At 44.2% G+C, this 576716-nt stretch overlaps 1 protein-coding gene across 1 annotated transcript; it reads left to right on the top strand.

The window, feature by feature from the left end:
• The first annotated feature begins 12933 nt into the window (after positions 1 to 12933).
• Positions 12934 to 329587, top strand: SLC6A15 (solute carrier family 6 member 15). The gene is made up of 12 exons (XM_078674224.1): positions 12934 to 13095; positions 84767 to 85208; positions 124756 to 124913; positions 161784 to 161910; positions 167938 to 168119; positions 195019 to 195129; positions 231877 to 232118; positions 232223 to 232415; positions 298386 to 298578; positions 310756 to 310915; positions 311544 to 311706; positions 327071 to 329587. The coding sequence occupies exons 2-12, from the start codon at positions 84920 to 84922 to the stop codon at positions 327455 to 327457; spliced, it is 2205 nt and encodes a 734-aa protein (XP_078530350.1). The 5' UTR covers positions 12934 to 13095; positions 84767 to 84919; the 3' UTR covers positions 327458 to 329587.
• The last annotated feature ends 247129 nt before the right edge of the window (positions 329588 to 576716 follow it).

Below are 576716 nucleotides of genomic sequence, written 5' to 3' on the forward strand. Positions count from 1 at the left end.
ATACTAGCAACATCCTTCTAAGTTATTTCTTATTCAATTATCAAACTCCGACTTAATGTGAAATTTGCTATATGATGACTTTAGTGGAAAATTAACTCTATTAAAATGTACTTTAGCCTGGCCGAACTGCCATTTGTAAAACCTCCAAAGCTGGAATACAGATCTTTGTCTGGGAGAAATTGCAGTGCTGCCTCAGGGGAGAATGTGGTACAAAAGGGGGTGGTGATGGACGGAGCATCTGAACCAATCAAACACTCACACCCAGTCAACAGATCTGTGTTTAATACATCACCGTTCTTTAGCCCACTCTGCCACCCCAGTTCAGACATGGCCATATGCAAATCAGTCTGACCCTGTGCTTCATTGGAACAGTCCAACACGAACTGCCAAGCCATGCCTTCCCTGGACCAGAAACAAGCTTCCAGGGACCGGTTTCTGGCATTTCAGCCGTCTTCAGCCCGGCTTGGTTGATTCCAGTGGCAAAGTGAGCAAGGGACTCACGTCTGAGCATACCATGCCAACTTATGGCGAACAAAGTGGTACAAAAGGGGGTGGTGATGGACGGAGCATCTGAACCAATCAAACAATCACACTCAGTCAACACCTAAGAGGGATTAGCTATCTGGGAATGGAAGAACAGTTGACAAAACAAAGGACAGCCTTTATTGTTTTGGAGATGCCATGGAGGGCATTTCCTATTTATTCCTATTACCCTCCAAGACAGTCAGTCTTCATTCACGGTGTGAGAGAGAACTAGTTTGGACTCCGTGAGGTGGGAGGAGAGCTCATGTAAATTGGGTAGTGTCCAAGGAGATTAAGACAGGCATGCTTGATGGCCGAATGGTTCTGACATGTTGAACATAAAAACTTGGACCATGGTGAGACAGCAAATGTATCCAATCAATCAAGCACCCTCGATGGAATGAATTCTGGCTTTATCCCACTCAGAGGTTTTCATCTTTAAACCAACAGTTTCAGAAGGAGCTCAACAGCAATGTATTTGATGTCAATGGATCCTTGTTGACCATAGCCTTTGACTTTGCCAGAAGGAATATTTTTTACTTCCATTTCAGAGACTAAGATGACAGGTAAAATCAGTGTCAGTGAATAGCAAAAAAATAATAAACATACACAAATGTGTAAGTTTCACTTTGTGAATCAGGCCCTTTTCCGGGGTTACCCACTTGGTGTATATGACCTCCGCTCCAATGCGGTCAGACTGATACTGCACCAAGGTCCAGGAGTGATACGAACTGTTGTTTTTCAATGGAGCATTCGTTTTTCAAGTATAGGATAGGATGAGATTTTATATGGCGCACTAATACCCGTAGGTGCCAAGGCGCTGGGCAGTAGAGAAGAGAGAGGAGATTGTAGAGCTGCTGACTAAAATAAAAAAAAGCCAAGTCTTCAGCAACTTTTTGAACACCTGGAGCCATTCTGCATGGAAGATCGAAGAAGGCAGGGTATTCCAGAGTTTTGCGGCCACCACAGAGAAGGAGTGACCGCCCATCTGTCTTTTGTAGACTCTAGGGGTGATCAGGTTTTTCTGGGAAGAAGATTGCAAAGCCCTCCCAGGCATATACCATTGAAACATGGTTTTCAGCTGCTGCGAGCCTTTGTTATACAAGGCCTTGTGAACCGTACACAGGACTTTGAAAGAGCTTTGCTTCCTAATAAGGAGCCAATGCAGAGTACGAAGCCCCTCCTTTGCTGACTGCCGTTTAGGGATATTAAGGATCAGCCTGGCAGATGCGTTTTGTACAACCTGAATCCTGTCCAGGGAGGCCGCGCTGATATTAAGATACCTTTGGGTCTGCCTAGTTGCCTGTGTTTTGCCAATTAATTAATTTTCTCGCAATTCCCTTTGTGGCAACAATACACCCAACCATGCTGTTTACAGTTTACTATGAATGTAATATATTGTTGATTGGAACTGTATACGGTGTATTTTATAACCACTCTTAAATGTAGATATTTGAGTTGGCAGATCCTTTACTTTTCGGTTGGTTTATTTGCTTTTCCACCTGAACTGTCTTTGATATTTGTAGTATGTATGTGTTTGGTATGATTGTGAAACGTTTGAGTATGGATGAATGAAGCTTTGAAGAATATTTTGTTTATGCCTTGTGTCCATTTTTCACTGTTAATATATACATGTATGGTGACTTTTCTCCGAATTTCAAATGAATTTCTGAAGAACAAGCTACTAAATAAACAGCTATTAAATAGCATCTGGTTGCATTGTAAAGTGGCCTTTGTATTCCAGACAGTGTGGTTCAAAATAATATATCAGTATTGGCACTCCGTTTGTTGTTTAACTTGATTGGGCTCAGCCTTACTGATTAGAGCCTCCTCTCTTTTGTTACTAGTAGATATTAAGATACGAGGCATTGCAGTAGTCAAGCCGGAAGGTGATTAGTGCAATGATGGTGGATCGTTGTGGTGCTGCTGGAATGTACAGGAGCACCTTTCTGAGAGTTTTCAGAATATAGTAGCAAGTACTAACAGTACAGCTGACCTGAGACTTAAAGGTCAGACCAATCAAAAATTACCCCAGGTTTTCGACTGTCTTAGCCGGAGCAGGAAGGGAACCGCAATGTACCGGCCACCAGGCATTTGACTAGATTGAGGTCTGTGGACAAAAACTAGGACCTCAGTTTTATCTGCATTGATCTTAAGGGTGTTATTCTGCATTCATCTGATAATGCTGGCCATGCACTGGTTACATTTTCCTGCTACCAACTGCAGATCATGGGAGATAAAAACAATGATCTGCGTGTCGTCTGCATAGGAAATCACCTGGAACCCAAAGGATCTAACCAGCTTGGTCAGCGGGGTCACATACACGTTAAAGAGGGTAGGGCTCAGTGTTGAGCACTGGGGAACGCCACAGGGTAGGCTGAATGCCTTAGATCTAGAACCCCCACAGCTAACAATATTAGTTCTCTCTGTCAGGAAGTAGTGGAGGATCTGCAAGGCCTTACCCGAAATTCCCACTTCTTGCAGACGTTGGACCATCCGAGTAGAGCAGACAGTGTCAAAAGCAGCACGTTTTGCTTTAATGAATATCTACTGTTCCCCTTAACCTAATTTAATGAGGTTAATTTGTTTTTGGTCATTAAATGATTTTTATTTTGTTGCGTTCTGTACTTTAAAATTACTTTTAAATTGTTGTCACTGCTTAAACTTAACCCACACCTCTCTGGGGGTTGCGATTGTGCCATTCCTGCTAGGGGCTGAGCAGAGATTCTCTTGTAACTGTGTTCTATTTTAATCAGACTGTGGTTATTAAGTTGGTAGGGTCACCCCTCTCAAATTATTAATCCAATTTATTACAAAATTCAAGTTATATTTGGGGTTGTTTACTGTATAACAAAATTCTCCATAACACACAGTATTGTTTTGTAAATGCCAAAACAGAAAGGGGTCCCTGCCTTTTAACAGCAGGTTGGTTGTGCTTGCTGGTGTCCATAAAAAGTTGATAATACTGGTGTTTTATTTATGGTAATTTGTTGTATATATTTCTTCATATATTTAAGAAACATGAAAAGCACTGCGTTACATTCAATGCCATGTAACCTGTGTACTGCTGTGCACAAGTGCTCGTGAAATAGTGAACGACGCAAGTGACATGTGAGGAAGTATGTTCAGCGACAAGGGGGACAAAAACAAAACAAATAATATACAGATGTGTGCATAGAAATACCCATGCAATGAATGCAAGTAAATAGAGAGAAATTTAAATGGGTATTCTCCAAAGATGGGCGCCATAAATTTCACTGTAAAAGTCGACGCCGTTTCGGCTTGTAGGAATGTTAGGCCATCATCAGGACCAGGTTACAATTAATTCCACGACGGGGCTGTGGGTGAGATTAAAACCCTCAATGGTGGACCAAGAGAAATGAAAGATCATAATGAAAATGTAGTGAGCCAAAGGTAGAGATCAATGACAGTTAGAACGCGGCAGATAAGAGGCGTTTAGTAGGAAAATACATTGTGCCTAGGCTCACAGAATAGAGGTGGTGGCAGGTGGCAGGGCGCAAGAGAAAAGGCCCATGATGGCAGCTATGGCGTGCAGGAATGTGACTTACTAGAAATGAGACGGGGAGGTGAGAGTGTTTCTTTCCCCAATAACACACAGGCCTTCATCTCCTCCCGATATTTTATAACAGTCTCTGGTATTTGCTTCACAGTTGGTTCTCCTGAGCCCCCATCCTGAGACCACCTAGCTCACACCTCCCCTTCTCATTTCTAGTAAATCGCTGTACATACTTCCTCACGTGTCACTTACATTGTTCACTGTTTCCCGAGCACTTGTGCACAGTATTACATTGAATGTAACACAGTGCTTTTCATGTTTCTTAAATATATGACGAAATATATACAACAAATTACAGTTGTCTTTCTAAATTATTATCTCCCTGGTTCCCCTCTATTGCTCCTAGCAATTAATTGTGCTCCTGATAAATTGTCTTCTATCCTATACCCTTAGAGACACTGTTCTATGTTACACATGTCTGCCATGGTCTCTATAGGGTTTACGGGCTACCTCCTGTAGTCTGTTACTGGTGTTTTATTTATGGCATCTTAATGCTGTTTAACTCACCATCCCAAAACTAATCTTGAAAAATCAATACAACATCAGTGCACCAACAAAAGCTGGTGTGGCTCTCGCTATTCATTAATTTTTTCTTGTCCTACTTATCAATCCTCAATATAGATTTTATCTTCCTTAATTACAACTTTGCACATTGCTCTTTTTGGTAATGTTTCCCTTTCAGGGTACATGGATTTCGAGCCTCCTGAGCTGCCCCTGTGACAACTTGCCTGGTCAAAACACTATTCACTTTATGATCTTTTGTACTTTATACAGCCATTTACGCAGACATTTTTTTATTTCCATTTTGCAGGCAGCTAACATCAGAGAATATAAAACTGGTATGATATGTTTAAGGCAATTCAGGTCTCCACAAATCGACCATGCTGTAATAAACTACATCACAAGTGCATTACCAATTTAAAAAGGTTATGGTACATCCATTTCATAGTAATTATATGTATTTTAGAATCTGTATTTTAGCAGTGTTTGTGCAATCATCTAATCTCAGAAGTTAAGTGATTTTGGTACTTAATTTTATATTATGATGTATTATGTTTAACAATTAATTCTATTTTTTTATTTGTGTTTTAAAAGATTTGTATGAATTGGATTTTAAGTTGCTCTAGATACACAGTTTAGACCTGTATATTTTTGGGCTTGGTGTATCTACGTAGTGCTACTTCTGGGGAGTATGCTATTTGGTTTTATATTTATTTGTATGTTTTGTGTATAGACTTCTACGTCTAAAACTATTTAGGGCCATATGTACGAAAGCACTTTGCTTTTCCTAATGATGTGTATTGCAATTTTGGGCCATTGGGAAATACAAAATGCCATTTTGGTATGTACGAAAGGCATTTGCAGTGGCGCAAAATGTGATTTCTACCTAGTAGAAATCGCGTTTTAGAACTCACATAATAGGAAATCGCAGATAGGGATTTCAAATTGTGAATCAATTTGGATCAGTTGGTAAAACTATAAGCCAAACTGAAAAAGTTGTACATTTATTTGTTACTAGTGTAAGGCCTGTCTCTCTAGTTATAAAACATTGGATTACCTTATTACACTTACTAAGTGCTAATTTTTGACAAAGAACATGTAGGAATGTCATGTTTAGAATCATATGAATTGCTATGTTAAATCCTCTTTAATAGTAAAGTAAGATTTTAAGTCATAATTCTGAAAATAACACTTTTAGAAAGTATTCTCAAACATTAGGGCAACCCAAACTTCTCTTGTGGGCATGAATACTGAAGAGTATCAGGTAAATTATGAAGATCAGTCGAACATCCTTGACTGTTGGAAGAAGACGCCATGCAGGGTTCCCGATGATGACGGCATTCGGACCAGCTTTAAAATGTATTCACTATCTCGTACTGTGTGAAGGACCACTCACTAAAATATGCAGCATTTAGAAAGGTAGCTACAGATTTACTCATCTATTCTCCTCTATTTTTTACAAGACCTACGATTCTTTTCATACGATCAGTACTTGCAAAAGGGTTGTTAATCTTCAAAAGATTGTTTTTTCCTGTAGGTGGTCTTCTAGATTCACCACAAGAAAGACCAAAACCTTGACTCATCAACCGTTTTTCTGTTCAATTGCTGTCCAAGAATAGTTATTGAATGAAATCTAGGCACTAAGTATAGGCCAGTTTTCTGATTTGCTAGAGAAATTGGTTTTGTACATTGCTGACCAGAAATATGTGTCATATACAAAGGTGAGATATTTGTCACCAATCTGCTTGAAGAAACATTTATACACTAAAATCTGATGCAAAAGGCTATACATGTATAAATAAGAAATACACTTGTCTGTGCTGAGATTGATTTATTTGAAGAAATTTAAAATACTTTTAGAAAGTAGCCATTATATTGCCCTAACCCTTTGGTGACTGCTGCCACTGCCGGGGTCACATGGCTGTGAAGGGATCTGCTGCTGGGCTTTGTGTATTTCTGCCAGACAGTGAGACAAAAGGGGAATAAATGTTGGCAGGATGGTTGGGGCAGAGCTATTCCCTGCCCCAATTACATTTCAAAGGACTTGTCCCAGCATATTCAAAAGAACCTGACACTAGCCTTTTTTTATACCAGATTTCTTGGAGCCTTGGCAGGGTAAGGGCAGAACTTCACAGAACCAGATGTAGAGGTAGCCCAGGATGTCCCCCACTTCAAAGGCTGGCACCAGGTATAAATACTAGACCCTCATAACAACTCTTTAGCACACTCCTGACCTGTGGAAGATTTCAGAAGGACTGCCCTGTACCCCCAGAGGACTGCCCTGTTGCTTGATGCCTCCCTTATTTCCCAGAGGGCTGGCCTGCTGCTTCCAGAAGATTGCCCTGCTGCTTGAGGTCGGCACTGCTCCACAGAGGGCTTCCCTGCTGCTTTGGTTCCTCCATTGGTGCTTGAAGGAGAACTGGGCCGTTTCCTTGAACGCAGGACCACCAGATGTGGCTCCAAGGGCTAGTTGGCTGTCCTTCTGTGTTACCTACAGGGACATAACAAGCTCCAGACAACTTGAACCCTGCACGTGGCCTCTGCTAGAGGAATTTCTTACACCTGAAGTAGTGCCCCCCACGCCCTGGACCCTTTGAAGGGGTGTGAGAGGTGCTGCTTCTGTTTAGCTCTAAAAGTTGGAATTTAGAAAATGTTTAATCAAAGAGTACCAGAAAAAGCATGAGAGAACTGGGAACTACCTCCCAGCCGATCCAACTTAGGTCATCACAGAATGTTTGAATTTACAGCAGCTCCCACTACATTCTTCTCCACAGCAGCACATCCTGTTCAGCAGGATCTCCCAGCAACAGAATCCAGCCTTAGGGAGCCCTCTACATATCTGTCCCGTTGGAGGTTTTTGACTTCCAAAAAGTTGCCTAAGTCGGAAGGGGAATATCTTCACCGGGCTCGACGGCGACAGTTTTCCCATTAACAATGACCTCCACGATTTTGCTCACTCTATCTTTTCCCTCCATTGTTGATGGCTTCACCGAGACCTCGTCCAGTGGCTCCCTGATGACAATAACGGCACCTCTTCGGACACAGTCTGCTAGCTTGCCCCGCTCTCTACCATCCCATGGACTTTTCTTCAAGAAATTTTCAAAGTCCGAGGGTAAGCCAAGACCGGGCACAATCTACCTTGTGTATCCAGTCTGCACTCCATCCCAGTCAGAATAATTTTTGACTTTGCCTAGTCTCGCGCAACCTGATACCCACAGTTGGCACATTGATCGTTTAGGCGCTAGATTTCATTTAAAAAAAATTAAAATCCATAACTCCAATTCAACTAACTGAATTCAATTTGTTTTGTTGTCATTTTATTTATTAAAATGTTCTCTTCTCTTGTAAATTGGTTTGGGATTTTTCTTATGTCGTGTTTTCACTTTATTACTGTTTGTGTGCTGCATAAATACTCTACTCATTGTCTCTAAGTTAGATTATATCACTGCATTGAGAAGTACTCATTAAAAGTAAACGATTTTAAACATAAACTTAGAAACATTAATGCCCTCCCCAGCTGCAATGCAATAAGTGAAATAATATTGTATTGTAAAATAGGGGTTTACCCAATTATCCCTACTTAACCTGGGCAACTATATCAAAAACCAAGAAGCGGTATATTGAAGAGATTAAATCAACCTAGGGTTCTCATGCCACAATGAAAAAATTAATTTCCACTGTAAATTTTACTCAATCAAACATAAGTTTCTTATATCAATTTATTCCATAAAACCTGTCTGTACAGTTGTCTGCATTCCAAAACATAACCTCCTTCTAGATCTCTGGGAGGGATATTAAGTGAAATATAGGCAAGTTAATTGTCAAGTGCACACTACGTGTGACCCAGATAGTTTCTTATTATACATGGAGCAACATAATAGCCCATTAAATTCAATATAAGGGTTTTGTACAAGTCACAACCTGAAAGCACATAGTATAAGTTGCTGCCATATGTGACAACGAAGGACAATGATGAACAATGTGGCTTGGTGAAGTTAAATACATCCTTGGGAATCACACAATTTGGTCAAAAGGAGAAGCCAGGATTGATCCCAGATTTTCTGATTGCACATTGTGCAATTCAGCCACTACACAGTAATTGCTTTCCCTATCCTGCTTTTAATTAAAGAGTAACTCTTTGTATTTCATTCTTGACACATGAGGATAAAGTGTAAGCGGTGGGTCACACTAAAACTCGGCACGTTTTGGGCTCAAAGAGGACCTCAAGCTGAATCATAGCTAGGCATCTGGCTCAAGCCTTACAAGTCACGCCCACATCTATGAGAGCAAGCAAACTATAAGGGAGACGTGCCCACCAGATTGAGCTTTCTAGTGTGGGAATCATGTGACATTCTATAAGGCATACAGGAACTCCAACCCACAACCTGCAGCCTATAAAGCTAGAGCTCACTTTACTAGACATCTACAGTGAACCCTGTTGGTCCTCTTCCTCTCTGAGAAGTGAGCGCCTGTTCAAGCTGGGCCAACAACAATAGGAGGCCGGGAACTCGTTAACTCGTCATAGGCACTGGAAGGTGGGTTGCTGTGAGTGCAGCAGCACTCCCAAATTACTCTGCTTGATTTAAGGAGGTGAATGTAGAATAAAGAGGCCTTTGGGTTTCGTTTTTTTCTTGTCACATCTGTGCGTTGTCAGGCTATGTCTTCTTACAAATCGCTCCTCAGACTTTTAACAGTGAGATTAGTATATTCTTTTCTTTCTCTAACTGCAAAGTAAGAGTATTTTGTTAAGTGAAATATGTGACAATCTTGCTGGGGTACAGGGAGTGTGAAAGGGAAGGCTGTAGGATGTAATTTTTATTCTAACACAAGAGAGCGCCATGTCATTTTGAAAATTGCAGGGGTGCACCATATCTCCCGGGGTCAGCACCCACCTATTTAGAGGCTATACTAACGTGTGTTTTAGAAAAGTAACAGTAGGTTGGGAGTTAGCATAATGTGTAATCGATGTATTTATGACGATGCAAATTAATGTAGAGCCTTAACAGGAGTGTAACGCTTTATATGAGGTAGAAATACTAGTAACATGTGTATTGTAGGATTAATAAACATGCCAAATTAAGAGTTGCACGTATAGGAGATAGAATGTGATGTTTTAATGTAGAGAAGGACTTACATTTAGAAATGAAATGTAATGTTGTCTTTGTAATGGATTAGAGTGCATTGCTTGTAATGTGGAAGCATTTAGAAATGCATTTAAATGTGTAAAGGCCTGGGACATGAAGAAAAGCCAGTAGAGGCCTAACTGTAATTTCTTTAGTTACCATTGGTTATTCTTGTGAAATAGCTGCTAGTTGGGAAGAGTGCTGTTCTCAGCGAATATTGAATTGTAACTTTGGATGCGCACAAAGTTGCTTCTCGTGTATTCCCGTTGCATGTGCATATTCACAGAGCTTGTTAGGTAGAAAGATCCATTGTTTGGAAGTTAGGCCCCTAGGAGTGAGGACGAGTAGGTGCCAGAGGAATGTTCATCTGCAACATTTGGCGAGAAGGTGCCTGGGATCCAAGGAAACCTCAACGGACGATAGATGGAAGGATGCCATGCTACAAAAATCCACAGACCGACACCTGCCCAGAGGGGCGTGCTTTGGGAGTATATACGATTTTGGGAGTTTTGTATTAGGGACAGACCCCGAGGGTGGAGAGCAGATATTGTCAGGAGGTTGCTAGAGCAGGATGTAGCAACTAGACAGCGTTGAGGGAACTTAGGGCAGAGTGGGGTGTAGGAAGGAGCATCTTAGAACGAGCTCAGTAGTTAGTCTACTCATTTGAGAATGTGAATGCACTTCTTAGGGAGTCTTCACGGTTGACACCTTTACTCTTGCCTAAAGGGAATTGTTAAGTAGGGATGTCATTTTAGAGTTAGTGTAGGGACAGATTAACCTTTTCTTTCTTTTGTAAAAGCAGTCCAGACTTCAAATAGGAACGGTGATTGGATGTCTGATGTTCCAAGAATTGACTATGCTTTTCATTCTGAGTCGTCTGAGACTCCTTCGTAGGATTATGTTTGTATTAGTGCCAGTCTATTTCTTGAACCTCTTGCTGAGGTGCTTGTATGTCCAATTGTTTTTGGCATTGCAATAAATGTTTTACTTCAGTACGTAGTCAGTGGTTTTTTAAATTGGATTTGATTGTCGATTTGAAAAGCTGTTAGATTATGAGTTTGGAAACCTCCCCTCTACAATTCTTAGCAGACAAAAAGATCCAGTCGACCTGTACTGGGATTCTGGAGAATTGATAAGGTAAAAATCTAGATAAGAATCCCAGCCCCGTCACACACAACATTTAAATACGAGTAAATGGACTGTACAAATAATTCAAAATATATAAGACATTAGGAAAGCACACTAGGCACTTTTTTTTGCAATTGTGATGCAAATAGAAATTGTAATATGCTCAAATCAAATCAAGACTCTTCCTGGTAATGTGCAATTGATAAATATTTGCTCAAACCTAATTTCGGTTAGTTCTTAGTGGAACCAATTGACTGAAATAAGTGGGCTAGAAATAGCCTGCCACGGCCGGCAGTGGGAGTACCTGCAGGGCGGTGACGTGGGGAGGGGCAGGGTGGGGGGGTAGTAATGTATGGATTACGGAGTTTTACAGGTAAGTAAACATTTAAATAAATAAAACGAAGTTTGTGCGCGCACTGCATCGCATTTGGGATACAGTGCACTCAACAAAATTTGTTTTATTTATTTAAATGTTTACTTACCTGTAAAACTAGGTTATCCATACATTACTACCCCCCACCCTGCCCCTCCCCCTCCCCACGTCACCGCCCTGCAGGTACTCCCACTGCCGGCCGTGGCTGGAAATAGCTATTATTAAATGCAATCCAGAAAGAAAACTATGTGAAAAAATGTCGGCTCTAATAATTGAGTGGATGGTTCATTACATTTTATATATGAATGTAACAGTGTCAAGATGGCTTGTAATATTTTAGGTTTAATACTGTGTATCAACTGTATGATTTTTTTTTAATTAATAAAAAAACTTTTAAAAAGAAACCAGATTTCCACGAATTATCATTTGTGCACTATAGAGTTTTATCAGTAAAACTACGTCTGCAACTTTAGCGGTTATTTCAGTAGAAACGCGCAGTCTATAAATGACCGTATTATAGCACCCCATGCTTTGGTAATATATTCGCGACCATGTATTCTAAAATGCAATACTAGATACATACTACATCAGTACCACTCTCCTGCTGAATGGCCTTGGCTCGTTTGTTATTCTTGTTCTTTGCGTGACGCTTGGATGTGTCTAACAGCCAGATTCATCATTGTCCTGTTTTGCGAGTCCTTAATAGCGATTATTAAGGAATCGCTATTAAAGACTTGCAAAACGGGATTCATGTAGAAATCGCAATATTAATTGCGATTTCTACAGCATCCTTATTTGCGATTAGCAAATTGCTAATCGCAAATAAGGAATGGCCCACCATTCTTTCCTATAGGCCTGAATGAATCCCAAATGCAAAAATTGCGCTCGCAAAGGGCCAGATTCTCAGAATCTGGCCCTTTGCGAGACGATTTTCCCTTGATGAATCTGGCTGTTAGTCCTTATAACTTCAGTAATATAACAGTTATGGCAGCACCTCCGTTCTGAAAATTGTTCCAGCACCATTGGCGTTCTCAATCACTTTCACGAGCGCAGCATGACAGGCAGGGGTGCGGCCATTTGAGGCGCCAGGGAGATGCGCAGCCCTACATCAACAGCCGGCACGAGTGCCAGCCAGAACACTTGTCTCCGGACGTTCTCTTAGAAAATGACTGGGGGGAAGCGGAATGCGTAGTTTATACAAAATGTGTATTATCATCCTCAAGTGGCGTGCGCCGCTGGCCGACGTGCTGTAGGTGGCGGGCTCACGCGGCATGATCTGAATGTGTCCGGATGCCTCTGAATACATGATGCAACATATTCCTTCTATGTGGTCAAAGAGGGGCTTTTGGAAAGTACACGTTGTCGTGCAGTGAGACCAGAGCAGGAGCTCTGAATGGGTATGAAATGTCCGTGCTTTAGCAAACATATTTGTGCAGTAAAACGTCCCGGCTGTTCATCGCTTCAATTCACTTGCATTTTAGGAATATTTCTCAAAGATCATATGTACTAATGCGTTTCACACATGCATTCATTTGATGACGGGGAGCTTATTTGTAATTTACCACCAAAAGAAAACAAAACTTTCTGTTTCACGGAAATTCAGGGCATGCAAGTGCCATGTGTGACTTCCTGCAGAAATGACGTGAAGAACATTTTGGTTTTGGCGCTGAATCATTGGTACTTCCCTCATACGGATCATACCACGAGGTGGCCATTGAATTCTCTCAACTAGACGGACCCACACAGCCCCCGGAAATTCAGCGCCTATGCTACCCGACGCTCTGTGCATGGTGTGGTCTTCTGTTTCCGTGTACAAAGGGCAATGCTCTTAATCATTTAAGCCACCACCGGCGGGATCAGAGGGGATGACGGTGAGACGCCAGTGTTCTAGGTACCAGAGCCGGATTAGTCTGCTGACTAGTAGACTTTAGCATATGGTCCAGCGCGAGGGGTGGGACTGAAGAATCTACAGCCATTACGCGTTTAGATCCTCGTTTTTAGTGCCTCTTATATGGCTCATGGTTTTGGTCCGAAATATCAGTGTCAGTGTTACTTTAAGCAAGTTTATATTGTGCCGCAGCAATCCTGGTCCTTGACGTTTTTTCACAAAATCCCCCTCAAGTTAGCATTGGTTTGGCCCATTCTCAGACCTGCCTTAGGATGCTGAGAAATGTGATGCGAGCCACCTCTGCCGCTCTGGCTTAACTGAAGCCACACGACGTCGATTGCCCTGAGCGGCAGCAATTTGTTCAAACTTCCCAGCATAAGGATGCTACAGCGGTAGAATGCGCTCATCAAGCACTGTAAGTACACAGCGCATTTCGGGGGAGGGGGAGGGAGGTGTAGGTTAACCTGAGGGCAATAAGGCATCTTTTACTACTAATTTGTGTGTATGTACGCTTGGTAGGGCAACGTTTATTTGAAGAGCGGATCGATCATTATAGAGACTAATTATCCATGTTTTGCCTTTCTCGGATGTATGTTATTTGCAAACAACCGTTAAATGTATACAATGCATTTAAATGGTTTTGCACAGTATGTGTTTATCATATATTGAATGTATTTTATGTTCGTTTTACAATAAAATGTTTTTTAACCCAGACAGAAAAAAACCCAACCTTATCTATTGTTACTTTTACTCCTGTCTGCATGAGCACTTATTTGTCCGCTCGAGGGCCAGAACCGTATCCCGGCCTGGCTCCGGAGGGGCGGTGGGGGTATTTTGCTCCCACTTCATCTTGTAAAGTTGCAATCCTTCTTATCTGCACCGCAACACAGGTTCCATTCTGCTTGTAGTCAAGTGTACAATGCCTGACCTCGTGCGCTGCTGTTTCAGTAGAATAATGAGTGAAAACACTGCTATTTGTTTTGTTTTTTTCCAAATGCGGAGTGTTGTTTTATGGAGCTAGACTTTTAGAATCCACTCATCGGAGCGGCTTCAATTATTTGCCTTTTGATGTTAATAACTTACTGTGTGAGGGGAAGTGTTTGGAGTATTTTAGGACCGCGAAGAACATAGAATATTACCAGCGATGGAAATTGAATAAATACCACAGGGTCCCATAAACTCAGGTTAAAAAGATAAACGCACAAAAGGGCAGCATCATACGAGGTAGTTAGAGTCTTGTGGATAAGAGTCTGACTGTCAATTACACAGTTAAAAAAAATCTCTTACGCCAAATAAATTGGCAACAATGACATTTTAGATACTACATCTCTTCTGGCTTACTTAGTTGATCACAAACATTGCATTTAAAAGTATCTTATGGGGTAAATGCACGTGTTGCAGAGATCATTGTGTACGCAAGAAACTTCAGGGTATAGCCGCAGTAAGATATCTGTAGTGGTTAATGCACCTGCCGAGGAGACCCCTCTGCAGCTTGTAATCAGACGCTTTATTCATGTATTTATCAGAAAATAGCATAGAAGGTTAAAGTGCCTGCTGCAGTTCACTGTGAATAACATGTAGGTTACGGGTTGATATTTAATGTATATAGCTTAGAGGGTTACTGCTTTTGTTGCAGAGATCCTTGGCTGCCTGCAGGTAACACGTTGCATTCCTTTGTTATATAGCTGATTGAGCTTAGTGAACTGTGAACTGGCATCAAAGAGCTTTACGTTTACTGGCATACGTTTAGAACCTTCCATTTTGCTCAATTTTTTGTTATTCTAAGGTGGGTTAAACAGCATCCCTTTGAGTAGTAATAAGTCGTGCTATTTAAATGGTTGTTAGTGTAATTATTGAAATAGACTGATATATCTGCCATTCTTATAGTGTATCCAGGGCCCAGATGTACAAAGCTTTTTTGAGGTCGCAAATAGCCAGATTTGCAGACTTTGTCACTGCAAAAAAAGCTTTTTTTCAGTGTACAAAAGCCAAATTACAATTCAGTAACAAGTTACCGAATTACAATTTGTGTTTCCGACCCAATTCTGATTCGGTATTTGGAAGGGGCATGTATAGGGCATCCCTTCCAAATACTGAATCACAGTTGTTAGACCTGTCAGCTTTAGGATGGTCTTCCTCCAAACATTTTGCCTTCCTCCTCCTGATTTTGCTGAATTCGTTTTTTTGGCCTGAGGACTCTGCACACTTTACCACTGCTAACTAGTGTTAAAGTGGTTGTGCTCCCTCCTATGAACATGGTTTTGGCTTATCCCCAATTGGCATAGTTAATTTACTTGTCAGTCTCTAGTAAGGTGATACTACATTTACCCAGGTTATGTTAATTAAATGCTACTAATGTGCCTACTTGTAAGGAAAACAGGAGTACAACCCATAGACCAAACCAGGACTGGGTAGTTAAGATACAATTAGCACACAATGTCCTGAAAGGTAAAAGTTAGTAGGCAGTTTATAAATAGCATGCATGTAGCATTACCAGGTTGGATAAGAAGGAGATAACTCAATTTTTGAATAGAAAAGTAGTTATTCATCTTTATATATTAGCAGTCATTTCATGGTTGGAGGTATACAGTTGAAAACAGCACTGCATAAATTGTAGGGACAACCACATGAAACTTGGTGCAGCAAAAGTGAATAAATAGTGCAAGTGGCGACGCAAGTGAAAGAGAGCAAAAAACAGCGTGGTCGGCGCACTATAGAGACGTGCAATTTATATACAGTGAGTGGCTAAAGGCAACATGTGTGACTTAGTGATATCACAAGGAGCACAGTTAATTTGTTTAGATTTGGAGCCACTGGGAAGAAGTGCGCCTATTAATTAGGCTGTTGTGTCGACGGCGTTTCGATCCGGACGATTTCGGATCATCATCAGGACTGGTTGTCAGATTTGAATAGTGCTGTGAAAAGAGGGAGGGATAATTTTAACTAGGGAAGGTGGCAATGAAGAATGGAAGGTATTGGGTTCGGGGTGTTGGTTACCTTATAGAATCCATGAAATTTGGAGTCCTTTAAGCCAACTGAGGTATAATTAGTCAAGGACCAACGACGAATCGGGTCACAGGGAGAGCTGGAAAAAGAGAAGGGGAGGAACGGATAAGTGTCCAGCTAGTGAATGATGCGCCTTAAAAATAGAACGTCAGGACAGGCAGGCAAGACAAACATACCTGGCTGATGTTGTGTATCAGTCTCAGTGCCAGTCTGGTTGGAAACGGCAGCAATTGGATGCCTTCACGATGTAATCAGCCACATGAGTCAGCCGAGTTAACAGGGCGCTACCTCACACCCCCCCGCTGACGTGCCCTGACTGCCCCGCCCACCCCGCCGCCTCTATGCGGAAGTGCCTTTCTCGACCTACGCTGCCTGCAGAAACCCTGTCGCATTCTACGAGACGGACGCGCTGACTGACCCAGGTAATTGCTGCCTGCCTCCTTCCATCTCTACCCCCTTCCCCACTCCTAAACACGGCTTGTACGTAGACACACATATCATTAACTAAGGCCCCGCTTTAATCCGCAGCGCCCTGTTAACTCGGCTGACTCATGTGGCTGATTACATCGTGAAGGCATCCAATTGCTGCCGTTTCCAACCAGACTGGCACTGAGACTGATACACAACATCAGCCAGGTATGTTTGTCTTGCCTGCCTGTCCTGACGTTCTATTTTTAAGGCGCATCATTCACTAGCTGGACACTTATCCGTTCCTCCCCTTCTCTTTTTCCAGCTCTCCCTGTGACCCGATTCCTCGTTGGTCCTTGACTAATTATACCTCAGTTGGCTTAAAGGACTCCAAATTTCATGGATTCTATAAGGTAACCAACACCCCGAACCCAATACCTTCCATTCTTCATTGCCACCTTCCCTAGTTAAAATTATCCCTCCCTCTTTTCACAGCACTATTCAAATCTGACAACCAGTCCTGATGATGATCCGAAATCGTCCGGATCGAAACGCCGTCGACACAACAGCCTAATTAATAGGCGCACTTCTTTCCAGTGGCTCCAAATCTAAACAAATTAACTGTGCTCCTTGTGATATCACTAAGTCACACATGTTGCCTTTAGCCACTCACTGTATATAAATTGCACGTCTCTATAGTGCGCCGACCACGCTGTTTTTTGCTCTCTTTCACTTGCGTCGCCACTTGCACTATTTATTCACTTTTGCTGCACCAAGTTTCATGTGGTTGTCCCTACAATTTATGCAGTGCTGTTTTCAACTGTATACCTCCAACCATGAAATGACTGCTAATATATAAAGATGAATAACTACTTTTCTATTAAAAAATTGAGTTATCTCCTTCTTATCCAACCTGGTAATGCTACATGCATGCTATTTATAAACTGCCTACTAACTTTTACCTTTCAGGACTAATGTGCCTATATCACTCATTATGACACTCACTTAAGTAGCCTTTCAAACCTATCTCAGACCTGCCATTGCAGCCTGTGTGTGTAGTTCAAAACTGCCACTTCGACATGGCAAACAATACCTTTTGCAGGTCTACACCTTCTTTTCAATACATATAAGCCATCCATAGGGTCGACCCTAACAGCTCAGAATGCAGGGTACAGTCTATTACTAAAATTGGATATGTGGTTTTAAGGTTTATATGCCCTGGTAGTGAAAAACTCTTAACTTCGTTTCTCACTAAAGCAAGGCCTACAGCTCCCATAATTTAACATTGGGTTACCTTATTGTAGTTAATAAGTGCTAACGTTCAGTTGGGAGTAGGTATGAATGTCAAGGTTAGTCTCTAAAGAACCGTAATTTAAAACCTTTTGTGGTAAAGTTGGATTGTAAGTCACAATTATGAAAAGGCCACTTTTAGAAGGGACGAGGGAGGACCGGTGGAGCTGAAGGAGATTCATGCAAAGATTTTGAAAGCCAAAAGGACAGATCCTACAGAAGTTAGAGTGCCTCAAGGAATTCTGGCATCGACATACAAAGAAGGATCAAGTGATAACTGGAGAGAAAAAGTGTCACAAAAAAACATCCCACCAGTAGCTGAAACGAATTTACCAAGACCACCAAGTCCAAGTCCTGAGGAGAACCCCCAAGCAGGACAGGGTTCGAAACACGTTGGCTTGTGCTCATGGGATAAACAGCTGGGTGTGCAACAAGGGAATACCTACATCTCTTTGTCCCCATAAAGACATTACCCTTTGAAACAATTATTCCTTGAGCGTTACACACAGGCAGGACAAGAGGCAGGAGCCTTTGTGATTATCTTTGAGTGTCCACCAGGTGTATTTGTAAATCAAGGACTGGTTACTTGTACTTGTATTGTTTATGTACTGGTCTATGTATTGTATTGTGAACTGTGTTTTGCATTTTTTTGTGTGACATTACTAGTTACTGTAGGACTTGGCCTTTTTGGTTAAAGTTCCCTAAATTTTATGCTTTCCCCCAGCCTGTTTTCCTGACCTAGAATAGCCAATTTAGATGCTGTTGGTACTCTGCCACTGCTGATCAGTGTCAAAGTACCAGAGTTCCCTGTTTAAAATGTAATGGTGATTGGTTGGCCATGATTGGTATGTTTGCCTTACTAGTAAAAGTCCCTAGTGTTGTGCACTGTGTGGCCAAGGGCTAGTAATGCAAGGACGCGCAGAAAAGGGAACTCAGGCCTTCAGTGTAGGGCCTGCGCGCAGAATGCTAAGTTAGAATGTTGTCCTGACAAGTGCAACCACTTGTCAGGCCTGAATTTCCCTTTTAAGTAGAAACACATTAGGCACCCCTGTGGTAGGTCCCAGGCAACCCCTGGGCAGGGTGCAGTGTAGGTAAAAGGTAGAACATATACTGAGGTGTGTTCTATGTTCTGACAGTGAAAAACATTCCATTTCGTTTTTCACTGCTGAAAGGCCATCCTGCCCATAGGACAGAATGGGGGAGGCTGGGTGTTGTGTTTGTTAGCCTAGTTTCCTGTCAGTTTATAATGGAGAGGTGAAGTTTAGTATGTATGAACTCACAGTGTCATAACACACCTTTCTGTGAAGGTGGTTTTGTCACTGTGTGTTCTTAAAGCACTCTTTTAGAAAGTGGCTGAGTTTTGTGCTATGAGCATTTCTGTGTGTCTCTGCAATGTGGATTGTCTGCCTGGAACTGAAAGGTGAGAGGAGCTGGGAGATGTCTTGACCCAGCGAGGGTTTGAGATGGCACCAGGCTGTCCTGCATCTGGAGAGTAGGGGGAGGAGAAGCCCGGGAGGTGAAAAGGCCTGGGCTGGTGCTATAAACCAATTGATCCAACTCCTGCTGAGTGATTAAGGATTGAGACCCCCTGTATCAAAGGGAGAGAAGTGACACTGGGAGAGAGACATCCAGAACTGATTTAGGGAGTGGTCAGGGACCCCTGAGCACATACGAGCTTCAAAGCCATTAAGGGATATAACTAGGAGAGCTGAAACCCCTGAAAGTGGGAATGAAACAGATATGGATTGAGACTGCAAAGGCTTGGACCCATTCTGTGGTCAAGAAGAACCTCTGCTAAAGAAGGAGCAACTGAAGAGACTGCTGTGGACAGACCAATCCTTGCTTTGTGATCTGGGGCTGGTCTGCAGTTTGCTGTTTGAACTAAGGGAGAGGCTGTTGGGACTGTGCTTAGAGGTGCTGGTTCCCCCTGCTTGAAGAAGACTGTGCTTTGTGATGTGTCTTGTAACCCCCAAGGGCCAGTGGTAAGCTGTCTCCCTGTTTGGAAATACAGGATCATAAAAGTTCCCGGAGAAGTCCCAAGCAACGCGGTGTGCGCATGCTTTTGTAGCTTGAGACCCTCAGAAGTTGTGCCGTGTGATCGTGGGCACACAGGAGTAAGCTAAGTCTCGGACACGCAGTGTGCGTGTTGAAGTGCAGGCCAAGACGTTGGTGAGGAGCCCCTGGTAGTGGTGTGCATGGAGAGACAAGGCGAGGCTCGGACATGCAGGGTGCGTGTTGTGGTGCAGCCCGTGTGTTGGTGACGAGTGCCTGGGCCTTGTGTGCACCAAAGGAAGAAGCGTGACTCGGATGCGCTTGGTGCATGTCGTGGTGCAGCGAGGGCATTGGTGAGGAGCGACTGGACATCGTGTGCACCAATGGACGAAGTGAGTCTCGGAGGCGCTGGGTTTGTGTCGTGGTGCAGCCCGGGTGTTGGTGAGGAGCCCCCGGGCCTTGTAGGCACCAAAAGAAGAAATTAGTTTTGGACACGCTGGGTGCGTGTTGTGGTGCAGCCAGGGCATTGGTGAGGAGCGCCTGGAAATTGTGTGCACCAGGAGAAGAGGTGAGACTCGGACGCGCAGAATGTGTGTTTTGGTGCAGCCAGGGCATTGGTGAAGAACGCCTGGACATCGTGTGGACCGGGAGAAGAGGAGAGACACAAACGCACGGTGTGCATGTCGAAGTGCAACCTGAAGTGCTGGTGAGGAGTGCCAAAGTAGGGGGTGCACCAAATTGGAAGTAAAGTCTCCACAGTGCTGAGGATAGATCTTGGTATGGACTGAGACCGCCGGAAGGAGGGCCAAGTCATTGGGCCCTCGGAGTCAACTGCAGCGGCCTGGAACGGCAGCCATGGAAGAGCTTACTCACCGGTCTGAGTCCGCTGCACCCCGTGACGGAGTTCTGGATCAAGGCCCAAGTCCCTGACATCGAGGAGGAGAGGGGGGTCGCTCCTCCCCCAGGTAACGTGGATCAACACCTGGGGTGAGGTGCGGGCCCGAAGGGACACTCTTTCGGCTTCCTGTTTCAGTCAGCTGCACGAGCCATTGCTTCGGCTTGGATCCTGGCCCGCGCCGACCCAAGGAGGGGCAGTGCTGGGGCCAGAGTGGGAAGCAGTACTTTTGTGTCATCATTTGATCCATAACGGGGGCACTGGTAATGGAGCATGTAAATCTGTCGTATTACACTTTGCATTATTGCTGCTAACGAACTATCGAACTGTCGTTTGACGCCTGACCTCATTTGTTCCTGACAAACTACATGCTTGGTGCGCTATGCACTGCGTTATTTTCCCCTTGCATATTACCTGATTGGAAAGTGGCGCATTGCATTATTTTCTCAGTGCACAGTATCTGAGTATAACGGTATAACGTGACGCAGTGCATTATTTCTTCATTGCACCATATGTAGCATTGTAGCATGACTCATTGCTTTGTTTTCTCCTGGTACAGGGCATGCTGATGGTGATACACATTGCATTATTCCTTTAATTACAGAGTATATGACTGTGGCGCTACATATGGCATTGTTTCTCTGTCGCACAGTATAAGAGAATATCATTATGCATTACAGTATTTGTTTCCTTTTGCATCGTGTGTGATTCCGACAATACGACTGGCCTAACCTTTTGGAAACAGTTAGAAATGAGCCTAACTGTTGGTTAGAAGTGGTTGTTGGGATTAGAACCTACCAACCCACCGGAAAGAATACTACCCATTCTTATAAGTTGATTTTGTATTGTGTGGTCGTATAGTATAATTACTTATATAAAGATTATACTCATTTTATCAAAACTCGTGTGGACTCTATTTGTGGTGACATCATGGGGTTACTGTGAGTGCGGTTGTATATACTGAACACTCGTGCCTTGGAGAAAAGCCTGGCTGCTCGTGCCAAGCTACTAAGGGGGTGAGCAGGGCAATCTCAGATGGTGTCCTTACTTAGCCTAACGTTGAAGCTAGGGGTCGGGGACGCCCTCCTCCAGCATTTGGTGGCGGCTGTAAGCGATACGGACCCCCACTTCCAACAGTTACTGTTTTGAATGTTTAATATTTCTTTGAAAAATATGTGTTGCCTGACAAGATGACATGAGAATAATGGCCCAATCTTGTTTGAAAAAAGTACAAAAAGAAGTAAAATAAAAATACACAGGCTTTAGAACAAAGCACTGAAATCACGTATGATTAATTAAAACGTGATCCATCTGGACACTGTGTTTGTTAGTACAATTTAAGAGTGGTCTAGTCCAGATACTGCACAGATCCAAGCCTTGCTTGTTCATAAACTTTTAGAAGGTTTGCATTTTCTTGTACCAACCATGTGGAACCTGTATCCTGGGTCACATGACAAGGTATAGCTGGCAGTTGGTCTTTTTGAATTAAAAAAAATCCCCCCAAAATGTATTCCTTTGTTTGATTAATTACAATCTTACAAAAAAATTGCTAAAAATGTCATCAAATATACAACTTTTTAAAAGACTAAATATATGATTATCATATCTTATACTTGCTAAAATCCAATACACAGTCATTTTTAGAATACAATGGATAAATAATTCAAATATTATTCCTCTAATTTGTTTTCAACCCCACACAAAAATTTTACAAATGCAGAATTCATGAATATGTCTTTAGAGTTGAGGCATACTATCAATGCCTGCCTACATGTCCTTACTCCACGATCATTAAATAATCTCTTAAGAATAATTTTCCTTTTAGTTTCTAATTCAGGGCAAATACATCATAAATGTATAATATTCTCATGTCCGGATTTACATAACCTACATTGAGTATTCTCTTCTGTGTTCTTCCATGTAGGTAAATGATATAAACCCGGCAATACGCCAAAATGTTCTTTGATAAAGATATGCTTGCTTTTCTGCGACCATGATGTTTCAAGATATTCTTGGACCTTTTTTTCATAAATCCATTTATAATTGGCCATGGATGTTTTCTTTTTACAAATATATCTTTATCTTTTATCAGCAATAGATGATTAGTAAGTTTGTTAATTGTTTTTTTAAAACTTTCCTGGGAAATTGTATTCTCCCTAATTGGTATTACACCAAATTCTTCTAGCACTTTATTTAAATGAGGCCTGGCCTACAGTTTCCTATTATCTTTGACTTCTTGCCATAATAGCTGAGATATTTGGTTTCCTTGATCATTTTTTATTCAATTCCACACTTTAAGAGCTTATCCCTCTCTTGCATATAGCTGGTTATTTAACCCGAATTCGAGACTCACCTGCGCTTGTGAGGCGTTGTTTGGCAGGCAAAATAAAATTTTATACGCTTTTGCAACCACATTATTAATAATCTCCGCATCTTTCCCATTTAATACCTCACAACCATATGTCAGGGTAGGTAATAATTTTGCCGAAATAACCTTTAGTAATGGACGATAAGACAAGTCACTTATTGCTTTTTGTATAATCCTAAATGCTGCAACCAAAGTATTTGTTTTTCTGGTAATATCCTTTTTTGCGGAAGAAAATTTCCACTGTCATTAAATATAACTCCAAGATACCGGTAGGAGTCAACCTGTTCTAATTGCGTTACTTCCAACATCCATTTATCTTTATTTTAAAATCTTGTATTTTTTATAACCACCATTACTTTGGTCTTTGCTTAATTTATTACCATATCATTTTCTTTTGCGTATGTTGATATATGATCAATTAACCATTGCAAACCAAGAGATCTGCTAAAAATAAATTAAAAAGGAGTGGGGCAAGGACTCACCCTTGTTTTAATCCTACAGTCGTAGGTATTTCTTTGGTTAGTGTCTGACCATCACCAAACCTCAGCCTGATCCAAGTATCAGTGTACAAAAGTTGAATCATTTTTGGGTCTCGCTGGCAATGCATCCGCAAGGATGCATTTGTCCAGCTGGAGACCAATAGCGATCAGTCTGGGGGGAAGGAGGACAAGAGGGTGCACAAGCTTTTCTTGCTGGATTCGTGTGCGCGAACGCGCACGTTCCGTCCTGCGCCGCCCTCCCATACTCCCAGCGCATGCATGCACACAGACACACACACGCGCGCACACACGCACTCACACTTACACAGACACGCAGGCACCCAGACAGGCAACCCCCTCCTCCTCCCCCACAGTCACACACGCATTCACACAGACTCCAAGACACATACACACACGCACGCTCACACACATACACAGCCCGCTGCCGCGCGCGCGCACACACATGCCCCCGCCCTCGCAGGCCAGCCACAAAGCGAAGCCCCACTCACCTGGCAGCAGGACTCTTCCTCCCTTCTTCGGCACCGGGGCGCAGGGTAGGCTCCTGCCTGCTCCGGTGCTGCAAACAATCGCGGCTTTTCCGGCTCTTCCGTGGGTGGCGGGGTAGGCTCCCGCCCTCCTACTTCCTGTTTCCGGTTGTCCCGCCCGGCCTGCCTGACTTCCTGGTCGCAGGCCGGTGGCGTTGCGCGGTTGCGCTTCTGGGATGCCATGTAAGTTATGGTGAACCTGCACGTTAATCAGTGTTGTTCAGGCTCACATTTCCACCGGCTCTCTTAGAAATGAGGACAGCGTTCAATTCATGAAAACTCTCCTGCTGTGCTGCTACAGTATTTTGTGGTACTCGAGCGCTATGAAACAACTTTCATGCCAGCGCTACATAAACGAAAAATAAAACATCTGAAGGAGGTACCCATAAAGTCTCATGGTATGTGCTAGAATGTAAGTACAGTTGACTGTTAGATCTGCTGCTGTCAAAGGTCCCTTGCGGCGAGTTCCGTCTGGGGTGCCTGGCTCCAGGCTGCACAGGTGATTCCTGCATCCTGTGCTAATCCACGATGAAGCCGCACAGGGCACCTGTCTAGCCCCCTTGGAATGTGTCTAGGCAGCCATCCAGCAGAAATGTGTAAAGTCATACGCTGCAGCGAGTATTTTAAATGGGCGTCGAAGGCCCGTGTAGAGACAGACCCCTGCTGTTTGCTTTACTCTCTGTAGGCGGCACCTGGACAACGAGCCCTGTGAAGCTTCAGTCAGTGAGCGATTATTAACCCTGAAGGTATTCATGAGAACGCGGACTCAAAAGGTAACGCACAGTCGATGCTTGAACTAGAAATCTAAAACTTTGCACAGTCATGAAAGTGGCCGTGGAATGCTTAATCGAGAGAATGCAAATAAGATCAGCTCATATAAGGCAGATGGGTAGCATAGCTGCCAAGTTTCTCGGGTCCATGCCTGACTAAATTGAGCAGTCTTGTTTTTTTTCTTAGAATTCTGGGACTTGTAGTCTTATTAGTGTGACCAGATTTGGAGAAGCATAACTGAGACATGGCAGACATTAAAGTAGCCTTCAGTTTTACTTGTATATCTGGCCTGCCCCTTTTTTGCGCAGCCATGTAAATGTATGTGTATATTTATATGCGTGCGTGCGCGCACGTGTGTGTGTATGTATGTATGTGTGTGTACATATATATCATCTTGGTAAATATTGTATACACGCATACACATTTATTAGTCTATGTTTACAAATAGCAACAGCTGGACCGCCACCTTGCGCCCCCTCCTTCCCACTAAGCCTCTCTTCGGTAAACACACAGTAAACTCCTCCTGTGATGCCTAGCAGAAATGTAGATTATTTCAGACCTTGGTATTGAATTTTTTTTTTTGCTTTTTGGTGTTCCTTATTCCTTTTTTTTTTCTCTCTTTTTCTTGATCTTCTACTTTACTCTCCTTTGTTTTTCTTATTCCTATTGTAAATTTTGTTCATGATAATGTCTTTCTATTTTTGGATTGATATATGACAGTTGTTTGTTCTGGATTTTTTGGAAAACCTACTTAAAGAATTGTGAAACGAAAAAAAGACTTCTAGGCGTCGGAAAGAGATCCTAGTTTTAAATTCTGCTTTGCAGGGTGACCTGACCCCTTTACTAAAAACTGGGACATGTATTAAAAATTAACAAAAGTGTCGGGACACCAGGATAGACCTTTGAAAACCGGTAATGTCCGAGGAGATCTGGGACGCCTGGTCACCCTTAGTCTTGTGTCCAGGATAAAACCTGGACTACAAGTCCAAGCATTCTAAGAAAAGAGGACTACAAGTCCCAGCATTTTAAAACGAAATACTGGGACTAGCCTATCCTACCATGCATGGACTTGGGACACCTGGCAGCTAGGTGGTAGGCCACTAGGTAGGTGACTGGCAAGACCGAGTCCTGCAGGCCAAGACTGCATGGACCAGAGCAAGGAAGGCAGCTCTGACACTCAGAGCAGCATAGCTAACACAGTGCTGTGCTGCAGAATACCAGCGTAAAGTACTCGAACAACAATGACGTCTGTCTTATAAATGTCACAAAAAATGTTAATATTTCACTTCTGTTCTTGGATTTTCGTGAAAATACAACACATATTGCATTACAAATGCTATAGGTGTCACATTTGTGAAAGTTAAAACTATTGGCATTGTAAATGACAAAGCTATTACTTTAGCTATTTTCACAACCAACACATAAATAAAAAAAATGTAATTTACAATACCAATGGCTCAAACTTTCCTAATGTGAGACCTATTGCATTGCAAATGCTTGTTAATAGAGAGTCTGGACATTTCTTGATCTTTGAGTTTCTTCCACAGACAGCATCTATTCCCACAATCGAAAGCCAATTTAAAATCAACAAAACAAAAATACAAAGGCTGTTTTGCAAAAATTGCTTTATCTATTAATACCGATAGTAATAATATGTTTGTGAAAGTTCCTAGACCTTTGATGAACCCTGATTGATTCGGGGGAAATCTCCGTTTGTCCTTTACCCAGTCTTTTAAACTTGATAATAAAAGCCCTGCAAACAGTTTTGCATCAGTATCTTGGAGGGTAATCAAATGATAGTTCTCTGGTAACTGCCAATTTCCTTTTTTAAAGATAGGCGATATTAATGACCCTCTCCAAGAATTTGGAATCAAATCAGTTTGTAGGACTTCGTTGAAAACCTTTGTTAGATATATAGACCAAAAGTCTGGTTCTTCTTTGTAGAGAGCAAACGGGATTCCATTGGGTCCTGGTGCCCCGTCTTTTTGTTTCTTTATTAATTTAGCAACTTGTGCTTTTGTAATACAGAATTCAATATCACATTCTAGGTCTGCTTTAACCATCATTGTCTGCTTGCATTCCTGAATGTTTTCTTTGGTAACAAGGTTTAAGAGCTTTATAAGAAATGCACACCATTCATCTTCAGTTAATACGTATGCACCGCAGATTTATTAGGTCAGGCAAGACCATTAATCATTTTCCAGAACTCCCTTGCGTTTGCTTGATTACTAGCGTAGAAGATTTTTGTCCACAATTCCTGCTGGGCTTTTTCATTCCAAATTAATTTCCTCAAATTATGATTGATATTTTTTAATTTTAATTGTATTTCTTCATTGTTTGGGAAGGTAATTAGCTGTTTCCTAAGTCTGTTACGGGTCCGTCTGATTTTTCTAACCGTATATGAGAGGTTGATGTTTGTATCCCTTTTTTCCGTTTGAGTCATTTGTTTTTTCTGTACACGAGTAACGGTATCATAAGGTTTAACTATTTTCTGTGTAAAGTTTTCCCATTGCTTAATTACAGACCTCGTGGTGTTATCTTCAAAACATTCTTTGATTAGTTCTTGCGTCTTTTTCTTCATATCATCCATATTATTTGTACAGGTCTGACCTTGTGTTGTCAAATATTTTTGATGTTTCAAACATGCTAATTTTATATTGATTATTTGTTGACTATGGTTGCTATCCAGCACCTTCCTTACATGGTAGGAAATAATATTGTTAAAAATATTTAGATACCATTGTATAGTCTATTCGTGACTTAAACTTGTGTGACTGAAATGTCCAAGCTGGTGGTATATCTGATGCAAATCTACCGTTTAATATTCTTAGTACCAATGCTTCCACGTCCATCAAATAGTTTCTCCCCAGTAGAGTTTGCTTAGCATTACTTATGGGATCCAGCATTTGTTCCGGGATTGCCCATTGCTGATTTTGAGACTGTATAAAATCGTCACGTATGAAGTGTATTAGTAAATTTATATTAAAATCACCTGTTACAATAAAATCTGCAAACAGTTCTTAAATTATTTGCTCTAATAAGAAGGTAGTAAGAGCAGCACACATATCCTTCCTTGAAGTGTGATTAGGTAGAATAAATATATTGATTAACATTAGAGTTTTTGATTTTTTCCTTGCTTGTTACATATTTCAACTTTACCACTTAAAAGTTAGAATTATTAATGACAAATTGCTCATGTTCAACTTTAAGGTCAATCAGTATAAATATTGCTAGGCCCCCACAGGTACGACCACATTTATGCTGTTTAATTGCAGGCTCAAAGTATCCTTTGTATCATTGTAGTATAAAAGGGTCCATTGCCCATGTTTCCTCCAATAATATAATTTGAAAGAAATTTGATAGTGTATCTATTTGGGCATTTTTTTTTATCTTTTTGCATAAACCATTTATGTTCCAAGAGCATATTCCTTTTGTTAAAATGTCCATATTCAATTCTTCTGTTTTATCTTGTAATGTATTCTGTCATTGTTCTTTGTTACCATGTAATGCTGTCAGAATCCATTTTTCATTTATTCCTTTTACCTTTTCGACTTTTATTTCATTCTTGGACTTTTCCTCATCGTAGCATATTTTTCCCAGGGGATTTTTTAATATACAAAAGACTAAGTTGTCTTTTATCCCTTTTACACTTTTCATTGGACTTTCTTCTTTTATAAGTGAAGTTGGATAAACCTTTGGGGCTGGTTGACTGATTGTTATCCCCCAGCTATGAAAAGTTTCTTGTTCCTGCATGATTTGGTCCGCTTTAGAATCAGTATCTACAGTTAAGAGTGTTATTGGTTGACTACCTTCAGGGTTTTGCAAAAAACCTACACATTCAATATCTTCCGTTGTCAATTTTTCTAGTGATGGTACTGATTTCAACAGCAGAAGGATATTTCCTCTATTCAAAATATCATGGTTGCCACGTGAGTCGTATAATGGATTAAGAATCATTTGGGCAGACCTTTTAGAAAACAATGCTTCTTTCTTCTTATCCTCAGAATTTTGGGGTTCCTTATATATAATTTGTTTATCTTAACCACTTCTTACAATAACTAGGTCATCCCATTTTGGTTTATGCCTCGTTTCCTCAATCATTTCTTTCGCTATCATAGAGTAATTTCTAGTTTCCTCTATTGAATGTTTTTGAGCAACTAGGTTATCTCTTTGTTGTGTCATGTTCCAGCCTACTCTTTGTGCATTATTTTAGCCTTGGTGAATTATTCTCTGAAGTACTGGACCAATATACCTTTATTCTTCATTTTTGCTAGTTAGTGAGGTTTTAGGTTCAAGGGGAGTTACGGATCTCATATTTTTAATCGGGTCGATTTGAATATCACAAGTAGATTCCTTTGTTATTACACAGCCATTCCTTTTTAGGCTATATTTTTTTTCTTTATCTTGGACTTTCTTCCCCTCCAGTTCTAATATGCCAGCTATTCAATCAGTATTATCCATTAATATAATTGAATTTATCGGGAGAGGGTTTTAGTCTGCAGGATGTTTCCCAGGCTTTATAAATATATCATAATATTTTCCGTTTCCCCCCAAATATTTTTGAAGGTTGACTCCCAGATAGATCGCTATCTTGATTTTCAATTGAAATTTTCCTTTTTTTCCCTCTACTTTTGTCACATCAGTTGGTGTTTCCAGTTTGGAGTATGATTTGACTGCGTTTTCATTTTTTGCCTTATTTCTCGCTTTTTTATCTAATTTTTTCCTTTGTCTCTTTGTTGTTTTAAAGGCTATTAGATCTTCATTATCCTCTCCTTCTTTATTCAACTGTTCTGGGAAATCAAGCAGTATTTCTTTACTTTTTAACTCTATTATGTCACCAGTTTGCTCCATTTTTCCCTCTTCTGCAGAAACAGATGGATTTTCGTCAGAGTAACACATCTCTTCTTTTTAATCCTCATGTTTTTTGTGCACAATGTCTTTAACATCTTGTAGTATGGAGATGAATTTCTTGGTTTCCTAATTGGATTTTTGATTTAACCATATGATCGTATTTACCGCTGTATTCAGTTTTAGATATCACTTGATCATTACTTTCCATATTTTTTTCCTTAATAAGTGTTGTTTTTAACTGGTTAGCAGTATCACTGTCTTGATTTTTATAACACAATTCCATATTTATTTCTCCACTCGTTCTTATTGACATCATTGTCCCCATTGCAGATTTAATCATACAAGTAATTTTGTTTTGCGTTCCTTGTACAAATGCGACTGCATTATTTACGGTGTGCTCATGATCTAGTGATTTGTTATGTGATGTGTAATCATTAGCTGATTCACTTTTTTTCCTTATTTGAACCCTAACTTCTATTGGTAACGGAACCCATGCAGTCATTGAGCTCATAGTTTTATCGACATGTGACAGGTCATTTGATGGTATTTATATCCCAATCCTAACCATATCTCTTTCCTCTGTTTGGGTTAGCAATCCTGGGTTTAGTAATTCCGATTCCGTTCTTTGCTCAATTATTTGTCCCTCTAGATCCTTAATATGTGTATTGCTCACACAGTTGCACTCCCTCTCTAAGCCAACTGCTAGTACCTTTCCTTCCAAGTTGTTAATTGGCTTTTTTGTATTGCTCCCAGACAATGAGACAAAGGGGGAATAAGTGTTGGCAGGATGGGATATTTGTCAGGATGAGGGGGGAGAGTTCACTTTGCAGATCACAAAGGCTCTTCCTAAGCACAATCACAAACGGTTACCCATTAGTCTTTTGTGCCCCTAGACAAGATGGGGCCAGGGCAGGGAGGCAAAAAATTCTAGTCACTTCTGTAGAGGTAGGACTTTCGAATTTTTTACCACTTCAAAGCAGGCACCAAGAATAAATAAAGGACACTAAGATATAACTCTTCAGTACACGTCTGGAGCTGTGGAAGACTCAGAAGAAAGACTGCTCTGCTGCAAGGACTACTGCTCTGCTACTTTGCTGCCCTGTTTGAAAAAAAGTACAGCTGCACAGCGGATATGCAGCCTTTAAGTAAATAATCACATCTGACAGGTGGTGTAGGGACAACGTTAATTAATTTTGCCACAGACATATGTAATGGATTTTTGCACCCATTTAGTAATAGTAGGCAAACAGAACATGGAAAAGTGGATTGGAGTTAATATTCGTCTGAAATATGACAGTTCTGTCTCATGGACAACACTTCAAGCTATATATGTTGATTTATGTACCAAGTAATGTCATATAGAGATGTAGCTGTATCAGTTATTGCATACTGGCATTTTAGAGGTGGTGCCCTGTTTAGCCTGATACCAGATCAGCTCTGCTGCATTGAAATCCCCTTTTCTGAAGCATTATTGTCTCTCCTGGTATGCCAGTAGCTAAGTCAGAACTCATTACAAATGCCAATTGAGAGATAGTAGTGTTGTCTAAAGTTTGACACTGTAATTCCTGTGGAACCTGAGTGATAAGGTCAGGTCTGTAATAATCATGTCAAGTAAAAGATAGCCCTGCTTCATAACTGATCCAGAGTCTACAAAGTACATGTGGCACGAGCGATAGTTCTTTTGTCAAGTTTTAAATGTGTGCAATTTATTATCCAAGTTTTATTACTAATATTAGCACATCTTTAGGGAATGCTGAAATAGGACCAGTCAAATAGAATGGGTAAAATGCTGGCACTGGCTACTACTGATTGGATGAATCCGAAACAATCATGCAATCAAATAGCATTTGTAAATTGCTGCTTATCACCCTGTGGAGTATGCAGGTGTTGTGCTGCCGGTGTCAGTCAAAGAGCCAGGTCTTGAGTCCTTTCCCAAAGAGATTGAGTGAGGGTAAAGTGCGCAGGTGGAGGGTGTTCCAGGCTTTGGCGGCAAGGTGAGAAAAGGAGCGTCCTCCGTCGTGGCTTTAGTGGATGCATGTTCCCTGTGCGAGGTGTGCGGATCGCAGATTTCTGGGGGGGGTGTTGGTAGAAGGTCAGGTGTTGATTTATGTAGTGTGGTCCAATATTGTGGAGGGCTTTGTAGGTGTGGGTCAGGAGCTGGAGCTTGAGCTGGCACCTCTTTTGAATGGGAAGCCAGTGGAGGCCTTTGAGGTGTTGGGTGATGTGTTTTCTCTTGGGCAGGTTGAGGATCAGTCTGGCTGCTGTGTTCTGTATGGTCTGCAATCTTTGCATGAGTTTGGAGGTTGTGCCGGCATAGAGTGTATTGCCATTGTCGAATCGATCGGTGATGAGGGCCTGCATCACGGTTTTCCTGGTGCTAGTGGGGAGCCATCTGAAGATGTTTCAGAGCATCGAGATGGTGTTGAAGCAAGCTAATGCAAGAGTGTTGACATGGCATCGCATGGAGAGTTTGCTGTTTAGTACGATGCTGAGGTTGGGTGCGTGGCCTTTCGGCGTAGCGGTGGGTCCGAGCTCTGTAAACCACAAGGAGTCATTCCAAAGGGTGGTGTGTCTGCTGAAGATGGGACTTCCGTTTTGTCCGTGTTTAGCTTGGGGCAGTTGTCTTTCATCCATGTCAATACATTCTTCATGCAATTGTGGAAGTTGGTCTTTGTCTGGGTGGGGTTTGCTGATAGTGAGTGGACAAGTTGGGTGTCATCGGGGTAATAGATGATGTTGATATTGTGTGCTCTGACAATGTTTGTAAGCGGTGTCATGTAGATGGTGAAGAGACTGGGGCTGAGAGATGACCCTTGGGGTACTCCGCAGATGGTGGTGATTGGGGTGCGAGGTGAAGGGGGCAGGCAGACTTTCTGGGTGCATCCTGTGAGGAAGGACACCATCCATCTGAGCATGTTGTCTCTGACTCTGATTTGATGAAGTTCCTGGATGAGTGTGTGGTGGGAGATGGTGTCGAAAGCTGGGGAGAGGTCCAGGAGGATTAGGGCGACCGTTTCTCCTCTGTCGAGTAGGGCTCAGATGTTGTCTGTTGCTGCAATGAGGGTTGTCTTGGTGCTGTGGTTGGCTCTGAAGCCCGTTTGGGTTGAGCCAGTAGATTGCTTCTTTCCAGATGTTTGGTGAGTTGGGTGTTGATGGCTTTCTCCAGGACTTTGGTGGGGAATGGGAGGAGGGCGAGCTGACAGTAGTTCTGTGGATCTTTGGGGTCCACAGATAGTTTCTTTTCTTGAGGAGGGGTCTGACCTTCCCGTGCTTCCATGTGTTGGGGAGTGTTGATGTGGTTATGGAGGTGTTGAGGATGGAGGTGAGGTGGTGCTGATCTGTTTTCTTCCGAGGTTGAAGAGCCATAGGGGCAGGCGTTGGTAGCACCCCCTGAGTGGATTGATTTCATCAGGGCAGTGGTTGTCGGTGTGCAGAGTTGTTCCCTCGAGGTTAGCGCGTTGTTGGTGGTTGACAGGTTGCCTAGGATGTCGGACGGCTGGGGTTTGAAGTTTGTGCAGATGATTGCTATCTTCTTGTGGATGTGGTCGGCCTGGGAGTTGCAGTGTTCTTTAGAGGGAGGGATCGCGTTTTCTGTGGCCGAGGGGCAGGAGAATTCTCTGACAATGTGAAGAGTTCCTTGGTTCAGTTGGTGCTGGTTTCAATGCGGCTTGCAAAGGCCACCTTTTTTGTGGCTTTGAGCTGACGGTGGTAGTTGTTGAGGGTGGTTTTGTAGGCAGCTCGTTTGATGGTGTTGTTGCTGGTCTACCATCTTCTTTCTTGTTGTTTGCATTTGTGTTTGCTGTGTAGAGTTCTGGTGGGTACCAGCTGGCTCGTTTGGTCAGTCTGTGCGTCTTGGATGGCTTTGAGGGGATGACTTGGTTGGCAGCATTGGTGATCCAGGTGTTGAAATTCTCTACCGTTTGTTTCGGATTGGCCTTGATGTTGAGCTGGGTGGTGCTGAGGGCGTCTTTCCATTGTTGATGAGTTACTGAGGTCCAGCTGAAGTAGGGAACACTCTCTCGGATGGAGGTGGTGTGCAGTAAGCCATCAGGGGTAAAGTCTATCATGGCGTGGTCCCACTGGCGTAACGAAAAGTGAGGGGGCCTCCCTGCACGGTACGTAGGGGGCCCCCTCCGGGCTCAATCAGGAGCTCTCCCGGCCAGAGTTCAGTGCCGAGGGGGCCCCTTGGAGCTAGGGGCCCCCCGCACTGCGTGGGCTGCAGGGGCCTGTGTTACGCCCCTGCATGGTCCATCCAGGTGAGATCTGATGTGGGGCTGTATCAGATTCTGTTGCTGGATGTGAAGATAGGGCCCAGCGTGTGTCCTGCTATGTGTGTGGGGTTCGGTGATGATTTGCTTGATTGATTGATACTCTGCTGCCCTGCTACTCTGCTGCTCTGCTAATCTGCTGCCCTGCTGCCTGAGTGAGAAGATATTGACCTGCATCTTGATCCCAGGATCACCAGAGAGACTCCAAGGGCTTGTTGGATGGCCTCCTGATTTGAGCTTCAGGGACAGAAAAGGCTCCAACCACCTCTAACCCTGCACTTGGACTCTATCTGTTGTGAGTCCTGCTCCCCCCAAGACATGCCATCCAAGTCTAGGATTCTTGGAAAGTTGGCCTGAAGGTGGTCTGCCAGCCCAGCTGATTTCCTATCAGAACTGACACAACATGACACATCCCCTCACATCTCATTGGAACTGATGCTGTGCAACTCATTTCTATGCATGACCTTGCATTGCAGCCTCACTGCTCCTCAGAACCACTGCTGCATGACGCATCCCCAATGCAGAACCACGCATTGCATCCCCGCTGCTCCTTGGAAGTGCTCCTTTGCAAAGCATTTTTGAATCAAGACTTTGCATCACAGCCCCTCAGCTCCTCGGAACCACCACTGCGTGACACATCCACAACATGGGAACTCACAACGCTCCACAATCAGGAATTAAGGTCCAGATTGTGGGTTTTGCCCATTCTGTGTCTATGGGAAAATGTGTTGATACATATGGCCCTAAGGTACTTTGCTCAGTGGGCCAAGCTTGGTCTCTGTAACCAGCCTGTGCTCCATTATGATTGGCCTGAACTTGTGACTATATCCCGGTCTGGCATGACCAGTTAACTACCAGTTGGTGCTTTTACTTTTTAAGTACTCTTTTTATCCGAACCTTTACAATTGCATATCTTTGCTTATACCAATTGGGATTTTGTTGTTTTTGTGTCAAATAATTTATTAAATTAAACTCTCTTTTTCAAAATCGGTGTGCTGTAGTGGTATGTATTAATGTTTTCCAACCGAATTCTGGTTGCAAAACAGTAATATGTTACCAACACCTTGAAAGAGGTGTTAACCCATTCACAAATGGGAAGGGATCTTCAAAGCATCACTTACTCTTTGAACATTTTAAAATAAATATTTTGTAAGGGCAGGCAGTGGTCCTACTTCTACTCTCAAAAAATAAAATGTAAATGTCTCATTAAAAAAAAGCATCCCTTTTACCTGCGTTTAAAAAGAACCTTTTGCTTTATTAAAAAGTAGTCACAGACATAGTGGTCTGTAGACCCCAGCAAGCCACCATACCTGTGATTGCTGTGATTTCTAGTGGGTCACAAATTGTGATCTACCTAATTAGAATATATGGGGTAGGTCAATTTGCACCACCATTGGAATCGCTATTTTAAAAAAAATTCTTTAGTACATTAGGAATTGCGATTGCCAAATTGCAATTTGGTAAGAATCACAATTTGGAAATTGCAATTCCTCATGTTAGTACAAATGGACCCATATCTCCTAGAGATTTGAAAAGTCACACAATTGCCTCTATAATAATTTATCTCTTAAGCTCCATCTTGCTCCCTGCTAGGATGGAGTCAAACTAACGGGGCATTAAGTGAAAACTCCCTCACCACCTGCAGGTTGCTGCTAAGGACCAAAGCATACAGTGTGCAAACACCACTGAAGATGTGCCCACAGGCACACACAACATGTTTCACTGGCGCCAGGCCGGAATTTGAATCCAGTTCAACATCACCTACTAGATCTGGGATCAGACGGAATGTCTCACCATTCCAGGGCTGGCTAATACAATAACTAGTTAATTGTAATCAGGTAAAAATTTATACTAGATTGCATAGATAAAAATGTGTTAGTTCATTATAGTCAGTATCTGGGTAAGGAGCCGATACTACCTTTCGGTATGTTCCTCAGCATAATATGAGGTTTATTTATATTTATTAATCAAAAACGGAGACATTGTTTTATCATCCTTGAAAGAATGAGGCACTGAATCTGCTAGGGGCAATCTTACCTGCAACTTAATGCAGAGCGTACATTAATTTAATGAACTATTGTAGCGGGTTTAGCAACTTCACTTTTTTCTGCAGAGGGTGGACTGCTGTTGCTTAACATAAGCTGCCATTTCCCTACCCCAAAATCCACCTTGAGCAATGCAATGCAGTAAATAATATCTTTGGTTAAGAACAATCTGGTGGTACCCATTTTATGAAACTCGCAAGACTGAAAGACTGAAGGGCACTGCTCAGATTAATACATGTGATGAATAGGCTTCACACAGATCTTTTCAGCTGCCACTCTACCCAGTATTCTTTTTAAGCCATTTTTTCTGCTGGAAAGCATTTTACCATTAGTAAATTACTGACTGTTCAGGCCTGACCTAACAACGCTGCTGTGCCAGACCTTATGTGATCTACAGAAAAAGAACTTTCAGAAGTACTACTAAGAGAGGGGGTTGTGCTCTGCCCACAGGTTGGTTACACTGAGTACAGCATTTGATTGGGCAAAAGTTGTGTGCTTCCATTGATAAAGAGTGCTTATAGTGCCCTTTATATCTTGTGGAAACGTTTGATGCTCAATACAGTAGATATTCATTAGTTATAGAGCAAGCCAGTGTTCAAGGTTATAAGCTTGACCTGTTTATTATGGAAAGTAACAATAAAGGCAACTAACAGAGTGGTACTGTCTGTAGTGTTTCAGGGCCTGATTCACAAAGGGCCTCACACTCGTGGTGGAGGCTCAGCAATCGCGGGGCAGTCTACGCACTCCAGGGCAGAATCTCCACAATGATAATCAGACCCACATTGTTTTAGCATTCCGAGATGGGCAATATGTTGTTTCTAAATGTGATGGCCACACTGGAATTTTATACCAACAATACCCTTGTACTATACCTTTGCAACATGATCACCCACTGTTATTTTTAATTGTATGTGTTTTTGCAAGCATATGCTCACCGTATATGTATATTGGTGGGTTTGTTTGTGTGTGTTTTATTGTTGTGTGAATGGGTGGATGTAAGCATGAGTCGAGTTGTTGGGTGAGTGAGTGCATGAGTGCTAGGATGAGTGACAAAGTGTGTGTAAAATATTTAGTACCTAAACCATCAATGAACGAAAAGGCGTTTTCATGTATAAGCGATACCTGTTGTCATTTTTAGAGCTTGTTTCTCTCTGCCACCTGTAGTAACCGAACAGAAAAAGTTGTCTAAATAATTTTCGAAACAGACGCCATAAAATGTAAGGCTGTATCCTGGTTAGGGAGACTGATTAGCTCATAGAAAATGAGGCACGAGATGCCCTACCTCTATCGAGTCAGCATCTCTGCCATACTTTTTATTTGGGCGTAAAAGTAAAATATTACCCATCATATTTGATTTCCGTGTCCTTCGCACCAGTGGTTGCTCAGGAAGTTCACCTTTCTGTTTCAAAATTAAATATCTTGGTCCTTGTTGTAATGTGAAAATACATTTACAGAGGCAGAGAAAACATTGGTTCAGTCCCGGAGATGCCCCCCTCCAATTTAAGTAATGCTCTTCTCTCAAAAACCCACTCAATGCAACGCTGAAAGTGCCTCCTATTGATGAAGATGATTTTTAAAGATCTTTGCACATTACCAGGTACTCAAACACAGATATACAAAGGTGAATCGGATCATTCATTTTCTTCCACGGTTGGATTTTAAAATTTCAAAGCCAGTGACTGAGATTAATTCTGCAGATTCAACACTGGCAAGGCAATGTTCCTTATTAATAATGTCCAATCTTCTGCTATCGTGTTTATGTCCACAAATGTTGCAAAGAAAAATTGTCCTGCACAGTGGGTCTGTTTTCGTTCACATTATATACACGTTTTGCTTTTGGGTGTGTGAAACAGTGCAGTAAACACAGCAATAGGATACTGCTGTAATGCAAAGTAATCCGCGGCATACAGAGAAGGCTGATGCATGCTGCTCCCCAATGTTGGCTACAATTGAGTGAAATCAGTTAAAAAAGGCAGGAGTACTTATATACTGATAGCTGCTTCCGTAAGAGTCCAAGCACACACTCTAAGCCTAGAAACCTAACAAGATCTCTCGTAAAACACCGTTCACATTTAAAAAAAACTGCTCCTGAAAAATCATGCACATCTGCTAATGCTTAACATGTGCTAATGAAATCATGTTTATTTTCTAGATATGACTCTGCTGGTGGTGTAGCTAGGTTGTCATGAGCCCTAATGCTAGCAAAGACCATTGTCATTCATTCTTTATCCTTTATTTGGCCATATATGGCCATAAAAGACAGAAACAATACAGAGCAATTAAATGGTTATGAAAAAACTCAATAAAACTCAACATAATTTTTGAGATAAATGATCCAATAACCATATAGCATAATAGCTAATGCTCAACAAAATAAAATTACAGCACATAAGTCCTTTAAAACAATGCTCATATCCGCATATAAAGAGCATGATGCATCTATAAAATATGAACTAATCAAGTACAGTAAATATCTAAAATCGGAATAATTTTTTTGAAACAGGCAGTACTATTCGTCCATAGATTTACTATCTAAAACAGCTGCTGTAAGGAAAGAACACACTAATTGGAGTATCTAATGATTGCAATTTGTGCAAGGCCTGCACACAGCTTTGGTACCCAGAGGATTTTAAAAGCGATTTCAAAAAGAGTCTCTGGGCACAACAAAAAAGGATGTAATACATTAGTGATTGTGAAAGAAAATTGTCCCTTTTACCCCCAAGTTGTTTTTAAGTTAGTCACAATTTGGGTCCAGTGGGCCCCTCGCACCAATGCCACTACAGCTGCTTCACCAATGTTAGATTTGTCCTTGCCTAAAGATCTCCGAGTAGCACATTGTGTGCTTTTTTGTCTTACTTTCCTTTCTCCACCCCTCTCTTTTTCTTCCCTGTTCTCACATTGTCTTTATCCTGTCCACTTCCAATTCTGTCTCTTCCCCTTTTTTCTCACTATCTCAAACCTCACGTTCTACTTATTCTTCTCCTGTTCTTGATGTCCTTCACCCTCTTCTTTATTAACATATTTTCTCTCTCCTCCACTTCTCACTAATCATCTTTTCTATAGATATGCTACTGTTCTTTCCTTAATCTTTGTGTACTCTTTACTCTTTACCTCTCTCCCTTATCTTTTCTTTCACCTCATTTTCCATGTTCTCTAACATGCTGATTTTGCTGGTGCCTGCCTTGGGCTTGTCTCTCTCTGCATGTTGGTGACTCTTCCCCCCAACTACTTAAGGAAGAATAAAACCAGAACAAGGCACGAGGGAGGCACTTACAAAAAACTATTTTCAGAAGACAACCTTTTAACTAAACTAAAGCTGGTGCCGAGAATGTTGAGATTCTCTTGTCTCTGGGCCCTGTGCCACTGAACTGGTTGCACTATTGGTAGATACTCCCCTACTCACAACTTCCCTTCATAATTTCTTGCTATTTGTTGCTTTGCTGAAAGCCATCTTTTGGCCACCTGCATAGACCTCTCATCCTACTAACTGCCCATAGTGCTCACTTTAGTTTTTTGCTCATCATTACTTGTTTCTTCATCTCCTGAGTGTCAGACATTTTCTTATTTCTTGCTTTGGGACATTTTAAACTGTAGGTTTTGATATTGTATTAATTTCATCATTTAATTGTTCTAGACCATGGCATTTTGGAAATTTGTTATTGTTTCTCAAAAATATATGAAACACCATAACGTCCTGTAGGATGTCTTTCCTTCGCGAAAACATACATAGTAAAAAACAAAATAAATATGTCCTGTTGGACCTTAGTGCTGCCTTCGATACGGTGTCACACGAGGTCCTCTTGACGAGACTGGAGGAAATTGGAATCACAGGGTCAGCGCTGGGCTGGTTCAGAGACTTCCTTTCCAACAGGTCTTTTAGAGTCTCTACCCCCCCTTACATCTCTGAGGAACATAACATTGGACAGGGAGTGCCGCAAGGCTCTTCCCTGAGCCCTACCCTGTTCAATGTATATGTCCGCCCCCTGGCGGAGGTGGCTAGAAGAAATGGACTTGCACTGGTATCCTATGCAGATGATACCCAGTTGGTGGTGGCACTCAATGACAACAGTGGTCTGGAGGCACATCACTTTAAACAGACACTCACTGACATCACCAACTGGATGACGACAAATTTCCTTCAATTAAACGCCGGGAAAACGGAGGTACTCCTCTTGGGCAAAAACACTTCGGCCTGGGGTGACAACTGGTGGCCGGATGCCCTAGGCCCACCCCCTATGCCTAAGGAATGTGTCAAAAATCTGGGAGTTTGGGTGGACTCTGCCCTAAAGTTCACGCACCACACAAAAAAAGTTGCCGCCACATGCTTTGGCGTCCTGCGTAACATCAGGCCCATCCTGAAGTTCTTTGACTGCCGCACTCGCCAAGTTATCGTCCAGGCGACCATCCTTTCCAGACTGGACTATGCCAGCTCCCTCCTATTGGGGGCTAATCTAGCTGAAATCACTAGACTGCAGAGAGTTCAGAATGCGGCAGCCAGGGCTCTGGTGGGTCTCCCGCGCCATTCCTCGGTTGCCGGAACCTTGAAGAAACTGCATTGGCTCCCGGTGGGCAAAAGGGTCCAGTTCAAAGCATTGTGCTTCGCTTTCAAAATTCTCAAAACCTCTTCCCCCCCAATGCTTCGCCCGCTTCTGTCAGAGTACATCCCTAGGAGATCGCTCCGGTCAGAGGGGCAGCATCTTGCGATCATCCCCCGCACTAGACTGGCCAGAGTGGGCGGTTGCTCCTTTAGCTTCCTGGCAGCCAAGTTATGGAATAGTCTACCTGAAGCTATCCGCGGGATACAGGATCTCCTAGCCTTCAGAAAGGCTGTCAAAACTCACCTCTTTCAACAATAGTTTCTTTTGCGCCTCCACCTCACTGTAAACTGTCTGTGCGCAGCGCCGGGACGCCCCTTTGCTGGGGCAGCCGTGCGCTATACAAATCACCATCACCATATGAGCAATATTGCATGCACCACTGTGAGTAACACAGCTAGCCCAGCAGTGATATCTCAATCCAATGAAATGCAATTTGTATTTATAAAAAAAAATACCAATTTTTCCCCTTCTGTGTGGTCACCCCCTTCTTGTTGGATTATATTGCTGTTTTTTTTACTCTGCATACTGGAACACCGTTGTCCAGTGCCCAGTGTATGCGCTCTGACCCCATAAACATGGCAACATTAGCTATGCACCTACTTGGCATATTTAAATTACCTATAAGTCCATGGTGTGTGGTACACAGGGCCTGTAAGTTAAATGTCACTAGTGGACTGCAGCCCACATTGTGCCACCACAAGAGTAACAATACCAAATATGACTGCAGACCTACCACTGTAACCTGTCTGCTCCGTTTTAAAACTGCAAATTTGACTGGTCTAAATAACCTCTTTTGAAAGGCCTAAACCCTAATTTAAAATATTAAAAGGTCACCCCTAATTATGTCTTAATGCCACATAAGGCAGGGAACTTGGTATTTAAAAATAAGACATGTAAACGTTTAATATAAAACATGGCCTTCTAGTGACAATGCCCCAAAGGCTGTTTTTGCTGTTGCAGGGTTAGCTGTTCCATAAAAACTCATTAGGAAAGTTCTTGACTACACATCTAGGGTGGGCACATGAGCTTTGCACAGGGTAAGACATTTTCTACTATATTGGATTTTGGTAGCGAAGGGGACTGGGATTGTGTGCATTGGGAATACAGGAAGCGCTGCAAAAGTGGGTAGCTGTCCCCCAGGGAACATTTCTCTTTTGGTTAGGTAGGTGACAAGAGTCACCCCACCCCCAGACTAGTGGCAGGCACAAATGTGGCACCATTAGGCACCCTCTTCAGAACACTACTGGACCTCTGGAAGACAGAAGAAGGATTGCATCTGATCTTTAGACCAGTGAGAACACCTGAGAGACTGGACGTGCTCCCACTTGTACCCAGGACAAAGAAGTAGAGTCCAAAGGTAATTTGGCTGACAGACTGTTTAGCTTCAGGGACACAAAGCTGCAAGGAGCCCACTTTTCTGAAGAGCCCAGCTGACCAGTTCCAACTAGACTTGATCTGGGCCCTGATGGTGGCTTCTGCTGGAATTATTTTTAACCCCCAGTGCTGTTCCTGAGATTCTGGGACACTTGGCTGTATCAAAGCGTACTTCTTCTAACATCCTGAGAACCTGTAACCTTTTGGCACCAAAGAACTCTGGAGGACCGGGACAAGTCTGCCAAGATAATTCGATCAAGGTGCCTTGTAGCTGGGCCAAAGGTTCAGGCTGCTAACCCTTTACGCAGCAGAATTTTGTTTTCAGTCTGACTTTGTGGAGAAGCCATCTGGCCTTGATTGGCTACAGCTTGTAGGCATGGCCTGCTGGAGACATCTGAGCTCCAAAAAAGTGACTAAGTCCCAATATAGAATTTTTCACAAGGAGAAGGCACTAAAAGTATCCCGATTGTGCAAGACCTATCTTGGCACGAATTTTGAATTTCTCTTACACTGAGCTTTCACACCAAAAGTCAACAGCTTCCACAGGACAACTATATGGACTCTTGTCGCCCTCCTCAGCCGCAGCCTGCTGCCTTTTCCCGCTCAAAATGTTTTACTTAAATCTCAGAGACTAAGAGGGTCATTAGGATGTCGGGCGTATCGCCACCGCCCGCATGGTGGAGGCAATCCACCCGAGATCCACCCCCGTCCGCCACCCATTTCCCCCGCCATATTACTATGGCGGGGGGGACCACGGAGGACGGAAAGACCATCCGCCGCGTCTCCGCCAGGTCGACTTGAAAAGAGTAATATGGTGGTGGTGTCTGCTAGACACCGCCATCCATATTATGATGGGGCAGACACATGCCGCCGCCACGGAAAGGCACGCAGGAATCTCTAGCGGGGGCCCGTTGCGTACCCCCCTATTGCAATGTAGAACGTGGCTGTCACGTTGTGCATTGAAATGCATGATGTGCACCGCCGCCACCGCCACCGCAAGCCGCAATGTTAAATATGCGGGATGCACCCGCCACTATGGCGGGCACATCCTAATGGCCTCCACGGGACCTCCGCCCTTATGGCGGGCGGTTCCTTTTTACGTCGGGATGTCCGCCCACCATTCTAATCCTAAATCTGAAGGTAAACCTTCTGACTAGGAATAACTTGGTTTCTGTATCCGATCCGCACTCCATCTCTGTCACCCTTAAATCGTACCTAAGTCCCTGCCAAGCGCAAACAGATGGCTGTGGTTGGTGCTTAATACTTTTTGGTGCTATTTTCATTTGAAACTTTGAAAATGTATCACTCCGGTTTTCATTATTGGATTTTTTGGTAATAACTTTGGCGCTGTTTGACAAATCTTCTCAAAACTTTCCGGAATGCTCTTATTTGGTTTGTTTGTGCATGGAAAGTTTTGGGATGATCCCTCAAGTGGGGGCTGGGAAAAAGTGGAGATACCAAAAGGTAAAATCAAAATTAAGTTCCATAGGCTTTTTAAAGAAGCACTGCTGCAAACATTTCTGAACAAATTTGCACCAAATGTGGCAGCAAGCTAGATCGCGGTCCAGAAAGTGTTCGTTTTGTGATTTGGTAAGTCTCAAAACTATTCATATGTTTGGACGGTTGGACTCGAGGGACTTTTTCTAGAGTCCCTTGAACCCAATTAAAAAAATTCTGATTGTCCTAGGCAGCTTTTTTTCCTTTGGGCCAATTCACTTCTGTGGCAGCGAGCGCTCTGATTGGTTGCCTGCAACAAAAGCCAAATGTTGCAGCCAACCATTACAGGACTTTGTGCCTGATTATGATCTTGGCGAATGGAATACTCTGTTACAAATGTGACAGATATCCCATCAGCCGTATTACAAGTTCCAAAGGATATAATGGAATTGTAATTTGATGGATGGGATGTCCTATCCGCTGTATTACAAGTTGCTGCTTTGCTGTTTGTATCTGCCGGGATCTACGCTGTGCTCTCTGCTTTGGTGTGCTTGCTGGGCGGAGGCGGTTCTTCGTGGACGACTCGCCGGACCCGCTTCGCGGGTCCCGCAGCGCGTCTGTGACAGAGGAGGCTGTTGGGCACAGGCTGCAGAGGACTGCCGGGAGGAGCGCGAGAGAGGCGTTGGGGCCAGCGAGGCTGCGAGTGCTAAGCAGGGACTCCAGTCACCAGGAGCCCCTGCGCCCCAACCACCAACACCTGGGCTGCTCTCCCCGCTGGCCACGCCCCCCCGCCGAGGAAGAGAAAAGCGGCATTCTCCCACTCCTACCTGGGACCCTTGCTGCTTTGCTGTTTGTATCTGCCGGGATCTACGCTGTGCTCTCTGCTTTGGTGTGCTTGCTGGGCGGAGGCGGCTCTTCGTGGACGACTCGCCGGACCCGCTTCGCGGGTCCCGCAGCGCGTCTGTGACAGAGGAGGCTGTTGGGCACAGGCTGCAGAGGACTGCCGGGAGGAGCGCGAGAGAGGCGTTGGGGCCAGCGAGGCTGCGAGTGCTAAGCAGGGACTCCAGTCACCAGGAGCCCCTGCGCGCCCAACCACCAACACCTGGGCTGCTCTCCCCGCTGGCCACGCCCCCCCGCCGAGGAAGAGAAAAGCGGCATTCTCCCACTCCTACCTGGGACCCTTGCTGCTTTGCTGTTTGTATCTGCCGGGATCTACGCTGTGCCCTCTGCTTTGGTGTGCTTGCTGGGCGGAGGCGGCTCTTCGTGGACGACTCGCCGGACCCGCTTCGCGGGTCCCGCAGCGCGTCTGTGACAGAGGAGGCTGTTGGGCACAGGCTGCAGAGGACTGCCGGGAGGAGCGCGAGAGAGGCGTTGGGGCCAGCGAGGCTGCGAGTGCTAAGCAGGGACTCCAGTCACCAGGAGCCCCTGCGCGCCCAACCACCAACACCTGGGCTGCTCTCCCCGCTGGCCACGCCCCCCCGCCAAGGAAGAGAAAAGCGGCATTCTCCCACTCCTACCTGGGACCCTTGCTGCTTTGCTGTTTGTATCTGCCGGGATCTACGATGTGCTCTCTGCTTTGGTGTGCTTGCTGGGCGGAGACGGCTCTTCGTGGACGACTCGCCGGACCCGCTTCGCGGGTCCCGCAGCGCGTCTGTGACAGAGGAGGCTGTTGGGCACAGGCTGCAGAGGACTGCCGGGAGGAGCGCGAGAGAGGCGTTGGGGCCAGCGAGGCTGCGAGTGCTAAGCAGGGACTCCAGTCACCAGGAGCCCCTGCGCGCCCAACCACCAACACCTGGGCTGCTCTCCCCGCTGGCCACGCCCCCGCCTATTAGCCAATTAGCGAACAGGCCCCGTGTACTTAGCCTTGTGCAGTAGCCGCTGCGCGGGAGCGTGCGGGAGCGCGCCGGGAGAAGCCCGGGAAAAGAGCGGGACCGTCTGTGGCCGTCCGGGGCCGCTGGAGGCCGGGCTGGGCCACGTCCCTTTCCTCCCGATTTGCGGTACACCCAACGGCCTGGGCGAGGCCCTGTAGTGATCATTAAATCATGTCTACCCGCTCAGGCAGACCCATCAGGAGTGAAGGTGAGAGAGGACTCATTGTTGGTAGCCCTGCGTTTGGTACTATGGACCGTTTCATTACTAGGGTAGCAGCGGTGATTGATAAGGAGATTGCGATGTCTGAACGGCTCCTATCTGAGGTCTACCTACCCTCAAGACGTTCATCATTGGGGGTTGCTGCCCTGTCGCTCACCCCTGCTAGCGAAAAGGTTCACTCTGCTCCTTTGCTTGGTGCTACAGGTGACACCATAGACCCGATCCAGTTGGTGGAAATAGGGCAAAACATAGCTAGGTTGGAAAATCTGGCTTCATCCATCCCCTCTGCTTCAGTGGAAGATGGTGAGCCTAGTCCCCTATTTCCAACTGTATTAACCAAATCCTTGAGTGATGTTATTAGTGTCCCTCCTTCACCAAATTCTCTTATCCCTACATTAGCTACCTCAGAGGGGCCCATAGATGGTGTGTCTTTAAACATCCAACCACCCGAAAGTCCCCAGGACAATAGGCTGAAAAGTAAAAAGGCAAGAAAACGCAAAAAGGGTAGGCTCGTTAGGCAGGCTGCTCTTTACCATAGAGCACGCAGGCATTCTGGACAAGGTATGAGAGATACAAGGGCAAGGTTGCTAGAGAGTGAAGGTGATATAGAAGGGAGCGTTGCGGTCCCCCCTAAAGGGACTCGCATAGATGACAACACTACTAACGTTCCTACACTTACTGACCCTGTAATGCTGGAACACATCTTAGAGAAGGTAAATAGTCTCCTGAGGCCTCTACTAGCTCAGGTCAAGGGCCTGGGGGCGAGGATAGATAAGCTAGAGCAATCAACTCTTGACGGATTCCACTCACTCAAAACTACATTTAAGCAAATAGTTAGAGTGGGTGAAAACCGGGATACGGGTGCAAAGGAGAATGAACCACCCCCGCAGAGAGACCCTAAGCCCCCAAACTGTTTAAAGAAGGCTGACTCTAATAATAAAATAAATCCAATCTCGAAAACTTTTCCTCCTCCCAAAGTAGGGCCAAACTGCAAGGAGTCTCTAGTATGTCCAGTGCCAATTGCAAATAAACCCAAGCCCACCCCACAAAAGCAGCCACTGACAGCCAGAGGTAAAGTGGAAGATCCACAAGCGGCTGTTACAGGTAATAAATCTCAAGGCTCAGTGATAGGGAAAACCTCCAGACCTATGTCCCATCCCGTAGGCTCAGCTTCTACCATTTTGGCCCCAAGAATTCCTGTGCGACGGATTCCGCCTGTAAATCTCCCGCCAGACTGCCAACCCTTTGTTGCAGTTATGGTAAATGTCCCCCCTCTAAAGGAAGGCCAGATGGAAAACCATCAATCACTCAAGAATAAGTGTATCCACTGGCTAAAGGCAAATAAGCCTATTCCTTTGGATGTAGATGGGATTATTTTAAGCGTCCGTAGAGTTGGGTGGGTAGGGCTGGGGAAAAAAACTCAGGAAGGGGACTGTATAATTATAAATTTCCAAGACTCTAGAGTAGTGCCCTCCATCTGTACTCCTATTAAAAATATGGGGGCTCCAGGGGTTAAAGTGGTAGACTTATCCTACTTTTACCCCAGGCATGTTGTTAACCTAACTGGAGAAAGTCTAAATTCCCCCGGTTTGGGCCATAGTAGGGAACTATCATGGGCAGGGAAAACGGGAAGCACAAGGGCTAACCACGTGTGGGTGCCAAGCTCGAACTGACTGGAACCTGGGAGTAGTGTGGACACACTAAGAGAATTGCCCACCCCAACCCTCCTGACTAGCGAGACGCAAGTCATAAAAGCTAGTATCTGTGGCCCTTGTTCCCCTAAAACATCTTTGACGAGGCCCTTAGATGGGAATACTCTTGCCCCCAGAGACATTCCAGCTGTGAGGGACCTAGCATTTAAGGTTTTCAGCTGGAATGTCGCAGGGTTTGCAAGAAAGTTGGCACTACCGGACTTTGCTGCTTGGGTGGATGAGCACTCAGTGTGTATTTTCCAGGAGACATGGAGTAAGGCCCCGGTCCATAGGGTGGGATACTCTTCGTATTCTGTTTCCGCTCAAACTTCGGAAACGGGGAGAGGACGTCCCTTGGGCGGCCTCCTTATTTGGGTGGCCGCCTCTCTAGATTGCAGAGTAGAGGAGTTTCCTACTGGCTGCCTGGATATTCAAAACATTACCCTAACAGACCTAAGGGGGAGATTGGTTCTAAATATCTATAACGTTTATGCTCGTGGGACCAAGGGCGGACGTAAGTCTCCTGTAATATCTCTTCTTGAGACCATCGTAAAAAATACCCCTCACAAGAAGCGTACATTGGTTGCAGGAGATATGAACTGTACTTTCGAGCCCCTTGGCTCGGACGTAGCCCTCGACCAAGATGAGGAGGATGCTAGGATGGGGATTCCTGTACTGGAAATTCCTCCGATCAGGAGGTGGTCAGAAGTGGCCCTCCAGCTATATTCCCTGTGTCTTGAATTAAACTTACGGGCAGCTAATGGGAGGACAAACTCAGACCGGATGGGGTCCCATACTTACAATAGACCGGGACATACCTCAAGGATTGATTATTTGTTAATAGATGTATACCTGTGGACCCATGTAAGGGACATGCTGGTGGTCCCTGCTGCTGAAAGCGACCATAATTCGCTTTCTTTGAGCATGGACCAGTGGTGGCGCCCTAGAGGAAAGGGATACATCACCCCGGTACCTGCTCCCCCAGACGAGTCAGAAGTCTCCCTCTGCGGTAGAAGAATAAAATGGGCGAAATTGGTCCTCTCTGAGGCAAAGGTAGGAGAAATTTCATCTCTCCTAAACCTTGCAGAGGCAATCCTTGGGTCCCCATTTGAAGGAGTGGGTAGAGTGAGTGGGCTTTTTGTCTCCCTGGTAGCGGCCTTGACAAATCTGTTCACCCAACATCCTAATAAGCCGGGTAATAAAAGATCTATAAAGCCCACTGATGGATGGTATACCCATTCATGTAGGGCACATAAGGCAAAATTAGTTGAGGCAGTAAAGTATAAATCCCCCTGTGAGATACAAGACGCAAGGAAGGCCTATAACAAAGCCCTTACAACTGCCAGGAGGGAGTGGGAAGACAAGTTCTGGGAAGACCTCCTGCTAGCAAGTAAAAGTAGGGACACAGGAGCTTTCTGGAATCTTATAGGTTCACGGAATAAACCTGCTGCAACTATGAGACCTTGCAATATCCCGCCCCAAAACTGGGTAAATCATTTTGGGGCGCTATACCTCCCTCCAGATGGGGACTTGAATATGGGGGCGAACCTCTCATTAGTAATTGAACCCCAGGCCTATGATCTCTTCACTCCTGTAGAAATTGAGGGGGTCATAGGGTGGGTAGCCCCCCGCAAGGCAGCGTGCCCAGATGGCCTCCCGGGGGACCTTATGAGGGCATATCCAGTAGAATGGGGAAGGGTGATTGCTGCTCTCCTCAATGACATCATGATGGGAGGAGCAGTACCAGACTCTTGGAAAGGGGCAGTGGTGGTCCCGATTTACAAAAAAGGGTGTAGGGAAACCCCGGGGAACTACCGCCCAATAAGTTTGATAGACTCCTCCCAAAAGATAGCCGGTAAAGCTATATTGGGAAGGATTCTTCATTGGGTGGAGGAGAACAAAATCTTATCAGATTACCAGGCAGGCTTTCGGGCAGGAGTGGGGACAATTGAGCAGGTGTTTAGGCTGGCACTTTTGGGGTGGAAGGTGGTGGATCTAGGCAAGGGTAGTCTTTATATGGCCTTTATAGACCTGAAGACTGCCTTTGACCTGGTCCCCCGGGAAGAACTATGGAGGGTACTTCATAAAATGGGAATACCCCCTTACATCTTGTCCCTCCTTATTAACCTCCATGCCAATACCTATGCACAGGTCCGTTGGGGTAAAAACGGAGAGGTCACTGAAAAAATCCCGGTGTCCAGGGGTGTAAGGCAGGGCTGCGTCTTGGCGCCTACCCTATTTTCACTTTATGTAAATGGGGTGGTGGAACATCTCCAACAAGAACCAGCTGACGCTCCCTGTCTCGGAGGAGTTCGGATCCCCACCCTGCTTTTTGCGGACGACACGCTTTTGATCTCGAAGACTCCTCAAGGCCTCCAGAAACTGCTAACGCGCTTCCAGGAGTTTTGTGTTGCAAAAGGGCTAATAATAAACGTGGACAAAACCAAATATCTAGTCTTAAACCCTCCACGGAAATTGGGCCGTCCACCTATGCTTAACTCTGTTGCCCTAGAGAAAGTATCCGAATTCGATTATCTCGGAATCCGGATTACGGATAGAATGTCCTGGGCAAACCATATAGACATAATGGTCCTCAACCACAAGAGAGTAGGAGGAGCTCTTATGAGGGAGTACCGGGCCTCACCAAGGAGATCGCTTACCCCGGTAATTGAAATTTACAAGACAAAGGTAGTTACATCAGCCTTATACGGGGCAGAACTGTGGGGCCACTCCCGTTTGGACGCTCTGGTGACAGCTGAGAGTAAGCTTCTGAAATCAATAATTGCCATCCCCCTGAGCACTCCATCTGTACCAGTGCTGTTGGACACAGGCTGCAGAAGCATTAAAGATCAAGCCTTGCTTCGCCCTCTCCTCCTATGGACCCGAATCTGGAGGGGTGAAGAGTTAAAGTCCTACGCTGATGGCCTGAGGGATATAATGAGTCTGGGGGGCTGGGCAAAGATAAGATGGCTAAGAGACACCAAAAATCTTATGGAGAAAATTGGTTTGGGGGACTATTGGTCATCATGTTCAGCTCCACCGAAAGATGTGGTAAAGGCCCTTTTTTGGAAATGGGCCGCGGAGCACCTCATTACAAACTCGACCCATTGCAAGTCTACAGCCGCCTTTTTACTGGTTAAAGACACTGTGGCATTTGAACCCTATCTGGACTTAATTACTCTTCCCTTTGATCGTGCCCTTTATTTTAAATTTAGAGTTGGTTCCCTTCCTCTTGGTGCTTTTGTTTCTAACTGGAGCTCCAGGGTTCGTAAGTCCCCAAATTGTGCATGTTGTCCGAGCAAGGTAGAGTCCGTTGCGCATGTTTTGTTTGAATGCCCAGATTATGCAAGGCCCAGGGGTACTTGGTTGAAGCCCCTCTGCCAAAATATGGGCACACGCAGCCACCTAACAGCTTTACGCATCCTAACCACGGACACATCCCCCCGATCGTATGTGGAATTGCTAAGTTTTTAAAACAGTTTTGGCTTATTCGTTGTAAGAGATTGTCAGTAGCGATTTAATTCTGTTTTAGCTAATTTATCAGTGGACATCTTTTGTCCTTTTATCTCTCTTAAAAGTGTTTTTTATACTGACTTCTTTAAGTGATGCTTTTTGTTATATTGAAAATGATTGTACTGTAAGTGTGCTTATAAGATATCTCGCATATCGAATAAAGGCCTTTTGACTGACTGACAAGTTCCATAGGATATAATGGAATTGTAATTTGGTGGACGGGATATCCGTCACATTTGTGATGGAGTAAACCTGTGCACCAAGATCGTTATCAGGCCTTTAAACCTCTGTTCTGAATTTGACTGAAAAAAATATGTAAGAGCCACGAAGGGAAACCCTGTCCCCTTATGCCTTGTTCCAAGACAGCCACCCAGGGCTAAAATATATGTATGTTTTAAAATAGCCACAATCTTCCAGGAGTCCCACAGGAGTCCTACTGGACTCTTGTGGGATCACAGATGTAATAGTTGAACCATCAGAGTGAGCCAGGACCCGGGGGTCTTATTAAGAAATATTTAGGGAGGGGAGTGTGAGTGGGGCTCCTCTCACCTAGGCAGTCATTGCCCAAGCGACCCCATCCCCGGGGGTAGCTAATCTCAATAATAAAGGGGAGGGGGCAAGCAGCCTCCCTTACCACACCACCATTGGGCCCTGGAGACCCAATAACCCAGGGCTAAAATACCAAGAAAAGGGGAAGGGGTAGTCATGATATGGGCAACTAGGACTCCATCAACCAGGGTGCAATAATCTCTAGTGCCCCTGGTAGTCCACCCTTGGACCCCTGAGACACTGTCGCTCTCTGCCTGGGAGAGTGCGGGCATACCCTGCCCACACTCTTTCGGGCAGAGAACTCCACTTTGCTCCTGCCCGGTGGGAGCAGTTGTAAACAGCTGCTCCCATCAGGTGGGAGCAAAGACAGAATAAGGGCCTGATCATGATGCTAGCTGGACCAGCTTCCGCAGTCCTGTTGGAGGCGGTCGATCACTGCGATCTCGGCAGAAGCGGTTGGTCCAACCGATGGATAACAATGCATGCCTCCTGTGGTCTGACCAACCTCTGAAAGACCGCCAACTCTGACAGCCTTTCTCTGAGTGCTGAGATGGCATTCAGAGAAAAACAGCACCCATAGGGCAGAACAGGGATCTTCGACCGCCATTTGGATTACGATGCACCAGGACACTCCTTGGAGTAATAGTTAGCACTCTAGAAATACCTTCCCAATGACATTGACATTGATCAGTGTTTCTGATGAGCCGACTGTGGTGGTCCGAACTCCTGCCTCAAGCTATCGGAAACAATGGATTTGGGGTGCATACTCACCCAATCAGCTTCTCTCTGATTGTCTCCAGCCAAGATCCCTTTCTCCAGGTACCCCCTACACTGAGTCAGCAGAACCCCGACTATGACCCTGTGGGTGCCGGAATGCGGGTAAGTCAGTTGGTGGCATGTATCCCCTTGACTGCTCTGTGCACATATCACCACACTCCAGCAATGGGGTACATGGTGCACAAGGCATTTCCTTACATATGTCATGCATGTGTGTACGTATCATGTTTCCTATGATTGTTCAAGCGCTTGTAGCAACATATTTTGGGGTATGTGTACCGATATAGATGAGACCTCAAGTGGTAAAAGTGATTGCATCAGAATATAGCAGGGGAACTTTCCTGGCCTCGACGGTCGGAATTGGATCGCAGCAGCGCTGGTCAGATGGTCGGTCCAACCTGCATGTAATCAGGCCAAAAAAAGTGACAGCTCCTGCCAGTACCCAATGTGGTGCTGGCTGCAAAGCTGGCTGGGGTAATGGGTGACAGGGGCCCTGGGGCTTTCCCTGTGGCCCCCAATGTAATGCCTTGCGAGTGCCCCGGGTGGGCTCCCACCATTGGCACCATTGGCCCTGGGTCCCATGCAGGCTCAGGGAGGAGGGGCCACTGACCACCACCACTTAACTTGAAAAGATAGGCCCCAGGGGATGGAGTCCCCTGGGCCCTTGCAGACTCTGGAGGGGGGGCGCAGGCGCCCCTACCCTTGTTGAAAAAAGGTCCCAGGGACGGGGTCCATGGAGCCGCTAGTGGCTCAGGCAGGGCAGCTGGGTGATTCCCTCCCCTCAATAAAAAAGATTGCCCCAGGGGGTGGGGTGATTGGGGACTGGAAAGGCTCAAGGAGTGGGGGCCGCACATCCCCCCTTTATAAATAATGTATTGCTGTCCCATGTACTGCTAATTGCCCCACATATCATATCACTCATGACATCTTCGATAACATCATTGATAATATCACTGCATCAATTGCAATGAAAACTGTGCATGGCGGCCATATAGTTAACTTAGGGCACGAGTTATAGTTACTTGATATAATTATAACTTGTGAATTTCAATGGTTATTTGGGTTTAAAATGTTGCCACTGAAATTTTCAACTAGGATGTTACTTTAACCTTTGTTTTTTTCAGTGAATATATAGATCCTTAACTATACCTACCTTGTATGGCAAAAGCATATGCATGGTAGAGGTATGCATGGTAAGGGCATCTGATTGGTAAACAATTCGTGGTAAATGCACACATGGTAATGGCATGCATTGCATAGTCCTACAACTGTGTAGAGCATTGTATGTACAAGTAAATGAACTTTAGAGATGGGCAGATGTTCCAGCTCAGGGTCACTCAAATCTATATCGATAATCAACAGTATTTCACCAATAAAATAATGGCATGGAATGGGCAGGAAACAAACAAACCTCAACCAAATACTAATGTACATTAGGTACAGTTCTACTGCAGCATTTTCCATTATGTAATACCGGTAGTGCAAGAAAAGCTTGTATCACCTAACTTGTGTACTGGGATGAAGTCTGCTGATGGTGGTAGCAAGTAAAACTGCTTCTCTGACAGTAATATGGCATCTCCCACCATCATCACTTTTGGTACTAGTGTCCTTTATGACTCATTACCATCGCTGATGAAATATCTTCCGAATGTTGGATGTATGTTGGTACCTCTTCATGTCTACAGTGAGATGCTGGGATGGAAAGGAAGATGAAAGGAATTTAGAAGCTAAACGAGATCTCTGTTTTCAAGGTACAATACATTTATTGGCTCACCACAAAATAGAGTGCTATGGTTTTCAGTCCTGAAATCTTGTTACATATGGCATCTTTCCAATGGAAGTACTAGCTGCACATTATGGCAGTGTCCTACTTACTCTTGGTGTGATCCTCAGACCCACAATTGAATCGAAAGCCTTTGCAGGAAATCGAATATTGATCAAGTCGTCTGTTTCGAGATTAATTCATAAAATTAGTTTGAATGCCGGCTATATTTGGTTTACTTATGTGCACAGTGTCAAACCGTAGGATTGCTGAGTCTGACAATTATTCATTATCCACCTAATTTTTACACCAGGTGATATAAGTGAACTCACTTTGCTTATATTAATTTAGAAATTGTATATATTTCTAATATTATTAAAGTGTATTCAAAATAATGTAACAATTTGAATACTGAGGCGCCGATGTCCATTGGTAAGACTTCGACCGCTCATCAGAGGCTTACCAACCAGCATCCTTGGTTTGAAGTACAACTGCCGTATTTCAATGACGGCGATCGGAGTCCAAACCGGCCCGTCAAACCGAATGGCTTCAGACGGGCCAGTCGAAATACGCCACATAATACCTCATGGCAGCTTTTCCTCAGTCAGGATTGGGATGTTGGTTTCCAACAGGCTTTCATTGTCAGGCTTTCTGCCATGGAAAGCCTATTGAAAAGCGACTTTGTGGGCCTCTAGCAGAGCCCTTTTCTCTCCACAGCCTACGGTTGTGGGTCAGGGGGGCTTCTATGGCGACCCCCTGTAGTGGATTTCAGTAACTCTCATTTCTCCCATAGGGATATGGGAATTTGTGATCGCATCATGTACGTTCGCATCCTAATTGTAGATTCGGACCGCCGACCCGATTTCGGTCGGTTCCATAACCTCAGAGATGTCGGTCGGAGGCAACTCCGACCTATATCATAATCAGGGCCTATGTTTCATTTTATTACACTAGTATAAAACATATATTTATTTTATACAGTTCTACCCTGTCATATACGGAAAAGTGGCTAAACTGTTTGTATCACACATATGTAAATTAATATTTGTTCACCATTTCCAAGATAACTGACACACATATTACATTCTGTATGTGTGGACTTCAAATCCCTGGACTCGATAGAAAAAACACAGCTATTTTTAACTACAGAAACCTTTGACTTTTAATCAATGAGAGATTACATTTGGTCAGAATATCAAGTTTTAAATATCGAGTTACAGAAATATTGTGATACAAAAATATTGTGATGCAAAAATATCATTGTCAAGAATATCAGTTTTTTCAGGTAAATGATATTCTTGCCAAGAATATTGTTATTGTTAACATAATTTTCAATTATATAGCTGTAAAAATATTATGTTTTTATGATCTTTGTGTTTTAATTGATTTATTAAATGTATGTATTGTTATTGTTTGTATAATTCTTAATAATATTTTTTAACATAGTGTGAAAATTGAAGTGATTGCTAATAGTAATTTACAATGTTGTAGCAGTTTGTTGGGTTTGAAGGGGAATGTTGTAGGAAGTCAATTAAGTAATTGTTGATTAACAATTATTTATATTAATTATTTTATGTATTATTATTAATGTACATTGTGTAATTATTATATTTTCAGTTTTATGTTAAGTGCGGGCTGATGGTTCTGTAAGGGTACAGGGTGGGAAGATAAATAAGTAATATTTAATTAACATTAATTGTTATTTTTTATGAATTATTTAATTAATTATTGATTCTGTGAATTGTGTAATCATTATACTTTCTAGATATGTATTAGGTGTGGGCTGCTGGGTTTTCAGGGTTATAGGGTGGGAAACTAATTAAGTGATAATTAATTAACATGTAATTATTCATGCATTAATATTTTTTTATTGATTAATTATTAGGTTAATTGTGTTATTCTTCTTCATTTTAGTTATATTTTATATTTGTTGAACATTAATAGGGTTATTCAAATATGTTAGGTGTTTTGAAATAAAGTACTTTCCCTACAGTTACTAGGGAATAGTAAATGTAACCCCTCCAAAGTCCAATGTTTTCCCTATTGCTGCACAGACTGGAATGGGAATAGCAATAATACCCCTCCGTGGTCCAGCACTTTCCCTACTGCTGCAAAGACTGGAGTGGGAATAGTAAATCTTACCCTTCTGAAGTCCAATGTCTCCCCCACTGTTGCACAGAGTGGAGTGGGATTAAGGTAGGTAAGAACATTTTCATCGTCGATTAATTGAAATCAGACAAAATAAAATCATAAAACGAAAACATATTATGGGATAAGATTTTAAAACCACTTTGGCACGTAAAAATGCTTTCAAATTACAATTTTTATATTGATTTAAGATTCTTAAAATACTATCCACCAGGTTTCTTTGATTGAACAAAATTACTCACTGGTTCTCCTTGCTATCCCCACTGAGTAGACCCTTGAGTACAAGTCTTAAAGTGCAAAATTGCCATCTCGTTTGTAAATAATTTTGTCACCTCATTTAAATATTTCGGCAAATACGTGCAGTGAAATTAAACTGAAATAGGATCATAAGATTCCAGTTTTTTAGTTGCAAGTATCAGAAATGCGTTAAAAGTGCAATTCAGACCTGTACCTGATGTTCTAAAACATGCTGTTACAGCTTGTCTGCATGTACGTATTCCCCGTTTATTAAAGAGTGTCTTTAATAGCCCCCCTCTTTCTTCCAATAAAGCAGGACAGAGACAGACTTAATGAATAATGTTTTCTTCTCCATTTTTGCACAATCTGCAGCTTGTGGTTTTTGTTACACACAACCAAGTCATTGCATGAACCAGGTTTGGGAGAGGACCAAATCGTGCTCTAAAAAATGTTTTGCTTCATAGTCCCACCAGTCTCTAGATAGGGCTCTGATTTAAAAGATTTATATTCGTTCAGTATCATCCAGGCAAGCGCCCTTTTATTCCGTTGATGACTTTTTAAAAAGAGTCTGGGGAAGAAAAATATTGCATACAGATCGAGCTGAAAATGTGTCTATTGCTGTTTGTTGATACTTCCAAGATGGTGAGTTTCAAGTTGTTGGGACTTCTTTCCAGGAGAATTTGGCACATAGGTTTAGTAAATCTTACCCTTCTAAAGTCCAATGCTTTTCCTACTGTTGCACAGACTGGAGTGAGAATAGTAAATCTTACCTTTCCAAAGTTTAATGGTTTCCCTACTGTTGCACTGACTGGAGTGGGACTAGTAAATCTTACCCTATCGAAGTCCAATGCTTCCCCTACTGTTGCACAGACTGGAGTGAGAATAGTGACCGCTCAGCCCTCCACAGGGCTTGGTCGCCCCACTCACTGCTGCCGCTCCTGCCTGCCTTGCCGCCTCCTGCCTGCAGATTCCTTCGCTCGCTGCCCGCTGCTCCTGGGAATTTCCCGCTGCTCCTGGAAATTTCCCGCTGCTCCTGGGAATTTCCCGCTGCCCGCTGCTTCTTGGAATTTCCCGCCGCTGCCTCCCTGCGGCCCCGCCCCCCTGTGATTCCATTCGCCGCCCCGCTCCCGCAACCCAGCTGCTCCTCCCTTCCGGCTCCTTACTTAAGGGGACCGTAGGGGACCACAGAGTGTGACCGCTCAGCCCTCCACAGGGCTTGGTCGCCCCACTCACTGCTGCCGCTCCTGCCTGCCTTGCCGCCTCCTGCCTGCAGATTCCTTCGCTCGCTGCCCGCTGCTCCTGGGAATTTCCCGCTGCCCGCTGCTTCTTGGAATTTCCCGCCGCTGCCTCCCTGCGGCCCCACCCCCCTGTGATTCCATTCGCCGCCCCGCTCCCGCCACCCAGCTGCTCCTCCCTCCTGGCTCCTTACTTATGACGCCCCCAGAGCGACCGCGCAGCGGACGCGCGCAGCGGGAGCGCCGATTGAGCGCCGAAGGTGCGCCAAAGGTAAGCCCGTCTGCACCCGTCCGCGCCTGGCCCGCGCCCAGCGCCAGGACCCCTGGCCCTCCCCGCCAAGGCAAGACGACCCAACTGACCTACGACGCCGCCATTCTCAACGCACTCAATGTCGGCCGGACCCACGCCTGCTGCCGAGCCACCCCGAGACGCACCCACGGACCCTTCACCTGCTGCACCTGCAAGTTCACCTGCCTCCGAACCTGCCCCGCACCCGCCAAGACAAACACCAGCAGCAACCACCTCAAGTGCATCCTGATCAACAACCGCTCCGTCCACAGACACGCCGTGGAACTCTGGAACCTCCTCGACGCTACATCACCGGACGTCGCCTTCCTCACGGAAACCTGGATGAACGCCTCCTCTGCACCCCACATCGCCATCGCCATCCCGGACCGGTACAAGATCATCAGGAGGGACCGCATCAACCAGACCCGAGGTGGCATCGCCATCGTCCACAGGAACACCATCCGCATCATGACCGACGCCAACGACTCCTTCGCCGCAGCCGAACATCTCCACTTCCAGATTCACACCGACCCTAAGACGACCCTCAGAGGCACCCTCGTCTACAGACCCCCGGGACCACGCACACAATTCAGCGAAGACATCACAGACTTCATCAGCCCGCACGCCCTCCCCTCCACCGACTACATCCTCCTCGGGGACCTCAACTTCCACCTGGAGAACAACAAGGACTGCAACACCACCGCCCTGCTGGAAAACCTCGCCAACCTCGGACTCAAGCAACTGTCAACACCCCCACCCACTACGCCGGCCACACGCTTGATCCCGTCTTCTCTTCCAGCAAGTACATCACCTTCAGCCACGCCACCGGACTCGACTGGACCGACCACAGCTACGTCCACTTCAGCTTCAAAAGATCCACGACCCACCACCACCCGCAACAGGTACCTCACAGGAATTGGAGCAAGATCACCGCAGACCAGCTCACCACCTCCCTCAGCCAGAGCCCACCCGCCAACACAACGGACCCCAACGAAGCAGCCCGCAACTTCACACAGTGGCTGACCGCCTGCGCCGATGACCTCGCGCCACTAAAGAACCCTCCCAGCAGACCCAGAAGCAAGAAGGCATCCTGGTTCACCGACGACCTCAAGGACTCCAAGAAGACCTGCCGCACCCTCGAGAAAGCCTGGCTCCTCTACCGGACCACCGACAACATGACCGCCCTCAAACACGCTACCCGCAAGCACCACCAGCTCATCCACACCACCAAGAAGAAATCCCTGAAGGAACGACTGGACAACAACGCCCACGACAGCAAAGAGCTCTTCACTATCGTCAAGGAGTTCTCCAACCCCAGCACCGGCACCAACGACATCACTCCGTCACAAGACCTCTGCGACTCCCTCGCCTCGTTCTTCCACCGCAAGATCGCTGACATCCACAACAGCTTCGGCGCCCCACTCACGCACCCAACCGTCGAACCAACGCCCCCCACCGCCACACTTCGCACCTGGACCACGGTGACCACCGAAGACACAGCCCGCACGATGAACACCATGCACTCCGGATCACCGACCGACCCCTGCCCACACCACGTCTTCAACGAGGCCGACTCCACCATCGCACCCCAACTCCGGAACATCATCAATGCCTCCTTCAACACCGCCACCTTCCCGGAGAGCTGGAAGCACGCCGAGATCAGCGCCCTCCTGAAGAAACCTACAGCGGACCCCACCGATCTCAAAAATTTCCGCCCCATCGCGCTCCTCCCTTTTCCTGCTAAAGTCACCGAGAAGATCGTCAACAGACAGCTGACCGCCTTCCTCGAGACGAACGGATCCCTCGACCCCTCGCAGTCCGGCTTCAGAGCCAACCACAGCACCGAGACCGCCCTCATCGCAGCCACCGACGACATCCGGACCCTGCTCGACAAGGGGGAAACAGTGGCCCTCATCCTCCTGGACCTCTCCGCTGCGTTCGACACGGTCTGCCACCGCACCCTAGTCCAGCGCCTCAGCAACATCGGTATCCAAGAGAAGGCACTGGAGTGGATCATCTCGTTCCTCGCCGGAAGAACACAAAGAGTCCGCCTCCCCCGTTTCGCTCCGAGGCCACCGAAGTCATCTGCGGCGTCCCGCAAGGATCTTCACTCAGCCCCACCCTCTTCAACATCTACATGAAACCTCTCGCAGCCATCGTACGACAGCACAACCTCAACATCATCTCTTACGCCGACGACACCCAGCTGATCCTCTCCCTCACCAGAGACCCCGACACCGCCAGAACCTGCCTACACGAAGGGATGAAAGACGTCGCCGAGTGGATGAAGGACAGCTGCCTGAAACTGAACTCGGACAAGACGGAGGTCCTCATCCTGGGATCTTCGCCCTCCGCCTGGGACGACTCCTGGTGGCCCCCAGCCCTGGGCACCGCACCCAAGCCAAACGACCACGCACGCAACCTGGGCTTCATCCTGGACCCCTCCCTCTCGATGACCAGACAAGTCAACGCCGTCTCCTCATCGTGCTTCAACACCCTGCGTATGCTTCGCAAGATCTTCCGCTGGATCCCGACCGAGACCAGGAAGACTGTCACCCAGGCACTCGTCACCAGCCGACTGGACTACGGAAATGCCCTCTACGCCGGAACCACAGCCAAGCTACAGAAAAGACTCCAGCGCATCCAGAACGCCTCCGCCCGACTCATCCTGGATGTCCCCCGACGCAGCCACATCTCCAGCCACCTGAGGAACCTGCACTGGCTCCCCGTCGACAAGAGGATCACGTTCCGGCTCCTCACCCACGCACACAAGTCTCTCCACGACCTGGGCCCCAAGTACCTCAACGACCGCCTGACCTTCTACACGCCCACCCGCCAGCTACGGTCCACCAGCCTCGCCCTCGCAGACGTACCACGCATCCGAAGAGCCACCGCCGGAGGAAGATCCTTCTCTTACCTGGCTGCCAAGACTTGGAACTCCCTCCCCATCCACCTTCGGCTGACCCAGGACCATCTCGCCTTCAGGAAACAACTCAAGACCTGGCTGTTCGAGCAGTAGCATACCCCTCCCCCCAAGCGCCTTGAGACCCTCCCGGGTGAGTAGAGCGCTATACAAATGGCATGATTGATTGATAGTAAATATTACTCATCTGATGTCCCATGCTTTATCTACTGTTGCACAGACTGGAGGTGTAATAGTAAATTTTTCTCTTCTGAAGTCCACCTCTTTCCCTACGCTTTCCCTACTGTTGCATAGACTGGAGCGGGAATAGTATATCTTACCCTTCCAAAGTCCAACGCTTTCCCTCCTGATGCACAGATTGGAGTGGAAATATTACATCTAACCCTTCCAAACTCCAGCGCTTTCCCCACTGTTACAAAGACTGTAGTTAGAATAGTAAATCTTACCATTCCAAAGTCCAACACTTTCCCTACTGTTGCATAGACGGAGTTGTAATAGTAAATCTTACCTTTCCAAAGTCCAACGCTTTCCCTATTATTGCACAGCCTGAAATGGGAATAGTAAATCTTACCCTTCCGAAGTGCAACACTTTCCCAACTGTTGCAGAGACTGGAGTGGGAATAGTAAATCTTACCACTCTGAAGTCCAATGTGCTCCCTACTGTTGAACAAACTGGAGTGGAAATAGTAGATTTAACTCCTTTGAAAGCATTCACTCTCACTACTGTTGCATAAACGGGAGTGGGAATAGTATATATATTATTCCCAGTAGTTTTTTTATTTGTTTAAATATATATATTATTATTATTTATTTAATTGTATATTATTTGTGTTTATATATTATAAATAGTTAATGTTTTGAGTAAATGTATTTTGGGGATTTGATTGTTTGGTTGTGTTTAATAAAATTGTTAATTTATTTAATGTTTTGTAGCTGATTTGTTAATATTAGCTAGAGTAAGCTGAGTAAACTATAACTGGTAATTATTCGTTTTGTTTTGTTTTTTATACTTTAGTTATATGTTAAAGCATCACCTAACTATACCCTGTGAGCTTCTAGTTTGTTTTAACACAAGCTTGGATCTTATTACCACACCTATCTATAATGTTACTTTAACCGTTATTTTCTCAGCAATTTGTTTTATTTTAACGTAAGGTGAGATCTTATTTCCATGCCTAACTATAAAGTCACTTCAACTTTTATTTTTTCAGTGAATTTCTGGGTTATTTTGATCATATTTAGCCAATTCCTCTACTAAGCATGGCCTTCAGCTGTGCACAGCGGGTTACTGGCCTGAGCCCAGCCCGGGTCCGACATCCATAGGCACCCAACCTCAACTGTGCATGGCCTTCAGCTCTGAGCAGCAAGGGGCGGCTGTGGGTTGGGCCTTAGGGCCCTGCACCCAAACCCACCATGGGTTGCTAACAACCTGTGGCTCACAGCCTTCAGCCTCTTGCCATGCACTTGAGAAAAGGTTTGCTTATTAGTTTGCTGAAGGGCCTGGACTCTAGCCAGGCCCAGTGCCCAGATCCTCGCAGGTTGCCTACTCCTGCTGTGCAGAGCATTCGGCCATATGTTGCAGGGATTGGCTGGCAGCTTTCCACAAGGAAACTGGTGTGGTACCACAGTATTATCAGGTTGACCCTTGAGCGGCGGGTCCCGCAGAGTTCTCCAGTACCTCACAGGAGTACCACGCTGGGTCCTGTGACAGTGCTGCGGTACCCACAGCACCATTTTTCTTTATTTTGGCCCCGTGGAGGGGGGTCCCTGTGGCCCACAGACGCCAAGTTCCCAAGTGCCTTGATGGCAGGCACAACATTTTCTTCTAAATTGCGGCTAGCCAATGAAATCACTCAGTACTGTGAGCTCTGGACCAGTTCTGATGTACCAAAATGGCTGACGGGAGAAAAATATCTCAAAGACAATCAGAAGGCTCTATTTTCTAGCATTCAGTACCCTTGGCTCCTGAGGGTCCAACTTTCCAGATACATGTAAGTTTTTAAACCCCTTCAAGCCAAACAAAACACCTTTTTGTATTACATTTTTCCAGAAATGACTTAACTGAATTACACCAAATTACATATGGCACACGCCTTCTAAGAAAAGTTCTAACTTTTTTCCAAATTTGGAATAATTCCATTCAACCATTTTTTTCTGTATTGGAAGGCAAAGTTTCCTATGGGAATTAACATGAGAAATCAATGTTTTGGGATGCCTCTATTTTTGGCCCTTAATAGATCAGCGCCCACCTTTCCATGAAGGAGCTGAGATGGATAAACTGTCTTTGGTAAGTTTCATGCAATTTCCTCAAACAACACCAAAGGTATTAGCAAAACAAAAACGCTCTTCCCATGTACACTATGACATATCTATAAGTACACAATGGTGACAACCACTACATATATATTACAGTTTTACTCTTGCCACACTGACCACGTTATACAGCAAGAATTGGTTAATGCGTTGATTTCACCAATGTAATGAAGAAAGAACTGTTTTCATCAATCATCGTCCTGCAGAAAGAAAGAGCTCAATGACAGGTAACACAAGAGTGGAGAGGATGTGGCAGAGCGGCCAGAGCTGCTGCTTCAAGAGCTGGGGATCCTGGTTCAAGTGTTTGCAGCGCCGTGCAACACCCTGTGATTCCATGCAAATCACTTAATCTCTCTGGGTGATAAATTGTTATATAAATATGCTACAAGAATAAAGGGCAAAACTTTAGGAAAATATAGTCCTACCAAAGCGGATGGTAACAGTATTTTGGTGTGGAAAACTGAAATAGACGAGGAACAAGAATTGGTAAATGAAGGAAATAGGCTAAAGCCAATAGAAATGGAGGAAAGGTAAGTGGAGCGCACATGAATCAATGAGAATCCAGGAAAGAGAGGAAGCGGGATGTAAAGTCCCTTTTAAGTTAACATGAAAAACAATAGATTTCTCAAGTGCAGCGCAAGCGAACCCTAAAAACAACCTTAGATCTGATCTATGAGCGCTTTCCTTAACATATTCCACTTCTTGTCACATGGGAATCAGGCTTTGAGATAAACAAATAACGTTTTGAACATCTGGCCATATTTTCTATCGCACATTGTCAAACTGATACTACAAACATTCCTGTCTGGAGTTTATGTGTAGGAAACTTACTTTGAAATAAATGAAATGCAGCAATAAAAAACCTCATGGTTTTCAAAAATTACGTGTGTTTTAAAAGCATTTTAACATATACTCCCAAATTTTGAGAACTATTTTTATTGTATTTTTCATTTATACATTTGACATAAGCATATTTGACTTCTGAACAATCTTTTCACAGAATTAATTTTAAAACTATATGCAAAATATTCATGTGAATTATTAGTAATATTTCTATGTGTATCTCTAGTTATATTTTCATTCATCAAACCTTCCCAGTTCATTATTCTATTTTGGATATGTTGTACAGAACTATTAATTATTTAGGACTACACACAGCCGGACTGGCTGTAGCGTGCGCGGGGCATTTCCTCAGTGGGTCGCCAGGGCGGGGGCCGGTTTTGGGCCCCTGGGGAACCGTTTTCTTACCAGGGGCCGGCAATATCAGCCCCCTGTAACAAAAGCGGCTGAAACTGGTCCTAGTAAACAGCTTGGCCGCACCGCCCTCTCCCCCACTGGGTCAGCCGAGCAGTATGCCAGGGCCGGTTTCGGTTCCCAGTCCGGCCAGTGCTTAATTTAAGCCTGTGCTTTCCGGTTCTCCGTACCGGCACTTAATTGGTTTACGGTGCTCGTCACATGCACCTATTTGCCAACACCATACTTGGAACAGTCCACCACATGGTGGCGCTGCTTATCTAATTGAGAAATGGGCAGAACAACAGTAGTTTTCGACTACAATATACATTAAAATTGCTAATACCTGCCTTCCCAGCCATTCCTTTAGCTTTGGGAACCTGGAATCATCTGAACTGTCACATTTATATGCAAGAGAGATGGTTCGTAGTTGTTTTGGCAGCGATGACAAGGGCGATGGGCGAAGCTGCAGTGACGTCCTGGTCAGAGCACTGGCACCTAATATTTTACAAATTAAGCACTGAACTGTCCGGCCCACATTACAAGGTAGTGTGATCCCCTTATTTAATGTTGTCTGGATTCCCGCTCATGCATATCTTTTAAATGATACGAAAAAAGTAAGCTCTTGAATGGAAATTGTATTATTTTTAATGATTGTGTGAATGCTCCCAATCTGGATTCAAGCGACGATTCCCTGCCTATCATTAAATCTTCTTTAATTAATCTTTTTCGTGGATGAATCATTAAATAAAATGCACCAGGCGTTCCATTATGTAGAAGGCTAGAGCCAGATTCCTCCCTTAATAGTTAACCATTTGCAGTGCACAATCTGCAGCATGTTTACCCGTTTTACAATCCAGGGGCTTTCCCCGGCTGTCATGGTTCAGTGGAATTCAACGGTTTTATTTGGGTCCAGCCGGAACCCCTGGAGAAGCTAAAGTTAAAGGCTGCAAAGATTGAAAGGTATTCCTTACGGGTTACATGGCAGTGTTTGCAGTCAGTTCATAATCCACCGAATTATTTTACTATATATGGAGTTTGGAACAGCAGATAACAAGGATCTCTGCAAAATAGCCATAATTTAAAAATCTTACTTATGTAGACAGGTGACTCGCACTATGCATTTCTCTGTAGCCTAGTATCAACCAACTAAATTACTTTATGATAATTTAAAACCAAAAACCTTGCACTAAATAACTTAATCATCTAAATTCTCTTGCAAGTATTGCACACTGAACCTTGCTCAATATGCATAGATCTCTGTGAAACGTGGTTTCACTAACAAAGCAATCCAAAATAAGTTTTGCTTTTGCTTTGTTTCATAGCTATGGCCCAGACCACAAAAAAATTATGTTCATTGTTATTTTGCTGTAAATAGCACAGCACTTGATGCAAACACGTTTTAATTTTGTAAGCTAAGAGTCTTTGTTCATGTTAAGGTAGATGCACTACATTTGTAGGACAGTAACAACACAAAACCAAAACACTACAACTCATGACTGTGGGTCAACAGCACATCTCAATAGCAATAGTCATACACACATCACACTAGAAAAACATTGAACAACACATGCAGTAACTTATGTATACAGTACAATAAAACAACACCAACACGTTGTTGCACTCCATGTATACTCCTCCACAAGTGTTTCCTGATGCACTTCATGTACAGTAGTGGTGGGGTCTTTGGTGAGGGAGAGGATGAGCTGGGTGTCGTCGGCATAGGATACAATGCTGAGGCCGTGTTATCAGACGATGGCTGCATGGGGGGCCATGTAGATGTTGAAGACGGTGGGGCTCAGGGATGAACCCAGTGGGACTCAGCAGGTGATTTTCATGGGGTCGGAGAGGAAGGAGGGGAGTCTGATCCTTTGGCTTCTTCCAGTGAGGATTGATCGGATCCAGTCCAGGGCTGTTCATTGTATGCCTGCATTGTGTTGTCTGGCAACTAGTGTGCGGTGGGGGACGTTGTCGAAGTCCGCTGATAGGTCGAGTAGGATGAGGGCTGTGGAGTGGCCTTGTCCAGGAGGGTGCGGATGTCGTCTGTGGCAGCTAGTAGGGCGGTCTCTGTGCTGTGGTTGCTTCATAATCTGGATTGGGACAGGTCGAGGATGGCGTTCTCTTCAATGAATCGTGTCAGTTTCCTTTTGACTGTTTTCTCTGCAACTTTGGCTGCGAAGGGGAGGAGCGAGATGGGCCGATAGTTCTTGAGGTCGGTGGCATCAGCTGTGGGCTTCTTGAGCAGGGGTCTGACTTCTGCGTGCTTCCATTCATCTGGGAAGATACCTGTTTTTAAGGTGGTATTGATGGTGCATTGTAGTTCGGATTCAATGGCGGCCGCGGCTCTGTGGTATATGTGGTGGAGGGGTCAGTGGGGGCCTCTGAGTGGAGGCTTTTCATGGTCGAGGTGGTGTCTTCAGCCGTGATCGGTGTCCAGTAGGAGATGGTGGGTTGGCTGGTGTTTCTGGGGGGGGGGCGTCTATGGCACCTGGTGGATGGTCGATGAAGTTGTCATACAGGTTTATGATCTTGAGGTGGAAATAGGTTCCAAGCTTGTCGCAGAGGTCGTGGGATTGGGTAATGTCTGTGGCTTCGCTGCGTGGGTCGGTGAATTCTTGAATGACACTGAAAAGTTCCTTGGAGTTGGTGAAGCTGGCCCGGGTTTTGTTGTGGATGAAGTTCCTCTTGGTGGCTCTGATATGGTTGTGGTAGTTCGTCATGGTGTCCTTGTAGGTGGTGTGGTTTTCGGTTGTTTTGGTGTTTCTCCAGTTCTTCTCCAGGTGTCTGCAGGTGCGTCTGGCTGCTTGGAGAGCAGTGGTGAACCAGGCGGGTTACCTGGGGCGTTGCCTATCGGGGTTGCATAGCGGGCGAGCTCGTCTGCGCAGTTGGAGATCCAGGTGTGGAGTTCTCTGGCTGCATTGTTTGCGTCGGGTGCCCAGGTGTGGTTGTCTCAGGTGAGGGTGGAGTTAAGTTGCTTGTCTGTAACCATGCTCCAGTTTCTTCATGATGGGAGTGGGGCTGGTTTGGGTGCGTTGGGTGTGTTGATGGCGAAGTGTACGGAGTGGTGGTCCATCCATGGCGACTGCGTTGTGTGGCTGAATTGGACGCTGTTTCCTGCCACAAAGATGGGGTTGAGGGTGTGTCCTGCTCTGTGGGTTGGTGTGTTGACGAGTTGTTTAAGTTCGATGCTGGCTAGGTTGTCATGAAGGATAGTGGAGTTGGCGTTGCTGGGGTTATCAAGGTGGAAGTTCAGGTCTCTAATGAGTATGTAGCTTGTTGAGGCATTGGCGTGGGGTGCGATGAAGTCGGTGATGGTGGTGGCGAAGGATATTTGGGGGCCAGGGGTCTGTAGATGAGGCTTCCTTGGAGTGTGGCTTTGTGGGTGGTCTGGATGTGCAGGTGTTCGACGGAGGGGATGGTCTAGCTGGAGGTGTTGAGGCAGAGGATGCTCTTGTGGGCGATAGCGAGGGCTCCTCCTGGGTGGTTAGGGCGGTCTTTCCTCTGGATCTTGTATCCGCCTTGGATGGCGGTGCTGATGTCGGGGGCAGAGGAATGCGTTGGTCCAGGTCCCTGTGAAGAAGGCAATGTTGGGTAAGAGAGAGTCGAGTAGGTTCCAGATTTCCATGGCCTGTTTGTCTACGGAGTGTACATTGAGGAGGATGCATTTTAGGGTATCGCCGGTACTGGTGTTGGTGGTGTTGGAGGTCGGGGTGGCGGTTAGGGTCTGGCGGCAGTGGAGGCAGGAGAACTAGCAGTGGGTCATGTTCGGCGAAGTCTGTTGGCATTCTCTAAGTCATCCAGGGTTGAGTGCGAGGAGGGTGGTTGTGTCGTAGCGATGGGTAGTGGGAGGTCCAGGGTCGCGGATGGGGGCAGACGGGCTTGCCTTTGGAGCTCCGCCAGCACAACAGCACAGCGACCACCATTAAGTAGGGGAGGTGGGAGGGAGGTGAGACTGGGAGGTGGGAGAAGGGGAATTCCGGGGGGGGAATATAGGGGGAGAGGGACTGCAGGGGCAGCAGCTGCGAATGGTGAAAGGAACAGGCAGGCACGAGAAAATAAAAACAGTGGTGAAATTAGAGCAAGACCCAGATGGGCACAATAACAGTGGCACAACAGGGAAAAATTAGGAAAAAAACGGCTGAGAAAGGTTATGGTGGTTGCAGGCAGTCTGGTCCCAGTTGGAGCAGGCAGCAGGCGCAGGACCGGGCAGCAGCCTCGAACCTCCCAAGGAGGAGGTCGGGGTCTGGAGGCAAGAGACGGCATAGCGGAGCTGCGGGGAGAGAGTGGATCTAGACCGAGGGTCGGAGGTCTTATGAAGATGTGACTAGAACGTGCATGGTAAATGGTAAGACAGTACAACCAAGACCCAGCTGTGTTTTTATTATTTTGTAATCACACAGGTTTCCTTTGGATATATATATATTTATTATTTTGTCCCATTCTTATTTCCACTTGGTATACCTTAGCACCAACGCCACTAACAGAGACTGAGGTATGAATCTTCATCACTCCCATTAGATTTGGATACTGAGGTTAGCACACTTGTGAGATTGCCTAGCTCATGTTTACCTTCCAGCCTGAGCAATGTATCTGTCAAACACTTTACTGATTGCTCTAAATGTTACCACAACAGATCTCAGAACAAGACTCTCTATTTTGAACTACTAGCAGTATGACGGAAGGTAGAAACCAGTGTTCAAGGCACAGAAAGGGAAAAGTCAAGAAAAACAGTATTGTTTCTAGATCTACCTGGTACAGACCCATAGGCGCTTCTTCCTCCCATTTGAAATCATAGGATTCCCAGTTTTTCCCAACCTACGATTGCTCCAAGAACACAACAATACATTTCATCATGTCCAAGTGAATGAACCTTCTAGTCAAACCCTAACTCCACCTCACTCTCTGGCCACGCCCACTCTTGTAGCTACATAGGAGCTGACTACAAGCTCGCAGTCGATTGGATCTCTCCCTGCCTACCGCGGGAGCACTTAGCTTGCCTTTGTTTGTTTTTAACCCCACCACCCTCACTTGCTCGCGCTTTTTGCGCTTTTTAAACTTTTTTCCCTTACCTTGTCTCAGGGGGCCCTGTCCTCGACCCCCTGTCCCGCGCAGCCGATTTGGACGCTGCTGCGGCCCCGCACTCAATTTCCTGCCGCCTCCAGCGGACGCTCCCCCGGCCACGTCCACTCTCTGGCCACGCCCACTCTTGTAGCTACATAGGAGCTGACTACAAGCTCGCAGTCGATTGGATCTCTCCCTGCCTACCGCGGGAGCACTTAGCTTGCCTTTGTTTGTTTTTAACCCCACCACCCTCACTTGCTCGCGCTTTTTGCGCTTTTTAAACTTTTTTCCCTTACCTTGTCTCAGGGGGCCCTGTCCTCGACCCCCTGTCCCGCGCAGCCGATTTGGACGCTGCTGCGGCCCCGCACTCAATTTCCTGCCGCCTCCAGCGGACGCTCCCCCGGCCACGCCCACTCTCTGGCCACGCCCACTCTTGTAGCTACATAGGAGCTGACTACAAGCTCGCAGTCGATTGGATCTCTCCCTGCCTACCGCGGGAGCACTTAGCTTGCCTTTGTTTGTTTTTAACCACACCACCCTCACTTGCTCGCGCTTTTTGCGCTTTTTAAACTTTTTTCCCTTACCTTGTCTCAGGGGGCCCTGTCCTCGACCCCCTGTCCCGCGCAGCCGATTTGGACGCTGCTGCGGCCCCGCACTCAATTTCCTGCCGCCTCCAGCGGACGCTCCCCCGGCCACGCCCACTCTCTGGCCACGCCACGCCTTTTGGCTGCACTATAAATCATGTGCTTCTACCGTTCGCGCAGCGGACGGGCGCAGCGGGCGCGCCGTCTGCGCGCCGAAGGCGCGCCTAAGGCAAGCCCGTCTGCGCCCGTCCGCGACGGGCCGGGACCAGGGGCCACAGACCCTGCCCGTTCTCTGGTATATTCTTCGGCACAACTCTCCTCTATCCCTGCCTCTATCTCCCTTACCCCCTCTGTAGCCTTACACTTATCTTCCCACGGCATCTATGTCTCCCCTCCCTCTGGTTCGACCCCGTCCTCATCCCCTTCTTTAATCTCTTCTGTGCCTCCTCCTATGCCCTTCCCTGCTCGAGTCTCCCCTGGTTCCCCCGTTGCCTCTGCTATTCTCCTCAACACGCGTTCTGCTGTCAAAAACCAAGTCGCTCTCTTTAATTTGTTGGACACCGACCCTCCGGATTTTCTTTTTCTCACTGAAACTTGGTTTTCCTCTCATTCACTCCCAGACCTTCTTGCTATTCTCCCCGCCTCTCACTATGCCCTCCGCGCTGACCGCCTTGATGGCAGAGCTGGGGGCGGCGTGGCGATGATAGCTCGCCGCACCCTGCAGTTCCAACTTCTTTCACACCCCTGTATCTCTGGCGTTGAGTTTCTGGTGGCCCGCTCCCTAAATCTTCCGGTACCCCTTACGGTGATCCTTCTTTATCGCCCTCCTCACAACATGCCCTCCTTTGTATCTTCTCTCCAGGATCTCCTGGCCACCCTGGCCGTAAATAACTCCTCACTAATTCTGCTTGGGGACTTTAATTTTTGGCCGGGTGACCCGCGGGAGGATTCTTCCTCCAAGGATTTCTCTGCCACTCTCCGTTGCCTTAATTTTTTATCGCACATCTCGACTTCTACCCACACCCATGGACACATTCTCGACCAGATTTGGTCCTTACGGTGTAACCCCACAGTCTCTTCGATCTGCCCTTGTGTTTGGTCTGACCATTCTTTGATCTCTTTCTCCATCCCCTTGGCTCAACCTGAGAAAGCTCCTCTGCCCAAAAACATCTGGGCTCGGAGCTGGAATAAGGTTGATCTTAGTGATCTCCCTTCTTCCCTGTCTCTATCGGCCCCTACCCTAACCGACCTTTCTGTTGAAAATCAGGCGGATGCTATCCGCACTTGGCTTTCTTCGGCTTGCGACCAGGCCGCCCCTCTTAAAAAGATCAGAGCGGCCCGCCTTCACGACGCCCATAAGTGGTTCTCCAGCGACCTCAGATCCCTGAAATTAGAGCTCAGGCGGTCTGAACGTCGCTGGCGTCGTGACTACTGTCCCACTCTTCGTTTGAACTATAAGGCTCTTCTTCTAAAATACAAGTCAGCCATCCTAGCCGCCAAGTCGAAATATTTTTCGGACCGCGTCGCCCTTTCGGCAAATAAATCTCGCGAGATTTTCACACTGGTCCGCAGCCTTGCCACATCTGACCGTGCAGGTCTCTCTCCTGCCCCCTCTCAATCTCTTTGTCATTCTTTGAATGACTTTTTTATCAATAAAATTATCAACATTAAGGCCAACATTCCGACCGTGCCCTATCCTGACGTGCCGGATCACTCCCCTCCCTCCCCTTCTGTTTTGGACTACTTTAAGCCTATTACACCAGAGCTCTTTCTTGACCTTCTGGTTAAGGTCAAGTCTGGCTCGCCGGCGGACTGTGCTCCTGCCCGTATTCTTAGAACCCTCTACACTAGCTGTCCCACCCCCCCTCTTACCTTTCTTAACTCCTGCTTGGCTTTGGGCTCTGTCCCCTCTTCTTTTAAGTCCGCCATTGTGCTTCCTATCCTGAAGAAAGCCGGCCTGGACCCTTCCCTTTCATCGAACTTCAGGCCGATCTCTCTTCTTCCCTACCTAGGGAAAATTCTTGAGAGCCATGTGACATCTTGTCTCTCTTCCTACATAGAGGAGAATAACATCCTGGCCTCTCACCAGGCTGGCTTTCGACCAGGCCACTCAACCGAGTGCGTGGTCCTTGCGGTCCTGGATGAATTGAAGGGCAAGGCCGACAGTAATCTTCCCCAGGCTTTAGTCCTGTTGGATCTGTCCGCTGCGTTTGACACGGTCGATCATGCCATCCTTCTTGACCGTGTCAGCGCAGCGGGCATACAGGGCTTTGCCCTCTCCTGGATCACCTCCTTCCTTCAGGGACGGTCGCAGGCTGTCCATCTCTCTCACTTTTCGGCGTCCCCCCTTCCCGTCACTTGTGGTGTACCTCAAGGCTCTTCTTTGTCTCCTCTTCTTTTTAATCTCTACATCCGCCCTCTTATTTCCTCGCTTCTTGAGCTGGGGGTCTCGGTGTACAATTACGCGGACGACCTCCAGCTCGTCTTTGACCTCTCTTCCCCCCCTCACTCCCTTTCTAAGCTTAGCTCTACCCTTGTCTTTATTTCTCAGTGGATGAGCTTCAATCATTTGAAGCTCAACCCTGACAAGACTGAGCTTGTTCTCACTGGTGGCCCTTCTAATCCCTGGTCTTCAGTCCATTGGCCCCTTTCTTTTGGTCCCCCTCCTTCTCCTGTTTCTGCCGTCTGGACTTTGGGCATCAAGATCAGCAATGATCTTTCCATGCACGCGCACATCAGCTCTGTTGTATCCTCTTGTTTTCTTTCCCTCCGTCTCATCCGCAAAATCTCCCGGTTTTTTTCTGTTGATGCCCTCAAACTCATCATCACTGCCCTTATCACTTCCCGCCTGGATTATGGCAATGGCCTGTATGTCGGCATTCCAGCCTACGAGACTTGCCGTCTCCAGGCCATCCAGAACCAGGCGGCCCGGCTGGTTCTTCGTCTTCCTAAGTTTTCCCACATCACCCCTGCCCTTAAAACCCTCCACTGGCTCCCCGTTCATTTCAGGTCCCAGTTTAAACTCGCCTGCTTGGCCTTTCGGGCGCATGCCCGTTCTGCTCCTCACTTCATTAACTCTCTGATTTCCTCTCACGTTCCCACCCGCACTCTTCGGTCCTCATCCCTTTCTCTTCTTCACGTCCCCCGCTTCCGCAAATCCCGCACAGGTGGCACACGCTTTTCTGTGCGGGCTCCTCAGATTTGGAACACTCTCCCTCTCTCTATCCGCTCTATTCCTATCTTCTCTCATTTTCGTAAAGCCCTTAAAACTTTCTTCTTTCTCCAGGCTTTCCCAGAATAAACCCCTCTTTTCCGTGCCCTCTGGTTAGACATTGAGTTGATCCCCAGCGCCAGGAAGCCGCTTGGCCACAGTGCGCTTTAGAAGTACCTTTTTCATTTCATTTCATTTCATTTCATTTAAGAGCTGTTATAAAGATAGCCATAGATTGCATAAAACAATGCAGAGCATTCAGGTACAGGGGTTTCATCATTTTAATGATTGTATGGCTATCATCCCCAATGCCGCCCCTCAGAACCTCTCCACAACACTCAGTTATCGTTGGTAAAGTAGCACCCTGTACACATTTGTGAAATCATGTAGTTCCTTGAAATCCTTGCTAAAGCAAAATCTGCAAATAAAGCGCATGCAAATACTGTAGGCGACCAGGATAGCAACTAGGTTCCATTAAGTTAAAATTATGTTTCGTTGGACCTTTTTATGTGGAGTAGAAAATCAACCCAGTGGCTCTGAAAATGAAATGACCTAAATCTATGCTTAGAAACCATGTGCTCCATATTAAACCCCTATTCAGTAGGCACACGCCTCCCTCCAAAACCTGCAGCAGTTCAAGGAGATGGAGAATTGGAATATGAAGTTCAGAGAATACTGGATTATAAATTGTTTGACAGCACTGTTTGCTATCTAATTGACTAGAAGGGTTTCGGTCCTGAAGAAAATTCTCGAGAACCAGTGACCTACCTCCACACTGTCAGGCTGTTTTACAGTTCCATACTCTAACGACAGGCACTGCAATTTGTAAATGGTAACGCCTGGTCCGGAACAAACATGGCAGAGGGCATATCTAAGGCTCTGCTGTGTTATTCATTATTTGGCACCATTCCCCTTTCCTCTTGGTGCACCTTAACAAAAGGGTCAGATCCTGAGACCGAGGGGCAAGGTTTAATCTTCATTGCTCCGGTCAAAGCTGGATACTGAGTTTTCTGCTTAAGTTAAAATAAGTGGAACTACAAAAGAGTAAAGAATGGAATTCTTAAATCAATCTCAGCTATTGGCAATTGCTTTGGGCCCCATCCCAGTCCATCATTTTTCACTCACCATGCCACTAAAGACAGAGGTTCACTTATGCAAATCAGTACCAACCCTTCTCTTCTTCATGGCAAAAGTCCACCCTGAACTGCCAGGTGAGGCCTCTTCCAGAAGAGACCAGAAGCAATCCCAGTCCAGCCTTGACCTACTGGGTCTTATCAGTGAAGTATAACTTGAGTCTAATGGCACAGTGAGCATGGGACTCACATCTTGGCATACCCGTCACACATAGGGCATAAACTTCAATAATTACAAGGTGATGGATGGAATGCTTGTATTAATCCCAGCCACTGGCAATCGCTCTGGTCCGCATTGCAGTCCATTGTTTTCTACACTTCATGCTACTTTAAACAAAGGCAACCAACAAAAAAGCATAACACAAAACGTAACACATTAACAGCACACACTAACGCAGTAGAGCAATGCAACTGGAACACAGCAAAAACACCTATATAATCCAGAGAAAGAAAGCAGCACAACACAGTTAAAAAACAAAACCTGACAATGTATCATAACATGACACCAAACATGAACACAGTGATAAACTAGCACAGTGGCAAAATACAGCAAACGAACACTACAGAATAACAAGACAGCACACCAGCATCACTAGAAACTTCAACACAACAGACCAAATAGACAATAGAGAAAAACACCCCAAGATAACAATATATCACCAAACGCACCAACAAAGGACATCAGTGTAATTCACAAAATAACAACCCCGTATACCACAACACACATACCTAGCAAAATACCAGTACTGTTAGGCCATGTTAGGTTACGTTGGTGTGCCTTCTTTTGTGATGTGATAATTTGGTGGTTTTTGTGATTGTGCTGTATTGTGTTATTTTATAATACTTTGTTTTACTTTGCACTCAGTTGTTTTGTATATATTGAGTATTCACAGTTCACACACTAGGGCTGCATGAAGTCAGCAGTGGTGCAACTGCTGTTCAAAATGTTGAGAGCAGGCATTGCTTCATTTTCTGAAGCAAGTACATTCAGATTTTATTTAGCTGTAGTTTTAATAAGGTGCATTGTTTTACCGGTTAATATAGGAAGCAGAGAGCTCTATCTCTTTGGCACAATGGAAAACACTAACCTTTGAACAATTAATTATGAACGCTGCCCTGCCAAGGTCATAGAAGCATCGTAGCAGACTTTTCAAATGGTTGACCCACCTAATTAACGAGCTACAGAATATCAATAACTAGAGCTTCCAACTGCAGTATTGTCTTCTGCATGGAGACTGTGAATTGTTTTCCTTTCACAGATCTGATCTCTGACCACACTTTCCGTGCATACATTTACTTTGAAGCCATGTCTCAAATGCACTTTGTTTCTACACGAACCTATTGCTGTATGAATGTTGCATAAGCGTATCCACTGTGAGTTAGTGTGTTGTTGAATTTTGTACTGTTGTCAAACTGTGTATGTAAGGGAGTGTTTAGCACCTGTTGGTAATCTTACTAGACAATCATTTTCGACGACATGGCCATGTGGCGAGCGGTGTGGATGACCTCTCTACGGCCATGGAAAAGTATTTTTATTCTGTAAAATAAACTGAGACGCAGATAGCAAAACATGCACGACTACATCCTCCCTTGCAGCACCCCAGTAGTTTTAGCAGAGACTCCGAGGGACTATCAGCCTGATTCATGTAGCTAAAAGCGCTCGCAAAAGGGCCAGATTCTGAGAATCTGGCCCTTTGCGAGTGCGATTTTTGCATTTGGTATTCATCATCCCAAATGCAAAAATCGCTATTAAAGAATTAGCAATTATGCGAGGAATAGCATTTAAGCAATCTCTATTAGAGATTCCTCAAATGCTATTCATGACACATTAAAAAATTGCGATTTTGCACTTTTGGGCCGCTATTTACCGAGAGGTCAGACCTCTCGGTAAATAGCAAAAACTCAGAAAAATGCTTTTAATAGCATTTTTCTAAGTTGCATGTTGCACACACACATGTCCTTTGGACATGTGTGTGCGCAACACCTGTTCAAATGTGCATTTTAGGGGTGCTACAGGGTGTCCTTTGGACACCCCTGGCACCCTTAAAATCGCTATCTGATTTGCGAGTAGCAAATTGCTACTCGCAAATAAGGGATACTCCCCATTCATTCCTATGGGCCTTTTGGCCCATAGGAATGAATGGGGTGTTATTCCATTTTTTGCGAGTAGCAATTTTCTACTCTCAAATAGAGAACATGTAGGAATCGCTATTTATTTAGCAATTCCTACATGAATGCCGTTTTGCGTGTCCTCAATAGCGAGTCGCTATGATTCGCTATTAGGGCCACGCAAAACGGCCCGTACATGAATCAGGCTGTAAGTTCCTATTATCGTAGTAGTTGTCAACCAAATGTATCATTGTGCTCGGTTATATCTGCCTCTCAACCAGTTATTCTGATGGTATTTCCTTGCCTTGACATTTGTGTGCCCCCCCCCCCCGCACTTCATTTGGCATTTGAGCAGCTACATTCCTACTCAATAGCTTCATTTATGGCTTGTCAGGCGGATGACTGTATGGAGTCAAACTATGATGGACTCTCTTTTATGGACTGAAATAAATGTTTGAACCCCAGTGAAGTGACAATTGAATCATGAAGCTAATACAATGGACTGCTGGGACTGTGTTGGTCATGGGAGGACAGGTTTACTTGGTGTTGACCTAACTTATAGAATTTGGAATGGACTGCTGAGGCTTAGGGCTATTTCTAATAAGCCAATGCCTGTCTTGACAATATATCACCTATTCAAGCATATGCCTGAGTACACCGAAGCCCTTATTTCATATTTTTTTCATTGCACAGGTTAAGGGGTTTGTGCTGAACATAGTGTTGTGAGGAGGTGGTAATGAAATATCTGCTAATGCACATGGACTAGTGCCCTCTGTTGAAGAACAGTTTATGTACAACATATGGGATTTTTGAATGTTCTGTTGCTCAATTGAATATAGTTTCAAGCAAGCAGTATGATTTTTTTTTATGCTCGGACCAATCTGAAATGTCGTTTTTCCTCAGCCTTTCGTACTTCTTAACATGACTTTTGGGCTGTCCATGGACCTCAGTTTTGCAATAATTCAATCTTATCAGGGTCAGTGGCTTTGCTATCTGGCTGGGAAAATCTACTTCTTTGTCTATACTTTGCCGTTCCTACACCTGACCACTCCATTGATCTGTGGCATGAAGGACAGCTTGCGTAGTTACCTTACGAGGCCAGCCAAAGGGTGTGATGTGGGAAGGGACTCTTTAATCTCCTACTTTTCCCAAACTTTCCATTGCAAGGGTGGTCCAGTGTGATTGCCAGACATAGTCTCCTTATCCTCTTACGGTCGCCCACTGGGACCTGGGCCAACTGACTTCTCTTGCTAATGCTCTGGCAGATTTGGTTGAGGGCAGATTGCATATCGCCTGGGGGGGGAGATTTTGTTCAGAACTCTCTGCGTGTTACAACAAAGACAATCCATGCGTTATTCTGCCTCTTTATTCGACATGACAAAAAGTGGTGAATACCAGCATTTTTCATAATTTTTAAAGCACATTGCAGACATAGTATCGTATACAGCAGTACACGCACAGTATGCACATCAGTGTACAGGAAAATCAAATCACCTAAGGCTTACCATTGATGCTGAGAGTCTACACATATACTTAACATTCTTATTGCGCTCATTGGTTTTCATTGAATGAAAAATGCAGGGACAGCAATTTTATCCGCCTGAAGAAATTCAAAACCAAGTGTAATATGTGAGGACAAAGTAGTTTAAATACCCATAAATAGCTTAGCCACATGAGAGACCCTAAAAGAACTACAAAGCTGCCAATGAAATTGCCTGAAGAGGTTTGCAAGCTGCCAGGCCTTGGTGGAATTTAAATCATGTGACAGCCTTCTACAGGGATTACGCAGAAAGCTGAAAGTAAAGTGAAATGCTGATGAATAAGCCTACTAGCGGCTGGCTGATAGTCTTACCCATGAGTAGTTACGGATTACAGGCCACCACCCACTTTTTGAAAATTTCTAAGCGCGTTGTATATGAAACTGGAGCAAAAAACACGTTATGAAACTGCACAATGGTAGCTATTTGTCTACTTCGTAGAGAGAAATTAATATGTGATTCAATTTGAACCAGCGGAAAGAATGGAGCAAGCTCGTTTCGCAGCATATGTGGCGTGTACATAATGAGAAGTGGGTCCAATTAAATTCCTCCTTATTCAAATATTAAGTGTGGATCTCTGTTTGAGGCAATGACTGTTTTTCCCACTGCCAGTTGCATAAGCATCAACAATAATTATCAAAAGTTTCTTTCTGACAAAATACAAAAGCACATAATAACCAGAAACTAGGAGAAATGCAGTCATCTGAGTGTTCTTCGACAAAGAACAAAATGCACAAAAAAAAGCTCTGAAACTCTCAGATACACTGGCAAATGTCTGGTGCATAGTTTAACCCCCTCAGGAGGCCTTTGACTCGCTACGCAGTGCTGGAACCATGCTGCTATAACCGCTTAACTTTAGGAAACAGAGAAGCACCCTAGCCTTTATTTGAAGCTTTTCTAAATTTGGAATCTATGGAGCATATTATCAAGAATGGCGTTAAAATTATTTCCGCTTTAGCGGCAGGAAACTGCCACTAAAGTGGCGATAATGCGCTTGATAATAGGCCCTTGTGAATTCCCATAGAAGCCCAGGTTCACACCAGAACCTGGGCTTCTATGGGAATTCACAAGGACACATTATCAAGCTCATTATCTTCACTTGAGCGGCAGTTTCCTGCCGCCATAGCGGTGATAATTTTAACGCCGTTCTTGATAATCCCCCCCCATATACCCCCTGAAATACGAACAATTACCTCTTTTGAACTATTCAGAAAGGACTACAACACCTGCTATACCTATCGCTAGCCCTCGGTCCCTCTACTTTCTCCCCAGTATCTCCTAAACTACACTCGGAGCAGCCAATATACTACCAACATTAATTTTGTCTTAAAAGTGTGATTTCTGTGTTTATTTGCAGGGAATCTGTTAATCCTCCACCCAATGTCATACACGCTTGAAAAAATTGTTCTATATTTGAAATCTTCAAAGCTGTATCGCTGTTTTAATTTGCGCTGACTTCTGTAAAACATTTTGGGTTTAGTAGTACTGGAGTAGTACTATTAAAGTACTACAACATGCTATTCACTAACCTTCGTGTGGAGATCTTCTCCTCCACCGTCCGTCTTGCATATTTTCTATGTGTGGAGGTCTCCGCCCTGGCTGCGAAGGTCTCTGCACATGTAGGTTTTCTTTCAGTAGTAAATGTGCGAGGTCCTGTGGGAGCGGAAAAATGGTGGATAATTACAAATATAGGACTTCCTTGTCAACATAGCGATCCACTATACACCTTCTAGAAATGTACAATCCACCAAACAGAACTATGTGGTCACACCCAAAACACTGTATGCAGCCTGAAACTCCAATCTCTCTACATTTCTGCCCCATCATTGAAGTTCACTTTGACAAATGCTATGAATTAATAACGACACTGAAGTGCTAGCTCATGAGACTGGAACAACAGAGCAATTCATGGTGCACTTTGTACCAAAATTGTAAATAGGTTCCTATGTTAAGCACAATTGTTTTATTTTTCTCTCTCTGTAGATCTTCTACTGGGTCTTCATCTCAAAACATGCCTGTTACATACTTTGTTTATGTATTTATGAATTTATTTAGCAGCTTGTACATATTTACCACCATAGATCTATATGAGGCTTAATGCTTATGGATTCTAGATAATGGCATGCATTTGCTATGATTATAAGTGCAAGTACAAGAAGTGTGAGACTGCTTCTCACACAAAGTGTAGCAGTCTCACATTAGTCGCAGTTTGACCTTTCCATCCGCATCCCCTAGTGTGTCCGAATAAGCAAAGGTAAATGGATAAAACATAGCATATTTCGACCACGGATCTCCTTACTGGCCATGTGTAAGCCAATTTACCTTCATTAATTATTTGTCCAGCACACAGTTATGTCACATCTTGGCCTGTATGTACTCTACTTCCATTGTTTTCTTGAATGGGGTAAACAAGCTGAAAGTCATTTACATGAATCTGAAAGTTCAAGTATGGCTGTCTTGATAACGTCAGGCAGAGATTGCATGGAGTTAGAAACGTGATAGTGTCCATGTGAATAAATACAAAGTATAGCGAGGTGGAAGAAAGATGCATACGGTGGAATCATGCTTGGGCCCTCTTGGCATTGGACACATCTAAGATTCAGAAGTGCCAGAGAATAATTTTGTCACGTGCACATAACAAATTACGCCATGGGCCTTTGGCTTCTCTTGCTCAGGCATAACTTATTTTTCTGAGTAGACTTGTTTTGAAAGTACCATTTCTCTGTATCAGATATAGTATGGTATGATTTTACTTTACAGATAGGGGTCCCATTACATAATTTTAGGATCCAAGTTATCCACCAAGCACTCAAAGTATTGAATAAAGTCCACAATAATAAAGTCAGGTTCCTTCCAAAAGTTTTTTTCTTTTTCTTTTTGCGTTACTTTATTCCATCATCCAACGTATTGTTGTTTGAAAAATACGTTGGATGATGGAATAAAGTAACGCAAAAAGAAAAAGAAAAAAACTTTTGGAAGGAACCTGACTTTATTATTGTGGACTTTATTCAATACTTTGAGTGCTTGGTGGATAACTTGGATTGTTTTAAAGTCACTTGTTGGCTTTCATTAGGGTAGTGGTAACCTACTCTTTCCACTTTGAGCACCAACTGGACTTTTGTTTCTGAATACTTGTATACTTATACACGCTGTGCGCTCCTGTGTAACTGTTACCAATATTGTTGTTACATAATTTTAGGAAATACCGCTTTTTGTACCATCACCCCCGAGTTTTGAACGGATGCTGCTGGTTTTTTGACTCAGATAGTGTTCTGAGGCCTGCTAACCGACCTTGGTGGCTGTGCCCTGATCTAAAAGTGTGTATCTTTGATTTGGCTTATACCCTATTGGCAAAAGCTAACTTGATTGTAAGTCCCTAGTATTTAGTACTCTGGGCCTGTAAGTTAGGGGGTTTCTCCAGGGACTTCCATATTTGTTGGGCTTCTCCGGCCGTGACAAAGGTAAAACATGACTCGTAGTCTACCACTGTAGACTAAAAGGACAGTTTTGAACTTCTCACTCGACTGTGCCATGTAAAGTAATGGCATAGACAAGTCCCCCCTTTTTAATATATGCAAGTCACCCCTACGGTAGGTCTAGCGAACCCTAAGGAAACGTGCTATATATTAGGATGTGGAATATGTGTTTTACCATGTTCCAACTGTAAAAATCTGCAACTTTTGTTTTTACTGTGGAAACAACTAGTAGCCCCATTGGCAAGTGCAGAGTTGCAGGCTGGCACAACAGCACATGCTAACTTCTGACTGGGACTACTAAAGTTGGTACTGTCATCTATCAAACAACTCATGCCAGTAAGCCCGATTTTGATTCCTAAGTCAAAATTATTGTAACTTGTTGCAGTGTGCAACTCTTACAAAGTTGCCACTTGTTGCTCTAAATCCCCTGTGCCCATCCATGGTTGCACATAAGGTCTATTCCAGAGACAGCTCTCTGCCCTCCTTATGAGACATACAAACAACTCCCAGGAAAGGAGACAATAGAAGCATGGCAGGAAGCTGCACAGGTGTTAGTCTAAGAGGCGAGCTTGAAAGGAGAAGCCACCTTTGGAAAACAAATGTTGAACATTTAGGTGAGGGGCAGCTCTATTGTTTCGGTAGACATGATGGCACTCAGGAAGGAGAGGGGAACCAGTTGCCAAACCAGTTTTCAAAGGGCATGGAGCCCTCTTGTTAGCCACACCTCTGGACTGTCTAGAGAGCTCTGTATGCCAAGAGAAGGTCTCTGCCATGTTGAAATCAGGGCGAATGCTGCATCCTTAGATAGCCAGATGCCACACGTTTCGGAAAATAGTCATCAAGAGTGAGGGCACATGTTAGCCCATCGGCTAAAGCTGCTTTCTACCTTGAGGGCATTATCTGAGCATAAATAGGACACTCAGAACGTATTTCTTATTGGAATGGAAAAGAGGACCAAAGAAGATCTACCCTTCTGCACCAAGAACCCTAGGGATAGAGGCTGCACTAATGTGGACTGCACCTGTTGAACATGGGGGATAGCAAAGGAGAAGGACTGTGCCCACTGTTTCCTGCTCATGGAGAAGTCGTTTCCTGCTGGGGCAAATTTGTAGTCCAGATCTTTGCATTGTCTCCACTTGACGCTGTGCAGCTCCAAAGAGCAGGACCTGATGCTCAAAGTTGCACCCGGTCTGTGAGACCTGGGAGAGTTTTCAGAGTGCAGCTTGATCACCCAGAAGACACATTATCGCCCAGGGAAGGATTCTGCAGTAACTGTGATACTGGGCAACTGATAGCTCACTGGTGATTGGACTTATACCAGGACTGAGAGGACCTTAAGGGACCATGACCCCTGTGGCCAGGACCACCTCACCAACGTCGTGGACTGAGCAGGAGCTGCAGAAAGAGCCCCGTTGACTGCAGCGCCTTCATTTCATCCTTGGGCATCTTCATCATCCTGCATCCCTGTATCAGAACCACTTCCATAGAAACCTATAGCAAGAGAAAAAAAGTGCCTGGTACTGACTGAAGACTGCTTCTCCTGCCGAAGTAACTGTTTCTACGGACCTTGCGGGTCTCCCGTAACTAGTTCCCAGGCAGAGTTGGTCCCCTATGTAAGGTAACTGGAAATAACTGCATTGATACTTCCCCAAGTTTTCATGAAAACATTTCTGCCAAATTTGTTGAAGTTGCCAATGTTTATTCAATGTTAAGTGAAAAAGTGCATATTTACAATAGCTTGTAAATGCTGTAACTCTGGATCTTTTTCATTGTGGTGTCTAAAAATATATGAAAATGCAGTCTATTTTTATAAGTTGCTGTCAAAGTTTTGAGTGTCTCGTTTATTTTTTTCCAATTGTTTTGGCGCCATTTAAATGCTTAACTTGTTCCTTCATGTAAGCCTGAGTGCTCGGAACTACAGCTACCTAGGGTTGAGCTAAGGGTTTCACAAACTAAACCTACTGGGCCTAAATGGTTTGGCATGTGTATTAAACTGTGCGATCGCACAACCACACCATATACTATACCCAATTTCCTTGCACTCTGTAAGTCAAATCGAATGAGAGTAAGCTAGCCAGGGAGCAATGGAGTTCAGTGGTAGATGGCATGGATCGGGGGGTGGTGGGGCAGGGGGCAGGGCGCTGGTAAGGGTTAGGGGGTGTAGAAAAAGAAAAAGAAACTTACCTCCTTGTCTCGTCTCACCTCCGTCATTTCTCCGCGTCCAGCCGGAACTGGAGGCGAATCACAATGCTGCTGTCAGCAGTGTTGTGGTTGGTCTGAGCACTGTGGTTTGGTGCTCAGACACGGACTGGGAGCATGGGCATGTTCTCCACCCAGGCTGCAATACAGCCTGGATTATAAACATGCAAAGTAAGCATGATTTTTTGGCCGGCCCAAGACAGCTGGCAAAACCGTCATGTGCACTTTACAGAGTGCCAACCACTCCTCTACCTGCGCTGTGAGCAGAGCAGCCCTACCGCGCCCTGCCACACCCTGCAAGTACCTCAGCATGAAAAAAAGGACAATAATGTTGAGTTATTATCATTTTATTTTTTATTTTTTTACACTGCTGAAAATGTTTGGGTCGACGCTCCTCCACTTTAGCAGCGGAGCCGCCACTGTGAGTGCTGTGCTGGAGGGGAGGGGTCCAAGTAAGAGTTAAGTAAGTTAGATAATAAAGGGGACTAGGAACAAAATGCATCTGGTATAATGTCCCCGCCTTTGTAGCAAAATGACAACAGCCCAGCAACTTAAAAATATTCAATTCATGAGGGAGAATAACTAACCCCACTCTCCCAGAAGTGCCTGGTATGTCATTCATTTAACTCTATTCTGCAAGTAAGAGTCGGACCACAAGGTATCAAATTTGTTTCAGAGCCTGAATGAGTGATCCCAAGAAGGGCAAAGTCTCACTTGTATATCTCGCTCATTATCGCTTATGCTAGCTGACGTTTGTGGATTTTGTGTTGTGGTATAATTGGTATAGAAGTTAAAAATTATTTATAACACCGCTGCATTTATTGAGATAAAAAAATAAATGAATTTTTCTCACTTCGGAAAAAAACATGTCCTTATAGTTCCTAAAGACTTGTGGAGAAATGTAGTTGTGAATCGTATATTTTCTCACATATTTCTTGACTCTTGATGTGAGAAAGTACAGTTTTATCCCACTCCTAACCTCACTTCCCCTTCACTTGCAGAGGATTTGTATACTTATCCATTTTTATATCGTATATTTCTAACAATTTATAGTTCTTTTTGTTTTTTTCTCATGTCCCCTCCGCCCCCACCTTGCCGGCCTCTGTGGTATTTTATATCGCTTTCGTTTGTAGTCTTATGAATACTTTATAAACATATGCGTACAAATATTCCTGCTAATTGAATTAGTATGTGTGAGGGAATTATGTTGTGGACACAATTTGCTAGTTTATACTAATTGAATTATTTTTTGCAGGTACTGTGATCCAAATAAAATTTGAACCCGACGTCTTTCAGCTCTACCTCACTAATATTTTAGCAAGGATTTGATTTGGTACCTTGTCATCTTTAAATTCATCACATTGTATACGGACATCATCCCTACACATAGACTTGGCCTCTACACCAAATGCCTAAGAACAGTAAGGTGGTAAAAAGAAATCTAGACGATGACGTCATCGAATCAGTTAAAGATCTTCTTTCCAATGAGGACTCTGGTGATGAAAGCTTCAGGAAGAGTGAGTTGATGGTTGATGATCAATTGGACAAAGACGGAGACATCGAAGAGGGCTCGGATGTAGAGGATGAAAGACCAGCATGGAACAGTAAACTCCAATATATTCTGGCACAAGTTGGATTTTCTGTTGGTTTGGGGAATGTGTGGCGGTTTCCTTATTTGTGTCAAAAGAATGGCGGAGGTAGGAATAACTTTTCATACACTTGTATCAAGTAATGCATATATGGTTTGCTGTTTAGGCCCTTCGACAATTCTTCTGTTCAGTGTTTCTCTACAGTAAACATGTCTTTCTCAGCAGCTTTAAATCGGAGAAACAAATAGGCAACGATGCAACTCATTCCTAAGAAAGATATTATTAATGTTTTTTATACTCCAACGATTTTATTGCTTTATCAAATTTAACGTGTCCTTCTTGCTGTTCGGGTCAAACAGACTTTTAAGCAAAATCTATGGAATGTTTAATTTTGTCTTAGATTTAAAAAGTGGGAAGCGAGCGGAGGCTCCATGGAATAGGGACACACTATGACATTTTTCACACTGTGCCTCATTAAATAGCTTTCATTGTTTCTAAGCACTGCAGATAACAGGTGTTATTATTACCAACGTTAACATACTCAATTTACTGATCTTGGAAAGCTTGAAGGCTGAGTCGGGCTTGTTAGGATCAGAACTTGTGGCTTGTTGGTCACTGAAGGTGTCACCAGTGAGTAGTTAACTCACTGACCCGTCTTACCAGGGAGATTTTGTAAGGATACATGTGGTCAAATAGAACAGTTTTAGGTATGGACAGGAGAGAAGAGAAGAGAAGAATGAGGCTAAGATTTTTTTTTCAAACTGGCACATAGATATAGAAACAAACAAAGAGAAGAAATGAACACATTTTCTTTTACTACCAAGACAAGATGGCCTGAGTATACCATGCCAAGAAGTCTGTTTGAGCCTGGAGGGATACAAGAGCAGAAGATGCAGTGGTTGAATTTAAGGAGAGCAAAATACTCTTAATGCTCCTTTAGGACTGAATAATAAGTAAATCCTCAAATGTCAAGAGGAAATGCTAAATTCGTAAACAATGCACATGACAAACTACCTCCACCGTAGTATTCCTATTGTGGAGGTTGTCATGATTATTGCTATTATCATTACGTGATTACTACTAGTATTATTATTATTATTGATATTATTGTTATTCAATGAATGCAAGTCTTGATTCATAAACCCAACCATCTGGAAGCGTATCACCAATGCCCCTCACTAACAATTGGAGTTAAAGCCATACAACTTCAGAGGCAACTGACTAAGCAGACTTATAATTAAATCTCTCCCAGGACCCATCCGATTCCATTCCTGACCTGCAGAGGCTGGCTTCCTCCTTATTGTATCCCTGATCCTGAGTAACATACTCCTTCAAAGTTCTTCATATCATATACCTATCACACTGGACGATCCTAAGCAAGCACAATCTCTTTTGGAAAGAATACTTTACTAGTGTAAGGCCCATTCAAACAGAAGTCCAAAACAAGACAAGCATTTGCAATGCAGTTAGTCTTGCATTTGTGAAAAGTTATAGCTACTGGCATTGTAAATGATAATGGGGCAGATGTACAACCCTTACAATTTGCGAGTCGCAAATTATGTAGTTTTGCAACTCGCAGTTTGCTACTTGCAAAATGTAATTTACAACATTGTCTCAGACACTGGTAGCGATTCCTAATGGGGTCTCAAATTGCATAACGACGTAATATTCATTAGGCAGCTGCAGTTTGAGACCCCATTGGGAATGGGTAACACTCCCAGGGACGGTGGCCTGCTATGGGCAGTAGACCACCATGTCTGTGACTGCTGTTTAACTAAAGCAGTTAAAAAAAAAACATCCAGTTTTCCTTAAAGGAAAATGGGATGCATTTAAGAAAGTAAAATTAAACATTTCTGTTTCATTTTTTAAGAGTAGGCAGTGCCTGATCTTAAAAAACATTTTTGCATCCATTCACAGAGGGGTCCCCTGGGGACCCCTTCCCAGTTGCGAGTGGCTTACCACCTACTTGAAGTAGGTGTTAAACTGAGAGTTTTTTGCGACCACAATTGCGGTCGCAAAACAATTGTACATTGAAGTGCGAGTCACTATTAGGAAGGGATGTCCTTGACACGCCCTTTCCTAATAGTGAGTCGCAAACCCTATTTTGCGAGTAGGTAATAGGTTACCAACTCGCAATATCGGGTTTGTACATGGGGCAGACCAATTTTGCGGTCGCAAATGGGCTGATTTCCCATTTGCAACCGCAAAAATTGGTCGTACATCTGGCCAAGTGTTTTGTACTTTTGTTTTTTTGTTTGCAGTGGAGTTATCTTTTTCTGCATAGCGCTATTGCAATTTGTATGAACTGGCAGAGCTGGAAATCCAGAAAATGGGAAATAGGTTACGAGGGAGGCAGTTGGAAAATAAATGACATAAATGGAAATGGAAATTAAAAAATAGGGAAGCAGTTGCTGTAAAGGGTCAGGGATAATGCATGGCAGGAGAGACCATGATACCAGATAAGGATATGTGCATGAGAGACAGAGAGAGAGAGAGAGAAAGAGGGTCTAGAGAAAAGTCTGCATGAGGGACAGGGAGAAAGGGATAGTTAGAGACGAAAGGGGCAAGAGAGAAGGAATATGAGAGGGAGTGGGAAGCAGAGGGCGGTTGTGAGTTTGTGAGGAAGAGATTTGAGCAGAATAGATGAAAGAGAGACCTGGGGAGTGTTATTGGAAAGAACCCCTTGTGGGACAGAGAGCACACTTTTTTTCTGTTAAAAGATTAGAATAAGGCCAAAAACTCTTGCAACTAGCTTGAATCAATTTCATAGCCCAAATAGGCTCTAGGCTTGCCCCACCAGTACATTCTATTCACTATCCTGCCACGACGCACCAAATAATTGACATCTATTAAAATGCACTTCAATAAACCAGGCATGTTCAATAAAAGAATAGAAGAATCTGTCTCACAAAACAATGGCAAGTTGAGGGAGGCTGTGCGAAAAAAACCTTGCCATTCTCAGCGCCTTCCGATCAGGGAGATGTCAAGAAACACCATGAGAGTCCTCATGCAACTTGACAAACACATATTAGGACAACCAAATGGAAAAATACACTCTTCCTACATTCCTTATAATTGCTGACACAATTAGGGATGCATATCAATCGATACCTGAAACATTTTTATATATTTATTTATTTATTTATAAAGTTTTCTATAGCGCGAACATGATCCCGAAGGATATCAGAGCGCTTTACAATTTGAGGAAAAGGAAGGTAAAAGCAGCAGTACAATCGTCAGATGGGGTACCAACCTAAACAAATCACATATGCATATTAAACAAAAGGTTACAATCGAAAGGGACAATAAAGGGTAAGATAAAAACTGGAACATAGTGAACTGGGAGGGGAGCAAGTGACTAGTAAAGCAGAATAACACCAAACGCAGGACTTAGGGTGTAGGTCCAAAGCATTAGAGCAGAGGATCTGAGACCCTTTTAAGGTAGGAACTTCTTCATGACAAATCTTTTTACTTCCAATTTGAAGCCATTCTTGGAGGAGATTCTGCGTATTTCCGGTGGGAGAGCGTTCCAGATCTTGGCGCAGAGCCGGAGAAAGCTCAGTGACACGTATTGTTTTTGCAAAAGATCTGAGGTTTCAGGAAGGGTGACCTAGCACTCCGAGAAGGCCTACCCCTTCTGGATAATTCTAGCTTTTGCGCTAGATAACTGGGGGGTTTGAAATGGAGGGCTTTGAGAGATAGACAGGCAATCTTTAGTTGAATTCTTGCTTCATAGGGCAACCCATTTAGGTATTTTAAGACTGGGGAATTGTTCTCGTTCCTTTTGGTCCCCATGAAAAGTCTGGCCGCCGCATTAAGTGAAGCCCTTAGTGGGGCCAAGGTATATTTGAACTGCCATAGTCTAGCCTTGCTTGAAGTCAGCTTGTGGGAGGAAAGGTTTGAGATTCCTGAGTATCCTCATAAGGTGATTCACTCCCTTACACACATTGCTGATATGAGTTTCCATGTTCAGATGCTTGTCTAGAGTGAGTCTGAGAGATTTGGCTGAGTCAACAATGAGGGGGGAGCAGTTGAAGGCAGTGAGGTGGTTCATCCAAAGGTCTATCTTGGGGATGTGATTCGGGGGAGAAATTAGAAGGAATTCTGTTTTTGAGGTGTTGAGCAAGAGGTGGTTCTCAGTTAACCAGTTATGAGTATTTATTAGGGTAGAGTTGAGTGCTTTGAGGTTATTCGGGGAGGAGATTTTCAGATAGAGTTGCGTAACATCCGCATACATATGAAAGAGAATGTCAGCGGAATTTAGAGCATTAGCTACAGGTTCCAAGAATAAACTACAATTAACTTTTTTCAAATCAGCATACCAACTATAATGGTGCATAATTTATGAGCTAATTGCAATGCTTATAACTAACTCTGGGCTTCATGAACTAGCGTGCTACTCCTCTGCGAAGTGCTTCAACACCTTGTCAGGGGTAGTAAATACTATATAAATCTATATTTTGACAGCCTGTGTTTAAGCGGCACAGTCCTGGCCATTTAAAAACACCCCCTCAGCGAATATAAAAAGATCAGCATGAAGTCTACTCATAAAAGATAGCCAGTCGCTCACCAGTGAACATCTCCAGTAATTTTTTGTAGGACACTAAACAGAGATCATGAGGTTAAAATTGTGATTGTATTAATATTGCGCTTACTAACCCTGACAAGGCGTTCAAATGCTTTTCGGCAAGTAGTAAGCTAGTTTGGAATCCAAACGGATTAGTGATGGATTAGTATAGGGAATTATGATTATAGTATTAGTATAGGGAGGTACGAGTTAATTTGAATGTGTCCTACATATGATAGAGCGCGCGAGGCCACCCGACCAATAGTTTTCGCCATTTCCGGCTTCCGGGCCCATATACTTTCAAATCACCATATACATCGATCAGGTGACTTCACGAGCTCTACCAATTTGTGTGTGTGTTCCCTATTATTATTTTTCAGTGCACCCGACTTACCATCCACCGATGCGGGTACCTAATGACCACAATGAATCAGGGAGCTAGCTGTAAAGGAAAGGCAGCAAAATACAAACCCAACCAATAGCATTCAAAATACTGTTGAAATGACCACGGACAACTGGAAGTTTTAAAATGTTTATCTAAAGTTCATTATTTTCTTGCATGAGGTACAGTAAAATAAGGCAATCAATAACCAAGATAACGTAAATTATATAGCTATAAAGAAATAATGACAGAGTAATCATTGAAGTACTGATAAAATGTAACGAGAAGATACTATGCTATTCAATAATATTTAAGCATGGACAGTTTTTATGCATGGATAACTATAGGAGGGCCTATAAAGAGTAACACGCTTCACTTAAGGTGAATGGGCCTTTGAACAATCTAGGCAATGAAGTTCTAGACCATATCAGAAAATGACAAACTGCAATGCAAAATATAATTTCTAACAAGTGAGAAGACATAGGAACAAACTTATGGAAAAATGCAATTTGACTTTCAATAGTTGCGGAAAGACATGGAAAAAATATATCATATGCAATGATGAACTTTATTAAAGCAAAAGTTAGAAATTCAGAAGGTGCAAGATTTTAAGAGGTTCGGAGCAATATTTACCTAGAAAGGTGTGATAACCAAACCCTGGCCACGGGTCAGTTAAGGACAGGAAACCCTCAAGGAAGGATACCCCTCAAAGGACAGCAGATGCAGAATGGACACCCCGGATAGGACAGGATACCCTCAGATTAGGAATCAGGACAGGACCTCAGGACAGGACAGCAAACCCTCAGGACAGGACCGTTCAGGACAGGACCGGAACCCACAGTTCGGAAGCAACGCCTGCGCTCCACCCGCTCTGCAGCTATCGATCAAGACCCCGATTGGGTCAGCGACCTCCCAGCAAAGTGCTTTGCCAGCACTTTAAGGTTCAGTAGAACCTTAGTCTATGGTCAAATTCGGACAGAGTGCTCCGCAGCGCTCTGTATCTTCAGTCACCTATTGAGTACGATGGGTCAGTGACAGGTCAGCTAAACCAGACAAGTCGGACGGTTCACTAGGTGAACCCAGGGTAGATATACAGTTTGGGGACAGTGTACCACCCCCCAATGTTGCAAAGTGTCAGAATCCCTCAATTTCGATTGGTCCTAAGGTAGAATTTGGGTAACACACCAATCACAACATAGTATTTCAAGCCTACATTTGCATAGTAGGGTACCGCCTAACTAGATTGGGGTTCCCATGAGAAGTTGTGCAGTAATAGAATGGCAATTTTAACAATGTTGCACTGCGAGAACATGTGATTGGTTCAGCCGAGTTTTCAGGTCGTTTCTCAGGAGCATCTTGCTCATCACTGCCAACTGGCTGTGTTCCATCAGTCAAGGTCTGCTGTGCCTCGGCAAGTCGCGCAGGCGCAGAAGGGACCTCCAAGATGGTTCTCGGTACAGACAGAACCCCATTTCCCGCGGTACATGAAAAGTAAGCGAAAACAAATTAATACTTAATAATGTCATCATGAAAACACATCACAGGGTTTGTACTTTTCACTCATCATCACGAAATAAACTTATGCGTTTTAAATGTTAGCTACATTGATACAGACACATGAGCAGTGGCACGAGCAGTACCACATGATAAGCACAGCTATGAATTACGCATGCGCATTACTTTCCCTCCACTTCTGCAGACGCGTCAGGACACGTGAGTGTGGCTGACGCATGCGCAGTAACTAAAATACAAGCGGCGGCCATGTTAAAGTACACGGGGTAAGTGTATTAGAAATACACGTAGGCAAGCTTCATAAACTTTGCCTAAACAAAAATAAACGTTAGTAAAACATATTTATGTTACCTTATTACACATAAACGAGGTTCTTGACTTCGGCAAGCCGCAAAATATGCGAAGCTTTGCTTCATCAATCCCCTCTTTGATGATATTTACTATCATCACAAAAAAATGGAACCAGATGCCAACTTTCTTTCACACCTTATAAAGTTCTATCTCTTCCAGCAATCGTTCTAACTTTTCTCTCTCAGTTTTAGTAGGGTGAGAAGTCTTCACCTTTTTGTATATCTGATCATTCACTTCCTCCAATTCAATCTCATCCACACTCCGTTTCAACCCTCTTGCATTTACCTCGTGTTTCTTGGTGCGCTTACGGCATTTACAACAGATAAAAATGAGAAATATAATAAGACCTATAATACCAATTGGCATCAGTATTTTGAATAGTAAACTTTTACCTACACTAGCAAGCCAATGACCTACATTTGAGAGACCATCTACCAGTCTCTTCCAGGCACTATCAACCTCGAGTGGTTTGAGTTCCTTTGTCAAATTAGTAATGTTTTTCACATATCTTTTGATCTGTACACTTTTATCCGGAATATAAGTGCAACAATGTTGCGCCTTCAACATCCGGCAGACTCCGCCCTCTTTCGCTAATAAGGTGTCAAGAGCAAGTCGATTCTGTAAAACCATTGATCTGATCGCAACCATTTCGGTATTGACCAGGAGAAATCCATGAGCTGTTTCAGTAGACAGCACATCTACTATAGTAGACAATTTGCAAATTCTGTGAGTGTTCAGAACCACTCCCACTCCAGGTATCAGTGCACTGAAAATACTACCCATAATTTCACCTATACTTTCTCTTTTACTACGCACTATGCCATTAGTATTTTCATTGCTTCCAGCTTTTCCATTCACATGGTATATTCTCGGGAAGACAATGCCAAAATAGCAGCTTCCATACCAGTGATCCGGCAATTTGAAATAAGCCTTGTCCCCACAAATATAATAAATTCCAGGAAACACAGGCTCTGACCCATTTTTGAAACCCCAACCTCCAATTACCTTGTAATTATGTTCGCATTCACTGGAACCAATGAAAACATTATTATAATAGCTAGTCTTCTCGCGATGAAGACATAGCTTGCCTTTCTTTTCAAAATCCAGCAACAGAGCAGGTCCCGCCCCACCATTTGAGGTGCCTTCCATGTTCTCTGCCCACTTTGGCCTTTTCTGACTTTCGTCATTAGCCTTCTTTTGTATTTTAATTCTTCTTTTCTCTGCCATGTTCAGGAACATCTTTTCCTGTTCACGCAAAGAACAAGTCAAGTTATCTTTGTGTGCTTCAGCTATGTCAATGTTACCTATAGTCAAGAAGTAGTCTCCCATATATCTTATGGTGTCGCTTTTGGTATGTACAGGATTCAAGTTCCCACGTATAGGAAGTTCAGAAAAGATCACGTCATTATTAGAGTAATAGTACTGTAACGGTCCTCTTTTGTAAAATAAACTAGCTAAAATGCTACAGGAGATTCCATATGTTAATGGCAAGTGATGGTATGTCACGCCTTCAGCCACAGAAGTAGGTAGCTTCATGCAGACATAGCAATCTTCAATTTCCATAGTCTCTACATAGTGTATTAACAAGTTTGCAAAAACATTTAAGTGTGTCCTGTTCTTAATTCCATGATAATGTAGTCCTCCCTCATCTGATGCTTCTAAATCTCGTTTTGTTTGTCTCAGTGCTCTCTCATGTCTTGCTACACTCTGGGTTGTCAACTCCTCACTGTCTGTATTTACAATTTCAGTAGGGACAATGTTAATATCTTTACTTACAGTGAAGGGTATAAAGATTGTTAGTCCTATCCAAATTACTATCAGTACTACTATACTACATATACACACCTTGCAGCACGTCTTGAAACGACTGCAACTAGGTCTACCATTCACAGTTGAATCAGACATTTCGGCTCAGAAGAAGTTTCTTGACCCCTCTTTGTGGGTTTACACAGCTAGCTTACTTTGTGCAAATTCACGGTGGTTCGTCTTCTTCTTCAGCAGAGTACTCAGGGACAGGCTCTCCGTCGCTTACGTCAGTTATATCAAGATCTTCAAGTTCTTCCAAAACGAGTGTCCATTCAGGAGACTTGTACTTCTTGTTTTGTCTTTTTATTCGTTCACTCCTTCTTTTGGAAGAGTTTTCTTCTTGCTCTGCTATCCGTGCACTTTTCCTTGCCTCTGCACGTTTTTCTTCCACCGTCTTTATCCTTAGCCTTAGTCTCTTTACGAACCTAGGCTCAAGGTTGTTTCTTTTCTTTAGTCTCTTAGTGGGTACTTGGACTTCACCTTCTTCTCTTAACCTCTTGTTCTCTTTAGCTTGTGGCAATTCTGCTTCACTTTCTTCTTCTTCTTCTCTTATCTCGCTAGTTCCAGGGCTAGCATCAAATTCTTCTGCCTGGTTGCTAATCTGGCCCTGTTCAGGAATATTTTGTTTTTGGCTTTCGATTGTCTCTGTTTCTGTTTCTGTTTCCTGAACCCGTTCTTCTAACCCTATCTGATCCTGTTCAAGCACTTCGATCTCTTGATTTTCTTCTGCTCGAACTATTATTCTATTTCTAAGCTGTTCCTTATCCACATCAGGAGTTAGTGGAGGTGTATCGAACACCTGTTCTGTCCCTGTCTGACCTTCTCCTTCCTCAGTTTTGATGTGAATCTCAGGTGGCTGAGGTTCTTCGCCTGTGCCTTGCTTTTCCTGACTAGTCCACTCTCTACCTTCACTAAGTCGTTCTCTTGTTCTGATAGGATCTTCGGTCAGATCAATCATCGGTATCCATTCTTCTGGCCATATGCTTGGCAGCTCGTCATCAGCTACTCCTGGCTCAGCTTCCTGGACCTCTTCAGCAGGCTGGATTCTTGGCAGTTCGTAGTCAACTACTCCTGGGCCAACGTTTGCTGTTCCTGCAGCCTGACTGGTGCTGGGCTGCTCGTTGTCAGCTGCTTCTGGTCTGGCTCCTGCAGAGTCCTCTGCTGGATGCCCTTCTTCTTCAAATCCCTTGTCTGGCAATACCTTCTGGGTGTGGCCAGCGTGGATCCACTGGGGAACACCTGCGACCTTCACTGCAGTGGTTGTTACCAGGATTACTTGGCGTTTCTTTCCCCACCTTGGTGCCAGACAGCTTGATCGAGTGTGCTTCTTTATTTTGACCCAGTCTCCTGGAACCAAGCCGTGGAGAGGAGTCGTTGGATTGAGGATGCCGTCGTCTCCAATCTGGCGAGAGATAGAACGCACTTGGTCACCCAATCTTCTGCAGTATTCAAGCACCAAATCATCAGTAATACTCAACAGTTTGCTTCCTGGCACCCATGCTTGTCTCATCACTCTTCCCATAATGATTTCATGGGGACTTAGGCCTGTCTTGCGGTCAGGAACACTTCTCAGTCCCATCAGGACCAGGGGCAGAGCCTTCACCCAGGTCATGCCAGTTGCATCAGTCAGCTTTGCTAGTCTGTTTTTGATAGTTCCATTTACTTGTTCCACTATTCCAGAAGCCTCTGGATGATATGCACAGTGTAGTTTCTGCCTTATTCCAAAGGCCTTACAGAGTTCAGCCAGTATTTCATTCTGGAAATGTCCACCCTTATCTGATTCAATAATGAATGGCACCCCGAATCTAGGTATCAGCTCTTTTAGTAAACACTTCGCTACTGTCAGTGCGTCACTTTGGGGAGTAGGGTAAGCTTCTACCCATTTTGAAAATACGCAAACAATGACAAGGACATATCGTTTCCCTTCACAACGGGGCATGGTGATGAAATCAATCTGTATCCTTACAAAGGGACCCCCTGATCTCCCAATTTTGCTCAGCTCAACCATTGTCCTTTTGCCTGGGTTCATCTGTTGACATGACAGGCACCTCTGGCAGAGGGACTCTGCTACTTTCCTGAACTTCTTACTATACCAAGTCTGTTGAAATACCAGAATCATGGCATCCCTACCAATGTGTGACCCTTCGTGTATTAATCTTGCCATTGTGCCAAGCAAGTGTCGGGGTAATACAGGCATACCAGTTGGGCCCAAGATGACACCATCCACACGTCTCGGTCTACACCCATCCTCCTTCCATTTCTCTCTTTCTTGCCAAGGAGCCGACTCCTGCCATTCTCTCACTTCATCCCAAGTAGGCACTTCCTCAAACACCTGAAGTTGGCAGCTGGTTCCTGGCCCCCCTCGTTTTGGATTTACGATATACCGATCTCTGGCACACCATTGGGCCACTCGATCAGCATAATCGTTTCCCAGTGATACTTTGTCCATGCTCTTCTTATGAGCACCGCATTTTACCACTGCCAGTTCCTTGGGTAACTGGATGGCCTCTAAAAGGTCATGCACAACCTTTGCATTCCGAATGGGAGTACCTGAGGAAGTCAGGAATTCCCTCTGTAGCCACAATTGGCCAAAGTCATGCACAACTCCATAACAGTACTGACTGTCAGTATACACTGTTATGCGTATATTCTTCCCAATTTTGCAAGCTTTTATCATAGCAATCAATTCGGCTACTTGTGCAGACTTGATGTTATATAGGTAACCTGCTTCTTCAATTTTTGTTAAAGAGACTACTGCATAAGCAGCACTCAGGCCTCCTAGTTCATGTCTTAGACAGGAACCATCTACAAACAGCTCTTTATCATGCTCAGGCAATGGCGTTTCTTTTATGTCTGGGCGGGGTTTTGTGCTGAACTCTGTCAGATCAATGCAATCATGTTCATCATCATCTCCACCTTCCATTTCCAAGGGGTCGGGGAGTAAAGTGGCAGGGTTCAGAATACCGCACCTAACAATGCTTACATTTGCTGCACCCACAAGAATCCTCTCGTATTTAGTCAGCCGACTAGGGGTGAGATACTGCGTTTTAGTTCTGGTCAGTAGAATTACCACTCCATGTGAAACATACACAGTCACAGGATGTCCCATGACTATGGACTCACTCTGTTCCAAACTTGCACAGGTAGCAGCTACTGCTTTTAGACAGCCTGGTAACCCAGCAGCTACTGGGTCCAAAGTGGCAGAGAAATAGGCCACAGGCCTTCTGGTCGTGCCATGTTCTTGAGTCAGGACTGACAATGCGCAATTATCGCGAGTGTCACAGAATAAGGCAAATTCTTTGGAATAATCAGGCATTCCCAGCGCAGGGGCTGTACACAGACAGTTTTTCAGTCTTGTGAAAGCCATTAGGCTTTCATCGTCCCACTCTACAATATCCGGCATTCCTCTCGTGGTCATTTTTATCAAAGGCCTGGCTAAGGCTGCAAATCCCAGAATCCATTGCCTGCAGTAGCCTAGTACACCCAGGAACATTCTGACATCTTTTTGAGTACGGGGCAACTGCATCTTTTGAATTATTCTCACTCTTTCTGATGTGACTTTTCTGACACCCTTTTCTATTTGGTGTCCTAAATATTTTACTGATTTTGCACAGAACTGTAGTTTGTCAGGGGCCACTTTATGCCCTTTCTCACATAGATGATTTAGGAGGGCAATGGTGTCAACTACACAGTCCCTATGACTTTTAGACGCCAGTAGAAGGTCGTCTATGTATTGTACTAAGACCGAGTTCCCAGGTAAGATCAAAGTCTCTAGACATTTCTTCAAGATCTGATTAAAGATAGAGGGGCTCTCTGTGTACCCCTGAGGGACCCTGTTCCAGCAATACACGTGACCTTCGAAGGCAAATGAGAAAAGAAATTTGCTGTCGGGGTGCAGGGGTATTGAAAAGAATGCATGACACAAATCAATCACAGTGAACCACTCAGCATCCCAAGGAATCTGGTACAATATCACTGCTGGGTTCGGGACAATAGGGCAGCAAGGAACTACAATTTTGTTTACCTTTCTTAGGTCTTGCACTACCCTATACTTGCCACTAGGCTTTTTGATGCCCATAATCGGTGAGTTGCATGGGCTGCTCATCACTTCCTGTATGATGTCTCCTTCTAATAATTTTTGTATTTCCAGAGTGACACCTGCTTTCACTTCAGCATTCATTCGGTAGGGCTTAGTGTTAGGATATACTGCATTGTCCTTGATAGCTATCTGTATGGGGTCCACATCTTTCATTAGTCCCACATCTTTTCCAGTGAAATCCCACGCCTCTGGCTTTACCGCTTCCTGGAGTTCTTGGGGCAAATCCTGCAGGGTCAATCTTTTAATTTCTGAGTCAGGTCTAAGTAACAATAGTTTATAAATGCCATCTTCATCCGGGGTCTGTATTTCAACACCCTTTGGTGTGCAAAAGATGGTACAGTTCATTTTGCACAGCAAATCACGACCCAGTAGATTCACTGGACTGGTGTCACAGACGACAAACCTATGCATTTGTTTAAAATTTCCAATTGAAATCTCCATTGGTTCGGTAACAGGAGTACTAATCAATTGATTAGATACACCCACTACTTGGATATTTTCTCCCGAGAGGGGTAGGTTTGGAACGTCCACTGTTCTTACAGTAGAACGGGTAGCGCCAGTGTCCAACAGAAAAGTGACATCATTTCCGTCAACCTTTCCTTCAATGTATGGTCCAGACTGGTCTACCGGCAAGGAAGCGCCAAGTACGCACTCCTCGTCCTCCCCTCTCAGGCCCCGTCAGTCCTGATCATTACAAAGGAAGGTATCATTTAGCAGATACTGCGAAGTTGCTGTATTTCTGTTCTCACCGCTTTCCCAAACTTCTATCTCCTCACCCTCTGCCTGTTTTCCCCTGTATACCTGCTTGGGTGCTCGAGGCACCTGAACTATTTTTACCTGAGGTTGAGTCTTTCTTGGTCTTTCTTTCTGCGTCTGTGGAGTTAAATCAGGTGTTTTTGCATTATCATCTAGTAATTGGGGACACTCGTTTCGCCAGTGTCCAATTTCGCCGCACTGATGGCAGGGAAATTTTTTCATAGCCTCTTCCCTGCTAAATTTTGGCCGGGGCTTTCCTCCACCCCCTCCCCCAGGATTTTTGTTCTCAGCATTTTTAACCATGTTACTCAATTGTTTTTCCTGCTGTTCTGCGAGCTTCACCTGAGCCCACATCACTTTTTCCTTAAGGGCCTTTTTCTTTTCTGCCATCTCGTCCTCGCAGTACTTAGCGTACCGCAGGACCTCATCCATTTTCTTAGTATGCCAACAGATTTTATTATCTTTTATCCACTGACAAATTTCAGGTCTTAAACCATTTACAAACCTGTAAATAAAGTGCGTCATGTCCTTCAAATCGATGTTATCAATACCACTGTAAGTTTTAAATACCTGTAATAACCTCTCATAGAAGGAGTGCACTGTCTCGTCCCTTTCCTGTGTTGTTCTATCTATTTTTGTCCAATCAGTTTCTTTTGCGGGCACCTTTTCTTTCAAATGCTGAATTACCTGCTCATATTTTCGCATGACATCCTTTGATGGCTCCCCTGTTTCCTTATTTCTTGGGTACTCCTCACTGGGCCAGTCTATGGCTATTTTACACTGGGTCCATAAATCTACCGGAACCACAATGTCGAAAAACCCATCCAGGTCTTTCCACAGACATTTCTGTACCTTCACGAACCTCTCCACCTGCCTGTACCAGTCTACTGGTTTCTCCCGTAATTTTGGAAAATCGTTCGTAAAGGACACAATATCCTGTCTAGACCAGGGGACATGCACATATTTCCCTCCTGGAACTTCGCGCATGGGGCATAACTGCTCAGGTTTTTCTACCTCCCTTAAAGCAAATTCAGGAGTCACTTGTCGGGAGCGAGCCTCTTCCCTCTTTTTCGCCCACCTGCTTCTCCATCTTTCCACATCTCCCCATTTCTGCAGTACCCCCAATAATTCTTTAATCTGCAACTTTTTTCCTGCCACATTCAGGTGCTCTATATCTTTGTCTGAGAAGTCTGCTCTGTACGGTTTCTGTAAGGGCTTGGATTTTGAGATATCTACCCCCATACTAACTGCTGTTTCGGTCAGTTTTTCGTGGAGCACTCTGGTGTTCCTTGTAAAGCTTTTACATATAAACGACAATTCTTCTTCAGAGTAGGTATTCAATCGATCCAACCCCACATTTCCTGCCATTAATTCTTCTATTTCTACCCTCAGCTTGTAGAGGTCTAAAGGTTTCGTTTGCGGAGTCTGTTTCTCTAATTCACGACTCCAACTCTCAATTTCATCCGGAGTTACCAGAGAGACACTCCTAGTACCTGTTGCTGACTCTAATTTAATTTCTTTCACATTAAAAGGGTTATGCCTCTGCTGCATTCCCTTTCCGGTCGGTTTGTTTGGCAAGTCCAAGAACGCAACTTCAGACTCGCACTCACTGGACTGATCATCTATGATTATCGGTTCCTGTCTCGGGGGTGCCATGACTGGGGTCATAACTGGAGTAATCGGATTTCCCTGACCATTTCCGTATAACGGGACCACTGGTCCAATAGTTACTGGAATAGTCAATGCCTCAGGACTGGTATTTAACTGGGAGATTTTCTGAATTATTTCTGTCCTTTGTCTAGCTAGAGCCTCTTGCTCCTTTTCCACTAGTATCCTTCTTAAAGTCGTGTCATGTAATATCTGTGGGGTCAAGGGAGGAGTAAAACTCGGGGCAGTAGGATGCGTTTCACTTGGTCCCCCACCATAATTTGGTTTCGGGAATAAAGTTCCAGTGTTAAAGGACCTGCGCTCTTCCCCATATGGAGGTTGAACAAAAGGCAGTCCTGAATTCGATGGTTTCTCTTCGCTTTCATACAAGGGTCTGGGAAAGAAAACTTTCGTACGTGAATATTTTTCTTCCTGGCTTGCGGGCACTTTGGGATATATATCCCTTGTTTCCGCCGGTTCGGGTTTCTCAGAATAGGGCAATACTTGACCACCCCCTCCCAGTCCTAGGAATCTGTCTTCTTCCTTTAGGAAGTGACGTCGGGGAGCATCTCCTACACTGGAAGGTCGGGTTCCCTCGTTATAAGGTGGCGGACTTCTGGTACAGATGTCATCTATCAGTTCATCATCTGATTCCCCCGGGGCCCCCCAATGTTTACACTTTTCAGTACTTTTCTCACCCGCTGCAGGGTTATGACATGCCGGCATCATGGGAAACAGACCCTCAACAATCATGCTCTGCCTCCACTGTTTCATCCTTTTATCCCTGGACTCCTGTTTCAGTCTGGGGTACCACTTGGTCAAACCCTTGTCCATTCGGGGTCTTTCTCTTTCAAAAGCCTCAATCTCCCATTCCTCTAATGCCTCATACTGCGTTAGTCTCGGTCTGGGATGCAGTTCATTCATCCGAGTTCTTAAATTAAATAGGATCCTACCATTGAAAGTACCATCTAACGGAAAAGCCAATACTCCGTCATCTTTTGTGTACTTCACCCAATTCTCCAACCACACACAGGTATTGTACCCTCGGTCAAACATCATGAATGAGGCAGGAGTATTAGGTGGTGGGACAAGAACACCTTCTCTAGATTTAACCGGTTTGTCCGTTTTGAAATAATTTTTCACCTTACTTACAAGGGACAATTTTCTCTTGGTTCCGTACATAATATCGTATCTATTAGTCTTCCACTGATCCCTTTCAAACCCTAGGTGCCTTGGATCAGGTCGAGTTCCTGTAGTCTGCGAGTGCCACATACGACCTCTACGCTAAACTTTGTTTACAAACTACCTCCAATCAGAACGCGCTTCGAAAATCCGTGCGACCAATGGGTGCGCGACTCTGAATATTCTCCGCCAATGGGTGCGCGGCCCCTTCGTGAGACAGTTCCCACGCTCTGTCGCTCACCCCTCCTTTACAATCTCAGCTCCGCTACCCGCCCGCTGCTTCTACCAATCCCAGCGCGGCACAGAGTGACGTCAGAGGCGCTTCGCGACTGACTCCCTCCCTTCACAAGGTAACGGAAACTTTCTTTCTTTTAAAGTGCTCAGTGCTTGGTTATTTTACAACAAATACACATTCGCCACAGTGCTCAAGTGTCTAGACAGAGAAAGAATTGTTTTACTGCAAGTAAACTACTTCCATTTACTTTTCACTCGCTGCGGGCAGATCTCTTCCGCCTACCCTTCACTCTAGCATCGGTGAACCTGTTATTCCCCTAAACTCATCCACTTCTTTCCGGGATATATTCCGAGTTTAAGGTTTCTCAGCGGACCCCTCTGCTTTCACGCTAGCTCCGAGGAACCTGCTACTCTTCCGATGTGACCCTTACTAGGTTACGCCACTATGGGAATTTTGCCAATGAACCCCGTTACTGTCATTTATTCACACATGTATTCAGAAAACCCTAGTTAGTGCTTCCCGGTTATCCTAACCTGCACCTAACTTTCCTCGAGCCTGTGACCTCAGGACAATGGATTCTATTCACCACTTGCCCTTTCAATTCCCCGGGGAGTTCGGACAACAAGAAACAATACGGTTTACAAATGCATGGATTAGTACATATAACAATATAAGAACAAGAATAATAACAATACAAAAATTCATGAGTTTCAGCAGCGTATTCACAAGAGAATGATCAGGTCTCTTAGAACAGCCACTCTTCTAGCAGCATCAATATACTAGCAGCTTCCGACTCAACTAGTCCAACTAATCCCTGCCTTACTCTTAACTAGTCCCTAACCATCCTCTGGCTACCAGTAAAACTGATAGAGCGCGCGAGGCCACCCGACCAATAGTTTTCGCCGTTTCCGGCTTCCGGGCCCATATACTTTCAAATCACCATATACATCGATCAGGTGACTTCACGAGCTCTACCAATTTGTGTGTGTGTTCCCTATTATTATTTTTCAGTGCACCCGACTTACCATCCACCGATGCGGGTACCTAATGACCACAATGAATCAGGGAGCTAGCTGTAAAGGAAAGGCAGCAAAATACAAACCCAACCAATAGCATTCAAAATACTGTTGAAATGACCACGGACAACTGGAAGTTTTAAAATGTTTATCTAAAGTTCATTATTTTCTTGCATGAGGTACAGTAAAATAAGGCAATCAATAACCAAGATAACGTAAATTATATAGCTATAAAGAAATAATGACAGAGTAATCATTGAAGTACTGATAAAATGTAACGAGAAGATACTATGCTATTCAATAATATTTAAGCATGGACAGTTTTTATGCATGGATAACTATAGGAGGGCCTATAAAGAGTAACACGCTTCACTTAAGGTGAATGGGCCTTTGAACAATCTAGGCAATGAAGTTCTAGACCATATCAGAAAATGACAAACTGCAATGCAAAATATAATTTCTAACAAGTGAGAAGACATAGGAACAAACTTATGGAAAAATGCAATTTGACTTTCAATAGTTGCGGAAAGACATGGAAAAAATATATCATATGCAATGATGAACTTTATTAAAGCAAAAGTTAGAAATTCAGAAGGTGCAAGATTTTAAGAGGTTCGGAGCAATATTTACCTAGAAAGGTGTGATAACCAAACCCTGGCCACGGGTCAGTTAAGGACAGGAAACCCTCAAGGAAGGATACCCCTCAAAGGACAGCAGATGCAGAATGGACACCCCGGATAGGACAGGATACCCTCAGATTAGGAATCAGGACAGGACCTCAGGACAGGACAGCAAACCCTCAGGACAGGACCGTTCAGGACAGGACCGGAACCCACAGTTTGGAAGCAACGCCTGCGCTCCACCCGCTCTGCAGCTATCGATCAAGACCCCGATTGGGTCAGCGACCTCCCAGCAAAGTGCTTTGCCAGCACTTTAAGGTTCAGTAGAACCTTAGTCTATGGTCAAATTCGGACAGAGTGCTCCGCAGCGCTCTGTATCTTCAGTCACCTATTGAGTACGATGGGTCAGTGACAGGTCAGCTAAACCAGACAAGTCGGACGGTTCACTAGGTGAACCCAGGGTAGATATACAGTTTGGGGACAGTGTACCACCCCCCAATGTTGCAAAGTGTCAGAATCCCTCAATTTCGATTGGTCCTAAGGTAGAATTTGGGTAACACACCAATCACAACATAGTATTTCAAGCCTACATTTGCATAGTAGGGTACCGCCTAACTAGATTGGGGTTCCCATGAGAAGTTGTGCAGTAATACAATGGCAATTTTAACAATGTTGCACTGCGAGAACATGTGATTGGTTCAGCCGAGTTTTCAGGTCGTTTCTCAGGAGCATCTTGCTCATCACTGCCAACTGGCTGTGTTCCATCAGTCAAGGTCTGCTGTGCCTCGGCAAGTCGCGCAGGCGCAGAAGGGACCTCCAAGATGGTTCTCGGTACAGACAGAACCCCATTTCCCGCGGTACATGAAAAGTAAGCGAAAACAAATTAATACTTAATAATGTCATCATGAAAACACATCACAGGGTTTGTACTTTTCACTCATCATCACGAAATAAACTTATGCGTTTTAAATGTTAGCTACATTGATACAGACACATGAGCAGTGGCACGAGCAGTACCACATGATAAGCACAGCTATGAATTACGCATGCGCATTACTTTCCCTCCACTTCTGCAGACGCGTCAGGACACGTGAGTGTGGCTGACGCATGCGCAGTAACTAAAATACAAGCGGCGGCCATGTTAAAGTACACGGGGTAAGTGTATTAGAAATACACGTAGGCAAGCTTCATAAACTTTGCCTAAACAAAAATAAACGTTAGTAAAACATATTTATGTTACCTTATTACACATAAACGAGGTTCTTGACTTCGGCAAGCCGCAAAATATGCGAAGCTTTGCTTCATCACATAGACTTTAAGATAGATACGCAGCAGAACTGACTCAGCCTTTCATAATTGTGAAATTGATAAAACAATCTTGATTGAGTTGGATAAAAATGTACGCCTATTATTTAAGCCCCCAGAGACATTCAGTTTGTGGCATGCTGTATAAAGATAACTAATACTATCTACCCAAAATTGTGCAATAAAGTTGCTTAAATTATACGGCAAAAAAAGACAGATTATGTGACAAGTTGTGGAAGTATACATTCATCATTTTGTTTTTGTACACATGCTAACTTTGTCACTGCAACATTTCCACCCAATTAGCATGAGTTTAACACCTAAATACATCAACATGCAAATGAGAAGCAACCTGCCCCTGCCCAGAAAAGATCCTGCCACAGGACAATAACACATATGGTAGCATTTTCAGTACCTTTTGATCAGTTTGAGCTGCAAAAATGTATTTGTCCTCCCCTTCACTCTGTTGAAGGGGAACCTGAACCATCCTCCTTGAGATCACCCCCAGGTACTTTTTTGGACATTCTGGTGCTGACCCAGAGGTTCGCCCTCTAAGCAAGCTAGCTTCAGTCAGCAAGCTTGCTATCCATGAAACAGCCCTGTAAAACGAATACTGAGCATGTGCTCCCTCAAAATTAGGTTGTATAGTCCAGTAATATATCAACTTTGCTGTCCTTCACCAAGCCCTTTTGTACCTTGCTGGCATGATCTAAGAAATACACTCAGGACTGATTTGGAAGCTTGTGGCTGTCCCAAATCAGCAACATAGGGGCATACATAGTCTGATCCTCTGCCACTAGTGTCAGGAGTGTGTCCCTCCCCACCGTGGGTATGTGTTTCCACAGGCTACCTCCACAATACTCCTCTGGGACCTTATGTACCCTGATTGCAACTTCATAAGCAGCAAAACACTTGTCTATATTCTCTTCCACCCCATAGTTAAGCACCAGGTCCTTGGGTATGCAGACTCTCACTGCTTCTGCAGACACTGATGGTACACTGCCACTATCACTGTTGGGTCTTGCCGGTTGCTTGCCTATAGCTCCACCTCCCTCATGCTTTTTTCATGCTCCAACAGTAACTCTTTCTCAGCCAAGGCCCTCTCAGCCACAACCCTCTTCTCCTCAGCCATGGCTTAATCTCTGGCTAAGTTCCTTTCAGCCCCAGCCCTTTTCTCCTCCTTCTCCTCCTTTAATGTGGCTAGATCTAGCATGAGCTATCTTTCCTCTCTCCTGTCCTCCATCTTGTCTGGGATCAGGCCCCTGGAAGACACACTGCTTTCTGCACAGGGAGAGATTTCCAATCCTGGGAGTAGGTTACCCCTCTCCTCAACAGGATGCATTCCAAGACTTTCTGTAGCTCCTACTCCAATCCTTTCTAATCATTCTCTCCCTCCACATCATCTGTCGGTCTCTGGTGGGCCTCTGACCCATTCGCTCAAGGCCTTCGGGACCTCCGCCTTCCGCATGTACCATTATAGTAATTCCTTATGGATTGCCGCGAGTGGCAGTGAGTAGATTAGGGTGGACGCTCCCCTCTCCAGGTTGACAAGCTGAAACTCCATCATTGCAGATGGGGCCACAGACATAAACATTCAGGTACAGTAAGAATGAATAAAAAAAACAAAAAGGCCAATCAGAGAAATATGGGATGAAAGTGTACAACAAATCTCTGCATGGCACTGCATAAACATAGGTCCATTCCTCACCGCTGATCCCCAATGCTAGAAATCGGGCTACTGTTTGACTGGGGTGGGAGCTCTGTCAAGAAGCAACCGCAGTCCTAGCAAGGGTAAGGCACAAGCAAACCCCAAATTAACCTGTGCTCACCCCCCTGGTAGCAGTCAGGTTTAACCTAGAGGCTATGTGAAAAGAAATTGTGCAACCCTTCAAACAGTAAAACAGTGGAAATACCACACAAGCATATCCCACACTAGGTTAGATAAATAGAGCTTAATTTAATAAAAAAGACAAGACCAAAATGACAAAAATCTAATTATTAGAACTGGAGTTCTGAATTTTTTTGAGGAATAAACTGTAAACTAGCACCTACAAATACAAAGAGCCAACTGCAGTTATCTGGTCACGTTGGACAGGGTCAAAGTCAGAATTTCAGGCTGACCACAATTGAGTGCGGGTCGAACACAGTACCAGGTTAGTGCCACTGAAGTTTTACCTTCTCAAGTTCTGTGACAAGAGTCCCGCTCGCTTTCGACAGGGTCGCAGGTAGCAACGTGAGCTTCGCAGGCGGTGGTTCGCCGTGGTGCGAAAAGCAGGCCTGGCATCGCGGTTAGGGGGGGTAGCGTTCCTCCAAGGGCGATTGATTCTTGCTCTGTGAAGAGATGAGCTGGCGCCAGCTCGTGCTGCACCTCGGTGCGAATGGGGTGGTTCTGGTGCAACCTGACCTATTCGCAGTCTTGTAGAGCCCACATGCTTGATGATTTCAAAAGCTGTGTGCCCCACCAGGGTCCAGGACCTGAGAGGCACCACCTGGAGAGTCAGGAACCCACTAAAGCTGGTTCCAGGAGCTTTTGGGGCGCCTTTGATGCCCCTCAGGCTCAGATCAGGAGGCCAACAGACGAGCCCTTAGAGTCACTCTTGAGCCCTGAAGTCAAGATGAAATTGCAGGTCCAGTTCTTCTTCCCCAAGCAAGATGGCAGTAGGTTAGCACAGAAGAGCAGCAGTTCCTAAAGCGCAGCAACCAACTGAGTGGCAGTCCTTGAAGAAGCATTGCAGTCCTTCTTCCTGGCAGAGTATCCACAGGTCCAGAAGTGTACAGAAGAGTTGGTGTATGAGGTCTTTCTATTATACACAGTTGTGCCTTTGAAGAGGAGAGTAGCTTCAAGAGGCATGCCTTTGTAGTAAACAGATGCCCTGCATTCCTGGCCCTGGCTCCAGGCTAATTGCAGAGGGTATGCAGCCCTTTGTGTGGAGGCAGAGCACCGCCTATTCAAGTATAAGTGGGGCTGTGCCCAGCTTCTCCCTTTAATCCTGGCATTGATGGCCTATCCTGTCACACCTGAGCTCTCTTTGTTTGTGGCTGCCTAGGAGGAATACACAAGGCCCAACTGTTACCCACACCCAGTATCGTGACTCAGAGATAGCCTGCAGGCACCAAATGGCTAAGGCAAGAATATGACAACTTTCTAAGAGTGGCATTTTCAGAATTGTAATTAAAAATCCAACTTCACCATGAGTTAGGATACCAGAGAAAGCAAACATGAACTGGTAATCTTTTCCCATAATTACATTTTTATGATTTAATAAGGGACCCACAATGTTATCATCTGGCTAGAAAGGCCTTGCAGTAGTGAAAAATGAATGTAGGAGTGTTTCACTACCAGTACATGAAAAACTTAAAAGTAAATGTCCTACGTTTTAAATGCATTGCACCTAAACTTCGGGGCTGTCCAGGGCATATCATAGGGGTGACTTACATGTATTAAAAAGGAAGGTTTGGACATGGCAAAAGATTTATTTTGCCAGGTCAAATTCATAGTTTAGACCACACATAGGCTCGGCAATATCAGAACTGAGACATGCTTAAAGTGCTACTTACATGGGTGGCACATCCAGTGCTGCAGGCCCACTAGTGGCATTTAATTTAAATGTCCTGGACACATGTAGTGCCACTTTACTAGGCACCTATTAGTAAATTAAATATGCCAATAGGGTATACACCAGTGTTACCATGTTTTAGTGAAACAGCACAAGCACTTTAGCACTGGTTAGCAATTGTAAAGTGTGCAGAGTCGTAAGTTCACAAAAACTAATTCAGTAAAATGTGGAGGGGAAAAAGGCAAAATGCTTAGGGGTGACCCTGCTGAGAGGGCCAGGTCTAACACTCATGTATGTAGCACTCAACCCAGAAACCCTTCTACTAATGCCTCATCATACAATTTTTGATAAACAACAAAAAAGGCTGTGGCTGTTTCCACATGTTTTGGGACCAGTCTCCCAGCTTCAATCCGTATTCCCTCAACCTCAGGCTTCTCCATTGAGTAGCTGGTGAGCTACCGGTAGCTTTCAGCTACCTGATAGTATCTCTCCTGTGTGCAGTCCAGTTTACTAAATTTGAAGTATTTGCCTGCTGAATTAACATATGTATACCAGCATTGAAATGTGTGCGTCTGAGACAAAGATCTGCGTATTTTCAGATCTCATAAGCTTAGGTTTGGAGACAAATGGGTGGATTTCCAAAATATATTTTAAGCTTATATTTAAGTGTTAATTCATCTGGCTTTGGGGTAGACATGTTACTTATAATATTACCATGGTGCCATGTGCATTGTAGATATTGCGGCTATGTATTATTCATGTAAAGGCATTCCACATAGACAAAAACCTTTTACATTGCTTCTGGCAACCCTACCTGATGCTCTGAAGTGGTCACTTCTGAAAACCCTGCACTGAGGTGACCGCTGCTAGTAATCTTGCACAGGGTGGCCACAAATGTAATTTTGTCTGATGTGGTCATTATTACAACACTAAAAATATTACTAGCTCTGGAAGATTTCCATTTAACGTAATTAGATCTTATAGTAAAGGTTGGAACCCCAAGCTATACCCTTTCTTCAACTCTTTTTGCTGCAAACTTGGAGGCTGAGAATCTACTTTCTTTAACTCAAGGTATAATACTCCTATTTGTTCCTCAGAATAGCAAATTGTGCTTTATCGTTATCTATCACATGCATCAGAGAGAGTAATGCAAGTTCTTTGCGCCACAGCTTGGCTGCTTGAGTTCTCATGCGTGCGCCTAGGTTTTTTGTCTGCTCTAGCCTTGTTGAGGTCGAAGAAAACTGAAATGAAGATTCCCCATAGAACCCCTTTAAGTGTGTGATATTGAATTAAGCTACACATGGTTTCCCTTTCTTTTTGCCATTCCAGATTGCTTACTCTGTGGGTTTTTTAAGCGATATCTCATGCCAGCCCCTTCAGTCAGTCTGTCAAAGATCTTTATTTGGCCAATTTAGCCATAAAAGAGCAATAAGAAACATTTGAATATACATAACAAAATCCATCTCTGACAAAATCAAAACACAGGAATAATTTTTTTACAATGTTGCGAAGCCGAACTGCAGAGGAAATGAACCTGAAAATCATTAAACAAGTAAATTCATTGTTTAAGATAAGTAGATGGCGTAGCACAGGTTGGCACTTTCTAATATTTCAAAATCTTAATAATGGTTTTAAAAAGGTACGTCTCTGGCCAGAATAGAGTTTACAAAAAAACATGAAATGTAAAGTGCTCTGTGCAGAAAATGAATCACATGGACACATTTCTAATTTAGTGTCACAGTATATATCACATGGTTACGACCCCCGGAGATGAGCAATGCCTTCCTAAATCTAATAAAGTAAAACATTTTAACCTGATTAAAATAGAAGGAAAGGTACAGTTAAATTTTTGGGGAGCTAATAATGAGTGTTCTACAACCATTTGTTTGCCATATCTTTTCTATCTCTTACTTGCTTCCAATAAAAGAGAAAATCCTTTTTCAGATTATTTTGTGGGATTGCAGAAATATCACCCGGTGTGCTGAAACAGTCCTCCAAACCCAGCTTCCCTAATTGCTCGTCAATATAAAATAACCAAGGATTTTTTTACAGAGTCTAGTTTCAAGCAATCTAAAATGATATCCCCCTTAGTCCATATGTTATGCCAAAGCTTCAGGGGAGCTAATTGCGTATAAAAAGTCAACGGTGTTACAACTAGTTCTTTGTGGCACATAGTTGTAGATGTGCTTTTAGGTAATGTCAATATGCGTTGTAACATATTTTCTGCTCTCTGAAGCCCCAGAGTATTAGTAAAGCCCCAGACTCCAGCACCATACAAAGCGACGGCACATGTCCGTGCTTTGTAGATGTCTATTATGGCTTTAATTGGGCAAGAGCCTAATTTTGTTTGCAAATCTGAAGATGGCCCCTGCGTTTTTATTAAAGCTTCCAATCCTTGCATCTACTAGACGTGTTCATGAATTTTTTTCATTAAAAAGTATGCCTAAACAAGAAAAAATTGGTACCCGAGACAGTATTTCATTATTTATATAAAAAGTTTTTGTTTTTGTTGGAGTTTTACCTATTACCATTACATGTGTTTTTGCAACATTGCTTTTTAGGCCAAGGTCACTCATAAAATCATTAAACCAGTTAAAAGCCTTTTTAATCCCACCCCAGTTCTCGACCTTAAAACACAATCATCAGCGCATAGTAGGGCCATTGGAGACCTGTTACCTACTATTGGTGCATCTATATTGCCAGTTCTGATGTTACTTTCTAGGTCATTTATATATAAGCAGAATACAAAATGGAGTAAATACACATCCCTGGCGTACCCCACAATCCATCTTTATTGGTGGGGTAAGCTCGCCAGCTGTTCCATAAAGTACTCTCCCTGTGACTCCGTGATGCATTGCTGCTAAATAATGGATGATAGATGGATCAACGCCCATGTGCAGCATTTTCTCCCACAGTCTCCCACTCTGCACCCAGTCAAAGGCAGAAGTCAGGTCCATAAACCCAAGTTATAAGGTCCCTGGCTTTGCCATGGTATATTTGTTGATGACTAAGTGCAGATTGAGGCACTGTTCCACAGTGCCCAGACCCTCTCTAAATCCATACTGAATGTTGGAAAATTTCCTATTTTCTGCTATTTGGGGTCTGATCTGTCTCCCTTTTTATATATCGGCACTATTATTACCCATCTCCAGGAATCTGGTGGACCCAAGGCTACATAGCAGCCTAGTATATTTGTTAACACTGGTAGCCACAAGGTTGTATCTGCTAAACAATAAATTCACAGGTACCCCATCAGGCCCAGGAGCCTTATTCTTTACAGTCTGGCAAAGCGCTCTCTCTACCTCATCTAGGGTCGGGGGTTGCAAGGGAGATACCTCATATTGAGTATCAATACCACTAGATGAATCAGTACTGTTGCCATAGAGGTCAGTAAAATGTTTCACCCAAGTTTCCGGCATAATAGTTACGTCAGTGTTACTATTTTGTGTGTCACGGAAATATTCCTCATTCACTGTCTGCCAGAAAAGTCTGGAGTCTTTGCTCTGTGACACCTGATGTGATTTACCCCTGGCATCTTTCCTGATGTCCATTTTACAATGCTCCACAGCACACCTAGAATCTATACGAGCCTGCCTAACTGCCTCCTTGTCGTGGGGTATGATTTTTAAAATTGTAATTAATTTGTTATGCTGATGGGAACATTCTCTATTGAACCACCTTTTGTTTTTTTGTTTCCCATCACGCTGACTCTTGGTTAAAAGTTCATTGATTGTCTTATTTATTGCCTTATATGATTTCATCATAACTGGGATATTTCATTTAACTTCCAGACACTCCAGAACATGCTCAAGGTTACGCTTTATTATCTCCTCTGGAACGAGGTCTGGGCTAATAGTGGACCATTTCCTTATTAGCCCCTTGGCACATAGGTTGGGACCATCAGGTTCAATATTAATGGGTAGTGATCACTAAAATATACTTTAGGTATCTTAAAAGTAAATATTTGAGAGTTAAAAAGATCAGGCAAAATAATAAAATTAATCATAGTGCCTTGGCCTTTACCCACGTATGTTACCACATTTTGCCAATTCTATAGAATCTAATGTTAAAAATAGTGAAAATGTCACCAACAGAGAATTGAACATGTTCCCACATGGACTGTGTTAAAAATTATAGCCCCCCTCATTTCCCTGGGCAAACGGTGACTGGCCCCAAATTGGGACAGAGAGCATAATTTACAATTAAATCACCCCCCCAGTACTACAAAATCAATTTTCATCTCATCTATATGCTTTGTTAATGCAGTTAAACGTTTCTATGCAATAGTAATATTTGTATTTTTAAAATTATTATGATAAAAATTAACAACCACAAACATCAAGTGTTTCTTAAACAAAATGTTAACAAACTGAAAATGTGGAGACTCCAAATTCATTTCCCTTATTCTACCATTTAATGTTGTTGAAATTAAAGTTAATAGTCCTCCTTTATTGTGTCCACCTATAGAAGCTCTAGCTGGTGTATGTATGGAGTAAAAACATTTATATGAGCTGCATCATAACACCAGGTTTCCTATAAGCAGACTATATTATATTTCATAACAAAATCTAACCATTCTTTAATTTCCAGTTTGCTTTGCAGTCCTGCTATATTCCAATACGAACTGCCATTTGCAATAGCACTGGTCTGGACGTGGTGGTCATTCTTTAAACAACAAATAGCTGGATTAACTGAGACATCACTCACTACCGTCAACTTTTCTAATGATGTACTGAGATCCTGCCCTTCGGCCAATAATATGTCATAGCGCGCTGACAATAACCCCATGGCATTCACATGAGTGGTATTAACAAGATTAGGTACTATCAGATACACCGTACCATCCAAGATCTGATAATAAATTTCCCCCATGAATTTTGTTTCAATATTACTGCTAATATTGAATAAAACTCTTGGAGTTACTATTGGCGCATGATAGCCAGCTCCATCTATTGGTGCTGATACACGCATCAAAGGAAAAATATCAGCTCCAGTCTTCATACAGGGCTGGCGGTTTAGCCATTCCACCTGGCCTAAGGGTGAAAAATAATGAAATGTTGGAATAGAGAACAGGGGAGGCCTTAAAAACTGTGAGGGCACACAGCTTTTGACAGTATTAAACAGTGGCTTATAAAAGTATCCTAATGGTACGGCTTCAATAGAGCTCACCGCGCTTTCACTGCAAACAAGCCTATCCATGAGCCAATGTACAAATTCCGATCCCTAAAGTTCACCACAATAGATTCTCCTACTTCAGTTTTTGTATGTGAACCTAACCAGGACATACGTTCAACACTATTGATGTTATCATGTAATATATCACAACCGGACTAATCCAAGGTCTTTACCAACCAGTGGACTGTTTTGTTTTTAAGTTGTTTCCAATCTTCTTCTTTACCGTGAGGCAAGGATGGAACATTTCTAAGAACAATAACATAAGGAGTTGCTTCTGGAGGTAAATGGAATGTTCTCAAATGGCTTTTCCTTGTATCAGCTAAGAGTGAATTAATATTCCTACCATTATGACTAAACTCTCCATTTTCCAAGATGGCTTTAGAAGGACCATGACATACTTTATCTGATTGAATTAACTGTGCGTTTGAGAGTTCCATTGGTGTCTCAATATTATTAGTGTCACCACCCACAGGGATTGATATCAAGGGGGGGTAGAAAGGATGAGGAAGCCCGGTTTGTGTCCAAATTTATATTTAGGGAGGGTTTAATCGAATTAGTTAAACCCCCTAGGGCAGAGGTTGCCTTTGAAATACTAGATCCAATTAATATTTTTAAAGAAACATCAATACTATTTAAGACCACTACCAAAGGGTCAATTACCTATTTAATTATAGTTCCACTGAATTTACTGTGTGTGTAGTTAATACAGTCTCTCCAGAGGCTCAGTATTCATAGTATCCGTGGCAACAGCCAGTACGTGGGCTTTTGTGACTACCTTTCGTGGGGGGGGGCTTGGTTTTCTTCCGTGTCGCCATAGGTTAATGTCTCTTTTTTGGTTTTTCCACAGGCCTTGGGTTTTTTACATGGTGGCGGGCAAAGAGTATTAATGATTCCCCCTTCCTGAATAATAACAGAACAATGTTCTCTGTGTTGTCTTTGTGCATGTGGACAATCATGGACAAATTACTATTTCGAAGGGCTCTTTGTGTTTCCCCCAGTCTCTCCTCCACCGACTCTATCTCACTTGTTATTGCCCCAATTGCTGTTGTTAGAAAGTTATTAATTGATAAAGTTAATGACCTTGCTTTAGCAATAGGCATGTGTGTATTTCGTTTTCCCATCCTCTTGCCCTGGTATGTTGCCTTCCTTCTCGCTCTAAGAGTGGCAAAGATCTTGTTCCAAGCACTCTTCTATCCATTACTAGTACCCAGCCCGGCGTCTTCCGGTCTATGATGGGCGGGACCGGCGTTGGCCTTTTCAGGCGTCCTCAGCCCCTCCTCTCCTCCAATCAGGGGTCATAGTAAAGTGCTGGTGCTTCCAGGGCCAGGGACCGGCAAAAGTGGCGATTGCTGTCTTCCACGCTGCGGGACCGGCGTTGGCCTTTTCAGGCGTCCTCAGCCCCTCCTCTCCTCAAGTCAGAGGTCGTAGTAAAGTGCTGGTGCTTCCAGGGCCAGGGACCGGCAAAAGTGGCAAGTGCTGTCCCCCACGCTGCGTGACCGGCGTTGGCCTTTTGAAGCTTCCTCAGCCCCTCCTCTCCTCCAGTCAGGGGTCGTAGTAACGTGGTGGTGCTTCTAGGGCCAGGGACCGGCAAATGTGGCGAGTGCTGTCTCCCGCGCTGCGGGACCGGCGTTGGCTTTTTCAGGCGTTCTCAGCCCCTCCTCTCCTCCAGTCAGGGGTCGTAGTATAGTGCTGGTGCTTCCAGGGCCAGGGACCAGCAAAAGTGGTGAGTGCTGTCTCCCAGCCCCTTCATATATCTTACTAGTTCCATCAAGATAAGCCACTCTCTGAACTGTGTCGAGGTGCATCTTTGTGTCAAGTGGTCACTTGCCCCATGCAGGATGAGGTTTATATTGCCTCCTATAATCATTTCCCCTCCACTCTCCTAAATATATTTCCGATGCCGCATTTCCTAAAGGATATCTGGTTTACATTTGGGCAGTAAAGTGATAAAACTGTCATGGTTTGGGAGCCTAGCATGAATATCACTGTTAAACTTCTTTCTTCCTGCCTCAGCAGGTTTGACCTGTGAAAGTGTTTAGCGCTGAGAATCGCCACGGCCACCTTTTTATGGTTGTCTGATTAAGGAACTACCTGTATTTAACCTGCCCAAGTTCCACTTGAGGAGATGTGTCTGCTGAAGGAGGCAGAAGCAGAAACTATCTTCCATGATTTCAAGAGGTTGATAGTGTCAGGTGTTTAACTGGTGCTTTATTCAGTCTAACTACAGTCTAACTACATGCTGAATAAATGGGAGCATCTGATTTTGGAATATGGCATGGACCTGTCCAACGTGAGCTTGCAATCGTTGTGTAATATCAAGCAACCTGACTGAATGAGCTACGCAGTGTCTGGTATGTATGTGTTCTCTGGAATTGATACTATCTCTCCCCAAATGCGTTGCAATGGTTGCAAACATACAAAAACTGAAAACAAAAACAAAAGTACCAATTTCCTCCAGTTGCTGTGTGGGTCCCCCATCAAACACTATGTAAATCAGCGTTAGCCCCAAAAAATCCCCCAAAGATTTTCCTTCCCACCCTGTCGCGCTCCCTCAGCCTTGAGAGTTCCCCAGAGCACCAGGTTTGGTGCAGTTCTCCACTCCAATTTACTGAGACTGGTGCAGGGGTAGCTCTTGACTGATTAACCTCTTCAGTGTCACCCCATTGGATACTTAGCTACTGCACCTCTTACAGTGCGCCAACTGTGGCTCTTCCCATTTCGGCAGTGGAGGGTGCGGTCATCTGCTCAGCGTGCCTTACAGTTCTCTAAATCTCAGCTGGGCTGTCTTCCCCATACCTGATCTCAGTCATACTTTGCAACACCTAGGATTGCACTAGCTTTGTGTATTGACCTCAAAAAGAGCTATGCGGTCTTCCACACAAAAATAAGTCAGAATGGACTTTTTCAGTCATTTGTCGAATTTCCTATCTTCTTTTCAACATAGCAAGGGAGAGCTTGTGGAATAGCTGTAGAGTGTGGTTTTCAGAGGTGACGGAGAGCACCAAAACCATGATTTATTACTCCTCAGAGAAATGGACGTGTGTCAGAAGGTCCTGGAGGTGCTTTATATTGTGTACCATCTGTATTCTCTGTGTAATGTTGAAATGCGGTTCAACACACTGATTCACATAGGAAGGGCTTTAGCTAAAGAAAAATGCAGCCTTTTCACCATGACCCCTAAATGCCTGGTGTACGGAATTAACAAATGACTGCTAAAAAACTGGACCATCATAAAAGGAACACATTTTAGGATATAAGAAAAATTAGAGCCTGTCCTATTGAAATGAACATAACTGATTATAGTTATATTGTAGATGATCACAATCCTTATAAAGGTCAAAGTTGAGTCACCTTTAACGCAAAACATAGGGGTAAGTGGATGAATCTCTAACAAAATATTTGCAAACTCACAGAGTTTGCAAACACAAATTGTACTTCGGAAGTTGGCAAGAAAGGAGTAGTAATTGTATGAAGTGTCTATGGTGGCAGAGTGTCGCCCCAATGCATTGCATAAATGAAGGAAAGGAAAAATAAAATGATTATAACTTGATATTTTTATAATTTAATATGTTCCTTCCTGCTGTGGTAGCCTGGGGTTGGGGCAGGGCTGCTCTGCTCACAGAGCATGGTTGAAGAGGAGTGGTGGGCACACTGAAGTGCGCCTGTTGCATTGGCCGGCCGTCTCGGGCCGACTAAACAGTCATGCTCACTTAGCATGTTCTCCACCCAGGCTGCATTACAGCCTGAGTGGAGAACATGCCCAGGCATCCAGTCTCTGTCTGAGCACCGAATTATGGCGCTCAGACAAATCACAACAATGCATTGCAGCGTTACTATTGGCTTAGGGGAGCCAATCACAACACTGCATTGCAGCGTTGTGATTTGCTCTGGGGAGCCTGGCTGCTGCCTGGTCAGCCGACAGAGAAGAGACGACATGGGAGATGAGCGGCGAGGAGGTATGTGAATTTCTTTTTTTACACCTCCTTACCCCCTCGCCCCGCCACCCCAGATCAGTGCCAGTTGCCACTGGGTATGTATTAATAATTGGCAACGGCAATTGGGAAAGCAAACCACTGATTAGCTATTTACACCTTAAAGGATATGGTTACAGATTAGAAATCTTGTCAGGCGATCTAGGGGGGAGCAGGCAGTAAATCAGGCGACCACTGCCTCCTCTTCCCTATTTATTCCTAAACAGGAAACCATTTTTTAAGCAGTTCCTGTTCCTTTAAAGAACAAGGGCTGCTTTACAAAGGTTCCTTTTGGTGATGCAATCCCAATGATGGTGGTGTGCTCTTCCCAGCAGGTCACCAACTCTATGTTTGTAGCTAGTCTTAGGGGATCACAAATAGGGACCTGCATAATTAATATTCATTATGGATTTTATGCTGCAACTCTTTGCATCAGAAGATTTAGCAAAATCAGAGACAAGTTGCAAAAAATCTGCACGCAATTTACTACCCATCTCTTAGAGCATTGGCAACATAGTTTGCAGTTTATTTAATTACTGTGCAGAGTATTTGGAATCCCTGGCTCAGTTTGGTGACTGACTGAAAATAAATTGGGGTTCTCCTTTGGAGTAATAAAGTTCCTAAGTCAGGGATAAATAAAGCAATTGTACTAAAAATTTTATTAGGCAACTATACATGTTATTGTTACTGGCATAAATCGCTACTCTATTGGGAGCGTTCTTATATGTGACCAAAGAGACCCAATATATATTCAAATGTTGTACTTTTATTATATTAGAAAACAGTTAACCCCTTTGGTGCGTCAAACGGCCGGGGGCCGTCCGAAGCATCAGTGCTCATGTGCGTCGCGCTCACGTCATTGCAGAGAAACCGAAACTGAAATGAGCCAATGGGCTCATTGCAGTTTCCCTTTCTAAGTGCTTAGGGGGCTGTATCATTTTACTCGGGAGTCTGAGGGGAAAGCTGTATGGTAGGACATTTGTGCCGGCACTGTGATCCCACACAAAACATTTGTGGAACATGTGATTTGTTTCAGCTACATTTAAGGTTTGCAAGGGATTCTGGGTAGGAAAACATTGGGGGATCCACTCAAGCCATACCTCCCTGGGCTCCCCTGGGTGTCTAGCTTTCAGAAATGTGTGGGTTTAGTAGGTTTCCCAAGATTGCCGCTGAGCTCGGGACCAAAAACCCAGGTGCCCCCTTGCAAAACCAGGTATTGTACTGATAGGTAATTTTGATGTCTCCTCAATACGTTTTGGGCACTTGCCTGGTGCAGGTACTTGGCCCACCCATGCGAGTGAGGGACCATTTTTATCGGAAGATTTTGGGGAATTGGGAGGGTGAATTTTGTGGATCCACGCAGATTTCATAACTTTCCATCACAGAATTGTCAGGAAAATTAGTTTTTTTTACAAAGTTTGAGGTTTGCAGGGGATTCTGGGTAACAGAACCTGGTAAAAGTCACACAAGTCACCCCCTCCTGGATGGCCCTGGGTGTGTAGTTATCAGAAATATATAGGTTTGCTAGATCTCCCTAGGTGCCGGCAGAGCTAGGGTTCAAAATCTACAGCTAGGCACTTTGCAAAAAAAGGGTCAGTTATCGTTGTAAAAATCTGGTGGGTCCATGTTGGATTTTGGGCCGCTTCCTGTCACGGGCACCTGGCCTACCTACACAAGTGATGTACCATTTTATCTGAAGACTTTGGGGACTGCGAGGTGGGTGGAATGTTGTCGATCCACGCAGATTCCAGAACTTTCCATCACAAAAATGTGAGGAAAATGTGTTTTTTTTTTACAAAGTTTAAGGTTTGTAGAGGATACTAGGAAGCAGGAACTGGTGAGAGAAACACAGGTCACCCCTCCTGAATTCCCCTTGATATATTATTTAAAAAAATGTATAGGTTTACTAGGTTTTCCTAGGTGCCAGCAGAGCAAGGGTTAAAAATCTACAGCTAGGCACTTTGCCAAAAAAGTGTCAGCTTTCACTCTAAAAATGTGGTGTGTCCACATTGCGTTTTGGGCCATTTCCTGTCAGGGGCACTAGGCCTACCTACACATGTGAGGTGCCATTTTTATTGGAAGACTTTGGGGAACATGGGGTAGGTGGGATTTTGTGGATCCACGCAGATTCTAGAACTTTCCATCACAGGAATGTGAGGAAAATTTGTTTGGTTTTACAAAGTTTGAGGTTTGCAGGGGATTCTGGGTAACAGCACCTGGTGAGAGAAACACAAGTCACCCCCTCCTGGATTCCCCTGGGTGTCTAGGTTTAAAAAATGTATAGGTTCGCTAGGTTTCTCTTAAGTGCCGGCAGAGCTAGGGTTTAAAACCTACAGCTAGGCACTTTGCAAAAAAAGGGTCAGTTTTCACTGTAAAAATGCGGTGTGTCTATGTTGTGTTTGGGGCCATTTCCTGTCGCGGGCACCAGGCCTACCCACATAAGTGAGGTACAATTTTTATCGGAAGACTTTGGGGTGCGCTGGGTTTGTGGAAATTTTGTGATCCCCGCAGAGTCTAGAACTTTCCATCACAGGAATGTGAGGAAAATTTGTTTTTTTTTTACAAAGTTTGTAGTTTGCAAGGGATTCTCGGTAACAGAACCTGTGGGGAGTCGCACAATTCACCCCTTCCTTTATTCCTCTGGGTGTCTAGTCTTAAAAAATGTATAGGTTTGCTAGTTTTCCCTTGGTGCCGCCAGAGCTAAGGTTCAAAATCCACACCTAGGCACTTTGCGGAAAAAGTGTCAGTTTTCACAGTAAAAATGTGGTGGGTTTACGTTGGGCGTTTCCTGTCATGGGCACTAGGGCTACCCACACAAGTGAGGTACCATTTTTATCAGAACACTTTGGGGAATGAGAGATGGGTGGAAGTTTGTGGACCCGCGCAGATTCCAGAACTTTCCATCACAGAAATGTGAGGAAAATGTTTTTTTTTACAAAGAATGAGGTTTGCAAGGGATTCTGGGTTACAGAACCTGGTGAGCACCACACAAGTCACCCCCCCTGGATTCCTCTGGGTGTCTAGTTTTAAAAAATGTTAAGGTTTGCTAGGTTTCCCCAGGTGCTGGCATAGCTGGGGTTCAAAATCCACAGCTAGGCACTTAGCAAAAAAAGGGTCAGTTTTCACTGTAAAAATGTGGTGAGTCGACGTTGGGCGTTTCCTGTCGTGGGCACTATGCCCAGGGCCGGACTGGCTACTGGGCGTTTTGGTGTGCTGCCAAGTTGGGGGCTGATTTCATTGATGGGGACCTGCGTGTGCTTGAAACCATTCGTTTTGCTTTGTTTATTTTGCAGCACACGCAGCTCCCCATCAACGAAATCAGCCCTCACCGCAGTGAAATCAGCCCCCAGCTTGGCAGCACACCAAAACGCCCGGTAGCCAGTCAGGCCCTGACTAGGCCTACCCACACAAGTGAGGTACCATTTTTATCGGAAGACATAGGGGAACTCAGAATTGTAGAGCAACTATTACCTATTGACTTTCTATGCATTTCTGCCTTCCTAATGTAAGACAATGTGTAAAAAAGAAATGACTTTGAAAAATGTCCTACAATTCACATGCCACAATTTTGGAGATGTGCAAATAGCTACTGTTTCTATACTCTTAATTTTGTTCCCATTTCAGAAATACATAGGTGTCATTGATACCTACTTTTCACTCTTTATATTTTACTAAATTAATTGCTATATACCCGTGCACAAAGAAAAACTACTGCAAGACGCTTCTCAGTTATTGGCTCTAGGTTACTCAGGTGCTTGGTGAACCTACCTGTCCTATATACCCCCACAACCAGAAGGGTCCATCAGATGTAACGGTTTATTGTTTTCAAACATCTATCATACTTAAAAGTTACGGGTAAAAATGTTGGCACAAATGGCTGTTTTTTCAACTCATTTTCAATTTCTTTTAGTTTCAACTGTTAGTTTCTATTAAAAAAAAACCTTGGAGGATCTACAGAAATGACCCTTTTTATAATTCGGAATTTCGTCTACTTTTCAGAAATGTATAGCTTTCCACGATTCATTATTGCTTTCACATCCATTTCTACAACTAACTGGAAGGAGGTTGAAAGCACAAAAAGTAGCATAAATAGGCTGTATCCAAGTAAAATGCCAAATCTGTGTAAAAATCATTGTTTTCTGACAAAAGTCTGCTTGTCCCTGAAAGCTGGGAAGATGATGATTTCTGCACTACAAACCCTTTGTTGATAATGTTTGCAGGGGAAAAACCAGACGCTTTATTCTGCAGCACTTTTTCCCCATTTTACTCCCCCAAGAAAGCATTTAGCTGTATTTTGGCTAATTTCTGGGTCCCCTGAAATCCACAAACCCTGGGTACCTTTCAAATACCCATGATGTGTAAAGAAAAGGGCACAAATTTGGTGTGGTACCTTATGTGGACTAAAAGTTACAGGTGCCTAAGCGCAAACCTCCCCAAAAAGCCAAAAAAAAAGGTTTAGCACGGGGGGAGTGGAGGGAGGACTGAGGGTGAGGGCTGGGGGTAAGGCCTAGCAGCAAAAGGGTTAATAAATATATACATATCAATCCATATACAATATTATATACTTCTTCTGAAAAATACCATCCATATCAATACTCATATAGGTCTCAATCATACAATCATACATCCTCATTCATTCTTCTATATTGCACAATGGAACATCACAATGAATTATCAATTTCTAAATTTACACATATCATGAGTACATGCTTTTCTATTTTCAATAATCAAACCTTCGAAAGCTAATATCAAATAGCAGGAAACTTCTTATATATGATGTTAGCGTCTGTCTGTAAAGGACAGTAATGAGATAATAGAGAGTATATGATGCAACTGTTTTTATTTATCATGGCTGTGTGGTCCACTACGGGCGTTTCCTCTATAGAGCCTTCATCAGGAAGCCATGTATTTAAGAAGAAAATCCTGGTACTTCAAAATAGAAGTATCATGTCATAATATGATATTTTGGTACTCCAGGTGGCTGTTCTCGTCTGTAGTTATACAGGGTATAATGATGGTTCTGTTAGTAGCGTTGATACAGCTAAACAAGGTCAGGTCTCATAGCGCACGTTAGGGCGGTATCGGCCTGGAATCTGCTCCCATTCGCTCTTTGTAGCATCCAGGACCCCAATCTCTTAAAAAAAAGACTGAAAACACTGCTCTTTATTTAATCATTCTCTCTTCACTCCTCAAGGTTCGCTCCGGGACACTCCTTGGAGTATACTCACGCGCTTTAAGCATATAACATAACATATTTACTCTCTCTTTGATATCTCATCTGTGATAGCCTTGAATATCCAATTCTGCTGCCCATATCTATAACCATGAAATGTTTGTGGCCAGCCATCCGAAAAAACGATGGGCGCGTCTCCGTAAAGACAAAGGTTGTCAGTTTGATGACCAACAGATGTCTCCATACAGAAATTATTTGATACGTCAAGATTTGAGGAAAACACAAACTACATCTTTAAAGACAGAATTATGTTTATGTGCATCTTGTTGGCAAAACCAATCATACATGCATTCATATAAAGTACACACCTAACTTGTAATAATATCTTGTGAAAAAAGGAAAAATAATACCTATGTATACATTGTATGTGATGCAAGAGCACTTACATGGTATTGTTTTCTAAGTTTTTTCCTATGTGGGACATGGTGTTGATTTGAGACTTAGAGAGTACAATTTCAAAATTCTCCCTTATTTGTGATATTGCTTGTTTTTTTTTTTTAAAAAAAGGGTTTTTATACTTTGTAATAAGATCTCTTGAGAGACAAGTTTTTAACAAAAAGATTAAAGATTTTAACACACAGTGAATAATAAAGTTTCATGATTTTTCTACATTATGCTCTTGGGTTCTAATTGGTGCTGTCAGAGTGAGTCATGATTGGAAGAGTGTGATGAGTGCACAAAAAAGAGCCTAAAGGGATTATTGTTTTTAGTGTTTGGTAAGTACACAACTTACCCATACCTTAAACTTTGCTAACAAAATCAATTATTTACAGTCTTCCTTAAAGTAGGAGATCGATTTTGACCAAAATCTATCAGTTTTCTGAAGGTACTGTGACACATATGACTGACTGACTGACTGGGCACTTGCCAAGCTGTTCTTTCAGAGGCATCAACCTGGCAAGTGATCAGCTGTGATACTACTCAAGCAGCTATTCGAAAAGCAAAGGATGAGCATTTAACTAAAGCTCTCCCAGCCATACTGGCTTTTCAGAGGAGAAAATGACATGGCTAGCGTTGCCCAAATCCTATACATTCCTCATTGATAAGACTCAGAAGTGATCTCTGAGTTAACAGACTCTGGCCTAGCTGTACGGTACGCCTTAAGGTACCATTCGAAGAAGATGTATTACACTTCAGCTGAAAACAATCAAGCAGGCCCTGACTTCTATCTTACTGTGGTCATCCTCTCTGCCATCTCATGCCTCAGCCCATGCCTTAATTAGCTATCAGTAGAAAGACCTTGGTACACAGATGTAGTACTAGTAAACTGTGCATATGAACGAAAGTGATTCTGTGATAACTATAAATTAATTGTCGGTGCATTGATTTGTTCTTTCTTCCCTCCACTCCAATGGTCCAAAAAATAAACATCAGATTTGCAATGTGGCTATAAACCTTGCCTCCCAAAGAGAAATTCTGCCCTCTCCAAATCACAGAATGGCATTCTGTGTGTGAAGATATTGCAACCTTTCTGATTAAGTCAGTTTTCAAAAAATGCTTTCATAAGAGCTTCATAAATTGATTGGCCGCTCATGAAAGTTTGAAAAGAATTGACGACTTGAATTAATTTGTTATTTTAATTAAGTTGTTGATCTGTTGCTTTATTTAGTTCAATAGTAGATACCATCCTACCACAAACACACAAACATATGAAGAGTTCCTACAGAATGGGGAATAATCATGTAGCCCCATTATCCCCGGAAAAAAGTGCACAGAGTATGCCTTTCTCACTCTCATTTTCCACCTTCTCCGAGCATGTAGTGAATGAGACCGGGGGCTATGCAGTGCCGGGTGGAATGATGATAGAAAAGTGAAGCGCAGTATGTGACCCGGCAGGTGGAGCATTAAATGCTTCCCTAATGTCTGAGAATGGGGTCAAATGAAAGTCAAGGGCAGTATTCACCACAGGCCAATCCCAAGGCGATTTGACAAACTGGAAGGTGAAATGTGGGTCAGAGAACAGAAGGCTGGTTATAATAATTTGTAATCTGTTTTATTTTTAATTGAGTGCAAATTAAATTCCAAATGATGGGCTTGTGTGATGTTTGGTGGCACTGTCATATGTAAATCTTAAAGGTGAAACTCAAAAGTGCACAATTTTTCTTGTTTGAATACTAAGGCAGATAGGATAACTACAGTAAGTTTCCATGCATTTTGCAGAAAATGTTTATCCTTCTACTGTAGATTAAATATACTTTTCCTTCTACTGTAGATTAAGTATACTTTTTCTTGCTCTGATAGGTGCATACCTTGTGCCATATCTAATTTTGCTGCTGGTGATAGGAATCCCACTTTTTTTCCTGGAGCTCTCAGTGGGACAGAGAATCCGACATGGAAGCATTGGTGTGTGGAATTACATCAGTCCAAAATTGGGCGGAATAGGATTTGCAAGTTGTGTGGTGAGTAGAACTTGAGAGGAGTTGAGAAGAAAGATTTAAACATTGGACAATGTTCCTTCAGTCACAAGTTATAAATGTAATGTGTTCTCCAGACTATAAAGTCTATCACAATCTATTTCTTTCAAATTAGTATTGTAATATATTGTATGATCTCTTGCAGTGTTGGTATTGCTGTGGGCCTCATTTGATTTTTATAACTGTGGTGTTAATTCTGAATATATATTTAAAGCACGTCAGTTTGCCTTGTTTAGCACCAAAGCACACACTTATTTTCTTTAATACCGACATGCACACTGTGGGGTGTTGATTGTCTTAGGGGTTGACACCAAGCAAATGAGGGAATCTCTGTTGCCCTGGTGTGCGTTCTCACAGTTCTGCATTCATCAGGGCGAATCACCTCCAGTAACCAGTACAAAATGTCTCTTATGTAAGGTGTGGTGCATATTTTAGGTCTTCCTGGGTGTCCCTTAAAAGAGAGCAAGTCGAACTCGTTTGACCACCAAGGACTCTGACTTGGGCTACAGAGGCTTTGGAAAGTAAGGAATCCACTGATTTCGGGTTTTAAGGGGAGCTCTGGTTAGGAATTTCCCCATCGTAGTGGCGAAAGATGCATTGATGCATTGATAAGTTGTTGGACCCTGAGGCACACCCTAGCAGTGTAGTCTGGAAATTGATATTTTAGTTTGATCATATCTTTTGCACCATGTGATGAATCTACAAATCATTTTCAGAAAAAAAATTCTCATACACCTCAACTTCTTCCTGGAAAGATTTGGAGTGATCCATCAAGCTGGCCAAGGAAAAAAGGAGGGACCCAAAATGCATTTTCCCCAGGCAGTGTCCATGGGAAAACTCAATAGCAATGCTTTCAAAATGGCTGAATGGAATTACACAAAATTTGACAGTGCGAGATCTTGATACAGAAAGCGTGCTTTTCTGTAAATCTATTCAGTAGTATTTTGGGAATCTAGGTTCAAAATGTATGTATATTTCACACCTCGGAGGATCCTCAGACCCAACAGATCATAAGATAAGATCTGATTGGCTGCCACAATTTAAAAAAAAGATGTTGCAGCAGCCATTTTAGTACTATGGAACTCAGTCCTCTGTCCTGCAAAAAGGTTAAAAAAACATAAAGTGATACCCTGAATGCCTTGGCCTAGAGGAGGGGGGGGTCAATTTTTTTTTTATATCTCAGTGGATTTGGTGCAAAATTGAAAAAAAGGTGGGCCTGCCCTTTTTAATTGGTATCCTCCCATGGGCGTCGGGAGGCACATTATTATTTTATGGGAGGCAAGTGTGCTGACTCTACCTTGGGGGCCTAATTTAATGAAAGGTTGCCGTAGGTTCCCTCATCCCATATGGGGCATCAACAGCAATTAAAGGGTCTTGGGACTGTAAGGAGAGGCCTAGGGCTCCAGTGGCCCTGCCAGCTCTGCTGCTTCACCTATGCTGGTTGTGCTGGAATCAAGTTGCATTGCTTTACTACCATCTGTCTGGAGCAGCTTTTTTTTGCTCCTGCTGGGCAGGAGCAAAATTATATTCCCTGCCAGAAGAGTATGGGACTGAGTTGGAGTTGGATTTTTTGTTTTCTGCTCGAGCTCTCCTGAACACGGAACAACTCAATGTCAAGGTTGATGGGCTCGCCAGGACACTGCTGCCACTGGGCCCGAGGGATGGGCTGCCTATGGCCATTATATGGCTGGAGAAGGATTGCCCCACCCCCTCCCTAAATAGAAATTACAGCAGCTGCAGGTGATGAGTTCCACAGGGCCTTCAAAAGGCTTGGCAGTGGGGCCACATGCCTCCTTCCCATTAAAAGAAGATAATTGCCCATAGAATGGGGACCCCAGGGCATTACAAAAGGTTGTGATAGGGGCTGTGTGTCCCCTCCCCAATAAAAAATATATAAGCCCTGTGATGATGGGGTTGCTGGAGCCTTCAACTTGCTCAGGAGGGGTATCAAATACCCTCTCCCCATTACAAAGATTTTGGCCCTAGTAGTTGATGTCCTATGGGCCTCAAATAGCTTGGGTAGGGGAACCCCATGCTCCTAAAAAATGGATTGAACAATGGCCATGGGGATGTGCCAGCTGGGGCCTTACATGGGCCACACCCTCCTGCTGCAAATAAAAATAACATAAAGCAGGACTGTTAAATAAGCAAAGTAGTTGCTCATTTCACATTCACTGCTTCAGCTGGAAAACGCCTCATAATTTTTTTAATGGATGCTTGTGGTGTCCCTAGTAGGGGCCGGGGGAGGGCACCGGGCAATATTTTCTTTAATATTGTGGGGTCTGCACAGAGCGCAGCAGACCTCCCTAGGAGCATTAAAAAAAATAATTGCAGTAAGTTTCCCTGGTCAATTAATTTATGACCCCAGGAGGGCTTATTATATTTTTAAAGCACTCTGAGCTGGAGCTGTATGCTGTTCAGCTGAAACATGGGAACCCCTTGTTGCTATTCATATGGCTTCACTCTGTAGCTTGAAGAATGTTAAAGACACACTCAACATGTTTATGACTGTTTTGAAGAAAAAGGATTTATTATGGGACAGTAATTATTATTAAGCATTGCCCTGCATATACATGGAAATACATTAGATTATAATTATTGATACATTATAGTTTTGATGTATTGACAAAGCAAATAGGTCAGCTTTATATACATTGATGTGGTGATCCCTTGATAAAGCCAATAGGCCTGATTTTTTATATTTCGATGTTCTGATACTTTAATAAAACCGATAGGTTTGCCTTACTTAAAAAGGGCACCTTAAATATTGTTACTTTGCATCATAAAAACACTCAGATACTCACTGAGAAAAACAACGGTTTAAGTGTTGTTATAGTTAGATGAACATGTCAGTGACATGGTAACATTTTAAACTTACTGATAATCACGAGTTATAGTTATCTCAAATAGCATAGGCCCTCATTTAGATCTTGGCGAACGGGGTACTCTCTCACAATGGTAAGGATATCCCACCCTCTGAAACATAAGTCCCATAGGAGATAATTGGATTTATATTAGGGCGGACGGGATAACTGTCACCGTTATGACGGAGTAACCTGTCTGCAAATATTTAATTCAGGCCCTTAAACTCCTGAAATTACGTAACATAATTTGTGCTGTTGCCGTTCACTGCTTATTCCCTCACATAATACATCACTCATGATATATTTAATATCTGCATTGATAACGTTCCTAATGAGATCTGAAATGACACCACTGCGCATGGGGGGGCGTGACCACGGCGCACTGCAGCAGCAGAAACGCATCACGGTGAATGAATGTTCATTTTGTAAATGAAGGATTGCTACAAATACTCTAGAGCGTCTGCACCTGTTTTGAAGGAGTAAACAGGTAAAGAATGTGGATCTATATATATTTAGAAATCTATATAAATATATATATGTATATATGCATTTATATAATTATACATGTATTTATATATTCAAACACAATCCTTCTTTACGAAAGAAAAATGTGGGGCACACCATTAGTTTTCCACAGCATGCATGATTTAATCTTGGATCATTTCAATTATACATGATGAAAAGCGAGTGACCTATGCGTTTCGGTGTCCGTGACACCTTGGTCACGATCAACTCTTCACTTTTTTTCTCATTATTTAAAAGCCTTGCAAGATGGTCATTGCATCATTTCCTGCAAAACAATATACCTAATGTGAGAATACAGATTTTATACTGTTTTTTAAAGAGCTTTTCACTTGAGAATGTCACCTTTTGTAGCAAATCCTAATAATTAGGGATTGCATTCGTTATTTAGTTCCCTCCAGTCGGGCTTCGTAACTGCATGTCTCTCATTTCATCATTTACCTCTAGTGGGACATAAAGATGCATATTCTTCATCTCTTTCTCATTTTATGATTTCCTTGTTTATTTTCCTCCCTTTCTTTTTTTCTCATTTCCTTCTTGATCTTTTTTTTTGTGTTACTCATTTTTTCTTTTTTGTTTTCTTTTTCTTTTTTCCAAACATATTCGTGTCCCTTTTTATAAGTGAATATTTAACTCCTCTGACTGATTTAGGCTGTGTAGATTCAGAGTTTGAAGATTTAGAATGTGGCGAGATTCTTTCTGGTGGAAGAGTTTCTCTCTGTCTCCTCCTCGCACATTCCTCGGAATTATTTCAATCTTGCTTCCATTCTCCTTCATGAACCTGTTCCATATGTTTCGCAATCGCATTTGATCTATCTGTTTGGATTGTTGCTCTTACATATTCCATTATTCCTTTTTTCAGTTCACATATAGTGCTTCCCACCTACAGTAGTGGACACGGACATTCCACGACATATACCGTGTATTGTGTTTTGCACGTGATCAATTGGCATATCTCCCACATTTTGTTATTCGCCATTTTCACTTCTTTTGTTTGTTGTGCGATTTGGAACATTTCACATGTATGACATTTCAGAAATCCTCTTGTTTTCAACCATGTTTCATCCCCTTTCTTTGTTTTGAAATGACTGTGGATGAGATGATCCTTCAAATTTCTTGCCCTCCGGTAAGTTAGCGTTGGATGTTTTCCAACTATTTTGCTCACAGTTGCGTCCAAATGCGAGATTTCCAATTTTTTTTTCTCAAAATTTGGGCAATTTCTTTGCTGTTCTGTGAGTAATCAGTTATTAGTCGTATTGGTTCGGGCTCTTCATTTCTTTCTTCACTTGGACCATTAGGCATTCTTCTCGAGAGTTCTCATTTGCTCTTGTCCAACACTTTTCCACATTGCCTGTGCTGTATTTACGATTCTTGAATCTTTTCTTTGTGGCAGCACTATGTTTGTGCCATTCTGTTTCTTCACTGCAAATTCTTCGGATGCAAAGAAACTCCCCATATGGGATGCTGGAGATGAGTGACTGTTGATGAAAGCTGGTAGCTTCTAATGTGGCATTGGTTGCAGTACTTTTTCTATGCAATGTGGTTTGGATCTGGTTTTCCTTGATATAACTTTGTGTGTCCAGGAAGATCACTCGTTGATTACTTATTTCATAGGTAAAATTCAGGGCTGGCATTCTGTTATTGATGACGTTAAAGTAGTCTAGGAATTCCAGAACTGACCCTTCCCAAATGATGAGTAAATCGTCAATAAAGCATATCCAACTTACAATTTTGTCTGTCATTGGTAATTTCTGCATTCCATGCCATCTCCTTTTCCCAGTATCCCATTGCTAAACAGGCATAGTTGGGACTAAAGGAAAATCCCATGGCTGTCCCATTATTTTGGCGATATACCTCCTCACCAAATAGGAAAATGTTCTTAGTTAGACACATCGAGATCATGTCAAGTAACATTTGGTTGTGATTTCTGTATTGGATGTTCCGATCTTGAAGAAAATAATTACACGCATGTATGCCCATGTCCTTCCCTATGTTGGTATTTAAGGATATGACATCCATCGTGATTAATTGATAGTTTTCGTGCCAAGGCGTAATTTGGAGTCTTCGCAATAGGTCACTAGTATCCTTTATATATTAATTGAGCCACATATGGTCTGAGGAAGTGATCTATGTAGTTTGAGACAGGCTCCAATACTGATCCTTCCGCTGATAGAATTGGTCTTCCCAAGGTTTTTGTTGCTCCTTATGCAGTTTTGGCAGAAAACTAGATTGTTGCCGTTACTGGATGGGATACTGTTAGGTATTTATACTCTTCATCATCGATCAGATCCTTCATTTTCCATTCCTGCAGTTTGTCATCCAAATCTCTTTTTATTCGGGGAGTTGGGTTTATTTTTAGTCTTTCATAGTATTTGATGTCCCTTAGTTGTCGATGTGCTTCAGCACTATAGGTGGTCTTCTCCCAAATAACTATGTTTCCTTCCTTATTGGCTATTTTGATTCCAACCTGATCATCAGATGTGAGTTTTTCTAGTGCTTCTCTCTCATGTTGTGTTAGATTGTCCTCATAATTTGATCCTTTGATTTTATATAAGTCTTGAATTACCACTTCTTGAAAAAGTTCCACCTTATTGCCAGGTGGTAACTGGGGGGAAAATTTTGATTTGGGTTTTTTCCCACTTAGACCAGCTCCTATTTGCATAGTTGCTTGACTTAGTGGTATTTCGTCCTCCTCAGTTGTGCCCAAATTCAATACTGTGAGATAACTCTCTGACTCTTTTGCTGATAAGCCGGGTGTTATATCTTCCAATAGGCATGTTTTTTGTTGTTTACCTTGATTTTCAGCAAAGAATTTTGCCAGTTTTGTTTTCTTTATATAGAGGTACAAGTCCATCTTTTTTGGGCAGAAGTTTGTGCCTCTCTTTAAAAATGAGATTTGTATTTTTGACAGGTTTACTATTTGAAGTTCATCTGTCACTTGTTCCTCCTCTGGCGCATGCTCTGTGTCTCCGTTCCAATTTTTTCCGTGTGTTCGTTTGTGCCTCTTTCCCCTTGCCTTGGGTTTCTTGGGGCCCATTGGCGCCCTTTCCCTCTTTCTCTTTGTTGGTGTTGCATGGTGTGATTTTGCTACCACTGTCTCTGTTGCAGCACGAGGTGCATATCCCCTAAAAATGTTAATTTTGTGGGGTCTAATGACATGCCTGGTTCTCTTTCACTTACGTCCGTTGACACTGAGGATGACGCTAAGGATGACGCACTGCTGGAAATGTTTCCCATATTGCTCATTGGGGTCTGTTGTTTTAGATGGTCATATTTTCTTGAGAATGTGAATATGCGTCCCTCTGCGTAGTCCACTGTGTCCAGTATGAATTTATTATGTTTACGTTCTCTCACTATATCCTCCTGTATCTCAATCTGGGATTCTAGTTCTTCTTTGAACTTGGTCAGATCACTCTTGGCACTCTTTGTACCTCCAGGTATTTTTTCAAAGTTAGTAATTCCAATGATTTTTTGATTTCTTTGCGGCTCAATTCCTCCCACATTCTCAATTTACTTTTAGTATCTGATTTCGGTATTCCAGATGTTGCATTTTTTTCTTTCTCCACACTTCCTTTTTCAAACATTGTAGTTAGTAATTCACTGCGTTTGGCTTCTCTCCTTTCCATTTTCGCTTTTAATTACTTCCTTTGTTGTATTTTAATTTAATTTGTTTTATTTCCTTTGCTGTGGATGACTAAAGGCGTACTTCACAACCCGCCCTTCAAATTAGCATTTCAAAACGCTTGCTCCCTCATTGAAGCTTAATGCGGTGATTTTCACTATGGCAGGTTCCTTTTGAGGCATGTAACTGACAATACACGCTATCTAATGCGTGTTCAACAACAAAGTCAATTTATGTACATACACACTCTTACCTCGCTCCCGAGCAGTGTGTATGTTGATCTTTAATCCCGTAGGGGCTCGCATCAGTGTTCACTGCTCCTGCGAGATTTATGCAGGCACGTCGGTTCGAGTTAACCGGGAATTTCAGCGCTCACCATGGGTGCCTCTCCCTGCGGCGGAACCATTCTAAATTTTCGAACTCTGAATCCACACGGCCTAAATCAGTCAGAGGAGTTATATATACACTTGTAAAAAGGGACACAAATATATTTGGAAAAAAGAAAAAGAAAACAAAAAAGAAAAAATGAGTAACACAAAAAAAAGATCAAGAAGGAAATGAAGAGAAAAAAGAAAGGGAAGAAAATAAACAAGGAAATCATGAAATGAGAAAGAGATAAAATATATGCACCTTTATGTCCCTCTAGAGGTAAACGATGAAATGAGAGACATGCAGTTACGAAGCCCAACCTGAGGGAACTAAATAACAAATGCAATCCCTAATTAATAGGCTTTGTTTCCAAAGGTGACATTCTCAAGTGAAAAGCTCTGTATTCTCACATTAAGTATGTTGTTTAGCTTTTTCCAGTTTTTTTATATATACCATAAAAAAACTACAGCACCCATAATGCATCGGGACTTTAAATATCATTGGGCAGGAAATGATGCAATGGCCATCTTGCAAGGCTTTTAAATAATGAGAAAAACAGTTGATCATGACCAAGGTGTCAGGGACACTGAAACGCATGGATCACTCGCTTTTCATCCTGTATAATTGAAATGATCCAAGATTAAATCACGCATGCTGTGGAAAACTAATGGTGTGCGACCCATTTTTCTTTCGTAAAGAAGGATTGTGTTTAAATATTGAAAGCGACGTGGTTCCGCTGCAGGGAGAGGCACCCATGGTGAGCACTGCAATTCCCGGTCAACTCGAACCGACGTGCCTGCATGTATTTATATATGTATATGTATCTTTAAGTACATGTTATATATGTGTGTGTGTATAAAGTATATAAAAATATATTTATCTCAGACACATTCAATCCGGCGTAATCCCTCCTTCGATCACAGAAAGGAACAACACAGGAGCCATGGCCTCTATTCTTAGTGCAGATTTATTCAAACACAACGTCCTACGCGTTTCGGAGTGAGTCTACTCCTTAATCACGGGCAAAAATTGTGCGTTTCAACATGGATAATAAAGTGAAATAATATGTCACGTGATAACAAACATAAACAAAATACTTTGTCCTCATACATCTTGTGCTTTTCGTTTTAGACATAATCATTGCTCATAATAGTAGGAACGTGCCAAATTCACTTTTGTTTTGTATGTCTATGACCCATAGCATGATCGACAATAAATTTAAGCTCACATTTTTCATGTCAATACATCGACAAGTTATATCGTTTTGCTTCATAATATATCAAAGCAGTTAATCATTATATAATTGCAGAGTACAATACGATATTTCCAGTGAAACAGATTATTTCAACAAAAAGTGGCAGCTTCGAGACTCGAACCTACAGTCTCAATAGAGAACATTTCTCTAAAGCCCAGTACTGCCTTGAGCTAAACAGATTAACGTTTTAATTTGTGAATTACGTAATGTCTTCATACTCAAAATATATTTTGTAGCAGTAATATTGAAAACCATTCTCGTAATATATCCTGATGATATACTGCTTATAAAGTTTCAACAGAAAAGGAAAAAAATACTGCCCAAGTGGGCCATGTCTACTCATGAGAGCGAATAAAGTTCATCAGAATGAAATTAAAGTTGGGTCAAACATGGTCTTGCCCCAGTGGGCTAATGCTTTCTTGGTCATCGGCGTAATCCATGATCAATCATTCTTGTATATACATCTGTAACAAATAGGACGATAGAGGCAAAGTCCTGTTAAAATCTTCATAGCCAAAAAGTGGTTTCTGAAGTAAACACACACATTTCTAAAAACAGCAATCAGAAATCTTCACGAGCAAAAACTTATTTTCAGTTGGTTAATCATATAATTTGATTTAATGCAAGTGCACCGACAATTCCTCGTCCATATTTAACCCATGGGGCACCATGGTGTTAAATCTGATAATAAATTTGGACTCCAATTTTCTAAGTTCCAACAGTCTATTACCACCTCTTATATTGGGGGAGATACAGTCAATAACTGCAAATTTGACAAGATTGGCATTGCTTTTGTGATACTCATGAAAATGGCGGGCTACCAGATAAGTTTTATCATTTTTGCTGATTGCCCTCAGATGTTCTAACACACGTTTTTTGCCTTTATGAATGGTGCTCCCAATGTAATACTTCGAACATGGACATTTGAGAGTATAAATGGCGTATTCGGTATTGCAATTCAAATATTTTTGTATGACCCATGGAGCTTCATTGTTGTTAAATTTTAAAGATTTAACGCTACTGCTGAATTTGCAGGCTTTACATTGATTACAGGTAAAAAACCTTTGACCGCATTACCCTTTCTGGGATTTAAGATAATGTTACTGCACAAATGATCACGTAGTGATCTAGGTTTCCGAAAAGTCAAGGATGGGTGATCTCCTATGTAATCTTTAAGATCATTATCGGTCTTTAAGACCTCTCAAAATTTGTTGAGGCTTTTTTCACTTCCCATGCTTGTGTATTATAGGTTGTGATGAATCTTATTGTTTCTTTAGGCTTACTTTGGGATTCATCTATCTTGGGGAATATAAGATCTTGGCGATTGAGAGCATCCACTCTAGTAATAGCCTCTTTTATGCTTTTCGGGCTGTAGCCTCGTGTCAAGAATCTTACACTCATGGTTTCTTTCTCTTTCTCAAATTTGTCAATTGTGCTACAGTTCCTACGGGCTTGTAATAATTCCCCGAATGGTATGCTGTGTATTAAATTGCGTGGATGGCAACTGCCTGCATGAAGTAAGCTGTTGCCAGCCGTGGCTTTTCTGTATAGAGAACTCTCAATAGTATTGTTTTTTATCTCTAGTTTGAGATCTAGAATTTCCATGGTGTCCCTGCTTATCTGATGTGTAAATTGGAGGTTCAATTGATTGTCATTTAATGCATTCACAAATTCAATGGCTTGTGTATCAGTGCCACTCCATACACAAAAGATATCGTCTATATAGCGCAACCACGGCGTGGTCCTTAAACAGTCCGATCTTATGGACAACCTGCTCCTCCCACCAGCCGAGGTAAAGACCTGCAAAGCTGGGGGCGAAGCAGGTTCCCATCGCCGTCCCCTGGATTTGCTGGTAGATGTTGTTGTCGAAAAGGAAGAAATTATTACACAAACACAGCTCAATCATTTTGAGTAACATTTCGGTATGTTGAAGAAAACATAGAGGTCTATTCTGGAAAAACTGTCTGCAGGCTTCTAGACCCAAAGTTTGCGGAATACTAGTATACAGACTACAAACATCTAGGCCTAGCATGAGATAGTTGGGAGACCACTTAATGTCACTGATTTGTCGTAAAAAATCGCTAGTGTCTTGGACAAACGATGGAAGAGACTGTACTAGAGGCTGGAGGAAATAGTCTACATAGTCTACATATTTTGAAGTCTTTTCTAGGGCACTCCCACAGGAAGAAACAATCGGCCTCCCTGGTGGTCTCTGAGCATTTTTATGCAATTTGGGAAGCAAATATAAAACTGGCAGTTTTGGATATTTGCAAGCCAAATAAGAAAATTCATCATTACTCAGTATACAGTCATCTTTCCACTTAGTAATTTGATTAGATACCATCAGCATTGCTTGATCATACATTGTTCTGGTTGTCAGGCAGTATCTACTAGTGTCAGATAGTTGTAGATTCCCTTCTTCTCTATACATGTCAAGGGGCCAGATTACTATGTTGCCCCCTTTGTCACTTTGTTTAATGACAAACTCCCGATTGGATTCTAGATCATTCAAAGCTTTTAGGTGGTTTTTGTTCAAATTATTTCTTGTGTACAGTTTACGTGATTTCAATCTCTTTAGTTCATTGACCATTCCCTTTTCAAAGCAATTAATTGCTTCACAGTTGATTTGTGGTAGAAACACCGATTTCGGTTTGAATGGGGTTGCTGCCATCAAATCCAGGGTTAAGTCACTGTTGGTTGCATTCAAGATGGGGTCATCGACCCTCCCCTCAACTTCCGCCAACTCATGTACTACGTGTAAAGTCTCAATATCTCCTATTTGGAGGTCTAGATGATCGCTGGAGCGTTCAGTGAATTGTTTGCCGGATTTGTTTGTAAACCACTTTTTTAGTTTCAGCTTACGTATATAGGGGAATAAGTCAATTCTTGTTTCAGTATAGTTAAAATTAGAAGTTGGGCAAAAAGATAAGCCTAACATTAAAACCTCCAATTCATCCTCATTCAATGTATAATTTGAAAGATTTACCACTGTCTTGATCTTCATGTTTTCTTGGCGAATTTGCCCCTCGTTCTTGTTCCCACCGGGCTGTCTGACTGCATAGCGTAGTTTGGTTTTTTGCCTCCTCTTCCTCCTCTTCCACGCCCTCTTACCGGGCTGTCGCTCTTGGCCATTGTATTTGACCTTTCTTTTGCCAACAGCTCGTACTCCCTTAAAAAACGTGCTTTTAGTAATTCCGCATCGTTGCCGTGCACATCCCGTGTTGGTTCAGTATCACACTGCATAATTTGTTCGGTTAGTTGAGATACCCCACTGGTGGAAGCTGAGGGTTCATCTCCTCCCATTGCTCCTTGTAGTGTTCCTTCATTAGATTTTGTTTGGGTAATGTGTTCATTTCGTAATTTGTCAAACTTTTTTCCAAAGGTTAGAATTTGACCATTTTTATAGTCGATTTCGTCCCTTTCAAATTTTGATAGTTTTTTTAATTTTAATTTCCTCTTCAAGTTTTTCAAACCGTTTGTTCATTTTCTCCATCTCAGTGTTGAATTCATCATCACCATATAGTTCCTTTAGTTTCGCAATTATTTCTGCACTCTCTTGTGTCAGTTTTCCACTTTCCTTTTCGGCAAACTTAATTAGTAACTTCAACATGTTCATTGAACAGATGTGATTGTTCTCCATCCACTCCGAAATTAACTCTGGGTCTGTTTGTTGAAGTGTCGGGGTTATAAAAATGCGCAAACCCCGAGGCACCCTGGTACAATCTACGTAGTGTTGCAGGGCCGTGGCTTCCCACCATTTAGATTGCTCTTTCTTGAGCACTCTCCATAGAGTATCCCACAGCTTCCTCTTGTCTCTCACACTGTTGGGGGCGGTTGTTGCTTTGTCGCCGCCATTGTCGATGCGAGCAGTTTTATTAAACAATTTAATTGCTGCTGCCTTCCGCTTGGTGTTTCTTGTGTCTGCCATATTCAGTTTACGGTTTAGTACAAACACGTAAATACCGATATTTCAGGGCTGCACGTATAATAACGCTGGCGGGTAGTTAATCACCCCAGCGTTACTCTGATTACCACGATATTGTTCCCCACTTAATGCAGCGCCCGTGGTGTGTTTCCCGGCTCACCTGCAAGGTCCGAGTTGGGAGATCACAGCTCCCTGCTTCCCCTTCTCTTCGCTCGCCTCGTGCTCCGGTTGCACACACCTTCCGCTGCCTTGTTTGAAGTGGCATCTTTGTGTGGGCAAGGGTTTTCGAAAACATAAACACAAAGTTGTAGCTGTTCCCAAGCCTCTATTTTCGGCGGGCACACGGCAGGGGTAGCCACCCCCTTTAACTCAGACACATTCAATCCTGCGTAATCCCTCCTTCGATCACGGAAAGGAACAACACGGGAGCCGTGGCCTCTATTCTTAGTGCAGATTTATTCAAACACAACGTCCTACGCGTTTCGGAGTGAGCAATGGGAGGAGATGAACCCTCAGCTTCCACCAGTGGGGTATCTCAACTAACCCTACAAATTATGCAGTGTGATACTGAACCAACACGGGATGTGCACGGCAACGATGCGGAATTACTAAAAGCACGTTTTTTAAGGGAGTACGAACTGTTGGCCAAAGAAAGGTCAAATACAATGGCCAACAGCGACAGCCCAGTAAGAGGGCGTGGAAGAGGAGGAAGAGGAGGCAAAAAACCAAACTACGCTATGCAGTCAGACAGCCCGGTGGGAACAAGAACAAGGGGCAAATTCACCAAGAAAACATGAAGATCAAGACAGTGGTAAATCTTTCAAATTATACATTGAATGAGGATGAATTGGAGGTTTTAAAGTTAGGCTTATCTTTTTGCCCAACTTCTAATTTTAACTATACTGAAACAAGAATTGACTTATTCCACTATATACGTAAACTGAAACTAAAAAAGTGGTTTACAAACAAATCCGGCAAACAATTCACTGAACGCTCCAGCGATCATCTAGACCTCCAAATAGGAGATATTGAGACTTTACACGTGGTACATGAGTTGGCGAAGTTGACGGGAGGGTCGATGACCCCATCTTGAATGCAGCCAACAGTGACTTAACCCTGGATTTGATGGCAGCATCCCCATTCAAACCGAAATCGGTGTTTCGCCCACAAATCAACTATGAAGCAATTAATTGCTTTGAAAAGGGAATGGTCAATGAACTAAAGAGATTGAAATCACGTAAACTGTACACAAGAAATATTTGAACAAAAACCACCTAAAAGCTTTGAATGATCTAGAATCCAATCGGGAGTTTGTCATTAAACAAAGTGACAAAGGGGGCAACGTAATAATCTGGCCCCTTGACATGTATAGAGAAGAAGGGAATCTACAACTATCTGACACTAGTAGATACTGCCTGACAACCAGAACAATGTATGATCAAGCAATGCTGATGGTATCTAATCAAATTACTAAGTGGAAAGATGACTGCATACTGAGTAATGATGAATTTTCTTATTTGGCTTGCAAATATCCAAAACTGCCAGTTTTATATTTGCTTCCCAAATTGCATAAAAATGCTCAGAGACCACCAGGGAGGCCGATTGTTTCTTCCTGTGGGAGTGCCCTAGAAAAGGCTTCAAAATATGTAGACTATTTCCTCCAGCCTCTAGTACAGTCTCTTCCATCGTTTGTCCAAGACACTAGCGATTTTTTACGACAAATCAGTGACTTTGAGTGATCTCCAAACTATCTCATGCTAGGCCTAGATGTTTGTAGTCTGTATACTAGTATTCCGCAAACTTTGGGTCTAGAAGCCTGCAGACAGTTTTTCCAGAACAGACCTCTATGTTTTCTTCAACATACCGAAATGTTATTTAAAATGATTGAGCTGTGTTTGTGTAATAATTTCTTCCTTTTCGACAACAACATCTACCAGCAAATCCAGGGGACGGCGATGGGAACCTGCTTCACCCCCAACTTTGCAGGTCTTTACCTCGGCTGGTGGGAGGAGCAGGTTGTCCATAAGATCGGACTGTTTAAGGACCACGCCGTCCTCTGGTTGCGCTATATAAACAATATCTTTTGTGTATGGAGTGGCACTGATACACAAGCCATTGAATTTGTAAATGCATTAAATGATAATCAATTGAACCTCCAATTTACACATCAGATAAGCAGGGACACCATGGAATTTCTAGATCTCAAACTAAAGATAAAAAACAATACTATTGAGAGTTCTCTATACAGAAAAGCCGCGGCTGGCAACAGCTTACTTCACGCAGGCAGTTGCCATCCACGCAATTTAATACACAGCATACCATTCGGGGAATTATTACGAGCCCGTAGGAACTGTAGCACAATTGACAAATTTGAGAAAGAGAAAGAAACCATGAGTGAAAGATTCTTGACACGAGGCTACAGCCCGAAAAGCATAAAAGAGGCTATTACTAGAGTGGATGCTCTCAATCGCCAAGATCTTATATTCCCCAAGATAGATTAATCCCAAAGTAAGCCTAAAGAAACAATAAGATTCATCACAATCTATAATACACAAGCATGGGAAGTGAAAAAAAGCCTCAACAAGTTTTGGGAGGTCTTAAAGACCGATAATGATCTTAAAGATTACATAGGAGATCACCCATCCTTGACTTTTCGTAAACCTAGATCACTACGTGATCATTTGTGCAGTAACATGATCCTAAATCCCAGAAAGGGTAATGCGGTCAAAGGCTTTCTTACCTGTAATCAATGTAAAGCCTGCAAATTCAGCAGTAGCATTAAATCTTTAAAATTTAACAACAATGAAGCTCCATGGGTCATACAAAAACATTTGAATTGCAATACCGAATATGCCATTTATACTCTCAAATCAATCAATCAATCAAGGCATTTATAGAGCGCACTACTCACCCGGAGGGTCTCAAGGCGCTTGGGGGGGGGGGTGGGGTGCCGCTACTGCTCGAACAGCCAGGTCTTGAGCTTCTTCCTGAAGGAGAGGTGGTCTTGGGTCAGGCGAAGGTCGGTCGGGAGGGTGTTCCAGGTCTTGGCGGCCAGGTAGGAGAAGGACCTTCCTCCTATTGTCGCTCTTCGGATGCGGGGGACGGCGGCGAGGGCGTGGTTGGTCGATCGGAGGTGGTGTTTGGGAGCGTAGAAGTTGAGGCGGTTGTTGAGGTAGCTCGGGCCATGGTCGTGTAGGGCTTTGTGTGCGTGGGTGAGGAGACGGAAGGTGATTCTCTTGTTGACGGGGAGCCAGTGCAGGTCTCTCAGATGTCCGGAGATGTGGCTGCGTCGGGGGATGTCGAGGATGAGTCTGGCTGAGGCGTTCTGGATCCGCTGGAGTCTCTTCTGGAGCTTGGCGGTGGTTCCGGCGTAGAGGGCGTTGCCGTAGTCCAGTCGGCTGGTGACGAGGGCCTGGGTGACCGTCTTCCTGGTCTCGGGGGGGATCCACCGGAAGATCTTCCGTAGCATGCGCAGGATGTTGAAACAGGACGCGGAGACGGCGTTGACTTGTCTGGTCATGGAGAGGGAGGAGTCCAGGATGAAGCCCAGGTTGCGTGCGTGGTCTGTCGGTTTGGGTGCGGTGCCCAGGGCGGGGGGCCACCAGGAGTCGTCCCAGGCGGAGGGCGAGGAGCCTAGGATGAGGACTTCCGTCTTGTCTGAGTTCAGTTTCAGGCGGCTGGTCGTCATCCACTCAGCTACGTCTTTCATCCCTTCGTGGAGGTTGGTTCTGGCGGCGGCGGGGTCGTTGGTCAGGGAGAGGATCAGCTGGGTGTCGTCGGCGTAGGAGATGATGTTGAGGTTGTGTTGGCGTGCGATGGCCGCAAGGGGGCTCATGTAGACGTTGAAGAGGGTGGGGCTGAGCGAGGAGCCCTGAGGAACGCCGCAGATGACTTCCGTGGCTGCAGATCTGAACGGTGGCAGGCGTACTCTCTGTGTCCTTCCAGCGAGGAAGGAGATGATCCACTCCAGAGCCTTTTCCTGGATTCCGATGTTGCTGAGGCGCTGCACTAGGGTGCGGTGGCAAACAGTGTCGAACGCCGCGGAGAGGTCTAGGAGGATGAGGGCTGCTGTTTCGCCGTTGTCCAGCAGGGCTCGGATGTCATCGGTGGCAGCGATGAGGGCGGTCTCGGTGCTGTGATTGGCTCGGAAGCCAGACTGTGAGGGGTCGAGGGATCCATTCGTCTTGAGGAAGGCGGCCAGCTGCTTGTTGACGGTCTTCTCGATGACTTTGGCTGGAAACGGGAGGAGCGAGATGGGGCGGTAATTCTTGAGTTCGGTGGGGTCCGCTGTTGGTTTCTTTAGTAGAGCGCTGATTTCGGCGTGCTTCCAGCTCTCAGGGAAGGTGGCGGTGTCGAAGGAGGTGTTGATGATGTCCCGCAGGTGGGGTGCAATGACAGCGTCGGCCTTGTTGAAGACGTGGTGAGGGCAGGGGTCTGTCGGAGATCCGGAGTGAATAGAGTTCATCGTGCAGATGGTGTCTTCTGTGTTGATCTGGGTCCAGGCGCTGAGGGTGGTGGTGGGGGGCGTTGGTGCGGTCGTGGGGAGCGTTGTTTGTGGGCTGAAGCTGTTGTGTATGTCAGCGATCTTATTGTGGAAGTAGGAGGCGAGGGAGTTGCAGAGGTCTTGCGACGGGGTGATGTCGTTGATTCCGGCGTTGGGGTTGGAGAGCTCTTTCACGATGTTGAAGAGTTCCTTGCAGTTGTGTGCGTTGTTGTCCAGCCGGTCCTTGAATGCTGATTTCTTGGTGGCGTGGATCAGTTGATGGTGCTTCCGGGTGGCGAGCTTGAGGGTGGTCATGTTGTCCGGTGTTGGCTCCCTTCTCCAGGCTTTCTCGAGGGCTCGGCAGTTCTTCTTGGAGCTCTTGAGTTCGTCGGTGAACCATGGGGCCTTCTTGCTGCCGGGTCTGCTAGGCGGGGTCCTCAGTGGGGCGAGGTCGTCTGCGCAGTTGCTGATCCACTTCGTGAGGTTGTCGGCGGCCTGGCTGGGGTTTGCTGAGCTGGCGGGAGGGTGTTGGCTCAAGGAAGTGGCGAGCTGGTTTGCTGTGATCTTGTTCCAGTTTCTTCGAGCAACCTGTTGCTGGTGGTGGTGGATCGTGGATCTTCTGAAGGTGAAGTGGACGCAGCTGTGGTCCGTCCAGTGGAGTCCGGTGGCGTGGCTGAAGACGATGTCCTTGCTGGAAGAGAAGACAGCGTCGAGTGTGTGTCCGGCGAGGTGGGTGGGGGTGGTCACCAGCTGCTTGAGTCCGAGGATGGCGAGGTTGTCAAGCAAGGTGGTGGTGTTGCGGTTGTTGTTGTTCTCCAGGTGGAAGTTGATGTCCCCCAGGAGGATGAAGTCAGCGGAGGGGAGGGCGTGCGGGCTGATGAAGTCGGCGATGTCTTCGCTGAATTGTGTGCGTGGTCCCGGGGGTCGGTAGATGAGGGTGCCTCTGAGGGTGGTTTTGGGGTCCGTGTGGATCTGGAAGTGCAGGTGTTCGGCGGTTGTCAGGGTGTCGTCGGTGTTGGTCGCGATGCGGATGGTGTCTCTGTAGATGATGGCGATGCCTCCTCCAGTCTGGTTGCCGCGGTCTCTTCGGGTGATCTTGTAGCCCTCTGGGATGGCGATGGCGATGTCGGGCGCTGAGGAGTCGTTCATCCAGGTTTCCGTGAGGAAGGCGACGTCAGGAGCTGTGGTGTCGAGGAGGTTCCAGAGTTCGATGGCGTGTCTGTGGAGGGAGCGGGTGTTGAGTAGGATGCACTTGAGGTGGTTGCTGCTGGTGTTCGGCTTGGTGGGCGCTGGTGCGGGGCAGGTCCGGATGCAGGTGAACTTGCAGGCGTGGCAGCTGAAATCTCTCAAATGTCCATGTTCGAAGTATTACATTGGAAGCACCATTCATAAAGGCAAAAAACGTGTGTTAGAACATCTGAGGGCAATCAGCAAAAATGATAAAACTTATCCGGTAGCCCGCCATTTTCATGAGTATCACAAAAGCAAAGCCAATCTTGTCAAATTTGCAGTTATTGACTGTATCTCCCCTAATATAAGAGGTTGTAATAGACTGTTGGAACTTAGAAAATTGGAGTCCAAATTTATTATCAGATTTAACACCATGGTGCCCCATGGGTTAAATATGGACGAGGAATTGTCTGTGCACTTGCATTAAATCAAATTATATGATTAACCAACTGAAAATAATTTTTTGCTGCTGAAGATTTCTGATTGCTGTTTTTAGAAATGTGTGTGTTTACTTCAGAAACCACTTTTTGGCTATGAAGATTTTAACAGGACTTTGCCTCTATCGTCTTATTTGTTACAGATGTATATATAAGAATGATTGATCATGGATTACGCGGATGACCAAGAAAGCATTAGCCCACTGGGGCAAGACCATGTTTGACCCAACTTTAATTTCATTCTGATGAACTTTAGACATGGCCCACTTGGGCAGTATTTTCTTCCTTTTCTGTTGAAACTTTATAAGCAGTATATCATCAGGATATATTACGAGAATGGTTTTCAATATTACTGCTACAAAATATATTTTGAGTATGAAGACATTACGTAATTCACAAATTAAAACGTTAATCTGTTTAGCTCAAGGCAGTACTGGGCTTTAGAGAAATGTTCTCTTTTGAGACTGTAGGTTTGAGTCTCGAAGCTGCCACTTTTTGTTGAAATAATCTGTTTAACTGGAAATATCGTATTGTTCTCTACAATTATATAATGATTAACTGCTTTGATATATTATGAAGCAAAACGATATAACTTGTCGATGTATTGACATGAAAAATGTGAGCTTAAATTTATTGTCGATCATGCTATGGGTCATAGACATACAAAACAAAAGTGAATTCGGCACGTTCCTACTATTATGAGCAATGATTATGTCTAAAACGAAAAGCACAAGATGTATGAAGACAAAGTATTTTGTTTATGTTTGTTATCACGTGACATATTATTTCACTTTATTATCCATGTTGAAACGCACAATTTTTGCCCGTGATGAAGGAGTAGACTCACTCCGAAACGCATAGGACGTTGTGTTTGAATAAATCTGCACTAAGAATAGAGGCCACGGCTCCCGTGTTGTTCCTTTCTGTGATCGAAGGAGGGATTACGCCGGATTGAATGTTTCTGAGTTAAAGGGGGTGGCTACCCCTGCCGTGTGCCCGCCGAAATATAGGCTTGGGAACAGCTACAACTTTGTGTTTAAATAGATATTTATATATACATATGTGTGTATAGATGTATGTGTGTATATACCTTATAACGTATAGGCATGTATTTTCACATATCTGTATATATATATATATATATATATATATATATATATATATATATATATATATATATATATATATGTATATATATATATATATATATATGAATCCACAGGTTTCTTAAAAAGCACAAAGACGCACTCAGGAAAATGCAGCAAAAACGGATTTATTATCCAGACAACACGCTACGCGTTTCGACAAACACTTTTGTCTTGATCACACGTGAAAACCCCCTACTGGTCACCATGTAATGTACACTTTGAACATGTTATTTCATAAACATAGAGGAAGGAAACACAAATAGTCCTACTAACATTAGGAAGTAAAACTATCCGCCATCTTGGAGTGGTGAAAAGTTCACCATTTTACCCCAAAGTAGGACAGTACCTACTCAACTGTTCATTCATAATGCAGCAAAATAAATGCAAAATTAAAGGAAATCATATTGGTCTAGTGCCCTCACGACTAATCAATTATTGAGTCATAAGAGAAGTCAATGGAAAACAGCATAACGTTTTAACTTAATGTAGATTTGTAGGGGGCAGTGGAATGACCTCCATAATAAAGGTTAATTAGGTTGGTCACTATTTGCGATCCCATTCAATTGGCTGTAAAAATGGGGATGGTGGCCTGAATGGGACAACAGTTCATAATTCCATGATTCTCTTTCTCACAGAAAAAAAAATATTGTGAAGCACTCCTTGTTCCTTAAAGGAGCTGGTGTTGGTGGATCACCAATGAATAGCCCCACCCCTCCCATGGGCATTTAACACAATTCCCCAAAGGGGAGGATATCAAACCATTGGTACATCTGATTATGAATTGCAAATCAGAGGTGGGTGCCCATTTGACTCCCCCTCCTATTTGTGATGTGGAACAAGCCTCTTTGCGAGTCTGAAAGAGTTTTCAAAATGACCAAAAGAGGTCAGGGAACTGTGTAAAACTATTTGTTGTTAAACACCCAGTAATGGTGGATATTACAGTTTTCAACTGTAAAATGGTTTTGTACATCTGTCCTCTAGTCTCCAAATATTTCAGCTTCTCATTCAGGCATGTTACAGTGTATGATAGCTACTGCAGCCTTCCAATAGTTTACATCCATGCTTTATAAATGTATTTAACAAAGTTTAAACTTGTTTACTTTGGTTCCTTGCAATATTTGGGTGCATTAATGTGCAGATGTATTAGTGTGACAACTTGTTTAAGCACTGATGTCTATTTACCATGTCATCATATATGTTTTGTGGAGACTGTGATAATCTTATGAGCACTTGTAGATATATAAATGCAGTTTTGTATGCTATTGTTTAATGTAATTTGCAGGGGCCCCTCTGTAGTTCGAAACAAGGATAATCTTGTTGAATGCTTGCTTCAAGAACAGTTACTAAAGGGATTTCCTTTCTGCTTTATGACTGTAGTTTAATATTAATTCAGTTTAATAAATCAGCACAAGACAACAGTAAAACAATTGAGTCATTTCATTTCTTGTTATGACCAAGTGGATCATAAAATGTGGACATACTACTCCCTGGTTCTGTTGTGGGAGATTACATTTGTATAGGCAAGGACCAACAAGACTGATTACTTTGGCCGGGGAATTTCTTGTGGGAAATATTACCCGGAGAAATCTACAATCTTCTCAGAATTTGCGACACATGCTTACAAGTTTGGCTCCATTATATGACACCAGAAAGTAGAGCCCTTCGGGATATATAGTATTATGCAAACAATGTTGAATAACTGATTTCTATAACTACTACTTGGCTTCAATATACTATTAGTTCAGTGTAAAATCTGAATATAATTTACAGGACTAATGATTTAGATCAATTGCTCACGTCTCAGGAATCAAGCTACTTGGGTCCATCTGTTAGGGACACTAGCGTTCTGGCCATGGCAAGTTAAAAGATCTTGCAAGAAGGCAAAGAGCTGATTAATCACACAGAGTTCACTCCTATAAATATGGATCACTGAGTGGATCTCGATGCCAAAGGCACAAGCTTTGGTGTCTCACTGGCACCTTTGAAAGCAATGATAATCTGAATAATAATATAAACCGACAAGAAGACAAAGGAGAACAGTGGCAGGTACACAGAAATATGAACTGGGCCCATGGAACATCTGGACTGGAATAAGGGTCAGGAACACTAATGGACTACACAAAACTGAACAAATTGGAAACCTGCACACTAACTAGGACAGGAACATGAGTCAGAACAGGAACAAGGAACTGCAAGACAAGGACTCTTCATATACAAACAGATCTGGATGTGTGCAGTCAGAACTAGAAACAAGGTGAACACAAGAACAAAGAGGCAGGATACACAAGAGAAAGGTAACAGACAGAATACCTAATCAGAATAGAAACATGGAGTCACAATGAAAACAGAAATCAAAAGACTGGAGTAAGGATCAGAGCCAAGTGTGTGAATAGTCCAGAATGCATATGTAAAGAGATCAGAAAGGCAGTGGGTCCAAAAATCAAGATAGATAATAGAATACCATCAACAGGAGTGACCAGGGCAGGGGTTGGAGAAAGAAAGGACTACAGGAACCATGATGCACCAGGAAGGTTGTGCAGGAGCTTGGACTGGAATATGAAGCATATCTGGTAATGCAATGTGTAGAAGTGTATATATTTCCATTCTGAGATAAAGGCCCTAGAGGGTCTTTGTGAGAACCACCTAGTTTCCGGATGGCAAAATCCTAACAACATGTACCTTGATTATAAGCCTGGTGAATGCCAGTATTCATGTGCACCTATTATTTTAATCTGAGCATACTCATCAAACCCTGGCCTATCCAATCTTTTGGCACTTTGTTGTTCTCCAAAAACTGCTAACTAAAGACTGTTAGTGGCTTTTCTTATACTTCTGATGCTCCACTGTGAGCGCTAAGATGCTATGTTTCTGGTACAGCTGGTCTTTTGTTTGCAATGGGGTTTGCCCAAGAGAATAGACAGCTTTGCCAACTCTAATACATCATTTTTGCAAATCACAAATTATCGATTTGCTAAGTCCACTATGTCATTTCAGAGAAATCGTTAATGTGTGACTTATTTCATGACATGAGGTTATTTGGACAAAATATTGAGTCACACAAATATCAAGTTTTTAATATCGTGATAGATAAATATTGTGATGCAGGAATATAATTTTCATAAATATCGATTTTTTTAAGGTATGAAATATCACTATCAAAAATATCTGTTATTATTTTTGTTTACAAAAATACAGTTTTCGTTTTTAATTATCTTTATGTAGTTTAGTTTATATTTTAATTGTTTATGTGTATATTTGTTCTTAATGTTTTAAAAATAGGTTGTAGTTTTTAGTTATGTTTTAATGTAATTGAATTATTACTTGTAATTTATAGTGTCATAGCGTGTTGTGAGGTTTGTAGGGGTACAGAGTGGGAAGTTAATTAATTATACATAATTAATAATTATTATTGAATTAATAATAATATAATTGATAATTATGTAAATTGTGTAATTAATATATTATAAGTGACAGTTTAGGTGCCGATTGTTGGGTTTGTAGGGTTAAAGGGTGGGAAGTTAATTAAGTATAATTCATTAATTATTCAAAATTGATTTATTATTAATTGTTTAATTGATAATTAGTTATATAAATTGCGTAATAAATATATTTTCCTAGATATATTTTAGGTGTGGGTGTTGGGTTTGTAGCGGTAAAGGGTCAGAAGTTAATTAGATATAATGTATTTGTAATTAAGTATTAATATAATACTAATTATTTATTGGATAATGAATGATGTATTTGATCATATTTTGTAAGTTAAATATTAGGTGTGGATTGTTTAGTTTGTAGAGGATTAAGGTGGAATGTTAAGTAATGATTAATCGCTGAATACTAATAAAGTTTTATTGACGTCCTTAGTTTAGTGATAATTTGGTAAATTGTTTAATAATTTGGGTTTTTTACGTTATATATTAGGTGTATTTTGTTGTGTTTGTAGGCTAATAGGGTAGAACGTTATTTAAATAATAATAAATAAAAAATTATTTATTCATATAATAATTGTTTTATTTATTAGTTTATATTTTAATTGTGTTATACGTTTTTATTTCAATTAGATTTTATTTGCTGGTTGTTATGTCTGTGGGAATATAGTGTGGCATTTCAATTTAATTAATAGCATTTGTTTTAATTGACAATACTTAAAAATTGTAATATGTATGTATTTATTTCCTTTTTTGTTTTAAATTTCGGTATATAAAGTTTATATTAAGAGTGGTATATTTTTGGTTAATTAATAGAGCTGTTAAAATATGTTTTTTTGTTTGAAGTGAACTACTCTTTATCTACTGCGGAACAGAGTGGAGTGGGAATAGGAAATTCTACCCCTCCAGAGTCCAATGCTTTCCCTACTGATGCATAGACTAGAGTGGGACAAGTAAATTGTTCCCCTTCGGTGTCCAACGTCTGTTTTACTATTTCATAGACTGGAGTGGGGATAGTACATTGTACCCCTCCTTTATTCAATGCTTTCTCTACTGTTGCACAGACTGTAGCAGTTAATTTTACTCCTCCGGTGTCCAACACTTTCCCTAGTGTTGCACAGACTGGAGTGGGAATAGTACATTTTACTCCTCTGGTGTTCCAACGCTTTCCTTTCTGCTGCATTGATTGGAGTGGGAATAGCACATTTTACCCATTTGGAGTCCAATGTTTTACCTACTTTGCACAGATTGGCGTAGGAATAGTAAATTTTACCCCTTCAGTGTCCAGCATTTTCCTTACTGTTGCACAAACTGGAGTGGCAATAAAAATATTACTCCTCCGGTGTCCAAAACTTTCCGTACTGTTGCACAGACTGGGGAGGGAATAGTACATTTTTCCCCTCCAGTGTCCAAGGATGTCCCTGCTATTGCACAGACTGGCATGGGAATAGTAAATTTTTCCCCTCCAGAGTCCAAAGATTGTCCTACTTTTGTACAGATTGCCATAGAAATAGTATATCTATTTTTCAAAGATGTTTTAACTTGATGTTTAAATGTATGTAATATTATTAATTATTTTAATTGTTTACATTTATACAGTTTTTTTATATTATTTGTATATACATATATATAATTTTTAATCTCAAAAAAAAGTTTTGGGGTAAAAAAAGAATTTCATTCAATTTGTGAATTATGTTATGTTTTATGTATGTATATATATGTGTATGCATTTTATATTAATAAAATAAGAAAAAATATTTAATGTGAAATAATTTGCTTTACAAATATGTTTATGTTATATATAAGTATATATAAATATACAAACATATTTTGCATGTATGTTTCTGCTAGTAAATATTTATATAGTATAAAATGTTACTAAAAATTATGTATTTTTCATTACAGTTATGTTATATATTAAAATATTTAACATTTACTAACCTTTACATTTCTATTAGAAATCAATATTTGTCTTTTTTTAATGATATTAATGTAATCCGATTTTTATTTTCGATATTTTTTCATATTTATCCTTATATGCATAGGAAAGCGATCAGTTTGTGATCGATGTTTGTGACACTATATTTATGTATTACAATATTTGTGTTTTCGATATTATGTCACTGAACCGGCATGAGCCACAAATGCAATGACTTTTCTATTCCTTAAAATTCAAACTTTTATGAACTTGTATAGTTTTTGCCCCTAATGATTCTTTGTTTGATGTGATATAGCAGCTGTTGTTTGTTGTTTGACACTTGATAATATGTATGTACTTGATGGAAGCTATAAAATGCCCTCCATTTCCACTTGAATCCCTGGTGCAAGAAAGCACATTTGTTTCACAGTCCAACAGTAATTAAGATGCTGAAATGTGAGTGTTAGATAACTATCAAGCCTACCTGTTACCTTTTGTCCAACTTATTGTATGTAGCTAAGTTTTGTTTTTGTTATATCATTTCATCCCATATTGTTCTCTGGCCATATGGATTTAGGCAAGCTCTTTATGCATAACTCAATGAAGTGCAGTTTTTATGTCCCTTGCGTAATATGCACTCATGCTACTCTATATGGATTGTTACAGCTTTTGGGTACTGCTCTTTTAGTAAGGATAAGGTACTCTTCATCATGTGATCCTCATCTGTATTTCCAACTAAGCTTCAGCTTTGGCTTTGCCTAATATAAAAGTACTTCTTTACATACTAGTTAAGCCCACATATGACAGCACTTACTTTAATTCTGTTTACCTGTGTGATCCCTTTAACTAGCAAGTAGCAAAAAATAGAATGACTTTTCACACTTCTTTAGTAATAATAGCCTAACAGTATTTTTCTGAAAGCATTTGTATTGAGGTATTTCACTGTTTTTGCTCTTCACGTCCTTTACTGATTTACCCCAGTTTGTTATATGGACCCACAGTGTTTGTAACTTTTACCTTCTTGTAATTTGATTTGTTAAGATGTGTTTTGTACCGCTGGAACATGTTGACTTGTTGAAGAAGCGTGGTGTTAATGATGTGTTTCCTGTGACTATACATTGTGTGTGTGAATACAGTTCTTGCGCAGGTATCGACTCTGTTTCCTTTATCAAATATTCAAATACACAAAATAAGCATATGTTTCTAAAGTCAGTATTATGGAATATTGTTGATTTTTGGTCGAAATATTTTAACTTTTGATCCTAAGTAATAAATGAGAATGCATCTTTTAATACCTTCCATCATTGTGAATACAGTTCCTGGCATATGGGCAGTTCCATTTGCAACCACTACATAGACCATCATTGATATTGTGTTCCATTGCCTAGATTGCAGAGAAATAGGCATCCCAGTCTCCACATTTAATATTTAATCACAACCGTTTTTTCTTCTTGTATTTTGTCTTAGTTGGGCATATCTTTGTAACTCCTTTGTAGCTGTCAGAATATTCTAACCTTGTACTCTAGATTCAAGGGCATTAGAACACTCTTCTGACTCTCACTGCTGCCACCAATGACCACATAGACAGAAACATGATGGCCAGGGTTAGAAAATGGGGAAGGAGGATTGGGATGAGGGAGAAAACAGTGAAACTGGATCAACTATGCTGACAAAGAGCTAGATTTAGTAACTAACTATGAAAATCCTGTATTAATTAGTAAGAGTCAATTGCTATACCTCTGTAATGTCTCTGTGTTACCAGCTCTCTGTACTTTGCTGTGAAACATAGTTCCTGAAATTAACCATGCAAGAAAATAGTATCTTAAACATATGTTTACCAGCATTTCTCTGAACAAGTTGAATAACTACCTCAAGCTTCATCATATGTATTATAAATCTGCTTGACGCTTGTATCACTGCATGGTAATTAGGAAAAATGAATGTTCTCCAATTCTAGACAAATCAACTTTTATCAACTAATACAAAACTCACTAACATAAATGTATTGCTTAAGTAAAATAGTTTCTGCTTAACAGTCATTCCTGTTCCATCACAGGAAAAATCTCAAGTGTTAAGCAACAAACCCTACAGTTTTTAGAAAGTTCATATTAAATGTTTAAATAGTTCAACGTTTGTTTACATCACACACTCAGAAACATTTCTCTGTATTCCCAGTGTCCTTCAAACAACTTGAACAGAAGCAACTGTTCTTCTCAAAGGATATCATAGGGCAACATAGCAAGACCCTGGCTACAGCAACACTGTATGACAATTGCCTAGCAAAGATGTCTTACGCCATACTACCCAGAAATCCAAGATGGCCTGCAAAGTCTATAAACTACATGAGGATGCTTGTCAATGATGGAGTGATATTGCATTATGCATCACTCACACACACACACACACCTACACATGCCCTCTCTATAGACTGTGACAACATTCTGTGAAGACCGACATTCTTTCCTTCCTCCAGCAAGCCAAACACAAGGTCCCGTATGCTCACTAGGTCTTAAGCAGAGAACCATGCTTCCTGACAGCTGTGCCTTCTCAGTTAAGGATTTAAAAAATATAACCTGGAAGTTGGTTATACTTTGGGACTGTAAGAAGTTGGGTTACTGTTGGGGGGACCCTACTCAAGCAGGAAAGACAATGCTTGTCAGGATGAACTCACAAGCAAAACCTGAATTAACCTGTGCTCAACCCTCAGGTAGTTTGTCACAGAACAATCTGGCTTAAATCAGAGGAAATGTATACAGTATTTGTGCAACATTTCAAACAATAACACAGCAAAAAATACACCACAATTAGAATTCCACACCAGATTTAAAGAATAGAGCACCTATTCATAAATTACAAGACCAAAATGGCAAATCCTCAATCATTAGATCTGGAGATATGCTGGTTTAAAGATTTCAGCAAGAATTACGCCGAAAATCACAAAGAGCCAGCCCGGGAAGTTACAAGTTCAGGTCAACCACAATGGAATGTGGGACGGCTACAAGGACCAAGTTAGGCCTGCTGCACGGAGATTTTTACATCCTAGTTGCAGAGGTTGTGAGATCCCACGCCGAGGATGCAGCGCAAAGCTAAGGAGACATGTTGATTCTAAAGAGCTGGGATGCGATCTCCTTTGTCATCCCTGAGGATCCCAGTAACATTGCCTTGCAATGCAAAGTCCAGTGTTGGAGGTACGTCTTGCAGTTGAAGTGATACGCAGGTTCAGAAGAACTTTGAGGGCTGCAATGCGAGAACATGTGTCATCGTCGACACTTCCATCGATGAGAGATTTGTGATGTGAGGGCCTGCTTTGAAGAAGCTTCTCACATTCGATAATTACAATGCGGGCTGTGACTTCAATGTAGAGACCTTTGTGTCGGGAAAACCCTCGCAGCATTGCGTCGGTTCTACTCAGGTTTGCACTACTCAGTAGAGGGGATGCATCAGTTCTGCTGAGTCCACAGATTGGCTGGTAGAGCACCTTCAGACCCAATTCCAAGGGTCCAGGATATGATAATTGTACAACCACTTTACTGACACTCCACACCTCCCAATTATTTATACACAGAACATGTAGGTGTCTGTGACGCTCATGTGTGGCAGATGAATTTGGCAGCTGCTCAATTTGAAATAATACAACAGTTGCTTAGTCCTTGAGCATGCCCTCACACCTTGAAAGTTGTGAAATATTGATTGTGGAAATCAATTTAAAAGATCAATTTTGTTTGAAGCACTCCCAAATTGACTATGGCCTGCTTTGATATCTCTGCATTCTGAGTTCCTTTGACTAATCTATGTGTATGGTTTTTATAGAGTTTTGAAATTTTAATAAGTCAATATAGTTCTTCTACCCCTTTGCACTTTTCCAATATGCACTAGGACCTTTTTTTCCCCGATCTTTGCACTTTTGTGCCCCTGGAAAAGTGGAGTCTCCATTCGGTGGTGTCTCCTTCCAATGGCAAATCCCTCTGCGTCCGTCTACACCTAGACCTGGCCCGGGGCCAAAGATGCTGGCTATTCAGCACCCAAACGTTTGTGGGAAAATTTGCTTGCCCTGTGTAGGGCCACTTTCTGTTGCTTCCTCCACCTCCGCCCAGCTGCAGGAAGTTTGGCATAACATGCCTTTCCTTCGACCCAATGGGTTTAGTAAGGTAAAATTGTGCTTTAATAAATTTATCTCTGGTGCTGGTGCATATATACCTGTTCTTCTCAATTTGCGCTCTTCAATGTAAGATCTCTGCTGAAACACTATTCTGAAGTGGTGTTTCAGTGGAGTGAGGAAGCCATAAAAAGGCTGGTGGTTAGGGTACTAAGGGCCCCATGGTGCCTCAGGCAGGTGATGCATGCATGGGGGCACATGACGTGCCCCCGTGTGCATGCACCTCCTTTCCTTTTCTGACTGCAAAGGCACCACCGTGGGACTGCTAAAAGACCGCCCACCGGACAACGAGAAAACTCGCAATCTGGCGGGGGCTGGAGGTGGGATTTGGTGGTGTAGGAGTGGGGTGGCGGTGCGGTGGTCCCATTCCCTCACATTCAAAGTCATTATCAGGCCCTAGGGTCTACCTTCCAGAACACTCATCCCTGAGTATCTCACTAGGCTTTTCAGAGATATTTAAGATCAAGTACATCAATAGGTTAAATAAACAGAATGGTGGGGTGGTCTTCGTCTATAAAACTTCTTACTCCATCAACTCTACCCCAGTTCCAGGAGCAGAAGATCTTACTCTCAGATTGTTCTAGCACTGCTCCTGGAAGGCATATCTCTTATAGATACTTCCTGGGCTATCTACTAACTTTAGCCTTTTTCAAACTTGCGTGAGCTTGACTATTAGGTAATAACAGATGCTTGTTTCTTTGAGACTTCATTATGCACCTTGGGGATGGGACTTTCAAAGAAAGTGCAGCATTTTCACCTGCTAGAGCCAGTGGTTCACTTTCTTCTAATAACTCAATTAATTCTTTCTTGGGATGATCCTTCTTTACTTAACAATGCAAAAAGAGTTGAAAATTTGATTTTTTTCTTAACTAATGTATTTGTTTAAGACACCAAATTGTGAATTATTCCTTAATCCTCTCCTTCTCAAGTCCACGTAGAGAACTTTGTTGCATCTAGATTGCATCAAGCCATTGTTGAGTAACATCACTGGAAATGTTTATTAGTTGGTCACTGAATGGACTGGAACTTTAGTTCTTGCACCTTACCATTTTTATTTTGACAGTGCTGCTTACACCTCTGTGTGTGTGTGCTAAACTGACATGTATCTGTAAAGATTTTTATTACTGACATGGTGAGGAAAGATGGATTGTTCTGTGCTTCTCAGAATAATGTGCTCGTTGTATGCAAGCCTTATTGTTTCTCGTCTGAGTTACTGCAAAAAATGCTTGTTATATTCTATTATGCCATATTCACTGCTTTTAGCATTGTTGCCAATTCTAGATTCCTTAAAGGTTTGGTAGCACTAGGCATATGGTAGTGCCTTGGAGAGTGACACCTCTTGAAAATGGATTCTGACACAAAGGAGGTATGATGTCTGTGAGTGCACATTTCAACAACCACATGTAACTTTATTATTAATACATTTTGGATAAAACCCCCCACAAATAAAAACTGGTATGTGAGGAAAGATGGGAAGGCTGAATTTGTATTATTGAATTGTCTTTGAACTTTATTGCTAAATCGCAGAGTAAAAGATTAATAAGAGGACTAGTGCCTTATTACGACTACCCATAGCCGTGGTGTCAGTCCGACCACCGCCACACTGTAAGACCATCTGTAGTGTTATAAGTTTGGCAGTCGGACTGCCGTAGATCAAGGATCCTGTGGTGATCTGGCAGCGGTTTGAGGCCAAAATATGCTGGTGGTGTTTCAGTTGCTCCGCCGAACATATTTTAAGTTGTCTGACTGCCACCCTTTTCATGGCGCTCTCACCACCATGAAAATGGTGGCGTGAGGCAACAAAAGGGACCCAACAGGGCCCCCTTGTGCCTCTGTACATTAAGCGGGGCACATGTTGCGCCCCCCTGTAGTTTTGCACCCCCAGTTCCTGCACAGGAAGAAATGCAAGACATGGTGTATTCTTTCCCATGCAGGTACATGCACTGGCAGTCCCGCAGCAGTGCTGTTTAAGGGTCACAATGAACCTTTAAACAGCACCAACGTGGGACCACCATACTGCCCTAAAGCCAGACCACAAAATTACTTGTAATATGATACATTGCGGTGAGTTTCAGTGGTCCTGGAATGGAGCGGTGGCATGCCGCCGCTCCAGCACAGCTGAAATTCTATAATAAGGACCCTTAATTCAGAAAACAAAAATGCACTTTCATTTCACATCTTACAGCCACTATCATCAACAGCTAGGGTCATTTTACTGAAACTTTTCAGACAAGGACAATGAAGAAAAAGTGATTTATTTCTTTTTTTCCGTATCTCTTTTTTGTTAAAAAATCTTAAAAGTAGCAGAGATACTGGAAAATCAGTTTATTAAAATTTGTCGTTCATGGACTAATTTTTTTTAATTAAATACATTTCTTACTTATTAAGACATTTCCCAGAAATACATAAACTATATATGACTTCACAGTATATTTCATGGGAAGAAGAAAAGGCCTATTGACTAAATAGCCATTTTCCCTTGATTATGAGTTTGGTGGTCCTGGAGCTAGCTGCCATGCCAGCGTCCCGCTCCAGGACCGCCAAACTTGCCTGGCCCCGCCAGCTGCCTGTCAGATTATGAGTAATCTCGTCAGCTTTCCTTTGGCGTTCCCACAGCGTTCCTATTATAAAGGCACCTCAATTGGAATGCCAATGCTCGTTCCTATATGGCATGGAGCGGTACAGTCCATACCGTGCTAGAAAGGGGGTGACTGCACAGAGGGGTTCACAACATGTAACCCCCCCCCCTTGCAGGCACACTATGGCCCTGAGGAAACAGGGGGCCTAGTAGGGCCCCCTTTGTTTCCTCACTGCCACAGTTTTCATAGCCGGCTCACAGCTGTGAAAACCGTGGCAGAGAGGAAACTTGTAATATGCTTGGCGGTCCCAAAGTGGCACTGCCAAGCATAATGTGGCCACAATACTGGCACAACACCGCCAGGGGACTTTGATCCTTGGTGGTTGCAGTGGTCCCATGGTGGTCCCACTGCTGAACTTGTTAGAGGGCAGTTGACCGCCGGTGCAGTGGGGCCTGCTCCGCCACCATGGCTACGGTGGTTCATTGAATCGCTGTAGTCATAATTAGGCCCCAAGATTATTTTTAGATACAAATTGACTCTAATGTTTGACTTAGATTTAAATCCCCGTAAATGGCTATGAAAGCACCTAATCAGACCCAGAAGTAAAAAATACTGGACCGCCATTATAAATTGGTTACATGAATACCATACAAATTGAAACTAATATGAAAAATAAGCAGGAACCAGAGGTGATTGAATTGTACTATTTAAAATCATATCAAAAAACGATCAAAACAATTCTGTGAAATGAACATCAAGCATTTGCAATCATGCAGTAGCCTTCACAGTGGGAGGTCTAAATTATTCTCTCCTTCACTTCTTTCTGCAGACATCATATTTAGAGAAAGAATTGTTTTTTTTTCATTAGCTGTATATGTATTTTGTTTCCTTAACAGAGGACATTCTGCTGATTGGCATGTGATATTCAGGGTTTTTCTTACAATACACATATACGCCTCTAAGCTCACTTTCCTCATGTTTTCCCTCAGGAACTATAAATACATTTTCAGGTCATCTCAGGTATCTTTTGCAAACTTTCTTCAGGTATTTAATAATTTCTAGCAACAAATCATTGGTCTTTTCTGAGGTGCTGTGTCCTTCCTCCTCCTCATATAAGCAACTTAAAGCAATACCCCACAATTACTCCTAAAATTCTGTGTTGCTGTGATTCTTATACATTTCAAATTGCAGTTTATGATCTTTTGAACTGTAATAGTTCATATTTAAAAAAAAATCACACTGAACTATTTTCCCCCGTTTTTCACCGATTTTCAGCAATTCCTAGCCAGGCTATGCCTACTCTTCTTCTAGACGTATGCTAATTCCCCAACCTACTTTTATTTGCCTCATTCCAAAAATGTGTTCCCTCACATATACCACCCCTATAATTTTCACTAATGCAGCACATATTGCAATAAGATACATTCCCAATGAGTGCTGTGACCAACAGTGAGCGTCCACTCTATATTATATGCATTGTACTTCTATCTGACATTTACTTTATTTGTCACTTTTTGTTATTTTTCCTGTTTCTTATTTTTTCTGCCTTTCATCTTGAGTTACAGCTTTGAAAAAACCAAAGGGCTGAGCACCTTTTTATCGGGCACATAATGGCTGAACAACTAAGGGCCTAATTTATTTATATATTGGGCAGAGAGGGAAACCTGAAGGGAGCGATGTCGAAGGGGCATGCAATGCTCTTGACCAATGCATTTGTGAGGCACTTGACAGTGTGGCACCTTGGGCCACTAACACACCTAGAAGACAATCTAGATCCGCGCCCTGGTTCAATGAGGAGCTGAGGGCAATGAAATCCGTCTGTAAACGTCTGGAGCGTAGGTGGAGGGAAGACTTCGCGGAAGACAGGAAGGCCACATATAAAACGAATGTAAAAATGTATCACTCTCTCATAAGGAAGACCCGTGCGGCACATTATAATATGAAGATTGAACTTGCCAACAATTCCTCTAGAGAATTATTTGTGATTTTTAAAGAACTTTTGTCCCTGGATAGAACCTCCGCACCTAGTAAGGCCTCTATTGAATCCTGCAATCTGATTGTAGACTACTTCTCGGATAAAGTGGAGAAAATCTACTCCACTTTTCCGGAGGAGGCCCGTAGTAGGAAAGTTGACTGGAAAGGAGTATGCAATCTGGAAGAAGCCTCCTGCCTCTCCAGCTTCAGCCTCCCCTCCTTAGATGACCTAAAATCTATAGCTCTGCTCATCAAGTCAGGCTCCCCGAAAGACCTCATTAAACCAGATAACATAAGGGAGAGTATGGACATTCTAGCACCGTACATCAGACACCTTATCAAACTCTCCTTTGAGGAAGGAGCAGTCCCCCAAAGATGGAAGGAGCCAGTGGTTGTCCCCATTAGAAAGAAACCAGGAATTAGTGCCAGCCAACTGGGGAATCTTCGACCTATATCTCTCCTACCTTTCTTCTCAAGATTGCGGAGATGGTGGTTAATGCTCAGATAACGGATCACATGAATCAAGCCAGCCTACTCCATCCCACGCAATCGGGCTTTCGAGCCTCTTATTCCACAGAGTCGGCACTGCTTCTGTCCACTGAAACCATCCGTCGGCTGGTCGATGCTGTTGGACCTTAGCGCGGCCTTTGATACCGTGGCTCATCCCATGCTGATTCAGCGCCTTAAGGAGAGCGGAATAACCAACCGGGCGTTAAAGTGGCTAAGCTCCTTCCTACAGGACAGGAGCTTTCAAGTATCCCAACAGCAGTACTACTCAAAGAACATCATACTAGGTCAGGGGGTCCCCCAGGGATCAATATTAAGCCCTACGCTTTTTAATTTGTACATCGCCCCTCTGTCAAACATCATTGATATATACGGCATCAGCATCGTGTCATACGCGGATGACACGCAGCTTGTCGTATCCTTGTCCCAATCTCAGGAAGAAGCTGCCGCTAACTTCTCGGCCTGCCTCCAAGAGCTCTCAGTCTGGATGGCTAACAACTGTCTAAAGCTTAATGGTGGGAAGACTGAGGTCCTCATTGTAGGAAACACTCCCCGAGATATGATCGACGAGCTGGTGGCCGCAAGCTCTGGGCACCACCCCGTCCCCAAGAAGGAGGTCAATAACCTGGGGTTATGGCTAGACCCCACCCTCTCCTATGATCACCACACCAGGACGGTGGCAGGAAAGTGCTTTGGCATACTGAAGGCCCTTCGGAAAATCTTAGATGTGCTCCTAGTAGCTTCCAGGAAAAATCTAGTCCACGCATTTGTCACCTCTCGCTTGGACTACGGGAATGCACTCTATATAGGGGCCAATAAAAAGAGCCTGCAAAGACTACAGTACATTCAGAATGCCGCCGCCCGCCTGGTCCTGATGCTTCCCAGGAGAGCCTTGTCAAAAAAGGCCTGCACTACTCTCCACTGGCTCCCTATAAGAGAAAGAATCATATTCAAAACTATGTGCATTAGTCAGCGAATTATGCTGAGGAAAGGCCCAGAGTAGTTGCACAGTCTACTGACCCCTTACATGCCTACCAGAGCCCTGTGTTCCCAAGGCACAGGACTGGTTAAAGTCCCAGCTATAAAAAAAAAACGAGAATGGTAGGCCGCTCTTTGTGCTACCTGGCCGCTAAGCAATGGAACGCTCTTCCTCTAGACCTCCGCATGTAACAGTCGGAGAACATCTTTAGGAAAAAATGGAAAACTTGGCTTTTCCAGGATTAAAATCTCTGCTCTCTCATGAGCTATACTGCTCCATCCTTTTTGACTTCTCCCTGTGCTCTTTCTGACCGCAGCGCAGGGACACACTAGTCAGTGTAACCAGGCGCTTTACAAACTCTTTATTATTATTATTATTATTATTATTATTATTATTATTATTATTATTATTAAGTCCATCGCAACTGCGACTGAGTTCCCCTTGCTAACATTGTGGTCCCCCTAGCCGATTTAAATGTGGGCTGACCGAAAATGTGGTTATGTTGGTAACTGCTCCATCTCTGTCATAGCCAAATCAGTTATGTTTTTGGCAAACCCTGGCGGTGAGGGACAGTAGAAATGAAGGGGGACATTATCATTTTTATTTTCAGGAAAAAAATCAAGCCTTGGGAATTTTGGAGGGAAATATTAAAAAAAAGCTGTTTGGTGGAAGGCTCCATCATGTTGACGCAGCCTTGCACAAAACTGCTAAAAGCATTGAAGGAACTTCTGTGACGCCGGTTCCTGGCAATGCTTTAGAAATGACTGGCAGCTCGACGGTCATTTCTAAACCTGGGGATGGTACCTCCTCCAGGGCGACAGAGTAGTTTCCTCCCTCATCCGGGTGGAGCAACGGCCTTCCGCTCGTAGCTAAATCAGGCCCCAAACCCGTCAACAAGATGAATGACCATCGCTATTAATTATGCTAAATGCCATTCAACTGTAATTGTGCATATTCCTTTGTGTTTTCATTTCAATTTACACCAAATTAGGTCACATGCCATATGACAATTGTAATTTTTTTAATAACCTTAGTATGTCGTCTTCTTATTATGAACACAGTACACTATTTCTGTAGTATGGTCTGGAACAAAATTTCATTTTCCCATTCTTAATGAACTGGCAGAAAAAACGGTGCTAACAGATGTGCCTATATATTTACCTAAAGTCCGTGTTTCTGTAATATGGTCACTAATATCCATTGCATAATCCGTTTTGAATCTCCATTTGTTACACTGCTCCTATGGGTCAAATCCTGTTTAAGTAGTTGCACTGTGGGTATTCTGTGAGTGTTGTTCTTGTATATTATAGCTGTGTAATATTTTATATGACATATCAGACAGTGAACTTGTACTGTTGGCTAAACAATTTGATTAATGCAAATTGTTGAACATAATTGTCATGCATGCATGGTGAAACTATACAATATTAGTAATAATATTTGCCTTTTGCTTTCCTTGTAGGTTTGTTTCTTTGTAGCTCTTTACTACAATGTCATCATTGGATGGAGTTTATTTTACTTCTCCCAGTCATTTCAGCATCCTTTACCGTGGGATCAGTGTCCTTTGGTGAAAAATTCAACAGCTACATGTAAGGTTTACATTCAAACTTCTTTATGGCGGTCTTTCAGTTTCATCTATGTCTGTTAAATGTATCCTCAAATATCTTGATTTGGGGCTGTATTATACGTAGGGCCCTATTATGTAAAGGGCGTACTTTCCCTGTTTGCACCAGGCGCACCTTAAAATAGGTGTGCCAGGCGTAAACAGGGAATGGGTGCCCCAATTACATGCAATGCACTTCCCAAGGGCAGCCGCCAACTCGCACTGCCCTGGGGGCGCCACATTTCTGTTAAAAACAGAGCGGGCGTTTTAAAGCTGCTCCGTGTTTTCACTCTGCAGGCAGCAGATTAGAGATCCCCTTGTCACTGACTGCACCTGCCTGCAGGGGATGTCTGGGGGGGGTCCATAGGACCCCCTTTCCCCTCCCCAGAGGGCTGCTCTCAGGGGGCGCACTGACAGTGCACCTTCTTTTTGTTGGTGATCTGTTAGTGCACCTCCTGAGAGCTTCTTTGCCTTTGCGTCCACATCTGTAATATGGCGCGGGCACGGATGGGGAAAGCCCCCATGCAAATGAGAGAACGCCCCCTGCAGATAGTGCTGGAACTTTATGTGCGCCAGCACTATTGGTATTACAGAAGCATCTTCGGTCCCTTCTGTAATACCAAAGTGCCCTGGGGGGGCACGCAAAGCAGGCACAAACCCCCGTTGCACCCCTTGTGCACTTTCTGTATTATGGCTCATGGTGTCCCGGGGGCACAACAGACTTGTGTGCTTGTTTTGTGCGCTCCTGGGGCACTATGGTATTACATAAGGGACAGGAGACACTTGTGCGGACCCAGTTGTAATACTGAAAGTGGTAGCGCATATGTAGATCCATCGCTATCTTGCGAAGGCTTTCCTTCTGTTGCTCCATGCAAATGAGTAAATCACGTAACCTCTGAGCCATTGCCCTGTTACAGACATGAGTGCAGAGGCAAACCAGTAAGCCCTCTGAAGCTGGGAAAGAGGGGTTGTGAAGCACTGCTACTCATCTGTGAGGGTCTTACGGTGCTTTTCAAAGTATCTGGTGGGTCTACTGGATGTTTAACAGGAATGAATACTGCCATTGTTAAATCGAAACCCATTGTAAGATAAACATCAAGTGTGTCAAAAACATTTGCTCTGCATCACTAGAGGGAATAAGTACCCATCACGTGGCAGTAAAAAACACAGAGACAGTAAACTTAATGAAGAATGTTAACTTTGGAAGAAAATGTTTAGGAAGTTAGACTGATGTATTAGATTAGAACATACATCTTTGTTGTGGTTTATATTATTCTCTTAAGTGCAAATCTGCTACTTTTTCATACAATGCAGCAACTTTGGCCTGCGTTGCATGAAACGGAGAGAGCTGAACAACACCATATTGTCCAACATATTGTCCCTTTTCATTGTACCTCTATGCTGGTGCACTTTAGGCTTCCTGTGCCAAGCACACCCACTTGAACTGCTGTGAAAGTGTGTGTGTGTGATGGCAATTGTTTGGATGGAAAAGTCCTCTGCATGGTAATTGACGTGCACCTCTGCCCTGATTTTTGTTCTCTCAGGCAAACATGGACCATGCGTGTGAACCATGATGTAGACCTATCTCACAGATTGTGGTCTTGTTGGACCAAAGAGGCATCTAAATCTCTACGCTCATAGTGGTGGAAGGTTACTGTCTTCACCAGGAGTTAAGCAACATGAGCGCGGTGGTGGCAGTGTACAGTGTGGTGCGGAGTAGGAGTGAACGGGTCCTTTTTAACTTGTGCCATTATCGTGAGGCCTACAGGGTCACTTACCTTTGTAAAGTTCTGCTGCTTTGTGCTTAACTCACTCTTGGCCTACATCAGTTACATTTGAAGTTCTGTGCAGTGCAGCAGTGGTGACTCCACACTGGTTGTATGTGTGCCTGGGAAGTGTAGAGAGCAGGGTTAGAGCAGTACTGTGCAGGTCATGCATGGTGAGCGCATGTACTGGGTGTATGTGCACGTGCGAGAAGTACAATACATGAAGGGTGTATTGTTGAGCAACATGTGCATGGTAAATCTGTGAGCTGGCTGTATGTCTCCCTACATGTGACACTATGCAGGAAGGCTACAGTACTGAGCAGTGCACACAGAGTGAACAATGTGTGCTATGGCACAGAGCTTACTAGGAAGTGCAGTATTAACATAACAATAGAATCATGTGCTTTCACGTTTTCAAAATCTCTCTTAGTGAAGAATGCCCAAATATATTGTAAAAGTTACTTTTGAAGTCCTGATAGGCTGAGACCCAGTATGTTTTTGAATGCAGTATTTGCTTTTTAACTGAAATCAGAACGAACCTGACATTTCTCATCCTACTCAAAGGTAACATTTGCCATTTATTCTTCTGAAACTACTTGAATAAGAACCCATAACCAACTGTAAGACATATTAAGCCAACATGAATGTTACTTGTCTAGTGTGCTTTAAAATGCACCACCGGACACGTATTGTCCAGAAAAATGGATCATATTGGTATGCGGAGTTTCTAAACAGTGAAGGGGAACCACAAAAGTTATTTTGAGCCAGGCTGTGAAGATGCCTCTGTCCCCACTGTTCAAAGTGTTAGCCCCCTGCCAAAGATTTGGTCTAGTTGTGCCTATGCACCAAGTAGAACTAAATAGCTCCTCAACACCACTAGACCAAGGAGATTTAAAGACCTCCTGGTTACCATGCCTTGCTGGGCTGCCTACAACCTAGCGCACAATTGTTTGTATCTCTGGAATCACCCTCCATGCTGTGGAAGAAACTATTATGACTGTGTACTGGCATGCAGTGCCTAATCTGCAAACTAATATGTAGCGGGACAAAAAGGATTGCTTAGAAGCTCAAGGCTGACGCTGTCAAATGTCGGGGTAATGAATACCAAGGCAGTATAGTCCAGATTCCACACCATGCCTCTTTCATCCACCACCTGACACCCCATGCCCCTTTATTTCACTCATGAAGGTTCCTGCTTTTTTTTTTGCACGTTTTTACATCTTTCCCTTTCTATTTTTTTCTCCTTATATGTTTTCACACTCTTGCGCCATATGAAAGTCTAATAGTGCCGGTCCTCAGAAATAAGTGCCGGTAAGTCCCACCTGCAACCACCGGCTCATATTCAGTACTGCTGGCAGGCATGCATGATTTGAAGATTTGATTGTGTGGTGATTGAGAATATATACTCCTCTGGGCTGATTCAAGGTGTGATTGATATAGTCTCTAGCCAATGGCTGAATGGTGCTCCCCAAAAAAGACAGTGAATGAAGAGGGCTACCCCACCATCCGCTGTGTATATCGTATGCCGCAGGGGTTGGAGACAACTGTCCTATCAAGAAATACCGAAAACATAGACTACAAAACCATAAGTTCAGGTCACATTTGCCTTTAAATCCAGACTGGACCAATTGATGGACAGAATTCAGCACAATATCAAACATTCATCCCAGTACAGAGATCTGGGCCTATACCCATTGGTTTTGTGCTCTCCATGCCTTTCCAGTACAGACCCAGCCATATGCAAATCAGTCTTGTCCCTGTTCCCTAAAGGAAGAGTCCAGCCCGAACTGCCAGGCAAGGTCCAACCTGGACTGGAAACAAGCATCCTGGGACTGGTTTCGGGGCATCACCCCTCATCAGCAAGGCTAGGTTGACTACAGTCGCATGGCGAGCACGGGACACAACTGCAAAATAATGGACAGAATGCTGCAAAATATCAAACATTCATCCCAGTATAGAGATCTGGGCCTAAAGTCATCATTTTTGTGCTCCCCATGCCTTTCCAGTTCAGACCCAGTTATATGGAAATCAGTCTTGACCCTGTACCCCAGGGGAACAGTCCAGCATGAACTGCCAGGCGAGATCCAACCTGGACTGGAAACAAGCATCCTGGGACTGGTTTTGGGGCATCACCCCTCATCAGCAAGGCTAGCTTGACTACAGTCGCATGGCGAGCACGGGACACACTTCTGGGCATACCGGTCCGACTCGCGGTAATAAATGCAAAAAAAACAATTGATGGATAGAATGCTGCACAATGTCAAACACTCACCCCAGACTAATGGTGAATGTTTGCATTGTTCAACATTCCGTTCATCATTTGTTCCTTTTGCACTCAAAAGATATATAACACACGCAATTCATCCTTTTCATCATGTGAAAGTGACTACAACTGCCAGTCCTCAGTACAGATGATTCAACCATCATAGTAGATAAAATCACACGTGCCAGAAAGAAAAACTGGCACAAAACCATGAAAGACTACGATGTTGGTAGATTTGTACTAGTAATTTACTGCTACTTCAAATGATGTAACAATCATAGTAGATGAAATCACGTAATATCTGAGAGAAGAAAAACTGATGCTAGACTATACAAGACCATGAAAGACCATGTTGTTGGTACAGTGGTAGTTTTTTTCTGCCCGTAAAGATGATGCAACCATCGCAGTAGACCAAACCACATTCTGTTAGAGAAGAAAAAGTTACACCTGTTCTTTCTGCAGACCTAATCTTTCTTTCTTGTTCATAGCTACGTTATAAACTGCTGATGAACTGCTAGCAGTGACCGCATCCTTTCCCCACTGCACAGTACAAGCTCAATTGCCATATACCATTTTGTGTCGGTGTATTTTGGAATACCCATTCTATTGTATGGTGTTTGTAAAAGAAAGTTGATACTTCTCCAAATAGTCCTTTTTATTTTATGAACAACTTGTTTCAACATTCAGTACCGCTGATCAATGACAATGCCTCCATCAAAGAGAGGATATGCTACAAATATCGAAGATCCCATATTAGCCACTCTCTGATTGAGGAAGCATTAGACCTTTGGAAAATGTGGCTGTTCTGCTGCATGTCCGAGGGAATCATATTTCTTTTGAAAAAGTTGTCCCACCTTGGCTTCTACCTTGCACCTCTTTTTCGGTAACTTAATAATGCTATAACAGTGCAATATGTACATGGTGAGAAAATTCACTTTAGCACTGACAAGTGTAAAATTCTCATTATCAAACCTGCATTTTTATTAAAACGGTTTGGTGCTAGTATTTCCTTATTAACTGATTTGTTCCAAGAAGTAGTTTCGCAATAGCATGGAACACAATATAAATTTAAACAAAAACCATAACACATAAATACATTATTAAATGGAAGGACAATCTCCTGTTGCCTGGGTAATGTACATGGGTGGGTAAAACAAGCAGTATTTTTCTTCTTTGGATTAAATCCACGTGTCCATTAAAGTTAGTTTTCCGTAGCATTAATATCACCTAACATACTTTCACTCCTCTGTAGGCTCTATGTGGCTTTCCTAACGTGTTTCGACCTTCAAAATAAATGGGATAAGAAGTCTTTTTGCTGAGGTCTTCTTCAGGGTGGTATTATTTGTAAGTATGTGTGACACTTTCAGGTTGCTTTTTCATTACAGTTCTGAGAGTTTCACTACTTTTGTTCTGAGCTGGAGGAGGCCGTATGAGCTGTGCTTCTTTCTCCCTGTTTTGTGAATGATTGGATTGATTTGCAGTTTACGTCTGCTATACTGTTTTCTGGTCTAAACGTCTGCTATACTGTTTTCTGGTCTATCAGCCTGATGCCCTCCTCATTAGTCCTCTGTCAGAAACTCTCAGAGATTTAATGAGCAAGCAACTTGAAAGTATCCCGGTCTCATGAGGTCACCAAGGATTTCTCCTCTGATCACATTCTTGGGATAGACATCACCTGATGAATAACAAGAAGAACCACTTTATTAGAATAGACCTTACCCGGACAGAGGCAAACCCTCCAAACAAGCTGCATAGCATCTCTTATGGTACTGACACCACTCCTAGCTTGCTTCAGAGAAGAAACCATCTTCCAAGCAGCCAGATCATACCTTCCCATGATTCAAACTTGTGATCTGTAGCTTAAATCATATACCAGCAGCAAACATTTAGCACTGAGACACCTGGGTAACTTATATGTCATATAGCTCCATTCTTTGCAGGAAGGGATTTCTGTGTGTGAATTGCCTATGCTTTTTTATTTCAGTTGTGGAGCCAGAATGTGAAAAAAGTTCAGCAACCACCTTTTTCTGGTACAGAGGAGCCCTAAATATTACCAATTCAGTATCTGAGAGTGGAGGTCTGAACTGGAAAATGACAGTCTGCTTACTGGCCGCCTGGGTTATGGTTTGCTTAGCCATGATCAAGGGCATTCAGTCTTCAGGCAAAGTGAGTACATAATTCAAAAATGTATATTTAATAATTATTCATGAAATACTTTGTTGTTCGTTTTAATTTGCCAGATAGAGTATCAGTTTTAGGATTCTACAATGGAATTTCTTCGTTTTTCTTGCATCTTGCAAGCAGAATTTAATGTTGGAGTAGTCCAATACAAGAAACATATGATAAGTGCATATACCTGAACACAAAATTAAATGAGGTCCCCGAATATTACCATTAAGAATTTCTGGTTTTTGCTCGTCCACACCATGTATTAGCTGGTTGATCGTCAACCAAAACAATATCCTTCACTTACATAATTAGCTTTTCACTTCGTATGACACAAAGTGGCCAACTGTTGCCACAGTCTAAGTAAAATGCATGGTTTGATCGTCAAAAATAAAATAAAAATGACCTTGTGTATACAAATGTGTTACTTTTCCTTTGCTTCAGTGCTGGTTGCCGTCAGTATCTTGTCGCTTCAATCCTTCCTTAAAGGCCCTTCTGTTGAAAACAGCATTTGGTATTGAAATGCAGTTAACTCTTCTGCAGACTCAGCAAAACATGATGCCGGATTTTTCCAGATACATCTAGCTGAGGGGTCGGGATCGACGGGACTTTCTTTTGTTGCCCTTTTAAAAGTTAACCTGGAGATTGTTAGTCAAATACTTGTCTGTCCATGTCTGTTTTAAAATAAGTTTTCTAATTTAGTAATATCATCTTACTTTCCAATACTGCGAATTGATTTTTGAAAACATATATACCACCTGGCATTAGAGTTACCATTTTTAAATGAGATCTTGTAAAATAGACATTACATAAAGTCGACTTACCTAACCTTCCAGTGGTAGGAGAAGTGGCATTATGCATCCTTTGACCACTGATGAAATCTCAGGGTTGAACTGTACCCCCCCACCTAGCATAAGACCACCACACAATTTCTGATGAGTGGCGAAAGAAGGGTAATGATGGAAACTACAGAAACTAAACCTGCATTTATCTTATATACTGAATCTGCATATAAAAGCCCTGTTGACATTCTGTTCATAGTTGTCTTCATGAGCTCTGAGAGCAGAAGTGGCAAAGCTGAGCATAATTTACACCTGCTACCACAAGTAATGTCCATGAGTAACAGTGCTTGGGAAAGTAATAATAGCATACGTGTTTTTTGTGTATGTGCTATGTGTTCTTTGCTGTAACTAGCGTATGTTGTTGTATGATATATTTGGACATCAGGGGTGTACCTTGGTCGGTAATATTGGGGTTGGGTGAGCTTCAGATTTGCCAACAATCACGCTGGGAAATAATGTTAAACTACATTAGACGGTAAGCAGGGCACGGAAAGGGTGAGGAATGCTGATTGATAGTGATACCAAGTTAGAGAAAGCACATTAGTTTGTGAAATAACCAATATTTTTCAAGTCTTTCCAAACAGGAAGTGTGCATAAAAATTCCTGGTGAAATCCGACAGACACCTCACCATATGTGACTGAAAGCAACTGTTCCCAAATTTATCACAAAATACATTAGAGGCGTGTAACACCCCTCATCGCCTGAAGCTTTGCCTCTGTGTGTCTTACCAGCCAATATCTCTTCTAAATATCGATATCAACCTATTCACTGGAATTCTGGCAGCTCACCTAGGCCCCCTTCTACCAAACCTCATTGCCCTAGACCAGGCAGGCTTTGTGCCCCATCGCCAATGTAGCAATAATGTAGCGATAATATGAAACGGCTCCTACATTTATTTGATAAGGCCCAACACTCGAACCAAGATAGAATGCTCTTGGCGGTAGATGCCGTGAAAGCATTTGATCGGGTCCATTGGCCATAACTAGCAGCTACACTTTCATTTGAGACTTGACAAACGCTTCTGTTTGTGGATTCTCTGTAAATGCAGCCATCTGGTCGCAACTGTTAGGGTGAATGGACAGACATCAGCTCTGTTCCTTATTTGCAGAGGCATGGACCCGGGGTGCATCCTTTCGCTCCTTCCCTTTTTGCTCTAAATGGAGCCTCTGGCCCAGCGAGTAAGTGATAATAATGACATTAAAGGGATTCCTTTTGGCGAGAAAGAGCACACCATCAGTTTGTATGCCGACGATGTCCTAATGGCCCAGGAAGAACTGTCCACTTCACTTCCGGGATTTTTGAATGAACTGGAGGCTTTCGGATAAGCGGCGGCATTCCGAGTGAATGTGCACAAATCCCAATCACACCGGCCACACAGATGGCCCTTTTCCACAGTTATCCGATACAATGGGCAACAACTTCCATCCCCTACCTGGGTATACCATCAAGATTTCCTTTATTCTGTATTTCCTGGGTATACAATTGGCCCCTACAGCCCAGACAACTGGATCCCGCCATTATAAAATTCTACACCAACAGATCAAAATGGACTTAACTAGATGGAGGCCTCTCTTGGTATAGTCGAGTAGCCGCTATGAAAATGTTGATCCTGGCTAAGATCTTATTCCATTTTCAGGCTTGGATGAGTGAGCCCCCTACTGGTACCATCCAAACCCTGCAATGTGACCTGAAATGCTTTGTGTGGGCCGATGGCTGCTCCAGCGTGCAGAAGGAGATGAGTTACCTCCCCTCAAATGGGGGTGGCCTGGGCATCCCGTATCGTTTATGCTATTATCAGGTGGCACAACTTTGATTCTTACTTGCTTAGTCTCGCGAGGCACCTGAACGCCCACCTTCCTTGATTTCCTGCCCATACCATTTTGGGGTTGCCCAATCCACTCTTCTTCCTGCTCAAACCCCATAGGGAATGCCTGATTGGATTAGCTTTGGGGCCAGCCCTACAGAATATCCTGACACAATAGGGTACAAGACAGATTCCTACAATCAGGGTTGGCTCCACCGCCTCTTGTACATACTGGGGATGGAAATGTTGACCCTCACTCTCTTGGCACAAGGCACTTCATATTATGAGCTCTGGCATCCCTTTATTGCTTTATTATCCTCCAAATTCTGTGAACTCACCTGCCCCAGATGCCTTAGTCTTCTCTGTTTCATGAGGGCTTCTGCTAAATCCAGCCAAGAGAGTACAGATTATGATGCCACATCAAGACATGTGAGACCACATTATTTACTATATTCTTTAGCATAGTGGGGCCCAGGTGAGAGGGGGAGTTTGGGGACTGTAATGTTTATTCATATTTGTAGCATGGATGCTCAACAATATTCGATTACAGTAACACTATCATTTTTCTGTTCTGAAATTCAATAAAGAGATTTGAACCTTAAAATCCTAATTTATGGTGAAGTCAGATTTTAAATTACAATTCTGAAAATGCCACTTTTAGGTAGTTAAACAACAGTTGATGGACAGAATGCAGAACATTGTCATACATTCACCCCAGTACAGAGATCTGGGCCTAAATCCATCGTTTTTTTGCACTCCACACCACCCCAGTTCAGACATGGCCATATGCAAATCAGCCTTGACCCTGTGCCTCATGGGAACAGTCCAGCCCGAACTGCCAAGCCATGTCTTTCCTGGACCGGAATCAAGCATCCTAGGACCGGTTTCTGGCTATCAGCCGTCTTCAGCCAGGATAGCTTGACTCCAGTGGTGTGGAGAGCATGGGACTCACGTCTGAGCATACCCATGCCACTCGGGGTGACAAATGCAAAACAACAGTTGATGGACAGAATTCAGAACAATGTCATACATTCACCCCAGTACAGAGATCTGGGCCTAAATCCATAGTTTTTTTGCACTCCACACCACCCCAGTTCAGACATGGCCATATGCAAATCAGCCTTGACCCTGTGCCTCATGGGAACAGTACACCCCGAACTGCCAAGCCATGTCTTTCCTGGACCGGAATCAAGCATCCTAGGACCGGTTTCTGGCTATCAGCCGTCTTCAGCCAGGATAGCTTAACTCCAGTGGTGTGGAGAGCATGGGGCTCACATCTGAGCATACCCATCCCACTCGGGGTGACAAATGCAAAACAACAGTTGATGGACAGAATGCAGAACAATGTCATACATTCACCCCAGTACAGAGATCTGGGCCTAAATCCATCGTTTTTTTACACTCCACACCACCCCAGTTCAAACTTGGCCATATGCAAATCAGCCTTGACCCTGTGCCTCATGGGAACAGTCCAACCCGAACTGCCAAGCCATGTCTTTCCTGGACCGGAATCAAGCATCCTAGGACCGGTTTCTGGCTATTAGCCGTCTTCAGCCAGGATAGCTTGACTCCAGTGGTGTGGAGAGCATGGGACTCACGTCTGAGCATACCCATGCCACTCGGGGTGACAAATGTAAAACAACAGTTGATGGACAGAATGCAGAACAATGTCATACATTCACCCCAGTACAGAGATCTGGGTCTAAATCCTTCGTTTTTTTGCACTCCACACCACCCCAGTTCAGACATGGCCATATGCAAATCAGCCTTGACCCTGTGCCTCATGGGAACAGTCCAGCCCGAACTGCCAAGCCATATCTTTCCTGGACCGGAATCAAGCATCCTAGGACCGGTTTCTGGCTATCAGCCGTCTTCAGCCAGGATAGCTTGACTCCAGTGGTGTGGAGAGCATGGGACTCACGTCTGAGCATACCCATCCCACTCGGGGTGACAAATGCAAAACAACAGTTGATGGACAGAATGCAGAACAATGTCATACATTCACCCCAGTACAGAGATCTGGGCCTAAATCCATCGTTTTTTTTGCACTACACACCACCCCAGTTCAGACATGGCCATATGCAAATCAGCCTTGACCCTGTGCCTCATGGGAACAGTCCAGCCCACACTGCCAAGCCATGTCTTTCCTGGACTGGAATCAAGCATCCTAGGACCGGTTTCTGGCTATCAGCCGTCTTCAGCCAGGATAGCTTGACTCCAGTGGTGTGGAGTGCATGGGACTCACGTCTGAGCATACCCATCCCACTCGATGGATTTAGGCCCAGATCTCTGTACTGGGGTGAATGTATGACATTGTTCTGCATTCTGTCCATCACCTGTTGTTTTTGCACTTTTAGGAAGTTGGCATTTTCTTGCCTTAGCCATTTGATGCATGCATCCTGACTCTTGTCACATGACTGGGTGTAGTTGGCAGTTGGACTTTGTGTATTCCTCCTAGACAGCAACAGAAAATGAGAGCTTAGGTGTGACTGGATGGGTCATCACTGACAGGATTACAACACTCTATTCCCAATCTCTCGGACTGTTTCAAACAAACTACAGTGGTGGCTGACAGTTCTTATAAGCAAGGGGACTCTAATTTCTCCTCCAATCCTTCAGACAATTACAACGGATGCCAGCAGTATCGACTGGGGAGCCATATTGGGGCACGCTTCAGTCCAGGGTCTATGGACCTAGACAGAATTCATCCAACTGGAGGGAACTGTTGGCACTTTACAGAGCACTGTTGTTGTTCTCTCCTCAGATCCAGAACTGTCCAGTACAAACAAGAATGGATAATCAGGTGGCAAGAGTCTATGTGATCCATCAGGGTGCACCATATCGCCCCTGCAGGTGCAGATGTATCTGGCAGAGGAGATAGGTACATGGGCCAAAATTAACTTAATGTCTCGAACAGTGATTTATTTTCTGGGTAGGGAGAAAGGGCTTGCCGATCTCTTGAAATGGGTCTTTCCCTCCTCGGGCTCCCTGTCTCTCTCTTCTCTAATAATTCAGGAAATTGCTTATCAGTTGAGAAAGTTGTAGCTGGATCTATTATCCTCTTCCCAATGATGCGCTACTGCACTCCTCCATTGTCAAGAAGCCTGGGAGTGGATGCAATGAGCTTTTCCTGGCCTCAGACAATTTTATATGCCTTTCCCCTGTTCTTGTCAAGAATCAGAGGAAAAAAGTTGAAATCCAGCTAGTAGTTCCATCCTGAGAAGGCCACCATGGTATCCAATCCTTCTTCATCTGGCAATCCAGCCTCCTAGGATCCTTCTGTTGATCCTGTCATCTCTCTGATTTCCAATTTTGCCATTAACTTTGCTTCATTGACTGTCTTTGGGGGCTTATAAATTGAGAGGAAGAGGTTATAGTCATTAAGTTTGTTGTCTTATTTATTTATTTTTTGAGATTTTTATTGCGTGACATTTACCCAAAGGTGTCTCGGCGCATGTGACTATTCAGAAGGACCAATACCAAGAAGCCTTACTGGTTGAATAACCATGTTTTAAGAAGCTTACGAAAGCTGACATGGTTCGGAGCTGTTTTAATAGTCAGAGGGAGGGATTTCCATAGCTTAGGTGTTGCTACCATGAAACGCCTATCCCCAGGTCACAGTTCTGGTTCGGGGAACTGGGAGCAAACAAATGTTTGCGGATCTGAGCTGTCTTTTAGGGCTGTAAATCTGAAAGGCCTCTATCAGAAACCTGGGGCCCATGTCGTGGATAGCTTGTAAGCAATACAGAGGGCCTTGAACTTGATACGATTTTCCACTTTAAGCCAGTGGAGGTGACGAATGGCTGTGGTGGTCGGATGACGTCGGGGAATGCCTAGCAGAATTCTCGCTGCCGCGTTCTGTATGGACTGAAGTTTATTTAGGACTTGTTTCTGAGTGTTATGAAAAAGGGCGTTCCCATAGTCCATCTTAGAGAATACCAACGTGGTAATAAGGGTTTTTCCTGCAGAAGTCGGAAGATAGGGCATGAGTTTCTTGATTTTCTTTAAGATAAAAAAAGCAGATGAAACAACTTTGTTTACGTGGTGATTGAAAGACAGCTTATTGTCGAAGATAACTCCCAGGTTTCTGACCTTGGCAACCGGGACAGGCGGGGGACCCATCTGACTGGGCCACCAGATGGATGACCAATCCGGGACAAGGTTGCCAAAGGTCATAACCTCGGTCTTATCCGAGTTGAGCTTCAGACAATTCGTAGACATCCAGGAGCAGACCGCAAGCATTGCTTCCTGGAATTTTGCTGCCACCACTGGACCATCCTTGTGCACCGCCAGGACTGATTGGGTGTCGTCTGCATACGATGTCAGACGCAACCCATGGGCTTTTATCACCCTCGCTAAGTCCGTTACATAGATGTTGAATAGCGTCGGACTTAGCGAGGAGCCCTGGGGAACCCCACAGGGGAGCGCAAAGACGGGGGAGTAGAAATTGCCCAATTTCACTGTCTGCGTTCGACTAGCCAGGAAAGATGAAATGAGATCTCTGGCCAGGCCGACAACCCCCAAGGCTGCGACACGGTCGATCAGAATAGCGTGATCGACCGTGTCGAAAGCCGCGGACAAGTCCAGAAGGATAAGGACTGCCGCTCCTCCTTGGTCCATGATGGATCTAATCTCATCAGAGGCTTTTATTAGTGCAGTCTCGGTCCCATAGCCCTTCCTGAACCCAAACTGAGTATCATCAAGGAGATGGTGCGAGTCGATGAACTCTGAAAGCTGTTGGTTCATCAGTGTTTCACATATTTTGGCCGGGAAGGGGAGGCCAGCAATCGGTCTATAATTGGCCGAAACTGTGGGATCCAGCGATGACTTTTTCAACAGAGGCTTGATGACCGCATTCTTCCAGACCTCTGGGTAGATACCTGTTTGAAAGATGGTGTTGCAGATATCTGTGAGAGGAGAGGAGATTGCCTCGTTTATAGCACTCATCATTACAGGGGGACAGGGGTCAAGAGGGGAGCCCGACTTAGTAGCAGCAATGAGCCTGCTGATCTGGTCCTTAGTGACGGGATGGAAGGAAGGGAAGGCAGTGTGACAGATGGATAATTCAGAGCCTGGCTCCGTAGCCTCCCATCTAAGGTTCCCAGAGAAGGATGAGTAGATGTTGGCGACCTTAGTGGAAAAAAAGAGGCCAGTGAATTGCACAGTATTTGTGAAGGTTCGATCCCTGAACCTGAAGGGGGGGTGGAAAGAGTATTCACCACTAAGAACAATTCCCTAGCCGAGTTCTCGGCAGTCTCAATTTGGGTGGAAAAGAAGGCACTTTTTTGAGCAACGATGGCCTTTTTAAAGATTGAGAGAGCATCTTTGTAGGATTGCTTGGCCGCCGGACAGTACTGCTTTCGCCAACGCCTCTCCAGGTTCCGGCAATGCTGCCGATGGAGCCTAAGCTCCTCAGTGTACCATTGTGCTGAGGGAGAGGTTCTGTTGGGGAGAACAAATTTCTCCGGGGCCTCCTGGTTAGCTGCATTCCGGATCCAGTCCTGGAATCTAGAGGATAATACATCAGGATTATCGGATTCTGTGTAGGGAGAGGAGGCTAAAATATCCGCAAAAATTGAGGGATGTCTGCATTTTTCCATGCCCGTATTCCTATCCTAACTCGATGTTTGGGTTGGGGGGGATTAATGGCACAGGTTTGTATGGTGAAAATGATGGCCCTATGATCAGACCATACTAGTGGTAGTACATCCACCACGGTGATATCGGGGTTGTTGGTGAACATGCCGTCCAACGTATGCCCGGCTTGATGGGTAGAACCCTTCACTAACTGTTGCAGTCCCATGATCTGCAAATCGGCAGTGAGCTGTGCAGTGTCATTGTTATCCTGATCTTCAAGGGGAAAATTAAAATCGCCCAAGATCATATACTCGGGTGATCCTACGATATGCTCATTAAGTTCAGGGAGTGTGGCTAAGAAAGAGCTGCGGGGGCCAGGGGGTCGATACAGAAGGATCCCTTTTAGAGCCTGTTTATGGTTGAAGTTAATGGCAAAGGTAGCAGCTTCACAGTTTGAACACTGGATAGGGTCAAGTTTAGAGCGATATGTGTCCCTGTAAATAATGGCTAACCCACCGCCTCTTCCTATGGTTCTGTCATGCCTGGCCACACTGTAGCCTTCCGGGCTAGCTAGACAGAAGTCTGGTCCTGAGGCAGCATCCCCCCAGGTTTCTTATAGTGCCACCTCTATTCATAATTAATGCACTACAAAAAAAGGGAGGCAATAACGTTATCATTAAATAGTGAAACCACGTGTTACTCCTATAAAGACCACGTGTAACTGCATACTAATTATTAAATGCACAAATTAATGAGCGGGGCTTATTAGTATTCAGTGTTTGCTTTCTAATGCAAAAGCTGATTTATTAGGCTAATATTATGAAAGTAGCAGTGTCCCATTTTGTAAATGCAGTGCTCAGGAATGTTGTTCTGTTTTCTTAAATACTGTCATTAATTTGCATGGAAGGTTTCTCAGCAAATGCAGGTGTATTGTGTGCTTGTGCTGCTGCTGGCTACGCTTTTACCAGTTCAAGGTGTGACTGGAAGTTTCTGAACTATCCCCTGTGATAGGGACGGAGCAGGCAAATTAAATACTCCCCCCCCCACTTTGAACCATATTCTAAATGACACTGAGTGACTGATCAAAGCAAGGTAGCGTAGGAATCTATAGTGGAATTTGTGGAAATGGCTGCTTCCTGAGACAATCTTTAAACCAAAGGGCCAATGCTGCAAAACAAAATATAATATATTAGGGGCCACCTACCAAAGCTGGAAGACCCCCTTTCTTGGAGACACTCTTTCTTAAGCAAAGTTTGAAAAAATGGAGCCTCATAATTTATTTTACTGCATATTTTAGAACATAGTTAATACATTCATTGACTGGAAAAGCCATAGGCATTTTAGTCACTCCATTCGACTCCACTCCACTTTTCTTTTTCATATTTTTACTTTCTCCGTGTTGTTGCTTTCGCTCTTTTCATATCCCATGGTCCCGCTCTTCAGCTTTTAATGCTATTCTTTTATAATGTCAATTGTGATCTTCAGTTTCGAGCAATACCGGATTGGAAACCAAATGGATCCTGGCACATACATCCAAACCAGGCTCACAATGCAGTTAACCAGACTAGAATGGGGGCATGATTGGATCAAGGCAGCGCACCCAATGCTACCAGCAGCCTCCAAGGCTGCAGTCATCCACAAAAGAGTACCTGATTCCTGGAAGTAGGTATTAAAATTTCTCCGATTTAGGGATATGGGCTTGGCTCATGGATTATTCCTAAAACGTATGAAGGTCTTCACCCAACAAGGTGGCACGCTTCATCAGTAGGCTTCTCCTAACCGCAAGACCCATGTTAGTAGAATGTTTTGGGCTCCACGCGGAGTTGCTTCATGAAGTTGTGTCATTTTTTTAATCTCGACAATTGCCTTTCTAGTGGGTGGAACACTAATTATAAGTGTACAGTGAGGCTGGTTTGTTGTATTAATGTTTCCCAGTTGCATCAATAAAACCAGTGTACACAAGGATCTTGTATAATGCAAATCCTTGCTATGTTATGTAGTTAACATGTTTCTGTCCATGTGATTAGTCCCTATGGGTAAAGACATTCATCAGGATGGTGTCCCTCTACTGGGTCATCTATTGTTTCCATATTATTCCCTAATGCTCCTTAATCAGGTCCAATATCATAGTCAGGGAAAGGATAAAATACAGAGGTTATGACTGTCTTTGCAATAGGTTTTCACAAGTGGTAGCAGACTTAAAGATTTCTTTTACAGAATTAGCCAACATCAAAAACCATTGCCTTGGGAAACATCCTGTCCATTTTTATAGAACACAATCAAGCAAGGAACATAACACAGCAAACAGTGGTAGGTTCACATCAATATTAAAAACAGAATCAGTTCATGTCAAGTCACCAAACTCTAAGTTGTGACACAGCCATATGGCTTGATTGGGTCTTAGGTTGGTTACCCTAGCTAATTAAAGAGTAGGTTGTATTTTAAAAGGGAATCCCTTCTGTGTAAGTCTGTGGCCTATGGAAGCTATTGCACACTTGCGTCTCTCAGTGGTCATGGCTTGCCTCTCTGGCAGGCACCACAGGCTTTTTATGAGCTTATCTGCTGAACGGTGCCCTCTCATAGTGGCATACAGCTATTTCTGGTATTGCACTAATGTGAGACACCTGCAGTAGGTCATGCCATTCCATTGACATAAAAAGTGTGTCTTCACTTTGAGGACTGTGCAGCAAATTTTAAGGAATGCTGCAACAGCTAGAGTAATGCTAAACTCAGAACAAGCAGAGGCCACCTTGGAAAAGGTGCCTTACGCTAAGCCAAATGTGCTCGCTCCGGGGAGAGGTTACTCAGTAGTGTTTGAAAGGCCAGTCCTGCCCTGTTTTGGAAACAAGCATCTTCAGTGAAATGTTTGATGTGACACAGAAATACACCAGTTAACCCACTGGAACCAATATTGTGCATTATCTGTTCTGTGTGTCTGAAGGAAAATTACACTGCATTGCTGGCACTATTGTGGTACTCCTCAATTCACATGTATAACATGGTGTCTAGAGGTGCCTATCCGGATGAGTTGATGTTGGTAATATAGATAGGAAAACCAGATTAGTGCCATGTAATTCCATTCTTAGTGTGATAGAAAGCTATTTTATTGATCTGGAATTGAGCGTCTTTGTAATCTAGTGTATGTGACATCATGCTGGACCAGGGGCCAAAGACATAGGTCCAACTGTGTGAGGAAAATTATGCCTTTCATGACTTGTGCTTACTGCTGCAGTGCTGCAGTTCGGTTGAAATCAGATCACAATTTTTGTAGAACAGAATAGATGTTAACGGTGCCTTTTGGTTGTATAGACTCTGCTTACTCAATTATGGTTTTCAGGAATGTATGTTTGTATTGAAAAAGTAGATGCCATGTTCCTTAGGGTTCAGGTTTGCTTTCAATCAGCAGCAAAGCGAAGTATCCACATTTTTATTAATTATTTTTATTGCCATTTATTGTAACTTACTAACAATGCAAGTATGCAAACCTCCACACTTCCAATAGTTGGTATGCAGAAGTGGCAAAGGGAATACGTATAAACATGTGGAATTTTCACTTAGTTGATTTTACAAATTAAATACCACTCCTCTGAGAAAACCTTAGTATCCTGTCCGTTTCCTTCATGTCTTAGTGTGCTTTTGCAGCGCCCCCATGCTTTGTAGACCAGCAATTCTAAGAGTCTACTTTCATCTAGGTCTGCTTTCCACTTGGAAACACTTAGGGCCTGTGGTGCTCTCCAGTTCAGGGCAATATTCCATTCTGTCATGACTAGACTCACTTCGAAGAAGATGTTATCATATCCATATAGCCCACATTCTTCTAGGATGTTCAATAATGCCATTGCTCCCTAGAGTACCTTACTGAGTCTGCTACTCCAGTCATTATGATAAAGATCTCTAACTTCTGTTTGACAATTGAGACAAAAAGATGAGGAATCCATCAGCATTTGCCATGACTTCCACCTTGTTTAACAGACTTGCTGTAGGTATTTAAGCATACGAGGCAACATCTTGCAGGTATCGCTATTGCCCTGGGTGTCAAAAGGACCTCTTGCAAACCTACATCTTTGCAAGACCCCAGTTGAAATTCCCTGTTTTGCCCAAGAACCCGTAAAAAATCAGGTATATAGATAATGAATTACCTATACATCCTGGATATCTTTTTCCCATCCAAGTGTGAGGACATGGTGAAAGTCTCTTCTAAAAGATTAGACTGAATGTTCACTGTGCATGGAGCTGGCACATGGCAAATGATCTCATTGCATTGTAAGAACTCCCCCAAACACAGATATCCCTACCTTGTCCCATCACTCGAATCCTAGAAGGGCAGCCACCAAACTGAGTTGAGTGCCAATAATGGGTTGTATTAGTCAGTTTTTCCATTTGCTGCAATTGTTTCATCAAGTCTCTCCTTACTGCATTTGTTGATGGATATAAGTAATAGCTTGGGGACATTACCCATACAGTAGCCGCAGGGCCGGAATGGCTACCGGGCGGTTGTGTGTGCTGCCGAGCTGAGGGCTGATTTCGTTGATGGGGACCTGCATGTGTTTGTTTTGCTTGTTTTATTTCAAAACGCACGCAGGTCCCCATCAACGAAATCAGCCCCCACTGCAGAGAAATTAGCCCCCAGCTCGGCAGCACACAGAAACGCCCGGTAGCCAGTCCGGCCCTGAGTAGCAGTGTTTTGCTCCCAGGATACATAGCTCTGTATTATAAGCTAAATCAGAGCCAGGGCTGAATATCCAAATATTATTTACAATGATGTAGGCTGCTCTATAATAAGATACAAAGTCTGCCATGCTCTGCCCACTATCAAAAGGCAATTTTCCACATTTTGTCGACACTCTTGGTATTCGGTTTGTCAAACAAATGGTTGCAGCGGGGAGGTCAGGCATTTGAAGAATGATGGAAAAAATCTAAATGGGGTAGTTTTGCAGGATGTTTAGGGGCTTAGGCAAGGCAACACTATTGACAATTTTGAAACTTCGAATCAGGGACAAGGGAAGTGGATTCTAATGGAGTAAATTCTTCTTGAGCCCCTCAAGCATAGGGGGTATATTTTCTGCCAATATTTTTGTCTCTTCTTGCACTACATGTATCCCTAAATATTCAAAACTATGAGTGACACTGATGTGAGACCATGTGGCTGTTACTCAACATTCTGCTACTTCTTCTTCTTGCACTACAAGTATCCACCAATATTTAAAATTAGGGAGTATTGCATTATTGTGGGGCCATAAGACCCATGCCTCAACCCAGGCATATCCTGTCTTGGAAGTATATTGGGTGCCCAGTAAATATTCAAAATTGTTTGAGAGCCTGTTCCACCTGTGCACCCACTTACCGGGGGTTTCTGAGATAATTCAGGGTATTCTCTGCATTTAGAGGTACTTTTTCTGCAAGTTCCAGGTCCAGCTGACCCTCTCAATATCCCTATGTTACCAGAACCAAGCAGTGAGTGGCTCAACTGCCAGCGCAAAGAGTTCTGGCAATAGTGGAACTCCTTATCGGGCGTCCGGAGCTGTAGTAAATAAATCCAATAGGATCATCTTGACTTTACCTCTTTGTGTAGGCTTCCTTTGCACCAAACATATAAGAAGACATTCAGGCCACAATTCATATTCAAAAGAAGGAGGAAGAGGTAGTCCCTACTGAGGTTAGGACGCGTGTATTATTATGCGGCTTAGATCTTTGTTGCATAAATCCACTACCTTCCTGATAAGCAAGGTTTTATATTACTACTGAGAAGCAGTTCACAAGTACCTTGATTTGTACTTTAATATCTGTCATAATTAACAATATATGCCTTTTGGAGGCACAGCTAGTTGCTGAGTGACCTAGCTTCAAGTGTACCATGAGGATGACTTCTTCGAATATGTCTCGAGGGAGGTTAACTTTCTGTGAGAATTCAAATATTGATTCTTTCCTTAAACGTAAACAGCTACTTCTGTGGCAGCTGGAATCCAGTGCCGCTGTGGAAAACACCTTCCTACCATGCTTTCACCTAGCGCTGCCTGCATTTTCAGTGGCACTAGAGGTCAATCGTGTGGGCAAGGTTAATAGGGATGTCTGGGAATCAGTTGAGTGCTCCAATGAATTGCTCCTGCCATTTTGGCTGGTTTGGCCAGACCACGTAATTTTTGCAAATATGTATTGTTTGAACAAGGGATGCATTGACTATGTTGAAGGAATATATGCTTGTTTGGGAAAAAGATTATTAGTTGTGTATAGGAGCATATAATCTCCATAAGTAGGGTAGTTAATGGTGGCAAGTTTGTTAGAAGGGTCCTTATGAAGAAAACATTTAAAGAGATCTTTTCTATATGTTGCGTCGATGGACGGAGCAGATGGCAGTAACTTGCATAGCTCGGTGCAATGACTTAATGCAACTAACTAACTGTTGGACGGCACAATATTTGCAACATGTAATGAAAGAACCTAGGGATACCTTTTAATCCAAAAATACAAAACCTGATTTTATTAATACTTGTCAATACATATTACACTGTAAAACTCACTCATACAAACTCACTCATACATACCTCCCATCAAGACATTCTTTTAAAAACACAATATACAGGAGCAGTCACAAGATAGTTGTTATATTTTGTAACAGGAGCTAATCTATTTTGCTCCAATGATAATTGACTATTTTGTTACAAACTTACATAGGAGTTAAGCATTCCCAAAGACGGGACAAACAGTGTGGCCGATCATTTCCTTGCTTAACTACATCTGGTATTGTTTTGGAGAATAATAGATTTATCACATTGCAGTTGCCTGCTGAACCTTGTAATATAGATATGTGAGAACAGATTGAAGCAATACTTGGAGGATTTGATGGTGGCATTCATAGATTTAAAGATACAAGATAGTGGTTGATTTGTTTTGCTTTAGATGTGCAGATGAGGTTTCTGTGTGAGGAGTAAAGAAATACCAGTCTCAGATTTGAGTATTTATTTCTTTCTTGTTTGCTGATTGCTCATTTGCTGTCAGTGAGTAGATGGATGTACTATGTTTTGATGAGCATTAGTTATATAAGGTTCAATATCAGAAGCTGTGAGTATCACTGACTTTTGGATGAGGTGGCCTAAGTGTAGGAAGGAGCTAACACAAAGGTAATTGTGATTGCTAGGGTCATTTCATAGGTACCCACAGGAGCCTGGGCAGAGGTAGGCTTGCCCATATCTTAACCTGCCCCTTTCATGTGATGCCTCCTTGTTAAATGAGCTACATAGTATACAAGTGTTTTGATTAAGATAACAAGACATTGTTTTCAAGTGTTGTTTGCTTTATTCAATGCAATAAAGTGTAAGGAGAGGAGAGGGTCACCCACCCACACACACCTACAATGTCCACTGCAAAAGAACTGAGTTGCGGTCTAACATGTGACATCTGTTTCTGTGCCTACACCTGAAGCAGTGCGTTGCCATAACAGGAAGGCTCTGTGGTGCCACCCCTCTATCAGGCCATCACATGCACTACAGTTACTGCAAAGCCTTTTCCATATTGGCAACCAGAAGCTTCTTTCCATGTTTCTCTTAGTCCTCCACTCAATGTTGGATGCCAGCTAGTTACAGGCTCGCATCTGTCTGAACAGTGCATCGGAAGAGAGTGTAGGACAAGGAGAACATGTTCCACCAGTGACTAATTGGGCTGCTTACAGTTGTTGCTGATATGAATAATACAATTTAGGAGAGGTGTGGCGCAGCAGCCAGATTGGCTGACTCCGGAGCGGGGGACTCACAGTTCCATCCCCGGCACTCCTGCAGCTCTGCTCAGCACCATGTAACTCTGGGAGATAGCTCACTTATCTCCCCGACGGCCCCCATTGCTTTGAGACTCTTAAGGGTGATTAGTTTGCACTTAAAAAATACCGGATTTAATTCAATTTGTATTTTTATACAGATGCTCTAAGTGCGAGGTGTACCCAGAAGTAGGTCCTTTGGTCACTGTAAAAACAACAGTTGATGGACAGAATGCAGAACAATGTCATACATTCACCCCAGTACAGAGTTCTGGGCCTAAATCCATCGTTTTTTTGCTCACCACACCACCCCAGTTCAGACATGGCCATATGCAAATCAGCCTTGTCCCTGTGCCTTATGGAAACAGTCCAGCCCGAACTGCCAAGCCATGTGTGTTCCTTGGACCGGAATCAAGCATCCTAGGACCGGTTTCTGGCTATCAGCCGTCTTCAGCCGGGATAGCTTAACTACAGTGAACTGGGGTGGCTTGATGAGCAAAATAACGATGGATTAAACCCAGATCTGTGACTGGGGGTGAATGTTTTGAAATTTGTGCAACATTCTGTCCATCATCATGTGTGTTTTTCTATTCACCCTATGTGGGAAGGGTTTGCCCAGACGTGGGTCCTGTGCTCAATACGCCACTGGAGTCAAGCTATTCTGGCTGAAGACGGCTGATAACCAGAAACCGGTCCTAGGATGCTTGATTCCGGTCCAGGGAAGACATGGCTTGGCAGTTCGGGCTGGACTGTTCCCATGAGGCACAGGGCCAAGACTGATTTACATATGGCCATGTCTGAACTGGGTTGGCTTGGTGAGCAAAATAACGATGGATTAAACCCAGATCTGTGACTGGGGGTGAATGTTTTGCCATTGTGCAACATTCCGTCCATCATCTTGTGTGTTTTGCCTTTGGTCACTGTGCAATTAGAGCTATGCTGCACCTGACTGTAGAGTCCCAACTAGGCCGAAACCGGTTGCTTGGTTTCCGGTTCAGAGGCAACCTGAGTTGCCAGTTTGGGCTGAGCTGTTCTTATTGGAGCGAGAACATGGCTGAATTGCCTACTGCTGGGTCTAGTCTGAGTTGGCATAGTAAGCAAAAAGAAAAAAAGATGGACTGGGATGTAGCCCGAGTAGTTTCAAGTGGCTATGATTAATTCAAACATTCCAGTCATCATTTTAAAAATATTTTTTACTTTCAGTTTTTTTAGGCATTCCCATACCTAACCATTCCAACAGTCAATTATAACTGGCCTTTTAAGCAAAAGAGAAACCATAGGTTGTCCAAGAAAGCTTACAAAGACCTCCCTTTTTATCACACTTGTGTAGGCGATCGCAGGCTAATGTCAGCAGGGCTTTGAACCAAAATATTAAGTTCTGGTGTGAGCCCCGTCATGATCATCCCCCATGCACAACTTGGCACAATTGCTTCCTCGTCCACTGGCTCGCTGCTGTACCCCATGCTGCAGGATGATGTAAGTAATGGCTTTCAGAAAACAATGCAGGGCAGACGGGCACGCTTTGAAATAGATGCCTGTGTATGTAACTGAAAATCATATTTGTTATGCCACAAGATAATACTTCAATAGTCAGAGAAAACAAATGTAAATCAACACATGGAGGGAGAGGCATAGAAGAGATATAGCAGAGAAAACGTAGAGTTACCAGCAACGCAAGCAATAGACAGATTGGAAAAAGTGAGAGAAATGGAGTGGAAACAACATGAGAGAGAAAAAGAAGAACAGAAGAGGCTCGCAACTGGAAAGGTACGGTAGAGGTGATAGAGCATCAAAAGCAAGGCAAGTTAGATAAAAATAATGGTATGGACAATGGCATTAGAAAGAGATAGAATAGAGACAGACAGAACATAAGGATACATAAAAGAAAAAAAGGGAAGGTCAGATGGATCACTATAGAAGTGATTAGAAACCAAAAACTGAGAGAGAGGAGATAAAGATCAACCAAAGAGGTGATAGAGATTGTGAAAAAGAAAGATATATCATTGGTAAGATGGAGGGACATAGAGCAAAAAAGAAATGCATCACAGGCTCACTGTGACAGGAACAATGGCTTGGGAATTAGGTCATCCATACTCTGTACACAGACAGCTCTGAGTAACCTAGTTTGCAGAGTGAGGGTATGAAGTGGCAGGTATCAGTGACTTAAAGAGGAAGATTAAATGCTTATTTGTTGCACATGATTCTTTTAAGGCCAGTGTAATTTATTCATATATTTTAAACTTGTATCTACAGAAAGACAACACAGCTTTAAAACACTTACTATGCCACCTTTGAATGCATTAAAACAACCATGATACAACTTAATGTTTAAGACGAGAAGCAGAAGAATTTAGTGGAAAGCATGTATGTTTATATCCTTCTGTTTGTTATATGAATACTTATTCTTTTTGCAACAGTTTCTAAATGGTGAACATTTATAAAACTTTAACCTGGATCCACCACTCCCAATTCCAAGTCGGCATGCACATGCCAAACCAACACAAAATCTAATGCACCAAGACCTCCCAGCACAACTGGAACAAGATCCTTGATGAAATCTGCTGTCGTGGAATGGGTTGCCATAGGCATTCCATCAGTTGGCAGTGGCACTTTGAGTATCAGAGGTCTTCGGTGTGCCAGCTTGCCTGTGGCTCTGTCCAAGATGTAGAGATGGTTTTGAGCAGGACAGTGTCTGTGCAGGTGATTCAAGTATGGAAGTTCATGACAGAGCAAGTAGGGTACTCTCTTAGTGTAGCAGGTGTCAAGTTAGGACATCTGTGTTACAAATTTCATCCAGGATCTTGTTCCAGTTGTGCTGGAAGGTCTTGGTGCCCTAAATATCTCACCAAGGGACTTCCTTGTTATCATCCATCCAGAACTCTATGGCCGGCTCTATGGTCTATGGTAGGCTGATTCTTCTATGGACTAGAGGGCCTAGTCCATAGAAGGATCTATGGGTTAGCACCAATCCCTTAAACTTCATGCTTGCCTGGATGGGAAGCCAATGCAATTCCTTGAGGTGGACCTGAACAGAGATGTTCTCCAGGATGTTCAACAGGAGCCAGGCTGGAGAATTCTGCAGTATCTATCCCAACTGTGGAGAAGTGTGGATCACTGGTTAGAGGAGGTAGATCCTGAAGCAGAGGTCAGACCCGGTACCAGGGTTCAATTCCCGACGAGGCAGGGTCTTGAGCCCAAATATCCACGGACTCGATAATTCTCGTTTTGGTACCTACTCGAATCACGGGTTCACACTTTGCAGCTCTGGGCATCAGCTTGCTTAATCTCCACTACGCCCCCCCCCCCGCAGCGGGATGCCGGACTTCCACCTTGGGGATGCCCAGTACGGGTATCTCACAGGGAAAAAGCCAGGAAGGGTTCCCAAGGCAAGCGCCGAGATGCCTACGGGTAATCGAGCGCTATATAAGAACGCATAATAATAATAATAATAATAATAACTAGACCTCTCCACCCTCGCTATTCTCCAATCCATTGAGAAGAACACCCCCAAAACCACCCTGACCTGCTGGCACATCATCACTCCTCTAAAATGCCCCACCACTGTGCACTTCAAATATTCAGGAGCCCCTTTGAATGCCTGCCCTCACTTCCTCTTATCCAAAGCGCAAGATTCCATCTGCACAACCCTCACTTCAATCATTACCATCTCACATACTACAGTCACCCTTCCTGGACTCCTGGAAACACAACACCATCTTACCACTTCTGGAAAAAACTTCAGCAGACCCAAAGACCCTGGCAAACTACAAAACCATCTCCCTCATTCCCTAACCAGCCATGCGTAGGAAAAACCCATCAACAATTGACTGGAATGCCAACCACCTATCGGACCCCTTTGAATCTGGATTCAGACCTAACCACATCACCGAGTCCGTTCTCATCACTGCCAGTGACATCTGTGCAATATTGAACAAGAGGGGCACAGTGGCTCTCTTCCCACTCAACCTCTCAGCTGCCTTCGATACCATCTCCTGCCTTATCCTTATCCACAGTCTCCATGAACCTGGAATGCATGGACCACCAATCTGATGAATCAACTCCTTCCTTAAACAGTCAGCCTTGCCCTATACTCTACCACTGCCTTCAACTTAAGCTGTGCTCACCATAACGCCTTGCTCATCACGACCTTCTTTAACATCTAAATGAGTCCACTCACCAACATTATCCAAGACAACGGACTCAGCAGCATCTCTTATGCAGATAACGACATCCAGCTTCTCCATTCCTTTCCGACGACTCCTCAAACATCCAAATGAAGTTCAACTGTATGTCTGAAGTCACAAATTGGATGAGAACCAACTGCTTGAAGTTCTACTCTAACAAGAAGGAGGTGGGCCTCTTTGGAAAAGACACCTCTCTTTGGTCCTCAACCTGGTGGCCCTCAGAACTACAACCAACACCCAGTCCTTCAAACACAGCCAGGGGCCTAAGTCTCATGATCAACAATCATATCTCGACGTCCAACCAGGTCAACTTCTCTGCCATCAGCTCCTCAAGAAAGTTTTCAAATGGCTCCTGCTAAACACTCAAAGAACTGAGCACTAGCAGACTGGACTATGGAAACACCCTCTACACTAGCGTCGCCTTGAAACTCACTGAAATCATTCAGGTAATCTAGTGGGGGAGTGTGGCTCAATGGTTAGAGCGGCAGACCCTGATGCAGAGTTCTGGCCATGGACCAGGGTTCGATTCCCACCTCGGCGGGTCTTGGGCTCAATTTCCTCGGACCTGTTAATTCTCGCCTCGGTGCCTATTCTAATCACGCGCCCCACGCTGCAACTCCATGCAATAGCTTGCTTAGCCTCCACACCGGCCCCAACAGCGCTAAGGATGCCTGGCTTCACCCTGGGGGTGCCCAGGAGTCGACACTTCACAGGGAAAGCCAGGAGGGGTTCCACAGCGGTATGAGTATCAGCGCCAGGAAGCCACATAGGCGACACCGCAAGGTGACCGTCTGGTGACAGTGCGCTATATAAGTACCATGACATTTACATTTACATTTACATCTAGAATGCAGTAGCAAGACTATCTCTCAAACTTCCACTCCACACAGATCTAAACCCCCGTTAAAATCTTCAGTGGTTCTCTATACACAAACAAGGCCTCTTCAACCTCCTCACAGACACATAAAAAGCGCTACACAAGAAAGGTCCTGCATTCCTCAACAGCTGCATCGACCTCCGTACACCTACCAGGCAACTCTGCTCCGCCAACCTCGTACTCGCCCATGTCTCCACATGTCAGAAGAGCAAGAGCCGAAGGCTGCACCTTTTTCTTCTTGGCTCCTTATGCCTGGAATGACCTCCCCTTTTTCTTCCTGGCTCCTCCAGCCTAGTATGACCTCCCCTTACACATGAAAGCAGCCAGCTTCATCTTAGAATTTCACAAGAAGTTGAAAGCCTGGCTATTCAGATAAGCCCCAGTCAGGGTAGCCCCCACCCGTTCCGAGGCACCAGGACACACTATTGGATGATGGGTGCACCATACAAAACCATCATAACTTAACAATCATTTACAGCTTAGGGTCCGTGTTGCAAAGTGAGTGAAACATTTGCGCCCCCATGCCTGTTGTATGATCCATGAGCTGTGACAGCTCTGTGGCATAAGGGTCAGGTTTAGTTTATGTTGACGAAGCCATAAAGTTTTTGCAGTCTAAGGGATGACTTTCCTATATGAAGTTTGTGGCAGAATAATCTTAGTAACTTGCCTTAAGTTCTGATGCTTTTTGGTTAGGCTATACATTTTTACTTTGAGGATTTGACTGGAATTTGGCACCCCACTAGCTTTGCCAACTATGCTTCGGTATGCCAAGTTTTGTAGAGATAAGTAGATGGCAAAAAAGTAAGGGATGTCTGGAAAAAAGTGATTTTCCATTTAGGCTGTCATAGGAAATCTTGCTTGGGTCCACAATCCAAGTGGATGAACAGATTTTCACCTAACTTGGTATGAAAGTAGAACTTTACTTAGAAAGCGTATTGTCATTGCTTTGGTGTAAAACTGTACAGTAGTTTTTGATATATTAGAACTTTAAAAGTTGCAAAACACGTTTTGGCTTAAGTTCATTCTGCAATCAACCTGTAGTAGAAGAAATGTTCATAATATAAATTAGTAAAAATAGAATTTTAAAATTCAAAAATCTCTTCTAGCTCATTGACTTAGGTACCAATCTTTTAATTATTTATTGTAGTAGATCCTGGAAGGGCCACCACGCCAACTTAAGTCAAGTGGAAAGTCTTGTTAGGGTTACCTTCCATTTTATGTTCATCTAATGTACCGTGTATGTAATGAATAATAAATAAAAATATTCACTTGTTTAATTATGAATTAATTAAAGCTTTGAGAAGCATAAAAAAGGCAAGCAGAGTCATGAAATTCACAACAAGATAAGTTGCATGCCAACCTTTTGGAGTTCTCAAGAGTGGTTCAGATTGTGAAAAATGTATACAAAATTTTCAAACTGACATTTATGAAGAACATTGTACAGATATTTTCATTTTAGGCATTTGAACAAGCTCTATTGCAGCTATATCTCCAACAATAAGAACATCAGGACTTTGCAGAAAACAATTTTAGTGGTGTACGTGCATCAGTAGCATTCTATGATATACATAGGACAACTCTGGGTATCAGGTCAGCATTATAGAAATTAGTATTTTATGGTGGGAAATGAACAGGGACATCATAAATGAGAAAGTACTTAGTTTTATTTTCACATTTTATATCACTATTACATAATTACAGATTTTTACAATTTAAATCCCAATGGGAAGAGAGTCTCTTAGAAATGCACACTGTTTTGGACACAAACTAAATTGAGAATCCCAAAGGTATCCTCACTTAACATTTGTACATTTTTCTTTAAATTACTATTATAGCTGACCAATCCACTTTAAAAAGCAACATCTTTGGCACATGGATAATTATACCATAATCAACTATACAGTAGAAAATGTATTGTGTGTTTGTTAAAACCCCATCACATATTGCAGCATTTTTCACAAGCATTCCTACAAGTAAAATAACCTTGTGACCCTGACCAACACAATAATTGAGTCTTTTTTTTTGCTATGGTGAACCTGTAGTCTTGGCTGCGTTCCTGAGGGTGCTGTGTTCTTGCTTGAGAATTTAAATTGCATGTCTGTGAAATGGCTACAGTGCAGTGGGGAGGCTCATTGACTGGTGAGTGGTTTGTGTCAGGTGGATGATGACTATTACAGCAGCATCATCTAAACACTCTAGTGCCATTTGAAATACTGTATAGTTTGAAGACTAGTTTCACAATGTTGATTTTGATCTGGGTTGGTTTAGTAGGTTGTTTGAAATTTATAGTGTCATGAAAGTCCAACAATGCTTCTTTCACGCTTGGGGAATTGGCTGGAGGTTTGAAGTCAAAGAGTAAAATGGTATTGAACTAGAGGTGCTGATGAGGTCTACAATTTTCTTAATGAATGTTCTAATAGGGTCAGGTCTGCTGATCAGATGAAAGGTTATGTCCAGAGAGTTGGAAGTGGCAGGTACATCATTTTATAGAGTTATTGGTAGTGTGTTTATTGAGAGTGTTTGATCTATTGGACAAGTGGAGATATTTGTAATTTTGTAGTCTAATTCATCTCCACGTTCCAAAAGGGAGTCCAAAACATGTCTGTTGTCATGGGTCCCAACGTCCTGTTCTATCATAAACGAATACACAATTATTTATGTATTTATTTATTTGGAGTTTTATATAGCACTTGCAAGACCCGGGGGTGTCAGAGCGCTTTACAGCGTACATGAAAGTGAAAAACAGAAGCAATAAAGTACAGTGAGAGTCACGAGGATATTGGGTACCAAGAGTAACAAAGTCATTGTCCGGAAGCATAGAGGTGGCGGTTGAGAAGGAATTCTTGTAGTTGCCTCTTGAAGATCGTAAAAGAGGGATTCGTCCTGATGTGAGTAGGGAGAGAGTTCCAGATTTTTGGGGCATTCCCAGAGAAAGAGCAGGAGAGGGCTTTTTGTTTATGTCTTTTTGGGGGGAGTAAGAGGAGTGAGTTGGAGCTTCTGAGGTTTCTTGTTTGTCCAGCTTTTGTGAGTTTGGCAGCGAGGTAATCCGGTTTGCCTGTGTGCAAGGCTTTATGGGTGAGGCAGGCCGTTTTGTGCTTCGATGGGTAGCCATTTTAGGGCCTGTAGAGTAGGGGTGATGTGGTCAAATTTCCTGGAACCTGAGACCATTCTTGCTGCGGCGTTGAGGGTGGCTCTCAAGGGGGCTGTGTGTGTTCTAGCTGACCCGGTTAGAGTGGCATTACCATAGTCCAGTCTGGAAAGAACTAGAGATTGGGTTGCAGTTTTTAGGTCCTTGGGGGGTAAGAAGGGTTTGATTTATTTAGTTGAGGAGTTTTAGGTTGTAGAGGGAGCCTTTTGCAGTGGATTTGATGTGGGAACTCATGTTGAGGCTTGGGTCTAGAGAGATCCCTAGTGATTTGACTGAGTTTGCTGTAGTGAGTTTGCAGTTTAGAGTGGTAAGGTGGTTTAGCCATTCTTGGATCTGAGCGGGTTGCTCGTGATTTGAGAAGACAAGGATTTCGGTTTCTTCTTGGTTGAGTTTGAGGTGGTTGAGAGTAAGCCAATTTTCTACTTTAGAGAGAGTGGAGTTTAGGCGGAGGATATCATTGATGGAAGAGACTTCGAGGTACAACTGGGTGTCGTCAGCATAGAGATGATAGTCAATGCTTGTTTGTTTTAGAATGGCGGTGAGTGGTTTCATGTCAATGCTGAAGAGTTTGGGAGAGAGAGGACTGAGCCTTGAGGAGCACCTTGAGTTGAGGGAGAGGTGTTGGACATTGAGTTTTTGATTTTTATGAGTTGTGAGCGGTTATGTGGAAGTGAGGAGAACCATTTTAGGACATTGCCATCAGCTCCTACGCGTTTTTGAAGGGCGAGTAGGTTGTGATCAACCTTGTCAAAAGCAGCTGATAGGTCGAGGAGGACAAGTAGGCAGCATTTGTTGTAGTCAAGGGTGTTGTGAATGTCGTTTGTAATGCTCAGTATAGCGGTTTCTGTGCTGCATCCTTTTCTGAACCCAGATTGGTGAGAGTCGAGAAGGTTATTAGATTCCAGGTGATGGTTCAATTGGGAGAGAACACATTTCTCCAGGATTTTGGCTAGGAAAGGGAGGTTAGTGATGGGCCTAAGCTTTTTGAGGTCATTAGGGTCGGCCTCAGCTTTTTTTAGGAGGGGGTGACTTGGCCTAGTTTGAGGCAGTCGGGCATCAATCCGTTGTTTAGAGAGCTGTTGATAATCTTTGTCCACAGTGGGGTTAGAGTGAGGTTGAGGTTCTTGGCTAGGGAGGCGGGTAAAGGGTCTGCGAAATGGTTGGAGGGTTTGGAGTTAGCAATCACATTAGAAATGTCCTCTTCGGAGAGAGGGATGAAGTCTTTCCATTGCTTGGGGATATGGGCGGCAAGGGTGAGGGGTGAGTTTGAGGGTCGATGGAGGAGTGGTCTCGGCTTCAGTGATCGTGTTGTGGGTTGGGGATGGGAGAGGTTTCATAAGGGGTGTGGATTTACTGTGTTGAGATTGAGGTTGGCGGTCTAGGGAGAGCTCAATTTTGGAGATTTTATCATCGAAGAATTTAGCCAGGTTGTTACACTGCAGTTTGGAGGCAGGGGGGTTAGCCTTGGTGGGCTTGGAGGTCTGTCTCTGGATGATGTTGAAAAGTTCTTTGGGGCGGTTTTTGGCTTTGTCTAGTGCGTTCCGGAAGAAGGAGGCTTTCTCCTTGATTATGTGTTTTTTGTAGTTGTTGCGTTCTTTTCTGAGTTGGGACATGTTGATTGTGGATGGGTTCCCTCTCCAGAGTCTCTCAGCGGCTCTTACTTTTCTTCGTTTGGAGTTAAGGTCGTTATTGAACCAGGCTCGGGAGGGGATGTCTCTAACTCTTTTGAGTTTTAGGGGGGCTGGTTGGTCAAGGGCACTTGTCATTGTTTCATTGTACAGAGAGGTGAGCTCGACCGTGTTGAGGTTGTCTGAGCAGGTTGGGAGCAGCAATGTTATTGTTTCTTGAAGGGCAGGGAGGGGGATGTCTTTGAGATTTCTGGACCATTGGTGGGTGATTTGAGACTTGATTGAAGGAGCTACTGTTTGGTTGATACTGAAAAGGATGATGTGGTGATCTGACCAGTCGATTGGGAGAATGTTATTTATGGTTATAGTTTTGCTTCTGGCTATGATAGCATCTAGGGTAGAGCCCTTGTTGTGGGTTTGCCACTTGCAGTGTTGGGTGAGCTTGTTTGTGAGAAGGAGTTCACTTAGGGACTGTATAACAGTGTCATTATCATTGTTCCAGGGGAGGTTGAAGTCACCTAGGAAGATGTTGTCAGAGTTTGCTAGGGAGCACTGAGTAAGTAGGTCTGAGATTTGGTCACTGATTGCCGGAGAGTTTCCTGGGGGGTGGTAGATGAGATGGCATTTGTTGTTTGGGCGTGTAATGATGGTGTTAAGGTATTCGAAGGTTGAGAAGGTGTGAGTTTTTATCTTTCTGTTTCTTAAATGTAGGTATCAAATTGGTTTAGCTGAAACCAGAGCACACAGTATGTTACAGTGGCAAAAGAAGGAAATTAAGAAAAATCAGTAGGGAAATTGAATATTTCATTGTACATCTGTTGTCAAACTCCCAGATTTCAGGTGAACTCAAAGCATAATTTAAATAAAAGCTAATCAGCCCAAGTGCCAATGTGCCACACATTTTGTACCATTCTTTCATTGTTAGGCTGATATTGTATATGAATTTTGTTAGATGCCTTGCTCATGCTGTTTTGAAAATAATTAAACATTCTGTTGAACAACATTGTTGTCCTGTTTGAAGTTACTTTTTTAAAGAAAATAATGAGCATAAACATTGTCTTAATTCCTTTTCTCTCTATTTTTTTTACCAGATCATGTATTTCAGTTCACTCTTCCCATACGTAGTGCTGATATGCTTTCTAGTGAGAGGACTACTTTTAAATGGTGCAGTTGATGGCATTCGGCACATGTTCACCCCTAAGGTATGGCACCTAATTATCAGTGCATTAAGTGTTCACCAAGCACCAATGATTAATCAATGCAGCTGTTATCAACACTTTGCTTTTTTCAACTTTTATCTTTGCTCTTATAATATTATAAAGAATTTCTATCTAAAAGTACTTCACAAACACCTATAGCATGTTCTATTATTCTTGGAAGGAAACCTAGCTGAGTAAGGGGCTCAGTTAGATACTATTTTGTTTCCAGATCATGTACTTTAGTTCCCCCTTCCCATATTTAGAGCTGATAGGCTTTCTAGTGAGAGGACTTCTTTTAAAAGGTGTAAAGGATGACATTCAGCACATGTTCACCCCTAAGGTATGACACTCAATTACCAGTGGATTCAGTATTCATCAGGCACCAATGATGAATGGCTGCAGATGCGCCCATGCATTCCCTTTTTCAACTTTTATCTTTGTTATTATAATATTATGAAGAATTGCTATCTAAAAGTACTTCACAAACACTATTAGCATGTATTGCATTGGCAAAGAAGGCTTATTGGTCATAGTTAAAAAGACAACAAATCTCAACAAAGCTGAGGATGTTTCTGTACGGTTGTGCGACCCTCCTTATCCAACCCTACCCCAACCGTTTCATGTTACTTTCTCCTCTACAGACTATCACCTAGCAATCAGGCATTCACAGACTCATTGCTTTTTTACAATATAAATTTTACACTATACTCAAACTCACTGGCTCAGGCACACGCAACCTACAGCAACTCATTCCCATCCCCCACACATTACTGGACACACATTAGATATCACCTTCACTAACCCAGACATAGTCACATTCCAAACAAATACTCGAGTCACTTGGTCAGACTACCAGCTTGTTGCTGTCCAGCACAAGGCACCAAATATCACCCAAAATAAAATCATCTTGCCTTCAACTACATATCTTCCTTGGAACAAGCTACATTTAGAGGAACTAGAAAAATTACTTACCACAGAAACGGAACTGGTCGCGGGCAATTCTGTACAAACACTCTATGAATGACTTTTGAGAGATTGTGGCCACCTAATTCTTCTGAAAACATATACGCTTAACAAAAGAAAACATGGTCCTTGGATGAATTTAAATAAAAAAACTATAAAAAATCTAATTGCTAAACTTCAACGCAACTAGCTCAAAACAAACTATCCTAAAGACAAGATGTGCCAAAACAGACACAACAGAATATACAAGTTTACAAAAAAAAGATATAAACACCATAATATTTTAACCAAATCCACAATATAAAGTGTGCTTATGAAGAATTTTATAAAATACAGAATTTCATAAGCCAAAATGCACAGAAGCTACCTACCCCATTTCTCTAGAATTTTGTAACAGACTGGTAAATCATTACATAGCTAGGCCTGGGTGGAACTAGTAGAAATACACTCCTCAGAATCATGCGGAGTTAAATAAAAACTCCACGAGGTTCTATGGAATTCCACCAAGGGGCAGAAAAAGCAAAGCGCTGCTTGCCCTCCAATTTTAGCACGTTCAACAATGAAAAAACAGCGCGAATGGCACCATGCTATTTGTGAGTTGATTTTGCTGCTTCTCGCATAGAAAATGTACTCAGGAAGCAGCCTGCATTTGTAAAATCACAGAAGTCCTCCTACCGACTCGAAATAGCCTAAGGCGACGCCAAATCTCGCTTGCACTCACCACCTTACATTCTGAAGCCTAACGTTGTTCCCATTGTCATTGAATTACACGAATAGGAAAAACTTTCACCACACATTAGAAGAGTAACGCAAAGTTGCCAAAATTCTCCAATTTCACACGCAGAATTAAAATCCCAACCAGGCCGATTCAAAACTGAAGCAAACATGTTGGATTCTTGTTTGAGCAACAAAAAAAGAACAGCCCCAACCCATTTCCTACAAAAACTTCAGGGAAAGCCAAGTAAAGCCACTACACTCCTTCAAAGAAATATCACTAACTGATTTTTTGGGATGTTGTCAAAGTGATCAATCCAGCTGGCATTCTAATATAGCCTCATAGACCGCCGCAGCGGGCTATACCGACCATAAATGGCCCTCTCCAGCATCGGCTTGGGCCTTTAACAAGGGAGTGGGCCTTTAATGACCGATATAGACCAGCTGTGGAGGGCTATAAAACTATTAATACATTCTGCCCCTAGAGGGCATAATGTTCTAATTTGTAAAACAAAGGCCTCACGGAGCCCGAGGGGGTTGAAATCCCCTCGAGCTCCATGAGGCCTTTGTTCACAGCAACAGCTGTGAAAGGCAAACATTAGAATGTTGCTGCTCCATGCTTCAACCAGTCATTAGAAATCTGGAGCTACTCCATTGTCTTCAATAGAACGCTCAACATTCCATGGTCTAATAAACATTCTATTATCAACTTTTGCGGCTTTCCCAATCCGAACTTTCATCAACTATTCCTTAATAGGCGGAGTTTTCCCAGATGAATTAAAAAAGATGTACATATGCCCATTATTAAACATACAAACCTACTCTGGACAATCAAAATCCCAACAACTACAGACCCACAGTAAATGGACCATTCCTTGGCAAACTTATAGAAAGAGCAACGTTCGCCCAGATGTCACAATTCATTGAAGTAACCACCATACTTTCTGACTTCCAGACTGGATTCTCTCCAGGAAGACGGGCCAAATCTGCCCATATCTCTATCTGGAATGACCTTAAAAACAGGCTAAGCCAGAACAGGGTTGCTGCCCTACTTCTCTGGGACCTTTCAGCAACTTTTGACACAGTGGATCATGGCACACCAATCCAAAGACTTGAGGAAGCTAAACTAAAGGGTTTACGCTTGGATCACATCACACCTACACAATAGACCAAATATTATACATATTCCTCCTTTCTCTACTAAACAATTACACCATTAAAGCAGGAGTTCCTCGAGACCCAATTATCTCATCTATGCTTTACAACATTCATATGAAACCATTACCAAATCTTATCAATGGTTTTGACTTCACCTGCTGTAATTAATCTGATGAAACACAGATATTTCTGAAACTGAACACCCAAAGGACATTGGAACCGTATACATCTGCAATTACTTCAAAACTGTGGAGCAAACTCAAATTGAATGCCTCCAAAACCGAAATATTCATGTGTGGTGACTAGAAAATATATGACCCTGTCTTCATCTGGCCTGATGATCTAGGGCCACCACCAACAATATTTAAGGAAGTAAGAGACCTTGGAATTACCATAGATGCCAAGCTATTAATGAATGCACAAGTTAACAAGGTAGCCAAATCAAGATTTCTCACAATGAAAAAACACTGCAACACATCTTCAGAAACCTAGGATTTCCTCAAAAGGTTCAAGCTACTAGATCTCTTGTCCTATCAAAACTAGAATACACTAATGGTCTGCATCATGGCTCACCTTTGAAAACTATGAGAAAATGACAGGGAATTCAGAATGCTGAAATTAGACTACTCCTACATGTAAAGTCACAAGCGCACACCTCCCCTGCCTTGAGGGCCATTGCACTGGTTACCAGTTGCCAGAAGATACAAATTCAAGCTGCTTTGTACCACACACAAAGCGATACATGTGAAAAGATCTCTCTTCATCAGGAAGAAAATCAACAAATACATACAAAAAAGAAACCTATGCTCAAGAATGGCTCCCTGCCTCATCATTGCTACATACAGGATAACCATTGGTGGGACATGTTTCTCTGTTCAAGCAGTCAAACTATGGCATTCACTACTAACACACATAAGATCCGCTGACAAACATCTTGGCTTCGGAAAGTTAGACAAGAGTGGCTCTTCCCCACAGTACAACTATACTCCCAACACAACAGTGTACCACAACAGTATAATCCAATGTGACAAACTACGCTTCTCACAAAATAGCGATGAAGTTGTTGTTATGCACACGTCATTGTACATTAAACTATGCTTCCTTTTATAAGCAGATATGTTCACATAAAGAGAAAAATGTACATTACAACACAGGATACACATGTATACCAGACAATGTCATAATTGCTAATGCATAGAAGGGTTTATGCCTGCACTAAAACTTAAAGAAATGTCATTGAAAGAATATGCTTACTTTACCAACAGATACATGTGCACACCAGAAAAAAGAACTGCTTCTATGCACATGTTATATAGAGGGTTTTTTTCAGGCAATATGTGTCATGTGCATATGTGTTAGGATAAGTTAATTTCAATCTTTTGATATTGAAAAAAAGTACTAATTTCAACGTTATTTTTTCTCTCTCCGACTAATCCCAAGCCTTCTTACTACTATGAGCCCCAAAACATCCTTCTCAAACTTTCCTCTCCTTTTTTAAGCCATGTCACCGACTAACAGACACACATGACCACTACTCACAAATACAACTTTCAGATCCATTCCTGTCATTCAGCCCCTCCTCTAAACTCTAATAAACTCTCAAGAAATCAAGATCATATACCTAACGAATCTATGACAAAATATCGACTACAAAAATATCTACCTACCAAAATATTGCAACTAAAATATCGATGCCAATAAAATCGAGATCCTATCTCTAACAAGGTAAGTACAAAAATATCGAAAAAAATATATCGATGTCAAAAATATTGTTTTTTAGAAAATATCGTTTTATTTTAATAAAAAAACAATGTAATATTAACAAAATAATACTTATAAATGTAATAAACATAGTTAAAAATATAATACAATATTTAAAATTAATAAATAATGTAATAAAAATTCATAATAATAAAGATATAATACATAGTATATACTTCATTAATAATAACTCTAAAATCATTATTGTAATAACTTATAAATAAATGAAAATATAATAAATTACAAATAATGTTATATACATAAAATAATAATATAAATAACAATTAATAACAATGTAAAACTAATAAAAAACATTAAAAACATTTTGATAGCGTACGGGTAAAAATCACTATTCCCACTCCAGAGAGTGCAACAGTAGGGAAAGTGTTGGATAGCATAGGGGTAACAATTACTATTCCCACTCCAGAGAGTGCAACAGTAGGGAAAGTGTTGGATAGCGTAGGGGTAAAAATTACTATTCCCACTCCAGAGAGTGCAACAGTAGGGAAAGTGTTGGATAGCGTAGGGGTAAAAATTACTATTCCCACTCCACAGAGTGCAACAGTAGGGAAAGTGTTGGATAGCGTAGGGGTAAAAATTACTATTCCCACTCCAGAGATGCAACATTAGAGAAAGTGTTGGATAGCGTAGGGGTAAAAATTACTATTCCAACTCCAGAGAGTGCAACAGTAGGGAAAGTGTTGGATAGCGCAGGGGTAAAAATAACAAACTTATAAATAAATGTATTTTTTTAATAATAAAAATATTAACTATTAAATAAATATAAACCATTTACAAATACCAATACATAATTATTAAAAACATGATTAGCAAACTATTTTTAACCCACAAAATTAATAAAAAATACCATATAATAATATTTAATTACCAATTAATAATTAATTAACAAATATATAATTAACAAAACAATTAATTAAAGAACATTATTACTTAATTACATTTAAATTACTTCCCACCCTATTCCCCTATAAACCCACAACCCGCTACAGAACATAATTATCAATTAACCAATTAATTAAAATTAATTACCAATTAATTAAAAATAATTATCAATTAATTAAAATTATTTTATAATTCTTACTAATTAATAATTAATTTAAAATAATTAAATTACTTCCCACCCTATTCCCCTATAAACCCACAAAACCGCTACAGAACGTAATTCTCAATTAATCAATTAATTAAAATTAATTAACAATTAATTAAAAATAATTATCAATTAATTAAAATTATTTTATAATTCTTACTAATTAATAATTAATTTAACATAATTAAATTAATTCCCACCCTATTCCCCTATAAATCCACAACCCACTACAGTACTAAAACACAAAATGTAATTAAATTACATAAAAATAAATTAAAAACATAATAAATACATAATAATATACACAAAAATAATTTAAAAATTGATTAGTAACATCGAAATTATTAACATCGATATTACTGACATCGATATTTCAAACTTTGATATTACTAATATCGATATTAAATCTATCGATATTACTTACCTTCTATATTATGTCCCTTCGATATTTAAACTTCGATATTATTGTATATCGATATTTAAATATCGATATTTTGTCTGCATACCATACCGAACATAGCTAATGGACAAAGAAAAAAATATATACTAATCTACTAACTTCTAACCTCCAATCTTGGGTCAGGGATTAGTGTGCTACTCGCCACAAAGCAGTTCAGGGCCTTGTCAGGGGTAGTAAACGCTATATAAATACAATTTACAATTACAATATGGAACTGATAACTCCCCGGTTTCAGAGGATATTTTTCAACGATTTGTCCGTGTGATGTAATAATCTGATTACACAATAGCCTGTCCTACTATATGATAGCTGGAATAAAAAAGTCTCTGATATTGTATATGTCATGCAAGCATTTTAGGTCGGGGAAAGGTGCCTTTCAGCAGAAATGATAAATAGGAGGTGTTACACCATGCTAAGAATAGACAAATGCAGGACAGCATTACATGAAACATTATTTGCTTTGATGTTTGTGGATGGGAATGTTGTATTGTACTAAACCCTGTTTTGATTAAGTGTTTGACTTTACATTTCCAATGATTTTAAATTCTGTGTAAAGAAAGAAATGCAATTTTCAGAAAAAGAGATTGACGCTCACCACTTACTATGTGTTATTCGGCTGGTAAGTCAAGATATCCAACGGATGTCTGGTTGCAAGAGATAAGTGACATTCAAGCCTTGATATACTGCATCATATTGTTTGTATTCCTTTGAATGAATTGATAAGCACTGCAACATTTCACTATTGCTACACATTTAATGAAAGGGTCTAAGTGACAAACTGTATACTTGCACATGAATAATTTAAACTGCTTAGACGTTCCTCATTTTCATTGTGAATGCAGATGGCTATAGAAGAGGTTCTACACCATAATTCAACTGCTTGAATTTAAACACACTGCAATTATCAACACAAAGAGTACACAGATTATATAATACACAATTTAAATACATACATACATTCTATAACACTAGCAGATTTGCATGATGCAAAAACAAAAAACATAAGAAAGCTAAATTAATAATAATGAGCGTGTGCAAAAGAATGAGGCAATTCACAATAAAGTACAACAGTTGTCATTTCAGTTCCCGTATATATCTTGCAGGATGTTTGGGAACTGGTGCAAAACTATAAACCACAACACCCCTGCTTTACTATGATGGATATCGAATACATTGTATTGCTGTAAGAAATGTAGGATTTCCATTCTGAGTAACTCTGAAGTGCTTACTGCTCTAATGCTCGAGCTTCTTATGGTATCCCCAACATAGAGTGATTTAAAAAGGCATGTGGATACATATTATACAAAGCTGAAATGGCAGATGATTACCTAAAAAATCTTAAGCTCAGCAAGAAAGAGTTGTATGAATCTGTCTTTTGTTTTATACGTTTGGGAATTTCAGACCTTGAGGGTGAGGAACTTTTTGAATTAAACAGATTTGAGCTCATTCCAGACATTGTCAGAAAACAGGAGAAGCAGTAGTATTGCAGGAACTGCCTTTGATAGATTGTCAGGCACATCATGAGGTGGACTGTGTGTTTGCTATTTTAAAAAGTACTGGATTTCCAGATGTTCTTTGCTCAACACTGCCAAACATCGCCTGGGAATGAGAGTGTATCTGTCAGATACCTCAAGCAGGGAAAGCAGACACTCTGTTAGGCAGTTCACTTTGCATTGTATTGGGTATTAGTGAAGCATGCAACTCATCCCCATTGATGGACTATTATCCATACTGGTTCTGATCATGGACCTAAAATGAGTATAACCAGGTGTTGAATTCAGTCAAATAAAGAAGATGAGTCCTTGTTGTAATGTTCATGTAGTATATTTATTCTTGAGATTAGATAGAAGGTACAGCATTCAAGTAGGAATGTAATATGGTAAGAAACCCCAACGGGAGCAGATAACTTCCTGCTCAGCCTCCAGGTAAATGATAAATCCCTTGAACAGCAACAGGTAGAATCCTGGATGACATCACAGAGACATCACATAGACAAGCAGACACTAACACTGGGGAGGGACAAAGAAAGAGGAAGAGCACAAAGAGAGAGGAAGAGCAGGATATAACACACCTCCCTCCTTTAATTGAAAAAATGGATAAGATGAAACAGAAGATGACAGAAGCAGAAAGGCAGAAGTAAGAAGAACATATATGCACCAGAAATAAACACCCTCTTCAACAAGATGGAAAGAAGAGGTAATATCAAAGGGGCACAGGTACAAAGGTTGTACAAGCACCGTATGCTAACAAAAGAATGTAAGCTTAAATGAAATGAAAACTGAACATCTCAATACAAATGAGCAAAGGTACAGTATGGCTGAGTACCGTAGATAGAAAATGAAATATCAATTCCTCAAATTCGAATATTTTCGATTCCTCTAAAATAAAGCACAATAAAAATGAGCCCAACTCCTCAAAGTAAATACATGAACTCCTCTAAACATAGAGCACAGTAAAAGTGGTTCATGGCAAAACGGCTCTTCACAGAAAATGCACAACTTCTCTATCAATAGAATAAAACTGAGACCATGCAGCTCCTCACAGTAAGTAACAGAAAATCAGCAATAAAACTGAGCCCTCGGCTCCAGACAGTAAATAGATGAACTCCTCTAACCATAGAGCACTATAAGTGGTTCATCTGAAATTACAATAAAATTGAGCCCCTACGGCTTCTAATAGCAAGCACATGAACACCTCTAACAATAGAGAACTATAAAATGGTTCATAACAGATATAAACATCAAACTGGAGCATCACTCTAGCTCATCATCACTAAGAATGAAAACAAACTGGAGCACCTCAACATAGTTGAGCACATAAATGACCCCAATAAGCATAACGCCTACAAGTCATCACCAAATTGAAAGCAAATGAGTATCTCAACAAAGGTTGAGCACAAACGTGGCTCCAGTAAAGTAGGCAATAATAGAATAAATTATTTCAAAATGCATCACTTGCAAATCCACTCAGAAAAGAACATGTAACAGCATACATACATAACCTAGAAACAGAATTCTAAGCATTGAGCATATAAATCGATATTTAGCACACTACAGTACTTAGAAGCAATGCACTCAAGGGTAAATTACAGCGCAAACTACACATTGCATAAATTAGGAAATATGCAAAATTGTACACAACATCTTAAACATAACAAATCAAAATAATAAAAGTAGTCACCGTTGTCATTTGAATGAAGGGAGACACAAACAGCTCTGTAGAAATCCCCATGGGAAAATGTAAAGAAAATCAAACAGTACCTTGTTGGAGAACACCCTTTTGTTTAAGGAAAATAAATAAATAAATAAATCATGAAACATCAAACACCGGTGAGCGATCTCTCACCCGGGTTGTAGATCCAAACGTAGTGAAATGGTGTGCAGATCAAGTTCTCGAAGTCAGGAATGTAGACAGACTCCCAAATGATGTAGAGCCAAGCGCTGGCATGTGAATTCCAGATGACAGTGCACAAATATCGAATATTGGAAGTTAAAGAAGAAACGCCGTAGTGCTACATGACAGAGAAATTGACAAAAGTACACACCAGAAGTACACGTAGTACTGCTGCAGAGTATGTGCAGGACGTGGTTGGCAAGAAGGCAAACTGCAATGGCGGTACCAACCACAACATGGCGGTACGTTTCTTGACGCCAAGCTGGGTGGTTTAAGGCACGCAGAAACATGCAGGAGTCGATAGGCAGCTGAACAGGCATCATGGAGGAACGAGGAGAGGAAGACGTAACAGAAGCACTCTGCCTCCATGCGACGCTAGAAGTAAGGTGAGTGTGCCCTGGAGCTCAAGCTACATCATTATTTTTAAATTTGAAAAAAGACAGTTGTCAAGAAATAGGCATCAGGTCTCAGCGTAGGCCACACGGCAAGCCAAAGAACAAAGTAGAATAGCCGTCTCTTCACTCAAACTGCCAGTGCACAACCTCCAAGGTACCGAAACACGGAGTTCACACAGATTGATGCAGGCAGACTTTAATTTTAACTGCAGGTTTTAACGGTCCCAGTAAGTAGCGCTTTTGTAAACAGGAGACTTTTAAACAGCAGGTTGGCACAAGTTGCGCAGGCAATAAACTGAAGTCACAAAGTGAGCTGAAATTCTTTTAAACAACGGATTCCTGAAATAGCACAGGAACACTTCCATTTAAACAGGAGGTTGCAGAAGTAGCACAGGCACACCTAGGACAGACAGCAGCAGTAACGTTACTCACGTAAAACGCTGACTCACTAGATGAAAACAGGGAGTCCTTTAAGTTTGCTCTAGTGCCAGATGATATAGTAGTAGTATTACATCCCAAAAGTTATTCCAATGCTCTGGGTTGAGGCTGTCGGTTGGATTCAGACAACGGTGGGGTACCCAGAAGCAGGAAAGTAACTTTAAACGTTTCTCTTCTTGTCTTTGGTTGCAATGATGTCCTTTTTAAATTCAATGAAGTCCTTTTTCTTTTAAATGGGTCCTTTTTTACCTCGTCGCCCAGTGTTGAATTAGGTAAAATAAAGATGATGAGTCATTGTTGTAATGTTCATGTAGTATATTTATTCTTGAGATTAGATAGAAGGTACAGCATTCAAGTAGGAATGTAATATGGTAAGAAACCCCACCGGGAGCAGATAACTTCATACTCAGCCTCCAGGTAACTGATAAATCCCTCAACAGGTAGAATCTTGGATGATGTCACAGAGACATCACATAGACAAGCAGACACTAACACTAAGGAGGGACAAAGAAAGAGGAAGAGCACAAAGAGAGAGGAAGAGCAGGATATAACACCAGGGTGTCAGTTTATCTCGAAATGACAGTAAATCTAACACAGTGCATAGATACTGAGGGAGCTTGTTCCAGTGAGTGGAGGCTAAAATTTAAAAGAGCAGACACCCAACCAGGATTTTTTTTATTCTTTTACAAGATACAGCAGCCTTCTTAGATGATCTGAGGTTCCATATAGGTTTTTGCAAATGTACTTTGTTCAACAATAGTGTATGGCCATTTCCATAAAGTACTCTGTGCGTACAGCACATTATATTAAAAATGTCTCGTTTATGGACTGGGAGTCAATGGAGCTTGTCAAGGCAGGCTGATGCTGAGCTCCTTTTGTTTTTATTACAAATAAGTTTAGCAGCTATGTTTTGAATAGTAGAGATCTGTGTGAACAAGTACTCAGCCATGTCTACATACATTGCATTTCCATAATCCTACTCAGGATTACAGCTTGACTTATGTTCCTTCTCCAGGCTATTGGAATCTATCTGAAAGGTCTACGAATGATGTGTAGAAGTCCAAAATAAATCCCTTGAATCGTGGTTACTTGTTCTTGGAGGGTCAGGGCATTTTTAATAAGAAAGCCTAGGTTTTTAACCACTTTCTTTGGTTTGAGTGCAGGGCCTAACATTGTTTGCCACCGCAAATCACTGCAGAATTTTTCCGCACATCCAAAAAATAAAATCTCTGATTTATCTGCATTTAGTTTTAAGACAGTGGATATGCAACCACTCTGCTACCTCAGAAAGGCACTGAACTAGGTAATCCTTTATTTTGTCACACTTATCAATAGAGATAAACAGTTAAGTGTCATCAGCATACATGTTAATCTCAAATCCCCTTTTTTCACAATGCTAACAAGCGTGTGTAGCCCCAAAAGAGCCTTGAGGAACTCAACAGTGCACATCTTTAGAGCTACATCTAAAAGGTGGAAGCTATACTGATTGCAATCTATTACTTAGCAAAGAATAGAACCAGTGCAAGGTGGCTGAATGTGTAATTTCATGCAGCCTTCGAAGTAATGATGGTGAGACACAGTAACGAAGGCTGCTGATAGGTCTAATAGTATTAGTACAGCTGGTTTCCCTTGATCTACTTATAAAAGTAAAGTAAAGTAAAGTCCACATTTGTAAAGCGCACAATCACCCGTAAGGGTCTCTAGGCGCTGGGGGCCGTCGGGAAGATTAAGCGAGCTATTGCCCAGAGTCACATGGTGCTGGGCTAACCTGCCGCCGGATCCGGGGATCGAACCGTGGTCCCCAGATTCCAGCGTCAGTCGCCCTGGCCGCGGCGCCACACCTCGGTGACCTTATGACCTAATGCTGTCAGTCACTGCAAGTAATGTAGTTTTGGTGCTATTCTTTGCCGTCAATCCTCTTTGAGCTGAATCCAGGATGTAATTACTCTCTAAGTATTAAGTTAATTGAGCGTTAAGTAATCACTCCATTATCATAGCCAAATAAGGGGTGATAATTGGAGAGCGTGGAACTGTCCACTCCTTCTTAGCTAAAGACACAACTAAGGCCTGTTTCCAACTTGTTGGACACTCCTCCTCCTTTAAAGATGTATTTAGGAGAAGTGTTACCAGAGATGCAATTACCAGGATTAAAAGAGAATAGACAGAATGGGGGTAAGGGTTCTAGCTGACCCAGAACTCATAATTCCTATTGTCTTTTGTACCATTTCAACTGTTAAACCCAGAAACTCCCCCCAGTGGGAAGTTGCTTCTCGATGTATTTTGGTAAACTTCAGTTCACTTTCCAAGGGTGGTTGAACCCCAAATATTGAGTAGATGGACATAATTTTATCATTAAAAGTGTGGATAAGTCCTCAAAAAAAGTTGCAGAGGCTTTGATTGCTTGATTCCACACTGTAGTTTGAGCTAATTACTTGACAATTTTTAACAGCTCTCTTTTCAGAAAATATTGCCTCTTCGCCTTCCTTAGTTATTTATAATAGGCATTCAGTGCACGTTTATAAATTGTTCTGTACTCTGAACTGTTAGTTGACTGCCACTTGCACTCAAGCATTTTACAATCCCTTTTTTGTTTCCTCAATTCTCCTATATACCACTTCCCGCTTAGATGTCCATTTGGGAAGCTAATATTCCTTGCTGTGATGCAGATGCCAAGTAGTGCAGACATAGCATTTCCCAACTCCCGACTGCTTGATCCATAGACCAATCCTCCCCAATTATTGGTGGTTTGAAATTGGTAATAAAAGAATCAGGCTCACTTTCCTCCATGAACACATCTGCTGGTAACAGCGAAGTTAGAATTTCCCATCCCATTCTCAAATGCACAAAAATAATTGTATTAGAAAGTGGTTGGGCCACGTCATGGGCTCTACCGATTGTATTCTTATCAAATTCAAATTAGAGAAGAGTAGATCTAACATATGCCCTTCCTTATGTGTTGGAACCACAATCCATTGCTTAAGCTCTATAGCTTTCCTCATGTTATCTAGCAATCTACCGTGATTATCTGCCTGATCTTCAAAATATAAATTGCGTTTCCCCACTAATAGGAAATATTGAAATTTCAGTACAAACAGAGGCAGCTTGAAAGCCAGTGTAGCTAGAAACAAAGAGTTGTATATATGTTGTATACATGTAAATGACAGATACTCCGACGACTATCTTTTTATGCATTGAGATGTGGAAAATTGACATTTCACAGCCACTTTCATCCTGCATGTCGTCATTCAGTGGTGTGCAATCAAACATTTATTTGTATACAATTGCAATCCCCCCCCGACTTCCCCACATTTTAGTATTTTGTACCATTCCAGCATGGCCATTGATAGATCTGGTATAGTATGGTCATTAAACTATGTCTCAATAATAAATTCTAAATTCGGCTTCATGTTGCTAATAGTATCTACAGTGTGAGGGAATTGATTTGGAGTTAAAATATAAACATTTTACAGTCAATCAATCAATCATTTGTAAAGCGCACTACATACCCACGAGGGTCTCAAGGCGCTGGGGGGGCGACTACTGATCGAACAGCCAGGTCTTGAGTATCCTCCTGAAGGTCAGCAGGTCTTGGGTCTGTCGTAGGCTCAGTGGGAGGTTGTTCCATGTCTTGGCGGCGAGGTGGGTGAAGGATCTCCCACCGGTGGTTGTTCTTCGACTGCGTGGGACGGTGGCGGGTGAGAAGTCGGCGGAGTGTAGCTGGCGGTTGGGGATGTAGAAGGAGAGCCGTCTGTTGAGGTAGGCTGGGACGGTCTTGTGGAGTGCCCTGTTTGCGTGGGTGAGGAGCTTGAAGGATATCCTCTTGTTGACGGGGAGCCAGTGCAGGTGGGGGGTGATGTGGCCATGGTGTGGTATGTTGAGGATCAGTCGTGCCAAGGTGTTTTGGATGCGTTATAGTTAGGCCTTCCTGGTTTCAGTTTCTATTTTTGGTAAATTCTGGTGGTTTTTTTTCAGTATTTTCAATATCTTAAAAAACAGTTGTTATCAGTGGTTACACATTTTTGCGCCACTAAAAACAACAGAAAAAGTGTTTTTCCAGTGTTGAGGGAACGTTTTGCTTTTATTATTACTTGCTTTCTGCACTGAAAGACCATGGTATATAGACAGTGTACTTATAGTGTATATGAGGTCCAAATAGATTTTTGCAAATGAATCTTATTGTAGTACACCATACAATACTTCTTCAGTGAGTCTTTGGGTCAAGTGCGCTCGCTCTTTTCTTCCCATGTAAACTTCTGTGAAAAGGCCCTCTCAGCATTCTTAGCCCATTGGACTGAGAGCCATCAGCTAAGGGACACCGTTGGGATGACTCTTTCTTTGATGCCACATAAAGCACAAAATGATAAATATTTGCGTTTTAGTTCCTAGGTAAGAGAAACCAGTGCACCAGAATGGACTAAAAAGTCAATAGCATCCCTCATTAACTCTTAAGATTGTAAAGATGCTTTCAGCATACCATCTAACAAGTGGCAAGGATCTACTACAGGGAATCACTTCAGCTCGGGTATGAATTTTGACAGGTCATCACACAACTTTTTTTTATACGTAGCTGAATCACTGCAAATACAAACAATATCACTCCAATCTTGTTGAACTTGGAAATAACCTTTTTTTGCAGAGCATTACAAGTGACACTGCGTTCCATGTTTTCCAAAAGTCTAGTGTCATGTTTTCACCACTATCCCAGATGCTTGGTGATATATATACTTGTCACTATACCTTGCATTGAATGTTTAAAGCCTGAGGTATTTGGAAATCACCTACTATCAATACTGTCCCACTAGAAACTATGGTCTAAGGGTTTTTACCCATTCTCTGTGGGTAAATGTGATGACACATATTAGGAAAGATTTTTATGAAACCAGCCATTTTACCTATCGGTGAAAGAATCAAATGCAACCAAAATATCAAATATGAGTTTGATATTTCCTGATTCTCAATAGTTTATAAAATAATTAAGCTAGACCTAAAACATGAAACTAAACCCTGCATCTTTAGACCAAAGGCCACAAAACTGAAAAAGTAAAAGGAAGAAGAAACAATATTTTAGTGGCATCCCTAAAGAACAAAACTCAAGCAGAATAATGTTAGCCTGTCTTTCTTACTGCTACTTGTATAACAAAGGTACATTGTATTGACCCCTTCAGGAAGAAAAAAATGACTTTCACTCTCTTTTTCCTTTCTTTGAATGGCATTTAGTTTGTGGTTGCCCAGGTGTTTTTTCAGTGTTTATATGTTTTCACCGGTGAGGGCTATTTTTCTTTCAGTGGGGTTTTATCAGTTATTATAGGTTTAAACCTAAAACCCCACAGCCTAGTTATAGTCATTTAATGAGCTTGGTCGGGGCTCCCGCGTAGAAGGCGTTTCCTTAGTCGAGTCTGCTGCTGACGAGGGCCTGGGTGACTGTCTTTCTTGTATCTGTCAGGATCCATCTGTAGATCTTGCGGAGCATGCAGAGGCTGTTGAAGCAGGAGGTGGAGACGGCGTTGACTTGCTTGGTCATTGAGAGCGTTGAGTCAAGTATGATTCCCAGGTTGCGTGCGTGGTCGGTGGGTGTCGGGGCTGCCCCCAGTGCCGTCGGCGACCAGGAGTCGTCCCAGGCTGAAGGGTTGGAGCCGAGGAGGAGGACCTCCTGTCCGAGTTCAGCTTCAGACGGCTGGTCTTCATCCAATCGGCGACGGCCTTCATTCCTTCATGGAGGTTGGCTTTGGTCGTGATGGGGTCCATGGTGAGGGAGAGAATCAGCTGAGTGTCGTCAGCGTAGATTATGTTGAGGTCGTGCTGGCGGGCTATGTGTGCGAGCGGGGCCATGTAAATGTTGAGCAGCGTCGGCCTGAGGGAGGATCCCTGGGGTACGCCGCAGATGATCTCGGAGGCTTTGGAACGGAATGGGGGAGGCGGACGCTTTGGGTTCTGCCGGAGAGGAAGGAGGTGGTCCAATCCAGAGCCTTGTCTCAGATCCCTGCGGTGTGGAGGCGTGCGCGTAGTGTGCGTTGGCAGACAGTGTCGAAGGTGGCAGAGAGGTCTAAGAGGATGAGTGCTGTGGTCTCCCCGTTGTCCAGCAGGGTCCTGATGTCATCGGTGGTGGTGATTAGGGGGTGCTGTGGTTGCTGCGGAACCCTGACTGGGAAGGGTCCAGGATTCTGGTTTTTTTCGCGGTATCGGGTTAGCTGTCTGTTGACGGTTTTCTCGATGACCTTGGCCGGGAAGGTGAGCAGAGAGATGGGCCGGAAATTCTTGAGGTCTCTTGGTTCTACCATAGGTTTTTTGAGTAGGGCGTTGATCTCTGCGTGTTTCCAGATCTCTGGGAAGGTCGCGATCTCGAGGGAGATTAATGACGTTGCACAGGTGGGGTGCGATGGAGCTGCTTGCTCTGTTAAAGACGTGGTGCGTGAATGGGTCTGACGGAGAGCCGGAGTGGATTGTGCACATTGTCTTGATGGTGTCATCGATGCTCACAATGGCCCAGGCTAGCAGGGGGTTGTGGTCGATGGTGCGCGGCAGGTCTGCTGTGTTGCTGTCTGTTGGGGCAGTCTGGGTGTTGAAGCTGTCGTGGATGTCTGCTATCTTGCGGTGAAAGAAGGTGGCGAGGGAGTCGCACAGGGCTTGCGATGGCGGGATGCTGTTGGTGTAGGAGCTGGGGTTGGAGAGTTCCTTCACGATGTTGAAGAGCTCCTTGCTATTGTGTGCGTTGTTGTCGAGGCAGTCTTTGAAGGAGGTCCCCTTGGCCACCCTGATGAGGTGGTGGTGGTTGTGGATGGCGTCCTTGTCTGCTGCGTGGCTGTCTGGAGTTTGTTCACTGTGCCATTTCTTCTCTAGTTTCTGGCAGGCTTGCTTGGAGGCTAGGAGTTCTGGGGTGAACCAGCTGGCCCTCTTGCTGGTCTCTCTGTGGGGGGGTTTCTTCAGTGGGGTGAGGGTGTTGGTGCAATCCTCGATCCAGCGTCTGAGGCTGTGGGCAGCGTCATCGGTGTTGGAGGGAACCGCGGGTGGGCTGAGAGCGAGGTTTGCGTGTAGTTGGTCTTCAGTGATTTTGTTCCAGCAGCGGCGGGGGATCTGTTGGGTGCGGTGGTGTGTGGTTGGCTTCTGGAAGGTGAAGTGGATGCAGCGGTGGTCGGTCTAGAGGAGTTCGGTGGTGTGACTGACGGAGACGTGCAGGCGTGAGGAGAAGACGGGGTCGAGTGTGTGGCCTGCGTAGTGGGTGGGCGTTGTGACGAGTTGCTTCACTCCGAGGTTGGCGATCAGGGTTGTGGAGTTGTTGTCATTGTTGTTCTCAAGGTGAAAGTTGAGGTCACCGAGGAGGATGTAGTCGGTGGAGGTCAGGGCGTGTGTGCTGATCAAGTCGGCGATGGAGTCGCTGAACTCTGGGCAGGGTCCGGGGGGTCGGTAGATGAGGGTGCCTCTGAGGGTGTAGTTAGGGTCTCTGTGGATCTGGAAATGTATGTGTTCGGCGGTGCTGAGAGCGTCGTCGGTGCTAGTCGAGACCCTGATGCTGTTCTTGTGGATGATGGTGATTCCTCCTCCGACTCCGTTGGTGCGGTCTCTGCCGGTGATCTTGTAGCCGTCTGGGATGGCTATGGCGATGTTGAGTGCGGAGGAGCCGTAAAACCAGGTCTCTGTCAGGAAGACGACGTCCAGGGATGTTGTGTCGAGCAGGTCCCAGAGCTCGACAGCATGCTTGCGTGTGGAGCGGATGTTCAGTAGTATGCATCGGTGGTGGTTGGGGTCTTTCTTGGTGGGTGGTTTGTCGGCTCTGAGGCTGGTGTAGCTGCAGTTCCGGCAGGTGAAGGGGCCGTGTGTGCGTATTGAGGTGGCCTTGAAGCAGGTGTGGCTCAGTCCGGAGTTGAGAGCATGCAGAGTTCTGGGGTCGTAGTGGCGGCGGTCGTCGTGGCTAGTGCGGGGGCCTGGTGTTCTGGCGCTGGGCACGGTCCAGGTGCGGACGGGCGCAGATGGGCTTGCCTTAGGTGTCCCTTTGGCGCGCCGGCATATATGGGGAGTTGGGAGGGAGGAGCAGCTGGGAGGCGGGGGCAGCGAATGAGCAGTGGGCTCTTAGGGGGGGCAGGGACGCAGGGGACGTAGGGGACGTAGTGGTGAGGGCAGTGAGGGACAACAAAGGTATCAGAAGGCAAATGGGGCACAGAAACAAGGGAAAAACGAGTGGCACAGAGGGCAGAAGGGCACAAAAAACGAGTGGAACAGAGGGCAGCAGGGCACAAAAAACGAGTGGAACAGAGGGCAAAAGGTACACAAAAACAAGGGAAAAACGAGTGCCACAGAAGGCAGAAGGGCACAAAAAACGAGTGGAACAAAAGGCAAAAGGGGCACAAAAACAAGGGAAAAACGAGTGGCACAGAAGGCAAAAGGGCACAGAAATACCGGAAAAACGAGTGGCACAGAGGCAAAATACGGTACACAGAAATACAGGGGCAGTTAAGAACAGAAGGCAGAACGGGCAGAGAGGGACGGGCCAGCGAGGGGAACAGAAGGGAAAACTGGGCAGAGACACGGGGGCATCGAGGGGAACAGAAGTAAAGACCGGCAGAGAGAGCACGGGGACAGCCAGGGGAACAGAGGGAAGAAAAAGGGGCACGGACCACGTACAGCCAGCGGGAGAAGACAGATAACAGCAATCACAGACACAACAATGAAAATACAGGCAATACAATAAAAGCAATAATGCGGAGGATGAACAAACCTACCTACGGCCTACCACCGGCCACCAGGGATGAGGCGCAGGTGGTAGCCTGCGGGTGGGGGAGGGCCTAGAACGTCCTCAGCAGCGGCAGCTGGGGCAAGGAGACACAGGCAGTGCTGTGCGGAGGGGGAGCGACCTACTTGGTGGGGTCAAGGGTCGCTCAGTCACTCAATTCATTTCAGTTTCTATTCCTGTTTGTTCTAACCAGGAATCTCCTTGTACTGATGATTGCATAGGCGATAATCTTTCCACGCTCATTTCCCTCAACTTATCGGTTTCGTTGTGGGACAGGATACACCATCGCCAATTTATACAGAAGAAAGGACCAAAGAGCTTGCCCGGCATACCCTTACAGCAGCCAACCACACCATAATTATCAGGCCTAATCAAAAGCAAACTCTCAGATGTGTAAGTGGGGTTATTCATCATACCACTGAAAAAACGGGCAGGGATTCTGGTGACAGGCGACGGTTGGACATGCCTTTTGCACACTCATGTTTAAATAGTCGATTAATGCTGGAGAACTAGAGCGTACACGGTCTCTAACCCCCAAGATGGTGACTCCAAAATTATTAAGCCGGGAGGATCGTGATGTAACTCAGCACTAATCCTCAAGTGCAAAATGTGCACAAATGCCCCCAAAAGGTGACCCCGACCAATCTCTCACAAGCAGCAAAATCAGATAAGTTTAAAAAGGTATTAGAAAGCTTTTTAAAAAGGTTTTAACAGCACAAACCAGTACAGAGTTTGAAGATTCATCAGGTTTTCATAGGGTTTCAATAGATCGCCTCCGTGATGGCATTACCATCGTCCTGGCTGAAAGTGATATTAACCCTAAAACTGATGTGCTGCTTGAATAATATTGTGCCTCTCAGGGAAGCCCAGCTTATTTAGTGCAATATCGCCTACCTATGTCATATAATTTGTGTATTTTCTCATCATTCACTTCACACTGCTCTTTTCTAATGTATACTTACAACTGTTAGTTCGGACACAACAGTGACAGCTGTCAGAACTTTTGAAATTAAGACATCAAGAGGCTTTGGCAACCTCCTTCAGCCATTTCTTTATCCAAAGGGCGATAGTGTTGTGGATCAACCCACACTTAAAGTATATTGAGTAGACAAATGATCTCCTTGCATGCATTGGCTTTTTGACAGTGTCACTATTTGGATCAGCTACCTGATAACTGGATTATCAATTATTATGAATGACACCATTGATTTTCTTTATGTTAGAATAATAATTATTGTGTATGTAAATTAGCATTTGCGGCACCATTTTCCATTTGGGTGACATTTTGAATCATGATCGAAACTAATCCTTTGCTATTTTGGAAAAAAGGCCTTTGCTGAGTTGCGTTTCTCCAAGGTTGAGTTTTGCTTCACTAATGAATATACTGTTCATATTAGCGCATACCTTTCCCACCAGAAAGAGTCCTTCTCCCCCCTGTCTAGTGGCAGGGACGCGCTTAACGTCCTTGAATAGCAGATAATGTGTGCCCGGTCCAAGAATCAAAACTTACTCTTTGTATTTCTCTGTTTAGCTACATCTGCTTGGAAAATTCCATGTTGATTGTGCCTTCATTGGTTCTGAAATGTGAATAATGCATCTTTATGCTTGCTGATTTCAGTCCCTTTGCAGCACTTCTAGTGACTGGGAAGACCGGGCTCTGCTCTGAGTGTACTCTGTATAAACAGTTGATGGTTTGTATTCTCTAATGTCTGACCAACTCTTCATTTTGAATGGAAGTCTGAGAGGTGGTCATTAGTGACCTGGGTGACCCTAAATGGGTAACTTCCTTCAGTTAGCGCCCGAACAGGGACTCCTTCAGGTGATTGATCCATTCCCATTCCTTCCGCGGACAGGGATGGAGAGGCCGAGGCTATTGTCGGGCCGGAATGACAGATCAGGGATCCCTACACTCAGACTTATCCTTATGATATTTTGAATATGGCTCAATACTATGAACTCATGATCAGGAGGAGAAATAAAAGACAGATAAAAAGCATAAGGATTTGAAGATGAAGGTGCTGTTGCAGCAAGCATTTATGGGAAATGGTAGAGGACGTGGTGGTTCCGCTAGACAGCTTCCACGTACTAGCAGGTAGCCGACCATAACACCTGTGGGGCCAAATCAGTGTGTATATTGTAAAGAGTAGGGCCATTAGCATAGCGAGTGACCAGTTATTTTGCAGAATGTTACGGTCCCTAGAGAGAGAGGTCCTCGGGGATGAGTTCGAGGGACCGATAGGGCTCAGACTGCTGCAGTCTCTCATGGTCCTTCTGATAACAATTACTTTGATGACCCTCGTGATGGACAGAATTATCATGATGATTATGATACAGATGAGGTCACAGAGTTGTCTTACAGCTAGGATGGCCAAGGGCAGAGTGAGGGACCATTTTTGAAACCTGTAGATCAGCGTGGTCCTTATGTCAGCACAGATTTGCCTGGCCCAACTAAGGAATTGTTTGTGAATACAGGTGCTACGAGAGTTCTGTTTCTTGATCTTTGGCCATGATGTCTGGCCATAATAATATTTCAGTAGGTTTTTCAGGTGTACTGGTTGTAAGCCCCATTTCGCACCCCCTTGCACTGACTGTTGGTCCATTGACTGTGGATTCCCCATTTTTGTTTACGTCCAAATTTTGTGAACATTTTGATGGGTTTGGATTTGTTGAAGACATTGTATGCTACTATGTATTGTTCCCCGGCAGGTGTTTACTTGACGATGAGTCCAAGTGTAGGTACTAAACAGTGCCTGTCACTCCCTCTTCCCGCTGAATTTGCTGACATACCATCCACTCTGTGGGCGACGGGTGATACAGATGTGGGGCTGCTGCATATGCCACAGTTTTCGATCCAGGAGAAAGATAATGCTATTTTGCCTTGTATTCCTCAGTATAATAATAAACTTGAATGTGTAAAGCGCACCGCTACCTCTGAAGTGGTTTCCCAGCGCTTGGGGCCCTCGGGAAGATTAAGCAAGGTATTGCCCAGAGTCACATGGTGCTGGGCTGACCTGCCGCTTGCACCAGGGATCAAACCATGAACCCCGTGATTCGGATGCAGGCCCCCTGGCCACTGCTCCACACCTCTTCCATAAGAATAAGGTATTAGATACCTCAGGCGGGAGAACGAGCCATTCTATAAATCATTCAGGATTTAATATGCAAAGGAGTAGTTGAAGAGACAATATTTGTAATAGTCCCATTCTTCTGATTGTTAAATGGACACCCTCAGGTTCCTCTGATGATCATGAAGAGGTTTACCATTTTGTGATTGATTTGTGTGCAGTCAATGAAATAGTGGTTCCCCAGTTTCCAGTGGTTCCTGATATCACCACACTTCAGATAATGATTCCTTCTACTGCTAAATGATTTTCTGTTATTGATTTGAAAAATGCATTCTTTAGTATTCCTATCCTTCCATATGGTAGATATCTGTTTGGGTTCACCCTAGCTGGTAGGAGCTTTAGGTTTTGTCGAGCTCCTCAGGGCTATACTGAGAGTCCAAGTATTTATAACCAGGCATTGAAAGGTCAGTTGGATTCCTTGTCGCTTCCCTCAGGTAATGTATTGGTGTAGTATGTTGACAACTTACTTATCGCTTCTGACAAAGAACAAGGTTGTAAAGACAGTACGGTTCAACTGCTGTTAAATTTAACTCAGCATGGCCACAAAGTTTCTCTTTCTAAACTTCAGTATTGTCGACAGGAGGTCACCTATTTAGGTCACCTACTGTCAAAAGAGGGTAGGAGGTTGACTCTGTGCGTATCAACACCATTGTTAAAATGCCCGTTCCACAGACACAGAAAGATGTGCGCACTTTTATAGGTATCACTTCCTACTGTCAGCATTGGATACTTACTAATTAAACCTTTGCTTGCATTAACAACGAAAGAAATGCATGAGCTTTTACCTTGGACTTCAGACTGTCAGCAGTCTTCTGAGCAATTGCAAACTACGCTGTATTTGGCTCCAGTACTTGGCACCCCTAATTATGGCAAACCGTTTGGGTTGTACGTCCATGAGATGGCTGGTTGTGCGCTTTCTGTTCTAACACAAACATTTGGGGATAAGCAACAGCTGTGTGCTTATTTCTTTGCAGTGCTCGATCCTGTCGCAAGAGCCCTCCCGAGTTGTCTAAGAGCGGTCACAGTTGTGGCCACTTCAATCAGACAATTGGCTGGACACATGCTTGATACTGACCTCACAGTTATGGTACCCCATGCTGTGGATCCACTCTTGAATAAGACAAAGACACAGCACCTCACCAGTGCACGTTTTACTGGCTATAAATTGATAATGTTCGCTACACACATTACCATTAAAAGATGTGCAACTCTGAATCCAGCCACGTTACTACCCCTCCCTTCCGAGAGTGATGAAGCTGACAAACATGATTGTATCTTCCGGAGGGAAGAAGAGACGAAAGGACGGGTAAACTTGACTGACGTGCCCTTATCTGACCTACAAGGGGAACAATATGTTGATGGCTCTTGTTTCAAATTACCAGACGGCACTACAACTGCTGCTTATGCTATTACCACACTGCGTACAGTAGTAGAGACATCACAGGTCCCTTATCAGTAGGTTTAAGCCACTGAGCTTGCTGCCCTTATTCGAGCTTGCGAATTGAGTGAGGGACTGGTTGTCAATATCTATACTGACAGCCAGTATGCCTTTGGGGTTGCGCATAATTTTGGGTGACTCTGGTCTCAGAGAGGGTTACTTACTTCTCATGGCACAAAAATCCAACATTTGCACCTCATATTGAGGCTTTTTTCTGCTTTGACGCTCTCCAAGAAATTGGCAATAGTGAAGTGTAGCGCCCACCGGAAGGTCACTGATGATGCATGTAGAGGAAATGCTTTTGCCGATCAGACAGCTAAGGAGACAGCCAGAACAAAGATGAAAATAATGTTTGTAGCAGGTCCAGCTAGGTGTGTTCCTGACGTTTTTATGTTTGAAGACATTCTTGAAAGTGTAAAGGAGATACAAATTGAAGCCACGATAGAAGAATTAGCAGTGTGACAGGAAAGTACAGCACAATTGAATGACAAAGGATGTTCGATGGATAAATCAGGGAAATGGAGATGGATGTTGGCAGATGCATATGTTCTACCTGTGGTTACTATGGCCCACGGTCCAGCTCCTATTAGTGCTAAAGGCATTTGAAAATTGTAAGACCCCGTTTGGCAGAATGATAAAATCTCTAAGACAGCGGTCCACTTAGTGAAGTAATGTATTTTATGCATGATGCATAATCCTGGGAAAGGTACACCCCCTGGTAACTTTGCACCACCTACTTTTCCTTTTGAAGTCCTTCAAATGGACTATATAGAGTTGGAGAGATGCAATAATTTGAAGTATGTTTTGGTGGTTTTATGTGCATTCATAAATGGGTCGAGGCTTAGCCCACTAAAGATAATATGGCCATTACGACTGCAAAGGTGCTCCTGAAGGAGTACTTTCCTCATTTCGGCATGCCGCGAGTGATCTGGAGTGACAAGGGAAGTCATTTTAATGCAAAAGTGATCCTATTGATTTGTGAAGGTCTGCACACAAAGCAAAAATGTCATGCAGTACGCAGGTTTAGTTGAGAAGTACAATGGTACTCTCAAGCTCAAACTGACAAAAATTCAGGAGATAACAGGGTTAAAATGGCCAGATGCTTTACCATTAGCTCTTCTGTCAAGAAGAATAACAGCACATTCTAGAACAGGATTGTCGCCGTATGAGGTCGTGTTTGGACACCCGGCAAATGTCTGGGGAGTCCCGCGCCCTCTGCGTTTTTCTGATATTGAGTATCCCATATTACTTGATTATCTTGGCCAGTTAACAGAAAGTTTACGTTCTATTCACCAACAGGTCCGGGATTCCCTGCCTCCTATGCCACAGGGCCCCAACCATGGCATCCAGCCTGGAGATTTTGTATTGATCAGAAACTTTGAGGGAAGAAAACTTTGGAGCTGCAGTGGAAGGGCTGGAACAAGTCCTTTTGGCAACGCATACCGCAGTGAAATTTGCTGGTCGTAAGAACTGGATCCATGTGACTCATTGACGCAGGGTCCCTCTGCCCCAGCCCTATGACCGGGTGCAAGACAGCATCCGGGACTTTGAGACTGAGAAGGTGCCCCGGTTTGGCCCGTTCAGCGATGCCCAGCTAACTTGGACTCAAACGAATAAGGAGAATAAAGATGTGCTGAATGCCGCACCTCCTCTGGAAATACGAGCAATCCAGGAGCCCTTATTTGTTGATCATTCTGTGCCTGGGGCCACGAGGTACAATTTTCACCCTCAGCTGATGGAAATTGCATCCAAGGAGAAAAGAGATTAGGGATGGACTGTGTAAGATAGGTTGTACTGGGTTGTGGTACCAACAAAATTAGCTGAAACTGTCATAGCATGTTTGTTTACTATAGTTTAGTTGTTTGGACATTAGATAGGGAAGGCCAAAGTATACCTTGAAGGTATACCATCGAGATCAACGTGGGATACGAGCTTAGGACAGAGCAAGCTCCACCGAGTGTGCTCAAGAGTGACAACGTATTGATGGACAATAGGAGCCTCTACCAGTGAGGCTCTGACGGACACTGGAAACTTGTGTATTTTGCCTGCATTTTGGCCCCCATTTTCATCATTTGTTATGCATCCCTTAGGTAGAATGGTTGCTGATGAAGAGCAGCCAGTGCTTCTTGTTGCCCCACACAATATGGTGTGGACCCATAAGCAAAAGTTGACATGAGTTGCCCTTGTGATTTTGCTGTTAATAATATTATGTGGTGTATCATGGGTTTTGGAAAATGATCAAAGTGTACCTTTACATAGTAAGGGTAACCTTACATCTCTAACAAGAAACAAAAGAGCAGCCCACGTAATGTATTCTTAGAGACACATAAGAGGTTCTTTGTAGAAGTAACGGCTTGTTACCCCACTCAATCTGTCACTTGCCTATGGACCACGTACCCTTTATCACTTGTGAATTATACGTATAGTCAGCCACCTGATTTTTTAGAAGTAAAAGGAGTGTTCGGGTTTGTATACTCAGGGCCATGCCTTTATTATAGAAAACCATTGGGGGAGGGTTATCCTGGTTGCGATCATAGTACGTATTGTGATAATTTTTATATGGAGAAACAGAATATAACTTTGGTGGGTTGGCATGACAAGGAATTGACAGTTCCCAGAGAAGCTGGTTATTATCCTACTTGTTGTCCAATTATTAACAGTACTGATACATCCTTGTACTAAATTGTTGAGGAATTGTGTTGCATAAGACCAAGTTCCCCTTGGTAAATTCAGAGGCCCCCAGTTCCTTTGGGTGAAATTCCCGATACTCTGCCATGGATTATGAGAGACCGATTTATGTACACCCAGGTTTTTTCTTTTTGTCTAATGAACTTATTCTAATGTACACAATGGTACAAACGATCTGGCACGTGGGATGGTACTGCCTTTGGTTGTACCTTGTAAACGTGCGAAGCCTATGGTAAAATGGATTAAAAGAACACTGACCAAAGAATTATGTGAGGGAGTGATTGATGTAGAGATTAATAATTATAGTAATGGCATCACCTTTGGATACATCCTTTCCTCTATTTTCACTTTGGGTGGTACTTCTATGGCCCAAGTTGAGAAAGCCAGAGAATATATGAGCGCCAAGATACCCGTAGGGTGAAAGGTTTTGCGCTTAATAAGAAATAAATACATACATACATACAGTATTTTGGATGCAAGCTCCAATTTGATCTAATACTACCGTTGCTGCTTTATGCGATATCACTACTCAGTTGGAGAGTATGTGAATATATTTGAACAAACCAGATATGCTTTTGATTTAATTTTAGCCAAGAGTGGTGGTGTATGCGCGGTAGTGGGAGATCAGTGTGTTATCGGGATAACAAATATGGAAAAGAATATTACCGAACACATTTTAGACATTCTTGACAATGTTGAGGGAATAGAAAGTGGGAACTGGAGTTGGTCTCTTTTTGCTAGCTGGGGCTGGATTCTTGAAAAAGGTGATTTACTTAATAGTGATATTGGTATCCTGTTGTGCCCTTATTCAATGCGTTTCCTTCTGTTCTTCTTATTGCATCACTTTTGTCACTCCTAAGAGGAAAATATTGATTCATGATACCAATGCTGCAATCATGATAAAGAAAGAGATAGATGACATAATGTAGATAGATTAGGGCATTTTCAAGATTTCTTCCCTCCTTACAGTCTCCCTTCCTGATGCTGAGAATATGGAATGTTCATAAAAGTTCTGTTCTTATCTTTTTCTTGTTCTTGTTAGAAAATGTTTTAGATCATGCTAAAAGGAGAGTCTGTTAGAAAAACAATTGTTTATGTATTATTATATGTAAGTTAGCAATCGTTGCACCATTTTCCATTTGGGCGCCATTTTGAATCATGGTCGAAACTAATCCTTTGCTATTTCCGAGAAAAGGCCTTTGCTGAGTTGCGTTTCTCCAAGATTGAGTTTTGCTTCACTAATAAATACACTATTGTTATTAGCGCATACAGTTCCCACTAGATAGAGGTCTTCTCCCACTTGTCTTGTGGCAGGGACGGGCAGAACGACCTCGAGTAGCAGATAATATGTGCCCGGTCCCAAAATCGAAACTTACTCTTTGTATTTCTCTGTTTTGCGACATCTGCTTGGAAAATGTCATGATGGGTATGCCTTCATTGGTCCTGAAATGTACATAATGTATTTTTATGCTTGCTGATCTCAGTCCCTCTACAGCACTCCTAGCGACTGGGCAGACCGGGCACCTCTCTGAGTGTACTCTGAATAAACAGTTATTGGTTTGTATTCTCTACTGTCTGACCGACTCTTCATTTTGTATGGAATGCTGAGAGGTGGCCATTAGTGACCCCGGTGACCCTTAACTGATAACTTCCTTCATTTATGTCAAAGTCCATATTGAGAAAGGGGAGCGACAAAGGAGTCTATCCTCTAACTGTCCTAAGAAATAGCTCTATGGTATGCTTCACAGATCCTCACTTGGGTTCCGAGAGGGTGACGCTTGTCCTCAGGGACATCTTGCCTTCAAGGGAATGACAGGGATGAAAGATTTAATCTAGGCACAGGTGGTGCATGTGCTATGTGCTGGTGCTGGTGTTCGTCAACTGTGTATGGTCTGTGGATGGTGCCAGGAATAGTAGCAGCCATTTTAACTTTGGCACAGCCGGGCAGCTTTAGTGGACCAAAAGGTACCAGTACAGGCATATTGATATTTTCACTGTGTTTGAAGAGCAAAATTAGAACCAGATATTCACAAAGTTGGCAGTGGTGATTTTCTTGGGGAGCATAGATCAAAGTCTGAAATGTATCTCTTTGTTCTGCACAACTTCTAGAGCTCTGAGTGCTCCAAGTACTAAATCCCAGGTGCAGTTAACTTCATTTGTAGGAGGGCAGCAATGCATAATACTACTTTGCATTGTTTGTAGCTGTAATCACTCTTTTGAGTCTTAAGGGCACATGCATCAACCTATTCAGGAAGTGCAAACGGTGCGAATCGGTAAATTCGGCCGTTTGCGCTTCCTAAATAAGTTTTTGGAATGCATCAAACACTTTTTCTTAATTCGCATTTTTTTGCATTTCTAATAAATGCGAATGCATTTAAGGAATCGCATTTGTGCGATTCCTTAAATGCAATGCATCAATTTTTAAAAAAATGCGAATTATGAAATAGGAAGTGCAAATTAACACGAGGTTGACCCTCGTGTTAATTTGCGAAAATCTTTCAAAAAGGAAAAAAATGCATTTTTTAAACTGTCACGTTACAGACACACATGTCCTTAGGACATGTGTGTTTGAAACATGCACTTTCAAATACATTTCAGGGGTGCAGGGGGGGTCCTTTGGACCCCCCCCCCCCTGCACCCTTGGAATGCATCAACAAATTGCGAATTTGTAAATGCCTTCCTATTGACTCCTATGGGCCTTTTGGCCCATAGGAATCAATGGGAATTGCGAAAATGCACTTAGGAATTCGCTATTTATTTGAGATTCGGTAAAAATTGCGATTTTTACCGAATCACAAATAAATACCGAAAAAAATGATGCATAGCATTTTGCAATTCTTAATTTGCGATTCGGTAATTTTCGCAAATTAAGAAATGCAAAATGTATGAATGATGCATGTGCCCCTTAGATCTTAGACAAATATTTGCCTTAATGTGATTTGAAAATTGAATATGAAATAAAAAGAACATTTTTATGAAATATATGCCTCATGATGATTGATTGAAAAGAAATAAGGAAGGCTTTGCCTGATCTAAGACTCAAAAGAGTAATTACAGCTACAAACAATGGAAAGTGGTTTGATGCATTGCTGCCCTTCTACAAATGAAGTAAACCTTTGCAGTAAACCCTTTACCTTAATTGTCTCTGCGGTTGAGCTTTGTAGAGCTTTGTAGAGCCAGGACCGATTGGGCAGGGGGCAGACAAGCTAAAGGGAGGTCAGTGGTGCCATATCTATCAACCTTACTTTAGAGGTGTGTAGAGATCAAGCTGGAACTTCAGCAGTATTATATTCTGCACAGCTCTAGTGTAATGCTGAGACTGACAACTTACTCCAGCACCTATGCAGAAGCAGGTGCACACCATCTGCAGCTCCAGTGTAAGGGTTATACCAGCAATACTATGTTACTGCTGCTGCATTCCTTTACACTGTAGCGTAGCTAAAGAAGGGTAACTCTTCTGAGGAAACAACAGTAATGCTGTGCCCCAGATGCCCTACCGCTTGCTCTAGGAGGAAGTTTTACACATACCCAGGGTGAGTTGCACTGGTTGCAGGTGGAGCACAATCAGAAGTACTAGCCCAAGCCCAGTACCACAAAACAAAGTGCTGATACTTCAGAGATCATAAAGATGCCTAGGAGAGCCGCAGCAGAGCCCTCGGAAGGTGTTGTGCAACAGCAGAAGACTGAGCACATGGTACAGCGAGCTCCGTCAGGGAAAGGATGGCGAATCAGTTATGGTGGAGGTATAGAGAACTCTGTCAATAACAGCAGCAGTGGAGAGATGACACCATCCACTGTGTATGTGTTTTATATTATCAGTATGTTTCAGATATGTCACATATTGCATATTTCTTCAAGAGCCAATGTTTATTGTATTTTCTTTTCCAATTAGGGGCTTATGCAGTGGCTGAGTAAAACACATTTCCCCTCATTTTGATCTGGAGGGAGTCTTCAATGATGGAGGGGCAAAATTCAAGTAGGAGATTAGTAGAACTGGGAGCCACAGACGTATTTAAGAGTCTCTCTATGGAAAGAGCCATTGTTACTAGCACAAACTCTCAAATCACACCCTGAATGGCTCAGACCCCTCTCACCTGGCACCGCACTATAGCCAGTCCACGTCACCACCACACAGTGCTAATGAGGAGTAGAAGTCTATGCCTATTATAGGCTGGCAGAGATGTAAAATAATTCAGGTTTTGCCTGACATGCTACTGTTTCATCCCCCCACCTTTGAGATTATGGAGTCACTGACCTGTTAGAAAATCTCATGGTTTCCCTATAGGTCAGCCCTTCCCTACCTATAAAAAGTAACAACATGTTTTGGTACTCAAAGTAAGCACTTTTCTATTGAAAATCTGATCACCATCCAGTGAGGAGAGATGGTCTATTCACTAGGCCTGGGTGGAGCTTGCAGAGTTTCACTCAGCAGAATTCTGCATAGTTACAGAAAAACTCCGCCGAATTCTGCGGAGTTGCCCGAGTGGGCAGAGTATTGCTCAGCCACTCTTATTTGTAAGAAATATGGCAGGTTATCTTTTCTGCAAAGATTTTATGCGCATACCTGTCTTCCAGATTGCCACTTAGGTCTTCGTTCAGTGTCAATCCCAATAACATTTTAACAAAATGAGAACACTGAAGCTTAGTTGGAGGAGTCGGTTTGCCGATGATTACCCGTGTGTGATCAAGTGTGGAGTGCCAGTATCTAAGTGGCAGTCATCTTGCTCAGATCAACAGAGTTACCTCTAAACTGAGTCAGACCTGCCATAAGTAGAAGTGAGCCAGCCCTGCATGAAGCACACATATCCCAGGCTCACACTGCAATTTATTCTACAGACGAGGCAGTGGCGCAGCTGCAAGCGGACATTGTTCCAGTAGGATACCTTCTAGCACCTTCTATCGTACAACGTGATCACCACAGTGGCACAGGGGTCGCTAATTACAGCATTAACCCACCACTGTGTCCCTGCTAAACATGTACCCAGTACAGCCGTCTTCTTAAAACTACACCCAAGAACATTTCCAATGTACAGAAGCAATGGCAGGGGTACCCTAAAGAGGAACCCTCATGTTGACTAGTAAATGTATGCTTCAACTCATTTGGCCGAAAAGGAGAACAAGGGAGCCCTACTCACGGAGGAACCAGGGTGCGTACATTATAATCAAAACAGTGGTTCCAGTGGGATAATATATGTACTTTTCAATAAACACAGGGCATGATAGCGATAGAGGCTGAGGGCTGAGGGTACGCAAGAGAGAGAAGTAAAGCTCGTGGCACCAGTATTCATATCCAAATTGAATTTGTATTATTTTCAAAACAGGAGAATTTAAGTGACATACAAATTATCCATTAGGTTTCAAACACGGTGCGGTGTGTCCCAAGTGTATATCCAGAACCTAAAAAAACAGTTAAGTGACATAAAATGAGCAATATTTACAAGGTTGCCAGGGAATATGTATACAAGGAATGAAAAGCGATCAATACACAATAATGGTACAATATTACAGCAACACTATCCATTCATAGGTGCTGTCTGCATGGTTCGCTTTTACAAAGCGTCAACGGCGTTTCGACCCAACTCTGAATAAGGGGTCTCGTCAGGACCAACAAAATGAGGGACATCTGAAAAGATGTAACAGAAAGGGGCAATGTGAGGACTGAAATCTGTATATGGTATCAACTCTAAGGGCAACTAGAGAAGGAAAAATACCTGTAATCATGGAATGCTCAAGAATAACGTGTGGTGAAATTAGTAAAATTGTACTCACAGTTAACCCGCCCGGGTTCTAAGGCACGAAGTGGAGATGAAAGAAAAAGGAAAAATCAGAGTGAGGGCGGGTATGGCATGCGGATCCAATTTAGACGGCGAGGGGTGAGATAGTGTTAATACTCACCACTTAGGCGGTGGCACCAATGCAAGGGTTTTTATCCGCAACTCGAATTTCTTCCCACACCCTATACAAACAAAAGGGTTACACTGTTCCAGAGGGCTAGGATGTCAGATAGAGAGGCACCGCTCTACACCAAAGAATATATTGCTAAAATTACTAGTGGACCATCCCTTTTCTCTAATTTACCTACTAACACCGCCAGTCCAAGACAACAGCTTATTGATAAACTAGAGAAGTCAAAAAAGAAACATATAAGGACAGAACTACACGCACGTATGCTTACAGACTATCTAAGGGCAGGTATCATACCACAAGGTCTCCAAGTCCACAACGTACCTGGCATTTTCAGAGAAGATCCTAAATTCAAAGGGAGCTTCTGTGGAATCTCCATTACATGCTCACGCCACTGGATGGTGCTGGGTGTAGAAACAGCCGTAGAACATTCCAAAGCAGAGCTTCAAGAAATTGAGGATTTAGAAAAAGAACTACTAGGTGGGGACGGAGTAGCAGAAGCTAAACTACTGCTTGATAAATTGAATAAATGAATTGAAGAATTCAATTCCTTTGAACTTAAAAAAAAGGCAGACAAAGTATCAAAAGATATAAAAAACTACAACAAAGAAAAGGCATACCCCTATCTAAAAGAAGATTACTACACCAACTTTCCCAACCAAAACAGGCAAAACGTTTGGGGTAGATTTAAGAGAAACCAACCAGTAACCTTCTCTGAGTCATCAGGAGGCTCTAGTGATTCAGACAATCAAGCAGGCCCCAGTCGCACTGACACACACCAGGGACCACATTTTTTAGATCGGGGAGGCAAACCCAAGAGGCGAGTTTGGCACCAGTACGCAGGGGAACGTCAAACCCGGAACAAACATTACCAATGGGGGCCCCAGCCATACTAGAAATCCGTCAAGAAAGTATCCCTATTTTCAACTTATTTAAGCACACATTATCATCAGCAGAAGTGTCACTTTTGAGTAAAGGTCTTTCTTTCGTAATCACTGAAGAACCAATTTCTTCAATCTCAAGGCAGAACTATTTCAGTTCTTCAGGAAAATACACCTACATTTATTTTTCAAAAACTGAGAGTACAGCACACAGGCATCAGTCACAGTACTCAGACCACCTTCCACTTTCAATCCCAACAATGGCATGATGCCTCCTGAACTCCTTACATTTGAGAAAATAGTTATGCAGAGTGTAGATGTTTTAAAAAACACCAAGCAATTTACACCCTATAACATTACATTGCTAGAACGTCAAGCCCTTAATGCCCTGAAGCAAGATACATCCATAATACTCAAACCAGCAGACAAGGGGGGTGGTATAGTGATCCAAGACAGAGCAGACTACGATGCAGAAATAACCAAACAAATCTCTGAAGAAAGGCATTACAAAAAACGGAATCACAATCCCTTATCTGAAATTGCGACGAAATAATGAGAATTACCAGTGAAGGACTAGAATTAGGTTTCCAAAAAAGAGTTTGAATTTCTGAATGCTGATAATCCCAGAACACCTGTCCTATATACTCTGCCTAAGGTCCACAAAAGTATCACAAACCCAACAGGCAGACCCATTTTATCTGGATGTGGCTCCATCCTGGAGCCCATTGGCAGATACATCAACTTTTTTATAAAAGACTTTGTCCCTGGACAAAACAGTTATGTCCGCGATACCATGCACATGATCAACCTGGTGGATGGGCTCGCATATGATGTAGAAAGTGATTGGCCACCCTAGACATCTCATCTCTATATACCAAAATTTCCTAATCTGAAAGTATCCAGGTGATAGAACAACTATTGGACACTAGTCCCCAAACCCTTAAGTGTCCCCACTGCATTTATAATCGCATTACTACGTGTGGCACTACAAACCAATTACTTCATATCAGGGGGTCAATATTACCAACAATGTTCTGGCACCAGCATGGGGGCAGTTTTCGCTCCAAATCTGGTGAATATCTACATGAACGACATAGAACTTACCTTTGCACTCAGTAACCTCAGCCCACAACACTCATATATCAAATGTTGGTATAGATATATCGACGACATTTTTTTGGTCTGGAAGAGCAGTGAAGAAAACTTTCATAAATTCGTTACTTACCTCAATCAAATTCAAGCTAACCTAACCTTCACTGCCACACTCAACAAATCAATCATAGCATTTTTGGATCTGAATATTCAACACATGGAGGGTACATTATATACCTCACTCCATAGGAAGCCAACTGAAAAGAACACATTGTTGTCCTACAAAAGTCATCACCCTTGAGCTTTGGGAGATGGGTTACCGTTCGGCCAGTTCTTACGTGTGCGCCGAAACTGTGCCCGGAAGGAAGATTATATGAAAGAGGCAGAAATATTGAAAGCAAACTACTTTCCAGAGGCTATCCCAATGAAATTGTCAAAAGGTCGCTCAAACGAGCGTGGTACTGTCCACGTGAGGAAGTGCTTATCACCAGACCCAAAAAAGAGGCAAACAAAATTGTATGCGTTACCACCTTTGGTGTACACACACACAAAATTCGCAATCTAATTTCAAAACATTGGCATATCATCAAGAACATAGATTCCTCTATGGAAATGCCACTCTTTGCGTACAAGAGAGCCAAGAATATTAAGGACCATGTGGTCAGATCCTCCACAGAGACTACCAAACGCAAAGCGAATACGCTGGAGACTTCATGGGTTCTCCCACCTGTGATAGGGCATCATAAATGTGGGAACTGCGTGGCATGTCCCTACACAGAGAACACCACTACATTCAAACATGGCAATTGGGATCACCACCTCGATTTCTTCTCCAACTGTAACACACGCAATGTGGTGTACTGTATATGGTGACCCTGTGGATTACTATATATTGGGCAGACACAACAGCCTATCAAAGCCAGAATAGGCCAACACCGCAGCCGCATCAGATGGTTGATCACCAGTGCCCCCCTAGTCTCTCACTATATCGAGAAAAACCACACAGCAGATCAAATCAAGTAGCAGGTCATTGATATCGCCAAACTCCCACCAAGAGGAGGTGATATCACACAAATACTGCAACGCCGTGAATGCCATTGGATTGACCGAATTGATTCTATAAATACTGGGCTCAACTCCTCTGAAGAATGGTGGTGGTTTGTGGCCAGCCTGAGCTAAATTCCATGCCTGTATGCACTTGTAACGTTGATACCACCTATGATGTAGGCCTCTTAACATCGATACATGTCGCAATCAGTGGGCACCCCAATGTATTGCCCCTACCACATTGCCAAGAGCTTCAGTTTGTTTTAATCTCACACATTCAGGAACCCACCATAGGCCTGCAGGGTCTCTACGTAGTACTATGACAGATTGTTCTAGCTATATCGTCATTAATGCACCACTAATTTTTTATGTGACTAAACTCCATAGCACATGCTGTTTTACCGGAGGTACGAATTATAATACAGTTTCCTCACTAAACAAATAAAATGTCACGTGATGTTTAACATGACACGCAATGTATATACGTAGAGAATAAGTGATGGTATAAATGTAGATTTATATATATATATATAAAAGCAGGTTTATATGTGCAACGATGTATTGACATCACTGTAATGCTCCATGTTGTAAACTTGTTCGAATGTGCACCACGTCACGGGTGACAATGTGGCCTCTGTATCATCCAGACCGATTGCACACAGATAAACATGGTACCTCTCATATATGTTTCTCAAACTGTACAATACACACGCTGTGCTGTCACATACATACAGTGAGTGTTCATGTAACACACAAAACAATTTATTGGCTTGATTTAGAGTTTGGTGGACAGGGAGACGGAGTACCATGGCTGCCAAACATTCTTGGTTTGCCAATGCAGATCTTATGTGCCCAATAATGTGCAGCATTTAGCTAAATTCTACGCACTCCCAATTTTGCAGGTTTGGGTGGTACAGAGACAGTAAGTGTCATGCCCAAGATCACACAAAGTAGTCCAAATTAGAACCAGATCTCATCAAACTTCAGCACACGATTTAGACATTAGATCAAATGCCTGACAAAGGACACATAAATAGGAATTGGCGTTAAAGCGAACATAATTACAACTACTTTTACCATTGCCCGACTCAAACAGAGATTAGTTTTCTACTTCACACTGCAAAATTGTAGTCTTTGCAAGCAAGTGTCTTAATTATATACTGTACCTTTCTAGATAGGCAGCCCAAAAACAATTTCACATGTAATATGCCAGAGTCTTAGCAGAAAGATTGATTTATTTCATAAGATTTAACCATGAACATTTATATTACAGGTTTAGATAAATGAACTGGGGGCAGAATTTGTTTTCTTGACGTTAACCTTGCCTGCTTTTAATGTTTAATTTTCCAAAAAGTGTTTTCATATTTATTAAGAGTTGGTTATCTTTTTGCAAATATGTATTCATCAGCGAATCCTTCTGCATGTTATCACCGACATGTATCATTTCTGATTTCCAACAGCTTGAAATAATGCTGGAGCCCAAGGTCTGGAGGGAAGCTGCCACACAGGTGTTCTTCGCCCTGGGCCTTGGATTTGGTGGGGTCATTGCCTTCTCAAGCTACAACAAGAGAGACAACAACTGCCATTTCGATGCTGTCCTGGTGTCATTCATCAATTTTTTTACATCTGTTCTAGCAACACTGGTGGTGTTTGCTGTGCTGGGCTTCAAAGCCAATATCATAAATGAGAACTGCATTACCCAGTATGAATCTACATTTCCTATTTTTTTTATTTTTTAGCATTACAAATCTCGAGCGCTTGAGGGTAACCAACTCTAAATTGCCTTTGTCTGGTTCTGTCTTATAGAAACTCACAGAGGATCGAAAGTTTTTTAAAAGTTGGTAATATAAGTAGCCAAATTATTCCTCACCATATCAACTTTTCAAGAATTACTGCAGAGGACTACCATCTGGTCTATGACATAATTCAGAAGGTTAAAGAAGAAGAGTTTCCAGCGTTGGGACTTCAAGCTTGTCAGATCGAAGACGAACTCAACAAGGTAAGAAACTCAATACTTCACAAATAGGACTCTGTGTTTTCAGCTTTCTTCCTCTTGGAGCTCTTGCTATTCAAAGCCCTGCGATCTTTTGTTCCAGTACTGCATTTACCTATTTTTCATACATTGCAGCATCCAAATTCACTGCTCTGAACCAGGAGAAAATCACAGTGCAAAGCTATTTTTACTATGATTGGCTGCTGCTGTAGTTATTCCCTAAGCTGGACCACAAAAAGCCTACATTGCACGGCGCATAACGTCTGCAAAATGGTGGGGAAATTAGTGTGCACTGTCTTGCTTCAGATTTGTACTGGAGACATTCCCTTCCAGTACAAATTCCTATGCACAGAATCTCCGAAGGTTACCACGCATTGGATGTGTGTTGTGCGCTGCAGAACACATGCAATGCATTGTGCTTTTTAAGCACTTAACACATGCCCACTAGTTTGCACCTACTTTAAGTAGGTGTTACTGTGAGAAATTGGATTCCTGGTTGAGTGGGGTGAAACCCTACTTAAGCAGCAACTACAATCCTTTTCAGGGTGAGGCACAAGCAACCCCCAAATAAACCTATGCTCAATCCTTTGGTAGGTTGGCACAGAGCATCTGGCTTAATTTAGAGACAAGTATAGAATATTTATGTAGCACTTGAAACAGTAATAAAGTCAAAACACAACACAAGAAAACCCCCAAACCAATTTAGAGATGTAGAGCCTAATTTAATAAATAAATCAAATCCATAATGACACATATTCAATCAATAGAACTGAAGATATGCAATTTAAATTTAAATAAAAATAGCACCAAACAGTCCAAAGTGTCACTTGCAGCTATCTGGTCTTGTGAGACTGGGAAAAAGTCACGAGTTTAGGCCGACTGTAATGCAGCATGGGTTGGGTAGAGTAATCTGGTTAGCCCCACTGAAAAGTTACCTTCTCAATCTATCGCAAAGAGTCCCGTTTGCAGCAGAGGGGGCTGTGAGGGGCAGGGAAGAGTTGAGGACGGTTGTCGTTTCAGCGCAAAGAGCAGGCTGGGTATGGCAGATGATTGTCGCTGTAGCATGAAGATCTTGATGTCATGCGGGTGTTTGGACAGGGCTTCGCGATGGTGTACCATATGAGCAGTCAATGTTGTAGTGCAAAGGGTCGGGTTGATGGAACTTTGTGTTGGTGGGCAGTGCGAGTAACAAGGTTTGGGCACCAACCGGCCAGTTCAAAGTCACACACATCCCAAAAACTTCAAATCAGCTCTGCTGAAGCCACGCCAAGAGTCCAGGACCTGAGGAGTGCGACTTGAGGGTCAGGGGATTACTGCAGCTGGATCTGCGTGCTGGTTCAGGTGGTTTGGAGCCTGCTATGTCCCTGAGGCTCTGAACAGGAGGCCAGCGGATTAGCCCTTGGAGTCACTCCGGGAGTTCTGGGTTCAAGTGCAGGTCCATTCCCTCTGGCTCAAGCAGGGCTCAAGAGGGTGCAGGGCAGCAATCCAGCAAGGCAGCAGTCCAGCAAGACAGTAGTCCAGCAGTGCGGCAGTCCAGCAGAGTGGCAGTACTCTCAGCAGCACAACAGTCCTCTTCCTAGCAAAGTCTACACAGGTCTAGAAGTTACTAAAGAGTTGGTGTCTGTGGTCAAATATGTATACCAGGTGCCTTGTTTGAAGTGGGAGAAGGTTTGAGGTGTCCCTTTAAAGTGCACTTGTTTGCTGCCTCCCCTACCATGGATCCAGACTAACCACAGGGGTTATGCAGTCCTTTATGTGGAGGCAAGACACAGCCTATTTAAGTGTGAGTAGGGCTGTGCCCAGCTCTGCCCTACCATCCTGCCAGTGATGGTCATCCAGGCAGACCTAATCTCCCTATTGTGTGTGGTTGTCTAGGAGGAGTACACAAAGTCCAACTGCCAGCTACACCCAGTAACGTGACCCATAGACAGGCTGCAGGCACTAAATGGCGGAGGCAAGCAAATGCTAACTTGCTTAAAGTGTAATTTTCAAAGTTGTATTTAAAATCACACTTCACCATAAGTTAGGATTTTTCATTTCAATTCCAAATACACCACACATGAACTGGTTACCTGTTTCCATTTAGAAGTTGCAGCTTAATACAAGTAATAAGTTAACTACAATGTTATCATTGCAGTAGTGAGAAATGAATTTAAGAGTTTTTCACTACCAGGACATGTAAAACTTAAAAGGCACATGTCTTGGTTTTTAGATACACTTCACCCTGCCCTCTGGGCTGTCCATGCCTACCGTAGTGGTGACTTATTTGTATTAAAAAAGAAGGTTTGGGCTAGCAAAAGTGTTTTTGCCATGACAAATGCCAGCTTAAAACTATGCACATGACTGCCAAGGCAGGCCTGAGACATGTTTAAAGGGCTATTTAAGTAGGTGTCACAATCAGCGGTGTAGGCCCTCTAGTAGTATTTAATTTACAGGCCCTGGGCACATGTAGTGCCACTTTACTAAGGGCTTACAAGTAAATATTCCAATTGGGTATAAGCGATTCCACCATGGTTTAAGATGCGAGCACAAGCGTTTTAGCACTGGTTAGCAGTGGTAAAGTGCACCAAGCAGTAACGCCAGCAAAATTAAATTTAGCAAACAGGAGATTTGAAGACACAAAGTCTGGGGTAAAACATTCTAAGGATGCTAGGTATAACAGTGCTTATTAAAATAGTCCAGATTCCTCTGTACTGCTGTTCCTATAAAAGTTAGAGGTCATTGAGGTTTGCAGTAGTATCTATTAGAAAGTATACCAACAGATTGAGAGAAGGTAACTCAAGACTGTTCTCCAGCTAACTCATATGGGACCCAATACAGGTTCTGTGATAGTGAAGGATTTGAGACCCTGGGTTGAGCAAATCAGATCAGGAAATAAAAGGCAGCCGGTCAATTTTCTTCCTTCTGTACCTCAGAGAAGGAGACCACAAAAGACGGACACGGAAACTAAATGGTGCTCTGGGTTAAAGTGGTATCTAGAAGCTTTGTCTAAAGTGGAATTTGACCCAGTGTGCAATGTTGACCTACTCTGTCACTATTACCAGCCTTTGATGTGTAAGATGTTGTTTCATATGTCAGGAAAGACAGTGATTTCAAGAAAAGTGAGAGACCAAGAGAAATATCATCCTGACAAAAAGTGTGTCCCATAAATACACCAAGCAGATATCGATCTCTAAAGTACTTTTTTGATAGCTTTCATGGCTCTGAGTTTAGCTGAAAGAATTTCCATAGTGAGAATAATTGCCAGGTGGATGTCCCTAAACTGTCTGTAATTGAATGGAAACTAATCACACATTACTCAACTCCTGGAGAGGGAGAGAGAGGGGGTCCTAGGGAAAATATTTAAAGACCCATCCAGTTTCAATCCCCAATCCTACTGATAAATAACACAAGAAAACTGGTGGTCTAATGAGAAAAAGGAAAAATATATATAAACAAACACACAGAACAGAAGTAAGCATAAGACCCACATCAAATCAATCCTCAGTCTGACTGTAAGTAGTAGTAAGAGAATGATGACGCAAATGCGACTTCATGTCAGGAGAAACCCTGAGGAGGGCAGAAAAGTAAGGATTTCCATCAACTGCCCTTGGTGGCCAGTGTCATCATTTGGAAAACCAAAGGCGCCCCATGTCACCTCAGCTCTTCTGGCAATGAGCCAAACATTAGTAGACTAGGCGTGTTGTGACAGGGAAGGAAAATGCAGTGCAAAAAAATATAAGTGTAAGTGAATTAAAAAAGATACAACAGTGGTCCAAGATGCCTTTATTAATGACCACTGGTGGACTTATTAAAAAATACAGTGTCGGTTTTGAATTAATCTACCGATAGATTAATTCAAAACCGACACTGTATTTTTTTAAGTCAATGTGCCTTCTTAGGAGAATTTTGCAGAGGATGCCACTGGCCTCTCGCAAGATTCTCATCCAGGCCCTGATAATCAACCGCCTAGACTATGGAAACATGCGTGTGGTAGCTTCAAATGCATCTCTTCGTGCCAAGATGCAGGAGGTACAAAAAACGGTCGCCCGACTGGTTTACAAACAGCCACCAGTCACCTCTTCAGTCCCCCTGCTCAGAGCCTTGCATTGGATTCCCATAAAGAAGAGAACGAATTTCAAACTCCTTTGACTGACATTTAAGCACTGGCAGTTAAGAGACCCAAATACCTATAGGACAAATTGGTCCCTTATCTTGCAGATAAAAACCTTAGATAAAGAAATCAGCTATGTCCCTGTCCTCGACACATTCACAAATCTAAGTACGGTTGATGGGCTTTTACTTACCTTGCCCCTTACCACTGGAATTAACTCCCCTTTGCTGTTAGGGCTTGCGCCGATTTCATAGGTTTTAAAAAACATCTCAAACTTGGCTGTTTTAATGACTGCTCCCGACTTTTCTTTTACCTCAGCACCAAGATGCCCTTTTGGGGACAAGTTGAGCACTAAACCAAATATTCATTAACATAGCAAAGTGAAAGAGATATTTATCCTGACTTTAAAAGCAGCCTCTATCAAGTGTGGGTACTTTTCATCCGTTTCGCTTTGTATATTGCTTTTGTCTATTGAAAAGTTGTTCAGACATGTGAGTAATTAAAAAGGTACCACATAGCAGCAGTGGAATATTTTGCCCCACATGTAGGCATGCACGACTCTTGCTGCACATGTTGAACCTATGCTGTGTTTATCTAGATGCATATGAATATGTGAGGAAGCATACACTACTGCCAATTGGCATGTAACTATTATTTGGCCCTCTTTATGAGTGGCCCATTAAATGTGGGATATTTGCAGTAACCTCTGTTACGACACATATCACACATGAGTGTTTAGCACCTAACACATCACTCCCAAACATATTTTGGCAGGTCAAACCTGTCAAAACTGATCCTATGAAAAATGCTTGATATATATTGGGATATGGATGTGGGTACGTTAAGGACCAAAATCTGCCTGTCATTTCTCTTTTTTGGGGACAACCTCATAATTGGGAGGTAGTTATCGGACCTGGTAAATACTGACCCAGCAGCGTCTTTGTCAGGTGGGCTAAATATTGGTGCACGCAGCAGGCCATTCTTAAAGAAGAATCCTCATTCTCTCTGCCTGTGTTGTATTTCAGTGAAGCCTGGTGAGTTACCTTTTATTACATAAACATAAAAATGATTGGCGCTATCAACTGGGAGTAAGTAGGGTACAAGAGAGGTGACCACAAGGTGCAAGTTTCATATGTTTTAGAAAATCTGCATTTCAGGCTATTGGGGAGAGACGTCAGGTTTGATGTAAGCTGTGACTAAAATAACACCCTAACTAAAACGCCCATCAGTGTTTCATAATTTTGTCCCTGACTCTTGGTAGCTTGGGCTGAGTAGCAAGGTAGTCTTCCAGAAAAATATGCATGCCATGTTTATTTGCAACAAAAACTAACTCAGATTATAATACTGTTAAAAAATACAGAACTTCAAAAAATAAAGTTTAGAAAAACAAATATAAATTGGGAAAATAAGTAATCTGTATTACCTATTAACTGGTTTCACAACAAATAGGTTAACTATGTTATGTGCATTTACAAAGCATTATCACCCGCAACGGTATCCTGGTGCCGAGCAGGTGTGTGTGTCTAGCCCTGCCTATGGTAGGCTGGTTAATTGAAAAGCCACGTATAAGAAATTGGGCTGTTGGTTGACCGGGGTGTAGGTCCTGGTCAAGCAGCAACCACAATCCTTATCAGGGTAAGCCACAAGCAAACCCCAAATTAAACTGTGCTCGCCCCGTGGTAGTTGGGTACGGAGCAGTCAGGCTTAACGTAGAGGCAATGAGTAAAGTATTGTATAACACTTCCAACAGTAAAACAGTGAAAATACACCAGAAGAGGAGCCCACAACAGATTCAGAAAAATAAAGTAAGTTTTAACAAATAAAATAAGATCAAAAGGACAAAAATCTAATTAGTAGCACTGAAGATATTGAATGTTAAAGTTCATAGTGAAAATAGTGCCCAAAAACACAAAGCCCTACTGTGGATATCTGGTTGTACCTGACGTGGACAAAGTCACAAATTCGGGATGACTATGATGGAGTGTGTGTTAGCTACAGGGACGCAGTTAGGCCTGCTGAACAGAGTACCTTAAATCCTGGTTGCGAAGTGTTGCGTGGTTCCTAGTCAAATATGCGCCCGCAGCCAGAGCAATGCGTTGGTTCAGAGATGTGGTGAGACTTTGGTGTGAGGTCCCATTGCAATGTTGCTGAGAGTCCTGTTAATGGGGGCTTGTGATGTGGAATCTGATGTCCAGGATGCAGTGTGCAGCTGGAGGTGCATCAGGTCTGTGGAGCCGCGAAGTTGCAATGCAGAGTCCATTGTCATCATTGAGGCTTCTGTTGATGAGCAATGCGAAGACCTGGGTTGATAATGCTCCATGCCATCGAGGCAAAGCGTAATTTCAGAGGGCTTGCAGGGCTATGATGCCGTTCTTTTACAATGGGTCCAATCCATGTGACATTGGCAATGTGTTGGTTCTGCTCGGGGGTGTGCTGCTCAGCTGAGAAGATACATTGGTTCTGCTTGGGGATTCTTTGCTCAGTAAAGAAGATGCATTGGTTCCGCTGGTAAACATCTTAGGCCCACTTCCAAGGGTCTAGAACTGGGGTGGCACCACTTGGCAGGGTAGACAAACATATGACAAAGTCCAATTGCAGGAGGTTGGAAGCATGCTATATCCCTTAGGATTCAGATCAGGAGGCCAACCACCTACCCCTTGGAGTCACTCTGGGTTCTGGATTCAAGAGATGCAGGTCCAGTCCTCACTCAGGCAAGAAGGCAGCAGATCAGCACAGCAAAACAGGAGTCCAGCAGAGTGCATTTCAGCGGAGTGGCAGTGCTTCAGCAGCACAGTAGTACTCCTTCCTCGCAGAGTATCCACAGGTCCAAAAGTGTATTGAAGTAGTAGTGTCTGAGGTCCTTCTTTTATACATTTTTGTGATTTTGAATTGCACAGATGGTCTGTCTTCCCTGCCCATAAGAGAGTATTTTTCATTAAAATTCGAAAGACACCAAAAATTAACTGGTCATTTATTCCCTACTTGGAAGTTACAGCTTATTAAATGTAATAAGGAAACACCAATGTTATCCTTTCAGCAGTGACAACCAAATGAGTTTTTCACTACCAGGACATGTAAAACTTAAAAGTACATGACTTACTTTTTTTTTTAAAAAAACACTGCACCCTGCTTTCTGGGCTGTCCAGGGCCTACCCTAGGGGTGACGTATATGTATTAAAAAGGAAGGTTTGGGCCAGTTTTACTCTATTTTCACTGAAATCCTTGAATGTATGTTTCTCCGATTCTATGGATTGGATTTTTGTCATTTTGGCCTTGAGTTATTGCCACATTTTACAAGAGACTTTCACTCCAGGTATCTTAGTCACAGGGAGCAGCATGTTGCATGTTTTCTGCAACTGATCAAGATTTCAACATCTGTAGGACTATGCTTAGCTGCCTAACTTCTATTATCTTGTGGTATTTCCTCTTCAGGCAGAAATTTAGGCTAGACCTTAAAAACTCATCTACTGTTAGATCAGTATCTTCCTTCAAAGCAAGTAGGCATCTTCATTCTGTGTCTTTCCTTTAGTAGGCTAGAACTGCATCAAATCTAAAAGTGTACAGGATACACTGTCATTGGTGGGTATCCATAAACCAATCCATACTGCCCCTCATATGGCCTGCTCATCTACCCTTTTCCAACAGTATGATTGTTAGTCCTAGGCATGGTTCTTCTCTAGCATTTACCTTCAACCCTCTTGTTTTTATTACTTCGTTCTTGCTGGCTTTAGGACCCTGCACACTTTACCACTGCTGACCAGTGCTAAAGTGCTTGTGCTCTCACCTTAAAACATGGTAGGATTGGCGTACAGCCTATTGGCCTACTTCATTTACTTGTAAGCCCCTAGTAATGTGGTGTACCTGTGCCCAGGGCCTGAAAACTGAATGATACTTCCGGGCCTATAGCACTGATTGAGCCACCCACTCAAGCCACTCTTTAAAGATGTCTCAGACCTGCCATTGCAGCGTGTGTGTGCAGTTTTAAACTACCAATTCAACTTGACAAGGTAAGCCTCTTGCCAGGCCCAAACCTGCCTATTTTTATACATACACATAATTCCTAGATTAGGCCCTACACAGCCGAGAGGGCAAGGTGCAGTGTATTTAAAAGGTTGGACATGTACTTTTAAGTTTTACATGTCCTGGTAGTGAAAAACTCCTACAATTGTTTCTCAAATCTGTGGCTGGCCTCCTGATCAGAAGCCTCAGTGAGAGAACAGGCTGCCAACAACATTCAACCCGGCATCTGGGTATTCCATCTGTGAGTCCTGCCATCCCAAATGGGGCCTCCCCAGTCCTGGTTCCATGGAAATGGCTTTTAGTTGCTCTACCAGCCCATCTGTGGATTCTGCCAAACCGACACATCTCCACTGTAGCGCGGTGCATCTCCTGCAGAACAGGTGCAGCAGCTGTGCTGCTAGATGCATCGCCTACGTAATTGACCTATTCCCTTTGGTGAGTGGACCTCCCCGACGCAAAGACTAACCATCACCCAGTGTAGCCATTAAGAACAGCTGCTGTGCAATACATCTCCTTGCAAGGACTTGGCCCCGCCCAGCACAGCCCGTCGGAACCGCCGTGGCACAATGCATCTCCACACAACGACATTGCATTGAACTTTACAGCTCCCCTAAATCACAATTGCACAATGCATCTCCTCCATGCGTGACTCCTCATCTCTTCAAAACCAGGATTAAGGTACTGTGTTCAGCAGACCTAAGTGAGTCCCTGTAGCCAGCCTGTGCTCCATTGCAGTCAGTCTGAACTCATAACTTTGTCCTGGTTTAGCAGAACCAGATAACCACAGTTGGCCCTTGGTGCCTTTTGGGAATAATTTCACTGAAATCTTTAAATGTGTTTATCTCGGGTACTACCGATTAGATTTTTGTCAAGTTGGCATTGATTTTTTAATTACAATGTGCTCTGTTTGTCTAAATTAGCATGGATTTTTTGCTTGTGTGTTGTTTCATATTTTGTTACTGTTTGAAGTGTTGCATTAACACACTGTTTCTAAATGAAGTCTGGCTGCTCTGTGTCAAGCTACCAAAAGGTTGAGCATAGGTAATTTAGAGTTTTACTTGTGACTTCACAATGACAAGGAATGTGGTTGCTGCTTGAGTAAGGTTTCATCCCCCTCACCCAGTAACCCAGTTTCTCACAGTGATGTATGCCAAACTCTGAAAAATGTCTTTAAATGCAGAGGAAACAGCACAGCGCCTTTCTTGTAAAGTCTCAGATGCTTAAGCATCTTATGAGCCTCTTGGCAATATAGAGACATTCCAGGTCAAGACTAGATATCAATTCGAGAGAAATACAGGGCATACCTTATCCAGATATAGGATGGCTCATGAAGTTTCAACGTTACAACCACCCTGACTACCACTCAGACATCCGCCACCACAACCACCACCAGCACCAACCGCCTGTTCTCCTGGACTTGCATCAATGACGAGGACACCAGCAAGATCATGAACACCATCCACTCCGGATCACCGTTAGACTCATGCCCACACCACATCTTAAACAAAGCCAGCACAGCCATCACACCCCATCTCCGGTAAGTAATCAACATCTCCTTCAAGACAGCAACCTTCCCGGAAAGCTGGAAACACGCCGAGATCAAGGCTTTCTTAAGAAGCCCAAGGCGGACCCCAAGGACCTGAAGAAGGCCCATCTCCCTGCTCCTGTTCCCGGCAAAGGTCATCGAGAAGAACGTCAACAAGCAACTAACCCGCTAACTCGAGGAGAATAGCATCCTGGACCCATCCCAGTCCGGGTTCCGCAGCAACCATAGCACCGATACCGCCCTTATCGCCACCACCGACGACATCAGGACCCTGCTAGACAACGGAGAAACAGCGGCCCTCATCCTCCTGGACCTGTCAGCCGCCTTCGAGACGGTCTGCCACTAAACACTACGAACACACCTACACGACGCCGGGATCTCAGAGAAGGCTCTGGACTGGGCCACCTCCTTCCTCTCTGGCAGAACACAGAGCATCCGTCTCCCCCCTTCCCCTCCAAAGTCACTGAGATCATCTGCAGCTTTCCCCAGGGCTCATCCCTCAGCCCAACACTGTTTAACATCTACATGGCACCCCTCGCCCACCTCGCCTGACAGCACAACCTCAACATCATCTCCTAAGCCGATTACACCAAGCTAATCCTCTCCCTCTCCAAAGACCCTCACACCCCCAAACCAACCTCCACAAAGGAATGAAGGCCGTCGCCGAACGGATGAGGAACAGCCGACTGAAGCTGAACTCGGACAAGACGGAGGTCCTCATCCTGGGCTCTACCCCCTCAGCTTGGGACGACTCCTGGTGACCGACAACACTAGGAACAGCCCGACACCCACCAACCATGCACGCAACCTAGGGGTCATCCTTGACTCCACCCTCTCCATGACCAAGCAGGTCAATGCAGTCTCCTAATACTGCTTCAACACCCTCCAAATGCTCTGCAGGATCTTCAAGTGGATCCCCACCGAAACTAGAAGAAAAGTCACCCAGGCCCTTGTCTGCAGCAGGCTGGACTGTGGAAATTAACGGTGTAAAGAATCCAGAACCTATGCCTTCTTCTAATTAAGGAGCAGGGTTCACTTTTTTCTGTTGGTAGTGACTACGGTGCCTGTGCTAGCAGAAAACAATTCTTTTGTCACTGCTGATTCTGTCCTTTAGCTCCATAAACTCTCTGCCACACATAACCATGCAACGTAAAAAGAGTTCAGCTAAAGCAAGGCATCAAAAATCATACCCCCTCTGACACACCAAGTTTCGGGCAGAAACGCTACCCTTGCAAAAGGTTTTAAGTGGGTTTGGTTGTTTCCACAGCCATTATTCTTTGCAACTAATTTCACTTCAAATATTTGTAACTTAAAAAGTTAATTAGCTAATTAATTTAACACTGATTGTGTTTCTTTTCTGTAACTAGCAGAGATGGCCACCTATTAGAGATCGCAACAAAATATATTCCTCATTAATTATCTAGAAACATAATCTTAAATCTCATTTAGAGTTTCTAACAATATCAAAACATGTAATACTCCGAAAACAAGTGCCATCTTCTGGGCAAAAATTAAAACATATTGTTACCTAAAGAAGTGTTTGTCAGTGCTATAGTGTGGCTAAATATCCAAGTATACGAGCAGTTATATAGTATAACTATTAATCAAGTAATGCAGACAGTTGCAGGTACTTGTTCATCCCTTATAGGGACATTGCTCACAATAAATCCTAATTTAACCTATCCCTTGAAGCACTGATCAGCATCAAAGGGAAATATACAGTCAGAGTTGGTGAATGGAGGGGAGAAATTGGTATTTAGGAAGAGAATTGACTTTTACTATATTATAATGTAGTGTTCTTTTAAATAGATGTGTCTTCATTTTTTCTAATTTGAAGCAAGATTTGGGTAGTGGATATAGGGATGTTATCCCAGCTCTTTCATGCATAGAGGGAAAAGGCCTGTTTTTTTTGTAAAACATTTTTATTGGCATTTAAGATTATTACATACATCACATCTTTCATTGCTGATGGTGTTTGAGTACAAGTGATCGCGCTCGGGGACAGCATATTATGACAGGAGAACATAAGGCTTTGAAGGTTGTTGGGCCTTTTCGCTCAGTCCATTAATTGGCGATGACCCTCATTTGTGGGTGTCCATCTTCAAGTAACCTTCATGCATGTCATTTATCTAGCTGCGCTGGGGGTGTGATGTGCATTGTCTCCCCGCACATGGGCTTATAGGGGTTATAAAATATCAGCCACATTCTAACCATGAACTAACTTGGGGTAGAAAACTGGGATGCACTGTGCCTTATGTTATGATTATGAGCATGTGAACGCCTGAGACCTGCACTATTGTGGGACATCATGGTGCAGTTGCGCCGAAGCGGATAGGAGGAGGGGGGAGGGACAGCGCTAAGAGCTATCTACGTGGGAGTGTGGAGATGGTTCGTTGGCAGCTATTAGGTCTGGCCCGTCGGGTGTCTGGGCCCCTTGCATTCCCTCCAGAGCACCCTCAGGGTCTGCAAGAGCCATTGGGGAATCACCCCCGCGCCTCCACCCCGTCACCATTTCTTGTGTGAAGGAGTGAAGTAGCATGGCCCAAGGCACGGAGATCGGATGCTTTCGAATTCCCTGGACTTCCTCCCCTCATAGTATTCCCTCTTCCGCTGTACCCCATTTCTTGACCGCGCCCACCCAGGCCGCCAGAGGAAGGCCTTCAGGTGCCTTCCAGTGCATAGTTATACACCGTTTGGCCAGGGGGAGCACGAGGGAAGCAAAGCGCTTTTCTACTTTTATGTGTTTGTGACGCTTACAGATACCTAGGGCGCTAGCCTCCCATGTATTAAGGTCCCGCAGCCCCGTGATCGTTCTAAGGGTAGTATGGACAGTACGCCAGTAGCTGTGGAGGGACGGACTGTCCGATAGCATGTGGGAAAATGAGGCAGAAGGTACCTGACATCTGGGGCAGGCAAAGGAACCATCGGGGAAATAGTTCTGGAGTTTTTCAGGAGTGAGATATGCCCGATGCAGGATATGCAATTGTATGTTTTTGAAGCAGTAGTTTTGGGATACCTTCTTGGTGTATGCTAGTGCTTTGACCTATTCCCCATCATGTAAAGGCCTGTAAAAGTCAGTTTTCCATTGTTCCCTGAGGGACGCTAGTGTGGGCTGCCTAAGGGACCGTATGGCTTTATAGATCCAGGTAACTAGGTGTCGCCCTGAACCCATCTGTAGGATTGTGTGGAGGACCGGGTGTGTAGGGGGTTCTTCATCAATTGTGTGCCAATGTTGACGGCATTCATTTAAGAGCTGCCTGTGCAGCAAGAACTGTCCCCAAGGGAGCTCAAAGTCATTCACAAGTGCCTCAAATGTCTGCAACTGTCCGTCAAAGTAGAGCGCCCCAACGTCCGTCAGGGTGTGCTACATCCATATGTGCAACATTCTCTCTGTGTAGTGTGTGCGCCCTTTGGGAAGCCGTACTAGTGGCAGGAAACGAGAGTACGGAGGCGCCGCGCAATGTATTCACCGTCATCAGCTGGAGTGGCTTGGTCGGGGGGTGCAGCTCTTGGTAGTAGCATACGGTGGACAGCAGGAGTTGTCCAGCCGTGGTGATCAGCTCTCTCTGCGCCCGGCCCGCCGTCCAGCGGGACACCCATTGTAGTTGGGCGGCCAAGAAGTAGGCCTCGAAGGATGGCGCAGCTAGTCCTCCTTGGTTGAGAGGTAGCTGCAATTTTGCCAGGGCGATATGCCTGCGGCCAGATCCCCAGATAAGGGTCCCAAGCAGGGTATCTAGTTCGCTGAAAAACGAGTGGGGGGAACCACTGGGAGGTTGGAGAAGAGGTATAGGAGTCTTTGGACTAGGATCATTTTGGCTATCGCTATCTTGCCCGTGACTGCTAGTGAGAGATCTTTCCAGAAGTGTATGGATGATCTGATGCCCGCCATCAGCTTTCGATAGTTACCCTCATAGATGTCCTGCGGTGTATGATACAGTCGGACTCCCAGGTACCACACTGCCTGGGGGCTCCATGAGATGTCCACGTTACCTAGCCTCAGCTGGCACTGGGGCATTGCCTGTATCAAGGGGTAGACTGTGGATTTGGACCAGTTAACTGAGTCCAGTCACTTCATCAAAGTCTTGCAAATTTTGCAGTATAGTGGTGAGGTCCTCAGCAATATCCCGGACATATACAAGTACATCATCGGCGCATAGTGACACCGCATGGGTGGAATTGGCAATAGGGATTCCCCACTCCTCACCCGCGGCACGGAGGCAGGTCGCCAAGGGCTCCATTGCCATGGCGAAAAGTAGGGGGCAGAGTGGGTAGCCCTGCCGGGTACCGCGGAGATATGGGGACCTATTCTCACTCTGGAGGTGGGCGTGGAGTATATGAGCCTAGTATATGCCTTGAGGCGAGGTCCTATTCCCATATGTTGCAAGACCCGAAATAAGTATTCCCATGAGAGGGTATCAAAGGCTTTTTCCAGATCCAGGATAGATGGAAAAGGCCTGTTGCCTTCTTTTTTGCACTTCTGTTTCAGTCTGGTTTGGTCACTGATGTGGGGGCAGGACTGTGAGAACCACTGGAGTTGGTGAGCTCATCAGTCAAATAGATGAGGATGTAAGCCATGATGGCTTTGTAGCTGGTTTCGAGATGTTGCGGGCTGGCAAGGGGAGCCAGTGAAGTTTCCTCAATCTGAAAGTGATGTGGTCCTATTTGTTTATGCCAGTGAATAGGCATGCCGTAGTGTGAAAGATGCCCTTTAAAGGAACCAGTGAGAACTCTGGGATGCCCTAAGGCAGTGAATTGCCACCATCCAGTTGCAAGAGTACCAGGACCTAAAAGCATTGGCATAGCCAATAGGTCTCGCCTTTGGGTCCTTATAAGTGTTTAGCCATGCGGCACATTATCAGACTATTCAAAGCATCGCAAAACCTGCAATAATGAAATTAAAACAGTTTGATAATCATCAACTGCCTTCTGGAGAAAGTCTGGAGCATGTAATGAGCTTGTGGCACAGTCGAAAACAATTCAAAGTATGTGTTGTAAGTTATGCAATGTGAGAGCAAAGCAGTTGTTGCACTAAGAGATACTCTGCACAAACACAACTTACATTTTACTCTCCATGTCAAGCCACCAACAATAAGCACAGTAAGCTGGACAAAAAATGCCCACAATGCACTACTCCACTGCCAAATAAACAGCCCACAAACCAGCTACCTTACCTTGCCTATGACTCATTGAGTTTGACCATGTGCAGCGCTCCGCTGCCCCAAGGCTAGGTTTGCACTAAAGAGGTAGCAGATAGACACACACAAAGTGAGAAATGCAGATGAAAAAAGTCAAATAGCTGCTTATCAGAATCTCTGAACATGTACAATTGGGCAATACATTTCTCTAAGAAAGGTAACAACCTTCTGCTCCTCCACCTGAAGTGGTGTGTTTCCTGACAAGGTCATCTTCCTGCCAGATTTGCCATAGCACTTAATATATGCGAAACTAATAATGTACGTATGCTATAATTTGCTAAACTTGGATACTCTGTGAGCTGTAGTAGCAACAAACACATTTGTGAAAATGTGTGTGCGTATTAATAGACCTATGTACTGAAATGTGTGCATGTATATGAGTATGTAAAGGAGCACCCATGCAGGTTCCACACGAATTCATGGTTAAATACCAACACACACAAATACACACTCCCATGCACGCACACTTACAGACTCGCATATATATTCACAGGTAGAACATAAGTACATGCAGGCTCATGCATATTCGTAGACACAAGCGCCCATAAATAGACAGACAAAATAAACCCGGCCTGAAAATACATTCTTGATTATTTGCCCATGAGTGGTACTTTTGCTTTACAAAAGGTTTTTTCACCTGAAGGCACTTATGTAAAATCATAGTCACACACACACACAATTGTTAAAAAAAAAATGTTTATGACATCGAAGTGGCAAGGTTCCCTGTAGTGCAGCCCTCAAGGATTAAACAAATTCATCAATTAATAGATGCCTATGGCTTTCAATGCGTTAAGCTACCACGACTGCATTCGCGCTCCCCTTGCAATGCGCGTCCTGAAAGAACACCTTTGGTTTTTTTTGCACTAGAGCTAAAACACGAGAGAACCGCTGCTCCTTTGAAAACCCAGATATCACTGGACTGATTTATAGGCATATTTACGCAGCTACTTCTGAAGTGAAAAGACTAGAAATGCGTCTTATTAACATATAAAGTAAATGTTTTAAAGTAATAACAGAGTGTTTCCCGAGTGCTCCTCCATCTCTATGGCACACTAAGGTCAAATAAGTACCAAGGACTTTTAAAACGTCATTATTGAATATTTTACCTGTGCTAAACTCATGAAACTGTAACATACATACTACCGTCAGGGACAGATGAAGTAACCAAGCACCGGACCTTTAAGAGCTATAAATGATTAAAACAAATTAATTCTGCACAATCCTCATTCCAAACTCTGAAATGCTTCGTGTAACGGAAAAACAGGTAAACAAAGAGAAGGACATGCCAGCTGAATAAAAACAAACAATAGTGCAAATCGAATTATTCAGAGAAGGGGGACTTTGAAATGTCTTTCAGAGCCTTGCTGTAATGCGGCTGCATTTATAATGTTGCCAGTCCCTTTCAGACTGGTTTCATTTAATGTATTCCGTGCCATGTTGTGGCTGACGGTATTTCCCCAAACACCCTTGTCATGTTGCACTTTCATAAGGGACAATAAGATGGGCATAAGTAACGTCACGTAACTAAGCTCAAAAAGATGTTCTGCACTGAAAAGTCAATTTGGATGAGTGGGCAGCACAGAGACAACCCCAGCTTTGCAGCAGAAGATGAGCCATGTAACGGGACACCAATTGTGCATCCTGGCAGAGGTGCACTTTCTCCCTTGCAGGTATGCATCGCACCATGGATGCAGACCTTGAAGTTTACACTACAGCGTGACTGAACGACCGGAGACCACTGCACCAGCACCACTCCACCCAATCCACACGGTTGGGGAAAAAGAACATCCCCTGGGTTCGCCGCCACAGCCCGCCTGCCTTACACGTCCAACTAACGTCATATCAGGTAAAAAAAAATGTTCTGCAATTTCGGAAACGCTGATGTTCTGTCACGATCACAATTCGCAGTTTTTTTTTTCTTTTTAGCAATTAGCAGGTTTTTTTTTCTTTTTAGGAAAATAAATGGAACCGCTTTGGCTGGTCACTAACACACCTTGCTTTTCTTCTTCTCCTGAATGACGGCGTTGCTGCATGCATTGTTTGAATCCTCCATTGAAGCCATCCATGGCCCACTACTTCCAGGATGTTACCCAACCATGACGTTGGTATTGACAGAGGGAAACAGAAGCTAAACACAGAAGCAGGACAAGGAGGCATGCCTTCCGCTGGACGTGAGCACCAATGGAACATAAAAGTAAACCAGCGTTGTTAGGCTGGAATGTCCATAGAGGAGGAGGGGCCATCACATGCTTAACAGTGTGATGGCCAAACAAAAACGTTCTTCGCGTGAAGTCGCCAGTGAGGTAGTAAAGCCCACAAAGGAGGGACATTTTCACAAATGCACCAATAGCAAGTAGGTATTTGTAATTGACAGACATAACAGCCAATGGCAATTGGTGAGTTTTCCAGAGCCCATAGAAGAAGATAAAACAGTTCGAGGCTCGACGTAATAAAAAGGAATTCAATCCATGTGAGGAATTGTTTCACTTTCTTTAGGAGACACAGCTTGTTAGACCTGTCAGCCTTAGGGTGGTCTTCCCCCTAAACCTTTTGCCTTCCTCCTCCATTTTTACTGACCTTGTTTTGTCGGAGCTAGGACTCTGCACACTTTATCACTGCTAACCAGGGCTGAAATGCATGTGCTCACTCTTTAAAATATGGTAACATTGCCTTATCCCCAACTGGCATTTTTTCTTTATTTAGAAGTCCCTTGCAAATTGGTCCTACCTGTGCCCATAGCCTGTATATGAAGTGCTACTAGTGTGTCTGCAGCACTGATTGTGCCACCCACTTAAGTATCCCTTTAAACATGTCTCAGGCCTGCCATTGCAGCTTGTGTGTGCAGTTTTAAATTGCCATCTCGACCTTGCAAAATAAACCTTTTGCCTGGCTAAACCTTCCTTTTTAATACATATAAAACACTCCTAGTGTAGGCGCTGGCGAGCCCAAAAAGGGCAGGGCGCAGTGTATTTAAACAGCAGGACATATATGTTTACGTTTTATATGTCCTGGTAGTGAAATACTCTTAAATTTGTTTTTCACTACTGCATGGCCTACCTCTCCCATAGGATATAATTGGAGTTACCTTATTACTTTTATTAAGCTGTAATTTTCAAATGGAAGCAGGTGACCAGTTCATGTTTGGTGTATTTAGAATTGTAATAAAAAATCCTTAATTATGGAGAAGTCAAATTGTAAGTTATAATTTTGAATATGCCACTTTTAGAAAGTTAAAAAAACACAAACTATTCTTTTTCAGTACTTCATGTAGAATGCGAAACAACTAGCTTTACAGATATATCAATAATCTTTCCTTTGTAGGGAATCAATATCCCAAACGAATATAATGAACCACCACTCCCAAAATATGGACTGAGACATTGTAATCTGAGCCTACTTTCAAATTCAAGGAGGCCCAGTTTGCCTAATTCACGCAGGTATATAAATACATTTTCAAACCAAAGCAGTGTAATTCTGGAGAGAGAAGAAGGATGTATTATGTCTAATTTTCTTTAGTAATTATGTGGAATGTAAATAAGTGTTTGTAAATTTTGTTCTATATTAGTGTAAATGTATAGAATGTACAGTTTTTCCTTTTCATACACAAATGTGAAAAAGATTTGATAAAAAAGATTTAAAATTTGAAGGGTACAAATAAAAGTACCGGGTCAAACTAAAGGAACTTGTGTTTGATCTATAAGTTGATATTTTGAAATCGAGAATGGTTTAGGCAATGTTTGTGTTTTTTTATATATATAGGGCCCAGCCTATTCCATGCCCCAGGGCCTAACTCCTTAGCTTTCCAAACTTTGAAAAAGTTGACATTTTCCTGCCTTAGCAATTTAATGCATGTGGCCAGAGTCTGGGTCACACAACAGGGGGTAGCCGACAGTTGGACTTTGGGTATTCCTTCTAGACAGCCACACACAATGAATGTACCATCTCTGGCAGGATGGGAGAGCGGATCTCGACCCAGGCCTTATTACACTTGAATAGGCTGTGTCCTGCTCCCACAGAAAGTTAGTTATCCTGGCTGGAGTTAGGGCATGGAAGGTAGTATGCCTATGGACATCAAAGAGAAACCTCTAGAAACGTCTCCCCCACTTCAAAGGCACACTAGGTATAAATACTGGGCCTCAGGCACCATCTCTTCACTACACTTCTGTACCTGTGAATACTGTAAAACACACAAGATGATGGACGGAATGTTGCACAATGGTTTTGCCATTGTCTAACATTGCATCCATCATCTTGTGTGTTTTGCTGTTCACCCTATGTGGGAAGGGTATGCCCAGACGTGAGTCCAGTGCTCACTAAGCAACTGGAGTCAAGCTATCCTGGCTGAAGACGGCGGATAGCCAGAAACCGGTCCTAGGATGCTTGATTCCGGTCCAGGGAAGACATGGCTTGGCAGTTCGGTCTGGACTGTTCCCATGAGATACAGGGTCAAGACTGATTTGCATATGGCCATGTCTGAACTGGGGTGGCTTGGGGAGCAAAATAACGACAAATTAAACCCAAATCTGTGACTGGGGGTGAATGTTTTCCCTATGTGCAACATTCCGTCCATCATCTTGTGTGTTTTCCTGTGAATACTGTGCCAGGAAGACATACTTCTGTTCTGTTGCAAGGGCTACTACTCTGCTGGACTGCTGCCCTGCTGTGCTCACCTGCTGCTTGTTGCCCTCTTGCCTGTGTGAGAAGGACTGAACCTTTCTCTCTTCAACCCAGGACCCAAAGTGACTCCAAGTGCTGACTTGCGCCTCAGGGACAGAAGGCTCCAGCAGACTTAAACACAATATCTGGACTCTGCCATCATGAGTCTACCCTGCTGAGTGGTGCCACCCTAGTTCTGGACATCTGGAAGGGGTCCTAAGGTTCTCTTCCAGCCTGGTGCAGCTCCAAGCAGAACCAATGCATTGCTGCTACTGCATGGTTAAGAATAGTCGCAAAGGCCCTCATTGCATCGCAATCCATCACCGCTTCAGAAGCGCCGCTGCGCAATGCATCCTCAGGAGAAGCCCTTGCATCCCCCATCAACAGCACTTTCAGTGACCACACTGGACTCCGCATCGCAGCCTTGCAGCTCCTTTGAACTGACACATTACAGTGACTGTGCGACACATCCTCAACATCGGACTTGCATTCACAAGCTCACATGAACAGGATACTCAGTGATAACGCAGGACCTGCCACCGCAGCCTCACTGCATCTCGGAACTGACACATCGCAACAGGTCCACTGCGCATTTTTGACGTGAGGTACTTTGTTCAGCGATCTTAACTGGGCCCCTGTAGCTGGACCACACTCCTTCGAAGTTGGCCTGAACTTGTAAATTTGTTCCGGTCCGACGTGACCAAATATTCACAGCACTCTTTGTGCTTTATGGCACTATTTTTACTGAAATTTTTAAAGTTGAATATCTATTGGTTGTTTTTTGTCATTTTGGTCTTGTTTTATTTATTCAAAATTACTCTATTTTTCTTGTTTGATGTGGGCTCCTTTTGTGGTGTGTTTTCAATGCATTAATATTTGAAGTGCTACACAAATACTTTACATATTGTCTCTGAGTTAAGCCTGATTGCTCTGTGCCAAGCTACCTGAGGCTGATTACAGGTTAATTTAGGATTTGCTTGTGAATTTACCCTGAGAAGAATTGTGGTTGCTGCTTAAGAAGGGTTTTATCTCCCTCAATCATTATCCCAACTTCTTATACTTCTTATACCAGATTACCTTGGTTTTATTGGAGATGTGTTCTTTGAGGGTGAGGGCAGGGCCAAGGGTGAATCAGAATGAGTTGGTATTTGGTGAAATTTGGGGTTGAAATTTGTCCAGGCTTTTGTTGGTGAGGCAGGTTTGGAATAGTGGTTGCTTACTGTTCCTTGTCATCAACAGGAAATTTGTTGTGGTGTAGTTGAGCTTCATTAAGTTGAAGGACATTCAGTCTGGATAAGATGCAGGCAATAATTGAGGTGTAGGATTTCTGAAGCAACAAAGACTTCAAAATATTGTATGTCATATGTGCACTAGTGAATTACGTTGCTGTTGTTAGTAAGTAGGTTCATAGGTGGCTTTCATTTAGGGTTTTGAGGCTGTTGGTGAGGTTTGCAACTGCAGGAGTTTGAAGGATGAAAATTGTGGGATGTAGTGCAGGGGTATGATTTCTGGAGGAGAAGCAGGTTTGGTGTTGTTGGATTACTGCCTGATCATCTGAAGAAAATGATGATGGCAAGGCATGTGTCCTTGGAGTGTGGGATAGGAAGGCTATGAAGGCTGTAGATATCAATCAATCAATCAATCAATCAATCAATCAATAGTGTTCTGCTTCTGTTGGCAGCTTCATTGATGTTTCTGGTGTCATGCCTGGCTTTAGTTTTCATGTTGTGCAGGATGAATTCAGTAGTATGAGGTTATTGAGGTGAAAGGGTCATTGTTTATTAAATTTTCTTTCCTGTCTGCATATCAAGCTTTTGTTGCCAGTGAGGTCTTTCAGGTACTGAATAGATTCTGGCAGTTAGGGGATTAGGCGTTGAACCACCGGGAGTAATCACAGTTAAAGAGAACAGTTGCCCAGCTTTACCGACTAGCTGCCAATTGGTCGAACATTAGAACCATTTACACATAGTCAAGAGGCAACAAATCAGGCAGTTCAACAAAGAGTTACAAAATGAGCCATTATAAGCAAAACAGGTAAATCCCCTGCTTGTGTGTATTCTTTTATTTGCGCTTTTCTGCACATATATGGAGAAAAACACAGCCAACTTGTTTCGCCCACACTGGGCTTCTTCTGTGCTGCAAACATGTAAAAAACACCAATATGAATACATAAAAATATATAACAACTATGTTTTGAAACCAACCCCAGTCTACAACATTCCAATGTGCGTGTATAGCTGTTACTCAACCATTCATTAAAAAGCAGAGACTCTCTAAACATTGAAACATGAACAAATTGCAGAAGTTACATCTGAACACTTATACTTTTGCCAAGAAGTTGATTAATGAGAAACTGGCACAATGGAGAGCGTGTGATTTGCTATCAGATCAGAATTTCAGTTCTTGAAAATAGATTCCCCTAGATGCACTTGTCTGTATCTTTTACCTAATTTACATAAAAAGGACGATTCCCTCCAGGATGTCCGATTATCTCGGGAATAGGCTTTCTGAGTTTCAGAAAGATGTCTTTCATTTTTCATGCTTGAGCTGTCTGGGGCATTAAAGTCTCAGAGGATGATGGCATGGGATCATGACGTGGTCTAAGAATGTATCCGTCTGTATATTTATTACAGAGATGAAAGATTGAAATCTTCGTTTTAGATTATTCATCAAAGCTTTATTCGATATAGAAATATCTTAAAAGCACACAACAATAAAAATACAATTCATGTTATTGATTAAAACACTTAATAAATAATTAAAAAGCAGAATAAAATAGCATTAAACCATTTACAGCTTTGAGTTAGTTAAAAAAGAAGATAACAAAAGACCGCCAAAGAAAAATTCATCGCATAGCTTTAAGTCTAATCACCCACGCCCAGCTAAGAAATTTAGCTACCCCACAGGCCAGTACAGTATTGGGGTCAGATTGTAAGATTCTTAACGCTGGGGCTAGCCTCTAGTCTTGAGTAACCGACAGACTGGTTTTAGCCATTTAGATCTAGGCTTGTTGTAGGCACTGCAGACAAAAAAGACATGTGTGATGGTTTCCAATTCAGCGCTGCAGTGTGGACAGGTGGCGGGCGTTTGATGGGGGGGTTTCCATTTAGAGGTGCGATCTCGGACTGGTAGTGTTCCTGTTCTAAACTGGATATATAAGGCCCTATCTTTAGGTTTTCTAATGAAATCCATATAGGGTTCAAGCAAGGGTACTGTCTTGTGCAGACGGAACTCGTCTGTGAGTCTCCCTAGATTATCCGCTCTAGATTCCTGGGCGTCGACCCACACCCAGTATGCCCGCTTGATCTCCAGTTTGGAAATTGAAGCACCAGATTCCCATACAACCCACAGGCCAATGGCCATTAGGAGCTCCTTCACTTTGGAGAGCCAAGCAATTTGATAAGACCCCTGCAAATTCATAACTTCTTTAAGGCCGTCTGCGTAGCTCTTTAGCTCTGGTGTGCGCCACAGGCGGGCCCAATAAAGAAGCGGATGCAGAATTATAAGATCTTTAATAGATCTGCGACCAAGATCGTATTGAATGGGTTTGCTTGGGGTACTCCTAGGGACAGATAAAAGCTCCTTATAAAATGTATTCTCGGCCATTACCAGGGAATCAACATTACTGAATCCCCAGAGCTCTGCTCCGTACAGTGCGCTGCCTACTGCTTTTGCTGAATAAATCTCCAGAGCAGGAGCTATGGGTCTTGATACTGAAGATCTATGCTCCCTGCCTATAACGCCCACGACCCGTTTGTGGTTTAAAGCCATTTTTTCAATGTGAGAGTTCCATTTAAGTTGGTCGGATATCCTAATCCCAAGGTAGTCAAACATTTTAACCCGCTCCAATGGCTCTTCATTAAGTATGAGCGGGCGATTAGCTTTCCTACTGGGGTTGAAATAAAGGAGCTTGGTTTTAGTGGTATTAATAACCAGGCCCCTTAAATTACAAAAGACGCAGAACCGATCCAGCAATTTTTGGAGCCCCATGGGGGTTTTGGAGACTAGTAGCGTATCATCGGCGAAAAGCATGGCAGGAACTTTCACACCGGCCAGACTAGGGGCATCAGCATTAATATCAGATAGAAAAGAAACCACCCCATTAACAAATAAGAAAAGAGAGTCGGCGCCAAGACGCATCCTTGGCAGACACCTTTGTTCACCGTGACTTTTGCAGTTTCCTGCTCCTGCGTGCCCCACCGAATGCATGCATACGTTCCATCATGCATGCGGGCAAACAATTTTAGAATGGGCAAAGGGAACCCCATCTCATGAAGAACCGCCCACAGACGCCCCCGAGGGACCATGTCAAATGCGGTCTTCAAATCGATAAAGGCCAGGTATAAACTGCCCTTACCGATTGAGACTGTCTTCCAATGGAGTAATAGCAGCCTGAAAACCTGATCTACAGTGCTTGTACAAGCCCTAAAACCTGCCTGGAAGGGGGAGATAATGTTGTTCTCCTCTGCCCAGGAGAGGATCCTCTCTAGAAGGACTCTGCCTACCACCTTCTGACCAGCATCGATCAAGCTGATCGGGCGATAGTTGGCAGGGTCACCCCTTGGCCCCTTCTTGTAAATAGGTATCACTTAAGTCCCCTTCCATGAACTTGGGACTGGGGACCCAAGGAGGAGGGCATTAGTCCAGAGGGAAAAGAACTTGGCCCATTGCTTGGGGCTGGAGCGGAACAGATCACCGGGAATGCCATCCTGGCCCGGTGCCCTGCCTGGGACAATTTTGCTGATCGCAGACTCAACCTCGGACTGCCCTATAGGATCTATAAATACAGTTGTATCATACGGGGGTAATATACATTCAGCTATCAGTTCGCTATTCTCGGGAACCCCTACCCCGGCATACAGTTTCCTGAAGTGGTCAAACCATTCCCTATCCGTGATATGATTAGGTAATGGATCTAGGCCATCATCATTAGTTTTTCTTACTAAAGCCCAGAATCGTTCACCATTCCTATTCTGGCTAGCCAATTTTAACTCTTCCCAGTGGGAATCATCCCAAGCCCTCTTTGCCACTAATAGTGCGCGTCTGTAAGCAGCTCGGGCTAGACGAACCTCAGTTGGATCTCGGGTTTTAATGGCACTAATCAGTTTAGACTTAGCCCCTCTGCATTCGTGGTTGTACCACATAGCAGTGGGCTTCCTACAGTTCGTTTGACTTGCCCCACGTCCATCATGGAAGAGAGCGGCCATCCTGTCAATTGTCTCCACGTGTACCGTGTTAGCCTGGGCAGAACCTGGATCATCAGTACAGAGTGCAAAAAGCTTCTCGGTCTGATCTCTTACGATCTCCCCCAAGGCATTTGTCTTTTGCTCATTAAAGGCAAATTTGTGCCATTTAATGAATCTTTTGCAATTCGAGGGTACTAATTCTCTAGTCGCCATTGTTAATCTATTGGTGGGCAGGGAATTTCCCGCAGTTCTCAGGTTGCACAAACTAAGGGACAGTGGGTTATGGTCATTATGGATAGATGGAATAACTGCCATATCTGACACATATCTCCACAGTCTCTTGTCAACCAAAATGTAATCTAATCTACTAGGGCAACTAACCCTATTGTAGGTACAAACACCAGAGAAATCTGAAGGCGTGCGCCCATTCACTGCTACCAGAGCGTGCTCCATCACCAAGGCATTCATTTGGATAATGACAGGTGTCCATTTTTTGATTGGCACAATCGTCAATTGCGGGATTCCCCATCTCGCATCTTCCTCAAATATACCTGTTGCGCCATCAGCGCCCAACGGTTGGAAGGTGCAATTGAAGTCGCCAGCAATTAATGGTAGAATATCTGGGGAACAATTACAGAGTGAGTCTGCAAGTAAGGCAATGGTTGGGGATTTACCGCCCCCCGGTATACCTCTAGCATAGATATTAAAGACTTCCAGAGTCACTGGGGATTGGGGGACCCTGATCGTTAGCCTCATCATATCATTGGAGGTGTTAGGAGAGTATGTGATCTTACAGTTTAAAGAGGCTTTAACCCAGATGAGCAAACCGCCAGACGGGCGACCCCGTCCAGAGGAAGTAGCTGAGACATGGAAAGTAGAATAGCCAGGCTTATACACCGGTTCCAGACACCATGTTTCTTGGAAGATACACAGGTCATACCTTCCAATTAGTTCGTTCCAGTCGGGAAGTGCTATTTTGTTCCCAAGACCTGCGACATTCCAGGAGATGACACTCAAATGGCTACTCTGGTCGTTGGTATATAGTGTGACAGGTTCATTGGCATGACCATCAGCGGGAGTTGGAATGCTGGGATTAACCGAAGCTATAAGTTCATTGTTCCCAAAATTACTAGTATCGAACAGGGCAGAGTGGTCCACCTCAGTTCTCACACACGAGGTGTGGTCAATACCCTGAACCTTGGGATTATCGTCCTCACTTACCAGAGCAGAGGGCACTGGAGGTGGATTACCACAGTCCATGTTTGACCTTTGTGGGCTGCTGGCTATGTTTTCCGTGATCGTGGTTGGAACTATAGAAGGCCGGACGACTCCAGGGGATTCCAGGAGTCAATCGACATCCTCCAGTGCACTGTACCAATTGTGGCAAGGGATAAGGGGTGGGATAAATTGAGTCCATACCACTCACCACTGATTACCACCGTACTTAGGCCTCCCTCCTCTACGCTGTATCAAATTCCATCCTTCCGCCCCATCACCACCTTGGGTAAAGCAATTCAAGTCCCTACGGACCTCGTGCCTCCTTCCTCCCCAGACATGATTCGTGTCCCTCATCCAACTCCAACCATTATCCAACTGCTCCCCAGGCATGTAAAAGTAGGACATTGGTCTAGCCACGACCGAGGTGCCATTAAATCCAGGTTTCCCCATGCAAATGTACTCCACAGTTCGGGGATCCTCAAAAGTCACTACAACACAATCCCCCTGCAATACTTTTCTGTTGGGGCCCACCCAGGGTGCTCTCTCGACCATCAAGATGTTGCTACAAGTGTTAGGTGGTAGTGGATGGTTGTTGGCTAGCCAGTGACATACCTTGTTATTGAGTGCCCGGAAAGGTTCTATGGATGACGGCGCCAGTTCTGGTACCCCTGTCAAAACGATCACATAGCGACAGGCATCCGGAGGTAAATTAATATTTCTACGTTTCTGGCTCTTTGCAGGGTGAGTTAAATCCGGGTTTGGGGTAGGAGCAGCGAGTCTAGTCGGCTTTGATTGGTTGGTAGACTCAGCTAGTACATGGGGCTGGACACTCCCTTTTTGGCAATCGGGGGTGGGGCGGTTTGGCAGTGGGATCTTAGGTGTATTATTTTTTGCCACTGCTAAACGCTTGTTCACTTGCTGGGCATTACTAGTTGGGACACTTACATGTGTTGCCCTATTAGCATTGTGAGTTTCATGAGGTCTTAGGTCCTTATGTAATTCCTGGAGCTTTTTTTCTATTCCATAAAGCCTAGCTTCTAGGGGAGCAAGTAAGGTTATAATAACATTAGTCAGGGCGTGGAATAAGGGTTCATCCCCCCCAGCTATACCTCCTGATGTACCTGCTCCTGACCTATCAATTATAAGGCTATCTTCAAGGATACCAGCCAGGGTGTTGTCCATGATGGTGTCATCAAGGATGCTCAAGGGTAATCGTAAAATCTCAGGTCGGGCCTCTTCCATCCCAGTGTAATTCCCAATAGGATCACTGCTAAATTGCCTCACCTCATCTATGCTGTCCCTCTCACTAGTATTAATGTTGGAGCTTCCGGATTTTGCTACACTGGCATTCTTGGCTTTGGTGGTGGTGGTATTCGGCTGCCTACATTTGGAAATAGCCCACTCACGCTTCCCCCTCTTTCGAGTAATAGATTTCTCGGCTTTGGAATTGGCCAGGATAACTATTGGGCTAGAGTCAGGTTGGGTTTGGAGCTGGGCATCGGTAGATGTAAGGTCTGGTGCTGCTGGCTGACTACAGGTAACATTATGGAGCTCTGCTTGGGTCAACACAGAATTAATAATATTTAGGGAGGTGTCAGGGGTACGCACAAGGCCAATGTGGCCCAGAGATGACCTTTTTGCAGCTGCAAGGTCTTGGGAAACCCTTCTTTCCATTAATACAATTCCCTGGTCTATTAAAGAATTAGTACGAACAATGAAATCGTCAAGGGTCCCAGTCAATTTTTTAACGCCCGCCGCAGCCATACTTCTAGTTTTGCGGCATTCCATTGACTGTGCAAGGTGCGGAGAAGGCCAAAACTAAGTGTCAACAAAAACAGGACCCACTTTACATACCCTACTGCGTTGGTCAAAAGCAACAATGAAGGTCCCATACAAAAGATACCATAAGGACAATAGTATAGCCAAAGCGGGCTTACAGTTCTGGTGGATAACGATCAGCTGACAGCCAGGGGCTGCGGCCCAGTCCAGTCTCCTCAGGCCTCTGAGGGCCACAGAGGGCCCGCCCTTTGCCCGGGCTTAGCCCCGAGCTTGGACCCGCGCGCGTCCCGCGTGCGCGTGGCAGTTGTTCCTGTTAAAGGGTGAGAGACTGGGAGGGAGTGGGGCGAAGGGGCGGAGCGAAAAGAGAACCCAGGTGCGGCCGATGAGCTGGAACTTGGCCCCCTGGTCCTCGCAGTCCCGCTACACGCCCGTGCGATGTCCTTACACCTCGGTCCCAAAGTCAATCTTTAAACCGGCAATCTCCCAGGGCTTGAACAGGGCAAACAGCGTCTCTAGCCTCGAGCGGCTCGTTTTAGATTATAATGCTTGGATATCATGTACTAGTCACAAGTGGGTTCTGTGTGGCAAGCATAAAAGGAGACTGTCAACTTCACCCAAAACCGTAGACATGTAATACAGGAAAGAAAAGGTGGGTTCTCTGAGTGTGACTTAAAAATGTAGTATTGGCGTAGCATTCACCTTGCACAAATGTAGTGCATATGCATAGGATTCAATACCATTGCGCAGTGATAAGCATGTTTTAAGTTCACATGTATTAGCCATCAGGTAGTGGCAAATTTGAGGGATTTCCTACAGATAAAGTAGAGGATGTGGTCTGAGCATTCAAAACTGTCTTGTATGCTTGACCTGTTAAGATGAGGCAGTGTTCCCAGCTCTACTGGGAGCTAGAAAAATCACCTATTACCATCTGGAGCAAGAATAGAGAAGGCCGAGTACCAACCGCGGCTTGAGAGTATCCCTAAGCAATGTCTAGAGTCTTTTGATTATTAATGTAATGTAAAAGTCACTTTTAAAGCTCAACTGTAACTCCGAAGAGTGCCCTGGCGCTCTGCACTGTCAGTGGAGAAACAAAGCGATCCAAGAGAACCGAATCAGTTATTCGAAAAAAGCCAGGTTTTCAGCTTCTTCCGGAACAGAGGGGTGGATGTGATGCATCTTCATTCTAGAGGGATTTATTCCATAGAGACAGTCCCAAAAAAGAGAAAGACCTGACCCATATTCTAGACCTACGAATCCAGTAGATTTTGCCCAGAAAGAGATTGTCTGAGCGCAGACATCTGGAGGGAGCATACAAACTAATTCTCGCTCTCATTTACAGGGCTCCTGGCTGATGCAGAGTTCTGTGCACTTTCAATTAGTGCAAGAAATTATCAAAAGACCGTATTCTTATACTTTATCCATATGGGAGTATCTGTGGGTGGTGTGAAAGGATGAAAACTCTCAAACTGTGCCTGATAACATTTGTAATGTAGGGACTTATGTAATCATGTGAAGTCATAGATGTTCAAAGTATGTCACCAATCATGTTCTTGCAGTTCTCATTAGTGATGTCATGAGCAGTGCATGACAGGCGTGAGTTATGATTAACCAAGCTAACCATACCTCAGTAGGTATTAAGTTTTGCTTTCTAAACATAATATCACTTGAAATGGGTGCAGACCCTGAACATCGATCCTGGATTATCAACGTAACACAATATCGAGTACAAAACATTAAAAAAAATATATTGACAGGTAAGTATAGATTTATATAGTTAACAACACATATATTTAAATCAGTGGTACATATACCTTCACGGTATGTAGATGGGGAGTTTGGGATATAAAATCGATACTTCCCTATATGCACTTTTGTTCCTTTATATTCTATCTTCAGTATTCTTATACCACAATATCCGGGGGTTGATGTTCAGCAATACAATCCTTTAAATATGTTCATATATAAATACTGTCTTTTCTTATGTTTCTTTTAACAAACAAAGGTTAGTTTCATCGGAGTAAAGGTAATAGCTACTTCAGTTTAGCAAAGTTTTAAATGATATACTGCAGCACACCCACCTCTGCAAGATGTTTGTCCAGGCATCTGGATATATGTGGCTAAGTCATGCAGACAGCTCTTAACCCACCAACTCAGCTGTGCAAGGCCTTTAGCCATGTGTGGAGACCTCTGGGCACAAAGTCATTCATATGATCAGACCCTGTACCCACCCCTCACCATACCCAAACCAACTGCACACAGCCTTCAGCCATCTGCAGTGTTTGCCCCATACCTGGTGTTACATCATGTGTGGAAGCTACACATACAAGATGGTTTTGCCCAGAAGAATTTTGCAGGGTCATGGCCGATTGCTCATGTGTGGTGTTTGTGCTCCTAGTAACAGGGCAGCATGCACTATTATCATGTTACCCACAGTATGCAGTGCACAGAGACTAATTGGGTACGAATTGTGCAACAGGTAAATACCAAACCTCCTCCAATCAGTTTTTACAGGATGTGCAATTTGCACCCAAGAAGTCAGACAATTTGTGGGCCTACTGTGATCAGGGCCACCACGTTTGCTAATATGTACAATATTCCTGTGACATGCTTCTTATGCCTCTTAGGTCAGGATTTCTATTTCTACATTGTTGCTGTAAAGGGTTGATTTCTCTGATACACCACGTTCTAAATAGGCACTAGTTTTTTGAGATCCTGTAAAAACCTTGGGTAGTGTTTTTAAAATTACTAAAAATAACCAGTAAATAAAGCAATGTTCATAATGTGTATTTGTATATGCATCCTTGATTTTGTTTTTCCAACTCCCCCATGGGCATCACACTTGCATCATCATTATATTTAACTAGCAGCCGTCCTGACGTTCTCAGGGAGCAATCAGGCTTCTGGGCCCCCGCCCGCCCCGACGTTGTCTCAGGCTTCAGGGCCCCCGCCCGCCCCGACGTTGTCCGTGGGTCCCCCGGAGCGCACCCACCACTTTCAGGGCCCCCAATGAGCCGCACATGGGCCGCTTCACCTACCTCAGCCGCCGCTCCTCCCCGCCTGTCCACCGCTCCTCGCTGCTCCTCACCGCTCCTCACCACCTGTCCGCAGCTCCTCCCCGCCTGTCCGCCGCACCTCACCGCCTGTCCGCCACTCCTCACCGCTCCTCCCCGCCTGTCCACCGCTCCTCATCGCTCCTCACCGCTCCTGTCCGCCGCTCCTTCCCGCCTGTCCGCTGCTCCTCCCCGCGCTCATGTCCGCCGCTCCTCCTCGCGCTCCTGTACGCCGCTCCTCCCCGCGCTCCTGATGTCAGCACGCACGTCACGGACGGCTCTACTTCCAAGGGACTACTTTTTTTTTAATTGTAAATATTTTAAAGAACGTATATTTTATTTTTTCATATAGCCTATGTCCATCTGCAGACCCTGACAATTACAACGATGTATCGGGTGTTTGGATTGGCGCTGTGGTTCCCGAGTTTACCCGCCTCAAAGGTTCAAAGTTCTCTCTTTATAATAGTAGTATAGATTATGTATGTATAGACCTCCTTAAGCAATATTCTAGCTGTGATACGCAGAAGACCATACACATAGGCCATCATTATGAGTGACCTGCAACAATCCCAGTTATTTCTCATTCTTTACTCCTGGATTTGCTGGGACCAGGGACCTGGGTAATGTTGGATACGGGAAATAGTGGGGATTATGGATTTTTAAAGGAATAACATCCAGAAATTGTAGTTGTCATACACATTTCATTGTGTTTCTCCCAACCATTCCACCCGCAGACTTTTACTGCATGAAGCTGGTGAAATCTCCTGGTGCAATACATTTTACAAGCAGTGGGTTTTTGAGCTTTTAATTCCATAATGAGTGCTGTTAGATTTGGGGGTCTCTGGTTGGCACAGGTAGGCACTTGTGACAAGCAGGGACCCTCTCCTCTAGTCAGGGCAAGGGACTTACTCTAGTGAATAACCCCTGCTCACCCTCTAGGCGCGAGCAGACAAGGCTAATCCCTGAGCGTTAGAGGTTAAGCATTTATGATAGTGCACAACAATCCAATGACCCCCACAAATGGACACCAATCTAGGATTTATAAAGAAATACGTAGGCTTTATGTAAAATATAGGTTTCTATGCAGACTTCCGTACAAGACCATAAATAACGTTTTTTTTAAATGTGCACAATACTGTTTATAGCAAAAAGAGTTCTCTTGTAAATAGGCTTAATTTCCAGTTGGCACAGTTCGTACTTCCTAGGGCGCTCCCTTGATGATACGTAAAGAAAAGAGCCTTTAGCAACCAAAACCAGACTTTCTAGTCCGACACGTACACAGTACCTAGAGATGAGCTGAGGACATTGCGGGGGTACGAGGCGTACTCAGGACGCGGGTCGGCAGCGCCGGTCCGGCTCGTGGCAGGCGTCGAGACAGGACGGCTGGAGCGGGACCTTAGAACGGCGCTGCGGAGGGTCCGGGCCGCTGGCGAGGTCTGCAGCGTAGGCGTTCTTCGTAGGGATCTGATCTCCCACAGAGGTGGCAATGCGGCTAGGGGCGGCCTGTACATAGCGTACAGCGCGGCTCTCCTTTGTGCGGCGCGGCTTCGGGGGCAAGGTGCGATGCAGTTTCGTACGCTTCCAGTTTACGACGCGTACTTCTATTCACTCTGGCAAGCAGTGTGCGAGGAATACTGGGTTGATCGCAGAAGGCGGTACGTCTCAGAGAGTCGCAGAAGGCGGTGCGGTTTAGTACGCTTCTGGCGTATGACACGTACCTCAGGAGATGCCCGTCTGAGCGGGGAAATGCTCTTTCTTTTTGTAGCGCGATGTCGGGGAGAGGGTACGCTTCGGCGTACGAGGTGTCTCCGGTGGCGATGCGCTGATCTTTAAGGTTTCTCCCCCCAGTGGGGAGGCGGCAGGCAGAACAGTGCGTCCTTCAGAGGAGGGCGAAGTGGGTGTGGGCAGCCCAGCGACACGGTGTGAGTACAGCTCGTAGTCAGAGTGGATCACACGGGGCGGGGAGGCACAGGACGGCTTTGCTGCGGTCCAGGGATACGAGACGCACTTGTGGCGGCTCCAGCAGCAGGAGAAGAGTTCCGCAATTTCTTCACAGCTCTGATGAAGGCAGGCAGAGTTCAATGTACCTGGGACTCAGGTCAGGGGTCCAGCTCACTTCCAGGCCCTGGGAGATCGTTTTTGAGCGCAAGTTCTTTGTAGAGAGTAAAAGGAAGTCTTTTTTAGGTTTGTAGGTTTCTTCCTTTCCTTTGGCAGCAAGGCAACCACTGTAGGCCAGCCCCCCAGGAGAGGGACAGTCTTCCTCCTTCAGCTTTCCTAGTTCCTTCTCCTCAGGCAGAGGGTTCTTCTTGGCGCATACAGGATCTAGTTTCTTGTGAGCAGGGCTCCTACTTTTATACAGCATTTCTTTTGTTCTTTCAGGCCAGAGGGGCCTTTGCCTAATCCAGTCCATCTCTGAGCACTTTGTTTTGCAGACTTTGGCTTCTCCTTTCAGTGAGCAGGGCTGGGACATCAGACGCTCTGCAGAAGGTGGAGCCAGCATTGTGGTGACAAGTACAGTGCAGGAGCACTCTGTAGCCAGTCTTCCCCTCTCTCTTCCCAAGGTGCAGGGCAGAGTTATCAGTCGCTCCCCAGGGGCGGAGCCAGCATTGAGGTGGCAGAGCACAGCCCTATTCGGAGTCAAGGGGCACACCCCCCACCCATCCTGGTGTAATCTCCCTATTCACCACCTGTCAGCCCCAGCCTGTCTCCTGGAATCCCCCAGCCCTGTCACTCACAGAAACCAGACAGCAGATACACATCCTAGCAGGGGCGGGCTGAAATGGTTAGGCAAACAAATACTAACTTTCTAAAAGTAGTATTTGCAAACACAGGATATTTAAATAAACTTTACTAAAAGACGTATTTTATTATTCTGAGTTCAGGCATACTAAACTTGATTTTCTACCATGCTCCCTGAGTCTGTTAGGATTATATGGTGTAATAATTCCAGCAGCCCATTCTGTCCTATGGAGAGCAGGTAGCCTTACAATAGTGAAAAACTAAAATGGCTGTAATTCACTATTAGGACATGCCACACACCTCATGGCTTGTCCTACCTTATACTTACAATGCACCCTGCCCTTGGACCTACCATAGGGGTGACTCACATGAATTAAAGGGAAGGTTTAGGGGCTGGCAAGTGGGTGCACTTGCCCAGCCAGCATGACAGTACCAGACTGCACGCAGGTTCTGCAATGGCAGCCCTTAGACACATTTTACTAGGCCGCTTCTGTGGGTGGCACAATCAGTGCTGCAGGCCCACCAGCAGCATTTGTATTTACCAGCCCTGGCACTCCTGGTGCACTTTACTAGGGACTGACAGTAAACCAAATAAGCCAATCATTGAAACCAATCAATGTATACACTTTTCATAGGGAGCACTTGCACTGTGGCACTGATGGGCAGTGGCACAGTGCCCTGAGCAGCTAACACCAGCAAAACACATGAGGCACATCAGCAAAAAGTGGAAGGGAGACTCACGCCAAGGTGCCAGGTCTAACACGTGTCCCCTCCAGCTGAAATGTGGGGAGAACTACCCTATCCCAGGGAGTTCCTCATCACTAAGGCGGAAAAATCTGGACAGACCGTCAGTATTGGCGTGATCTGTGCCAGGGCGATGTTCCACCGCGAAGTCCATACCCTTTAGGGAAATGGACCACCTCAACAGTTTTGGGTTCTCACCCCTCATTTGCATCAACCATCTGAGGGGCCTGTGGTCTGTCTGAACCCAGAAGTGAGACCCAAACAAGTAGGGTCTTAGCTTCTTCAATGCCCAGAACACAGCAAATGCTTCTCGCTCAATTGCACTCCACCTCTGTTCCTGTCGAAGTAACCTCCTACTGATAAAGGCTACAGGTTGGTCTCAGCCCTCCTCAGTCATCTGTGAGAGAACAGCCCCTACACCATTCTCTGAAGCGTCTGTTTGCACTAGGAATTCTGTGGAGAAGTCAGGAGCCAGGAGCACGGGCGCCGTGCACATGGCAGTCTTCAGGTTGTCAAAAGCTTTCTGACAGGTGTCCTTCCAGATCACTTTTCCTGGGCTGCTTCTTGGAAGTCAGCTCTGTCAAGGGCGCAACAATGCTGCCATATCCATTGACAAACCTCCTGTAGTACCCTGTGAGTCCTAAAAAGGCTCTCACCTCAGTTTGGGTTTTGGGGGGCTCCCAAGCCAGGATGGTTTCAATCTTGGGTTGCAGGGGCGCCACCTGGCCGCTCCCAACTTGGTGTCCCAAGTACACCACTGAACCCTGCCCGTTCTGACACTTGCTTGCCTTGATCATGAAGCCTACCTTGGGCAGTGCCATCAACACTTCCCAGAGGTGGCGCAGGTGTTCTTCCCATGTGACAATGAACACTGCAATGTCATCCAGGTAGGCGGCGCTGAACTCAGCCAACCCAGCCAACACCTGGTTGACCAATCTCTGGAAGGTGGCAGGGGCATTCTTCATCCCAAATGGCATAACCCGGAACTGGAAATGCCCATCTGGTGTGGAGAATGCTGACCTCTCTTTGGCCCCATCAGTCAAGGCGATCTGCCAGTACCCAGACGTTAAATCAAACGTGCTGAGGTACCGGGCAGCCCCTAACCGATCTATGAGCTCATCAGCTCTGGGGATGGGGTGCGCGTCAGTCTTGGTGACTGAATTGAGTCCTCTGTAGTCCACACAGAACCGGAGTTCAGGTGTGGCTCCCGGCGCTGCAACCTTTGGGACCAAGACCACTGGGCTGGCCCAAGGACTGCTGGAGGACTCAACCACCCCAAGAGCAAGCATCTTTGAGACCTCCTCCTTGATGCAGGCTCTGACCCTGTCAGTCACCCTGTAAGCCTTGTGCTTTACAGGCAAGCTGTCTCCTGTGTCCACATCATGGACGCACCAATCTGTGACACCAGGAACCAGGGAGAACAGATCAGGAAACTGCCCCAGCAATTGGCGGCAGTCATGCTGTTGTTCATGAGTCAGGGTGGGCGAGAGGTTAACTCCATCCACTGACCCATCTCGCTCTGAGGCTACCAAGAGGACAGGAAGAGGCTCTGTCTCCTCCTCCATCCCATCATCTGTTGCCAAGAGCATGCCCTCTTCGGACCTCTCCAAGTGGGGCTTAAGGCGGTAGACATGTAAGACCCTCAAGGAGTTCCTGGGAGACTGCAAGTCCACCCAGTAGGTGACAGGACTCTTACGCTCCACAATCTCAAAGGGGCCTGCCCACTTATCCTGAAGTGCACAAGGCTCTACTGGGGCCAAGACCCACACTTCTGTCCAGGCTGAAGCTCAGCCAGAGTGGCATTCTGGTCGTACCACCGCTTCATTTCCTCCTGGCTGGCTTCCAGGTTTGCCTCAGCAAGTTTCCTGAAATGCCTAGTCTGGTTCCTAAAGGCCAGCATGTAACTGTATACATTCTGGGGAGGTTTCCTGGGAGATTGCTCCCAGCCTTCTTTGACCAGACTTCGAGGTCCTCTCACTGGGTGGCCATACAGGAACTCAAAAGGACTGAACCCTAGAGACTTCTGTGGCACCTCATGGTAGGCAAAGAGAAGGCATGGTAAGGGGACATCCCACTTGCGCCTCATGGGTTCCTCAAGACCCATAATCATGCCTTTCAGGGTTCGGTTGAATCTCTCAACCAACCCATTTCCTTGGGGGTGGTAAGGTGTGGTGATTTTGTAGGTTACACCGCACTCTTGCCAAAGGGATTTCATATATTTGGATATGAAATTGGTGCCCCTGTCAGACACCACCTCTAGAGGGAATCCCACTCTGGAGAAAATTCCCATCAGTGTCCGTCCCACCACGAGGGCCGTCACTGTCCTCAGAGGGATGGCTTCAGGGTACCAGGTGGCATGATCCACTAGGACCAGGATAAACATGTTGCCCATGGCTGTCCTGGGGTCCAGTGGCCCCACAATGTCAATTCCCACTCTCTCGAATGGGGTACTGACTACGGGAAAGGGCTGGAGAGGAGCCTTGTGCTTCCTCCCACTCTTACCACTTGCCTGGCAAGTCTGGCAGGACCTACAGTGAGCATCTGAGTTCTTGTGCATTTGGGGCCAATAGAAGTGGGTGACAAGCCTTTCATAGGTCTTGTCCTGCCCCAAATGCCCTGCTAATGGCACATCGTGAGCCAGCCCCAGTAGGAAGGCTCTGAACTTCTGGGTTACCACCAACTCACGGGCTGACCCAGGTTCAGCAACCTTAGGCTCTGAATACAGGAGGTCATTCTCCCAGTAAACAAAATGTGATCCAGACTGATCACCATTGGCCTGGTCTGCAGCGTGCTGCCGCACACCCACAAGAGAAGGGCATTCTTGCTGCTCCCTGCAGAATTCCTCCCTGGAAGAGCCTCCTTCCTGCTGCCAATTGGTCAGCTCAGGCAGGTCCCCCAGTTCGGCTATCTGTTCCCCGGTAGGCTCCAGGGCATCCCCCTCAATATCTGCTTCCTCCTGAGCTGTGGGAACTTCAAGGGCCGGTTTCCCGCGCTCCCCATGCCTTTTCTCTAAGGCCGGTTCCTAGGCCTCTCCCTTAGGCTCCAGGACCTCTTGAACATCCCTACTGGCTGCCATTGACCGGGTGGTCACACACGCCCAGTCAGGTAAACCCACCATCTTCAGGTGAGTTGTCTTCTCTACCTTTTCCCAAGGGGAGCTCTCCAAGTCATTCCCTAGCAAACAGTCTACAGGCATGGCAGTCCTCACAGCAACCTGTAGAGTACCAGAGACCCCCCCACTTGAAGGGAACCTGAGCCATTGGACACTGGCTCTCAGAGTTGTCAGCATTGACAACCCGGCAGTATGCATGGGGTACAACCTGCTCTTGAGACACCAGTGCTGCCGGACTCTCTAAGAGCCTCTGCCTTCTTGCCAATGATGGTCACCACCTGCCCATATTTCTTAGTGTTTGAGGGCAGGTAGTTCTCAGGGACCATTGCACTGTCTCCTAAAGAGACTAGGGACATCTGAACTGGCTCCCCCCACCTTGGACTTCTACCTCCTCCCCAAAAGTTACACTAGCCATTTGCCAGGGGGGGGGGCACCAGTGGGTGCTGGTTTACCAAACAGGCGACACTTAGGATCATTGGCAAAATGACCCATCTCACCACATTTAAAACACGTTATGGGCCCACTTTGAACAGGGTTACCTGTCAGGACCCCGGTCTGCTTCGGGGGTGGGGGAGGCTGAGAACCTTTCCCTTGGTTCCCTTGAGGATTACTTTGGGGCCCTCTTTGGAACTCCCTCTGTTTTCCTTTGTCCCCCCCACTCTTCTGCTGGGGACCCTGCCCACCCCTGGCGGAGTCTCCCAAGTGACCCTTGTGGACCCTGGTGCTGACCCAGCGGTTCGCCTCCTCAGCAAGCTTCCTAGGGTTAGTCAGCTTGCTATCAATCAGGTGCTGGCGTAGCTCAGGAAAACAATTACTAGACAAGTGCTCCCATGCAATGAAATCAAAGAGACCTTGATAATCATCAACTTTGCTACCCTTCACCCAACCATCCAGTGCTCTGCATAAAAAGGTTACATATTCAACATACGTACTTCCAATAATCTTTGTACACCCCCTGAACCTCTGTCTATATATAATTCAGGAGTCAACCCATACCTGGTCATCTAAGCTTCCTTCATGTGGGGATAAGAATTATAATCTTCAGAGGGTAAATCTAGCAGGGTGTCCCGCCCCTCACTAAGGAACCGCCCCCACAATCTCTCTCAGGGACCCGGTGGGAGGACATGGCTACCTCATAGGCCTTGAACCACTGCCCTATGTCATCCCCCTTAAAATATTCCTTCACCACATCCTTGGCATGTACACCCTTGACTCTACCTGCACCGGCGTTGTGCTGCCACCAGAAGGAATATTTTCCAAACTTTTGGCTTTGAGCTCCAACTCCTTCAATTTCATCTCATGTTCCATTTGGATCTTTTTCTCTTCCATTGCCAACCTTTGGCTTTCCATTGCTATTTTTTGTTTTTCCATTTCCATCTGTCCATTGAGTTTTGCCATCTCCACTTCATGTGCCCTGGTTGCCGCCTTGTCTGCCAACTCATCTGGCGACAGGACTCTGCCAACATCGTGGATGCTTTCTGGGGGTACAATTTCCCCCCCATTCTCAGGTGCCCTTGATTCAATCCAGGTCTTTAGGGCCCCCTGGTGTTCGTGTTTGTTCCTACATCCAGAGATAGCAACGTTACATTTTTTGCAGAAGGCCCTCAGCTGGTCTCTGTTGTAGCAATCCAGCCTCTCTTCTTCCCACTCTACTTCTTCTATTTCTCTCCCATTAGAGACTATGGATGCTGCCTTCTCTACAGACTTTGAGCCAGGCATGATTTTTCAAAATTGGAGATCTTCTTAGCAAAACAAAAATCAACAGTATGTAGCTGCATTATGGGTCTGAACTCACTACGTGGTGATCAATAATTATTGTACACAAATCATAAATGCAAATTCGAAATCCTTTCGCTGCCACCAATGTTAGATTTGGGGGTCTCTGGTTGGCACAGTTAGGCACTTGTGACAAGCAGGGACCCTCTCCTCTAGTCAGGGCAAGGGACTTACTCTAGTGAATAACTCCTGCTCACCCTCTAGGTTGCGTGGCGCGAGCAGACAAGGCTAATCCCGGAGCGTTAGAGGTTAAGCATTTATGATAGTGCACAACAATCCAATGACCCCCACAAATGGACACCAGTCTAGGATTTATAAAATAATACGTAGGCTTTATATAAAATATAGGTTTCTATGCAAACTTCAGTACAAGACCATAAATAATGTTTTTTTTAAATGCGCACAATACTGTTTATAGCAAAAAGTGATCTCTTGTAAATAGGCTAAATTTCCAGTTTGCAGAGTTGGTACTTCCTAGGGCGCTCCCTTGATGATACGTAAAGAAAAGAGCCTTTAGCAACCAAAACCAGACTTTCTAGTCCGACGCGTACACAGTACCTTGAGATGAGCTGAGGACAATGAGGGGGTACGAGGCGTACTCAAGATGCGGGTCGGCAGCGCCGGTCCGCCTTGTGGCAGGCGTCGAGACAGGACGGCTGGAGCGGGACCTTAGATGGTCGCTGCGGAGGGTCCGGGCTGCTGGCGAGTTCTGCAGCGTAGGCGTTCTTCGTAGGGAACCGATCTCCCCCAGAGGCGGCAATGCGGCACGGGGCGGCCTGTATACAGCATACAGCGCGGCTCTCCTTTTTGCGGCGCGGCTTCGGGGGCAAGGTGCGATGTAGTTTCGTATGCTTCCAACGTACGACGCGTACTTCTATTCACTCTGGCAAGCGGTGTGCGATGCGTACTGGGTTGATCGCAGAAGGCGGTACGTCTCGGAGGGTCGCAGAAGGCGGTGAAGTTTAGTACGCTTCTGGCGTACAACGTGTACATCAGGAGATGCCCGTCTGAGCGGGTAAATGCTCTTTCTTTTTGTAGCGCGGCGTCGGGCAGAGGGTACACTTCGGCGTACGAGGCATCACTGGTGGCGATGCGCTGATCATTAAGGTTTCTCCCCCCAGTGGGGAGGCGGCAGGCAGAACAGTGCGTCCTTCAGAGGAGGGCGAAGCGGGTGTGGACAGCCCAGTGACACAGTGTGAGTACGGCTCGTAGTCAGAGCGGTTCACACGGGGCGGGCAGGCACAGGACGGCTTCGCGGCGGTCCAGGGATATGGGACGCACTTGTGGCGGCTCCAGCAGCAGGGGAAGAGTTCAGCAATTTCTTCACAGCTCAGATGCAGGCAGGCAGAGTCCAATGTCCCTGGGACTCAGGTCAGGGGGCCAGCTCACTTCCAGGGCCTTGGATATCGTTTTTGAGCACAAGTTCTTTGTAGAGAGTAAAAGAAAGTCTTTTTAAAAAGCAACAAGTCCTTGTAGGTTTCTTCCTCTCCTTCAGCAGCAAGGCAACCACTGCAGGCCAGTCCCCCAGGATAGGGACAGTCTTCCTCCTTCAGCTTTCCTAGTTCCTTCTCCTCAGGCAGAGGGTTCTTCTTGGCGGAAACAGGATCTAGTTTCTTGGGAGCAGGGCTCCTACTTTTGTACAGCATTTCTTTTGTTCTTTCAGGCCAGGGGGTCCTTTGCCTATTCCAGTCCATCTCTGAGTACTTTGTTTTGCAGACTCTGGCTTCACCTTTCAGTGAGCAGGGATGGACATCAGACGCTCCGCAGGAGGTGGAGCCAGCATTGTGGTGACAAGTACAGTCCAGGAGCACTCTGTTGCCAGTCTTCCCCTCTCCCTACACAAGGTGCAGGGCAGAGTCATCAGTCGCTCCCCAGGGGGTGGAGCCAGCATTGAGGTGGCAGAGCACAGCCCTATTCAGAGTCAAGGGGCACTTCCCCCTCCCATCCTGGTGTAATCTCCCTATTCACCACCTGTCAGCCCCAGCCTGTCTCCTGGAATCCCCCAGCCCTTTCACTCACAGAAACCAGATAGCAGATACACATCCTAGCAGGGGCGGGCTGAAATGGTTAGGCAAGCAAATACTAACTTTCTAAAAGTAGTATTTGCAAACACATGATATTAAAATAAACTTTACTAAAAGAAGTATTTTATTATTCTGAGTTCAGGCATACTAAACTTGGCTTTCTACCATGCTCCCTGAGTCTGTTAGGATTATATGGTGTAATAATTCCAGCAGCCCATTCTGTCCTAGAGCAGGTAGCCTTACAATATTGAAAAACGAAAATGGCTGTAATTCACTATTAGGACATGCCACACACCTCACGGCTTGTCCTACCTAATACTTACAATGCACCCTGCCCTTGGGCCTACCATAGGGATGACTCACATGAAGTAAAGGGAAGGTTTAGGGGCTGGCAAGTGGGTGCACTTGCCCAACCAGCATGACAGTACCAGACTGCACGCAGGTTCTGCTATGTCAGACCTTAGACACATTTTACTAGGCCGCTTCTGTGGGTGGCACAATCAGTGCTGCAGGCCCACCAGCAGCATTTGTATTTATCGGCCCTGGCACTCCTGGTGCACTTTACTGGGGACGGACAGTAAACCAAATAAGCCAATTATCTAAACCAATCAATGTATACACTTTTCATAGGGAGCACTTGCACTGTGGCACTGATTGGCAGTGGCACTGTGCCCTGAGCAGCTAACACCAGCAAAACACATGAGGCACATTAGCAAAAAGTGGAAGAGAGACTCACGCCAAGGTGCCAAGTCTAACGAGTGCCATAGTTGGGGAAACAGTTTACATTCATATACGTAGTGGTAGAGAGGGCTATCTTCACGTGCAGCCAGTGGGGAAAGAGAAACTAGGGGTTTGTTGTAAACATCAATGTTCAGTATATGAAATTCAGATCTGGGTGTGAAACATGAGAATGCTCCTATTTTGTTGTTTTCCTTTACACATCTCTTGATTCCAAGTCGGATGATATCAAGAATTCCCAACTTTCTGCACCTAGAGGGTCTTTATCATTAGCTGATACTTACATTTTAGTAGTACCAAAAAACAACAAGAAAAGAACTGGAGCTGTGCCTTATCGGTCCGTAAGGCCAGAATTTGAGACAGTGTAGTACTGCAGTCTAGATCAACTCCTGTTCACGTGTAAGACTAACGCTCTATATCCTTTCACAATTCACTAGTCTCTACTCGGTTTGGCTGTGGCCATTGTCAAATATTCAAGAAAGCTCACTGTCAATGGAACAAGTAGGGTGATAGGTGTAAAAAATAAAAATATTTAAAAAACGTATTAACATAATAGATGAATACTATTCCGATGTCATTTGTCCGATGCACACGTTTACTGCCACATAAATAAGTTACAATGTTTTTTCATGAGAACGGGATGCACACCTTTCTTTTATCCATTTTTTCAAACCATGTTTAGTCCATATTTGTTTTTGCATGCGTGCAATTTTCTGTAGTGCAGTGCCCAAACGCACTAAGGTACTAACGTCAAAAAGATGTGGGACTGTGTCCAGTCCCCAGAAAAGCACAGCGAGATGCCACCTTTGGCTATCATTATTCAATCTTATTAGTTCAACTTTGATCCAAGTAATCTGTAACCTTTTATTGTCAATCCTCCAACTTTCAAAAAACGAGACCACGCACATTTTATACACGAAATTTTCAGGTTTCTACTGTTCATATGGAGTCACCCTGGACATTTACCAAGAACATGAGTAAGACGTGAGTTCAGTTCCAAGCAGTATTTATTCATTCAAATCATATAACCCAATGCATTTCGGGCTTCACGCCCTTCTTCGGGGGTCACTGTAAATAACAATAAAAATGACACAATTATCGAACTGTTTTCACCCAATATCAACCATATGCATCCTTAAAGCTTATGTAACAACAGTATCAAATATGTGTGGTTAAAAAATAATAATAATCTTATTAATATTACAATGTCATCAAGTGTTCCGTGAACCAACCGCATCAGTCTATACTTAAAACCCGGCCTTATTTGCATCCCCTCCCACTCCTCTGTAGTGTTCTGCTATATCTCTAATAACATTTAAACATTCACCCCTTAGTCATAGTGCAGCGCATTTCATCAGCATTATCACAACAAACTGTAAACAGTTCCCTTTAACAGAAACATATAAACTAGCGCCCGTGTTACTCTCGTGTTTTTTTGTAATGGCAGAGAAACTGTCCAAACCCCTTCTGAGTATCAACCAAACAGTGTTCCAAACATTTATTACACCACGTATATATCTACTGTTTATATGAATCTCATCTCCCCGAGTACCACGTACCTGCTCTTTCATCATTACAAGCCCATTGCCACGCTGCTAGTTACAACGAACCAATTATTTCCCATAATTCCTCTCCCTTTTGAATGCAACATCAAAGCTCTGATTGGTTCAAAAATGTAAAGAATTCCCGTGTTCCCCATGTGCCTGACGGAATTCCACCTAATGTCTTTCACTCTAAAAATACATCTCCCATAATGCAGCTATTAGTGTACATTAAAATCGAAAAGCGAGTTAACCACACAACATGCAGATGTCCTCTGATTTAAAACAGTTCTTTAATTGATCATTATCCAAACTGCCTTCATCTTGAACCGCGATGTTATTTTTGTGCGTGGGCTCGTCAGTTTATTCCTCATTCCATTTTATTCTTTGCGGGTGCAATCCTGATTTTTGGGCTATAGTTACAATGTTTTTTCATGAGAACGGGATGCACACCTTTCTTTTATCCATTTTTTCAAACCATGTTTAGTCCATATTTGTTTTGCACGCATGCAGGCACATGGGGAACACGGGAATTCTTTACATTTTTGAACCAATCAGAGCTTTGATGTTGCATTCAAAAGGGAGAGGAATTATGGGAAATAATTGGTTCGTTGTAACTAGCAGCGTGGCAATGGGCTAGTAATGATGAAAGAGCAGGTACGTGGTACTCGGGGAGATGAGATTCATATAAACAGTAGATATATACGTGGTCTAATAAATGTTTGGAACACTGTTTGGTTGATACTCAGAAGGGGTTTGGACAGTTTCTCTGCCATTACAAAAAAACACGAGAGTAACACGGGCGCTAGTTTATATGTTTCTGTTAAAGGGAACTGTTTACAGTTTGTTGTGATAATGCTGATGAAATGCGCTGCACTATGACTAAGGGGTGAATGTTTAAATGTTATTAGAGATATAGCAGAACACTACAGAGGAGTGGGAGGGGATGCAAATAAGGCCGGGTTTTAAGTGTAGACTGATGCGGTTGGTTCACGGAACACTTGATGACATTGTAATATTAATAAGATTATTATTATTTTTTAACCACACATATTTGATACTGTTGTTACATAAGCTTTGAGGATGCATATGGTTGATATTGGGTGAAAACAGTTCGATAATTGTGTCATTTTTATTGTTATTCACAGTGACCCCCGAAGAAGGGCGTGAAGCCCGAAATGCATTGGGTTATATGATTTGAATGAATAAATACTGCTTGGAACTGAACTCACGTCTTACTCATGTTCTTGGTAAATGTCCAGGGTGACTCCATATGAACAGTAGAAACCTGAAAATTTTGTGTATAAAATGTGCGTGGTCTCGTTTTTTGAAAGTTGGAGGATTGACAATAAAAGGTTACAGATTACTTAGATCAAAGTTGAACTAATAAGATTGAATAATGATAGCCAAAGGTGGCATCTCGCTGTGCTTTTCTGGGGACTGTACACAGTCCCACATCTTTTTGACATAAATAAGTTAGGCATAGTTTCTGCTTTGCAAATCAAATGCATACATATTCTGTCGACATACCAGAGTCGCACAGATTCTGCTCCATGAGAGATTCTTGCAGCTTGTCCCCCGTTCATCAGATGCACATATTTTGTCATACTCATCACAAGCATATCCTGTTACACACTTGGTGCATACATAGGTCTACCTCTGCCCATCAGGTGTCCTTCATCTGCATACAAGAGATGAACACAGCTACTGAGAAACACGTTGGGGGTGACTGCTTCTGCTTCGTACAAGTGATTCATGGAGCTTCTAATTCACATCCTGTGCTCTAATCCACAGTGCCAGACGTTTATGGCGCATGCACCACACATGGCATGTATTCTTCTGCAGCACTTATATAGCGCGCCCTAACCCTATGTAAGATGCGTAATTGCTTGTGTACTACGCAAACCCAACATATTATTTCCATACTGGAGATTCAAACAGGTCTCTTCCTAAGGATGAACACAAATCTGGTCCCGCACACATCAGACCCACATGTCTACTGATCCCGTACTCAGATGCAAACAGACTTTATCTCACTCTGGTGATGTGCATAGTGTTTCCCCATACATGAAACGCATAGCACATGCCTAAAAAACAATTAGATGGACAGAGCTGACAACCCTAGTCTTTAGAGACACACAACATTTGCTTAACACGTGTCACACACAACTCCTACTGTGCTTGCTGAATGTACAGCCCCTTTTCTGTACACGTCTACAAAGCTCTGATAGAGCACACAGGTCACCCGACTCAAATTACCATACTCATCTGGGCCCATAAACAACATATGATGAGATTTTAAATCAGGTAACCTGTGCACTTACTCTAATCAGTGTTTTATACATTTCATTTAGGACCTATACCATTGTCTTACCAATTCCTTGTCATCGGTACCTAAAGTCCTAAGGGATCAAAAGAGTTAGAATAATAGGTAGAATGATAACATTTGCACTCATAAAATAACCACAACTCAGGAAAGGTTTAAACTCTTTATCTAAAATCTTTAAAATGTCATAATCCAAGCATTGAATAATAGAAAATTCTCAATTAGTAAAATAATGACTAGAATGAAAATATGCAGAGTTCTTATAAAGCAGTCTTTACGCATTTGACAAGAGGGTGGGAAAAGAGAAGGAATCAGATCAATAATATATGACAACATGCAAAACTTTTATCATTTAACATTAGGGTGGGAAGAGAGAAGGAAACAGAACAATGACAGTACCCGCATTTAATATTTACATAGAATGGTGTGAAGAACTAACCCTGGCCACGGGTCAGTTTAGAGGACAAAACCCCAAAAGTGCAGGCACAATAAAGGCAGGCAGGTGCAGATCGGATTCAGGACAGGTAAAGCCAAATTGGATCAGGACAGGACCACCAAGGCTAAGACCAGCACCCGCAGTTAAAGTTGCAACACCTGTGTTACTCCCTCTCTGCAGGTAACAGCCAGAACCTGGTAAATGTTATTGACTTCTCCAACAAAGTGCTTCACCAGCACTTCAGCTTTCAAACCCCGATCTGGGTTTCGAAACTTCTGACAGAGGGCTCCGCCAGCACCTCTGCTCCCGATTACCTATTGAGTACGTTGGGTCAGTGACAGGTCAGCTATTCAGACAAGTCGGACAAATTAACTAGGTAAACCTACCCTAGTTATACTATTTTCCTTGTCAGTGTACCATCCCCCAATGTTGCAAGTGTAAGGATAACCATTTTTGATTGGACAAAGGATGAGGAGAGGTCATCACACCACACTAAAATGAAGCTTTCAGAATGAATATTAATGCTTGCTTTCCCACCCATCAATTTATTCTTCCCACGTATATTTTATTCCACACGACAATGAATTTTCTATTAACAAATACATTGTTATAAAATATTAACAAGTTTTCTTCCACTTGGGTTCAAAAGTTAGTTTTCCCATGCGCATCTTCTAGTGCACGGTAGTTTGGCATTGCTTCAAGGTTAGATGACTTCAGTTCTCTTTAGAGTCAGACATGCGCAATGTGGGCTTTCAAGATGGAGTAATGGAGTAATAGCACCTCCAGGGCCCAAGATTATCGTTACCTGAAAAAATAGAAATAAACAGTTTTAGAACACAGAAACAATTAATGTACTGTATACCACTTACTTCTACTCTATTGCCATTACTTTATTTTAACTATTGCATTAGAAATTAGGCAGAACGAACAGCTTAGCAAAAGCAGCAGTGCAAGCTTCATGCATGCTGTTAATACAGAGCAGCCATCTTAGCTTTAATGTGCAGAAGCGAAAGATTCCCTCCAAGCAAAGAATACGTCATTTCACGTGAGTGTGACAGACGCATGCGCAGTAAGAAATCCCGCGTAGCAGCAGCCATTTTATTTGCAAGCGGATTAACATTAGTAAAAACACATATGCAAGCTTCTTCTAGATACCCAATGTTTTGGTGAAATGCAATATTATTAAGACAAACATGTTGATTAGTGTATTAACGTTATGTCGAGAGGACTGAATTCAAGCAAGTCGCATTACGTGCGAATCCTTGCTCCATCAATCCCCTCTTTGATGATATTTTATATCATCACCAATTAATGAAACAGATGGCAACTTTCGCATTTCACCCAGATAAATTTCTTCAAACTTTCTATTTTGTTTCTTTTCATTGTTTGTGTGAAAGTTTTTCACTTTCTTGTATATATTTCCATTCAACTCTTCTAATTCAAGCTCATCAATATTTCTCTTTTTCCCTCTCTTATTTACTGTATATGTCTTTTTGTGCTTCCGACATTTGCAACAAATTATTATCCCTAAAATCAGTAAGCCTATTCCCACCATTGGCATCAGTATTCTGCCTACAAAACTTTTTCCTACATTAGAAAGCCAACTACCTATAGAGGAGAGACCATCGGTAAGTCTCTTCCATGCACTATCAACCTCCAGTGGTTTGAGCTCTTTTTCAAAATGTGTAATATTTCTTACATACCCTTTAATTTCAACACTTTTATCAGGTATGTAAGTGCAACAATGTTGCGCTTTCAAAATTTTACAGACTCCGCCCTCTTTTGCTAATAATGTATCAAGAGCAAGTCGATTTTGTAAAACCATTGATCTGATCACAACCAATTCTGTATTGACCATTAAGACCCCTCCAGCAGTATCAGTCGATAAACGATCCACTACTGTTGACAATTTGCAAATTCTTTGCGTATTCAGAGCCACTCCCACTGTAGGTATCAATGCACTTAATATATCACCTACTATTTCTCCAAAACTAGCTCTTTTGCTACGTATTAATCCATTAGTTTCTTCATTGTTTCCAGTGATTTTGTTTACATGATATATCTTTGGGAATACTATTCCAAAATAACAGCTCCCATACCAATGATCCGGCAGTTTGTAATAAGCCTTGTTTCCGCATATGAAATAGATTCCAGGAAACACAGGTTCAGTTCCATCTTTGATTCCCCAACCCCCAATTACCTTATAATTGTGTTCACATTCACTGGAACCAATGAATATATTGTTATAATAACTAGTTCTTTCTCTGTGGAGACAGAGTTTCCCCTTCTTTTCGAAATCCAGCAACATAGCAGCATGAGTCTTGCCATTTTGGGTGAACCCTATATTTTCAGCCCATTTAGGAATTTTATGATTCTTACCATTTGCTTTTCTTTGGAAATTCTCTCTCCTTTTCTCAACCATATTCAAAAATATTTTCTCTTTCTCTCGTAGTAAACATGATAAATTATTCTTGTGTGGTTCAGCTATATCTATTGTACCTATAGTTAGAAAATATTCACCCATATAACGTGTTACATCACTCTTAGTATGTACAGCAATCAGGTTAAGGTAGTTCATAAAAATAATTCACATCTGAATTAGAATAGTAATACTGCAAAGGTCCTTTCTTATTGAATAAACTAGCAAAAATACTACATGAAATACCATATGTTAGCGGTAAATGGTGGTAAGTTACACCTTCGGCTACCGAAGTAGGTAACTTCATACAAACATAGCAATATTCTATTTCAAAGCTTCTACATAGTGTACTAATAGGTTTGCAAATACATTTAAGTGAGTTCTGTTTTTAATTCCAGTATAATGTAGTCCTTCCTCATCTGATGATTCTAAATCTACCTTTTGTTGTTTAATGTTAAGTGCTTTCTCTTGTGTATCTATTTTTCTAGGTGTGTCTATCATGTTTAGCTCATTAGTATCATTCTTCATGTCTCTACTCATTATGTAAGGAATAGCTATTGTCAATCCTAACCATACTATGAGTACTATCGCTATACTGCATGTGCATATTCTACAGCATGTGTTTAAACAGTTTCTTTTTGGTCTTCCATTAACATTATGATCAGCTATTCTGACCAAGGAGACTGTAATCCCTCTTTGTAGCTTTTACACAGTCTATTACCCTGTGAAATTTTCAAATGGGTCTCACTTCGTCAGTTTGATCAGCAATCAATTCGTCATCACTTTCATCACTTATTTCTAAGTTTTCAAAATCTTCAAGAATGATGTAAGTCCATTCAGGGCCTCTGAATGTATTATTCAGTCTTTTCAGTCGTGGACTTCTCCTTCTTGGTTGTATCGCAGACTTTTCAGCTTGACTAGTTATTTCATTTACTTGTTCCGGTTCTTCATTTATTGTCTTTAGACAAAATCTCAGTCTTTTGACAAACCTAGGCCACTTGTCTCCTTTTCTGAGTCTTTTAGCTGGCACTGTGCTCTGGCCTTCTTCAAGTGCTCTTTTATTTTCATTCAGTTGTGGCACATCTATTTCAATGCTGTTTTCTGTATCCCTCTCTATCTGACTAGGTCCAGGTCTTATTTCTGTTACTTCTGCCTGGTTACTAATCTGGCCTTGTTCTGGTATCTGCTGAATTTGACTTTGATTTGATTCACCTTCTTCTTCCTGAACACATTTTTCTACTCCTATCTGGCCCAGCTCAAGCTCTTTAAACACTTGACCTTCTTCTGCCTGAGCTCTTGCCCTATTACCTATCTGTCCCTCCTCAGGCTCAAGAGTTCTTGGTGGAGTGTCATTTGTCTGAGTATTCTGATCTTTCCTTATCTGTTCCTCTACAGAATTACTACTGGCTTGGATTTCTGTAATCTGAGTACGTTATTCTAGACCTATCTCATCCTCACTATCACTCTGACTGTCTCGATAAGTCTGACTACTGGTTCTCACGTATTCTGCAGGTATCTCAACTAATGGAATCCAATTATCTTGACTGGTGCTCGGTTGTTCCTCTTCAGCTACTTCAGGATCGATATCTTGAGACCTCTCAGCTGCACAACCTTCAGCTTCAGTTTCATCAGGTTCAGTCACTCTTTGTGTGACTGGCATGGATCCAGTGTGGAACTCCTTCGCACTTTACAGCTGTGGTGGTAACCAGAATTACTTGTCATGGTTTTCCCAACCTCGGTGCAAGGCAAGATTTTTGAGTTGTTCCTTTAGCACTACCCAGTCACCTGGGTTCAGGTCACGTGCTGGAGTTGCTTGTCTGGCGACAGCGTCTTCCCCAACCTGGTGAGAGATAGAACGCACTTAGTCAGCCAGTTCTTTGCAGTACTCCAGTACTAATTCATCAGATATATTTATCAGCTTGTGTCCTGGCACCCATGCTTGCCTTATTGCTCTTCCCATTAGTATTTCATGAGGACTCAAGCCTGTGTTCAGGTCTGGAATACTTCTGAGTCCCATCAGAACAAGAGGTAAAGCATCTGGCCACTCTACTCGGGTAGATTCATACATCTTTACCAATCTTGACTTGATTGTGCCATTCAGTTGTTCTACAACTCCAGAAGCCTCTGGGCGGTATGTACAGTGTAGCTTTTGTTTAACATTGAATGCTTTACAGATTAGGCCAATTATTTCATTATTAAAATTTGGCAGCCTCGGTCTGATTCAATCGTTACTGGAAAACGGAAACGTGGTATGAGTTCTCTGAGTAGGAGTTTGGCTACAGTGATGCTATCATTCTTACATGTGGGGTAAGCTTCCACCCATTTTGAAAATAGGCAGACAATGACAAGAATGTATTTTAGTCCTCGACAAGGGGGTAACTGAATGAAATCAATCTGCAATCGTATGAAGGGACCCTCTGCCTTCCCAATCTTTCCTGGTAACACTACAGTTTTCTTTGCAGGATTCATTTGTTGACAAATTAAACATCTTTGGCAAAGTGCTTCTGCTATTTTCCTGAATTTCACATTGAACCATGATTGTCTGAACAGACGTATCATGGCATCTCTCCCCAAATGAGAATCTCCGTGGAACATCCTAGCCATAGGAGCAAGCAAACAGTCTGGTAACACAGGCCTACCATCAAGACAAGCAATGACATCGTCTTCAACCCTTCTCTGACAACCTATCATTCTCCACTCTTCCTTTTCTTTTGGTTCTGCTTCATTTTGCAAGTCTCTCACTTCTTCCCACGTTCGCACCCCTTCAAGCAACATAAGTTGGCAGCTGTTTCCGCCCACTCCAATATTCTTATTTACAGCCATTTTAAATTTTGCGCAATGTTGGGCTAACTGATCAGCATATCCCGTACTCAGATGCAAACAGACTTTACCTCACTCTGGTGATTTACATAGTGTTTCCCCATACATGAAACGCATAGCACATGCCTAAAAAAAATTAGATGGAAATAGCTGACAACCCTAGTCTTTAGAGACACACAACATTTGCTAAACACATGTCACACACAACTCCTACTGTGCTTGCTGAATGTTCAGCCCCTTTTCTGTACACGTCTACAAAGCTCTGATAGAGCACGCAGGTCACCGACTCAAATTACCATACTCACCTGGGCCCATAAACAACATATGATGAGATTTTAAATCAGGTAACCTGTGCACTTACTCTAATCAGTGTTTTATCAATTTCATTTAGGACCTAAACCATTGTCTTACCAATCCTTGTCATCGGTATCTAAAGTCCTAAGGAATCAAAGGAGTTAGAATAATAGGTAGAATAATAAAATTTGCACTCATAAAATAACCACAAACTCGGGAAAGGTTTAAACTCTCTATCTAAAATCTTTAAAATGTCATAAACCAAGCATTGAATAATAGAAAATTCTCAATTAGGAAAATAATGATTAGAATGAAAATTTGCAGAGTTCTTATGAAGCAGTCTTTACGCATTTGACAAGAGGGTGGGAAAAGAGAAGGAATCAGATCAATAATATATGACAATACGCAAAACTTTTAACATTTAACATTAGGGTGGGAAGAGAGAAGGAAACAGAACAATGACAGTACCCGCATTTAATATTTACTTAGAATGATGTGAAGAACTCACCCTGCCCACGGGTCAGTTTAGAGGACAGAACCCCAAAAGTGCAGGCACAATAAAGGCAGGCAGGTGCAGATCGGAATAAGGATAGGTAAAGCCAAATTGGATCAGGACAGGACCACCAAGGCTAACACCAGCACCCGCAGTTAAAGTTGAAACCCCTGCATTACTCCCTCTCTGCAGCTAACAGCCAGAACCCGGTAAAAGTTATCGACTTCTCCAACAAAGTGCTTCGCCAGCACTTCAGCTTTCAAACCCCGATCTGGGTTTCGAACCTTCTGACAGAGAGCTCCGCCGGCACCTCTGCTCCCGATTACCTATTGAGTACGTTGGTTCAGTGACAGGTCAGCTATTCGGACAAGTCGGACAAATTAACTAGCTAAGCCTACCCTAGTTATACTATTTTCCAGGTCAGTGTACCACCCCCCAATGTTGCAAGTGTAAGGATCCCCAATTTTGATTGGACTAAGGATGAGGAGAGGTCATCACACCACACTAAAATGAAGCTTTCAGATTGAATATTAATGCTTGCTTTCCCGCCCATCAATTAATTTTTCCCACGTATGTTTTAGTCCACACAACAATGAATGTTCTATTAACAAATACATTGTTATAACATATTAACAAGTTTTCTTCCGCTTGGGTTCAAAAGTTCGTTTTCCCATGCGTATCTTCTAGTGCGCGACAGTTTGGCATTGCTTCAAGGTTAGATGACTTCAGATCTCTTTAGAGTCAGACATGGGCAATGTGGGTTTTCAAGATGGAGTAATAGCACCTCCAGGGCCCAAGATTATCGTTACATGAAAACATAGAAAGAAACAGTTTTAAAACACAGAAAAAATGAATGTACTGTATACCACTTACTTCTACTCTATTCCCATTACTTTCTTTTAACTATTGCATTAGAAATTAGGCAGAACGAACAGCTTAGCAAAAGCAGCAGTGCATGCTTCATGCATGCTGTTAACACAGAGCAGCCATCTTAGCTTTAATGCGCAGAAGTAAAAGATTCCCTTCAAGCAAAGAATACGTCATGTCACGTGAGTGTGACAGACGCATGCACAGTAAGAAATCCCGCGTAGCAGCAGCCATTTTATTTGCAAGCGGATTACCATTAGTAAAAACACATATGCAAGCTTCTTCTAGATACCCAATGTTTTTGTGAAATGCAATATTATTAAGACAAACATGTTGATTAGTGTATTAACGTTATGTCGAGAGGACTGAATTCAAGCAAGTCGCAATACATGCGAATCCTTGCTCCATCAATCCCCTCTTTGATGATATTTTATATCATCACCAATTAATGAAACAGAGGCCAACTTTCACATTTCACCCAGATCAATTTCTTCAAACTTTCTATTTTATTTCTTTTCATTGTTTGTGTGAAAGTTTTTGACTTTCTTGTATATATTTCCATTCAACTCTTCTAATTCAAGCTCATCATATTTCTCTTTTTCCCTCTCTTATTTACTGTATATATCTTTTTTTGCTTCCGACATTTGCAACAAATTATTATCCCTAAAATCAGTAAACCTATTCCCACCATTGGCATCAGAATTCCACCTACAACACTTTTTCCTACATTAGAAAGCCAATTACCTATAGAGGAGAGACCATCGGTAAGTCTCTTCCGTGCACTATCAACCTCCAGTGATTTGAGCTCTTTTTCCAATGTGTAATATTTCTTACATACCCTTTAATTTCAACACTTTTATCAGCTATGTAAGTTCAACAATGTTGCTCTTTCAACATTCTACAGACTCTGCCCTCTTTTGCTAATAATGTATCAAGAGCAAGTCGATTTTGTAAAACCATTGATCTGATCGCAACCAATTCGGTATTGACCATTAAGAACCCTCCAGCAGTATCAGTCGATAAACGATCCACTACTGTTGACAATTTGCAAATTCTTTGCGTATTCAGAGCCACTCCACTGTAGGTATCAATGCACTTAATATATCACTTACTATTTCTCCAAAACTAGCTCTTTTGCTACGAATTAATCCATTAGTTTCTTCATTGTTTCCAGTGATTTTGTTTACATGATATATCTTTGGGAATACTATTCCAAAATAACAGCTCCCATACCAATGATATGGCAGTTTTTCAATAAGCCTTTTTTCCGCATATAAAATAGATACCAGGAAACACAGGTTCAGTTCCATCTTTGAATCCCCAACCCCCAATTACCTTATAATTGTGTTCACATTCACTGGAACCAATGAATATATTGTTATAATACCTAGTTCTTTCCCTTTCGAGACAGTTTCCCCTTCTTTTCGAAATCCAGCAACATAGCAGCATGAGTCTTGCCATTTTGGTTGAACCCTATATTTTCAGCCCATTTAGGAATTTTATGATTCTTATCATTTGCTTTTCTTTGGAAATTCTCTCTAATTTTCTCAACCATATTCAAAAATATTTTCTCTTTCTCTCGTAGTAAACATGATAAATTATTCTTGTGTGCTTCAGCTATATCTATTGGACCTATAGTTAAAAAATATTCACTCATATAGCGTGTTACATCACTCTTAGTATGTACAGAATTCAGGTTACTACGTATAGGTAGTTCATAAAAAAATTTCACATCTGAATTAGAATAGTAATACTGCAAAGGTCCTTTCTTATTGAATAAACTAGCTAAAATACAACATGAAATACCATATGTTAGCAGTAAATGGTGGTAAGATACACCTTCGGCTACCAAAGTAGGTAACTTCATACAAACATAGCAATCTTCTATTTCAAAGCTTCTACATAGTGTACTAATAGGTTTGCAAATACATTTAAGTGAGTTCTGTTTTTAATTCCAGTATAATGTAGTCCTTCCTCATCTGATGCTTCTAAATCTACCTTCTGTTGTTCAATGTTAAGTGCTTTCTCTTGTGTATCTATTTTTCTAGGTGTGTCTATCGTTTGTAGCTCATTAGTATCATTTTTCATGTCTCTACTCATTATGTAAGGAATAGCTATTGTCAGTCCTAAACATACTATGAGTACTATCGCTATACTACATGTGCATATTCTGCAGCATGTTTTTAAACAGTTTCTTTTCGGTCTTCCATTAACAACATGATCAGCAATTTCTGACCAATGAGACTGTAATCCCTCTTTGTAGCTTTTACACAGTCTATTACCCTGTGAAATTTTCAAGTGGGTCTCACTTCGTCAGTTTCATCAGCAATCAGTTCGTCATCACTTTCATCACTTATTTCTAAGTTTTCGAAATCTTCAAGAACAATGTAAGTCCATTCAGGGCCTCTGAATGTATTATTCAGTCTTTTCAGTCATGGGCTTCTCCTTCATGGTTGTATCGCAGACTGTTCAGCTTGACTAGTTATTTCATTTACTTGTTCTGGTTGTTCATTTATTGTCTTTAGGCGAAATCTCAGTATTTTGACAAACCGAGGCCACTAGTCTCCTTTTCTGAGTCTTTTAGCTGGCACTGTGCTCTGGCCTTTTTCCAGTGCTCTTTTATTTTCATTCAGTTGTGGCACATCTATTTCAATGCTGTCTTCTGTATCCCTCTCTATCTGACTAGGTCCAGGTCTTATTTTTGTTACTTCTGCCCGGTTACTAATCTGGCCTTGTTCAGCTTTCTGCTGAATTTGACTTTGATTTGATTCACTTTCTTCTTACTGAACACATTTTTCTACTCCTATCTGGCCCTGCTCAAGCTCTTTGAACCCTTGACCTTCTTCTGCCTGAGCTCTTGCCCTATTACCTATCTGTCCCTCCTTAGACTCAAGAGTTCTTGGTGGAGTGTCATTTGTCTGAGTATTCTGATCTTTCCTTATCTGTTCCTCCTCAGAATTATTACTGGCTTGGATTTCAGTAATCTGAGTACGTTATTCTAGACCTATCTCATCCTCACTATCACTCTGACTCTCTAGATGAGTCTGACTTCTTGTTCTCACGTATTCTGCAGGTATCTCAACTACTGGAATCCAATTATCTTGACTGGTGCTTGGTTGTTCCTCTTCAGCTACTTCAGGATCGATATCAGCTGCACAACCTTCAGCTTCAGTTTCATCAGGTTCAGTCACTCTTTTTGTGTGACTGGCATGGATCCAGTGTGGAACTCCTTCGCACTTTACAACTGTGGTGGCAATCAGAATTACATGTCATGGTTTTCCCCACCTCGGTGCAAGGCAAGATTTTTGAGTTGTTCCTTTAGCACTACCCAGTCACCTGGGTTCAGGTCATGTGCTGGAGTTGCTTGTCTGGCGACAGCGTCTTCCCCAACCTGGTGAGAGATAGAACGCACTTGGTCAGCCAGTTCTTTGCAGTACTCCAGTACTAAATCATCAGATATAATTATCAGCATGTGTCCTGGCACCCATGCTTGCCTCATTGCTCTTCCCATTAGTATTTCATGAGGACTCAAGGCAGAGTTCCGGTCTGGAATACTTCTGAGTCCCATCAGAACAAGAGGTAAAGCATCTGGCCACTCTGGTAGATTCATACATCTTTACCAATCTTGGCTTGAGTGTGCCATTCAGTTGTTCTACCGCTCCAGAAGCCTCTGGGCAGTATGCACAGTGTAGCTTTTGTTTAACATTGAATGCTTCACAGATTAGGCCAATTATTTCATTATTAAAATTTGGCAGCCTCGGTCGGATTTAATCGCTACTGGAAAACCAAAACGTGGTATGAGTTCTCTGAGTAGGAGTTTGGCTACAGTAATGCTATCATTCTTACGTGTGGGGTAAGCTTCCACCCATTTTGAAAATAGGCAGACAATGACAAGAATGTATTTTAGTCCTCGACAAGGGGGTAACTGAATGAAATCAATCTGCAATCGTATGAAGGGACCCTCTGCCTTCCCAATCTTTCCTGGTAACACTACAGTTTTCTTTCCAGGATTCATTTGTTGGCAGATTAAACATCTTTGGCAAAGTGCTTCTGCTATTTTCCTGAATTTCACATTGAACCATGATTGTCTGAACAGACGTATCATGGCATCTCTCCCCAAATGAGAATCTCCGTGGAACATCCTAGCCAAAGGAGTAAGCAAACAGTCTGGTAACACAGGCCTACCATCAAGGTAAACAATGACACCATCTTCAACTCTTCTCTGACATCCTATCTTTCTCCACTCTTCCTTTTCTTTTGGTTCTGCTTCATTTTGCAAGTCTCTCACTTCTTCCCACGTTCGCACACCTTCAAGCAACATAAGTTGGCAGCTGTTTCCGCCCACTCCTATTGTCTTATTTACAGCCATTTAAAATTTTGTGGAATGTTGGGCTAACTGGTCAGCATATCGGTTACCAGCTGTTACTTTGTCATTTCCAGATTTGTGAGCAGCACTCTTGACCACAGCCACTTCTTTTGGCAGTTGGATTGCTTCAAGTAAATCTTTTACATAATGACCATTTTTAACAGGAGTACCTGAAGAAGTCAGAAACTCCCTTTGCATCCATAATTGGTCATAGTCGTTCACAACCCCGTAACCATACTGGCTATCAGTGAATATGGTTAATTTCCAATTTTTCCCAAGTTTGCAGGCTTTTGTCAATGCAATCAATTTGGCTACTTGTGCAGACTTGACTCCAGGTCAATAGGATGCTTCAATTGGACCTCCCAACGTGCACACTGCATAGGCAGCACTCAAACCTCCTTCCTCATGTCTCATACATGAGCCATCTACAAATAGCTCATATTCAGAATCAATTAATGGCTCTTCTCTTATGTCTGGACGTGGTTTTGTACTGTATTCACTTAAGTCGATACAATCATGTTTGACTTCTCCCTTCACTTTTGCAAAGTGTGAATTAGGTAGCAGTGTTGCTGGGTTCAAAATATTACACATAGCAATGGTTACATTTCCTGCACCTACAAGGATTCGCTCATACTTAGTCAGCCGACTAGGAGTGAGATACTGGGTCTTGGTTCTTGTTAACAAAATCACAACTGCGTGTGGAACATACACTGTCACTGGATGCCCCATAATAATGGACTCACTTTGCTCAAGGCTCATGCAGGTTGCAGCTACTGCTTTTAGACATCCGGGCAATGCAGATGCCACTGGGTCTAGTGTGGAAGAAAAATATGCCACAGGACGTCTCATCAGACCATGAGTTTGGGTCAAGACTGAAAGTGCACAATTATCTTGTGTGTCACAGAATAGTGCAAAATCCTTTGAATAGTCAGGCATCCCTAATGGTGGAGCTGTACACAGACATTCTCGTAATTTCAAAAAAGCAGTCATGCTTTCTTCATCCCATTCTATTGGGTCTTTTGCTCTTTTCTTTGTCATTTGTATCAATGGCTTTGCTAGAACTGCAAATCCCACAATCCACTGCCTGCAGTAACCTACAACTCCAAGAAACATTCTGATCTCTTTCTGAGTTTAAGGTAGATTCATGTTTTTGATTATTCTGATTCTTTATGTCCTCCTTCACCTAAATGATTCAGTAAAGCAATGGTATCAACAACACACTCATTTCGAGTTTTAGACGCCACCAATTGGTCATCTATATATTGAACCAGTACTGACTGTCCGGGCAGCACCAATGACTCAAGGCACTTTTTCAAAATCTGATTAAAAATCGATGGACTTTCTGTATACCCCTGAAGAACGTGGTTCCAGACGTACACATTACTGTCAAATTCAAAAGAGAAAAGAAATTTGCTATCTGGATGCAATGAAATCGAGAAAAATGCGTGACACAGATCGATTACAGTGAACCATTCAGCTCCCCACAGTATCTGATACAGAATCACTGCAGGATGTGGCACAACTGGACAGCACGGGACAACAATCTTATTAATTTTGTGAAGGTCTTGTACGACCCTATACTTGCCACTCGGTTTCTTAATGCCAATTATGGGCGAATTACATGGACTGCTCATATTTCTTGTAAAATGCCTGCTTCAACCAAAAGCTTTATTTCTGCTGCAACACCTGCTTTTATTTCTGGGCTCATTTTGTACTGTCGAGTATTTGGGTAAACTGCACCTTCTTTTACTGTCACTTTTATTGGATCCACATCTGCCATTAATCCTACATCTTTTCCAGTAAAATCCCATACATTAGGATTTACAGTCTGTTGTAATTCTTCTGGTAAGTCTTCTAGAGTTAACCTTTTATTCTCTGTTTCTTGTTTTGCTAACATTAGTTTATAAACTCCGTCTTTGTCTGGGGTTTGAATTTCAACACCACTTGGGGTGCAAAAGATGGTGCAATTCATTTTGCACAACAAATCTCTACCTAACATGTTTACTGGACTTGAATCACATACAACAAACCTATGCATTTCTTTGAAATTGCCTATTCCAACTTCCATTGGTTCTGTAACTGGGGTACTAATTTGTTTATTAGAAACGCCCACTACTTGGATCGCTTCTCCCGAGAGGGGTAGGTTTGGAACGTCTGTTGTTCTCACAGTAGAACGGGTTGCACCAGTGTCCAATAGAAAGGTGACATCATTTCCTTCAACCTTTTCTTCAATGTATGGACCTGACTGATCTACCGGCAAGGAGGCTCCAATTATGCACTCCTCGTCCTCCCCTCTCATGCACCGTCAGTATGTGTCCTTACTGAAAAACGTATCACTCAAAAGAAATTGTGATGTCGCTGTGTCTCTCCTCTCACTTTTCTCCCATTTTGTGGTATCCACACTCTGATGTGCTTTGCTCCTAAAATTTGGCATAGGTGCAAGGGTTAAATGGTTTTGTATTACCTGCTGCTGTTGTTTCCGTGGCACTTCATTCTGCGTCTGTAGATTTAAATAATTATTTTGCATGTTACCGTTTTGCACGGCCTTACACTTGTTCTTCCAGTGCCCCAATTTGCCACACCCGTGACAGGGAAATTTCTTTTCAGCTTCTTCTCTATTGAATTTACCCCTGGGTTACTCCCATTTCCATCACCCTGAGTCTGGTTAATATTTATTTGGCTTAACTGGAGTTCCTGTTGCTCTGCTAATTTCACTTGTGCCCACATTACTTTTTCTTTTAATTCTTTTCGTTTATTGTCGAGTTCATCTTCACAATATTTTGCATATTGAAGGATTTCATCAATTGGCTTGGTCTGCCAGCAAATTTTATGGTCTTTATTCCAGTGCGAAATTTCTGGCCTTAATCCTGACACAAACCGATAGATGAAATGCGTCATGTCTTTCATATCGATATTATCTAAACCACTATACTGTTTGAATACTTGTAATAGACGTTCATAATATGCATGCACAGATTCATCTTTATTCTGAGTGGTTCTATCTATCCTAGTCCAATCTGTCTCTTTTGCAGGCACCTTTCCTTTGAGGTAGAGTATTACCTGGTGGTACTTCTTCATCACCTCATCAGAAGGCGCCCCTGTCTTCAGATCTCTAGGATACTCATCACTAGGTGAATCAATAGCCATTTTACATTCTGTCCACAAGTCTACAGGAACAACAATGTCAAATAGTCCATCTAAGTCTTTCAAAAGACATTTCGAAACCTTCACAAATCTCTCAACTTGTCTGCACCACTCTACAGGTTTCTCGTGAAGTTTGGGGGAGTCATTTCTAAATGACTAAATATCCTGTCGGGACCATGGGACATGTACATAACCTACATCTGGTACCTCTGTCATGGGACATAACCTTTCCACTATGTCTGCTTCTTTTAACACATATTCAGATGCAGCTTGTTTGGATCGGGACTCTTGTTTTTTCTTTGCCCACCTAGTTTTCCATTTTTCTATGTCACCGCATTTCTGCAGTAATGTCATAAGCTCCCTGATCTGTACCTTTCTACTTGACACATTTATATCTTCCAAATCTTTGTCTGAAAATTCAGGTCAATATGGTTTCTGTAACACTTTAGATTTGCCAATGTCAATTACCATGTTAGCTGCCATGTCCAATAACTTTTCATGAAACACTCTTGTATTTCTAGTAATACTTTTGCATATGAATAATAATTAATCTTCACTGAATGTATTTAATCTGTCCATTCCCACATTCCCAGCCATCATTTCTTCTAATTCGACTCTTAATTTAAATATATCCAATACCTTTGGCTGTGACTTTGGCTTCTCTATTTCTCGTGTCCATCTCTCTATTTCTTCTGGGGTTACTACTGTGGCATTTCACGTACCTGAGGATGTCTCCATTTGTATTTCTCTTGAATTATTAGGAGGGGTTTTTCTGACCGAGTCACCCACTGGTTCTCTTATGGGCAAATGTATACAGAACAAGGACCCTCTGATTTGGATATAGTTCCTGGGTCAGGGCAAATAATATTTGTAAAGTAACGTACCCAGGCACACAAAATCAAGACTGGCACAATACATATAGCAAACACAAGCGAAATTAATAGTAAAACACTGTACTTTTTTGCTAATTCAGTGTTTTACTATTAATTTTGCTTGTGTTTGCTATATGTATTGGGCCAGTCTTGATTTTGTGTGCCTGGGTACGTTACTTTACAAATATCTCTTATGGGCAAATCCATCAGGGAAATCACTGATTCACATTCACTTGCTTGATCATCAACTATTAAGGGTTCTTTTCTTGGCTGAACTACAGGTGTAGTCAGAACGGGAGTTTTAGGACTAGCCTGCTTATCTCCGTACAAAGGAACAACTGGGCCAATAGTTACCGGAATTGATAGGGCTTCAGGACTTGTATTTGATTGGGAAATTTTCTGAATCAACTCACTTTTTTGTTTATTTAATGCTTCTCTTTCCCTATCTTGCAGTACTTTTTCTAACGAAGTCTCATGTACCACTTGCAGAATTAAAGGTGGTTTCAGAAACGGAGCATTTGGATTAACTGTGCTTCGTTCCTCATTATAAGGTGGTAGATTTTTCAATAACAAATCCTCCAAATAATCATCATCCGATTCACCACTAGTCATTAAATGTTTCGTTTTCTCAGTCCTTTTACTTCCAGTGGATTCTTCTAAAGTTAATACAGGATACAACCCTTCCACTAACATAGACTGTCTCAATTGTTTCATTAATTTATCTCTTGTATCTTTTGGAAATTGGGGATAAAACTTACTCCAATTACCATTACTTCTGGGTCTATCTCGCTCAAAAGCCTCAGTTTCCCATTCCTCCAATGCCTCATACTGCGTTAATCTACGTCTGGGATCTAATTCATTCATGCAAGTTCTCAAATTGTGCAAAACTCTGCCATTAAATGTACAATTTCCTGGAAATGCTAAGACACCATCATCTTTTGTGTACTCCATCCAATTTTCTAACCATACACAAGTGTGATAGCCCCTTTCGACCATCATGTATAATGCAGGCGTGTTTGGTGGTGGAATAATAATCCCTTCTCTTGTTTTAATTACTTTATCTTTCTTGAAATAATTCTTAATTCTTTTAATGAATGACATTTTCCTCTTTCCTCCGTTCATGATAAAAGGTCTTCCTCTTATATGCTGTTCTTGTGAAAACCCTAAATATCTCCTACTGGGTCTATTTTCTTCAAGCGGGCCTATATGCCACATATATTTTAAATGCAAATCTTCTAGATAGTCTCAATTTGTTTACAAATTACTTCCAATACCAGTGCATCTTTTATTTTTCAGTGACCAATCAAAATTTAGAATTCAAATAATTCCAACCAATAGTTGCGCGGCTTTTCTCATGAGACTAGTTCTCACGCTCCTGTACTCACCCCTCCTTTACAATTATTACCTCAGCTACACACCCGCTGTCTCGACAAATACCAGCGTGGTTCGGAGTGACGTCAGCACAGCTCCACGACTGACTCCCTCCTTTGCAAGGTAATACGAAACTTAATTTCTTTCACTTTTTTAATGCAGATTGTATTATTCAACAACGTAAAAACATTCACCACTGTACCTGAGTGACTAAATCAAAGGAAAGATATACTTCACTCACTACGAGTAAATCCCTTCCGCTTACTCTTCATATACTACGAGTAGAGCCCTTTCGTCTACCCTTCAGCATTAGAGAACCTGCTACTCCTTTAGACTTATCCCTTCTGGGATATACTAAGGCCAAAGTTTCACCAGCGAACCCCTTTGCTATCAATCAAGCTCAGACAAACCTGCTATTCCTTCCGTGTGACCCTTTCTAGGTGATATCACACAAAAAGTTTTAATAGCGAACCCTTTGCTATAATTTATTCACACATTCATACAGAATATCCCTAAATAGTGCTTCCGGTTTAACCTAACCATGCACTTATTTCCTAAAGGTAAGTGACCTCACTGCAGTGTGGCTTCCATTTACCACCCGCTATTCTGCCCCCGGGGATTCCAGACAAAACATATAACAGGTACGAACAATTTTGGTTAATACATAAATCAATACAATCAATAATACGATTTCAAATATGCAAAAATATTTTCATTAACCAGCTAACTATAACTACCTACCTATCTTAACTAAACCCTAACCTTTTCTCTGCTACCAAAAGAAATACTGATAGAGCGCGCAGGTCACCCGACTCAAATTACCATACTCACCTGGGCCCATAAACAACACATGATGAAATTTTAAATCAGGTAACCTGTGCACTTATCCTAATCAGTGTTTTATAAATTTCATTTAGGACCTCAACCTTTGTCTTACCAATCCTTGTCATCGGTACCTAAATTCCTAAGGGATCAAAAGAGTTAGAATAATAGGTAGAATAATAACATTTGCACTCATAAAATAACCACAACATGGGAAAGGTTTAAACTCTTTATCTAAAATCTTTAAAATGTCATAATCCAAGCATTGAATAATAGAAAATTCTCAATTAGGAAAATAATGATTAGAATGAAAAGATACAGAGTTCTTATAAAGCAGTCTTTACGCATTTGACAAGAGGGTGGGAAAAGAGAAGGAATCAGATCAATAATATACAACAATATGCAAAACTTTTATAATTTAACATTAGGGTGGGAAGAGAGAAGGAAACAGAACAATGACAGTACCCACATTTAATATTTACCTAGAATGGTGTGAAGAACTAACCCTGGCCATTGGTCAGTTTAGAGGACAGAACCCCAAAAGTGCAGGCCCCATAAAGGCAGGCAGGTGCAGATCGGAATCAGGACAGGTAAAGCCAAATTGGATCAGGACAGGACCACCAAGGCTAAGACCAGCACCCGCAGTTAAAGTTGCAACGCCTCCGTTACTCCTTCTCTGCAGCTAACAGTCAGAACCCGGTAAAAGTTATCGACTTCTCCGACAAAGTGCTGCGCCAGTACTTCAGCTTTCAAACCCCGACCTGGGTTTCGAACCTTCTGACAGAGGGCTCCGCCAGCACCTCTGCTCCCGATTACCTATTGAGTATGTTGGGTCAGTGACAGGTCAGCTATTCGGACAAGTCGGACAAATTAACTAGCTAAGCCTACCCTAGTTATACTATTTTCCAGGTCAGTATACCACCCCCCAATGTTGCAAGTGTAAGGATCCCCAATTTTTATTGGACAAAGGATGAGGAGAGGTCATCACACCACACTAAAATGAAGCTTTCAGAATGAATATTAAAGCTTGCTTTCCCGCCCATCAATTTATTTTTCCCACGCATGTTTTATTCCACCCGACAATTAATCTTCTATTAACAAATACATTGTTATAACATATTAACAAGTTTTCTTCCACTTGGGTTCAAAAGTTCGTTTTCCCATGCGTATCTTCTAGTGCGCGGTAGTTTGGCATTGCTTCAAGGTTAGATGACTTCAGTTCTCTTTAGAGTCAGACATGCGTGATGTGGGTTTTCAAGATGGAGTTAGCACCTCCAGGACCCAAGATTATCGTTACATGAAACAATAGAAAGAAACAGTTTTAGAACACAGAAAAAATGAATTTACAGTATACCACTTACTTCTACTTTATTCCCATTACTTTATTTTAACTATTGCATTAGAAATTAGGCAGAACGAACAGCTTAGCAAAAGCAGCAGTGCAAGCTTCATGCATGCTGGTAACACAGAGCAGCCATCTTAGCTTTAATGCGCAGAAGCGAAAGATTCCCTCCAAGCAAAGAATACGTCATGTCACGTGAGTGTGACAGACGCATGCGCAGTAAGAAATCCCGCGTAGCAGCAGCCATTTTATTTGCAAGCGGGTTAATATTAGTAAAAACACATATGCAAGCTTCTTCTAGATACCCAATGTTTTTGTGAAATGCAATATTAATAAGACAAACGTGTTGATTAGTGTATTAACATTATGTTGAATCCTTGCTCCATCAGCTTTTTCCTCATACTTGAGCCTCATAAACAATATCTGCCCCAGAACGTAGGTCCTTTTTACAGTCCCTACTCCACACAGTTTCTTTTCACAGTCCCTGCTCCACACAGGAGTTGGACTTGTCTTCTGCTTGATACATACAGCAAAGGCATAAATCTGCTCCACAGATGTGAGGCACATATCTCACGTCTCACGGTTCAAATTCTGGAACAACCAGCGAGCTGTGCTGCGGAATAGGAAACTTTATTTGCACTGCCATTAATAAAATGTTGTAGCAACTACTATGTAAAATGTTGTCTATCTGTTTCGTTTTTAAAACTCAAGTGATGTAAGCACTTTAATTCTATTTTTTTACGGATAGTACAGAGTTGGTGTCATGTATAAACTAAGAAATGCATTACATATATATATAACTACATGTCTTGTTTTGAAGCTACTATGACAAAGTTAAAAACGGCTAATCGACTTTCGCAATCAGAGCTCCCGATGAAATAATTTTGGATTTGTTAGCTCATAAAAGTGTGTAGAAATATTGTAGCTGTTGATGTATCCTCGATTGATTCGCTGCTTATCTCACAATTGCCCTTTTATTGACGTCAGTCTGTTCAAGGGACCGGCTTGGCTTTCATTGCCTTTACGGAAGCAATGACGCACTTCCCAGCATCTCCTTTTTGGTCGGTGATGTTTTTCTTGATGTTGGTGAATCTGGGGCTCGGCAGTATGTTTGGAACAATAGAGGGGATCACAACACCCATTGTGGACACTTTCAAAGTGCGCAAGGAATTTCTTACCGGTGAGTCCTTTTCATCTTTTCAAGTATGCTTTCTGGTACCTTTGTGTTTATTATTATTATTTGTCGTCGGTGGTAAAGGAGTAAAACGACAAAGGCAAGCTGGTACAAGGAAAACATTTCAATGAGGAAGCAAATAAACACTCGCAAAAGCCAGTTGAGATGGAGAGTAACGAAAAATATGAAGGAAGCTGCTTTAAGCAAGTCCATGGGAATGGTAAGCATTGCTCGGGCGTACCTTAGAAAAGAGAGTGACGTAGGACAATGTTAGTCTCGGTGGGACTCAAACGTACCCCAAGGGGCTGGGGCAAGTAAATTGAATGCAAAATCTAGCAAACAAACTTTACATTGCATGAAAGACTAGCAACGGAATGAGCAACATAAATGGTCTCAAATCGATTATTATTATGAATTTTTGATACCAGTAAGTAACCACAAGATGATGACAGCAATTCCTGTAGCTGGACAAATGACAAAACACTTTTTATCTTGAGAACGGACAAATTGAATGGCCATTTCAATAAAGAAATGTTCATGAAATGTCCCCGGCCCAGAAGAAGTGATTACTGAATTCTGGACATCATTGTAAATGACTGTACACTGTAAAGGAAGACCTTGGTTGCGATTGTGTGGTGTGGGGGTGTTATTTAAGATTTACCTTTCTTGACTTGTTTTTCAGTGCAAAATCCTCGGTATTGTTCTAGGAATGAGAAAGGTTAAATGTTGAAGTAGAAGGGGTTTATATGCCATGGAATAGGTGTGATAATAGTGGCAACAAAATTATTAGGCTAACATTTAAAAAAGGTAGGTTTTGTGCATGTGGACCAGTGGTTGGGAGGGGGTGAAAAGAACGCTCGACTGGGGAAGAGGACCAGACCTGCCAAGTCTGCAGCTTACCTATGTGGTCAACTACCCGCTGAAATACATTTGCGAAAGGGGTGTGGGTGGGTCAGTGATGATGTTTGCAAAAATTAATTGCCTGAAGTTGTGACTGGATCTGTGTGGGAGGGTTGAATGGAAAAGAAGGTGTTAAAAATGGGATTTCTGGTTGGCTAGGGCATGCGCCTACGCCAGGCAGAAACCACCACTCTAGTCAGGGCAAGGGAGCTATACGCTGAAGATAACCCCTGCTCACCCCCTTGGTAGATTAGCACCAGCAGTCAGGCTTATCTCAGCGGCAATGTGTAAAGCATTTGTACAACACACTCTCACAGGAGCAACACACTGGGCACACCACAAAAGTAACTCCACACAAGGTTAAATAAAAAATAGCCTTTGTATTATCCAAAACACATTAGAATCATAATCACACATATACACTGTGCCAACTGGCACTAGGCAATGTTCACAGGGGATTATATACATGACAGGGCTAATCGGGCCACTGTCAGCACCATCACAAGCACAAGTAGCAAAAATAACACAACCAATAACTACTGTACAATACTGTACTTATCACCTGCAACCTAAACGCATTATGTCTGCATCACATTCGGCATAAACACATTATGCATAAACCTCATAAGCATAAACACATACGCAACCTCTGTAGGCACAAGAATAAACATATTCTGCAATAATCATGGTGCATAAATCACATTTAGCAACAATCAGATTAGGCATAAACACATTATGCAATCCTTGTAGAGCCTTGCTCCCAACCCATATCACCAAAATGTCCCCAGGCCAACTGGCCTTTCTCTGGGGCTTAAAAATGTCCGCTGTCCCAAATTTCAGGGCTGGTAATTAGAGGGCCGCATAAGTAGCCCTCTGACTGTCAAAGCAGCAAAACCAAGGGGCGTCATGCACTGGGGGCCGATGGGTGCATCTCACTTATCATCTAAACAAGAAATGTCCCCCGTTGCAGCTGCCCGCGCTCTCGCGGTGCAACTGTGTAGCAGAGAAAGCTCTGGCAATAACCCTGCCTAGGGGGTCCCCCTTCAATGGGGGCCTTCTGGTGCCGCTCTCGGCACCAACAATGCGGCCATCGAGAATCAACACTGGCACTCTCCGTGCCTGAGGGGCCCGCTCTGGGACTCCAGAACCAAATGACCCCCCAATGTTGTAGCTGCCCGCTTTCCTGTGAGGCATCTGAAGAAAACAGGTGCTGGCACCAACAGTGTGCCACTTCGAGCCCCACTCACCGGGACTCTCTTTGACTCCTCTGTCCCGTCCTCACTCACCGGGACTCTTCCCTCACGGGGGAAGTCTCTGCACTGGGAGCCCTCGAGGCTCGATCGAACTCCTTCTCTCGACCTCACTCACCAGGATAGAGTCTAGGTCGTCTCTTGGCTGCTTGCCAGCGCGGGGTAGGCTCCTGCCTGGCCTCTGGTCACAGGATGGAACCTGCAAGGCTCCGATTCTTTGCCCACACGTGGGGCTCCCACCAACATACGGGGCACGTTTGGTCTGGCTCCCTGCGTCTTCCTTCCGGCCACTCCCCCAACCAGGCAGCTTGCCTGGCTTCCATGTCGCTGCTTGTAGGGCGGCAGCCTTTCTTCTCTGCTTACAAGTGCGGGGTAGGCTCCCCCCGGTAAATACACAAATGCGGGATGGGTTGCTGCTGTAAAAAGGACACAATTGCGGGGTTGGCACCTGCTAACAGGAGCACCAATAAATGCCAGGTCGGCTCGAGCTCCAAATGGCATCCAAAACACGGGGTAGACTCCCGCTTGTCTTCCCAGCAACACGAGGGAGTCCCCACGCCGGGATTCCTCCTGGCAACGTCGCAGCCCAGTGCTGCAATGCCCCAGCACTCCTCCTGTCCTGGAACAAGTACATAGCGCTCACAAGACATTTAGGCGCCAGAGTTTCAGGGGCACAAGGCTGGCCCCTGGCAGGCCAGCTCACAGGGCCCTCCAGCAGGGAGGCAGTCCATTGTGGCGGTTGCTCCTGGGGCCCAGCAGCAGTCCCAAATCCCAAGGAAGCACAGCACACCAAACATGGGGTCACAGCCCCAGTACTTATACAGCATTTTCCTTTGTTCTGCCCTTGGCACAGGGCTCGGGGGAACCAGCCTCAACTGGTTCTGGGGGGTATTGGAGCACTTTGTTTACAGGGCTTCTCTTCCCCTTTGTCAGGTGGGGGTTCAGTCATCAGACCACCACAGGGCAGCAGAGCCAGCATTCACCCAGGCAGGCACAGAACTATTTAGGGTCAGGGAACTACTCCTCCCACCACTCCAAATGCAGATCCCCTATTCAGCCTAGCGCTGACTCGCCATGCCCTCCCTGGAGCCACACACACCTCCCCAGCCCCTGTCACTTCACAGCCAGACATGTAATACACATCAGGCAGGCAGACACGTAGCACACAGAAATGCCAACTTCTATAAGTGCCATTTCTAAAATAGTGATAGTAAATCTGCGCACACCATTGCGCAGCCTTTATTATTACTATTCCAAACATACTAAACTGCTCCTCTCATATCAGGAATTACCACTGAAACACTTATCAGGGAATCCCCAATGCATTCCTATGAGAGGGCAGCCTCACAGCAGTGACAAAGCAAAATGGCTGTTTGTTACTACCAGGACATGTCACGCACTTAAGGTATATTTCCAACCTTTTACCTACAATGCACCCTGCCCAGAGGGCTATCTAGGGCCTACCTTAGGGGTGACTGACATGCAGTAAAAGGGGGAGTCACAGACATGGCACACACTTTAGGTGTCACGTCACAGCGGCAGTAACACTGCACGCACAGGCCCTGCAATGGCAGAGGCATGAGACAGGTTTGAAAGGCTACTTTGGTGGGTGGCGCAATCAGCACTGCAAGCCCACCAGTAGTATTTAATTCACCGGCCCTGAGTTTCTGAGGTACCACTTTACAAGGGACTGAAAGGTAAATTAGATATGCCAAACAGGTGTAGAACAACCTTACCATGTTTACTACAGAGAACACACACACTTTACACTGGACAGCAGTGCTAAAGTGCCCAGAGTCCTATAATCACCAACACCATGTCAGAAAAAAGGCTAGGAGGAAGGCAAAAAGTTCAGGGATGAACCTGCAAAAAGGGCCAAGTCCCATAGAAGCCAACACTGAATTAGAGATTTTCAGCTCTGATGCATTTTCAGTCAGTTTAAAGGCAATAGATAAATAACAGTGGCTACATTAGTATGGTCAGTGCTGGTCTAAGGGAGTGCCAATTAGTGTAATTTCACACTGAATGACATTTTAAATGCTGATTTAAATTTTTAGCGCATCTAGCTGAAATTTTAAAATAGTGATAATGGAGACAGACAGTATGAGCTGTAGAACTGGTCAGGAAATGCAGAGCTGAGATTTAAAAAAAAACATCAAAATAGCATTTTCTACTAATAAAAAAGAAATCAAATAATAATAATTTTCAGTGTGTTACAGAGAAATGGCCTGCAAATATTGAGACTTCTTTGACGATGAGTAGGGATACGATGGAAAGAGGAATGGTGGCTTGGATGTGGAAAAAAGCAGTAAGCCAGTGTGAAGCTATTTTACAGAATGGCCTATGAGCCCTATTTTACCTTTCTTTTTAATCAAAAACGACAGTTTTCTATTATAACCCTCCCTAACTTTCAGAAAGACCAAAACAGTTCAAGAGAAATTTCAATTTGTACATCAATTGCACTGATTAGTATAGGGAATGGGTGCAGCCGAAGCGGGTTCACACCTTTGGACATTACAGGCCATGGACCCAGTAGCACATTACATTCTAAAACTTGTAGTTTTAATTTTCCAGTTACAACTAAATTAAGAACTCACTAAAGCTGTCAGTTGGAGTCGGCAAGACAGCTGAAGTGAGTAGGATATGAACAGAGCCACAGATAGGATTGACTTTACATGTGGCATACAGGGACACCCCCAGTAGACGGAAGGGCAAAGGGCCACTTGAGGGCTGGAGAGGCTAATGGGACCTCAGCCCATTAGTGCAAAGGAGTGGCACTCAATGTTCCTCTAGGCACAGATTTTGCTGATGTAGACAAATGATACTGTTTGTGAACTTCAGGAATGTACCACAAATTTCCCTTTAGAATTGCATATGAAAACTGTTTTAAGCAGATGCTGGGCGTAAGAAAGTGATGAGGAGAGGCCCTTTGGCTAAAGATACCTGCCAGCAGGGGTGGTGATTGATATGGGTGGTATGCTTAAGCAGTGCACCGTAAGAAACAAATAATTTTTTACCATGGAACCACTGCATTAAATTGGTTTAAAGTAGAACACACATTTGCAATGCAATAGGTCTTGCATTCAGGTGAGTTTGAGCTATTGGCATTGTAAATTACAATGCCTTTTCTTTATATTTTGGGTTTTAAAACATAAATAAAAGGCATTCTCATTTACAATACCAATAGCTTAAACTCTTGCAAATGCAAGACCTATTGCATTGTAATAAAAAGCCTATGCAACCTCTTGTTAGATTGTAAACATCAGAGGAAGAGACCGGCCTGTGACGTCTTCAAAGTAGCAATAAATAGTGCAGTGAAGAAGATGTGTAAGTGCTGAAATTACACAGACGCAAAGTGTGAAGTGAGAGTTATATATGATCTGAGCTATAAACACTATTAAAGTGCTCCAACACATTTTGCTCTGTGATTACACTGTCGCGGCTCAGGAGGAAGAGCAGGGGGGGCTATTTCCTGCCATCTGGTGGTGGTATAGGTGGTGGTATTGGTGGTGGTGGAATTGGTGGTGGTGGTGGAATTAGTGGTGATGGTATTGGTGGTGGTGGTGTTGGTGGTGGTATTGGTGGTGATGGTGTTGGTGGTGGTGGTGAAATTGATGGTGGTAATATTGATGGTGGCATTAGTGGTAGTATTGGTGGTGGTATTGATGGTGGTGGTGGTAGTGGTATTGGTGGTGGTGGTATTGTATTTGTGGTGGTAATGAATTGATGGTGGTGTTGGTGGTATTTGTAGTGGTATTAGTGCTGGTGGTATTTGTGGTGGTGGAGATGGTGATATTGGTGGTGGTGGTGGTATTGGTGGTGGTGGTATTGGTGGTGTTGGTGGTGGTGGTGGTTTTGGTGGTATTGGTATTGGTGGTGGTGGTGGTGGTATTGGTGATGGTATTGGTGCTGGTGTTATTGGTATTGGTGGTGGTGGTGGTGGTATTGGTGGTGATGGTATTGGAGGTGTTGGTGATGGTGGTATTGGTGGTGGTGGAGGTGGTGGTATTGGTGGTAGTATTGGTGGTGGTGGTGATGGTGGTGGTATTGGTGGTTGTGTTGGGGGTGGTATTGGTGGTTGTGGTGGCATTAGTGGTGGTGGTATTGGTGGTGGTGGTATTGGTGAAGTAAAGTCCACATTTGTAAAGCGCACAATCACCCGTAAGGGTCTCTAGGCGCTGGGGGCCATCGGGAAGATTAAGCGAGCTATTGCCCAGAGTCACATGGTGCTGGGCTAACCTGCCGCCGGAGCCGGGGATCGAACCGTGGTCCCCAGATTCCAGCGTCAGTCGCCCTGGCCGTGGCGCCACACCTCTCCCCAGGTGGTGGTGGTATTGTGGTGGTATTGGTGATGGTATTGATGGTGGTATTGGTATTGGTGGTGGTATTGGTGGTGTTGGTGATATTGGTGGTGGTATTGGTGATAGTGGTGGTATTGGTAGTGGTGATGGTGGTATTGGTGGTGGTATTTGTATTGGTGGCAGTGGTATTGGTGGTGGTATTGGTGGTAGTTGTATTGGTGGTGGTGGTATTGGTGGTGATGGTGGTGGTATTAGTGGTAGTATTGGTGGTGGTGGTATTGGTTGTGATGGTATTGGTGGTATTGGTGATGGTATTGGTATTGATGGTGGTATTGTATTGATGGTGGTGTTATTGTTATTGGTGGTGGTGGTATTGGTGGTGGTATAGGTAGGGGTAGTATTGGTGGTGGTGGTATTGGTATTGATGGTGGTATCGGTATTGGTGGTGGTGTTATTGGTATTGGTGGTGATATAGGTGGTAGTGGCGGTGGTAGTACTGGTGGTGGTGGTATTGGTGGTGGTGGTATTGATGGTGATGATGATGGTATTGGCGGCAGTGGTATTGGTGGTAGTGGTATTGGTGGTGGTGATGGTGGTGGTGGTGTTGGTTGTGATGGTATTGGTGGTATTGGTGGTATTGGTGGTGGTAGTATTGGTGGTGGTATTGGTATTGATGGTGGTTGTATCAGTGGTGGTGTTATTGGTATTGGTGGTGGTGGTATTGGTGGTGATATAGGTGGTGGTGGTAGTTGTGGTATTGGTGGTGGTGGTTTTGGTGGTGGTAGTATTGGTGTTGGTGGTACTGGTGGTGGTGGTCTTGTTGGTGGTGGTATTGGTGGTGGTATTTGTGGTGGTGGTATTGGTGGAGGTGGTGTTATTGGTGGTGCTATTGGTAGTGATGCTGGTGGTATTGTTGGTGGTGGTATTGGTGGTGGTGGTGGTATTCTTGGTGGGTGGAGGTATTGGTGATGGTGGAATTGGTGGTGGTGGTATTAGTGGTGGTGGAATTGGTGGTGGTGTTGTTGTTGTTAATAAAACAGGCTTTTGAAAACAACCCTTCAGGTGTCTTTAATACACATGACGTAACACAGATGTGCTGTTGTCAGCTTCAGCCCATTAGTACATGATTATGTACTACCTGGAATTCATATGACTGAATTTGCTAATAATTTCTAAATCCATTTTACTGGGAGTGTTGAAATAGGCACGAGATAATGCCAGGTTAAAGTGAATGAAAGCGGGTGCTGTGTTACGGGGCAGCCGTGCTGCTTAAAAATACACAAGGGGTTTCAGCTGAAGCACCGCGTGTCTGGCCTGCAGTAAGAGAAACTCAATAAAGTAAATAGTGCTTATAGACTAAATATCAGGTCCTGTGTAACAACCGAAGTAAATGGGCCAGTCACCATGGGAGGGTACAAATAAAGAGAAGATCATACTAAGGAGGGACTGACAAGCCTGTTACCGAATCCGAAGGCAGCATTTTCGAAGGACAATGACACAAGCCAATGAAAAATATGGGCGGGTGCGTGGGTGCAGCTTCTCTCCAATACTCTACTATAAGAGGCTCGCGGAGTGCGCAGCGCATGCGTGCTGCCGCTAGGTTTGACCTAAAAATGAGTAGGGCAGGTGGAGAACTTCATTTTCCCATTCTGTGTCCGTGTGTGGGTTTCATTTTGGAAAAACTGTTCAGAATTAGTTCTGGAGTTGCAGGGAAGAAAATCTTGACATCAGTTGGCAAAAAATAAATCAAAAAACATAATGATCATTGACTATTGAGAAGCACATCGGGACCTCTAAAATAACCATTAAGAACAAAACATGAACACACTGGGAATCTGGTTATACAGAATAGCAGGGTGCAGTGGTTCCCTAGGAACTGCTTGCACAAAAATCAAGGGAAAAAATATAGCATCCATGGGGCTGATTCACAAAAGCTTTTATGAGTATGGGTAATAGTACTGCAGGAGTATTTGTTTACATAGTTTTACATGCCTTTGTGAACCAGCCCAGAAACGTATAACTCCCTATTAATGGAAGTGCAAAGAAGGCATGGTCCTTTCTATTTGTACTAATTATATATGAATATTCCCAGATTATTTGCAATGTATTCCCATTTTACGGTTTTGGGGCTAATTCACCAAGGCATGTAAAAGTATATACAAAGTTCTGCACAAGTACTCCTTTACATGGTACAAAATTACTTCAATGTGTAGAAACTTGTTAGTGAAATATGTTAATGTCCAGTGCTTTTGGGTTAATACAAAAGCCACTGTGTTGTGCGTTAGAAAACTCTGAACACTGTAGTGACTCTCATTTTTACCCATTTTAGACAATATATTACCATGTCTTTTTGGAAACCTCTAAAATAGCAATCCATTTAAAATCAATTGGAGATTCATTTCTATATGAAAGTGCACTCAATACAGCATTAACAAATTTAGTGATACAGTATACATGGAATGGATGAGGAGTTGGGATGATGAAGTTTGATAACTGTATGGCTGTTAGTCCCCATTGCACAGATTTAGGAATTACCCATCCCGGTTCTTAATATCATCAAAATTATTCTCCCGAACATCCAGTGAATTATTTAACTGTGTTTTATCAAACCAGTGAATGCATGTCCCAAACACTTTGAGAGTTTAGTGTACGGTCGGTTGGTTGAACTTTGAGAAGAGTAAATAAATCAAAACGAAATAATCAAAGGTGTATTTCAAACTCTTAAAGAGTGCGTAATGTATGTATGCTTGTGTGAACGTCTGTGTCAGTTTGTACAGTTTTAACTCTGAGCTGTGTTAGACTGTAGAGTTGTAGCCTGCTACTGATGGTGTGGCAACAGAATATCGTTGTCAGAATATTGCCTAAGCACACAATAGAAACTCAATTATTTCTAAGTAGTTTAATAATAGTTTATGTTACAGAACTTGGGTACTCATTGTATCACATCAGAATGGGCAAAGTATAGACTTTGATGGTACTTGGAACCAGAAGATTACACACTAATCTTTGTAGAAGACTCTCAACAATCCAGGCTTTTGATGTCACCTGAGGTCCTACATATCTGCAGAATCCTGTTTACTTTTCCCGGGAATGTCTAACTCTTGGAGCAAATTAGGTGTGATGGTGGTGATGTCACGTATGAAGGTGGAGAAGTCTGGAATGTGTCAGCTCATTACACATGCTTGGATCAGGGACACCTTGTTTCAACATTGATCTGGAAATCATAATTTTAGTCTCTTCTGGTAGCTGCAGGTCTATTAGGCAAAACTGCTAAAACTACAAAGAAAAGACAAGTGAGACTTCTGTCTTGCTTTGCGAACTCTTTGCCGCTATAACAAGGTAGGTCTTGGCACAAAAGGACATGAGAAAGTTAGTATTTGTGTCTGGCTCCAATTTTCATTGTTATGTTTATAAAATTGACTGTACTTAACCAAAACATGCAATGGTTATTATATATGCAATGTCAATGAACCAGGGCACTGAGAGGGGACAAAACAGCAATTAAAAATTACCATAGTCTTCAAGAGTGGAATTTGTGAAGTGGGACAGCTCGCTAATGCGCATAATTATTTGCAAAATGTTGCTAATTTCATGCCCCTCACAGCCCCCCCACAGGATCCTCTACCCAAGATCCATTATAGTGCTGCTATATCAAACCGGTACAAAAGGGGGTGGTGATGGACGGAGCATCTGAACCAATCAAACACTCACACCCAGTCAAAAGATCTGGGTTTGATCCATCACCGTTCTTTAGCCCACTCTGCATGGGACTCACGTCTGAGCATACCCATCCCACTCGGGGTGACAAATGCAAAAACCACAGTTGATGGACAGAATGCAGAACAATGTCATACATTCACCCCAGTACAGAGATCTGGACCTAAATCCATCGTTGTTTTGCACTCCACACCACCCCAGTTCAGACATTGCTATATGCAAATCAGTCTGACCCTGTGCCTCATGGGAACAGTCCAGCCCGAACTGCCAAGCCATGCCTTCCCTGGACCGGAAACAAGCCTTCGAGGACCGGTTTCTGGCATTCCAGCCGTCTTCAGCCCGGCTTGCTTGAATCCTGTGGCAAAGTGAACAAGGGACTCACGTCTAAGCATACCCTCCCACACTTATGGCGGCCAAAAGCAGTACAAAAGGGGGTGGTGATGGACGGAGCATCTGAACCAATCAAACACTCACACCCAGTCAAAAGATCTGGGTTTGATCCATCACCGTTCTTTAGCCCATTCTGCCACCCCAGTTCAGACATGGCTATATGCAAATCAGTCTGACCCTGTGCCTCATGGGAACAGTCCAGCCCAAACTGCCAAGCCATGCCTTCCCTAGACCGGAAACAAGCCTCCGAGGACCGGTTTCTGGCATTCCAGCCGTCTTCAGCCCGGCTTGCTTGAATCCAGTGGCAAAGTGAACAAGGGACTCACGTCTGAGCATACCCTGCCACACTTATGGCGGCCAAAAGCAGTACAAAAGGGGGTGGTCATGGACGGAGCATCTGAACCAATCAAACACTCACACCCAGTCAAAATATCTGGGTTTGATCCATCACCGTTCTTTAGCCCACTCTGCCACACCAGTTCAGACATGGCTATATGCAAATCAGTCTGACCCTGTGCCTCATGGGAACAGTCCAGCCCGAACTGCCAAGCCATGCCTTCCCTGGACCGGAAACAAGCCTCCGAGGACCGGTTTCTGGCATTCCAGCCGTCTTCAGCCCGGCTTGTTTGAATCCAGTAGCAAAGTGAACAAGGGACTCGCGACTGAGCATACCCTGCCACACTAATGGCGGCCAAAAGCAGTACTAAAGGGGGTGGTGATGGACGGAGCATCTGAACCAATCAAACACTCATCACCACCCCCTTTTGTACCGTCCATCACCACCCCCTTTTGGACCGCTATATCAAACCAGCTTCAAAAGTGCAACCCACAACTTTTCAGATTCTTACTGGCAAACACAACAGACTCGATTCACAAAGGTAGAGTAAGACAAAAGTCTAACTTTACGAATTTCAATATTCACAAAGGGCATTTACGAGTAGTAAATCTAATGATCTTTCAAATTTGTTTTTAATGTTCGCATCTATAAATGTCATATATCCCAATACAAATCATATTCTTGTGTGCTCAAACATGAATAGCTTAGCAAGGTTGAGACATCCAACAAATTATATTACACTACTTAAATTAGAATCGGTGGGAGAGGTGCGTTTCAGAGGCATTTATAAATGTACCCGTAAAACACAAATTTATACTGCAAACAGAAACCTAACAAACATCTAATGCCATGTCATAAATATGTTCTCTGATTTATTGTGCTCATGTTAATGCCATTGATCCATCTGTTCCGTTTTATTAAGCTTCTATCATAGTATGATTTAATGTCAATGCTCCCCACTGTGATTTACATCTGTGTATATTAATAGTCTAAATGTGTTAAATGTTATTCAAGAAACATTGCAAGAATCTAGCATGACTTTTTAAACATTAGACTAATCGTAACATACGCTTACTAATAAAGAAAATTGTACCAAAAAGTAAATGTTAGTCCACAATAACTGGGCACTGAAATTAGAGAGAAAGAATGAGGGGAAGACAAGGGAGAGTGAAAAGAGTATACCTTGTTAACTCTTATTACTTGAGATGTTTTGCTGTGACAAGTGGTTTGACAGTGGATTAACTGAACTGACATTTACCATGTTATTAATGATGCCATTTCATTCCAGTTGGATGCTGCCTTTCTGCCTTTTGCATTGGACTAATCTTTGTACAGCGGTCCGGAAATTACTTTGTGACTATGTTTGATGATTATTCAGCAACACTGCCCCTTCTGATTGTGGTCATTTTAGAAAATATTGCAGTTGCTTGGGTCTATGGAGTAGACAAGTAAGTTCTCTTCTGTATGGATGTCTTTCTTTTTTGTCATTAAAACCCAGTTATGAGAAGTGTAAACAAAGGAGTAAAAGTTGACTGTAATATTCAGTAGAATGATTTTGCATTTTTTTACTTTATAAATGAAATCATGTGATGATTGTACTTACTTATGTTAAAACACAATAAAGAGTATTTAAAAAAATCATTGCCTTCTTAAAATATATTGAATGTAAAGGCTTGATGTATACAGAGCTACAATATACGTCTACGAAACACAAAATACTATCATACTACTCATTTCAGTGTGCACAACTCTCAACTTGTAATTGCTCACAACAAATTATCCCTAAATATTATTATTTACATCCAAACGAACAGTGCATTCCTTTCATTACACATATTTTAATTTGCTTGTTGCTGTAGTATAGCAGCATGGCATTTGACTGTGTTCTTACACTTACATTGATGCTCTCAGTGAAGAAGATATAGACAACACAAGATAAAAGAGCTATCTTACATTTGCCTTACTTTGGAGGTAAGTTTCTTACCAGTTCAAAAACGAGTGACATTTTTAAAATAAAAGGTGTAAATCTCTCCAGGGAGCAAGGTATAGAACCTAATGATTTCATTTTATTTCCAGATTCATGGAAGATTTGACTGATATGCTGGGTTTTACTCCATACAAATATTATTACTACACATGGAAATACATCTCTCCAATAGTTTTGCTATTTTTGCTAATCTCAAGCATTGTTGGAATGGGTTACAACCCTCCAGGTTACAGTGCATGGATAGAAGAAACAGTGAGTATCATGTTAAAAAGGAACTTAAATCATGTTTATAAATGGATATCTCTGTTGTATGTTGTTTTAAATCCCTCAGGTAGATCTTGCAGGTGATACAAGGTATACTGTTAGATGAGAACCATGGTCATAGTCTTGAACCTTAATGGCATAAAGTGCCTGAAGTGAATAAAACAGTACCTTCATTTGTACCATTTATTTGTTCATTCACCACATTTCCTTATTACAGAAAGTTCAACAAAGGCCCTACATAGTGCCAAGTCCACTAGAACACAAGGTGGAAGAATGCAATTCTATTTAAAATCTTTATTCAGTTTTGAAATAAAATCATAAAAGTATAGATAACAATTCCATAAAGCACATAAAATACCTCATCATATAGGGGTCACATATAACATAGAACACTAACAATAAGTGCAAAATATATTACAATGTGGTAAGATATTTTAAAATTCTACATAGATGAGATGTACAAAAATAGCAAAATATAAACTATGAAACTAAAAAACAAGTCTTTAGCAGTAAAAGTAGGATAGCACATGATTCATTAGGCATTTCAAAACTCATCATCAATAAGGAACAGAAAATAGCAGCATGAACTTACAATAGCAATGTATAAGGTCAGCCAACTTATTATAAGGTGCTAACGTTATTTAATATGTTTAGATCGGCCCCATGGGTCAACAAAGTGCCTGTGCAGATTAGTGAGTTAAAATGGGTCTAATTAAAGCTTAACAACGACTAATGCAACTGCTGTGCCATGTTGCCCAAAAACATCATAAAAGACTTGGAGTTAAAAATCCCACAGGTTAACCATTAGACTCTTTAAAACAAAAACCTCTAATTAGGGTCTGTTATGTTAATATAAAATAAAGTGGCAAACGTACTGAAAGACGACTTTCAGACATAATCACAATGGCACTAAGATCCTCCAATCCAACGTAGTCATACTAGTACCTTCCGCACAAGTTTGGAAGTTACCACTCTGACTTGCCTAACGTTATCAAACACGGACAACTCAGTGTTAAAGATTGACTTTTCCCAAATGACGATGGCATGTGTCCTCCTGTATAGACCTCCTAATTCAATGCCAACATTTCCTCTGGCACTAACTGATCAAGTTGGTAACTTAGCACTGGACCACGCCAGGATCCTCTTAGTAGGTGATCTAAACTATTGGTTCAATGACCCTATGGAAAGTCCTCAATCGGGCGAACTGACTGAACTTATGTCAAATTTAAACTTCTCACAATTAGTGCTCTCCCCTACTCACTGTAAGGGCCACATATTAGGCCAGGTGTGGACCAACACTACATGTGTAACAACCCCGACAACTCTGCCTTGCCTTTGGTGAGATCATTTGATCCTTAAATTTAATTTATGTTTCCCCCCCGCCAGGACAACCACATTGGCCACAGGTGGTTTAGCTAGGAACTGGAATGCTATGGACAGAGCAGCATTCTTACAGTCACTAGCCAATACTACTCCCACCTCTCATGGTGATATTAATTCCTCAGAAATCAACCTTTCCGGCTGGCTACAAGCTGCTACTGATCTGCATGCCCCCTATAAAAAAATCAGACTGGCACGGCGTGCTGACGCCCAAAGATGGTTCTCCTCTGATTTAAAAACTAGGAAATCAGCCCTGCGGCAGTTGGAACGTCAATGGCGACGAAACTATGACCCTGAGTTAAAGATCAATTATACAAGGGCCAGGAAGGAATATATGAATGCCATTTCCGCGGCGAAGGTGGCTTATTTTTCTTCTCGGGTCCTTAACTCCTCAAATAGATCCAAGGACATTTTCACCATTCTTAATGAATTAACTAACTTGGATAATGTCCGTCCCAGGATAACTCCGACTCAGTCCCTCTGTAACTCACTTAACACCTACTTTAGTGAGAAAATTGTGGACATTAAAGCCAGCATCCCCCAGTCGGCGACTCCAATTACTACCGGCATGGCAATCAACAACAGCTCTGGCATTCTTAGCAGTTTCCCACCGATTACCCAGATCAATTTCAGGAACTATTAACAAGAGTTAAATCCGGTGCCCCCTCAGACAGCTGTCCCCTGCATATCCTAAAAGAGTGTTTTTCCGTCCTCCCGGCCCCAGCCCTTACGCTCCTGAATAACTCTTTGACCTCCGGACTTGTCCCTTTGGCCTTTAAGGAAGCCACGGTCATACCGCTCTTAAAAAAACCTGGGGCTGACCCATCCTGTAAGGCAAACTACCGGCCCATCTCCTTATTGCCTTATTTGGCAAAGGTGTTGGAGGCTCATGTTGCTAAATGGTCTCGAATTTCTTAGAGGAATCCGGCTGTTTTGAGCCCCACCAAGCAGGGATCCGCCCGGCACACTCAACGGAGGCAGTGGTAACCACAGTCCTGTATACTCTCCGGGACTGTGCAGATAGGCGCTCTCCTCAGGCACTGGTGCTCCTGGATCTGTCGGCCGCGTTTGACACGGTCGATCATAACATCTTGATCGACCGTGTCGGACAGGCCGGCATCCGGGGCACGCGGCCCGCTGGCTGATGTCCTTCTTGGAGAACCGCTCTCAGGCAGTATGGCTTGGAGATTTAGCTGGCTCAAAACAGTCCATTACATGCGGAGTTCCACAGGGCTCCTCCCTGTCACCCCACCTGTTCAACCTCTACATCCTCCCATTGATTCAGGCCCTTAGAGATGAGCAAGTGATGGTATTTAACTACGCTGACGATTTACAGCTGTTGTTTACGATTGATAACTCTGAAACCTCCATCTTGCACTTTCAATCGACCATGAGGTACATCAAAGCCTGGATGGACCAAAATCAGCTGAAATTAAACCCGGAAAAACCGAGTTAGTTCTCACTGGAGATAGCGCCAAACACTGGGGCCCCCACTATTGGCCATTGGACTTGGGTCAAGCCCCGACCCCATCACCATCGGCAAAGACACTTGGGGTCACCGTGGACCGTGATCTTTCGCTAAAAGCACAAGTGGGCCAGGTGGTCTCTAAGTGCTTTTTCCAATTAAGAAAAATCCGGAAGGTCCGGCGCCTTCTCACCCTGGAAGCAGTTACCCAGGTAGTGATCGCCACGTTCTGTTCCATCTGGATTATGCGAACTCTATTTATTTAGGTCTACCCCTTTACCTGTCAAAACGTCTCCAGATGGTGCAAAACTATGCCGCTAGATTGATATTGAATCAACCTAGGTGGCACCCAGCTACCCCCTTACTTATGAAACTCCAGTGGCTTCCGGTGATCCAACGTTGCACTTTTAAAACAGGTTGCATGATTTTTAAATCCTTACATTGCAAGAGTCCCAAATTCATTGACCAACTTATTACAAAGTATGTACCATCCCGTAACCTCCGCTCATCCCTTCACGGCCTCCTCCACATACCCCCTTTTAAACTCAAGCGCTCTGGCGGTCGTAGGTTTGCAACACTGGCTCCTTGTCTGTGGAACACCTTCCCTCTTGAGATTCGGACCTGCCAGGACCTCCTCTCATTTCGGAAAGCTTTAAAGACCTGGCTCTACAGACAAGCTTACCAATAACTCTCCATCTCACATCCATGACTATGTTACTGTTGATTTTAGCGCCAGGAAACCAACCGGTGATAGTGCGCTTAATAAATGCCTTATTAACATAACATAACATAACATAAACTTCATAAAAGCAGAGCATTATGGCTAGATTACCAGACCACTGTCCCACAATGGGATGCCAGTTTCAAAGTGTAGATGAATAAAGGTTTGGGACATCAACAAAATTGATATGATGCCAGAAAAGAGCTGTTTCCTAATGGTGTTGGAAATGGGGGTCTCTAGTTGGCAATGGTTTGCACCTTTGTCCAAGTAGGGACCCTTCTTCCCTGACAAGGTAAGGGGGCTATACTTCCAAAATATCCCCTGCTCGCCCCCTTGGTAGCTTGGCACGAGCAGGCAGGCTTATCTCAGAGGCAGTGTATAAAGCATTTGTGCATGCATACAGTAACACAGTGAAAACACAACAAATGAACACCATACCAGTTTAGAAAAATAAGCAGCACTTTATCTAAACCAACAAGACCTAATACGACAAAAATTGAACATACAGTTCTGTAAAAAAAAGTTACTTTGCAAGATAACCTTTCAATTGCAGAAATATCCCAAAAACATAGTTCTTCCAAGTCGGTAGCTCAGTCCGAGGCTACCGTGATGCTGAAGATGATAGAGTCTAACAGTTCCAGCTGACCGTGTCGGTACGGGCCAGCTAAAGGTGCTGGTAGGTTGCGGTGCAGGCGATGGAGCTGGTTGATGTTCGGGTTGTGCAGCGACCGTGTCAGTGACGTCCAGGCAGGGGGAGGCAAGGCAGGGCAGAGTGCGGTGCCCACAGGACACGGTGCAAGCAACAGCTCAGTGACGATCGTCTAGACAGCATCAGTGAGATCAAGGATGTGTTGCGTAGTGCGGCGGGGCCTTCTGCTGTGCCTTCACAACACGGACTCGGTGACAGAGTCAGCTGCTCCTTTCTTCCGTGGCAACTGAAACCAGCGGTTCCAGAGACGGTGCCCAGAAGGATGGTGAGGTCTTTGCTGTTCCTGAGACCTCTTGAACAAGGGGCAAGCTCCACTTCCAAGCCCTTGGATATACATTCTCAAGCAGGATGCACACACAGTTCCTCTCCTGGGCAGAAACAGCTACTGCAGGCCAACGTCAGACAGCACACAGCAAAGGGGCAATACTCCTCCTCCAGTTTCTTCCAGCTCTTCTCCTTGGCAGAGGTTCCTTCTTGAAGTCCAAAAGTGATCTAAAAGTCTGGGGTCTGGGACCCTATTTTTATAGCACAAATTCCGTTGTTCTCTGGTGGAAGAGAAGCTCTTTGCCCAACCAAAACCAGTTCTGTCCTCTGTGGTGCAGCTGCCCAGCAGGAGGTTGAGAAAGCATTGTACAAAGCAGACCGGACCCACTCAGGTGTAAAATTAATCCCCCCCCCCACTCTGAATGCAGATCAGGTCAATTTAGCCCAGCCCTGACTCATTCAGGATAGGCAGGACACATATCAACCCCCCAGTGGCTGTCTGACAGAATGCACATTACCAGCCTCTGTCTCTCCAAAGCCTGACAGTCAATCCACAAACCAGCAGAGGCACACAGGATGGCTAAGCAAGAAAATACCCACTTTCTAAAAAGTGGTATTTTAAAACATACAATATAAAAATCATCTTTACTAAAAGATGCATTTTTATATTTTGAGTTCAGGCATACTAAACTCCAACTTCCTATCTTGTCCTTATGGTAAGTTATATGTATAAGATGTTATAATAAACCCCCATTCTATTCTATGGGACAGATAGCCTTTCAATAGTGAAAAAACGAAACTAGCAGTATTTCACTATCAGGACATGCCATACACATATCAGGGCATGTCCTACTTTTCACATACACTGCACCCTGCCCACAGGGGTACCTTCGGTCTACCTTAGGGGTGATTGAAATGTAAGAAAAGGGAAGTTTAGGGACTGGTAAGTGGGTGCACTTGCAGTACCAAACTGCGCACAGACACTGCAGTGGTAGATCTGAGTTACATTTACCGGCTGCTCATGTGGGTGGCACAATCAGTGGTGCAGGCCCACTAGTAGCATTTGATTTACAAGTCCTTGGCACAAACAGTGCACTTTACTAGGGACTTACCAGTAAATCAAATATGCCAATCATGAAATCGCCAATCCATAAACACAATTTATAGGGAGAGCATATGCACTTTAGCACTGATAAGCAGTGGTAAAGTGCGCAGAGTCATAAAACCAACAAAAAGAGGGTCTAAAACAGGAGGCAAAAAGCAAAAAGTCTGGGGATAAATCCGCTGAAAAAGTCAGGTCTAACAAATGGCTTTCCATATAAAGGAGGCAACTCTAAAACACATTTGTATCCTCCAGGAAACATAGATATGAATACGCTTTGTTATAGCTCCTACTAATACATCCTAAAAACAATGGTTTTAAATAGAATGTCCTAATTTCAGCATAGATGCTACAAAATAAGATCAAAAAAAGTGTGGTTTAAGTCAGTCTTCCATCACATGGACATTTAACAGCTGCCTCTAGCCACTGTTTCATTTTTGCGAAAGGCTATCAAATCGTAGACGTGTCAGGACAAAACAATTTTGGGTGTAAGACGTAAATGTAAGATACCTCTGAAGGCTCTCATTTTGTGCCACAGAGAGGTATCTTACAACTGAGGGTCTAGTAATATCTTTAGTACATCTAGGATCCATCTTCTTTAAAAGAAGAAAAAGCTTCAATTCCCTTTTACTAAAGTCCATTATGCCACCAGTTTCATGTAATAATGGAGGATCATTAAACTGTGCCATCTGTCTGGAGATGTACAAGATCCACAGGATTCCCAATACATTTTCTAAACCATTCCTTATAATGCTTTTGTGAACTTTGGGGCCGATTATGATAGAGGATTTTCCGCCTCCTCCGGGCCGGCGGAAGCCACCGCCGGCCCGGAGGAGGCGGAAAATCCTCTGCGGAGTCACCAAAGACCCACCGCCGCATTACGATGGCTGGTGGGTCTTGGATTCTGTCCGCTGCTTTTCCGCCGCGGTCGGATTACAACCGCGGCGGAAAAGCTCTCCTTTGGCTGGCAGTGTCTATCAGACACCGCCAGCCAAATTAGGAAGCATTAGTAAACATGCTTTTCTGCGGTGGTTTTTCCGCCGTGGAAAAGCATGTGTACTTTTGCTTTTGGGGGCCCGTTGCGGGCCCCCAAGGCGTAGGCAGGTGGGGGGTGCACATGGGGGGTACCATTTACATGCACCGCGCGGTGCCTGCCGCTTTGTGCATGTAAATGTTACACATGCACTTTTAACATTGCGGCGGGTGCTGCTTGAAGCAGCACCCGCCGCAATGTTAAATATCCAGGATGTGACCGCCAGGCTGGCGGTCACATCCTGATTTGCATGGAGGGACCTCCGCAGTCCATGCGGATGGTCCCTCCACCTCTGGGATGGCGGACGGACGCAAGTCCGTCCGCCATCCTAATTGGCCCCTTTGTCTCTTCTTTACTCCAAATAGAGTGCCATAGCTGGATTGTCTTCATTGCTAGGGGATCTTCCAAATATTAGAGCTAAAGAAAATATCCAGATAGGAAAATGAAGTTACCATTGATACCGTTGATATTATGATCACATGATTTATATGCTCCCCTTCCGCAGATCATTGTGTAGGTTTACTTCAGGTTTATTTTAGGATTCCTTTCCTCCATGAATGCCGCAAAGCAATCTATTAGTCTTTGCAGGCCATTTGCGGATAGCATCCTCAACATGGAGGAGAACAGGCACTGCCCTTACTTCCATTCATGGAGAGCCTAAGGCCACTTTCTGGAGCAAACTATCCACAACATTTATAAATAAAGAAAACAAGAACGGTGCCAATAAGCACCCTTGCCTGACTTCTCTCTGAATGTTAAATGGTGGAGCTCACCCAAGGTGACAAATTGCTATGTAATTGTGATAATAATTACATTATTTCTGACAGTGCCACAATGAAGAATAACGTTTGCCACAGGGCTGAATGATTTAACAAATCAAAGGCACTGGACAGGTCAACAAAACATAAGCGTATATTAACTACCTTAACCCTCGTATATTTTCCTACGAGGAGATCGAAATTAACGCACTGTTCTACCATTCCTAGACCCCTCCCGAACCCATATTGTGACTGTATGAGGACCCTGGTATCCTCAGATTATTGTTCTAATCTATCTAGGTTCACTCTAGCCAATGTCTTAGCAGAGGAGTCCAGGAGGGAAATGGGGTGATACCATTTAGGATCACTTTTACAGCTCCTTTCAAAAACTGGAATTACCAATGATTCTGCCGAGGTTATCAGAAAATATCCATTTACAGATGCGTTCAATGCTTGAGTCAGAATAGGATCCCATAAGTAGGGCAGATATTAATATATATCAATCAGGACACCATCTGGTCCTGTTGCTTTCCCGCCTGCACTTTTCTCAATAGCCATTACAACTTTGTCTAGAGAGATCGTAGGTGACTGACTCCCACTAAGATTTGCACATGTTTGAATTTGCCTGAATAGACTAAATTATATGATGAGCTGAAAATGCTAGAAGTTAATTTGCTTCCCTGTGTAGTAAACATATACATTGGTTGTTAACTGAAAACAGTATTCCACTGGAGTTCTGAGGGAAACAAGATAAATGTGAGACTGGATTTGCCAAACTACCAAATAAAACACATTTAAAAAGTGTGGATAATCTCAATAGATTGAATGCAGGTCTGGCCACATTAACCTAATAAAAGAGAAAAGGCAAATTAATTGTAGTCAATTATATTAAAAGGTGATTTATTAAGCACTATATGCCACAGATCTGCCTCAAAGTGCTGAACATTGATGGAGGTGGGGGTGGTACCCTTGAGTGAATGCAGAGGAAGACAAAATGCAAGGAAAGACATATGAAGGAAGTCAGCAATGTAAGCACGTTTGGGTTTGGTTCGTACTCATTGTAACATTCCACAAACTGAACGGGGTGAAAGAAAGAGGAACATAGTTACACTCAAAGGAGTAGCTCAGACAGAAGCCAAGAAACTGTGGGGCATATTCTCAAGAACATGTGATATTTACCTCAAAATTAGCTTAAGGCAACTCTTCACATCGCAGTCTATCACAGGAAAATAACGCTGTGTTAACGTGGTATTCTGAACACGGTGGTACCATGCGATAGTCTCACAATAACGCATCAAATTATTGCGTTACAATCAACGCAATGCCGCAAAAACACGAAACAGAAACACGAAAATAGTAGCGATTTCCCAAATGGCAATACAAAAATCAGCGATAACCAGCGACAGGCCTGCAATTCCCATGCACCATACGGGAAAATGCACCAGAAAAGTAGAGGAAAAAAAAGGGAAAAAAAAGAAACTGCTTAGCACCATGATGCACCCGGACCAAGTGCAGAGGCCAACGCGAACCCCACAAGCCCCACAGACCACGACCAATGATCCCCGGGGTCGGGAAAGGCCAAGGCGAAGAGGAAGAGGAAGACGGGGTTCAGTCCGCAGGAAATCAGGATATTCATCACGGAGGAGAAAGAACACTAACAAAAACTGTTCATCACCGCCACTGTGTCATTGGCAACACAAAGGGAAACATGCCAGTCCATCGTGTACAACGTGAATGCAGTCGGAGTGTTGAGAAGGTAATGGAGGAGGTCAAGAGGTGCTGCCATGATGTGAAAAGTCAAACCAGGCAGAAACTCACTGCCAACATTAAGGCAGCCATGGCGACTGGAGGTGGGAGTCCTGCAACAAAGAAGGAGCTGGAGGAAATGGTGGCCACAGTCATCAGTGGGGAGACGGTGCAAGTGGTTGGAAGTCCGGACACAGCTCTATATGACCTGACACAACATCAACAGGGTGAGTAACGACCAGGGACTAGGGGGACGGGGAGAGATGGGCACAATGGCACACATGCATAATCATGTGTAGCACGCTGCACACCCACAATGATCCTGGATCATGTCCCTGATCCCTGTGGCACACTGCAGCACACATACAAACACCAAGAAGGCCCCCTTCCACCATGTGCCCAATGAGGCCCCACCCCACATATCACCAATCTCACAACCAACAAATGCACACAGGCAAAACACAGCAAAGATGCGTATTTGTGAGCCACACTGACAATGCAAGTGACACTACATGAAGATCAGCGTGCCTGCAATACAATCATCATGACATCGTGCAGGCCAGGACACTGAGGTGGCTGAATGTGGACCACATCCGGAAAGGAGCAGGTCACACTCTGACACATCCACGTGCACAAATAACCCCTGGCATCAACAATATATCTGCATACAAGCAATGCACACGAGAACAAAAACCATCCAAGAGCATAAATGACCCAAGTCGCCACCATCTCAGCACCGTAACAGCACAGAAGTCAAAGGTACACTGCCTCAAAGGGATAAGGGCCAGCAAAATCACTGCTGCATGGGCGAATCACCCACAAGGCAGCACACACATAGCAATAACAGCACATCCACATTGACGACATTGTGGCACAAAGTACAACACTTACACTGCAGAACTGAGGACACAACTGGGTCTGCTTGTACGTTGAAACAGGCCAATCACACCTGCCATAGCAGGAAACTGTGGGATTTAAATGTAAGTGTACAACTACACATCCGTGATGTAGTCCAAATGTCCACTGTCCCGCATCACATAGTCCGCTCCTCCCAAACAGTCACAATGTACATTGTTATACAGTCTGTATGTAAACATGAACAATGCATCAACATACATGTCAACACAATGTCAAAATGTATCCCCCCTTCACATTGCAAATGACAAACAACACCACCAGCAGAGAAGACCAGACAAACGGGTGCGGGTGGAGTTCGACCTCATGGAAACCGAACTAGATCACATACGTGGATGTCCAAGTCCCATCAGGCACCACTTACACTCCCCAACGGAGACCCACACTGCGACGGGACACATGCATTTGCACATTTCCAGTACTGAATCACACCCAGAGCCACGATATAATCATTCACACCCCCACGCTGGACTTGCGTACACCAGCCCAGTCCACTCCTCTTACGTACTGATTGAGGGACGTCAAAGCTACTTGTCCAAGGTTTCACCCGCTGCCTGCGGTGATATGTTTGTGTTCGCTGTACACAGCACAATGTAATGTTGTAGGGCCCGGGGCCCTCATGCATTCATTTTGACCACACGGACACACTCAGATAGTTTGTGGAACTGGCTACGGGCAAGTGCGCTCGGCACCTTTATTGCCAAGGTCACATGTACAGTGACACCTGTGCTGAATGTGTGTGGGGTGAGTGTAAGCCAGACCTCATGGAGTGGTTGGGGCTGGCAACAACTTGAACAGTGATCACAAATAAAGCGGAAACAAAAAACAACAGCATAACAGAAGCAACTGTGAAGCATCTTGGTTGCCGGAGCAAGTACAGAGGTCACCCAATATGCAATCTGAAGGGGCTGTGAGTTGCAGTGCACTAAGGTTGGGGCGCCAGAGCTGATCGTGCTCATTTGAACAAATTGTATAGCATTTTGTCCTTTCGGGATATTCCTGCTGCAGGTGCAGTGGGGTGTGTTACACCGGCATCATCTTCCTCATCATCGTCCCAGGTATTCCACACTGCCTGAGGTGACATTGATGTGTGAGCTGTCCACAGCACAGAACTCAATCAGAAATGGCCCATGAGTTGTGGTGCACCTGAAGAGCTGAGCAGTGTATCAAGCTGATGATGGTACCCATGACTGGTGTGAGCAACTCTGATAGTCTGGCAGTAAGACACTTCCGACTCTGGCACCTATTGTTTGGAGTTGGTCCTGGCAGAGGTGGCGTGTGCATCCTGCAATGATGCGACGTCCCGGCAGGACTCAATTTGATGTGTGATCCCAGGTGGACCGCAGTTGAGGCCGGAGGCAGCGGACAGCGCAGGACCACAAACACATGGCGTTGATGACCCTCTGTCCATCGACCCAGAGGCCATCCAATATTCTATCAGACAGGGTCCATGATTGAGCTGCACAGAGTTAGTGTGCCAAGATGCACTGCGACCGGCACAGGCACACCGCCATGGGACGGTGACTTGCGGTGCACTGAGGTAGGGCCACGTGAGCTGAGCGGGTCCTCGTCGATGTCGAAGGTGAAATTAGCAGAGGGTTGCGGGGTACAGTGGAAGGTGTCCTCCAGGGCATGATGCAGAGGGCAGAAGCCGGCAGGAAGCAGCAAATGGAGGAGTGAAATGCTACAGCCTCGTTTTTACCACCAAGTCAGTATCACCGAAATGATGATGAAGACAACCCCCAGTCCAAAGACTCAGTCGCCACCAAAGTTCAACCAGAAAGTGTCCATGGATGTCGGGGCACAGACTTAGTGGCACCGGAGCTGCAAGGGGATGCAGTCTGCGATGAGGCATGTACAATGCTATAAACTCTGCCATAAATAAATCAAAACTCAGTTCCAAATGTGTGACCTACTCAACTGCAGTGTAGGTCCGAGGCAGCGGTCAGCAGGGGCCCACAGCTTCGTGTCGGTGGTTCGCAATGCACAGAGTTAGTGACACCAGAGCAGTTTTTGGCAGTGTTTGATCACCTCTGTAACAATGATCCTTTTTCCTCCAGACTCAAGCGCGTCATCCTCTTACACCTCTCCTTGTGTGCAATGATATAAACTCTGACATTGAGAAATCAAGACTCAGTTCCAAATGTGTGACCGACTCGACCGCAGAGTGGGTCAAAGGCAGTAGTCAGCGAGGAACTACAGACACGTGTGGTTGGAATGCTATACACAGACTTGGAGGCACCACTTTGAAGGGAGTACAGTGATATCAAACATCCCATGAACATATGAACTCGGCCATCAGGATATCAAAACTCAGTTCCAAATGTGTGACCTACTTGACCGTGGTGTAGGCCGGAGGCAGCGGTGGAGAACGTCAACGAGAAAGGAGTACTGCGGGCCTGTGTTGTGGAGGCCGTGAAGGTCGGAAGAGGCTGCCAAGGTTGCGGGCCTCAAGCTTGGAGCTTGCACTGGCACTTGGTGGGCCCTCTTATAGACACGCCGGTGTCGGCAGGTGAGCAGTGAGGCCTGGGTGCACAGGGGCGCCAAATACGGGTTCAGGGATAGGCGGCCCGGGATGCAGCAGGCACACAGGATCGCAGGCAGCATCGCTCACGGTGACGGCCTTGTTGCGGGGTGAGAGGGGCCACCCTGGCAGACATATTGGCCATTCCGGAAGAGAACCACGCCCAGAGCTACGTGCTTTTTATTCACACCCCTACGCTAGCCTGGCATACGCCGGGCCAGCCCACTCCGCTCACGCTTACAGGTAGGGGACATAAGAAGCTACATTTCCGCGATCTTCCCCACTGGCTGGGGTGACATGGTTGCGTCCACTGTCCACTACACTCCAAACACCAGCAGTGTATGCCAACATGGATATGTCTGTGGTCTGCATACTGCAGTCTGTCCTGCACATCCACGCCACACTTGGCATTGTGTACATTCTCATTCATGGGTCACTTGCCTCCTTCGCACATGCCTGGTTCCCACCTCTCCCCACATTCTGCTATTGTGTGGCTGGGATGCCATCCTGTTGTTGGCTCATGTACATGGCTAGCCTGTGTTACCACAGTAACTTGTGCTGTTGTGTCTGGTGAGTGGGCATGTTGTTTGGCATGTTGTGTGTGAGTTTGTAACGTGTGCATTCCCATATTTGTGAGTTGCAGGATTGTGGAGGTGGGGTGTGCGGTGTGTTATTTTGGTACATTCCAACGAGCAGAGCATTTCCGTGGGTGCCATCCGGGAAGCACCGGTTGATGTTGGACTGTCGTAAGATGTAGGTATCATGCACATTGCCTGGGTAGTTGGCGACGACATTGGAAAAGAGTCCCCGGTGGGCCACTATTGCCTGCACATTGATGGAATGTGTGTGCTTTCTATTGTGGTAATTGTATACAGTCTCGGCAGGGTGCACAAGTAGGACATGTGTGCAGTCAATTGTCCTCAATACATGTGGGAAGACAGCTATGGCGTAGAAGCCTTGCTTGGTCTCCAGCTGTTTCTATGCAGTGTGGGGGAAGTGAAGGTGCTGAGGTACCAAGCTGTTGATGGCATCCAAGACAGGTGTGATGAACTTTAATAGAGCTGGCTGTGAGACTCCTCCGTCTCTGGCAGTTGTTGGTTGGAAGGTACCAGAGGCCAACAGATGCAGCACGGCCAGCAGCTTTGTCTGTGGAGGGATGTTGGTTGTCCACTGTGTGGGTACCGTCAGCCTGTGGGCAATGATACTCAGAATGTGGAGGATGGTTGTCCTTTTGAGCCTGTAGTGGGCAAAATCATCCTCTTGTGTTGGGTCTGTGAGGCTGGCACGTTTTCTGAAGGTCCACTGTCTTGGTTTGCGCTGCCTCTGTGGTAGTCCTAAGAGGGATCCGGGGGGGCTGCAGAGCCTGGGTGTGGTGGCTGTGGGTGTTGTGGCCCTCTGGGGATAGCTCCCTGGCAAATGTTGTTCTTCAGGTGTGGATCTGGCCTGGGCTCCCTTTTCTGGTGCAGGTTGTCGTCCGACTTTAAACCAGGTCAGATCAGGTGTTAATTTCCTGCTGCTAACGCGCCTTATCGCCTGTTTGGGGATCTTATAGCCAACCTGGCTGGTCATTGAGAATGTTGCGGAGTAGTGTTGTCGCGGCTTTTTGCACGGGAACGCCTACTCTGCATCTCATTAGCGATAGTTACCGGGGTCATCTTTGGCGATGTTTTTGGCGGTTACTATCGCAGGTAAACTGGTGATATCGGCTGTTAGCACCAGCTTGTGAATGGGGCGATAAATTTATCACCACTTTGGCTGCGATAAAGGGCCGTTAACTCATCGATAAATCCTTGAGGATACACCCCTGCTAATGTTATCTGCCCATAGTCCTCAATTACGAGCGGTTTTATAAATAACACCTATTGCATGTGTTGTCCTGTAAATGGGGCATAACTTCAAGATGTTTTGATTATTGTGCCAAATTGTACCTGTTTTGATTATTGTACCAAATTTTACCTGTTCGGCTAATTACCACACTCCCCCCCCCCTTAAATCCCAGTAGTGTTACCTGCTGCAATTTAACAGGGATGGTAGACGTTACGCTTCTGGCAATTATCGGGTGTGATAAAGTCTACACCCCTCATAACGCAGACCCTGCTCAAACATGGGTTTGTGCAGGAGCCTGAAAAATCTGGTCACTGATAATCGAGGCCATAGAGTTGTGTAAAACATTGGCAGAGTTCAGAGCTCAACTCTCAGGTATTGAGGAGATGGAACATTGCTAGAAATCCACACTAATAAATAATGCACAAAACAGCCTGTGATCCTTTGGACTACTTTGAACACACCATGCAGCTTCAATGTGTGATGGGATATGTAAGGAATAATAGAAGATAGCCTTAGTGGACTGAGAACAGGAATTATAATAATAACTATTGTTGTGATGCTTTTTGTTTAGTTTGTGATCAATAGTCGGAATATAACTGTTATTGCAACATGTAAAAAACGGAATCCCCCCTCAATTAGAATAAATTATTTACGCACACCGCCTATTCCTGCATTTAGTTTTACTGATCTTTACCTGTGTGCACTTATTTATTGCAATCATACTAAATGCGCTGTAATGAAGCTAAAAAGAGCACTGGCCTTTTTGGGTTGGGAAGAACTGCCGCTGCCATCCATGAAACATGTCCATTGAGGGATGTTCTGTTTTTGCTTTCCAGTTCTTCACTGGTTGTGTTTTATTCTGATGAAGACTGCTGTCTTAGTAATTCTGTTTTTCTTGAACCTTTCAGGCCACAGAAGAATTCAAGATCTATCCAACATGGGGAATAGTTCTTTGTATGTCGCTGATAGGGGTTGCAGTGCTGCCTGTCCCTATAGTCTTCCTTGTTCGCATATGCAATCTTATTGATGATAGCTCTGGTGGACTGGCTGCGGTTTCTTATAAGCGAGGACATATAATTAAAGAAACATCTAATCTGGAAGACGATGATGCCAGTTTGATTCATGCAAAGATTTCCAGTGAGATGCCGTCCCCAAATATTGGCAACAGCATTTACCGGAAGCAAAGTGGATCACCAACTCTAAAAGTTGACACTGCCCCCAATGGGCGATATGGTATAGGATATATAATGGATGATATGGCAGATATTCCAGATATGCCTGAATCTGACCTATAGCAGTAAAATGTGGTGGTTAGTTTTTCTGTTCATATTAATGAACATTAGCTGTGGTAAACATAGCATACCTTAATTTTTGAAAGTGTAGTTGCAGCAGCCCATGTCTGCAGTTTTAATCCAAAGGTAAAAGATAAATTGCCTTTAAACAATAGATTGGCCCTCTCTCCCCCATTTGTACTGAAATTAATTTTTAGTAGGGAAGAATGAATATCCTTCACTCCCCCATGTGTTTCTCAAGACAGGTTTATTTTTTATTATTATGCAGTGAAATATGCATTCGCCCATAAAGAGCCTGTGCTTTTAAAAATAGCAGGTGAATAATCCTCAAAATAATTTCTAGAAAAATCATAATTTTGTATAGTGCACCACCTCCCAAGATTTTATCAAACCAGACTTCCTGTTTCACAGTGAAGGCTTTCATTGCAACTTGTTTTCCTATTTCCATCAGCATTGTTGGACTTGTGTCCTCTGTCCTGTTTCCAACAGGTTTTCTTCAACAGTGCCCACATTAAGGTTTATTTTTACGTGTAACCCATTCTAGTACCATGAGATACCCCTGCTGCAACAAAGTGTATCTTAATGTTCAGAACAATGTGTCCAAATGGTAGAGGGTCTGATTCAACATCCATGCATATGCAATTCCTAAAAGGATGGGGCACCTTCTTAAGCCAGATACTTAATAGGCTTAGTGTTTCATTCATGATAATATCTGTATGAACAAGACTTGAACATTGGCTGGGGTTGTTAGGTTGCTATACCTTAGTCCCTAGTCACAGTCCTATTCAGAATGTAGGTTTCCTTACCATAAAACCTTGTCCATGTGTCTAGTAAAATCCAAGTCTGGCACCTGCTTCAATAATTTAATGTGCAGTGATGCTGCAGTGCTTTGTCCTATCAATTCCGGCATGTCCATTCAAGTGGTGTTAGGTTGTCTCTCTAGATCAAGTTCTCATCTAGCATTCTAGGTCTTCACTCATCTTGCGCTAGTCTATTTAGGAATATGTCAAGTTTAGCTATGGACACCCCTGGTGCCTGGGAAATTGTTAGTGGATATGTCTGCCTGCTTGCTAACCCTTATTTTTAACTTACCTCCTATATTGATCACCTTACAGTGCCAATATGAAGATGTTACTAAACACATGTGGCATTGCTCAGTCTTCCTCTGGAGAGGGACATCTTAAATCTCAAACATGTCACAATATTACCGTTCTTCCTACTCTCCCTATATATTTTTGGGTGATGTGGAGTGGAAAGTAAGAAACAAAGCAATCTGTATACATTTCCAATGTTTTGTAGCATACAAGAGTGATTATATCTCCTGTAAAACCAACAATCATAAACAATTTCTGTTTCATGGCTAGGGTATTTTCCCACTACTGTGTCAACAAAATGACAGATGCTGTGGGCAGTTAATCCGCCCACTGGAAGTGACTGATTTTTGATTGTGCACAGGATTTCCTTGCTATGGTTTACAAGGTGTTTCTGATAATCTGCTTCCCTCAGTTTTGAGTTTCACAACATATGTCACCTGTACAGATGAGCAAGGAAAAAGAGCGCCTTTATGCCTGTGAGCAAGGGGATTGGGGAAAAATCACAAAAACATCACTGTGCTTTGCAGCAATTTTGAGGACTCGCTAGAGGTACCTAGAAAAACATGCATACTTATCTACTATACACCTCCCAAAAACATCCATTCCTGCCAAAGTCACATTATCTACCATGAGAGGTTTGTAGGGAAGAAGCATTGGAATAGGCCAAACCTTAGAGGGGATGGCTATAAGTTCTCAATCAATTTCCCAATCTCCTACTTAGACTCTGTAATCCTTGCTGTTTGAACAGTTCTTTGACAGCTATATCTCATCCCAGTAGGATTCTCCTGTTTTTACCTCAAACTTACTGGGCCCCACTGCATATTCAATTGCCTTTGCAACTTCATATCACTGCTGTGACTTACTTGTTATTGAAGTCATGCTTTGAGGGGTTTCATGAGGAAAGAACTAAATTCCTGAACCTCCAGGTCACCACTTATGCTCTTTCAATTAAGAGTTTAGAGCCCCACCAACAAGCGTGACAGAGCTGACACAAACAAACACTTCCTTAAAATCCTTCTGTACAAAAGGGAAAATAAAATCTCTGTAATTCAATACAGATTCAGATTCTTTCTATGTATTTCACTAACTGTTGAATTGCAGGACTCTGAAGGCATCCATATTCTTACACTGAATCCATATGCAGAGTTGACTGCTTTTTATATTAGATCACACCTTCGTTTCTAGTCACATAAGTAGTTCTACCAATTATTTTATGCTGTCCTTGATCTTTTCTGAATCTAGGGGAATACAAATCTCCTGACCTGAAAACTATTGCCAACAAGCCAGTTCACGGTTGATTTTGACGATTTAGTGAGGGCTTTTGTAGATCAGAATCTTTGTCAATATGGAGAAATCAGTACTAGTTACCTGTCAATTACCTGCTGTTTGGGGGCATTCACAAAACAAGAAAATAGTAAAGCTTTCATGTCTGCTCTCATGCTAAAATGTGGATTCCAGGAAGAGAACAAAGCCAGGAGTGCCACAATCTTGAATTTATGCTGAACCAATATATTGTTCACACAGAACCAATATAGTGTTTATACATGATACATATACTATCAGTGGTGATAAAGCTCAAACTCAAAGTCAACATGTCACTCATGTATTGAAAGCTCGTCCCGGCCCTTGCTGATGGAGAAATCCTGGTTCACCTACTCTTCCCATTCTTCTTTGGTAAGTGGTTCATTGGACCCATTGTGGGGAAGTCCTTTATGTTCAAATCTACTGCTTACCTGTATATTATGCCCATAAAGCTTTAGCACATTAACTAGCAAGACGTTGGGTACAAATTTGTCATTAAAGGAATGATTGGGGGGGTCCTTCCACAACCTTATGAAAAAGTACTTCCGTAAGTGGCATATTGTAAGAGGCCAGTAATTCCTGATTTGGTCAGTATAGGGAGTTTCCAGCCATCTAAAGTTACAAGTTCTCTGTGGAAAACTGTGACTCTCATCTGTTTTATATCAGATGTTCGGTCGGCTAAAAACAGGCATGATAATTTGTCAAAGCATGCAGGATTCGATGTAGAAACTTTGAATCCCACCCATATTGGCCATTTCCAGAATTCAACATGAAAAGGCCTAGTTTTCCCTCATCCCAGTAGTACCAATATCCAGGTTATCAGTACGTCTGGGTACCAGAAGACCATTGAACCCTGCATCAGCTTTAATCAGTGTTAAGTAGTTTTATTCAAAATAAAGCTGGCATTGCTGCGGAAGACCTAAACTATATTTTAGTTATCTAGATTAAGACTTCATTTGTGCATTAAAATGCAGCTGAAGTAACAAACAAGGAAGTTAGGCTTTGTACTATCACACTACATTTTGAACTACGGATTTGGTTTTTAATCCATGGCTCCAAAATTTTTTGTATAGTTTAGTATGCTTTGTATTAATGTGATTGTGAAAGGGTAGGAAGTGGAAGCCAGTCGGCTGATAAAAAACAAATGTAACCATCAGATGTAGCAAGAGAAACTAGTGACACGAGAAGAAATTTGTGACAGGATAAAGGATAATGCTGAAAGGAACCACGTGGCAAAATGGAAAATAGGGACAGTATTGTGTTATACAATATGGGAGTAAGACAGTATGAAATTGTATCATTGATCTGGGGAGACAAAAGACACAGGTATGGTTTGGCCTATGACTGATTTGTACAAAGCCCAAATAATTGGACTCCTTAAGTGTAAACTTTTCTGTGAGGAACAATGGTTCACCTTTGGTATATTGGGTCAGACAGCGAAGCTTTGTTCAGAGAAATGCATGTGATATTTCTGCAACAACATCAAATCAACAATACAATTACGAAATAAAGAATTAAACATTTCCTCGCCAAATCAGTAAAAAAGAAAGAAATTAAGGTGGAAAATGTCACTAACTCAGCTATAGGAATTATGAGCGATTGCAAAAGCAAGAACCCTTCCATAGGAAACAGTAAGAAAGTTAAAAAGGAATGTCAAACTCTTTGATGTTGTAAACTGATGGCCTGAGACACTTTGTGGAATGACCTATGATGGAGCTCACCAGTTAATAGGTTAACGATTCGCCCAGCGCAAAAGTATTTCCCTTAGGCTTAGCAAAAGATTGTTAGTAACATATTATAAGTGGTACAAGACTGGTACAGTAGAAAATGAGGGGTCCACAAGAGAGAATGTGTTTTTTCTTTAATTTTATTTTACTAAGCAATCCTGCTGTCGCGTTAAACTGAACTCAAAAGTAAGAATCTCCAAGTGAGATAAATAATTTTGATGAAGCCATCTATCATCTTTTTTGACAAGGCTTTTTAGTTTGTTTTTGTCCTCCAGTGCAGAATTGTTCCAAACCCCAATTTGTGGGAAAGCTCTATATCTTTCGTCCTAACTTTCTCTGTCCTTGAATCTCAACAAATTAACTTAGTAGCTGCTGTATGTTTTGTGGGAAAATGTACCCCAGAGTCCCATTAACCACAGAAAAAGAAAATACTACCAACTTTATTCCGTTCTGCATATGTGTTCCTCTGTCCCAATAACTCCCAAAGCTGGACTAAATACTCCAATCACGAGTCAAAGAGATGCTCCATTACCAATCCTATATCTGTGCTGCTCCCCAAGCTTTCGTGTCCTGACGGACCCCACTTCTGCTGAAAAAACTATTTATAAAGAGATGTAACCTGGAAGATTGGAAATCAATGTAACTCCCTTTCTGAGCCATGTGCAGTCCAGCAACTGGCCTCCTCAGCCTGAACTGTAATGAGGTGTCAGAAATGAAGACTAGGTCGAACAACAGGAAGCCAGCCAGGAATATAATTGTTCTTTTGCAAAACGCCTCTGCTAAGCCTTAGACAGGTTATCTATTATAACTTAAAATGATAAATAGTATATGAAATAAATATCTAACATTGCCATCAAATTTCTAAGATGGATTACCTGTGGAATGTTAATGTAAATTCTGTAACCACCTTCCAACATAATTTTGCAAATAAGAATTCTTTTAACCAATTTGCATTTTTAAAAGTAGTCTTTTGCAGTCTACTGTAGGCACCATGAGGTTTTAGATACTTTAATGTTTTAAATACCAGTGAAGAAAATACTTCTTAAAGTCTTTGTCTATGCAGAGCACATTATCTGGAGCCAGACTAGGAGGAATCTGTTTATTCATAGGTTAAATACTAGATACCCACAGCAAAAAAATTAAAATAACTCGGCAAAAAAGTTGGATTCTTTAAAAGTAACAAGTTAGGATTTATAGAAGAGGAAGGTGGCTGCCCAATGCCCCATTTACACAATTTAACAAGGTCAAAATAATGGTGGCATATTTTATATCCCTAGATCTGGGTCATTTACTTCTAGGGCAGTGAGATGACCACAGTCTCATTCTCCATGACCGCTAAAGTTGAGCAAAAACATAACAATGCTCTTTGTTTGAATGGAGAAGGAAGAAGAAAGAGTGGGTGACGAAATGAAGGGTAAGGGAAGAAAGGAAGCGGCATTGCAACTGGATGAGATAATGCCATACAGCATGATGAGTCAGATGAGCTACCATACCACATCACAGGTAACCATGTATATAGACGCATGCATGCATGCATACACCAGCAAAAGTACTGGGGATCTCAACTGGGGATGCAAAGGACAGACATCGAGGCCTTGCAGGGCGATAGTGGCTTTTGGCTGCAGGTGAATGGATGCATAGTAAGCAATGTAATAATGTATGTACATGTGGCACAGTTGTATGGCTAATCGTTGCTCTTTTAGAAGTCATACGTCTAAATATATTCTCATATTTAATATTCCCAATAATAAACACAACCTATTACATTTTTACTAAACACATCAGCACAATAATAATCACATTCCAATTGTGTTTTGAGCACGGTCAAGACATAAATACTAGTTTTTTTTAATTTCCCTTAAAACAAGTGAGTTATTTTCCAGAATCACAACGCTATGAAAATGTTGTACATGAATAAACAAACAAGAGAACAGATGAACAGTTTGCCCCAGGTGCAGTCCTGAAGAGTGCAAATGTCTTGGGTACTGATGTCATCATTATTGTTGGTGACGCGTATGCAGTCCGGTCCAACATGAAAATGTGTGGTACAGGAGTACATCAGTGAGGCTCTATCATGGGCCTACTTGCATCACATATTGTGTGTGCACACATGGCTTTACCGTGATGACAGTATTCCCGACTGTGAGGTCCGTGGTGGGTGGTTCAGGAACAATATTCATCTTTTCAGCAAGAGAAAGAAGTTCTTTAAACATGGCATGGGACAGCATTTTCACGCAGTTGTTTCTACCTTTTACCACTAAAGCCAAGATAATGATATCACAAACATTTAGCAGCTTGTATGTAATGGAAGTGAAATCTTTTAAAAATATGCCTACATGAATTGTGTAGTGCAAAATTGAGAATGATGTTAGATAAAGAGGTTATTTAACATTTTGTATCTGAGATGAGATCCCCTGGGCTGACTGAATGTGTTAATGTTTTCTGAGCTAAAAACTATGCAAAGCTTTTCACTTTCATCGGTGATTCTCGAAAAAGGCCAGGCCAATGATCTGTACTAAATCTCAATGAGCGAATTGTTACAGGCAATGTTTCATGCACATGCACCCTCAAGTGATGGAATCAGTTCTCCAGTGACTTTATACTATCTATGCTCTTCAGGAAGATACACAATGTTTATAATGTTGTGTAACATCTGAAAGAAACATCATTAACATGCAGATTTTGTTACTTTGGAGCAATGTATTTATTCACGTGCTTATGTATAGGTCTTCTATATTTTAGAGCGTTTGAAATAATGTATCTTTTTACCGAAGAGCTACTTATAAATGACAGACATAAAATTAACTCATAGAAACCACAGTGCACCACACTCAAACTCTAAACCACTGTCTTGAGTTTGGCCTGTAGACTAGTAGTGTATTTTCCTATTTGTCTTAGATATTGGCAGGCACATTGACCCCTGACAATACCAGCTTGAATTCGTTTTTCTTTATTAGAGAGAAAAGGCTATATAATTAGAATATTGGACATATTCAAATTAGAGATCTCTAAATCATTGCTGCCAAGTAAAGTCTCTCCACCTTTAGTAAACATTACTGATGATAATAACTTTAGAGCAAAGGTACAATTGCAGGCAAGAAAGAAAAGAAAGAACATATGTATGTTCTCCCTGGCTGTACTGCAAGGTGTAGCAGTTGCCCCTGTTAGAAGGCAGTGCACCGGTAAGCGACCAAGAAACTATTTAGTGTGATAAAATTAAATATCTTATCATGGATATTTTAAGTGCTGTAATTCCTGTGGAAAAAGTAGCATTCAAGGTCATCACATTCAATGTATGTTGCCTTTTAAAACATTTCAAATGTTAAATGCTAAATCCAAAATACTCAAAGAATGGCTTTTTTAAAAAGATTATTCTGCACTGACTACTTTCATAAGATTGCTATTCATTTTTATTGTAGTTATGAATATCCATACTGTATACCCTCATAATTGAAGCAATGCCTTCCATAGTCTGATGTTTTCCCTTAAACACCCTGATGCTTTTCTGTTTTGTAACCATATGAGTATGTAGACATCGACAATAACTTTAACGTAGGTAGTGCTGGACATGAACATTGATACATCCAGGGCTAGCAGATGATTATGATCAGAAGAAAAAGTATAATTCTTTTAAACAAGTACCTCTTTATGGAAAAATGAACTGAAAACTTGGATGGTGTAGCTACTTTCTTATATTAAATGTGACTGTGGCTTTTTTGAATCCAAAGAAGTTTGACCGAATGGAGTTTTTAGTTTATATATCTTGATTGGTACATTCCTTGCTGCCTTATTCTTTACTCTTATTACTAATCTAGGGTTTTCTGTGCAAGAAACATTGGACTCTTTGCTACTACTTACTCTTGACATTTGCTATCTTCAGCGTTTGGCATCATTGCCTGTAGTTATGGCTTACTTTTTTACAAATGTGCATACCCTAGTTAGAGGGAGATCTGGAATCTCTGGCATGTTTATTTTCACTGATGCTCAGTTGTGCCTGAACTGTACTAAAAAAAATCCAGACAAGATCCCTTTTGCTCACTAATTAGTGAGCCAATCATTTGAGGATGGCTTCCTCTTTTAAATATCTATAGCAAGAGGCACCAACTCTAATTAGAGATTTTCACATTTACTCTAGCCTGTCAGAATTCTTTATTTTCTCAGATCTCAAAGACATTTTACTGCGATTGTTTTGATACCTGCTTGGGAAAAAGATGAAATTAGCCTGTATCCTGGCCTGACAATCCTTCTTTCCTTCTAAGAAGGCTACATAGAATTCTAAAAGAAATTGCATCACTGTTCCTTCAGCTGTTCCTATGTCAGCTCATCTTTCTGGCATGGGCAGTTCCACCACAAACCTTTCAGTAGGAGCTGCCAGCTCCTGGCTCTTCACACTTTGTGTGGGACCTCAATTGCTCTGGCATAATTCACCCATTACTGCCTTCTTATTGATTCACCTTCCCCATGATAGGGACCAAACTGTGGAGCAGCCTTCTGGGAGCAGTCTAGGAAATTGAATATCATCCATGTTTCCTCGGTAACAAATCTGTTTGCTCAGCATCCATCATAGGCACTATTTGCTTCGTGCTAAAAGGCCATATACTGGCATACCAAGAGCAGCACCTAACATAAAGAGTACACTAATGCAGTCAAAAAGAACTACCTTCTATCTATGACATAAATATGTCACAAAGTTTGCTTATAATGGGCCTCATATTCCATGTAATGTGCTTAATCTTGCATCTAAGATTAAAATTGTGCTGCAACACAAGTCTGTATATTATGTTAATAGGCTTTCAATTATTTTGGTAGCATTTTCTCAACTTTTTGCTGCACACAAAGGCATTTGCTAAATATTTTCTTATGTAATCCATGTATAGACAAACAGTATAAAGAAACCAACAACAGCACTTACAGCGGAAAAAGTTCATCAAAAATCGCTGGCTACAGTTGTAAATTTTATGTAAAAGTTTTTTGTCTTGAGTGCAAAACTATGATTTAACACTGTGTTGCCTGACTACAGACGCACATAGTAGTACAGATTCTGCATTTTTACATGCTGTGTGCCTATAATATCTGTTAATATGTATTGTGATTACAAGAGTATATGTAGTATATTTATACAATACATGTATTGTAAATATGTACAAGTGAATGTAATAATCTGAAGACTTGAAAACAAGACTTGAAACATTGCATTTGCTGAGCTAGACTTTCTTTGCTTAAGAGATAATTCTTATGTTTGTATTTGGCAGGGCCAATATGGCATCAAATTTATTGTAAAAATAAAGAAAATATATGTATTACAAACAGTTGTCTCAATGTAATACTTGTAAAGCGTTTATGAAAAATTACATACCATTTGTTTTAGTTATTTAAACCATGTGACCTATGTTTGGTGATGAAACACACACACACACATACACACACAGCTCCCCCTTCCCAACACACACAATAGTTAATGGGTAACCTTGTTGCATGGATCCTGCTCATTCGCAGAACTGTGCACAAAGACCTAGGACATCAGTGAATTGTGATGTACCAGAAACGCACCTCAGTACCTAGAAAAAACCCAACCAGCTAGCATCAGTGTCACATTAGCTCTTCGTCCCATAGCAAAGTAACCAATGATTAAACTACCTATAACATGCGACATAGTACAAACTCAGGAATGGTGGGAAGTGAGAACACTCTTTCGTTATACTCTCATACCAGTCCACAACAGGAATAAAGAAGAGACACATTAAGGTTAAAATATGTATTTTAATGATGTGATCTCAAATGCAGTATCTTAGCCAACATAAGCAGACATATGATTAAAAATAATATGGTCAGCATTGTTACAATTCCATAAAATACAAAAGGTGAAATCATATTACAATGATGGTGAAAACAGGTCCTATAGCGCCTAGTTTAACACCCTCCCTATATAGGAACAATGTATTATAAACTAAAGAAGGTCTCCTAGGCTTGTTTGGGGGACCCCATTACCTTTCTGCTCAGTAAGAGTGAATCACTTTTGGATCAGCCAAAGCTCTCTGCATCCATGGAAATTGAAAATCTTCCAAGTGTGTGAAATCATGGCAAGTGTGCAATGATAAAGGCGCCAGGATCTTAGTTGGCTTACAGCTGCCAAATTGTTGTGTCTAGAAAGCGTTACTCGAACATGTCGAAAAACAACTAACATGTTTTGATAACCTTGACGGCTTCAGCACTCACTGTGCAGACTAGGGGCACGATGGAAGTCTAGAGATGTCGAAAACAAAACCTTTTCTCATATATAGACCTTCGTGAAGGCTAACTTACAAAAACAGCTATGCATTGTCGTGTGCAAAAGCAGCAAAAGGTAAAATGGCATTTAAACTTCTAATAAGCCATGCTAACATAACATACGCGTAAAGCAGGCCTTAGGCCATACTACACCCTCCCTTGATCGGGTAACATACAAGAAAGGGGGCAAGACTCATAGAATGCAGAGTTTAAGTTCGAATGAGACAGAACCAAGTTCAGGAATTTTGCCAAACTTGATAATTGGGAGTAAACATCAGAATTAACAAGGAACCAAGTCAGTGAAAACAATCACGGGTGGCCATGGTGTGAAAAAGACTTCAATAATTAAGAAAAACATTAAGGCATTATATAAAAAGAATTTTCACCAGTTCAATATGTGTCTATGAAGCAGAAAAAGTCACGCTTCAATCCAACAGCGTATATGCCCCGTACGTTGCAACCGCCTCCAATAGGAAGTCGTCATCATCCATGAGCATTTCAGCCATCCAATTAAGTAACAGAAATGGACATACATGTTCTTCAACAACCGGAGCCTCTAGCACCATCTAAGGACAACTCGGGCTTTCTTCAAGATAACTGCGTGCCAGAAAGTCATTGGCTGCAGTCCATATGTTCCAATTGCCTAGAACCCCATGAGCCGATGCGCAGGCCATAATCCCGAAACTAGAACAATCTATTTAATGAGCAACTAAGGGACTCATTAGTAGATTAAAATCCAGGTCAGGAGACATCGTGTTGCAGAGACACAAATCCAGGGCCCATTCAAATCCACAATCTAGGCAATGGAAAACAGGCTGCACGCAAGTAAAGTATGAGACCAGAAAGTTAAACCATGGGCCACACTCAGGGTCGCCAGAGGCAGCAATCCATAGTATTCTAGCATCCGGTTACGAAGCTGGAGCAGCCGGGGCAGATTGTTGTGGGGCACAGACTGCATCCATTCTGAAGTAAACAAATCAACAGCAGCACACCCGCTCCAAAAGCGAGAATTAATGGGAAACCGCCGAAGATACTTGAAAAAATCTAATGAAACAATGCTGGGATCACACCAAATATAGTTTGGAATGAGGTCACAAGGCCAGAACTTACTACTTTAAAAAAGTTTGCCAGGCCCAAGGTTGACGAGGCATTAAAGATTGTGTGAATCAAAGCACCGAAATGCAGGGGCAGGTCTGTGTTTAATATGGCATTCACCTCAGTACGAGTATTTGCAACGTGAAGGACGAATGTCTCATGCGCAGATGTAAGGGGGACTTCCTTCTGGGACAAAAGAGCTCTTATTCGACTCATTTTGTTGAACTCTGCTTTCAAGGTCAGAATATAAGGCCAGATGGAAATATTGAGCCTCCCATGTGGAGGACGAAACAGGACATTCTTACAGCAAACTTCACAATATACAGAATATCAGCAAGCATACCACAGCAATCTTCATTATTTAATAACAAATAACTACCATTTGCAAGCAAAGTGAAAGTTGGTGTAATAGCTGGGGCAGGGGTGCTTTCAAAACACACGCAAGATTCGGTGCTGTAACATTACAAGAACCGTGCAATTTCAGGTTTCTACAGACTAAAGAGTGATCTGGTGTGGAAGTGCAGTCTTCACCCTTTAGATAAACCTCTTTTCCCTCTCTCAAGCACCTATATGTAAATGGGAGATTCCACACTTCATGTAAAAAGGCACTACCCAAAGGTTCATATCTGCCTACGGCATAGTGTTTCATGCATGACTCACATTTAAACAGGAGGAACGGTATAGTTATTACCCCATGGATGAGCCAAAGTGCAGAATTCGACTCTGTCACTTTAAACGGTAACGGTTCCAATTTTTCAATATGCAACAGCGAAAACGTGGCACATTTCATTGACATAAATTGTTGTTTAACAGTCAAATTAGAAGGCAAAAATAACGATGTCATTTTCATGTAATCCCAAGGCACCGTCCCAGATTTTAATGTTTGAAGAGTGCAAGCAAACTGCATTATAGAGCGCAATTGATTTTGTCCATGGTACAGAACTGCAACATCTTCTTGTACTATATCAACAACAGATGAAACAATATTATCTAATGTGTGAATACGGGAAAAAAGGGTGTTCATGCTATTATCTACTACAGCAGGCACTTTTTCTAAATTGGCCTGATCAATAGCTCTAAGCCTAGAAGCAGCTTCAATCTGGGACAGTTTCCAAACTTCGTTGTAAGCAGCATATATCCATCTTTTCGATCTGCCTGCGGCAGGACCTTTTACAAAATCATTCAAATCAACTGCGTCAGTCAGTTTGGACACATGTAACTTAACGGACACTAAGATCGAGTGTCTGAGCCAATTCTGACACAATTTGCCTACAGAATAGGTAGTGACTGAATGCTGACTCTGAAAACGGGGATCTACTCTAACCTCTGTATAGCCCGGGGTCAGACCCAGAAAACGGTGCTGGCAGGAATCTGCAATTTTTTGCCATAGCAATCAGTCTTCGGGATTAATGCTGGAAACACTAAAAGGGGAATTTCTCAACAGGGCTTGTAAATCACTAAGGGTGTAATTATTCCAATGGGGGTATTCACCCGAATCAGGAAATGAAGGAGCATTTAATTTTTTAGAAGTAGCCAATCCAAAGCAAGTGGTTTGTGAAATAGTGGCATTCAGAAACAACATATGGTTCGGGATGAGACATCCACGATGCGAAGCCTCTGTGCCTTGCACTTGTCAACTTTTAGAACCGCAAACAGATTTAAGATCAACGGTATCTTTCCACAGCTCATAGCCCTCAACAGCCAACTGGTCAATAAAGGACTTTGAATACAGTAATTTTGTGTGGGTAAGTCTAACCTTGGAAGAGGACTTCTCAGTCATCTTAAAATAAAATGCATAAGGGTTTGATTGATCAAAATCAGTAAAATAAGAAAATACATTTAAAAGAGTTTTGGAGCTGCCTTCCACTGGTGCGGGACAATGTTCCCACTGTGTGTAGTTAACCACATTTCTAAATGAATTTGTCTTATGCAGAAAGAGATTGCCAAAATGCTGGTAACAGTACAAATCACCATAGTGCACAGACTCTAAATATAAATCTTCAGCATCGAAGGCAGCATAATATTTCAAATCAGAAAATTAAGCCTCTATGACCTGGACGTCCCAATCATCAGAGCGAATATTCTGTTTAACCACATCCCCCATAGAAACACGGAGTACATTGGAAACAATAATAACCTCTGTGGGCCCAGGAATCTGGAACTTTACAGCATCCCATACAATCACAGCCAAGCAGTTATATTCACAAATGTCTGGTCCCTCTTCATAATGTGCGAAGAGGAGTGGGGGGCCAAAGTTCCATCAATTAGTCTAATAGAAGTTCTTTCTTGAACGTAGTATCCATTAATAAAATGAAAAAAATACACCACAAATCCAATGGACATGAATAAAAAGATTGAAAAAAGCACCAGCCAAATGTAAGTCCAAGGGGGTATCAAAAATTAGTTTTTTAACCAGGTAGCAAAAATTGAAACTTTTGAAGGGACCTTAGATGTTGTAGAGCCACTGTCAAATGATTGATTAGTCACACGGGTCTCCAAATCAGGCATGGACAAGTCAGTGGGGTAAGTATATTCAGTATCATTAAGAGGATCACCAGCAGTTGAATTCAATGACGGATTCACAACTGTATTCATTTCAATGGCAATATCAGGCCCGATGGCAGGATACGGGACCAAAACAGAGTATCGCACCATTGCTGGACACGAAACGGCAGGAGTCATACTATAAAGAATCGGCCACCCTGTGTAGTTTGACATTGTCAATGGAGATGTACCTGTTCCCCATTTGCCCAGGAAGAGGAGATAAAATTACTGTTCTTGTACCCTGCACGCCAATCACAGGAACTGGAGCTCAATAGGAGGGACCGAATTCCTTTTTGTTCTCGACCTTCTCTCGGACCAGTTCTCCAACTAGGGGTAGCCAGCTGACTACCGTAACCTGCAATGCAGCATCTGATGTGGAGCGCAAGTGTTCCTTTGCAAGACTGTCTCTGGTCTTTTGTAGGTTCTGTAAAACATTAGAATGTTCATCTATGTTAAAGGATGCAGCTGCCACCGCCATGTCTAGACCATCAAGGTCCGGGACAAACATTTTGATGCCAAAGAGCATTTCGTATGGGGTCCACCCACCCAGAGACCTTCTAGGAAGAATATTTAGTGCACGCTGAGCTCTATTGAGGTGGTTAAGCCAGTCGGTACCAGTACCTAAAACCTTAGCTGTCAAGGATTGCTTTAAGTCACGGTTCATCCACTCCACAACACTATTACCCTCAGGCCGGTATGGAGACAAAAATTTGACCTGGACCCCTAATGAAGCCATGGCATCCTTGTATCCACGGTCCGAATGGAAGGTACCACATGCAAAAATTCCCACAAAGACACGCAAATCCCTTACGACAGTTCTGGAATCAGCACTCCTTTGAGGCCACAACCTCACAAAGGGCGTGCAAGGGTACACTGCTACTAAGATGTAATGATACGCAGTATCAGATGAGAAAGAACAGCCGTGATCTAAATAAAGACACGCAAGTGGTTTATTAGATATGTACAACTGACTTTGGGGTGGGTATGCAGCAGTAGAAGGTTTATTTGCTGCCAAATGCCACATTGAAGGACATAATCACGCGTTTGTTTGTACAAACCCCGCCACCAATACCGTTGCTGGAGAAGAGACACAGTAGTTGACACGCCGGCATGTGATGAGGCCATCCCAGCGTGGGGTGCTGTAATCACAGTATGCCTGCGGTCCGAGTTGGGTATTAACCTGTCACTAACGTCGTTAATTCTCACATAAGGAACTTTATCAGGACTTAAATGATAAGAGTACTTAGAAGGGAAAACTTTAGGGTAATTACCTCCCTTCTCTGTTACGACAATAGCTGCCAAGATGTCATCATCAATCTTACTTTTGGAACGTGTAACCGCTGCCGCTGCATATGTTGCAACTGCTGTCTTTGTGGCTTCCTCCGTGAGACAGTTGCTAACAGGGTGAACTCCAACACGCTGGTGACCCAGAGTATGAATTACAAAGACAAGTGGCAGCCTTTCTTTAAGCTCAGCTACTCGAACCCAGATCATTTTATGTATATATGATTGAACACAGTAGAAAGATTCACTTACAATAAGAGTAGTCACACTAGGATCTGGGTACTCCAATGCAAGCATCAGAGCACGAAGCTCTGCCAATCGGGTGGTACAGTTCCCTAATGTCTGTGTATGGACGACATCGGACTTGAATTCACCATCTACCATAGTAGCAACCACAATTGCGCAGGCCGAAGAATATGCGTGCTTTGAAACCGAAGCCGCTTGCGCGCTTCCGTCAGTGTAAATGATACAACGGAAATCCTCAAGTGGATGCATAGTCAGAGGAGCAGGATGTACAAACTGCAAGAACTCTTGCGTCTGCAGTAAGGAATCAAAAATGAACAGGCATCCGGAGATGTCAAGGACGTGGCCCATTGTATCCACCGCGGGTGCAAAGCTTTTAAATTTGGTACACTGGCTTTCGTCACTGCCTCCAAGGCAGAATACGGAGTAACAACCAAAATGTGCTTTCCCTGCGACAGTGCACGTTCCTTAAGAATCGCCATTTGCACTGCTGTCAAAACTTTTTCCACAGTGGAAAACTGCAACTCAGCCGAAGTGTACAAGTGTGACTTGTAAGCGATAGGGACAGTTTCACCCTCATTAAAAGTGAGGTACGTGAAACCCACCACCCCTGGTACGATTCTAAACACCAGGTTCGTGTGGTTATTAAGGGTCAACAAGAATTTAGATTCTAGAAGATCAGCCTGCAAATATTGCAAGATGGCTGAATGTTCATGCAGCCAGCAGGATTTGGAAAAAGAAGGTTGTATCAAAGCATAAAGAGGCTTGATACGCTGGGCATATTTGGGAATGTAGGTATGCCTGAAATTCAAAAAGCCCAGTAAAAATTGTAGTTTCTTCAGTGTTGTAGGAGTGCGCAAAAGTGCGCATTTCTCCAGGAAGTGAGGAGCCAAACCTCATCCTTCATTGTTGAGCTTGTAGCCCAGAAACAACACTGTGTACTCAGCAATGTGAGATTTCGCAAAGTTAAATTTGTAACCAAAATCTGCAAAATTGCAAATTATGCGGTCCACTTGGCACAGATGCGGCCATAATTCGTTGTCTGTGAGATAGATATCATCCACATACAAGCATGCATCTGTGTCGATCCCCTCCAAGAGAGAGACAACGCGGGTGGCAAAGAAGCCTGGACTGTTCTTGTAGCCTATAGCCAAACGGTGAAATTGGCGTTGTTTGCCACCACTGGTAAAAGCTGTCCATTGACTTCTAAGAGGGGACAGATTGTGGGCAAAAAAAACATTGGATATATCAAGGGCGGTTTTGAACCTTTTACGCATGAGACTATCCACAAGAGCAGAACTGTGTGTATTCTGCACCGCCCTCGTACGACAATGTGAGTTTAAGTGGTGGTAATCCAATACCAAATGCTACAAGCCATCTGGCTTGGTCACAGTAAAAAGACCTTTCAATTACACCTTGATAATCCAATTGTTCAAGGATTTCCACAACGGAATCTTTTGCTTCTCGCCGCATGGGGTATTGGGGTTGAGGCTGTGGCATTGACCGCAATGGAATCTCATGCTGAGGGAAAAATTTGTCCCATTCACAGTGAGTACGGTTTTGCGCAAGCGCCTTAGCCCAATCTTCTGCAAAATGCAGTGCCTGCTCTTTTGGCACTGTGTGCGTGAAACTAGGGAATATTAACTCCTCCCCCTGGGGAGCAGCTAAGAAAAAGGGTGGGGGCCAGTCGACCTCCGCCAACAATATACCATAGGTAGTAGTAAGATTTTCCCCAAAAAACCTTTTATGGTACGTTCTATGTCATCTTCAATTGCAAGGACAATATCATAATGTCTGTCAGGGGAGCCACTCTAGTGTCAGCTGTCTCAACTACAACAAAGGTGTCAGTCGCTGTCACCTTCAGTAGTGGACGCAGGCCCTCTCGCACTATGGTAATCTCCGCCGCCCTGTCCAATAGTGTCAGCGCCCATGTCGGATTCCGAAGCTGCGTTCTCACTATCTGTGGCATATATCGCTGTTACCGCAGCAACTTTCTTCTTTTGAAACTTGGGTCTTTGTCTCGGTGACTCGTCTTGCTTGCCTTTTCCGTCAGCCTTACGAGGTTGCTCACGGCTCTGTTGGGCACCTCGACCTCTGCCGCCGCCTCCTCCACCGGTGGGTGAGACCGAAGTTTCTTGCAAAGAGCGAGGGGAACGTTGTTCAGGAACCTGAAATCTATCAGGTGACTTAATAGTAGTGCGGTCGCGCAACTCATATGTATGCTCAGTAGAGGCAGGTGTAGGTGAAGCAGGGCGGGGCTCCTGCTTCTGTTGCTGTCTGCCGTGTTTTTTGTTCTTACTCCAATTTTGTTTCTGAACTTTCGGGCAGTCATCTTTATGAGATGACGCTTGTTGAGTTTGCTGTGGTGTCTGTTTTTTAGCAAAAGGCTTAACACCCAAACTATTACGGCCAACGGTCATATAAGCCTCCGTAATAATTCTCGGTAACTGACGGAGTTTGTCGGCATCGGGGACATCGCGCAGAGCATTCGACACTTGGAAACTTACCGCATCCCCCTTAACATTTGCAAGGACGAGATCGCGAACCATGTCAAACGCTCCCATGAGTCGCTTTCCCAACTCCACAGCCGCCTCCGGTCCGTGTTCATCCTGAACACATTTAATAACGGAGGGCAGGACAGCCATTGACATGGTGCCGTAGCACCTAGTATAGACTGCAACAAAAATCACACTCCAAGTGGTACAGTCATTTACGTCTGGCACCTAGGGGGTCATTAGGATGACGGGCGGACTTAGGGACTAGGGACCGCCCGCCACAAGGGCGGGGGTCCCGTGGGTGGTATTAGGATGCGGCCGCCATAGTGGCGGCCGCATCCTGCATTTATAACATTGTGGCGGGCGGTGCTCTCTACACCGCCCGCCACAATGTAATAAATGCATGTATGCATTTGCATACACAATGCGGCAGGCACCGCGCGGTGCCTACCGCATTGTATATGAAAATACAGGGGGGTACCACAGGTACACCCCGTGTGCACCCCCCACCCCTCCTTCACTTTGGGGGCCCAGAGGGGGCCCCCAAGGTCAAGACCGCATGCCTTTCCATGGTGGCATCGCCGGCACGGAAAGGCACCTGCCCAGGCCCATCGTAATATGGCTGGCGGTGTCTAATAGACACCGCCACCATATTATTCCTTTTCCGGCCCGGCCGCAAGGTGACCAGGGCGGAAAAGCGGCGGACGGTCTTTCTGTTCGTCGAGACCCCCCCGCCATACTAATATTGCTGGGGGGAAAACGAGTATGGATGTCGAGCGGATTGCCCCCGTCAGGCTGGCGGTGGCTACCGCGAACCTGGCGGGGGCAATCCGCCCGACATTATAATGGGCCCCTTAGTCTTTTTGCAAACTAATAGTAAGGATCCTGTGCTTTTCCACAGGAGAAGTATTCGGGAATACTGCCTCCAGTTGATCGAATTTCTCGGCAAGCCGAAAAGGCATCTCATCCTTATCTTGGGGGCGCTTGCCCATAACCACATTAACCCTAACAGGACTAAGCTTTAGCCCGTTCTCTCCAACTGGATACGCCACACAACCGGGGCCCCACCTTATAATTGATTTGTCTTTCATTTAATTCAGCCCTTACAGATGTAAATTACACACACACTGCATAGTGTAGCAAATGCCTTTGCTACCAGCATTTGTAGGAAATAATACTGCTTGCACAACTACAGGCAAGTTCTGTCAATAACTGTATCTATAATTCATTCAGGCCTTACACTGGGATCTGACAGATGTAAATGACATGCACTGCATAGTGTAGCAAATGCATTTGCTACCAGCATCTGTATATAATAACACTGCTCGCACAACTATGGACAAGTTCTGTCAACAACTGTGCCTACAATTGCTACCAACAGTAATGACCATTGTCAACATTAAGACCATTGGGAGTTACCATCATTAATGCTTATTAGTGGTTCCAACATGAGTAAAAACACAGAGTGGCTGTTTTGGAGGCAACGATCCTGTACGACTCACAAAGTGGGAGAAAAACAGGTCAATATGTTTCTTGGCTTAAATGTTTATGATTGATCTGGGCAATTCATCTGGACCATATAAACCTAAACTAAGAATGAATGGGATTGTATATTTAAAGTTTAATATATTACCTACTGGCAGTCACCATTAGGTAGTTATAGTGAGGACCATTTTTTATAGGAAAAGCGTTTATGTTTTGCCAATAACCTTGGTTCCATTTGACGAATCCTCACGAAATTTCCAAAACTAATAAAACGCTCACTTCAGTTGCTATCTTTAAAGTTTTGAGGTGTTCTGTCAAGCGGGGGCCGAGAACTAGGGGCTGCTTAAAAGCACGTTTTCCACAGATTAATTCTCATAGGATCTTTAGACACGGCTACAGCCGGAATGCTGAACGGAATTACACCAAATTTGTCAGAAAGGTAGATGTTGGTTTAAGGAAGTTCCTTTTTGTTATCCGTTCAGTATTGGCTGAGAAACTTAAAGAGATTTCTAGTTGTATATATAGAGACCCCTCCCGATCTCATGTTGAGATGTAATTGGCTGACATTTCTTTAAATCAGGACACGTTGGCAGCCATCTTGTGAACCGGTTGAGCTGGCAAGGCCAGAGGGTCTATGGGGTCCCACCCCACAACCCCCAACTTCCTGTTTTTTGGGTACCCTAGGTAGGCACCAAGCCACCTACCAAGGGCCCTGAGGAATAAATCCCCAGAGAAAATATTAGCTCAAGGAGGGAGTAAAGCGTCTTTTCCCCATAAAAATAAAAAACAACCCCAGGGGATGGGAGCCCAGGGGTTCTAATGAGTGCATGCCTCCCTCCCCATAAAAAGGAATATGGCCCAGGGGTGTGGGGACCCCCTCCCTCGTATTATTGAACATCAACAACAAAAGATTGCCTCCTCTTACCTGCGCCCTAGAGGTGGCAGTGGCACTACCAATGATTTTTTAATGTTGTGATGGGGGACTGCAGGGAGTGTAGCATCACCCAAGATACAATAAAAAGAAACAGTAAGTCTCCTGGTTCATTGAATCCATGACCCCAGGAGTGCTTGAAATATTTTTTTAAGGCAGCCCTAACTGGAGCTCTATGCTCTTCAGCTGCAGTGAACAGCTTTATTTGGTCAGTTCTGTGGCTGCACTTTGTAGCTTAACATTTTTTAAAAAAGATTCAAAGAGAAATTGATTTCTTTTTTAATAATGCTTTATTAATAATGACAATCATTTTAATTAAACATTGAACGGTGTTAATTAGTGAAATATAAATTCCATTATAGTTATTGGACATTTCCTATCAAAAACAATACATATGTTTCAGTGGGATGGCGCCTGTTTTTTACTCTCCAGGATCCCCAGAATGGTCGAAGGACTGTCTGATGCATCCACTGAAGGATGTAGGAATACTATCTGGAGGCAGTTGATAATAGATGCCAATCTAATATTATGGGAAGAGTGCCAAAATGTGTTTGATGGCCAACTTTCGAGATTTAAGTATTTACAAATGCTATGTTGGAGTCGTACTGATGGCCTTGGGGCAGGACTGCTAAATAAGCTGGAAAAAAAATTGGTAGCTGGAACAACTCATAAAAAAGAGGTGGCGAATTACTACTGGTCATTAATGGAATCGGTGGATAGAGACTTCAACCTGCCGACGGAGCTGTGGGAGAGGAGCTTACCAGGAGAACAGATACAAGATTTGTGGCAAGTATCCTACGACATTCTATACTCCTCATTCTGACCCACAAATTTAAGGCAGCACCACCTTTTTGTCTCCACTGGGTGTATTGGACTCCATACAAGCTATGTAAAATGGGGAGTGGAGTAGTTCCCAAATGCCCTAAATGCAACAAGGAGAAAGGTGATGATACGCACATGTTTATGTCTTGTCCGGCGATCCAATCCTTCTGGCTGGATGTGAGTAATACAATTTTTTACATTCTGGGTCAAGCACTCCAGGTGAGTGAATTGCTGGTTTTCTTTGGGCTTACAAATAATAGTGAATCTATGTAAAAAAATATGAAGTTTTTTACTTAATATTACTTGCTCGTAGGGAGATATGTAAGAACTGGGTTAAGGCTACTCCCCCTAGCAAATTGGAATGGTTGGCCTCAATAAAGTATACAAACACTTTGGATAGAGCATATAGATGCAGGCAAAATGCTTTCTGGCTCCCCTATGAGGTGTGGTTACAGGCTTGTATAAATGAGCCCAATGATTAAGCCTCTATATCAATTTGCAAATGCTATGGTGGTAGCCGAAGGATCGCAGGGTGGAACAGGCACCAATGGTTGAGTAAGACTACAAGGTATAGAGTGTACCATCCCTGGCTCCCAGTAAGATCATTAGAGCTACACAGGGAAGAAGTGATCTGGGGCAGTTTTTTCTGCTTATCCGGGCCATGAGGACTTAAAAAAAAAAAGAAAAAATACATAGGCTTTATATATGTTTATATATGTTATTATATTGACCACTTCATACAGCCATAAAGTCCACTTTTTACTTGGGTACTTTAGGTTATAGTTACTTGAGATAACCATAACTAGTACATTTCAGTGGTTTGTTAGTTTAAAATGGTATGTTTTAGCTGCCATTTTAATCTAACTATAAAGTCCCTTTAAACTTTGTATTGTTTTTTTGTGAGAAACTGAGTAGTTATAGATAAGACTGTGTTTCCATAGGAAATTCATTTTTTGTGTTGCTAATACCTTTGGCCCAGTATGATAAATCTCCACAGAACCTTCCAGGAAAGTGTTACTTGTTGATTAATTTGCACATGGACATGTGGTGATCCATCAAGCAAGGGGGTCGAAAAAATGGGGGTCCCAAAATGAATTTTCTAAACTAATTTTTCCATAGGAACTTTAGACACAGCTACAGTGCAAACCACTGAACGGATTTACACCAAATTTGACAGAAAGCTAGATCTTGTTTCAGAAAGAGGGCTTTTTATGTTGCAGTGTAAATCCATTCAGTAGTTTTGGAGAAATTAGGGTTAAAAACAATTCTATATTTCATGCCGCGGTGGATCCATCCAGCCAACAGGTCTCGAAATAAAGTCTGATTGCCTGTCTCCACCTCAATCAGGAAGTAGTGGCAGCCATCTTAGGACCCAGGATTCACTCTGAGTCATAAAAAAAGCATAAAACACATAGAGGAAGGGTGCAGATACCCAGATCCTCAGGCCTGGTGGGGTTCCAGAGGGACCCTGTCTGAGGCCCAAACATTTTTTTTAAACAAGCCCAGTTTCCTGCACTTCTTTTCTTAACTCCCTGGGGTGGGCCTAATTCCTGGGGCCTGATATATGTTTTAAGGTTTTAAGGGGATTTGGTATGCAGCCCACCTCCCTGGGTTGTTATTAGCCCTAGGGGACCTTTCTTGCTGCCTGATGTATTTTTTTAGGGGAAGGGGATAATCAGCATCCCTCCCCAGTCAACTGTTGGCCCTAGGGTCCTCATCTCTGGGGTGCTAAAATTTGCAAAAGGGAGGGGGCCATGTTGCCCCACCTCCCTGATCCTTCTGTAGCCCTGGGTACCCTGGTCCTGGGAATGGCTCACTAGCTCTGTCCCTCGGAGCCCATAGAGGTCTCCGTGTCTGCATGGGTGCAGGCAAGGAAACCTGTTTGCTGCAGCTTGGCTGGAGCATTTTTGTATCTCCTGCCAAGTGGGAGCAAACACAAAGTCTGCTCCCAGCTGAAGGGAGCTTTTAAAATGTTCCTGCTTGCTGGGAAAATACTTTTGATATGTTTCCCTGCCTGAATAATGCAGGCAGGGAAACAGTTAAAAATATTTCTCTACAGAAGGTGCTTTGTGTCAGAGACATGCTGGCTACTGCTGCATACAGGGAGCCAGCTGGGGCCGCGCGGGCCTGTGGCTCCCTCTGTAGCCTTGAATGAGTATATGGTGATTGCTGTGACTGGGCACCAGGCCACCATCCTTTAAATAAAGCTGGCCCTGGAAGATTGGGTCCCCAGGGCTGATAACAGTTTGGCCCCTCTCTCATTTATTTCACGCACCCTCCTCCCTTTTTATAAAAAGAAAACAGCCCTGGGGGATTTGGTCCTCAGTGCCTAGTAAGGCTGGGGGAGGGGGGCCACATGGCCACCCTCCACTTTAAAATAAATAAGGCCCCTAAGGATGGGGTCTCTAGGACCTAATGATGCTTGGACAGGGCCCCCCCTACCCTTTAAAATATATATGGCCCTGGGGAGGGAGCCCCCAGGGCTAATTTACGCTTGGGGAGGGGGCACAGGACCCCTCTCCCTTTACAAAATAAAGGCCCATGAGGATTGGGTTCTTTAGCCATGCCTTGTGGCCAGCCTCCTGCTGGGCACAGCCGAAGGCCGTGAGCAGCATGGGGTGGGTTGACTGGCTTTAGGAGGGTTGTCCACATAGCATGTGCCGGGTGGGGTTTACTGCATGCCGAGGGATCCAGGGGGTGGGGTCCTCAGAGCCTAATATGGCTCGGATGGGGGGGCACATGGCCTCTCCCTTGTAAGAAGCAAAATGGCCTGGGGGATGGAGTCCCAGGACCTAATGAGGCTTGGGGTGTTGGGCCATGTCAGGTCCTGCACTGTGTGGGGTTTGCTTCCTTTAGGAGGGTTGGCCACTGGGCCCTGCATAGTGTGGGGCTGGCTACATGCAGGGGATGGCTGCAGGACCTGGCTGGAGGCCAAGCCCTGCAGGCAACCTCCCGCCAAGCACGACCTAAGGCCCTGTACAGTGGGGCGTTGACTGCCTTTAGAGGGGCTGGCCACAGGGCCAAAACCTTAAGCCACGGTTTGTGGACAAGGATTGGAATTACATATGGTAATTAAATGTTACTTTACATTACAAATACCCTCATAATTCACTGAAAAAAACAAAGGTTAAAGTAAACGCTATAGTTAGGTAAAATGGGCAGCCATGTTTTAAACTCTAAAAACACATTAAATAAGGTGAGGCTAAGACCGAACCTCAGGGGTCTGTTCTTAGCCTCACCATATATAGGGGCCGATTATGATGGCGGACGGACCTGAGTCCGTCCGCCACCATAGAGTAGGAGGGACCGTGCGCAGGGGCAGCGGCGGTCCCTCCGTGCAAATTACGATGTGACCGCCAGGGTGGCTGTCACATCCTGTATTAATAACATTGCGGCGGGTGCTGCTTCAAGCAGCACCCACCGCAATGTTACAAATGCATGTATTACATTTACATGCACAAAGCGGCAGGCACCGCGCGGTGCCTGCCGCTTTGTGCATGTAAATGTTGGGGGGTACCATAGGTACCCCCCATGTGCACCCCCCACCCCCCGACACCCTGGGGGCCCGCAACGGGCCCCCAAAAGCCAAAGTCCACATGCTTTTCCACGGCGGAAAAGCTGCCGCGGAAAAACATGTCTCCGTGCAAATCCTAATTTGGCTGACGGTGTCTTGCAGACACCGTCACCAAATAGCCCTCCCCACCCGGCGGATCAGCGGCGGACGGACCTGCCGTCCGCCGCTGGTCCAACCGCAATCCCACCGCCATCCTAATCTGGCGGTGGGTGTTCTATGTGGCTGCGGCGGTGAATCCGCATACTCCGGGCCGGCGGTGGCTTCCGCCGGCCCGGAGTATGCGGATTCACCGCAATCATAATGAGGGCCTTAATGTGTATGTCACTCCCCCTGTTACTATTATTCAGAGTTTTGGCCTGGCTGTATTCTCCCACACTGATGATACACAAATAGTGGTATCTATCTCATTGGAGGAGAAAAAGGATGCAAATAATTTCTGCAGATGCATGGCCCAGGTTGCAGGCTGGATGCAAAGAAACTGTCTCAAGCTGAACTCGGATAAAACTAAGGTTTTGCTTTTTGGAAAGGAGATCACCTTTTGGGATGCATCTTGGCGGCGCTCCGATCTGGGTGCTTTACCAAGGCCAGTGCAAAAGGCAAAAAATCTGGGAGTCATCTTTGATACCAAACTATGTTTCTCTGAATAAATCAATGCTGTGTCCTCAGCAGGTTTTAAATGCTGAGGGTTCTCAAGACAATATTTCAGTTTATTCTGTTTGATCTACAAAAGAAGGTGATGATGGCACTCATCTTCCCAAAGATGGATTTCTACAATGCTCTATATTTAGGCACTTCTAAATATCTAATACAAAAAACTCTAGTCCTTGCAGATTGCAGCAACAAGAACGTTACTGAAGGTCCCCAAATTTGGACCAATCTCTCATCTAATGCACGTCCTCCACTGCTTGCCAGTGGAAAAGAGGATTTCATTGAAGGCTCTGTGCATAATTCACAAAGCCCTCTGCAGAGCCGGTTCACCCTTTTTTAAGGATCGGTTCTCCTGGCAATATTCCCTGTGGGAACCTTAGATCGAGGTCTGTGCAAATGATCACTGTCCCAAGAATAAACAAAGCAAAATAGAGTGGAAGAATGCTCTCGTACCGTGGAGGGAAACTATGGAACACCTTGCCTCTTTCCTTATGCTCGCGACCCATCATGCAGCAATTCAGAAAACAGTTGAAGACCTGGTTGTTTTCTCAATAGGGTTGTCCTCAGGCAGAAGGTTTTCCTGGTTTTGATCCATACAGCGTTAAGACACCTTCAGGTATTGCGCTCTATAAAATGATTTCATTCATTCATAAAAACCACAGTAATTCAACAGTTATAGTTATCTCAAGTAACTATAACTTGTGTCCTAAGGTGACTGCAGCTTGCACCCACGATATGAACTAAATATTCCCCGACATAGTACATCACTCATGACATCTTCTATGACATCATTGATAATGTCACTGTAACATTTGCAGTGAAATTATTGATGAGAAAACTGTGCATGGCGGGGGCACAAGTTATAGTTACCTTAGTTACTTTATTACTTGCTAATAGTATTCTGACATAGAAATACCGAGCCAAAACCTTCTCTCGCTATACAAATCAAACACCTACAAATGCAGTTGACACAAATATGACCACATCATACTTATACTGAGAGAATTCCATTGGCCACCCTTAGAGACCTGAGAAGAAATTAGATTGGGTGCCTGGTTTAAAATGCAATTAATTTGAAGTACCTTTTCTACTTCACAATCATCCTCACTATCTCTAGAGGACTCACTTTGCCTACAAACCCCGATATTCAAATCCTGCCAAGCATGAAATAAGACTTTCAGGTGGCTTTCACAGATACACAATAATACCACTCAATAAATGACTGTCCAGTCTGTGCTTTGCTTTAGATAAAGGAAAAGTTCACTCATTACACATAACTCAATACTATGCAAGAATGTACAAATATACATAAGCTGATGGAAATACTTCTTGATGAAATTACGTATTCATTCTTACCCCTCCCAAAGGAAGGGGGTTTAGTACCTCAACTCACATGTTTAAACATTATCTTGTCCCTAAATGCCATGGGTTGAACATAGCAAAGCGAGTGACAGTCCGCCTCCTTATTTCTACAAGCGTGTCACCATAGGAATAAATGCAATAGTTACATATAACCATGACTGAGAGCCCCTAGTACTGGCAATAAAGCAAACAAACTTTAATCACAAATGGCTGACAGTCTCAGTATTCCATTAAAGCATTAGCAAGAATAAATGTCTAAACATCACTGGGAGTGCAGTGTACTCATCATAACTGTTAGCATGAATAATGTAATTTAATCACAGCCCCTAAAGGGCATCACATTTATACTTACAACTCAATGCAATTATAATAATGCACTCATAAAGGATCCTTGCATTTATACAATTCGAAATCACATTTAGCTTAACATGCTGCATATGAAACAGTCCCTAAACGACATCACTTTTGTAAATGCATAACTGTACAACTACCACCCTTCACCCCTAAAGGATGTATCTGAATATAAAAACTCATTTTAACCACTTTCAGCTCCTAACTCGGTTCAGCCATTCTCTTTGCCTCCAGAAGTCGCATCGTTCAGAAAGAACATACGTGCCAGCAAAAGAAGGCTTTGAAACAAGGTTTAGACAAGCCTGGTAGGTCACATAGAGGTCACATTTCGTGTTCCTAGAATGCTTCAGTGGGACAATGCAGTATACTGAAACCACTTAGAATCCCTTGACGTCAGGCACTTCTTTAATGAGCTCCAGTTGAAGCCTCCAGTGTTGGCGCTAAACACTCTGAGTGGAATAAAGTTGGATTTCATTTACTGCTGAGGTCCCTCTTCAGGTGGGAGAGGTTCTTTCTCTTATACTAGTCTCAAGTCATCTAAGACCAGAGCTGGTTACCTTCTCAGATGTGGCGGGGGACTTGGCTGGTCGCTCAGGTCCCCGGGGAGGCAGCTTCCTTCTCCGGTGGCGCTCCCCGGCTCTCGGGCGCACTCAGATTTTTGGCTGCAGAGCGGGGGGAAGCCCGATTTGCCAGGACACAGGGCACTTCCGGGCGAGCTTCTTGTTGCTTGGCAACCTGCCACACTGGGGCCAATCCCAGCGTGGCTTGTCCGTGACGTAGGGGGGTGCAGGGGAACAATGGTGATGAGGCTCCCGGACCGGCGGCGGTGATTTCCCTCACACACAGCGTAGCTTCTTTTTTAGTACTGGGCCGGCAGCGGTGATCAACAAATGCCCGCAAATCAAAGAGATCGGCAATGCCGGCAAAACGGGGGCCGGTGGATATAAAGTACCGGCCCTCCGTGTCTAACGTTGGGCAAAAAATTACCGTTAACGCCAGGCAGGCTTTACGAAGAGCCTCAGCATCGTCCTGGGTCACACAGATCAGCCCAGAGACAGCAGGGATAGGGGATCACAATGTAGGGCAAGTTTTGTAGGAGTCCTTTGAGCAAACTTTTATGTCCCTGAGTTTCAACAGGAGGCCAGCTCTTCCCAGGCCCTTGGAGATAGGTGGACTTTAGAAGGGGCAAAACACACAGCACAGCTCCTCTTTAAGCAAGGGGGACCCAGCACACAGCAGACAGTCCCTTGGTCCTCTTCCTCGGCAATCACAGCAGCTGCAGGTCAGCTCCCAGACACTCAGCAATGGCAGCACTCTTCCTCAGTCTTCCTAGCTGTTCTTCTTTGGCAGGGATTCCTTCTTGATCACAACGTTTTCCTAATCTAATTTTACAGGGGTCTCAGCTCTACTTTTATACCCCAAAAGTCTTAGTTCTTTCTGTGTGAGGGGTCCTAGACCCAGTCCAAACCAGTTCTGGGTGAATTCTGCCAGGGCATATCTTCTAACTTTGTGAGTGTGGACCAGGGCCATCAGACACACCGCAGGAGGTGGAGCCAGCATTGTAGAAAGCACGGCACAGCCCTATTCAGACCCAGGTGCTACTTTTCCCCACCACCCTACATGAAGATGGGTCTATTCAGCCTAGTGGTGACTCACCCAGTCTCCTGGAGCCACCCCTAGCCCCTGTCACTTACAAACCAGACAGTCAATCCACAAACAGGCAGAGGCACACAGAAAGGCTGAGCAAGAAAATAGCCACTTTCTAAAATTGCTATTTCCAAACTTAGAATTTAGAAACCATCTTCACTTAAAGATGTGTTATTAAATTCTGAGTTCAGGGATACCAAATTCCATATGTCCATCTTGTTGCTACGGGAAGATAAGCAGGTAAACATGTTACACTGCATTCCCCATTCTATCCTATGGGCAAGATAGCCTTTCAATAGTGAAAAACGAAATTGGCAGTATTTCACTATCAGGACATGTTACCCACACTAGTACGTGGCCTACCTTTCACATACACTGCACCCTGCCCAGGTACCTTGGGCCTACCATAGGGGTGTCCAATGTGTAAGAAAAGGGAAGGGTCAGGCCTGGCACTTGTGTACACTGTCCAGGACAACATTGCAGTTAGCAACTGCCCACAGGCACTGCGGTGGAAGGCCTTAGACACCATTTTAGGGGTACTCCTGTGGGTGGCTCAATCAGTGCAGCAAGCCCACTAGTAACACTTTAATCACCAGCCCTCGCACATTAAGTGCACTTTTCTAGGGATCTACTGGTAAAACAAATTTGCCAATCACGGATAACCAATCACAACAACAATTTACAGGGAGAGCATATGCACTTTAGCACTGATCAGCAATGGTAAAGTGCCCAGAGTCCTATAGCCAACAACCACAGGTCAGAAAAACTAGAGAGGAAGAAGCAAAGAATTTGTGGAGAACCCTGCAAAAAGGGTCATTTCTAACAACAGCTTACCTTCACTGCCACCTTCATTACAAGACTCTAATGCCCTCTTTGCTCTTACATCCATACCTCTATTTCTTTCTCTTCATGAATTGATATAGCCTTAGGCTCCTCTCAGGCCAACCTTTTCTCCTGGGGAGCACGGGCTTCAGTTAACTTTTTATCCTTTGCAGCCAGGGCTTCATTTCCTTATTCTCCTTAATCAATGAAATGATATTTATAACATGCACTGTTACGCAATAATGGTTGTCCTGGCACTGGAAACCTCTAAGAACAGACAATCCATAAGGAGAGGCTTACTTATGAATTGACAATATAGGTTTTAAGTAATTTCCTGAACACGGAGTTAGACTCAGGAGAGTGTAGAAGAGGAGGCAGCTCATTCAAGTATTTCACAGAGTGGTTGTTTGGTAGTTGCAGAACGCAAGGTTTTTGTAGGGATATATCTTCAAAAATACTTTTGCATATATACAGGCAGCTATTGTGGAATGCTGTGTGACAAATGAGAATTTAATTGTCTAATGCAATGATGAAAGTTGACAAGTAATGTGTCCGAATTTCTGAAGTTGAGACTAAGGCAGGCAGCTGCAATGTAGTCATTTTGGAGTCAATTGAGAAGATATTTAGGAACACTGATGAGGAGGACTTTGTAATAGTTCAATCTGGAAATACTAAGACTTAGACAATCCAATAAGTTCCAATGGCAAGTGATGAGTTTTTCTACTGCCAGGCCAACATAGTTGAATTCTACTTCAAATCCCTATCATCTTTATTACATACTCTAACTTGTAAGCCTCCATCTCCCATGGGGACAAACAGTGATAAGACACACCGCTCCTAGCCATGAATGGTGCAATTGGCAAGGTTCCCTGGCACACAGTATCTCCTGCCTCTCCTAACTTCAGTGCTCCTTGCTGTTCAGCCTCTTCATTTGCATTCTCCTAATAGATTAATTTGTGCTTGTTAGCCCCCCTTTCATGCTCTCAGCACTTTATCAAAATCTAATGATGGCAGCCCTCTAGAGGGGTGGGAAGGGGGTTTCCATGGACCCCCTAGACATTCCCTTGCGGGCGGGTGCCATCACTCACTGCACCCGCATGCAAGGGGATCTCTAATACTCTTAAAAGTGCAGGCGGGTTGCCACCTGCACAGTTAAACACGGAGCGTCTTTGAAGCAGCCTCTCCATATTTCACTTGAAGTGCAGCCCCCAGGGCACTCTTCTTGTTAACGCCGAGTGCACCTTATGAAAAGGTGCAGTCGGCGGCGCTAATAAGGAGGGTGCGCCGTATTCCATAATACTGCCCCAGATATCCAAAGTCCTTTTGCAGCATGTCCTCTCTCCATTTATCATAAACATTCATTCCAGATGGCCCTATCCTTGTGCGTTTGCAGGCGCCTAAAATGTCCTTGCAGATACACCATTTAGGAAAGGAGGAAATACATTTCTCCCTGTTCCGGAACAAGTTTTTTCACCTGCTGCAGACAGATAAAAATCTCTGAAAGGTACAAATGTCTGAGCATGTTTGATGGCTCAATTCTTTTTCTGTCGCCGGGATCCCCATTTGAGATTTCAACAAGAAAAATGGGAATATTCTGACAGTTTACTGTGTTAGGATATGTTACTGTGCAGAATAAGTTGACTCGTCCTTGCTAAGTGGTCAGTTGACCCTACAACAGCCTTCTTACACTTAGGAGAGGCTAAGTTGTTTTCTCCAAAGCCATTACTTTATTCCTAGTTCAGATACTGATATCAGCCACTGTATGGAAGGCAACCAGCTAAACTGGTTTTCATTTCATATTACTTTCAGCAGCACAAAGTACAGGTTTTAGACATTATTTTTCTAATACACTTATCACTTTCATGACCAGATAAAGTTGTTGTCAAAAGTGAAAAAGAACTACACATTCGTTCAGTTTCTACTGTTTTCCCAAGTGGAATTATAAATATAGGCTTTTATTTATAACTAGTACTGCTCAGGGCAAAACATACATTTTCCTAAAAATGAAAAACCGCTTTTTGAAACTTTTCAATGTGGCCACATGCTTTTCTTTAATATTTAGTTTGGCCCTCTTTTATCAAGTAAACACGTAGCTTTTAAGACACACTTTGATACTACCTACCAATGTATACACGCCATTTTGCTACATGGCAAATCTCTTTTCTTTGCCATATACCACTGCATCGTTTTAAAACTTAATTCTGACTAGGGCACAATAGTGGTCTCTGGGGACACGTGGATGGAAGATGCAAGTATACACTGCAGCCTACATGCAACGTTTTACTTCCTCTCAATTGGTGCATTTCCAGTGCCAAATTCCCATGGTGTTATTAGAAAGTTAAATAAGTCAACTGGGTGTAATTGATTTCATAGTACATGTTTAGGGACAGAGTATACACACTGTGGCACTGAACGGCAGTGTCACAATGCCGTTATAATGAAATGTTATATTACGAGCAAAACCAACAGTAAAAACATGGGAAAACTCTGAAATAATATCATTCAGTACAGTTTTTATTATTAATAGCTGGAGTTAGACTAATAGTCAGGGCCCAAATGCTCACAATTCTTACAACTGGCATGTGCAATTGATGTGTCAGTCTTATTCACATTTACCTCGAGTACAGGGATAATTCCATGTTATACTAAATTAACTCGGTGGAAAGAAACAGCATTGTTAAAGCCAAAACCACAGTGATTAAGATTGAATTAGGGATAATATCCAAATCAAGATAAATGCTATGTTCCATATTTAAAGCCGCAGATATGGCAAATCTCAACTCAGTAAGAGAAGCAACATGTCCCTCCAACTCGATAGGGATGCGTTACGAAGCATCCTTCTAGGCTGCACAGGTTTAGGCCCCACTGATCAATCCCACCACCATAGATTAAAATCAGACCACCCTGAACTCTTAGAAATTTACTGTGCAAGAAGACTGAGTTTGTGTGCGATGAAGTGTGTAAGGATGAGTTTGCAGGAGTTAAGATTGATCTCAAGAGTGCCCCTAATTTACATGCATTTAAACCATTATATGTGACATACGTCATAACAGAGGCGAGCAGAAAAGGTTTGGGTGCCCTACTGGTTTTAGTTGAGAAATGGTCACAAGCAATTGGTTGCGTGTGCTTCGAGATATCTGAGGGTTGCTGAGCTTAACTACTCAGTCATTGAAAAAGAGGCTCATGCCATTTTGTGGGCACTCAACAAATTTAAGAAATGTGCTTGGGGCACCTCCTTTATTGTCAGGTTGGATAACAAGCCCCTTTTTTTTTTAGATAAAGGGCGTTGACTCAATTTCCTCTAGGATCAGGGGTAGGTCATCTCTTTGTAGGAGTATCATTTTGTTTTTGAATAGATGTCTGGGAGTTCAAATGTGGCTGCAGACTGCCTCTCGTGTCTAGTGGACACTGTGGTCTCTACTGATCCGTGTTGTGAGGAAGGAATGGAGGATGAGTTTGAAATAAGGGTGTGTGATATCACTTTCGGTGCGATTAAAGAAGATGAGTGGAAAGAAGAATTGAAGAAAGATTCAGAAATGTTGGGTGTGATAGAATTGTTGTCACAAGATAAGGGAAACAGAGAGGTCCTGGTTGTTAGTGTCTAATGAGTTAGCCAACATGCATGGCATTTTAACCAGAGGCACAAGCCTAGTTCCACCTGAGAGTTTATGGAACATTATTATTCAGATGGCACACGAAGGACATATGGGAATTTCAAAAACCAAAGAACGCATAGGCAAGATTTTTGGTGGCCAGGTTTGGATCTCATGGTGGAATGGGCAGTGCGTGATTGTATTCCTTGCTCTTTGAGTGACACAATTCTTAAGCCCAGACAACCACCCATGGTTTGTAGGTGATTACCCATGTGTCCCTGGGATGAAGTAGCCATTGATATTGTTGGTCCTCTTCATGGTGAACACCTAACTCCCTATTTGATTGTCTTCTTGGATTTATACTCTCAGTGGATTGAAGTGAGTTCTGTGAGAGATATCACAACACAATGTGTAATTAAGGTTTTAGATTCTATCTTCAAGCGTGAAAGTTTTCCTTGTTCATTGTTATCTGACAATGGCCCACAATTTTGTTCACGTGAAATGGAGAAATATTTATTGAAGTGTGGAATTGAATACAAGACAATCTCTCTTTATCATCCCGAGTCTAATGACGCCTTTGAGAGGTTGAACAAAACGTTGAAAGTAAAGCATACAACTGGCGAAGAGTCAACTGTTTAAACTAGAGAGATGAGTTACAAAGTTGCATTTCTGCTTTCAGATTTACACCACGCTCCTCAACTGGGAAGACACCTTTTGAGTTATTCAAAGAAAGATCTCCAAATAGCATCATGTGTTCAGGGCAGATGATTCTGGAAAAAGGTCTCAAGGACAATGGTATTGGTGAGTGGAGGGTTAAGGAATTAGCTCACCAACAAAAAAGGAAGATCTACCTTGACACTCGCAGGTCTGGTAAGGTTGTTAAGTTTAATGTTGGTGACAAAGTCAAGGTTAAGGATTCAGTCGGTTGTCAAAACTGGTCCAAGTTCACCTGTGTAAAGAGTGTGGTGAAACTTTTCAAGAAAGCTGTCAAAACCAACGATGGTCGGATTTGGAATCACAGTCATGTTGTTCATGTTAGACCAAGCAGTGACAACAATCAGAGTCTTCTGTTGGTGTCTCTTCGCGTTTGGAATGTGATCCTACACGTAAAAGTGTTAAGAGTCTGCAAAAGCCCGTTATCTTAATGATTTTGTGTGAAGTTAATTGTACGTTACTGTGAATGTCTGACATACTGTTTGTTTCTCCCTTCTTTTGTTTATTTAAGGGAAAGAAGGGTTATGTTTGAGTTTCTTGCTGAAATGTGTGAAATGCTTTTGTAAAAATCTATTTCAAATGGAAAAGGGAAGAAGCATGATATGGCCTGGTTCCATATTCTACGTTCTAGCATGGAACCAGGACTTTGTAGGGTTCTGGGTTTGTCAGTTGGCCCAGTGCTACGATGGATAGGGTTTGCTGAATAAAGCTTCACCTTGAGCTTACCTTTGCGAGTCTTTGACATCTTTACAACTCTGCCATCCTTCCACCTGTCAATCCACCTATCCAGGGGTTGTCCGTCTGTAATGGCATAAGGCCTAACTGTGCCAGCAAGTGTCTGCACACCATCCAACAATGTATGCTTATCTAATGATCAGAACCAACCACTATTACTTTAGTCCACCATTAAAAAACTGAAATGGCTCCAATGAATAATTTGTTTTGAGCGTGCTAGACTAATCACAGTAACTAACAGTAATAACCCTAAACTGACCATTAACCTTGGGTTCCTGAGCAGTGTGTTGCCCAGCGTAAAGTGCTTAAATGCCTTGTCAGTGGAAGTAAGCGCTATATAAATGCAATTACAATCTATACAGCACACACAGTATTACATTTATGATGTTTTAGGTAGTCTGATAATGTGCGGCATGGCTAAACATTTATACGTTCTGAAAGGCGAGACCTATTGGCTATGCCAATGCATGGCCTACATTTTTATTACCCAGGCGCTATTTCTAAAGGGAAAAGTGTCAGAACCCAGTGAACAGGTATTTATCAATTTTACCACTCCCCATGGCTGTGTTAAGCTATTGCTTTTGGTATTTCTTTTGAAGTGAGGGTTAACTTGTGTACAGTCTCTGCATGCATGAGCTGGTGCACGGGTGCTGGATTCTCCTTTCTACAGCTGTGCGAGCAGCGGAACCGCTCGTCTGTATTGAGCCGCTCACGGACTGCTAGCTCTCTTAGTTTTCACAGAAAGGGGATTGTGTGTAGACACTAAGGGGTTTACGGAGCAACGCACACAAACTGCATTAAAAAAGGGAGAAAAATTCAGTATGCTACCTTCGCCATTGGCACATCTCTACAAGCGAGAATCTGCAATTGATATGTAGTTTACAATTCAGCCAGTTCTTTATGTTGGACCAGATTTTCCTCAGCCTCCTGAACTATTCTACAGCACCATCTTCTGGTTAAATTTGGCTACTGTTTTTTCCAATTTATGAAAGTGACTACAGTGATTGGCATGCTTTGAAAAGGGCACCAGGCAGATTTTTCTGCTGCGACAACAGCAACTGGCTTTTCAGGTTGCAGTGAAACAACTTGATACATATTTTGAAGGAGAGTTAAAACCGGTAGTTTATAGACACAAGGTTTTTGCTCTTATCCAAAAACTGAATGTGCCCATGGATTCTTACATTACTGACCTTAACATATTAGTGTCCTATTGTGAATTTGAAAGTTTTACATCTCAACTCATTTGTGACCAAATTGTATCAAAATGCTTTTCAAAGAAAATTGAACAGAAGTTAACTTGCAAAAATCCATAACATGATGAGGCAATTGATATTGCAAAAAGGATAGAATGGTCTAAACAGGATGCAAAACAATAGAATTGAAGGGGCCACATATGGCAGGAGCAAATATCAATGCTCAACGCAATATGCAAAGTAAATGTCTTACTCGTGAAGCTAAGGTAAGGGTAGAAATGCAAGTAGTATCTATATGTCAAATTTTCGAAATTGTCCAGCAATGGCACAAGTATGCTGTAAATGTTAAAAGGTGTGTAATTTTGGAAACATCTGCCGTGTTGGTAAATGCATGCCTGTAAGAAGTGTTTAAGAACAAAAGATCATGCAATGGTGCAAATGACTTGAACAGAAATGTAGATTAACTGTTTCTGTCTGTGTACAGTATGCAAATTAATAGTGTATCTAATGAAGGTAAATAATAAAAATAGATGATGCTGATATGCCTCTGCTCATAGATTCGGGTGCATTAATCACTATCATTTACATTGAAAAGTATTAAAATCATTGGTCAAATGCAGGATTATTACCCCCAGATGTCATTACTACTTCTTTTGAAGGAAGTGGAGTTGATTTGGTGGAATATTTCTGAGCTGACATTTCTTTCGAGAGCAAAACTATAAAAGGAAAGATGTATATAGCACACAAAGGTATTAATGTCCTCGGGTGGTGGCATCAAGCGGGATTTTGGCATGATCATTAGGCCTTTGCCAGGAATATCCAATTTTTCTAGTTGGGTCTGTTTCTAACCAAGTATGGAAGGAAAGGTTTACAGATGTTTTTAAAAAGAAAGTGGGTAAAATCAAATATTTTGTGCATACTTTCAAAGTTAAGGAAGACGTTCTTCCTCATAAACTCTACAATGTATTACATAATGTACAATGTGAATTAATAAAAATTCTGAGAGAAGTGCAAGATGATGAGGTTATTGAACCTGTTGACACAAGTCAGTGGCTCTCACTGATTGTTTTGGCAGAGAAAAAAATTTGTTGAATTGCATCTGTGTTTAGATTTTAGGTCTCTTAATAATGCCATCTAGATTGAAAATGATCCATTACCTCCTATTGAAAATCCTATTCTAAATCTTATCACAGCTGTAGGTCGGTCCAAATGGTTTACAAAATTAGATCTTCGTACAGCTTACCATCAAGTGGCTTGGATGAACAATCATGTCTTCTTACTGTTTTCGTCAAACCAGATGGAACATTTAATTTTGGTTGCATGCCATTTGGACTGGCCTCTGCAGCCTCTGTTTTTCAAAAGGTTATTTCTAGGATGTTTGCTAAAATTAATCATGTTTGTTTTTCAGGATGATAATCAAATTCATACAGTGAGACATGTGAGACACATGGCAGAGCTGTGAAAAGTGTTTTATCTGTTTTGCAAACCAATGGGGTCACTGTTAGAGAGGATACATACACTTTTTGTGTGAATTAAATCAAATATCTGGGCCATGTGCTGTCAGGTGAAGGTGTGAAACCCAAAGAATTGTTGATGGAATTGTCAATTCACTGCATCCTGTTATTGGACTATGCGAGTTTTACTCAAACTTCATTAAGAATTTTTCAGAGCTTACATAAGCTTTATTGCAGTAATACTCAAAGTATTGTCCAGGTGTCACATGCGGCCCTCCTGACCTTTACATGCGCCCCCCTGGTCAAGAGCAGCACTGGCCTAATGTTTACGTGACCCAACACTAACATAAAATAATACGTTAAATAAACCGGCAAGCATTTATTTGAAGGTCAATTGAAATTAAGGAAAGTAAGTAAATAAGGTGTCCTAAAACACTTAATTTTAGGAACACCATCATTTATAAAAACATCTTGCAATAAAAGTATGATAAAGTCTGTTAATAATTTATTAACATGCAGAACCGTTTCAACTTAGTACATCAGATTATCGGTGTATTAGGAAGTATTTATTTAAAGTGATAGTTTTCAAACATGAATTGAGAAACATTCATTCTTCCCTACACCCTGATAGCAATGTCAATAGTATACGAAGAGGTAAGTCAGTTGTCATATACACCTTTTGGGGGTTGGGGTTTCTATTATACATGAACAACATACAGTTAATTAAATCAAACACCGGAGAAGGCTTTGTGCAGCACACATCCTGAAGTCATGTATTTCAAGGTCCTCATGTGCTAATGAAAAAAAATACCTAGGATCACACAGTTTGGTTAAGCGGAGAAGCCAGGATTAATCCCACATTTTTGGATTCACGTAGTGCAATTCAGACACTGGATGTATACACCTATCTTCCCTTACACCCACCTTACCACAACCCCCTCTCCGAACCTTGACCTTCACATTACTGGTATTAATGTAGCCCTCTGTAACATCATAGACCAAATTTGTGGCCCCTGGGAAAATGTTTGTGAGTACTCATACTTCAGAGTATTATTAAAGAAGGAAGCAGAATTTGTATGGACATCAATGTGGCAGGAGAATTTTGAAATAATTAAGAGATGCTTAGTGGAAGCCCCAAAACTTACTAACAATACATTAAAGGGTATGAAACTTTCCTAACAGTTGATGCCAGTGCCTGGGGTATGGGTGCTGCATTGTCAGAAGCAGTTTGGAGGAAGAAAAATCACCATTGGTTTTGCCTCTAGGAGAATGAGAGGTGTGGAGGCAAGATATTCAGTAATAAAGAAAGAGGTGTTGGCTTGTGTGGGGGCATAGAAAAGTTCAAACCTACTTATGGGGAAGGACATTTTGCTTAAGAACTGACCACAGGCCCAGTGGTAGATATTCTTTTTGGAAAAAGGATATTTTTTTTAAACAACTCCAAGATTGGCCAGACCAACAACAAAATTTCCAGAATTTCATTTCGTGGTCAGTCATATTGAAAGAGGAAAAAACGTGAGAGCAGATGCCGGTCATTGAAGAGTTATGGAGCATATTAAAACTATCACTGCATTAGCAGCAGGAAGCCAAAGCAACGATAATAGGCTTGATAATATGCCCTTGAGAATTCCAGTAGAAGCTCATGTTCTGGTGTGAACCTAGGCTTTTATGGGAATTCTCAAGGGCATATTATCAAGCCCAATATCGCCGCTTTAGCAGTTTCCTGCCGCTAAAGTGGCGATCATTTTAACACCATTCTTGATAATATGCCCCTAAGTTAGAAGAAAGTTCAGAATGAGCTTGAGGAATGCATCATTGCTAGTGTGGGATTGTGTTGTTTTTTCTGACATGGTGCATGTATGATGCGCTCAGAGGAGAGGTTATATTGAGTCAAGTCATGAAATTGGTGACCACTGGTTGGCCAAAAGAAAAGTCAGTTGAATATTTGTTGCAATCTTTTTGCAAGGTGACAAATGAATTATCTATAGTGAAAAATGTTTTGAAACGTAGACAAGTTGATTCCTCCTGAATACTTCAAACAAAGAATTTTGGAAAATGCCCACCCAGGTCATTTAGGAGTGACAGCCAATAAATGTAGCATAAGGCATGATTCTTCGTGGCGTGGTTTAGTCCGTGAATTGGAAGCACTCGTAAGAGGGTATGTGCAATGTTGTTACAGTGATAAACACTTAATCACATCCAAACCCCCTCTCATCCCTGTGGTGTGTCTAGAAATGGTTGTCAGAGAGTTGCTGTGGATTTTCTAGGACCATTTAATGTGTTACCTAACAATATGAATCGTTTCATTGTTTTAGTGGCTTATTTGTCTAGGTGGGTGGAAATAAAGGGAACATCTGAACTCAACACAAAACCTGCAACTCGCTGCTTTCAAGAAGTATTTAATAAGGAATGAGTGCCAGAAGAATTACTAACATATACATTTGTTCAGTTTATGTCTTTGGTGAGTTCCTGAATAGGCTGGAGACAAAATATCTATGCATGTCCTTGTATCATATCCACACGTAAAAGGTAAAGTGGAAAGGTTTAATAAGGTATTGGTGAAAGGCATTCAAAGCACTATCAAATCCAAAGTTGATTGTTAGATTGCTATCAGAGAATTGTTGTAGGCAGATAGAACTACTCTACATTCAGTGTTGGGTAAGGTACCATTTCAGCTAATGAGAGGTAGAAGAATTATGTAATTGTTGAGTTCATTTTGGAAAGTTGAGTTCATTTTGGAAAGAGGCTAGGAATGCTAGTGATGAACACTATGGTGTGAGGGGTGAGAGAGATGAGGTTAAGAGGTAATACAAATTCTGCCAAAAACAAGTTCAGTGTGGGTGACTTTGTGCAAATCAAGGATCCTATATTGCTGCAAAAAAGGAGCTTCAAAATTCAGAGATCCCATGTGCATTATTGAGGTTAGAGGTCAAGCAGTAAAGGTATCAAGTGGACAATGGTGGAACATGTCTCGTTTAGCTAGAGTCAATGAAATGGATTTGATAAATAACACACCAATTACGCATGATCAGAGCTAACCACAGGGAAAAGGTTTCATTAACCTTGACAGCAGTGTGTTGTACAACCAAGAGTTATCACTACCCAGGAGTGTCAAATTATTTTACTTCTTCAGTTTGGTTGTCAGCTTATTGTATTAGTGTTTTTCATGGTGTCATATGTGTTTAACTGTGTTTCTTGTTTCTGTTATTTGTTGTTGTCCTATTATTTTGTATTGTTATGCCCATTCTTTTTCGTCATGTTTCATTGGGGAGTTTCTCATTGTAATGGAGGGAGATATGTAGTGACTTGGGTTTCTATGTCATTATTGTGTATCTATGTTAGCATGATGTAATAGTTGGGGATGTTTTCCATTGGTTAACCCTATGTTCTATATGAGAATGTTGCAATGTTTGCCTTTGAATGTGGGACAGTTGGAACACTTCCACTGGGCCCTTTACATGTTGTTCATTGCTCCACTACATTACTGAATAAATTACTACAAGGCTTAGATGCTGAATGGATGTTATATTTTACAGATAGTTTGGGTACTGTTTGAGATTTTGAAATCCAGATGTTCAAGAGTGTGCTTCTTCAGCACAGGTGCAATCTGATCCAATTTTAGTGATTTAGGGAATGTACCTTTTTGAAGTGATGTATTGACTATTTTGAGTACATTTTGCGCAATATCTTGAGAGCAGGATTTTAGTAAGCGGGCTGGCTTGGGGTCAATAACATGGAATGAAGGCTTCGATTTTGAAATAATCTTCAGTAAGGATTGGTGGTCGAGTTTGTTTGGTCGAGTTTGTTTAATGGTGAAAATGTAGTCCTGGTAGAAATTTAGAGGTTGGATCCCCTTTGATAAGCATGTTTTAATTCTTAATGTATGTTGATACTTTCTGGTAAAAAAGGTTTACTATTCTGGAGACAAAGGTCAAAGAATATTGGTTGGGTTGGCACTGTGATGATTTGGAAGAGCACTTTGAAGTTGTAAATCTTATTTTTTTTCAAAATTGTGTTGGTTGACTGGGATGTGAGATCAGGTGTGACTGGGGGGTGAGCCTCGGTCAAGCAACAGCCACAATCCCTTGCAGGGTGAACCACAAAAAGTCACTAAATTAACCTGTGCTTAACCCTTGGTAGCTTGGCACAAAAATCAGTCAAGCTTAACTTAGAGGCAATGTGTAAAGTATGTATGCAGCACAGTAACAACGTGAAAACAAAACACAAGAACAATCCCAAACAAATTTAGAAAAAATGAGCACATTTAAATAATGTGACACCAAAATAACAAAAATCCAATCAGTAGAACCGGACTTACAAATGTTAAAGTTTTTAGTGAAAACTTGTGCCTAAAGATCAAAGTGCCAACTGCGGACATCTAGCCGCACAAGACTGGGTTAAAGTCGAAAAATATGTGCGTCTGTAATGGAGCGCTGTTCAGATAAAAGAAGTGGATTGGGGCGGGTGGTGCTTAACTTCAGATTTAGATAAATTCTAGAAGAAAATGTTCTGAGAAGGTAAAGTTTAGTGGCACAAGGCTGTAGGAGGTATTTGAGAAGGGATCCTCGTCTCTGGATAACCTTCTACATTCAGATTTAGTCACTGAAATGAAGGATGAAAAGCTCCAGTGGGGTGAGGCTGTGGGCTGTAGCCAAAGACAGCTCCACAAGGTCGAATACCCCTTTGGTGAAGGACTGCTGAAACAGGTTTCCTGCTGCAGAGAAGAACATAGCAGGACGATTCATGACATCAACCCAACCTGCAGTACACCACAGGCTGGTTGGTCCAGGTGTCCTCCCAGTTCTCAGAGCAGTTTGTAATCAAAAAGTCCTCACTTTTGGCTTTTGCCAACTGGACACCTTTGGCATCACTTCCAAGGATCAAGGATTGGATGGACCCCATGTGGATAGTCAGCACTCACTTGACCTGGGTCAGGGTGTGGGTTTAAGATTTTAAGCTGACTGAAGTTACAATGCAGAGTCGTTAGGCCCTTTGTGTGAAGGCAGAGCAAAAATGCTATTCAGTTGTAAGTGGGGCTGTTCTTAGCCTGCCCCCATCCTGCCAGCAGATGGCCCATTCAGGCACACCTAATAACCTCTGTGTGTGACTGCTGGGAGGAATTCCCAAAGTCTGTCAGTTGCATCTGATCAAGTGACCCAGGATAGGCTATTGGCACAAAAAGAGCTAAGGGCAGAAAAATGACAACTTTATAAAAGTGGCATTTTTATAATTGTGATAAAAAACCCAACTTTACCATTTAATAGGGCTCTTTGCCACCATTCTAAAGACACCAAAAATGAAATAGCTACCTGCTCCCAAATTAAAATTACAGCTTAGTAAATGTAATAAGGAATCCCCAATGTAATCTTTTGGGAGCAGTAGGCCTCACCATAGTGAAAAATGAATGTAGGACTTTTTCACTACCAGGACACACAATACTTAAAAGCACATGTAAAACCTTTTCATTACAAAGCACCTTGCCTATAGGCTACCTAGGGCCTACCTTGGAGTTGATTTATATGTAATGAAAGAGGAGTTCAAAGCATGACAAGGGGGCTTTCATGACAAGTTGGCATAGCAGTTTCTAACTGCAACCAGGCTGCAGTGGCAGGCCTGGGACATATTTTAAGGTGCTATTTAAGTGGGTGTCACAATAAGTGCGACAGGCCCACTGGTAGCTTTTAATTTAAATGTATACTAAGGTGCACGGGTCCTACATGCTACGCCACGCCGCGCTCTACGATTTTGCTGTCCAGACTATGGAGCAGGGTGAGACAATACGCCCATGAAAACTTTGACCCTCCGTGGATTGAGAGTGGGATTTTCGCTAGCAGTGCCTTCTACCAGTAGTTATATTGTTTGGATCATATATTAGGTTTTGAATTATTGATTACTGGATCCGTGTCTCGGCGAATACAGGCCCTATGAATATGACTTGATGGCACATGGTAAATAGCTATTCTGCAGGACCATTGGATTTCTACTTGGTCTCTACTTTTATCGGTGCCAATACCTGTCCTCTACACTTCCTGATAATTTTCGAATTTTGATTGAACTCCTACTTTGAAATTGCCCTGAGGAAGCTCCCAGTGAGGGAGAGAAACGCGTTGGCTGATCTGTTTGACAAAAGTTATCTTTTCTATCCAAAAGAACTTTAAAGAATAACGAAGAATTATTTTCATATACTTTTGCCTCTATGGACTTCTTTTGAAATTGTGCACCCCATCAGTATTTAGAAGTATAATATATATCACTCAACATTGGACAGCAAGTAAATTAAATGTGCGAATTGGGTATAAGCCAATTAAATCATGTTTAGGGGAGTGAGCTCAAGCACTTTAGCACTGGTTTGTAGTAGTAAAGTACATAGAGTCCCACGGTCAGCAAAAACAAATTCAGCAAAAAAGTGGAGGGCAAAGGCACAATGTTCGGGGGTCACCCTTCAGAGAGGGTTAGGTCCAACATTTTTCCATTGGTTGTTTTATCCAGGTTTTATATTCACATTTTCTGGTTACTTTTTTACTTGGTAAACAAAACATAGGAGGTTCTTCCTTAGACATAGTTGAGAGAGGGATGATCATTGCTGCAGTTTTGTAGTTGTTTGAAAGAACCTCCGTATTATGAATGTTATTTTGGCTTGAAATGTTTAATTTGAATTTTTCAGATTGTGCAGTAACTGAGATGTCCTTTATGGATCTTCTCCAGATCTTGTTAGGTTTAGACTGGACATTTTTCTGTAGCTTTAAAGATGTGGTATGAAAAGTAATGCTTAAGTGGTCCAACAAGTATATCTAAATGCTTTTTCAGTGCTTATTATGTTTTGTGTGGGCTAATACTAGGCTCAAGGTATTTTCCTTCTTATGGATTGGGTAGGAGGAGAGTTGGTTAAGCTTTTGCATGGAACAGAGTTCCAATAATCTACATTCAACAAGGCCTATCCTGTCACAGGCAGATTTAGCTAACACATTGTTTAGCCCCTTCTTTGCCCCTCCAGTCACCCAGGCACCAAAACCAGTGGGAGAGGAGCTGCCTCTATAACTGATTTTAAGTGACCTCAGACCCCCCCCTCTCCACACCTCTGGGGTGGGCACAGGAGTTCTACACAAGGAAAGGAAGGTTCTGATAGAGAGGGGCACTGTGAGATATGTTGCAGTAGGGCATACAGGAACTGCTGCAAAAGTTCGTTGGGCTAATACTGGGAGCATTTCCCTTATTGGCTAGGCAAGGGCCAGGAATCAACACCACCAACAAGCTAGTGTTGGGTGTATATGTGGCATCACTGACCACCCTTTTCAGCACACAGATGGACCTGTGGAAGGGAGAAGAAGCACTGTACCTGCTATTGAGATGTGTGAGGTGACATAAAAGGCTGGACCTGCTGTCACTTGTACCCAAAACAAAGAAGTGGACTCCAGGGGTCAATTGGTTGACCTCCTGTTAAGCTACAGGGACATACCAAGCTGGTATAAACCCTTTCTCTGATGTGCCCAGCTGAACAGTTCCAAATAGACCTGCCTTGGACCTTGCTTGTGGGTTCTGCTGGAGTGAGTCTTGACCCACAAGTGCTGTTCCTGAGAGCATGGGACCCTTGGCTGTGTCGCAGTGTGTTCCTCCCAATTTCCTAAAAGCCTGGGACTCAAAAATGTTTTGGCTCCAAATACCTCTTTAGGACCAGGGCAAACCAGCCACATCAATCTAACAAAGGTTTGAAGCTGATGGACCAAAGATCTAGGTTGCTCCTGCCCTAAGCTCTTCTGCAGCTACAAATCCATTTCAGCAGTATGTAGCAACAAAGGTGTCCTGCCTTTTTAGAGCCCTGTTCAGCTGCAGCTTGCAGTCTTGACCTGCTGGAGGACTCAGAGCTAAAAAACAGCAACAAATTCCGAAAGTAGAAATATTCCACCGGTGAACGTGGCAAAAGTATCTGGGCAGTGAGATACTTTTCTTGGACACAAATGTTGAAGTTCTCCCATTCGGAGCATCCAGCTAAAAGTCTATGGGTTCACTGAGACTGGGTCTGATGGCTATATAGCCTCATGGATCCCTCTAGGCCACAGCTTGCTGCCTTGCCCTCTGAAGAATTTTGACTTCTATTTCAGAAACTAAATCAAAAGGTAGACCTTCTGACTGTGATGAACCTGGTTCCTGTATGTGACCTGCACTCCATCGTGGTCAACCTTAAATTGCAACTCGGTAACAGTCAAGTGCAACTATATGGACTAGTTAGAGCTCACCACTTGTTGGTGCTTTATTTGTATTTAAAACTTTAAAAATTAATGTATCCAGTTCTAATTTTTTGAAATGTCATTTTGTTCATTAAAATATTCTTTGTTTTTATAAATTGTTGTAGGGTTTTTGTATTGTGTTTTCGACTTTTAAACTGTTTGGTATTTCTAAATACTTTGCACCTTTTCTTAAGTTAAGTTAAGCCTGTCTGGTCTGTGCCAGAGCTACCAGGGGTTGAGCTCAGGTTTAAATTAATGAAACCTTTACTGGCCCTAACAAGAATAGTGACATTATTGCTTGCACTGTACTACCATTCGCCCAAAACTAAAAATTCACGTTCTCACAAGAGGCTTAACACATAGAGATGAATGACAGTTAAACCAATGGCATGAAACTTTTTTGTAGAAACGAATTAGTGCCAGTAAAAACAATTATAGTTTGTACCCATTAGAAGAGTGAAGGTAATGTGGAACACCGTAAGAGAGGTATAACTGACCTAGGGGGGTCACAGCTCGAGGGAGAGCATATGGATCTAAGCAGAACAGGAATAAGATTCGAGAATGGAAGCTCAAGAGGAAAAAGGTAATTTTAGGACAATATATGTGTATTACCAGCTGTAGCAGAGAGCTGAATAAAGTTCAGTCATTGGCCATAGATAGTCCGGGGGCAGATGTAAAGAACCAAACACATTTTTGAGTTGTGGTTATCAGACAAGAGAAAAGGTGAAGGAGAGTGATAGATTGAAGATTTTGATATACTAGATGTTGGAGAGGGAATGAGTGAGACTGTCCTACTCAGAATGAAACACTGACGATAAGTCAGTGACTCAACAAAGCAAATGACTATTTGAAAGTTGGCAGTCCTCAACAGGGTGATGGAGTAAATTGCTCCATCACCCTGGTGGAGGTCCAAACCATAATATTTTTAAATGTCTGTCAGGCCAACTGACATTTCATGCATTTTCAGAAACAGCTGTCACGGCGGCTCCTGCCAATGTATTGTAACTTTGATGTACAGCTCCGTCAAACACGATGGAGCCATATGCCAATGTTACAAATTTTTTATTTTCAAAAACAGAACCCCAAAGCTGGATTTTGTTTTTTAAAATAGAAATTTTAAAAACGATGCTCCCCTCACCATGGGAGTCATCTTCCGTGGTGAGCCTTACCAACAGGTATTTCATGAAAACTGACCTGTATGTCTGCTCATCTAAATAGATTTCAAATAGTCTAGCCGTCCCTTACTTCTGCCAATGACAATATGTAATCCCAACTCTAAAGCACGTGCAGTTATGAACCCTCTTCCTCACAAACTTGAATTGCTTTTCTCCGCTTACTTTGTCTGATTGGTGTTCTGTTGATTGCATTAGACATGATATTTCTTGATATGGCCTCCTTAGCTTCTTTTCTCCAGATTTCATTCACTCTCGTCCAGTGTCACCCCAAGTCCCATCTCTTTGTCCTCAGCTGTGTCAGCTTCTCCATTAATCAGGCTCTAGCAGAAGTACAATACCAAAAGTCTCAGGTTATTATAACTCCCAAAATATTTAAGATATTTTCCAATATTGTATCCCATCATTCTTCCTTCGCTATTATCTGTGAACCATTAGAGACAGTTGTACAAGTGCAAGCATCTCTGAAATATTTCATGACCAGACAGAACACTTCCCTTAATTACTCAAAGAACACCAGTAATTGTTTCACCTGCAAGTTACCCAGTCTCATTATGCCATTGTGTTGCAGTTCTGTCACTCATGGCCTGCCCCTATCTTATTAACTAATAATCTGATAATTTAATCATTCTCCAATCATTAAACGAGCAATCAAACTGACTTGTTTGATGTCTGCTATGTGACTTAAACTGATGTGGCAGTGCAGAGTCCTGTCTGCACGCCTCAGACCCTAGAGCCTCCAGGCCATGTGGTAGAGCCCACGTGGGGAAGCAATGGAGTTCAGATCTTCCCTCAAATAGTCCTGGAGAGACCCATCCTAGTCTTTGGGGTGAGCTGGTAACAAGCTCCTTAGTCTGTCTTGCAGGGCTTCAGGTGGATCCTCTGTCCAGCTGGTCATCCTTCCGCTCTTGTCACCTCTCAGGTCCAGTCTTCTCCGCTGCCTCTCCCATCCCAATCCTCCTCCAGAGAACTGTGGGGCAATCCAACATGGTGCTGTCAAGTTTTCTCTGAAAAGAGCTCATCTGAGGGCCTCGGCTCCACCCCTAACTGACATCGTTGCCAGATCCCTACACCAAAACTGTAAAGGTGATCCTCTCCTGCATTGACTATAGATGTCTGGGCATCCTCCTTTGCTCAGTCGACCTGGGCTGTCTGAACCCAGGTGCAGGATGAGAAGCTGATTATCAGGTGCATATTTTCCAATTGCCCCTTTCTTCTCCTAGAAACTCAGTCAATCACTGATAATTGCTCCTTTTTAGTCTTATGAGCAGCTGAGCCAAATAAATATGACAATTTCTGTATATATATATATACATATCAATATATATGTTGTTTGGTTTTGTTTTGTGTCTTTTGGTCTTTTATGTTTATCTCCTCCCTTATGCTCCGTCCTGAGTGTGGCTACACCTGGGCGTATTGTAAGCATGTCACACACTTCGGTGTGTGAGTGAGGGCAGTATTTTCAAAACAGTTATATTTTCTCTGTTTTACGGTGTTATATGTCTTTTGAGTCTCTCCACCTCTTCTTGTGTGTATAAATTTCTGAAGCCCCACATAATGTTAATTTAGGGCCTGATTACGAGTTTGGTGGTCCTGGAGCCGGCCGCCATGCCAGCTCTACCCTCTTTGACTGCCAAACCCATAGTTTGTCCTAGTCGGGCAGGCGGTCCTTTGGCGTTCCCACAGCGGTGTCTATTAAAAAGGCACCGCAACAGGAATGCCAAAGCCCATTCCAGCAGGGCATGGACTGTGAAGTCAATCCTGTGCTGAAACAGTGGGTGAATGCGCACAGCTACACACAACATGTAGCCTCTTGCAGGCCCCCTTGGCCCTGAAGCAACAGGGAGGTCTGTAGGGCCCCCTTCGTTTCCTCACTGCCACAGTTTTCATGGCGGCCTCACCGCTATGAAAACTGTGGTTGTGAGGAAACTCCAAATATTCTTGGCAGTGCTGCAGCCATACCACCAAGCATAATGAAGCCTCTCACCGCCATGCCATCACTTTGGATCGCGATGGTTGCAGCGCTCTTGAAGGAAGTTGCCCACTTAGGGTCACCCGGTCACTCACAACCACCTCTCATCCTTCCATACCAAATGGGTCAGTCAGACAGTAGAGAATACAAACGAATATATTTATTCAGATACACTCGAGCAGAACCTGGTCTGCCCATTCTCTTAGGAGTGCTGCAGAGGGACTGACATCAGCAAACATGGAGATACATCATGTACAATGCAGAACCAATGAAGGCATGCCCATAATGGAATTTTCCAGGCAGATGCAGCTAATGAAAGATGTACAGTAGGATAGGTTTTGACTCTGAGGCCGGGCACACACTATCTCCTACCCAAGGTCACTATGTCCGTGTCTGCCACTAGACTGGTGGGAGAAGTCCTCTATCTGGTGAGAAAGGTATGCGCTAATAAGAACAGTGTATTCATCAGCAAAGCAAGGCCTTGGAGAAATGAAACTCACCAGAAACCGTTTTTCAGAGAGACAGACATTAGTTTCGATCATGGTTCAAAATGGCAGCCAAACATAAAATGGCCATACCCTTGGGAGTCAGATGTGAGCTTGTGACCCACAAACAAAATAGACATTATGGGGCAGGATCAAAGGCAGACTATTAGTCGTATTTAGCTTGTAGGTGAAATTACATTCACTGTCCTCCACCTTTACCTCCCCAGTCCCCTGGACACAAAAACTAACTGTTGTATTGACCACTGACACGGGTATTGGTTTATCTTTGGTAATATTTTGAGCTCGGAAGTACTGAGATGTGTTAAACCATTAGAAATCAGCCATTTCCATTCAGAACCAGGCATTGTTCTTCACTTCACGGTACGTGTTCACACATGACTTTGAGGACAGAGTCCCTAGAGTCCCTTGTCCTGCCAGTCCTATGGGGGTAAACCCTTGACAGAAGCGTACATATTCAAGTGCAGTTTGAGAATCAGAGGATGTCATACCCAAAGTAGAAAGGTGAAATTGGAAGTATACCAGCCGAAACAATTGATACCAACCCTCGCAGCTGCCCATATGTGACAGTGGCATTGACAACAAGTTATCGCTTTTATGAGTGACCGAAGGGAGCAACCCACAAACCCAACAATCAGTTGTATTGGACACATTATGGGCATGATGCAACGTTTGCATAAATACATTGTCAGTGTAAGACAGTCTATGCACTTCTTTGTGGGGGGCTAGAGTAACACAAATGTGCTAAGGGGGAGTGGTAGTAGTACCTACCAAGGAATGTACAGGAAATTCCTCCTCTAGAAAGCAAGATATTCCAAATATTGTCGCTAGTGCAATCACAACAATTAGTATGCAAACTATTTTACTTCCTGTCGACCAACCCCTCATTGGTGGTGCAAATAGCTGTTCCTCCTCAGCAATAGAGAAATGCAACAAAAATGATAGTAAAGGTAATTGTTCCCTGTGTCCATCATAGCCTCACTGGTACAGGCTCCTATTTTTCATCAATACGTTGGTGCTCTTGAGCACTGGTGGTGGAGCTTGCTCTTTCCTAAGCTCTTGATGTATCCCACGTCGATCAGGATAAAGCACCCAAATGGGATACCTTTTGAGCTATCCTGTCCAATGTTCAAAATAGTGCAAAGTCTCACATTACACTAACTAATTATGTTGGTACTATAACAAAGTACACTTGACTTACGCAGTCAATCCGTATCTAATATGACCTCTCCTTTAGTGCACTATTTCTCAACCAAGGACGCAAATTGTACCTGGCAGCCCCAGGCACCGTTGGAACAACAAACACTGGCTCCTTAATAGCTCTTATTTCTGGAGGAACTGCTGCATTCAATACTTCATCATTTTGCTCATCTGTTTTGTACCAGGTCAATCTCGCATCACTAAAATGACCAAACTGGGATACCAGCTCACATTCAGAGTCCCCGACTCCCTCCTTCACCCATTCGTTATAGGGCAGAGGAAGAGGGACCTTGCAGCAATGGCTGACATGCACCCAGGTCTTCTGGCCACCTATTTTTACGGCGGTACGTGTGGATAAGAGGACCAGTTTGGGTCCCTTCCAGCGTCGCTCCAATCTCTTCTTCCACTGAAAGTTGCAAACCTGGTGTATTTGTTAGGGACTCCCCGACCTTTTGGTGAATAGAATGCAGACTTTCAGTTAACTGACAAAGTTAGTCTATCAACAATAGATACTCAATATCGGAGAACCTACGAGGGTGCGGGACACCCCAGACATTTGCAGGGCGTCCAAACACGCCCTCCTATGGTAACAATCCTGTCCTAGAATGTGCCGTTGCTCTTATTGACAAAAGTGCTGAAGGTAAAGCATCTGGCCACTGTAACCCTGTGTTCTCCTGATTTTTGCCAACTTTAGTTTGAGAGTATCATTGCACTTCTCAACCAAACCTGCTGACTGTGGGTGATTAGCAGCAGGAAATGTTTATTTGATACTCAAGCCATCACAAATTAGCTGTATTACCTTAGCATTAAAATGACTTATGTTCTCACTCCAGATCAAACGGGGCAAACAGAAACGAGTAAAGAATTCCTACAGGAGTACCTTTGCAGTTGTAATGGCTGAATTGTCCTTAGAGGGAAAGGCCCCAACCCATTTACTGAAAGCACAGAAAACCACCAACACGTACTTCAAATCATTACATCTGTCTAGTTCTATGTAGTCCATCTGGAGGACCTCAAAGGGGAAAGTAGGTGTTAAAAATTACCGGGTGGTATAGAGGTACCTTTTCCAGGACTGTGCATCATGCATACCATACAGTACTTCACTAAGGGGTCAATTCCGATTCAGGAAAAAAACCGTCTGATGAATCGTATTCGTAGCTGTTTCCGTACAAATCGTACAAAATCGTCCGAATCGCGTAGTACGATCTGTTTCCGAAATATATGTCCGAATGTCTCCGAACCGTACGAAAAACGAGCGAAGCTCCGTACGATACTGACTCAGCATTTGAACCGTACGATTTGTAAACATGCCGTACGACTCGCAAAGTACGATCCGGACCGGGTACCCAGAACGCCATACGTAAGGGAAAACAACGTCGTGTATGAACTGAGATTTGTACGGAAAATATAGCATATGAGTGAGCCGCACCATCAAGTACAAAATGAACCCCCCCACAACGAAGCGCACGCGTACCCCGCAAAAACGCCGCGTTTGAGAGAGATAGACAGTAAATCATTAAACAAACCCCACACAACGAAGCACACGCGTACCCCGCAAAAACATTGCGTTTGAGAGGGCTACAGAGTAAATCACGAAACAAACCCTCCAACCAAGCGCACGCGAACCCCGCAAAAACGTCGCATATGAGAGAGCTACACAGTAAATAATGAAACGAACCTCCCAACCAAGTGCATGCGTAACCCGTAAAAACGTCACGTTAGAGAGAGCCACACAGTAAATCACGAAACGAACCCCCCCAACCAAGCGCACGCGTACCCCGCAAAAACGTCGCGTTTGAGAGAGCTACACAGTAAATCACGAAACAAACCCCCCCAACCAAGCGCACGCGTACCCCGCAAACACATCACGTTTGAGAGAGCTACACAGTAAATCACAAAACAAACCCCCCAACCAAGCGCACGCGTACCCCGCAAAAACGTCGCATTTGAGAGAGCTACACCGTAAATCAAGAAATGAACCCCCCAACCAAGCGCACGCGTACCCTGCAAAAACGTCGCATTTGTGAGAGCTACACAGTAAATTATGAAATAAACCCCCCAACCAAGCGCACGAGTACCCCACAAAAATGTCACGTTAGAGAGAGCTACACAGTAAATCAAGTAATGAACCCCCACAAAAAAGCGCACGCGTCCCCCTAAAACAGCACAAGGAAGGTGTAAAGTAGTCGCACAACACTCCAAAACATGTCCCATAAGTACTAACCGTTTCAAAACAATGTCCTGTCCAGATCAAAACTGCCAAACAGAGGGCCCAACTCAGACCCACCCCATATAACACACCCACCAAAAATTCAAAATAAGCAACACTCACATATGGACCGATAAAAAAAGCCCACACGCACAAACCAGCATCCTTTACAACATACACATTTTACAACAGAGACTGACAACACGCCAACAACTGCACACATCCACCTTCACATATACCACCAATCATATTGAGACCTACACACCCCTTTCACACTCAGACCAACACACCCCCTTCCATACACACCATCACCCCCCAATCACAATCACCCCACAACATGTCTGCACCAAAGAATCCAAAGTTCACAAACCAGGAGATGGAGATCCTTGTAGACGAGAGTTGAGCTACAGTTGTTTGGCGCATTGGTCAGACAGATCAGCATACATGACAAAACACACATGTGGGAGAGGATCGTCAATAGGGTCAATGCTGTTGCTCCCATCAGGCGCACCAGGTCAGTTTGCCAGGCCAGGTGGTACGATCTGCGGAGGATGGTGAAGCGCAAGATGGACGAGGACTACGCTCAAGGTGGTGGTCCCCGCAGACCAGTACAGTACCATACCAGGGAGGAGAAGGTCATGGCCCTGCTACCACCTGTGGTAGTACATAGAATTGAAGGAGTCGTGGAGCCAGGGGAGTATACCAACAACTCATGTAACATGGGGGGACTCCCAGCAGTGGCCACACATATGAGGGGTGGGTGGATATGACTCCCAGCACTGCCTAACAGTATGGGGGTGGGTGGATATGACTTCCAGCACTGCCCAACAGTATGGGGGTGGGTGGATATGACTCCCAGCAGTGCCCAACAGTATGGGGGTGGGTGCAGAGGACTCCCAGCAGTGCCCAGACATAGGAGGGGGGGTGCATATGACTCCCAGCAAAGGCCAGACATAGGAGGTGTGGGTGGATATGACTCCCAGAAGTGCCCAGACATAGAAGGTGTGGGTGGATATGACTCCCAGCACTGCCCAGACATAGGAGGGTTGGGTGGATATGACTCCCATCACTGCCCAGACATAGGAGGTGTGGGTGATATGACTCCTAGCAGTGCCCAGACATAGGAGGGGTGGGTGGATATGACTCCCAGTAGAGGCCAGACATAAGAGGTGTGGGTGGATATGACTCCCAGCAGTGGCCAACAGTTTGCGGGTGGGTGGATATGACTTACAGCAGTGGCCAATAGTATGGGGGTGGGTGCAAGGGCTAGTGTCTGAAGGCTGCAAGGGGGAGACTGATAAGGGTGCAAGTGGGAGTGTAGGAGGGTGCAAGGGGATTGTGAATAATCTTAAAAATTGCTACACCCAACAACAATAATGTGTACATCCATGCACAATTGTACTCATCCCATATGGCCAAGGTACACACCAATGCCTCATGCCCAATGTACAGGGAGTGTGAAAGTACTGACAACATAGCTGACACGGGGCCCTGGTGTAGGCAGCACAAGGCTCTCCTGTGACCACTGCAAATTCCAACACCAGGACAACAAGGACAGATATCTTGAACAGGAACTCTCAACCACTGTGATGGCAACATGCCCTAAGGGGGAACAGCCACACCATGAGGGATGCCCAGTTGCAAACCTGACTCAAACTACCAGCACAGCCTGTCACTCACACCCCTTACATATACTTAGCCACCTAGGACAGGCAATGGAGTGGCCCACTGTCACAATCGTCATGTAACACAACAAATACAGATCTGATGAAGCATCCAAGCAAAACATGCACGGTGCTAATGCACAAGTCCCTTGCACTGATACCACAACACTGTAGATTCACCTCAGTGAGGCAGTGGATGCAAAACATCGTGCCATGGTGCTGGGTAATGACAAGGTGATACACCTTGGAGATGTGCCACGTACTAAAGCCCAGCGTCAGAAGTCGGTGTACTGGTTGTGTTGTGGTGTGCGGTGTTTGCCTGTCATGGCGCAGCAACACCTCCTAAAAGTTGCTGACTGTAATCTTAACATTTTCACTCAGTCACTTCTATGTACATGCTGCCTCAAAACACTGTGCATGCTTGAAGCAAACGTAAGGATTGACACAGCATTGTGCAGATAGGGCCACACAGAGCATAACAGGATCTTCCTTGTGCCAGCTACACAACTACAGCAATGGGCCACTTCCATGGCACAGATGCGTAACGCAGCTGTTCTGTTCTTCCACCATGGTGAACCGCAGTGTTAATGTTTTGCATCCATCTTGGCATAGCTGTATGCATGATGAATGCCATATCACTGCTGATATGCCTGGCTCTGCCAGTTATTGTAAATAGACCCTCACATGTCAATGATTCCTGAGCACAAATCAATCTGACCCCACAAAATAATCATCCACAAGTGATCAATATGAAAAAAACAAAGCAGGTTGAACAGTGACAAAGACAATGTATATGGAATTTTGATGTTGCATTACATGACATTAACATCTGCTGTCTCTCACACCCACAGGGCAATGTGCGGTATCTACCCCCAACCAGGGGGGAGATGGATCACAGTCCCAGGCTCCGCAGGATCCTGATCCCACCAACAGCGACGCCTCTCACCACTCCACAGATGACACAGACCAACCTGGCACCTCTGGTTCCCAAACCCGTGCAGCAGCTGGATCAGGGCCATCTGTGCCAACCACCACACCCATTCCTGCAACATCCCAGCAGACAGCTCAGAGCCCTGCCCACAATCCACAACTGAGCCAGTCTGACAATGAGGGACAAGGTTCGCTGGACACCCAGGAGGTGGCAGACAACACCACCACTGTCAACCCTCAGGGGTCCCGGCGACCCAATGTGCCCACTACAGCAGGCCAGGCTCGTGTGGGCAGGGGTGGCGGGAGTGGCACAAGGCGGAGGCGAGAACCTGACCAGCAAGCTGCAGGGCCCGGTTTATCGGAACTGAGAAACATCATGGAGGTACACCGTCAGCCAGGGAGTGGGGTCCCTCATTGACTTAACAAAGCAGCAGGCCGAGCAACACGCCAGTCAACATCAACACCAAGGACGGATGGAGGCAAGACTGGCTGAGCTCTTGGCGGTGCAGAGGGACATAAGCCACTCACTCCGTCGGATCGCTGACAACATGCAGCAGCCTCCCTGTGTCACCAGGCCAGAAACATCAAGGCAAAGACTGACAACAGGCACAGGGAGGGAGGAGGAGGCGGAATCGTCCGACCGAGCGTCCCAGGCATCGTCAAGGCCTGCATATGAGGGTCCGCCAAGGAAGGTGGGTCGTCCACGGAGAAGACGTTGAGAGGCAGTGGGCCATGCGCATCTCCCAGGTCACCTGGTCTGACATCTTGGCCAACGGGGTGTAGTTTGGCAGACGTACATATTTCAGCTACTATTGGTTTGGGTTGTGGAGTGCCTACTGAGTGTGGCTGAGGAGTATGAAGGTGTTCCTGCAGTTGACTGTGGGACTATTGTACGTATCTAAGAAGGACGGTCATGTGGCTGTGGCAGGGGAAGCTGAGGATGAGGTGTGTGCATGCACCCTGTATGTGCACAAGTACTGCTGGAGTATGGCTCTTGTTCCTGCATAGATGTTGTTGGCGTAGTACAGCTGCCTGGTATCTGGGACCTGGGTGGCTGTCTGTCTTGACTAAGAGTGGATCTATCTGAAGATCATTTCCTGCATGTGGAGGGAATTGCAGCATGAGGTAGTGATGGTGTTGTCTTGGGGAATTGGATGCAAACGGTGACGTACCAATGCTGGATGGTGGTGTGCAGCTCATCCAGCGAGGACTTGCTCTACCTCTGACCCATGTAGTCTGTGTAGGTGCGGACCTGTGTGCTGATGTATTACTCCAATGTCTGATGAGCAATCAGTTCTGTCGATTCCAAGCTCTGTAGTCTCAGATTTTTACACAATTAATAATGAAGCCTCTCTGCTCGATTAGCAGATGTGTCAATCCAGTTCCCCTATGGACCCCATGCCCGTAAAGCAATACAACATCCTTGCTAATATTCCCAAACACCATTTGTACACCATTTGTAACCTGTACCTCAGATTGACCAGTAATCAGTATGGCTGCAGACACCCGTTACTCCTGCCCATCTTGAGTAAAGGCTAGAACAGCCCGTCGGGTTAAATGTGCGCACAATTAATGACTATTAATATAATACTAGATGGCTTAGCAGATATGTGGGTGTAGGCTTGGAGACTTGTTGATGATAGTTACACTGAGGGTTGGCCGGTTGTTGGTGTGAAAGGTGAAGTTCAGAAGTTTGACAATGCGGAGTGTGTCCTTGGTGTTGTATGTGACTCAGAGGGTGTACCTCGTAGAGTGTAGCAAATCATACTCCTGGAATTTTGTTCTGGTCCCTGCGGGTGTACCACTATCTGCGGGTGTACCACTGTGATGGCAATGTTAAAGTAGTGTGCTGTGGTTGTAGACAAACAGGTCAAATGAATGAAGGCGATGTGTGGGACTGTTTTGTTGATGAGTTGACAGATAACAATGGGCTGGTGGTGTAATTATCGTGTATGCAGTATGAGGCACTAATGTACGGACATGCACTGTTATGTGGTGCAGTGCGGTGGTGACAGTATGAGTCGCACCCACAGCCTGCAAAGGTGTCATGTGTGCACCTAGGGGTTGCCTGATCACAGGTGGATGAATGTCTGGCGTACACCATGTGGAGGGTGGCTGGAGCATGAGTCTGTTGTGTTACCTGCATCATGGATGGCCCAGAGGGTCCTACATTGTGCACGTTGCATGCGCTGATGGTCCAGCCTTTTGAACGTAGTTGGTGCAACAGTGGCATAGACAAGTTGTGGAATGCCTTAAGAATGGATGGCTGGAGGGACATCTTGGAGGTGTGTGTGTTGCAGAATAAGGGCACTCGGTGAGGCACCAGCATGAATGACTGAACACATGATGGCAGAAGGGTTGACACACCATGAAAAACTAGTACACAAAGAGAAGGATTATTGCAAGGCACCCTGTAACATGTGTATGCAAAGGAAGAGGTGTGTGGTTACTTATGGGTCACTGCACAAAACTTGTTGAAAACTCACAAATTAGGATGGACACAGGATCATGCACCAAAAGGACTAGGGGGGCATAGGACACACAGCGTCATCTGGTGTTGCCTTCCCGTTGTGGGTAGCCAGCTAAACAAGACATATCCAACCATGTACGTCATGCACTATATGAACCATTAGTATTTTAAAAAAAATAGCATGCATGATGCCACATTACACATAAGCACATATGTACAAACATTGTAAATAAAAACATAGATGAGGCATGGAAACCGGCTGAAGATCTGTGGTGACAGTAATGATGCACAACGTACTGTGGGTAACACATTCACTACAAAAAATTATCGCGTTTGCTATGAGGCCATGCTGCTTTGCACAATGTACATGGTCAGTGGCATTGCTCTGATGAAGATAACAGACATGCAATAATGTTACCTGTAATGCTGTTCAACCAATAGCCACAGGACTGCCTGGGACTGTCGGTACCTTTGGGCCTCAGAGTTGTGCGATGCTGATACGGGTCCATCTCCCAATAGCCCCTTGGTCTGAGTATAAATGGCAGACACAAAAGGGTGATCAGGCGAGGGAAGGGGAGGATGGGAACAGCAGGGAGTGAGATCTGAAACAAAGGTAAAGAAGCATAAGCATTCCACACTTCTTGTCACAGATTAACAGAATACCTCTGGACCTATACTGTAACATTTACACATGTGAAGTATGATCACAGCCACTGTATCCGAATTGGGAACACATATTTGGAAATGATACAAAATCAGAACATTGAACACGGACACATAAAAGGTAGCAGAGTTTGTCACCTAAATGAAGGGGTGTAACGCTCACCAGGACAGCATCAATGCAATGAGATCCATGCGCTCATCTATAGGTTCACAGTGTATGAATGAGGCTCAAACTTAAAGTGAATATAATGTGTGGCAGTGCTACTCACACAAAGCCCATAATCTGTAGTCATCCCGGAGAATCAGTGACAGTCATGAAGGCAAATGACACATCACAAGCAAGAGCCCTAGGAAGCTCAACCAATGTGGAAGGGAATTATCTAAACACAAGGTAGCCCCGCAAGAGCCTGTCATTGGCTTGTCCAACTGTGCCTTACGATGCCTAACATGACAAGCAGGTCACAACAAACTACAAAGAGAGAAATCATTTACAAATCCAATAAACCACCCCTACCGTGACCAGGATATGCAGCACAGTACAAAAGAATCCTGGGATTGACGTCACCCGACTGGTGCCACAGAAGAGTAAACATTATCCACACCACAACGTTGTGACGTCATCAGTGCTACATACCTGCCATCATGAGAACAGAAAGTTAACATCAACTAACAGAGATGGCTTGCAAAGCAGTGTTCTCCACCGGCACAGGGGTAGCGACATGACTGTGACATAACATACGGGCACAAGGGGCAATGCATCCCTACGAACAGACTCACAGGACAGTTGACAGACCATGTGGGACATACAATGTCCCACAACTTCACAACATGGTTGTTTGCAGATGAAACTGTACTGCCACACAGGATAAAGGGGATGAGCCAGACACATCCTGCTGCACACAGTGAGGCTGCAACTCCACACAGAGCCTGTTGTTGAGATGTCCCATGCTATGTCAACCGGTGTCAGGGCAATGTGTCTGGGGCTAGTATACACACATTGATGCATTCACCAGAGTCAAAATTCCACAACAGATGACTGTCAAGAAGGGTGACTGTTCTGTCATTGGAGTGGTGCAACATGCAATTTGATCAATGGGAATGGGACATGTAGGTATGGTTCAACAACATGCACAGAAACAGTTCACACATATTCGAAAACCATACCAACCCAAAACAGCCTGTTTGGATTTCTACTGACATGCCACTCTATGCTACAAGTTTGCACAATAATTCCCAGTGACTCACCATTAAGAGAAGAAGTGGCGTATGAGCTGACTCCGGATATCATCCTCCTCCTCCGCATCACTTTCATCGTGGCCAATGCCGGCATCCTCAATGGGTGGATGTTCCAGCTCATCAGGATCCAGGATGAGTGGCACAGCCTCCTCAACTGCCATGTTGTGCAGCATGCAGCACACGATAAAGATGTTACACACCTTTTGTGGGGCGTATGGGAGGTCTTATCAAGGCACCGGAATCGACTCTTCAGGAGTCCAAAAGTCCGCTCTATCACTCGCCTGGTCTGCCCGTGTGCATTGTTGTACCGCTGGTCTGCAGCTGTTCTGGGATGGCGGAGCGGTGACATGAGCCACGGCATGTTGGGATATCCCGCGTCTCCTAAAGTAAACTTCATGCAAAAAAGTGTGTAATGAGATGCCGTCATACATAAAACATAAATGAGACATACAGGACAAACAGAGTTTACCCACCAATAAGACATGCCCGCTCGTTGTGCAGCTGCAGCATCATCAGTGGTACCCTGCTACGCCCCATGATGAATGCATCATGGCATGATCCTGGAAAACGTGAACAAACATGGGAAATCAGCATGTTAGCAAGACACACAACCAGGGCATTTATTGAGTGGTAATGTTTCCTGTTACGGAAGGCCTGCTCCTGAGCCTGGGCTGGCACCAAAGTCACATGTGTACCATCAATGGACCCAATGACATGTGGCATCCCTCCCAGGGCATAGAAATCACCCTTGACATCTGTCAACTCTTGTGCAGTTGGACATTTTATGAACTCATCAATGTGCTGCAACATAGCAGCTAACACATCACGTAGAACACGGCTGAACATGGTTTGGGACATCCCCTCAACATCAGCTATGGTAAATTGAAACATACCTGTAGCAAAGAAATGTAGTGCTGCCATCACCTTTAGCTTGGGTGTCAGCGCAGTCGGATACCTATGTCGCGGTTGGACATGTGGTTCCAGCCTGACCATCAAGTTCAGAATCAACTCTCGAGTGAATTGGTAACGTCGGATGCAATCACGTTCCCTCATGGTCTCCAAGTCCGGGAAAGGCCATGGTAGAGGCGGTGCCCTGCAGGACATATTTGGGAAGAATTGAGAACAACTGTCAGCCAACAACAATACCAATGTACATAGCACATGCAACACTGCAACTACACATCAAATCACTATGGTGTCTGGCGTGTGCAAGACATCCAGGACACATATGGCATCTTGCTGGCACTCCAACATTTCATATCGGACAAATTGTAAATGAGGTGTGCATGTGTTAAAGCAACACCACAGCCATTCTCACGATGCAGCCATGTATGCCTGGGGATAAATGATGTATGATGCCATCAGACACAAAATCCTTTGAAAAGCACATGTGGCATGGTGTGCGTACATGGACATCCATGTCAATCACAACACAGATGCATGAGAGATGAACCAACAGCATATGCAGTTAATGCAACACAAACAGCGAGTGCAACTCTTACCATGACACACACATGACATTGTCAGATAGTGTCATGCTGAGCGTCAAAATGTCAAGTGAGAAGGGGCCCCGGTCACAGGCATAATGAGACAGCTGCCCATAGTGATGACTGTAAGAGTCATGATACCGAGTGCACTCCTTCCCTTTAACAATAGTTGGTTTTTGCTTGGACTGCCAAATGGGTGCGTGCATAACAGCGCTGTGTTTGTCCCACCACAGCATATTATTGATATTTGAGGAAAGGTGCGAAAAGTTACGACACCAGCTGCTGCACTGCTGAATTTAGGAAAAGTATCCTCCATATGTAAACCAATTGTTAACGTTGACCAGAGTAATCAATGAAGTTCCCATTTTTAAATGTTCAGAAATCCATGTTTTCCATACTTATGAAATCACTTCGGAGACAAAAGTTGAGCTGGAATGTTTTATTCCTCATTTTCAAATGTCATATGCTGTTTATCCAAAGTTAAACATAGACATGTGTTGCCAACTTTCATTTAACCCAGTATAGTGGAAAAAATCAATGCATGTCGAACGATGTACGTTCTTCGTCAGGGGTACTGCAATAAATCAGAAAGAACTTTTTAAATGACTGTGCATGAGCAATGTGGCTGCATGATGGTAAATAATACACTTTATCAATAAACCCCTTCCCTGTCAACCCTCGTTAACCTCCCCTGTTCTCAAAATTTCATGCTAACAAAAAGCTGATGCTAACTAAAAAACACAAATTCAAGAAATACTGTGAAAGCCCCTCGTGTTCATTCGTAACCAAAATACAAGATCTGTGTGCATTTACCTTAAGAGGCTGTGGCTAACAATTTAACATCTGCATCTCTCCCTTCATTACCAAAAAAGAATCAACCTACTCCCTCTCCCACCATGCCTTATGTTTCAAACTGACTTGCACACGTGGTCCCAATCAGTCCCAAATAGATACTGCCCTGTGACCTATTTAATCAACATTTGCTCGTGGATAAAACTCCTGCCAATAATCCCATAATGCACCTGCCTAGTTAACTAAAATGTGTGCCCACGAAAATTACCTAGTGAAAGTTACATAGTAAAAGAAACAACCATATGCATCCAGTACACAAAAAGATAAATGCAATCGGGTTTGCAGCATGATGCATAAACAATCAAATTACGTGGTTTAAATCAAACAAAGTCCATGGTATGTTGAGCGACCTTCATAGTGCCCATGGTGCTTCCTTTTCAGTGGAATATTAAACAGTCCGAACTTCATGCCACTATTAAATAAACTGAATCAAAGTTCCACGATGAAATATTGTCTCCTCGGTGATGCTTTAAATTGGCCCAGTATTCTCATTCAATATACAGTACACTTCTGGGGTGCAACTCGCGTTAGGGACGAAATTAATTGCGAAGCAAGAGTCATGATACCGAGTGCACTCCTTCCCTTTAACAATAGTTGGTTTTTGCTTGGACTGCCAAATGGGTGCGTGCATAACAGCGCTGTGTTTGTCCCACCACAGCATAATATTGATATTTGAGGAAAGGTGCGAAAAGTTACGACACCAGCTGCTGCACTGCTGAATTTAGGAAAAGTATCCTCCATATGTAAACCAATTGTTAACGTTGACCAGAGTAATCAATGAAGGATTTCTGAACATTTAAAAATGGGAACTTCATTGATTACTTTGGTCAACGTTAACAATTGGTTTACATATGGAGGATACTTTTCCTAAATTCAGCAGTGCAGCAGCTGGTGTCGTAACTTTTCGCACCTTTCCTCAAATATCAATATTATGCTGTGGTGGGACAAACACAGCGCTGTTATGCACGCACCCATTTGGCAGTCCAAGCAAAAACCAACTATTGTTAAAGGGAAGGAGTGCACTCGGTATCATGACTCTTGCTTCGCAATTAATTTCGTCCCTAACGCGAGTTGCACCCCAGAAGTGTACTGTATATTGAATGAGAATACTGGGCCAATTTAAAGCATCACTGAGGAGACAATATTTCATCGTGGAACTTTGATTCAGTTTATTTAATAGTGACATGAAGTTCGGACTGTTTAATATTCCACTGAAAAGGAAGCACCATGGGCACTATGAAGGTCGCTCAACATACCATGGACTTTGTTTGATTTAAACCACGTAATTTGATTGTTAATGCATCATGCTGCAAACCTGATTGCATTTATATTTGTGTGTACTGGATGCAGTTGGTTGTTTCTTTTACTATGTAACTTTCACTAGGTAATTTTCGTGGGCACACATTTTAGTTAACTAGGCAGGTGCATTATGGGATTATTAGGCAGGAGTTTTATCCACGAGCAAAGGTTGATTAAATAGGTCACAGGGCAGTATCTATTTGGGACTGATTGGGACCACGTGTGCAAGTCAGTTTGAAACATAAGGCATGGTGGGAGAGGGAGTAGGTTGATTCTTTTTTGGTAATGAGGGGAGAGATGCAGACGTTAAATTGTTAGCCACAGCCTCTTAAGGTAAATGCACACAGATCTTGTATTTTGGTTACGAATGAACACGAGGGGCTTTCACAGTATTTCTTGAATTTGTGTTTTTTAGTTAGCATCAGCTTTTTGTTAGCATGAGATTTTGAGAACAGGGGAGGTTAACGAGGGTTGACAAGGAAGGGGTTTATTGATAAAATGTTTTATTTACCATCATGCAGCCGCATTGCTCATGCACAGTCATTTAAGCAGTTCTTTCTGATTTATTGCAGTACCCCTGACGAAGAACGTACATCGTTCGAAATGCATTGGGTTTTTCCACTATACTGGGTTAAATGAAAGTTGGCAACACATGTCTAGGTTTAAGTTTGGATAAACAGCATATGACATTTGAAAATGATGAATAAAACATTCCAGCTCAACTTTTGTCCCCAAAGTGATTTCATAAGTATGGAAAACATGGATTTCTGAACATTTAAAAATGGGAACTTCATTGATTACTCTGGTCAACGTTAACAATTGGTTTACATATGGAGGATACTTTTCCTAAGTTCAGCAGTGCAGCAGCTGGTGTCGTAACTTTTCGCACCTTTCCTCAAATATCATAGTGATGACTGTGCCAACCCAGTGTTGATGTGCATGAATAAATGCACATATTGACACATAGGGGACAGGTTTTAAGGTGATGTGTTACACTTATTGCCCCATCACACATGACAGGTGTCAACAGGTCGTCACACTGATTGAGGAAAGGGTCCGATGCCCTGTGCCATGTCACAGCCTGCTACACCTAGGCACTGCTCATGTAAGTATGCAATGACAAAAACCTGTTATACATCCTGGTTTCAACCGTACACAAACATTGGTGCCATGTGTGCGCCTCGTAACACTATTGTAATGTTGCAGTAAGTGAGTGTGTGCAACGCACCGTACCCCTGCCTTCACCACAGCGGGTGTAACGCACCGTACCCCGACCTGATGTGCATGTGTGCGCCTCGTTTCACAAATACAATCGTGCCATACGCGATCGAACGTACCCCGACCTGACGTGCGTGTGTGTGCCTCGTTTCACTATTACAATCGTGCCATACACGAGCGAACCGTACCCCGACATGAAGTGCGTGTGTGCGCCTTGTTTCACAAATACAATGGTGCCATACGCAAGCGAACCGTACCCCGACCTGACGTGCATGTGTGCCCCTCATTTCACTACTACAATGGTGCCATACACGAACGAACTGTACCCCGACCTGACGTGCGTGTGTGCGCCTCGTTTTACTACTACAATGGTGCCGTACGTGAGCGAACCGTACCCCGACCTGACGTGCATGCGTGCGCCTCATTTCACAAAAACAATCGTGCCATACGCGAGCGAACCGCACCCCGACCTGACGTGTGTTTGTGCGCCTCGTTTCACAAATACAATGGTGCCATATGCGAGTGAGCCGTACCCCAACCTGACGTGCGTATATGCACCTCGTTTCACTACTACAATGGTGCCATATGCGAGTGAACCGTACCCTGACCTGACGTGCGTGTGTGCGCCTCTTTTCACAAATACAATCGTGCCATACGCAAGCGAACTGTACCCCGACCTGATGTGCGTGTGTGCTCCTTGTGTCACTACTACAATGGTGCCATACGCGAGCGAACCGTACCCCGACCTGATGTGCGTGTGTGTGCCTCGTTTCACTACTACAATGGTGCCATACGTGAGGAAACCGTACCCCGACCTGACGTGCTTTTGTGCGCCTCGTTACACTACTACAATCGTGCCATACGCGAGCAAACCGTACCCCAACCTGATGTGTGTGTGTGCACCTCGTGTCACTACTACAATGGTGCCATACACGGGCAAACAGTTCCCCGACCTGATGTGCATGTGTGCGCCTCGTTTCTCTACTACAATGGTGCCATACGCGACGTGGAAAGCACCGTAGACGTGTGTTGATCTCAGAAACTAGCTAGGGTACACATATGGGCAAATATTGGGCCCTGAATGCAGCCTGGTTGTCATGGATACTGAGATTTGAGTGTGTTCTACAGGTGTCCTGCAAAAGTCAGTTGGGCAGAAATATACAATGTTGCAATTAGTATTTGGAGCTGAAGCTCAAATTTTAAAGCATGCAAATTTGAGTCAGGGCCTTATGTTTGAAGGGATTGGATGAAACATAGGATGCACAGTTTTCTGACCTATCACACTATACTCCAGAAACATAAAGCCCCTCAGCAGCACAGCTTTAAGGCTGCATGTGTCTGTGAGTGAGCACTTGCCTACACAACGTTGGAGTGGAGTGGACCACACTGCTGCTGTCTCTGCATTCCCTGGACTCTGAATTTGCTGGCCATAGAAAGGGCACCTGCATTCAGTGAGGAGGAGAACCAGGCCCTGCTGGATGCCCTCCACCAAACTACAGCAATCTGTATGGGAGACCAGGGGAGCAGGTGAGTGATGATTGCACTTGCTTTGACTGTGCACCTATTGTGTGAGTGGCACTACGGGCATCGTGTATTTGTGGAACAGACATGCAATGTGGTTTGGCAGTGAGTGCCGGGTGTGTACATTGTGCTGTCTCCCATGCAGAGCATGTTGTAGTTAAAGTGTGTTTATTCTGTACTTTCATTATGCTAACTGTGACATTCTATGCATACTGATTTACACATTCTGCTGTGCCACACCTTGCAGGTTTTTTTGCCATAATTTACTGAGCTGTAATAGTGTTCACCCCAGAGCGACAGCTGAATGTAATCACTGATGTTTATGTTTTTTGTGGACCTGTGGTGATGTTATACAAATGTGTAGTATCCTTGCACTATTCCCTTTTATTATAGAATGTTCTGGCTATGATGCTCTGTGGAATGTTGGCAGTCTGTGGGCTTAGGCTGGCAGTTGGCTTGGGGCTGCGCATCTTGCAGGATGTTCCTGTTGGGGTCTTTATGGTTTATACTATCTTATCTACCTAATATCTATTAAACCACTTATCTACATCACCTGCCTGAGGACATGATTACTACAATATTTATGGCGACGAGGACGACCTTCCCACGTACTGGGCGAAGCAAAATTTAACAAATATAACTCAGAAGTAGTCTACAAAAGAAAATCCTTCAGAAGTGCAAAAATGACAAGCGCCAACATGAAGATAAAGATTAAATGAACAAGAGACAAAAGATACAGTACAAGACAAGAGATATACCAAGAGAGATACCATCTAAGTGAGGAGCCACTAAAGAAACATCAGCACAATAAGAAAAAACGACCCCACCAGTGTCCATCACATCGGACGGCCTTTGCCAAAATGTGCTGTTAGTGGTTTCCTTGTACATATGGTCATCTGATGCATCAAACAGTAAGCATAACGTTAATTATACTTGTTTTTGGCGTTTTGACAATCAGTGCGACCTGCTATGAGACATTTGAACATTGTGCCGGTTAGAGCATGCAATACACTGTCTACACAGAATTTATAATTTTCGTCACTTGTGCACATAGAAAAACCGGTACTTTCACGAGCGCAACATTAACACAGATGTGTTGTTATTCATCCTATGTTTTTTTTTATTGGCTCTGAAGACATTTATCACTTGTTTACAACAAGCGGAAGCACTGTTTATTTCTCGAGTTTGTATAAGAAGCATAGTTAACATCGAAAATATTCAACTTGGGACTGGCAGAGAAACGATCATTTAATCTTTTAAGCCGTTCAGCCAAGTCACCTTCATAGCGTTTAAAGAGTGTGTGATGCCTTTCTTTATATTGCCTCAAGAAAAAGAACATAGCGGAGACTTGAGGAATTGAAAGCATAATTTTCACATCGTCATGTTTATTTTCAATGGAAACACCAATTGTCATCTAAAACATTTTTAACTGCGTCATGCAATGTGCTCGAGATTTCAACTGTCATTTTAAATCTTGTTAATGTGCGCAACAAATACACGAAGCTTACCTTTCATCCTGAGCACTTTATGACGTTTTGGGAGTATACATCATCTTCACGTTTGTAAGCAACGCTGTGCGCAGAGCCAAAGCAACGCTGTGCGCAGAGCCACTCTGTACAACGTAGAAAACGTGCCACCATTTTGCGCACTAGGTTTAATTATCCTTGGTCACCATGGCAACTATTTTTCAAGAAGAAGCACGGAGAAGCACGTCATTTTGACTAAATTCTTCAACCAGGACAGTAAAAGTCTTGTGGTTTTTCGTACTGGCGAAATGTTTATCCAGTCTGGCAGTGAGTTTAAAAAAAAAATAAAGAAGAAATCTTACAGTACAAGTCGGAAATTTTACAGCTACAACCTACTTGAGATCGACGATCTGCTTTGGAGACCTCGGGTGAGAGATCGCTCACCGGAGCATAGACTTACTCTTATTGTATTTTGCTGGCCATTTTATAATGGAGAAAGTATTATGTTGCGGTATTGTGTGTGTGTGACTGGCTGTGATATTAAGTAATGGCGCTTTGGGTTGTAGCGTGGTTGTGTTTCTACATAGTTTTTGTGTATATGACTGGCTGTGATATTAAGTAGTAGCGCTTTGTGTTTGTATTTCAATGTAGTTTTACACACACTTAGTGTAGGAGCGGGTTTTAGTCCCGTGATCCTTAGGAATGGGTTTTAGTCCCACTACCCTGTAACACGCTATCTTTAGTGTAGGAGCGGGTTCAGTCCCGTGATCCTTAAGAATGGGTTTTAGTCCCATTACCCTGCAACACGCTATTTTTTAAAAATTGATGTTATTAGTTTTGTTTGAGGGGGTGTTAGTCCCACCTTTGTGTTTTTAGGGGGTGTCAGTCCCACCTAAATAGTTTTACACTAGGGTTTGAGTCCCATAGTGTCTCTTAAAAGAGAAGTGGCATTTTTGACTACGTCACAGTCTTCTTATGTGAGAAGCACTTTAGAATGGGTTTTAGTCCCATTACTCTGACACATGCTAAATTTTTAAGAGGGGGTGTTTATCCCACCTTAGTGGTTTTTTTAGGGGGTGTCAGTCCCACCCAGGTAACGTTACACTAGGGTATGAGTCCTTTTAGTGTCCCACCTTTTCTTGGCTATGTCACAATTTTCTCATGAGAGAAACACATTACCACAGTCTTTGGTTTTATTTTTCCTGTTTCACATTCATAATCCCTAGTTTTTTTGGGGCAGATTTAAGGTTTGGGTTTTGAGTCCCATTTGTTTAACGGTCCTCAGTTTTTTTAGGGCTAGATATGGGTCTTATTCCCTTCATCGTCTATTTTACACATATAGGTAGGAATTTGTTTTTTTAGTTCTTATCTACTTAATTCTCTGTAGTCTTTATCCATTTTAGAAAGCAATTTATTCCTATTAGAGGGATTACTTTATTAATCTTACTTTATTGGTTTCGTTGTTATACACGTGGGTTTGTAGTCCCATTTACTACAGAAAGTGCTAAAAAAAAAAAATGTCTCTTTTTGTCTGTAGCACTTTCTTAGGTTTTGGTGAGTTCAATGATTAAAAGTACTCAATATTTACTTATTCTAACATTGTTCTAAATTAGAGGAGGAGAAGGATGGTGAAGTTGATTCTTTCTGTTCACTTTCCTTCTTCTTTTACAATTGTTGTATTTCTGTTTTCCCTCTCGTGATGTTAATTTTTTTATTACATCTCTGGGTTACAGATTTCTTTATATTTCTGTTCTTTGTTTCTTTCCCTTTAACTTTACTGTGTTCCGTTAGTAAAGGGAGAGGATAATGTAGTATCCTTGCACTATTCCCTTTTATTATAGAATGTTCTGGCTATGATGCTCTGTGGAATGTTGGCAGTCTGTGGGCTTAGGCTGGCAGTTGGCTTGGGGCTGAGCATCTTGCAGGATGTTCCTGTTGGGGTCTTTATGGTTTATACTATCTTATCTACCTAATATCTATTAAACCACTTATCTACATCACCTGCCTGAGGACATGATTACTACAAAATGCTGTGTTTGAACTCATGGACATTCAAGAGTGTGAATGTTCCTTGTCACCTGGCTGAGTGTGTATGTGATGTTTTGCACCACAGCTGCGTGACGTATGCAGCAGCTGTGGCCATCTGATGTGACAAGTATGCTATGTTGTGTGCCTGACTTGCACAGTTAGCACAACACCTGTGGCACCTCTTTGTCAAGTGGGACATGTGCAAAATGAAGGTTTTATACACCGTTGACACTGACAGGCGAGTGATCTGTGACAGGGGGTGTGTGTCTGGTCTGCTGAGTGTTCTTAAGTGGAGTATGATACGTGACAGGTTGTCACGTGCTGTCCCATAACCTGCATTTGCATGTGTTGTACAGTGTGTGCCATGATCAGTGAGTGTGTTGCACCCCTTATGCCATATGTTGACTTTCAAAGGCATGTGCTGTGTTTGAGTTTTTCCATATGCCTAATTCACATGGACAATAATGCAAGTCCTGTCAGCATCCTATGCCCTATTCACATTATCAATGGTGTGCAAGTGTCTGTCTCTGGGACATGGAGCAGGTGTACTGATGTTGATTCACTTGTTCTTCCTGACAGGTATCTGCCTATGAAAAGGGAGAGATGTGGATGGACATCGTCAGGGCTGTCAGGAGTGCGGGGGCCATCGCCGGCGGCTGAGGAATGTCAGGAAGAGGTGGCAAGGCATCCGGTGCGTATTGCCCGGGTCCAGCTGAAGATGGAGGCCCCACGCCGGCATGGTGGAAGCCACAACCTCACCCCCCAGATGTTCCGGGTCCTGGCAGTGGTCTTTCTAGACCTCCATAGGCAGTTGCAGGAGGGACAGCACCAAGGAGGGGGTAGGTACATGGCTGTTTGTAGTGTTGTGTGTCAGCTGCTACTTGAGGTGCAATAAATCCTGTAAACACTCCCATAGTCAGGGTGTCTGGTCAGACTCGCTATTTGTGCATTGTATCTTCAATTCCACATATTCAGCTGGTGCTCTTTTTCATCCCTTCCCCTCCTCCACAGGTGTCCCCCGGTCTGTGTGTTTTCACATTTGCACATGTTCCTCTGGGGTGCAAGGTAATTAGACTGCACATTGATTAGCGCATCAGGTGTGAGGGACGTTTGTGACATGTGTTGGTACCTTGCCTGTGCCCTGACCTGTGCACTGTGTTTGGCCTTCACATGTGTTTGCACTGATAATGAGTCTCAACATAGGAGTGTGCGGTTTAAAATGCACACACTTGCAGCATGCATGACCCATGTTGCATTCTCAGACATCATTTGTGAGATATGCATATTGTCATGACGGGTAATCCTGAGACAGTCAGCATTTTTAGACCCATGGATCTGTGTGCCCACTACAGTCCCCTGAGACACCCTGGTATCCAAATCATGTGTTTCATGCAACACTGTGCCCATTCTATGTGTTCTCAGGATGGGTCAGTGTCTGTGGGATTGGTGCCTTGCATAGTTTGTATTCATCATGTGTCTGCTACATGTGCACACTGGCCATGGATACAAAATTTGGCCTGTGCATGCTCACACTGGCCAGTGCCTGTGTGCCTATTCAGAACAATCTGTTGTTGTTTGGTTGTGACTAATATGTATTGCCAGCCCCACGAGGTGACCTTGGTGTAATTTTTGTGAAGTTGCTGCACTGTTTGTTACCCTTATTCTGAGTTCTCACTTCTTGGGCTGTATCAATCACATTGACTGAGTGATGTGGGTGTTGTGCTGGAGTGGTGTAATGGGCCTGCCTGTTTGGCCCTTGGCAGTTTTGACCTGTGGATGTAAATTGTGTCTTGGATTTTTAAGCTAGGCACTTCCACTGTGATGGTGGACAGTTCTCTCATTAGGGGCTTTATAGGCTATGTCATTTGCTTCCAGAGATGATTGTGCCTCAATCTTTTTTAGCCACATTTATGTACTTCTGGTGCATCGCTGTTTTGTCTTGGTGTGCACACTAAGGCGTTGACATTTAGCATGTGGATAAAGGTGTGTCCACGATGCAGCAATGGTTTTGGACTACACAATTGCTGGCACATTAGCTTACGTATTGTCATGATCTGGGACATGTGGGCCACTTCACATGACAGCCAGTGGGTTTTATGTGCTAGCAACTGTATGATCTGGTGATAAATGCCCCTGTGTGGACTGACACATTAGAAGTTGTCTCACATTCAGGTATGTACCTTGGCACTCCCAACACTTGTTAAAAGTTGTTCATGTTTTGAATGTGTTCATATGACAAATTGTGTAGGTAACACTTATGTGTCTGCATTATAGTTGTTTAACAAGATGGTGCACACCAAAAAACATTTGCAATGTTTTGGATTAGCAGGCAGCTTTTGGAGGAGCCAGTGTTCGTGATTGATGGTGTGCCTTAATCTACATAGACATGTCCATACAGTGTTCTGGAGTGCTTGAGAGTCCTTTGTTGTCAATTGCACAGACTAATGCGAGTCAAACCATCAAGACCTCTGTTGGAGCATGTATATGGTACATGATCCACGCCATTTGTTTGTGACAGTGTTTCATTGAAAAGTGTGTCAGCTGTTTCAATGAATGTGTCTATGTTTTTGGTGTGCATTTCCTTGTGAGAGATCTTTCATGCAGGCACCTACGTGTTATGTTCACAAGATGGCAAAGTTACACATGCAATGCATGCTGAATGTGTGAAGTATGGTGAGTCCCAAGATGCCAACAATTTGTGACATTAGTTTTCACCAAAATGTACTTACAGGGCTCAGAGTGTGGTGTCACCTTGGTGAGTGAGGTGTGTTAGTTTGCTCTGAGGGGCAACACAACTGTTTATTTCTTTGTGAACTTGAGGTGGCATCGCTTCATTGTATAGATCTGCTCTCCTGTAAACAAACAGAAGCTACTCAGTGTGACTCTCATTCAAGTTGTGGCCTGGTCTGTTCTTTGGATCCTTGTGTCCAAGTAGAATTGCGTCTATACCAACTGGGCAGTACTAGTGTCAATTCTGTGCTGAGCTATCTGGCTATTACTCATGATGCCTGCCATGATTTGCCGTGGGACCAAATGATTTTGTGCTCACGTGTCAGATGTGTACAGGTGACTGATGCATTTTTGTTTCTTCTCCTTGCCCACAGCATCATCAACCGACACAGGAGGAGACATCAGCACGGACCAGGAGGAGGAACCCAGCTGCAGTGCCACCAGCGCAGAGGAGTTGGAGGGAGCTCGTGGCACGGAGGGATAGGGGAGTCAGACCGCCGGACCTTTGGAGTGCGACACCTCTTACCATGCGGACAGCTCGGCTTCTGACTCCCAGGAGGATTGGAACAGCAGCTACCATCACTGTGTCCATCCCCACCTCCTCCAGACCCATCTCCACCCTCCCAGTTGCTCCGGTCCCTTCTGTCCGTGCTCCCCCCATGTCTCCTTCGTCCCTGGCACTGCAGCCCCTGCCCCTGTCTCCCCTGCTGCCCTCATTGCCGAGTCTGTGGACCTACTCCGGAAGATTCATGTTGGTCAGACATCAATGCTGACTGTCCTCCATGCCCACACTGCTATTCTGAAACAGTTGTTGTCATTCATGGAGGGCATGTCAGCTGCGATGTCTGACCAACGTCGGATACTAGCCTCCATGGACTCCTCACTGATGGCAGCAGTTTCACTCCTGCAGCGGTCAGTCCCCCTCCCCTCCTTCTGACCCATCCACACTCCCCTCTCCCATACCTGGCCCAAGCACACGCCAACGCACAAGATCAGGTACACCAACACCCACAACCACCACACCACCACCTAAGTGTAAGCGCAGATCTCCTGGCACACAGTCTCAGAGGGATGCAGGCACACCCACAGGGCCAGAGGTCAGACGGCAGACACGCAGACACATAGACAGTACGCCTGACTCACAGCCCTCTTCCTCCACTCCCATTGTGTCCCCAGGTGCAGATGGTGGTCTGGCGGAACTGGCAGCAGTGTGCAGCACTGAATATGTTTCCACCTTTGGCGCTGCACAAGCCACTGAGGAGGATTCCTCCCTCCCTGCACCCACAACACCTGCCCTTCCCTCAACTGTCCCTGCTGTGCCAGACCCTGACCCTGATGATGCCCCCCACGGGTCAACCCACCTTCAGCTCCAGAATGTGCAGGCAAGTTGGGTGTCGACAACCCCCACAACATCCCCCAAACAGACTTGATAATGGACTGGCCATTGTTGAAGACAGGACTCATTTTTAAATTACTTTTACTTTGGAGCTGAATAAAGCATTTTCTTTTTCATTCTAAACTATTGCATTTCAGGTACTTGCTTTAGGTGCTGTGTGCCTAGGAGTTGATGTCATGTTCATGTTTTGAGATTGTGAAATATGTATATTTTATGATGTTAATGAGGATGGACCATGGTATCTTTGTGCCATCACAAAGTAACAGCAATTAATCTTTGGTTGTGTGTGTTCAGTTTGCCAACAGACATTGTCCCAAGGAGTGTCCATTCGTCAGTTATACGATGAGAACTTCACTACAGACAGTTGCACAATGGTTGTGCTGACATGTGTGCATATTCACTATGTTGTTGAACGTTCACTCAACAATGGCCATGCCTGCTCACAGATGACTACTGATCATGACTGTGTGCCATCCATGTGACTCACTGTTCTTGTATTTAGAGTATGTAGAGATGCCTTCATGGACACAATAACCCTTTTTCCCAATATGCAGATGTATAATCACAGCCTTACCCTTATGTTTGTATTGGTACTGCAGGGTATTTGTGCACATGAATCACAATGTTGTGCATTGTATCTAAGGACTTTCAACCATATTCCTTCCATGAGCAAGTACATGTTGGTGGTCTGACCAGCACCTGGACATCCATATCAGCCGAGGGATGTACATGACAGTGTGTGTTCCCTTTTGCTGTCTTTGTTTGTTGGGCTGTTACATGACTATACACTATTGTGTCATAATGGTAGGGTGTGTAGGTTGCCTGCAACCTCCAGGGTGGATATGCATGTGGGATCTGACATCACACCCACATGTGGTGTGTCACGCTGTGTGTGACAGATATCCATCATCCGTGTAGTGTGACACTGCTGTAAGTGATGTGTTGCTATGGCACTATCAGGACTCTCACAGGTTAGGATTGTAAACATAGCCCCATGTAGTTGTGGTATGATGATGACAATGCCCCCCCTATAACTGTGCCCTGCTGGGAGTCATATCCACCCACCCCTCCTATGTCTGGGCACTGCTGGGAGTCCTCTGCACCCACCCCTCTCATGTCTGGGCATTGCTGGGAGTCATATCCACCCACCCCTCGTATGTCTGGGCACTGCTGGGAGTCATATCCACCCACACCTCCTATGTCTGGGCACTGCTGAGAGTCCTCTGCACCCACCTCTCTCATGTCAGGGCACTGCTGGGAGTCATATCCACCCACCCCTCCTATGCCTGGGCACTGCTGGGAGTCATATCCACCCACACCTCCTATGTCTGGGCACTACTGGGAGTCATATCCAGCCACCCCTCCTATGTCTGGGCACTGCTGGGAGTCATATCCACCCACACCTCCTATGTCTGTGCACTGCTGGGAGTCCTCTGCACCCACCCCTCTCATGTCTGGGCACTGCTGGGAGTCATATCCAGCCACACCTCCTATGTCTGAGCACTGCTGGGAGTCATATCCAGCCACCCCTCTCATGTCTGGGCACTGCTGGGAGTCATATCCACCCACCTCTCCTATATCTGGGCGCTGCTGGGAGTCCTCTGCACCAACACCTCCTATGTCTGGGCACTGCTGGGAGTCCTCTGCACCCACCCCTCTCATGTCTAGGTAATGCTGGGAGTCCTATCCAGCCACCCCTCTCATGTCTGGACACTGCTGGGAGTCATATCCAGCCACCCCTCTCATGTCTGGGCACTGCTGGGAGTCATATCCACCCACCCCTACTATGTCTGGGCACTGCTGGCAGTCCTCTGCACCAACACCTCAAATGTATGGGCACTGCTGGGAGTCATATCCACCCACCCCTCCTATGTCTGGGCAATGTTGAGAGTCATATCAAGCCACCCCTCTCATGTCTGGGCACAGCTGGGAGTCCTCTGCACCCACCCCTCCTATGTCTGGGCACTGCTGGGAGTCCTCTGCACCCACCCCTCCTATGTCTGGGCACTGCTGGGAGTGATATCCACCCCACCTCCTATGTCTGGGCACTGCTGGGAGTCATATCCACCCCACCTCCTATGTCTGGGCAATGCTGGGAGTCATATACAGCCACCCCTCTCATGTCTGGGCACTGCTGGGAGTCCTCTGCACCCACACCTTCTATGTCTGGGCACTGCTGGGAGTCATATCCACCCACCCCTCCTATGTCTGGGCACTGCTGGGAGTCCTCTGCACCCACCCCTCTTATGTCTGGGCACTGCTGGGAGTCCTCTGCACCCACACCTCCTATGTCTGGGCACTTCTGGGAGTTCTCTGCACCCACCCCTCCTATGTCTGGGCACTGCTGGGAGTCATATCCACCCACCCCTCCTATGCCTGGGCAATGCTGGGAATCATATCCAGCCACCCCTCTTATGTCTGGGCACTGCTGGGAGTCATATCCAGCCACTCCTCCTATGTCTGGGCACTGCTGGGAGTCCTCTGCACCCACACCTCCTATGTCTGGGCACTACTGGGAGTCATATCCACACACCCCTTTAAGTATGAGCGCAAAATCCGTTCCGCTCGCGAATTTTGCGAATTTTCGGTAAATTCGCGATCCGCGAACTCCCGCGAATTTACCGAGAATTCGCAAATCCGCGAGTGGCGGATCCGGGGGCAAAAGTTGAAGCCTGGCCTGTTGTAACTATTTTACGATGGCGCCGGCAAGCTGCAAGCGCCATCCTAAAATAGTTACTAAGTTAGCTTCAACAGGAAGCTCTAATAGATAAAATTGAGCAGGTGCTCGATTTTATCAAGTCAAGAGGTCTTTATTCGATTCACATCATAAAAGACAAATACATATATATATAAAAAAACAATTCATTTTACATATAAGATAATAAATACATTACATTTTAAAACCATGTTAAAAAGATATTAAATTTTTTAGACAATGATGAACGAGAAGACCCCTTGCTACATAAAAACAGTGCTACTTTAAACAAATAGTCATAAAAACTGTACAATGGGAACTTCATTTGCCAAGGTTACGGGTTCGGATTGACCACGCCCAGCTCACAAATTTTGCTACACCAATAGCGATAGAGGGGGAAGTATCAGTTTTAAGTATCCTAAACGCTGCGACAGCAGATCTGGTGCCTAGTAACCGACAAACTGGTAAAAGCCAAACTTTCCTGGGTAACAAATACATGGGGCAGCAGAAAAAAAGATGTTCAATATTCTCTACTGCTGTTACACAGAAGGGGCACTTATCACTACCACCAGTAGTCCAAGAGTGCGCGAGCCCCCGCACAGGTAACAAGCCTACTCGTAGTTGGTGGTACAGTTTGCGATCGTTTGGCTTGGTGATTAAGTCCCAATAGGCTTCGTATTTAGGGACATCTTTTACGACCAAAAATTCCAGAGTCATGGTAGGACCATCAACCATAGCGGATCTCCTCTCAGTGATCCAATGCCAGTAAATATCTTTAAGTGCCTTCTTTGAAGGAAAGGTCGCGCGTGCTGGATCAACCCATAGTGCCTCCAGGTTTAGATTTTTTAGGAGCATCCTGAGGTGACAGAACCAGGGTACCCTGTGAGACCCTTCAAGACCCCTCACATCATCGATGGCCTCAGCGAACAGGGATAATTCCGGTGTAGTCCACAGACGCCGCCAAAATGCCAGTGGTCTATACCGTACCTCATCCTCAATGGATTTGACACCTAGGTCTAGCCGCAGGGGTAAGCAGGATGTCGATTGTGGGAGGCCAGTTGCCATTCTCAGGAACCTATTCTGAGCCACCCTCAAAGAGGATAAATCACTATACCCCCACAGTTCGGCACCGTAGATAGTTGCAGGAATTACCTTGGAACCATAAATTTTAACCAACGGTGCCATGGGTTTGGTGAGAGATTTTGCATACTCCTTCAATAAGGCTCCCCCAAGTTGCGCATGTTTCAGGGTCATAAGATCCATTTGAGGTTTCCAGCTCAAATTCTCACTTAATGTGACACCCAGGTATGTGAAAACCTCCGTTTGATCCAAAATGGCACCGCTCATTGACACCTTGGCCTTCACAGCCTTGGGGCCTCGCAGAACCATGAATTTGGTCTTATTGACATTCACCTCTAACTCATGCTCGCTGCAGAAACACTCAAAACGGGCCAGGGCGGACTGCAGTCCCTGCCTCGTTTTAGAAATAATAAGCGTGTCGTCCGCGAACATGGGGAGGGGAATTTTCCTTCCAGCAAGGGTGGGCGCGTCCGTTGGGTAGTTAGAAAAATACTTGGTCACCCCATTAATAAACAAAGAGAAAAGGGTGGGGGCCAACACACACCCTTGTCTAACCCCCTTAGCAACTTTAAAGCTATCAGTGACTTCCCCTGGACCACCCCATCTTACTTTGGCGTAGGTATTTGAGTGCAGATTGATCAGCAGCACCACCAGCTCTTTGGGCATGCCTAAATCCAGCAAAACTTCCCAGAGCTTAATCCTGGGTACAAGGTCGAAGGCTGACCTGAGGTCCACGAATGCCGCAAACACCAGGCCTCCCCCAAGATGGACCACCTTCCAATATATTAGCATAAATCAAAAGACTTGCTCTAAGGTCCCCATATGTTGCCGAAAACCCGCCTGGAGAGGACTTAAAACATCATGGTCAGAAATCCAAGTCTGGATCCTACCCAAAAGAAGGCGGGCCACAATCTTTTGTACAGCATCAATGAGGCTTATGGGTCGATAGTTAGCCGTTACTGAGCGGTCACCCTTCTTATAAATGGGGAGGATCTCCGCCCCAAGCCATGATTCAGGGACTTTCGCACCCCTTGCCAATGCATTGGCCAAGAGAACAATATATGGGACCCAAAGGTCCTGTTCCTGCTTAAACATGTCAGCTGGTATGCAGTCAGGACCTGGTGCTTTACCCCCCGGGATGACCCTTAACACTGCCCTAACTTCAGTAGGCGTAAAAACCAAGGCTTCGTTGGTAGTAATGTGCATCAGATTTGCGGGACTGGAAACATTCTCTTTGAATTGATTCCCATAGTACTCAACCCATTCCCTTGGCTCAACACTATTTGTGGGGGATCTATCCTGTGGGCGATTGCCCCATTTAAGCTGCCGCCAGAATTTGGTCATATTATTACTCTGGCAAGCCTCCAACAATTCCTTCCAACGGGTCTCGTCCCAATTCTTCTTAGCAGTGGCCTGCACAACTTTATAGGTGGCCCTGCAACAGCGGATTAAGGTCTGGTCTCTTGATCTTAAAGCTGCGTGTAGCGCCTTTTGTGATTCCCTGCAGGCGCTGTCATACCAGGTTAGGGGCTTTGGCTTGTTCCTACTAGGGCCAGTAGATTTAATAAAGAAGGTTTTGAGATTTAAGAAAAGATCCCTATGTAGTGATGTAATATTGTCCAGAAGGGCCGACTCCTGACTGAACCCGCTGATTTGGGTCATTGTATCCCTCAACATGGTTCTAATCCTTAACAGAACCTCCTCATCCAGGGCTATTTTGGGCCAGCTAACCCTTCTTTCATTGTTGGTTAATAAGACCTGTGGCAGGGACGCCTCTGCCACCGTGGGCACTACAAAAGCACCTTCTTTAATCGATAGAACCAAGGGATTATGGTCACTCTCGACTCTATTTACTACCACCATATCCAGCAAACTGGGCCACATTTCCACATTCACCAGGATATAGTCAATGCGAGAGCCAGATCTACCATTATCAAAAGTCATTGCCCCCATCCTATCGGACTTCAGACGCCCATTAACTGCACGCATTCCCTGGTTCAAACAAAGACCCTTCAAAAATATGGCTGATTGAGACCACTTCTTGATGGGTTGTAGTTCCAGACCCGGGATGCCCCACAAAGAATCCTCGTCCTCGGTGAGCATACCATCATCCAACCCCATAGGTTCGAAACAGGTATTAAAATCCCCCAATACCACCCTGTTTGTATTCACCGGTAATGAGCTTAGGAATCTGTCCAACACCAGAGCAACAGGAGAACATTTTCCCCCTTGGATACCCCTCATATAGGTATTTACAATCACCATATTCAGTCCAGAAGACGAGATTACCCGTATGGCTAACATATCGGGGTTATCCAATGGGAACTCCTCCACTGTTACACCTGCATGTTGGCGTACCCAGATAACTAGACCACCCACTGGTCTGCCCCTTGCACCCTTCACAGCTGGTCTAGAGTAGTTCAGAAACCCAGCACGAAAAATAGGCCCGAGGGCCCAGGTTTCCTGGAATGCCCAAATGTCAGAGTGGTCTATAAAGGTCACCCAATCCGGCAAATCAAGCTTTGATTCAAGTCCAGCAATGTTCCAGGAACATATCCGTAACTTCGACAAACACAGGTCGGTTACCCCCTTCGCCCACTCTTGCCGAGCCAAGTATGGCAGGGCATGGTGGACAAAGAGTAGGGCTAGCATCAAAGCAAGATGGTTGGGAACCTACAGGCAAAACTGGAGATAATAAATCACCAAGGATGGCTTTGTCAGCATTTAAACCAACGAATAACCCCTGTTCAGATCCCTCAACAAATATGCAACAATCAACGGAAGGGAGAGCAGTTTTGAGCTCAGTAGATAAGGCAGGTAAAGGCCACTCATATGCTGGTTCTGATAGTGGGTTTGATCTAGGAGTGAACGTACCCGGTGGACTGCCAACAGAATGCCCCGGCTGTCAATCGCACCCATCGAAGCAGGAGAGGATATTAAATCTGTTGGAAGTTTCTAATGGGGTGAATGGAATCAGATGGTCCATTCTCCTATCCCCATACGCTTGGTCCAACCTCCCTGGTGGCATACAATAGTTTCTAACGGGCACTGTATTCCACCCAAGGTCGTTCCTAATGGGCAAAGGTGTAAAGGCTTGCCCCGTGTAACTGTTGGTGGATGGCATATACATATTAAGTTGAGTGTCAGCTAAACCTCCCGGGAAGAAGGGGGGGCACACAAGGGATCTTGGGTAGAAAAAAGTTAGATCGTGTGGAACTATGGCACTGCTCGAGTTCCCCGAAGACCCGTTCAGTATAAGTCTGACTGCCTCTGGGTCTCTAAAGTTTATAACTATAAGGTCTCCCTTTAGATTTTTTTCCCTACTACCCAACCATGGGATGCACCTAACGTGAACAATCTCTCCATTAACATAGTATGGGAGTGGTCTGTTTAGTCCCAGCCAGTGCAGTGTTTTGTTTTTTAGTTGGGAATACCCCTCCCTTTTACCAACCTCTAGGGTTGGGACGCCAGTAAGCACGACCACAAAGGGCACAGATTCGGGGGGCAATTCAACATTAGGGCCCTGCAATTTATCTTTGATAGGTCGACTCAACCTTCCCCGGCCCGCTCGTTGGTTAGGGGGTGTCAGACTTTCCCCTCCCTTCAGAGTTTCTCTAGTCGCCAATGCAGCTGATTTTACTGCTGTCACCAAAGGGACCTGTTGGACAACTTGCTGGGTAGCTGGTACTCCCGAGTGAGTATTAACGGGGAGATTGTTAACTCCAGTAGTGCCCTTAGCAGGGCCCTTGGTGACAGCCGGGGGCTGGACAGGAGCAATTTGGGCCTGGACTGTGACCCTCGATGGAAGGGCTGGCTTATCAATAATCAATAAGGGCCCTGCCTCTACATTATCAACAAACAAAGACTCAAGATTCCCCAGCCTTTGTTCCATCCTCTTCAAAATATCCAATATTGGGTGCATAAAGGACCTAAGTAGGTGCTCAATAGACTCACATGGAATATTGGACATTAAATCTTTCTCTAAAGGGGGAAGGGCTGACCTCGTTTCACATACTAAATCAGTGACAGACATTAGATCAGATGTATCCAGAACCTCAATGGACGGTGGTACCTGCACCACAGGGGCCGGTGTAACTACCACAGAAATATCTTTGGCCTTAAACTTGGATACAACTGAAACATTAGTTTTTAATGATTTGCCGAACTCTAAATGACTGAGCTTGCTTCTCTGGGGTGTCCCCATCCCTCTTCTCCGTTTGGCTGGAGGGGGACCATGAACTTTGGGGACATTGGGCAACTTGCCCTTCTTTTTAGGTAGCTCCCTGGCTGGAAGAGAAGGCACGTTAGATACATTTGGACCTGTAGTATAAATACTTGGGGACGCACAATGGGTGTAGGTGTGGTATTTACAACAACTGGGTGTGGTGAGGTGTCTCTTAGGAGTAATGGAAATTTGTCCAGGGACAGTGGGTCCTCGCTGGAGGGGACAGAGGCAGAGACCGGCAGAGTGGGATCGGCCATCAATTCCAACAAGGGTCTAGTTTTCATTGATTCGATGGAGCGACGTCGCTCAGACCTGCGCTCAGCCATCTCAATATCCTTGTCCAGCTCCGTAGAAGTCCTCGTGAAATAGCCCTCTAGTGTTCCTTTACTACCACCCCCCACAGACGCCGATTTATCACAATTGGAGGTCATGGTGGAAGTGTCCTACCGTCCCAACTGCCTGGGTGGCTTGTGAGGATGAAAGAGGGGTGTGCCGTCCCGTCCTCCTCCATCCCCGGACGGCCACAGACGGCCCGCCCTTTGCCCGGGCTTCGCCCGGCGCTCCCGCGCAGCGGTAGTCTCTGATATTTTTAAAGGTAATCAGGCAGTGGTGGGCGGGTCTCAGTGTCGATGGAGGAGCAGGTGATGGTAAACCAGCAGGGACTCCTGGGGGTTTGAGTCCCTGCTCCGCTGCTCAACCTGCCTTGCTGCACACACACAACCAGTGCACAGGGTCTCCAGTCGTCGCAGCGGCACCCGCGAAGCGGGTGCGGCCAGAGGTAGCGTTAGGCCGGTCCTTTTCTGTGGCGCTATAATCCGGTTCCGTGAAACAGTTCTCAGCAGTGTCCTTCAGTCTAATCAGTTCAGTTCAGACTAATCAACAACTTTCATGAGGTCGTGAGGTCTCCTGGGTAAAGGCTTTGGGCTAAGGGTTGTAGATTATGGATGTAAAGATTTCCACCTTGCCCTATCAACCAATGACCTATTTACCTAATGAACCAATACCCCAGAGTTGATACTATATATATATATATAAAACCCTACCTCTACGGATGTGGTTTGGGTATGTAATTCGCAGCCCACAGTCCGTGGTGTGATCCTGGTGTAAGTAAATGACAGGCTCCCCTTGGCAGTGTTGTTTTCACAGCGCTAGAGAGCGCTCACACCAGCCAATCAACAGACAGCAGCAGTTTAACGGGACACTAATGATCCCCTTTACAAATCCATAGTTCTTATAAGTTTCCAGGCTACAGGTTACAATTTTCAGAAAAGCAGGCTCGCACTGACACTGGCACTGGCACTGGGGCTGACGCTGACGGGGGCGGAGGGGTGCTGTTATCTCAGCGCTCGGCCTCAGACTCAGCTTAGGCAGCGCTCGCACCTTCTCACTCCCGCCCACTGCGTCTCTGCCTGCTCTGCCCTGCCCGTCTCTGTCCGCTCCTCTTCCCACACACTGTCGGACTCTCCCGATGTACCTGCCACGGTGTGAAGCGAAGCGAAGCTCACACGGGCAGCCCAACAGGGAGAACAACGGGCAGTCCGGTCCGGTGAATCACGACCCCGAACCTTGCTAATTGTGCCCCGTATGGACCCGTGTTCTCATCCGCTACTCCGCCATAGCCCCCTTGTCAGGTATGATGATGGGGGCAGGAGACGGGGGGCAGGAGAAAGAGTGGGATCAAGAGCGTTTTCAACGAGGCGTCTTTCGTGAATGGCGTTTTTCCGGCTCCAACACCACTCGCGAGCTCCCTCCAGCGATGCAATCTCGCATAACGATTTTATCTATTAGAGCTTCCTGTTGAAGCTAATTTAGTAAATATTTTAGGATGGCGCTGGCAGCTTGCCGGCGCCATCGTAAAATAGTTACAACAGGCCAGGCTGGTGTGCTTTCTTTTCCCAAATCTACTGTCGAAAATCAGCTGTGATGCTGGATAGAGGCCTTTGCATCCTTGACTTTCACGAGCGCAATCCCTTTGCTGTTCCTGTGACCAGGAGCTTCTGTCTCTTCATTTACTGCTCTGTTCGGTCTCAGACCTTTTAAACACACAAGAGGCATGTGCACTCGCATGGAAGCCCCGCCCACACACTCGCGGTGTGCACTGTCTTCCCGCCATTGACCCACTATGATGGACAGCTCACCCAAGGGACCCCTGCGCCCTTCGGGGCGATTGCATAGTAACACACACATGGTCGCTGGAACTAGTTGAAGCTCAAATTCAGTGACTCGTCATCGAGGCTGGGCAGGTGTGCCTTCTTCCCAAATCTACCGTCGAAAATCAGCTGTGATGCTGGATAGAGGCCTTTGCATCCTTGACTTTCATGAGCGCAATCCCTTCGCTGTTCCTGTGACCAGGAGCTTCTGTCTCTTCATTTACTGCTCTGTTCGGTCTCAGACCTTTTAAACACACAAGAGGCATGTGCACTCGCATGGAAGCCCCGCCCCAAATCCGCGGATGCGCAAATCCGCAAAATCCGCCGATTTTGCGGATCCACGATCCGCAAATCCGCGGAATGTGGATCCGCAAAATCCGCCCATGCTTACACCCCTTCTATGTCTGGGCACTGCTGGGACTCCTCTGCACCCACCCCTCTAATGTATGGGCACTGCTGGGAGTCATATCCAACCACACCTCCTATGTCTGGGCACTGCTGGGAGTCATATACAGCCACCCCTCTCATGTCTGGGCACTGCTGGGAGTCATATCCACCCACCCCTCCTATGTCTGGGCAATGCTGGGAGTCATATCCAGACACCCCTCTCATGTCTGGGCACTGCTGGGAGTCATATCCACCCACCCCTCCGATGTCTGGGCAATGCTGGGAGTCCTGTGCACCCACACCTCAAATGTATGGGCACTGCTGGGAGTCCTCTGCACTCACCCCTCTCATGTCTTGGCACTGCTGGGAGCCCTCTGCACCCACCCCTCTTATGTCTGGGCACCGCTGGGAGACATATCAAGCCACCCCTCTCATGTCTGGGCACTGCTGGGAGTGCTGTGTACCCACTTCTCTCATGTCTGGGCACTGCTGGGAGTCATGTGCACCCACCCCTCCTATGTCTGGGCACTTCTGGGAGTCCCCTGCACCCACCGCTCTCATGTCTGGGCACTGCTGGGAGTCCTCTGCACCCGCCCCTTTATGTCTGGGCAATGCTGGGAGTCATATCCATCCACCCCTCTCATGTCTGGGCACTGCTGGGAGTCCTGTGCACCCACCCCTCCCATGTCTGGGCACTGCTGGGAGTCATATACACCCACCCCTCCTATGTCTGGGCAATGCTGGGAGTCATATCCACCACACACTCAGATGTTATGCACCGTACCCCAACAATATTGACGTCTGTGCGGCTCGTGTCACTATTGCACTGGTGCCATACGCGAGCGTGTGACGCACCGTTCCCCTACATTGATGTCGTCTGTGCGGCTCTTATAACTACTGCAATGATTCTGTACGCGAGCATGTGACGCACCGTACCCCAGCATTAGTGACGTCTGTGTGGCTCTTATTACTACTGCAATGATGCTGTACGCGAGCGTGTGACGCACCGTACCCCAACATTAGTGACGTCTGTGCAGATCTTATCACTACTGCAATGATGCTGTACGCGAGTGTGTGATGCACCGTACAAGTACACTTCCGTTATTGAGGTACGTTGTACTCACCGTATGCACCATCGTCGATTTCTATGCACCAGGTCGTAGGTGTACAGGACTGGTTTGACACGGCTGAGGGTGTTCATGACGTGTCTGTCGCGTATCCGGGTGCAGTTCGGGCCGGACTCTGCTTTTACGGCTGTTTTCAACTCCCGTAGCAGAAGGGTCGTACGGAGTGTCGTCAACACGGATCGTACTTGCTGGGCCTGAAACTGCTGGCTGTTTACATACGGACGACGCATACTCTGTGACCCGGATATGAGTCGTATGTATTTTTGTGTCGTATGGTGTTTGGTACGATTCGTATGTAGATATGCTTTGTGTTAGGATCGTACTTCATTGTACGTACGGGGACGTTGTAGGTGTACGAATCGTACGGGAAAAACGCTCCATACAGCGAATCGTGGGGGATTTTACCGGATCGGAATAGGCCCCTAAATGTGTGTCGTAGGAATATTTTCATTTTGCCATACGGTGTCTAACAACTCGCAAACACCTTTAGCTCTGATATGGGCTGGGCCATGGGCCACCGTGACCACAGGAACATATGCATCTGGCAACATCCATCTCTGTTTCCCTGACTTATCAACCCAACATCCCTCATCGTTCAATTGTGCTGTACTTTCTTGCCATAATGCTAATCCTTCTATTGTAGCCTCACTTTATATCTCCTTCACATTTTCAAACGTATCTTCAAACATGGTAACATTAGGCACGTACCTAGCGGGCCTGCTATCATTGTCTTCCTTTTAGACAGTGCCTTTTCCTTAGCTGTCTGGTCAGCAAAAGCATTCCCTTTACCTACATCGTCAGTAACCTTCCTATGGGCGCTACACGTCACTAAACCTCTCTCAGCCCAAAGCCGCCCAAAATTGTGCGCGACCCGAAGGCATACTTGCTCTCAGTATAAATACTGACAACCAGTACCTCGCTCAATTCACAAGCTTGAAAAAGGGAGGCTAACTAAGCTGCTTGGGCTGCCTGATAAGGGACTAGTGATGTCTCTATGACTGTACGCAATGTGGTGATTGCATAAGCAGCAGTTGTAGTGCCATCTAGTAGTTTGAAACAAGAGCCATCGACATATGGATCCCCTTGTGGGTAGGACAAGGGAATATCAGTCAAGTCTACCCATCCTTTCATCTCTTCTTCCGTCCAGAAGATACAATCATGTTTATCAATTTCATCTTTTTCACAAGGGAGGGGCAGTAAAGTGATTGGATTCAAGTGGCATATCTTTTGATCGTGCTGTGTCTGGCGAAGAATGTTAGGTCATAACCCGTCAAACGTGCACTGGTGAGGTGTTCTGTCTTAGTCTTATTCAAAAGTGTATCCATAGCATGAGGTACCATGACTGTGAAATCAGTATCAAGCATGAGTCCAGCTGATTGTCGCATCGAGACAGCCACAGCCGCAACCGCTCTTAGACAGCTCGGGAGGGCTCTTGTGACAGGGTCAAGAACAGCAGAGAAATAAGCACACAGCCATTGCTTATCTCCAATAAGACGTACAACACAAACGGCTTGCCATAGTTAGGTGTACCAAGCACAGGAGCCGAACAAAACACAGCCCTCAATTGCTCAAAAGACTGCTGACATTCAGGCGTCCAAGGCAAAGGCTCATGCACATCTTTGGTTAGTACCAGCAAGGGTTTAGTTAGTAGGTATCCACAGCTGACAGTAGGAAGAGATACCTATAAAAGCGTGCACATCTTTCTGAGTTTGTGGGATGGACATTGTAACAATGGTACTGATGTGCTCAGGAGTCAATCTTCTACCCTCTTTCAATAGTAGGTGACCCAAATAGGGGACCTCCTGTCGACAATACTGAAATTTGGAAAGTGACAATTTATGTCCGTGCTGCGCCAAGTACAACAACAATTTGACTGTACTATCCCTAGGACCTTGTTCTGTGTTAGAAGCGATAAGGAGATCATCAACACACTGGAGCAATACATTATCTGTAGGAAGTGAAAGGGAATCCAATTGGACCTTTAAAGCTTGACTATAGATACTTGGGGGCATATTTACAATAAGTGGCGCATCCCTGCATTTCAGCAGGGATGCGCCACTTATTGTGCGCCATGCCTCCGCCACCATGGATGCGCCGCAGCATTTACAATGCGGCGCACCATGGGGCAAAAACGGCACAGATGCGTCACGCATCTGTGCCGTAAAAGTGACGCATTGCTGGAGTTTCGTCGCAAGCGCGACGCAGCTCCAGCAATGCTCTGGGGGGCCCTATCTTGTTAATGCTGCGTCAATCCTTACGCCTGCTTTAAGCAGGCTCAGGGTTTTGACGCAGCATGGGCCCCAAAGTGACTGAGTGAAATCCTGTAGATTTCACTCAGCCACTTTTAGAAGGCGTTCCTGCGCCGGAACGCCCCTTCCTGCGCAGGAACACCTCCTTCTGGCGAAGGGCTTTACAACGTGACGCATCTCCCAGATGCGTCACGTTGTAAATACCCTGCACCATATCGCATCTTTTGCGCCGCCGTTGCGTCACAAAAGTGATGCAACGGCAGCGTAAAAGACACGCAAGGGGCTTGTAAATCTGCCCCCTGGACTCTCAGTATAGCCGGAGGAGCTTGACAGAATCTAAAGCTTATGCCAGCTAGTGTAAAACTGAACAAATACCTGATGTCTGGATGGATAGGAACACTGAAGAATGCATTTTTCAAGTCAATGACAGAAAATAATTTGGCAGTGAAAGGAATCATTTTCAAAAGAGTTGTAATGTCTGGGACCACAGGAAATCTGGGAAACAACTATTTTATTAACTTTGCGCAAATCAATCACAAAACGATAACCATCTTCATGATCATCAGAGGAACCCAAAGGTGTCCTTTTAAGAATCGGAAGAATTGGACTATTACAAATATACACAGTTGTCTCTCTACAACACCTTTCTCAATCTAATCCTGTACAATTTGCAATAAGGCTCACTCTCCTTCCTGCTGTATTTTATACTGAGGGATACAAGGTAAAATAGTATTGTCTTTAACTTGGATCAAAACCAGCCATATCTGTAACAGTCCCACATCTGTGTTACCTGTTGCCCACGAAATGGGTGGCACATCTTTAAATTCAACAGGAAGGGGCGCATCTTTGGACAGACACTGTTTAGCACATACCACCTCCGGACCTATTTTCATGTAAACACCTGCTGAGGAGCAATAAATCTTAGCATACAATTTCTTCAACAAAGAGCGAGCAATAGAACTGTTTGTTGCACCTGTATCCACCAAACATTCCTTTGCCGAACCATGAAAATCCACAGTAACGTAAGGACCGCGCTGATCTACAGGTATCGGAACTGGTCCCTCACTCTGTCCCTAGCTGTCCTAGCTATAAGACAGTCCTGTCACCTCATCTGTGTCATAATCATCATGGTAGTACTACCCGCCTGAGGGTCAACAAAATAATTATTATCAGAACAACCCTGCGAGGCCGCAGCACGTTTAGCCCTGTTCACCCCACCAGCTCCATGACCCAACAGTAACAGCAGACTGTTAGGCAGACGGAACAGGGGGAAATATCTTTTGTGGAGCGTACGGGGTGGGGGTATATTTTCTAATAACTCCTCTAAGAAAGTATATTTTCGACTTGGACCACATAAGATTTGTCAATATGTAATCGAAACCTCCTATCCTCACGTTCAATCCCTATCTCTTGTTTTTCTCTATCATGTGCTACAGCTTTCTGGGTCAACGTTTGCATTCTCTCCTTTCGGTCCTCCTTTTCCATTTTTTATCGTCTCTGTTTAGCCTCCTTCTGCCACATTTGAAGAAAATCAAAACATAGACTGCCTAGTTCTTTTCGCTAACACTTTTCCCTTTAAAAACCCACATTTTTGTTAATCAAAAGTGCCCGTCAATGGCCATTGCAACTCGGCATTGTCCCTCGTATATTTATGCCATAATGTACTAAACATAATAGGGCCATTAAAATATTTCACATACATATCAAAGTGAGGAGTGCCTTCTGGAGGCGCCGGCTGAGCTTATTCCAATTGACCATCTGCAGAATAACAATGACAACAGGAAACAAAGCATCAACTAATTCCAGGCATTTTCAGAAGGGTTCTAAATTCGTTATTTTGGCTGGCAAAGCAATTGCAAGTGCTTTAATCCCAAAGACAGTCCTCAGACCATATCAAATATAAACCAAAATGGTACCATATCCACAAAGAACCTAAACAAACTCACCTGATATATGCAGGTCAAACAAATGTATTCTCCACTGCCAACTCTTCAGACCAAACAGTCAGATCCAGGCCATTCAGAACTTCAGAAGAGATGACCACTGGGCGAGACACCGCCCGGCTGACAGAAGGGGCAGCTGCGAGTACAGGAACTCTCTCATGCAGGGATCCATGATCCTTCCATCTGACCCAATGATGGCCCCGACCTCCCCACCCGTCCGTGGTATTAGATGGGTCACTCACCAGAAGGAGTCCCTGTTCGAGCGCCAACTGAAGAAAGTGACCCGCCTAGGGTCACCCGGGTCACTCATGACGACATCTCAGCCTTCCATACCAAATGAAAAGTTGATTGGATAGTAGAAAATACAATCCAATATATTTATTCAGATACACTTGAGCGGAGCCTGGTCTGCCCATTCTCTTAGGAGTGCTGCAGAGGGACTGAGATCAGCAAACATGGAGATAAAATATGTACAATGAAGAACCAATAATGGCACGCCATAATGGAATTTTCCAGGCAGATGCAGGTAAAGAAAGAAGTACAGTAGGATAGGTTTCGACTCTGAGGCCGGGCACACACTATCTCCTGTAACAGTGTATTCATCAGCACAGCAAGGCCTTGGAGAAATGAATCTCACCAGAAACTGTTTTTCAGTGAAACAGACATTAGTTTCAACCATGGTTCAAAATGGCGGCCAAACATAAAATGGTGCCGCAAATGCTAACTTACATAGAATAATACACAAACAAAGATAGTGAAAAAATCTTCATTACAAAACTCTTGTGGAGGTGGGACCGCCACACTCAAAAGGCAGTGGTCGAACTGCCAGTGCGGCGGGCCCTACCCCTCCACTGCGAGTACGGTGGTCCCATGGTCTGCTATACTCATAATTAGGCATTTAGTGGTTTGGCACTGTAAAATCAAACTCAGGGGGCAGTTCGACGTCTTGCTAGACTGTTTGGGCCTAAGCGGAACAAATGTCACTTTAGGACAGATTTTGCATATATGTTAATTTAATGTACTACAGAGTTCCAGTAAACCCTGCTGACCTATCGATGAATGCCCACTAATGTTATAATGCCTGCCCCAGGTCAGCACCAAATCTTGGAAAGCGCCTTCTATGCCAGGCTATGTGTGTGCAATTACTGGATGCATCTCCCGTCAGAAGGGTGGCGCACTGCTGGAGTCGTGTCGCCAGCATGACGCAACTCCAGCAATGCTCGTGGCCTGCCCATACACAACGTGGTGCGCAAGCCTTACGCATGCTTCAAGCAGGCACAAGGTTTTGTCGCAGCGGCGTCGAAAAAGTGACTGAATGAAATCTTGTAGATTTTACTCAGGCACTTTTCCAAGGCGTTCTTGCACCGGAATGCCCACCCTGCTCCGGAACTCCCACATGAAACCTGACGCAGGTTTCATGTGGTGTAGGGCTTTCTACGTGCCGCATCTCTCTAGATGCGTCACGTTGTAAATCCATCCCAACATGGCGCTGGCTTTATGCCGCTGCTGCATCATAGAAGCGAAGCAACGGCGGTGCAAAAGTGGAGCACGGGGCTTGTAAATCTGCCCCTTAATATTTTACAACGAATCCAAAAGTTCCGAATTCAGTCCATTCTGCCCACTGCACTTTTTGAGCCAAAACAGCATTGTCTATTGCAGACGCCTATAACTCAAAAGGAATTTGCAGTAGATACAGATATAGTAAACGGAAAGGAAAATCAGAAAGGACAGAGTGAAAAGGTGTGAATTTATTATCTGCTGGGTACTATTCTCTGTTGAGTACTGTGCTAGCAGTAATAATATCGTACTTTTCCATTTGCTGTACTTTAGCAAATGTCCACTAGATGGTAACATTAGACCTACTGAGGTTCATAAATGTTATGAAAAATTCAGTGACAAACCTTTCACGTTAAGTTACATTTCAACAATTCGCTACATACTTAAAAATATGATGGAGAAAGTTCGGTGTTTGTTTGCTACTAATTTACTTCAAAAGCTTCCCACACTTAAATTCCATGCGGTGCTATCCAAAGCAGACAGTGTTTAAATAGAAAGCACATATGTGATCATAAAAATATCAAACAGAGCCATAAACATGAAACTCCTCGCTTGTCTTATTTCAAAGCACCTCGGGGCTTATTTACGAGAATGTATCGCAGTGCAGCACAGTTAATCACATCACTGAGCTGCTCGGCGTGACAAGGCTTTTCTTCAAGACCAAGGAAACGAACTCCCTGATACAGAGCTGGCTTTAGCACTGGTGGCGCCCGGTGCGTCAATCACTTTTGGCGCCTCCACATCCCATGACCGCCTCCGCGTAGTCTCTTACTACCACCTGCAGAAGTGTCCCTCATCTTTCATATTGCCAAGCACAGCGCCCCCGTGAGGTCACATCGCCCCCTCCCCGGTCAGAGCCCAGTGCGGCCGCACCAGTCGCACTGCCCTAAAGCCGGCCCTGCCCTGATACCACTCCTGTTGGAATTGTTTTAGCTGCGCACACTGCATGCTGAAAATGTGTTTTTTCACAAGGCGGTGATTACATTGTGGAAAAATAGGACAGACTCAGTCATTATGTCACATACAGTGGTTTATCAATTTTAAATAATGTATATTGCCAGTGTCTTTTGGCAAACTAACTTTCCCATTAAGTTTTTACCGAAATACAAGCAAGTAGATGCTCTATGCATGTGTATATACTTTTTAGCATGCAGTGTGTGTGCAGATAAAATAATATAGCAGGAGTGGTATCAGGGAGTTAGCTTCCTTGGTCCTGAAGAAAAGGCTTGGGGTACAACTTGAAACATGTTGACCTGTTAGAAAGGCAGGCACCCTATGACCTACTCTTTCTTGTTCCCCTGTTTTTAATCATACCGACTAAAGGCCTGAATAAATAGTTATTTACCTACTAGGCAGGTATTTTTAATCTCACTTTCCACACAAGACCTCCCCACTCCTATTTTTGTCATCATTTTAAAACATTTAATAAAACAAACAAAAAGTGCTTCCACGTAACGGGTAGGTCTTAGCACGCCCGTTCCGCGGCAGAACGGGATGGGCCCAATGAGGAAGTATGCCACTAAGGGGCAACCCTGGTGGGTGAGGGTTATATAAGAAAACCAGGCATTTCCTTTTTCGAGTGGAGAGTTAGTCCATGCAAACAGTAGGGTTCTCTTTAGTTCTGATGCACTTGATAGGACCACAACCTTTCTGATTCGGTCTCCTCTTTCTCCCCTTTGTTGGAAAAAAGCATTATATACATGTCAAACAATTTCATGGTACAGCTTGTGCATGGATTTTTAGAGCTGAGGCAGACCCATACCTCGTCTCTGTTCTACTCTATTAATTTGCCTGCATGTCCTCCTATACTTGCGACTTGGGTTTAGTACTTGGCACCATCTGCTCCTTGATAAAATGATTTGTAAAAGGAGAGGACTAGAAACATGGGGCCTCATTTATGAGAAATGACGCATCGCTGCGTGAAAGCAGCGATGCGTCACTTCTCAGTGCGCCCTCCTTGCGACATACCTGATGCGTCATATTTAATGTATGACGGATAATGTCGCAAGGAGTTACAGATACGTAAGTATTTCTGACGTATCTGTAAGCGCAAAAGTGACACATTGCTGGAGTGTGTCACAAAAGTGACGCAACTCCAGCAATGCGTCCTTTCACATGGGGCTTGGCCTGCGTCAGTCTTACACCTGCTGTGAGGCAGGCACAGGATTTTGACGCAACGGCGTCCTAGAAGTGACGCAGTGAAATCTCATAGATTTCACTGCGTCACTTCTACGAGGCTTTTTGCGGGAGAACGCCCCCCCCTGGATACATTATACGTGACGCAGGTATAATGTAACACAGGGGTTTACAAAGTGACGCATCTGCTTAGATATGTCACTTTGTAAATAGTGCGCAACAGGAGGCATGTTTTACGTTGCCGATTCGTCACAAAAAGTGACGCATCGGAAGCGCAAAACTGACGCAAGGCCTCATAAATGAAGTCCCATGAAGCCTGTCCGCATGCACCTGATTTGACAACCCCGCCACCAAGCTGCCTTCTAGCTGAGACGAAGAGCAGTGCATGCAGTGAAAATACTTTCAAAATGAGTGATCTCATATCAGAGACTCCAGGATGTTGTGTTGTACATGACCATAGTCATGAGTTCCCAGTGGCGTAGATTCAGCAGGGATGTTTGGGGTGTGACACCTCACTAATGCATTCTTGGTTGGTAGATGGGTCAGGGCATCCTGAGAGAGGGTTATTTCTGTGTTGGTTTTTCTCATCATTTTTATTTTGCTAAGAGGTTTTAACTTATAATAATAATATAACTCTTTATTCGGTTTATCACAAGGAAAACCATAAAAGAAACAGTCAAAAATACAATGAATAAAAAAGTGCAGGTTATACAATAATTTTTAAAAAAGTCGTGCAAAAGACAGTATGCAATGAATATAAGCAAACATATTAAAATAATAATACGTTTCAATGTTGTTATTTTTACAGAACGGATGTTTTAAAGATTTTTTCTGTGATTCATATTGCATTTTAAAAAGTTTAGAACTGCATAACACACTTCTTCAGTCTCTAGCAATTGCAATCGATAGAATGCTGGTCGACACTGTCTGAGACCCCACCACCTAAATATGGGAAGAAGCCAACATTTTCTGTGAGGGTGGTAAAATTTACAGAACATGATCACATGTATGTTGGATTGAATGGACTTCCCATCACAAGGACATGGGGGCAAATTTGGTTCCCAGCCCTTATTCGTTGGAAAAACAACCAATCTGAAAAAAGTATCCAGTCTGAGCCTGGTCAACAGCATTCTCTCGTATGTTTTGGTCTGCAGGGTTAAATACGGTTGAATGCCATATGTTGTCTGGACCAGGTTCGCGTGAATAACTGATGGTTTTATAGCCTCTGATGTCAGTCTCACTGTTTCTAGGTGATGAAGAGCTAGTTGCTTCAGGCCCTTCTTTGACAAGCCGACTATCGTCTCAGGTTGCAGATAATAGTTCTCAAGGCCGAGGTCTGTAAAAAAGTTTCTGATATAGCGAAGCCACTTCAGCCTTGAGGAGTAGTCAAGTGACATTGTATCAGCCACAATTGACTGTGTTAGCGCATTTGTGTCAGATGACCAAATGCGCCTCCACAACATTAATGGCTGAATTTTGAGAAGGCCCTCAAGGTAGGGGATTCCCAGTTCTATATGGGAGGCATAGGTTGATGTGCCTTTTGGTGTAGCTAGGAGAAATCTTATAAATGTGTTTTCAATTACCTGAAGGGCTCTAACGTCTGTGTGACCCCACACTCCTGCTCCGTAAAGAGCGATGGCCTGGCACTTGGCATTATAGATTTTCAACAACTCTACTGGGGCCCTCCTCCCCAGCTTCTGCGAGAAAATCTGTAAAGCCGCTATCGATCTTTTAAACAGATGACATCTCGTCTCCACTGCTGGTTTCCAAGTCAGCCTGTCATCTATCATAATCCCGAGGTATGGGTACTGTGTGGTGGTCTCGAGTTTCTGATTGTCAAGATATATCTTTTTTGTGCCTTTCTTCACACCCCCTGTGATCATGACAAACGTTTTTTTTACATTCACCTTTAGATTTAAACTACTCATAAAAGTAGTGTATCTATTCAGTGAACTCTGGAGTTCACGCGGAGTTCGCGCCATGATGACGGCGTCATCCGCATAGAGCAGAGCTGGGATCAGGCGCTGTTTTATTCTTGGGAGGTCCTGGGCCCCCCTCAACATATCCCCCTCCAGACCATTGGTGTAAAGTGAGAAGAGGAAGGGGGCCAGGACACAACCCTGCCTAACTCCCCGCTCCACTCCAAATGACGCCGTCAGCTCGCCGTTCCTTCCAAAGCGAACTCTCGCCGAGGCACCCGAATAGAGCTCTCTCAGAAAATCTAGTAAAGAGGGGTCCACGTCCATTTGTCTTAGGACAGTCCATAGTTTTGAATGCGAGACGCAGTCGAATGCGGTGGACAGGTCCACATAGACCATGTACACCGTACTCTTCTTTGCCTGCATGTATTTGCCCATTATCAGGCTAAGGTTAAGGGTCTGCTCTACCATCCCAAAACCTTCTCGAAAGCCGAACTGCAAGTCCGAAATGATGCCTCTTTCCTCGCCCCACTGCTGAAGTCTCTCCAAGATGACCCTCCCCACCACTTTACCGAGAGAGTCCAGGAGTGAAATGGGGCGATAACATTTCACATCCTGGCGGTCCCCTTTCTTGAAAATGGGGACCATAATTGACCTGGTCCAAGAGTCTAATAAGCCCTCGCTAGCTGCAGCTATACACACTCTTGTGAGAATGGGCGCCCATAGATCTTGGTTAAATTTAAAAAGGTCTACCGGGACGCCGTCAGGGCCTGGAGCTTTTCCAGTCTTACTTTTTTCTAAGGCCACTAATATGTCAGGGATATCAAAAGACAATGGAATTGGGTATTGTGGCTTGATGTGAATATTCGTTGGCCCATCTGCGCACGCATGATCTTTAAAAATATTTGCGAAGTGGGCCACCCAGGTATCCTCATCTATGGCCACCTCTATCCTAGGAGAGTTGTTGTCTGTGAGGTAGGGGGATCTGACCGTCCGCCAAAAGGCCTGACTATTTTTCGAGTGAGCGCTCTTGTTTAGATCTTCCCAGAGCTTCTCTTTCAATTGTTGAGCTCTTTGCTTGCGCTCTTGGGTGTATTTTCGTCTAAGGAGTTGAATAAGACTCGCGTCTCTTGGTTTGTTGTGGAGAGCAGATTTTAAATCAGATAGGGCTCTAGTGCAATTATGGTTAAACCACCCTTTCTTACTGGGATGTTTAGTTGTTGTTTTTGCCATGAGCAATCCCTTAGTTATTTCTAAGATTTCAATAAAATTGTTTAGAACCTCTGCATGGTTTACCGCAGGGTCCAAGCATTTAATTATGTTTGGGTATGCCCGGTCCACTAACTTTTTTGTAAGTTCGTTGGGGTTAACCTTTTCCCTTTTTATGGAAAAGCCGTTGTTTTTTGCTAGTTCTAACCTATTTTGGGTGAGAGTGTTGGCTATTTCAGTGACCTTGGATTTAGATTCGGTAATATGAAGGTCCATTTTTAGTGCGGAGTGATCACTTAGTGGGTTAGCCAAGACGTGGTAAGCTTTGGCCATCGGAAGCAGTCCTGGAGAGAGAAGGATATAATCAACTGTCGTTCGATGGCCTCTACCCACATAGGTCGGATAGAAAAGGTTTTTTTTCAAATTTGGGCAGTTAGCAATTACTAGGTCGAAGTCGGAGAGTATATTATTCATTGCGTTTCCCGATTTGCTGTGGACGAAGTGGGCGAATGGAGCCTCGTGTTCGTCCACAAACCCACAACATTGGGAGTTTGCCATAGAGCATGGGTGAAGGTTGAAATCACCTCCCCATAGGAGGTGGATCATTCCGGGGTGGTCCTTCCACTGATGGAGACTTCTTAGTCTCTCCTGTATGTTTCTGACAAGAGTAAAAAAATCATTCTCGTCTAGATTATTATACATGTTAACTAGGAGGATAATATCTTTATTTGCAAGAGAGAGGGATAAAATCTGGCAGTTGGGATCAGTAAATACGTTGGACACTTTTAAGAGGGAAAGTGTGTTAGCTATATATATTATTAGCCCTCCTTTTGGCCTGCCTATTGTACTGCGAATAGCTGGAGAGGAATAGGTTTTATAACCCAAAAGGTGGAGCTCTGTTATGGACCAAGTTTCTTGGAGGCAAATTATTTCCCCTTGTTCCAAGAAATTCAGGGCCACAGCGTCCTCCATCTTTGGGCGTAGACCCGCCACATTCCAGAAAAGGAAGGGTATAATTAACACGTCAGTTTTAGTAATTGCTGTTACTGAGGCCTGGGCCGTTTTTTCGCTTAGGGAAAGCCGTTTTTTCGCTTAGGGAAGAGGTTTTAACTTGTCATTGTTTAGATTGGGAATTTAATATATATATGTAGTGACCAGTTTACCTAAAAAGTAGTAAATCTTCACCTATGGAAGTTCTCCTTAAATGGATGGAAATGTACTATGTTTTGGAATTTACAAACATTGGTAGTCACAAGCCTGCAAAGCTGTGACAGTCTCATGTTTCCAGTTACACTACTGGCAATCAAACACCCAAAAGGTGATGAGACAAATGCTGGCAAATAGTGTAACCAGTAGAAATCGCTTGCGGTAGTATTCCAACTGTGAGAAGTTGGCCTGGTATATGAGGTCCACTATTCTAGTGGGCACCTTGCACCAGTCCAAACGACCCTTATTGATGGTAGGTTGTAAAGTCAACCTTATAGAAAGCTATCCTAGTGGTAGCTGTGGAGAGCAGCCTTCAGGCTGAGACTTAGAGGCACACCACACAAGGTATATATCAAATATATATGTATTGATTCTAAACACAACCCCTCTGTACTCTTTATGAGGTCAGAGGTAAAAGTACAATACAAGGAACTTAATTAGCATACGATAAGTTGCACAGTATACGTTATGCCCTAGGGACCTCACAAACCATATTCTAAAATAGTGGTATAAGAACCACGTCATAGTTTGAAAGCAGGCCTTGGGCCTGTAGAACCACTGGGGCTACCTATAACCACCTAGGGTTAGAATGCAGGAGGCCCATGGGGACGCGTGCAGTGTCTAAACACAGCCGCGGATCACCATTGACTTTCGATGGAGAATGAACAAGTAACAATTTTAAAGATTAAGGTCACTTCTAGGTGAACTACGATGGAACCCTTTTAGACTAGGACACTTCGAGAGTCAAGATCCATGGGAGCATCGGAGTACTCGTGTTACCTCACCCAGGGAGGCCGGGTGCCTAGGTGTTTTTTGGTGTCGGGTTTCTTTGCCGATTCCAATGGAGAGCTGCGAAGAAATGCTGCAGGCAACCAAAGGAAAAGTGTCCGGGTGGATCTAAGGGTGGATCGGAGATGTGAAGAACCTGAAAGCAGAAGAGACAGAGTCTGGGTCACTAGCCAGTGACCAGGATGGCGAGGAGAAGATGCCAGCCGATGTCGTGTGATTTCAGGTGAAAGAGGTGAAGCTTGACTCTTCAGCCACGAGGACCAGGAGGCATCGACGATGACCAAGAGCTGGATTTGAGCTGTGCCACAAAGGATATGGTTGACTGCAGTGTAGGAATCCGGATTGGACCCAACAAGCCCTGGCAACAGCAATCCATGGAAGAAGACAAGATTGGCTTCGGTGCACACCAGAAAGGTCTGAGGGACTCCTCCTTTGGAGAGGAGTGGGAGCATGTCTGAAGCAACCAGGAAATCTCACTAAATCAAAGATGGCCCTTCGTGGGGGCTCGCTAGCCAACAGACTAGGAACCGCAAAGGGGCCTCAAGTGGAAATGCACAAAGCGGGCCCAAGGGGCACTCGTGGAGTGTAGGCCTCTGAGCTTTGGTGCAAAAGGTGCTTGGGGCAGGGGGTTCAAATACTCCAATGCACAACTTCAGGATACCTCGGGAAGTATGTGCAGTTGCAAGGATGTAGGATGTCCAGGAGTTCCAGTCCCACGTCTCTCGTATCCGCTACAGGTCTCAGCTTTGCTGGGAGCGCAGGTTAGTGTCAGAGATGTCTGAAAGTCTGTGCCCTGTGTCACAGATTCTTCGGGATCCGGCGGGAGCCTTAAAAATCCAGACTGGCAAAGATGCAGTTGGTGCCTGTTTGAACAGGGTGGTCACTCCATGACCACAAGGGAGATTTCTGCCATCTTCCAGTCGATATGGAATGTCGAAGGTCCAAGATATATGCTGCAGAGTTTCGTCCAGGGTAATCTAAAGTCCTAGGGACTGGGGTTCTATACTTATAGTAAGTTTAGGGGTTGGACAAACTCTAAGGTCCCTCCTATGGGTGGACCTGGGGAGGGGGTGGTTACACCCCTTCCCCTTTGTCCAGTTTCGTGCCAGAGCTGGGGCTTAGCGCCCCAGCAACCGGTTTGAACTGGGAAATGCATGAAGCACCTTGTGTGCCCCAGGCAGTGTTTGAAAAGCATTCACTGAATGCAATCCACCCTTCCCCTAAAGCTTTTCTGGGGAGGTGACAGCACCTCCCTGGACAGGAAACCTATTGTCCAGGCCTCCCCTGCCGGAGTTTCGTCCAGCAGCAGGAGAGGAGACTCGTGTCTATGGCAGCAGCATCCATTTTGTGATGCTGGTGCTCTGTTTAACTTTAACCGGTTTTAAAAGTAACTATATGTCTTCTCCCTGGAATGGGTGGAATGCTACCCCTGCCGCCAGAACTTGCGGGGGGTAGTATTCCAAAGTGTTTGGCACCTTACACAACATGTTTTGATAAAGCCAAGCCCAAGTTAGCATTAACCGCGAGGATTATAATGCACTTAAGAGTATATGGTATGGCTATATCATAGAACAGCTATAAGGAGATGGTTCTGAAAGCTGCAGAGGAGCTCAGCTCATGCTAGGGCACCCTCTCACACAAAACCAAGCACTCTGCCTCCAGGATTGTCAAGACCTGCCATAGGAGTGTCTCTATATATTAGGTAGATATAGGTATACTGTTGGACCAGGCCCTTTTCTGGCAGGTTCACCCCGAAACTTTTTTCTTTTTCCTAGCCTATTTCTGTAACCTGGTGTTGGTGATTTTAGGTCTCTGCGCACTTTTTCACTGTGGTACAGTGTAAAGTGCGTGAGCTCTCTGTGTATGTGTGAGAGTGACCTGCCCTCCCATAGGAATGCATGGGGAATATGTGTGACCATGGTAGTTCCTGATGTGTGGGGAGTGCAGGGTCGAGTTTGGTATGTGCGAACTCGTGAGATTGAATGTTGCGTAATGATGTATGCGGCATGAATGTGTCTAGTGTGGAAGTGCCACTTCTAGACATGGGTGTGCGTGTGTAGTGAGTGTGCTGACACGTGATTGGCTGGAGCCTGGCTCCAAGGAGTCTGGATGGGTCTGCCCAGTGGTGAGTGTTGAGATTAACATGCTGATGTGAGGGGAGGGGTGCACCTGGGTCCTGAATAGGGCTGGGCTTTCCCCACACAATGCTGGCTCCGCCCCCTGTAGTGCGACTGATGACCCTAGCCTGACTAGTGAATGGTAGGGGTGGCTGAGCTCATCAAGGGGGCTCCCAAACCAGCTGCGCCTGGTTTTTCCGCCACCCTGCACCTTTAGACAAAGGAATTCACCGTATAAAAAGGGGCTGTGTCCCCTTACAAAAGGTTCTTGTTTCTGACTTGAATCCTGCCAGGGGCGTGCTGCTGCTTGGGCCCAGGGGAAGGCTTGCCCCTGGATACCTGATGGACCTTGATGCCTGGAGGCTCTTTGTTTTCTTGGGGTCCTCTTTGCTGCACTTTTCTCCCAGGACCATTTTCTTCCAGAGGGGAGCGCTGGGCTTTTGCTTTGGTAGCTGAGGCCCCTTTGCAATGGGAGCCCTTCTTGGGGGCTTGGGGTCTGCCTGTTCCCTAGCGCTTTGTGGGCACTTTATTTGGGCTCTGCAGCGTGGAGCTGCTCTCTGTCCTGCTCTTTGTGCCTCGCAGGTGCCCACCCTGCATTTTGCCCGAGTTTCGATAAATTTTTATATCACGGGTGCCACCCCGTTTATGGCGTCCTTAGCGGGTGCCCACCCCGCTTCTGTGTTTGTTTTTCGCACCGAGGATGCCCACCCTTCAGTGCTGCCCCCGAGATGCCGCCGTTGCCGTCCGCGGCCCGCCTGGTTGTTGGCCGGGCCGCCGGACGGAAGCGGAAATGAGGAGGCGGCCGGACAAGGAAGTGTGGAGGACCGATGCGGGGCTCCCGTGAGCGATGGGAGCCCCGGGATGTGTACCGCGAGGGAGGCCGGGAGCCCACCCCGCCTCCCAAAGCATTGCAGCCGCGTCCCGGGTCCCGAAAGGGGACCCAGGTAAAGAGGAAGGCGGGGCTCTCGTATTGAGAGAGAGCCCCGCCCGCACCGCCGCCCAGAGGAGCCCCCACCCGAAAGGAAGCCCGGTGAGTGAGAAGGGCTGGGGGGGGGCTCCGTAGGGGCCAATGTTGGTGCCGGAGGATGGCACAATGGCTGGGGTGTATTTAGGGCGGCCCCGGTTTGCAGCAGGCCACTCCCACGGCAGTTGGGGCATTTCCTAAGAGCCTACGCGAGGCTCCCGTTTTGGGGGCACTTCAACTGTTTAGAGAGCCTGTGTGGCTCTGACTGGGCCATATGTGTTTGCAGGGCCCATGGGGGTCCCGAGGGCCAGAGGGGCCTGTGTTCTTGCCCCTGTTGTGGGTACATTCAGTTTAAGAGCCAGAGGGCTCCAGCCTGCGCAGTGTTATTTTCAGGAGCCAGTGTGCTTCTAGGGTGATAATTGTATTTCAGAGCCTAGTGGGCTCCCCAAAATGCCCCTGAGTTGTTCAGAGCCTAGGGGGCTCCAACGTGTTGGCGCAGATGTCTTCTAAAGTGCCAGTGAAGCCCCTGTCGCAGTTTTGTCCCCAGCTGCCCAGCAATTAGTGGGCAGCTGCACCGTTTAGTCGCCAAGGGAGAGAGAGTCCCTGTGTGGGACAGAGATGGCACAGAGGTGCCAGGCCTTCTACAGCTGCGCGGCACTTAGTGCCAGCTGCAACGTTCAGGCCCTGTTGTTGTTCTCAGCTGCCCAGCAATTAGTGGGCAGCTGCAACGTTTAGGTTTGCGCCGGTGGCGCACCCCTGACTGGCGCTGCGTGGCAGCGCGTCCTGACATTTTGGACACAGGGCTTTTTGAGTCCCCTTGTTGGATGGCCAGTTGGCTGGTATGTGGGGAGGGCGCAAGGCCCTAATGTGATTTTTGCGCAATGTGATTTTGCTATGTTTATGATAGTAATTGCCTAAGATGATGTTTGCGCAATGTGACTATGAGGTTATTTTACCTGTGTAGGTTTATGCTAGTGAGATGTTTTCACTATGTGAGTTACGCCCCTAAATATGATTTATTCTTAGGAGGCAGAGTCTAATGTGTTTAGACTAGTGAGTAGATTGCCTACTGTACTTTTACCGGTTAGGCCCAAATGTGAGTTATGCGTAATGTGCTATGCCATTATGCCTGTGACACCTCTGAATGTGTTTTATGCATCATGTGCCTTGTTCTTACACCGCTGAATGTATGTTTATGCATCATGTGTTTTCCTTCCCTACACCTCTGAATGTTGTGATGCATCATGTGTAATGTGTTCTTACCTATAATTGTTCTTTTGTGCTACACTTATTCTAAGTTCTAGAAGTGCTATTTCTACTAGGTGCTGATTCTGACAGTGGTCCAGGTGGCCCTGTCTCGTACATAATCCCTTGTGAATATTGCCCGTGCCAGTTGGCACAATGTATAGTGTGTGATTACTATCTGATGTGTTTTTGACAATACAGAAGTTATTTTTATATAACCTTGTGTGGAGTTCCTTTTGTGGTGTGCCAAGGATGTTGTTGCTGTTGTGTGCGTGCGCAAATGCTTTACACATTGCCTCCGGGATAAGCCTGTCTGCTCGTGCCAAGCTACCAAGGGGGTGAGCAGGGGTTATCTTGGCGTGTGACCCCCTTGCCCAGACTAGAATGGTGGTTTCTGCCTGGCTTTGGCGTAAGCCTTAGCCAACCAGAAATCCCAGTTCTAACATATACTATATCTAAGTAAGGGGTGCTTACACCACCTTACCCAGGCTGTAAGTACAGACCTGTGGTGTCAGTTTGGAAGGTTAACCAGGAGTAGCACAATACATGCTGCAGCCCCTGGTTGGCCTCTGCGGTCTCTATGCCCTGGCTACCTAAGGTACCATATACAGGGGCTCACTAGGGTGCCTCAGTAACCAATCTGGTATGTACCTAAAGTACATGGTATCAATTTTGAGCGAGTACAGCTAGGCTCTGGGCCTGATTAGCAGGGCCACAGCCATACTAAAGTCGAAAAACCAGTGAAGCACAGCAAAAAAGTGGGGGTAACCATAGGAAGCAGACCTTACTCTTCAACACAACCCATCCCAACGCAGGGACATTAAACTAACCTTGACCGGTTGAGTCTTCATGTTCTAAGTGGAAATATTGGGAGAGTCCATCTGGATAGGCATGGTTACTCCCAGGTCTATGTTCCACTGTATAGTCAATCCCCTGTAGGGAAATGGACCACCTGAGTAGTTTGGGATTTTCACACTTCATCTGTTTTAGCCATAAGATGGGCTTATAGTCTGTCTGAACTGTGAAGTGAGTACCAAACAAGTATGACCTCAGCTTCTTCAGAGTCCAAACCACAGCAAAGGCCTCCCTCTCAATAGCTGACCAACGTTTCTCTCTAGGGTCAGCCTTCTGCTAATAGCTATTGGCTGGTCCTGACCTTCTTCATTCAATTTTCAAAGCACAGTCCCTACCCCCAACTCAGAAGCATCTGTTTGAACAATGAATTCTTTGGAGTAGTTAGGACTTTGCAGAATTAGTGCTGTGCACATGGCCTGTTTCAGGTCATCAAATGCCTTTTGACAGCTGACTGACCACTGAACTTTCTTAGGCATTCTTTTAGACGTTAAGTCATTCAGGGGTGTCACAATGGAACCATAATCCTTGACAAATCTCCTATAATACCCAGTCAGGCCCAAGAAAGCTCTGACCTCAGTCTGGGTGGTTGGAGCAACCCAGTCCATTATGGTCTAGATTTTGCTCTGCAATGGTTGAACCTGGCCTCCACCTACAAGGTGGCCCAGGTACACAACCTGACTCTTCCCTATCTGACACTTAGTAGCCTTGATAGTTAGGCCTGTTTTCTGCAGGGCCTCCAAAACATTTTTCAGGTGTATCAGGTGACCTTCCCAGAGTCCACAAAGTCAGGTATCACCATTGTGACACTGGCACCTGTGTCCCTGTAGGCCTGAGCCTTTTTCTCATTGACTAAAGGAATTTGTCTGTACTTGCCCAGGTTACTGGGACTCACAGAGGAGGACATATCCATGCCTCCATTACGGATCAAAACAGCTTGAGTTGGTATTCTGACTTGGCCAGAATCTATCTCAGTTCCCAGGGTTAACCCTACTACACCCTTCTGTTGAGAACCACCACTCGGAGCAGAATAGGGGGAACAGTTGCAATAGGAACAATGGTGGCTGGAGCTGTCTCCTTTTGGTGCACTCACTGGTCCAGTGAGTATTATTTTTTACAAACTTTGCACCAGGTTTTTCTTTCTTTTTGGATTGGGGACCCCCGCCATTAGAAGCTTTTTGGGCACCTTGTGAAGACTTCTGGTCTTTAGCTTTCTCCCAACCCTTTTGGTCTTGCTTCTTCTGGTCACCACCTTGGTTCTGTACCTTCTGCCTTACCCTGGTTCTGACCCATTTGCCTGCCTTCTTTCCCGATTCTTGGGGAGAGGTCAGATCAGAGTCAACCAAGTGCTGATGCAACAACTGGTTCTGACAATTATTAAGAATCTGTTTTCTCATGATTAGATTAAATAATCCTGTATAGTCACACACTTTATCTATGTATCTCTGAACTTCAACCTATACTGTTTAGGCCAATCCCATCTATTAGAGCACTCTTCAGGACTTTGTAATCATCAGCATCCTCTTCTTAGACAGTGAGGAGCTTATCTCTACCTTTGTCTGCAAAGGAGAGCCACAAGATTGCTGCCCACTTCTCCTGGGGTTCCAGTGCAGTGATCCATTTGTGGATGATCCCCAGTCTGATAGGGAGGGACAATCTTGTTTAGGTTCCTATGGTCATAAGACCTATCCCTACCACGAGGGATATTGCTGCCACTAGGGGATTCTATCCCCATCTTCTTGTTCTCTCTTTCAAGAGCTAGGGTCTCCTTTTCTAAGGCAATCTCTTGCCTCTTGCTCCTGAGCTTGACTTCTCTCATTCTAGCTTCATGTTCCCTCTTATCTGGAGAAGTTCTCCTCCTATGAGATGAGGCAGAGGACCCTATTGATGACCTATAAGGGTTAGATTCCACTGAAGGTGATCTTGACCTTCTAGGTACACAATTAGGCCTACGTGGGGGATGGAGGGAGGCCCATTTTGGCCCACTTCATCTCCAGGTAGTCCTGTTTCTCCCAGGTTGGTTCCATTGACACCAGCCTGGTCTGCATCCTCATCTTCCTCAGAGTCCTGGTGGGATACTCCATTGGGATCCTCTTCAGTTGATGGTTGCACCCCATCCCCATTACCTAGTCTATCAGGGTCTGATGCTTTGTCTAATTCATCTGCCACTAAGATATCTATCAGGTGTTGGGTGGTGGGACTTTGTCCTTGCTTTAATTTTCCTATGGCACACAAACCCCTTATCTCCTGGAAGGAGAATGTGTCATATTTAGATGTCTGCACTTGGCTGACATCTGGCAGAGATACATTAGCTCCTGCCCTTAAAGCCATGACTAGTGAGGTGTGGTGTGTGCATGTTGGGTAATAAATCTATTAAGTTGGGTAATAAATCCTCCAACCCTCCTCAGAGCGACGCAAAGCAAACAGACCCCAACTGCCACAAAATACAGGAAATGTTCTTGCACCTTTGTCCGTTTATTGGCATGCCAAGGCAGAAGGCAGACGCAGTATCACGTCTTGGAACAAGCTTCTTCACCCCCTCATAGATATTCACAGGAGAATATATAGGGCAGAAAGTGCAGTCATCAGTAAAATCATAAGATGTGGACAAGGCCAAATGCGGTTGTACATATACAAATGGAAGTGTCGTGCAAGCCCAGGACATAGATAAGGGCACAAGGGACCAGAAAGCAAGTTTAAGCCAACCTGCAAGATTCAGAGGCTTTTCACAGCTGTTAACCCAGGACGTGTCAAAGAGGGCAATACAGGTCCTGGGGTCAAGCTTTAATAGATTTGTAAAGGGAGGGGTGTTTAGTAGCACAGAGTAAGCAGTTTGGTCAGAGCAGACCTAGTTAGCTCAGTGGGTCTGAGATAGGGTGGAGGAGATTATGGGATTGATTCACTTATTTGACTGATGCAAACATATAGATATATATTTTTCCTCACAGTGTACCTACCTACACTACTTGGTTTCCTACTAGAACCTCTCTAGGAGTTGTAGTCAGGGTGTGCTAAGCCCTTGACACCTACAACTTCTACGTTCAGTAGAACGTATGTATTATAAGCTTGATTTACATGTACCTACTGGTACCTTAATGTGATTTTTCAAATGATATTGGCAGAGCCTACTCTCCTACACCAACGAGGGGTGGCTCCTCGGTAATGGCGGAAGAACATGGACCCACTGCCATTAGATGAGGGGTCAACACATGGCCGGTAGTAGTGTGGACTTATAAGTGTGAATGTCAGTTTGGCCGGCCTTCTTAGGCCGGCCAAACAGACGTGGGCACGGTTCATAAACATGATGTTCACTTTTGCTACAGAGGTCAATGTCCCTCGAAGGCCAGATGGACTCCAATCAACAGTTGCCACTGTTACACTGGTCTCCAGTGACATTAAAACCAGCAGTTCCCTTCTACTGGCACTAACTTTCCTTATGGTTGACCAAACTGCACTTCAATGACTCTCTTAGGTCCAGCAGACTCAGGTGCAATGTTTGGGCAACAGGACTCAGTGTTTTAGGCTATGCTTTGGTGGCGAGTGACGATCTGGTGATCTTGGCTACCTACTCACCAAGGCAGGCTTCTTCAGCTTTTGTGCCTGGTGCTCAAACAGGATATTACCCAGCTGACTCTTGGAGTCTTTCCTTCTGTCTGGGGTTTGGGGATTCCTTCTTTGAGCTGGGCATCACAGGTATAGTCCTTTCTTTGCTAGTCCAAGAATCAGCAGCTGCAGTCCAACTTTGTTTCAGCCTTTTTACCAGGTCCATGGGCAGCAGGGCAGTCCTTCTTCAGCCCTTTTCTCCAGTAAAGGCAATACTGATATTTAGGGGCCAGGGCTACCACAATTGTACGTAGAAATTGCCCTCAAGAGATGCAAAGGTCACTAACTGATGGGCTACCTGTGTCCCTCTTGTTTGATGACATCTTTCGGTGAAGTGTGACATCTAGCTATCCCAGAATGCTGAATTCTGTCCACTCTCAAGATGGCAGAACCCTTCTCTTGGATTGTGGTGCTTGGTAGTCCACCCTAATGGGTGTGGTTACCTGAAGGCTATAAATCCATGGGAAAACTGGCCTAACTACTGTTTCCTTCTTTTGTGTCCCAAATGGCATTCTGTTAGTGAAACAAAAGGGCATCTCTTCTTCTGCCATTTTCCCTTCAAAGGCGTCTTCCCCTCTGAAGCTCACTATTTGGTTTCACACCTCATTTGGCTGTCCTGCCAGGAGAAAATAACACTTCCTCCCACAGCAGACCCTTTCTGTTCCTTTCTGGGGGTCATTCATACCTATATCTCCAGGAGGCCAAAAGGCTATCTTTAAAGGGTACACAGACAAAATATCGAAATTAAAATATCGACATACAATAATATCGATGTTTTAATATCGATAGTATAGAATATCGATGTCCAAAATATCGACAGACAGAATATCGTTTTTTAAGGTATGTATGTTACTAATATCGAATTTTACTAATATCGAAATTTTGTTTAGTGGTATGTATTTTAATGTGTTGTTTATATGTTTGTTAAACATGTTTTGTAATGTATGTTTGAAAATTTGTAAATTTGTTTACATTTTGCGTTTTAGTATCAGAGCGGGTTGTGGGTTTATAGGGGAATAGGGTGGGAAGTAATTTAATAATAATTAATTAATTAATATATGTTTGTAAATATTTTTATTTAATACCTAATTGGTAATTAATTAATATTAATTAGTTAATTAATTGATATAATTTTGTACATATTTTTAATTAATAATTAATTGGTAATTAATTAATATTAATTAGTTAATTACATTAATTAGAGTAATTTTTTTATATATAATTTTTTGTTATTGTTAATTAATTAATTGGGAAACTATAATATTAATTAGTAAATTAAATTATTTACAGCTAATGTGCTAATATATTTACTTTATTGTTATTGTTAATTAATAATTAATTGATAATTAAATAATATTAATTATGTAATTAAATTATTTAGAGTTAATGTGCTAATATATTTAATGTGTTGTTATTGTTAATTAATAATTAATTGGTAATTAAATAATATTAATTATGTAATTAAATTATTTAGAGTTAATGTGCTAATATATTTAATTTTTTGTTATTGTTAAATAATAATTAATTGGTAATTAATAATTATTAAGTGAATAAATGATATGATTTATTTCTGTGTAGTGGGTTGTGTGTTTATAGGGGGATAGGGTGTGATATAATTAAATGTAATTAATTAAAGAGATTGTAATTTTCTTTGGTATTTATTGTTAATTAATTAGTAATTAATATGTGTTATTTAGTTCATTTATAATTACATCAATTTAGTAATATTAATTGTTATTAATTTATTAATTGAAATTTATATTAATTGTCTTTTTTATATGTGTAGTGTGTTGTGTGTTAAAGTGGGAGTAGTGTGGGAATTAATTTTTACCCCCATGCTATCCAACGCTTTCCCTACTGTTGCACCCTCTGGAGTGTGAATAGTAATTTTTACCCCTACGCTATCCACCGGGGAAACAACCTTTACAACGCAACTTTTACAACGCACTACCATTACGAAATTTTTACAATGCAAAAACCATTACAACGCATGTGTTTACAACGCATGTTTTTACAACGCAGGTACCTTTACAACGCATACCATTACAACGTAAGTATAGGTAAGTATATAATAATATTTTAAATTTTATATGTTTTAGTTTTTTTAAGGGGTATTTTTAGGGTTCAGGGTCAGTTTTCAGTTTTTGGGTAAAAGGGTATTTTTAGTGTTCAGGGTCAGTTTTCAGTTTTTTGGGTAAAGGGGTATTTTTAGAGTTCAGGGTCAGTTTTCAGTTTTTGGGTAAAGGAGTATTTTTAGGGTTCAGGGTCAGTTTTCAGTTCTTGGGTAAAGGGGTATTTTTTGGGTTCAGGGTCAGTTTTCAGTTTTTGGGTAAAGGGGTATTTTTAGGGTTCAGGGTCAGTTTTCAGTTTTTGGGTAAAGGGGTATTTTTTGGGTTCAGGGTCAGTTTTCAGTTTTTGGGTAAAGGGGTATTTTTTGGGTTCAGGGTCAGTTTTCAGTTTTTGGGTAAAGGGGTATTTTTAGGGTTCAGGGTCAGTTTTCAGTTTTTGGGTAAAGGGGTATTTTTAGGGTTCAGGGTCAGTTTTCAGTTTTTGGGTAAAGGGGTATTTTTTGGGTTCAGGGTCAGTTTTTAGTTCTTGGGTAAAGGGGTATTTTTTGGGTTCAGGGTCAGTTTTCAGTTTTTGGGTAAAGGGGTATTTTTAGGGTTCAGGGTCAGTTTGGGGTTTTTGGGTAAAGGGGTATTTTTAGGGTTCAGGGTCAGTTTTGGGTTTTTGGGTAAAAGGGTATTTTTAGGGTTCAGGGTCAGTTTTGGGTTTTTGGGTAAAGGGGTATTTTTAGGGTTCAGGGTCAGTTTTGGGTTTTTGGGTAAAAAGGTATTTTTAGGGTTCAGGGTCAGTTTTGGGTTTTTGGGTAAAGGGGTATTTTTAGGGTTTAGGGTCAGTTTTGGGTTTTTGGGATACAGGCGTACAGGGTAAAAATAAAATAAATTTATATTTAAATTAAATCAATTAAATGAAATTAAAAAAAATAAAATTACATTAAATTATTACGTTTTTAATGTATTTATTTTAAATGTATATGTATTAGTTTTAATTTTTTAATTATGTTTTAATGTTTTTATTTAATATTTGTAAAATTATATGTATTTTAAAATAATTTTTACATTATTATTTATACATTTAAAAAAACGATATTTTTAATTTCGATATTTTTGTACTACGATATTATTTTTTCGATATTTTTGTACTTACCTTTATGAAGATATGACTCCGATATTTTTGATTTCGATATTTTTGTGTCGATATTTTTGTATGTCGATATTCTGTCTTTCGATATTATGTCAGACAATCCTTTAAAGGCATCCCTTGTATGCAACCGTAAACTGGCACTGGAAAACTTGAGTAACAAAGTGGCAACTTACTAAAGGTGCACTTTGCCTATTAGTAACATTAAATTCGATTTAACCTCTTAATCAGATATAATGTACTGATCCTATTGATACCTTGAAGCACCAACCTTAGTAGTCCTGTAAAGAAGTTAGCATTTGTGAAATGACAACATGTAACCCTGTTCTCATCAATGAGGTTACTAGCCTTTTAACATTTGTGTTAGATCTGGCATCCTTGGCATGGTTTTCCATGACTTTCTGCCTTTACCTCCTGTGTTTTTGATGCTGTTCTGGATTTTGTTTTTGCTGGCTTAGATGCTTTGGGCACTTTGCAACTGCTGATCAGTGTCAAAATGCAAGTGCTCCCTGTGTAATAGATGACTGTAATTGGTTCTCCGTGATTGGCATATTTGATTTACTAGTAGGTCCCAAGTAAAGGGCACTAAGTGTTCCAGGGCTGGTAAATCAAATGCTACTAGTGAGCCTGCAGCACTGATTGTGCCACCCCCCTGAGCAGTCCTGAAAAGGTGTCTCAAGCCTGCCACTGCGGTGCCTGCGCACAGTTTGTTAACTGCCATTTCAACTTGGCAAGTGCACCCACTTGCCAGGCCCTAACCTTCCCCTTTTTTACATATTAGACACCCCTATGGAAGGCCCAAGGTATCCCGCTGGGCAGGGTGCAGTGTATGTGAAAGGTAGGTCATGTACTGAGGTGTGTAACATGTCCTGATAGTCAATTACTGCCAATTTTGTTTTTCACTGTTGCAAGGCTACCTGTTCCCATAGGACAGAATGGAGAGTGTGTTTATAACATATTATGAGCAAATCAAAAGGGAGAGAGAGGACTAGGTAAGCCAGTCCGGGTCCCCTGTTTATATGTAGAAATATCAATATAGGACTAGCTAGGTTGTGTTAGTGAGACTCAGGGAGTATATCTGCGGGCAAACCCTTAGGTTTGGTCATGAAGCCCTCACACACCAACCTAGACTCGGGACACTGGAGCAGGACGATAGGTCGCAGGAGCACGCTGATCGGCAATACCGGTCTTCTTTCCCTCCCTGCCAAGTGACCCATGAGGCTTTAACAGCAAGTAGCAAGTTAAAGTAGAGGGAATCCCCCTCTTACACGTACAGCACCTTAGCGAGTGCGACACTTTTTACCACACATTGTCACTTAATATAGTTTATTATCACCCACACATACTCATTGGTCCTGAGGAAAGCCAGTTTTAATCAAAAGGCCTGGCTGAAACATGTAGACCACAAGGACGTAGGAGCTCTTAATACACTCCACATCGTCCACAGCCTTTTTATCTTGCTAACAGGGGCCCAGGTATTACATTTACCTTTTACCCTCGGGAACTGGGACCACCTGTATAGCTTTTAACTTTTCACGTTCATTCTCACCAGCACTGCACACTCAGCAAGAATACCAGCTCCTCAGTAATCTGGAGTCGCAGCACACCCGGGACACATTCGGTGTCACTGTGGTGGGCCCGATGATGAAGCATGACACCAACTAGGTTGGTGTGTGAGGGCTTCATGACCAAACCTAAGGGTTTGCCCGCAGATATACTCCCTGAGTCTCACTAACACAACCTAGCTAGTCCTATATTGATATAACATATTATGAACATAACTGCCCCTGGGAACAAGGTAGGAAAATAAAGTTTAGTATGCCTGAGCTCAGAATGTTAAGATGAATCTTTTAGTAAGGGCGATTTTAACATTCTGTGTTTGAAAATACCACTTTTAGAAATTCTGTATTTTCTTGTTCAACCTTCCAGTGTGCCTCTGCTGAGATGTGGATTGCCTCTCTGGGTTTTGGAGTGTCAAGGGCTGGGGAGGAGCAGTGGCTCCAGAGAGCCTGATGAGTCAGGGCTGGGCTGAATAGACCTGGGCTGCCTTTAGAGTAGGGGAGGAGATTTCCTTTCACCTGGATGGGCCTGGTCTGCCTTCCACAATGCTGTCTCCACCTTCTGCCAGGAAGCTGCACCAGAGATGGCAGACCTGGTTTTGGCTTGGTACAGGGCTTCTCTGCCACCAGAGAACAAAGGATTTTGTAGTATAAATATTGGGGCTCAAACCCCAGAACTTTAGATCATTCCTGGAATTCAAGAGGACCCTTTGCCATGGAGAAGAGCTGGAGAAATTGAGAAGTACTGCCCTTGCCGTGTGCCTGTTTCTGTCAAGGAAAGGAGAAGGACTTTGCTGTGTGCTGTGTCCCCTGCTTGAAGATTTCCAAGTGCCTGTGTGTGCTGGCCTCCTGTTCTGAAGTCTCAGGGACACAAAGACTACACCCCCAGATCCCCTGAACTCTGCTGTTGTGAGTCTGACTTGTCTAGAGGTGCCTGTGCCAGTTTTGGACCTCTGGAGGTTCTTGCTCCTGTTTGGGCACTGGAAGAAACAAGAAACGTGAAGAACTGCTAAAATTGACGCATCGCTCTTCTTGCGGCTGTTTTCTCGACACATCTCCACGGCATGAAAAGAATTTCCACACATCGCCATGCCGCTGCAAAAACCGTTGCAGCGCCTGTCATCGCAGCAAGAATCGACGCATTGAGGGATCGCGGCTAGGAGGACCAACGCAGCACCATTTGATACCACTGCATCGATTGCTGACTTATCCCGGAGATCCACGCCACGTAACTGTGCAGCACGCTTTCTCTGCACATCACCTGCGAACTGGAACAGTCACGAAGAATCGATGCATCACTACCCATACAGACTGGATTTGACGCAACTCATCCTCCTCGTGTCGCAAAACTGTCGCATTGCCTTACGCAAGGTCTAAGGAATGTTGCATCTCTTTGTTTTCTGACTCTGTGGCTGTTTGGCTGGTGGAAATTTGACGCATCTACAGGTATTTTTGTGAAAAGTCACACATCCATAGATTTCTATGGTACAAGTTCTTGAAACCTTTTGAAAGACAAATTTTTACCTGTGTATGTTGGATTTTTGTTTTTTTGGTCTTGTTAAGTTTAGATAAAGATACTTTATTTTTTTAACTGGTGTGGTGTCCATTTGTGGTGTTTTAACTGTGTTACTGTGAGTATTGGTACAAATACTTTACACATTGCCTTTGGGATAAGCCTGTCTGCTGTGGCAAGCTACCAAGGGGGTGAACAGGGGTCATCTAAATCAATCAATCAATCACAACATTTGTAGAGCACACTACATACCTGTGAGGTCTCAAGGCGCTGAGGGGTGGCAGGGAGGCAGCTACTGGTCGAACATCCAGATGTTGAGAAGTCTCCTGAAGGTCAGCAGGTCCTGGGTCTGACGCAGGTGGGCGGGGTGGGTGTTCCATGTCTAAGCGGCAAGTTAGGAAAAAGATCTGCAGCCTGCGGTCATTCGGCGGATGCGTGGGACGGTGGCGAGGGTGAGGTGTGCGGGGCGGAGCGGAACTGGCGGTTCAGGTTGTAGAAGGACAGTTGTTCGTTGAGGTTTGGTGGCCCGGCATTGTGTAGTGATTTGTGAGCATGGGTGAGGAGTTTGAAGGTGACACTCTTGTTGACCGGGAGCCAGTGTAGATCTCTTAGGTGGGTGGTGATGTGGCTGTGGCGGGGGAGTCCGAGGATGAGGCATGCGGAAGCGTTTTGTATGCATCGGAGTCTCTTCTGGAGTGTAGCCGTGGTTCCTGCGTAGAGGGTCTTGCAGTAGTCCAGCCTGCTGATGACAAGTGCTTGCGTGACCGTTCCCCTGGTTTCGGTGGGGATCCATCTGTAGATCTTGTTGAGCCTCTAGGGGGTGTTGAAGCAGGAGGAGTGTGTATCCCTCTTACCCTGACTAGAAGCAAGGGTCCCTATTTGGACAAATGTACCTACCTCTGCCAACTAGAGACCCCCATTTCTAACAAGTAAGAACAGCAATTACAGGTTTTTACTATTAGGACCTTTATATATGAACTACAGGTCCAACCTTTGAATATAATGCATCCTGCCTTCAGGGCTCAGTAGGCCTGCTTTAGGGATGACTTACAATCATTAAAAAGGAAGGAAAGTTGAGTTAGCAGTTTAAAACCGCACTGTCAGCCAGCAATGGCAGGCTGGGAGTCATGCATGTGCTTTGTCACACTCATGGTGGCACAACCAATGTGGAAGTCCACGAGAGACACTTTAACTTACAGGCCCTAGGTATCCCCGGTACCACATACTAGAGACTTACAAGTAAGTTAAGTGATGCCAATTGGGGATGTATTTTTAAGGATCAGAGCACATGCACTGAGTGCTGATTATCAGAACTCATGGCATTGCTGTGTTGTTATACCAGGAGCTAGTAGTTCAAATATGATGTGAGTGAAATAACGGAAAACAAAAACTGAGAAATGACAATGGAGGATACCAAATTATGGAAAACCAATGTTAAGGAAAGACCGTTTTAAAGAAATGACAAAAAATAGGAAAGGGAACATTTTAAAGGAAAGATAATTTTACGAACAATCCAAAATTACAGTAAACTTGAGATGGACATAGGACTACTGTAGGGCTTTTGGGCTCGGGGATAGGTAATGTTTAGGGTGATGAGGGGGTCTTAGGCGTCAGGTAGAAGTGCCGCTCATGTAGGGAAAGGGGTTTTTAGGGTTCAGAGATGGGTGGAGTGCAGGGGTGGTGAAGGGTTTATAGAGTTCATGAAAGAGGGGTGTTTAGATGTCTGTGTCAGCATTCTGCCATCCTGCCACTAGGCAGTGCTCATGAAGGCCTTCTGAACTCCTGCCTTTAACACTAAATATGATGGTATGCTCTTATACACCTTGCCAGATACACTTTGTATTCCAGTACCAGCTGCCACTTTACTGTCCTAATGTATTATGGTCCTTGTAGTTCCCTCTTTACTCAGACACTTTCTAGATCACATCCTGGTGGTGGTTTCTTGTTAGCCAGATTTGTTTCAGAATCCTACAGTAATTTTAAACCCTTTGTTTGTATTCTGCACCAGTATCTCTCTTTGCTCCTATCCACAGTCCGTTCCAGGCTTTTCTGTGTCCTATCTCTTGTCTCCTAGTTTCCTTGGTCTTCCTTCCAACGCGCCTCGGTTCAGCCTTATTTTAATTGGTGGTTTCCTGATTCCCTGCACCTGGTTAACTCCTTGCACTTGGCTCTCTCCCTGCACCTGTGCCCCTCCCCTGAGCCTTCAGCTATTTCAATCCTCTGAGCACAAAGCTTGCTGGCTTTGCAACTGACTCCTCTTGTGTCTCCTTCTCTGTGTTACTACTGCTGAAACTATAAGCATGTCCTTTGATTCTGTTTCCTTTTTCCTTGTACCTATTTTTCTCTCTTTTGGCTATATGTTTTATCTGTTTCTAGTTTTCCGGCATCACTATTCCTTTGTAAGCCAGAGTTAATAGACTTCTGTCTGCAGTCTTCCTGATCTGCCCTGTTATAGGCAGACTGCTTGCCTTGTATTCTCTGTTCCTGTTTGTCTGCATATTTCTGCCTTGCCTCGTGTGAGTTCAGAATTTTCCTACGCTTGATCTTAGAATTCCAGCCCTGTTCCTGACCCTGATTTTCAGTCCTGCTTTGCCTGAGCCCAGTTAATCTTTTGGTGTTCCTTGTTCTGTTCCCCGGTGTTCTGACTTGTATTGTTATCTGGATTTTCGTTGCTTCCAAGGGTGCCAGTTGGATTCCAAGACTTGTGCCTTTGGCACAGAGAACCACCCAGTGCACCTTCTCCATAGGAGCTGCTGGGTGTCTCTTGGAACTATGTGAGATTAAAGCGCTCCCTGCTGCCATATAGGATTTTTTCACTTCACAGAGAGATCATTACAGAGGAGCAGATAAACTAGCATTTATGATAGTTGTCTATTGTTTCCTTTTATATTCCTGTTCCAGTGCCCTCGTCACAGCCTGTTTCCAACCTGCTTCAGTCCTCTGCTTCTGTCCTGCTTTCCTTCCAGCCTTTTAGAACTCTCTTGTTTGTATTCCTTTCAGAGATCACACACAGACTTAGTATCCAGTCTAGTCCCAGTATCACCCAGCTAGTCCTCTGAACGATCAACTTAATATTTACCTCCTAGACCCATCCCGACAGAGTAAGGTGTTTTTAGGTTTCATGGATGGGTGGAGTGTAAAAGAGTTGAAGGGGTTTTAGGGTTCATGGATGGGCAGAGTTTAGGGCTAGTGAGGGTTTTTAAAGTTCAGCTATGGGTAGCGGCTGAGGTGGTGAACAGTTTTTATTGTTCAAGAGTGGTGTGGGGTTTTAAGGATTCAAGGATGGATGGGGATTAGATGAAGAAAGGTTTTTTGGGGTCAGGGATGTGTAGTTTAGAGTGATGAGTTTTGGGCCATGGATGGCAGATGTTTAAGGGTGGTGAGGGATTTTGAGGGTTCAGTGACGAATGGAGTTTGTGAGTGCTCATGTGTTTTAAGAGGTGTGGGATGAGTGGGGTTTATGCTTAAAAAGAGTTTGGAGTTAGGGGTAGTACGTTATTTTATGGTTCACAAATGGTGGATTTTTGGGGTAGAAAGCGCTTTTAGGTTTAAAAGATGAGTGCAGTTTAGGTCTGATGAAGGGCATTAGGGGGCAGTGATTGATCGTGTTTAGGAGTTGTCAGGAGCAAAAAGAACCATTGATGGACAGAATGTAGAACAATATCATACATTCTCCCAGATACAGAGATCTGGGCCTAACTCCATTGGTTTGTTGTTCCCCATGCCATTCCAGTTTGAACCACGCCATACACAAATCAGTTTTGACTCTGTGCCCTAAGGGAATGGTCCAGCCCGAACTGCCAGGCCAGGTCCTCCCTGGACTGGAAACAAGTATCCTAGGACCGGTTTCGGGATTTCACCCCTCAAAAGCCTGGATAGCTTGACTCCAGTGGCATGGAGAGCACGGGACCCACGTCTAGGCATACACCTCCCACTTGACAAATGCAAAAAGAGCATTTGATGGACAGAATGCAGAACAATGTCATACATTCAGCCCAGAGCAGGATAGCTTGACTCCAGAGGCATAGAGAGCACAGGACCCACGTCTTGGCATACCCGTCCTACTCATGCTGACAAATGCAAAAAGAACAACTGATGGACAGAATGCAGAACAATGTCATATATTCACCTCAGTAAAGAGTAGGGGTTGTCAGGAGTCATTGATGGATGGTGTTTATGGGTGGTGATGGATCAGAGAGCTAAAAGCATCGAAAGTAATTGTCTGACAATGTAAATGATATAAATATAAACCAATTTCCCCTGAAGCAAAGCACTGAAATAAATATCTCAGACAAAACTGTTTCTGAAAGTAAGACCTGCAAAAATTGCATTTAGGCTTGAAAAGATAGCATTCAAAAGCAAATTTCCATGAAAAAGAGCTTCCATGAATTGGTTTCTAAAAAAAGGTAATTGGCATTCATATTGAACTTTTTCATTAAACAGTTTAGACGAAATGGTTTCTCAGTAATGGTAATCCATGAATTCGTTCTTCATGAAACCACATACAACCATCAAAATATGAGCAAAACGTGAGGATGAATCGGCAAAAAGCCTGTTTCCTTACATATACTCCTTAAACTGCATTGTTATTGTTAAGCTCTGTGTGAAAGGCCATGTAAAGTAACGTGTTAATAAACTGAACAGTAAATCTCAGCAACTGTGTGTGAGAGCGTCTGATGGAGAGGAATACTCTCTTGTGTGATATCTACGAAGGCCACGGCCCTGGGAAATATTGCATTGTATGACTCATGATAAGAGTACCAACACCAAAAGTTACATGCACATTTAGTTTAGATTTTTCCTTCTCTGTGTAAACCGTAGGAGTAATCTTGTGGTTCAATTTCATGATTTAATTGTGCACTTTTGTGCTAGATAGTTAGACTTCTGCCCACCCTAAGAGGTGGACGTCCCTTTCGCTCTTCAGAGATCTTTACTCTCTCGGGAAAGCACATTTCTTCTTCTTCTGATCGGAACATTCATTTGGCTCATTTGAGGTACTATATTTGCAGACACGTGCTACTTATGTATTTCCCAGTCTTTGCCCAAAACTTTAACATTATTGAGTTTCACATTAGGAGAACTAGGTTTTTGATGATTTGCCAACTTTACACTTAAATAATTTGACTACACCCTTGCTGTTTGGCCTGTTTGTATTATATGACTTTATACTGTAATAAGATGATCATTGCATTTTTAATAAACTGTTTGATTTGAGTTGTAACTTTACACATTTTTTAATAGAACCTTCATGGTTTGTACATCTACTACTCTCTATAGTTACGGCGGGGCAATATATTCTTCACTGTCATTGATATATTATTACATTTCAGATGACAAACTTCATTTTGAGACAAAGATCATTCCTTTGAGTGCTGATGAAGTCCGAAGATTTGCACTATCACTGGTGAGTATCATAAACTTAGAGGGATATTTACAAGGAAATGGGGCAGCGTGGCACCACAGGCAATTTTGCTGCACCGTGGTGCATCATTTAAAAAAAAAAAAACGCAGGGAAATGCCGTATTTACAGGACAATGGTGTGCCCCTGTGCTCTCCCCTGCGCTAAAACACAAATATTGTTGATTGAAAAATCTACTTGGATTTTGACTAATGGTTATGAGTTCTGAATGTACATGATATAATATGATATGATATGGAAAAAAGAAACAGTTTGCTCTAAAGTAAAAAAAAAAAATATGATGAAAAAGTGTGATCAGGTTAAGTACATTTCTTGATCACTAAAAAAGGCTTTTTGTTGGTAAAGTGATGTGAGATTTGTAAGTGATCCAACCTTCCTGGTTTGAAAGACTCAAACCCTTGGCCAGCACTTTTAGAAAGCTGGCATTTTCTTGTCCTAAACATTTGTGACACAAAGGAGATTAGTGGATTAGGTGTGGACAGGATGTGTCATCTGTCGTGATTGCTGGGGTGGAGCTATTCCCTGACCCACTTACACTTCAAAGGGACTTCCCCTCAGCACACATAAAGGAGCCTGACACCAGTCATTGTCACCCTAGACATCTTGGAGCCATGACTGGGGGGCGGAATACATTTTGAGAAACAGATGTGGAGGTAGGACAGGGTGTTTTCCTTACACACAAGGTCTTGCACCAGGTACAAATAGTGGGCCCTCAGAACAACACTTCGGAACACACCTGGACTGTTTAACATTACACAAGAAGGACAGCCCTGCTTCCAGATAACTGCCCAGCAGCATGATGCCTGCCTTGCTACTGAGAAGGAAGACTGAACCTGCTTATCTTCAGCCCAAGCTAAGCTGAGTGATATCAGTGGTCAGTTAGCTGACCCCCAGTTTGAGCTATAGGGACTTACGCTCCAGAGGCCTCGCTGTAATTGCCCAGCTGACCTGCTGCAACTGGACCTGCAACTGGACGTGGCTGAACCCTGCTGTTCTCTGATGGAGTGAGTTCCTGATGCCCAAGTGGTTCTTACAGGTTCTAGCCTCTTGGCTGACAAAAGTCTGTGCTTCTCCCAAGAAGAAAAGGTGAACTCCCGAAGTTAGAGCTCTTCACGACCATGAACGGACCTCTTTATGCCAAGACCCTGCCGAACGTGATGACTGCCAATGTGAAGCTCCAGTGAAGACGTGCTACGGGCGCTGCCAGCATTGACCAGCAAAGTGAAATCTGCACTTCGTGCTACAGCAACAGCTCACAGTGCCTGACAGCACTAAGCTTCAGCAACGATGGTCTTAGAGAAGGTAACTCTTTCAATGGTATTTACCTGGTACCTACATCTGACCCATGCTAAATTGCGGTCGGCCTGCACTAGTGATCTTTCCCAGGTCTGGCCCAATCAGATGACCACGAGTGATGCTATATTTACTTGAAAATTCTGAACTTAAATATCTCCTGGTCTACTTATTGGATTTTTGTCATTCTGGTACTGTTTTATTTATCAAAATGTCACCTATGTTTTAAAGTGGTTTAGGATTTTTCTTGTATGGTGTTTTCACTTTATTGCTGTTTGTGTGCTGCATGAATACTTTACACTTTGCCTCAACGTTAAGCCGGACTGCTTTATGCCAAGCTACCATAAGGTTAATCGCAGGTTAATTTAGGGATTTTTGCGGTTCCCTCTGACAAGGATTGTGGTTTTAGCCTGATTGGGGCCTCCAACCCTCTCTACCAATATTCCAAAATCTCATAAAAAGCATATTTGCAGATCAGACCCCAGGGCTTCCAGTCATAAAATGTCCAGAAAACTCTTTGGGTTTGAAGGACCTAACTTATGTCTCTCTGAAGATGGAGACCTGTTGTGAAGATCTGTCTTTGTCATTCACATAATTTGCAGCAGGTTAGTTATGCTTCCAGAGCGACTATCCTTTGCACTGTTCATGCTGATAGGAAGTTATAAGAGACCAGCAGTTGATCATGCCACTTTCTATATATGTCTTTTACTTTCCCATACGATATTATGTAATGACCCTCAACTAGGAGTGGGCGTAACTCGCATAATTCAGTGTATCATAATCACATAGAATTACCAGAGAATTCTGCAAGATTACTCTTAAGTCTATATGTAGCACTAATTTTAGAGCAAAAATGCTGCTCCATGTCCAAAATGGCGTGAGAATGCTTTGCATAAAAAAATATCGCAACATGCAAAAGAACACAAACCGCGGCTGCAAGCAGCTGCTCAGGTTTGTGAAATGTGCTCTTGGCATAAGATTTTCCCCCAAATTACTTCCAGCATTTAGAGCTATTTGCTGAGCGCAAAATCACCTTTGCATCTAAAATGAACATGAGGATGCATTTTGTACTAATAAATAGCGCTAAATGCATCAGAACATGCATAGCAAGTGTGAGCGGCAGCTCGCTAAATGTGCTCTTGTTATAGGATTTTCCTCTGCCCCCAAACGACTCATATTTCATCGGGCAGGAGCATTTGCGTAATTATCTGTAATATCAAAGAGTAACACAGAATTACTGAAATTGCTCTCATTACTTTGAAGTAATTGAAATTATGCTGGGGCCTACCCTCAAAAATGTAACTAAGCTCCAAGGGCCAATTAAGAAGAGAGATAGAAAATCACACAAGATATTTATACCCCCACCTGCATTTGCATACCTTCTAGCAAAAAGCCATAAAATTTGCATTAGATGCAAACAACAAAAAAACTCCTGTTACAACAGGGGAGGGTACAAGTTAGTGAGCTAAGTACAGCCCCTATTAACTAAGGAGGAGTCGCCCAATTAATAGTAAGAACTATCAAAACTGATGTTGAGACTATCTCCCATCTGTAAGTCCCAGGATAGAATATAACCCTGTCCCCTCTTACCCTACAGCACCCAAAAACTAGACAACCTCGTCCTGAAGATGGTCCACATTAACTAAGGACCGAAACGTCGTCGACCCTACATCGCAAATTATAGGCGCATCCTGTTGTGACTCCATTGATTTCACAAACTGTATTATAAAAAGTCACTGATTTTATGTCACATTTTTGAGCTATTCACTGTAAATATTTCACCTTGCTCACCTTGCGCCGTTCATCGCTGTTCACCTGTTTCACTTGCGTCACCACATATCACTTGTATATACTGAGCACCAAGTTTTGTCGGTTGTCATTTGAATTATTCTACTCTGTGCTGTATATAATCATTATCATATAAAATGTTTTTTCTCTCCTGTTGAATATCAAAATATAACAAATTAACTTTGGAAACTAATTTATTTGAATAAGTGTCTCCTTTCCTTGATCAATGTAATGCTTTGTGCATGCAATATAATTTGTCTTTTCATTCATACCGTTTGGGATATTGTTTTTTCTTTAGAACTACCAGTTACAGCATTCCTACCATTTGGCGTGCATGCCTATCCGGCTGGTCATTTCCCAGAACCCATAAGCAAAATGGTATACTTTGGGTACCCATTGCCAGCTTGACATGAGGAGAGTATCTGTCATTAGCTGAATCAGGCTCATAAGGCAGGTGTGGCAGGCAGCACAGTGACTCATTTGTACCTCATCTCGAGGAGAGTTGCAATATTGTGCATTGACAAACGTTATGTCACCAGATTTCTGCCTGACCCTGGGAAACATCAAATTCATTGTGCACGCATGGGAGTTGATTATCATTAAAGATGCATTAATGCAGCATTAGGTGTATTTTCAACAAGGTTACTCAGATGATGCTTGCCACAGTGTCTTCCATTATTTTATCTTGAAGTCCACTGTTAACTCCTCAAATCACCCTAAATCTTTGTCATCTGTCTGATGTAGCTGGCCTTCCACAGTGATAATGGAAGGCTGTTCCTTCTTTAGTTCCAAAAGATTTGGGTAAGCCTATATCTGGCCCGACTGATTTTTAGAATGATCTTCCTAATTGTATTCCAGAGGACTTTACATCTACCTCTCCTACTTTTTTTTCATTCTGTTATTTGCAACCAAACTGCTATGTTGGCTACTTGGGTTCCTTTTGGTTCATAGCAAAGCATTATTATATTTTTTGTGTGATCCTCTTTAGCAGTTATTCAGTGCAAGATTGCACCAGTGTACTCAAAAGCACTTTGCTAAATTTTATTGCTGGTGTATGTATTCTGAACACCGGGTGCTGCTGTCCAGTGCTCAGTATATGTGCTCTACACACACTGAAAAAGGAAAAACAAGGAGAAATAAAGATATATCTCCTCATTGTGCCTTCTGTAAGTTTTTGATGCTGCCTCAGATTTACAATTTCTCATAAATCTGAGGTAGTGTCAAAAAGCCATGGATGTTGCTGGATAGGCCCCCCATGAAATGCCCCTTTGACGCAGAAAACTGTGTGAAAAGGTACCATATTAATGAGGCAGCATTACCAAAAAAAAGTGGCTTAGTGCTGCCTCGTAAATATGGAGTAGGTTCCTGCACCACAGTATGTCACAAAAAGTGACTTTCTGGTGGCGCAAGGGGCCTCATAAATGAGAACCTAAGGGTATACCGAGGTCTGGTACAGAGAACACAAACCTAGGGCCTTTATTTCACAAGCGGTGCCTGGTGAAGGGCTACTCAATAAGGGAATTGCATTACTAATAGCCGCCTACCTGTTTATGTTATGTTTAAGAACGGGGGACAAGAGAAGATGGAACACAAAACTAGGAACGTAGCACAAGGAGTGCTATTAAACCTTTTGACCCTTACTCTTGAAACTAGAGACCTGCTATAAAAAGGTAACTGAATAAAATTCCCATAGTGATAAACTATAACTGGTCATCGCTCTTCTTGTCCGGTCAGAGAAACTTTTTCTGAACTTTTTGCCAAAAGAACCAGGGTCCACCACTAGGCACTGATGAGTTTTAGCAGCCTACACTAAACTGCCTAAAGGACTCAAATTGCTGATTTGCCCCACTGAAAAAATCCTGACTACCAAAAAATATTTCTAAGTCTTAATGATAAGCACTTTACCCGGGACTAACGCTGAGCATCAACCCTATATCGACAACGTCATCCTGGGACATAACTTTGCCCAGTCTGAATTTTACTGCCTTTAGCATTGAGAGCCTTAAACATCCCGTCCTATTAAATGCTTCCACAAAGTCCAGTGACTCAGCCTTCTGCTGTGGAATAGCCCCTATTTGGATCCAGCTGGCACCCTGACTCTGACCTCATTGGCGAGGACTTTTCTATAGAAAAACTACTGAGTCAAAAGGTATACTTTTTTGCCCCAGGATTAATTTGGTCTCTGTATCCAACCTGGGCTTTATCTTGGTTGGCCGTAACTTTTGTTTTTGACATGGTCTAGTGTGACAAGATAGTCACGGCTGGCTGTTTGTGCTTTTTGGTGTTAGAAACATCTAAAACTTTGAAAATGATATCTCTGGTTCCCTACATCAGATGTTTACCTTTTTATTATGCTGTGCTTTCTACCGATTTAGTTCTGATAAATGCTGTACAGATTTCTCATAACTCTACTCTTGCTTTAACCACTTCCATGCTAATGACAAGGCCAGCTCGTCATGCAGTTTACTGGAGCTGTGCTTATGACGAGCTGACCTTGTCATGAACAATGGGAATCCAAGCTCCTCAGCACCCAGCGGGAATTGCCTTAGCATTGAAGGTTTAAATGATTGAGACCTAACTTGGCACAGTAAGGAATTGTGCTATTATTACTTGAAGAGGAATTCCATCCACTTCAATTGTATTCCACTTTCTTACAAATGGCATTTAAATTTCAAGTTTGCTTGACATCTGGAGATGCTGATCTCAAGCTATTGAACATCCACGGGATAACAAAAAATATTTTAATTCTGCAAAGGTAATGATACTATTATTATCGTATTTCGAGCTCCAATCCCGGGTTGTTTTTTTCACAACTAATCTTTCCAACTTCTCTTTCCACAAATCATTTTTTATGTCCAGCACCAAAGGCAGAGTATGCACAAAATAGTACCATCCATAATGATCCTCTTCCTCTTACTGAGGAAGTGCAAACCCATGATTAACACCACCTGCTATCTGCAAGCATTCTAATATGTCAGCACTTTCACTTTTTAGCACCCTATTTGGAGGGATGCAGAGATGGAGCCACCACCCTCCCTTGAATTGTATTACACGGTGATGGGAGGTGATCACCTCCTCATATGCCTAGAACAGGTTTTCAAACATGGACGTCAATTCACAAAAGTGCCAAGGCAGTAGGAGTGACATCATCCATGTTGATCTAAATGACATCACAGGAAGTGGCGTCATATGACCTATGAGTCTGGTTCATTGTAGGAAGTGAAGCTACATGACCTTAGCTCTGATGACAGCACAATAATGGAGATTGCTAAAGTTCCATTATAACTCTATGATTAGCGGATAATATCTATTTTACATACCACCTATTTAAGGTGATGACATAATATGTCAGAGAAACATTACTTGTTTCTCTTTGTATTACACAAACAATTATGTGTTTATTTGAAGACTGTTAGACTTTGCATATCTGGCGTGGTTACCCCTGACTTTTTGCCTCTACCTCCTGTATTTTTAATGCTGTGCTGGATTTCATTTTTTGCTGGCTTAGAAGCTTTGGGCACTTTGCCTCTGCTGATCAGTGTCAAATTGCAAGTGCTCCCTTTGTAAATTGTTGTTTCAATTGGTTCTCCCTGATTGGCATATTTGATTTACTGGTGAGTACCTAGTAAAGTGCATTGAACTGTACCAGGGCAGGTAAATTAAATGCTACTAGTGGGCCTGCAGCACTGATTGTACAACCCACATGAGTATCCCTGAAAAAGTGTATCAGACCTGTCAATGCAGTGTCTGTGCACAGTTGTTAAGTGCCATGTTGACTTGGCAAGTGCCTCCACTTGCCAAGCCCTAACCTTCCCTTTTCTTACATGTAATGTACCACTATGGTAGGCCCATGGTAACCTCCTGGGCAGGGTGCAGTGTATGTGAAAGGTAGGATATGTGCTGGTGTGTGTGACATGTCCTGATAGTGAAATACTGCCAATTTCATATTTCACTATTGAAAGCCTATCTTGCCCCATATGATAAAATGGGAAATGCTTCGTAACATCTTACAAGTATAACTTCTCATTGGGACAAGATTAAGAAATACAGTTTTGGCTCTCTGAACTCAGAATTTAAGAATACATCTTTTAGTAAAGATGTTTTTTAAATTGTTGGTGTTTTAATTGTTAAATTGATGTTTTTTTAAATTGTGTGTTTGAAACCACTTTCTTTTCACTACCTTGTGGAAGAAGTGTGGCGCAGCGTCCAGGGTTCCTGACTCCGGACCACAGGGTTCACGGTTCGATCCCTGGCGGCAGGTTAGCCCAGCACCATGTGACTCTGGGAAATAGCTCGCTTAATCTTCCTGACAGCCCCCAGCGCCTGGACACCTCTCCGTAGGTAGCTGTGCGATTTACAAATGCTGGTATTTCCTTATTATTTCATTTCAAAATGCCACTTTTAGGAAGTACAAAAACAACAGTTGATGGACAGAATGCAGAACAATGTCATACATTCACCCCAGTACAGAGATCTGGGCCTAAATCCATAATTTTTTGGCTCACCATGCCATTCCAGTTTGAACCCAGCCATATGCAAATCAGTCTTGACCCTGTCCCCCAAGGGAACAGTCCAGTCCGAACTGCCAAGCCATGGCCTCCCTGGACTGGAAACAAGCACCCTAGGACCGGTTTCGGGCTTTCAGCCCGCATCAGCCAGGATAGCTTGATTCCAGTGGCATGGAGAGCATGAGACTCATGTCTGAGCATACCCGTCCCACTCGGGGTGACAAATCCAAAAACAACAGTTGATGGACAGAATGCAGAACAATGTCATACATTCACCCCAGTACGCAGTTGGCAGTTCAGGCTGGACTATTCCCATGAGGCACAGGGTCAGACTGATTTGCATATGGCCATGTCTGAACTGGGGTGGCGGAGTGAGTTAAAGAATTATGATGGATTAAACCCAGATCAGTTGACTGGGGGTGAGTGCTTGCAATGTTCAACACTCAGTCCATCATTCCCTCTGGTCTTGCTTTACTTTTAGAAAGTAGTCATTTTCTTGTTTACCATTCTTGGTGCCTTCTTGTGTCAGTGATGACACATAGACAATATATCTTTACAAGTGGGCTTTATTCCAGTTCCCCGGACCCTCACACCGGCAGCCAGCAGGAGAGGCGAAATACAACCATCTCCTTGCCGACCAGTACCCAGCTCAAGTGTCCCACATTCCACCCACCAGAATTCCACACCTACGCCTGTAGATGCTAATAGGCCAGGCACAGATGATGAAAATGAATACTTACCCACAAGAATGACCCAACACATCCCCCTTCCACATAATATTAAAAATATAAGAGTGCATAGGCAATGCAAATCCAACTACAGTTAACCCCTACATAAGTAAAACAGCAAAACTGAACAAAATACCAATACATGTATAGGCTGTAGAAGGAGCAATTCATGTCCTAAGAGGAAAACTTAAAGTAAAAAAATCATCTAAGAGTGTCAGCTTCATACATACCCTGACAAATCTGGAGACAGTAGGTTGAGGTACACTAACAGGGAGCAGGCTATCAGTACCTGAACCACCTCCAACCCGTTGCTCTACAACCATATGCTCCAGAGAAGAGGCATCCGTGTTCCTGTCATCTTGTCTCTCTTGCAGCTCCCCTCCAGCATGTCAATCACATAGACCAGGACCACTGCAAATACTTTCACACTAGGTACTATCAGAGCAGAAGTGATCCACCCAGTCCTATGACTTGTGACCAGAAACCACTTTCTTTTCCCTTCCTCTCAACACAGCCAGCCTTTTAGCATGCCACACCTTGGCATCACTCAATAGGGCGGCATTGCACAAAACTTTGATGACTTTTAAAGGTTCTGAAAATCTGCTTTCACCCTTACTCACCAGCTGCCCTTTCTTTACTTTAACTACGTCCCCTTCCTTAAGATCAACTCTTTTCACCCCCTTGGATGAGTCATATTTATGTTTCTAATTCTTTTGTCCTTGTATCATATGCTTCCTCCCTTCATCAGCTGACTACTCAACCATCCTAGAATTTTTTAACCAACCCATGTTGTCAGTGGTATAAAACTGATCTTCCCCTCATCAGTTTGAATGGGCTGTGTCCCATGCTAGCTCTTTTGGCAATCCTGTATGCTGCCACCGTTTTCCTTATTTCCTCCTCCCAGGTCATGCCATTACTGTTAGATAATTCTATAGTGCCCTAGATAACCCTATTGAAGCGTTCCACATTTGTATTTCCTTCTGGATGATACGAGGATGTGGTTATGTGTAATATGCCAGTTTGTTTCACAAGTGCTTTAAACATGTCAGATGTAAATTATCCTCCATTGTAGGAAACTATGGTTTTTGGCCACCCTTCCCAACTAAATATGTTCTTTAAAGAATCTACCACAATTGCTGAATCTGCTCTAGATACAATTTTGAGCTCTGTCCATTTTGAGAAATGGTCAACAACCCCAAGTACAAATTTAGTGTTGCAGTCGCTACCTTGAACATGACTACAGATGTCCACCCCAACTCTCTCCCATGACATACCCGGCACCTCTTTGGGGTGTAGTGGTAGTTTGAACGTGACCATGGTTGTGTCTGAATTGGTACAACTTATACATTTCTTAACTACTCTTTCAATCTCCTTATCCACTCAAGGCCAACAGTATGACGGCTTAGCTCTGCTCTTGGTTTTTACAATACAAAGGTGTCCTTCATGACATAATCTGATTACTTGTTCTCTTAACTTTGTAGGAGGAACCAGTTTTCCAGCCAGTAGCAAAAAATCCTCTTCCACCAATAACTCTAATCTCACTTCCCAGAAGGGTAAAAAATCCTTGCCTATAGACTGTTTTTCAGACCATCCTTTAATGACATAGTCTTTGATCCCGCACAAGCACTTATCTTGCGTAAGAGAATCAATCCGGTCTTTCTGACCAATACTTTGCAAATTCTCCCGACTAACAAAGCTATGCAGTACTTGTCCAACTCATTCTTAATACTTTTCTTGTTGGCCAAAGGTAAACGACTAAAAAAAACAGCAATTCTGTTACGTACATTTGGAACGCATTCAACCTCATACACAAAGTCTAGTAATTGCATAGATAATCTGCTCATCCTAGGAGAAGCATTACTCAAACCCTGTATGGTGAGTACTTTCATCAGCGGTTTGTGATCACTCCTCAATACTACACTACCACCCCAAATAAACTGCCTAAAATGGTTACGGCCCCAGACACATGCTAACATTTCCCGTTCCATAATGGAATACTTCTCCTCAGTCGGAGTGAGAGCTCTAGAAGCAAACTCGACTACACGTTCGCTACTATCCCTTTGCCGTTGTGACAACACAGCCCCCAAACCCTTTCCCCTGGCTACAGTTGTGACAAAGGTTTTACACATTTAGTCAAAACCTTGGAGAGCAGGAGCTCTACAAATGTCCTCCTTAATGCGTTTAAAGCTTGCTAGACATTCCTTTGTCCACTTGAAACTGTTACCCCTTTTTCAACATCTGTCTAATATGATACATTTTCTCTGAGAAGTTCTGTACAAATTTCGAGTAAAACTCAAATAATCTTAAAACAGAGCATAGCTCATCTTTCTTCTGTGGAACAGGGGCTTCTTTTATCGCATCCACAAGAGCAGAATTAAGACTAAAGCCTTTTGAAATAATCTCGTGACCAAGGTAAGTTACTTTTTCCCGCAAACTTGTACTTAGACTCTTCAGCAGTTAGACCAAACTTCTCTAAGGTACTGAGTACTGCTTGTAGTTCTGCATCATGATCCTTCCTATCTTTCCCCATGACAAGGATGTCATCATGGAAAAAAATGACCTTCCCCTTAAACAGTTTGTACATCAAGCGCTGAAACATGGCCGCAGCTGAGGCTAACCCAAACGGAACCCTCTTAAACCCTAGACAACCATTGGGAGTAATAAACGCTGTGAGATGTTTACTACTGTCATGCAGGGGGACCTGGTGGTACGCTGATGTTGGATCAGTGGTCGAGAACCACTGCATTCCCTTTTTTGCCGCTAACAATTCCTCAATCCTGGGTAGAGGAAACCTGTCTATAAAAATGTTCTTATTCAATTCCCTAAGGACAACACATAAGCGAATGTTCCCATTGGCCTTATGTGCTCCACCCAGAGGGGCTACCCAATCTGAAGATTCTACTTGTTCTATCATCCCCCTCTCTACATGCTTATTGACATCCTTGATTACCTCCTCCTTAACGTTCACAGGAATATTCCTCAACTTGTGTATGCAGGGTTTCGCATTTTCTTGCAGTACAATTTTATGTATGAACCCTTCTAACTCACCTACCTTCCCTGAAAAAACTTTTGGAAATGTCATTACCATATCCGCCTTCTCCCCACATTCATTTTCCACAATCAGAACAGACTCTGGAATGTTGGGTGTCTAGTATTATATCCAGATCTTCCGAACCTAAAACACATGGACCAGCAGCAGCTACATATAATTTACACTTCGCCTCTCTACCTTTGAATTCAAAAAGAAGTTTCCGGATACCCAAAAGAGCAATAGGTTCTCCTGTGAAACTCTGAGGAGAGATGTCAGCTTCTTCAAGGTCTGAACCAATCTTCTCACAAAATAATTTCAACCATGTATCCTTATTAATGATTGCAAATAGAGACCCAGAATCAGCTACCAGTGACACAAGAACACCTCCCGCAAACACTTCACTTACAGGTTTCTTCCTCTTTGTGACTTCTACTTGCAACACATCACCTTTCAGTACACACAACATTTGGGGACTTTCCATATCAGAATCAGTTACATTCTTAATCCATTTTTTCCACCACACACTTGACAGCTCTGGATTTACGACACACACCCGCAAAATGCCCCTCAGTACCACATTTGCGCACTTCTGCCCAACCGCAGAACACGCTTTGTCATGTGCTAAATGCCCGAACTTGCACAACAATACATTTTCCTTTCAAATCATGCATCCTATACTTATTCTTCCCCACAACTTTCTCTTCAATTCTTTATTTCTCAGGAATGTCCTTTTTCTGTAATTTCTTCTTTACCAGTCTCAAAGTGTCATCAGTGCTTTCCCTTTTTGCTTAGAGCACAACTGCTTTAGCGCATCTATATGTAAGTTCTGATTTCCGTATAATATTTGTGACTTCTTGTAAACTTGACTCTCCATGTACCCACAACCTATCCTGTAAGCTTGGATTATTGCAATGCATTATACAGTAGATGGCTAACTTCATTAGGGCAGCAACATAGTCCTCAATTTCCTCGCTTGGCCCTTGCTTACTATGGTAGAAGTTGTAACGGTCTATTGCCTTGCAAACTGTAGGTGCAAAATACGCACCCAGGTTAGCTAAAGCATGTTTGAAAACATCGCCTTCATCGCCTGAGCGTGGTTTCTTTTCCATACAATTATAAACTTTAAGACCAAGGAGACACAAGCAATGTAACAATGTGCTTTTCTTCCTTCTGGTGTTAACTATCCAAAGGTATAAATGTAATTAATGAAAACGTCTTTCCACTCTTCCCATTTTGAACTGTTGACGTCATCTTCAATCATCATGAAAGGTTGTGGAGCTGGAAAATTCATGTTTGCAATGCTTTAAAAATTCTATGCCCCAACGTAATGAACACATTTTTCCGTAACAGACAAATATAAAAAACTAATGAAACACCTTACAGTATTATATAGAAATGTTTTAAAGAGGTTCCTGACCCGGTGTAAGATGAATATATAACACAACTGTAGTTAAATTCACCTAAATAAAATGGGTGTGGCCATCACCGAGCAGGCAGGTGTGCTTGTCACCGAGTACAGGCTGGATAAAATCTTTTCTGCATTCCTGTTACTGAATTAGAAAGGTGTGCTAGTCACCATGTGCCAGCTGACCTCTGTAAACATAAAATATTGCTTCCCAAATGAGAATGACAAGGTGTGCCCATCACTGTGCATTCAACTATGTTGATACCTTGGGCTTGAGCTCATACGCTGTAAAGGTGTGCCTGTCACTAAGTGCAGGCTGCGACTCCTCAAGATGGCCGCCGCGATGTGTGCATATATGCTTATGTTGCTGCTTATTCCCAATCTAGTGCGTCCTCCCAAGTGCGTGACGTAGAATTTGCCAAGTTTTCTGTTGCGCCGGCAAGATTCTCCTCACACTGCACTTCCTTTGCACTCTGCACTGGTACGCATCTCTCTGGATGGCAGTTGGAATCCTCACACACGTAAGTAACTGTGCTGAGCAATTCACAGTTCATATAACTTTCCAATATAGGAAAATTAACTTTTTAAAGTTCGCTTGAACTTCCGGTGCGGCCGCCGCCTTATTTTAAAAAGCTGCGCAGCATTAGTAAATTTCCTTACTTGTGGCCGAAGATAATGGGTTCCTTTTCAGTCCTGGGAAATCGTCACCAGATGATATATCTTCATAAGTTGGCTTTATTCCAGTTCCCAGGACCCTCACACCGGCAGCCAGCAGGAGAGGCGAAATACAACCATCTCCTCACCAACCAGTCTCCAGTTCGAGTGTCCCGCATTCCACCCACCAAAATTCCACACCTCATCTGTACATTCTAATAGGTGAGGTACAGATGATACAACAGAATTCTTTCCCACAAGAACGACCCAACATGCCTCTGCCTGTTTGTGTATTGACTGTCTGGTTTTGGAGTGACAGGGGCTGGGGATGTGCCTCCACTAGAGACAGCCACTTGCGGGGGGGTTTGAGGTGTGCCTGGCACTTCCTGGATGACTGAGAGCTGGGATGACTAGACCTTGATGGAATTTAGAGTAGTGGGAGGAGATATCCTTGCACCTGAATAGGGCTTGTCTCCCTAGCACAATGATGTTCCACCCCCTGTGGTCATACTGCACCAGTGAAGACAGAACTGGTTTGCATTGGGCTCAAAGACCCTTGCACAAAGAGAACAAAGACGTGTTGGGGTATAAGTATTAGACCTAAAACCCCAGAGATTTAGATCACTTCTAGACTCAAGAGGACCCTTTGCCAAGGAGAAGAGCTGAAGAGCTGTGAGGAGGAGTACTGCCCCTTTGCTGTGTGCTGTTTGGGGTTGGCCTGCAGTTGCTGTTTCTGCCAAGGAATGGACAAAGATTGGAACTTTGCTTTAAACCTGCTTGAAGAAGATCTCCAAGGGCCTGTGTGTGCTGGCCTCCTGTTCTGAAGTTTCAGGGACACAAACATACACCCCCAGCTCGTAAGACTTTTGCTGCTGAGAGTTCTGATCTGCCAGGAGGTGCCTGTTCCAGTTCTGGGCCTCTGAAGGTTGTGCTTGCTGCTGGGAGCTGGAAGAACTGAAGAAATAGACGCATCTCTCTTCTTGTGGATGTTTTTCCGATGCAGCACCACTGTGCGAGAAGAATCTCCAATCTGCCGAAACCGATGCAGCGCCTGTCAACACTGCAAGAACCGATGTATAGAGGGATCGCAGCTGAAGAAACTGCCACAGCACCGCTCGACACTGCTGCATCGATCCCCGGCACATCCTGAATTGCAATGCATCGTACCTGAGTGGCAAGTTTTCCCAATGCATCACCCGCGGGCCAGAACTATCGCAGAATCGAAGCATCGCTTCCACCAATAGACCGGATTCGACGCATCATTTCTCCTGCATGCAGCAGAAGTGATGCATCTCCTCTCCATGGTCACATGAACTGACGCATCCCTTGTTTTTCAACGCTTCCCATCTCTGAAACTAATTGACCTTGTGAATTTTGACCCATCTACAAATACTTTGTGAGAAATCATTCATCCATAGATTTCTATGGACCCAGTTGTTTAAAAACTTTGAAAAGTCATATTCGAATTACATGTATGTTGGATTTTTGTTGTTTTGGCCTAGTTGAGTTTAGATAAAGATACTTTGTTTTTCCCTAACTAGTGTGGTGTCCATTTGTGGTGTTCTCACTGTATTACTGTTTGTTTTGAGTACAAATACTTTACACATTGCCTTTGGGATAAGTCTGTCTGCTCATGCCAAGCTACCCAGGGGTTGTGCAGGGGTTGTTTAAAGTGTGTATCCCCCTTACCATGACTAGAAGCAAGGGTCCTTATTTGGACAAAGGTACCTACCTCTGCCAATTAGAGACCCTCGTTTCTAACAAAGAGCATATAGAGTCATAAAGCACAGAACAGCACTGAGAGCCTAAATTATTTATACAACAACTGTCATTAAATAATAGTTCTCCTTGTATATACCACAAAGAGAAATATATTTATAAACCATAGTGAAAGAAAAACAAAATATTAAAAAATAATGGTAGATAATAGATATGGCCACATGTATTCATTGAAATATTCCATTTAACAAATATGAACTAAGTTATTGATTTAAATGAATACTTATTGCTGATGTATATGCCATGCTACTCTTCCTTTTTGCCAAAGATTACTTCCTCTATTCCAACCTCAGCATTTTGTCACAGGTGTTCCCTAGACTACAAAATTTCCTTCAGTATGCCAGTACCAGTACTTTTACATGGGTGCCCATATCCCAAGATTTGCCTCCATTATAACAGCACCAGCGTTTTCTCGCAGGTGTCCATATGTCAGTATTACTTCTAGTAAGCAAGTGTCAGTATCTGTACAAGACATGCTAAGAATTGCCCCCTCCATATTAGTGCCAGCAGTTTGCCATGGCTATCTAAAAGCCAGGAATTACATTCGATATGCCAAGAACAACTGCAAACTTGAAATTATAGCACCACATTCAACATTGTTTAACACACATCCATTCTCACTCACACCCACTTGCACGCATTCATTCTCACTCTCATATTCAATCTTGCTCTCACTCATTCACATTCATTCACACTCAGTCTCATTCTTACTTACTCATACCTTTTCACTCACAGTCAATTGCACTCACTTTCCCTCACTCTAACTTTATCTCACTTCTTCTCATTCACTCATTCATACTCACTCACTCTTACTAATTCTTACTCACATTCACTTTCTCTCCCTCAGACTCTCAAACACTCCCTCATACTCATTATTTGTCACACACACATGCTCCTTGTTAAACCTGGCATCTTTTGGCATGATTTCCCCATGTCTTTTTGCTTTTGACCTCCTGTGTGTGACAGTGTGCTACATTTCTCTTTTACTGGTTTTAGGACTCTGGGCACTTTACCACTGCTGACCAGTGCTAAAGTGCAAGTGCTCCCTGTGTTAATTGTAATGGTGATGGTTTTATCCATGATTGGCATATTTGACTTACTAGTAAGTACCTAGTAAAGTGCACCAGGTGTGCCCAGGGCCTGTAAAGCAAATGCTACTATTGGGCCTGAAGCGCTGATTGTGCCACGCATATGAGTAGCCTTGCAACCATGTCTCTGATCTGCCACTGCAGTGTTTGTGCATGCAGTTTTAAACTGCCATTTCGACTTTGCAAGTGCACCCACTTGCCAGGCCCAAAGCTTCCCTTTTACCACGAGTAAGTCACCCCTAAAGTAGGCCCAAAGTATCCCCATGTGCAGGGTGCAGTGTATGTAAAAGGTAGGACATGTACTGTTGTGTTTTGCATGTCTTAATAGTGAAATACTGCTAATTTCTTTATCAACTATTGCAAGGACTGTTTCTCCCGTAGGTTAGCAAGCGGATTGCCTGTAAATATATTTTCAGTGTAATTTGCCATTGGGAGCAGATGGCGAGTTGGAGGTTGGGACCTCTGACAGTTGGTCTCTTGTGCTTTCACCCTAGACCGTCACACAAAAGGGAGCTCAGGTATGTCTTGCATACCCTGATGGGCCATCACCAGGCAGTTGGGCCTACCTGAGCTAGAGTGGGGAGAAGAATTGTTACTGACACCTGAATAGGGCTGTGCCTGTCCTCACACAAAGCTGTCTCTGCCCCCCCCCTTGTGTGCCTGTAGTCAGGTCAGGGAAAGGCAGGGTCTTGTGAGCTACAACTACTTTCCTTTGACGTTTGCCTACTTGAAAGGCAGAAATGAATAAAAGTATTGGACATCTGACACTCTCAAATCAGAACACTTCTCGACTAAAGGACATTCTGCCAGGAAGATTAGCTGGATGCTGTAGGGAGAACTGACACTCTGCCTGTTGCTTTGTGGTGCTGGCCTGCGGCTTTCTGCTTCTGTCCCGGGAGTGAAAGGACTAGACTTTGCTCTGTGTATCCTGCTTCCAAAGTTCTCCAATCGCTTGTGTGTGTTTGCCTCCAGTTAAGAAGTCTCAGTGCCATCAAAGGCTTCCCCTGCCAGTGCCTGGGCTCCTTTGCTGAGAGTCCAGGTGATGCCACTTCAGTTCCTGGGCCCTTGGAAGTAGAATCTGGTGAACTGAAGGAGAAAATCCAAGCATTGACACCCAACGTATGTTTTTATTGACTCATCGCTAGGGATGGGCAGGAAACTCTACTCCGTATGCGGGGTTTTTAGCTACTGCGCACTCCGCTTGGAGTGCTAAGTTTAGCAAAACTGTGCCATTCACACACGAGGCAGAGTTACCCAGTATGAGCCGCTCACCTGCTCTGATTAGCATGGCACGATTCACATGCCACAAGAGGAGGCGTCCTGATGGCCTAGCCGTACAGTTTGCCTGAGACAGAGATAACCAGGCATGAAGGAAAGGCAGCTAAAGGCCCGGGCTGCAGAGTGGAACTGAAGACAGGGTCGGGACCTGTGCCTCGCTGGTCGCAGCTAAAGGGGTCAGGTGACTTGCCAGTGCCACCAGGGTTCAGGGGGCCCTTTATTGTTACAGCTGCTGTTTGGGGGAATGGCACAGCCGGAGTGGGAAGTGGGTGAGATATGTTTGTTAGAGTTTGTTTGTGAGCTAAGCTAGTACTTAGGTCTTCAGCTCCGACTCCCTGACACAGCTACATTCCAGCTAGTGCTGTCGGAAGCTCGTCCTTTGTACCCAGATTGCGATGTCACATTGCAACTGCAAGCCAGATATATCATATTTAAATTTTTTGTATCCTAAGTAGTTACAATCTATACATAATATGATATATCGGGCTTGCAATTGCAATGCAACATCAGCAGTCGGAGGGGGGCTTGAATAATAAAAATACGTTGCCTGGGGGGTTGGATTTAATTTGAAAGGTGATCTGTAGTAAAAATGGTCATATTTCTTGTGTTTTACACAGGCTGTTTTTGTGCATGTGTTAATAAGTTTCATGCCGGTTACTGACGTATTATTACAGATGCCAAAGATTTTAAAGTATGTGCATGTGTAAGAAGTTGAACAGCTGTTCTGTAAGTCGGACTTGTTAATCCCTGCACCCTCACCAGTAGAGCTGTGCATTATAGGTGTCTGTGATAGGAAACATGATCCATTAGCATAATATATATTTGAGCTTGCATCTCCATCTAGTGAAGTAAGTAAGTAAACTTTATTGTTTAGTTAATTAAAACCATAACAAATATCCTTTACAAAAAGTATCCAATATTAAAAGAGAAAGTAAAATTAATCAAAATACAGTTTAAAACCGAGGTTTGATATAAAATGATGGTCCTATTAAATCTAGAGGTGACCAGTTGCTTTCAAGCGTTGTTCTAAGGCCATCAAAAACTTTATCAGCTAGCAGTATAAAAAAGAAAAGTTAATAATAATAAGAGGCCTCATTAAATCTAAACATGACCAGTTGCTTTCAAGCGTTTATCAAAGGCTATCAAGAACTTTATCAGTTTGCAATTAATTATAGGAGCTGTTGAGTCCAAACCACCAATAACAGCAGTCCTGCAGGTGCGTAGTCTCTTGTCCCGAAAAATGTTCTTTAAAAAGAGCCTGCGCTCCCGGCTCAGATTCTTGCAATAACATATGATATGAATTATATCTTCTTTTGTGGTGCCACAGAGGCGACAGACAACTGTATTGTAATATTTCCAGGCAGGTTCGTCAGCCAAGGTTGGGTATTTACCGAATCTCAGAGCCATCAGCTTTTTTTTTATAGAGACAGAATAGGTTGTGTCTAAGTAGGCAGCCGGGGTACGTTTTTTGTAACCGTTGATCACAGTCCAGGAATGGGAGCGGTCTGAAAAAATGGCTTGGTCAGTAATCAACGAATGAAATTTGGCCGCCTTATTTAATGCCTGTTTAAAGGAGATGAATGGCAAGTTTTTGTCCCACAGGTTAGCAGTGCACGTTTGCTCCAGAGCGCAAGTCAAGTATTTGTTAGCTTCTGAGTTTTTTTGTAATTCCAGTTCCTGCCATAAAAATCTATTAAGATTATTATCAGTAGCGTTCATCTTAATTCGGTACCATACCCTGATGCTTGTGTAGAGTCTTCCTAGTGTTTCATTCATGAGGCCAAATTCTAGGCGCATCTGAGCTGGTGAGGCTGAGCTAGGAAGTCGGAGAGCCTTTTTATAAATTTTTGTAATCAGGTTGTTTAGAATGATAGCGTCCTTACCCAGCATAGCTACACTAGCATATGCTAAGGTTGAAAGTACTTTGCTGGCAATCACTGTCAGTAGTAGTTTAAACGAGGGGCCCTCCAGTTTTTTTGACAGAGTGCTAAGTGCAAATATTAAAGCTCCAGCTCTTTGCGTCATAAAGTTTCTCTGAGCTTTTAGGGTACATCTGTCGTCGATATAGAATCCTAGATATTTCTAACTTGATACCCTTTCCAGGTGATTTCCTTCCAGCATGATATTAAAACGTGCTGATCGTCAATTGGTGATTAACATTGTTTTTGTTTTGGACAGGTTGAGAGCAAGGTTATTCGCGGACAGGAATTCTGATAGTTCTGTTAGTAATCTGGACAAACCAACTTTAGTGAGGCTCATAAGCACAATGTCGTCGGCGTATGCCAGATGTGTAAGTTGTAAGTTGCAAAGTTTCGGCGAGTGAGAATTGCAGTTGTTTAGTTTACCTGAGAGATCTGAAATAAATAAATTGAATAAATGTGGAGCCAGGACGCATCCCTGTTTTAAGCCGGTTGTTGTATAGACTTTTATTGATAATAGTGAACCGTCCCCTAGTTTGATTTGTGTCTAGGTGTCAGAGTAGAATAACAGCAAGCCCCTTAATATGCTCTCCGGTATGTTCCATGCTCTCAGCTTTGCCCATAGAAGATTCCGATCGACACTATCAAATGCCGCCTGCAAGTCGATAAAACACAGGTTCAGCTCTTTCTTAGTGCGCTGGCATTTTTCTGCAATCATAGTTATAGATAAAATGTTCGAGGTTGTTCCGATTCCTGCTCTGAATCCAGTTTGGTTAAATGGGATCATTGCTTTCTCTTCTGACCAGTTTGCCAGATCTTTTAGAAGAAGAGATGCGAAATATTTGGCTTCGACGTCCTGTAATGTTATTAGTCGATAGTTAAGGGGGTTAGATCTATCTCCTCCTTTATATATGGGCGTGTTGATAAAGCCTTGCCAACTTTCAGGGATAAGATTGCAAGTTTGCACGTCTGCGAAGAGTTTTTCAAGAGGTGGTGCCCAAAATTCGGGTGCATATTTAAAGGTGGCTTGCGGGATACCGTTCGGTCCAGGTGCCCCCTTACTGATTATATTTATTATCTCCTCTACAGAGTAGGTGCCACATGGTACAGAAAGGTGTGAAGTATACCTTAGGTCAGTTGTTGGTAACTGACTACAGCCTTCTTCTTCGCTGCTGGTTTTAATAAGATTAGCTGAAATGATTTGCTGGCCAAGTGCCTTTACTCGATTTTCTTTGAATTTTGACGACACGAAAGTTACCCATTCAGATTCCTGAATGTTCGATGTCAGGACGTTTAGCGGCCTTGATAGTTGGTTTATGGTCTTCCAGAATTTACTTGAGTCACGGAGTTTAGAGCTGGCCAGCAGATGGATCCAGAAGTCTTCATTCATCCGTTTTTTATGCACCCAAACCCTTTTTTTATATAAATTTCTTTGGCCAAGAAAATTATCCAAGTGACGCCGATCTTTGTCGTTCAGCTGCAACTTCTTTTGACTTCTGCGTAAGTCCCTTCTTAGGTCTTGTAGCTCCATCGGCAGTTTCTTTTTTGAGTTGACTCTTTTAACCCTTGTGTTGAATGATTTCATTTTTGTCTTTAATTTCTCTAGAAAACAAGACCAAGCTTCTATCTCGTTTGTTGTAGTGCGTCCTAACTCATTCAGTATGACCTCTATTATTGACAGACACTCCTCTTTATTGGAGTTGGACCAATTTATTCGTTTTTGATTAATTGTGCTTAGTTGGCCCCCTAGTGAATACAAAGGCTGAAGTCTTTCCATGCAAAGTTTAATTTAAGGTATTGCATCGCGTGATCGCTCATCGGTGTATATTCAATATAGAAGGTGATCAGTTGGGGGATCAGTGAAAGACTAGCGATAGTGAAGTCCAGTGTTGATTGGGTGTGCGTGCCGTAATAAGTTTTTTTCGGTGGTCTATCTTCTTCAGTCCTTCCATTCAGGACGCGCATGCCTAGATACTCCAGCTCCGTTACCAAGTTTATGCCAATGTGGTCCTTCCGACTCCTTGTCGCGCCTTTTGTCTGCTGAGGAATGCTCCAGTGCATGTTCTCTGCAGCTAGTATTTCGTCTTCATCTGGAGTATATATCAGGTTGGAATTGAAATCTCCGGTTAGTATAATGTTTCATGATGGCTTAGTGCTTCGAAGACTCATTATTACCTTGCATAGCAATGCATTTTTTTATCTTTTTTGCTTGTAGATTAGGTTGAATGTAATAATTAATCAGGATTATCGTTTTGTTATCGTTTGAATTATGTCCTGATAATTTAATTAGCTGAATGCTTGGATCTGGAGATTTAAGTTGTTCCGAATTGATTTTTTAAGCAGTAGACACATAAACTGAGAGGCCTCCAATTGCTCGACCGTAGGATTTAAATTTTTCTGCGGCTACAGTATAATGAATGAATCCAACCAGTGCTATGTCTTCCTGCAGCCATGTATCTTGCAGGGCGATTATGTCGCAGTTGTCCCATTCATCTAAAGCTAGTCCATCCTCCAAAAGTCTTTTCGCACCAGCGATATTCCATGCTAGTATGTGTATATCGTTGTTTGCTGCTATGTTTGTCGCAGCTCCGTTCGGTCAGTTCTTCCGTTTATTGTTTAGCATACTGGGGAGCCATTTCCAGGTATCGCTTAATATTAACGAGTCCTCCTCTCTATCTGCATTGAGACCTTCCTGTGTGGTGGCTGCGTCGCTTCTGCCTTTGGCGTTGTGTAAAATAGAGTAGACTGATTTTTTGGGAGCAAATTCAGCCAGTTTCCTAGTAATTTGCGGGCTGCTAATTTTCTTTAGAGGGAGAGGATATCTTGGATTAATGGGCTGTGAAAGTTGGATGCCCCATGTTTGAAATATATCTGATTTCCCTAGTATTAATTGCACTATAGCGGCGGATTTCCAGGTGGTCAGCGTTTGTTCATTTATTGTATCGCTTGATCCGCTTAGGAATTCAACCTGTTCTAGATCGGTAGTTTTAATATGACGAAATTCCTTGATTTCCGTCATAAGTTTCAATATATTGCTCCTGTTAAGTATATCATGTCTGCCTTGTGTCTTGTACTCCGGAGTCAAGATGATTTGAAGACAGACGTCCTCTGGCTTTGTAAAGTCTGACCTTGGCTTTACTTCCGCCTCCTGGTTTAATTGAGTAATATCCTTGTTCAGTATGCAGAAGCTTAATTTGGCCTGAGTAAGATTACGCTGCGTTTCTGATATTGGCTTATGATAGTGTGGCGGTAAATTGTGTTCAATGTCTTGTGTTCCTGGTCGTTGTGCTATTTTTGAATCAATAGCTGCCAAACCCGTTTTTTCTGCTTCTTTATGATGGACCATTTGTAATTGGCTAGGTGCACAGTCTGGAGCCCCTTTTATACCCTCAAGATGTGCCCCAATTTGCGTGTTTTGGGGTATTTGTATTGGTATTATGTTAGTGAGTTGGTAGTGCCTAGCCGCATTGTTGATTTCCAGGGCTGGCGCCAGATCTTGAGGTGTTATGCCATTACAAACGTCTTTGGACTGCAAGATGTCCTCTGGATCGATAATACTGGTGTTATCCCTTGACGTAGTTGTCTTGGAATTTTGTTCTGCGCCTATAACGGGCAGGTTGTTTGCTTTTAGCGAGGCATTTTGCTTGGTTGTTAGCGTCAGAGTTGAGCTTGTCCGGCTTCCTAGTGGGCGGAGACCCTTTAGATCCTTTATTGGCGACAAGTTAGCGGTAGAGGGTTTGTTAGCTCCTGCTATTGCATCCGGACTAGTTCCCTTGGTACAGCCCTCTTTTGTTTTCCTTGTGTGTAGATTTGAGAAAATTGGATACAGTCTAATGCGTGGCTGTGAGACTGCTTCGCCTTTTTTGTTCCTAGCCTTAGGTTCTTTTTTCCTTTGTCTCTTAGATAATATTTGTTTTATTGGTTCAAAAATGATTGCCGCAGGAGTGGATTTTGTGCCGGTTTCATCACTAATTATAGCATTCCCGTGCTTAGTGGTTTCTTCCTCATTGGTTTGTTCTGCAAGGGGCTTGTTGTCAATTGTATGATGGTGCGCAATTTTGGCGGAGCCCGGCCGTTCTGAGTCTCTATCAGGGTTAACAAAGCGTTTATTTAGGGTAAGTATCTGCTGTAGGACTGTTGGTAAGGTGCTTAATTTATCAAGAATTGGACCACAAGGGCAAGATGGTTGGAGATCAGGAGTATTTGCTTGGGCTCTTTTAATTAGATTATTAAAATGATCTAATTTCGTGTTTATCCCCGCAATGTAAGATGCAATTATGTTCATTAGGTCAATTTGGATGTCCAATTTATCAGATAATTACAAAAAGGGGGTGGTGATGGACAGAGTATCTGAGTTAATCAGAACACTCCTACCCAGTCAACAGATCAGGGCTTGATCCATCACCGTTTTTTAGCTCACTGCACCATCCCAGTTCAGAACCTGGCTATATGCAAATTAGTCTGTCCCTGGCCCAGTGCATCATGGGAACAGGGCAGACCAAACTACCAAGCCAATTCTTCACTGGAAAGGAAACAAGCTTCCGGGGACCGGTTTCTGGCATTACAGCCGTCTTCGGCCCGGCTTGCTTGAATGCTGATGGTGCAATGAGCAAGGGACTCATGTCTGAGCATACCCTTCCACACTCATGGTGGCCAAAATAATTACAAAAAGGGGGTGGTGATGGACAGAGTATCTGAGTTAATCAGAACACTCCTACCCAGTCAACAGATCAGAGCTTGACCCATCACCGTTTTTTAGCTCACTGCACCATCCCAGTTCAGAACCTGGCTATATGCAAATTAGTCTGTCCCTGGCCCAGTGCATCATGGGAACAGGGCAGACCAAACTACCAAGCCAATTCTTCACTGGAAAGGAAACAAGCTTCCGGGGACCGGTTTCTGGCATTACAGCCGTCTTCGGCCCGGCTTGCTTGAATCCTGATGGTGCAATGAGCAAGGGACTCATGTCTGAGCATACCCTTCCACACTCATGGTGGCCAAAATAATTACAAAAAGGGGGTGATGATGGACAGAGTATCTGAGTTAATCAGAACACTCCTACCCAGTCAACAGATCAGGGCTTGATCCATCACCGTTTTTTAGCTCACTGCACCATCCCAGTTCAGAACCTGGCTATATGCAAATTAGTCTGTCCCTGGCCCAGTGCATCATGGGAACAGGGCAGACCAAACTACCAAGCCAATTCTTCACTGGTAAGGAAACAAGCTTCCGGGGACCGGTTTCTGGCATTACAGCCGTCTTCGGCCAGGCTTGCTTGAATCCTGATGGTGCAATGAGCAAGGGACTCATGTCTGAGCATACCCTTCCACACTCATGGTGGCCAAAATAATTACAAAAAGGGGGTGGTGATGAACAGAGAGGGTGTATTTCTGTAGGACCTGTTAATCCACATAGAGTTATGTTGTCACTCCAGTCTGATGAGTGTAGAACCTCACCTTCACTGAGATTTCCAGCTTCCGCACTTGCCTCCTCTTGACTCTTCTCTTGGGCAAAAACTGTTTCAGCCAATTGATCTTTCTCTTTGCTATTATCACATAAGTGGCTAGAATTTAGTCATAGTTGTGAAAGCTCATCAAAGCTTGAGTGAAGTAGTTGAATATGGTTTTGTTGAGTTTTATTCATTGATTCCAGACTTGGTCTGGGAGCTTGACTTGTTCGATTTTCTTGAGGCTTTTTTTGGGTGGTTTTTACAGTGTCCTCATCAAAGGCAGAGTGTACTATTGCGGATGTGAATGTGCTGGTTTTTGTCTTGGTCAGATTTTTTTTGTGCACAAAATCGGATAGATGATCTTGCTCTTTAGGGGAGACGCAGTTTACGCTAGATTGCGCAATTAGATTCCCTGGCATTGGTTTGCATGCTGCCTCTTCCAACTGGTTGTTTGCTTCAAGATCTTTCACTGGGTCCAAGGGTGTTGATAATCCCGCAACTTCTGCTGTTAATGAAAACACTGCTGACCCCGGGTCTTTCAAAAACTGGAATCATAAATTCTGTAAAGAGTTTTTATTTGATGCCGATTTTTCAAAGAGAGAGGCGATTGGTGAGATTAAAGGTTTTTTTAAGGTGCTGTTTGCCTTATTTGCACATGTTTTGTTGAGTTTTCTCCATTTTGCTGTGCCCTTTAATGCAGTTGATTTTTCGCCTGGAGCCTTTCTTACTTTGCCGGACCTCATGTTTTGGTAGGAGTTTGGTCGGTGCCGCGCTGCTTTTACGTGAGACAATGACAGTGACTCAGAGCTTTGTTGCGGGTGCTTTAAGTCAGCTAAGTCTGAGCGCTTCTTTCCGGTTAATCGTCCGCTCGGAAGGAGGCGCTTGAGGACTCTCTTTTTTTTTTTTTTTTTTTTAAAACCTTTATTGTACATAAAGCAGTTACAATCACGGGCAAGCAAATCAATAAAGCCATAAGCATGCAACATTCCGTCTTCCAATTGCCCTATTGTAGCTCAGGATAGTGACCGTACCATAACGATACCAGGATGAAAGAGGTTTCTTTTTTAAAGGTTTCTAGAGAGTACAGGATCAATGCCAAGCAATCGTTTCAGGACCTACAGCTGGCCATCAGAATGTACAACGGCATTCAGCATAACAATTAAAGTGGGAGTGAAGGGCGAAGTAAACAATACAAAGTAGCCATCATTACAATCACTATACGTGATAAACCGATGTCCCACCCCACAAAAACTGAGTACACTACAGGAACCCTGTGAAACGATAACGCAGAAAAGATTAAAGAAAAAGGGCCATAGAACCAAGGAGGAAACAAGAAGATAGAAAGAACCCCCCCCCCTCCAACCCCCCACCCCGCACCCCTGCAGAAGGCCATGGCCTACCCCCCCAGCAGTGTGCCCGTCGCCCTAAATGGAACCCGAAATTTAGTAAGACAAAAGAGAAAGAAAATGGAGGAGGAGAGATAATTATTATACTGGCCCCCAGCCACCACACTCATCCGATCTCCAGCCCTTCAAATCAGCACCCGGGCGACCATCATTTCAATCAACAGAAGGCATGTCCCACATAGTCACCAGGAAATCAAACTCCAGCAATCCAGGACACGACCTCAACCCTGTCCCGTGCGATCTAATGCACCAACGGAGTCCAATCGCAGTCGACCCATTCCCATAACGAATATCGCGAGGTAACGGAGCCTCAAATCTAGCCCAGACTGCAGTCCACACACAATGAGGCGACATATCTGAACACAAACACAGTCATCAGCATGGCAGTCCAACAATCCCAATACCGCTCCGAAGCGTATCTTCCAGGTCACATGCACAATATCCGGGAGGGAGAGGAGAAACAAAATGTCCGACAGCATCTGAGGCAGCACTAGGGTCTTCGGGAGCATAGCGTAGAACGATACTGCCACCTCTGGATCCAGTGTTAGTCCCACCGAGCAGTCCGAACATCCGGAAGCCTGCGCACAAGTTACCACACGAACCGGGACCTCCGATGTTGCAATGTTCACAGGGGCAACCATCACGCTCCTCACGGGTACAGAACCAGGCAGGTCATCGTGAGCCTGAAGACGGTCTGGTATCGAAAGTCTCAAGGTAGACACCATGGCATCCAATTTATTCCCCAATACTTGGATGCCACGTTCCAAGGCGGAGTGTAGGGCACTAAGAGCCGCTAGAAGGTCACGACACGTTAATCCAACTCCATGTGCAAACACTGCCACGCTCCTCATGTCCATGCACTTCCCTCCTTGCTGCAAGCCAGCACTTCGGGTGTTACACTCCTCATTATCGAGTTGGTCAGCAAGCCGCTCCACTAACGTGTGGGACCGAGCCTCAAACAAAGGCACATCAGGCTCCATAGTACAGCAGCAATTCTGTAAGGGCAGTCTCAATAAATGCCGAAATGGCAGCATCCGGTGCGAGCCATCCGTGAAAGGGAGCAGTTCATGCGAAAATTCGGGAGCGGCCCGCCAAAAGCGGGCCGGGCGGCCGACAGCGTCCGATCGGCTCACTTGCAAGTAGGCACATAATTACACAATCCCTCGAAATTACCACGCCGGGCATACTCCGATCCGCTCCGCTAGTTGTGCTAGCTGTCCTCGGCAAGAAGCAAGCCGATCATCTCATTGCTCCAGCTGACCGACTCCTCCCCGGCACGGGTGAGCGCTGTTGTTCACTCAGTACCCGGCCCCATCTATAACGCACAGTCCCGGTTCCGACGCCATTGCAGGCCGCAAGATGCAAACGGATGTTTCTCCGGGTGTATGGCTGGGGGAGACCTTGGGATCACGCGACCTGTGACCGGGCGTCCTCACCGACGCGGGAGTGTGAAATAGGTCCAGGATCAATTACAGGATATCCAGGTGGGAGGAGAAGGGCCGCGGAGCCGAGGTCTCAAGCGGCCATCACAGTCGCTGTCTTGGCTCCTCCCCTGAGGACTCTCTTAAGGCAAGAATCAATCGAGGAGTTTGTCCAGAGCGATTTTATTTTCCTTTTGAGTCCTTTTTGGTCCAGTATTTTCCCAGCACTGGGCCGTTGCTAATATTATTTCTGCTCTCCCACGCGAGCTAACGGTAGTCGCGCTCGCTTGCTGCTCCTTGGCGTTCACTACTCCCACCTACACCACCAAGGGAAAGTACGACCGGGTATAGCAGCTCTTATGCGGACATTTGTATGTTTCTAGGCAATTTTAGGCATAAATATCAAAAGTTTCAAAAGTCATTCACGGAGCTAGGTGCTAGGTGTGGCTATATGTAATTTGGTGGTTTAGGCGCTGGTGTGGCTAAGGCAGACCCGGGGGCAGGGGCAAGGCAAGGCAAGGCAGAGGGGCTCACTAGTGCGGCTATGCAGTTTCTACCGCCTCCCACCTGCCTCCTTCACTGTCGCTGCTAGCTGCCTGCTCTCACCTGTGTCCGTGGTTTCTTTCCGCCCCCATCTAGTGGCATCTTCACTATATTCAATTTTACTTACTTATGTCAACTGAAATTAATTCTGGGGCTTCTACGTGAACACTTCAACTCTGTTTTAAGAAATCAATTTTCGGTAACCGATCAATACCCTGCTTGGTCGTGGAGTTTTTCTGTCACTCCGTTGAATTCCGCAGTGAAACTCTGCAAACTCCACCCAGACCTGCTCATCACTACAAACTTCGCTGCATTGCTGCTGCAGGCCACGGAGCAAGGTTCACGATCAGCACATCGACTACAGCTTTCACCGCAGGCAGCAGCCTTCCGTCGTACACGTAAGAGTAACCGCCGCAGCCTTTCAAGCACTGCATCACTGAAGTCTGTGACTCACTGCGCCAACTCCGATGCAGCACTTGCTACGCGGCTGTCGAGTCGTTGCAGTGGGTCTGGATTTTCGACTCATCATCCTTGGGAGCTGATTTCTTCATGGATGGAACTGATTTCTTCATCGATGTTGCCCAGCAGTAAGGAACCAAGGCCATGTGTAGGGTGATTGATGCATCACTTCCCCTTCTAGTAAGAAACTGATGCATCACCTCCCATGTGCAGCAGTAAGGGACCTCCACTGGCAATAAGGAATGACTCAACTCCTCCACTGGGAGTAAGTAACCAATACATTGCTTAGTTTTTCCGGGGCCTCACCTCCCCTGTGACTTGCATCGACCTTGAGTTGTGACACATCCAAGGTACTTTGTGCTCAAAGAAACGCATCCATTGATTTCTACGGATTGAATTTATTTAACTTTTGAAAAGTGATATCTTTACTTGTGTATGTTGGATTTTTGTTGTATGGTCTTGCTTTGTTCAGATAAATGTTGGCTACTTATTTTTTTAACTGGTGTAGACTCATTTTGTAATGTTTCCACTGTATTACTGTGAATGCACAAATGCATTACACATTGCCTTTAGGATAAGTCTGATTGCTCGTGCCAAGTTACCAAGGGGGTGAGCAGGGGTTATTTTAGCTCTGTGACACCCTTGTCCTGACTAGAGTGAGGGTCCCTACTTGCACAGGGTGCAAATCCCTGCCAAATAGAGATTCCCATTTTTAACACTCACCCATGCAGACACTTGGTCACACATTCACATGCTGTCTCTCATACACATTCTCACACATAACATACATTTGAAGCCATTTTATTTACTTATTTCAGCTGCTAGCAAAAGCATCATCATAGCTCCTAACAGTCAAGGTGTCGCAAAGACAGTGTCAAGGGTAACAAGTGGAAAGCCAAAGGTCACAGCAGAGACCTTCAGCAAAACCTAAATTACTTCCAAAATACTGAAGATACAATCCAGCTCAGCATACACCTATGAATCATCAACGACACATAGGTGCGCATCAAGAATCCCGCATCTTAACAGTGCAGTGCATCTGACAACAGTGACAGTCACCGCAAGACTCCTGCATTCTAGTGTTGAAAGATAATTTTAAAATCAACCAGCACCAATTTTTTTTTAATTCACATATTCAATCAATCAAACAGCATTTGCAAAGCATGAACACTGTCACCCCTTAGGGTATCTGGGCCCTATTTCTCAAAGCCAAGTCTTGAGTCTCTATTTGAAGTCTGCCAGCAAGGGACTGTACGCAGCTGGAGGTGCAGGTTGTTCCAGGTCGTGAAAGCGAAGTAGGAAAAGGAGTGGCCACCACTGCGGCTGATATGGATGCAGGGGGTATGTGGAAGTGTGAGTGAGGAGTAGTGCAGGCGTCTAGAGGGTTGGTGGAAGTTCAGTCGATGATTGATGTAGAAAGGTCCTGTGTTGTGGAGGGCTTTGTAGGCGTGCATGAGGATGTTGAACTGGTATCTCTTCTGGATGTGGAATCAGTGGAGGACTCTCAGTTGGGGGGCGATGTAAGTTTATTTGGGGAGGTGCAGGTTAAATCTGGCTGCAGCGTTCTGTATGGTCTGGAGTCTTCTGAGGAGTTTGATGGAGATGCCAACAGAGAGGGCATTGTCGCAGTGGAGGCAGGATTAGTTACTTGAGTCATGGCATTGGAGAAGTTGGTTTGGACATTGGCAGGGTCATTGGTGAGCAAGAGGATTAGTTGAGTGTCATCTGCGTAGGTGATTATGTTGAGGCCACGCGATCTGACGATGTCTGCGAGGGGCACATGTTGTGTGTTAAACAGGGTGGTGCAGAGATATGATCCTTGGAGTATGCCACATATGATGTCCTTGGGTGCAGAGGATAAGGGGTGCAGCCAGATGTTCTATGTGCATCCTGTGAGGAAGGAGGCGATCCACTTGAAGGAGTCTTGCTGTATGCCTATGTTGTAGAGACTGTTGATGAGGGTGTTGTGGAAGATGGTGTCGAACACCATGGAGAGGTTGAGGAAGTTCAGGGTCACATAATCTCTGTGATCGAGGGGAGTCCTGATGTTGTTTGCATGACAATCAGTGCACTGTCAGTGCTGTAGTTGGCCTGTAACCCTGATTGTGAGACATACAGTAGGTGGTTTTGTTCAAGGTTTTCAGTGAGCTACTGGTTGATGGCTTTCTTGAGGACGTTTGCCTGGTGGGGAGAAGGGAGATCAGACAATAATTTTTGACATCTTTGGGGCCGGAGGATGGTTTCTTTACGAGGGATCTGACGTCTGCGTTTTTCTATCTGTCCGGGAACATTGCTGTGGAGATGGAGGTGTTGAGGATGATGGGAAATCATCTGAATTTTGGAGGACAATTGAAACCCGTGGGGGAGAATCCAACAACAGTATTTCCTCTAGCTAATTAAGAGAATTGTGTGGAAACTTCCACTGGTGGATTGTCATCCAGGTTCATAATTTTCTTCCAAAGTTTTGGAATTTACTCTAAATTTGGGGGCATAATTACAAGCCCTTATTGCCACAGGAACGTCACTTTTGATGACGTTCCTGTGGTGGTAAATGCTTTGCCTTATTTACAAGGCGGCTTTAAGCCACTTAACGCCACCTTGTAAATGAGGCCGCGTTTCACACTACACTTAATATAAAAGGGGCGTGCAATGGGTGTTGTGATGGGCGTTTCACCACAACATCCATTGATTTTTATGCTGCCGCCTATTTACAAGGGTGGTGTAAATAGGAGGCAGCACCAAATAGGACAAGAGAAAATCTGATCTTAAAATGGTGAAACGAGGAGAAATGCTTTATTTCTCCTCGTTGTTGCTGTGTCTATGTGTGCTGCACTGTGCATAGAAGTTGCAAAAATCATTCTTTAAATCATTGTTTATGTGCAGGAAACAACCCAGAATGGCGATCTGTAACTTCTATATGTGCTGCATTGTGCAGCACATATACAATTTGCAAATCGTAATTTTTTTAATGATTGTTGATGTGCAGGAAGGGAGACCTTCCTGCGCCTGCGCCTAAACAATCATTCATGGCAATTTGCTGTTTGTATGTGCACTGTGCAGCACACATAAAAACAGCAAATTGCCATGAATGCTATTGGAAAGCCTATGTGTGCAATTTACTGACAATCATGTACAAAATGACGATTTGCAACTTGTATGTGTGCTGCACAATACAGCATACATAAGAGTTACAAATCGCAATTCTGGATTGTTTATGTACGGGAAGCGACACCTTCCTGCACATAAACCATCATTCCCCCAACGCATGCTCCCTTGCACTATGGTGCAAGGGGGCCTATGTTGGTGCTAGGCATTTGAATTTAGTGCCAGTGCAGGGAGAAATGGAGGGGTGCGACATAATACTGTGAATACGGTGCATCCCTGCGTTTCTAAAGTGATAGAACACAGCGTTAGTAATTTTGGAGCTACTCTGCTCTCCAACACTTTCTTATACATATGCTTCTTGGTGTCTAGCCTCTTTTCTGGATAAAAGACATTTATCTGCCTCTGGGGAACTGAAAGCTGGCCAGTATGATGCTGAGCATCCTTGTGTTTATGAACACATCCTACAAGAAACCACTTTGCACTGCTTTAAAAAAATAGAAACAGCACACGCCTGGACTCATGACACAGGTAAAGTCTACTTGCCACGCTGTCTCACTGCTTCCATCTCAGTACTCAGTAAGGTGTCAGCATTTACAGAAAATCTATTGCAATGTGTTGTGCTAATTATGTTTGTCATTTACCATATGTAACTACTACAATATGCATTTTCTGTTTTTACAGAGAAGACTGAAAAAAGAGTAGAAAGGTGTTAACATCAGTTGCGTATTTTTCAATTATTTGACATTACCCCCCCTGAAATTGACCAGTGGCTATTAAACTTGCTCCATTGAGTCACTCAGTTACAATATTCATACTCATAATGAGTGGCCAAAGTTCCAGGCTGTAGCACTACGAGGCAATTATAAATAAATCATCTATAGGTAGCTGTGGAATGGGGCATAACATGCTAAATTTAATGCTGCTGCACCATTTTCAGCTCAAAAACCTGCATCTAGAGACTTTTTTCTGGTGACAAATTTATTCAGGTTTCATATATGGTTTTGCCCCATTTCACAATACATCTGAACACAAAATGTCTCTTTTGGTGGTCTTCCGCCAACATTTTCCCTACTTACCTCTGCTTTTTTCTGTATTTTTTGTTGTCTTTAGGATTCTGAGCACCTTACCACTGCGGACTATTGCTAAAGTGCACGTGCTTCTCCCCTAAAAATGGTGACATCGGTTTATACCTGTTTGACATATTTAGTTTACTTATAAATTCCTTGCAAAGTGGCATACCATGTACGCAGGGCCTCGAATCTAAATTGTACTAGTGGGCCTGCGGCACTTATTGTGCCACTCACAAATGCAGCCTTTCAAACCTGTATTAGGCCTTCCATTGGAAAGACTGTGTGTGCAATTTACTGACACTTCGACTTGGAATTTAAAGCACTGCCAAGCCTTAAACTCCCCTTTCATTATCCCCTAAGGTTGGCCCTATTTAGCCCTGTGGGCAGGGTGCTTTGTAACTAAAAGGTAGGGTATGCACTTTTAAGTTTGAAATATCCTGGTAGTGACAAACAGCTAAATTCATTTTTCACTACTGTGAGGTCTACTCCTCTCATAGATTGACATTGGGAATTCCTTAAAGCACCTTTAAGCTGTAATTCCAGATTAGAAAAAAGTAGCTAAATCATCTTTCATATCTTTAGAATGGTAATGATAAATCCTCTTTAATGGTAAAGCTGGATTTGCCATTACTATTTCAGAAATGCCACTTTTAGAAAATGTTGGTGGCTGTTGGTGGTTTGGGACTTTTTCACCTTTTGCATTCTCAATGTGGTACACTGTGCACCTTTTTCATTTTGTTCTCCAGAGATGACTATTTTCCTGATTTGATTGCTTGAACCCAAACGTTTCGCTGCAATTCCATCAATGTAATGTTGTGTAATTATTATTTGTAGATCCCCCTGATGAAGGGTGCTTTTTGATAGCCCGAAATGCATTGGGATTTGTTTCCGAAATAACCATACCATTGTCATGGATTTTGTGAAAATTACAACAAACTCTATGAACTATTAAACAAGAATTGGATCATCAGTTGAAGATTTCAGAAGATTCATTCTCTATGATATTTTGTATATCTGATGTTTTTGTTGTATCACTGTTTAAAGTGTCATTTGAAATTGGATTACTTTCCCAAACATTGATGACACTCTGTTGAGTGTTTTGCGCAGTGCACTGGGGTTTACTGGGCAGACACCCGGGTTTTCTAATTATTATAGCAAAGGCTTAGCAGGGACTTTTTCCTGGTGCACGCGATTTGATGACTTCATTAGAATAATTTTTAGATTAATTGTACACTTAGTTTGAGTGAGATTACTGAATGCACCCGTGGCTGCGTTCTTTTCACTTTTAGAAAATTGACATTTCTCTGCAATAAGCTATGCTCTGGATGCCTACAGCCTGTCTCCAATACATGTCTGGGCTGGGTGACAGTTACACTTCGTGCATTCCCTCTGAACAGTCACAGACACAATAAGGGTAGGCCTATCCCCATTCCGAGAACTCATCTGCATTCTGATGGTTCTTCCTGGGCAGGGAGGAATGAGAGGGGCTGACACACTTCAATAGGGGCGTTCTGTCCACACCTTTGTGCCCTTTAGAGAGCTCCTTTGAAGTCACCCCCTACATCAAATGCACTTTTCGGAATAAGTACTGGGGATCTGACTCTACCAAATCAGTACATTACTGGACCTGGAAAGAACTCTGCTGTAGTAAAGACTGCTGTGCTGTAAGGATTTCCACTTTGCCTTGACTGACTGTTCTGAGAAACTGCTTCTCCACTTTGCTGAGCAGCCCTGCAGATCTCTGTCCTGCAGATCTCTGTCCTGCTCAAGTCAAGGACTAGACTCATTTCACTTAGCCACATAGTGATTCCAAGGGCTTGCTGGCTTGCATCCTGTTTTCTGAAGTCTCAGGGACACAAAAGACTGCCTGCAAACTAGCTGGTGCTGCTGGACTCTGCCATCTGTGCGCCCTACCCTTGCCTGAGGTGCCCCTTCCATTCCTGGGCCTCAGAAGCCAGTTCTGTAGCTGATTTCTGCAAAAACTGACACATCACCCTTACTGAGTGAGAAATTCCGCTGCATTGCCCTTCGAGGCTGACGCAGAGGCTGCTCAATGACAGCAGATCCACAGCCTGCGTGGCTCGACGATAATGCTATGCACAACTTGAAGATACATTGCTTTCACTTCAACGGAGCTTGCCGATGACGTGGGAACCCCTTTGCGCAGCACGACGACAATGCAGTAGGCTCTGGGTGTTGACACTTGCTCCTGCCAAGGTATTTTTTTAGCGGGACCTGTCTGGGTGCTGAGCCGGCCTGTCCTCCATCACAGTTGGCCTGAACTTTGGATTGGTACCGGTCCCTCGTGACCTCAAGTAACCTTTTGACCGCCTTCTGAGCACTATTTTTGTATTTATTCTTTAAAATTCATATCTTGATTTCTACTGATCGGATTTTTGTTCTTTGGGTCTTATTTTACTCAGATAAATATTCTATATTTTGCTAAACCTTCGTTGAGTCTTTTTGTGGTATTTTCATTGTGTTACTTTGTGTTTGCATATTGCACAAATACTTTACACATCGCCTCTTAAAATAAGCCTGTCTGTACCAAGCTACCAGATGGTGAGTGCAGGTTAATTTAAAGCATGTATATAGATTGCCCTGCTTAGGATTGTGGTCCCTACTTGGAAAGGGTGCAAACATTTGCTGAGGAGAGGAACCAGAGAAGCTAAGGGCTGTCTGGGGGATTGGCCTGCAGTGGTTGCCTGACTGCCAAAGAAAGGAGAAAGGACTTTGTGCTGCTTTTATTCAATTTGTGAAGGATCTCCAAGGGTTTCAGATAGAGCTTGCCTCCTGCTGAAGTCTCAGGGACAACAGGCTTCACCCACCAACTCCCCAAGAGTTCTTTAGATGTGCCTGCAGTTGTGTTGAGCTTTCTGAGGGACTGCGTGTCGCAAGGAGCTGGAAGCACGACTCATGAAGAAAATGCGTCGCTGTCGCTTTGCCTCACATAAAGCGCCTCGCCGGAGAAGAGTGTCGCCGTCGCATCAGACGCCGTCGCATCATTGGGAAGTGTGTCGCCGCCGCTGTTGTTGCATCACTGAAAAAGGGTGTCGCCGCTGCAGCTGTGCATTGCATCACCGAAGCGTCTCGCATCACCGGAGAAGAGTGTCGTCGTCACTTCAGACGCCGTCGCATCACCGGAGAATCGTGTCGCAGGGCCTGTCGGAGCTCAGAAGAATCATTGAGTCGCCGCACGGCCGACGGGCATGCACGCATCATGTCGCATCAAGGAGAAGATGCCATTTTGTTTCATTGCACCGGATCTTCATCGCATCACTGCGCTGCAGGTCGCATCGCCACGGAAGTGCGGTAAGAAATCGACGCATCACCTCCCCGCGCTGAGAAGAACCAACGTATCCCCTACGCATCAGTAGGGACCCGACGCATCACCGTTCTTGCATGTATGGAACCGACACATCACCTTCCCTGCAACACTTTCGTGGTATAGCGTTACGCATCCAAAGGTACATTGAACATAAAAGTGTCGCATTTACCATCTAAAGAGAACTAAGCTATTTCTACCATTTTTAAAGTATAGTATTGTGGATTTTTGTCATTTGTGGTCTTGGGTTAAGTCTATATAAAAAAGTGTCCTTATTTTTATTCTACAACTTGTGTGGTGTCCATCAGTAGTGTTGTCACTGGGTTACTGTATGTGTTCACAAATGCTTTACACACTCCCTCTGAAATAATCCTTCCTGCTCATGCCAAGCTACCAAGGGGGTGATCAGGGGTTATTTTAGCAGTGTACACCCTTACCCTGACTAGACACAAGGGTCCCTATTTGGTCAAAGGTACCTACCTCTGCCAACTAGAGACCCCCAAATCTAACAGCCTCATTCTATAATAAAATTTGAAATCAATCAAGCTTTAAATTCTTCTTTAAAACATTAATTTGTCAACTTAGTGTGCCCTGAATTTATCTCCCATTGTTTGTCTGAAAATGTACTTCAACTTTCTTTAAAAATACAGTTAATCCTATCCAACAGTACATTTTTCACACATTCTTTTTTCCCCACAATCTCAAATTCTAACAAAATAATAAAGACGCTGGATGCCACCTATACAATGTCCTATTTCAGCTCATTAACTCTAGAGGCAAAGTTCAAAATCGTGAAAACTAATAAATCTGGTTCTCCATGTGACCCATAAAAACTTGTATTCTGTATTTACCAGCACACGCTGTGGCTTCTTCATTTTCAAAACTGGTACATTCATCTTTTCAAGCAGAAATACTCTAAATTGGAAAAAAAGGTTTGCATCCTCCCCCTGCTGAAGAAGCCATCTTTGGATAACAAGCCTTCAAACAACTACAGAACAATCTCTTTAATACCTTTCAATATTTATATCTCAATATTCTTCCCTAATAAATCATTGCTTCACCCAGATCTGGTTGGCTTTCGGTTCCTACATGCCCGACTAGCCGTTCAAAATAAGCTATGTATAATCCTGGTCCAAGGAGAAGTTAGTTGTGCTGATTCCTCTCAACCTCTCTGCAGTCTTTGTCAAGATGAAAGGAGGTCAGAATTAGAGGCAAGGCTTTTGACTGGATTCGGTCCTTTTTTTAGGCTGTACCCAGACAATATTCATGTACCCACTTGTGTGGTATCTCCAAAAGTTCCTCATTGAGTCCCATGCTTTTCAACCTCTTGATAGCTCCTTCGGCCAGGCTCATCAGTACTCACCAGCTGACATGCATGTGCTAGATTGCATTTCCTGGATTGCCTGCCCATGAGCACTATTTTCTTTCTTACTCACACCAGTTGAAAATGTATAATGCAGACTAGAAATAAAGTAACGCTTAAACTCCCCCAAAAGGGTCACATTTGCAGGTTTAATTAAATCTTTTACATCTTCAGCGCAATCCAGTACCATAACCAAGCTATGCTTTTTGCTATGCCAGCACATATATTGTGTGCTTTGAAAACTTAGGTTATTTTAAAGATTACTTTTAGTTAAGGAGCCATCATCGCCGTAAACATAAGTCGGCATGAGTCTGTTGCATACTCCAATAAATTGTAATGAATGCAGATAGGCTTCAAGAAATTTGTATATTTTAAAAGCACATATTTTGAAAGCAAACACGAGCCAAAAAAGCAATCAGTAAATGAAAAACCTGACAGCTTGAACCCTCATAGCTTGAATCCTGTTCTTACAGCACAGCTCTTACATCAATCTAGAAAAAATATTTCTAATTCTGTCACTGAAATCGGCAGAAATCTTGGCAGACACATAGATCATTTTGGCACTTGCTGCTTTGTAACGGCATCAAATGCAATGTTTTGCTGACCTTTTAGCGTGCCAGGCAAAAGGCTTTTCTTGACATCTTGTGCATTCCTCGTGGCATGTGTGGAAGAAGGGAGATGAGTGAGTGGCGAGGTTGAAAGGTGACGATACATCTCGCAGGATTAGCAAAATGAAATCAAGTTTTTTTATTTTATGCTGGGAAACCATGAAATAGACACCATCTTGAAATGAATAGATTAGTCACACCATAAAAACGAACCCTGCCTTCTTTTAGGAAACCAAATACAATATAAAAAATTCAAGAAGTGCTTGTAGAAGGATTAAGATAATAATACGCCTTGTACAATGTAATCCTTCCTTTCATTTTATAACTGTTGGTCCCATTCTCCAGCCGAGCATCTGTAAAACAAAATATTCTTGGGTATTTTAATCTCCACATACATCATTTAGATTGCTGGTCTCCCCTTGCTCGACTGTGCCATCTCCCCCTCATTATCCTCATGCAGCTCCTCCAATTCATCCATCCTCAGAGGCATGAGGAAGAACTGGAAGTCAGGCATGCCACTAACAGCCATAACCTTACCAAGGACACGTGATCCCCACCAAGGAAACGTGATACATCAGTTTTTCATCTTCTCAACTCCAACCTTTTCTCCTAATGGTTTCATCATATAGAACAGAACTATAGGTCTTTCCAATGACATTCAATTCACTATCATCACCAGTTCAAAGTATCATCCATTGAAAAACGCAGGTCCTGGTATGAGTGGATCAGTGTTTTCTGATCCCTGAAGAAATCCCTGTTTGTGCAGGGTCCAGAATTACGAGTTAGATGGAATTTACTGTATCCAGGGCTTGCCGATTGAGTTAAATATCTCACTCTTCATTACATTTTGGCAGGCAAAACATGCTGGGATTTAACAGGGGACACGTGCCGTTTCTAGGTGTTTTGCCGCCCTAGGCGAGAAGTGAAAAATGCTGCCCCCTCCCTTTTATTACCATCACTCTCTCCCCCATCATCAGGGCTAGAGAGGCACACCCTCTACTGCCAAAACCTTCTGTGTTACTCTCATTTACTATCAGGAAACACGATCACAACAGTCAGTCCTGCAAACGACCTCAACGAAAGGCCCAGGCCAGACCGTTATGGTAGCCATTCACTCCCAGAACTATGTACACGGGTGCCCAATAGAGCCACGTTTAAATACCACTGAGGCATGAAGTTTAACTCGTTTTCAAAACCAGAAATAACGTAACCTTCCGCCAAGCACGCATGTAGACATGCAACACCCACGGATGAAATGCTAAATTATTTTGGCCTACTGCCAGCAATCCCCCCAATCAAAAGCAAAAAACATTTATTGCCCTAATAAAGGGCCTACCAATTGACATTTCTAGGAGGGGACGCGTTAGGGGTCACTAACAAAAAAAAAATTAACATTAGGTGATGTAGAGCGACATTATAAAGAAAACCCCTCCTCTTTCAACAGTTTTTTTTTCTGTGCAGCGCTTTTTGCAAAAGCCCCTCGCTGCAGATAATTAGTAATATAACCCAACTCAGTAGTGTTAATTTTGTCAGCTGAGGAAAGACTGGGTTAACTTTACGAAAAAAATGCAGAATTTGTATCTGCATATTATCTGGAACTTTTGGGGAAACTGCAAAATTAGGAGGAATTCTGCATAACCGGAACTTGGTGCTATATTGTGTGCTAAAAATCAGTGCGAAAAACAAATGCCGTAAACAATAGCTTCTCGCATTCTGGCCATTCGCGTTGTTCCCATGCATGCACTTGTTCAAAATAAATGTTTGCGAATTTAGTAGAAGGAAGAACAGTATTAGTGCAGTAATTACTATTGTAACATGGTCTTATGCGACCCCTCGTAAAGGCACTCTAGCTTACTTTAATTCTTCCAACTATATCCGTTGCCACAGAGACATTGCACTCATTCAACTCATTCATCCATGAATTAATTCACACATTAAAAAATGCTCGTGTGCTCAATCCTACCCGAGCCTCGTCCCTTAGGGGTCCGTTAGCCTTCCTTACAGGGGGTGCTCCTGTTTTATCGCAGGTGCATCTGACCGTTGGCCCTTGGTAGGTGACCTCGAACACATTCTGGAAGTGCTTCTTTTTATGTTTTCTAGACCTCAGCCCAGGACGAGGACTCTGCTCTGATGCAGCCGTACTTTGCCAGCTTCTGTCTTTGTCTCACTCCTCACTCCTCATTGAGGGGTCGTCACTCGTGGCAGCTGCATGTTGGAGAGTGTGATGTGTTGTCTTTCAGTTTTGTGTTCCTGCGCTGCTCCCTCAAGGACGTCCTCCTGTGACACCCTTGTCGTCCTACATATATGGTCCTGGGCGAGGGCCTGAATCCTGGCCTCATAAATCCCTCCCAGTCTCCACTGTCTCATGTAGGCACACTGCGCACTGCGGAACACACCCAGCTTCATATATAGCGCTGTATAAAGCGCCTACTGGTTATACGTCTTCAGAGGCTGTTTATGAATTTATGGTGATGAGAAAAGCCTCTTGCGCCATGCTCTTTGTTATTTTACTACATCATCTGATTAAATGCTGGCCAAAAGCAGCACAAGGCCCCCTACCAAGTATTTGTTTGCAGTTTTATATAGCGGAAACTCCACCCGAAGGCATCAGAGCACTTTACATGAGCACCAGTTGTGTTACAGACGGACACATTCATTTTTAGGCACAGGGAGATAAAGTGATTTGCCCAGAATCACACAGTGTAAGCACCCCCAGGGGCAGTGTAAAGTATTAGGATGGGAGGTGAGCAGGGCAGGGTCCTGGGGGCCTCTGATGTGTTATTTTATTTTATTGTAGCCCTTCCTTGGGAGAGCTCACCCCCCCCGCCCCCCGCTTGCAAGTGGAGGATTGTTTTTTGAGCGCCATGAGACCCCTGCAGGTCAGTGTGGCGCACACGTGACCTTCTGGACAGATCTTAGGTAAGGTGCACAACGCCCATAAGGCTCAAAGGGGTTTAGCATCCCCCTCCCTTGCAGCGTAAGTGACAGGACACATAAACAAATCAACACCCAGCTCTCTGTATGCACTGGGTTTGATGCAGAATCGTGTGTTTAGAAACGTTAAAAATGCGTCTTGTGTTTCTTTGCAAGAAGCCCCGATGTCCAGAGACAATAGATTCATAATAACTCTTTTCGAGATTAAACATCAGTACCTCTTGTTGCTGCGGCTGTTATCGCCTCTTTTTCCATCTTCACACAGAAGGCACAAAGAGAGCCTTACTCCTACCCTCCACACACACACGTCCCTTAAACATGCCCACACGCCATTCCATCTCTCTCCCTGTGCAGTCCAAAAGTGAAATGATCGGGGCCCTGCGTCACATGTCCTTCCACTCATTCCAAAGAAGAGCGCATTTTGGCATCGAGCCACAAAGCCTTCATTTCAGCAGCCACCTACAGTCTGGCAACCAAGTCGAGGCCACCTCAAACTAGATGAGTGCCAGTCAGAGCGTGCGGGGAACAATTCTCGAACTCCGACACCTCTGTACTCCCAGAAGTCAGGAAAGGGATGGAAGGCACGAGGCACCCGAACTGGCTCCAACTACTAAAACTGTCTCTGAACTTTACATTGAACTTTCAAGTGCAAACAAATCCGCAGCATGCTTTTGCAATCGCTCACTTCGGCGAGGGGGGTTTGGGGGGCAGCCGAGCCGCGAGGTCTGCCCCCCCCGGGCAGATTTGGGAGGGGGAAGGGGGGAGAACAAGCGAGCGGCCATTTTGCCGCGTTGGGCTGGCTAGGGATAGCCCAAAAGCCGCCCAAAAGGAGCCCAAAAGCCCAAAGTATAAATAGTTTTCCCGAATGTTCCCAGCCACCATTTTAGATACTGAGACCTGGTGGCTGGGAACGTGTTTAGTCAGGAGCTTTTTGTCTTTCTGCTTGAGTCTATTGATATTGTTAGTTCTTCGGCGGCTTTCGCTATTTTTAAGGGGACCCGGTTTCAATCCCGGTTTCGGCATAGTTGCAATTTCGGCTTTATGGCGAGGGGCGAGCCCTCGATGCTGGCTGGGCGAGGCGGGCGGCCATCGCCTGCGCGCCGCCACAGAAGTTTGCGTATTCCCAGGTAGGTTTGGGACAGGCGGGGCGGGAAACTAAAGGATGTAGGGAGGGCGGCCGAGGCGCGCTGCCAGCGGCGCCCCGCAGTCTTTGGGAATGGAATCGGCGGGGAGGGCGGCGTATTGGTTACGAGCCAAGGGACATTTTTGTAATTCTGGTTTGTGATAGAATGGACATGTCCGCACATTGTATGTAAACGGAACATGCACAATGCAGTGTAGGCTAATGCGCGTCATTCATAGTGCTCCTCAGACACTGCCGGCTGAGGCGCGTATGTCCCGAAATAAAGCAGGAATAGCCGATCTGTCAGGAGAGAGATAACGTTTTGGGGAGAAACAATTATGGCTACTCTGCGCCACTTCTATACGAAGGGCTCAAGTGCACCTTTGCACATTGTCTGCTCTGGGTGACGACGCGAGGTCGGGAGGTGGCTCGAACAGCAGCCCAGTCAGACTCCCCGATCATCGTCCGTTTTGACAGAAGCCCGCCTGCTTTCTTTTTTCCCTAAGTCTGAAGTTGTGTGACACCACCCATTTCACAGACACCAGTGTCAGTCACAGCCAGTGAAGCCCCCCTTCGTGTGACCACCCTGACTAGTGCAGGGATGTGGGAAACATAATTCTATTAGGTATTTCTCGTTAGAAACACCACGTAACTGTATGGAAACATTAAACACACAGCGCAGGCATGAACACCGGGGGTACGGGGGGTTAATAGGGAGAGGGTACGAGGAGGTGGGGGAAAAACAGGGGGGCGGTGAGGGGGGGCACGCGGTTAGGGGTCCCAGTACACCAGCAGTACTTTTCTTTGGCAGGGGGGCGGCCGGCGTGGGGCTCCAGACTTGGTATGGCTTGGAGCGGCCCGGCGGCACCAAGGAGAAGGGAGGGCTGTGCTTCCTGCAGCAGGCCCGGAGTACGCGAGGGTCTCGACGCGGCTGGTTACGAAGGCCCCAGGCGGGCTCGCCAGTACCACCACCCACGGGGCCCCCAGCGGCTTGGGGAGTTAGAAGGCCCCAGGCGGGCTCGGCAGGCCCTCACACCCACAGGGCCCCCAGCGGCCTGGGGCTCGTCGGCAGCCATGGAACAACGGCACAGAGGAATACTTGACTAGTCTTGGTAGCAAAGATGAAATTGTGTTTACCAATCAAATCAGCGGGGGACTTGGTGAGGGCGTCGCCTCTTTTTAAGACAATGCAGATGACATTGGGGGCTACAATGGTGGAATGCTCGTGTACAAGCTTTACATGCCTTGGGGCCAAGGATATTCAATTCATTGTCCTGTGCTTTCCTTCTACACGATTACAATGCAGATGACATTGGGGGCTACAATTGTGGAGGGCTCGCGTGCAAGCTTTACATGCCTTGAGGCCGAGGATATTCATTTCATTGTCACATGCTTTTCCTTATACACGCTTAAGCACACTGGTACTATATCTAGCATAGGAGTTCGTCATTACCACATCAGGCTTTCTGGGAACCTCAACGTATGTCGCCAGTAGGGTAAGATGGATGGGCAACCTGCGACAATCAGTCTAACGGGAGGATTGGGTGGTCCTTACGCAAGGGTAAGGCGCTCTTAGATATAGCGAGGTGGTGGTGTTAGCTCAGACAATATTTTGTATAATTGTGGGAATAATGGAGGAGGCCTGTGGTTATGCGAAGCTATGGGTGGATGTTGAACTACATTGGACGGGAGGTTGTGGTATATTTCTTTTCCGACACAGTAGTTCCAATATATACGAGAATAAGCTATCGCGAGATTTACAGAGGGAGGACGCAGCGTATGGTCAGTGTTCCTTTTTCGACAAGCGGCGTTAGGGGACAGGGAAAGGGGTTTTTTGTTTTGGGGATCATGAGTACCCCTGAGTGGGTAGCAGGGGTAGGTGGTTATACGGAGGTTGTGGCTAGCAAGGTCGGGCAGGAGTGTGTGGTAATCACCGGTGAGGTTTGGTCATGCAGCCACGTAGGAGATCTCTATTGCGGGTGGGAAGGGAGACATTAGACGGGGGTAACGGCGACAGTAATGCTATGCCTTTAAAGTGGTCCAAAATTGTCGCAGTGATGTTGGGGATATTGGGGCTATTAGCCACGTGCCGTTTTGTTAGAGGCAAAGTCAGACACGGGACCCCATACCATTAAGGCCGACACGTTTGCCGTGCAGTTGGGTCACGTAATCGCAGGAGCGACTATAGCGTAGCTGCACCGCACCAGCAAAGCACTCGATTGGTGAAGCGAGTTTCATGAGAGGAGGACTGATTCAGGCAACCATGCGTCTGTAAGTTTTCTACCGTGGCTGGGGGTTTTTTGTTGGGTTGTACGGCGCTATGCACGGAACTCTGTCATTATTTTAGTTTGGCACGTTAGGTTTCCTTGCGAGGTTGCACGGGCAAAGTACAGGGGATGCAAGTACAGTTGGATTCATTCATGGGGGCGCTAAGGTCTCATAACACGATAGAATATTGGTACTGTTGGGGCATGTGTGCAATTTTAGTTTCTGCTCGAAGAGAGGCGGAAGGTATAAAATACGGAGGGGTGCATGGTTACACAGCATTAGGACGCAACGCCAATTCATGTGGTTGCGGTGGCGGTCGTTGGTTCCTTTTAGGAGCAGACGTTAGGTCTTCGTTGCCGGGCGTGTTGGTGAGTAATGAGGAGCAAACATGGATGTTAGAGGAGGGTGCATTTCGCCTAGTAGTATGGTGCGGCACCACGGAGGGGACAGCCGTATGGGACCTGGGTTACGTTTGACTCCACGAAGCTGTGATGGGGTAGTGGTGTTCGGACACGTTGGGAGTGGAATAGGTGAGGGACATTATGAATATGCGCTTGGGGCATTCCGTGGGGGGTGGGCAGACGATACATATACATGTTCTTAGGAGATGGGTCGTAAATATGTTCTGGTTGGTGCATCTGTGATTTTACAATGGATTCATGGTGCAACACTTGTCCTGGCGAGGGTGTCTGGGATAATGGTGTGTGAGAACACACGTCAACGCTATGACACTCTTCCATGGATAAGACTACTGTGCAGGGTATTGGGTTTAGGTAGATAGGGGGGAATAAGGTTATATGGCGAATGGCACATCCGGGTAAGTAGCGCGCTCTATAAATGTCTGTGATTGATTGATTGATTGACCACATAGTGGGGGGGAAAGGGTCAAACACGGCTGCACTTTGTAAACCCGAGTAGCTTGGATATTTGAGTCGCCAGACATGCATGAAATATGGCTTAACATGGGTGATGTACGTAAGATAGGCTCTTAGGTGGCTTATGAACACTGCAACATTTTGATTTGATAATAATCCCTGGAGCGTTATGGAAGGTTGTTCACTATGGTGACACAGTTGAAGGAGTGTTTAAAAAAAAAAAAAAAAAAAAAAAAACTTTAAAATAATTCCCTGAGGACCACTTTTTTATTATAGTTTTTGACTAGGCCCAGTTCCTGGGGAATATTGTTTTGCCAAAGGTATGTTCATTAGGTAGGTGGACACGGCATTGCCGATGGGCTGCGCGAGGTCCTGCGCGGGGTTGAAGGTTTTGTAGGTTCCAGCAATGGCTTTATGGAACGAACGGGTCACTGGGGAGTTTCAGCTCTACCTGGATGACTCTTTTTCGTGGCGGGGCCCCGGACTCCACGAACTGCCAGGTGGCGCTGGACAGGTTTCAGGAGATCACGGAGGTCCTTGGGGGTGCCATGGGCGCCGGTTGAGGCAGTAAGGCCACGCACGGCGCTGTCACCTTTGTGTAAGGAGCTGGTCTCGTTGTTGCTGGAGGCACGGTTGCCGGCAAGCGAGCAGCGACGGATGATGAGGCGGCTCGAGGTGATGGAGCCAAACCACAAAGTGGCAGTGTGGGGAAATTCAGAAAGACAAGTAGGGCCAGGCACGGCGCTGTCAATTTGGGGAAGGAGCTGGGCTCGGTGTTACTGGACACACGTTTGCCGGTAGACAAGCAGCGGCGGATGTGGAGGCTGCTAGGGGTGAGGGAAGCAAGGAACACAGTGCCAGTGTGGAATTTCAAATGACAAGTGGGGCCAGGAACGGCGCTGTCAATTTTGGTTTTGAGCTGTCTCGGGGCTTACTGGAGGTGATGGAGGCAAGGCACAATGTGCCAGTATGGAAAGTGAAAAGACAGTGGGGACGGCATGGCATGGACAAATTTGGGTATGGAACGGGGCGTGGGTTGCTGGAGACACGGTTGCTGGCAGACAGGCCGTGGCGGATGTTGAGGCATCTAGAGGGGATGGAGGCAAGGCACGAGGTGCCAATGTTGGAACGTCAAAAGACAGTGGGGCCAGGCACGGCGCTGTCACTTCTGGGTATTGAGCTGGTATTGGTGTTTACTGGGAGCACGGTTTCCGGCAGGCAGGTAGCGGCAGGTGTTGAGGCGGCTCGAGGTGATGAGGCATGGCACAAAGTGCCAGGGTTGGAAATTCAATGACAATGGGGCCGGCTTGGCGCGGCCAATATTTGGGTTGGTTGGACGCGGGTGTTGATGGAGGCCTGGTGGCCGGCAGACAAACAGCAGCGGATATCGGGGCGGCTAGAGTTCTGGGGGGCATAGCGCATGGGGGTAGTGTAGGAAACTCATGTGCTGGGGGGACACCGTGGTTTTGCGGGCGAGTGGTACGTGTCGGGGAGGTTAGCGGGGTGGAAGCCTCAGGTAAGGGCGGGGGGAGGATAGCAGTGGTAGGGCACGTTCCGGCTTCGGAGTTGTGGGGCGTCGGAAACGCATGGACGGTGGGGCGGCCGGGGGGACATTCACGCGTCGGTGGCGATGATCCGCAGTGGTATTCGGCGTTATGTGCGCAGCGAATTTCTTTTGAACGCGCAAGGGAAGTTGAGGGGGTATAGTTGTCGACAATGGTTGCTCGTGCAGGTCGGAAAGGGTTTTCCTAGCCCGGGACGTCTTGATTTGGATGGCGGAGCTTTCGTTTGTAAAGAGAGCCAAGTGGCAAGCCGGGATAGCTTACTTGGTGGTAAGCTGAGTCTCAATCCTGAATGGTTTCAGGTTGCATTGGTCAGGGAGGCCCGTTATTGGGGGGTGCGAGTGAGTGGGGGACAGGCGGTTGGCGTTTCAAGGTTGCATCAAAAAAGGGGGGTGGGGGGGGCAGGAAAAGGGGGAGGCGGTGTAAGCACCTAACCTCCGCCTTTCCCTGGGTGGCGGAGTTGTTTTTGATGTTGGCCAAGTTTGGCTGGATTTCGGTACTTTCTCGTGAAGTTTGGGGAGTTGGGAAACGGGAGCGGGGAAAGCGTAACCAGTTTGGGAGTTGACATTAGAGGGTAGTTAGTTACAGTTGCAAGAAGGCAAATAGGACTGTAGGTCTTGGGAGGTTTTGGAGTTAGGAGGTAGGGGATAAAACTGGATAGTATTATGATGTAATGGAGTTATATGTTTGTATATTGCAGGGTGGGGGATTTTATCATGTGGGGATCGTAGGGGTGGGGGGAGTAAAACAAAAGGGGTCAGGTAACTCGATGTTTAGAGAGGTTTCAGTTTTGTAAGGCAGTTTGCCAGTTTAATAAATGTGATGTGCACCTGTTTCAATAAAGCGGCCTTTTACACACACAAAATGGTAGTCGGTGTGCTTGCCCCCCTTCTTCCCTCCCAAGGGGGGTTTGGGGGGCAGCCGAGCCGCGAGGTCTGCCCCCCGGGCAGATTTGGGAGGGGGAAGGGGGGAGAACAAGCGAGCGGCCATTTTGCCGCGTTGGGCTGTCTAGGGATAGCCCAAAAGCCGCCCAAAAGGAGCCCAAAAGCCCAAAGTATAAATAGTTTTCCCGAATGTTCCCAGCCACCATTTTAGATACTGAGACCTGGTGGCTGGGAACGTGTTTAGTCAGGAGCTTTTTGTCCCCGCCCACCCTCCCTAGGTTTTTAGGCTTGGGCTTTTGGTTGTGCTGAGAAAGTCAGGACAGGAAGGGTTTTTGTGTCAGGTGGCTGGGTTGGGACAGGTGCACAGGGGGTGTTTATATGTAAGTTGTCGCTTGGAACAGGTGCTGGCGGAGTTGTTTTTGATGTTGGCCAAGTTTGGCTGGATTTCGGTACTTTCTCGTGAAGTTTGGGGAGTTGGGAAACGGGAGCGGGGAAAGCGTAACCAGTTTGGGAGTTGACATTAGAGGGTAGTTAGTTACAGTTGCAAGAAGGCAAATAGGACTGTAGGTCTTGGGAGGTTTTGGAGTTAGGAGGTAGGGGATAAAACTGGATAGTATTATGATGTAATGGAGTTATATGTTTGTATATTGCAGGGTGGGGGATTTTATCATGTGGGGATCGTAGGGGTGGGGGGAGTAAAACAAAAGGGGTCAGGTAACTCGATGTTTAGAGAGGTTTCAGTTTTGTAAGGCAGTTTGCCAGTTTAATAAATGTGATGTGCACCTGTTTCAATAAAGCGGCCTTTTACACACACAAAATGGTAGTCGGTGTGCTTGCCCCCCTTCTTCCCTCCCAATGAGCATGAGTAGTTCAAGCACTAAGCAGAACATCGCGGCTCGGATGGCATAGACTTCCCGTGTGATGCTCTGGTTGAAGGCTGGCGGCGTGAACTTGAGTTTCGTAAGTGTAAAGTACTCAGTAGCGGCAAGCGGCTCTTTACTTACAATAGGTTCAAATGAAAAAAAATCCCCCTTTTGCCGCCCTAACGCTTTTGCCGCCCTAGGCAGCCGCCTAGTCTTGCCTAATGGTAGAAACGGCCCTCTATGTGAATGCTGGTGCAGTAAGTACAAAAATCTGCATGTTGTTTGGTAATAGGTACTATATATTGCACCAGAGTATAAGCACATGGATTCTGACAGGCTTGGAACCAGGACCTTGTTGGTATAAATGAATGACATTTTTGTCCCTCTTTGACGTGTGCCACTGTTTACCATCACCCGAAAAAACAGTTTTCAGATTTTTAAATGATCACTTAGTCCTAGCAAAATTAGTGTTGTCCATCAGTAAATGGGCGCAAATCACGGGCATTCGAAACATGAATTTCTGACCCTTTCGGTCATGCCAAGTGCCACGCATCTCGGTTGAAACTAATACATATTAACACGGTTCTCGCATCGTCTCAATGATTGGGAAATTGTTGTGCTTTGGCCAGGGCCGGACTGGCTACTGTTTTGGCATGCTGCAGAGCTGGGGGCTGATGTCACTGCGTTGGCGACTAATTTCGTTGATGAAGACCTGCGTGTGCTTCGAAATATACAAAGCAAAACGAATTTCGTCCAGCACACACAGGTCCCCATCAACGAAATCAGCCCCCCATTGGCAACGCCTCTCGCTGTTGGCATCGCTTCAGCTGAGCACAAAAAGCGGACGTTGCTGCCTGGGGCTATTTTTGCGTCAGCTGCTGACTGGAGAGAGAGTCTGGGCTGGACTGCTGCTTCATGTTTGAATAATGCTGCAGGCGAAGGTCACACTGCACTCATTAGGCTGCACTGTGTTCTTACAGTTCGAGGACCTCTCGTTCCACCTTGTATCTTGGTAAAACAAGCATTTGCAATGCAATAGGTCTCGCATTAGGAAAGTTTGAGCTATTAGTATTGTAAATGACACATTTTTTATTTATGTTTTGATTTTGAAAATAGCGAAATCAATAGCTTTTTCATTTACAATGCCAATAGTTATAACTTTTGCAAATGTGACACCTATAGCATTTGTAATGCAATATGTGTTGTATTTACGTGACTTACATGTATTGATATTACAAATAACAATGGCTTTTTATTTTTTTATAATTAATACTTAAATAAAAGTTATTGTAATTTATAATGACAATAGCTTAAACTTTTGTAAATAACTTTTGTGAAGATTATGTTCAGTGTATTTTATTCTGACGAAAATCCAAGAACAGAAGTGAAATATTAACATATTTTTGTGACATTTGTAAAAAAGCTTGAAACATTGAGAGAACATATTTGAACCAGTTGTTGTTGGATGGTTGCACAGATTGATGCTGTGGTGGCGCTGAGTGATGTTGTAGTGGCGACGAGTGATGCAGTGGCATTTAGTGATGCTGTGGTAGTGCATAGTGTTGTTGTGGTGCCCCTGAGTGATGCTGTGGTGGTGCTGAGTGATGCTTTGGTGATGCGATAGATAGAGTGAGTGCGATAGACAGATACAAAGAGTGAGGGCAATCGATAGATAGATAGAGTGATGGCAATAGATAGAGTGAGTGTGATAGATAGACAGATAGAGTGAGGGCGATAGATAGACAGATAGATAGATAGATAGATAGATAGATAGATAGATAGATAGATAGATGGATAGATACATAGATAGATAGATAGATAGATAGATAGATAGATAGATAGATAGATAGATAGAGGGGGCAATAGAGTGAGTGCGATAGATAGAGTGAGGGGGATAGATGGATAGAGTGAGGGCGATAGATAGATAGAGTGAGGGCAATAGATAGAGTGAGGGCAATAGATAGATAGAGTGAGGGGGATAGATAGATAGAGTGAGGGCGATAGATAGAGTAAGGGCCATAGATAGATAGAGTGAGGGTGATAGATAGATAGAATGAGGGCGATAGATAGATAGATAGATAGCTAGCTAGATAGATAGATAGATAGATAGATAGATAGAAAGATAGATAGATAGATAGATAGATAGATAGATAGATAGATAGATAGATAGATAGATAGAGTGAGTGAGGGCGAAGATAGAGTAAGGGCCTTAGATAGATAGAGTGAGGGTGATAGATAGATAGAATGAGGGCGATAGCTAGATAGATAGATAGATAGATAGATAGATAGATAGAGTGAGGGCGATAGATAGAGTGAGGGCGATAGATAGATAGATTGATAGAGTGAGGGGCGATAGATAGAGTGATGGCAATAGATAGAGTGAGGGCGATAGATAGATAGATAGAGTGAGGGCGATAGATAAATAGATAGCTAGCTAGATAGATAGCTAGCTAGATAGATAGATAGATAGATAGATAGATAGATAGATAGATAGATAGATAGATAGATAGATAGGAGTGGGGGAGATAGATAGATAGATAGATAGATAGATAGATAGATAGATAGATAGATAGATAGATAGAGTGAGGGTGATAGATAGATAGATAGAGTGTGGGCAACAGATAGATAGATAGAGTGAGGGCGATAGATAGATAGAGTGAGGGTGATAGATAGAGTGAGGGCCATAGATAGATAGAGAGATAGATAGATAGATGGATAGATGGATAGATAGATAGATAGATAGATAGAGAGATAGAGAGAGGGAGATAGATAGATAGATAGTGTTGGACTTGGCCCTTATGGCAGGTTCACCCCTAATCTTTTTGCTTTTATTTGTCACCCTGTGTTACGGATTTTTGGGTCTCTGCGCACTTTTTCCCTGTGTCCCAGGGTAAAGTACGTGCATGTAGTATGGCTGGCCTGCCCTCCCCTAGGAATGCATGGGGAATGTGTGTGTCCATGTTAGTTCCTGATGTGTGGGGAGTGCAGGCTCGAGTTTGGTATGTGCGAACTCGTGAGAGTGAATGCTGCGCGATGGTATGTGTGGCTTGTATGTGTCTAGTAGGGAAGTGCCACTTCTAGACATTGATGTATGTGTGCAGTGAGGGTGCTGGAGCGTGATTGGCTGGAGCTGGCTGGCAAGCCTGGCTCCAGGAAGTCTAGATGGGTCTGCCCAGGAGTGAGTGGAGAGATTAGCAGGAGTGATGTGAGGGAGGGGTGCACCTCGTTCCTTGATGGGGCTGGGCTTTCCCCACACAATGCTGGCTCTGCCCCCTGTGGTGCGTCTAATGACCCTAGCCTCCCCAGTGAAGGAAAGGTGTGGTTGGGCCATCAAGGGTACTCCAAGACCAGCTGCGACTGGTTTCCCCCCACCCTGCACCCTGAGACAAAGGATTTATGAGTATAAGAAGGGGCTGTGTCCCTAGAAATGGTGTGCTATGTTCTTTTTCTGATCCTGCCAGAGGGGGCTGCTGCTGTTGCTGCGGCCGGGAGGACCGTCACTTGGATTGTCTCCCTGCCTGGAGACCCAGTGAGCTGGCTCTGGGCCCAGCCTTGCCCCCTGCCTGCCTCCAGACCTTGCTGGAGCTTTATTCTTGCCCCTAGCGACAGGAAGCGCTTTTGTTGCTGTGCCAGCACTGGGGAGCGCTTTATGGCCTGCTAGCGCTCAGAGCGCTTTTTTTTTACTCTCGCGGCTGACCATGCCGCTTTCTGCCGATTTTCGAGTCCCCTGGTAGGTGCCCACACTACCAGGGACCTTGCCGCTGCTTTTGTGCCCCGATCGAGTGCCCACCTCGATTTATTGTTTGCCTAAAGAAAAGCCGGTGCCCACCCGGCATTGCCCCGTTCTCATATTTTAATTTATCACGAGGGAGCTCACTCCTCGGATAATGAGACCCCGCCTGCCTGCCTGAAACTAGCCGCCGCGCTGCCCACGGCGACCCGGAAGTGATTGGTTGACCGGCCAATCGCTGCGCGGCCCCCGAGACGAGGACCGGAAGTCCCGCCCCGCAGCCGAGCAGCGAGGAGAGGAGCGACGGAGGGGGCAGGCAGGGCTCCGTGGTCAGGAGGAGAGCCCTGCCGCCCCAGAGAGAGCCCCACCTGCGGCACCGGAGCAACCGCCGCAGGAGAGCCGGTGAGTGCAGGAGGGCTGGGGCCTCCCAATTGAGAGCAGAGCGGCCCCGGTTGATAGCGGGCCGCTCCACCGAGTGGGGCAGTGTTCTAGTTGCGAGCCTGCAAGGCTCTCAAAAGGCTTCCGGGGGCATTCCTGTGGCGACCGAGCGGCCCCGAGAGGCAGCGGGCCGCTCCAACGTGTGCGGCATTTCTCTGTTGAAGCCAAGAGGCTCCGGGGGCATCATTTGGTTCTGAGTCCCCGTGAGGGACTCCAACAACCCCGCAATTTTGATTAGGAGCCCCGAGGCTCCTGGGGGCAATTTGTGTATTTTGGGCCCCGAGTGGCTCCCCAAGCCCGCAGTTGTTTCATGAGCCCTGAGAGGCTCAGGAGGGCCAGTGCTTGTTCAGAGCCTGAGAGGCTCACAGCGCCATTTGTACTTTAGAGCCCAGAGAGGCTCATGGGGGGACACAGGCAGTTGGTCAGAGCCCCGTGGCTCCCACGCTGTGTTGCCCTCACCATTGTTCTTGAGCCCACAAGGCTCCAACGTTGGCCATCATTGCTTTACAACTGTCCAGCACTTAGTGGACAGTTGCCACGTTTAGGTTTTGTTCTCTGCTGCCTGCGCAGCCTGCCCTGACATTGTGGACTAAGGGCATTCCAGCCCTTGCGAGGCCAGTTGGCCTGGGGGACATTTCTAGTGTTGTGCCATGTGCACCTTGCGCAATGTATGGTTTACTTGCTTATGTGATTCCTGCGCAAATGTTCTACCTGCACCTTTGAATGTGTTTAAATGCCTCAGGTGCAATGTGTTTTATGTTTCTTCCCCTTTGCTAAAAGTGACCTGCTTAGAGGATTGTTTATGGTTTATTACCTTTGCTAAATGTGACTTGCCTAGGTGAGTGTTTTATGCTTCTTTCCCTTTGCTAAAAGTGACCTGCTTAGGTGATGGTGTTTTCCTTCCATAGGTCCTGATCATAAGGTCCTAGTTCCCTGCGTGATTTTCCTACCAGTGGTTAGGGTTGCGTAGGAGGTATTTACCCTTTACCAGTAGTTACTGGTTGTGTGCTACATATACTATTTTTGTGCTACAGTCATTATATGTTTATGTGCTAAGTGTTATACCTACAAGTATTATTCCTAAAAAGTGCATACCCCTGACAGTGGTCCAGGTGGCCCTGTCCTGTACATAATCCCTTGTAAATTCTGCCCGTGCCTGTTGGCACATTGTAAAGTGTGTGTCTTATCTAATGTTTTTTATTATAATACAAAGGCTATTTTTATATAACCTTGTGTGGAGTTTCCTTTGTGGTGGGCCTAGGGTGTAGTCGCTGGGGTGCGCGTGCAAACGCTTTACACATCGCCTCCGAGATTAGCCTTGCTGCTCGCGTCACGTTACCTAGAGGGTGAGCAGGGGTTATCTTGGTGTGTAACTCCCTTGTCCTGACCTTAGAAATGGCGATCCCTGACTGACTTTGGCGTGAGCCCTGGCCGGCCGGGGGTCCCGTTTCTAACAGATAGTTAGATAGATAGATAGTTAGATAGATAGATAGATAGATAGATAGATAGATAGATAGATAGATAGATAGATAGATAGATAGAGTGAGTGAGGGCGATTGATAGATAGACAGAGTGAGAGCGATAGTTACATAGAGTGAGGGCAATAGATGGATAGATAGAGTGAGGGCAATAGAGAGATAGAGTGAGGGCGATAGATAGATAGATAGATAGATAGATAGATAGATAGATAGATATAGTGAGGGCAATAGATAGATAGCGTGAGGGCGATAGATAGAGTGAGTGTGCTAGATAGAGTGAGGGTGATAGATAGAGTGAGGGCGATAGATAAATAGATAGATAGATAGATAGAGTGAGGCTGATGGATAGATAGATAGATTGATAGATAGATAGATAGATAGATAGATAGATAGATAGAGTGAGGGCGATAGATAGATAGAGTGAGGGCGATAGATAGAGTTAGGGTGATAGATAGATAGATGGAGTGAGGGCGATAAAGTGAGGGCGATAGATAGATAGAGTGAGAGCAATAGATAGAGTGAAGGCGATAGATAGATAGAGTGAGGGCGATAGATAGAGTTAGGGTGATAGATAGATAGATGGAGTGAGGGCGATAAAGTGAGGGCGATAGATAGATAGAGTGAGGGCAATAGATAGAGTGAGGGCGATAGATAGATAGAGTGTGGGTGATAGATAAATAGATAGATAGATAGATAGATGGATAGATAGATAGTTAGAGTGAGGGAGATAGATAGATAGATAGTTAGATAGATAGTAGATAGATAGATAGATAGATAGATAGATAGATAGATAGATAGATAGATAGATAGAGTGAGTGAGTGATGGCGATAGATAGAGTAAGGGCCATAGATAGATAGAGTGAGGATGATAGATAGATAGAATGAGGGCGATAGCTATATAGATAGCTAGCTAGATAGCTAGCTAGCTAGATAGATAGATAGATAGATAGATAGATAGATAGATAGATAGATAGATAGATATAGTGAGGGCAATAGATAGATAGCGTGAGGGAGATAGATAGAGTGAGTGCGCTAGATAGAGTGAGGGTGATAGATAGAGTGAGGGTGATAGATAAATAGATAGATAGATAGAGTGAGGCTGATGGATAGATAGATAGATAGATAGATAGATAGATAGATAGATAGATAGATAGATAGATAGATAGATAGATAGAGTGAGGGCGATAGATAGATAGAGTGAGGGCGATAGATAGAGTTAGGGTGATAGATAGATAGATGGAGTGAGGGCGATAAAGTGAGGGCGATAGATAGAGTGAGGGCAATAGATAGAGTGAAGGCGATAGATAGATAGAGTGAAGGCGATAGATAGAGTTAGGGTGATAGATAGATAGATGGAGTGAGGGCGATAAAGTGAGGGCGATAGATAGATAGAGTGAGGGCAATAGATAGAGTGAGGGCGATAGATAGATAGAGTGTGGGTGATAGATACATAGATAGATAGATAGATAGATGGATAGATAGATAGATAGAGTGAGGGAGATAGATAGATAGATAGTTAGATAGATAGTAGATAGATAGATAGATAGATAGATAGATAGATAGATAGATAGAGTGAGGGTGATAGATAGATAGATAGAGTAAGGACAATAGATAGATAGAGTGAGGGAGATAGATAGATAGATAGATAGATAGATAGAGAGATAGAGTGAGGGCGATAGATAGATAGATAGATAGATAGATAGATAGATAGATAGATAGATAGATAGATAGATAGATAGATAGATAGAGTGAGGGCGATAGATAGAGTGAGGGCGATAGATAGAGTGAGGGTGAAAGATACAGTGAGGGCGATAGTAGAGTGAGGGCGATAGTAGAGTGAGGCCAAAAGATAGAGTGAGGGCGATAAAGTGAGGTTGATGGAGTGAGGGCAATAGATAGATAGAGTGAGGGCGATAGATGGAGAGATAGAGTGAGGGCGATAGATAGATAGAGTGAGGGCGATAGAGTGAGGGCAATAGATAGATAGATTGATAGAGTGAGGAGCAATAGATAGATAGATAGAGTGAGGGCGATAGATAGAGTGAGGGCGATAGATAGATTGATAGAGTGAGGGGCGATTGATAGAGTGAGGGCGATAGATAGAGTGAGGGCGATAGAGTGAGGGCAATAGATAGATAGAGGGCGATAGATAGATAGATAGATAGATAGATAGATAGATAGATAGATAGATAGATAGATAGATAGATAGATAGATAGAGTGAGGACGATAGATAGATAGAGTGAGGCGATAGATAGAGTGAGGGCGATAGATAGAGTGAGGGCGATAGATAGATAGGGTCAGGGCGATAGATAGATAGACAGATGGATAGATAGATAGATAGATAGATAGATAGATAGATAGATAGATAGATAGATAGATAGATAGATAGATAGATAGATAGAAGGTAGAGTATTAAGCATTGGCATAGCCAATAGTTCTTGCCTTTGGGACCTTATAAGTATTTAGCTATGCAGCACAATATCCTTGGTGCAACAACATCAACTGTTGCATGGCTAAACACTTATAAGGTCCCAAAGGTGGTAGAGAGAGAGGTAGAGAGGTAGAGAGAGGTAGAGAGTGAGGTAGAGAGGTAGAGAGAGAGGTAGAGAGAGAGGTAGAGGTAGAGAGAGAGGTAGAGAGAAAGAGGCAGAGAGAGAGGTAGAGAGAGAGGTGGAGAGAGATGGTAGTGAGAGAGATGGTAGGGAGAGAGATGGTAGTGAGAGAGGCAGACTTAAAAGCTTGAAATATGACTTGGGAGATGGCATCCATGGTCCTGTGCAGCTGCACGCAAAGGTTGCTCATTCAGGGTACACTAGTGAAGAGAGAGGACAGCTGGATGGGCAGAGAGGCTTTGATGGCCACTGCATAGAGAAGGATGCGGAGGCCGGGATATCTGGTGAGATTCACGTGGCTCAACAATGTAACAAGCTGGTTTTAAGGTGCATTGTGATAAGTGTCTTCTGAAATAGAAGTTGGCTGTTTAACCACTGCCCACATTAGGGGCGAGGTGACGTGGAGAATTGTGTAGGCATCCAGGCTTCACATGCGCAAAGCGATAGAGGCCGATTGCAAACCCCTCCAAGAGGAGCTCGCATGGAGAACCTAGGTGAACCAGAGTTTAGGTGTACATGACGGGCCGTGCGAGAAGACGTGAGAATCTCAGCATGTTTATTAAGGAAGCAGAAATATTATAGAAGCATTCAAACACCGAAACAACTAGACCTGGTTGAAAAAGCTACCAGTTGTTAGTGAAGAGGACAGCAACAGGGAAGAAACTTCATAAGCAGCTGAGAACACATTGCTATACAATGCATACCCCAGCTGTGATGCTCGGGGATAAGGGTGGATAGGCCTCTAGCTTAAGAGAATTGGGCCTGGGGGTTGCATAAGAGAGACTTTTCTTTGCTTGGGGGACCGGGTGGAAAGGCAAACCGGTTCGGTTCAAAAACTTTATTCGATTCATACAAAGAATCATAAAAGTATACATTTTAAATTGATTACAATTTTAAAATGAACCATCTGTAATTTACACATTTAGAAAATTAAAAGCTTAAACTAATACATTCCAGAAATCATTTGAATGAATAAGGACATACAGACAATAGGATCCATATTAATCACCCTAGGCCAGCCAGTATTATTACACACAATAATTATAATCAAGTGGCCATCATACAGCAACAGATAAATACAGGTTCCCACAACAATGTATCAGTCTAAGGGCAAAATTTAGCCATACCGTTTCCTAATCTGGAGTGACACTCGTATAAAATTTAACATGGCGGAACATACTCCAGGAGTTGATAGCGATAACAAGTAGTCAAAACCTTCTTTATAATTACATGGTTGCCGCCTCTTCAGGATAGGTTTGATAAATCTAATCCTTGGTTCCTGATATAAAGAACAAAAGAGGACAACGTGTAGGGTATTCTGACTAACTCTGTTATTGCATGGGCAAGGGGGCAGCCTCTCACACCAACCCCCTTGTTTTGGAAAGGCGAAAAGAAAGTGAAGAATATTTAGCCTAAACCTTGTAAGATAAAACCGCCATTGCACATGGGTTGTGAAAGTTAAATAAAACTGGTGCTGTATTTTATCCGAACATAATGTGTTTAAAGATTTCCTGTAACTTGTTTTAATTTGGGTTTTAATGTCTCCCTGGATATTTTCAGGGTTGTCATAAACATGACCCAAACCTATTTTATGCAACATATCGCTGACATATGACAACCAAGGGATCTGCTTTGCCTTATCAAGACTCTTACAGTCTAGGAGAATATCTCTAGAAAACTGGAGGTCCTCAGATAGCCATATTTTACCCCATAATAACAAAGGCGAGAGACGAATGATATCGGTCACATAACTCATTCCCATTTCATCATGACAGAAAATATTTGATGAACCCAATGGAATGGATAATACGCGTTTTAAAAAATTATTTTCCATGACCTGTATTTTGACAGGACTTTCGGTCCCCCATACCCCTGCCCCATAAGTGGCCACAGATAGGCATTTAGATCTATACAGGGTTTTTAGGTGTGCCACCGGTTTTTGACCCAGCTTACCACAAAAGCGGAACAGGCCCTCTATGGATCGACTGGCACTCTGTACTCGAGCCTTCATTAGTGGTGCCCAGCTCAGTTTGTTATTAAAAAGATTTCCCAGGTAATTAAAGTTGTCTACCTTTTCAATGGTAAAATCATTTACCTTGAACTTCCTGGATTTTGACCCTTTTGGACCACAGACCATTGCAAAGGATTTTGCAAAATTTACCTTCAGATCCAGGTCCAGCATGAAGGTATTAAAGGCATCAAGACAAACCTGCATACTACTTCCTGTAAGGGTCATTAGTACCGTGTCGTCGGCATAAGAAAGCATGGGGATACTCCTACTGTTTATCTTTGGAAAGTCACAACAGTGATCCAACAAGTACTTCTCCAGGCCGTTTGTGTATACTAAAAACAAGAAAGGCGCTAAAATGCAACCTTGTCGCACACCCTCGGTTAAGGGAATAGATTTAGTTTTTTCCCCCCCTGGTCCGAACCTTATAGCCACAGTTGTTGCTGCATGCAATCTGCGGAGCAATGTAACCAGAGGTTCCTCGAAAACCATGTCATCCATCATTTGCCACAGCTTGCTTCTACAAACAGTGTCAAAAGCACTTGACAAGTCCATGAAGGCAAGGTAGATGGATGAACTCCTTGCCTTCATGTACTTGCCTATAATTAGTGCCAGATTCAGACACTGTTCGACCGTCCCCTTTCCTCTTCTGAATCCGTATTGAGAGTTCACAATAAGGCCCACAGAATCTGCCCATGTTTCCAGTCTGGCCAGGATAACCCTTCCCAACAATTTGCATGATGCATCAATTAAAGATATGGGGCGATAGCATCGGGGATCACACCTATCACCCTTCTTAAAGATCGGCACCACCACTGCCTCCTTCCATGATGCAGGGATACGGCCAATAACAGCTGCCCTAAACACATTTAGCAACAACGGTGCCCACACATCAATGTTATGCCTAAAAAAGTCCAAAGGCACAGCATCCGGACCAGGGGCTTTTAATAGTATACCTTTCCTCAAGGCCTCCTCCACCTCTTGCAATGCAAGTGAGGAACTTAAAGAGAAAGCTGTGGATGAGGCCACCAACTCCCTAGTGTCATCCAGCAAGCCCAAAGATAATATTGCGTTTGGGTTAAAGATTTTTCCAAAATGGGCTTCCCACGATTCACCAGTAATCTGCATCACTATATTATCTTTATTATCACTCTTAAAAAGGGGACGATTCACTACTTCCCAAAAAAGCCTACTATCTTTTAGCTCTGATGCTTTCTCTAGATCTTCCCAAGCAAGGTTTTTTAGGTCCTGCTTTCTTTTTCTGATAGCCTCTTTATAGGCCATTCTAGTCGTTCTTACCAACTCCTTATTCCTTGGTTTTTGTTGTAGTGCCATTTTTAGGGATTTATGTGATGCAGAGCACACAGCATCAAACCATCTAAAACCCTTTGGGTTATTTTTCCCAATTGGTTTTCTAAGATGTTCGGCCACATGCCCACATAAAGTTTCAAAATTCCTAATGACCTTTTCAGGATCAGATGTAGGCGCTAAACATGACTCAAATTCAGAGCTATGGGCGTTTAAGATCTCTGCCTCTAAACCTACAGCATCTATTTTCCCCCACTTCAAAATGACACCTTGGTTCCTGTTATATTTTATTGGTTGCTCCCAAACTGGATGTTTTATAGTAACAGGACAACACAAAGATAACATTAGGGGGTTGTGATCACTTGCAGCGTTTGCAATTACCTCAAGCTTGTCAACATAATGGAAGTAACTACTGGACACAATGGCAAAATCAATGCCACTCATCGAACCTCTAGTTCCCTGAAAAGTTGGTATTGGTAATAAATTAGGGGCAAACCAAGGCTCCACTATGCATAGATCATTTAACACAATGATGTTATTTAGAGCGTTCCCCTATGGTGTGTGCTTAAAGTGTATCAGGGGTTGTTCATTTAGATCCTCCAAACCACACACATTTGAGCCACCAAATTTACACAGCGAACAGTTGAAATCACCAACCCAAATGACGAATAATAGTGTCCGGTCACTGCGTGCCTTACATATTACTTCCTCCAGGCTCGTAATTACGGATATCTCATTATCATCAAAGACATTGTGATACCAGTTTATCAGTAACAGCGGCTCAGGGAACAGATTTTCCAACAAAAGCAATTGGTACCATGGGCTATCCACTATCTTAGAAGTTACCACATTGTTCAATTTAAGGGAAATTGCTGTCATTATCCCGCCCCTTGCCCTCCCTGCTGGTGATGGCACTGCCAGAACATTAAACGGTTGAAAGCCATCAATGTCCTGGGACGTTCGGCTCCATGTCTCCTGAAAACACAGGATATCGTGACCGCCCACATCATCCAACTAAGCCTCATCCTCTGATCTACCAGCAAGACCTGCGATATTCCAGGAGATTAGGCGCAGCCTTGGTTCCCCCAAATTGTCACCCACAGGTTCTGGTCGAGTTGCCAAAAGTTGTCCTGTGGCTGATAAATTCGACTCACATTCTGAGATAATAATAACCTCTGGCTCTAGTGGGTTAACAATCAGTGGGTCACAGGCTGAGACATCCTCCACAAAGGTATCCTTCCATCTTTCACCCTCATTCTCCCTCAACTTCACCTCTCCTCTGGGAGCTACGTTTTCCTTTTGACTGACTAATGGTCAATCTAATCCCTCCATTCCCACTAGTAGATCAAAACGGTTTCTTAGGGGAATGTTATTATTTGGAGTCCACCCTGGATATGCCTCTCCCGGGGGATAGAATAGGTTAGATAATGGTATGTCCCAGTATTCCCTGGGATTATTGATGTGAAGATGATTATTATCAACCGAGGGTTGTTGTAGATTTGGGTACAAAGGTTGGAAGAAAGAATTAACGTTCTTACTATAGTATCTTTGAGCAGTCGGGTTCGGGGTGAGATTTCGTCCATATATTGGATCAGGTCTACGCGTCAAAGAAGGATGATTTGTGGACATGGGTTGGTGGAGAGGGGTATCATACTCGCTGTAATATCTATGTACAGCCTGATTCCGAGTTGTATTAGTTCTATATGATACATCAGATCTATGCTTCATTGGAGGGTAGTTCATAGATAGCGTTAGCGGATTGTTTAGGGACGACATCAGGGCTTCTGGGTAGAAGTAACTCAGATTCCGCGTTGAAATGCCCCCCTCGCATCTCCCGGGAAACCAGTCACTAATATACGTGACCAGTCTATGGTCTTTGAAATTGACTATTATCACGTCCCCTTCGATATCCTTGGGTCGTGAGCCTATCCAGTTACAGCGTCTCACTGACACTATGTCTCCATTTAAGTGTGGAGGGAGTGGTCTATTCTTACGCAGCCAGTGGATGACTTTGTTTTTAAGACTGGAATTATATTCTATGTTTCCAACTGACATTGCCGGAACACCTGTAAGAATAATAACATAGTTTAAAGATTCCGGGGGTAGGTCAGCAACAGTACTAGGTTTAGTTCTGGTTATGTTGGTAGCCTTACTTGTGAGATCCTTTGTGTTTTGGCCTCTTTTTGATACACTTATATGGGCTTTTTCTTTGTTTATTTTTTCCGTGACTGTGGCAATTTTAACGCCCGCTACTTCATTTGGTTTTGTAGCAGCTGGCGTGTTGTTAGTTATAGTTGTATCAAGTTGTTGCCTAGGTAAGTGTTTGGAATGCTGTTTAGCTGCAGAGGGCATTTTACTTTGATTAGTAGGTAAATGATGATCTGTCCCACTTTTCGCTGGCAGGATCTGATCCATTTTCTCCCCCAACCTTTTGAGTCTTTCAGTTAGAGGGAGTATTAAAGCTTTTAGGATACGCTCAATATCCTCTAAAAGCCCTTTATAGTTAGGGGCAAGTTTCGAAGTAACGGTTGGATACCCTATAGAGTCTGCCTTCCCTGCATCTTTAATTGTCTTGTGTGGGGAATACATGTTACTAGTAGCCATGGGGAGAAATCTATCCCCCTTTCTGACTCCTCCCTTTCTTCTCTTCTTTCTCGGCGGGGAGCGAAAAACGCTATTGGTCCCCCTAGTAAGAGATTTTTTAGACTTTTTATCAGATACAATGATCGGTTGTAAGTCTAATGCTAAGGGTGTAAACACAGGAGAAGGTACGTTTATGTTATGAAGGGGAATTACATCAATAGGTAAAGGTGTACTAAGGTCAATTAAGGAATTGGATGTTTGGGTTGACTCAATAATATTTGAATCAGAAAGGGCTATAATGGCATCTTGAGCTGATTGGATCTCTTGGAATATTAGTGGTACGTTTTCTGTGCTGAATAGATCAGCATCAGTTTCTTTATGTATAGCTAAGTCTGATAGGGAACACGTGTCAACCTTCTGAAGAGCAGGGAGTGGTTGTTTTTTCAAGAGTTCGATAGAGAAACGGCACTCGGCACGCTTCTCCGCCAGTGTAATCTCTCTATCAACCTCACTTTTAACTTTAGAAAAATATTTATCCAATGGACCAAGAATAGATACCCCTACGGTGTTAGGTAAAGGGTCCAAATCCGATGAAGACATCTTGGGTATGGAGAAGTAGGAAAAAAAACAACGTTCGTTAATTTTAAAAAAAAGGTCCTTTAAGAAGTAAAAAATAAATTAAAAATTAAATCACAATAGACACGGTTATGCGATACGAGGCATGTAACGCACAACTTACATTAGTGTGAAAAGGTAAAGAGCTGTATGCAATATTAGGGTGCGTTACGACTGTCCCGAAGACCAAATGTCAGGAGGGGTGGCCCAGCCCGGCCTCCCTCGGCCCCGGACAGCCACAGACGGGCCCGCTCTTGGCCCGGTCTTCACCCGGCGCCGCTCCCGTGCAGCGGGGTACTACGACCAATATATGGGAGTGGTGACAGGCTGGGGCGGGGCAACAAGGAGAGCGGACCAGGTGGTAGGTGTTGGTCAGGCAGGGACTCCTGGGAGATGGAGTCCCTGCAACACTCGCAGCCCTGTTGCACACCACCGGCAAGTTCCTCTCAGCACACGGATCCCTTGACAAACGATGCGCCACCCGCGGAGCGGGTGCGGCGAGGTCAAGGAGAGCAAGGGAAACAGCAGTCAGGGGAAAGCTGCAGGTAAATCCAGCGTCGGTAATCTCCCCGCAAGCAGAGTCTGAAAGGCACACCCACGATGTAGGAGGAGCAGGCTGTTAAAATACACTCCAGTGGGCTGGGGCGGGGCAACAAGGAGAGCGGACTAGGTGGTAGGTGTTGGTCAGGCAGGGACTCCTGGGAGATGGAGTCCCTGCAACACTCGCAGCCCTGTTGCACACCACCGGCAAGTTCCTCTCAGCACACGGCTCCCTTGACGCACGATGCGGAGGTCAAGGAGAGCAAGGGAAACAGCAGTCAGGGGAAAGCTGCAGGTAAATCCAGCGTCGGTAATCTCCCCGCAAGCAGAGTCTGAAAGGCAAACCGTGAATTCACAAACAATGTTTGGATACACAGGGGGAGACTGGGTTGTAGACAACTTGAGGACTTGTTTACTGTGTATTTTGGGGAAAGGAATGTTGTAATAATTATGCAAATAAATATGCATATCAAATTGTGTGTATTTTGTTGTTATGTTTTCTGAAAGTAAAACCGGCCTAAGATCGCAACCTTTTCCAAAAAACAATAATGTGCATCTCGGGCTATGATCCAATGATGGTTTTACGGAGGCCATCAACGTGGACCCTCCATAAGCCTTTCTCGCAATTACAACTGATGTTGCTGCCTGACCTGCTCTTTTCAGCACCATTAGGGCTCAGTGGCCGCCATTTTGCTGTAGAAGAAGGCAGTTTCCTCCACAAAAAGTTCCCTGAAGTTTACAGGCCTTGGATACACGATTCTGACCTGTGCCTTCACTCCCTGCTGGCTCGAGGCAGCAACTGCCGGTAAGAATGTGTGCAAGAAATCTAGTAAAGCGTAGAAATGTGGCACTGCGGCAGAACTGGCTGACCTATCTGATGGGTCACCACAGGCTACGGAGACTGCAAATTGGAATACACTAGCGAGACACACGTGGGGTCAGTGGCAGCGCCAGGCATGGGGTCTGTAAACAGAGGTCCTGCTTTGGCCTCTGGTGGAGGGCCCCCCTGTTTGCCTTAGTTCAGATTAGAAGGAAACCAACAGAGACGCCATCAGCGCACTGCTGTGTGTAAAACAAAAGATAAAACTAGACTGGCTGCCGTGTGTAAGGAAAAGCTGCTGTGTCCGTTTTTATGTCATCATCGTCATCAATGTAGGACCACCAGAACCAGCATGCAATGTGCCCAACCATGAGATAGGATAGGACAAACACTCCTTGCCTGGGACTGATTGAACTGTCAGCGACAGGGGCGCACCTAGGTCTTAATTTCGGGGGGCGGCTAAAATGGCAGATAATCAGGATTGATTAATGCTCAGGTCAAGCGGAGAAAACATGCAACCCTAAAATTACCCCCTCGCACCCCAAAACCCATTACCACCCTGAACCCTGAAATCATCCCCCTAGAACCCCAAACCGCATACTCGCGCTGATCCCTAAAATTACACCCTTACCCCCCAAAACCCTTACCCACCCTGAACCCTAAAATTACCTCTGGCACCCCAAAACTCATACCTGCACTGATCCCTAAAATTACACCCTTGCCCCCTCAAATCCATTACCACCCTGAACCCCAAAATTACCCCCCTAGCACCCCACAACCCATACCCACCCTGAACCCTAAAATTACCCCCTGGCACCCCAAAACCCATTACCACTCTGAACCCTAAAATCAACCCCTGGAGCCCCAAAACTCATACCCGCGCTGATCCTTAAAATTACACCCTTGCCCCCCAAAACCCATACCCACCCTGAACCTTAAAATTACCCCTGGCACCCCAAAACCCATACCCATGCTGAACATTAAATTCTCCCCTGGCACCCCAAAACCCATACCCACCCTGAACCCTAAAATTGCCCCCTGACACCCGAAATTCCACACCCACCCTGAAACCTAAAATGTCCCCCCCTCACACCCCAAAACCCATTACCACCCTAAACCCTAAAATGACCCCCTGGCACCCCAAAATCCCTACCCACCCTGAAACCTAAAATTGCCCCCGTGACATCCAAAAACCCACACCCACCCTGAACCCTAAAATTCCCCCCTCACATGCTAAAACCCATACCCACCCTGAACCCTACAATTAACTCCATAGCACCCCAAAACCCTTAATCACCCTAAACCATAAAATTACCCCTGGCACACCAACACCCATACCCACGCTGAACCCTAAAATTACCCCCTGGCACTCCAAATCCCATGCCCACCCTGAACCCTAAAATTACCCCTGGTTCCCCAAAACCCATACCCACCCTGAAGCGTAAAATTACCCCTGGCACCCCAAAACCCACACCCACCCTGAACCCCTAAATTGCCCTCCTGGCCCCCAAAACCCATACCGATCTTGAACCCTAAAATTACCCCCTGGCACACCAAAACCCATTACTACCCTGAACCCTAAAATTACCCCTGGCACCCTAAAACCCATACCCACTCAGAACCCTAAAATTACCCCCAGGCACCCCAATCCGTAACCCACCCTGAACCCTAAAATTACTCCCTGGCACCCTAAAACCCACACCCACCCTGAACCCTAAAGTTACCCACTAGCACCCCAAAAAATGAACTCTGCAACCTTACACTACATTTGCATATTCGGAGGGAACTCTCCTCTTTGACGTTGGGCTGATCAGCAGCACTGTGTCCTGGCATCCAGCCCCTCCCGAAAATCTCACAGTGTGGACAGGTGCGGGCCAAATGTGTCCTGGTTTCTCCTTACCAGGGCCTCCTCTGCTTCTGCGTGTGTTTTAGCGCCCTGGATGTGAATTCCCTACAAGTGCACAGACAGCAGGGGGAAAGGGATGTCCAGTGCAGGTGAAGCTTTTCCTTTGTAAATTAATTCCTGCTGGCGTCATAGCCCAGGGTGTGATGTCTGTGCACTTGTATGGAATACACATCCATACAAGTGCACAGACAGCACACCCTGGGCTATGACACCAGCAGAAATTAATTTACAAAGGAAAAGCATCCCCTGCACTGGCCGTCCCTTTCCCCCTGCTGCGTGCATCTTCCCACTCCCACCCATGCTGAACACATCGAGTGATTAGGTGAAATCCCTGCCTTCAGGCAAGGATATCACCTCAGTGCCAGTAAAGGAAAACAAGAGGTGGGGGCTGGGGGTTTCCTGAAACTGCTAAGAGGCTGGCTGGCTCGGGCTGCTGGGCCTCTCAAAAAGCATCATAAAAATGACTTTCTCGGCTCCGATGCGCGGTTATTTCAGTGCGTGTCAAATTAGCCCGGGCTGAAGAAGACGACGGGGGGGGCTGAAGCCCAGTGAGCTCAATGGGTGTTGCGCGCCTGGTCAGCGATATTGTTGGTGCGTGTTGTATGCAGGCCTGTCTTGTCTTTTATATGCTGCTACGAAAGAGTTCCCAGGGCATGCTGGGTAAGAGAAGAAGTGAGAGCAGGGGCTGAGGGGGGGGTCCTGTGGGCTCAGCTTCAAGAGTGGGATGCGAGCGAGGGAACTGGAGAGTTGACAGGTTCAGGCTCTTAACCATGGCTGTGGAGAGGGAACAGGTGAGGGGGCTGGTCTTAGGAAGGTTCTCACTGAGTGACAGGAGGCGCGGGTCTTAGGAAGGCTCTCACTGAGTGACAGGAGGGGCGGGTCTTAGGAAGGCTCTCACTGGGTGGCGGGTCCTAGGAAGGCTCTCACTAGTGGCGGGAAGAGGTTAATTTGTCTCAGCTGCAGTCGCTCTCGGCCTATTAATGCCACTTTGGCGGGCCAGAGTTGTGTCTGCAATTGGCGCTTTTATTTGTCACTGGCTGTTGAGGTCGGACTGAGTCATCTGTCTGGTAATGCAAGTTTTTTGCTAAAACGAAAACACTTTTGGCTGTTCTCTGTCGTGTACAGACGCAGGACCGGTTTGTGATTTTTCATCATTGATTTGTTCCTTTCTCTCACCAAGCCTTATTTTTCAAGGAAGTGGGTTGGTACAGCCGTATTTTTTTGTCTCTCTTGCAGGGATCGGTCTGGTATAGGGCTTAATTTGAGGTGGTGGTTGTAAGTGGGGCCTCTAGTTTGAGCCGATGGTTGCTGGGGGGGAGGGGTGTGGCGGCACTACAGCTGCTCTGATAGTTCTGTAGGCTTGGCGCTAGCTGCTGACAAGTATATCACTTGTTTCTCGCAGGGGACAATCCGCAGTGGCTTTCAGTCTAAGGTGTATGTACGATATTGTCGGAAATACTGTCACCAGTGACAGACAATTCATGGCCTGCTGTGCGCCACGCATCTCTCTACCTTGCGTGTTACCTGGGGGCACGAAAACGAAACTCTTAAAGTCCGCATGATAATATCGATCAGTAAATTACGCCACATTTGTTTTATAATCCTCGTATTTGAGGGCTGGTTTTGGCAAGGATGCTGTTCTATTTAAAAGAATAGAAAAACGTACGTAATTTCGTGTTTTTTGGTTCCCTGTAAACGCATCCCTTTAGTCTCCTGAACCAGTTTAATCGTGGCATGTCCTAGCGATCGACGAACCCAATGTCATGAGGATGAGAACTATATGCAAGCATATTTTTATGTAACCCAAAGCATTCTGGTTCTTGAAGTGCCCTAATGAGACTCCTCCCAAGGTTCTTGATATTAGAAACCCAGAACAGGCTCAGACAGACTCGAAACATGGGAGATGTTCAACGTGTGTGTGTTTTTATTCTACTTAAAATGTTAGTGGTACTGTATCTACTGTTGCAAATGAGTAGATTTAAAAGTAGGAAAAGGTTGCTTTGATTATAGTAGCCCAGTTGCTCGGAAACACCAGGCCTGAAAGTAGCAAATTAAGAATGCGTACCTCCCCCTCCCCCCAGCCTTTCCTTACAAGTAGACGTGATCCTGCAAAATGCCATCCCTGACAGGCCTGCAGTGGCAATTGTAATGCCCGCAGCCCGCGATGTATGTTGTGAACAAGGCACAATGTAAGTGAGAAGCTTACCGATTGTGAGGCCAGACCTAAACTACAGCCCTCATGGTCTGTGGCCGTGTGCCTCCCAGGAGGGTGGGAGGGTTCGTGAGGCACAACCAGGTGGCATTTGTAATAACCGCAGTGTTTGATCTGGAAGTGCGCGAGCTCTACCTCTCGGGTACCCACCATCCGGTGCTGTCCAATACCAGGGTTGATTAATACCAGGGCTTCCCAGTCTAGATTCCGCTTGTGCCTTTCTCCCACCCTCACACACACCTTCTTATCTCACCCGCACCATCCCTGCTTTCTTAAGTTTTTTTATGTTTAGAATCCTTTTCAGCTACTGGAGGAAGAGTAGATCTTAAGGTACTTCAAAGTTGTTCATCGAAATCCTTATCATTTTATACATTACATGGCTTATATTTCAAGATCGTTTCATTCCGCAGGCACTAAAGAGATTTGTCAGTTTCAAGGAAAGAAACTTTTGCGCGGGACAAGAGAGACATCTGCCCCCCACGCTTTGGAATATTACTGCACGGTCCGGGAGACATTGGCAGGAAAGAAGACTAAAACAAGACGTCAGCGTTTAGTTGCTGAAATGGATCCCAAAAAAAGAAGAAGCTCGTGAGTGGTGCCGTGCGTGCACCACTGCGAGCATATGTCTTCAATTATGGCGGCCGTGTCTGGCCGCCATAAATGAAGACATATTGGCTTTGGTGCGCGTAACAGACACCAATAGGCCATAGGCGGAGCTACGCGACCGCCTATGGCCTATTGCGTGTTCTGTTATAAAACAGCACGCATGCAAAGCCCAATCAAAATGGACCTTGAAATGCACATGCACGAGCTGTGTGGAATTTCAAGGTCCATTTTGGAAACCCTAGTAGTAGGGCTTTTTGCTCGCTTCGCTTGCGAGCCCTAAAAACACTAAAGTTAGAAAAGGATGTTGCGTGTTTGGGGAAATGATCTGTCTGGAAACAGGTGATGTCTTACTATACTACAAGGATATTTAAAACCGTTGAGAATTCGAACAGTTGACTTTTTAATATAAAAGGGCAGACAGTGAACTATACGAGAGTGTGAAATGAAATAAAAAATTGTAGAATATTCTCCTTGCTGACAAAACGGATGCCGGTGTCTTGGCTGAAGTTGAGACAAATCCTCGCTCTGTAGCTAAACTTTTATCTTGACGGATTCTGGGGGCTCAGAAGGGGCATGGCTGAACATAGGGGGAAGGCGAACAGAGACGGGTATGGAGAATGTAGGAAACAGGCTTTGCACACAGAAGACTTTCAGAGCAGCTTCTCTGGAATGCTGGTGTAAGAAAATGAAATTTTACGTCGTCACCTCCCCACTTTTTGCTAGTTTTTATTGCTGGCGTCTGAGCTCTGAACACTGGGGCACTGCCCTCACGTACCCAGTGTATGTGCTCAGACACCTAAAAATGTAGAATTGGCTAATCCCTAATTGCCTTATTTAATTTATCTAGAAGTCATTTGTATATGGTACTCTGAAGGCCTGTAAGTTAAATTTCACTAGTGGACATATTGCCCTACCACTAGAGTGACAATGCAAACCATGTCTTCAGGCTTGCCCCTGCAGCCTGAGGGTGCATTTTAAAACTGCTATTTCAATGTGGCAAAACAAATCTTTTGACATGCTTAACCCTGTCTTTTTCATGCTTACAATTCACCCCTAAGGCAGGCTCTAAATGCCAATAGGTTAAAGTGCATGGTATTTAAAGATTAGGACAAGTGTAGTTACGTTTTCCATATCCTGGCAGTGAAAAATCTCCAAAGTAGTTTTTCACTGTGGCAAGGCTGGCCTCCCATACCAAAACACTAGGGGCCAGATGTAGGTAACTCATGTTTACCGATTCTAAAATACCGAATTTTACCGATTCGTTATTTTAGAAAAGGGAAATGAGATGTAGGAAAAAAATCGGTAAAAAATACCGATTCGGTAAAAATCAGAATGCCTGAGTCGGTATTTACCGAATCGGTATTTACCGAATCGGCAAATACCGATTCGGCAAATCCCATTCATTCCTATGGGCCTGGATGCCCATAGGAATGAAAGGGATTTACCGAATTGGTATTTACCGAATCGGTAAATACCAATTCGGTAAATACCGACTCGGGGATACAAAAAAGCAAGCAGTTGAGCTACCAACCAATCACGTGCCTCCACCCCACCCCTCAGCCAACCAACAGAGCAATCAACCAAACCTGTGCATCCACCCCACCCAACCAACCAGGAAGTGGCCACACCCATGCAGGTGCAGAGTAACTGATCACCCAGGAGAGCAGTTACACACTGACAGGCTGTTGTGAAGCTGAGCTGTGCAGGAGTTACAAATGGATTCCCAAGACTCCCAGAGGGAAGGTGCAGAGAGGAAGAGGAAGATGAAGTTCAGCACAGGTGAACTTCAGGTGCTGGTGGAGGAGGTGGTAAAGCACTACTCCAAGATTTTTGGAAAGCAGTCTCTGCAGGTAGCAGAGGCTGGGAAGAGGAACACCTGGCTGGGAATCCAGTCCAAAGTGAACGCAATTGGAGTGACAACCAGGGAAGTGGACGATCTGAAGAAGAGATGGTATGATCTGAGGATCATTACCAAAAAGAAATTGGCGGCAAGAAGGAAAGAGGCCAATGCTACAGGTGGAGGAAAGAACAGGGCACCTGCTCTCACGGATCTGGAAGAGCTTGTGGAGTCCACACTGGAGCCAGAGAGCGTTGTAGGAATTGATGATGCAGACAGCTCAGCCCGAGCTGCATCAAAGAAAGGTAAGGGACATGTCCATCATTCATCACCCCTTGCCTGTCTCCCTCCCCCAATGTGGCTGTGTGTTGAGGAACTCCAGTACAGGCTTCTGTATCCACCTGCAATGCATTATGGGAGTGGTAGTCATAAGAATTCACATCAGAGCAGGCAACATGAAAGAATGTCAGGCATGCCACACAATACAATTAGAGACAGTGGAGGACCAGGAAATAGTGCAAATGATATGTGATTTATTATAGAAATACACGGTGAAAGCACCACTAAGACACTGTCCATATCTGTCCTCAGGAGAGACTTCGCGCAAGACAATGCAGGAGAGGGAGAAGAGGCCACCCCAAAGGGAGAGGAGTGAGGAAGAAGCCAGGGATGCAGGGCCCAGCACTGCAACACCTCCAGCACCCTGCACACAAGCAGCTGCCACACCAGAGGCAGCCACTATGCAACTGCCATCATCTCCTCTGCTCCTTGACTCACCACAACATGAGCCACAACAACTTGCCACACCAGCAGAGTCAGAGGTGTCAGAAATCTGCAGGCCCAGGAGGCATGACGTTCCCCCGCTAAGAATCTTACAAACATCCTCTGATGAGGAAAGGGAGGGTGAGATCCCAATAAAGTCAATGGCAGAAAATACAGATGGTCTTCTGTCCACTCCTGTCACTGTATCCGGAGGCACAAGACGCCGTAGGGTCCGGGAGGCAAGCTTGAATGGGCATGATGATGGTGTCTTCCATGGCCTCGAGACAACAATGGTCAAGGTGCAGCGCCTGCAGGAAAAAGCAATTAGTGCAGTGCACAGACAAATGCGCCATATGAACAAAAACTTTGACACCATGAACCAGGGGATTACATCAATGGCGGACAGCATGAGGGACATGGCCAATGGGGTCAGGGACATGTTCCAGTGTGTGATGTCACTTTGTGACGAACTCCATGAGGACCGCGCACAAAGGCGCAGGGAGAGGCAGTGCATGCAATAGCAGACAAGGGGCATGCACCGTCTTGCAACAGCGACTTCACTGCTGTGTCGCCGTTCTGTTGCAATGCAGGAGGGGCTGGTGCACTGCTGCACAGATCTCACAAGGGGGATGTGGAGAGTCACTACAACAATGGACGTGTTGCTGACTAACCAGTCAGCCACCACAGGAGGTGAAGGTTTAGGGGACGCAGACAACACCAGTAGCAGGAGCAGCACCCCAATACCGGAAATTCGGAGGGGCAGCAGACGCCAGAGTACAGGCGCTGGCACAGCAGACAATGATCAAACCCAACAACAGGCATCACCAGTGCAGTGCATGGGCGCAGGCAGTAAGGCTGCCAAATTCGAGTGTAGATGTGAGGGTGAGGTAACCCCTGTCCGCCCAGTTGTGCTAGGCACACTTAGGATCTAACAAATGTGTCTTCAGACATTTACCGTAGTGCCAATTAAACTACGTTTATTGCATTTAAACCCTTGCTGTGTCTCTCTACTTACTCAAAAGTAGTTGTGTGTGATCTCTGCCCGTCTCTGTCTGCGGTCTGTCGGTGTTGGTACTCCTACTGTGTTGGCTGCAGGTAGTGCCTGGTCATCGTCATGGTCTTCATAGTCGTTCAATTCCACCTCGGTGCCCTTCTTAGTAGGGAGGTTGTGCAACATTGCACAAGTTGCAATGATCTTACAGCATATGACTGGTGAGTACTGCCGTGCCCCTCCACTATTGTGGAGGCAGCGGAACCTGCTCTTCAGAAGGCCAAAGGTGCGCTCCACGATATTCCGGGTTGATTTATGTGCCACATTGTATCGTCTCTTGCTGGGGGTCGTGGGGTTGAGGTAGGGTGTCAGGACGAAGGAACGGAGGGCATATGAACTATCCCCTAATGTGAAATGAGAAAACCATTACTCACAGGCACACATAAACATATGTCTGCATTATCTATCAAGGGAGTGTCACACAGTAATTTACCTAGCAGATATCCTTCGCCAAATTCCCCTGCTGTCAGGCGGGTGTAGATTCCACTGTTTTGGAAGATGTAGGAGTCGTTGGTGCTTCCTGGGTACCTGGCCACTATGTCCGTGATCAGGTACTTGGCATCGGAGATTACTTGTACATTTATTGAGTGGGATGACTTCCTGTTCCTGTAAATGTACTCAGTGGCAGCAGGTGGGCATATTGGGATGTGGGTGACATCAATGCAGCCAATCACGTGTGGGAAATGTGCCATTAGGTAAAAGTCAGTCTTGGTCCTAAACAGGTCCGCATCAGTGTCCGGGAAGCGGATGTAATGCTCCATTCTTTGCATTATGGCATCCAGTAACTTCCTGAAGAAACGGGACAGGCAGCTCTGGGATACCCCACCTACCGCAGCAACAACACTCTGGTTACTCCCAGATGCAAGCAGGCGTATGCTACAGAGCACCTGCACATGGGTGGGATGGCGCCCTTGGTGTTGGGTGCTCCAGGAGTGGGTGCAGGTCCCTGATCAGGTCCAGGATGGTTTGGGGGTGCAGTCTGTACCTTTGCAGTATCTCTGGCTCAATCAGTTGGAAGAGTGTGATCCTCTGCCTGTAGACCTGCTCCTCCCTTCTCCATTCCCTCTCTCCTGCTGCCTGTAGCCGTAGCCGCCTTGCTATGATGTAGAATGCCGCGATTCTGGTTACACTGTTGCATTTTGGGGCCCTATTTTATAGCCTGCACCTGGTTACCACCTGCTTTCAATCCATGCTAAATACCGACTCTTAAATACCGAATTTGAAGCAAATTGGGTATTTTAGGGGTCACCTACATCTCAAGAGTCTTATTTTTCCATTTCTTATTTTCCGATTCGGAAAATGTACCGATTCGGAAAATTTACCGATTCGGTAAATCTACCGAATCGGAAGGTTTACCGATTCGGTAAATCTACCGAATCGGAAAATTTACCGATTCTGTAGTTTTAGGGAGCCCTACATCTCAATGTCCAAATACCGGTCGGTAACGGCCGAAATTCGGTAATTTCAGCCATTACCGACCGGTATTTGGCTACCTACATCTGGCCCTAGGTGGTTACAATAAAACACCTACTACTGCAAAACTTCAATTTGGTAATAGCTAGAACCATGGTTCTAAGACTCAAATGGCAGGAATTTAAAAGCCAATCTGGTGATCAAGTCCAATTTTAAATTACTATACTGAAAATGCTACTTTTAGAAAGCTGAAAGCCTCTAGTAGCCTTTTCAGAGTTAATATCCAACTGTCACCTGTCAGCCTGCTGGCTGAGAGGTGTGAATAACTCACAGGAAAGGAAACAAAGGGTCTTGGCTGAAAGGAAGTGTGACTTCCTGACAGGACGGTCTCTTGTGGATGTGCCCCCCAACATCACAAGCTTCAAATGGGCACCCCTTGCCACAGACAGATGTAACTTATATACTTATATTTATGTCTGACCCTGCAAATTTTCAAGCAGCCAGAGTCACACTAATCCCAGTAGGGGGGGGGGGCAGTTCCTGAACTGGTTTGCAGTGCAGGTTCCTCAGTTCCCTAGACACACCTCTGGGATGTGCCCAGAGCTCTGACCAGGGAAAGAAAATATTCTATATGGGATTTTGTCAAAGCAGGACTCTGTGGGATTGTGTAGGGCCAACCCCCAGGAAATGAAGTCAAAGTGGGTAGGGTTGCCCATGGGAGCTTTTTCCCTATTGGACATAGAGTTTCCCCTACCCACAAGCTAATTCCAGACATACAAGTGCTGCTCCTGGATACCTTCTTTAGAACACCTCTGGACCGGTGGAAGGCAGAAGAAGGACTGCAACTGTTGTATAACCTGTGGTGTGAGACCCCAAGTGTTAGACCTGCTCCTACTTGTACCCTCGACTGAGACCTGGACTCCAAGTGTCAGTTGGCTACAGGAACACTGAAGATGCCCACTTTCCTGAAGTGCCCATCTGATTAGCTCCAACTAGACCAGCCCTGAACAGTGCTGTTTGCTTCTTCTGGAGTGAGTCCTGACCCCAAATGGTGTCCCTAAGGCCTTGAAGCTCTTGGATAAGTGTCAACATATAATCCTCATGCTTAACTCCAAAGGCTACAACACAAGAACCATCTGCCAAGTTGAGCTACTGGAGGGACTTAACTTGCTGTGACTTACTTCCAAATAAGGTTTTAAGTCTGAACATAGAGAACTGCACTGGTACCAATGCAAAGAAGCACGTCGTCAAAGCTCATTCCTTCCTTGGCCTGATCCTCGTAACCCCCCCACCCCGCCGAAGGTTCCCTGTCTTTGATGTGGAAAGCTTTAAACTTCCCACCAATGCTGAAGCTCCCACCAAGGTCCTGCGCTTCAGCCTGCTGACATTGACTCGCTGATGACCTCGTTAAGAAGAATTTTCTCCCTTAAAGTCAGAAGGTAAAGTTTTTACCATAGGCAATTGGTGCTCAAGAGTGTACTGGGAGTTGCCCTTCCATCATGAAGGGGGAGAAATAGGAAATTTGAGCACAATGAGCAACCAGATGCTTGAGATGTTTCAGGCTGGATTGTTTTAGTTTTTGAGAGGCATTGGTGGTAGGAAAAGAGAGCCCTGCTCATGTCCTGGTCGAGAAAGCCCTCGCCCTGGAGGCACAAGCCAGGGCAGTGACATCACAGTGATGGGTGAGGCTAGGTTCAGCAGTGATGAATAGGTTTCCATTTGAACGTTTATTGCTGTGGCTCAGGGCAGGGTCATCAGAACTCCTTTCAAGCAAACGTCCAGGAGCTGGCTGACAAGTAGAAGGAAGGAGCTTAGTGAGGGCTCCACCTCCTCCACTATCAGCCGCTGCTGGCTTTCTTTATGCCAGAACGACTTGGATAGTAGTGTTCCCTAAAAAGAGAAACGTCCGCACATTCCTGAGATAACTATGTATACGTGTAGTGTCAACAATTGCTTCACAAAGTCTAACTTAGGGTGCTCAATTTACCCTCAATACACCAACTACCCAGTGGCGTTAGTTGTACACAGAGTGTACATCTAATATGCTCAAAGATTTTTTTGGGGTTAGAACAGCAAACCTCTCGTTGTATCATCAAATTACAAATATGGCTACATTAGACCTGAACATACAGTCAGTCACAAACAAACACAAAAGTTTTTTGTATGTTTATATAAAGCGTTCCAAAACGTGCGATGGTCTTGATATTCTTTTATTCAGAAAACGTCATTAAAAGTTCCCAGCTGCTGGCTTTCTTTTCAAGTTAAAGGGCAAGCTGCAGAAAGACCAGCATTCTGACTTTCGGTTTCTATTGAGTCACAAGCATTGAAGAGCAAGCATGTTGTCTTGTATGCTGAGGAACAACTATTCATCTTTCTCCAGCTCAGCCTACTCTTTTTTTACAATGTTATTTGCTTTTAGAATGCAAAGTGGTTTAGGACAATAGCAAGCACTGGGAGGTGTCACACATGACATGGGTGATGTAGGAACTAAGGGCATGATTAAGATTTTGACAGACAGTGTAGTGAGCATTGATTCTGCCATCCAGACGGTAAGCCATCTGTTAAATTTAGAGATGACCCCAGACCCAGCAGTCCCCTATGTAACCATGCAACCATGCGCCGGAGGAAGCTCCAACAGAGCTTCAACTGAGCCAATGAAGGCTCCATCGACAGAAAAGTTAGGGTTCACCAGTTTCTAAATGAGGCAGGCAGACCGTGAGCTTGACAGTCAGGTACTCTGTCATGTTTGCCACAGAGTACCCTCTCCACCAAACTATAAGTAAGGTCTTAAGCTTTGTCTTCAGGTCAAACAATGTAATACAAAAAGAGTCTGGACACCCACACAGGTGTGTGAGCGCTCTTGATTCTGGGAAATCAGATCCGCTGATCTGTTGCCTTAATTTCCTTCACCTAGGTCCTCCTGTCCTTCCTTCCACCCAGGAACAGCATACTTTTTGTATTGCATAGTATGCTATACGGTCTGTATTCTGGACCCTAGAGCACTCCTATTCCCCCTCTATGTTTAGCTTCAGGCCAAACAAATCAGATTAATTTTGCACTAAACTAAAGTACAGTGGCGGCCCCTCTGTTATGGCAGAGGAGCGCTGTCCCCCTGCCTGCAGAAGCAAACGAAAAATAAAATAATAATAACAGTTTTATTATCATTTTTTTTTTCAGAAGCCAAGTACTGGAGGTGGGGCCATATGAAGAATGGTGCAGGAGAGGTGGGCACTGCTGTCAGTGCGCTTATCAGTTTGACCTGCCATCTTAGGACGGCCAAACAGCAATGCACACACTGACATCTCTCCAACCCGGGAAACATCCTTTACAACGCAACTTTTACCACGCAGTGCCTTTACGACGCAACTTTTACAACGCAAACCATTACAACGCATTGCGCTGGGGGGCACTCTAGGATAGGGAATAGGTTTAATTTACTGTCCAACACCTTCCCTACTATCCACGGGGACTGTAGTTGGAATAGTAAATTAAACTATTCACTATCCAGCGCCCCAAAGCACTATGCGTTGTAATGGTATGCGTTGTAAAAACAGCGTTGTAAAAGCATGCGATGTAAAAGCATGCATTGTAATGTCATACATCCCTCCAACCCAGATGTGCTGCTGGGTGGAGAACAACAGCAGGCACAGGCTGCTAGTCAGCAATGGAGCGCAAAACCAGCCCGCTCGCCCAATCCAGACGCTACTCTCATGAGTATTACCAGCATGAAAGTAGCATCTGCATTGACTGTAGGGAAGACTCGAAGCCTCAGCCTGTGCACAGCAGAAGAGTGGAGAGCGTTAGTTACATTTTTTTAATTTTTTTTATTTTTTATTATTGACCCCTGAGCTGCCTCACTACTTTTCCCTCACACCAGCTGCTACTGCTTAAAAACTGACAGGCCATGTTATGAAGCTGGTTTCAAGGAGAGCAGCACTGTTCCATTACTTGCATCATATTTCCATGCCTATGTGTTCCTTCCCAAAACAGGAGTGTCTGTTTCGGGTAAATTTGATATAATTGAAAGAGTGTCATGTTGCTTTGGGAAATTGTAGGGGGCATCATATCTCCCGTAGTCAGCACCCACATATTTAGAGGGTATACTAACGTTTGCTTTTAGAGATATAACAGTAAGTTGGGAATTAGTGCAATGTGTGAACGATGTATTCATAACATTTCAGATTAATGTAGAGACTTAACAGGAGCGTGATGATGTAGAAATGATACTAAATGTGTGTATTGTAGGATTAATAAACGTGCCATATTATGAGTTGCACGTGTAGGAGCTAGAATGTGATGCTTTAATGTGGAAAAGAACTTATGTTTAAAGATGAAATGTAATGTTGTCTTTGTAATGGAATAGAGTGCATTGCTTATAATGAAGAATCATTTAGAAATGCATTTAAATGCGTAAAGGCCTGGGACATGAAGAAAAGGCAGTAGAGCCTAACTGTAATTTCTTTAGTTAGCATTGGTTATTATTGTGAAATAGCTGCTTGTTGGGAAGAGTGCTGTTCTCGGCAAATATTGAATTGTAACTTTGGATGTGCACAAGGTTGCTTCTCACGTATTTCAGTTGCAGGTCCAACGCCACGGAGCTCGTTAGGTAGAAAGATCCATTGTTTGGAAGTTAGGCCAGTAGGAGTAAGAACGAGAAGGTGCTAGAGGAATGTCCATCTGCAACATTTAGCGGGGAAGGTGCCTGGGATCCAAGGACACCCTAACGGATGCTGGATGGAAGGATGCCATGCTGGAAAAATCCGAACACCAACACCTACCCAGAGGGGTGTGCCTTGGGCGTGTCTACGATTTGGGAGTTTTCTATTAGGGACAGACCCCGAGGGTGGAGAGCAGATTTTGTCATAAGGTTGCTACAGCAGGATGTAGGCAACTTAGACAGCACTAATGGAACTTAGGGCAGAGTGGGGTATAGGAAGGAGCATCTTAGAATGAGCTCAGTAGTTTAGACTACTTATTTGAGAAACATGAATGCACCTCTTAGGGAGTCTTCACGGCTAACACCTTTACTCTTGCCTGAAGGGAATTGCTAAGTAGGGATGTCACCTTAGAGTTAATGTAGGGACAGATTAATCTTTTCTTTCCCTTTGTAAATGCTATCCAGACTTCAAATAGGGACGGTAATTGGATGCCTGATGTTCCTAGAATTGACTTTGCTTTTCATTGTGAGTCGTCTGAGACTCCTTCGCAGGATTATGTTTGTATTAGTGCCCGTTTATTTTTTGAACCTCTTGCTGAGGTGTTTGTATGTCCAGTTATTTTTGACTTTGTAATAAATTCTTAACTTAAGTTCGTAGTCAGTGGTTCTTTAAATTGGATTTGATTGTTGATTTACAAAGCTGTTTAATTACGAGTTTGGAAACCTCCCCTCTATACTTCTTAGCAGACAAAAAGTTCCAGTCGACCTGTCTTGGGATTCTAGAGAATTGATAAGGTAAAAATCTATATAAGAATCCCAGCCCCTTCAGTTGGTAGCAGAGTAGGATAGTTGTCTCTAGATTGAGGGGAGATCTAGATTAGGATAAGAATTTCCAAGGCCCATAGAAATTAGGTGATGATTGTCCATTGGATTGTCGGCGGAAGACGGGGTTTCATGGAAAGTGACGGAGAGTGACTGTGCGGCAAAGGCAGCAGCAGTGCGGGGGAGAGTGAGTATGAATAGGGTTTTCTGTTGTTAGATTGCTGTGTTTGTGTTGTATTGTGATGCCTTCCGGAGTTGGAATGCCTGTTGTATGAAACTGGATCAGGCTGTGAGCGCGCGCAGCCCGGGAAAATCTTAGGCTCAAGGAGTAGCTTAAGTGGGTCATGTGTACCGTACACCCAGAGTAATTGTCGACCATTGTTAAGGGGATCGTGAGGTACCGTCGATCGCCCGCTGGACCGAGATGGGGGAACGAGTGTGTGAGTGTGTGAGTGCATGAGTAACTGACGCTGGTCATGGGTTCCTGAGTGTTTGTAACCTATCAGTTGAGGTGATTGTCTGGTCGCTTTGTGGACAGACAGTTGCCAGTTCGGTGACAATTACTAAGCATGGGCGCAAAATCCATTCCGCTCGCAGGTTTTGCGGATTTTCGGCAAATTCGCGATCCGGGGGGCAAAAGTTCAAGCTTCAAGCTTGTAACTATTTTAGAATGGCGCCGGCAAGCTGCCAGCGCCATTCTAAAATAGTTACTAAGTTAGCTTCAACAGGAAGCACTAATAGATAAAATGCAGGTGCTCGAGCACCTGCTTTATTTTATCTATTAGTGCTTCCTGATGAAGCTAACTTAGTAACTATTTTAGAATGGCGCTGGCAGCTTGCCGGCGCCATTCTAAAATGAAACAGGAGTGGGGCAGAGGGCAGAAGGTCACAGAGTGGGGCAGAGGGCAGAAGGTCAAAAGTTCAGAACAGAGTGTGGCAAGTGGCAGAAGGGCACAACAACGAGTGGGGCAAGGGGCACAAGGGCACAACGAGTGGGGCAGAGGGCAAAATGGCACAAAAACAAGTGGGGCAGAGGGCAGAAGGGCACAAAAAACGAGAGGGTGGGAGTCATGAACCAGAGGGCGCATCGCGGTCTTGCAAAAAAAAAAAACAGCGAACACGCAAAGCGCCCCGCAAACACGCCAAGCCCCGGCGAATTTTTTTTTTGGGCAAATTCGCACAAATTCGCGAATTTTGCGAATTGCGAATTCGCAAATTCGCGGATCGCAAATTCGCAAAATTCGCCCATGCGACTATGGATGTACAGTCAGACTGTGGACGTACAGTCAGCGAAGTGATTGGTCGTAAGTGATCATTTCAGTGTGTGAATGGGACGTATGCGTGAGTGAGAACTGAATTGTAAAGGAGGGGAACTGCTGCAAAACGTAGGTGAGTGACATCAGAAGGGGTCGCACTAGGATAGGGCGGTTGGTGTGAAGCCACGCTGGGATTAGTGGATTGTCATCAGGAAATAGAGGAATACTGCGAACGGAGAGAGAAGTTAGTTTTCATCATGAAATGTTTTAAAGTGTTTAGAGAAATGTTCAAAAGAGAAAAGAGATTAGAACCTCGGGGGGGGAGGAGGAAGAGGCTCCACCCGAGGATACTCCAGCTCATTATATGGCTACGGCTACGAATGTAAGGTTGCATACAATATTGTGGCTTGAGAATTGGGCTAAGATGACTGATGGAAATGAAGAGCTGACTTTCCCCAGATAAGAAACTTTCAGATGGGAAGTGTTATATCAGTTGAAGTCGATTATGGCTTCTTTGCGTCCGTTGCCAGTTTGAGGCATTGAATGTGTGGATTAGGGCAGCACACGAGAGAAACAGGGACAGGAGACAGGAAAGAGTGAAACAGTCAGCCAGAGCATTCCAGGATGCGAGGTGGGATGCATTGGCAAAAATATGGAGAGTACAGACTATTGAGGGGGACAGGTTGTATCCGCTGTTAGTAAAGACAGGGGGCAGCCAGAAAAGGAATGATGAAGAAGACGACAGTGACACGGATGATAGCTTTTTAGAAAGGATGTTATTTGAGAGACCACCTCCATACAATCCAGAGTCAGAAGGGGAGAAGTTAGCCCCAATAGAAGGAGTTGGAGAGCAACAAGTTCCGCCCAGTGTGGAAGTAGTGGGAAAGCACTCAGCAGGGGAGATGCAGAACGTAGGAAGTATTAGTCCATAGAGGTTGCCGGATGCCCTTAAGGTACCGGTTACCATTGGTCCTATAGAGTCAGTGTACAATCCAGAGCCGTTAAGAAATATAACTCCATCACAGATGGGAATGGAAGGGAGCATCAGCGATGTAAGGAGCAGTGTAGTAGGTGGGTTAAGCCAAATGCCAAGGCCTGTGGAATCAAGTACTCTGTTGCCGGCTACTGCAGATTCGTCTAGAGGACTGATGGATCTGTGGGGGCCGAGGCCAAAATCTCTTGGTGAGCTGAGGCCAGGCTTAAGGACATGGGAGACTGTCAAAGGGGCTCAAAGCGAGGGGCCAAGAAAGGATTGGGACCATGAGAGGGCGGAGAACAGGATGAGTTTTAGAGAAACACCCAAAGATAATAGGTGCCGAGAACAGGACAGCACTTGCAGGGAATCGAGTGGTGTAGCTAGCAGAAGTACCCTGTCAGCAGCCGCAAAAGCGAAAAGGCTGGACGTAATGAGACTCAAAGCAAAAGTGGACGAGATAATTGAGGGAAATTTACCCTTAGAGAGAGTGGAGCTTTATGAGCCAGATGAGTTGCTGTTTGTAGCGAAGGATGGGACTCACAAACCGAGGTCGACACATGGGAAACTGACTGAATTGGCAAATAAATATGATGTGGACCTGTCCAGGACAAAAATGTTGCAGGGAACTCATAGGTTGCAATACACTGATCAAGACCTGGAAGAGAAGAGGGTAATTGGCTTAAAGACTCACATTAGAGAGCTGATCATAGGAACACAAGCCTGGAGCAGGCTCGACAAATGGGAAGAACTGTGGTCAAAGAAAAAGAGTGTCAGAAGGAGTGTGGTAGAGACACCCAATCTAGGAGAGGGAATGTCAGGAGTTGGGACATACCCTTTACGGGAAGTGGCCAGTGGAGGATACGTGCATGTGCCTTGGAGTCGAGGAGATTTGGCAGCATTCACAAACGATTTTCCAAAGTTAAGAGAGAACCCAGTTGAATGGTACCAGCAGGTTGAAAGGTTTGTTAAGAATTCTAAAGTGTTGTGGATCGACTTGAATACCTTATTCGACATTATAGTTCCAGGAGAACATGTGGGTTGCATGTAAGGTTGTGATTGAGTGGCCTACTGCTGAACCAGACCGTGATGTTGTCACAAACAAGCCATCGCCTTTGGTCATGAGGAAATATGAACAGGCGATCACATGACTAAAGTCTAAGGTATCTCTACAGGATGTTGACTGGGTGAAGATAGATCGGACGTGTCAGGAACTGAAGGAGACAGTGCATGAATATTACGAAAGACTGTTGCAAGTCTTTAAGCAGATCAGTGGGTTGAATGTAATGGATCCGAAGGACATGGGACAGCTTGTTTCCAAGTTTGTCCAGGGATTAAGACCTGATATCTGCCTTATGATCCAGCAGCATTTGATTTGTTGGCAGAGCAAGCCGCTGGACGAAATTATGAGGTATGCTAGGTATTGTAGCGATGAAATAGACTCGAAAAATAAAAAGTTTAACGACAAGTTGATATTGGTCCAGATGCAGGTGGCTGATAAAGGTCAGGTGCAGTCTGGAGGAGGGACGCTGGGAAGGACAGAATGGTCAGAACAAGATGAAGGGAAATGTAGAGGATTCCAAGCCAAGAGTAGATCTAGCCCTGTTGAAATAGCCTACTGCCTGCCACCAGTGTCATCAGATTGGATACTGGAGACGCGAGTGTCCCTTGAATCCTGCAAATCAGGTTGAGCAGGAGGAAAAAGGTAGAACAGGTACAGGTGCCACAGGTGAAAACCACTGTGTCAAAGCCCAAAACTGTGAAAGGGGGGACTTCGGCTCTGCGAGTACAGGTTCCCCAGGAACCGAGGATCCTGTCAGGGACTCGGATATACCAGCAGATGCCTCTTTTTGATGAGATTGATGGTTGTTACTTAGACCCATTGGCATGACGGTGCCTGAGAGGGGAGGAAGACTGCACTCTTGGGGCAGTCTTGGAGGTAGACCAGAGGGGACCATTTGTGGAAGCGGATGTTGATGGTCACCCCACCACCTTTCTGGTTGATACTGGTGCTACCCGTTCTACTGTGAGATCTGGAGTAGTCCCCAACCGACCCCTCTCGGGACAGACAATCCAAGTTGTAGGTGCTGCAAATAGGAAGATGACGAATCCTTTGACAGAACCGATTCCTGTGAAAATAGGATAGTTTTGTGACAAACACCAGTTTGTGGTGTGCAACCCGAGTCCTGTTTGTTTACTAGGGAGAGATCTCCCATGTAAACTTAATTGTACCATCTATTGTACCCCCAAAGGAGTGGAACTGCAAATAAATGATGATGATGCTACCTTTAAGGTCGCAAATCAGCATGTTTGCATAGAGATGTATCCTGTTTTGACGGTGGAGGAGCTTCCACTAGACTTGAGAGATTCAGTCTTGCAGGAAGTGTGGGACTTTACTGGAGAGGACATAGGATTGATCAAAGGAGTTGAACCAGTTAAGATTTAGGTCAAGCAGAATGCTGAATTCCCCAGAACGCCTCAGTATAATCTGACTCCAGAAACAATTGCAGGGATACAACCTGTAATTGAGTCCATGATTAAACAAGGGATCCTGAAGGAAGTAATGGGCAGTCCATGTAATACGCCTATTATGGGATTGCAAAAACCAAGGGGGAAGTTCAGAATTGTGCAGGACCTGAGCCGGGTAAACACATAGTTGTTCCCTGTTGTCCAGTGGTACCGAATCCATCTGTGATATTGTTTCAGATTCCGTGCCAAGCCGAATGGTTTACCGTGATTGATCTGTGTCAGGCTTTCTTCTCAATCCCTTTGCATGAAGAGAGCCAATTTCTTTTTGCTTTTAAGCTGGAAAACTGTGTCTTAACATGGTGTCGTATCCCTCAGGGGTACACAGAGAGTCCATCGATCTTCAATCAGATCTTGAAGAAGAATCTTGAGAGTCTTGTACTGCCGAAGAATTCGGTTCTCGTACAGTACATTAACGACTTCCTTGTCACGTCAGAGACTGAGGATGCATGCAGGATTGATACCATTGCCTTACTAAATCATTTGGCAGAGAACGGACACAAGGTGTCGCCAAACTAGTTACAGTACTGTTCGAATGAGGTGCAGTACTTGGGTCACCAGATAGAAAAAGGCAAGAGGAAGGTATCATCTGACAGGATAGAGGCAATCATGGGTATGATGGCGCCTTCTACTCAAAGAGAGGTCAGAATGTTCCTAGGGATGGTTGGCTACTGTCGCCAATGAATTGCCAATTTTTCTTCGAAGGCAAAGCCTTTGCCGACACTTACGCACAAAGATGTGAGTGATCCGGTACCATGGGACAACAAATGTATTAAGGCTTTCCTTGAGTTGCGAGAGGATCTTTGTCGTGCTCCGGCACTGGGAATGCCTGATTATAATAAGACTTTTTCACTATTCTGCTGTGAACGAGAGGGTTGTGCTTTAGCAGTACTAGTACAAGATCATGGAGGTGTCCGTAGGGCAGTTGCTTACCTCTCAGCTACTTTAGATCCAGTAGCTTCAGCGTTGCCCGGAGGTCTCAAATCCATTGCTGCAACAGGTGTCAGCATTGAAAGGTGTGAGAGTATTGTGATGGGTCACCCTTTGATGTACATGTTCCACATTCAGTTGAACTGCTGATGACCAGGACCAAGACACAGCACCTGATGAACAATAGGCTCACATGCTATGAGTAGGTTGTACTTGCTGTGGAGAATGTGACCCTTAAGAGGTGTTCTGTTTTGAATCCTGCTACCTTGATGCCGTTGCCAAACACCCTGGATGAAGATTGTGCGGACCACGATTGTCTTGATGTGATTGAACTTTGTACCAAACTGAGACCTGACATTGTCGATGAACCATTGGTTGACCCTGATGAAATTTTCTTTGCTGATGGTTCATGTTTAAGGTACAGTAGTTGAAGCTGCATGCCTGGAAGGAGTATACTCCGCTCAGGTGGCTGAGATCATTGCTTTGACTCTTGCTTGCATAGCAGCAGATCAGATTCGGATTACCATCTACACTGACAGCCAATATGGGTTTGGTGTGGTTCATGACTTCGGACAGTTATGGTCCCAGAGAGGTTACATGACATCGTCAGGATCGCCCATCCGCAATGGGGAGTTCATGAGGTTGCTTTTAGAGGCCTTACAACGTCCTAAAGAAATCGCTGTTGTAAAGTGCACGGCTCATGGGAAACGGACAGATTTCGTGTCACTCGGAAACCGCTATGTGGACGAGGTTGCACGGTTCTGTGCCGAACAAGGTTATATCTTCATTGAGAACCATGTTGTAGGGGGTGAAGAAAGAACCGATTTTAACATGATGTTGGCCATGGCAGATACTTGGGATGAGCTCAAGTGTTTGCAAGAACAGGTGTCAGACCGCAAAAAGAATGTGTGGATCAATTCAGGCTGCGGGAAAGGGGATGTGGACATTTGGGTGTCTGGTGATGGAAGAGCAGTGTTTCCGGATGAGTTGCTGAGTCCGATGGAAAGACAGATTCATGGTGCAGTGCATTTAGGAAGAGATGCGATGGTGCGAGTGTTCCAACAGACATGGTACAACCCATGGTTTCGTGCGGTGGCAGAAGCTGTATGTCAGAGATGTGTTGCGTGTCAACAAATGAATGTCGGAAAGAGGACTGCAGTTACCATGAGTCACATTGGGAGGTCAGGGGGGCCCTTCAACAGAATGCAATTGGACTTCATTGAGATGCCTAGGTGCAACCACTTGAGGTACATCTTGGTGGTGGTGTGTGTGTTTTAAAGGTGGGTGGAGGCATATCCGACCTAAAGGTGCGACACACTTACAGTAGCTAAGCTGTTGTTGAGGGAACTTGTCCCTCAATTCGCGATTCCAACCTCTTTGGAATCGGACAGAGGAACGCATTTTTATAGCAAAATCATAAAGATGCTTTGCACAGCACTGAATATTGATCAGAGACTCCGTTGTAGTCCAAGCACCCGGCTCCCGGTCCGTATTTATCAGGACCGGGAGCCGGGTGCTTGGATGTGGACGTGGACGCTATGGATTTTCTTTGAAAGGAATACTGATTCACACCCCCCCAAGACTTATCATTGGTCCAAAAACAGGGACGAGTAGTCATTGAATCGATTTGGCACAAGGACATTGTACTAGTATTAGATGGACATTGCCTTCTCTTTTTTGGACAAAACACGATTGACAATTGATTGAGGAATAACCTGGACGACTTGTTCTATCTAATTGTGTATTAAAGGAAGTTTTAAGGATTTCAGTTGCTGGGAGCACTGTTAAAGAAAAGGAGAAAATATTTTTGGGAAGTGAAGAAACAGCTGTTATTTGATTCTCTGGAGATTGACACACTAGCCCTGATGATGTCCCAGTTGGGGATGAAACGCGTTGGCTGTTAATTTATTCATCTTGGTTCTCATGTAAATTTATGTGATATCATCTGGAAGCTGACTGGACTGAATATATCAGAATAAAAGAAAAAAAATAGAAGTTGATCTTCGTTTGTGTTGATTACACACAATATGAACATTTGAAACTGCATGAATAATTGTGTTTTTGGACTAACATACTCCCTTCAATTGAGGGTTTTGCTTTGAAGTAGTGTATAGAGGTCAGGACGGTGTACCTCGTGAAGGTTGAGTGTGGGCGTAAATGTCATTATTGTACTTGCGTGGAAATTTACCTCTGGTGCACACCTAAAGACCCATCACCGTCATAGTTTGGTTATGCTTCCTATACCCATCGAGTTTCAGCACCCTTGAAAGAAACAGCTCCTCTCCCGAATGAAATTCCAGCTGATGTGGCAGGTCCACAGGAGGGAACAAGCCATGCTCTGAGGGTGTCTGAAGTAGCTGGTTGCTCACAAGATCAAGCTGAAGAGGGTGGCAACGGCAGCGACTCCGAAACTGACTCCGAAAGGGGAAGTTGCTGTGAAAGTGGTCCAGAGTAAAACTCAGCTGAAGAAAGTCGTGAGCAGGGTGAGCAAGGAGAAGGTGCGAGAGCCAGCAGAGCAGAGGAACAGTGGCCAGAGCAACAAAGGTGACTGAACTTGAGACTGGTTTCTGAAAGAGACCTTGCTCCTGTGTCTGAGGAATCTAAATCGGACAAAGGCAAAGAAGGGCAAGCTCGTGGAGGTTTGAGGAGATCAAGACGAACGAGGGTGCCTTGCCGGAGTAGACTTACCTTGTGACTGATGCCAGGAGTTCTGAGATCGGGGAGGGTGAGGGCAGTGACAGTGATCAGTACCAGTCCTAATATCAAGTTGGATGTGCTGTTGTTGGTACCAGGACTTGAAATTGAAGGTGTACTGACCATCACAGTCCCAAATCCACCGATTTTGAGCAGAATTCGTCATCTGATTTTGAGTAGACTGCTTTTTCCTAAGTTTGGTCCTGGAATATCATCTCATGAATCTATTGTTCTTCGTCTTGAACTTTTGTAATATGTGCTAGAGGCGGTTGGCACAAATCTTATTATGGATGACTAAGACTTTTCTGTAAATAAACTTGCTTTGACAACCTAGGTCCGAGTGGAAGAAGAAGAAATTAAGGGGCATCCCATAGAAGGAGAAGGGTTTGGGTTGTAAACTGTAAATAAGGAACTGAAATTCAAAGGGGACTTCCAGCTTTCTAAGGTGTGGTTCGAACTGATTCAAGTAATTGAGGTTGGAGAGAAGAGACTGTGAAGGTTGTTGCCGAACAAGAGAAGCTGCAAATTGTCCTGAGACCATGGAGGCTGGAAATCCGAATCCTAGAGTTAGGTGCATTGTAGGCACACTTATAGGAGGAGTGGTACTCTTCATTATTCTGGTAGTTGTATTTTTGTATTTAGTACCACATGAGCAGGCATGGAGCGAAAAAGAGGTCAAAATAGGAGATGAAAGAGCCTTGCTGCTAGAGGAGAGTCCTAGGTTACATGCAGATCTGTCTAGAGGCAATTTCAAGCTTAATGCGTATGCAAAGTTGTTGTATTAGTATATTGAGGCCATGGATGCGAAAGGTTGTTATGTGTGTATGCAATTGCCTGCTTCTGTAGATGTGGGTAATAGATACCATCACCTTCCATTGACTTATGGAATTTCATGTAGTTTGCTACTTAGCATTTTCTAAGGACAAAATCATTTTGAGTATTTCTTTTCGAATTATGATGCTGTACTTCCTGAAGTACCTGCTTATAAGCAGTTGAACACGTGTGATTATTAATTCAAAAAACGCTAATGGCAGCGAGGGAACTCAATTACAGCCGCACTTGCTCTTCTATCACTATAGGTTTTTCACACAGATTAATCTAAGACCTGTCCACCTCTGTAGGTCCACTGCCACAGGACCTAAACTCAAACTATACACTATACTGGCTCAGAGAGGCACATATCAAACAGCATACAATATGCACATTGATCACACAGATATTCTATGGAGACTTGTATTCGTAGAAAAATCTTCTTTATTCTTGGTCCACACAGCCAACGCGTTTCACCCCCACGGGCTTCCTCAGGGCTGTTAAAACAACAAAACATTGCTAGTACACAATAAATCACAAAGTGCACTTGATTCAAACCTTCACCAGGTGTACAATAATGAACATGTTCTCAAAACACAAAACTTAAAAGGGCAGTTCCACGTCAAAAAAGACTTATCATCGAGACCGGCCATGAGAACACCCACATAAAATTAAAAGCTAAAATTCATGCGACAACACCAACAGAGAATACCGAGACCCATACGACCCATGCAAAGAAACAGAAATACAAATCATTACTTTGAGAGGCTAAAATTCACAGAGAATGATACCAATTCAATACTTGTGTCAACCACATATTTAGAATAACTATACAAAGGAGGGTCCATACCTGGACCAGCTCAGGGAAGAAAAATATGTTTGTTGCCTCAAAAAAACAACACACACTCGCCACCAAACAAGATGCATTTCACTTGCATGTTGTTATTCCTCCACACCAGTGAGCAAAAACTAAATGTAAAAACAACTGTACAATAAAACTATACCTAGTTACCTAAAGTGGAATAGTAAATTCCACTTTCTTGCATGTAAAAAGGCAATCATCCCGGTATGAACCCTCTTTTGTATACTTATTCTAAATATGTGGTTGACACAAGTATTGAATTGGTATCATTCTCTGTGAATTTTAGCCTCACAAAGTAGTGATTTGTATTTCTGTGAGCCAGTATAGTGTAAAGTATGATTGTTACAAATCAGAAGACAGACTTGGACGTATTTTATTCCGACTCAAGAATTGGATACGTCTTATGCTCATCGCCATAATCTGACATGTTTGTTGTCAGACACAGAGAAGAAATTCATAGAACAAGTGGAAGATAGGTACCGGAGACAAAAGCAGTTGCGAGATTCAGGACAGGGTAAGGTAGATTGGACCGATGAAGAAAAGCTGCACAAGTCAAAAGGAAGTTATAGTCCAATAGCTTTAGATGAAGTGCTGAAAGGGAAGTTGTGCCTTCGTAGACCACAGACATATTATGAGAATGTGTTATATACCAGACAACAGCAAGGATCTGGAGAAATATATAAGCAACATTACTGCGATCCATAGTGAGATTGAGGATCTGACTGAGGAAAATGATATTTTAAAGATTTATAGTTTGAGCCATGCTGCTAGACGCTGTCCAAGACACGAACATTCTAGGTTAGAACCTGGCAAGTCACACTTATACTTTTTCATCCGAGGTCAAGAACATGAATGTTTATGATAAGTCGCCAGATTCTTTAATTGCCAATTAATTGGCTAGGTCCCGAGCATGTATCTAATGACCTAGTGCATTCTGTGAGCTGCAGTTGTGACTCATTTCAGTGGGACTAAGGGGCATATTATCAACAAATAGCGATATTTATCGCTAAGTAGGCTTAGCTGCAATTTTTTTATCGCCGCGCATCACCAGATTTTATCGCTGAGATTACGTGCTATTAGCAATGTTTATCTCAAAAGCGATAAAATTCCCAGCAGATATGGGGATCACTATATATCGTCTTGACATTCTCAAGAGACTCCATATAAACAATTTTGCTCAGGTCAGAAGTGGCAAAAGGGGTGCCCTGACACCTAGGTTCTTGGTCAATAGAGGAGTGAGACAGGGATGTGTCCTGGCGCCCACCCTTTTTTGTCTTTTCGACAATGCCCTAATTGCTCATTTTAAGGGGGTCAAAGACATCGATGCGCCAAGCTAAGAAACGAGCAGGTAGTGGCACTAATGTTTGCCGACGACACTCTTCTATTGTCCAAATCCCCGATAGGAATACAGCGTGCCTTAGACAGTTTTTCCAGCTTTTGCGAGAAAAGGGGGTTGGAGATTAACACCTTAAAGACAAATACATGATCTGTAATCCACCAAAGATCACCCATCCCAACCCTTCTCTAAACCTGTAATATTCTGGATAGGGTAACTGTATTCGAATATTTGGGTATTACCCTTACCGACAATATGGAGTGGGGCCCCCAGATAGCCATGGCTAAACTTAGGCTGGTACAGACCGCAGGAGGTGTCTTAAAATTGCACAGGGAATCCACCTCTAAACCAGTTGCCTCCATTCTGGAAATTTACAAAGCGTAAGCCAGGGAAGACATTTTATATGGGGCAGAACTGTGGAGACACTGTTCGACCGAATATATCCTCAAGGCAGAAAACTGCTTTTTGAGATTTTTGTTGACTCTCCCAGTCAGTACTCCCCTTGTCCCTCTAAGATTGGGTCTAGGTATTAGACCCGTAGATGAAGAAATTGGTCTATGCCCTTTAACATACTGGCGCAGACTACGGGTAACCCCAGATCTGAGATATTTTAGAGATGAAGTTAAAGAACTCATGGGACTCCCTGAGGCTGACAAAATCCAATGGTTTGCTTATATATGAAACGAGAGTAAGAGGTTGGGTAACCCTGATTTTTGGAGCAACCCTGAATTTGCTTGTACGAAGGTGTCCCGTGCTGATTTGGTGAAACTCCACCGTAACCATCAGCTGGCGTATATACTCACTAACTCTATGCTGGGTTCCTTAACTTTAGAGTTTCTGAGCAACAAAGAGGAGTACAAACTTGAGCCATTTTTGGATGAGATTTTTCCCAGTGGGGCGAGGAAACTCTATGTACAATTTAGACAGGGTACATTACCACTTAGGGTTTTCTCCCACAAATGGTCTCACACTAAGTTGCTAGAATGTCCAGCGTGTGGTGCACAGGAGGAGTCTGAGCACCATGTTTTCTTCTTCTGCCCATCCTATAAGCCTCTTAGGCAGCGATGGCTTATCCAACTGTGCAGAAACTTGGGGTTCAAGCAGTACCATCAGGCACTTAGGATTTTAAAATGTGATACTTCCCTACCTGTTGTATTCTCAGTTTCTTGTTTTTTACATGCCATGTGGCGTAGGCGCTGGTCATTTATTAATAACAATCTCCGCGGATAATGTTCTGTCTAGCCTAGACCGATGTTTGAAATCTGTGCTACGATTGTACACTATTTTTTGTATAATATTCATCTAAACCTTTTATCCCATTTTTAATCATGTTTTTAGCCTTTATGAAATGAAATTGTGTACTCTTTAATCTAATGATGATACACACAGCTGTAACGATGTTTTTTATTGATTGTATTTTGTATCTTTTAAGGTCCTTGACCGAAATAAAGATTATTTGAATTGAATTTCTATTTTAAGCATTTAGCATTACTGAGCGCTTGCACTATGTCAATATTTAACTACCCGGCATGCACAATGCTTCAGTATTCATAGGCTCTGATTATTCATGTGCCTGCCCGACGGTATTACATGCCTGATGGCCAGCAATCCTTCCGGCATGGAGGGTGACGGAAAGGCATGTTGGAATGACAGCCTTAAAGAGCTACGGGCCAGATGTAGATAAATAGTATTTACCGATTCGAAAATACCGAATTCAACTGTATTTAATAGCAAAGTCTGACTGATATGAAATTCATATCAGTCAGACTTTGCTATCCCAATTCAAGATAGTTTAATAGGAAATAAGTTTGACCTGTCCTAAATACAGTTGACTACCATCTTTAAACAGCCCTTGAACATTTTCAGTCACTTTTTTTCACTTATAGAGATACCATTACTTATTACGTGCGTTTGGATTGGCACATAGAATTGACAGAAATTTAACACTGGGGAACTATATCACGTACGTCGCCGCACTTCCAGGTAACAAATGATTAGCATGTTTACATTAGACAACGTGTCATTTCTCTACGGCCTCCCTTGTTCACAAATAAGTACCACATTACTCTTATACCGCGAGCCATGTACCTAACGGACCTTGGCGCCTGCCTTCGTGTACCCATGTTCTTGGTTCAATGTTGTTAAGATTGTTAAAAATATGCCAACTTTTTGATTGTTTAAATCTTTCATGAAGATATTAATAAATAATATTTTGTCTTTTACTTAGAATTTTAAACACAGGTCCATCTAATCTCGTTTTGGACCTATCACTAACTGGCTGTGGTCAAATACATTACACACAGCTGAGCGATAACGTTTGGATAAGGTAACTCTTTATAGGTAGCAAGGCCTTTAAATAAACCCCATCATTTGCGTTCTTTTGAGAAATTCGCGTCAAAAATAAATAACATTTGGACATCTCTTTTTAGGATTACACCTCTATAATGTCTGAGGAATAGCAATGTTGACCAATAGGATTGAGAGGCAACTCAACCTTTAAATTAACGTAATATTATCATTTTGCCCAGCATGTAATTAGGCATCTTTAAAATTACTCATTATAATGAGTAAGAATCTTTCCGTTGGTTCACAGGCTCATCAATCGTTCGTCTTTGAAATTTTGAAAGCTGTACATGACGTATCCAATCTAGGAAATAATAAAAGGTATTAATTCACCGCCTATATAAACACCCGGCGGGTACTACTATCTCCGTTATAGCACTGCATCCCACTCATCTCTCCAACTTGGATTACTCTTTTATACTCACTTTTAGAACCTTTTAATCATTTTTCTAAATTCCTGTTCACTGGACAATCTGCACACTATCTGCCTAAAGAGAACATCACCATTTGGAATTTTTTTGGGATCTATCAGGATCGCATTTTTTGTGAATTTTTGGCACTAGTATGAAAGATGGAATGATGACAGAAACCAGATAGCTTATCCCTGTCATTTTCTATTTTCAGCCTTGAGGAAGTTACTTTCCAGTAACAAAACATGTGTCGGCTTCCTGTTGTGTTTTTCTCTGGAATATATGTACAGAAGAACTCCCAACAACGAGTTTTCTAACATGTATCAACAATATGGCATTATATAGACAATAATTGTGCAAAATACGATATTAAAACAACAAAGATATCTCATGTTTTGGATGTTCTCTATATACAGTTAAAATTTTGGAATGTGTATTTTGATCGCTAAAAGTCGTGACTCTATAAGAAGGTCAGGACAGGGAATTATCTCCCTTAGAAGCATTTGCTTCTACGCAAAACCAATATTAGAGTGCCGAGGTACAACAATTGTTTACCTAGCTTATTATAACTGATCTCCTTTGGGATTTCAGTTACAGTCGACATCTGTGGTAGTGGGATGTCACTGCTACCGTGAGGGGCACCATCATCATATTGAAAATAATTTGGACTGCCAAAATCAATTTTAACTAATTTGCATTGTAACTCTAAAGATTGGTAGTGCGACAGCCTATACCACCACTACCAGTGCTGTATCATTGTAAAACAGAAACAATCTACACTAAATAGAAAACATGTGCCGTCAAAAGAAGAGCGACTACGAAATTCAGACTCACAAGCAGTATGACCGCTAAGCGTGTGTTGTGCTTACCATTCTACAGCAAACAGAATTTTAAGTGATTTTAGATGTGCTGTAGCAGCACTCCCCACCTGCTCACGCCCGGTTCGGACTGATTTTTCAGAAAAAAGACCTGGCCTGAAATTACATTAAAGGCAAAGAATGAGGGACTGGAATTCAGCACAAGAGATTACCAGAGGCGGAGACTTCTACAGGCATTTGTTCCATTGTCATTGTGGTTCAATGTGAAAAAACAAATTCCATGGGTATGCCTTAACTTGGGTCCACTGTTCGTTTTACCAGAGGCTTCATGTCACACCTTACTGAGGCACAACAATGTTGAAACAAGTCTGAGGTTGCTTGTGCTCCAGCCTAGAGGGGCCTAACCTTACAGTTTGTGTTTGACTGCTCTTATTGGAACAGGTCTAAGGGCCTGATGAGTACGGCAGTCCCAAGACTGTCGTCCCCGAGGTGGCGGTCCGACCACCATTTCCTCGTCAGTCCGACTGCCTGACTGCAAGGTTGGCTGTCAGACTGCCACAGGCCCGATGTGAGACTGCAGCCACCACCAGCATCCTGGATCCCAAAGGGTGGTGGTGGGGAGAGTGGTGATCAATGGCATCAGTGCTGATGCCATGCTGATCACGACCTGCCTTTCCGCCGACCTGTTCATGGCAGGGACCCCACCATGAAATGGTCAGCAGAAAGGCAGGGACAGGCCCCAGACAGGGCCCCAGGACAAATTTGCCAATGGGGGATTGTGCATGGTGCATGGTACTCAGTGCACCTACGTGCAAGCAGCGCTGCCACAGTGCTGGCATATGATTCAGGCTCTCTACGAGCCGAAGCATGCCTCCACCGTGACACTGCCAACACAACACCACCAGCCTAGTGGTGTACTCATAATATGGCAATCGAGATACCGCTGGCTTGGTAGCCTTCTCCTGACCGCCGCAACGGATGTCCGGCGGTCGGACCACTAAACTTGTAAACGGGGCATAAGTCTGATTTGCGCATGCTAATGCATTTCTGGAGTTGCATAGTGGGCTACACAAATGATGGTCTAGAATGCAGCCATCAGCTATTAGTGACTGACAGTGGCTGAAACTTTTGCAAGCATTTCACTCAGCAACTTTGGTTCATATTCACAAGGAGCTATCACCAAATTAAAGGCACTTTAGCGCAGCCAAAGTCGTGATAAATTTACCCCTCCATTCACAAGCTGGTGCTAACAGCAGACATTGTCAGGATTCCCGCGATAACAGTCCCAAAACCTAACACCATGGCGGAGACCACAAACTAACGCTAATGCGATGCAGAGTAGGCATTCCCATGCAGAAAAAAACGAAACTCCAACACCACCACTTTCACAGCAAACTGACAGATCCACGAAGCGAACCAAAAACAGGCGATAAGCAGCGGTAGCCGCAGGTATTTAACACCAGCCTCAAGCAGGTGTAAAGACGGACGACTACCTGCAGTAGGCAACAGAACGCCGCACACAGCCACACCTGAAGAACAAACAACGCCATAGAGTTACTCACCATGCAGCTTGGAGCCCCAACAGGGACACAGAGTAGGAGGGGTCTCACAGCCAGCCCTATCAAAGTTCATCACACCTGTCCTGGATGACATCCTCAGCTTCATACCCCAGTACCTTCACTTCCCCAACACTGTGCAGCAACAGCTGGAGACAAAGCAAGGCTTCTACGCCATAGCCAGATTCCCGGCCGTGTTGGGGGCAATCTACTGCACACAAGTCTCACTTGTGCCCCCTGTGGATACTGCACACCACTACAGCAACAGAAAGCACACGCATTCCATCAATGTGCAGGCAATAGTGGACCACCGGGGACTCTTTACCAATGTCGCCGCCAACTACCCAGGCCTTGTGCATGATTCCTTCATCTTCCGACAGACCATCATCAACCAGCGCTTCCAGGATGGCACATATGGAACGGAACTGCTTGTTGGTAAGTACCAAGTCAACACACCACACATCCCAATGTCTCCAAAGCACAATGCACAACTGTGGGGATGCACATGTGACCAAACCACAATCAAAATGTTAAACTACACGACTACCTACCAGACACGACCACACCACTCCATGGTCATCCTGGCCTACCCCTGCACCCAAAACAGACATTTCATGGCACCACAGCCACACAACAGTTGAACTTTGGAGATGCGAAATGCAGCCATAACACATTTGAGGCACTGCTCTGCCCACATAACCTTACCCCAGTCTCCTGCAGGTCAGCGTCCCGTGGCGGTGGGCCAGTGTTGCCCGCTGTTCATCCGGGGACACTAGCCCTGTGCGACTCGTGTCATCCCTCCTTGTAGTTCTTAGATTGCATTTCTGGGTACCTGATGACTGTTGGTGTAGTTGCCAGCATCAGCTACTCCCTGTGTGCTGGCTTACACTCACAGCACACACAGCCAGCACAGACATCACTGGATTGGTGGACCTGCCATCACATTCTGCAGAACCAAGTATTGACTCTTTTCTCCCTGAACTGTCACAGGTGATCAAGGATATGCACTCTGCCCTAGGATGATGACACCCCCTCTGCAATCCAAACACACTTGCCCAGAGGCAGTACAATGCGGTCCACATATGCCCCAGGGGCGTGTGGAAGTCATGCTTTAGGTGTCTGGACGGCACAGGTGGGAAGCTCCTGTACAGCCCGGACATCGTGTGCAAGCTGATCATTGCGTGTTGTGTGTTGCACAACATCTGTGTTCGCACCAGGGCACCATGGATCCCAGTCCCAGAGGTACCGGATGATGATAGTGGTGATGGGGCAGGTGGGCACTTACTTCTCATGAGCACGTCACATTGTGACCATCCATGGCAATCAAGCGACAGTAGTAAATGTCCAAATGCACTGCATGTGTGAATAAAACATGTTTCTCAAAGAGGGGGGACTAGAGGGCTGTTTAAAGAGGTCCAGCAACTATGCCCTATCAGATCAATAATATCAAAGGTGGGTGCTGTTCCTCTATTAGTGGAGCCTGAGCAGGTGGTGTGCACCATCCATCAAAGAACGATGGTGGTAATAAAGTGATACTAGGAGTGGTCGGAAATCACAGGGGATCCCGCTTTTGCGGAACTAGGGTCCTCACACAGCCAGCAAGCTAGGTGTCATGCTTCATCATCTGAACCTCTTCCTCGTTGGCGCCTTTCTGCAATACCCAACGGACACCCATGAAGGGGCTCTTTGTCGGAGATCTTCTGTTCCTTTGCCGTTTGATGAAGTGGGGGTGTGGGGCCTGTGAAAGTGTAGATACAGTGGAGTGGAGTGAGTGCGTTTTTAAAAAAAGGTTGGATATTCCAAAGGATAATTTTATTTAGGTTGGTTATCTACCTTATTAAAATGTGTGAAGAGTGGCAGCTCCCCTGACATGAGGGTTCAGTTGAAGCTATGCTCATCTCTTTGTGGTCAACATGTTTCTTGCCTCGTGGTTATGAAATACCGTGGCAATTCATCAGGACCTTGGAAGTTAAAATCTATCTACACTTTGTGGTGCTGCTAATTGCTAACTACCACTAGGGAAGAACACTACCTCGAGATTCTCCAGTAGTGTTGTTTGAGGACCTAGGGAGAAATAAAGTAGATGGAAAAAGCGCATGAGTTTATCACAAACAGTATGTGACTATCCCTATAATGGTCGCTCTAAGTGTTCATCTGACCTCCTAGTTTATGCTTTAAAAACAAATAGTGAAGAGCAACACGGACACAGATAACATGAAAGTGCGGCGCGAATAACGTGGATAAGGGGCATGGATTATACCCCAAGTGCATGTTAAAAATATAGAGGTGGTAATACACCTTACTTCAGAAGACTGGTCTCTCAGTCAAGGACTTATGGCCATTGTTAGCAGGTCCTTGGAACCAACAATCAAGCAGGCAAAAAGGCTCCTCGGTGTGGGAAAGACATGATGAAACCAAAGGTCAAATGCCTGCAGAGTGGCAGGTGGCATAATAGGATGTCACGGATGAACTCACCTCCCTGTAGTTGGAGTGTCTCCTCAGCCGTTGCGGTGAGTCAGAAAGACAGCTCGGAGGATGGTGTCCTGCGATTTAAAATAAAATGTACAAATGGAATAGGTAGTGGGTTGATCGATGTACCTGTGTGTGTTACAGGCAATCCACCCTTCTATTCGTATGGGCAGTAGCCACATGGATGGGCTACTCCATTGCACCAGAGCCTGCCGAAAGCGCTCGTGAATTCCATGCATCATGCATGTGTGCTGCCATTCGTGGGAGTGAATGGCAGCCCTCATGCTCACATAGCATAATGTCGGGAAAGCTCATCGAGCATCTGGGGTCGGCAAATGGTAGTGGAGCGTGCAGTCATAGTGACAAACAGCTCGGCGCACAGAAAGTGGCGCGTAGTGATATAAATTTGGTCGGTCCTGGGGCCAAGGCTCACAGCCTATAACAAGTACTTACATGTCCATCGTGGGGTCACAGCAATTCACCTACCCTCTGCGTCTGCACCGAGATGATAGAGAGTGACACCCGAGCAGGATTAGCACCTTGTTTCCGGGTCACGTGCAGGCTGGGGGTGCGGGCGGAGTCCGGATCATGTGACCTGCAGGTCATGCAGGGCAGACTAGAGCACCCTCGTGGCACGCTAAGGCCGCCATATTGGAGTGGGTCGGAAGGTCTCATGGGTGATAAGAGCTGGTATAATGAGGCTCGTTATTAGTGTAGCGGGGCGTACATCAAAGGAGGACTCAGGGTGAGAGTATTCATTATTACACAGCGTGATAGCTTCTACACTGTAAATAGAGTGGGTCAGTGGATTGATTGAGTGAGTGATATCTGGTCCCTAGAGGCAGGTAGGCAGGGGCAAGTACCATAATTGCAACAAAGGTAATACTACTCCTCATTAAAAGCAGTGGTTAAGGTTGTGGTATGGGTAGGGAGGGTCAGTGGTACCTGGAAGCTTTGAAAGGTTGGGTCAAATGAGTGCCTATTGTCGCACCTGGTGTGTATGGATACCATGACAGTGGTTGGATACTCTCCAACATAATGGCACCCACCGCCTTTGAAGTAGTGCCGGTCTGCTAGTGGAACAGAATTAGTCACATGGAGGAGTTCCTACTCAGGTATACATACGTGGAGGTTCATCTGTTGTTCAATGCTGTCCACGGAATGTCATCGTTCAGGCCAAGAGTGGATGTGGACAACCGATGTATCCACCGTTGTTCTATCCTGAATACTGCTCGTTGAGTGATTCTAGGATGGCATTCTAATACCAGCCACTGTAGTGATTCTGGGTTGTGTCCCTGTTCTCGGTAGTGTGTGTACATCTTAGTTGTGACCCTTTGGCATCTGATGTTGCTTTTGTGTTCTGTAATGCGAATCTTAACAGCTCTCATTGTCATGCCCACATACATTTTGCCACACAGGCAGGTAACCAAGTAAATGCATCTAGGTGTGTTGCAGTTGGTGTGTCTCCTTATAGTCCATGTGAGGGTGTCAGTTAGGTCTAGCGTTTTCACCACCCTCGTTTGGTCACAGGCCACACAGTGGTCACAGGGGTAATGCCCTGTGATGGCGGGGAGGTTCCAGAGTGTTCTTTGGGTGTCATTCTGTCTAGTGCGGGCGTCTAGTGTGCACAATTACATATTTCAGGTTGCTTGTTGTCTTGAATGCGAATCTTGGTGGGGGAACTCTAGTTCGCCCCTACTCAGGATGGCCCAATGCTTTTTTATGATCCCCTTTATGTGGGTGGACTTAGCTGTGCATGATGTAACACACGTCAATGACTCTGTGGGTTCATTTTGTATGTTTTGCAAGAGTGCTTCTCTGGGGTTGTTTAGTGCCCTCTTGACGGCATCCTTGACCAGTTTGGCAGGGTAACCTCTCTGTTTGAGGTTGTTTTAAAGTGCCTTGGCCTCCATCTTGTAATCACTGATGGCGCTACAATTGCGTCCAAGGTGCAGAAAGTGCCCAAAGGGGAGGTTATCAATAAGGGCCCTCGGGCGGTGGCTTTGGTATAGCAGTAAGCTGTTCCTGTCAGTGTTTTTTTTGTATAGGTTGGTGCTCAGTCCCGTATGTGTCCGCTGTAAATTGAGGTCTAAAAAGGGGATATTTGTTCCAGTAATTGTGTGGGTGAACCTGAGATACTGATTTTGTGCATTGAACCATTCACAGAATTCCTCTCAGGTGGTGCGGTCGCCTTTCCAGAACACCAAAATATCATCAATAAAGCTCATCCATAAGGTAAGGTTATTGTTGAATGGGTTGTTGGTGTTTCTGATGATGTGGTCTTCAAATGTGGCCATATAGAGGCAGGCCACACTTGGAGCGAAGGTACTCCCCATTGAAGTACCTTGCGACTGATGGAACAACTGTTTCTGGTACTCGAAGTTGTTCTCAATTAGGGCTATGGTGGTACACCCCATGATGAAGGAGATGGGTGTAGGGGAGCTCCAGTCCTCGTTCCTGAGACACATCTCTACTGCACTGAGTGTCTCTTGTTGGGGGATATATGTATAGAGCGCTTCTACGTCAAGGGTGAGTAGAAGGTTGATTTCAGTGGTGTCTTGTATCTCCGCTATGATGCATAATATGTCGTAATGTCCCGTACATATGAGGGAGTTTTCTTAACGATGGGCTGGAGAAAAAGGTCACAGAATCTGGACAGGGGCTCCAAGTGTGACCCTATCCCTGATACTATAGGCCTCCCAGGAACCGGGGTAGTATACCTTTTGGGATCTTAGGGAGTGTGTAGAAGTAGGGCTCTCTTGAGCCCCTGGTGACAAGACAGTCAGCCTCTTTCTTGGATATCCACCCATTGGCTTCTGCCTCAACCACCATGCTACTAATCTCAGTGATGAGTCTAGAGGTGGGGTCTACCGAGATAGGCTTGTAGTATCTCGTGTTAATCAGTTGGCGTCTACACTCACAGTCATAGTCGTCAATGGATTGGATCGCTGTGGCACCCACTTTGTCCTGTTGCTTGATAGTATTGCTTGTATATTCTGCAAGAGACTTAGCTGTTGTTTGTTCAGCCTTGGACAAATTGTGGAAGGGCTTAGTCAATGAGATCCCACCCAGGTCTTTGAATACTGCTTTCTCAAATGTAATCCCCTCTGGTGGTACCATTCCATTGTTGTGTGTAAAAGTCGAGGGATTCCTTAGGCCTGAGTCATCATTCTCAATTTGTGGAGTGTTATGGAAAAATAGCTTCAAACGGATTTTCCTGAAGAATTCCTGAATTTCGCAGGTGTCGCGAAACTTATCATTTCTAGGAGTGGGTACATAGCCCACACCTTTCTCCATGACTCTAAGTTCAGTTTCTGTCAAGGTCCTATGCAATAAGTTGACAACTAGTTCTTTTAGTTCTTTTTCCCCCTGTAGCGACTCCTGGTCTCCATTGGTTGAACCGCCTGGTCCTGTCCAGCCCGGACATTGTGTGCAAGCTGATCGTTGCATGTTGTGTGTTGCACAACATCTGTGTTTGCACCACGGCCCCATGGATCCCAGTCCCAGAGGTACCGGACGATAATGGTAGTGATGTGGCAGGTGGACCACATCTCACTGCCGCAGCGGCAGGAATGGCCCATTGACATTTAGTTCTCATGAGCACGTCACATTGTGACCGTCCATGGCAATCAAGCGACAGTAGTAAATCTCCAAATGCACTGCATGTATGAATTAAATATATTTGCAGGTTTCAGCTTGTACTTGTACATTTTAATGTTACTTTTCCCTGCGATTTCAGATGTGATTTGCCAGGTCGTGCACATTTGCGTAATCAGTTGTGTCCTGTGTTCAAATGTGGTGGGGGTGCTGGTTGCACCGGGATGTTGTCAATGTCGAGGTGCACTCCTGCCTATGTGCGTATGCTGCACGTTGGGTGTGTCACTTGTGCAGCTCTGATTTGTCTGCCACTGGTCTCTTTCATACGGTGTGCCTGTCGGTTCCACGGTGCTAAGTAATTGTGGTGTACATGTAGTCCTCTGCAGTTGGCCAGGGTGCATCCGTGATTGTTGGATTTTGTTCTGTGGCATTTTCAGTATTCTGTTATTGTGCTTTTTCCCTCATTGCTAGTGTGTATTGCTGCCCTCGCGCTGGTTGTCACTGTTTTCTTATTGCGCTTTTGCCCATCGCTGTTTTTTTCGCGTTGGGGTTTGTGTTTTTATCTCCGTCGAGGTGGTTTGTCGCGGGCATTGGCCGCTGTGCTGGCAAACTATTGCACGCTACAGCCGTGTTGTGAATTCCACGTTGTCACAGAGTTATTTTACCGCGATGGGCTGCGATATTGAAAGTTGCGTTACGCTCTAAAGAATGCCTTAAGAAAGTGAAAACCATTAGTAAATCAAACCCTGGCCCACATGGTATTTTCCAGGTGAAAGTCTATCATATTCTTGGAAAAACCTAAGCTGTGTGGTATGTTGAATTGTAGAACCTGGACCGGCCCTAAATGCATATTTACTAACTCATGCATAGAGGATGTGATTGAAGGTATTGATTTGAGTTACCACTGTGGGAGATTCCAGGGCAGGGCTAGCTTTAGGACAGTGCGACTGGTGCAGCTGCACTGGGCGCTGACCTGTGGAGGGGCGCTGACATTGGGGTTGAGGGGGCACTGTGTTTAGCAATAACTCATGATTGGAGAGATGAGGGGCACTTTTGCCCGGTCTTTTAAGAGAAACCAAGGCGGCGGTCATGGGGTGCGGGGGCGCCAAAATGATTGTCTCACATGGCACCACCAGCGCTAAAGGTGGCCCCGTTCCAGGGTACTATGGAAGGAGTATGCACACAGGTGTGGCTAACACTTGTGGATCCATACTTTGATTGATATTCAGAAACATTTGCTAAATCAGTTCCTGCGGTTTTCATAACATTCAATTTACAGTTGGATAATTTAGGTTTAACTACTGCTGGAAGTGTGAGCGAGTGCATCAGTTACTCTAGTTGCAAAGTTCCATGTGTTAATATCAGAGCAATTAATAACGTTCGCAATTCCGAGTTTAATATTGTAATTTCTTTTCTTGTAAGTTATTTTCATTTCATTTATTTTCATTTAATGAAGGGGGGTAACTCCAGTGCACCGTAACTACTTTTTCGTTTCCACTTCACTCATTTATTATTTTTCTTTTAAAATATGTATCCCTTTCCCTTTTTTATAAATTGGTTAATTTAAATACCTGGGGACTCTTCCCTGCAACACTATTTTCTTTTTATTGGATCACTGAAATAATATCGACTACCAAAATATCGACTACCCAAAATATCGACGAGAAAATATCTACAACCAAAATATCGAGTTTGTATGTACAAACAGGTAAGTACAAAAATATCGAGTACAAAATATCGTTAACAAAAATATAGTTGTAAAAGATATCGACTTTAATAAAAACAATGTTTAATTACATTAATATAAAAAATTAATTACTAAAATATAATTAACAATACTTAAAATAACTATTAATAATTAAATAATTAATGAAAGTAAAAAAATTATATTTTTTTAATCATATTTCTTAAAACATATATATATATATAGTAACAAAATTTAATTAAATAATAGCCAATATCATTAACGTACAAATACAAAAGAGTAAAAATTACTATTCCCACTGCAAAGAGTGCAACAGTAGATATATGACGTTACAACGCAACTTTTACAACGCACTACCATTACAACGTAAGTATTGGTAAGTATATAATAATTTTTTTAAATTTAAATTATTTAAAATTATTTAAATATAATTTAATTTAATTTAATTTCATTAAATTAAATTAATGTAAATTTAATTTTACTTTATTTTTACACTGTACCCCTGTACCCCTGTACCCCAAAACTGACCCTGAACCCTAAAAAAAACCTTTACCCAAAAACCCAAAACTGACCCTGAACCCTAAAAATACCCCTTTACCCAAAAACTAAAAACTGACCCTGAACCCTAAAAATACCCCTTTACCCAAAAACTAAAAACTGACCCTGAACCCTAAAAATACCCCTTTACCCAAAAACTAAAAACTGACCCTGAACCCTAAAAATACCCCTTTACCCAAAAACTAAAAACTGACCCTGCACCCTAAAAATACCCCTTTACCCAAAAACTAAAAACTGACCCTGAACCCTAAAAATACCCCTTTAATTTAACATAATTAGCAATTAATCAATTAAATTAAATTAATTACCAATTACATTTTAATAATTAACAAATATTATTTAATTACCAATTAATTAAATATTACTACCAATTAATACATTTACATATTTAATAAATAATAATTAAATTACTTCCCACCCTATTCCCCTATAAACCCACAACCCGCTACAGGAAATACATTATTTTAATTTACATAATTAGCAAATAATAAATTAAATTAAATTAATTACCAATTAAATTTTAAATAATTAACATATAATATTTAATTACCAATTAATTAATTATTACTACCAATTAATACATTTACATATTTAATTAATTATAATTAAATTACTTCCCACCCTATTCCCCTATAAACCCACAACCCGCTACAGAATAAAATTACACAATAATTTTAAAAAAATCCTTAATTAAAAATAATTATAACATAAAATGAAACTTTTCACACATATTATAACATAAAAACACTATAAATAATTACATATTATATAAAAAATGATATTTTTTACTTTCGATATTATTTACAGTCGATATTACTTCACTTACCTTAAAAACGATATTTTTGCTGTCGATATTCTGTCCTGTCGATATTTTCTCCAAACGATATTTAAAACTCGATATTCTGTCCAAACGATATTTTGGAGTCGATATTATGTCTGTGCACCCTTTTTATTGTAATAGTCAGTGGCTCTTTTAAAATCGGGAAAGTATTTTAGAAAAAAACTATCTGGACACAGTGACTTGCTAAAATTAAGAACGCAGCAGTTTAAGACCCCAAGGAGAAACTAGCAGGAAAATCATAACCCACATAAGTATGCTGGAGAACTGAGTAATATCTGGTTAAAGAAACGAAAGTGCTTTTTACACAACCACAATATTCTTGGCAAATAATGTTCCGAGATAAGCTTTTAAAATTGTAAATGAATGAAAAAAAAACATCGGCTATCCACCCAAGTAGCTCAAATGGCAGAATTACGTTTTTCACTGATAAACTATTAATCGAATCAAAACACTGTAGGCCTGATTCACAAAGTGCCTCCGCCCCGCCCTGCCCTCGTGGTTGCGGTCCTGCAGTTGTGGGGGAGTTTCTGCAATGAGATACCGCCCGAGTGCGGAGACCCCCACACAACTGCAAGGCCCGCGCAACGAGTAGGGAGGCCATTTGTGAATACGGCCCTGTATATCTTCTATCAGACTTCGGTTTCTGGATGGGTACATTGAAGTAAAATATCCCCATATGAATTGTGAAAACAAAGATACATTGTCATTATTCATTTTTTACCCGTATCAGCCCAGGATGTACACAGGATTGTTAGAAAGGTGAAGTCTGGATGCCCTTTAGACCCATATCCAGAAAATAAATTACAACCTTGCTATGGAATGCTCCTAAATATAGCCCCTTAATTAGCAGAGATAACTAACATTTAATTACGTACTGCAAAAGTTCCAATGGTGCGGAAAAAAGCCATAGTGAGACTCAAACTAAAACACGTCTGCTGACCCGGCACCAATCTCATTATTACCGTATATGCTAAGGTTGCTGAAAAGATGGGTATACCCAAATGTCACAGTTTATCAAGGCTAATAACAAGCTGGATACTTCTTAAGCACAATTTAGACCTCACCAAGGGACTTATGTAGCCCTTTTGGCAGAGATGAACAAGGTGTGGATGATCCAGGATAATGGAGGTGAGGCAGCAGTAATCCTTCTGGATCTATCCGCAGCATTGAAAACTGTCATACTCTCTTTATTTCACAATTTTTTTAATTGATTTCTATAGAACCACTATCAAGCTTTCTCTGCGCCTCCATTCACTTTTAATGAGGCGAATCTTGAATGTGGGGTCCTCTCTGAGCCTGACATTATTTAATGTGGATGGTCCCCGAATGATCTGTCAGCTAAGATCCTGTAAGTTTGTTGGTATAACATATGCAGATGATACACACATGATCATCAGTCTAGATGGAGAAGCGGCGTTGTCACATACTGCCTGTGTGGCTGACGTAACTGGATGGCTGAATGAAAACATTGAAGTCTAACAAAAATATTTTTTGATTCTGGAAGGCTCCTATTCTGCATGGAATGACGGGTGGTGGCCATCGTCTTGAGGGGGGGGGAGGGTGGAGAAGTTTTTTTTTACTCACCTGTAAACTTTATAACATTTAAGAATATTTCATTCTAAATAGTCAAGAATAGTTCAAGTTAGTTTTCACAACACATCTTGTAAATTCATCTCTGTTTTGCAAATGTGCTTCGAACAAATCCAAAGTAAAGCAACCTTTCCGTGTAAGGAAATCCTAGGCCCCCATGACAAGGTACCAGTTGGAGCAACATCGTATCATGATTGCCTAGCAAAGACACCATGGGGGATATTCTCAAGAACGGGCGATAATTATCGCCAACCCAGGTTAACGCAATTTTACATACCGCCATCTATTGCGGAAAACTAACGCGTGTTAACAGCCGATTCTCAACACGCCGGCAATAGGCGATAGTCTCCCGATAACGCGTCAAATGTCCACATTAAAATTACCGGGACGCCGATAAAAAAGGAAACCCAAACGTGAAAAAAGTTGCGATGGGTCCAACAGCGATAAAAACATCAGCGATAAGCAGCGCCAGGCTTGCAATTCCTACATGTAAATGTACATGTACAGGAATTTATATAGCGCAAATCACCGAGCGGTTTCTAAGCGCTTGCTTAGGGAACCCGTCCTGGTATTCCCCTGTGAGATATCCCCGGCAGGGTATCCGCAAGGTGAAAGCCAGGCATCCCGCCGCGAGGGGCCGTTGTGGAGATTAAGCAAGCTATTGCCCAGAGTCGCAGAGTGTGAACCCGTGAATCGAGTAGGCACCGGAGTGAGAATTGTCGAGTCCATGGACATTTTAGGACTCAAGACCCCGCCGAGCCGGGAATTGAACCCTGGTCCCGGGCTGACTTCTGCTTCCAGGTCTGCCTCCTCTAACCAGTGAGCCACACTTCTCCACCATCTACATCAGGCAAGAAAAATCGCCTTAACAGCAGCAAAAAAAAAAGAAACCCAACCTACTGAGAAGCACCATGGAGGAAGCTAGAGCAACTACAGAGGCCAACCAGAACCCCACAACCCCCCCGGAGGACCAGCCAGGGACCTCAGGGAAGGAGAAGGGCAAGGAGAAGAAGAAGAGGAACACACAACTCAGTCCACAGGAAAACAAGATCCTAATTACGGAGGTGATAGAACACCACCAACAACTGGTCATCACCTCCACTGTGTCTTTGGCAACTGAAAATGCAATATGGCAGTCCATCTTGGCCAAGGGGAATGCAGCCAGAGAGAAGGGAAGTGGACAACTGCAAGAAGCGCTGGAATGATGTGAAGAGCAAAACCAAGCTAAAACTTGCTAATAACTGGAGAGCTGCAATGCAGACTGGAAGTGGGATGTAGGAAATGGTGTCTAACGTGAAAAAAGTTACGATGGGTCCAACAGCGATAAAAACATCAGCGATAAGCAGCGCCAGGCTTGCAATTCCTACATCAGGTGGGAAAAATCACCATAACAGCTGCAAAAAAAAAAAGAAACCCAACCTACTGAGAAGCACCATGGAGGAAGCTGGAGCAACTAAAGAGGCCAACCAGAACCCCACAAACCCCCTGGAGGACCAGCCAGGGACCTCAGGGAAGGAGAAGGGCAAGCGGAAGAAGAAGAGGAACCCGCAACTCAGTCCACAGGAAAACAAGATCCTGATTACAGAGGTTATAGAACACCACCAACAACTGGTCATCACCTCCACTGTGTCTTTGGCAACTGAAAATGCAATATGGCAGTCCATCTTGGCCAAGGTGAATGCAGCCAGAGAGAAGAGAAGGGAAGTGGACAACTGCAAGAAGCGCTGGAATGATGTGAAGCGCAAAACCAAGCTAAAACCTGCTAACAACTGGAAAGCTGCAATGCAGACTGGAAGTGGGATGGAGGAAATGGTGTCTACAGTCATCAATGGGGAGACGGTGGCAGGAATTGGGGGATTGGACACTGCTCAACATGACCTGACCCAACAGCAACAAGGTGAGTAACGAGCAGGGACTGGGGGATGGGGGTAGATGGGCACAATGGCACACATGCACAATTAAGTATAGCACAGTGCACACCACAATGACTCTGGATCATGTCCCTGATCTCCTTGGCATACTGCAGCACACATAGAAACAACAAGTAGGCCCCCGTCGACAATGTGGCCAGAGGGGGCACTCCCCACACATCACTAATCTCACAACAAACCCATACACATTTGCTGAACCCAGCAAAGCTGCGGGTCTATGAGCCACACTGACAATGCAAGTGACACTGCATGACGATTAGCATGGCTGCAGTCCAATTATCATGACATGGTGCATGCCACGACACTGAGGTGGCTGAGTGTGGACCACATCCGTAAAGGAGCAGGTCACACCCTGACACATTCACGTGCACAAACAACCCCTGACGTCAACAAGACCTCTGCAGACAAACTATGCCCAAGAGTCCCAACTCTCACCAAGAGCCCAATTTACCCAAGTCTGCAACATCTCAGCACTATATGAGCACAGAAGTGAAAGGCACACTTCCTAAAAGGGATAAGGGCCAGCAAATCAGAGTTGCAGGGGCGACTCTCTCACAATGCAGCACACACACATGAAAATCAGAGCACATCAACATTAACAACAATGTGGAACAAACTGCAACACTTTCACAACAGAACAGAGGACACTACTGCTGCCGCTTGTGTGTAGAAAGTGGCCAATAACATTTGGCATAGCAGGAAACTGTGAGATGATAATGTGCAAGTACAGCCTCACATCCCTGATGGTATAGAAATGTCCACTGTCCCGCATCAAATAGGCATCTCCTCCCAAACAGTCACAATGTACATTGTCACGCAGTCTGTTTCTAAACTTGTCCAATGCGTGAACATACATGGAACACATTGTTAAAATGCATCTTCCCTTTACATTGCAGAGGGAGTCGTGGGTGTCGAAGTCCCATCAGGGACCACTAACAGTCACTAACGGACACCACCAGTCTGCTTCATGCTCTCCAACAAGCCTTGGCTGACATCGCTGGAGTCATGACTCTGAGACAAGAACAACTGTCTAGTCAGAGTGGCTCCGCCGATGTCACCCGAGAGTTGGGACACAGGCGGGGGTCATGGAGAACATAGAGCGGATGCAGGCAGAAAGAGTGGCTACCATGGCTGCACACCAGTGAGATGTAGCTGGGATCTTCTATGCCCTGCACATCCACATCATGGCTTTGCTGACACAAGGCCTGGTGCAGATGAATGCTGCTGCTACTACTCCATCTGCCACTGGATTCAAGCAAGCCGGGCTGAAGACGGCTGGAATGCCAGAAACCGGTCCTCGGAAGCTTGTTTCCGGTCCAGGGAAGACATGGCTTGGCAGTTCGGGCTGGACTGTTCCCATGAGGCACAGGGTCAGACTGATTTGCATATAGACATGTCTGAACTGGGGTGGCAGAGTGGGCTAAAGAACGGGGATGGATTAAACCCAGATCTTTTGACTGGGTGTGAGTGTTTGATCGATTCAGATGCTCCGTCCATCACCACCCCCTTTTTTACTGCTACTACTCCATCAACATCTCTGCCCACTTATGTGTCAGTGCCTCACAGTGCGGCAGACATTCCACCTCCGGCCCCTGATGTGGTACTGCCACACAGTGCTGCAGACAAAACACCACCACCCACATGTGAGGCACATCACACATCAGAGGAAGATGATGTGGATGATTCTGCCATTCTTGTAAGAAGGAAGCGGTAGCATTAATCTCTGCCATATGGCCTGTTTCAGTTTGATTCTGCCCTCTGCATCATGCCCTGGAATAACACATTCCACTGACCCCTGATACACTCTGCGACACTCACCTTGGCCCTCAACATGGACTGCCATATTTGGTTTGGTTACCAATGACGAGAAATCAGACTGCGGACTGAACTCTTCCTCTTCCGATGAACTTGCCAATCCCTAAAGGACTCTGGCTGTCCCTCCACGGGGCAACAATGTAAAGTGAGATTTGCATGGCCATGTACTGGTCCAGCTTCAACACTCCACTGAATGTGATTAAAACATTCTAATTCACACAGATGTGTCATGTCTATGAGCAAGCAAGTATGCAATTTAGGCTATGCCTTTGGCTTATGCTGTGGCAATGAAGATACACACACAACAGTTGGCATGTATGAGCCAAGACCTTGAGCGGTCTTGCGCTCCTTTTGTTTTACATTCGGGCGAGCCCACCCTCCGGGTGCATGCTACATTACAATGTTGTCGATTCAGGTCCAGGTGGCGCTGATACTACAACAGATACACATGCCATGGTTACTTTTGTGTCCAGCCCAGAACTGAAACACACCCAGAACTCGGGCCAATTTTTTCACACTCCTCACACGCCTACGCATGGGCCGCAGCGGCGGTGCTGGGATGCCGTGCGCTTCAGATTTATGTCTCCAGACTTTCCACCCAGGCTTTCCAGCAGCCTGCCTGGGACAGGGGTAGCCCTGTGACTGTAAAGGGCTCCAGTGGCGTTACAGAGGTCATACTGTTGGCTGCTGGAGGCAGGGTTGTGGGGTAGTCCCACGGGACGATGACTTGTGGTGCACTGAGGTAGCCCACCGGAAGAGCAGAGCGGGTGTGCATCCTGCGATGATGCAGTGGCCTGGAGGCTAGATGGTGACTTGTGGTGCACAGAGGTGGTGGCACCTGAGTCACTGCATCCGACACGGGTCTACCGCCACATGGCGATGACTTATGGTGCACTGAGGTAGGCCCACCAGAAGAGCTGAGCGGGTGTGCAGCTGCGATGATGCAGTAGGCCTGTTGGGACGGACTGGAATGGATTTGTCATGGGACCTGCTGGACCGCAGTGTAGGCCAAAGGGGGCAGTCAGCACACACAGTACTCTGCGGTGCGGTGCCGCAGGGTGCGGTGGGGGCATGTTGCACGGAAGCCAGTGATCAGATGCAGAGGCTGCCAGGCTCGCGGGCTTTGAGCTTGACGATTGCTCTGGCACGTGGTGGGCCCTCTTGGAGACATGCCGGTGGCAGAAGGTGAGCAGTGAGGCCTGTGTGCGCAGGGGAGGTCAATCACCGCTAGGTGCCGGACAGGTCTGGGGACCAGCGGGCTGGGGTGCAGCAGGTGCACAGGATCACGTAGGCACCACCGGTCATGGCGGCGGCCTCATGGCAGGGTGAGGGGCGCTGCTCTGGCAGATTCACACCTCATCGCCGGTGTAAAATTGGCCATTGTAGGTGGTCGGCCATATGTGTGTAGGCCTATGGTCAGGTTATGGCGGACACAGAGACACCCGCAAAAGGTCCACTGTCTTGTTCTGTGCTGCCTTGGTGGTACTCCGTTGGGTGGTGGTCCTGGGGGTGGTGGCAGTGGGTGTTGTGGCCCTCTTCGGTCTCCAAGCTGCATGATTAGTAGCTCCAGGGAATCTGTTGGTCCTCAGATGTGGCTCTGGGCTGGGCTCCCTTCATACTGCATGTTTTCATCCTACTTAAGACCAGAAAAAAGCAGGTCTTAAGTCCATGCTGCTAACGTGCCTTATCGCCTGTTTTTGGACTGCATCGCTGATCTGGCTGGTCATTGAGAATATCAGGAAGTGGTATTATCATGAGTTTTTGGACGGGAACGCCTACTCTGCATATGATTAGCATTAGTTGTCGCTGTCAGCCTTGGCAATGTTTTTAGCGCCAGCTATCGAAGGTAAACTGACGATGTCCACTGTTAGCACAGGCTTGTGAATAGGGTGATAAAGCTATCGCCACTTTTGTGGCGGAAAAGTGCTGCTAAATTGGCGATGTGTCCTTGAGAATATGCCCCCATGGGTCATGTTAAAAGTTAGACCCAGAAGTCCGCCATGGCTCCAAACTACTTGGTAGTAATGGTCTGTTGAGCTGTTGTGTAGTGTGTTCTCCAGACACGTGAAGCCTCTCTCCAAACAGAGTTGATTTCCTGCAAGGACCATTCCTGAGATATAAAGAATTATATTTAGCCGGGTCCCATGGAATATTAGTTTATGAAGTTGCTAGAAGTAAGTTTGCAGCTATATTTTGAGTCTTATATGTCTCATGTAATGAATTGGGAACAGATACTCCTACTAGTAGGATGAAAGTCATCATCCTACAACAGTCATGAAACAGGGCTTGAAAGTCATATGTGTTATTTGACATGATTTAAACCCTGGGGGCTCTTCAGCTAGTTTTCATATTTGACCCGACCACAACAGCATTTCCATGCACATCGATTTTAGTTAAAGCGAGGTGACCAGTTACAGAACAGTAAGGTGTTCAACGGGAACAATGAGTATGAAGGTGAAGTCTCAGAGGGATGTGTGGTACTCCACCCTCATTACTACTGAGACGTTCTCCCCATCAAATGAGGATGCCACACCATAATTCTCCATTTGAAATTCTTTCCTGAAGTTGTGGATGGGCCTACCAAAAAAAGGCACATTTTTGGGCCTACCTAGTTGCTGTCATTTTGGGGACGGCCATAAAGAAGCAAGGACGTGTTGTCTATCGCTCCATGGATCCTGGTTAAGCCAAAAGATTGAACTGGCATTGGCACAGCTGATAGGTCTGGCTTTGTATTAGGCTATGTGCTTGACAATTGATGGCCATGTTTCTGTGAGTCTTTATGAGTGGATGAATCAATACATGTGGGATTATATGAGTGAGTGAAATAGGTGAATGGATTGATGACTGACTGAGAAAACGGATGGATGAAATGGCGAGTGATTAGCAGAGGTGAAAGTGGAGCATAGCCTCCTGTTGTGTATAATATTGAAACAATTGTCTTACTCATCCATTCATTTATCCATGCATTAAAAAATTCATCCATATATGCATCAAGTTAGTCATTCATACTCCTCTTCCATTTGGAGATATTCAAGGACAATGATAAAAAGAGGTGGCGTCTTTTTGAATTTCTCAAGGAAATTAAGAAAGCTCAACTTTTTTCAGGTAGCAGAAAGTAAAGGACTATGATGTAAAAAGAAGTGATGTCATTTCTTCATGTTAATATTGACAGCAGAGTTAAAATGTTTGCAGCAAGATTAGTCAAGGTGGAGGGGAGGGTGTGAAATGGGCAACTTCTGAGTACAAAGTAGATAAATAAGGACTGGAATTGTTAAAGGTGAATTGCAAAACTGGATAATAATTAAACCTGAGTGGGAATGGTGGAGTTTCATCCTGTGAAATTACATCAACATTCAGTGGAATTCTGTGGAAATTGGTTGAGGGGAAAAATCCGCAGTGGGCACTCCGCAGAGACAGAAACAACAAATCCCTGTATGCTGCAATGCATGCAGTGCCAGTAAAATCATGCAGGCTCGTGCTGGGCTGCACTCACCTCCTTGAGCTGAGCCACCTCCTGCCAGATGATCTTGTACTCCAACTCCAGCCAACATTTGCCTGGGTTAGAGGCTCCCCTGCCTTGGAAGGGCAGCCCACCGGCCACGACAGGGAGAGGAGGAGACACTTCTACCGCCTGAGGATGCCGAGATCTCGGAGCCCTCCAAGGCAGCCAGTCCAATGTAATTACAGGCTCAGAATATAAGGGTCAGCACTCATCGTGCTCGTGCTGGGACCTGCATGACACTTTCAGAGGCTTGCTCACAAGTGGCAGGTGAGCTGCACTGAAGACAATGTTTTATTGGTTTGCACAAGTACATGTGACTCATGCCATGCTGCTTGGTAACTGCCACCCTAAGCAACAGACCTCGATGTCACATTTGTGTCCCTCCCCTTCACCCCACCCTCCACTCACAGGAGGCAACACAGATATAATGCAGCAAATATACATAGTGCATCACCTCACTGCCAGTGCTCTCATTAGGTTCTGTACGCATGGTGTTCTTTATGTGCCTGAGAGCGGAGCGCTGGGACACCAAAAGGGGTAGACAGAGTCCCCAGTGAAGGGCCTTAATGCATGGACATGTAGCAGGCAAGTTCTGTGTTACGAGGGAAGTACCTCTGGCCATAAGGCAGGAAACCAGTGTTCTTGTCTTTGTGCATCCTTAGTGAGTTCATCACTCAGTGATACTTGAGGTCCCTGGAGCTAAGTGAGCACAATTGCTGGGGCCCTTGCCAGATTTTCATATGAGAGCTACCTAAGGTGACCCCGTTCACTGTGTCCAGTCCTGGTCTGTCCTGTGATGATAACCAGTGCTGATTTGTAATTCGTCTGGCGAAATGGAGCAATTTATTCTTCTATCTGTGTTACGTGCATAACACAGAATTCTGCCCACCCCTAATAAAAAAACATGGAGGAGCTGCCATGTATAAGCTTAGAAAACAAGCAATCATGGTAGCTTTGAAGCTGGAAGGTTCTACATAATGCACGGCTTCATTTAAGCAGTATCAATGGAGCTATGGTGAGCTGCAAAGGGGCAGTAACCTCTTAGCGATGTGGTGGGAGGAGCAGTGGTCAGGCTCTAAAGAACAGCACCCCCTACTCAGGAATTGCCAAAAATAGGAGGTCATCCGGTTCATTTGCATTTGGATGCCTTATGGCTGGCCCATTGGGGGACTCTGGAATTTGGTTTGAACTTGCAGATCAAGCACAGTAGGGGGCGGCTGAGAGACAGTTACAAGGTTTTCAAGTTAAGGCGTTGGAGCAGAAATCTCACCGTAATCTCTCTTTGGAAAATTTAGGAAATATAGCACAATTACCTTTGATTACCATTACCCTTTTTTCACTCAAGGAGATAGATCTTGGCCGCTGTGTTTTGACAAGGGAGTTCCTACATAAACATGGGCAATTAATCAAATGCAAATAAACATTTTAGCCAATAATATGAGTTGTGCGTAGTTGTAAAGGTATTTATTTTCCATTCAATATTTAAGAATCTCTGACTCTTCATTCATTAGTCAGGTTACAGAATTGATAATAGAGAAATTAAGTTAGTACAACGCATATCATAAATTACAAACCGCTTGTTCCATAAAGGCAAAAAGAATCTCTAATCTAGGACTATGAGGCACAAATTATGTCAGTCAGAACTCATGAAGAGTTCAAGAATAGAAGCAAGAGTGAGATTAGCGTGAAGCTAAATCAATAATTAGATATTGCGGAGTCTTCCATGAAGAGACATAAAGCCAGTTAGTCAAAGCATGAAGCTATGCGATTTTAATAAAAGTCAGAATGGACAAAACCTTCATAAAATCTGCCTACGTCTTCCTCTCATCTGCTCTCCATCAAGGCTTGACCTCTTTTTCCCTGCATCTGCAAATCACATCTGCTCTCCTCCCTTCATTTTTACATCGGAGTCCAGAACTCCTCTGCAGCCTTCCGTCTCTAAATCTGTCTGCCTGTCTCTCTCAAAAGGCTCTGAAAGTGTTCTGAAAACTCCTAACTAGGAACAGGTTTATCAAAGAATAATGTTACAAAGCATTACTGAAAGAGGAAATGGGTTTTAGTGGGCAGGAAGTATTGGCGCTCTAACAATATTAAAGTTCCATCCAAAATAAGTGTAAAGTATTCGAGTGCTGCTGTCAGGGAGGGGAGCCCCTTAAAACCCCTCAATCATGTGGGGCAAGCCACACAAACACAAATTCCCAAAAGTCCAGCACACTCAAAGTAACAACACACAATGTGTAAGTAAATGTTCTGAAGAAACCATCCAATGTTGCAGTCAATTCCGGAGTATAGGTTCTCCGGAATTGACTGCAACATTGGATGGTTTCTTCAGAACATTTACTTACACAATGTTACAAAGCATGTGGCGTGACTTCCTCTTCCTCAAACTGGAATCCAGCATTTTCCAAAAGGATGCCTCCACTCCTCGCCAGATTGCAACATCATCTCTCAGACGGACAAAGGTCTTTTCACTGGCATATTCTGCATCTTATTTAATATAATGTCAACTCCTAACCTTCCTTTAAATAACATTTTATTTCTAACTAAACACATAACATTAGCTGCAAAAGAACTATAGGCCCGCCACTGCATGGCTCTGCCATCGGAGAGCAATTTCCCCCAGCCATATTACGATGGTGGGGGGAATCGTTCCAGTTTTGTGGTGGTCGTAAAGACCGCCCACCACCGTACCGCCACAGGCAATCGGCGGAGCGGTCAGCTTGTGTAAAATGGTGGCGTTGCCTAGCAGGCATCGTCTGCCATATTCTGATGCTGGCCGCAGCCAGCCTTTAGTGTTCTTGTTGCTCTCTATACTGCTGTTGTTGTTGCTAGCGCCATGAGACCTTCCGGTGAGATGTGCGCTTTACAAGAACATTTGACATTGACATTGACATGGCAAGTAAACCGTCATTAAAAGGCTGGCAGAGAGTGCATTTGGGGGCATGTTGCGAGCCCCCCTTGTGCTGGGGGTGGTGGTGCACTGTGGGGGTACCCATGGTACTTTTCTACATTTCACTGCACTAGGCGGTAGGCACTGCATGGTGCCTGCCATGTAGTGCAGTAAAAAACACGACCTGCATGTTTAGCATTGTGGCGGGTGCTGCAGCCAGCAGCACCCACCACAATGTTAATCATGCACGATGCGACCGCCATGGTGGCAGTCACATCATAATCTGATGTGGGCGACCGCCGCGTTGCAGGCGGACTGTCTCAGGCACCACTAAGGTGGCGGGCGGACTTGAGTCCGCCCGCCATCGTAATGACACACTATGTTATTTAATTAAGCAATATACATCAAACATAATATGGTAATGCTCTTTTAAAATATGCATATTTTCTATTCTCTTTAAAGCAAAGAGTGAAAGGAAGCTTTGTTTAATCATTTCCAGCACCTACAGAAATAAAGCTCAGAGGTCACAGCTGTAAATTATGCCATTATTCTCACTTCACATGGAAAGATTCCTTTCGTTCTCTCGAAGGGCAGCAGAAACTCACAGAGCAAGATTTAATACCATAAGAGATGGTTCTGTTTTCTACATAATAAAATGTGGTGCTTATTCTAACGCACTTTATATTCTACTAATCCATATTTAACAGTTTTACATGTCAAAAATCACATTTCCATAGTGAGGACAGAATCTAAACTAAACAAATTTAAGTCACGCTAATAATTAATTGTGCAATGTTTTACATGAATTGCTAAATGGAAAGCGTCTGACCAAGCATGTGAATTTCAAAGCCACCAATGTCTGTGTGTCACTTTTTAAATGCAGTTTCATTTCTGAAGCTGAAGGTAGGTTTGCCATTAGTAATGCTCAATTTTAAAGCACATGTTTATGCTCTTTCAAAGCCTAGACACCTGAAATGGTCATTCACCAAAGCTGGGCAACCAGAAAGAAATGAGGATCAAAGGAAAATGAACATTTGATTAACACTGTTTTTATGATTCATTTCATTTTAAGAAGGCATGATAGAAGCACAAAATTGATGTCCCACCTGTGCAAGTTGGAGAATATAGACTTTAATAATCTGTGGTCTTCAAACTCTGATTGGAACTTGACTATGCAGAGTTCTTAAGCCGGGTCTGGCGGCTTAGTGGACTAATGTGTCCACTGTAGGGGCCTGTGTTTGACCTCATGGTCACAGGTTCAAATCTCATTGGGTCCACTCAGCCTTACATCCTTCTGAGGTCGATAAAATAAGTACATTGAGTTGGGTAACAATAAGCCTTTATTATTCAGCGTCAACATACCCTTGGGTAAACATGCACTTTACAAATACACCTGTAAGTGAGTATGTGGTACAAGGCATAAGAGACTTGTGTGCCTGGGTTATGAAGGATACAAGCCAAGGGGTGCTGTCGCAATTTGCAGTGGCCCCTTGTGAGAAACTGGTTCCCTGGGGTGTGAGCCCTGGTGAAGCAGCAAGCACAATCGTTGACGGGGTAAGGCACATGCAAACCCCATATTAAACTCTGCTCACCCCCACCCGGTGGCTTGGCACAGAGAAATCAGGCTTAACTTAGAGGCAATGTGTAAAGTATTTGTGCTACACTTCAAAGAGTGAGACAGTGAAAACATCACAATAATAATAAATAATAATATCCACATTTGTAAAGCGCACAATCACCCGTTAGGGTCTCTAGGCGCTGGGGGCCGTCGGGAAGATTAAGCAAGCTATTGGCCAGAGTCACATGGTGCTGGGCTAATCTGCCTCCGGTGCCGGGGATCGAACCGTGATCCCCAGATTCCGGAGTCAGTCGCCCTGGCCGCGGCGCCACACCTCTTCCCTCTTCTTCACACAAAAAAGTATCCCACTAGGAACATAGAGCACAATTCAATAAATAAAACAAGACCAAAAATGACAAACATCTAATCAGACGAACCGGAGTTAAGAATTTTGAAAGAATTAACTGTAAAATAGCGCCTAAAAAAGTAAGGCTATCTGGTTGGGCTGGACCAGGTGAAAGTCAAACGTTCAGGCCTACCGCAATGGAACTGCAGCTTGGATGAAGTCTCATATTAGTCTAGCTGAAGGTATACCTTCTCAAGTTTTGTTCCAAGACTCCTATTCACATTGGAGAGGGTCTTGAGGAGCAAGGAGAGCTTCACGGGCGGTGGCCAGCATGGCCGAGGTGATTGCCAGGCATCGCAGATAGGCAGGCTGGTGCTTCTTGTTAACAATCTTCCATGGGTGATCGATGACGTCTGTGTAGAGAGACGGGCAGCGGCTCTTGGGGAATTTCCAAGGCAAGAAAATGCTCACTTTTTAAAGTGGCATTTTCAGAATTGGAATACACAATCTGACTTCCCCATGAGTTATGGTTTTAAATTATAATTCAAGAGGCACCAAACATGAACTAGTGATCTCTCTCCTTTTGGAAATTACACTTATACATGTAATAATGTAACTCCAATGATATCCTATGGAAGAGCTATGCCTTGCTGTAGTGAAAAACAAATTAAGAATTTTTACTACCAGGACATGTTTAAAAGTACATGTCCAACTTTCTAAATACACTGCACCCTGATTTAAGGCTGTTCAGGACCTACCCTAGGGGTGACGTATATGTATTTAAAAGGAAGGTTTGTACCTTACAAAAGGTATATTTTGCCTGGTCGGCAAAATTTGTTTAAAACTCCACACACAGTTTCCGCAATGGCAATCATGAGACATGTTTAATTGGACTTCTTAAATGGGTAGCACAATCAGAGCTGTAGGACCACTAGTAGCATTTAATTTACAGGCCATTGGCACAGGTAGTGCCACTTCACTAGGGACTTATAAGTAAATTAAATATGCCAATGCCAACTGGGTATAAGCCAATGTTACCATGTTTTCAGCAGAGAGCACAAGCACTTTAGCAAAGGCTAGCAGCGGTAAAGCGCACAGAGTCCTTAGGCCAGCAAAACTAAAGTCAGCAAAAACAGGAGGTCAGAAGGTAAAAAAGGTAGGGGGCAACCATGCCAAGGATGCCTGGTCTAACAACCCTGAAGCCAAACTAAAAATCTCATATTGTGCTTGATCTTTGCATCGTAGAGGTAGACAGTTGTACAAGTCAACCTTTACTATACCCTGTAGAGATGATAACAAAAATTAGCCTTTTTCACATGTACTATTTAAGATTCATTTTAATAAAGAGACCTTTAGATATTTGGGGGTATATTTTAACCCTGGGCGTAGTGTGCGAAGTGGGGCTCCGCGGAGCTACGCGAAGTGGGCACACAACTACGCCCACCTGCGCACTCCGCGTAGCGCCACTCCGCGCCGCCCGCCTCCCTCCCGCCCTCCCTAAATACATAAATAAAAGTATAAAAAGCATTTAAAAACACTTACCTTGTCTGCCGCGTCCCCGGGGCTCCCTCTCGCCGTCCCGCGATTCGCGCCGCCACCGATTCGGATCCTAATGCGCATGCGCGGGCGGCCTCGCATGCGCATTCCTCATGAGCATTATGATCCGAAATGGCGGCGCGAATCGCAGAACGGCGAGAGGGAGCCCCGGGGACGCGGCAGACAAGGTAAGTGTTTTTAAAAGCTTTCTATACTGTTTATTTATGTATTTAGGGAGGGCGGGAGGGAGGCGGGTGGCGGCCGGCTACGCACCGTCTGCGGAGCGCGCGTAGTGCCGCCTGGCTACGCCCGCTACGCAAAATGCGTAGGAGACGGCACTCCGTGCACTCTGTGCACGGAGCGTAGCTGGCCGCCCAGGGTTAATATTTATCAATATGTGATGCAGCGCAGCAAGCAACCTTGCTGTGCCTCATGACGGAAAGAGCAGGAATACACCGTAGGCATTCCTGCCTTTTTCCAGTGCAGGCGCACAATGTGCTACTTAGCGCCAACGCAGGACCTCTTGCACCATGGTGTAAGGGTGCCTGCATTGTACGTTTTTGTGCAGGAAGGGACACCTTCCTGCCAAAAACAATCACCTGCAGCAAGGAGACAATAAATATATTTCTCCTCGTTGCTCCTCCCCTGGTGATGATTAGCAGTTTTGCTGTATTTCCAGTTCTTCCAGTAATGGTAAAGCTAGGAATGCATCAAAATCCATGGGTCTTGCATTCTAGTCATTTTCTCCAATCAAGTTTTTGAATTTGTTTTAGTAGCTCCCTGCACTTTTCATGTGGCCACGCATGACCACCTACTGTCAGCAAGAGTGGGCCATAATACTCTAATAGATAGACTCTAAAGTAAGGGAATCTGACTCCTCCATTGAGATCTGGGTAATCCAATCGATAGAGCACTACAGTTCTGAGACTATGTGCTGCAATCTTGTTTCAGTTCCCTTTTTGGTCCGGATATACAAGAAGATTCTGAAAGTGCCTTACAAACCATAACCACTGAGATCCCAACCCAGTATTTTGTCGCAGACTCTGTTTCATTCAGGTCCAAGATGAGACTACTCAGTCTCTCCCCATCCGACTCCTCATGGCATACAAGGCATACTATGCTATGTGGGGCAACATTTCGCCCCAAGACCAGTTGCACAGCTGAATTTTGTAAATATACAACGCTCAACATTTATAATCCATTTTACTCCATGTACCCAGTCTTTTATTCCTCTTTAAATGCTTAAGTCACACTTGATCCACACTTGGAATGTCATGCAGACTGCCATTCCCACCCTCTTCGGGGGCCTGGTCCTACACAAATTTCCTCTGCTTGGGGTTTTTGACCCTTGAGACATGGCCGCGTCAGGCCCCAGTCAAGGGGTGAGTGGTGCATAGCTGTGTCATCTTGCCTGGGTGCCTCCGCTACCCTCTTGCATCACTTTGGAATTGCCTGTACCCCATGACACATCATGGGCCTGCCTCCACTTCCACAGAGAGCCAGTCCCGGCCCCCAGAGGAGTGAGATCACACGTTGAAGGGCTGTTCGACCACAACATGGCTGAGGGGCTAGATCACCGTGCTAGGCATTGCGGCCTGCACTGGGACATAGGACTGTGCATGCCTGCCCTCTCCCCCTTACCTCAGCTCTTCTGGCCCTGCTGAGGGGCGGCTCGGTTGGGGGCCTCTACTGGAGGGAGTGGGGAGGGACACCAAAACCATGCACACTTTGGTTCCTTCACAATGACACCTCGACCCTTAGACGTGCTGTGATGAGGAGCCCCACTCCTTTGATACCTGTGGGGGACAAGTGGTGGTGGCCTGCTTCACTAGGGGGCCTGTTGAAAATATTTGCTTGGAATTGAACTTGGGCCCTGGTGGGGGCTTCTGACCTTCACACACCAGGCATTTGGGGAGGCCCACTGACACCCTTCTACCTCGCCTGTGACTTTAGTGAACTGCCCACTCTCCTAGGGTATTCTTGGACCCTCTTTGGCTCCTTACGACACCCTGGCTGTTCCCGACCTCTGTCTGGCCTCGCCAGTTCTATGTGCATCCCTGTCCCCTGACAGCGGTACACCAGTGCCCCCCTCTTTGTCTTATTGGTCTCGACCCGGGGCCACCCCACAGGCCCAGGGACATTGCCATTCCATCCGGAACCAGAATGAATAGTGGAACTCTCTAAACCCCTGGGTCCTTGAGACAACACAAGGCTGGCACCCATCACCCTGAGTGGTGGAGACCTCTCCCGAACTTGACGCATTCTGTGCTGAAGGACTTCCGGTCATGTCTGACTCCCACTTTACCTTTCTACGTACCACCTCATGGTCAACTGAAGGCCTTGTTAACCACACTAGTGGGCAGCGAACCACTCCTCCTGCAGACGGACCCAGAGATGCCCTACAGCAAGTCGACTCAGCTGCTCTTCATGGAGGTTATTTCACAGCCCACCCAACTGCTGCATCCCCTGTGCCACCCACTGCTGTGGCCACTGCTGCTTCACCTTATCCTCTCTCGGACATCATGATGGACCGCATCCTCCATGAAATCGCTGCGATGGGCCGTTGCCTGGAAGGCATAGACACCAAGATGTTCAACCTTGCTATGGAATCAAAGTCGATCCCGGTTGACATTGCAGGCTTCAACTACAGAGTGGAGGGCGTGGACTGTCTCCTGTAAATGGTAGTCAAGTGATTCAGTTGTCTCCCGGACTGGTATTCAGAGCTATGGCACCTGCACAACAAACCCACTGACCTAGAGGACTGTACCTGCAGAGACAATCTTCTCTTTTTTGGATTCCTAGAACATGCTGAGAACTCCAACGTCTCAGGTTTCCTTGGGGACCTCTTCCCTCTTTGAACCTCACAGAGCTGACCTTCTCCCCTCCTCTGGAGGTTCAAAGAGCCCACCCCCAGGGTCTACTCCACTCAGCGACATCAGGGCGGATGCGCCCACTCATTACCTGCTTCCTTCACCATGAGCTGCTTCGACAAGTCCTGACTGCGACCCGTATCCATGGCCCTTAGGACTTTGAGGACCACACGATCCAGATCGCTGCAGATTTCTCCCAGGAAACCAAAGGCAAGGGGAAGGCCTCTCTGGCTGTACGATCCCTATCTGCAGAAACTGGACATTAAATTCAGCCTCTTTGATCCTAAATGCATATGGATTATGAAGGATTGTAGATCTAGGGACTTCCTTGACACTGAGGAATTGCAGTCATTTCTGGAGTACCTCATGGACCAGAGGATGGCATGGCACTGGTAGAGACCTTTGCGGTGCCTCACTCGATGAAGGACCTCCTCTCCATGCATGAGGACAGGTGCCCCAGAGGGGGTCGCCATTAGGACAGGTCAATGGACTGCTCAGTCAGATCCCAGAGCGCCAAAGACATGCAGAGCTCACACAGGATCGGGGGCATGAAAAATCTTGTTCAACGCTGAAACCCATTTTCCTGAGGACTGAAGCGCTCCTACTGCCCCAGCTGCTTCCTACCCTCCCTGGCTGCGGCCTGTCTGCACATTTGGTGCCTCAGTTCTGATGGCTGAGCATTATAATGTTGCCTGAATGTCTGTCTTATGAGCTGTTGTTTTGTTTTTCATTACTTGTGGTGCTGCTCCCCATGCATTGTTGCATTGCTGTTTGTTGCTTGTTATTGGAATAGGGTGCAGCCTGCTTTCCATTCTGCTCTGCTCATGCTTCTCTGTGCTTTCCATTGCCTTTTCACTCCCCGAGCCACCCTCCTGCTCCTGAGGCCGCGCTACTGGGCTCCCTGTGTCCCTGATGTTGCGTCCCTCTCCTGCATGCTATCTGCGCTCTCCCACCCCTGGCCCGGGACACCAAGCTCTCAGCCTCATTGCTTTAGCGCTCCCTTGGAGGCCCCCCTGCTTGTTCCCCTCTTCCTCTTTATCCTTGCTAGCTTAGTTGGACCCTGCTGGGTCCTCTGCGGAGTGGCAGCTGCCTCCATGAACCCCGGATACCCTTGATACAATAGGTTATGCTCCCTGGCTACTCGACTTTGCCTCTCGCACCCACTCCCTTCCCCTTTGGCCCCCCGGTCACTGGGGCTTCCCTATTGTCCTGGCTCACCACCAGCTCAACAGGGAGCTCAAGATCCTGGCCTAGGTTTACCACCGAGTGGTGATCCTGATCCACTACTCTCAAGTAAGATTTTTCCCTGGGTGCTCCTCTTCGAATTACCTCCGCACTCTGGCCCATGCCTGTGGTCCGCCAAGGATATTCCTGAAGATATGCTAGCCCTCTCCCTGGACACTGAGAAAGCATTTGACACGATAGAATGGGGGTTCCTCTTTGTGACATAGGATTTTATATCTAAGGACCAGTGACTCTATGACTCACTAACTGCCCAGGTCAACTGTGGGGGCATTCTCTTAGATCCATTCCAGGTTCAACGTGGGACCTGAGAGAGCTGTTAATTATCGCCCTTTTTATTCCAGCTTGCCATGGAACCCATAACAGCCTCCCTTATCCAATCCCCGTTGATATTCTTCATTCCTACCCCCGGAGATGTCAATTTTATATCTCTATACAGATGACATCCTGCTTGCATTCTCGGACCTGTGGCAATCAAATGGGAAAGGACACTGGTATCTACTATAACCATTGGTTATTATTGACAACCCTCATAAACGCTTAGAATGTTACGTTGCGGTGTATCTTTTTATCCGCCCCTTCTCTCTCGTTATGGCATAGTCATCGGGTAGTCAAAAAAAGAAGACGTGCTGTATGCCTGCCTCGCCCGAGGCAACCTCCGGTAGGAGTAGAAGTGTCCAGGGATTTTAGGACAACAGCTGAACAATGTAGCAGGAGCAGTCACGAGGGATGTTAAAAGTCAGTGTCACACCAAACCAAAAATTTATTATAAAAAAGGTGGGCACTGATGGTTAAAAATAATGGGTATATTGTATAATCGAGTTACTAGATTATAATATCTTTCTCAAAAATGGTCGACATGTTTCAGCTCACCTGGGCCCACCCGGGTCTATGGAGTTTCGTCAGGACAAAACAGGGGGGTGTGTGATACTCACACAACTTGTGCAGTATTCAGGTAGTGTATGGAACTCTCATATTGAAATTCCTTCGTATTAGGTGAATTTCTCCGCATCAGGGTGCTTAGAGTCGCGTAAAGGTCGTGGTTTTGTCCACGTGTAGGAGTCGCTGGCTCCTTGTGCTGACTCTGCCCCTGCTTTCTAACGGCCTTTATTGACATCATCTCCAACTTTGCGTCCCTCTTGGGATACCAGATCAACTGTGACAAATGTGAGGCCAACCTGATGTCCTGGGTGACTTTCCATGCTGCTGTGCCTTCCTACTATTTCCAATGGAGGCTCTCATGTCTTCAATACCTAGGGATCTACATCAATCGGGGACTGAACCGCATGGTGGTGGAAAGTCACACATTGCTGCAGTCGTGTCACAACCATGACGTAACTCCAGCAATGCATGGGGCCAGCCTATCCCTATGGCACGTGGCACCTTTAAGCCTGCCATCATGTAGGTGTAAGGTACTGACGCATGTTAATGCGATGTCAATGTCTGTAAGCGTTGGCGGAGTGGTGGTGCTGAGGGAGTTGACGAGACGTACTTCGGTGACCTTGATCCAGCTGCAAGGGGGGTGATGATGGGGTTTGTGTACGGTGGGCATGGTGAAGTCATAACGTATACAATGATGGTCCGTCCAGGAGAGTCCGGTGGTGTGGCTGTAGTTGAAGGTCCTGCTGGAGGAGGAGACGTGCTCGATCGTGTGTCCTGCTATGTAGCTTGCTGCAGTGACTTGGTGCTCGAGTCTGATGTTGGGGAGCTACCCCAGGAGGGAGTGGTGTTCTGTTCACTGGGGTTGTCCAGGTGGAACTTGATTTCGCCGAGTAGGATGTTATCCATGGATGGGAGAGCCTGATGTGCAATGAGGTCTACAATGGTATTAGAGAATAGGTGTCCATGGCTCGGGGGCCTGCAGATGAGGGTGCCACAGAGGATGGGGTTGAGGTCGATCCAGATCTGGAAGTTAAGGTGTTCCATGGTCACCGTTGGGTCATTAGAGTGCCTGGTCAGTTGGAGTGTGCTTCTGTAGGTGATGGCAATGCCTCCTCCTGGACAGTCAGGATGGTCCTTAGGGGTGATTTATTACCCGTCAGTGATGGCGATGGCGATATCTGGTCCGGAGCAGATGTTGGTCCTGGCAAGAGGTGTGGCATTCAGGGTTGATGGCGCGGAGGGTGCTTGCATTGTAGGGGTGGAGTGTCCGAGAGGACAGGTCCTTGGTGCTGAGCGCGGTCCAGGGGCAGACCGACGCAGACAGGCTTGCCTATGGCTTGCCTTTGGCACAGGAGACGTCCATTACAACGCAGGTATTACATTATAATGCCTTTACAATGCAAATCCAACAACGTAGGTGCCTTTACATCGCATTCCATTACAATGCATTGTGAGGTCAGTAATGGGGTATTTTTAATTTTTATGGTGGGTATGGGTTTCGGGTGTCAGAGATGAAATGTTGGATGTATTATTGTGTACAATTTGAAATTTGGGGTGTGTTTTGGAGTCAATCATGAAAATTGGGGTGTGCCTTTGGGTCAAATATAAAAAGGGTGTGTGCATTTGGGTCAAATATGATTTTTAGGGTGTATTTTGGGGGCTCAAAGATGAATTTTAGGGTTCAGGGTTTACTTTGGGGTGCAAGGGTTAGTTTTAGGGTTGCACTCACTGAAGTGGGAATAGTAATGTTTACATCTGCGCAATCCAACACCTTCCCTACTGTTGCAATGTGCTAGTATTAGTATGCATTTTAATGGAATGCGATATAAGGGTATTCGTCGTAACTCCATATATACCTTTGGCACACCAGTGGTATGCCCGCTGCGCATGGCCGCACAGCAGCTGCCATTGAGAAGTGCTGCGTGGGGGACAGGACTGCTGGGAGTTTGGAAATGCTAGACAGAACACTGGATGGGGATTGGACACATTTGCTGTGTGTGTGAGCAAATGTTGAAAAGATTTAAATGAGAGAAAAGAGGCCTAGTCCCGTGTCTTCGATGCTCCTGCTCTCCTGAGTCTGCTTCTTGGAACCAGAAGTAGGCAGCAAGGCTCCCTCCCTAAGCCAATCCAAACGCTGCAAGCTGCAGGAGGTTATCATCATGTGATGATTGTTTCTCTTCTTGCACTGCTTGAAAGCCGTGGGGCAACGCTCTTCCGCCACAGCAGCACTGGGGGTGCGTCATCTACAGGTGCTACTTTCTCCTCACCTAGATATTGACATAGTGGTGCAATCTGTTAAACTCTCTCCAAATCTGTGACTCAGCCAGCAGGAGCCTCAGCTAGGTGGGATTGCAGAAGCCAGGCTACAGCAGTCACCGACAAGTCTGCTGGTGAACCTCCTGATGCAGTTGATGCAGCAGGGCTACCTTGGGCATGAACTTGCAGTGCTTCTGCAACACAAGTTTGGCGCAGCTCAGGGGCCTTACCCTCCACAGCGTCTGGCCAGCGCAACCTTATCGGGCCTATGTTGCCTAGAGGTGCCGCCCACCGTTGGTAATTACCTCTGTGCACCCGGTATAGTGGTGGATCATAGTATGCAATGCAGACCTCACCACGTTGGTGCGCAGGAGCGCCTTTACCATTCACAGTTCCAAGGGGCAAAAGGCGGTCTTCTCACACAGGCTAGCAACATGTCTCCATGCATCCGGCTAGACTTCATCATCAGGTACGGGCGATGGCAGCACCTCAATGTCTACCGCCACAACTCATCGACTCCACAGCTCCTACGCATCCCACTCCAGGCTCCTGACGCAGGACCAGCGAAGCATCCATGCTCCAGACACAGGTCCAGCGTGGCATCCAGGCTCCAGGCGCAGGTCCAGCAATGCATCTAGGCTCCAGATGCAAGTCCAGCGACGCATCCAGGCTCCAGATGCCGGTCCAGCAATGCATCCAGGCTCCAGATGCAAGTCCAGCGACGCATCCAGGCTCCAGATGCAGGTCCAGCAATGCATCCAGGCTCCTGACGCAGGTCCAGCAATGCATCCAGACTCCAGGTGAAGGTCCAGTGACGCATCCAGGCTCCAGACGCAGGTCCAGCAATGCATCTAGGCTCCAGATGCAAGTCCAGCGACGCATCCAGGCTCCAGATGCAGGTCCAGCAATGCATCCAGGCTCCAGACGCAGGTCCAGCGAGTCATCCAGGCTCCAGAAGCAGGTCTAGTGAGGCATCCAGGCTACAGGCGTAGGTCCAGTGAGGCATCCAGCCTCTCATTCTGCTCATTCTGGATGTTAGGTGGCTTGAGGGGGTGTTGGTGTGTGCTGCACTTGGCCCTGTCTACTCCGTTCTGCATTTCATTGTTTTTTTTGCCTATTTTCTATTGGAGATCGACTGATAGCCAATTTTTTCCAATAGAGGTAAACAAAACTCACTTTGGGCTGACTAACGTGTGTTTTTTTGCCGCTAATGGGCCTGTCGCTGGTTTTCGCCGCTAACGCCGGAATTCCTATTGCCATCACGCTAGCGGCAGTTTTCACCACTGGTCCCTGAAGCTATCGCCATTTAGCGACGTCTTGTACATACATCGCTAACAAGGCAATAGTTTTCAGCGGTACACAGTGGTAAGAAAACTGCTGCTAACTAGCGTTAGCGGTAGTTTTTGCCAATCCGTGTACATATGCCCCTATTTTTTTACATGATACTTGTGTCCAACGATATTGTTACTTGGATATTGTGTAAGTGATCCCTTATGCATTATTGTTGTGGATGAAGACCTGGACAAATCTGGAGTCAGAGATGGTCCGTTCTTGCCTTTCCAATTGTCTCGCCCTGAATGGGGCAGGGCGAATTCCCTGGGTCACATACTTGAAGAAGACTTTCTAATTAATAGTTCTGAAAGAATTGTCAAATCATGTTATTTTAACAAGCACACAAATTTAAGGTTATGGAATGCACAGTCCATGGTAGCAATAAAATGTAAAGTCATGATCTCAATGACAGCCAACATAGAGCCATACCTGTCTGGGTCACGAACCCTGTAAATCAATGTTATCGTTCTCATTTTAGACTTTTTATGATACATTTTAAAGTTCTGAACGTAGGAGCTGATTATGATGGCAGGCAGATCTCCCGGGTGGTGGGGATCTGGCCGCCATCGTAGCCTGATTTACCCACTGTCAGATTACAATGAGGGTGGGTAACGCGGAGGACGGGAAGTCCGTCTGCTGCTTTTCCGCCAGTCAGCAATCGTTACGATTGCTGGCCGGACGAAACTGGGGCACATATTAGGATGCTGGATTTTAAAGGCCTTTCCATGGCGGTGATGCCACCATGGAAAGGCTGGTGGGGATTTGCTTTGGGGGCCCATTGCAGGCCGCCGTGGGTATGGGGGGCTGCACTTGGGGGATACCCATGGTCCCCCCCTACATTGCCATACAAAAGGTGGCAGGCACAGCGCTGTGCCTGCCACGTTGTGCATGGCAATGCACAACATGGCATTTTACCATTGCGGCAGGTG

The sequence above is a fragment of the Lissotriton helveticus genome, chromosome 1_1 (genome assembly GCF_964261635.1).
Source record: "Lissotriton helveticus chromosome 1_1, aLisHel1.1, whole genome shotgun sequence".
Taxonomy (NCBI): domain Eukaryota; kingdom Metazoa; phylum Chordata; class Amphibia; order Caudata; family Salamandridae; genus Lissotriton; species Lissotriton helveticus.

Excerpts from the sequence above, each read along its gene's own strand:
- SLC6A15 (XM_078674224.1), top strand. The coding sequence starts at position 84,920 with ATGCCTAAGAACAGTAAGGTGGTAAAAAGAAATCTAGACGATGACGTC. Across the intron at positions 124,914-161,783 it reads TAGGATTTGCAAGTTGTGTG|GTTTGTTTCTTTGTAGCTCT; the intron begins GTGAGTAGAACT and ends CTTTCCTTGTAG. Across the intron at positions 168,120-195,018 it reads GCATTCAGTCTTCAGGCAAA|ATCATGTATTTCAGTTCACT; the intron begins GTGAGTACATAA and ends TTTTTTTACCAG.